The 487,587-nt window shown below is 41.8% G+C and overlaps 3 protein-coding genes and 2 non-coding genes across 10 annotated transcripts; 4 read left to right on the forward strand and 1 right to left on the reverse strand.

Annotated features, from left to right (window-relative positions):
- Positions 1–25,903: 25,903 nt before the first annotated feature.
- Positions 25,904–106,278, forward strand: c18h11orf24 (chromosome 18 C11orf24 homolog). Of its 4 annotated transcripts, none has more exons than XM_078415371.1 (6): positions 25,904–26,327; positions 36,403–36,492; positions 66,515–66,727; positions 99,247–99,488; positions 103,795–103,917; positions 104,738–106,278. In XM_078415371.1, the coding sequence occupies exons 4-6, from the start codon at positions 99,329–99,331 to the stop codon at positions 105,733–105,735; spliced, it is 1,281 nt and encodes a 426-aa protein (XP_078271497.1). In that variant the 5' UTR covers positions 25,904–26,327; positions 36,403–36,492; positions 66,515–66,727; positions 99,247–99,328; the 3' UTR covers positions 105,736–106,278. The 4 variants fall into 4 exon arrangements, with proteins under 4 accessions (XP_078271497.1, XP_078271496.1, XP_078271499.1 ...); XM_078415370.1 differs by having other exon boundaries at positions 66,515–66,657; XM_078415373.1 differs by having other exon boundaries at positions 66,515–66,657; positions 103,882–103,917.
- Positions 106,279–192,802: 86,524 nt separating this feature from the next.
- lrp5 (low density lipoprotein receptor-related protein 5) lies at positions 192,803–354,576 on the forward strand. 2 transcript variants are annotated; one of them, XM_078415374.1, is made up of 23 exons: positions 192,803–192,990; positions 227,337–227,730; positions 246,160–246,357; positions 261,199–261,395; positions 273,388–273,519; positions 280,146–280,542; positions 280,747–280,918; positions 324,442–324,658; positions 325,586–325,875; positions 326,709–326,935; positions 333,770–333,954; positions 334,671–334,994; positions 336,786–336,988; positions 339,421–339,632; positions 340,475–340,665; positions 342,017–342,226; positions 343,492–343,617; positions 346,379–346,615; positions 347,145–347,255; positions 348,699–348,938; positions 349,323–349,462; positions 351,697–351,794; positions 353,023–354,576. In XM_078415374.1, exons 1-23 carry the CDS (start codon positions 192,936–192,938, stop codon positions 353,294–353,296), a joined length of 4,830 nt encoding a protein of 1,609 aa, XP_078271500.1. In that variant the 5' UTR covers positions 192,803–192,935; the 3' UTR covers positions 353,297–354,576. The 2 variants fall into 2 exon arrangements, with proteins under 2 accessions (XP_078271500.1, XP_078271501.1); XM_078415375.1 differs by having other exon boundaries at positions 348,702–348,938.
- Positions 354,577–364,193: 9,617 nt separating this feature from the next.
- On the forward strand, positions 364,194–364,266 carry trnav-aac (transfer RNA valine (anticodon AAC)). Its single transcript has one exon. It is a non-coding gene; the product is annotated as a tRNA-Val (tRNA).
- Positions 364,267–376,232: 11,966 nt separating this feature from the next.
- Positions 376,233–376,305, reverse strand: trnaa-agc (transfer RNA alanine (anticodon AGC)). The gene has a single exon. It is a non-coding gene; the product is annotated as a tRNA-Ala (tRNA).
- A 597-nt stretch (positions 376,306–376,902) lies between these two features.
- On the forward strand, positions 376,903–487,053 carry LOC144602344 (uncharacterized). 2 transcript variants are annotated; one of them, XM_078415376.1, is made up of 14 exons: positions 376,903–377,053; positions 406,753–406,826; positions 421,740–421,816; positions 421,958–421,997; positions 423,841–423,921; positions 425,496–425,603; positions 426,646–426,755; positions 438,079–438,127; positions 439,304–439,424; positions 449,849–449,943; positions 453,917–453,982; positions 457,279–457,378; positions 464,173–464,325; positions 482,776–487,053. In XM_078415376.1, the coding sequence occupies exons 2-14, from the start codon at positions 406,761–406,763 to the stop codon at positions 484,608–484,610; spliced, it is 2,901 nt and encodes a 966-aa protein (XP_078271502.1). In that variant the 5' UTR covers positions 376,903–377,053; positions 406,753–406,760; the 3' UTR covers positions 484,611–487,053. The 2 variants fall into 2 exon arrangements, with proteins under 2 accessions (XP_078271502.1, XP_078271503.1); XM_078415377.1 differs by lacking the exon at positions 376,903–377,053 and adding an exon at positions 414,652–414,740 and having other exon boundaries at positions 406,762–406,826.
- Positions 487,054–487,587: the final 534 nt, after the last annotated feature.

Here is a 487,587-nt window from a genome sequence, read left to right on the forward strand (position 1 = left end):
ATTTTGTCCAAATGGCAATGATTAAGATGCAACAAATGTCTTGTCTCATGATGTGAGATCTGGTGGGAAATCTGAATCTGATTTTTTCCATGTAACAAACACTCTGTTGCTTCTCTGTGCAGATCTCAGGGTTTAGGAGTGCTGACAAAGTCTTGCTGATTTGCTGTATTGCAAACTTTAGATTGTAGACACAGATTAGGTATGATATTAATAAGCACCATGAGAAGCAAGTTAAATGGGAAAAAAAATCTAGTTAAATTTTTTTTAAATTGCATTGCATAAACTGTTTACTTGGTTACTGTTAACGTACTAATCTTGGTTCAAAGTTGTGAATTTGTTGCTCTCAAAATGAGGTTTTCCACTTTTGAACATTGCAAAATGTGCTCTTTCCTCAGAAACCCGTGGTATTCCCATGCAACTGTAGATTCCTGCAGATCTTCTCTTGCCCACCCTCCCCCAGACAAAAGAGGGATAGAGTTCACTTGGACTCCACCAGCCTCTGCATCCACCACATCATTCTCTGACATTTCCGCCACCTCCAATGTGAACCAACCACCAGCGACATCTTTTCATCTACATCTTTACACAGAGACTTCTCTTGACATTGGATGAGATCTTGGACAGATATATGGATAGGAGACTTTAAAAAGATATGGGACAGAGGAACAGGCAAATGGGACTACCCAGAATGCCAACTTGGTCAGCATGTAGAAGGCGGGTCGAAGGACAGATGCCATGCTATATAGTTCTGTGACCCTACGACTCTCTCTCCTCAACTCTTTGGATCACTCATCCCTCCCCACCCATCCCTTCCTTTCCCAAGGCACATTTCCCAGCAATCACAGAAAAATGTAACATCTGTCCCTGCACCTCCGCTCTCAAGACCTCAACAGCCTTGATGCCTTGATTAGTATAGATGTCAGAGATTATGGGGAGAAGGCAGGAGAATGGGGTTAGGAGGGAGAGATAGACCAGCCATGATTGAATGGCTGTAGATTTGATGGTCCGAATGGTCTAATTCTACTCCTATCTCCTATGACCTTATGAACAGTCCTTCCAGGTGAGCGAGAGGTTTACTTGCACATCTTCCAACCTTGTCTATTGAAATCGGTTCCCAATGTGGTATCTTCTACATCGGCGAGGCCAAATGTAGACGAGGTGGCCATTTCACCAAACACGCTCTCTGTCCACCAAGGTCTGCTGGATCTCCCCTTCCTGCTAGCTAGTTTAACTCCCCTTCCATTCCTATACCATCCTTTCTGTCCTCAGTCTCCTCCATTGCCAGAGTGAGGCCACATGCAAAATATTCCGCTTGGGTAGCCTACAACACAATGGTGCATAAATACTAAATTCTCCAATTTCAGTTAAACTCCTGACTACTCTCTCACCCACCATGTTTTGGCTCCATACCCACAGTGCACACACCTTTCTCCCACTACCCATTATCCATTTCCTTTCCCTTCCTCCTTCTGCTTATCTTCCACCACTCCTTACTCGTAGTCCACCATTTTCCTTTTATCTCTCCTCTCCCTCCCGCCGCCATTTGCCTACCATCCTTCTCTCTGGCTTTACATTTGACTTCCCTCGATTTGCCTCCAGCCTTTGTTACTATCTCCACTCATCTCCCTCAGCTGAATCCACCTATCACTTAACAATTTTGGCCCCATCACCACCTCTGCACCTCTGTTCGCCAGCTTTCTCCCCTTGACTCCATCAGTCTGAAGAAGGACCCCAATTTGAAACATTGTCTGCCCATTTCCCTTTACAGATGCTGCCAGGCCTGCTGATTTACTCCATTACTTCGTTTTTTGCTCAAGGTTCCAGCAACTGCAGTCTCTTGTATCTCCGTATTATAACTTAGTATTGTATAGTATACCAGTAACAATGCAGTTCATTATATTTGGATCACTTTTTTTGTTAATTGATATTGACATTGGTCTTCAAATAACAAATTTACATAAGAATCACACTACCAAAACCTTTACACAGATTCCATCCCCTTGCGGGGGCTGTGCGTGTCGTTTGCCTCGGTAGGGGTCGAGCTGCCTGTCCGTGGGTGCGGGGGGAAGAGAGGGGAAGTTTTGTTGCCTCCATCACAGTGAGGGGGTGTTTGGAGTCACTGTGATGGATGTTTGTGTTGGGGTCGGGTGTCCTGTGTTCTTTTCTTTTTGCTGTATTTTGTGTGACTGCTGAAATTTCGCTCGGTGTTGTGCCGAGTGACAATAAAGTGTTGTTATGTTAGATATGTAAGTTTTTTGTTACAATGCTGTAAATTTTAGTCGCTATATTTTTTATCCCATTAGTGCCAGACAATATTTAGTTTAGTTTAGAGATACAATGTGGAAACAAGCCCTTTTAGCACATCGAGTCCATGCCAACTATTGACCACCCGTACACTAATTCTATGTTATCCCACTTTTCATCCTATACACTAGGGGCAATTTACAGAAGCTAAGTAACCTACAAACAAGCACGTCTTTCGGACGTTGGAAGAAACCAGAGCACCCGGGTCCCAACGTTTCAGGTCGGGAGGTCTGAAGAAGGCAAAGTTGTGTGGAAGGAATCAATTGCATTTTTGGGGGATAAACCCCGATATGCTCTGACGGTGAAGGTCCTGCAGAATTTAATAACAGGGCTTCGCTCTGTTTATCTTCTTTCTTTCTGGCCTGCTTGCTGGTTAGATGGACAGTGTTGTGAAGAAGCCTCCGGCAGAAGCCCACAGTTGAGTGCAGCAACTGGGTATCGGGAAAACTGCAGCATTTCCAGGGAGCTTGATACACAGGCACCTGAAGGGGGAGGGGGAGAGAAAAAATTCTGGGGGTTTGGAAAAAGGGAATCAATTGTGATAGGAAACTGATGATCAGTGGATTGATAGATAGAATCATACAGCATAGAAACAGACCCTTCAGCCCAATTTGCACATGCTGACCAAGATGTCCCATCTATACTAATCCCACCTGCCTGATTGTTTCATTTTGGAGGCGGTTGGGAGGTTGAGGCATGCAAGATTATTACTGCCCTAATTAGCTACATTCATACAGCTGAAACCATTCCAACAAGCTTCATCCCACTGCCATGTGGCTGCTCACTCTCAAGCCCTGGCGATACCTGGCCAGCTAATATTCTGAATCTGATGATGACAATGAATAAATTAACTGTCTCTTCCACCTAGACGCTGCTCCCACAACCAACTGGGTGATTCAGGCCTCGGCCTGCTGAAGATTCACAAAGGAACAAACACTTCCATTGGAGAACACTGCAGAGCAATTGAGAGATTGAGGAAGACAAATTGCTGTTGGAGACCTGGTGCTGGCCATGTCATCAATAATGGGCTGCACTATTTCCCCATCAGAATCAAAACATGCAGCCATTCCTGTTGCCCTCTAGTTGACCTGTTCCCCCAGATTGGGTCAGAGGAAGGGTCTCGACCCGAAACGTCACCCATTCCTTCTCTCCAGAGATGCTGATGTCCCGCTGTTACTCCAGCTTTTTGTGTCTACCCCCAGATTGCATGTCAGTTTAATTTACAAAGGTAGGTAGTTGTTAGAGAATCTTGTGCTATTTGCCTCTCGTTGTGATTGTCATGCTCAAGAAGATTGTGTGTTTGAGACATGAGGATTGCAGAAGGTGTCAGGTAGTGATTGCTAGTAAAAGTCCTGGTGAGACTGGTTGTTAGGAGGTGAGTGATGGGAGTGTGATGAACTGAGCAGTGCCTGAAATCTGTAATGCAGTTCGTAGGATAAGAAATATGCAGTCACTTGTGTGAAGGTACTATATTTCTTGAAACACCACATGCAGAGCTTGAGCACTTGCTGCTTGGCATTAACTGTAGCTCATCATTTTCATTATTACCCACAGACTGTTATGTCTCGCTAATGAACAAGCTTGCAACTCAATGACTGGACATTTGTAATTCAAGGATTCCAGTCAACAGGCACTTATTAATTGTTCAGCACAATCCCATCATGCATACAATGGATTTGAATTTAGTCCATTACAAGACCAGTAACATTAGAGGGAATGAGATATTGGGCTAAAGATTCTCTACATTGAACATCCTCATGCCTTTAGACCCCCAGTGGACCCCTGAATAAATTACATGCAATGCTTTACATTATAAAGCACATCCAATCAGAGTTATTAAACTTTTGATTATTTATGGTACTCTTTGAAGTGGTTTTTACCTCAGAATACCAATCTCTGGTTTTTGGAGGAGGGATAGATCTTAGCTTGAAAAAGATGCTACCAGATAGGCTTTTTAGTTTTGTTTAGAGATGCAACGTGGAAACAACCCTTCGGCCCACCGAGTCCGCCTCAACCAACAATCCCCGTAGACTAGCACTATGCTGCACACCAGGGAACAATTTTTACCAAAGCCAATTAACCTACAAACCTGTCTGTCTTTGGAGTATGAGAGGATACCGGAGCATCCAGAGAAAACCCAGTGGTCACGGGGAGAATGTACAAACTCATAGAAACATAGAAACTTGGAAAATAGGTGCAGGAGGAGGCCATTCAGCCCTTCGAGCCAGCACCACCATTCATTGTGATCATAGCTGATCATCCACAATCAATAACCCGTGCCTGCCTTCTCCCCATATCCTTTGATTCCACTAGCCCCTAGAGCTCTATCTAAGTGCATCACACAACTCTGTGCAGACAGTACCTGCAGTCAGGATCGAACCTGGATCTCTAGCGCTATAAGGCAGCAATACCGCTGTGCCACTGTGGCACCCTTACAATACAATACAATACAATATATCTTTATTGTCATTGTACAGGGGTACAACGAGATTGGGAATGCGCCTTCCATACGATGCAATTAATTAATTAGCTACTCAGTATAAATTTAGGCAACCCAGTGAAACAAAATTAGAAACAGTTTTAAAACAGAATAAAGTTCAAGGAGGTCTATGCCGGTTCGCTGTGCAATGTGACCATCCGGCTCAGCAGGACCGGTTCATAGCAGCTATGGCCCTGGGGATGAAGCTGTTCCTGAGTCTGGAGGTGCGGGCGTAGAAGGCCTTGTAGCATCTGCCCGATGGTAGAATTTCGAACAGACTATTGCAGGGGTGTGAGGTGTCTTTGTGAATGCTGGTGGCTTTTCTGAGGCATCGTGTGTTGTAGATGCCCTCTAAGGCTGATAGCTGTGTTCCGATAGTCTTCTGAGCTCTATGGACTACCCGCTGAAGAGCTCTCCTCTCTGCCTCCGTGCAGCTGAGATACCACACAGGGATGCCATGCGTTAGGATACTCTCTATGGTGCAGCGGTAGAAGGTCGTCAGCAGCTGTTGGGGCAGATCAAACTTTTTCAGTGTTCTCAGGTAGAACAGTCGTTGCTGCGCCTTCTTGACCAGCGCAGCGGTGTTAGTAGACCATATGAGGTCCTCCGAAATGTGAGTGCCCAGAAACTTGAAGCTGGACACTCTCTCCACACTGTTCCCATTGATAAAGATCGGAGCGTATTCCCCGTTGTGTGATCTACGGAAGTTGATGATCAGCTCCTTGGTCTTGGAAGTGTTTAGGGACAGGTTCAGGTTGAGGCTTGAAGATAAAAAATAATCCTCAGTTACTTGCACTACACATACAATACAGTACCGATTGTGTGATGCACTTTACTATCAAAGCTTAGTTCCATCAATTTCAGAATACAGATTGGGTCTTGGTTTAATATCTCTTCCAAAAGACAACACCTCAGTCAAAGCAGATTCCCTAGGTACGCCAGTTAGATATTGGCTTAATATTTGAAGATAATAAAGAGTTTATTTTTGTAACCACATACAATCGGGAGATATTGAACGTTTGATTATTTATGATACTATTTGAAGTGTTAACATAAGAAGGCAGGTGGTTTTAAACTAAATAGTGGTGGGGGGGGTGGGGGTGGGGGGGGGGGGTGGGGGGGCTGTTTCAAATGGGATAGACAAGCATGGAGTTAAAGGGAAAGAATAGTAAAAATTAAGAAAGACCCCAGAATTAACAGGACAGAAAGTTCACGAAGGAATAGGAGAGAATGGTCAAGTGTAATAGGAATCGATGTGAAAGGTGAGATGAGCAAAGGATTAAAAGTACTATATATGAATGTACGATGTATAAGAAGTAATGTGAATGAGCTTGAGGCTCAGTTAGAGATTGGTAGATATGACATTGTGGGGATTACAGAGACGTGGCTACAGAAGGATCAGGACTGGGAACTGAATATTCAGGGTTATATGTCCTATAGAAAGGACAGGCAGGTGGGCAGAGGAGGTGGGGTAGGTCTGTTGGTGAGGGATGAAATTCAGTCCCTTGTGAGGGGTGACATAGGGACTGACGATGTAGAGTCACTGTGGATAGAATTGAGGAATTGTAAAGGTAAGAAGACACTAATGGGAGTTATCTACAGATCCCCAAACAGTAGCCTGGATACAGGGTGTAAGTTGCAGCAGGAGTTAAAATTGGCATGTAACAAAGGTAATGCCACTGTGGTTATGGGGGATTTCAATATGCAAGTAGACTGGGAAAATCAGGTTGGTTCTGGACCCCAAGAAGGAGTTTGTAGAGTGCCTCCAAGATGGATTCTTAGAGCAGCTTGTACTCGAGCCTACCAGAGAGAAGGCAATTCTGGATTTAGTGTTGTCCAATGAACCAGATTTAATAAGGGAACTCAAGGCAAAGGAACCGCTTGCAGGTAGTGACCGTAATATGATTAGTTTTAATCTGCAATTTGAGAGGGAGAAGGTTAAACCAGGAATGTCAATGTTGCAGTTGAACAAAGGACTATGAAGGCATGAGAGAGGAGCTGGCCAAGGTTGAATGGAAAAGGATCCAAGTAGGAATGACGGTGGAACAGCAATGGCAGGAATTTCTGGGCATAATCCAGAAGATACAGCATCATTTAATTCCAAAGAAGAAGAAAGATTCTTAGGGGAGTAAGAGGCAACCGTGGCTGACAAGAGAAGTTGGAGATGGAATAAAACTAAAAGAAAAGATGTATAACATAGCAAAGAGTAGCGGGAAGCCAGAGGAGTGGGCAACTTTCAAAGGACAACAGAAGGTAGCAAAAAGGGCAATACGGGGCTAAAAAGACGAGGCAAGAAGCGAAGCTGGCCAAGAATATAAAGAAGGACAGTAAAAGCTTCTTTAGGTATGTTAAGAGAAAAAGATTAGTAAAGACAAATGTGGGTCCTTGAAGGCAGAAACAGGGTGAAATTATTATGGGTAACAAGGAAATGGCAGAAGAGTTGAACAAGTATTTTGGATCTGTCTTCACTAAGGAAGACACAAACAATCTCCCAGACATACTAGAGAACAGGGGATCTTGGGAGACAGAGGAACTGAAAGAAATTTGCATTAGACGAGAAATAGTATTGGGTAGACTGATGGAACCGAAGGCTGATAAATCCCCAGGGCCTGATGGTCTGCATCCCAAGGTACTCAAGGAGTTGGCTCTAGAAATCGTGGACGCATTGGTGATCATTTTCCAATGTTCAATAGATTCAGGATCAGTTCCTGTGGATTGGAGGATAGCTAATGTTATCCCACTTTTCAAGAAAGGAGCGAGAGAGAGAAAACGGGGAATTATAGACCAGTTAGCCTGACATCGGTGGTGGGGAAGATGCTGGATTCAATTATTAAAGAGGTAATAACGGTGCATTTGGATAGCAGTAAAAGGATTGGTCTAAGTCAGCATGGATTTATGAAGGGAAAATCCAGCTTGACTAATCTTCTGGAATTTTTTGAGGATGGGACAAGTAAAATGGATGAAGGAGAGCCAGTGGATGTAGTGTCTCTAGACTTTCAGAAAGTATTTGGTAAGGTCCCACACGGGAGGTTGGTGAGAAAAATTAGAGCACATGGTATTGGGGTAGGGCATTGACATGGATAGAGAATTGGTTGGCAGACAGGAAGCAAAGAGTAGGAATAAACGAACCCTTTTCAGAATGGCAGGCAGTGGCGAGTGGAGTGCCGCAAGGCTCGATGCTGGGGCCGCAACTATTTACAATATATATTTGTGATTTGGATGATGGAATTAGAAATAACACTAGCACATTTGCAGATGACACAAAGCTGGGTGGCAGTGTGAACTGTTCGAAGAGGATGCTAAGGAGGTCGCAGGGTGACTTGGACAGGTTGAGTGAGTCGGCAGATGCATGGCAGATGCAGTATAATGTATATAAGAGTGAGGTTATCCACTTTGGCGGCAAATTATTATCTCAATGGTGTCAGGTTAGGTAAAAGGGAAGTGCAACGAGACCTTGGTGTCCTTGTACACCAGTCACTGAAAGTAAGCATGCAGGTACAACAGGCAGTGAAGACAGCTAATGGCATGTTGGCCTTCATAACGAGAGGATTTGAGAATAGGAGCAAGGAGGTCCTTCTGCAGTTGTATAGGGCCCTGGTGAGACCACATCTGGAGTATTGTATGCAGTTTTGATCTCCTAATTTGAGGAAGGACGTCCTTGCTATTGAGGCAGTGCAGCGTAGGTTCACAAAGTTAATCCCTGGGATGGAGGGACTGTCATATGGGAAAAGATTGGAAAGACTGGGCGTATTCACTGGAGCTTAGAAGATGAGAGGGGATCTTATAGAGACATATAAAATTATAAAAGGACAGGACAAACTAGATGAAGAAAAAATGTTCCCAATGTTGGGGGAGTCCAAAACCAGGCCACAGTCTAAGAATAAAGGGGAGGCCATTTAAAACTGAGGTGAGAAGAAACCTTTTTACCCAGAAAGTTGTGAATTTGTGGAATTCTCTGCCACAGAAGGCAGTGGAGGCCAAATCACTGGATGAATTTAAAAGAAAGTTAGATAGAGCACTAGGGGCTAATGGAATCAAGGGATATAGGGAGAAGGCAGGCACAGGTTACTGCTTGTGGATTATCAGCCATGATCACAATGAATGGCGGTGCTGGCTCGAAGGGCCGAATGGCCTCCTCCTATTTTCTATGTTTCTATGTTTCTTAGGTTTTTCCCTCAGAATATGATTTTTTGTTTTTAGCAATTAATTTTCAGTCAGTGCATCACAGTGTTGAGTACTGTGGTAACATCAATTAAAAAATAATTATGTAAAGAAAATATCAATTAAATATATGTTATCATTGAGAGACCTTCATGCCTGAGGCACAGCTATCAATTATTAATCAGCAGATAACTGTTAGTTACATTATCACTTTTGCTAATAGTTGAACTGAATTTCCAGCTCAGTGGTGTGCAGGGAGTCCCCAGGTTACAACAGGGAAATGAAACAAAAATCCTGAGAAAATTTTATAATCCAAACTGTTCGTAAGTGGGAAATTAACAAAAATAGTGTATTGAAGAGGATCACAGAAACAGTTGTGACATGGCGGCATGGTGGCGCAGTGGTAGAATTGCTGCCTTACAGCACCAGAGACCCGGGTTCGATCCTGACTACGGATTCTGTCTGTACGGAGTATGTACGTTCTCCCCGTGACTTGCGTGGGTTTTCTCCAGGGTCTGGTGTTTCCTCCAACACTCCAAAGACGTACAGGTTTGTAGGCTAATTGGCTTGGTATAGTTGTAAATTTCCCCCCCCTAGAGTGTGTAGGATAGTGTTAGTATGTGGGGGATTGCTGGTCGGCGCAGACTCGATGGGCCGAAAGGCCTTTGTCCGTGCTGCATCTGTAAACTAAACTAAACTAAACTAAACTGAAGGAAACTAAACTAAACTAAAAGAAGAGCAAGCAAGCTTGGGAAGAGCAGCCACCAACCAGTCCACCTCTCCCAATTGTTAATGCTTGAAGAGAAGACACATGGAAATGCTCTGTTCCCATCCAGCGGAAGATCAGAAGTTGCCTACAGCCCTGCAACAGCTGGGAAATCCATCCCATCCATGCTGCAGATCTCACAACTGTTTGTTTCCACGTATGGGGTGTCCATAGGTTGGATGTTTGTAACCCAGTGAGGATCTGTAGAACAAATGAGTGAATGGCCAGTCACTGGAACAAATTGGATTGTCACTACAATTTTCACAGATAAAGGCTGGATTTTTTTGTCCCATTTTTTGTTTTATGATTGTCCTGGTGTTCAGGGCTTCGGAATCCAACTCAGCGAAATACTTTGCAATTGGGATTCAAGGGCCATGATTCTATCAATCAATAAAAACAAAGAGGGAGTGCAGAAGTAAATGCCATTAGTGATCACATGATAAAACTTAATAAATCATCGGGAAATGAACCAGTAACAATAATTGAAATGTGCCTCACCAAAAAGCTGCAAGGCCCATTCATTGTCAATGAAATATGAGCAAAATATCACATCATAGTTTTCTGCATTATATATGTGTCTATTAGTCCATTACCTTTCAGGGAATGGAGGTAAACTGCTTCACAAAACATTGATGCGGTACTTTTGACATCAGCTGCAAATTAATGCATGCAACACCAAAGGTTAATGGTTAAGTTTGTTGCATTTCTTTATTCATGCATAGGCCAACATACATTCTATGTAATAACACACTCTGGCAGCAGTTTCTGTTCAACAAAATGATTTAAAGAGACGAATCTGCAATTGTTAAAGAATAAATTAGTGTGCAGTGACAAGGGGCACCATATGATTCAATGTGAAATAATTCAGAACACCACATGTATACCATAGAAAATGCATTACAAGCCAACTTTCAGGGTATTTTTGGAAGATGCTGTCAAGGTAAAAAAGAGGAGGAAGAAGGGACGTTACCATTTATACACCAGGACCTTTGTCTAATAAAATTAGACTTGGTATGATTTGACACTAACTAAATGTTATTTTTGAAGCAATGAATTTGTAAAACATAACACAATACATACTAATGGTATATGATTTTCCTTTCATTATCGAAAGCTTTTATGGGAAAAATTATTTTAACCTAAGAAGCAGTTCTCCTAAAATTGACATCCTCAAAATGTAGGGTGACTGAAATACTTATGTAACTTCTACATAGGTTTCTATAATAGTAATAAACAGGAGTATTTTTTAAAGTTTAAATGGACTGCTGCAGTTTGCTGAGCCAAAATCGGCCATGCTAATCAGCTCTATGACACAATGGCTGAAATGGTATGCCTAAATCTGCTCTGTTCTATATGCTGTTGAATATCATGCATAGGTGCCACATGGGAAGAAAATTATTCAGTCAGTTATTGTCTATGATAATGTCCATGTGATTAAAAATAATTATCCAAACATTTAGTTGTTGTGGAAACTGCCAAGAAATTTTGCTGAGTTAAATAGAAAGGTTTAAAAGCACCTTATGAAATGTGCTGTGGTTCATTTAAATACAAAAATCACGGCAATACTTACATTCTGAATGGATGTATCTCATATTCTTGGGACTACTGCTTCTTTACCCTCTGGCACGTGGGTGGGGCAGATAAAAATTAACAAGGTCTATAAATTTCCTGGAATTATTTCCATACTGCTGCATAACTTTGCCCCAAGAACATTCCTTTTGCCATCATTCTACAAACCTTATAGTGACAAAAAAAAATTCAATTCCATGGAGATTCATGGACTAATTCGTTTTGAACACTTGAGGCTGTGGGTTGGGGTAGGGGAGAGTGCTGAGGAAGGGTGCTTTCTGAACAGTTTGATTGATCTAAAAAGTAAGTACATCCTTCAACCCTAAAAGATTAGATTGGTATTCAAATGCACAGATGCACAGAGTCTCTTGCCCAGAGTAGGTGAATCGAGGACTAGAGGACATAGGTTTAAGGTGATGGGGAAAAGATTTAATAGGAATCTGAGTAGTAACTTTTTCACACAAAGGGTGGTGGATGTATGGAACAAGCTGCCAGGTGAGGTAGTTGAGGCAGGGACTATCCCAACATTTAAGAAACAGTTAGACAGGTACATCGATAGGACAGATTTGGAGGCACATGGACTAAATGCGGGCAGGTGGGGCTAGTGTAGTTGGGACATATTGGCTGGTGTGGGCAAGTTGGGCCAAAGGGCCTGTTTCCACACTGTATCACTCCATGACTCTAAAAGACCTTCAGTGATTTGAACCTTGACTTTTCTGCTTTTGTTCCTTCTATTTTACTCCAAAGGAATCAATCTTTTTTTAATTTTAAATCAATTCACAGCCGTTTAGGATTGAGTTTTATATTTTCAATACTGTTGGTGTGTAAAGGTATTTCTGTGTTTCCCTTCCAGAGGAAAGCCTACCTTATCGCTTCATAGATGGGAAAATGGTGAGTGGGGGTAAATTGCAATTTTAAGAGATTTTAATCCAGTTCTCTGGGAGGTATGATGATCTACGAAAGAACCGACATTGAGCCTACAGCCACGCATATCAATAGGAACAAAATGACATTTCAGTGGGCTGGGGAAATAATAGTTTGAAGCTACAGCTTGGCTGATATGAGTGTATGAAACCAATAAAAGGTTTACATTAGGCCCCACTGATGTCAATGAGCTGTGAAATCACAAGGCTTTTGGCTCATGCCCATAGGGTGTGTCTTAAAGAACAATGGACACTTGCTACTGAAATTGAATCATGTTACTTCCTGAATGCAGACAATAAAAGCTCACAAATTGATAAAAAAAAGTGGTTAACAGTAAATCTTAACATTTGAACCATGAGGTAAACCTATTTCCAGAACCATTTTCTGGCGCTTAATGATTTATCTTTCCTAGAAATAACTATAAGGTCTATCCTCTGAAATCTTATTCCTTTTACTAATGTCAGTAAAGGTGACTGGTATATTCATCACAGTCATCTCCAAGGAGTAAAAACAAAATTGCATTCAAAACTTTAAATTCAGTGCTTTAATTTAGGCCAATGTTAACTAATTTTCCCTTTCCACAGATGCTGCCTGACCTGGGGAGTACTTCTGGCATTTTCTGTTTTTATTTCTGACCAGTCGGGCGTGGATCCGTTGGGCCCAAACCTCTCCTGGGGGCCCGGCAACCCTCGTTGGGTCCAAACCTCCTGCGTGCCCGACAACCCTCCGTACAAACCTCTTCTGCGGGCCCAGCAACCCTCCCCCAACTGACGACCTGTGGACCCATTGCCGGCGGGGCAGTCTCCCCCGGGGCCGGGAGCTGTCGAGGGGGAAGAGGAAAGGGGAGAGGGAGACACTCACCCCTGCCCCGGGTGGCCAGCAGCAGGAGAACTCTCCTCACCCCTCCCCCTCTTCATTGCCCGCCACTCCCGTAACTCGGGCGGGTTCCGCCCCCCTCCTTGCGGCAACCCTCCACCAACTGCACACGCGCGGATCCGGCAGCTATCTTACGTAAGTATTAGATCAACGGGCCCCAACTGCGCAGGTGGGGAGCCGTTGGGTTCCCCTTGTGATGTCAAACACACGGACCCGTTGGGTTCCCATTGTGATGTCGTACACGGCTGCTGGGCAGGGCAAGCGGAAAAGGATTTTATTAAACTTTAGAAAGTGATTTATTAAAGTTTAAAAAGTGGAAAACTTTTAAAATATAACAACCATTTGAACTGCAGGACAATAGTGAGTAAGATGGTCCTAAAATTGTTGTGCTATTGTGTACCGTTTTGGCTTTATTTCGGGTACGTACAAAAATGCAATATCATATCATATATATACAGCCGGAAACAGGCCTTTTCGGCCCTCCAAGTCCGTGCCGCACAGTGACCCCGTACATTAACACTATCCTACACCCACTAGGGACAATTTTTACATTTACCCAGCCAATTAACCTACATACCTGTACGTCTTTGGAGTGTGGGAGGAAACCGAAGATCTCGGAGAAAATCCACGCAGGTCACGGGGAGAACGTACAAACTCCTTACAGTGCAGCACCAATAGTAAGGATCGAACCTGAGTCTCCGGCGCTGCATTCGCTGTAAAGCAGCAACTCTACCGCTGCGCTACCGTGCCGCCCATATATACGTATATATATATATATATGCAAGATGAGAGTTTTAGTAATACACTAGCACAAGTGTGCCCGTTGGGCCCGTCCTCGTAGGATTTCCATTGTAACCTGGAGGGGAGTGGGGGGAGGGAAGGGGGAGGGGGGGAGGGAGGGAGGAGGGAGGTGTGGAGGGGGGAGGGGAGGGGGAGGGAGGGGGGGAGGGGAGGGGGGAGGGGAGGGGGGAAGGGTGGGGTGAGGGGGGTAGGGGGAGGGAGGGGGTAGGGGGAAGGGGAAAGGGAAGGGGGGGAGGGAGATGGGAGGGAGGGGGGAGGGAAGGGGGGGCCTCCCCTTTTCCCAGTACCCCTCTTTCCCCTTTGGCCCGTCCTCGTAGGGTTTCCATTGTAACCGGGAGGAGGGGAGGGAGGGGAGGAGGGGAGGGAGGGAAGGGGGAGGGAGGGAGGAGGGTGTGGAAGGAGGAGGGGAGGGGGAGGGAGGGGGGAGGGGAGGGGAGGGGGAAGGGGGATTGAGGGGGACCTCCACTTTTCCCAGTACCCCTCTTTCCCCGTTGGGCCCGTCCTCGTAGGGTTTCCATTGTAACCGGGAGGGGAGTGGGTGGGAGGGAAGGGGGATGGAGGGAGGAGGGTGTGGAGGGGGGAGGGGAGGGAGGGGGGAGGGGAGGGGGAGGGGGGAGGGGGGAGGGAGGGGGTTAGGGTGGGAGGGGGATGGAGGGGGGAGGGGAGGGGGGAAGGGGGGAGGGAGGGGGACCTCCCCTTTTCCCAGTACCCCTCTTTCCCCGTTGGGCCCATCCTCGTAGGGTTTCCATTGTAACCGGGAGGCGGGGAGGGAGGGAGGAGGGAGGTGTGGAGGGAGGAGGGGATGGGGAGGGAGGGGGGAGGGGAGGGGGAAGGGGTGGGGGGGGAGAGGGGAAGGGGGAAGTGGGGGGAGGTGGAGGGAGGGGGGGAAAGGGGGGAGGGAGGGGGACCTCCCCTTTTCCCAGTACCCCTCTTTCCCCATTGGGCCCGTCCCCGTAGGGTTTCCATTGTAACCGGAAGGGGGGGAGGGAGGGTGGAAGGAGGGGGAGGGGGAGAGGGTTTGAAGGGTGGAGGGAGGGGGGGAGGGATGGATGGAAGGAGGCAGCGGGGGGGGAGGAGTTTGGGGGAGGGGTGAGGGAGGTGGGGAGGGAGGGGGAGGGAGTTGGGGAGGAGGGAGTGGGGATGGAGGTGGGAAGGAGTGGGGAGGAAGGGGTTGAGGGGGGAAGGGGGACCTCCCCTTTTCCCAGTACCCCTCTTTCCCCCACCACCAAGCCCCCTCCACAACGACCCCTGTTGTCCCCCTCCCCAGTCCCCATTCTCAGACCCCCCCCCCATTCTCTCTCTCCCCCAGACTCACTCTAAGTGCTTTTTTCGAAACACTTGCCCCGGTGGCCCACGAGCATAGGGGCCCCATGCATCTGTGTATGTTAAGTGACTTGCAATAAAAAACACTACTTCAAAAACAAAAAGTTGCTTTTCGCAACAATGTAGCACCCATCTCACACAAGCATTGTGACGTCACAAGCTGAAGACCTTGAAAAAAAAGGTTAAAAATTTAAAAATGTAAATTTGTAAAGAGTAGACACCCAATAGCAGCTGCGGTAGAGTTGCTGCTTTACAGCGAATGCAGCGCCGGAGACTCAGGTTCGATCCTGACTACGGGTGCTGCACTGTAAGGAGTTTGTACGTTCTCCCCGTGACCTGCGTGGGTTTTCTCCGAGATCTTCGGTTTCCTCCCACACTCCAAAGACGTACAGGTATGTAGGTTAATTGGCTGGGTAAATGTAAAAATTGTCCCTAGTGGGTGTAGGATAGTGTTAATGTACGGGGATCACTGGGCGGCAAGGACTTGGAGGGCCGAAAAGGCCTGTTTCCGGCTGTATATATATGATGATATGATATGATTGTGACGTCACACGCTGAAGACTAAATCCGCACCGCAGCGCCCCCTATAGGACCATCAATAATTCATGGGGGGGGGGGGGCAGAGCTTTAAAACCTCTGTAGCTTAAAAAATATACGACCGAATTAAATAAAAATATAATTTTCCAGCAGCTGTCAGCGTGGTGATTAAGGCGGTGCAAAAATCGTGGTGCTACGGTTCACCGTTTTGCCGAAATCAGCGAAATCGCAGATACATACATAACACACCAACCCTGTGTAAATGCAGAGTGCAGAAGTAGAAACATCGACTGCATCTGGTGCTCCCAATGTGGCATCCTGTACATCGTGAGACCAAATGTAGACTCGGCGACTGCTTTGCTGAACACTTGCACTTGGTCCACCAAGGCCTGCTGCATCTTCTAGTTGCTAACCATTTTAACTTCCTTCCCATTTCCATGCTGACCTTTCCGTCCTGGACTTCCTCCAGTACTGGAGTGAGGCCACGTGAAAACTGGAGGAACTGCGCTTCATATTCTACTTGGGGAGTTTACAACCGAACAGTATGAACTTCGAATTCTCCAATGTTAGGTAACTTCGACAAAGACCCTCCTTCCCCTCCCCTTACTCCACCAAACCCCACCCTCTTTCGTCCCCCTGCCCACTCCCTTCCCCTGAATTCTGGCTGACTTTGCACTGGTTTTTCCCCTCCCCCTCCTCCAGCTTCCTTCTTCCAGCTTCACAATTCACAACTTTTCTGTCCTCGAGCTTCACAATTCTCAACTCTTTATCCTTTTGGCTCACACCTGTATTTTCATCTTTCGTTCTTTTAGTTTTTGTTGTTTCGTTTAGTTCATTATTGTCATGCATACCAAGGTACAGTGAAAAGCTTTTTTGTTGCATGCTATCCAGTCAATGAAAGAACTGTACATGACTACAATCAAGCCGTCCACAGTGTACAGATACAGAATAAAGGGTGTATCATTTAGTGCAAGATAAAGTCGATTAAAAAGTAGTTCAAACCTCTATAATGAAGTAGATGGGTCAGTATAGTAAGGGGCTGAGAACGCATCATTGTTGAGTGTTGAGTTTGGAGATGAGCCTGGTTGGGATAATGGTATTGAAAGCAGAGCTGTAGTCTATGAATAGGAGTCCGACATAGGTGTCCTTCTTTTCGAGGTGTTACAGGTATGGGCATAGGGCCAAGGAGATCACATGAGCATAGGGCCAAGGAGATCACATGAGCATAGGGCCAAGGCGATCACATCAGCCGTGGACCTGTTGTGGCGATAGGAAAACCTCAGTGGATCGAGATTGCCTGGTGGGCTAGATTTAATGTGTGTCATAGCCAGTCTCTCAAAGGACCTTATGAAACCACTGGATGGTAGTTATTAAGGCATGAGATCTTGCTTTTCTTTGGCACCGAGATGATAGCAGTCTTCCTGAAACAGATGGGTACATCAGAATGGAGTGGAGAGTGATTAAAGATATCCATGTACACTCCCGCTAGTTGGTCCATGCAGTTCCTAAGAACATGGCCAGGGACTCCATCTGGGCCAGTTGCTTTCCAGTAGGTTCACCCTCGGGAAAGCTGATCTAACCTGGGAAAAAGCACACTCGAATCTGACAGGACGGATGTCATCACCCTGTTGGCCTTCTGCTCAAAGTGAGCATAGAATGCAATAGGTTCATTGGGGAGGGTCGCATTACTGCCAGCGATATTGCTTAACTTCACTTTGCAACCAGTTGTAGTATTCTAAACATTTCAACCACTTTTTCATTAACCATATCTGTTTTTTAATCATTTACTTGAACTTCAATAATTTTAAATGTCAGACATTAAAAAAAAAGTCTTTTTTTGTTCACTATATTCTGCTTGGGTAGTTTGCAACCTAACAGAATGGACATTGAATTCTCCAGTTTTAGGTCACTAACCTCCAAATCCCACCCCCCTTTCTCCCCCTCCTTTTCCCCATCCCCCTCTCTTCCCTGTGCCCCACCTAGACGTGCCCATTTCTCTCCTTTCGCCACCCCTTCCACCTGTATTCCTTCCTGTGGTTTCACTATTTGTATCTCTTCTATCCGTATCTCACACCTTTTTTGTCTTTTCACCTCTGGGCTATGCCCAATCATCTGCCTATCAAACCCCCACTTACATGTATTCACCTATCATTCGCCAGGTTTTTCCTGCCTTTCCTCTCGTCCAGTTTTCTCTTCCCCCTCCTCCACTGATGCTGCCTGACCCACTTACTTCAGCACTTTGTGTCTTTTTTTGAGAACTAATTGTCATTTGCCAAAGGGAATTCCACATTTCTGCCAACCTCAGCACCCTGAAGGATCTTGCTCAGGGTTTTAGATTACGTCCCTTAATTTACAACTCTACAAAGGCAAGAAATTATTTTATTCCGTCTGCCTGAACATTGCTCCATCATCATGAGGAAAAATTAAGCAGAATGGGCCACTAGATTCTAGAATTAGGAAGAATCCTAAATGATCTTATTAAAATCTTTAAGATTCTGAGGAATTTGACAGTATAGATGCAGGCCTAGGATCGGTAGAGTTTTAGATTGTTGGGCAGGGAAATGGAGGCCATAGATTAGATCAGCCATCATTCCTTGATTGACAATGTTGCATCAGGAAGTTAGATCAATGGCTCCAGAAAGGTTCATGTGACCAAAGGACCAAAAGTCAGATTTTGAAAATATAATCCGATTTAAAATGAAAGATTATTTATCTAGGGAAAGCAAGATTAGGAATAGAAAGGGAAATCTAGTTGGAGAGAGCAATTAAGGTTGCAATAATTTCAAGTTCTGCTTCCTGTGCGCCGTGCAGATGGCTGTACTGTCGAGAGCTCCGAGTCAACTCAGCAAACTTGTGTGGATTTACTTTTTACTACTTGCTCTTTTTGCACATACTGTACTATCACATGTTCAGTATGGTCGTCAAACACCTTTGGAGATAGGAACGTCAGCCAACGCGGACTTTAAGCCAGCTATTGATAACACAGACGACGGCCTCCCCTGGGTGTTTTGTCTACCTGCACGGTGGAGGAGGAAAGCAAAGAGGAAAGCAAAGAGAGGGAAGCGTGCTGGCACTCTGTGCAAAAGCCGGCGAAGAAGTAACAAACCCCCTCTGCCCAGCATTCTGTTAGCTAATGTGCAATCGCTGGACAATAAATTAGACGAGTTGCACGCACGGATCGAACACCATCGGGACATTAAGAACTGCTGTGTTCTGGCGTTTACGGAGACGTGACTGGAGACCAGCGTACCCGACTGTGCCGTCACTCCGGAGAGTTTTTCCGTCTACCGACAAGACAGAACGAAGGACTCAGGCAAGATTCAAGATTCAAGAGATTCAAGATAGCTTTATTTGTCATCCAATATTGGACGAAATTCAGTCACCCACAGTCCAACAATAAAAGCATTAAATAGGCATTAAAATTACACAACCCCCAAAACACACAAAAAAAGAAACATCCATCAAAGAAACATCCATCACAGTGAGTCTCCTCCAGTCCTCTCCTCACTGTGATGGAAGGCCACAATGTCTTTCCCTTCTCCTGCCATCTTCTCCCGCGGTCAGGTTGTTGTGGTTGCAGGCCGCGTCGGACGGTCCGCAGCGGGCCGAGCCTAAGGCGAGTCCCAGCCGCTCCCGCAGCCTCCGAAGACGGCCGGCTCCACCGATGATAAGTCCGATCTGGGGCGGGCGAACACGCTGCTGCTGCTGTTGCTGCACGTCGGGGCGGTCGTGGCTCCCGACATTGAAGCCCCCGCCCAGCAGAGAAATATCACGCGGCATATCTTAGGCCGCGCCGGACATTGAAATGTCCGCGACCCAAGCCCCGCGATCCCGGGGCGGGCGAACACGCTGCCGCTGCCAGAGCTCCCGATGTCGGCATCCACGCGGCCCGAGCCTAAGGCGAGTCGCAGCCGCTCCCGCAGCCTCCGAGGACGGCCGGCTCCGCTGATGGGAAGTCCGGTCCGCGGGCTCAGCGAACCAGAGCCCTGGAGACCGCCAGCTCCAGGAGTTGGGCCGATGGTAGGCCGCAGCAGGAACGGAGACAACACCCAGAAAACAAAGGTCGGGTCTCCGTTCGGAAGGGACACCTATTTACAATTTTACAGTTCCCCCCCTCCCCCCCACATACACACATAGTACACAAACACAAAAACACGACATCACAACTACAATTAAGACAAAAAAACAACAAAAACACAAAGACAAGCCGCAGCTGCTATGGCAGCGCCACCATTTTGGAGGGGGAGTGTGCTTTATGGTTAACTCTTCGTGGACCATGCGTTTTAACTATACACTGCTCCCAGGTTCTGGAGCTGTTGACCATTAAAGCTAGACCTTTCTACCTCCCCAGAGAGTTCAGTTCAGTCCTCCTTACTGCTGCTCACATTCCCCCACAGGCTGATAAACCTCTAGCCCTGGACGAACTGTATGGGATTGTAAATGAGCTGGAGAACTCCCATCCTGAGTCTGCATTCATTGTTCTGGGAGACTTCAACAGAGCCAATATGAAGAAGGTTCTCCCAAAATACTTCCAACACATCACTTTTCCCACTAGGGAGAGCAGACCCTGGACCATTGTTACATCCCATTCAGAGACTGTTATAAGCCCCTCCCTCGCCCTGCTTTTGGTAAGGCAGATCACTGTTCCATTCTACTGCTGCCTGCATACAGGCAGAAACTAAAACAGGAAAAACCGGTTTCCAGGGTCATATATAAATGGAACAATGAGGTTGATGAGGCCTTACAGCACTGCTTTGACACAACTGACTGGCAGATGTTTGAAGATGCAGCAGAAGGCAATATCAACGAATACACAGACTCTGTCTTAGGCTACATACGTAAGTGCATCGATGATGTGGTTCCAAAAGCCACCATCTGCACTTACCCAAATCAGAAACCCTGGGTCAGACGGGAAATCCATGCTAAACTTAAAGCACGGACTACTGCCTTCAACTCAGGCAACCTCAACACCTACAAGGTAGCCAGATATGACCTCTGGAAGTCCACCAGGAAAGCCAAGAGAGACTACAGAAACAAAGTGGAATCTAACTACTACAGCTCGGACCCCAGACGCATGTGGAGTGGATTACGCTGTGTCACAGACTAAAAAGGGGAAAACGGGAGCACTGTTCAGCCTACCACATCGCTCTCGGACGAGCTTAACACCTTTTACGCCTGGTCCGATGCAGACAACACACCGCCCACCATGAGTCCACAGGTGTGCAGGGGAACTACCACACTGTCCTTACAAACGGCAGACGTGAGGCGGTCCTTCAAAAAGGTCAACGACCGCAAAGCTCCAGGGCCGGATAGTATTCCAGGGCGGGCCCTCAGAGCGTGTGCTGATCAACTGGCAGAGGTGTTCAGCAACATCTTCAACCTCTCTCTGAGTCAGTCTGTGGTTCCCATCTCCTACAAAGCAGCCATCATCGTTCCTGTTCTAAATGGCCTACCCCTTATTCTTAAACTGTGGCCCCTTGTTCTGGACTCCCCCAACATTGGGAACATGTTTCCTGCCTCTAACGTGTCCAACCCCTTAATAATCTTACACGTTTCGATAAGATCTCCTCTCATCCTTCTAAATTCCAGTGTATACAAGCCTAGTCGCTCCAGTCTTTCAACATATGACAGTCCCGCCATTCCGGGAATTAACCTAGTAAACCTACGCTGCATGCCCTCAATAGCAAGAATATCCTTCCTCAAATTTGGAGACCAAAACTGCACACAGTACTCCAGGTGCGGTCTCACTAGGGCCCTGTACAACTGCAGAAGGGCAGGCCCCAGGTGGTGAGAATTGGCAGCCACACCTCTTCCTCACTGATCCTCAACAGAGGCACAGGGCTGTGTGCTCAGTCCTCTCCTGTACTCCCTGTTCACGCACGACTGTACTGCTCAGCACAGCTCAAACAGCATCCTAAAGTTTGCTGACGACACGACCATCTTGGGCCTCATCACAGACAACAATGACACGGCCTACAGAGAGGAGGTAAAGGCACTAAACAGCTGGTGCCAGGAAAATAACCTCTCTCTCAATGTCAGTAAAACTAAAGAGATGATCGTAGACTACAGGAGACAGCGGGGGAATGGACACCTCCCCATCCACATCGATGATGCTGAGGTTGAAAGGGTCAGCAGCTTTAAGTTCCTCGGTGTGCACATCACTGAGGACCTTTCCTGGACACTGCACACGGACACAATAACAAAGTAGGCCCACCAGCGGCTCTTTTTCCTGAGAAGACTGAGGAAGTTTGGCATGAACGCCAGCATCCTCACAAACTTCTACAGATGTACCATCGAGAGCCTGCTGACGGGCTGCATTACAGTCTGGTACGGGAACTGTTCTGCCCACAGCCACAAATCACTACAGAGAGTGGTGAAGACGGCACAGCACATCACTGGCAACTGTCTCCCGGCCATTCAGGACATTTTCTACCGGCGGTGCCTGCGGAAGGCACGCAGCATCATCAAGGACCACAGCCACCCAGCACAGGCTGTTCTCCTTGTTGCCGTCAGGCAGACGATGCAGGAGTATGGCTGCGCATACCACCAGACTTAAGAACAGTTTCTACCATCAGACTTCTGAACTCATAAACACATTTCAAATCATATATGTTGATTATTTTTAATATTGTCTTTTTACCTATTTTTAATATTGTCTTTTTACCTTACTAATGTCATTTTGTAAATCTTATTTATCCTTGAAATATTACTACTGAGGTGACCCGTTGTCTTAGACAATAGACAATAGACAATAGGTGCAGGAGTAGGCCATTCAGCCCTTCGAGCCAGCACCGCCATTCAATGCGATCATGGCTGATCACTATCAATCAGTACCCCGTTCCTGCCTTCTCCCCATACCCCCTCACTCCGCTATCCTCAAGAGCTCTATCCAGCTCTCTCTTGAAAGCATCCAACGAACTGGCCCCCACTGCCTTCTGAGGCAGAGAATTCCACACCTTCACCACCCTCTGACTGAAAAAGTTCTTCCTCATCTCCGTTCTAAATGGCCTACCCCTTATTCTCAAACTGTGGCCCCTTGTTCTGGACTCCCCCAACATTGGGAACATGTTATCTGCCTCTAATGTGTCCAATCCCCTAATTATCTTATATGTTTCAATAAGATCCCCCCTCATCCTTCTAAATTCCAGTGTATACAAGCCCAATCGCTCCAGCCTTTCAACATACGACAGTCCCGCCATTCCGGGAATTAATCTAGTGAACCTACGCTGCACGCCCTCCATAGCAAGAATATCCTTCCTCAAATTTGGAGACCAAAACTGCACACAGTACTCCAGGTGTGGTCTCACCAGGGCCCGGTACAACTGTAGAAGGACCTCTTTGCTCCTATACTCAACTCCTCTTGTTACGAAGGCCAACATTCCATTGGCTTTCTTCACTGCCTGCTGAACCTGCATGCTTCCTTTCATTGACTGATGCACTAGGACACCCAGATCTCGTTGAACTCCCCCTCCTCCTAACTTGACACCATTCAGATAATAATCTGCCTTTCTATTCTTACTTCCAAAGTGAATAACCTCACACTTATCTACATTAAACTGCATCTGCCATGTATCCGCCCACTCACACAACCTGTCCAGGTCACCCTGCAGCCTTATTGCATCTTCCTCACAATTCACACTACCCCCCAACTTAGTATCATCTGCAAATTTGCTAATGGTACTTTTAATCCCTTCGTCTAAGTCATTAATGTATATCGTAAATAGCTGGGGTCCCAGCACCGAACCTTGCGGTACCCCACTGGTCACTGCCTGCCATTCCGAAAGGGACCCATTTATCCCCACTCTTTGCTTTCTGTCTGTTAACCAATTTTCTATCCATGTCAGTACCCTACCCCCAATACCATGTGCCCTAATTTTGCCCACTAATCTCCTATGTGGGACCTTGTCGAAGGCTTTCTGAAAGTCGAGGTACACCACATCCACTGACTCTCCCTTGTCAATTTTCCTAGTTACATCCTCAAAAAATTCCAGTAGATTTGTCAAGCATGATTTCCCCTTCGTAAATCCATGCTGACTCGGAACGATCCCGTTACTGCTATCCAAATGCTCAGCAATTTCGTCTTTTATAATTGACTCCAGCATTTTCCCCACCACTGATGTCAGACTAACTGGTCTATAATTACCCGTTTTCTCTCTCCCTCCTTTCTTAAAAAGTGGGATAACATTTGCTATTCTCCAATCCACAGGAACTGATCCTGAATCTATAGAACATTGAAAAATGATCTCCAATGCTTCCACTATTTCTAGAGCCACCTCCTTAAGTACTCTGTCTTGTCAAATACATTTCATTGTACCGTTGACCCTGTGCCAACCTACATAAGACAAATAATTTTTTAAATTATTATTGTTATAAGAACAAATCCAGGGCACGTATCGTGGGAAGAGAGCAAAGCAGTAAAGGTGGAAAACAAATATCACACTGTAAAACCACTGTCAGCAGATTCTGTTTAACAGCTTCACAGCAAAAATAATGACATGGCAGTGCATCAAGCATAATAAATAATCCAACAGCACCATTCAGACTTCCTAGCACAACTTTCAGAGTGCATTTACTAGGTGAATGCTGGGTGTATGGTTTAAGGAACTGGCCAGCATGTTGGTTAAAGGATCGTATCTTCTGCATCCAATATCACCACATAATCCTGTGTTGTCTCCCTCCTTCTATTCCCTATCCTTAATAAGCCATTCTGATATCTTTTCTACGACCACTTTAATATCTTCTTCTGTTTTGAAAATATGGCTTCTCCTCTCCCCAATCGCCTCTCCTCTATCTCAGATGGTCCTTTGGTGTCACCCTCCTCCAATCCCCTGTCCCCTTTGTCATCTCTTCATCACATGGTTTCTTTGCACTTGCAGCAACTATGTCCCCAATTTACTATGTGTAGGAAGGAACTGCAGATGCTGGTTTAAACTGAAGATAGACACAACATGCTGGAGTAACTCAGCAGGACAGGCAGCATCTCTGGAGCGAAAGAATGGGTGATGTTTTGGGTCGAGACCCTTCTTCAGATTCAGACAGGATATGGGCCAAATGCAGGCAAGTTCGACAAAGTGTAGATGGGAGATGTTGGCTGGTGTGGGCAAGTTGGTCGGAAGGGCCTGTTTCCGTGGTGTAAGACTCTATGACTCTATGATTAATAGTGAAAATGTTTCATGCTAGCATACATAGCAACTCACTAGAAGATCAGCTCAACTGTTAAGGATATATCTGGGATAATAGTCAATCCTTTTGAGGATAATCCATGCGAAAATAGGAACTGTTCCTCCTACCATATCTATGATAAGCTAGACTGGAATAATAAGGCCACACTGAATGGCGAGTTGGAATGTGTAGCTGTGAATAGGGAGAGGGAAGTTTATATGGAGGGGCATGATGGGGAAGTCTATTAGGGCTGTAAATTCAGAGAGAATTCATTCGTGAAAGTTCAGGTTCAAGTCATGAGGATGTGAAGTTGTTTGGTGCTGAAGCTGAAAGTATATTGGGAACATTGGCAGTTGATGTTTGGGTCAGCACTTTTCTTCAGAGCTAACCCGAAACATCATCTACCTATGTTCTCCAGAGATGCTGCTTGACCCACTGAGTTACTCCAGCACTTTGTGTCTTTTTTTTGTAAACCAGCTTCTGCAGTTCCTCGTATCTCCATGGCAATAAGCGAATTGGATCTAGAGGGAATGAGACTGATGAAAATGTTCTGAGCCTGCATCGGGCTGAATGGACACCCTCTGCGTTGTGAGAAAACATGAAAAAAATATTAAAAAGAACAATTTTTAAAAAGCGTAATCTTCAAAGCACCCATCAGAAGATGGGCTTTCTGTTTATTAACATGTATTGTGATTTTCATAGTTTAAGATGAACCAGTTAAAATTGAGTGTATGTTAGTGGATTTGCTGGTTGATTTTGCTCAATCTATTTTTGTGTTGCAGTTGCTTTGAGCAGATGCATCATTTAAAAATAAAAAAATTTAAACACGCCATTCTTCCTCACTGCAAATCTAAAGCTGTTGCCTTGAATATCGCTGGCAGCGCTCCCGCAGCCCTGCTTAAGCTACGCCAAGAGAAGTACAGAACCCAAGCAAACAGCTACGCGCAAGCGTCCGCCGAAGACGTGCACTGCAATGATTATTCATGTGCGTGATTATCACGCGTTACAAATAAAATCGCTGTCAAAAGAGGTTGAGGTCTGGAAGGCTCTTTGTATTTATTGATTTGCATTTATTCCAATGCAGTAAACATCTTCCTCGAGGCTGCTTTGTGCAGTTCCGCCGACGCTTGCCTTCTGCACGGGGGGGTTTCACAGATACTTGGTGTGTTGGCATGTGGTGACGTTGCAAGCTTTCCCCGACGACGCCGCAAGCTTTCCCCGACGACGCCGCAGCCAGCGAGCCAGGCTGCCTGCCTGACTCACCACAGCCTGCCAGGGACTGCTTGACTGAGCACAGCCTGCTGCCAGGGACTGCTCCGGGGCTTGGTCTTTGCTTGAATGGTGCTGAGAGGAGAAACAAGTCGGGCCGCTGCTCAATGAAGTAAGGCGTAACCTAAACTGAAGACTTCGCTTCCCGTCAATATGGTAAGTTGGAGAGTAAAAGTTAAAACTTCAAAGTTGTGCTCTGGCCTAGTGTACAATTAAATGTAAAGATTCAAGGGTGAATTTAAAAAGTGTGGAGTTACACCCTCACTCACCAATGCGAAAGAAGGGGCTCCTTGTTCAAATGCGAATAAACATTCTGTCTGTACTTGTCCATGTGCCTTAGTCATTCAGACTTATCTCATTCAGCAACTCCAGTGGTTTATGTGTACGACCTGGTTGCAGAAAACTAGTCCTTTAATTTTCTGCCGCTTACATTACGTCTTGTCGTGTGTGTGTGTGTGTGTGTGTGCGTCCGTCGCCTCGAGAAGTGAACTACAAATACACAAGATAAACAGAGAATGTTTCAGGTTAATGATCCGATCTCAGAACCCTGATCAGGGGTCCTGGAGCTGAATGTAAACTGCTTCTCTTTTCACAAATGTTGTCTGATCTGCTGAAGATTTCCAGCATTTTCTGTTCATTGCAATTTTTTATATGATTATATGTGCATAGATAAATGCAAGGGTTTGTGGTATGAATAAGTTGTAAAGTAGGTGTTCTTTGAGGCTTGACCAATTAAGCTATGAATGCCTAATTGGTTTATAAATTCACTATCTGAGATAAAGTATAACAGATCATTATACTGAAATACTGCTTATTATAGATAAGTTATCTGACATAATCAAATCACAAGATTGTATTTCTATTTCTCCTATTTCTTTTTGTATGTGTTTATACGAGTGAATCCTTTGCATAGGCCGTAACAAATTGCTGTGAAATGCAACAGCTTTTCATTGGATTTTGGAAGTGATTGTGCCTTGTATAAATGATTGTAGTCAAGCTGATTTTCTTGATTTAGATTTTTGTTATGATTATCTCAAATAAGACATGATAGCTGGGCATGTATTATCTGTTATCATGATAGTTTTCAAAATAATGCTGGTAATTTATTTTCTCCATGTGTGTAGAATTATGAAAACTTGAAACAATGCGGTCTGCCCTGCTGAGTTACCTCACCACTTTGTTTTGCTCAAGATTCCAGAATTAGCAGTTCCTTGTTTCGCTCTGTTAAAAGATTGAACTAATTACAGCTTAATACAATGTTAACGTAATACTTTATTTGTGGCATCTTTTAGGATATTAGAGTTAACATTTAAGGATGAACAGAACAATGATTTTTAGAATTTATCTAATTCCATATCTGAACATCCCCTAAGGTAGTGCCATATTGGTAAATGCTGAACCATGTTTACTATTTCTCAATACAGGTCTTCCCCAGCTTATGACTGCCCAGCTTGTGTACAGCTTGTACATGTGATGAGGGTTTTTGGAGACCAGCGAGATGGATTTGCTGAATGCTAAAAGCATCTTCTAGTTGGGAAATCTGTTTGCAGCCACGTTTCCGAATTGCAAACTATTCAGTTATGAACAGTTCGCAGGAATGGACCCTGCAGGACCTTGGGGGAGAATCTGTAACGATTACAATCCTTCAAGTAAATTCTTGCTTGTATTGGGGTCAAGAAATTAAGTAGTGGTTCCCTCCCTACCATCCTGCTCAGAACAAGGATAAATCACTGAATATTCGAGGCCTACTATGTGTAAATTTGTGGATCCTTCATCTGTTTCTTATTCAATCTATTATGTTGCAGAAATTAAGACAGAAGGCTCAAGTTTCTCTTGATGTCCGACATCTGAAAACCTATTCCCATAGTGGAATGAGATTGTGAACATTTTCTGGGTCGAATAATGCCATTCAGGACATTTAATTGAGCTTATCAATTCACAAATCACCCTAGTACAATGCCAGTTGTATAGCCACAGTCATACCTGGGAAATTGGGTCCCATTATGCATGGTTTTAAAGAGGTACCTTGAGCCCAATACAGGTGACCAGACCCAGGTGTGTTCCTTTTAACTTATTTGATCTCCACAGTGTCCAGTAACCTCACATGGGCTTCAGTCTCAGTCATTTCCCTCCCCAGTTCCAATTCCGAGATCCAGAAAATTCCCTGCTCTTTGATTTCTAGGTATCTTCTTCGGGACTGGGCACACTTGTCCCTCCAACTCTCCCCCCACCTTTTGGTTACAGATGCATCATACAGGAGCTCCCTGGGTTGCAATGACCTGACTTGCAAAAAGCTGACTTTATGCAAATTCGCTTAAGGCATTTTTCAAGCTAGTAATACTAACAGAAAGGAAGTTCCATTTTATTTATTAATGACTGGATCTAGTATCATTACTTTAATTGTGGGGCATTAGATTGATTGATTCTGATTGAGATTGACTCAATTTCCTACCATTCAGGTAGGAGAACTGTAACCTAAGAATAATTTACAGTAACCAATTAACCTGCAGTCCAGTAGTGTAGGAAAAAGAAATGCAGATGCTGGTTTAAATCGGTAGACATAAAATGCTGGAGTAACTCAGCAGGTCAGGCAGCATCTCGGGAGATAAAGAATGGGTGTCGTTTTGGGTCGAGACCCTTCTTCAGTTCCACTTGCATTTGACCTCTCTAAGGGCAACGCCTCACACTTGCTTGGATTAAACTTCATCTGCCATTTCTGCACCCCCATCTCTGCAGCTCATCCAAGGCTGTGACAGCCTTGAAAACTGTCTGAAACTCCACTAATTGTAGTGCTCTCTGCAAGCTTACTAACCAACCCATCTACATTTATTTCCAAGTTGCTTATTTTCACAGGCAAGAGAGGGACCAACACAGATCCCTGCAGAACTCTACTGGTTCTAGGCTTCAAGGCAGAATAACATGCAACATAACTCTCTGCCTTCTGCAAGCAAGCCAGTTCTGAATGCAAACAGCCATCACTGTTAATCCCATGCATCTTAATCTTCTAGATCAGCCTAACTGGACGGACTTTTAAAAAACGTTTTATTAAAATCCATGTAGACAAGATCCACTGCCCCATCTTCATCGATCACCTTGGTCATGTTCTTAAAAAACTCAATCAGGTTCGTAAGTCATGACCAAGCTTATGTGAAGATAAGCAATGCTATGAACAAAGAACTCTTCAGTCTGAAGAAGGATCGACCTGAAACGTCACCCATTCCTTTCCCATGGAACAGCTCCATCCAAGGACGCAAGAAATTGCAGAAAATTGTTGACGCAGTCCAGACCATCACACAAACCAAATTCTCTTCCATCTATATTTCACGCGGCCTCGCAAGGCCACCAGCATTATCAAGGACGACTCTCACCTCGGACACTCCCTATTCTCCCCTCTCTCATCAGGCAAGAGGTACAAATTGTGAAAACACCTACCTCCAAATTCGGGGACTGTTTCTCCCCAGCTGTTATCAGGCAACCGAACCATCCTATCTCCAACTAGAGTGCGGTCCTGAGCTACCATCTATCTCATTGGGGACCCTCGGACTGTCGTTAATTTGACTTTTCTGGACTTTATCTTGCACTGTGTTATTCTCTTATCCTGTATCTGCATGCTGTGGGTGGCTTGATCGCAATCATGTATAGTCTTTCCACTGACTGGATGGCATGCAACAAAAACGCTTTTCAATGTACCATAGTACACGTGACAATAAACTAAACTAACTTGAGTAATTTTTATTTTAAAAAGATAATCTGGTTATAAAGATATACATAAAATTCAATGCAATCAGCACATTCGGTACCAGCAGCATGCTCTTACATTTATTGTATCATCAAATCAATATATTGACTATTAATAGAAAACTTTTCGTTTTTGACATAATGCCTCCGATTTCCTGTTAAAGGTGTTTTGAGATGGTGTTATACAGGACTCAGCCACTCTTTGTCCACAAAGCCTTTGTGGTGACTGCACCAGATTTCAGTGCATCCCTCAGCAAGTAGAACTGCACTCTGGAAGGTGCCAGTCAGCAGCATTCACTTGCAAACATCTCATTTCACTCGAGGTCCAACTAGTTTCAAGCGGACAAAAGGGCATCTTTCACCGGGAGATGTTTGTCTCAGTAGGCAGCCCTGGGATCTGGTCTGTAGTACTCTGTTAGGCATAAGTTCAGGATAAATCTCAACAAGGACCATCCCACAGAGTCCATCATGTCTTCCATGCTGGTCACTACCTGATTGGTACTGTTGTGTGTATCGTGACACAGTGAACACCTTTTTGTTTTGTGTGCAATCCAGTCAAGTCATACCATGCATGGCTACAACTGGTAGTTGAAAACAATGCAGAATATAGTGTTACAGCTGCAGAGAATAAAGTCAGGTCCATCGTTTGCAATACTGGAGACAGCTAGAACATTGGCATGTGGTGATGCTCGGTGTTTATGTACCTAATTTCTACAACCAAACACAAAAGTAACCAAAGCAACATTGGATACATTATTCTCCGAGTTTTCTGGAGACTGTTACAACAGCATCCATTGGATGCACTACATCAAGGCTCTCCAGATGATATGGATGATGCCTTGTGCGACTACTACAGGTTGTGGGCAACACACTTGATTACACGGTACTTGCCTGTTATCGGAGTCCCAATATTTGTTTTGCCTTATGTATTTGTTCCATCCAAGTCTGCCACATGCCCCAGTACTTTCAAACCAGACTCCCAGCAACTTTGGGTAGTCAGAATTGATGGTGAAATGACAGAGAATTGGTCTGGCCATTTGTCAAAGAGTGTGATTTCAACTTCGGCAGCTCAAACTGGTTGCAGATACTAATTAATCTGCGGGTCGACCTCGGGTCCAGGGAGATTGTTTTGTGTGCAGAGAGGCTGTGATATGAATACTCCTGCTGCCTGCCACTGTATGCCTGTTTCCTCCTTGAAAGGTTGAACAAAAGTTTGATACAACATATACAAGACAGCAGGATAGCCTTAGTTCCAGATTTAATGGGAAGCATTGTTTTCCACCCATTAATTTGGACTATGGTACTGATGCTTGTGAAGAGCAGCTGTATCCAATTCCTGATTTCCCCTCCACCAAGCCTGTTTTGGAGAGCACGTTCGTCACAAGCATGTACGATATTCTGTCGAAGGCCTTCTGATCCAAACTGATCTTGCACCTGTCTCCTCCTGTTCTGCATGTTGAAGATGGTATTCTTGAGCAATGTAAGACTGTCAAAGGTTTTTCTACTTGTTCTGGATGGATGATCTTGCTCCAGAAGAGATTCAACCGGTCAAATTTAATCAGCCTCATGCACTGCCTTGAGGACATAAAATGTTGGATGGCACAGAACTTCCTTCAACTAAACGAGAGCAAGTCTGAGGTCATCCTATTAGGCCCCCCCGACTCCATCAAAACGATAACAGGCAGCCTTGGAAGCCTATCCTCCCTAGTCAAACCGCATGTCAAAAACCTTGGCGAGATATTTGACTCGGCATTAAAGTTTGGCAAGCAAGTCAACGCTGTGGTAAAAGCCAGCTTCTTCCAGCTTCGTACCATAGCTAAAATCAAACCATTCCTCCAATTTGACGACATTGAAAAAATCATCCACGCATTCATTTCCTCCTGCCTAGACTACTGCAACTCCCTATACACTGGGATCAGCCAATCATCCCTGTCCTGCCTGCAATTGGTCCAAAACGTCGCAGCGAGACTCCTGACGGGTACCCGTAAAAGGGACCACATCACCCCGATTCTGGCCTCTTTCCACTGGCTCCCAGTACGGTACAGAATCAACTTCAAGTTCCTCCTATTCACATACAAAGCCCTAAACAGGCTTGCCCCCCTCCCATATCAAAAATCTTCTAACCCACCACTCTATCTCCAGGTCCCTCAGGTCGGCCGACTTGGGGCTACTGACTATTCCGCAGTCTAGGCTTCTTAGGGGTGACTGTGCTTTTGCGGTTGCAGCTCCTAGACTGTGGAATAGCATCCCTCTCCCCATCAGAACTGCCCCTTTAAGTCCATGCTCAAAACCTATTTCTACTCCCTAGCGTTTGAGGCCCTCTGAGGGGGCGCTGTGAACTGTGTATGTATGTGCTGTTATGTTTGTGTGCCATTGTATGTTCGTTCTTAGTACCTGAACTGATGTACAGCACTTTGGTCAACGTGGGTTGTTTTTAAATGTGCTATACAAATAAAATTGACTTGACTTGATTGATTGGTTGTAACCTTTGCACAGAATCTTGTAACCACATTCAACAATGATGTGGGTTGCCAATTGCTAATATATTTTCTATCGCTAATTTATGCTTGCAAGTGAGGGTGATTTTCTTCAAAAATGAAATAAACTTTCTTCAGAAAAAAAAATACAAGAAATAGAAAAAGAGTGCATGGCCTTATAAACATAGTACTGTCCAGTCTGTCTGTTTTTAATGACGTCATGTAAATAAATGCATTGCAGGTACAAAGCAACAATGCCACTCAGTTGGCCTTATTGGACAATATGCAATTAAAATGTTTGAAGGCTTGTCATTCATGTTTCCCCTGCTCAGTTTCTATTGGCGGTAGGACCTTGGGTAAAATGGATGTGTTTGAGAACTCTCCTAGATTCCTTTTTTGTTGCTGCTGAGTATTTATCATTTACAGAACTCAATTAAATCATAAAAGTCAAGATATATTAAAATGAGGTTGGGGTACCTGTAAATTCCCATGATGACCCAATAAAATCACCTCGCAGGAGACGTCTACTTCACTTTCCTGCCAATGAGGTAACAATGAAAGAAACACAAGACGAGATTGAGGAGTATTGTCAATAAATGCTTCTCAAAACAAAAGTGCCGTGAACATTGATCTTGGGTTTTATTGGCATGAAATGTTTAAGAGTTGTCAAAGATTCAAGAGGAAGGCTTGCATTTATTTAGCAATTCTCAACATCAATAAAAAATGCCCACCGCTCTACCCCTCGGCCACATTTTGGGAAGTCTGATCACCTAGCTGTGCTTCTCCCTGCCTTCAAACAAAAATTGAAACAGGAGGGTCTTGTACAGAGAGCTGTTAAATGCTGGTCAACGGACACGGATGACATCTTATGCGACTGCTTTGAGTCAGTGGACTGGTTCCTATTCAGGGATTCTGCAACTAACGTGACTGACCTCATCAGCAAGTGCGTAAAAAAAACTCTGCCGACAAAGTCAATCCGAGTGTCCCTCAACCGGAAACCATGGATTAACAGCGAGGTACATTCACGGATTAAGGCCAGGTCTGCTGCACACAAGTCAAACGATCCTAAGGGGTACAAGAAGGCCCGCTATGATCTCCGCAAAGCCATCAAGGATGCCAAGAGACAATACCGGGGCAAACTGGAGTCCCAGTTTAATCACTCAGACACACGGGGAATGTGGCAAGTTCTGAACAAGATAACTGGCTGCAATGCGACATCAGGCAACATCGTTGGTGATTGTGCGACACTGCCAGATGAACTGAATGCTTTCTATGCATGCTTTGAGCAAAAGGCCAACAGGGCGGTGACACCTGGCCCTTCAGACTCGTGTGTGCCTCTTCCCAGGGTCACTGTTGCAGAGTGAGGGTGAACCCACAGAAAGCAAATAGCCCCAACGGCATTGCAAGCTGTGTGCTTAGTAGCTGCGCAGACAAGCTAGTGGGGGGATTTGCGGACATCTTTAATCTCTCCCTACTCTGTTCTGAGGTACCAACCTGCTTCAAGACCATCATCATCCCGGTGCCAAAGAAAAGCAAGATCTCAAAATTGCAGATTAATGAAGGAGAGTATACAGGGATATTTTAAGGGAACATGATTTCTAAGTAACGAGGCAGATCGTTGAGGTTTGATATAGACAATAGGTGCAGGAAGAGGCCATTCGGCCCCTCAAGCCAGCACAGCCATTCAATGTGATCATGGCTGATCATTCTCAATCAGTACCCCGTTCCCGCCTTCTCCCCATACCCCCTGACTCTGCTATCCTTAAGAGCTCCATCTAGCTCTCTCTTGAATACATTCAGAGAATTGGCCCCCACTGCCTTCTGAGGCAGAGAATTCCTCAGATTCACAACTCTCTGACTGAAAAAGTTTTTCCTCATCTCAGTTCTAAATGGCCTACCCCTTATTCGTATACAGTGGCCCCTTGTTCTGGACTTCCCCCAACATTGGGAGCATGTTTCCTGTCTCTAACGTGTCCAACCCCTTAATAATCTTATACGTTTCGATAAGATCTCCTCTCATCCTTCTAAATTCCAGTGTAAATAAGCCTAGTCGCTCCAGTCTTTCAACATATGACAGTCCCGCCATTCCGGGAATTAACCTAGTAAACCTACGCTGCACGCCCTCAATAGCAAGAATATCCTTCCTCAAATTTGGAGAACAAAACTGCACACAGTACTCCAGGTGAGGTCTCACTAGGGCCCTGTACAACTGCAGAAGGACCTCTTTGCTCCTATACTCAACTCCTCTTGTTATGAAGGCCAACATTCCATTGGCTTTCTTCACTGCCTGCTGTACCTGCATGCTTCCTTTCAGTGACTGATGCACAAGGACACCCCGATCTCGTTGTACGTCCCCTTTTCCTAACTTGACACCATTCAGATAATACTCTGCCTTCCTATTCTTACCACCAAAGTGGATAACCTCACACTTATCCACATTAAACTGCATCTGCCATGCATCCGCCCACTCACACAACCTGTTCAAGTCACCCTGCAACCTCATAGCATCTTCCTCACAGTTGACACTACCACCCAGCTTGAAGTACCACAATGCTCCTTTACTGTCCATTGCTTATTGAAGCATATTATAATGATTTTGTACTTAAATATATGAATGGTATAGAAGTTTGAATATGAAAAAAAAAATGGAGGATGCGGAGGCAGATAGCTTTAGAACACAGGTAGATTCAGATAGTCTAATTAGTTGGAAAGAAACAATGAAGAATTGCATCAAGCAGGGAAGATACATGAATGAATGGATTTGGAGAAACGAGGAAAGCTTGTGACAAATGGCTACTGATTCATAGTGATAGCTGAAGTAGTTTTCTATATTTGCCAAGGCATTGATTATAAGAGCAGGGAGACAATGCTAAAATTCTACATACAGCTTGTTAGGCAGAGCTGGAAGATTGTGTACACTTCTGGCTGACTTCATTGCAGGGAAGATGTGATTATGCAGGAGAGGATGCAGAGGAAATCTTAATGTTTCCAGGGTTTGAATGATTTTTAGTTATGAGGAAAGATTAGGTATGCTGGGATTGATTTCATTGAAACCGCAACATTCCCCTTCATCAAACCTATGGCATCCTCAAAGAATCTAAACATATTTGTCATGCATTGTATCCCTTTTCATTAAAATCATGTTGATTACATTCATCTAATTTTATAAATGATTTGAAGGGTCGGAATAATGGCGCAGCTGGAGGAGCTACCTCAAAGCGCCAGAGACCCTGGTTAGATCCTTACCTCGGGTGCTGTCTGCGTGGAATTTGCACGTTCCCCCTGTGCCTGCATGGTTTTCCTCTGGGTGCTCTGATTTCTTCCCACATCCCAAAGACATGCAGGTTTTCAGGTTAATCGGCCTCTGTAAATTACCCCTAATGTGTGGGAAGTGGATGAAGAAGGTGGAATAACAGAACTCGTGTGAACGGGTGATCGCATGAACTCGGTGGGTCGAAGGGTCAGTTGCAGGCTGCATCCCATTAAAAACCTTAGCGCTCTCAATAGTTTGCCTATTTCATTTTTTTCTTCCGAGATGGAGATTTTTAAAATTTCTCTCCCCATTACCTGCCATCAGTCTGAAGAAGGGTCTCGTCCCGGAACGTCACCCATTCCTTCTCTCCAGCGATTCTGCCTGTCCCGCTGAGTTACTCCTGCATTTTGTGTCTACCTTCGATTTAAACCAGCATCTGCAGTTCTTTCCTACACATTTTGTCCGTTCCACTGTGAAATCTCCTCAAGGTATGTCTACTTTGAAGACGTTCTCCTCCTCTCTCCGACGAGATTTCAGCCATCAGTCTGAAGAACGGTCTCGACCCGAAACATCACCCATTCCTTCTCTCCAGAGATGCTGCCTGTCCCGCTGAGTTACTCCAGTATTTTGTGTCTACCTGCAATTGAAAACCTGTTTGATTTCCAAATTCCACTAGTTCTGATGACAAGGTTAGTGCACTGAACTAAAATCTGTTCTTTCTCCATGGATGTGTATTTCCAGTATTCTCTTTTCTTTATTTCAGATATCCATCAGCTGAAGCATTTTGCTTTTAAATAACATTGTCACTTTTGGGGACAAAGAAGATTTGGTGGAGATGAACCCAACTGACAGGGTAAGTTGGTTAGACACAAAATACTGCAGTATCTCAGCGGGACAGGCAACATTTCTGGAGAGAAGGAATGGGTGACGTTTCGGGTCAAGACCCTTCTTCAGGGAGAAGCTTAGTCAATGAAGCAATGTTTAAGGGACACTAATTTTAAAATTGGGACAAAGTTTAGAACTGGGATGCGGGTAAAAGCTTCTGCAGATTTCTCCTACATATGTCCTCCGTTGTCTCTTTATTAGAACTAGTAGATGAGTGAGAGTAGCTTGGACGCGCAGCCCATTTTTCCTTTATTGAAACTGGGAGTTTAGCATCTGGAGATCTCGCTGTTTTCTCCCAGCTTGGCCAGTCTATCCTTGCACAAGGATAGACTGGCCAAGCTGGGTGTGCATCATATGTCCCTCTTAATTGAGAGAATACTTTAAGACTACACCATGTCATTAGCAGTGCTATGCAAGTCTGAGCAAAATTCAGTGTGACTAGCTATCTGCTCTCGCCACCTTCACTGCTTATTCTGCATTTAGTGACCTTATGGCCACATTGTTAGTGTCTTCATCTCTCAACACTGTATTTACTGCCTCAAACATTCTGACTCTACCTTCATGATTAGTGAAAATGTACTTGTTTGACATGTACTTTCTAAGGATTTCCAGAAGGGACCTGGCTACCAGTGGGTTAATTAGATTTGGTGTTAATTTACATCCGAGAGAACACTAGAAAGTAGTGTCTTTGTTCATTTACTGAATCCCTCTTTTAATCAATACTTGGTTAGTACTATGCTGTGAAAGTCGGCGTGAAGCAGTCGGCTGCTATTTATCATGCTGAGTTTTATCAGGCTGACACTTTGTATGGTATAATTTCATGGAATATCTTCTGGTGCGGGAAAGCCTGGGACCAAGAAATCTGATGGCAATTTTTTTTTTCAGCATTAAGCAGATCAAAATCTATTACACCCCCTCCCCACAATAGAAAGCAATTACAATAATTTCTAGGTCAAATTGCACCACTCAGAAAATTTAACTGGGCACTTCCTGTTGTGAATCAACTTACATTGATCAGACATATTCCGCATCAGATAATGCATGTGTGTAGGGTATGATACAATTGCAAATTCACTTTACTTAAGAGAGGGAAAACTGGTAGGATTTAGGTGGGGTACAGAGGTGAGATGAAGACTGTAAAAATGTTTAATTTTAGAATCTTATGCAATTACACATTGAAGGAATAAAACACCACACTTGCAATTCTTTTGAGGTTATTTGACAGAATTGAAAATGTACCCAGTTTTTTCACTTACACACGAACAGACAAGCCCCATTCACTCTTTGAACTGACTTAATTATTGGGTGAGCATATATCATGTCATATCACTTTGTCCTTTTATGAATTAGTCTCAGAGAGAGATACTTGTAAAACTTCTGAAGGAGCGCAACTACTTTCTAATTTCTGTTAACCCCAAGTGGACGCTAACATTTGAGGATTGCCGTCTCAACCTATAACATTAACCTATGGAAATAACTTATCTGCACTGTGACAGCAAGCTATGTAGCCATCCTGGTTAAATGCATCAAAAGATGTTGATCTTTAACCATAAGTGTTGATTCTATTCCAACAATCATTAAAGGTGAAGAGGGAAGAGATAGAAAGTAAGAGAATGAACAATTAAATAATGTAAAGGCAGACAGTATGAGCTTCAGCAGATATATAAAAATAGATAGAGTAGCTAAATTAAAAGGCACATCTTGCAAAATGAGACTGGGGAATTAATAATAGAAAATGGGGAAGTGGCAAGAATTCTAAGTAATTGTTTCATGGTTGAAGCCACAAAAACATTTAAATATTAATGGATACCCAATGGACGAGAGGGAGTGAAGCCTTTAAAAAAAAATTAAATGGTCGAGAAAATCTAAAGGAGCCGATGACCAAAACTCCACCGATCCTAATGACCTGCAACCCAGAGAAATAAAGAAAGTGGCTGCACAGATAGTGAATCCACCAGTTATCACCTGGATTTTGAAGAAATCCAATTAGATTGGGGGAAAAGGAGACAAAGCAGGAAACCATGGGGCAGCACAGAAATGGGCCCATTTTCCTGTGTTTGACCCAAATCCCTCAACTATTTCTATGCATGTCCGTGGCCAAATGTCTTGTAAATGTTTTATTGTACCTGCCACAACCACCTCCTCTGGCAGCTGGTTCATATTTGTACCACCCTCTGTGTGAAAAAGCTGCACCTCGGATTTCTGTTAAATCTCCCATCTTGGCTTGACCTAGTTCCTGGAGTTTAGTTTGGAGATGCAGCGCGGAAACAGACCCTTCGACTCACCGAGTCTGCACCAACCAGCGATCCACACATATTAACACTATCTTACACACACGAGGGACAATTTGCATTTAAACCAAGCCAATTAACCAACAAACCTGTACGTCTTTGAAGTGTGGGAGGAGACCGAAGATCCAAAAAATCACACGCGATGACGGGGGAACGTACAAACTCAATGGTCCTTTATTGTCACGTGTACTGAGGTACAGTGAACTTTGATTTATCATACAATCATGCCAAAAAAGCAACAAGATACAAAACTACATAAAGATTAAACATAAACAGCCACCACAGCGGAGTGTGAGAATCGCTAGGGCACACAGCATAAGCAGAGACCCACAGCCATCAGTTTAATGTCTGGGCCACACATACGCCCCTTCACCATGATGTGACCAGAGTGGTACCAACCACTGTCACTCTCTCTGCAGTCCCTGTCCCCTGTCGGAACAGTCAGAAAGCCGCCCACACTCCAGAATGTTCTCATGGCGCGATGTCCCCGCAAACACCGAGATCACTGCACTCACGGCAATCCCTCCGAGTCCCCACCAGCGCAGGCAGCACGTCCATCTTGTTTTTCCGGCGACCTCACATTCTCTACTGTGATGGAAGGCGAATAACTTTTACCTTCTTCCTCCTTTTCTCCTGCGGTCGGGGCGATCAAAACTTCCGCAGTCGGGGCGATTGAAGGTCCCGCAGTCAGCGATTGAAGCCGCTGCATCGGGGAGATCGAGGCCCTGTGGTTGGAGCTCCCAAAGTCGATCCCTAACAAAGGGCCCGCCAGCTCCACGATGTTAGGCCACAGTGCGGATAGACATACGATACGGCAAAAGTCACATCTCCTTCGAGGAAAGAGATTAACAAAAGTCCCCCCCCCCCCCCCCCCCCCCCCCACATAATACAAAACTGAAGATACACTCAAACATACGTAAAATCAGGCTAAAAACAACAAAAGAAGAAAGGGACGAGACAGGCTGTTGGCGAGGCTGCCATTTACGGTGACACCCGGTGGATTGTAACAGACAGCACCTGTAGTCAGGTTCAAACCCAGGTCTCTGGCGCAGTAAGGCAGCAACTCTACTGCTACGCCACCGTGTTCTTGATTCCCCAACCTTGGAAAAAGGGCTGTGTATTTGCCCGATCTATGTCCTTCATGATATTGTATAACTCCAGATTATCATCCCTTGATCTCCAGCACTTGAAGGACTGTCCAACCTCACCCTTTAACAGTCTCTTGAGTCCTGGCAACATTCTAAATTTTGTTTGCACTCTTTCCAACTAAATGGCATCTTTCCAGCTAAATGGCATCTTTCCTACAGAAGGATGACCAAAATGGAACGTAATACTCCATGTATGGTCTCGCCAATATCTTATACAACAGCAACATAACATCACAACCTCTATACTCAATTCTTCGATTGATGAAGCCCAGGGTGGCAAAAACCGCCTTCTCCACCCTGTTCACCTGTGATGCCATTTTCTAGGTTCCTCAGTTCTAGCCCATCAGTCATTGGGAAAATGTTAGAATGCATTATTAAAGTTTTTTTTTAAACATGTAAGTTTTGATGCAATAATACATAGCATACTTGGAGAACTGCATGTGGTTTGGGACCATATTTAATGAAGGGTGTGCTGGAGGCAGTTGTAGGTCTCATTCAGTTGATTCCTGTGATGAAAGGGTTATGTATTAAGAAAAGTCAAGTAGGTTGGGCCTATATTCATTGAAGAATAGAAAAAGTGAAAAATAGAAGATTCTGAGGGAACTTGGCAGGTCAAGTCAAGTCAAGTCAATTTTATTTGTATAGCACATTTAAAAACAACCCACGTTGACCAAAGTGCTGTACATTTGAATTAGGTTCCAATAGAAAAAAAAATGAAAACATACAGTAGCACGCAAACAGTTCACAGCGCCTCCTCAATGAGCCTCAAACGCTAGGGAGTAGAAATATGTTTTGAGCCTGGACTTAAAGGAGTCGATGGAGGGGGCAGTTCTGATCGGGAGAGGGATGCTGTTCCACAGTCTAGGAGCTGCAACCGCAAAAGCGCGGTCACCCCTGAGTTTAAGCCTAGACCGTGGGATAGTGAATAGCCCCAAGTCGGCCGATCTGAGGGACCTGGAGTTAGAGAGGGGGGTTAGAAGATTTTTGATGTAGGGGGGGGAGTGTCCATTTAGGGCTTTATACGTGAATAGGAGGAGCTTGAAGTTGATTCTGTACCGTACAGGGAGCCAGTGGAGAGAGGCCAGAATCGGGGTGATGTGGTCCCTTTTACGGGTACCCGTCAGGAGTCTCGCTGCGGCGTTTTGGACCAGTTGCAGGCGGGACAGGGAAGATTGGCTGATCCCAGTGTATAGGGAGTTGCAGTAGTCTAGGCGGGAGGAAATGAAAGCGTGAATGATTTTTTCTGTGTCGTCGAATTTGAGGAAAGGTTTGATTTTAGCTATGGTTCGAAGTTGGAAGAAGCTGGCTTTTACCACAGCGTTGACTTGCTTATCAAATTTTAATGCAGAGTCAAATATCATGCCGAGGTTTTTGACATGCGGTTTGACTAGGCAGGATAGGCTTCCAAGACTGCCTGTTATCAATTTGATGGAGTCGGGGGGGCCGAATAGGATGACCTCAGACTTGCTCTCATTTAATTGGAGGAAGTTCTGTGCCATCCAACATTTTATGTCCTCAAGGCAGTGTGAGAGGCTGTTTAAATTTGACTGGTTGTTGGGTTTCAGGGGGAGGTAAAGCTGAGTGTCATCGGCATAGCAGTGGAAAGAAATGCCGTGCCTTTGAATGATTTGGCCAAGGGGGAGCATGTATAGAGAAAAGAGAATGGGGCCTAGGATTGAGCCTTGTGGAACTCCGCAGGAGAGGCTAGCTGGAGCAGAGGAATAACTGCCTATGTTGATGGCGAAACTCCTATCTTTGAGGTACGAAGCGAACCAGCTCAGGGCAGTGCCATCAATGCCAACCGCATACCGGAGACGGTCAATAAGGATGGTGTGGTCCACTGTATCGAATGCTGCGCTGAGGTCGAGAAGGAGCAGGATTGCACAGTCGCCGGTGTCGATGGCGAGAAGCAGGTCGTTGTGTACCTTCAACAAGGCAGACTCTGTGCTGTGGTGGGCTCTGAAACCTGACTGGAAACTTTCCAGGATGGTGTTTTGGTGCAGGTAGGGCACTAATTGGTTAAGGATTGCCTTTTCAAGGACTTTTGACAGGAATGGCAGTTTGGAAATGGGTCTGTAGTTGCTAGGCAAGGTGGGGTCTAGGTTAGGTTTTTTCAGTAGGGGCTGGACCACCGCGTGCTTGAAACTGGTTGGAACAGTGCCAGTGGCCAGAGAACTGTTGATAATAGAGAGGATGCTGGGACCAGCTATTGCAATGACATCCTTCAGAAGGGCAGTGGGGGCAGGATCAAGGGGGCAGGTTGCAGGTTTCATAGCGGAGATAAGCTTTGCAAGGGAGGATAGAGTGACGGGTTGGAAGCAGTCCAATTTAGATGAACAGACTAGTGAGACAGCTAGGTCACGGGTGGGAGGGGAAATGTTCATTCTAATATTCTCAACTTTGTTGGTGAAAAATTTAGCGAATTCTTCGCACTTAGCAGGGGACCCAACTAAGCTGGTACTGGGGGCGGGACATATGACAGAGGTAATTGTTCTAAATAGGACCTTGGAGTTATGAGAGTTTTTGGAAATAAGGTCGGAGAAGTATTGTGCTCTAGCAGACTTTACTGCTTCCTGGTATTTGAGAAGATTGTTTCTCAGAATTTCGAAGGAAATTTGAAGCTTGTCACATTTCCATCTCCTTTCTGATTTTCTGCACTCCCTTCTTAGGGCTTTGGTGGTGTCATTGAGCCACGGCCGACCTTTGGGCTTAGGCTTTTTCATTTTAAGGGGAGCGATAGAATCCAGGATGGAAGAGCAAGTGATATTAAATAAAGAGGCGAGATCCTCAGTGCTGAGATGGGGGGGAGAGGCCTCAATAGTGCAGATGTTGGGGGCAGCTGTGAGAGCCTCGGAGAATTTACTGGCAGTCAATGAATTTATGTCGCGGGAGTAGCGAACAGGGAGATGAGATTTTGCGGGAGATAAAGGCAGAGATGCGTCAAAAATGATAGCGCTGTGGTCCGATAGACAGGCTTCAGTAGTTTGGTGGATATGAAGATAGTTTCCTAAGAGGGTATCTAGAGCTAGGGAACATACCTTCAGAAAAGGTGTCAATACTGAGGTTAGGAGATACCTCTTCTCTGGGTTATGACTCTGGCATTCCCCACTCGAGAGAGAGCTGTGGAGGCAGAGTCATTGAAAGTAACCAAGCCAGAGATTGGCAGACCATTTAAATGACCAGAGAAAAAGAAAGGGTACGGGGAAAGAACTGGTAACTGGTAGGATTGAATCTTATTGAATGATATTATGAGCAGTTTTAAGCCCCATATTTCAAGAAGGATGTGCTGGAGTTGGAGAGGGTCAAGAGGTGGTCGACGAGAATGATCCCAGGAATGATTGGAGTGAAGAAGGGTCTCGACCCGAAACGTCACCCATTCCTTCTCTCCTGAGATGCTGCCTGACCTGCTGAGTTACTCCTGCATTTTGTGAATAAATACCAGGAATGATTGGGTTAACATATGATGAGCATTTGACGACACTGGGTCTGTGCTCACTGGAGTTTAGAAGGACGAGGGGTGACCTAATTGAAACTTACCGAATAGTGAAAAGCATGGATAGAGTGGAGGTGGAGAGGATGTTTCTATTGGTGGGAGAGTTTAGGACCAGAGGCCATAGCCTCAGAATAAAAGGTCGTACCTGTGGAAAGGAGATAAGGAGGAATTTCTTTAGACAGAGGGTGGTGAACCTATGGAATTCATTGCCACAGAAGGCTGTGGAGGACACAATGGATATTTTTAAGGCGGAGATTGACAGATTCTTGATTAATAGGAGAATGGAGTTGAGAGGGAAAGATAGATCAGCCATGATTGAATGGCGACAGAGACGTGATGGGCCTAATTGTGCTCTTTTGTCTTATGAATTTATGAACAAAGAAGGCTTGAGGCTGGTTGACTTACTCCTCCTCCTGTTGATTGTATTCTTGTTAAGTTTCCAAATGTTTTCCTTAAAGTCGGTTGGACCTAAAATATAAACATGTTCTTTAATAACGATGGATATCCTAGTTTTCATCAAGATTTGGAGGTTTCCAGATGTATGTGTGCGTGAAATTAGTGAGTAATGTTAATGTTGCACAATGTAAGGAGTGACAGACTCCTTCACCCCAAGTGTGTGAAGGAGTGATATCGGAGGTCCTTCCTGCTGCTGTGAGACTGCACAACCAGCGCTACTCCCAGCAGACCAGTCAACAGACCAGTTAACAGTAACAGTAAAAAAAACACAGTAAATGATGACAATTATCCTTATCTTTATTTTTATTTATAATTAATGTCTCCACTTTGCTGCTGTAACACTGCAAATTTCCTCGGTGTGGGACAAATAAAGGAATATATTATTATTATTGTATAAGATTAGTGATACAGGTTGAATATGGATTTTCTGGCATCCTCTGTTCCAGAACCTTTCTGGATTATCCATTTTTCCAGACCAACAAAGATAATATGATAATGAAACAACAAAACACCCCTGATCCACTAATAAAACCTTCCTGTGTCTCTAAAGCACCATGGAGTACCAGAAACTTAAATAAAACAACTCTAAAATATAAACTGAATGTGAATGGAAAGACCTGCTGACCCATCCCCCGCTCCCATCCTCTCCCTGGCCGTTTAGAGTCGTGGCTTCCAACTCCACTCCCGACTTGCAAGGTTCACCAGCGAGCCCTGCTTTCACCACATGGTCCAGGGACACGGCCGTTGTTGCGGCTCACGTTTTAGCCCCTTGTGACAGCTCTTCGGACCACCACCGCCACCGCCAGAACACGCTCTGTCACAACGGGGTTCCCTCCCCTCTCCTGCTGCTGCTTCTTGCTTTGTCCAATCCCAGCTGAACCACTGCCACCTACCTCCCATCATTCTGTCCAGTCTGCCTCTCTCCCTTCCCCTCCCCCCCCCGCCCCTCCGCCTCCCCCACTGTGATGTTTGATGGACTGTGTGGGGTGGGAGGACCCGTTGCTCCTCCCGTGCAGCAGGCGGCGCTGCACAGAACAAAGGGAGATGTTTTGTACATAGTTATCTTAACTGTACACAGTGTGGAGTGTGAAGTCAGATTGTGGGGTGGCAGCCATTTTAGCTGTCTTGCTGCCAGCATTGAGTTACTGTAATAAAGACTTCTGTTGTACCTTGAAGACTCGCAAAGTTTCATACAGGCATAGAACAAGAACACGAAAGTGGTGTCAGGAATGGGAGACTTTGGATTGTGTCCAAAGACCCAGATAAGAGCCTATTTTTCAATTAAAAAAAAAAACATGTCTCGGCAATTCGATCGTTTCGATCCCGAGCAAGAAAGGTGGTCGTCATATTTAATGCACGCTGAGTTTTATTTTGAAAGTATGGGAATTACGACTGACCTGAGGAAGAAGGCTCTCTTGTGTTCATCAATGTCTCCAGAAACTTTTGCACTACTTCAAAATTTACTTACAGAAGAAGTAACTGAAGTTTCATATGCTGAAATCACAACGGCTTTGCAGCTACATTATGAAAAAGTCAAAATTTCCTCACAGCTCGCATCGATTTCTGCTGGACGGTGCAACAGGAAGGGCAATCTATCACCGAATTTCTTGCCGAACTTCACACCAAAAGCTCAATGCTGCGAAAAGTGCCAAGACAATGCGTTGCTGGATAGATTGGTCATGGGCTGTAGGCACGCATTCATCCAGCAGGCGATTCTCAAGGAATCGGCCGCCTCATTGAAGAATGTGCTGCAGTGTGCTAAGATGGCCGAGCTGCTAAGTAAAGAACTGCACAAAATGCCCGTCGATACAGCGTCGAAGCTCCCTCAAGAGGTGCATACCTTTCATCAGACTTGTCCGCAACGCGTGCATACAGTTTGTCGGACTTGTCCGCAACGCCAGAAACCATTTGATCGACCCAGAGCAAATCCGGAAAAGAAGGGACAGTTTCAGAAGAGCCGCTCCCCTGTGGAGGAAGGATCAAAACCCTGCTACCGGTGCGGCTTGACTGCTCATCATCACCGTGAGTGCCCATATATCGAGTCCGTTTGTTACGCCTGTAACCGAAAAGGTCATCTCCAGGCAGTGTGTCAATCCGTAGGAAAGTGGAGAAAGGGCAAGAAAGTGCAAAACACAGTCGACCAAATTGCGGAGACCATTTCTATTGAAGTGCTCGTTGTGTCCACGATCACTGACAAGCCGAGGATTTCGTTGCGGGTCTCGAACGTTGATCTACAGTTCTAGGTGGACACTGATGTGGCTATGTCGCTAGTGGGTCAGGACATATGGGAGAGGATCGGATCGCCGAAACTGAAACCGGCCAACATCCGCCTTTTTGGATACGGACAACAGGCCATTCCCACGAAAGGCAAACGCACTGTCGCCGTTTCCCGTAATGGTATGACACAGATGTTGCCGCTGATCGTCATTGGCAAAGAAGGTACATCCCTGTGCGCCATCGACTGGATCCGTGCTTTCAAGCTTGACATGAACGCCTTGATCTACGATGGATCAACTATGTCATTGTCATCTACCACGGACTGCAACATGGTCAGCAAGTGCGAGAACAACCTGCAGAAGGTTCTTGACCAGTTTCCGGCCGTTTTCGCACCTGGACTCAGGCACTGCACAAAGATGAAGGCACGGCTCATACTCAAAGACGATGCCGTCCCTAACTTCTTCAAACCAAGACCAGTTCCGTTCATTCGGATGGACGCTGTCGACAAGTAACTCTGTCGTCTTGAAGAAATGGGAATTATCACCCATGTGGACCATTCAGAATGGGCCACACCCATAGTCATTCAGAAACCTTGCAGCAAGATGCGCATCTGTGGTGACTACAAAGTGACTGTAAACCCTTAATTGCACATTGATCAGCACCCCATACCAAGAGTGGACGAGCTGTTCGTCAAGCTGCAAGGAGGACAGTACTTCTCGAAATTGGACATTTCCAACACGTATCTCCAAGTGGAACTGGACGACGAGACAAAAAACCTGCTCGTGATCAACACGCACAAGAGACTGTTCAGATACAACCGGTTGTCATTTGGACTGGCACCGGCGCCGGCCATCTTCCAGAAACTGGTCGACAATCTGGTTGCCGGAATTACGTATGTAGCCGCCTACCTGGATGACATAATTGTGACCGGCCGGACAGAGGAAGGACACCTGCAGAACCTAAAACAGGTCCTCACGGCGCTGAACAACTACGGCATGAATTTGTGCATGAACAAGTGCGCATTCTTCCAAAAACAGGTCACATATTTCGGACATGTGATCTCGGCAAGTTCATTGGTAAGGTGAACTACTATGGCGTTCATACCGGCACTTTCGACTTTGTGCGCACCATTGAACAACCTGCGAAAACAGGATGTCGAATGGCACTGGTCCAAAGAGTGTGACCATTCATTCACCAGGTTGAAGGAGATGCTCGCCCAGAAGACGCGTTTGGTCCACTATGACCCATCGAAGCCGATCACGTTGGCCGCCGATGCATCGCCGTATGGTCTTGGAGCAGTAATCTCACAAACGGCGCAGAACGGCAAGGAAGAACCAATCGCGTTTGCATCCAAAACGCTGACGACCACCGAGAAAAACTACAGCCAAGTGGAGAAAGAAGCACTGGCGATCGTGTTTGGTGTCCGGAAGTTCCACCAATATTTGAGTTGGCGACATCTCCTGCTCATCACAGCCCACAAGCCACTGCTGACTATTTTCAGTCCGGAGAAAAGTTTGCCTGTCATGATGTTGCAGCATCTACAACGTTGGGCCCTGATCATGATGGGATCTGATTACCGCATCATTTACCGACAGTCTGCCGAGCATGCCGATGCACTGTCTCATCTACCGATTGGACCCGACCTGACGTTCGATAAAGAGGCAATTATGGAAATTGAGACAGACGTGAACTTGCTCAACACGCGGGTCATCGCCAATTTCCCCGTCTCCGCAAGGATGGTCGCCAACTATACGAGCACAGACCCCATTTTGTCGAAGGTACGACATTTTGTCACTCAGGGGTGATCGGACAGTCCCAAGCTGGACAAAGAATTCCGCTCATTCCAGAATGCGCAAACGGAAATCTCAAAGGATGGCATTCTGCTCCGCGACTGTCGAGTGATCATTCCGACGGAACTGCGATCGCCAATTCTGAAAATGTTGCACAAGACACACATTGGAATTGTGCGAATGAAGGCGCTCGCCTGCATGCATGTGTGGTGGCCGAATATCGAGGCCGATATAGCCGACCACTGCAAGGATTGCACACCATGTGCCGAAACAGCGCCGAATCTGCTGGAAAAGACCTCCCCATGGCCCGTCCCCGACCAACCATGGCAGCGAATCCACATAGATTTTGCCGGACCATTCCTGGGGGACATGTGGCTGGTCGTCATGGACGCCCATTCGAAATGGCCACATGTTATCCAAATGAATAAATATCCAACCACCGAAACAACCACTTCTGCGCTCGACGATTTGTTTGCCATTTGGGGATTGCCCTTAACAATCGTAAGCGACAATGGACCCCAATTTGCATCGCAAATGTTCAGTGACTGGTACAAACATCACTCAATCGTGCATCTGACATCAGCACCTTTTCATCCACCCTCAAATGGTGAGGTGGAGCGGCTCGTCGGCGTTTTCAAGCAAGCCATGAAACGCTCTGTAGAAATTGAAAAGAAATCGAAACAATTGGCATTGCACGATTTCTTACAGCAGTATCAAACTGTTCCAAACTGCACTACCGGTCGAACGCCAGCGAAGATGATGCTCGGACGTCACGTGCGCTCTCCCCTATCAGTTTTGAACCCAACCCGTAACTTTAACACGGCGCGCACTCAGCCAACGAAGTCGAACAAGTCCAAATTCGACATTGGTGACTATGTACATTATCGCAATTATACAACCAAGCGAAACAAATGGTGCACTGGCAAGATCATGGCTCACATTGGAACCAAAATGTACACCGTCCAAGGACAAGAAGGACATTGCCGACAGCATGATGACCAATTAAGAAGCCGCGTTCCTCTAGCGAAGACTGCGCAGAGCCTGACCAGAACCAAGCAGTCGGACACCCCGGTGCCGAATCGTGTGGACACTGGAGTGCTTGATTTGTCCCTCCCCTGGCTTGACGACGTTCCACCAGACGAATTCCCCGCCGATCTGCCTGTGGTCCTTCGTCGATCGACACGTTGCAATCATGGTACTCCCCCAAGGCGACTCATTCCCAGGAATAGAGACGTTCAAACTGGAAAGGGGGAGTGTGATGTTTGATGGACTGTGTGGGATGGGAGGACCCATTGCTCCTCCCGTGCAGCAGGTGGTGCTGCACAGGACAAAGGGAGATGTTTTGTACATAGTTATCTTGGCTGTACACAGTGTGGAGTGTGCCTTGAAGACTCACAAAGTTTCATACAGGCATAAAACAAGAACACGAAACCCACCTCTGCCACCGCCTTCTCCATCTCCCCTGGAGTCGCCGACATACGTGACTGGAAGCGTCAGCAGCTGAGAGGGGAGAGAGCCTCACGGTGACTGAGTCTATTAGACAATAGACAATAGACAATAGACAATAGGTGCAGGAGTATTCACAAAATGCTGGAGTAATAATAATAATAATAATATAATAATATTCATTTATTGTCATTGCAACGAGTACAACGAAATTAAAAAACAGCCAATCCTGACGGTGCGTACAAACATATATGCAATAAATGCAAAAACAAATAAATACATAAATACAATTAAATTAAGTACAAGATTTTTTAACGGTGTTGCCTAGTGCACAGGTAGTGTTCAGTTCTCGTATGGCCCTGGGGTAAAAACTGTTCTTAAGTCTGTTTGTTCGGGATTTGATTGACCTGAAACGTCGACCAGAGGGCAGATGAACAAACAGACGGTGGCCGGGGTGGGATGGATCTTTTATTATTTTGCCTGCTCTACTGAGGCAGCGCAGGCTGAACAGGTGCTCCAGGGAGGGCAGTGAGCAGCCGATGATTTTCTGGGCCGTCGTGATGACCCTCTGATGGGCCTTCCTGTCCTTTTCTGAGCAGCTGGCATACCATGTGGTTATACAGTATGCCAGCACACTCTCGATGGAGCAGCGATAGAAGGACAACATGAGCTTCTCCTGCAGGTTGGTTTTCCTGAGGATCCTCAGGAAGTGGAGTCTCTGCTGTGCCTTCTTTACTGTGGTGATGGTGTTGGTAGACCAGGTGAGATCCTCTGCGATGTGCGTACCCAGGAACCTGAAAGCTGGTACCCTTTCCACGCAGACCCCATTGATGTAGAGTGGGTCGTAATCTCCACTGGTTTTTCTAAAGTCAATTATAAGTTCCTTTGTTTTGGAGGAGTTCAGGACCAGATTGTTCACTGAACACCATGCTGCCAGCCTTTGGATTTCATCCCTATAGGCTGTCTCATCTCCTTCTGAGATAAGTCCAACCACAGTCGTGTCATCCGCGAACTTGATGATGGTGTTGGTGGGATGGGTGGGGGCGCAGTCGTGAGTGTAGAGGGAGTAAAGGATGGGGCTCAACACACAGCCCTGTGGTGAGCCGGTGCTCAGTGTAATGGTGGAGGAGAGGTGAGGGCCTATTTTGACTGTCTGGGGGCGGTTGGTCAGGAAGTCCTTGATCCATTTGCAGATGGTTAGGGAAAATCCAAGGTCGGAAAGTTTGGTGACCAGTCTGCTCGGGATGACCGTGTTAAAGGCAGGTCAGGCAGGTCAGGCAGCATCTCGGGAGAGAAGGAATGGGTGACGTTTCGGGTCGAGACCCTTCTTCAGACTGATGTCGGGGGTGGGACAAAGGAAGGATATAGGTGGAGACAGGAAGATAGAGGGAGATCTGGGAAGGAGGAGGGGAAGGGAGGGACAGAGGAGCTATCTGAAGTTGGAGAAGTCGACGTTCATACCACCGGGCCGCAAACTGCCCAGGCGAAATATGAGGTGCTGCTCCTCCAATTTCCGGCGGGCCTCACTATGGCACTGGAGGAGGCCCATGACAGAGAGGTCAGACTGGGAATGGGAGGGGGAGTTGAAGTGCTGGGCCACCGGGAGATCAGTGGCGTTAATGCGGACCGAGCGCAGGTGTTCAGCGAAGCGATCGCCGAGCCTGCGCTTGGTTTCGCCGATATAGATGAGTTGACATCTAGAGCAGCGGATGCAATAGATGAGGTTGGAGGAGGTGCAGGTGAACCTCTGTCTCACCTGGAAAGAATGTTTGGGTCCTTTGATGGAGTTGAGGGGGGAGGTAAAGGGACAGGTGTTGCATCTCGTGCGGTTGCAAGGGAAAGTGCCCGGGGTTAGGGTGGTTTGGGTAGGAAGGGACGAGTGGACCAGGGAGTTGCGGAGGGAACGGTCTCTGCGGAATGCAGAGAGGGGAGGGGATGGGAAGATATGGCCAGTGGTGGGGTCCTGTTGTAGGTGACGGAAATGTTGGTGGATGATATGTTGGATCCGCTGGCTGGTGGGGTGGAAGGTGAGAACGAGGGGGATCCTGTCCTTGTTGCGAGTGGGGGGATGGGGAGCAAGAGCGGAGCTGCGGGATGTAGAAGAGACCCTAGTGAGAGCCTCATCTATAATGGAGGAGGGGAAGCCCCGTTTTCTGAAAAACGAGGACATCTCGGAAGCCCTAGTCTGAAACACCTCATCCCGGGCACAGATGCGGCGTAGACGGAGGAATTGGGAGTAGGGGATAGACTTTTTGCAGGGGACCGGGTGGGAAGAAGTGTAGTCCAGATAGCTGTGCGAGTCGGTGGGCTTGTAATAAATGTCTGTCACTAATTTTTCTCCTGTGATGGAGATGGTGAGGTCCAGAAACGGGAGGGAGATGTCAGAGATAGTCCAGGTATATTTAAGGGCAGGATGGAAATTGGAGGTGAAGTGTATAAAGTCAGTGAGTTCTGCATGGGTGCAAGAGGTAGCACCAATGCAGTCGTCGATGTAGCGGAGGTAGAGTTCGGGGATGGGGCCAGTGTACGTCTGGAACAGGGATTGTTCGACGTACCCGACAAAGAGGCAGGCGTAGCTAGGGCCCATGCGAGTGCCCATAGCTACGCCTCTGGTTTGGAGGAAGTGGGAGGAGTCAAAGGAGAAGTTATTGAGGGTAAGAACCAGCTCTGCTAGGCGGAGGAGAGTGTTGGTCGATGGGGATTGGCTGGTTCTACGGTCGAGGAAGAAACGGAGGGCTTCGAGACCATCCTTGTGGGGGATGGAAGTGTAGAGTGACTGGACATCCATGGTGAAAATGAGGGAGTGGGGGCCTGGGAACCGGAAGTTATCCAGGAGATGGAGAGCGTGTGAGGTGTCTTGGACGTAGGTGGGGAGGGATTTGACCAGGGGGGATAGGATGGAGTCGAGGTAGGTAGAGATAAGTTCGGTGGGGCATGAGCAGGCAGAGACAATGGGTCTGCCGGGACAATTGTGTTTGTGGATTTTGGGTAGGAGGTAGAATCGGGCCGTGCGGGGCTGGGGAACTATGAGATTGGAGGAGTAGGCCATTCGGCCCTTCGAGCCAGCACCGCCATTCAATGTGATCATGGCTGATCATTCTCAATCAGTACCCCGTTCCTGCTTTCTCCCCATACCCTCTGACTCCGCTATCCTTAAGAGCTCTATCTAGCTCTCTCTTGAATGTATTCAGAGAATTGGCCTCCACTGCCCTCTGAGGCAGAGAATTCCACAGATTCACAACTCTCTGACTAAAAAAGTTTTTCCTCATCTCTGTTCTAAATGGCCTACCCCTTAAACTGTGGCCCCTGGTTCTGGACTCCCCCAACATTGGGAACATGTTTCCTGCCTCTAACATGTCCAACCCCTTAATAATCTTATACGTTTCGATAAGATACCCTCTCCTTCTAAATTCCAGTGTATACAAACCTAGTCGCTCTAGTCTTTCAACATATGACAGTCCCGCCATTCCGGGAATTAACCTAGTAAACCTACGCTGCACGCCCTCAATAGCAAGAATATCCTTCCTCAAATTTGGAGACCAAAACTGCACACAGTACTCCAGGTGCGGTCTCACTAGGGCCCTGTACAACTGCAGAAGGACCTCTTTGCTCCTATACTCAACTCCTCTCGTTATGAATGCCAACATTCCATTGGCTTTCTTCACTGCCTGCTGTACCTGCATGCTTCCTTTCAGGTACTGATGCACTAAGACACCCAGATCACGTTGTACGTCCCCTTTTCCTAACTTGACACCATTCAAATAATAATCTGCTTTCCTATTCTTACCACCAAAGTGGATAACCTCACACTTATCCACATTAAACTGCATCTGCCATGCATCTGCCCACTCACACAACCTGTCCAAGTCACCCTGCAACCTCATAGCATCTTCCTCACAGTTCACACTGCCACCTAGCTTTGTATCATTGGCAAATTTGCTAATGGTACTTTTAATCCCTTCATCCAAGTCATTGATGTCGGTATTCTGTCGGTGGTAGCGACCCGAAGAAAGTGCTGTCCCCAATGGCAACAATGTGAACTGCTCATTGCGAGTTAGGGATGGGCTCGGAAATTGCGGCTCTAGACAGCCGGGGAGACGGTGGGAGCTGGGGATGGGTCGGCAGGTCTGCCTGCTATATCCAACTTCTGTTACAAATGATGGTCTACTGTACTGCCTTTGCAAAACAGTTAGGAGAGATGATTAAGACCACATTTGAAAGGGGATTTTGGGAAGCAACCTTTTAAAGGTGCCCAGTAAATTAGAGAAGGCTTGATAGGAATTTCAGAGTTCCAAGGGGTGAGCGGAAAGTTGAACAGAATGGTGGGAGGCGGGGTTGTGGGGTGGTGCGTGGGGGCCAGGCAGAGTTCAAACACGATAAACTTAAACATTGGGCCAGCAGAGATAGACTTAGACTGGGCCAAGGAGGGATTTCAACGTTCAGATGTAAACAAATAATACCTTCACGACGGAGGTGACACAACCGGAAAGAGCGCTCGTCATTCATAATGCCGTCGGTGGCTACTCGGGGAATTTCAATTGAGCTCTCGTAATTTTGTCCAGATTATAAGGGTGGCGGACCATCAGTTGCCGGAAAATCTGTGTTTAACCTGTAATTGATTCAGCTGTTCTTTGTCCCATTGTTACCAATGAAATTAAAATCAGGAGGGACGTAAATTGGGCATGAAATTTCATCTGCCTTCTTCGGTCCAGGGCCGTTTTTACAGCATTATGGGCTCCCGGGCAAAACAGTGTACTGGGGCCCCTACCGTTACTCTCCCCCACCCCCCTTTCCCTACCAGCCCCCCCCTGTCGTGCCGGCGAAAAGCACTTACCGAAAAGCACTTAGCGATGGTCTTAAGGTGCTACATTGTTGCGAAAAGCACTTACAGATCGCTGTGAGAAGCACTTAGGGATGGAAAAGCAAAGCACTTAGGGAGCTAATTGTTGCGAAACAGATCGCTGTGAGAAGCACTTAGGGACCGAAAATGTTGCGAAAAAAGCACTTATTGAACCTACATTTTTAAAGTAGTATTTATTTATTGCAAGTCACTTAACATACACAGATCAGCATGGGGCCCCTATGCTCGTGGGGCCCCGGGCAAGTGCCCATCAGGCCCATGCGTTAAGACGGCCCTGCTTCGGTCACCCAAATTCAAAATTGGTCTCTTCACTGAGAGACCCTGTTCTGTACACTCCAACATTTATTAAAGCAGTGAAACTAGTGTGATGTTTTGAAACCATTTTCCGACAAACAAAAAGACATTTGATACATTAAGTTAAATAGGAGGTGTGCCTGGTGACTAGCTAATCACCATATGTATTCCACAGATTCTGAATAACCTATATACTAAAACTCTCGTTTGTTTGTTTGTTTGTTCCTGAACTACAGCCAAAACGGTATATGATAGTGCGACAATTTTACGCCCACCTTACCGTCGTCCCTTTGGAAGAAGTTTAATTGAAATTGGTGTTATATTTTTAAAGTTATTCATATTTTAAAGTTTAAATCTATCTCCTAGGGAGGGGTGGGTGGGAGGGAGGAGGTTGGATAAGGCGGTTGAGGGGGGAAGGGGGAGAGGGAGGGGACGGGGAGGGGGGGAGGAGAGTGGGAGGGGAGGGGGGGGTGGAGAGGGTGCTGCACCAATGCAGGAGAGGTTTGGGCCCAAACGGGTCCACTTGGTCGAGCGTAATCTAAACCCAATCTCTGAGCAAGCTTCTGGTTGAACCAGAAATACTTCCAGAGCTTGACCGTGAAAGGTAATTGAGATGGCGTGCCATACCATTTTGAATTAATAATTTCGAATGAGTAAACTTGAATATAGAAAAATAAAGTCTGCCAGGTCACCACACTCCTTGTGTAAATAGACACAAAGTGCTGGAGTAACTCAACAGGTGATAAACCAGTTTGCACAGATTATCAGTCATCAGAAAGCAGTTGGTTAGCATGGAACAAAAGCTTTTCACTGTGCCTCGGTACACGTGGCAATAAACTAACCTAAGTCTGGTCCATCCAGTTTAGCAGTGTTACACAGTTGTTTGCACCAGACTGTGCCTCAATTCATTGAAATGTAAATATTTTCACAAAGTACCGGAGGAACGGGTTAGACAGCATTTGTGGAGAGAATGGAGAGGTGCTATGTTGGATCGATCTGAAAGGTAATCTGTCTGTTCCTTCCACAGATGCTGCCTGTCCCGTTGAGTTAAGACCATAAGACATAGGAACAGAATTAAGACATTCAGCCCATCAAGTCTACTCTGCCATTCAATTAAGGCTGATCTACCTTTCCCTCTCAACCACCTTCTCCTGCCTTCTCCCCATAACCTTTGATGCCCTTCCGAATCAGGAACCTATCAATCTTCGCTTTAAAAATACCCAATGTCTTGGTCTCAACAGCCATCTGTGGCAATGAATTCCACAGATTCACCACCTTCTGGCGAAATAAATTCCTCCTTATCTCCATTCTAAAAGTATGTCCTTTTATTCTGAGGCTGTGCCCTCTGGTTCTAGACTCTCCCATTACTGGACACACCTTTTCCACATCCACACTATCTAAGCCTTTCATTACCTGGTATGTTTCACTGAGATTTCCCCCCTCATTCTTCTAAACTCCAGCAAGTACAGGCCCTGAGCCTTCAAACACTCCTCATACGTTAACCTCCAGCACTTTGGTGTTATGCTCAAGATCTGTAGCATCTGTAGTTTTTCTGTCTCCATATAAATGTTTTCAGTTGCACTGAGGTCTATTTCAAAGGAAATGCTGGCTTCAAATTTGACACCTACAACAATCTTAACGTCTTGAATTATTGTAATCTATTGATCCATGGACAAAACTGAAACTCCAAAAGAACTGCCAGAGGGGTTTATTTTGAAGATTTTGCTATGTTTCCACATTGAGATTTAGCTGATTTCATAATATTGGTTATCTCTGCACTGTTTCATTAATAAAATCAGTTCAAATCTTAAATGTTACGGATTCCAAGGATTAGCTATTTTTCATTTCAAACATGTAGGCAGTAAGCAAATGATCACATAGCTGATTTTAAAAAAAATGATCTTCCTATTTCTGTAATTAAACTACTTGGTAAATAACATTGACATTTATTTTTACACCCTAAGCAAGTAGATGTACATTATGCCGTCATTGTGGGTGTTCGAGTGCAGGAGGTAGTTTGTTGATATAATGGATAACCAGTTTCCTCGGGCAATAATTGTGGGGGTCTGCACAAAATATTTGTGTATTCACAGATGATAAATGTTCCTCTGTGGGAATTTTTAAATTGTTTTATAGTCCTACGACATAGAAGGATACCAGTCAGCCCATCATGTTTTCTGGCAATCCCGTCGGTCCCATTTTCTTGCATATTTATTGATAACCTCTTTTTTTCCCTGCATCTACATCAACTACCCCGATTCTCCTTCCACGAGGGGGAATTTTTAATAGCTATTCACATCCCTGTTGGGACATGGGAAAAAACTGGAGAACCTGGCAGAAAACCCACAAGAGAATGTGTTACCTCCATGGACAGCACCCCAGGTCAGCTACATCTAGAGACACGAGACTGCAGATGCTGGAATCTGGAGCAAAGACGCTGCATCAGGATTGAGATTGGAAAAACAGAGATAGGCAGTACTGAGAGGGAGGGGTTTGGTTGGGTCTGGCAGGAGATAAGTGTTCCTGTTGTAGGAAGGAACAGCAGATGCTGGTTTTAATCGAAGATAGACACAAAATGTTGGAGTAACTCAGCGGAACAGGTAGCATCTCTGGAGAGAAGAAATGGGTGACATTTTGGGTCGAGACCCTTCAGATTGATGTCAGAGGAGAGTGAGGTACAAAGGTAAGGAAGTGTAAGGTCGAGATAAGTGGAACCTGTTGAGGATGGGCAGATGAAATCTGGTGGGGTGGGTGTGGTGTTGGGAGATAGCAGCTGTAACAGCTATATCTGCTCTGATGCTCTTTGCCACCAGTGAGACAGGCGGAGTGGTTTGTGGGTGGCTGGATGGATATTTTTCATGACTACTCCTGTTGCTGCTTGCAATTGCTCAAGATAGAGAGTCACAAAATGCTTGGCGCCTGCCTGAATGCTTCAATGTCAGCTTGAGTAGTCTTGGATCAAAGATTCCCGTGGTATAGTGAGGAAACTGCATTTTGCACATTAGTTAGAAATTCTGTCTTCCGCTTGACAGTGGCTTGTCCAAACGGTTGACAGAAGTTGTTGCTTTGGGAATCTGGCTATGTTAGTCTGGGAGAGATGATTATTTACTTACTGCCTACATGTTTGAAATTTTAAAAAAAAGAATAGCTAATCCTTGGATCCATCCTGTTTTTCCTGTGGATTTGTAGGATTTTGCAGACACCATTACTGGTGCTTATCCTATACTTTGAGGTGCCTGCTGTAATTTGCCCATCTCTCTACAATCAGGCTGGGGATTTCTGGACCATGTTAAAGCATAAAGCATAAGGTTTCAGTTTAAAAACACTTTCCTGGAGAAAGCCAAAAGATATGCTGATGCGTTTGAGGTGGATCTTGTCATCATCATTTGCTTAATCTGAAAGTTGGCTGCCAGGTTAAAGGAAGTGATCCATATTAATCCGGGTCTTGTGATAGATCTTTATTATGAGGGGTGGTGTTTTGTAGTGGTGGCAGGATTGTGAATGCCCTTAATCTTCCAGATATAAAATCAAAAAAAGGCATTCCAAAAATCTGACATTAAAACAGAAAATGCCAGGAAAACAACAGGTCAGGCAGTATCCACAGATGAAAAAGAAGGCAGTTACTGTTTCGGTTTTGGGACTTAAAACATTAATTGTACCACTTTCACACAGTTGCTGCCTGACCTACGGTGTTTTCAGCATTTTCTGTTCTTATTAATCTTTTGGTATTTTGTTTTACTCTGGGTCTTTTCCTAATTGTAGTGGATTATGAGGCTGACCAGGCATTACAGAAAATGTACACGCAAGGAACTGCCGATGCTGCAATCTTGAGCAAAACGCAGTGATGGAGTAGTGCAGTAGGTCAGGCAGTATCTGTGGAAGGGAAAGTTTCCGGTTGAGACCCTTTTGACTGATTGTAGGTGGAGGGGCGAATGCTAGAAATTAGATGGGGAAAGTGATACTTACCTGCTCCGTCCTGCCCGCACCTCTTTTCCAGTGTTCTTACCCCCCTCCCCCCCCCCCCACCACCCAATGACAATCAACCTGAATAAGTGTCCCGACCCAAAATTTCACCTATCCATGTCTTGCAGCAATGCTGCCAGACCCACTGACTTATTACAGCACTTTGCTTTAATTGTGCAAAACGTTTAGTTCCTGTTGTTGGGGAGCACCAGATTTTGGTTTGAACAGTTTGCTACTTGTTCCATAAGCTAGCTCTACTGTAGTGGGAAGGGTTTTGGAGTGCTCAGAGCTTTATTTACCTGGTGTTGGAGTCCTGGTATATTTATTATTCCACAGAGGCATTGCAGTTACTGTTTTGGAGGCAAGTTGAGGAAGGTGTCACAGCAGGCTGGCAGTTGTTGGTTCCTGAGTGTTGCCCAGGTCATATGACATCTTTGTACTCGCTGCTCGGATGATGATGTAATCTGGGAGGTGCCAGTATCTGGACTGGTATTGACACTATGGTGAAATAAGGAACTGGTTTACAAAAAAAGTTACAACGTGCTGAAGTAACTCAGCTGATCAGGCAGCACCTCCGGAGAACAAGGATAGGTAACGTTTCAGATCAGGACTCTTCTTCCGATTGATTGTGATGGGGCAGAAAGCTGGCAAGGAGGAGGGACAGTACAAAGCCTAGCAATTTATAGGTAGATACAGATAAGTGGGATTTTTGATAGGCAGGTGGTTGGAGAAAGGTCAGAGGTGAAAAGACAAAAGAAGTGCGATTTGGGGCACAGGGAAGAGAGTGGGGCGGGGGGGGGAGGAGGAGGAGGGGTGTTAGTGGTAGTTTAGGTTAGTTATCTAAAGTTAACAATATGGTCAAAGAAAACATAGAAACATAGAAAATGGGTGCAGGAGGAGGCCATTTGGCCCTTCGAGCCAGCACCGCCATTCATTGTGATCATGGCTGATCATCCACAATCAGTAACCCGTGCCTGCCTTCTCCCCATATCCCTTGATTATGCTAGCCCCTAGAGCTCTATCTAACTCTTTTAAATTAATCCAGTGAATTTGCCTCTACTGTCTTCTATGGCAGAGAATTCCACTGGGTGAAATGGGTCATGTTCTGAGTATTTAGTCAGAAAGAGAATCTATAGCTTTCCCTAACCTTTCATGCAAATTACACCTTTTCAGAACTCTCCTTTCCAAATCTGGTGTTGAATTTGCTGAGGAGGATTATTTTGAGATTTGCCAGGTGAATTGTTTGAGGTTCGACAAGAATTCCTGTTTGGCCTGTCTGTTGCTTCCTGGGTAAATGACTGTTGAATGCAAGTTCCGTGAGAGTGAAGTGTTTGTTTAACCCATGCAAAGTTGTTAAAGTGCCCGACTAATGCTTTCTGTATGATTAAACTAATTTTGTTTAGATGGCATTCTTCCAATTTTCTGTTTCAAAGGTGTAGCTGCCAGCTTGCTCCTTAAGCTGATTGTCTCTTGCCTGACATATTTCACACAGAGCAGCAGCATCACTATTGAAATATTATATGTCCCAAGTTATGATAGCAATTATTTTATGCCTTTCAATGTTGCACTTGTCCAGGAAGAACTTGACGTTGTAGATTCTGAACTTCATTCTGAAGAATGGAAGATGTCTGCAGGATTTATTTTAGTGGTTTTGACTCAGCAATGTCTTGGTTGAATGGCAAGGAGGTAGGAGAGACTACACAACATGAACTTGCACACATCCACCTGCACTCTCATCACATATAGATACTTCCTTGTGTATACACCATGCATCCTTTTCCTCTTCCCTGCTCCTTCAGTCCCTATCTCTTTTCCCCTTCCCTTTTCCTATCAACCTGTTGCTGTCCTTGCCTTTTGGGTAGCCCACAAATATGCTGGTGCACTATAAAACCTTAAATGGAATACATTATTATTATATCACCAGTAACATCATAAATTCATGCATCTATCACAGGGCCTAGGTTTTGACATGATTGGTGTGAGAAAGCTGAAGTAGGGAAACTGGGGGTCATGGGAAGGGGGGGGGGGGGGGGTTAGGGTGGAATTATTCAGAATTGAAGAATCCAATGTTTATAGCGTTGGGTTGTAAGCTACCCAAGCGGAATACAAGGTGTTGTTACTCCAGTTTGCGTGTGCACTCACTCTAGCAATAGGGGAGGCTGAGGACAAAGAGGTTGGCATGAAAAGGGGAGTTAAAATTGTTAGCATCCAGGAGATGCAGCTGGTTTTGGCTGACAGAGCACAAATATTCAATGAAACTGATGCCTAGTCTAGACATAGTTTTGCTGATGTAAACAATGACATATTGGGAGCATTGAATGCAGTAGATAAGGTTTGAAGAGATGCATATGAACCTCCATCTCACCTTGAGAGGCGACTGAGATCCCTGGGTGAAAGTGAGAGAGAAGATGTAGGGACAGGTGGCAATTTCCTGTGGTTGCAGTGGAAAGTACGTGAGGAGGGTTGGGTGGGAATGGATGAATGAACCATGAAGTTGCAGATGGAGTGGTTTCAATGAAAAGCAGAAATGAGGGGGGATGGGTGATAGCGGGATCACATTGAAGGTGATGGTAATATGATGGGGTGAAAGCTGAGGGTCAGGTGAACTCCATCCTTAGTCCATTCGAGGATGGGGGGGGGGAGGGGGAAGAGCAGAACTACAGGACACAGGGGTGCATAACAGCATGGGGAAACCATGTGTACTACACAAAGAGGACGTATCTGATGTCGCAAAGTCGAAAGTCTCCTCTTAGGAACAGATGCAGCAGAAATGGAGAAATTGAGAATAAAGAATGGTCCTTACAAGAGGTAGGGTCTGAGGAGGTAGTCAATGTAGTTGTGGGAGTCGATAGGTTTGTAGTAGAGGTCAGTCGATGGTCTGTGTCCTGTGTTGAAGACGAAGAGATCGAGAAAGGAGAGAGAGTCAGAAATAGTGAATTTGAGGGTAGGGTGGAAGTTGGGAGTAAAGTTGATGAAATCAATTGGTTCTACATGGGTGCAAGAGGCAACCCTGATATCATATCATATCATATCATATATCTACAGCCGGAAACAGGCCTTTTCGGCCCTCCAAGTCCGTGCCGCCCAGTGATCCCCGTACATTAACACTATCCTACACCCACTAGGGACAATTTTTACATTTACCCAGCCAATTAACCTACATACCTGTACGTCTTTGGAGTGTGGGAGGAAACCGAAGATCTCGGAGAAAACCCACGCAGGTCACGGGGAGAACGTACAAACTCCTTACAGTGCAGCACCCGTAGTCAGGATCGAACCTGAGTCTCCGGCGCTGCATTCGCTGTAAAGCAGTGATCATATCAGTCATCAATGTAGCAGAGAAAGAGTTGGGGAAAGGGACCAGGGTTCTTTTGTTTCAATGTAACCAACATAAGATAGGCATAGCCGAAGTCCATGTGAGTACCCATTGCTGCCCCTTTAACTTGAAGAAAGTGAGAGGAGCCTAAAGATAGGTTGCATCAGAGTGGGGGCAATATCTCGCTCGGTGGAGGAAGATGTTAGTTGAGGGGAACTGATTGCGTCTCTGCTCAAGGACAATCCAGAGGGCCCTGAGGCACTTCCTGGTCAGATTGGAGGTATATAGGGCCAGGATGCTCATGGTAAAAATGAGCGGATGAGGCCATAGGAATTATTGAAGTGGTGAAGAGGTTGTGAGGTGTGTCGGATGCAGGTCGGAAAGGACTGAACTAGGGAGGGTGAGATCGAATCGAGGAATTTGGAAAGTTCTTTGGGGCAGGAGCAGGCAGAAAGAATGGGTCTTCCAGGGTGGTCCTGCTTGTGGATTTTGGGCAGAAGATAGAAATGGACAGTGCACAGATGGGGAACTATGCTCAGCTGCTGGGTTTCTTGTATAAATTATTAAATCGGCACTATTTAGGTATGAAACTACAAAACTTTGTTTTATGTAGCTTAATCTGCATGTTTGGAGAAAATTATTTAAATTCTTTAAATTTTGCAAATGTAAATCACTGAAGCGTAAAATATGGGCTTTGACCTGGATTTTTGCAATGAGCTGTTGGTTCATTTGAAATTTTCTATAATTATTCTTCCTAATAAGTCATAACAAGATTGATAACGTGTTTCCTGTGGAATTCTGTCTCAATTGTGTCTCAATTGTGCAATAACTGTGCAAGAACAAAAATGACTGGAGTACACTGAAAAATTGTTTTTAAGGTCAGGTTTGCCTGTAGCTGCACAGACTGCTGCAGATGGCATGCCATGATTCAATGAATAGCTGCTTTTTGTGATTCTAACATATGCTGTGGAGTTTCGCGCAGAGCATAGCACTGCATTCTTTGTCTGGAAGCAGACAGTGACCAGTCATTTATCCATGCAGCTGATTTTTGACAGCATTTTACCTAAATTTTTAAATATCTTTTTTGGTTCCAGTGTTTTATCCAATATCCCCAAATTTACTCATCGATGGGGCATAAAGTGTTTAATGTCAATTTATCATGGAGCACATGGGTTAAGGACTTAATTCTCAAGTGTGGAAAACCTTTGCAGTTTTACATTTCCTGTAAATATTTCTTGACTGATTGAACACAAGCATATGCATGCATCATCAGCAAATGTTTTACCATACTGTACATATTTCAGATGATGAAACTAACTCTTTATTTTATTCTAAAATTTGAGGAAAGTGATAATGTACTCAGCAAAAATCTTGTGTTTTATATTATAAGCCTGTTTCTAAAAGCAGAGTGATTTGCTCGATTGAATCTACATCCCTGCTTTTTCTTGGTCAGGGTAATTTAAAGTTGAGAGGTTGCTGAGAAGATGTGCTGCCAGACTTTAACCAATTCCAACTTGAACTAAATTTTGCGTGAACCCGTTTTAATGTTTTAGGAAGGAGATGAGGAGGAGTTTCTTTAGACAGAGGGTGGTGAATCTGTGGAATTCTTTGCCACAGAAGGCTGTGGAGGCCAAGTCAGTGGATATATTTAAGGCCAAGATAGATAGATTCATGATTAGTACGGGTATCAGAGGTTCTGGGGAGAAGGCAGGAGAATGGGGTTAGGAGGGAGAGACAGATCAGCCATGATTGAATGGCGGAGTAGACTGGATGGGACGAATGGCCTAATTCTGCTCCTATCACTTAGGATCTCATGAACTGTTGCTTATATTTATCTTGTTTTGGAGAAGGGACGTGCCAATCTCCTGCATCAGGATTCATACATCTCCTGCATCAGGATTCATACAATAATATTGGTGAGAAATGTCCGATGCATCAGGATGCAAATGAGCTTGAGCAAGAAGATAAATAACTAAAATTGCTGGGTTTTGCTTGTCATATGTGCCTTCAATGAGTCAGAATATCCTGCCACTTAATTACAACTTTCCCAGTAAGATTAACCTTGAAGTACAACTCTGGTAAGTGACAATAGCAGCAAGAAAACAAAACGTTGCCTCTGCATCGTGGCACTAATGTGCAAAACATTCCACAGTGATTAATATAAATCTTCTAAGACATAAATTACCAATAGATCACATATATATATATATATATTTATTCACATAGTATATAATTTTGAGGAAATTTTATAGCTTGGAGCATAGATCCCCAAAGCTACAGAGTGGAAACCCCAGGAGAAATTTGAGCACATTGATGAGAATTTTAAATTTGAAATGCCTGTGGACAGAGAGTTAATGCAGTCTGTAAAGAATGGATAATGTGAGAGTTAGTGTGAGACGGAGGATTAATTTTGGGTGAGCTTGAGTTTCTGGTGGTGCAGGAAGATGGTTCCAGGAGATATTTGGAAAGGTCACTGATGGGAACTTTTGTAGCCATAGATGGGGCAGAAGGAGAGATGAATAATGTTGTTGAGGTGGAAGTGTAATAAAACTTCAATGCTGCACTTTTCGCACATCCCAGAGGTTCAGCAAATGGCTCACCACGGGATATTTGCTGCACTTCCTTTCTACACATGTGTACCCCAGTTCCAGTGCCCCCTTTCCATTCACCAGATTCCAGTTTATCAGAGTTTCACTGTAGCTGGTCTTGGCATTGTGGATAATTGCGCGGAAACAAAATGTGGGGTTTGTGGATCATCTGCTTCCATTTCGGTAATAAAAGACGAAGAGTTTATGGCATGGACTAAAGATTTTGGCTTTAGTCATATTATTAAAGTGGCAGGGATTCTATTTATCAAATCCTGGATCTTGGATGGATTGAGCAAGGTATCATTGGCAATCGAGTGAGAAGGGTGCTATTAGTATACATGTGGAATATGATGTGAAATTTGTCCTCTATTTTGCCTACCCAATCCCTCCAATTTACTGATCCATTGGATATAGTTTCTTGGGTACAAGTATTTCTGGCTAAATTGCTATAGTGTTCAAAAATAATGCATGACGTTGACAGGAAAAGCAGGCCAAATAAAGTGTGGGAGAGTTATAGTCAAATTAGATCTTGTTGTGGTTCGGCATTTCCAATGCAGCCTTCCTGGCATTGACTGAATATGCTTTTCAAATTTTTATTTTGCTTAGATTGGTGATAGATTTAAAACAAAATATGGAAGACTAAAATTGAACTTGGAGCCACTCTGGTGCATCACTAAGAAAATGCACCAACTGACTTGCATACAGGACGGCGTGGATCCATGGACTGTACTGCATAATGTGATCTCAGTTGCTAAAGAGCAGTGTTCCAAGTGTAGGAAGAGCTTCTGTTGCTGGTGCTGATTGGATGATCTTGGTTGGACATGAACTTGGGCGAGGATAGGCAGAAGCTCTGGTGCTCACAGTTTCCACTCTGATTTATAGGGATGTGGTACAGGAGAAATGGAGCAAAGCAGATTAATGGGAATAATTAACATGTATTATTTCTAATGTAAGTTCTAATCCAGGCCTGGAAAGAAAGTAACCTGGAGGGATAATTAATGTAACCTGTGACGGAAGTGGTGGCGCCTAAAGGCTGCGGCTCGCTAGCAGTCTGTTCGTCTTTTTTCCTTTTTTTGTTGTTGTGTGTCGGTGTTGGGATGGTTTTTGTATTTTTTTTTTTGGTTGTGTATGTGTGGGGGGGGGGGGGGGGGGGTGGGTGGTGGTGTGGGGGGGGTGGTGGTGTGGGGGAGGGGTGGTGGTGTGGGGGGGAAACTTTTCTCTTCCTCACGGCGCGGGGTGCGGCTCGGCTGCGGGGCCTAACATCGCCCGGTGCGGCTCGGCCGCGGGACTTTACATCGCCCGGTGCGGATCGGCCGCGGGACTTTACATCGCTGGTGTGGCTTGGCCGCTGGACTTAACAGTGCCCGGTGCAGCTCGGCCGCGGGACTTAACATCGCCCGGTGCGGCTCGGCTGCGGGACTTTACATCGCTGGTGCGGCTCGACCACGGGACATTACATCGCCCGGTGCGGCTCGGCTGCGGGACTTTACATCGCTGGTGCGGCTCGGCCACGGGACTTAGCTGTGCAAGGCTTGGTCGCGGGGCCTTTCATCGCCCGGCTCGGCCGCTAGACGTTTCAGCGCCCGGTGCGATTCGGCCGGGGGGACTTCCATCCCCTTGCGGGGACTGTGCGGGTCAGTCGGGGACGAGTTGTCTGTCCGTGGGCGTGGGGAAGAGAGTGGAAGTTTTGTTGCCTCCATCACAGTGAGGGGGTGTTTGGAGTCACTGTGATGGACGTTTGTGTTGGGGCTATGTGTCTTGTGTTCTTTTTTTCTATGACTGCTATGTAGTTTCGTTCGGTACTTCGGTACGGAATGACAAATAAAGCTCTGTTATACCTGTTATACCTGTTATTTGAATTAAGTGTACCTTGATCCAGTTCCTGGTGGACTGTGTTTCAACAACCAAAAGTGTCTTTTAAATTAATACCAAATTGACATTTTCACTTGAGGCATTGCAATATCTGGTGTGAAAGCAATTGCTCACAAAATTATTTGCTGTAAAGATCTTATTAGTTAAATAAAAAAGATACAGTTACAGGAGTTGGAAATCTTAAAAATATACATGGGCTTTTAAAGTGTAATTATATTTGGCTGAACAGAATGTTCAACTTTTATCCTCGTCTAGGAACCTATCTTCTTGAGTAGTGTGCAGTCTTTGGAAGGTATGCAGTTTCTTCAGTGGCTGCATCACTAACCTGCAGTGCTGTGACCCCCGCCAATGTCACCAGGATTGATGTGCAACTCAGTACAGTATATACGAACAGTTGTGTAAGTGAAATCAACTTTTTATTCGTCTCATTGCTGAAGAAGCTGGATGAAATTCAGACTGTCTCAATCTGTGAGTATAATTTGGGATACATAAAAGAAATCTAAAGATGCACTGAATTAGTTATATTTGTAAGGGTGCAACTGTGATCAATAATGATACTCCATATGTTATTTTGGTAGGCTAAATTCAAAACCTTTCTGGTATTTCTTACTGGATTCTGTGCAAAACTGTATAGATTAATGGAATGTGAGGCCTGTTTAGTTATCAAGGCCCTGGAGATAAGATATTGGTCACTGATGAGCTAAAATCTGGAGGACACCAATAGAGTTATTTACTGCTTTCAGTGTCTGCGTTTGTAACCTGCAGATCTATATTACTGTTCTGTTCTGATCCAAAATGTCTGCACAGACAATACTGCAGTTTTAAACATTGATTTTATTGCCTGTGATCTTCCCTCCAGTAGAACCACTGTCTGGAATTCCGTTTTTTCTGCATGTAAATTCATACACAGTTTTGTCCATCACTCAAAACAAATTGATGAATTAGGTTTTTTTTAATGAATATACCCTTGAAATTTTCATTGTTGAAAATTTAGCTCCTTGGAAGAAAGTTAGACAGAAATAGCCCATTTTGAAATGACCAAACATTGCCTAATCTTTAAGGCACTTGAACTTTGCTATGGTAATTTGTATGCAGTTGTTTGCTTTTTATTTCCAAATCTGTGACTTTCTTGGTAGCGAGCGCTTCGGCTAACTCAGCAGAGGATGGGACAGAGTCGGAAAGGACAGAGCCAAGGTGGGAATAGAAGATGGAGGTTCAGGTGGAAGGATATTTAGAAATCCAACTAGGAAGAAGGCCATAATGCAGGGCAAAGACAAGGTATTATTATAATACACCAGTATTATTTCGGGAAAGGGCAGTGTGTTTCGGGAAGGGGCAGTGCATACAAGCTAGCAAATAGGTAGGATATTGAAAAATGATAAAGAGATCTTAATTTTCTTATCTTAATGTGCACAGTAATCATGGCAAGATTGATGAGTTGACAGTACAAATAGAAATAAATGGGTATGTTCTGATTAGCTATTGTAGAGTCATGGTTGAAAAGTGATCAAGGGCGGAAACCTAAAATTCAAGGTTATTTGTCATTCCAGAAAGTTAGGCAGCAAGCAAAAGATGGTGGGGAGCTTTGATAACAAAGGATAAAATGCCTGTTGCAGTGACCTTTGATATTGGCTCAGAAGCTCAAAATGTAAAATGAGTTTGGGTGAAAATAGCAACTAGTCAGGGCAAAAGTCAGCACTTCCACAAAGACAATTGCAATGGTATGAAGATGAAATTGGCTAAAGTGAAGTTCTACTCTGGATTAAAGGGTAAGGAGAGGTATTTTAAAAATCTCAGTAAAGGTATATTCTGGTGAGAAAGAATGCTCCACGAGAAGAAAGCACCATCTGTGTCCAGCTAAGGAAGTTAAAGAGGGAATCAAATTGAAAGAAAAGACTAAAAAATATAACTCCCATAATCTGGCACCATTTGGTGTCAGACCATTAGATTTTCATGACTATTGGATTTTGCTCAATTACTTCCCTGCATACTTTTAATTCACTTTTTTAGATGCTATACGGTGTTAATAGATATTGTGTAAAATAAAATCCACAGTGCAAAATCCAAAATCTGCCACAGGAAATGTATTTATTCATGTCATCACACAACTGTTTGCCAATAGCGAGCAAATTTTAGTGCCACATCGTTGGCCTCTGCAAGATCCTTTACAGTGCATGTGTCATGCAGCATGTCACAGCTCAAGAGATGTTCCATAGTCTGGAGACCCCGTCCGCACTCGCAGTCTGCCGCATCTTCAGTATATCCCCACTTCAGCATGTTCGATTTGCTCCTCCCCATGCCTGTTCGCAGTCTGTTGAGACTGCGCCAGGTTATCCACGGTTGGTCGGAACCTGGTGGGAGTTTCTCAGAGGGATCGATTGCCATGTGAATGTCTTCCTGTGATTTCTCTGGTCTCTCTTCCCAGAGTTTGAGCCTTCTGGACGATGCACTGCAGTCCAGGGGATGGACAGAAGAGAGGAAACTTCTGCGTGATTTCAAACGCTGAGGTAGCAAAGGGTGGTCATGTTGGTGGTGTCTTTCATCCTCTGATTGTCTGAGGCGTTCTTTTTGACTGCCTACAGCTCTTCTGATTCCAAGAGGTGCAATGCCAGAGAGTAAGTAGATGTTGTCAGTCTTGGTAGGTTTCATGCATCCACTGATGCAACGACAGCTTGTGTTTAGCACAGGATCAATCTTCCGTGCATGAGCTGAGCGCTCCCATACTGCGCAGGCATACTCAGCAGTGGAGAAGCAGAGAGCCAAAGCTGTTAATCGAATGGTTTTAGAATTTGCTCCCCATTTTGAGGTATTCAGTTTGCGAAGAAGAACATTTCTGGAACTGACTTTTCCTTTAAGCTTGGTGATATGTGGTTTGTAGGTCAGAGATCGATCAAAAGTCACACAGAGATAGACTGGACTGTCACAGTGCACCAATCTGACTCCATTCCATGTGATCTTCAACCTTCGATTTGCATACTTGTTCTTCAAGTGGAAGGCGCAGACTTGGGCTTTAGATGGATCGGCTCTCAGGTGATTCTCTTTGTAGTATGAGGACAGGTTGACTAAAGCCTCACACAGAGTAGCTTCTGCCTCAAGGAAGTCAGCACTTTGGGTTGTAATGCACAGGTCATCTGCATAAATGAAACTCCTGGTGTTGGGATGGATAGGCTAGTCATTAACATAAATATTGAACAAGGTGGGTGCCAGGACACTTCCATGAGGGACGCTGTTTTTCTACCTGGGCCAGCGACTTTTCTTTCCTGACAGCTCGGCAAAGAAGCGTCTGTTTATGACCAGAGTCTTCACCAGGTTGGTTAGATGCAAGTTGTGTGTCAAATTAAGTACTTTGTGTAACAGTCGGCGATGGTTTACTGTATCATAAGTGGCTGAAAGGTCTATAAAAACAGTGCCTGTGATAACACCTTCCTGAAAGTTGGGTGAGATTGAGAAGCTGACCTGTGCAGGACTTCCCAGGCCAGAACCCTGCCTGCTCCTTTATTAGGGATGGCTCCATCACCTGACTGAGGCGAGTCAAGATGAGTCGCTCAAACAGCTTGTAGGTGTGGCAAAGAAGTGATATTTGCCTGTAGCTCTTTGTTGCTGAATGATCTTTGCCTGGCTTCAGCAATGCTATGACACGTGCGCGACACCAGGTCTTTGGGATGTGACATCTCTCCATGCAGTACCACAATACCACACACTGTGTCCATCGCCACAGGCAATGATGGCCCAGTTTTATACTGCCATCATAGAGTCTGTCCTCACCTTCTCCATCATGGTCTGGTTTGGCTCAGCCACCAAGCATGACATCCAGAGGCTGCAGCGCATCGTTCGATCAGCCGAGAATGTTGTTGGCTGCAACCTCCCCCCCCCCATTGACGAACTGTACACTGCAAGGGCCAGGAAGCGAGCGGGTAAGATCATCTCTGACTCCTCTCACCCTGGGCACAAACTCTTTGAAGCCTCTGGAAAGCGACTCCGAACTGTCAAAGCCGCCACAGCCAGACATAAAAACAGCTTTTTTTCCACGAGCACTAGCTCTACTCAACAACCAAAAGTCTGTAGCCTCCTTTCTTCACATGTGTAAATGATAATGTTTTATTCTTAATTGATTACTGTATGTCATGTTGTTACTGGCGAGCAAAACACCAAGGCAAATTCCTTGTATGTATACATACTTGGCTAATAAAATGTATTCAATTCAATTCAATTCAATACTGTGTTCAATGGGAACCAGGGCTCAGGTGAGCCAAATGGGGAACAGTGGGAATGTATTGCAATAGTGCATGGATTTATCAGAGTTTTTATTGTACACTGTTGAGAAGATTAATGGTACGCCAAATGATTAGGATTATTTTTTCTAGAAGCCTGGAAAGGATGAGTGAAAAAAGTATAGAGGGAGAGAGAGTGAACTTGCAAATAATATAAAGCAGACAGGCACGGTAGCGCAGCGGTAGAGTTGCTGCTTTACAGCGAATGCAGCGCCGGAGACTCAGGTTCGATCCTGACTACGGGTGCTGCACTGTAAGGAGTTTGTACGTTCTCCCCGTGACCTGCGTGGGTTTTCTCCGAGATCTTCGGTTTCCTCCCACACTCCAAAGACGTACAGGTATGTAGGTTAATTGGCTGGGTAAATGTAAAAATTGTCCCTAGTGGGTGTAGGATAGTGTTAATGTACGGGGATCGCTGGGCGGCGCGGACTTGGAGGGCCGAAAAGGCCTGTTTCCGGCTGTATATATATGATATGATATGATATGATGATAAGAAATTGAAAATGGCACAGAATAGCTCCTGATATTCCTTGGAGGATGACACTGGGGATTTAATAATGGAAAATAGAGTAGTGACAGAGATACTAAATCATTATTTTGGATCAATCTTCATTTCGGAAGACTCAAAAGACTTTAGGGATGGAGGAACGTTAAAACAAATAGAAATAAATGGAAAAAGCAATCGAATGGATTAAAATGCTGACAAATCTTTTGGATCTGTGGATTTACATCTAAGGGTCGTAAAGGAAGTGGCTACAGACATGGTAGATTAGTTGGCTGTAATCAACTAAAATTCCAGATGTCCCGCAGAATTGGTAAATGGCAATTGTAATACTAAAACAACGAGAAAGAAAGTGGAACCCAATAGCCTAACAGCAGTCTTTGGGAACATCCCCTAATCCACAGATAAAGGAGGTAATAACAGGACAAAATGAAAAATCATAAGATGATCAAGCAAATTCATCACAAATTTATAAAAATGAAAATTGTGTTTTGCAACTTTAGTAAACATTTTCTGTAGTAAACGTGGTTTCTCTCCTGCTGTCATAGACCTATTTCTCCCCTCCCCTCTCCTTTCATTTGCATTTACTCCTCGAGCTTCACAATTCGCAACTCTTCAATCTATAAACTTGCCCCTAGTGTGTAGGGAGTTAATGAGGAAGTGGGATAACATAGAACTAATGTGATTCGTGTGGATTCAGTGAACCAAAGGGCCGGTTTCCATGCTGTATCTCGAAACTAAACTGTATCTCGAAACTCGAGCTCTCCAGACTTGGTGACATCCACGTAAATCTTTTTTTTGCACATTTTTCAGATTAATAACATCCTCCGATGGCAGACCTAGCAGAACCCTACACAGTACTCAAAATGTGGCCTTACCATCGTCTTGTGCAGTTGTAACATGACATCACCACTCATGTACTCACCCTGACCAATGAAGACAAGCAGTCCCAACCCTGCCTTCACCATCTGTCTACCTGTCAACTTTGTGGAACTTTCCAGGGCCCTAGCACATACCGTGCAAGTTCTGCCCCGGTTTGACCTACCAAAATACAACACCTTGTATTTATCTTAATTAAACTCAATCTGTAGTGGGCCAAGTAGGCCAAAATAACGACAAGTAGGCAAGGTTAACGAAAGCGTGTTTACTGTATCTCTGGAACTCCAAAAGGGAATGAGAGTCATGCGGTCCTTGACCTTTATACTCCCGGCCGAAGTCCGCCTCCTTGGCTCGACCCATTCCCGTGCCGAGGGGTCGTGAGTGGTATGGCCCGACCCTCGGGAGCCGCCACAGGACCCCCCCCCAGAACCAGAGGCACGAAGCGCACCGGTGGTCGCACTAGTCGACCGAACCGTGTACGGTACCCGTCCGACGGGGGGTCTGGCGGGGGCTTAGCTGAAGGGACAACCGGGGGGGCTGGCGGGGGCACTGCTCGAGGGACAAACGGGGGCGGAGAAGGGGGTACAAATACCGGTCGAGATGAGGGGATCGGCGGGTGCGGTGTTGGAGGCACTTGTAAAGGGGGGCGCCCGCGCGGCCGAGGCTGTGCAACCCGCACCGGCTGGTCAATGTCCAAGTGCGCTGGCTTGAGGCGATTAATTGACACGGCCTCCGGTCGGCCCCCCATGTCCAACACAAAAGTTGTCTCACCGTGCTTCAGCACCTTGAAAGGGCCCTCATAAGGTCTCTGAAGCTGTGCTCGATGGGCGTCGCGGCGGAGAAAAACGTAGGCACAATCTCGAAGCCGCCACAAATCTGCCATTCCTCAGCCCATTGACCCAGTTGATTTTGTGTAATCATAGATGACCCTCTTCACTGACCACTATACCACAAATTTTAGTGTCATCCACAAGCATATTTACCATGTTCCCTTAACATCCAAATTGTTAATGAACAACAGTGGGCCCAGCACCGATACAGGCCTCCAGTATGAAAAATAAACCTCTACCATTATCCTTTGTCTCCTATGTTCAAGCCAATTTTGTATCCAATTAACTATCTTGTGCTGGATATCATGTTCCAGACCAGCCTACCATGTTATACCTTCTCAAAGGCCTAGCTAAAGTCCACATTGACAATGTCTCCCACACTGCCCTCATCAATCATCTTGGTCACCTCTTCAAAAATCATAGTCAAATTGGCGGGATGTGATTTCCCACACAGAAAGCCTTGCTGACTAACCCTAATCAGTCCTTGCCTTTCCAAATGCATGAACATCTTGTCTCTCAGAATCGCATCTAATAACTGACCCACCACTGATGTAATGTCTGTAGTTCCCAGGCTTTTCCTTTAAGCCTTTCTTAAATAGAAGATCAACATAGAGTCACTCTATGACTCCATGAGAAGATCAACATTGACCACTGTCCGATCTTCTTGCACCTCGTCCGTGGTTATCAATGATACAATTGTTAAATTGTATGGAGTAAATATCACCAGAAACTTGTCCTGGGCCACCCATATTGAAGCAATGGCTAGGAAAGCACACCAATGCCTCTACTTCCTTAGAAAGCTTAGGAAGTTTGGCACATCCCCAACAACTCTCACCAACTTCTACAGATGCGCCGTAGAAAGCATTTTATCGGGATGCATCGCAGCATGGTTTGGGAACAGCTCCATCTAAGACTGCAAGACATTGCAGAGAATTGAGAAGCCCAGACCTTCACACAAACCAATCTCCCTTCCATTGACTCCATTTACACCACATGCTGCCTTGGCAAGGCCACCAACATAATCAAGGGTCGCACCCTGGCCATTCCATCTTCTCCACCCTCATATGGCAAGAGGTAAAGAAGTGTGAAAACGCTTCAACAGATTCAAGAATGGTTTCTTCCCAGCTGTTATCAGGCAACTGAACCATCCTACCACATCTAGGGAGCAGTTCTGAGCTACTATCTACCTTATTGGAGACCATCGGACTATCTTTGGTCAGACTAGACTTTATCTTGCACGTTATTCACGTTGTTCCCTTTATCATCTATCTGTACACTGTGGATGTCTCGATTGTAATCATGTATTGTCTTTCTGCCAGCTGGTTAGCACACAAAAAAACTTTTCACTGTACCTTCACATGACAAAAAACTAAACTCAACTCAATTATTATATTTGAGAAAATAGTTCCGAATAAGGAGTCGCTCATTTCAGATGGAAACATTTTGCTTTGTGACTCTTTGGAATTCTCCTCCACAGGATGTTGTGGGAACAGTCATTTGAACATCCTAAACGCAGAGATTGGCAGATATTTAAAGGACCAAAAGGGCCTTGGGAGTGACTAGGGCCAAGATTTAGTTGACGATGATTGTATTGAATGGCCGATCAGGTTTGAGAGGCCATTTTGTCGATTTCTGCTGCTGTCATATGTGTTCTTTTGACTGGGAATTCCCCACCTAAAATTTGTAGAAATAAGTTAAGGTGAAAGATGCAAGGTATCATTTAACAGCCACTGCTCATTTCCATGTCTTGGTTTAGAGGCCTTGTTTAATCAAAAATTAAAAACCTGATTAATTGTTATGGTTGTAATATTTTGTTTTTGGTTAATTTCTCGAAGCTATTCCTTAATTTGTGAAAGGGATTTGTACCCAGGAAACATTATTCTTCAGCGAAATTTCAGAACATGTTTTGTCCAGGTTTATTTTGTCCAGGTTTATTTTTCATCCTCAGCATTTGATACAATGTATTTCTCTACAACATTGTACACTATTTGTTATAGAAAAAACATCTTTGTTAATCAAAGACATATCCCTAAAGAGTCGATGGCATTATAATGATAATTCATAAATGGAATACTCATCAATCAAAAAAATAATGTATTTAATAATTTACAAAATTTGAATGTAAATAATATCAGATATGAGGTTTTTCAATCAGAAATTCAAATTATTTCTGAGGGTTGTTGATATCTGCAATCAGCAAGAGAATGGAAGACTGAGTTACAATTTTGTTGTGATAAATCTTCCAGCTTGTTACTATTCTGCCTTCACCTTGCAGTCTAATGCCATGCAGAACTCTACCCCACCCACCATACCAGGCTGCTACCTTATCTCAAATTAGGAAGCGAGAGAAAATAAGACATAAGGCTGCGTCTACATTTAAAAATATTTAACAAGAATGTTTTAACATTCTAACAGGAGTATCACAATATATTAGAATCTACATATTTTTAACATGACCTGGGTCAGGACACCCTCTTGAAATTTTTGTTGTTTCATGCCGAGTCGAAAAGCTTTGTTCCCTGCAGCAAACCATTTAAAATGGGGACAATGATAAGACTTGAATCCTTTTACTGCAGTGGTAATGCAAATAGCAATCTTATTTCCACTTCTGACATAAATATTCTGCTTATTAAGTATGCTGGTAAATTACTTGCCATCTCAGAAGCTATTGTAAAGTAAAATGCTTCTAATTGCTGACTAAAATAGCAGCCATTTTATACAGCCTTGATTTTTAACAGCAGTTTTAGAATGCTGCTTCAGTTGGAATCAAACAAAGAAAATCCTATCAGAAATTGGTCTTTTTTTTTACAATGCCTTTGGCTGTGGCTGGGTAGATTATTATCCTCTGGGTCTCAATGGAAAAACTGTTGCGTGCTATAAAAGACACGCTGTTTGGCCATTGTACAGCAGGCCAGGGAAATGCCACCTGCAGAAAAATCCAATTGCCTCAGGCATCACTGAATAACTGTTCCATGTTTTCTGTCCTGCCTTCTGCTGCATTTCTGGGGATAATCCAGAAGGTGCAGGATCACTTCATTCCAAAGAGGAAGAAAGATTCTAAGAGGAGTCAGAGGCAACTGTGGCTGACAAGGGAAGTTAGAGATGGAATAAAAATAAAAGAAAAGATGTATAACATAGCAAAGAGTAGCGGGAAGCCAGAGGATTGGGCAACTTTCAAAGGATAACAGAAGGTAGCAAAAAGGGCAACATGGGCTGAAAAGATGAGGTACGAAGCAAGCTGGCCAAGAATATAAAGAAGGACTGTATAAGCTTCTTTAGGTATGTTAAGAGAAAAAGATTAGTAAAGACAAATGTGGGTCCCCTGAAGGCAGAAACGGGTGAAATTATTGCGGGTAACAAGGAAATGGCGGAAGAGTTGAACAGGTACTTCGGATCTGTCTTCACTAAGGAAGACACAAACAATCTCCCAGATGTACTAGAGGACAGAGGATTGAAGGAGACAGAGGAACTGATAGAAATTTGCATTAGGCGAGAAATAGTATTGGGTAGACTGATGGGACAAGGCTGATAAACTCCAGGGCCTGATGGTCTGCATCCCAGGGTACTCAAGGAGGTGGCTCTAGAAATCGTGGACGCATTGGTGATCATTTTCCAATGTTCAATAGATTCAGGATCAGTTCCTGTGGATTGGAGGGTAGCTAATGTTATCCCACTTTTTAAGAAAGGAGCGAGAGAGAAAACGGGGAATTATAGACCAGTTAGCCTGCCATCGGTGATGGGGAAGATGCTGGATTCAGTTATTAAAGAGGTAATAACGGCACATTTGGATAGCAGTAAAAGGATTGGTCCAAGTCAGCATGGATTTATGAAGGGAAAATCCTGCTTGACTAACCTTCTGGAATTTTTTGAGAATGAGACAAGTAAAATGGATGAAGGAGAGCCAGTGGATGTAGTGTATCTAGACTTTCAGAAAGCCTTTGATAAGGTCCCACACGGGAGGTTGGTGAGCAAAATTGGAGCACATGGTATTGGGGGTAGGGTATTGACATGGATAGAGAATTGGTTGGCAGACAGGAAGCAAAGAGTAGGAATAAACGGATCCTTTTCAGAATGGCAGGCAGTGGTGAGTGGAGTGCCGCAAGGCTCGGTTCTGGGGCTGCAACTATTTACTATATTAATTACTATATATTAATGATTTGGATGATGGAATTAGAAGTAACACTAGCAAGTTTGCAGATGACACAAAGCTGGATGGCAGTGTGAACTGTTCGAAGAGGATGTTAGGAGGTTGCAGAGTGATTTGGACAGGTTGAGTGAGTGGGCAAATGCATGGCAGCATGAGGTAGATAAATGTGAGATTATCCACTTTGGTGGCAAATACAAGGAGGCAGATTATTATCTCACTGGTGTCAGATTAGGTAATGGGGAAGTGCAACGAGACCTTGGTGTCCTTGTACACCAGTCACTGAAAGTAAGCGTGCAGGTGCAGCATGCAGTGAAGAAAGCTAATGACATGTTGGCCTTCATAACGAGAGGATTTGAGAATAGGAGCAAGGAGGTCCTTCTGCAGTTGTATAGGGCCCTGGTGAGACCACATCTGGAGTATTGTGTGCAGTTTTGGTCTCCTAATTTTAGGAAGGACGTCCTTGCTATTGAGGCAGTGCAGTGTAGGTTCACGAGGTTAATCCCTGGGATGAAGGGACTGTCATATGAGGAAAGATTGTAAAGACTGGGCTTGTATTCACTGGAGTTTAGAAGCTTGAGAGGGGATCTTATCGAGACGTATAAAATTATAAAAGGACTTGTAAGGGGTTTCTGCGCCGAGCTTTCGCCCGACCTAAGGTCCCCGTCCCTTGACCAGGCCGCGCACACTGGTTCCCCGTGAGTGGTTCGACCCACTCATCCCCTACGGTTCTAGACACTGGACATAGATGCAGGAGCGTTTATAGTGCAGAAAAATTCAACCAGACCAGATTTGAAAACCAGGGTTTAAATGAAAAAGGCTTTTATTTAGCGCTTGGGACTATTGTCCATGAATACTTATACAGTTCTATAATACATATCTATAAAACACATACCGAATCACATGAATACTTTTGACTATGAATCATAAAAACACACACAGTTCTACAAGACATATACACGACTGTAAGATGGGGAACGTACGACACATCGCAAAATTGACCAACACATATTCCTTTACACAACCACGTTTATTCAAACCACCCTCCCCTCTACACTAAACTATGTCCAGGATATGCAGAATTGGGGTACATGCTCACCATGGGGCTATTACTGGGGTTACTGGCAGTTCGTCTTGCAGTACTTCTTCTTGAGTTGCGTGCCGGTTCCTCTTTCTTGCACTTCGCTTCTTCTTGCCTGTCTTTTCTTCCTCCTGCATCCGTTTGACTTGCTTCCTTGCATCCGTTTTCTTGCCTGCTTGCGTTCCTTGCAGGTTTTCTTCTTGAGTTTAAAACCCAAAAGTCGTGGCCAGTTATACTATTCTGACCCGTCCTATCTCCCGCCAGATCTTGGAATCTCTTTGTTTAAAAAGATATGTATGAGTTTTCTCTCTGATCTGCGCTTATGTCCGGGGATACCGGGGATGGCCAGACGGTGTTAATTGGTATTTCGTTGCGAGGTGATGGGTTTAACTGGTTTCCCATCACCTACCAGGTAGTTTTCTATGGTCTATTGTGCCCCCTTAACGAGATTAACTGTGTAGGTCGGCTTGGGGCATTGTGAGTATGCTGATGTCAGTGCCCCAGTGTCTGGACTTCGACCTGGTTTTGCAAGCTTCTGCATGGCCAATACCCATCCATTGTTCTGGCCATGGCTTTGCAGAAACCTAGAGACTGGGCTGTAAGGTTTTTGTTTTTGTGGCTGGTCACGAGGTCCTGCGGCCATCTTAGGACCCACGGATTGTGACATCCCTTGGAAAAAACCGACCGCAGTCTTTCTCCGCTATCAGCCCCAGTCTCCCATTTAAAATGTCCAAACTGCAGCTCTTTGGTATTGTGTTGCTTTCAGAATGAGGGAAAACTTCTCAAATCTTACAGTCCCTCCTGTTGATTTGCATAACCCCAGCTTATCGAATTAATTAAATAATGTGGTTGAGCAATGTTTTCCGGATTCTCCACATCCAGACCCCTGAGGTTTTAACTAACTAGTGTTCCATTGCGAACGTACAGTCCCCATCTTTTAGGCTGACCTTTACTGCCCGTGTCCCAGGCAAAACTATATTACAAGTATGTACATTTTCATGTCAGACATATACACTTACACCTTGTCCCAGGCCGATGCCTCCGCCATCCTCCTACTGGTGTCAGCTTTAATGTAGGACATGAAAACAACACAACAGCAAAACGATACATTTTGTACATTCCTCCACAATCATTCTTGATACAAATTCGAAGAGGACAATACAAAAACACAGTTCACTCGGTGCGGAGGGGGCCCGTCCTCCTAGCAGCTTGCGGCTGGGTCCTGCTCGCCCACCCGCACGTAACGGTCTCTCCATTCTCCCTGATATACCCGGTTAGTCTTTCAGTTTCCCTGGGGCACCACTCCGGCAACTGCACCTCGGTGAGGTTTAAAATCACCGAGGCTACCGCGTAGTGCACCCCCTGGCACAATACCTGGTCAGTCGGTATCAGTACCAGGCCATTCCCGGGCCCCTTAGTGGTTTTTGGGCACTCACCCTCCTGTGCTACTGCCAGCGGAACTGTGGGAGGTGTCATGCGTGGCTGTGTGATGAGTTCAGTGGCGTTTACCGGGATCGGGGAAAGGGGGACCCCACAAGCCCGCGAGCTAACATCCCACCTCATCCCCTTACCGTCATCCTGCCACTGTCTCTGGAAAAATATGCTGTTGCCCGTGGGGCAACGATACCTCGAACCCCACATACACATATAAATCCCCTCATCCGGTTCCCACCATTTGTCCCAACACACACTCAACTGTTCTTTAGTCCCAGAAATAGTTCTGTGAGTGTTGTTGTTAAGTCTCTCCCACTCAACAGTGGAGTTGGCCATTGTCCGGCTCGTTTTCCTCAGCCACCACCGCCTGCTCGCGGGGACCTTCCCCGTGCATACCAGGCAAATCCCTTTGCCAACGGTGGCGCTGATCTTTTGGGCGATGATCTTGATTCTCGGGCACAATAATGAAGTGTCCCGATAAGCAAAACCTGGGGCGCTGGAATACTCTGAAGAGTTCGATCCCAGCCACCCCGGCCACCGGCCTTCATGGAAGTGAACTGCGGTCTCCTCCGCTTCTCTCCTTCCAGTCCCATCGGTCGCGATGGGAGCCGTGTCCCCGGAGCAGCCGTAAATGATGATGTCCTTGGTGCGGCCCCGATAGGCCCACCCACATCCGATCGCCGTGGCAACGATCCACCATACGAGTGCCTCCTTCCACTCCAGAAAACAGATAAAGAAAAATGGTATAGCCAGCCTCTTGGGGAGCGCTTGGCTTTGTTAACGCCTCTGCGGGCGGGTCTCTTGACCCCCAGCCTGCACCCCACACCCACACATCCTGGACGCGTCAACTTTATTTACAATTAACTATCCCCATAAAACTTATCTAAATTACTTATCCTTATCATATTACCTAATCCTTATCTATATTACCTAAAATATAATACAGCGCCGCCTTCCCCGGGCGGCTCAGCTAATCCCTGTCAGGGCTGCAGCGGGTCGTCCCCTGCGGCTGCACCACGCTGTCTCCCACCTTTGATCCTCCGCAGCCTGTTGCTGCCTGTCGGGGGCTAGGCCTCCTCTGAAACGTTAGCTCCCTCCTCCTTACTTACCTCCCGTACCTCGGGGCGTGATTGACCTCTGGCCAAAACTTTCTACGTTGGGGTTTCCTGCTGGACCTACGGAGGATCACCTTAGGCACTGCCCCCTGGACTGCCTGGCTCAGGACCGGTTCCTGCCGTGCCGCAGCTCGGGTACCCCCCGCAGCTGCCGACCCTGGCCCCTCCTCATCCAGCTCTGCCCCCTTGGTGCTGGGTATACCCGCGGCATCCGGCCTCACCCTGCCTGTACCTACAGGTGGTGAGCCTTCGCCTGCTACCCCCGCCTTCCTGGTGCTTGAGTCGGGGACGTTACTGTCGTCCCCCTCCGACTCCTCTTCCTCCGTAATGGGATCCAGCCCCTGGTCGAGCTGATCAGGCTCTTCCTCGTCCGAATCCCACCCAAAACGCGAGACTCTCCATTCCTGGAGAATGTCCTCCCCCCTCACGCAGGCAACCTTGCCTGTCTGCGTGACCTGCCTCATCCTTGGCTGTGAGTCCCCACTCACAGGGCTGGCCCCTGTGGTTGACCCCTGTGCTCCAGGCCACTTCATCCGGATACACTCCCATGTGGTGCGGAGTGCTCCCAAATGAATGGACAGCGGGATGGAACGCGCGCCAGCCTGTTCCTTCCCTGTGAACCCCGCCAGTGCGAAAGGGACCCCTGTGGACAGGGGAGAGTCAAAGGGTTCCTCTGTGTGGACCACGGTGCATGAAGCCCCCATGTCCGACAGATAATTGCCCCTTTGCCTCTCCACTACCATCTCCACAAGCGGCCTCTTCCACGCATCGTAGCGGAGAGGACACAGATAGGCAGGCTGCGTGGGCTGATGTCATTGGGGAATGTCCAGTGCCCCCCCCGCACCCGGGGAGCCGGTAGCGACTGCCACCTTCCCCTGTGCGGCCATGAGGAACCGCATCACCTCGATCATCGTTTCGATAATCTCGGGCTTAACTGGGACCTCGGCGCGCTGGGTGGTGCCAACCCTATCTTCCTTGGTGTGGGCCCTGCAATCCTTCCGCCAGTGTCCCACCTTACCACACCTGAAACACTTGGACTGTGCGGTAGGGTTACCCTCCTGTCGCCACACCTTTTCGACCGGTGCAGTAGCCTCCGCCACGTGCACCTTCCCTGTTACGAGTCGGGTAGACGTGCTCGGGGTGTTTCTATACCCTACCGTGAGATGGTCCAAAACCGCCTCCTCCGTGCTATTTGTGGGATCAAACCAGGCTTTCGCCTGCTCCCTGACGGCCGCCAGGCTGTTTGACACCAAGCATCGGAGCCACTGGGCTCTCCCATTCCCGACCAGGACATCCCGCGCGGGGACGTGCGGGCAGCTGCTTTGATACACTGTCCACAGTCGCGCCGCAAAAACCCTTGGGGGTTCTCCCTCCATCTGGAGGGTCCTCTCCAATCGGGCAAATGGACCCTCATCGCCCATCCCCAAGACGTCCAGGACCTCGTCCCGTAGGAGATCGTAGGTCCTGGTCCCTCTTTTGCTTTCATCTGAGAGGCATTGGAGGATCGAGCTGTCCAGGGAGAACAGCAACAATTTTGCCCGTTCTCCCTCGTCGCAACCGTTGATTGCGGCGGTTTACTCTATCTCCCTGAAATGCAGCGAAGGGTCCCCTGATTCGGACAATTTTGCAACATGCCCGATCATAGCTCTTAACTGCTGGGAGCTGTGGGGCACCACGATCTCGCTCTGAATGGGTCCGGCGTCCCCATTCAGCGCGGTGGGTCCCCGTCTGGTTTCCAGGACCGGGCACATGGGCGCCGGTGCCGAGTCCTCGACCGGGAGCTCCTCTCTCTCTCTCACCCCTACACTACCCCTTTCCCAGGATGCCTCGTAGCTAGGGGAATTGTGGAGTCTGGCGGCCGAAGCCACCACGGTCTTTCTAGGGACCGGAACCGGGACCTTCGCACCCGCTAGTGACTGGCCCGCGGGGGGGTTCATCAAACAGACCAGCCCGCTTGCTTTATTTAAAGCACTCCGCAGACCCTCTATCTCCTGCAGGCAGGCCCCGTGGTCGGCCCCTTCCGACCTGTCCTCTAAAACCATTTTGTAGGCTGCCCTAACCCCCTTGAGGTTCTCTTCCTGGGTCTCCAGCTGGTGGCTCAGGGAAGCGCACTGCTCCCTGAGCTTGTCCTTACTGCGCATAGCCTCAGTGATCTGACACTCCATCAGCTCTACCCTGGCTTCGTGGCGGTTGGTCACGACCCGGCGCTCCTTGTTTAAAGAGTCCAGAGCCTCGATCAATTGGTTCCCATCCGCAGCCTTCTCCTCTACCTCCTCCTGAAGGTCCCTGATCTGGGCTGCCTGTGCCACAACCACGCGGTCCAAAAGCTGGACCTGCTTCTTATAGCAGGTCAGCCAGACCGCCTTCTCTACCGATTTCTTGTGGGCTTTACTGGCCATCCACCGGATCGCTGCATCCAGTGGGCGCTTGTTCTCTAACAAAACACACATCCATTGTTTGGTGATATTCACCTTGCTAAACACATAGTCCGCAATGCGCTCGTCCATTACATCCCTAGTTTTAAAATCTTTTTTTGGCACACTATCATCCTGCTGCCAGTGTCCCTTCGTGGTCGCCATTATCTGTAAGGGGTTTCTGCGCCGAGCTTTCGCCCGACCTAAGGTCCCCGTGCCTTGCTCTGATCCCTTGACCAGGCCGTGCACACTGGTTCCCCATGAATGGTTCGACCCACTCACCCCCTACGGTTCTAGACACTGGACTTAGATGCAGGAGCGTTTATAGTGCAGAAAAATTCAACCAGACCAGATTTGAAAACCAGGGTTTAAATGGAAAAGGTTTTTATTTAGCGCTTGGGACTATTGTCCATGAATACTTATACATTTCTATACGACATATCTATAATACACATACCGAATACATGAATACCTTTGACTTATGAATCATAAAACGCACAGTTCTACAAGACATATACACGAATACCTTTTTCTCTGAATTCTTAAACACACAGTTCTACAAGACATATACACGACTGTAAGATGGGGAACGTACGACACATCGCAAAATTGACCAACACATATTTCTTTACACACCCAACGTTTATTCAAACCACCCTCCCCTCTACACTAAACTATGTCCAGGATATGCAAGATCGGGGTGCATGCTCACCATGGGGCTATTACTGGGGTTACTGGCTGTTCGTTTTGCAGTATTTCTCCTCGAGTTGCGTGCCTGTTCCTCTCTCTTGCATCCGTTCTTATTGCCTGTCTTTTCTTCCTCCTGCATTCGTTTGACTTCCTTCTTGCGTCCGTTTCTTGCAACCAGGTTTTCTCTGCGTTTAGAACCCAAAAGTCGTGGCCAGTTATACTATTCTGACCCGTCCTATCTCCCGCCAGATCTTGGAATCTCTTTGTTCAAAAAGATATGTATGAGTTCTTTCTCTGATCTGCGCTTATGTCCGGGGATACCGGGGATGGCCAGACGGTGTTAATTGGTATTTCGTTGCGAGGTGATGGGTTTAACTGGTTTCCCATCACCTACCAGGTAGTTTTCTATGGGCTATTGTGCCCCCTTAACGAGATGAACTGTTTAGGTCGGCTTGGGGCATTGTGAGTATGCTGATGTCAGCGCCCCAGTGTCTGGACTTCGACCTGGTTTCGCAGGTTTCTGCATGGCCAATACCCATCCATTGTTCTGGCCGTGGCTTTGCAGAAACCTAGAGACTGGGTTGTAAGGTTTTTACTTTTTGTGGCTGGTCACAAGGTCCTGCGGCCATTTTAGGACCCACAGATTGTGACATCCCTTGGTAATCTGACCGCAGCCTTTCTCCGCTATCAGCCCCAGTCTCCCGTTTAAAATGTCCAAACTGCAGCTCTTTGGTTTTGGTGTTGCTTTCCGAATGAGGGAAAACTTCTCAAACCTTACAGACTAGACAAGCTAGATGCAGTAAAAAATGTTCCCAATGTTGGGGGAGTCCAGAAGCATGGTGCCACAGTCTAAGAATAAAGGGGAGGCCATTTAAAACTGAGGTGAGAGGAAACTTTTTCACCCAGAGAGTTGTGAATGTGTGGAATTCTCTGCCACAGAAGGCAGTGGAGGCCAATTCAATGGATGAATTTAAAACAAAGTTAGATAGAGCTCTCGGGGCTAGTGGAATCAAGGGATATGGGGAGAAGGCAGGCACAGGTTACTGATTGTGGATGATCAGCCATGATCACAATGAAGGGCCAAATGGCCTCCTCCAGCACCTATTTTCTATGTTTCTATGATGGAACTAGGGTTGCCAACTGTCCATTCGGGACATCCCGAATATTGGCCCGGACAGTGTAGGCTAACGGAGTGTGTTCGGGGAGCGGGGCCAAGTGTGTTTGCCGAATGGAGGTTGCGTAGCAACCTGCCTCCCGGCCCAGGCAGCTGCCATTAGTGGAGCGGGAACACGTGGCCTCTGGCTGGGTGAGGTCACGTGGGGCGCGGGCGGTGACGTCACATTTTGTCCCTTATTTGAGAGTTAGAAAGTTGGTAACACTAGATGGAACGTGCAGGCTGGGTTTGGGAGATCAGTAGCAAAAGGGCGGCAATGATTGGAGAGCTGTTTGGGGCTGATTGGTGGTGGTGGGATGGAGCCTGGACTAGATATTGAGGCCCAGTTTAGCTGGGTGTGTTCAGTGGAATAGAGATCCTCTTCTTTTGGGAACAATTGAAAATCTAGGAGCTTGAGGTCTGAGCTGATTTGAGAGGAGAGGTGTGAGGTTGGTGAGATAGTGGGTAAATATTAGGAGTTTTCTTAATGGGGTATCGGTTCAGAGCAGCATCAGTAAAACGGTCATCTGCAAACTTACTAACCAACCCATCTTTATTTACATCCAAGTCATTTATAGATATCACAGCAGCAGTCCCAGCACAGATCCCTGCGGAACTCCACTGGTCACACACCTCCAGCCTGAATATTGTCCTTCCACCACAACCCTTTGTCTTCTATTAGTAAACCTGTTCTGACTCCAGATGACCAAGTCACTATTAATCCCGTGCATCTTAATCTTCTGGATCAGTTTACCATGGGGGACTTTATCAAATGCCTTGTTAAAATCTACATAGACATCATCCACCACCCTACCCTCACTGATCACCTTCATCACCTCCCCAAAGAGCTCGACCTAGTAAGACATGACCTGCCATGTACAAAGCTATGCTGACTGTCCCTAATTAACCCATTTTCTTCCAAATGGGAGTAAATCCTATCCCAAAGAATCCTCTCCAATAGCTTCCCTGCCACTGATGTGAGGCTCACTAGCCTATAATTCACTGGATTCTCTCTACTCTTAAATAAAAGGACAACATTATCTACTCTCCAGTCCTCCTGTACCTGGCCTGTAGCTAGAGAAGATGCAAAGATCTTTGCAAAGGCTCCTGCAATCTCCTCCCTTGCCTCTCTCAATAACCTGTGATAAATCCCATCAGGTTCTGGGGATTTATCCACCTTAATGCTCTTCAAGAGCCCTAGCACCATCACCTCCTTGCTCTCAAATACCCGTGTGATTGGCCCATATCCCAGTAAACCTTTCCTATCCATGTACCTAGTCAAATCTCTTTTTAAAATGTTATTTTAGTACCTGCCTCAACTACCTCCTTTGGCAGCTCTGGTAGGATCTTGGGCAGTTGGGCAAGTGGGCTGGGGAATGGTTAATGGAGTTTAATGCAAATAATTGTGAGATGTTGCATTTTGGGAAGTCAAACCAGGGCAGGACCTTCTGAGTGAACAGCAGGGCCCTGGGGAGTGTGCAGAGCAGAGGAATCTGGGCATGCAGATACACAGTTATTTGAAAATGGCGTCACGGGTAGATAGAGTGATCAGGAAGGCTTTCGGTACATTGGCCATCAGTAAGGGTATTTAGCGTAGAAGTTGGGATTTAAAATAAACACAATGTGCTGGAGTAACTCAGTGGGTCAGGCGGCATCCCTGGTGAACATGGAGAGATAACATTTTGGGTTGAGACTCTTCTACAGCCTGATATAGGATGTTCTCCAGGAATGCCGCCTGACCAATTGAGTTACTCCAGCACTTTGTGACTTCTTTTGTAAACCAGCATCTGCAGGTCCTTGTTTCTACATCGAAGTTGGAATGTTATGCTACAACTGTACAAGATATTGATGAGGCCGCATTTGGAGTATTGTGTTCAGTTTTGGTACCCTGCTACAGGAAAGATGCCATTTAGCTGGAAAGATTGCAAAGACGATTTATGAGGATGTTGCCAGGACTTGAGGGCCTGAGCTTTAGGGAGAGGTAGGGCAGGTTAGGACTTCATTTCTTAGAGTACAGGAGGATGAGGGATGATCTTATAGTGGTGCATAAGATCATGAGTGGGATAGGGTGAATGTGCAGAGTTTTTACCGAAAGTAGGGGATTCAAGAACCAAAGGACATAGATTTCAGGTGAGAGGGAGAGATTTAATATGAACCTGAGGAACAACTTTTTCACTTAGAAGGTGATGGGAAGCAGAAGAAACATCATGAGAAGCAGGTAGAGAAAATGTAATTTGAAGGACAAGATCATTGTTCGTCCGAAAGGAATATTTGAGATTTTGAATGGTGGGAAAAATGATAGTAGACAGGTGTTGTATCTGTTCTACTTGGATTAAAAGCTAATTTTAGAAGGAGAGAGATAACTGGACAGTATTAAAGGAGCAACTACGCTTTCAGAATAGTGAAGGCAGAAGGGGGGGGTGTTTGATATTGGCATTAGAGTGGTTATGGCATCTGTTGAATGTGGAAACTGGTGAGACAAGGCAGACGTTTACAAGGCAGACCTGGGGGATGTCCTTGGACGGAAGAGAAAGGACGCAAGTAGAAATGCAGGAAATGGAACAAAAAATAATCTGAAGGCTTTGACAATAACAGTAGAAAATGAAATATGTTTTGGAAGGACTTGATTAGAAATTTCAACTTCGAAATGAAAGTAAGGAAGACAAAAAAAAACTGCAGCAATGGAGTCCATCAGGGAATCACAGCTGCCTGTAGTGAAAAGATAGGGTCCTTTTTTTAATAACTTAAAATAGGTTAAAGACCCTTCTCAACAGTTTTATTCATCATTTTTTCACCTTGCTTGTATTTGCTGGGATTCAGACCACCAACACATCCTTTTTGTATCAAATTACCGTTCCCCTGTCTCCATCTTGATGGCTGAAAATATCAATATTTGTTTAAAAACCAAAGGTAAGATGTTCCGTTCTTATTCACCTGGAGTTTTGCAACAGAGTGAACAAGTGCACAGCTTGCATCAATAAGCTTATCTAGCTTTCAGCTGTGGAACATTAGATGGCCCAGAGCCAGAATGCTGCTTTTCTTCCATCTGCTAAAGTAAAATGCTGCAACCCGTTCTCGGATCAGACATTTTGTGGGTTTGGAGCATAAGCACATGGCCTCCTATTTATTTATGTGTAATTTCTCAATTAAGTCCTCTAGCAATGCCATCCACAAAATATTTTTTTAAATAATATTGGCAATTATATCTATAGAATGATTCTGTCAAATATGGGAATTAGGAACAGGAGCAAGCCTTTTGATCCTTTCAGCCTGCTGTTATTCACCCAGATTGATCATTTACCTCAGTACCATTTTTCTGCACTATTCCTAAATTCCTAGATTCCCTTAATATCCAGAAATTTATCAAATTCCATTTTGAATGAACTTAATGTCTGAACCTCGATACCCTCCCAGTGTAGAAAATTCCAAAGATTCACCATTCTCGGTAATAAAATGCCTCCTCCTCTCTGTCTTAAACAGAGGTTGTGTAATTTTGTGTAAAGTGTAATTTTGTGTAAAGTGTAATATTATAATTCATTGCTTTAATTTGAACTAATATTTGAAATGTAGCTTTTGCTTTCTTCATAATAGAGAAGTATCCTTCTCCACTCTGCCATCTTCGTTAGTGAGGTGGTGTTAATATTTTTCATTAGAAGTATGTGTGAGGTGACATGCATTGGAGAATGTGTACTTGTCGAATTATAGACCAGTAAAAAGGAATAGTTTGAAATTTCTTCTTTTTTAAATTTGAGTCTGGTAAAGAACAGAAAACAAAAATAAGAGAAAACAAAAATAAAATACATCCAATTTTAATAATTCATTGTGCAGGTGGAATAAAAATGATAAAAATAGGTTTGGTTTGATTGTGATTATTTTTAAATTCTAAACCCAGACACTGGAAACCATTTAATAAATGTGTATACAAACACAAGCTATTCTAATTACGATCCTCTTTACAGTATTATATCTCTGGGCTTAATGATTTATGCAGACACAAGGAACTGCAGATGCATATTTACAAAAACAGACACAAACATATGGTGATAGTGGTGGAGTAACTCAGCGGGTCAGCCAGCATGGATCAAGAGTCAAGAGTGTTTTGTTATAATATGTCCCGAAACAGTGGTGCTGGCTCGAAGGGCCAAATAGCCTCCACCTGCACCTATTTTCTATGTTTCTAACAGAACAATGAAATTCATACTTGCAGCAGCAGACCAAATATGTAAATGCAGTACCCTGTTAACACTGTATTAAACAACATAAAAAGTTTTGTTGGAAAGCTAGAAAAGAGAGGGAAGGGGTGGGGAAGGGAGGAAGGAAGAGTGGGACAAAACTTTGCAACAGCAGCCAGCTGTCGGGAGGCTTCGATTGCTGATGATTGGATAAAGGCCAAAGATGAAAAAACAAAATTCTATAAGAGTAGAGGGATGCAATGTGAAGTCAGAAGAAGGGATATTGGTGGAAGGGGGGGGGGGGGGGGGGGGAGATAGTGAGAGAAATGAGGAACAACTGAAGTCACTGCCAAGCATTAGGGAGCCTGAGAGTTTCCTGAAAATGTATGTACCAGAGAGATTTCATGATAACATGTGCATGGAGAATAAATTTTCAATATGTATGCCATATGCAAACCAGCACTTCACATTAGGGACTGATGGTGGTAAAATTCTTCGAAGGAGAGCAGTTTTCAAGATAAGACCATGGAGCAAGGAATGTGTATAGAAGTGAGGACCTGCAGTGTTGGACTGTTTACTTTAATTTGGCAGGGATTGGGAACCAGCATGTAGCAATGAAAAGGAGAAAAGAGTGCAGAAATGATGGGCACAGATGGTACTGGAGCAAGAAATAGTGTGGGTATGGATGAGATCTGTCTGAGAAAAAGTACCAAAAGGCATAAATGGAAAAAATAGATAAAGTTGGAAATGCTGAGATCAGGCAGCAAATGTGGAAAGAGATACAGAGTCAACATTTTCAGATCACTGAACTTTCATCAGTAAATCCAAAATAGATTTACAGTGCCTGAACTTCAAAGCACAAAGTTGGAGAGCTTTGGGTCCAATTAGCCGTACGTTCTGCCAATAAAGACTCAGCTTAAATCGAAAAGACTGGGGACTAAATATGCCTGGATACCACATGTTCAAGTAAACTAGGGAATGATGAAAGGAGAGGTGCAGTTTGGATGAAGTAGATTGTTGCAGTGATGGAGGCAGAGAAGGCCTTGGAGTAGTAAAGGACAGAATCAATTTGTTTATAATTAACAGACAGGTTCCATTTATAAATTGTATCCATCCACTCATGCAAAGTACATAAAGGACTAAATTTGTCAAGACATTTTGGACACCTGGCTTGGATGAATTGGAATGGAAGATTGGCAGGAGAACCTACAAATTGAACAATGGAAAGCCTTTCAGAAGAAATTGATTTGGGTAAAATCTCATAATATACTCATGAGAGAGATGGGTACAGCAATTAAAACCAGAACTTTCCAGATAAACTAAGATTGAGAGTAGAATAAAACAAATTGGCAGATGTCGAGCTGATACACAAAGGCAATGCATGCTGATTACAGAAAGGGGAAAGGGAAACTCAAAATAAGATATAGGATGGAAATTATTGTCAATTATAAAAGGAAAACCAGAATTATTTTTCAGAGTATAGCCATGAAGCAGATAGTTAAAGGAGAACTGAGCCAGACCATTAACTAAAAAGGAGATTAAGGGCTTTAAGATCAATGGTGTAGCCACTTTAGTTTAGTTTAGAGATACAGCATGGAAACAATCCCTTCGGCCCACCGAGTCCACGGCGACCAGCGATCCCCGCATGCCAATTAGCCTACAAACATGTGCGCCTTTGGAGTGTGGGAGGAAACCAAAGCACTCGTAGAAAACCCACGCAAGACACTATTGACTATTGACCAGTAGTCAGTGTTGTGTTCTTTAAAAAGATACAGTGAGTCCGACTGTGTTTTTACGCGAGTGTTTATTCAACCGCATATCTGCTCCCCCCGGGCTCCTCCCTCTCTGCTGTCGCCCTCTGATGACCCCCTACCAATAGACCTGTGTAGTCTTAAAGGCACATTGCAATAACACCACATCTCCCCTTTCTAGAATCAATCGGTAGACTGCGGTTGATTCACCAGACCTTAGAGGATTATTCTGCCTCTTTAGCTGGAAGGTCTGTTCCTATCTGAACTAAATTAATTCAACATAAGTACATGTAAACACATTGTCTTAGTGAAAAGGATTTTACCCTTTTCACTAAATTAGAAAAACATTTTTCTTTAGAAACTCTTTTTTTTTCACTTATAGTTCAACCTATCTGGTCTCACCACTCTTCTCCCAAACCTGGTTCTGGGAGTGGATGGCAGTTCTGGAATGTTCTCTTTTGGTGGTTCTGCTGAGCTCTGCTCTGGAATGTTCTCTTTTGGTGGTTCTGCTGAGCTCTGCTCTGGAATGCAACCCGGGAGTTGCTCTTTCATACCACCCCCACTCTGGTCCGGCAAGGGTTTCATGGGAATTAGATGGCGACGGTTTCGCCTGACCGTCCCGTGAGGTCCCTCCACGATGTAAGAGCGGGGGGCGGTGTGGCTGCCGATCACAGCTCCAGCTTCGCCTTGATCCGTGACCCACACTTCTTGTCCGGGAAAGAGCCTGTCGAGACTCCGTGTACGATGCCGCAGGTTGTACCGTTGTGCATCTCTGATTCTCTTCTCCTTTTCCTTCCACGCAACCACTTCATTGTCGGGAAGAGCAGCATTCAGCAGGGCTGGAAGTGTTGGTACCGTAGTGCGAAGCCTTCTCCCCATAAGGAGTTGGGCTGGGCTGTACCCGTTTTGCAGTGGGGTCGCTCTATATGTAAGTAAAGCGAGGTAGGGATCCGTCGCTTTCTTCAGGAGACCCTTCACTGTCTTGACTGCACGTTCGGCCTCCCCGTTACTCTGAGGATATCTTGGGCTGCTTGTGACATGGCGGAAACCATACGACTTTGCAAACGCAGCAAAGGCGGTTCCGGCAAACTGAGACCCATTGTCTGTGACCAATGTCTCCGGAATGCTGTGACGTGCAAACATTGATTTGAGGTGGTGGATTACATCTGTCGACTTGGTGGGGCTGAGTGGAGCGATTTCCACGTATCTCGATGCATAATCCACTACCAGCAGGTAGTTCTTGCTTCCCAGCATGAACAAGTCAGCTCCCAGCTTTTGCCATGGTCGGCCTGGGTATTGTGATGGCATCAGTGGCTCTGTGTGGTTCTGTCTCTCTTTGCTGCATGTCCGGCAGTTGAGGACCAATTCGTTCAGCTGCTGACAGTCCAGGCCACCACACTGACCGTCGTGCACGCTCTCTACACTTCACCACTCCCTGGTGACCGTGTAGTCTGGTCAGCACGTCGTTCCTCATAGTTGAGGGTATGACTAATCTGTCCCCTTTGAGTAACAGTCCGTCATTTACCGTGAGCAATGCTTGTTCTGCCCAGTACAGCCTGAGTGCCAGTTCACTGTTGCTATTCGTTGGCCATCCTTCCTGACACAGCTGCATTACCCGTGCGCACACACTGTCCCTTTTTAGCTCCGCTCTCAACTCATCCAGGTAGGCAGTGCTTGCCGGCAGGTTCTCTATTATCATGTCCACATAGATGTTTGTATTCTCAAACAACTCCTTTTCGGCAGGCGTTTCCCCCATTTTCACAGGAGCACGCGACAGCGTATCAGCTGTCCACAGACACTTTCCTGGCACATGAGAAATGGAGTAAGAATAGCGCATGAGGCGCATCTGGAAACGCTGAATCCGTGGAGGGAGAGCATCCAGTGCCTTTGACCCCAGCAGACTCAGGAGAGGCTTATGACCCTTCTCCATCTGGAAGTGTTTACCGATGAGAAAGTTGCGGAACCTTTCACAAGCCCAGGTCAGGCCCAAGGCCTCTTTCTCCACCTGCGCGTATCTCTGCTCCGTCTGTGTGAGAGATCGCGACACGTAGGCTACCGGTCTCCACTCCTCATCCCATTTTTGGAGAAGTACACTTCCCAGGCCGTAAGATGACGCGTCTGCTGAGACTTTGCATTCACGGTTCGTGTCGTACATGGCTAGTACAGGTGGGGATACCAGTGCATTTTTCAAATCTTGAAACGCTCTTGCCTGGTCGACGCCCCACAGCCAGCAGGTCCTCTTTGACAGGAGGTCTCGCAGAGCCTTGTCTCTCTCTGCTAGTTGCGGGATGAACTTCCCCAGCTGGTTAACCATTCCGAGAAAGCTCCTCAGCTCACTCACATTGGTCGGCTCCTCCATCTTCCTTACAGCCTCAGTCTTGCTCGGGTCAGGACTAATGCCACTGGAGGAGAGGACATGACCAAGAAAGGTCACCTCTTCCTTCGACAGGTCACATTTGTCAATGTTAAGCGTAATGCCCGCCTTTTGGATCCTCGCCAGCACAGTATGCAGACGAGCGTCGTGCTCCTCTCGTGTTTGGCCCCAGACCAGTACATCATCCATGTGGCAGACGATTCCCTCGAGTCCCTCCGTGACCTCTGACACCATCCTATTTTGAAAGTGTTCGGGGACAGAGGCAATGCCGAAGGGCAGCCGCTTGAAGTAGCAACGACCGAAGGGTGTGATGAATGTTGTGTATTTTGCTGAGTCTTCGGTCAGGGGTATTTGCCAAAACCCCGTGTTGGCATCCAACTTGCTGAATATTCTGGCTCCAGCCAGCATCCCCAGTGTTTCCTCCACCGATGGCAGGATGTATTTTTCTCGACACACCGACTCGTTGAGGTTAGTGAGATCGACGCATATGCGTACGGCTCCTGTCTTTTTCGGCACCACCACCATGCCTGAACACCAGTCAGTAGGCTCTTCAACCCTGGTGATCACCCCCAGGCCTTCCATGCGGGACAGTTCTCGCTCGACTTTACCCATCAGCGGCAACAGAATCCTTCTGGGTGTCTTCAATGAGAATGGTTGGGCCCCTGGTTTCAGCTTGATGGCATACTGCTGTCGTACCTCCCCGAGACCGCTGCATAGCTTCGGGTAGCTAGTCTTAAGTGTCTCTATGGTGATGCTGTCTAGCCGAACCACAAGCTCCAGCTTGCCGATAGCAGGCCTCCCCAGCAATGCAGTGTGCAGGTGTCGTGTGACGTACACATCCTCCATCACCCTTTTCTCTCCTTTCACCAGGAACAGCCCAGCGACGCCCACAACTTCTAGTGGACTCCTCCCGGGTCCCAGCAGTGGCTTGGTTGCTTTACGGAGGGTAGGTGGATCGCTGTCTCTATAGATCTCTTTAAACACGGTGTGGGGTAGGACTGTAACATCGACGCCGGTGTCAATTTTGAATGACACGTTTTTATCATTTATGTCGATGTTTACCATCCATGGCTCTCCATCGGCTGTGACGCTGCCTAGGAACATAACATCCTCGTCCTCTTCAACTTCCTGCACGGTTTTGGGTGATCTACACACACGCTTGTAGTGTCCCTTTCTCCCACATAAATGGCATTTCGCATCCTTTGCCGGGCAATCCTGCCTTGGATGGGACGGAGAGCTGCCACATTTATGGCACTGTACACTTTTCCCCCTGCTGTGTTGGGCGCTGTGTGTTTTGAGTTGGTGGCCATAAGCCTGGTGAGGTTTGTTTTTGGCACCTTTACTACTGCTCTTTTACACTCTGTCCACAGATTTAGCATCACTTGTCTCTGTCCTGGTGTCACCTCGCAGAGAAGATTGTTGCCGTTTCACCTCCTCACTCTGCCTCGCCATATTGACGGCCTTTTCGAGCGTCAATTCTGCGTCAAGCTGCATACGTTCGGACAGCCGCTTATCCATCAGTCCGACAACAAGCTTGTCGCGTATCAGCTCGTCGTGTAGCACCCCGTAGTTACAGTGCTCTGCCAGCGCATATAACGCAGTGACAAAGGCATCCACTGTTTCATGTTCTCCCTGCCTGCGCATGTTGAACTTGGCACGCTCATAGATTATATTTTTCTTTACTATGAAAAATCGTTGGAAGCCATCGCGCACCCCTATGTACGTTCCGCTTTGTGCTACTGTCAGGTTTAACCCACGCAGAACATCGTCCGCCTCATCTCCCATGCAATAAATCAGCGTGTTAACTTGATTATCTTCGGAGCTGGCATTCAAGTTACTTGCCAGACGGAACCTTTCGAACCTCCGTATCCATTTGGCCCACTCTTGCGGCTTTGAAAAGTCGAAGGACTCCGGAGGCTGGATGCTAAATGTAGCATTTGGTCCTACCGGGGCTCTCTGTGCGTTGTCGTCTTGCATGTCGCACTCTTCTTTCTCTTTTGCCGTCAACGAGCTCCAAACGATAGTTGTTTGACTCAAAGTACACTTCACGCACCCTACAGCACTTCTGACACCATGTTGTGTTCTTTAAAAAGATACAGTGAGTCCGACTGTGTTTTTACGCGAGTGTTTATTCAACCGCACATCTGCTCCCCCCGGGCTCCTCCCTCGTCGCCCTCTGATGACCCCCTACCAATAGACCTGTGTAGTCTTAAAGGCACATTGCAATAACACCACAGTCAGGATCGAACCTGGGTCTCTGTCGCTGTAAGGCAGCTACCTACTGCTGCATCACCCTGCCGTCCTTAATATAAATATTACTTTAAAGTGCAAACAAACAAGAAATCCATGGCCCAACCTATTCCTCACATTACCATTACTATCAAGCCAGGAAACCAATCCTCTATTAACGACGAGCGTGGAATGCATGTGAGGAGCAGCACTAGGCCTACCAGAGGTGGCAGCAGAGCAAAGCTGCAGAACAGTACAACTTGTGTGAAATGGTAACTAGAGCATGCTGTAGGTAAGGGCTAAGTAATCTTGCAATCAGATCGGAACTCTACAGTTCGACCAGATCTGGTTGTGAATGGTGACTGGAGAAAGTGGCTACAGTTCTCCTGAAATTCCTGCTCATTCAGTACCAGATATGAACTCAAAACCTGACAAATTACTTGTTTTCTTGTAAGATCTCTGCATCACCTTGTTTGGGAAAAAGTATGTTTTCATCATAAGAAGGAGTAAACAAAAAGAACCCAAACAGTAATGGTGGGAGTTGTTTCCTATGAAACAGGATGTTTAATAGAGAGAAATGTTGACTTTATTTAACAAGGCACAGAAGCAAAGGTTGTAATGGGAACTGGTGCTTTCCTGCCAAGGGCACTCTTGAGTCATGCACAGTTGGAAAATTTAACATAAACTCTGCCAAACTCAATTAAAGTACTCTGATGTATATATCCAACGGTGTATTTATCTTTAGGTTAAAAATAGCAAAGTCAAATACCATCTTGTGCACAAAGCTTCAGAAACAGTTAAGCATTGTTCTCATTTTCTCCAGTCACCATCATCCATCCTCCAACACCACCTCCCCCTTCTCTACACACAGTTTTCCTGTAGGACTTGGCACTTACTTCATATTACGTCCTTTGGCAAATGATGGACGATGAAGTGATTCACTCGTTGATGTAATTTTGTTTACTTCTTTCTCTGTACGGAAGCATAAAGCTTTCTTACTTCTCTTCATCAATGTTGCCAAAACTGGAAACTGAGGTGAGATTATTGGTGTGAAATGCAGCAAAATTCTATTGTATTAATGCACATTCTTAGTGTAGCTGCCGTGTCAGCCTTGACATCAGGCCTTCACCTTCAGTGTTTTAAAGGGGGATAATATTTACTCTTTAAAAAATCGAAAAGCACTCAATTATGCAGGGCAGAATAAAAGCATAATTTGAATTTGGCTAATACCTTTTCACCAATGCAAGGAAAATAAAAGCACATGAATCTGTATGGAGTTTATACGTTCTCCCCCTGATCTGTGTAGGGTTTCTCCAGGATCTCTGGTTTTCTCCCACACTCCAAAGACCTACAGGTTTGTAGGTGGATTGGCTTGGTATAATTGTAAATTGTCCCGAGTGCACATAGGATAGCGCTAGTGTGCGGGGATCACTGGTCAGCGCGGACTCATGGGCCGAAGGGCCTGTTTCCGTACTGTATCTCTAAACTGAACTAAAATTTCTCCCCAACACCTTTCTGACCAAATGCCATATTCCTTGAATGAATTGTGTTTCACATAGACACAAAAAGCTGGAGTAACTCAGCGGGAGCTCTATCTAGCTCTCTCTTGAATGCATTCAGAGAATTGGCCTCCACTGCCTTCTGAGGCAGAGAATTCCACAGATTCACAACTCTCTGACTGAAAAACATTTTCTTCGTCTCAGTTCTAAATGGCCTACCCCTTATTCTTAAACTGTGGCCCCTTGTTCTGGACTCCCCCAACATTGGGAACATGTTTCCTGCCTCATACCTATCCAACCCCTTAATAATCTTATACGTTTCGATAAGATCCCCTCTCATCCTTCTAAATTCCAGTGTATACAAGCCTAGTCGCTCCAGTCTTTCAACATATGACAGTCCCGCCATTCCGGGAATTAACCTAGTAAACCTACGCTGCATGCCCTCAATAGCAAGAATATCCTTCCTCAAATTTGGAGACCAAAACTGCACACAGTACTCCAGGTGCGGTCTCACTAGGGCCCTGTACAACTGCAGAAGGACCTCTTTGCTCCTATACTCAACTCCTCTTGTTATGAAGGCCAACATTCCATTGGCTTTCTTCACTGCCTGATGTACCTGCATGCTTCCTTTCAGTGACTGATGCACTAGGACACCCAGATCACGTTGTACGTCCCCTTTTCCTAACTTGACACCATTCAGATAATACTCTGCCTTCCTATTCTTACCACCAAAATGGATAACCTCACACTTATCCACATTAAACTGCATCTGCCATGCATCCGCCCACTCACACGATCCTGTCCAAGTCACCCTGCAACCTCATAGCATCTTCCTCACAGTTCACACTACCACCCAGCTTTGTATCATCTGCAAATTTGCTAATGGTACTTTTAATCCCTTCATCCAAGTCAGTACTCTTAATCCCTTCATCCAAGTCAGATGTCAAACTTGGTGTAAATGGGACTTTCAGGGCATCTTAGTCGGCATGGACGGGTTGGGCCTGAGGTCCTGTTTCCATGCTTTATGATTCTTTCTATCCCCAGTCTCACATTTCCCTTTTATTCCCTGCTCTTTCCCCTCCCCCTTACCCCTTCCACATTATCCCTTCGTCTGGCTTTATAGTTTACTCTTCCTTTCCTTATCTGATACATTTTTATCTTCTTTGCACCTCGAACATTTGTCATATCTCCACCAATTATCCCTCCCTATCTACAAATCACCACACATCTGCCAATCTCCCTTCCTCACCTTAATCCACCACTACTTGCCAGGGTTTGCTCTATCCCCACCTCCCTTTCCCACCCCCTGCTCCATTAGTGTGAAAAAATGTCCCGACCTGAAATAGCATCCGCTCATTCCCTCTGTAGATGCTACCTGAATCACTGAGCTCCCCCAGCATTTTATTCTTAACTCGGGAATGCATTAGGTTTTCTTTCATTGCTGGTGGGTCTAAATTTTGGAACTCTCTCCCCAACTACATTGATAATACCTTAACCAGAAGGACATGTAGGTTAATTGGCTGGGTAAATGTAAAAATTGTCCCTAGTGGGTGTAGGATAGTGTTAATGTACGGGGATCGCTGGGCGGCACGGACTTGGTGGGCCGAAAAGGCCTGTTTCCGGCTGTAATGATATGATATGATATGATATGATATGACAGGCAGCATCTTTGAGAGAAGGAATGGGTGATGTATCGGGTCGAGACCCTTCTTCAGACTGGTTAGGGATAAGGGAAACGAGAGATATAGACGATGATGTAGAGAGATAAAGAACAATGAATAAAAGATATGCAAAAAAGTAACGATGATAAAAGAAACAAGCCATTGTTAGCTGTTGGGTGAAAACAAGAAGCTAGTGTGACTTGGGTGGAGGAGGGATAGAGAGAGAGGGGATGTCGGGGCGACCTGAAGTGAGAGAAATTAATATTCATACCACAGGGCTGTAAGCTGCCCAAGTGAATTATGAGATTGACATAAGTCAGCTCTTGATGCTGTACAATTTTTGTGTATCCACTGGTTATTTTTTTAGAAGGTAGACACAAAATGCTGGAGTAACTCAGCGGGACAGGCAGCATCTCTGGAGAGAAGGAATGGGTGACGTTTCGGGTCGAGACCCTTCTTCAGACTGATGAAGAATTTTGTTTTTTTGTTAATTTGTCTTTTGAAAATGATAGAGGGGCTAGAACCTCTATAGAATTATTTTTTTGGGTGATAGGTTTATTTTACCTTTGGAGATGTAATTATACTCAAAGAATATTTTCATTGCCTTCAAGCTTTGTTGCCAAGCACTTTCCAATGCCGAGTAACAGCTCTGGAATTCTATTTCTCAACCAGATTCAAGGCCAAAATGGAGATAAGCTTGTGAAACTGACTGACCGTAGGTTCATTGGTATGCAATACTGTATCAAAAATAATTTTGTAACCATATTTTTTTATCTTTACTGTTTCAGGCTCGACAAGAAACAAACATTGTATCAATCTGCTTGTGATCACGTAATACAGCAGTTCTGGCCAGGAGGAATTTTCTGAAAAATGTGGACCCCTCTTGGACTGTTTCTTTATGTATCAATTTCCTTTTTAACTGAGACCTCAATGCATAATTTACAAGATCGTGGCATCCAAGTGCTAAAGTTCCTACATGTCAGTCGTGCAGAAGAATGTAACCTAACTTGTGACTCTGTAACAGATCAAGGTAAAATATATCAATGTGTACGTATACAATCGACACCGATGTTTATCAGACTTATAATGGGTACACTTCTCTTTAGCAAAAATTTCAAAATCTGTGCATAAACTGAATGGAAATGGCAGGGTGGGGGGGGGGGGGGGGGATCATAAAGCATAGAAACAGGCACAGAAACTAGTCCCACTTCCCCACATTTGGCCTGTATCCCTTGAAACCTCTCCTATCCATGTACGAATTCAAATGTCTTTTAAATGTTTTATTGTACCTGCCTCATTTACTTCCTTTGAAAGCTCGTTCCATATACCCACCACCCTCGGTATGAAAAAGTTGCACCTCAAGTTACGATCTTTCCCCTCTCACCTTAAACCTATGCCCTATTGTTCTTGATACACCGACCCTGGGAAAAAGACACTATGCTTTCACCCTGTCTATTCCCCTGATTATATTGTACACCCCTATAAGATCACCCCGCAGTCTCCTGACCTCTAAGGAATTGAGTCCCAACCTGTCTAACCTCTTCCTATAGCTCAGGACTTCGAGTCTTGGCAACATCCTTGTAAATCTTCTCTGCGCTCTTTCCAGTTTTACGACATCCTTCCTGTCGTAGGGTGACCAAAACTGAACACACTACTCCAACTGTGGCCTCACCAATGTCTTGCACAGCTGTTACATAATGTCCTGACTTCTATACTTAATTCCTTGACTAATGAAAGCCAATATGCCTAAAGCCACTTTTACCACGCTATTTACCTGTGATGCCACTTTCAGGGAACTGTGTAATAGACATTAGACAATAGACAATAGGTGCAGGAGGAGGCCATTCGGCCCTTCGAGCCAGCACCGCCATTCAACGTGATCATGGCTGATCATTCTCAATCAGTACCCCGTTCCTGCCTTCTGTCCATACCCCCTGACTCCACTATCCTTAAGAGCTCTATCCAGCTCTCTCTTGAATGCATTCAGAGAATTGGCCTCCACTGCCTTCTGAGGCAGAGAATTCCACAAATTCACAACTCTCTGACTGAAAAAGGTTTTCCTCATCTCAGTTCTAAATGGCCTACCCCTTATTCTTAAACTGTGGCCCCTTGTTCTGGACTCCCCCAACATTGGGAACATGTTTCCTGCCTCTAACGTGTCCAACCCCTTAATAATCTTATACGTTTCGATAAGATCTCCTCTCATCCTTCTAAATTCCAGTGTATACAAGCCTAGTCGCTCCAGTCTTTCAACATATGAAAGTCCCGCCATTCCGGGAATTAACCTAGTAATCCTACGCTGCACGCCCTCAATAGCTAGGTGTACTTTTACACCTAGATCCCACTGCTCCACAACACTGCCCAGTACACTATCGTTCACTGTGAAGGTCCTGCCTTGGTTTGACTTCCCAAAATGCAACACCTCACGCTTATCTGCATTACCCTCCAATAGGCATTGCTCGGCTCCCTTGCATAGTTGATCAAGATTTTGCTGTCAATTTTGTTAACCATTTTCATTGTCTGCAATGTCACCTACTTTAGTGTCATTTGCAAACTTACCATTCACGCCTTGTACGTTCTCATCGCAATCATTGCTATACATTTTGATAACAGCAATGGGCCCAGCACCAATCCCTGAGGCATACTACTTGTCACCACCACCACTCCGAAAAACCACCCTCCACCTCCACCACTCTGTATCTAGTCTCCTTGGATCCCATGCAATCTCACCTTTCAGAGCAGCCTGCCAGGTGGAACCTTATCAAAGGCCTTGCTGAAGTCCACATGTACATATGGCCCTGCCCTCATCAGTCACCTGGATTATTTCTTTCAAAAATTCAATCAAATTCGTGAGACCTAATCTCCCATGTACTGACATCTACCTGATCAATCCAAATGTTAATCTATCTCATTCTTCAGAATTCTTTCCAGCAACTTTCCTAGCACAGATGTCAGGCTTTCCAGTCTATAGTTTAGTTTTAGTTTAGTTTAGAGATACAGCACGGAAACAGGCCCTTCAGTTCACTGAGTCTGCACCAACCAGCGATCCCTGCACATTAACACTATCTTACACACACCAAGGACAATTTACACTTACACCAAGACAATTAACCTACAAGCCTGTACGTCTTCGGAGTGTGGGAGGAAACCAAAGATCTCGGAGAAAACCCACACGGTCACAGGGCGAACATACAAACTCTGTACAGACAGCACCCGTAGTCGGGATTAAACCCAGGTCCATGGCGCTGCAAGCGCTGCATGGCTGCAACTCTACCGCTGCGCCATCATGCTGCCCAGCCTGCTAGGTACAATCCCCTCGGTTTTCTTTGCAGCCGTTCTCAAATAGAGGCAGAACATTAGCCAACCCCCAGTTTTCCGTCACCTCACCAGTGTCTGACTCTTGTCCTCTTATGAGTTTCAAATTAACTAAGTATTAATATAAGATCATTTAACAAGAAGAAATATTTTTTAATAGAGTGTAACTAGCCAAAAGTAACTACCAGAATTCTACAAGCAACACTTACTTGTAATCTACTCTGATGTCTAGACTGCTTTTGCCAGGGTTACTCAGCTCCAGTATTCATCGTAACCTTTCGGAGACAAAGTGAGAGAGATTGCCTTTGAAATCTTTTGAAATCTTGGCACCTTTTTGACTTGGTGTTAAAAAGTTAAAACTGAAATCATAAGAAAAACACTGGAGTATATTGTGCACAAAGGAAGATGGATCTTGAGAATGCCTCAGTTTTGTCCTTAAAACACGCACACCAGGCCCTACCATCGTGAAACCTCTTTCTCCCTTTTGATATTTAGTTGTCCACTGTCATTCTCAACTCGAAAGGGGAGGGCTGTGAAATTGTGATCTGAACTGTTGCTTGTGGAATTACACTCTCCATTATCATGCTTTGCCAGATAGCCACCTGGTGCTGCTGCCAGCATGCTATTCTACACCCATTGTACCTGGTTTGATCCCCAGGCTTGGTTGCAATTGTAATGAGGGATATTCTGGGCTTGAGGTTACCAACTCACAATGGTGTGCATTGTCTCTGCTGCTGATAGTCCACAGTGCCTGTGAATAGCCAGTTTTGAGTAGCCAGGTCTGTTATGAATTTACCACATTTATCAGGTTGTATGGGTTGGGAGTAATTTTGCTCAGAGTTTGGTGTCCAGCTCAATGATGGGTTTTTTGTTGTAACGATGAGGTTATGAATGGCATGTTGGGCAATTTCAGAGGAATGTTAAGAGTCAGTCACATTGTTACAGGCCTTCAGTCACATGTTTCCAGCCAGTATAAGAATGCCGAGCGTATTTTTTGAAAGATCTGTGTGGACCAAATGGATGTTTGCAATGACAACTAACAGTTCACATTTGCCATTGCTCAAGATACCCTTCACATCCAAATTATTTTAATTTCTGAGTAATAAGTGCATTGTGAACATGGACCAATGTGTCCAAGAGAATTTGAAGCAAAGTATAAATATTTGTCTGTGGACTTTGTGGGTGTGAACATTTTCAGGTGAATCACCGAAAGCATTTTCTCTGAAAAAAGTTAACGTAGGAATGTTTATGCAGAGCTAAAAGCAACTACTGGCACTTTAGTGGAGAACTAGGCCTGGTAATATTCTTCAGACATAAGTTAAGTTAAAGGTGAATGGTGGAGAGTATAAGTACAGTAGGAATATCACAGTGGGCTCAACCAGGAGGTCTGAGTCATGGGATGGGCATAGCTATAAAAACGGACAGTAGGACAAGTTGATTAGCAGTCAGATGCCTGATTGCAACTGAAACAAAAAAAAATTGCAGTTCTGGAAATTTAAAATAAAAACAGGAAATCCTAGAAATACTCAGCAGGTCAGGCCACATCTGTGGAAAGAGAAGGAGAGGTAATGTTTCAGATCAAAGATGTTTCATCGGAACTGGGAAGGAGACAGAGCTACAGCCTAATCTGTTGAGTATTTCCAACGGTAGACACAAAATGCTGGAGTAATTCAGCAGGACAGGCAGCATTTCTGGAGAGAAGGAATTGGGGCCTTTTGGGTCGAGACCCTTCTTTAAGCTGGAGTATTTCTAGCTTGATTATTAGTCATGCAAGAGGTCTCTCTGTGGAACCACAGTAACATATAATCTTAAAGGATTAGTTAGAAGACAAGTGAAGAATAACACTACCTCTCTTGTAAAGCAAGATTGGAATTCGACGGGTTAATTAAATTTTAATCCTGACTGGTGACATGAACAAAGTGTGCCACCTAAAAAAAATATTTGTATACTTTAAAGATATGTGCTAGTGACCATGGTAAAAACAATGCATAAGATACTTATATATTTTTTAACTGTTATAGATGGCTTGAAGTGTAATTGGGTGGTGATTGAGGAAAATCAAAATATCTGTTTTTATTTACACTGTCTGGATATCTCTATCTGTAAAGGAGCAACTGTGGAAGATGTTAAAGCTTTGCAAATAGGTATGTGCAAATTCCATTCACTTTCTAATGACTTACTACTTCTCCAAATTTATGCAGGATTATTTTCATAGCTAGAAAATCTGCTGGCATTTCTTTTCAGTTAGTCAGCACTAAATGTAAATGATTACCATGATTCCATGTAAATGATTACCATGGAAAGGGAATGATTGAGGTCACTTTTAATGTTCTTTTATGAAGTTACTTGTATTTGTATATGTTTATGTTCTGACTGTCTTCGACATAATTCCTTTTACCAGAGCTGAGAATTCCATTGTTAGGGCCAGTCAGAAGATTATTAGACTACTTCATATCTGAATGTTATAATGATGCATTTAGTACGAATCATCTTTTATTTATTTGGGTTGCGTACAATCATGCGGACTCAGTGTATGACATATTTCAAACATAATTAGTTTAGTTTAGTATAGGGATACAGCACGGAAACAGGCCCTTCTGCCCACCGGGTCTGCACGGACCGGCAATGCTCGTATATTAACACTATCCTACACAAACTAGGAACATTTTTTTTTTACATTTACCAAGCCAATTTGCCCACATACCTGTACGACTTTGGAGTGTGGGAAGAACCAAAGATCTCAGAGTAAACCCATGCAGGTCACGGGGAGAATGTACAAACTCCATACAGACGGCACCCGTAGTTGGAATGGAACCCGGGTCTCCGGCGCAAGCGCTGTAAGGCAGCAACTCTACCGCTGCGATACTGTGCCACCCTTACTGTTGGAAATTACTTAACATGTGCCACTTCTAAGATGGTTGAGTTCACCATGTTTCGTTCAAGTTTTTTTTGTTTGTTTGCCAGGAAATAAATCACCGATCAAGATTTTCTTGCATCGCATACGAAGGAAAGTAAAATCTAACACCACTGCAACTGTATCAGTAATTACCACACCAACCATGGCCAATGAGTTATTATCAGTCAATGAGTCTGCAAAATTCTCAGCAAATGCCACCAATTCAAGTACAGAGTCAAATACAGTTACCAACGTGAACAATAATGCTACAGTTACAGCATCAACTCCAGGCAAACCATTCAGTTATACATCTAGTACTATCTCCAATGCTTCAACTACCACTATTTCAACCACCTTATCATCTATAACCACAGTGACGACAACAGCCCCAGCTACAGGTAACTCAAAAATGAATATTGTTGAAATTACTTCAACACCTGCAACATCAAGAACAAACAGTATACAACTGACCACTATTAATTCATCAGAAATATCTACCAACCGTGAAAGTTCTGCATCAATTATTCATAGTGAACAAACTACACTGGTCCCAGCAGACAGTAACAAAAGTGAATCACCAGTAACACCAAAAAATATTTCAAAGGATACTACAACTTCCTTTCAGTCTTATACTACAAATACTACAAAACTGTCAAGTTCCACGCCAAAAACAACCAAATCTTCAACAGGACAATTAACCACCATAACCCCAACAAAAGTGCCTACAACACAGCCATTCCTCGAGGCAACAACAAAGCAGAAACTAATTTGGACCGATGCACACACAATCACGGGAGGAGTGTCGCCGTCACCAAATATAAAAAGCAGAACTACAGTTACTTTCAATGATCGGAAGAATTATGTCTTTCCTTCAGTGCCTGCTGGAGCTCTAATCAAATATTTAGCTGACAAAAGCTCACTAATGGCCATTCTAATATTTGGACTGTTGTTTTTCTTCGTGAGTATTACCTTGTTTGCACATAAAGCATTTGAAAGCTACAAAAGGAAAGATTATGTGCAAGTGGATTATCTAATAAATGGAATGTACGCGGATTCAGATATGTAAGAAAAAAGAAAAGTGTAAAATATAGGAAAAATATAATTATTGGATTGATTCTTTCATTGAACCAAGCACATTCTATAAACTGTGATGTGGATGAACAACGGTGTGCCATAAGTTGAGGACTACTGCCTTGTCTGGAACTTCTCGAGATGAGAAATCATTTGTGTATTTCTGATATTACGGTTGATGTCAATGTAATTATTTTGTGAGATGCACTATTTGGCTCTGACTCACTTGCAACAAAAATGTTCTCCATAAGCCATTGTTTAAAACAAAGTTACTTTGTATTTTCGATTCAGAAGTAAGTTTGCAATAAAGTTTATTTTAAACAATTCAGTAATAATAATTGCCAAGCAATACAGTTGATAAAACTGTGCCATTGTTCTACAGTTGCAATGTACTACTATGCAGTTTCTTACCTTAAAATATTTTTTTTTAATCCTAAATTTCTGAAATTTAAAGCTTTTTGGGAGATGCTTCTGTATAATTTTGAGATACCATGCATTATTTCATCAAACTATTAAAATGGGTCCAGTGTAATAACTACTGAAATACTTCTGTATCTTCTTGTGAATGCTCTGCTTTTTCTAACGCTGCATTGTTCCTTCATTGGAAAAATGAATAGGAGGCATAAATTTCACAGTATTTTACATAGAATACTTCAATGTGGGTCTTTAGCACACTGTTTGGAAGTAAAGGCAACTCAGCCTCTCTTTGCTCATCATGAGCAATCACAATTATGTCCCAATTGCAAACAAAGCTACAATGGAAGAATTTGGGAGGTTATTTGTGGTGTGAAGCTCGGACTGATTTTCCCAATTTATATCTCAAAGTGAATACCAGAAATTGGTTCTTAAAAAATAAACAATCGGCTTTGCAAGATTCAACAAATTTTGCTACAATTTTGCAGTAGTAGGGAGTCTGCCCAGGGCTTGGGTGTCTTAAACTAAGAAAAAGAAATCTTAAACCCAGCCGTCTCTACCTAACCACTTTCTTGTCGCTTCTGTGGAAAGGAAAGTTATTGACTTGAATTTACCCAAATGGCATCTTTATGTATCCTCAGTTAAGTCCAAAAGGACACAAAGAGCTGAAGAAACACATCAGGTCAGGCAGCATCTCAGAAGAACATGGATCAGTGACGTTTTGGTTCGAGACCCTTCTTTAGACTGATTGTAGAGGGGGGAGGGCGTGAAAAAAGCTGGAAAAGGGGAGAGGCAGGACAAAACGTGGCAGGTCAACATTGGCAAGGGGGTGTCTTGATAAGCAGATGGTTGGAACAAAGACCAGAGATAAGAACAAAAGGTGTGAGACAGGTTCAAATCCCTCTCGCCTATGTCAAAATTTTGCCTGCCTCTCCCTTTTTCCAACTTTCTTCTGCCCCCCAACCCCACAATCAGTCTGAAGATCTCGACCCGAAACGTCATCGATCCATTTTCTCCAAGATGTTGCTAGACCTGTGTCCTTTTGTGTATTAACTAGCATCTGCAGTTCTTTATTGCTACAGTTGAAGCCTAATAATAACATCTTGTGAAACAGTAGGAGGTTAAATGATAAAGTTAACATGCACATGTATTTTAGCCCACACCATGTTCAGGTCTCTATTTATCCACAAACTAACACAAATTTTGTGTAATCATCAACTAATTAAAATTTTACAATGTAGCAAGTCATTGACTGCAAGGGACAGTTGAAAATTAAGATCTCAACTACATGTGAAGCCATGGCGATGACATTGTATACAAGAGAAGATTTGGGGGAATTGCCTAATCTAGCAGTCATTTTATAGTTATGGTGATATTTTATTACTTCAAAATAACAGTTGGAGGCAAAAAATAATTACTTTTTCAATTTTATTTTTTAATGTATCTGTAATTGGTGTGACTCCATAATTGAAGCAAGAAATAAACATAATTTTTTTTAAACTTCAAAAGGCAGCCTGAAAGGACTTTATAGCCAATTGCCCATTTAGCCCATTCAATAATAATTTCTTAAACAAGCCATGAGAAGTTACTAGGCATGATTAGTAAGTTTGCAGGTGACACACAAGTGGGTGTTATTGTAGTTAGTGAAGATAGTTACCAAACATTACAGCAAGACCGAGCAAGTGAGCTGTGAGGAATGACTAATGAAGTTTAATGCAAATAAATGTGAGAAACTGCATTTTGGAAAGTCAAACCAGGGCAGGATCTTCACAGTGAAGGGCAGAGTTTTGTAAAGCAGAGGGTTTTTTAAAAAGAGTTACAGCATGGAAACAGGCCCTTCGGCACACCGAGTCCGCACGGATCAGCCTGTACGCTATTTCTATCCTACACAGTGAAGAAAGCCAATGGAATGTTGGCCTTCGTAACAAGAGGAGTTGAGTATAGGAGCAAAGAGGTCCTTCTACAGTTGTACCGGGCCCTGGTGAGACCGCACCTGGAGTACTGTGTGCAGTTTTGGTCTCCAAATTTGAGGAAGGATATTCTTGCTATGGAGGGCGTGCAGCGTAGGTTCACTAGGTTAATTCCCGGAATGGCCGGACTGTCGTATGTTGAAAGGCTGGAGCGATTGGGCTTGTATACACTGGAATTTAGAAGGATGAGGGGGGATCTTATTGAAACATATAAGATAATTAGGGGATTGGACACATTAGAGGCAGATAACATGTTCCCAATGTTGGGGGAGTCCAGAACAAGGGGCCACAGTTTGAGAATAAGGGGTAGGCCATTTAGAACGGAGATGAGGAAGAACTTTTTCAGTCAGAGGGTGGTGAAGGTGTGGAATTCTCTGCCTCAGAAGGCAGTGGAGGCCAGTTCGTTGGATGCTTTCAAGAGAGAGCTGGCTAGAGCTCTTAAGGATAGCGGAGTGAGGGGGTATGGGGAGAAGGCAGGAACGGGGTACTGATTGAGAGTGATCAGCCATGATCGCATTGAATGGCGGTGCTGGCTCGAAGGGCTGAATGGCCTACTCCTGCACCTATTGTCTATTGTCACACCCGGAAGCATTTACAGAGACCAAATACCCTGCACTGCTCTGGAATGTGGGAGGAAATCGTAGCACCCAGAGAAAACCCCATGGTGAACGTGGAGAACAGGGAGAACATACAAACTGTTTCCATGCTTTATCTCTTAAAAAAGTATAGGAATGTAGGCTGTTTAGTTCCTTTGTCAATTTTTAAATTAAAATTTACAAGTGCACCTCACAACAATCTGCAGAAAAGAATTTCAGGTTTCTACAATTCATTGCATTTAGAAATGTTTTAGAACTTAACTCGTGAAAACATTCCATGTTCCCAAATCCAGGACTTATCAACCAGCAGCATTTTTCCTCTATCCTATCTATTCCCCTTAACTCTTGAAAACATCAACTAATTCACCCCTTGTATTCCAGGCAATAGAATAATAGTTTCTCTAAGCTTCTATTTTAATTCCAGGGGTATGGTTATCAGAAGATCATAACACATAGGAGCAGAAATGGGCCATTTGGCCCATCATGTCTGCTGTGCCATTTGATCATGGCTGATCTATTTTTCACTCTCACCCATTCTTCTGCCTTCTCCTTATAATCGTTGGCACCCTTACTAATCAAGAACCTCATCTAAACTCCAGCGAGTTCAGGCCCAGAACCATCAAACACTCCTCATACATTAACCTAATCATCTCCGGAATCATTCCTCAGGACCCTCTCCAATGTCGGCACATCCTTCCTCAGATATGGGGCTCACAACTGCTCATAATATTCCAATTGTGGTCTGACCAGCACCTTATAAAGAAAGCCTCAGCATTACATCCTTGCTTTTATATTCAAATCGTCTCGAAATGACTTCTAACATTGCTTTTGCCTTCCTTACGACCGTCTCAACCAGCAATTATAATTTAAAGTTATTTCTTAACCTTTGTTTTATTCACACCACTAATGTTGCCCACACATCTTTCGTCTCAGAACCCATCATCCCAATGACCCCTGAAAAGCACTCTCACCACTGTGGAAGGTCTGTACTCTTTCAATTGTCGTTTTCAATTATCATTCCAGTTATTCTACTGTGCACTCCGTATAGATATGCTTTCCAAACTGTTCATAGTACTTCTGATGCAGTGGAACATGAAGTATCATAAAGATAAACATAATTGTATTCCCCTTCCATACTGGTCGTGCAGTTATAAAGATCAGTATTCTCCTGTTATTTTCTGAACCGATCCATGCTATTTTAATGATCTGCATTCATGAGCTGCCATGCTTCCAGTTTTTCTCCTTCTTTTGTGCAGTTGACTCGATTGTTAAGGGGAGAATAATGCAAAATCTTGAAAATTTAAAGGATAGTGTAAAATGCACCAAAAGTACATAAAAAGACACCAAACGCATTTATTAATACTTTGCAATTTATTACTTATGAAATACAAATCAAGAAGAATTTTAACTGAGAGCAGTTCTGCAGCCAAGCAAGTACTGTAATTCATGTCTGAAGAAGGGTCTCGACCCGAAACGTCACCCATTCCTTCTCTCCAGAGATGGTGCCTGTCCCGCTGAGTTACTCCAGCATTTTGTGTCTACCTGTAATTCATGTGCCCCAGCCAGGAAAGAGTGTAGCTGCCCAAAAGCTCCAACTGAGATAGTGGTTCCACCAGAACTCCAGCCAAGTTGGGAGCACCTGCTCCAAAACTCCAGGCAGAATAGAGAGGGCCAACACCAAAATTCCAGGCGAGTAAGAATGCCTGATCAGAGTTCCAACCAGGTTTGAAAAACCTGCCCCAATACTGCGGTTGGAAGAGTGCGGACGTTCCATGGATTCTAGTCTTGAGAGTAGTTTGCAGGGGTCATTGGGGTTGTAGGTTCAGAGACAAAAGGTGTGGGGGAGGCATTAGTGGTGTGAATGAGACAGAGGTTAAAAAAATAATTTAAAGCATTAAAATAAACTAAGTTAAAATAATCAAAAAAAATTAAAATACTGCAGGTATAGCCAAGAAAGAACACACAGCAAATAAAATTCAAATGTGTCTTACTTTTCAAACTAAAATAGTATGATTATTACATTGGCCAGTTGCACTTTCATTTAAGTCCTGTTGAACTCCAACTTGGCTTGATCAGATATTTTTCTGATATTTCATCAATTATAATCACTTAATAAGAGGATTAATTCTAATTTATTAAAATCATCATGTAATTTTTTTTGAAGGGTTAATTCTCTAATCAGTTTTAATATTGCATATGTAACAAAGAGCTGCCTTGTACATATTTCTATAGCACCACATAGTGGTCAAAAATATTTTTAGAATCTGAAATATTTTAGGTTAGTGAGCAAAAATGTAGTGCAACCTTTTTCCAAGTAACAAAAATAACCTGCGTAAAACAACGCCTCTAAATCTTTTGCAATTTTTACACTTCGCAATGTTACTTGCAAAAAAAGTACAATGAGGAACATGTATTGGTATTAATGTAAGAGGACTCTCGTTGACACAGCTACACAATTCTTCAGGGACTCAAGTACCCCATCCAAGTAATTGCTCAAGAGTAGGCCTACTTTTTGGGCATCAGAAGCTTCTCCCACTATTGAGATGGGGATAAAGTTGTTTTCTGATTCCACATCTCTCTAAATAAACACAAGAGCTCATGCCTTCCACTGCCCCCATCACTCACACCCCACCCTCCCACTTTGGTGTCAGCTCCTGAGGAGAACCAAGATTCACTTGTGCGAGGCATAGTAATTATCCTCAAGCACTCTATGTTTGACATGAAATGTCACAGGTTAGGTGATGAAAGATCAACACAGGATGTAGACATAATCATAACTGCTATGAGAGAATACAGTGCATGACACACTGCTACTCATCACACAGCTGACAGACATTGAAGGAGTCTCAGGCACCAGCGTTTGCTGTTGGAATGCACAAGACAGTGTTCACAGAAATCCCCTCAGTTTCTGAAACACCTACAATGTTAGCAAACTCCAGAACCTTATTCTTTACTGGTTGCATTCTTGTACACAGTAACAAATCTTATTGCATTCTGTAAAATATTTAAGGATTTTGCTCTGCATTGGAAACTTTGCAACCTTTCTCCTGTCCCAACTTTTGCTCCAAGTTAAGGATTCAAAATCATCTGGGCATTTTTCAGCCCTCATTTGGCTTGCTTCATTCAATTAGATGTAACGTCATTCCTACATCATTCTTCTTTCATAAGATGGATAATCTATTATATAAAACACAAAACCCTTCACTTTTTAATTTACCACATAATTGGAAGCAGCACTCAGATCTCCTGGGCTCCATCATTGCACACATTCAAGGAATTTGGCAAGTGTAAGCATGTGTATTCTTTCAGAAAATAATCACAGTGAAATGTGAGGGATCCCAAAGTCTAGTGTTCACATATAAGTTCCTGTGCCCCTGGTATTTATTGCAAATAACTGAAGACTCCTGGTAAAATGTCTCCATACAAAATTGCACAGGGAAAGAATGAATGATTCTTTTAAAAATGCCACCTTTTCCATGCCAAAAATGTGATGAAAGTCCATAAAGGTCACCTCTAGTAGCTTTCATAAAACTCATTTCTGAAAACACTTTGCAAAGCTAAGGAGCAGCTTCTGGTGAAAACAGTGAATTTATGTCCTAACATATATTTTGTCTCAAATACTTCTGATTAACCAAAGTAACATACTGAAACCAGCCTATGTCGACGCTGTATTAAGAAAAGCAGCGAACAAGAAGCAGTGCAAAATTAGACTCAAAGTAGAATAATACATTCTGAGAAAGACTGACAGTGCTGGAGTAACTCAGTGAGTCAGGCAACATCTCTGGAGAACATGGATAGGTAATGTTTCAGGCAGGACAAAACCTGGCAGGTAATAGGTTGATGCAGGGAAGGTGGAATGGCAGATGGTTGGACAGATGGTTGGACAAAGCCAGAGATGAAAAGACAAAAGAAGTCAGATGAGGATAGAAGAGTGCAAATTGTGAAGCCAGGAATGTATGTGGAAGGGAAAGGGGAGGGGGAAATGGGTGCGTCCAGGTGGGGCACAAGGAAGACTGGGGGGGGGGGGGGGGGGGAGGAGGGCGAGGAAACAAGGGGGGGGGGTGTTGTTAGTTATCCAAAATTGGAGAATTCAATGTTCATATCATTGGGTTGTAAATTACCCAAGCAGTATATGAAATGCTGATCTTCCAGTTTGCGTGTGGCTTCAGTCTGGCAATGGAGGAGGCCTGGAACAGAAAGGTCAGAGGAGGAATGGGAGGGGATTAAAACAGTTAGCAACCAGGAGATCCAGTAGGCCTTAGCAGGATGAGTGCAGGTGTTCGGCGAAGTGGTTACCAAGTTTACACTTGGTCTCAATGATGCAAAGGAGACTATATCAGAAACACCAGGTGCAGTAAATGAGGCTAGAGGAGAAGCATGTGAACCTCTGTCTCACCTGGAAGGACTGCTAGGGTTCCTGGATGAATGTGAGGTAGGAGATATCGGGACATATGTTACATCTCGTGCTGCTTGGTCAAAATTCACGGACTATCTCTGAAACCACTCTTTCCTTTCTTGATTTCTCTGTCTAGTCAGAGAGTCATACAGCAGAGAAATAGACCCTTCAGCCCAATTTGCCCGTGCCAACCAAGTTACCCATCTACACTAGTCCCACATTTGGTAAATGTTCCTCACAGGGGACAGACTACGAGCCCACTGATGGCACAGTTATCTGGACTACACTTCCCCCCACCCTGCCTCTTGCAAAGATGCAATCACCTACTCCCAATTTCTCTGACTCCTCCACATCTGCTCCCAAGATCTCGGGCAAACAAGATGTATTTTTCTTTACCCCCTGCTTTCACCTGTGTCCCCTCTGTACCATAGTTCTGCTCTCACTTCTCCCCCCAGATGGAACAAGGAGAGAGTTGCTATCACCTTTTACGCCACCAGCCTCCACATCCAACACATCATTCTCTGACATATCTCCCACCTTCAACATGATCCACTACCTTCAAATCTCCACCCTTTTCCACCTTCCGGAGGCCGCTCCTCCTCAACTCCTTGGTTCACTCGTCCCTTCCCACCCAAAATGTCGTCTGTTTATTTCCGTCCACAGTTGCTGCCGGACCAGCTGGGTTCCTCCAGCAGTTTTTGTACAGAAGAACTAAAATGGAGCTAGCCTATCGTGACTATTATCTTCTGTTTTAATTGAAAGGAGTTGCACAGAGATTGTTTTACACAACAACAAAATCAAACTGGAACTCATCTTAAGGTATTAGATACACATGCAGGATTCTGAGGGTTAAGATATACATGCATTTAGAAAGATAGGGGTAGTCAGCACAGCATTGTATCTCAAGAATCCGATTGAGTTTTTTGAAGAAGTAAGCAAGAGAGTTAATGAGGGCAGGGTGGCGACCCATGGTCTATATGGACTTTGGCAAAGACTTTGATAAACTTCTGCATGATAGTCTGTGCTGGAAGGTCAGATTGTGTGAGATCCAGGGAGGGCTAGCTAATAGAATACATAATTGGCTTGATGGTAGGAGACTGAGGGTGATAGTAGAAGGTTGGAAGCCCATGACTAGTCTTGTGCCTCAGGAGTTGGTGCTTGGCCCGTTGCTGTTTATTAACCATACCAATGATTTGGATGAGAATGTACAAAGCATAGTTAGAAAGTTTGAAAATGACAGTGAAGAAGGTTATCAAGAATTACAGTGAGGTCTTGGGCAGCTGGATAAGTGGGGGTTGAAAATGACAAATGTAGATAAGTTTAATTCAAATATGTGTGAGGTGCTGCATTTTGGGAAGTGACCAGTAGAGGTCTGGGAGTGTTGTAAATCAAGGAGACTAAGGAGTATGTACAGTACATCGTTCCCTGTAAGTGGTGTCACAGATAAACAGGGTGATAAAAAAAGCTTTTGGCACGCTGCCCTTCATCAGTCAGGACACTGATCATTGAAATTGGCATGTTCTGCTCCAGTTGTACAAGAGATTGGTGAAACTGCACTTGGAGTATTGTGTTCACTTTTGGTCACCCTGCCTTAGGAAAGATGCCATTAAGCCGCAAAGAGTGCATAAAAGATTTGAGGATGGTGCCAGGCCTCTTCCCGAGTTACAGAGAGAGGTTGGGCTGGCCAGGACATTATTCCTTGGAATGTAGAGGAATGAGTGCCAGGAACAGGAACAGGCCTTTAGGCCCGCAATGTCTGAGAGAGGGGAAAGATTTAATAGGAACCTGAGGGGGAACTGTTTTTCACAAAGAGGTGGTCCATATATGGAATGAGCTGCCAGAGGAAATGGTTGAGGTGGTATAATATCGATATTTACAAGATCTTTGGACATGTACCTGTCCAAAGGTATATGGATGGAAAGGTTTAGTGGGATATGTGTTGCACATGGGCAACTGAGATTAACCGAGATGAGCATCTTGGGCCACATGGGCGACTCGGGCTGAAAAGTCTGTTTCCATGCCGTATAACTCTGATTCAACATTTTATTACCCTGATAAAATGCCTGTTTTTTTCTTATTTTGTCTACCAATTATATTTTAAATAACAGTAATTAAGCATAATATTCAAAGTAATATAAATTCATTAATATTACATGAATAAATGCATTCATTGTAGTACTTTAAAAATCTACAATATCATTTTACATTAAAGGTAAAATTAATAATTGTTCAAGAAACCTAAAATTTTACATTCAGTGTTAATTTACATAAAATAGGTGATTGTAATGGCTGATTTATTTCTTACAGTAAACGTAACAAGAAAGTGTTAGAAAAGCTCTTACGAATGGAATTTCAGGAGTCAACACTCATGAACCCTCTAGTCTTTTCCCTGGTGTGTTTATTTTTCTATATAAGGTCTAGAATGTAAAGTATTGCAATGTTTACCTTTGCAATAAATTTGATTCTGAAAGGTGAGGCAAAGATTTATTAATAACTAGAACAGGGGAGACCCGTTGGGCCCAAAGCTCTCTTGCATTGGTGTAGCACCTTCCCCTCCACCACTCCCCCGTCTCTCCCCTCACCCACTCCATCCCCACTCAACCCCCCCCCCCCCCTTATCCTCCATCTCCCCTCACCCCTCCCATCCATTCTTAGGGGCTCTCCGCCACACCTCCCCTCCCCCTTCCCCTCCCCCCAACACCCACCATCCCCTTTCAACCCCCCCTTATCCCCCCCTCCTCCCCTCCCCCCCTCACCCACTCCATCCCCCGGGCACCCAGGATCTTGGAGATCCTCGAGACTGTCCTCTCATTCAGCAGCAGTGGCAGCTCGACGGCTCAGCGGCAGCTCGATGGCCATGGCTGTTGCTTTGAGCGGGAAGATGGGCACCCCCCCCCCACAACTGGCCGCCACTCCCATCACTCGGGCGGGTTCTGGCCCCTGCGGCCATCTTGGGCACCCCCCACCTCATTGTTTGCCACTCCCATCACTCGAGCGGGTCCCATTGTGACGTTGAACGCAGCTGAAGGCCAGGAAAAGTGGAAAAGGGATTTATTTCAAGTTTAAAAAAGTGATTTTTAAAGTTTAAAAAGTGAAAAATGTTTAAAATATAATAACCATTTGAACCGCAGGCCAATGGTGTGTAAGGTGGGCCTAAAATTGTTGGGCTATCGTGTACCGTTTTGGCTGTATTTCGGGAACAAATATATATATATACAAACTAACAAGAGAGAGTTTAGTAATATATAGATAGATTGGTTCAATTTTTACTCCCGATTGGACACATTTGCACAGTTCTTTCTTTATCCAAAATGTTTAGTTTATTTGCGAGGCCATGTGGTTACAGTGCACTGGGGAGATCCACATCACCTATACCCCACAAGCAGGCTGGATATTTTGTTTATCTATGTTTTGAGACTTCACTATCTTATCAGTAGAGCGTCACATAAATCTAAAGAAATTGTAGCAATGCAAAAATAGTGCCACAGCTCAAGCATAATTCCCTGAGACATCTACTTGGGATTGCCCAATGCATGTGCCATTAAGATGGTGGAAGGCGTTTTATAAATTTTACTAGATTATATTAATTAAAAACTACCTCCATGAAGCAGTAAAGAATTGAAAATAGGAACGACATGACATGTTTCGCCATAAGGCTCACAGACTGTATTTTAAAACTGGCCATCATCCCTGGAGCACAGATAATATTTAACTTGTTCTGTCAATAGAAGCTCTTTATTTTACAACCAATGGTGTTCAGTGAATTGCTTCAAATGCCCATTCTTCACATTAAAGGTATAGCCAAGGGCATTTGCAAGGACCCTAACCACACCTTTGTTGAGGGTTATGTGGAACAGCCTATCGGGCCCACCTCCTCAACTCCTTTCCAGCACAATTGGTGTTGCTTCCTGCATTTATACAAAATTTGAAAATTTCATCACTTGATTTTATTTCAATGAAGTATAGAGGAATATAGAACAAAACAGGTTCTTCAGCCCATCTCATCCTGGTTTACGTTTAGATTTAAGCTTATTATTGTCAATGAGGTACGGCAAAAAGCTTTGTGTTGCATGCTATCCATTCAAAACAGATAATACTATATGTAACTGTAATCAAGTCAAACTCACACGCAATAGGTAGAGCAAAGGGGAAGGTACATAGTGTGGAATTGTATTCTGCACTCTGCACCTTTTGCACTGCCTACTTTAGTTGAATTTGGCTTGATTATATTTAAGTAGAGTATTAATTAATTTGATTGGATAGCATGTACAACAAAGCATGCAAAATAAACTTAAACCTCAACTTGCCCCTCATGATTTCTTATACCCCTCTACCATCTAATGTAAATTTCCACGGTGTGGGGCGAATAAAGGAATATATATATCTACGCGTCAGGGAAAAAAGTCTCTGGCTATCTAGCCTCTCCTTATAATTCAAGCCCTTCAGTTCTGGTAACATTCTCATGAATCTTTGCTGCATCTTTTCCAGCTGAATAACCATCCTTCCTATAGATGAGCAACCAGAACTGCGCACAATATTCCCTTGCAGCACCAGAGGGCCGGTTACGATCCTGACTACGGGTGCTGTCTGTATGGAGTTTATATGTTCTCTCTGTGACCGCGTGGGCTTTCTCCTGGTGCTCTGGTTTCCTCCCACACTCCAAAGCCATACAGATTTGTAGGTTAATTGGCTTCTGTAAATTGTACCTCATGTGTCGGATAGTGCTGGGCTGAAGGGCCACATGGTGGGCTGAAGGGCCTCTGTCCACACTGCTTCTCTAAAGTCTAAAGCTCAGCCTGGATCCTAGGTGATCTAATCTTCCAAACTAGCCTACCATGCGGTACCTTGGCAAAGGTCCTTCCAAAGTCCATTTCTACCCACCCTGCCTCCTATAAGGGCTCCATTTCATTCTCCCAGTTATCTGCCTCGATCAATTTGTTTTAATGCTGAGACATTCTGCACAAATGGGTCTGAAATATCTTCCTTCTTCCTGAACTTCCTCCCCATCTGTTTACACATTCAACCAGCTCCAGTCAGATTCCACCAGCGCATACATATCGCCCTTCCCTCCCTTTTCAGTGTTCTGAAGGGGGCTTTTTACAGCTCCCTGGTTTGTTATTCGGCACTCACTTACCTCATGCTATGGCATTTTCCCATGCAAATGCGGGAGATCCAACAACAGCCTTGTTACCTCCTTCTTTCCTCCCATTCAGAGACCCTAAGAGTCTCTCAAGACGACACAGTGCTTTTTCTAATCTATTGTATTTAGTGTTCCCAATGTGGCATCCACTACACTGGGGAATCTAAACATACATAGAGTGAATGCAGTCTGTAGAAGGGACCCTGATGGTTCACCAGGATGTTGGTTTTGGTGGAATGTTTCAGTTATGAGGAGAGACTGGATAGGCTAAGTTTCTTTTTCTTGGAGCAGAGGATGGTTACAAGTGTGCTTACTGAGCTTGCTATCGCTGCCAACATTAATAGTTCATCCCACACCCACTGTGATATATCTCTCTTTGGATTCTTGTACTGTTACAATGAGGTGCAATACAACCTCGAGAAAAAACATCTAATCTTAGTTTTAGTTTTGAGTTACAACATGGAAACAAGCTCTTCAGCCCACTGAGTCCGTGCTGACCAACGATCACCCTTACAATAGCTCTATCCAACACACTAGGGACAATTTACAGAAGACAATTAGCCGACAAACCTGCACATCTTTGGAACGTGGGAGGAAACTGGAGCACCCAGAGGAAACCCACGCAGTCACAGGGAGAATGTAGAAACTCTGTCGTGACAGCGCCCATGGTCAGGATCAAACCCAGGTCTCTGGCACTGTAAGACAGCAATTCAACCGCTGTGCCACTGTGCACCTTCTGGACTCAGTAACAAAATCTTTCACTCTCTGTCTACATGACAACTGGCCATTTCTGCTATCCTCATTTTGGCAGATAATAACAAAAAAGACCAATTAACCTCTCAGGAAGAAAGTCTCCGAGAATATATTTAATGTTTAAAATTTCCATGTTGCAAACACACAGTCTTAGGTTGCAGAAAAATATTGATCAGCGGTTATGTTGGGTGGAAAAAAAATCAGATAAAAATGAATACTGATAATTATGAGGTGTGCATTTTGAATTTTCTAATAAGGGTAGGGCATGCAGTCACTGAGTAGGGCCCGAGGGAGTATTGAGGAACACAGGGACCTTTGTTTAAGCGCAACTGTCCCAAAAGATGGCAGCATAAAACTGGTGAAGAAGGCTTTTGAGGTGCTGGCATTTATTAGCCAGGGTGTAGAATATATGAGGATATAGGGCAAGGTACAACTTTATAGACCTTTGGTCAGGCTGCTGCTGGAGAACTGTGTGCAGTTCTGGTCATCATTATGTAGGAGCATGGATTGTATTGGAAAGGGTACAGAGGAGGTTCACCAGGATGTTGGTTTGGATGGAATGTTTCAGTTATGAGGAGAGACTGGATAGGCTAAGTTTATTTTTCTTGGAGCAGAGGATGGTTACATGTGTGCTTACGATTACTCAGAAGATTATTAACCGAGCTGGATGCAAATTGGCAAAGGAGTGAATAGGATTAGAGGAAAACGTGTGGCTCAAAGTGTGGTGTGGCAAAAATGGGGTTGAATTCATAGGACACCAGCACCAGGACGAGGGAAGGAGACAGGTGTTCCTTTGGGATGGGCTTCACTAGAATTGTGCTGGGACTAGTGACCTGACAAATCACATCAACGGGATTGTAGATGGGGTTTTAGACTAAATAGGAAGAGGGAAGGATCCAAGAACAAAATGTTTAATGAATCAAGTGCAAGTGGTCGCACAGGGGAGAAATTGACAAATGTGACAGGATGGGGCTTCCTCTCCCCCCCCCCCCCCCCCACGCCCCCCCCATCAACTCTATCAAAATGGCACTTGAGAACTGTGATGCTGCTGCGAGTCACAATATTCCATTGTGATTACATATGATATGACAATTAAACACTTCTCAATCTTGCGCGTGTTGATTCTTTGCATGCTGGTCTCACAAGAGGGCCTCTTACATTACATATCCATTACAATCATTCCTCTTTTTTAAATCTTTCATCTAATTCTAAATGTCTCTGCAGCGGTAAACTCTGTAGCTATATATTCTGTGCTTTGTTTCCTTTCTCTGTTTGCAATACCGGTATTTCACTGTATCAAGGTACACATGACACTAATATCTACCCCTTCTCCAGCAATGCCATCTAATCCACCGAGTTATTCCAGCACATTGTGTCTTTTTTTTAGTACACCAGCATCTGTATTTCCTTGTGTCTACAACTTCTTTTTCTGTTTGTCTCTGAATCAGCCAGTTCTGCTGTTGGTCATCCACCTCACATATAAAGGTTTTCTGTGTCTATAGCTGCTGGCTTCACCTGGACAATCTTGGTCTGCACCCTTTCATCCTCCCCCCTTGCTGCAATTTGAAACACATTTGTTTTCTCATTTCTATAGTGGTGTTGATGGATAGACAATTCTATTTCCACAGAATACTGCCTCACCTACTGTTTTAATTAATAAATGTATTCAAGTTCACTCCCTCAGAATGTATTATTATCAAATGCTGTGCAGCCCCATTGGAGGACTTCACAGCTGCTGGACACTTGGGCTCCCTTCAGACACTGTAGTAAGGAAAGGAAATGTTCTGGCCACAAATATTGCTAGATTTTTTTGCTGACATCTTTTAATCCGGGTTACTGGAAACACTTATGTTAATTGTAGAAATGTGTGAATTGAAAACCAATTCTGTTAAAATATTTTTCTCTTTTTTTTTAAACCTTTGTAATAATCCATTCCTTATTCTTTTTTCTGCACGTGCTTTTATCTTTCTATACAGTAGGTAGTTTCACAATCATTCAATCCAATTGATTGAGGAGATGCACATTTGCTTGTACTGTTCACTCCGATTTCAGATATCTGTGTCCTCATCATATTAATAGAAATTCATTCTTCCTGCAATTAGTAACCTCAAATTAAAACAAGGGGCAATATTTTATGTTTCCAAATTCTACTCTAGCTATAATGTCTGCAGAAGTTTACACTGAAGCTGACACATGTTTTGTGTAGGTTTCAGCTAACTTCCCTATTTTGTTCCCTCTGCTCCCTCTCTTTTTTTAAGCATTTGCTCTTGCTTGGTTGTGGGTCTCAATGCAGTGGTTGCTCCATTATACGTTACCCATGTGGCCATTTTTCCTATATGACCCAGGACAGTAAGAGTCTGCAGACTATCTGGTAAGAAGCATGAGACATTTTAAATGTTAAATTTTCCATGTTAATGCTTCTTCTAATCATTGGTTTGTGAATGGAAGTCAACAGAAACACAAAACATTGGGAAAATATTTTTTCTTGCATGCTGAAATTAGAATTAAAATGAATTGGGTCTAGTTGGAAAAAAATATATGTATATTGGAAATATTGGGGCCAGTTACATTGTAATGTGAAAATATTCTCTATGGCTATTAATAAAAGTATAACATTTTATTTTTAATATACTTTGGACTCTGTATTGTATCTGGAAATAATAATAAAGTAAATAAATTAAGAAAGTGCCTGAAATATTCTGCAGTCAGGCAGTGTCTATGGAGAGAAAAATAACTAACAATTCAGAACCATTACACTTCATTAAAATTGAGAAAGATTAGAAAATTAAAAGTTATAGAGGACAAATGAATATTCTTTATGTTGTCATAATATCAAAATCGATTGGCTATTTCAGACAGCGAATCTTATTCAAGCTATTATTGGTTCCTTCTAGCTTTGTCATTGTTATATAGGAACTCGAGGTTCACTCATCCCTGCCCACCCAAACCACTCTTTTCCCCGATACTTTCCCCTGCAACCATAGATGTAACACCTGTTCCTTTACCTCTTCCCTCACATAATCATAATCATACTTTATTAGCCAAGTATGTTTTGCAACATACGAGGAATTTCATTCGCCATACGGTCATACCAATAAAAAGCACCAGAACACACAAAATACATTTTAACATGAACGTCCACCACAGGTGACTCCTCCACATTCCTCACTGTGATGGAAGGCGAAAAAAAAGTTCAATCTCTTCCCTTCTTTGTTCTCCCACGATCGGGGCCCTCGAGCCTTCCGTTGACGGGACGATCTTGACTCCCGTAGCCAGCAGTTACTGCTATTCTCAGCTCCCCCGCGCCGGGCGATCTGACCCGGGTCGGGGCTGGTCGAACCTTCTACTTCATTGGAGCATCCCGACATCAGTCTCTACCCAAGACTGCGAGCTCCTTGATGTTGAAGTCTGCAGGCTGTGGTTGGAGCGTCGATCCCAGGCAAGGGATCGCAGGCTCCGATGGTAAGTCCACGTTCCCGAGGTGGGGATCAAAGTCAGTCCCGAGCAATTCCGCCAGCTCCATGATGTTAGGCCGCAGAGCGACCGGAGATATGATCCGGAAAAAAAATTCGCATCTCTTGCAAGGTAAGAGATTGAAAAAAAGTTTCCCCCGACCCCCCCGCCCACCCCCCACATAAAACATGCTAGAGAACATCCATCTAGGGATCCCAGCAGTCCTTCCAGATGAGATGGAGGTTCACGTACACCTGTCCAACCTCATCTACTGCATCTGGTGATCCTGATGTGGCCCCCTTTACATCGGTGAGACCAAGCATAGACTCGGCGAGTGTTTCTCAGTCCGCCAAGACCGACTGGATCTTTTGGATGCAAACCATTTTAACTCTCCTCCCCATTCTCATCCTGACCTTTCTGTCCTGGGCCTCCTCCACTGCTAGCATGAGGCAGGTATTCTACTTTGCAGCTCGGAACCCAATAGGGGGGAGAGAGGGAGAGGGAGAGAGGGAGGGAGAGAGGGAGAGAGGGAGAGAGGGAGAGAGGGAGAGAGGGAGAGAGGGAGAGAGGGAGAGAGGGAGAGGGGAGAGGGGAGAGGGGAGAGGGGAGAGGGGAGAGGGGAGAGGGAGAGGCTTAACATGCATGTACATGCCAAGGTTGAAGACCCTAGGTAAATTGACATGCTGTCTACAACCTTAGCTCTATGATGCTTCCTCCCACTAAGACTATCGTTACTGTAATTAATTTAAACTATTGTTTTCATGATTTTCCACCTTACAGTAGTGACTAAGCATCTAAAGTGTGTTACAGTTTAAATGCTTTGAGGCATCCTGAGATGGCTGTGAAAAGTGCTGTACAAATGCAAGGCTCTCTTTTCCTCTGGCTTGTTGCATATTAATTTGCAGTTGTTCCCTGGTGATGTTATCAGTTTCCGTTTTATGCTTTAAAGTATGGTAAAGTAAAACTAGTAAAAGAACTGGAAATTACCGTTCATTACAATGTAAATTTAAGTAAGATTTATAGTGTTTTCTTTTGGTACTTCTCGCAGATGTTGATCTTTAATGCACGGTATTGGCACATTGATGCAATGTCTAATATTTCAGATTGCCAAAAACTGCACTGGTTTTGTGTGCAGTAAGTTTTTAGAGCACAGTCTCTATTAATCTGAATCCAGAAGGTATTTGATGCTCTGAAATGTAACTATCATTGTCATAATTCTCTATGTTATTTCTTTGGTTTTGCTTAATGTTACAGAGGTCAATTCACACATAAATAGAGGAACATCAACCACTACTGTTTATCAACCCCTACATCCCATTGTTTATTTGATTGGTGAATTGCTTTCATTACCAAAATTGGAAAAGGAATTTCACCCAAACTGCACTGGTTTTGTGTGCAGTAATTTTTGGCACAGTCTTTGGCTACGTATACTTATGCAAATGTTCCAGGGTGTAATTGCACGCCTCTGCCTTTAAGCCACCTTGTTAAACTTACACTATGAACAATTTCGAAAAGGAAGATAATTGAAAGAATCAATAGCTCAAACATAACAAATGTCAGAATGCATCCAAATTGGAATGCTTTCCAAAAAGTCGAAGATACCAGGTTAATTCCAATGCATAAACACAAGGCAAGACAATGGTAAGACACATAATAATAAATTACATATGGTTGCTTTTGGTTTGGTTATGTTTGTGGCTTATTAACACTTTATTTTTTCAAATTGGCATCACAACCACCCACTTGTGGTCCAGACTCAACAGTACGGCTGAGAGATAGTTTGCTTAAAATGTATTCCATATGTGCTGAGACCATTTTCTATAGATTTTTGTACGGTTCAAGATGATTAAACAATGGATTTGGAAAGTTACTCATCTTTTTCTTTAAGCATCTATTAATATAGAACCAGATATAATAGGATGAGCCAAACATTTGTGTGTAAATGCAAAAGCTTCGTGCAAATGCAGATTTACTTGGCAGTATCAGGGGATACAAGCAATAGGAATTTACTCTGAAAGAGGTGCAGTATGAGGTGTTCATTTCTCCACAGTGCAAGAAAAACGGCTGCAGACATTACAAAAAAATCACAGTTGAATATTTTAACTCATTATCTCCCAACAAATATACTCTAAACTTAAAATCATTTTGTTTATCTTCCTCTCGTCATTTTCATAACTTTAAAAAAAAATACTTACAAGCACTTCTTGATGATCTTGAACATATGATTGGGTTCCTTCATCATTTTCTATGAAGAAACATGGAAACCTGAGGTAAGCAAAGAGCCTGCTTAGATGATCTAATTTTGTTTTTGCAAAGATGTCAAAAAAGAAAGTAAAGCTTAAGGCTGCCATCTATTTTGAGTTTAGTAAAATATTACAATGCCCTTTTGCCATTCTGATTGAAGATTAAATGACTGATCACATAGAATTTTAGGCTTGGCATAATTTGTACTGTAGTTTGCATCTAGTGGCAGCAACTTAAGATAAATTTCTACCATGTAATAACATTTTAAGAAAATTTAAGCATGGCATATTTTATAATAACATGACTGACTCTGAAACAACAAGATCATGTATTTAAATAATGTCTTTAATATAGAAACTTGACCCAGAAATTTAAGTAAAAGAATTGAACAACAAACCAAAGTGAATCTTCGACAAGTTGTGAACAAAAACCTTGTTAGGGGGATTTTAAAAGAGTCAAGACTATTTATTTGTCATATGCACTGGATAAGAACCAGAATAATGACATTCTTACTTAGAAGCTGGGATAAAGGCCAGTGAATGGGGTCTCAGCAGCTGCAGGTATAATTACCAATGATGGGACAAAAGGACAAAGCCTGCACGTGAGGTCAGAAGCAAAGGAGTGAATGGTTCTGGAGATGGCTTCATTAAATAGGAGAGGCCATGGACAAACTAAATGCAAGTCTAGGTGGGGCACTGGGGAGAGGGGGTGAAAGGAATATTATTCAAATGCCACCTATTTCTTCTGGCTGTTTGTGGTTTATATCAACGATTTGGGTGAAAATGTACAAGGCAATGATTAGTAATTTTGCAATGATGCTAAAGTGGGTGGTATCATAGATAGAGAAGGTGGTTTTCACAAGTTACAACAGGCTTTTGATCAGCTGGGCAAATGGGCTAAGGAATAGTTAATGGTGTTCAACGCGAATAAGTGTGAGGGTTTGCATTTTGGGCAGTCGCAGGACCTTCGAGGTGTTGTAGGGCAGAGGGATATAGAAGTACCAATACATAGTTCCCTGAAAGGTTTGTCACGGGTAGATTGGGTGGTCAAGAAGGCTATTGGTACCTTGGCCTTCATCAGTCAAATGATTTGAGTATAGAGGTTGTGATATTATATTAAGTTGTACAAGACGTGGGTGAGGCCACATTCGGAGTACTGTGCAGCTTTGGTCACCCTGCTATAGGAAGGAATCTATTAAGCTGGAAAGAATGCAGAAAAGATTCATATATATACTAGAACAGGGTGGACCCATTGGGCCCAAAGCTCTCCTCCCCCCCCTCCCCTCCCCCTCCCTCCCTCCCCCTCCCCTCCCTCCCTTCCCCCTCCCCTCCCTCCCTCCCACCTCTCCCCCCTCCCCCCTCTCCCCCTCCCTCCCCTCCCCCTCACTGTGATGGATGTTTTTTTTTGTTTTGTGTTGTGTTGGTTGAGATTGTGTGTGAAACTGTTTATTTTTATTGCTCTATTGCTGGACTGTGGGTGACCTTTCATTTCACTGCACATCTTGTATGTGTATGTGACAAATAAACTTGACTTGATATATATGTGTGTGTGTTATATTTATATATATTTTATATATATATATATATTTTTTTAAAAATATATTTATATTTTATATATATATATAAATATAGCAGTCATAGTGGTCAGTATCCTGATGAGAAAGTCAACTTGCAATTAATTGATTTTCCTCATATAATCTATCAAACCACTTCATGACTTTGAAACTCTTTATTACGTCTCTCCTTAATATCTGCACTCAGAAGGACTATTGAATCTCTCCATCCAACTCATCTCTGGTACTCTTTCAGCAAACCTCCTCTGTACCTCTGGTAAGGGAACATATATCAAGCAAAGGAACTGGCAGAGGCCACAAAAGATGTAACAGTTGGCAATGCATCCAAGGAAGCTGATTCTGAGAGAATGGAAAGTATTTGTTTGAAAATGTGGCATTCAAAAAGGCAGGTAAATCAATGCAGTGAACTTATTTTTTAAATACTACAATAAGAAAGGAACACTAGGGAAAATATTTGAGTTTTAAAATTTGTCTGGTGAATGCAGCCAAAATTCCAGTGCATCTTGAAGTTACAAACTTGATTGCAAAGTGACCTCACTGATTATTTTACGAGGCTATTATCATTCCAGGCTATTACCACAGCCTGACCTATTGCTCTGTATTAATTTTTCCTAATTTCTAATTATACTCATATGATAGATTTTATGATGAACAAACCTTGTTTTCACTTCCTAACAACCCCCATTAACTTATCGATCAGATAGCCTAATTTACAGCTTAACTATAGAACAATATCTCAATCTTTCAGAATGATTTCCTTTGTCCTATCTATCCCTTTCCCACCCTCCGAGTATTGTCAATGAATACTGACTTACTTTATCTCTTTCCCACTTCTGACGAAGATTCTTTGACCTGAAACATTAACTTTTTTTTACCTGCCTGTTGTGTTTCCAGCTATTTTTTTCAAATTTATGTTTTCTTGCATCTCCATTTTTTCCATTTTCGTTTATACATTTTTTGGTAACTCTGGGTGGATAATTTTCATGGCTAGCATTGCCCTATAGGTATTCTGTGGTGGCAATAAAAGATCTAATCTTGTTGGAGTATGATATCTCATGGCATCACCTATTAAATTTTATCCGCACCTTTCAGTTTAAAAATGTTGCTCACCATAATTTGGGGAAGTTAACCAATAAAATATAAACATTGGGAAAGAAACAGAGAAGAGCAACAAGGAAGAAAATACATTGGAGTAGAATAAAATAAGATATACAAGGAAGAATGAAAAGAGAAAGAAAAAATGGACTGTGAAATTGGAAGAGGGGGACAGAAGGGAAAAATAAGAAAACAAGTTTTAGATCTCACATTTTAAGTAGTAATTTAGTACCGTTCTGGTCCTGTGATGTTGAATGATACTGCAAGAACTTATAGATAGGTTGAGTGAATGACCAAAAACTTGTTAAATGGAGTATAATATGGTAAAGTGTGAAGTTGTGCGCTTAGTTAAGAAGAAAGGAACACATTTCAGAGGAATGGCGTACAGATAAACCTAGGTATTCTTGTGAATGAATAGTCAGCAGGCAGGTGCAGCAAGTAGTTAGGAAAACAAGCACATGGGCTTTATTGCAAGTGGGCTGGAGTTTGACAATGCATAAGTATTGCTACTACTGTACTGGGTGTGGATGAGGTTGTATTTGGAGTACTGTGTACTGTTTTGTTCTGCTAAAATGAATGAAAGGTGATCCTATTTGAAATAACTAAGATTCTAAAGGGGAAAGACAACATAAACATAGCACAAAAAGTAAGGAAATTTGTGTTTGGTAGATTATTTCTTTGTTGTAACAATGCTTCTTGGCAATAAATCCTATACCGTTGGAAAGCCTGTTTATTTCCCTTTTAAATGGTGCCACATTTGTAAGGAACATGCATTTGTGGGATGAGCAGCAGAGCTGAGTATATGGGTTGCGCCCATGAAAAATTTGCCAAATCTTCTCTGCCAATGCCAAACAGCTTATTCTGCCATTGACTCTTGTTCGGTGTTGTTTGGTGGATTGGATGATTGAAGTCGGAAGAAACAAGACATATTGGCAATTTAACAATTTATTCATTTAATAAACAGGAGCCTCAGTAGCATGTGGAAGAACCATACACAGCCACAACAGCCTGGCACCTCCTCCTCATGCTGGTCACCAGCCTGGTCACACACTGTTGTGGGATGGCATCCCATTCTTCAACCAGCATTTGTCGCAAGTCAGCCAACGTGGTTGTGTTGGTCACTCTGGCACGAACAGCACGCCCAAGCTGATCCCACAAGTGTTCAATGGGGTTGAGGTCAGGACTGCTGGCAGGCCATTCCATCCTCTCCACTCCCAAATTCTGGAGGTAGCCTCTCAGAAACCCTGCTCTGTGGGGGCGAGCATTGTCATCTTGGAGGATAGAGTTCGGTCCCAGACTGTGGAGATATGGGATTGCCACTGGTTGCAGAATCTCATCTCGATATCTCTCTGCATTGAGATTGCCTCCAATGATGACAAGCCTCGTTTTTCCAGAGAGGGAGATGCCGCCCCACACCATCACACTGCCTCCACCAAAAGATGTTACTCTATCGGTGCAGCAATCAGCATGGTGTTCTCCGCGTCTTCTCCACACTTTGACCCTATGATCCATCTGCCGTAGGCAGAATCTGGACTCATCGCTGAACATAACGTTCCTCCACATGTTCAGGTTCCAGTGCACGTGTTGCCGACACCAGCGCAAATGGGCCAGACGGTGAAGGGCAGTCATGGCAGGCCTCCTGGCAGCCCTATGAGACCGGAGATCGGCTGCGTGCAGTCTGTTCCGAATTGTCTGGGCAGAGAGCCGTCGGCCATATCGTCCTGCAAACCTTGACTGCAAATCTGTAGAAGACAGCCTACGGTTCCTAAGTGCTGACAGGGTGAGGAAACGGTCTTCTTCGGGTGTCGTCTTCTTGGGATGCCCACTTCGCGGCCTGTCTCTGAATCCCCCGTTATATGGAACTTGGCCTTCACTTTGGAGATGGTACTAGGGCTCACTCCAAATAATGCCGCAACTTGGTTTTGCGGAACACCAGCTTGAAGTTGCCCTATCGCACGGGCCTTATCCAGATCAGTCAAACGTGGCATGCCGATTCTTGGAGCAGACACCTACTGACCACTGTAGCAGGGCCCATGCTCAACCTCTCTCTGTAGCTTAAGTGCTGAAACCCAGGCAACATTCTAGTAAATCTCCTCTGTACCCTCTCCATTTTGTCGACATCCTTCCTATAATTTGGCGACCAGAACTGCACACCATACTCCAGATTCGGCCTCACCAATGCCCTGTACAATTTAACATTACATCCCAACTTCTATACTCGATGCTCTGATTTATAAAGGCAAGCATACCAAACGCCTTCTTCACCACCCTATCCACATGAGATTCCACCTTCAGGGAACAATGCACAGTTATTCCCAGATCCCTCTGTTCCACTGCATTCCTCAATTCCCTACCATTTACCCTGTACGTCCTATTTTGATTTGTCCTACCAAAATGCAGCACCTCACACTTATCAGCATTAAACTCCATCTGCCATCTTTCAGCCCACCCTTCCAAAAGGCCCAAGTCTCTCTGTAGACTTTGAAACTCTACTTCATTATTAACTACACCACCTATCTTAGTATCATCTGCATATTTACTAATCCAATTTGCCACACCATCATCCAGATCATTAATGTAAATGACAAACAACAGTGGACCCAACACAGATCCTTGGGGTACTCCACTAGACACTGGCCTCCAACCTGACATACAATTGTCAACCATTACCCTCTGGTATCTCCCATTCAGCCATTGTTGAATCCATCTTGCAACCTCACTATTAATACCCAATGATTTAACCTTCTTAATCAACCTTCCATGTGGAACCTTGTCAAATGTCTTACTGAAGTCCATATAGACAACATCCACAGCCTTGCCCTTATCAATTTCCCTGGTAACCTCTTCAAAAAATTCAAGAAGATTAGTCAAACATGACCTTCCAGGCACAAATCCATGTTGACTGTTTCTAATCAGGCCTTGTTTATCCAAATAATTATATATATTGTCCCTAAGTATCTTTTCCATTAATTTTCCCACCACAGACGTCAAACTAACAGGTCTATAATTGCTAGGTTTACTTTTAGAACCTTTTTTAAACAAAGGCACAACATGCGCAATGCGCCAACCTTCCGGCACCATCCCCGTTTCTAATGACGTTTGAAATATTTCCGTCATAGCCCCTGCTATTTCTGCACTAACTTCCCTCACTCCTAGGGAATATCCTATCAGGACCTGGAGACTTATCCACTTTTATATTTTTCAAAAGTGTTCGTACCTCCTCTTCTTTAATCCTCATAATTTCCATCACTACTCTACTTGTTTCGCTTACCTCACATAATTCAATATCCTTCTCCTCGGTGAATACCGAAGAAAATAAATTGTTTAATATCTCCCCCATTTCTTCCGGCTCAGCACATAGCTGTCCACTCTGACTCTCTAATGGACCAATTTTATCCCTCGCTATCCTTTTGCTATTGACATATCTGTAGAACCCCTTGGGGTTTACTTTTACATTACTTGCCAAAGCAGCCTCATATATTTTTTTCGCTTTTCTAATTTCCTTCTTAAGATTCCTTTTACATTCTTTATATTCCTCAAGAACCTCATTTACTCCCTGCCGCTTATATTTATTGTATATCTCCCTCTTTTTCCGAACCAAGTGTCCAATTTCCCTGGAAAACCACGGCTCTTTCAAATTATTATTCTTTCCTTTCCACCGAACAGGGACATAAAGACTCTGTACTCTCAAAATTTCACCTTTAAATATCCTCCATTTCTCTATTATATCCTTTTCATAAAACAAAAAGTTCCATTTCACTCCTTTTAAATCCTTTCTCATCTCCTCAAAATTAGCCTTTCTCCAATCCAAAATCTCAACCCTTGGTCCAGATTTGACCTTCTACAGTAAGGGTTTGAGAAAACATCCTTGTTGAGAATTATTGTGGAGGATGTATTGTAGTTTATCCTCACTGATTGTGGTCTATGGTTCAGAAAATTGAGGATCCAGTGGCAGAGGGGGTGCTGATCCCTAGTTCCAGGATTTTGGAGATGAGTTTGGTTGGGATTATGGTGTTGAAAGCAGAGCTATAATTAATAAATAGGAGTCTGATGTCGATGTCCTTGTTATTTTGATATTTCAGAGATGAGTGTAGACCAGGGAAGTGGTGTCACCATGGACCTATTGTGACAGTAGGTAAACTGTTTTCTCAGACCAGCAATGCACAACTTTACCAGATGGGGTCAGGTGATGTACCCATCCTCCTATTTTCTTATGTATTTCTTGTAAATGTCCTCATTCAAATGGAAGTGACACCGTTGAAATTGCAGGTGTGACATTCCAATGAAATTTTTGAAGAGTTTGAAGGCAAGCTCCTCAACTTGCCCAGAAGTTTCATAATTCAAGTAATATTTCTTCTCCACCACAAGTTGATGCTTGATTTAAATAATAACGAGGGGAGCCTTTAAACAATATTATACTGGCAGCAATATCTGGATCTATGTCAATCAATTCAATCGAGCGTTTTTCATCCAGAAAGTTAAAAGGGATTATATGTAACTTTCATCTTCTCAGTTTACCAGTTCAAGGTCTTTCTTTTAGCAAGTATTCGCACTTAGTATTGTGATGGGTGTGGCCTTTGCTTGAACAAGTAAAATAACCGAGGTGATCATACTCTTCAAAGAAATGTTGTCTGATCAACTGGAGCTTTTTGGCTGTTAATGAAAGATAAATCTAACACAGAGAGGGAATGATAGAAAAAAAAGACTTGATCTTTGTACTAACTTGAATAAAGATTCATAACCATAAAGATTCATACAGCCCTGCATGAAACTCTGAAGTTCACAGCAACTCACACTTCATATGTTGTTGGCTCATTTCCATTTCGAGGTAGACAGAGCTTTATCTCCCATAAGCTACATTTTTCAAGTTACTGACAATCAGTACTGGGCTGATTTTCTCTTCTTGCTGCTGAAGTGACAAAATTAAAGTGCATGTCTTACAATTACCAAACCAAATTTGTCTGTTTTTTTAGAATATTGGCTTCATCATTAAAACTTGGCAAGCACCAGGGTGAGGTCTGGTCTGGCACTATGTGGAAATCAACTGCTAGAAGCCAGAAATAGCAGGTCAACATGAAGAGCACTTTCATTTTCTGAATACCTTTCCAAAAGCTTTTCAACTGAACACAGAGCAACTTTGTAATTGTAATTGATTATTAGCTAAGTATGTAAACATACATGGAATTTGATTTGATTTGCCAACAGTCATATAAAAAAGCAACAAGACACATAACCACATAAAAATTAAACATAGACTTAAAGAGCCACCACAACTGCGTGTGAGAATCCCCAGGGCACACAGCATAAACGGCGAGCCACAGCCATCAGTTCAATGACCGGGCCACACATATGCGCCTTCCACGTGATGTGACCAGAGTTTGTGCCGACCGGTGTCTGCAGTTTCTGTCCGCCCAAACAGTCAGAAAGCCGCCCACACTCACACTAGGCTCTGGGATGTCCTCATGGAGCCATGTCCCCACAGAACGCCAAGATCACAGCGCTCACGGCACCCCCTCCGAGTTCTCACCAGTGCAGGCAGGACGTCCATCTTGTTTTTTTGACGACCTCACATTCCCCACTGTGATGGAAGGCAAATAACTTATACCTTCGTTCCACCTTTTCTCCCGCGGTCGGGGCAATCAAAACATCCGCAGTCGGGGTGATCGAAGCTCCAGCAATCGGCAATCGAAGCTCCCACGATCGGGGCGTTCAAAGCTCCTGCGGTTGGAGCTCCTGCAGTTGACCCCGAACAAAGGGATCGCCAGCTCCACGATGTTAAAGCCGCAGTGCAGACGGAGATACGATGAAAAAGTCGCATCTCTGTCGAGGAATGAAATAAAACGGGGTTTCACCCAACTACACCACCCCCCCCCCCCCCATCCCCACATAATACAAAAACTAAAGGTTCACAAATAAACCATACAAGTAAACACAGTAAACATAGACCAAAACAGCAAAAGAAGAAAAAGACGAGACAGGCTGTTGGCGCGGCTGCCATTATAGATGAGGCTCTCACTAGGGTCTCCTCTATATCCCGCAGCTCCGCTCTTGCTACCCCTCCCCCTATTCGTAACAAGGACAGAGTCCCCCTTGTCCTCACCTTCCACCCCATCAGCCGTCGCATACAACATATTATACTCCAACATTTCCGCCACCTCCAACGGGATCCCACTAGTGGCCACAGCTTTCCATCTCCTCCCCTTTCTGCTTTCCGCAGAGACCATTTCCTCCAAAACTCCCAGGTCCACTCGTCCCTTCCCATCCAAACCACCCCCTCCTCAGGTATTTTCCCCAACAACCATAGGAGATGCAACACCTGCCCCTTTATCTCCCCCCTCGACTCCATCCAAGGACCCAAACAGTCTTTACAGATGAGGCAGAGGTTCACCTGCACCTCCTCCAACCTCATCTACTGTATCCGCTGTTCCAGGTGTCAACATCTCTACATCGGCGAGACCAAGCGTAGACTCGGCGATCGTTTCGCTGAACACCTCCGCTCAGTCCATCTTAACCAACCTGATTTCCCGGTGGCTCAGCACTTCAATTCCCCCTCCCATTCCCAATTTGACCTTTCTGTCCTGGGCCTCCTCCATTGCCAGAGTGAGGCCCAGTGCAAATTGGAGGAACAGCACCTCATATTTCGCTTGGGTTGTTTACACCCCAGTGGTATGAACATTGACTTCTCTAACTTCAGATAGTCCCTGCTTTCCCTCTCTATCCCCTCCCCTTCCCAGTTCTCCCACCAGCCTTCCTGTCTCTGACTACATCCTATCTTTTTCCCGCCCCCTCCCCTGACATCAGTCTGAAGAAGGGTCTCGACCCGAAACGTCACCCATTCCTTCTCTCCAGAGATGCTGCCTGACCCGCTGAATTACTCCAGCATTTTGTGGCCACCATGATGTTTTTGAGTAGTTCTTGTACAGCAGATAATTGCTTGAGCACAGCGAATTGTGGGAGTGCCACAAGTATTTGTGAAAATACAAGAATTATACATTGATAGCCATAGGCCAGTCAGATGTTCGGGCTGCGTGGATGCCGACATCGGGAGCTCCGGCAGCGGCAGCGTGTTCGCCCGCCCCGGGGTCGCGGGGCTTGGGTCGCGGACATTTCACCGTCCGGCGCGGCCTAAGATATGCCGCGGGATATTTCTCTGCTGGGTGGGGGCTTCAATATCGGGAGCCACGACCGCCCCGACGTGCAGCAACAGCAGCAGCGTGTTCGCCCGCCCCGGATCGGACTTATCATCAGCGGAGCCGGCCGTCTTCGGAGGCTGCGGGAGCGGCTGGGACTCGCCTTAGGCTCGGGCCGCTGCGACCGTCCGGCGCGGCCTGCAACCACAACAACCTGACTGCGGTAGAAGACGGCAGGAGAAGGGAAAGACATTGTGGCCTTCCATCACAGTGAGGAGAGGACTGGAGGAGACTCACTGTGATGGATGTTTCTTTGATGGATGTTTCTTTTTTTGTGTGTTTTTGGGGTTGTGTAATTTTAATGCCTATTTAATGCTTTTATTGTTGGACTGTGGGTGACTGAATTTCGTCCAATATTGGATGACAAATAAAGCTATCTTGAATCTTGATCTTGAACTTCAGATGATAGTCCAACATGATCTATTGTCACTCTAGTATTAAGTTAAAGAATATAATTGAGAGTGTGCAGAACATTTTGAAGGGTATGAGAGGGGGAACATCGAGAAGGTATCGTCCATGTGGAACCAATGGCATATGAAGCAAGATTATTAAACTCTGTGCAGCAGCTAAAGAGGAATTTAAAAAAACACAAATTCAATGTATCTCTGGATTACTCCCAATGTCAAATGGTGTGCAGTAAAGGAACGTAGTCTGGAGGAATGGTTTTACACAAAGAGAGTGCTTTCGGTTTGTGCAGTATTAGGATCAGGTACACAGAGGAATAGGCAAGAAAAGCAATGATAGTACAAAGGATAGTTCAGAAAGAAAGAGAAGGGATAAGACATGAGGCAATCTAAGATAAGTTTGCCCTGCAAGTAAGCCAATGCACAAATCTTTGTAAACAGTGTTGCTATGCTACAGCCAGAAGTCACCACACATGAGTGGTGTTCCAATAAGAGTAGAGATTTAGCTCAAAGAAGGCGAATATTAATCAAATACAATTCCTGGCCATGAACCATTTAGGGAAGGTAGAGAAGAAGGATTTTATCGTTCTCTTCCCTTACGACCAACAAGATACATTAACATTTTACTTTTACCCTACCATAATCAACCCAATACACACTGTCAACTCTTCCTCCCACTATCTCCATTCTTTAGGCAAGTTACTTGCTTGGAAATCCAGCAACTCAGGCATTCTTAATTGTTCCATTGTGTGATTTCTCAACCGAAACATGCAGCTTGCTTTCCTTTGGCTCATGTCCATGCTATGTCAATTGGGAGGCAGTGCCAGATTAACATAGTAGCAAAAGTAGCATTTGCTATGGGCCCTGCACTTTCGAAGGCCCCCCGCTAAATGTTTGAAATCGGCATCCCACTGAGGGGTGCTCTGTTGCGCGCGCTGCTCCCCAACCGCCGCGGTTTGAATGTGTTGGCGGGGCTGCGCGGACCAATGGGCAGCCGGCGTGTCACCGCCCAACCGCCAACCCCGAGACACAGACCCTCACCCCCCACCCACACACACCCAGAGGAACAGAGACCGGCAGCAAGACAGAGATCGGCAGCGGCCCAGAGGTGAGAAACTGGGGAAGACTGTGGGGTGGGGGGAGCACCTAGGGTTGCCAACTGTCCTGTATTAGCCGGGACATCCCGTATTTTGAGCAAAATTTGTTTGTCCCATACGGGACCGCCCTTGTCCCGTATTAGGCCCGTGGGCCACTTTAGGCCCCGACATTGAAGGCCCGGACAGTGTAGGCTAACACAGCTCGTTAACGTTAACGGAGTTCGTGGAGCGGGGCCGAGTGTGTTCTGGGAGCGGGGCCAAGTGTGTTCGGGGAGTGGAGTCGAGTGTGTTCTGGGAGCGGGGCCGAGTGAGTCCAAGTGTGTTAAATGAGAGCATGGCCAGGGTGATGCGACTCTTTGATGGCGTTGGCTGCCTTCATGACGCAGCGCCTATTGTAGATCTCTTTAATGGTGGGGTCAGTACCCGTGAGAGACTAAGCAGTGTCTTCAACTCTCTGTAAGCTCCTTTGTTCTTGAATTGGCGAACCACACCATGTTGCAACAAGTCAATATACTCTCTACAATACACCTGCAGACGTTCAAGAGAGTATTTGTTGCCATACTGAATCTCCATAATGGGTACCAACTTGGCCTCCAATGTTGTCTGTATGAATTTTCATGTTCTTCCTGTGACCTCCCACTGCTCTCTCCCATATCGCTAAAGATGTGTGGGTTGGTAGGTTAATTGACCATTGTAAATTCTCCCTAGAGTGTAGGTGAATGCAGGATGTGGGATAAATACAGGAATGTGGGGAGATTAAAATGGGATTCATATAGGATTAGTGTAAATGAGTCTTTGGTGATCAGCAGAGACGATGGGTTGAAGAGCCTGTTTCCTTGCGTGTAATTCAAATGCTTGAATGATTGCAGATAGGATAGTCTGTTTGACTGCCACAATGCAACAAAAATAAATGCCAAATGTGGAATTTATTTCAAAATAAACACTCATGCAGTCATGGTTAACTTTAGAACTTAAAATATCTAGTCATTAAAATGCCTCTGCAACAACTGTTAATTCAGCCTTGGCGGTCTTTTGACATATGTTCCATCAACTATCCAGATGATTGTAATAATAGTTGTACATAGAAGCTGTTACAGACGAGTTACTGTTTAATTTAATGATTCATTCACCAATTATCAGACTGTAAATTTCTGATTCCTGGCACATTATAAAAAGTGTTTGAACAGTTTTTGATGTTGTACAATAAAAATGTAATGTTTAATTTCCTGAAATAAAGCAGACAAATAGTTTTTTTTAGTTTAGAGATACAGCGCGGAAATAGGCCCTTCGGCCCACCGAGTCCGCACCGACCAGCGATCCCTGCACACTAACACTACCCTAAGCACACTAGGGACAATTTTACATTTCTACCAAGCCACTTTACCTACACACCTGTACGTCTTTGGAGTGTGGGCGGTCACCGATGATCTTGGAGAAAACCCACGCAGGTCACGGGGAGAACGTATGAACTCCGTACAGACAAGCAGCTGTAGTCAGGATCGAACCCTGGACTCTGGCACTGTAAGGCAGTAGCTCTACCACTATGCCACTGTACCGCCCAGAATTGGATCAAAGGTTTTTTAACCAGGGGTGACCGTTCTTCGATCTTAACCCTTTAAGGAATGCTCAGGGTTGCCCCAGAGAGATGGGAGGCAAATCTTCCCAAAGTATAGCCTGGGGTTTAACACAGAGGGAGAAATTAATAATATCTGAGGAGATTGATTATTATCTCACCATAAAATCATAGTCCGAGAAATTGTCGTTGCATAAAGTACAGCACAGAAACAGACCCTTTCATCCATCACACCGCCCATTGTCCTATCTACACGAATTCCATCCATCAGCATTATGTGGTCTTCTATGCCTCTGTGATTTAAGCATCAGTTTAAATGCTTCCCAAATGTTATTGGAGCACCTGCCTAATAAACCTCTTCAGGTAATGCATTTCAGACTCCAACCATCCTCAAGGGGGAATCAATTTCCCCTCGACATCTCTCTATGTCTCCTACCTCTCAACTTAAACTCTGCGCTCTTGTCTCAGACACACTCACCACTGGAGAAAGACTTTTACTGTCCACCTTATTGATCTCCTTATAAACTTTTATCAGGACACCTGTCAACCACCTCCACTCCAGTGAAAACAAATCCAGGCAATCCAATCTCTTCCAATAAATGAAATGTTTAGGAGATAAACCTGATAAAGAGGATAAATTGCTTATTGTAGAAGATTCACAGTTCAGGAGAACACACAAGATGATTGAGATATGGAGGAACGTTGAGTCATACTTGTCACAAAATATCACATACTTGTCACTAAATATCATCCCAAAAATATAATGACTCATAACCTGTTTAACCTTTTAATAAATATGCTTGCCTTTTCAAAAGTCAGAAAATTGAAATAGCTGTGTATACCCTGGCCTGATTTTGTTTTTATTGCCTACAATGGACGTGAGAAACATGTTTTCTATAAATTGCAGATGGTACCGTTGACCAAGAAGTCGGAAAGTGATCCGATTCTTTGGAGTTGATTATTTGGGTCGATTAAATAGCATCAGTTTAATTTTCATTTAATTCAGCACCAAATAGATTGAGCTTCATATGCTTGGTCAATCAGTAATCAGATTGGCCAGTAATGGTCAAACACAAGCACATCATGACCCGCCTCTCCTTTAATATTGCTCTTACCCTCTGATCCATATAATGTACTAAGAGAAAGAAAAAAAACAACCCTATCTACAAACAGAAACAGTCCTTGAAGAATTGTTCATTGGTCTCGACCCAAAATGTCACCCATTCCTTCTCTCCAGAGATGCTGCCTGTCCCGCTGAGTTGCTCCAGCTTTTTGTGTCTATCTTCGGTTTAAACCAGCATCTGCAGTTCCTTCCTACACTTGAAGAATACTCTACAGGTTAGGCACATCTACTCCAGTCAATGTTCTCATGTTGATAATATCATATCATATCATATATATACAGCCGGAAACAGGCCTTTTCGGCCCTCCAAGTCCGTGCCGCCCAGTGATCCCCGTACATTAACACTATCCTACACCCACTAGGGACAATTTTTACATTTTACCCAGCCAATTAACCTACATACCTGTACGTCTTTGGAGTGTGGGAGGAAACCGAAGATCTCGGAGAAAACCCACGCAATAACCTGCAGTATTGACTTGAAATATTCTCTTCATGATTCACTGCCTGATTTTTATAATACTTCCATGAGTTTCTGTTTTATCTCAAATGTCTTCCTCAATAGTGCTTAGATTTGGTGATTCTGAACCAAATCTGCGAAATTTCTCCTGACTCAGGGTTTCGAAATATCGAAAATTCCTTTGCCCCGCAGATGCTGCTTGACCTGCTGGGTTTCTCCAGCAGATTATTAGCGGCTTCATATTCCAGCATCAGCAGTCTTTTGTGCCCCCTCTGTCAGATTTCTCTTCAGTTTCAGAAACATTGAACGTTTCATGAGTTCCTCTGTTCCAACTTCTTTTGAACATTAGCTTTGTTCTATTTTCAATCAGTACTATTGTATCAACTCATTCAAGTGCTTGATGATTCTTTCAAAAAGAAAAGTATTCTGATAACCAATCTGATTCTATGTATAATTTATACACAAATCCTCTGTTCTCGTCTAGCTCAGTTAACCTAACCAAATAAATAAAATTTAATCTCTTATTACCTCAATGCTCTTTACAAGGTCAAGATCTTCTCAAAATCTATGTTTTCCTCGATTTAAAAAAAAAACACCCAGCTTTCTGATGCAAAACACAAATGCTGTTTAGCCCATACCCATCTAAACCTTTCCCATCCATGTACCTATCCAAATGGTTTTTTAAAAATATTGTTACACTACCTGCCTTAACTATCTCCTCAGGCAGCTAGTTTCATATACCCACCACCCTCTGTGTGAAAATGTTGCCCCACAGTTTCCTATTGAATCTGTCCTGTCTCACCTTAAACTTATGTCATCTTTCTTGATTCCCCTACTTTAGGTGAAAGACTGTCCGTTCATTATATCTATCCCCCACAGGATTTTATGCACCTCCATAAGTTCACCACTCAGCCTCCTGCGCTCCAACGAATAAAGTTACATAATTTTTGCTGCCTCAAACGCAAGAAGAAGACGAATAAAGTTCTAGCCTCCCCAGTTTCTCCCGAAAGATGGGTAATGATGAGTCAGAGTACAGGAGGGAGATTGATAATCTGATTGACTGGTGCCAGAATATTTTATTGCAGAACTTTTGATCTAGATTTCTTAGCTGCAGAAGAAACATCCTGCCTGTATCTACCACGTCAAACTCTCCATGACTTTAATCCAATGAGGTTACTTTTCTACGCTCCAGAGTAGAGGCCTATCCTTTGTCCTCACCTCCCATCCCAGGATCCACTCTGCTGCATCATGGCAGCGCTCCCTGTAAGTAAAGTCTATCCTATTTTAGACAAGGAGACCAATATCCTAAATTGTGCACAATACTCTGGTCCCAAATAATAATAGTTGGTAATCTCTATCCTTGTACTCAAATATTCTAGAAATTCATAATATCCATTGCTTTCTTAATTGCCTCAAGCATGTATATTTTAGTGTTTTGTACTTTGGTTCAAGGACACCCACAACTATTTGATCATCACCACTTTCCCATATTTTATCATTTAAAAATACTCACCATTCCATTACTGAAATGAACATCATTGCCGATAGTGATATCTTGAGCTCAGACACAGAATAACAGTTAACTCACTACTGCAAAGCTGTACTGTGGTTTATTCAATCATTTACAATCCTCCAACCAAAGGTGGCACTATTACAACTCCTTCCACCCTAATAATAAAAAAAATATTTCCATGTGGACATTTTGTTTTGAATATAACCAACGATATGAAATTATTACACTCTGGTCTGATAGTTTACTTTTATATAACCTGAATAAAATGAGGGCATCATGCATATATGTTGCATATACAATGATATGTGCATTTCAGGAAATAACTTCACAAATTTAACCTAACCACTGGGTTTCTCCTTTCTGGATATCTTCCCTGACCAAAAGGCTTCTGACTGTTTAGAACCACTTGGACTCATTTTTAATCGAATCAAGCCTTCCTGTTGACCTACATTCATAGATTCCAGTCCATCAGTCAATTTTGTTTGACTGTCAACCCCACTTGAACCTCCATTTTCAGGCTGATTCAAACTCTCACTAACTTGTGTACCTTCTTGTACCATTTCTGGTTCATCTGGTACCTGTACTTGAGTGGTAACCCAATTATCTGACCCGTCTAATTGGTCTGATTTCAACCCTGTCTGTGCTTGCATAGGCATGACATGGTCAATGTGTACTTTTCTCACCTTTCCACTTCCAAACATCTTGACCAAGTATGTCTGTGGTCCGCACTTTCTCACTACTCTTCCAGGTAACCACTTCACCCACTTGTGATGATGGTTTTTCACCTTTACCTTCTGATTCAACCCAACACCCCTTTCCTTTACTCTACTTCCGTCATGATATGCTTTTTGTTTCTCCTGTTTCTCTTCTACTGTTTGAGCCAAGTTTGGTTTCAACAGTGAAAACCTTGTTCTGGGTTTTCTTTTCAAGAACAGTTCAGCTGGTGTTTGACCAGTAGTGGTGTGAGGTGTGTTTCAAGTCAAGTCAAGTCAAGTCAAGTCAAGTCAAGTCAAGTCAAGTCAAGTCAAGTCAAGTCAAATTTATTTGTCACATACACATACACGATGTGCAGTATGTAATCGATATGTAATCAGAATGTTAGCCAGTTTGTGAAACAAAGACAACTGTCTTTTCTTTGGATTTGGATCCAGCAGTTGTTTGACTAATGTACGCTTCACAATTTGCACAATTTGCACAATTTCCTCTGGAAATCCATAGGACGCAAACAACCCTCGCAAAATGTCTATCGTTTTGCTGGATGTCGTTTTTTTCATCGAAAACACCTCAACCTATTTGGAGTGGCTATCAATCACAATGAACAATTGTTGTCCATCTAACTCTGCAAAGTCAATGTGTAATCTTTGCCACACTCTAATCGGCCATTTCCATGGATGTAGCGGTACTGTGGGTGGATTCTTTCCAACTGCTTGACATGTGCTACACTCTTTCACCGTTTGTTCTATGTCCTTATCTAGACCCGGCCACCATAGATAGCTTCTAGCTAGACTCTTTGTTAGACACATTCCCAAATGCTGATCATGAAGATCTTCTAGCAATTTGACTCCATATTTTTCAGGTATTACAACTCTCGCTCCCCACATGACACAACCTTGGTCTACTGAGAGTTTGTTCCTACGTACAAAGAATGGTTTCAGTTCTGCCTCTGAATTCGGCAATTTGTTTGGCCATCCATTTGTAATATAGTCCTGCACTCGTGACAAGAATCTGTCAGTGCGAGTAGCCTTCCGAATGTCTCCTGATGTGATAGGTAACTCATCTACATGAGGGAAGTAAAACAAGTCCTCTCTGTTTGGGGTAACCTCCGATTCCAGAGGTAATCTAGACATGGCATCAGCATTGCTGTGCTCTGCTGCCTTACGATACTGAATATCATACTGGTATGCAGACAATATCAATGCCCATCTTTGCATTCTGGCTGCTGCCAGAGTTGGTATGTGTGTTTTGGATTTAGGATCACTGTCAATGGCTGGTGATCTGTCTCGATTACAAACCTTCTACCATACAAGTATTTGTGAAACCTCCTAACGGCAAAAATCAATGCAAGAGCCTCTTGCTCTATTTGCGCATAATTTCTCTCACTGGCATTGAGTGTTCTAGATGCAAATACTATTGGCCTTTCCTCTCCATTTTCTAACGCATGAGAGATCACAGCACCAACACCGTATGGTGAAGCATCACATGCTAACTTCATCGGCTTATTGACATCGTAATGAACAAGCATTGAACTCTCTGCCAACTGAGCTTTACATGACTTGAAAGCTTGATCACATTTACGTGTCCACTTCCATGGTACATCCTTTCTCATAAGCTCATTCAAGGGATGTAAACAGGTGGACAGATTTGGCACGAACTTCCCATAATAATGCACTAATCCTAAAAAGGATCGGATCTCAGTTATGTTTCTGGGAGTGGGCGCATTTTTGATCGCATCAACCTTACCCTTGGTGGGGTGTAGACCATCCTTGTCTATGTTATGACCCAAGTACTCTACCGAGTTCTGAAAGAACTCACATTTCTGTGCTTTCACTCTTACACTGTGTGTTTCAAGTCGTTTGAGTACCACTTCCAATCTTTCATCATGTGTCTGCCTGTCAGGGGCTGAGATGAGGATATCATCCAAGTAACACACCACACCTTCAATTCCCTCTAGAATTTGTGTCATAACCCCTTGAAAAATCCCTGGGGCTGATGATATACCAAATGGAAGCCTATTGAACTGAAACAATCCCAAATGCGTGTTAATAGTTAGCTTGGATTTAGATTCGTCCTCTACACCTAACTGCAAGTAGGCATTTGTCAAGTCCATTTTTATGAAGACTTGGCCACCTGTGAGGGTGCTAAACAAATCCTCTGCCGTTGGTAGGGTATCTGGTATGCTATCTTCAAGTACCTGGTTTACAGTCACGTTATAATCCCCACAAAGTCTAACAGTACCATCAGGTAATGTTAGAATTAACAACTACAATGGGTGTTGCCCATTCACTACTTTCTACCTTACTGATAATGTTCTCAGCTTCAAGTCTTTTCAGTTCTTTCTCAACCTTGTCCTTAAGAGCATATGCACAACCCATGGTTTGCAATGCACTGGTGTCGCATCCTGCTTCACGCGTACTTTCGCCTTGTACCCCTTGATTGGTTTTCCCTGTTCGCTAAACACCTTCGGATGTTGCCTGATTACATCCTCCGGACACTTGAATTCTTCACAAACGAGGAATATCTTGTTCCAGTTGAGCTTCAAGATCTGCAGCCAATTCCGACCTAGCAACGCAGGTTTATCTCCCTTTACCACTACGAGGGGCAACTCCGCTTGTTGCTCCTTATACTTTAACTGGTACATGTACGCATCCTAACACTGGAATCTTCTCTCCAGATGCTTCTGTGTCGACTTCCATGCTAACATGAGCTCCATTCAACTGGACTTGCACATTCTTTGTCTTCCGGTTTACTAGCTCATTGCTGCAGATGGTGTATACATTGAGAAGCTCTTCCTCTGCCTGCAGTTGATCCACAGAATGCAGCTTACTTGTTGTTGAACCTTTTTTCTGCTTAGCCTTTCGACAAGCCTTCGCCAGGTGTCCCATCTTGTGACACGAGTAACACTCTGCCTTGAAGAATGGACAAGACTGTGCTAGATGTGAGCCCAAACAGCGACAGCATGACTTTGCAGTCGTCTTGCTACCATTCCATGGATAACGATTCTCTGACGTCTTTGTCGACTTATCCGTCTTTAGTTTGCTGGACTGCAGCTTGTTCAACTCTTCTGCTGGTTGTCTAGAAGTTGTCCTGACTTCTCTAGAACCTTTTTCTGCCATATCCATTGACAAAGCAGTTTTACAAGCTGTTTCAAAGGTCAGGTCATACACCGTCTTCAGCTTACTTCGGATCCGCTCACTTCTCAGTCCACACACGAAACGGTCTCTTAACGCCCGGTCTTGGAAATTTCCAAAATTACATTGAATTAATAACCTCTTGAGTGTCGTGATAAAATGACTAATATCCTCCTCTGGAAGTTGGCATCTCATTCCAAAACGATAGTTTTCAGCTATTTCTAAGGGCTTAGGGTCATAATGTTCTGTTAACTTCTTCAGAATATCCTTCAAAGGCGTGTCCTTTGGTTTGGCTGGAGCTAATAAATTCTTTACTGTATCATAAACATCGGGACCCATTTCAGTGAGAAAAATTGCTCTTTTCCTAGTTTGAGTTGCTTCATTCAACCATCTTGATTCTGCATCAGAAGCTTCTACTTCAGTGATGTTATTTGCAGCAAAAAACATCTCTAAACGTTCGATGTAAGCACTGAATGTTTCCCGGCTTTGCTGGAACTCACCCAATCTGCCGATATATCCACTGTGCACCGCCATTTTAGATTATTTTTTTTAACAGTCTCACAGAATTCAACAGTCTCACAGAATTTATGACCCGATTTCCAGCTTTCCTTGACACCAAAAGTTATACAACCTTCTCCATGCCACTGTAGAATTCCTTATCTACACGAACAAATAAAGCTGGGGAATCGACGATCCCATCCTCGTCGCCAATTTGTGATATCTTGAGCTCAGACATAAAATAACAGTTAACTCACTACTGCACAGCTGTACTGTGGTTTATTCAATCATTTACAATCCTCCAACCAAAGGTGGCGCTATTACACCTATTAACTCAGCTTGTCTAATCTTCCAGAAGCTTATTTGCATCCTCATGTTACCAGCAAACTTGGAAGTGTAACCTTAAAGCTATGCCCTTCTGTTTTTCTTGGAAAAGTTACACCTGGACTCCTTAGCCAAATCATTACTTATAGACTGTGAATATTTGGGCCCCAAGTGCATCACTACTTGCAGTCTGCTAGTTCAAGGAAAACCAAATTCATTCCACTCCTTTGCTTTCTATCTGTTATTCCATCTGTTATTCTATCAATAATAAATTGGACTGGACCGAAAACACCAATGCGCTATACAAAAAGGGCCAGAGCAGACTTTATCTGCTGAGGAGACTCAGGTCCTTTGCAGTGCAGGGGGCACTCCTAAGGACCTTCTACAACACGGTGGTTGCATCAGCCATTTTCTATGGTGTGGTCTGCTGGAGCAGCAGCATCTCAGTGGCGGAGGGGAAGAGACGACAAGCTGGTCAGGAAGGCCAGCTCTGTCCTGGGTTACCCCCTCGACTCAGTGCAGGCGGTGGGAGAGAGGAGGATGATGGCAAAGTTAACATCGCTGCTGGATAACGACTCCCACCCCATGCAGGACACTGTCACTGCACTGAGTAGCTCCTTCAGTGACAGACTCCTTCACCCCAAGTGCGTGAAGGAGAGATATAGGAGGTCCTTCCTTCCCGCTGCTGTGAGACTGCACAACCAGCACTGCTCCCAGCACATGAGTCAACAGTAACAGTTAAGGAATACACTGTAAACTGATGACAATTTATCCTTGTCATTACTTTTATTTATAATAAATGATCTCTTGCTATCCACTTTGCTGCTGTAACACTGTAAATTTCCCCGGTGTGGGACGAATAAAGGAATATATTATTATATTATTATTATTGTTAACAATTCTCAATCCACCTTAGTACATTACCCTCGATTCCATGTAGTCTAACCTTGTTCAGCAACCTCATCTGGGAACTTAGAAAAACCTACCAAAAATTCAAATGCATCATATCCACTGCTTCTCCTCATCTACTCCTTCAATCTTATTTTTCTTAGGCAATCTTTTAGGATCAAGGATAACTTGCTATCACTTTAGTTTTTGTTGATTCTGAGATGGCTGATGGGGAACCACAGACCTCTTTTGCAGATGTGGCAGGGGGTGATGGAAAGGATGGGAATGTGAGTAGTTTGTGACACAGTACTCTCTTTTTTTGCCACTTGTGCAGGACTTTAACATTCATTCACAAACCACAGTAATTAGTCATATAGCATAGAACATACAACAACACAGCATAAGTGTGTAGGAAGGAACAGCAGATACTGGTTAACACCGAAGATAGACACAAAATGCTGGAGTAACTCAGCGTAACAGGGAGCATCTCTGGATAGCAAGAATCGGTATCCCTCCAATGATGCTGCCTGTTCCACTGAGTACAGCACAAGTACAAGCCTTTTGGCACAACATGTCCACACCGATCATTTTACCAACCTATCTTATCCCATCCGCCTACACATAATAAGCATCCCTCTATTTCCTGCCTGTTTATTTGTCTGTTTTGATGCCTTTTAAATATATCTGCTTCTATCACCTCTCTGGCAGTGTCTTCCAGCCACTTGCCACTCTGTGTAAAAAAGTCTGTCTTGCAAATTTCCTTTAATTAGTTTAGTTTAGAGATGTAGGTCCTTCGGTCCACTGAGTCCATGCCGACCAGCGATCCCCACACACTAACGCTATCCTAAACGCACAAGGGAACAATTTACAATGATACCGACCCAATTATCCTACAAACCTGTATGTCTTTGGAGTGTGGGAGGAAACCAGAGATCCTGGAAAAAAACCCACACAGGTCACAGGGAGAACGTACAAACTCCGTACAGACAGTACCCATAGTCACGATTGAACCCGGGTCCCTGGCGCTGGAAGGCAGCAACTCTACTGCCGTGCCACTGTGCCACCCTTTCCCCTGTAATCTTTCCCCCTGTCACCTTAAAGCTCTGTCCTCCAGTATTTGACATGCTCACCCTGGGAAAAAGCTGCCAACCGTCTAACCTGTCTATGTCTCTCATTATTTTGTATGCTTCTATTAAATTGTCTCTCAGCATTTGAAACTCCAGAGAAACTAAACCTGGTTTGTCCAAGCTCTTGTTATGGCAAATTCTTTCCAATCTAGGAAACATCCTGGTGAATTTCAACAGTTCAACAACAGTTCAACAGAGCTTTATTTGTCATTCGGTACCGAGGTACCGAACGAAACTACATAGCAGTCATACACAAAAAAGAACACAAGACATGCCACTGTATGTTTCTTTTTTTTTCCCTAATGAGATGTACAGCACTTTGGTCAACGTGGGTTGTTTTTAAATGTGCTATACAAATAAAATTGACTTGACTTGACTTGACATAACCCCAACACAAACGTCCATCACAGTGACTCCAAACACCCCCTCACTGTGATGGAGGCAACAAAACTTCCACTCTCTTCCCCACGCCCACGGACAGACAGCTCGTCCCCGACCGACCCGCACAGTCCCCGCAAGGGGATGGAAGTCCCCGCGGCCGAGCCGCACCGGGCGCTGAAACGTCTCGCGGCCGACCGGGCGATGGAAGGCCCCGCGACCGAGCCTTGCGCAGCTAATTCCCGCGGCCGAGCCGGATCGGGCGATGGAAGGCCCCGCGGCCAAGCCGCACCGGGCGATGTTAAGTCCAGCGGCCAAGCCGCACCAGCGATGAAAAGTCCCGCGGCCGAGCCGCACCAGCTCTCCAAAGCCTCCACATCCTTCCTGTAGTGTGATGACCAGAACTGCACACAATGCTCCATATGTGTCCTCACTAAAGTTTTATGCAGTTACAACATGACCTCCCGATTTTTATATACAATACCCCGATCTATGAAGCATGTTGAATACCTTTTTTACTCCTTACCCACTTGTGAATATCCTGCATGCTTCTTTTCCCACACTCTCCACCTTTTCTCTCATTAATCTATTTCAACCGTGCATGATCACATTATTATTTACTCAATGTCTCAATATCACATCCTTTACTATAGATTCCATCATTTTCTGATCACTATTATCAGGGCTGGGAAGTCAGAAGCTGAAAATCAAAAAAAAACATAAATACTGAAAATCTGGAATAAGTATAGAAAATGCTGAGAAAACTCAGCAGGTCAGGCAGCATCTGTGGAAAGAGAATCAGAAGAGTTATTGTTTCAAGTTAGAAGCTGAAATATTAAACTGTTTATTTTTTCACAATGGTGCCTGACCTGCTATGTTTTCTCCAGCATTTCTAAATCTAAAATCTAAAATCTAAAAATCTAACAGATCAATGGATTTCTTATTTCCTCAGTCCTTGCTTTCTAGAATATTGATGTCATATTTGCCACACCCAAATCTTCAGGAACCATTGCACAATCATGGAATATTGGAAGATGGAAACTGAGCACCCATTATGGCCTCTTTTAAAACTAATCATCGTCCTTTTCTTTAGATTTAACTCAATCTTTAATTTCTCATGCAATCCTTGATTGGACTACTTTTCTTGTTGCATCTTTATGTCTTAAAGAAATACATATTTGCTGGAGATCATGTACTATTTCTTGAAACACTAGCCATGTCTGTCCACTGTCATAATGTAGTCCACAACATACAAACAACCTGCCCTTTATACCTACGTGGTTTTCTTTATTTCAATCTGAAAACCTTCGTTTTGGATTGGATCATTCCACATTTGAATATAATGTAAAAGATTCTTTAATATATTATAAAATATAAAATCATATTATGGTCATGCTTTCATTAGGGCCCTTTAATAACAAGGCTTTGAATTTCTCAATACAAAATACAATGTGACTGTTGTGTTGTTGATGGTGAGTGGGGGGAGGGGAGGGGGAGCTCTTCGAAAATCTACAATTAGTTTCACTGTCTTAAGAGCATTGAGCTCCAGGTTGTTGCGATGGCACCAGGACGCCAGCAGTGTCACTTCTCGTCTGTAGGCAGATCCCTCTCATCCTTCTAAATTCCAGCGAATACACGCCCAGTCGACCCATTCTTTCATCATACGTCAGTCCCGCCATCCCGGAAATTAACTTGGTGAACCTACGCTGCACTCCCTCAATAGCAATATTGTCCTTCCTCAAATTAGGAGACCATAATTGCACACAATACTCCAGGTGCGGTCTCACCAGGGCCCTGTACAACTGCAGTTGGACCTCCTTGCTCCTAAACTCAAATACTCTTGCAATGAAGGCCAACATGCCATTGGCTTTCTTCACTGCCTGCTGTACCTGCATGCTTACTTTCAGTGACTGATGTACAAGCACACCCAGGTCTTGTTGCACCTCCCCTTCTCCTAATCTGATACCTTTCAGATAATAATCTGCCTTCCTGTTCTTGCCACCAAAGTAGATAACCTCACATTTATCCGCATTATATTGCATCTGCTATGCTTCTGCCCACTCACCCAACCTGTCCAAGTCACCCTGTAGCCTCATAGCATCCACCTCGCAGCTCACACTGCCACCCAGCTTTGTGTCATCTGCAAACTCAGAGATGTTACATTTAATTCTCTCGTCTAAATCGTTAATATATATTGTAAACAACTGGGTCCCAGCACTGAGCCTTGTGGCACCCCACTAGTCATTGCCTGCCATTCTGAAAAGGACCCGCTAATTCCTACTCTTTGCTTCCTGTCTGCCCACCAGTTCTCTATCCATGTCAATACCCTACCCCCAATACCATGTGCTCTAATTTTGCACATTAATCTCTAGTGTGGGACCTTGTCAAAGACTTTTTGAAAGTCCAAATACCCCACATCCACTGGCTCTTCCTTATCCATTCTACTTGTTACATCCTCAAAAAATTCCAAAAGATTAGTCAAGCATGATTTCCCTTTCATAAATCCATACTGACTTTGACCAATCCCATTACTGCTTTCCAAATGTGCTGCTATAATAATCTACTCCAGCATCTTCCCCACTACCGATGTCAAGCTAACTGTTCTATAATTCCCAGTTTTCTCTCTCCCTCCTTTCTTAAAAAGTGGAGTTACATTGGCAACCCTCCAGTCCACAGGAACTGATCCAGAGTTGAGAGAACATTGGTGTGGCAAATTGGATGAGTAAATATGCAGATGATACTAAGATAGGTGGTGTAGTTGATAGTGAGGTAGATTTTCAAAGTCTACAGAGAGACTTGGGCCTTTTGGAAGGGTGGGCTGAAAGATGGCAGATGGAGTTTAATGCTGATAAGTGTGAGGTGCTGCATTTTGGTAGGACAAATCAAAATAGGACGTACAGGGTAAATGGTAGGGAATTGAGGAATGCAGTGGAACAGAGGGATCTGGGAATAACTGTGCATTGTTCCCTGAAGCTGGAATCTCATGTGGATAGGGTGGTGAAGAAGGCGTTTGGTATGCTTGCCTTTATAAATCAGAGCATCGAGTATAGAAGTTGGGATGTAATGTTAAATTGTACAGGGCATTGGTGAGGCCGAATCTGGAGTATGGTGTGCAGTTCTAATGCTACGGTGGTTATGGGAGATTTCAACATGCAGGTAGACTGGGAAAATCAGGTTGGAAATGGACCCCAGGAAAGAGAGTTTGTAGAGTGCCTTCGAGATGGATTCTTAGAACAGCTTGTACCAGAGCCTACCAGGGAGAAGGCAATTCTGGATTTAGTGTTGTGTAATGATCCTGATCTGATAAGGGGACTAGAGGTAAAAGAGCCATTAGGAGGCAGTGATCACAACATGATAAGTTTTACTCTGCAAATGGAAAGGCAGAAGGGAAAATCGGAAGTGTCGGTATTACAGTATAGCAAAGGGGATTACAGAGGCATGAGGCGGGAGCTGGCCAAAATTGATTGGAAGGAGGCCCTAGCAGGGAAGACGGTAGAACAGCAATGGCAGGTATTCCTGGGAATAATGCAGAGGTTGCAGGATCAATTTATTCCAAAGAGGTGGAAAGACTCTAAGGGGAGTAAGAGACACCTGTGGCTGACGAGGGAAGTCAGGGACAGCATAAAAATTAAGGAGAGGAAGTATAACATAGCAAAGAAGAGTGGGAAGACAGAGGATTGGGACTCTTTTAAAGAGCAACAAAAGTTAACTAAAAAGGCAATATGGGGAGAAAAGATGAGGTACGAGGGTAAACTAGCCAATAATATAAAGGAGGATAGCAAGAGTTTTTTTAGGTACGTGAAGAGGCAAAAAATAGTCAAGGCAAATGTGGGTCCCTTGAAGACAGAAGCAGGGGAATTTATTATGGGGAACAAAGAAATGGCAGACAAGTTAAACCGTTACTTTGGATCTGTCTTCACTGAGGAAGATACACACAATCTCCCAAATGTTCTAGGGGCCGGAGAACCTAGGGTGATGGAGGAACTGAAGGAAATCCACATTAGGCAGGAAATGGTTTTGGGTAGACTGATGGGACTGAAGGTTGATAAATCCCCAGGGCCTGATGGTCTGCATCCCAGAGTACTTAAGGAGGTGGCTCTAGAAATAGTGGAAGCATTGGAGATCATTTTTCAATGTTCTATAGATTCAGGATCAGTTCCTGTGGATTGGAGAATAGCAAATGTTATCCCACTTTTTAAGAAAGGAGGGAGAGAGAAAACGGGTAATTATAGACCAGTTAGTCTGACATCAGTGGTGGGGAAAATGCTGGAGTCAATTATAAAAGACGAAATTGCTGAGCATTTGGATAGCAGTAACGGGATCGTTCCGAGTCAGCATGGATTTACGAAGGGGAAATCATGCTTGACAAATCTACTGGAATTTTTTGAGGATGTAACTAGGAAAATTGACAAGGGAGAGTCAGTGGATGTGGTGTACCTCGACTTTCAGAAAGCCTTCGACAAGGTCCCACATAGGAGATTAGTGGGCAAAATTAGGGCACATGGTATTGGGGGTAGGGTACTGACATGGATAGAAAATTGGTTAACAGACAGAAAGCAAAGAGTGGGGATAAATGGGTCCCTTTCGGAATGGCAGGCAGTGACCAGTGGGGTACCGCAAGGTTCGGTGCTGGGACCCCAGCTATTTACGATATACATTAATGACTTAGACGAAGGGATTAAAAGTACCATTAGCAAATTTGCAGATGATACTAAGTTGGGGGGTAGTGTGAATTGTGAGGAAGATGCAATAAGGCTGCAGGGTGACCTGGACAGGTTGTGTGAGTGGGCGGATACATGGCAGATGCAGTTTAATGTAGATAAGTGTGAGGTTATTCACTTTGGAAGTAAGAATAGAAAGGCAGATTATTATCTGAATGGTGTCAAGTTAGGAGGAGGGGGAGTTCAACGAGATCTGGGTGTCCTAGTGCATCAGTCAATGAAAGGAAGCATGCAGGTTCAGCAGGCAGTGAAGAAAGCCAATGGAATGTTGGCCTTCGTAACAAGAGGAGTTGAGTATAGGAGCAAAGAGGTCCTTCTACAGTTGTACCGGGCCCTGGTGAGACCGCACCTGGAGTACTGTGTGCAGTTTTGGTCTCCAAATTTGAGGAAGGATATTCTTGCTATGGAGGGCGTGCAGCGTAGGTTCACTAGATTAATTCCCGGAATGGCGGGACTGTCGTATGTTGAAAGGCTGGAGCGATTGGGCTTGTATACACTGGAATTTAGAAGGATGAGGGGGGATCTTATTGAAACATATAAGATAATTAGGGGATTGGACACATTAGAGGCAGATAACATGTTCCCAATGTTGGGGGAGTCCAGAACAAGGGGCCACAGTTTGAGAATAAGGGGTAGGCCATTTAGAACGGAGATGAGGAAGAACTTTTTCAGTCAGAGGGTGGTGAAGGTGTGGAATTCTCTGCCTCAGAAGGCAGTGGAGGCCAGTTCGTTGGATGCTTTCAAGAGAGAGCTGGATAGAGCTCTTAAGGATAGCGGAGTGAGGGGGTATGGGGAGAAGGCAGGAACGGGGTACTGATTGATAGTGATCAGCCATGATCGCATTGAATGGCGGTGCTGGCTCGAAGGGCTGAATGGCCTACTCCTGCACCTATTGTCTATTGTCTATTCTATGTACGTGTGTTTTTATTATGCCGCTTCAATGGATATAAAATTAAAGTTCCTGTACCCATCTCAGCACATTCTTTATCCAGCAAAAGAGGAATGGCAAGAAAAGAACCCTCAGAGACAACATGCAACATTGACCTGCAAAACTTACAATAAACATATTCTGCCCTGCTTTATTCCATAACTACAAAGTAGTTTAATTCTGTGCTTGCCATTTTGGTTTTAAGGCTATAGAGCTGACATCACTTTTACTATATTGTGTGAGCACATACTCCTTTCAGCTGTATTTTATTAGTGTTTTCATGATCCCTTACCCTTCACCCACAAATGTTGCTTTATTATTTCCAATTATCCAGGATAACGCATCATGCATTATGTGCATACACCCTTGCTTAGCCTGTCCAACTTGTTAGAAGGCATGGACAACATGCCACAAAACAAGATATCAAATAGCAGAAAGAACACAAGAATGAAAGCATTCTGATTCTAGGATTCCCGGATATATTCACAATTAATTATGAAGAAAATATACTGCAGCAAATTTACACATTAACAAATTTTGTTCCAAATTCTTCTTCAGAGTGTGTCACAGGGAGCTACCAATAGAGCTGCTTGTAAAAATTATTTGAAACAAGACCAAGTTTGGGCCCAAACCTCTCCTGCATTGATGCAGCACCCTCTCTTCCCCCCTCCCCTCTCCCCCCTCACCCCCTCACCCTCTCTCCCCCCTCCCCCTCCCCCTCCCCCATTCCCCTCCCCCCTTCCTCTGTGAAATTGTTCTAACTAGAGTTACTTCGGGGCAAATGGCAGAATATTCCACAAAAAATTAACATGAATTGCCAACTAAAACAATTTTAAATTGTTATTTCAGGTTCAGCAGATAGAATAATATTACATAGAAGCCCACATAAAAATCCAAGATTATGTTTTAAGAATTCCAAACTGTACTATTAATTTGAGTAAACTTATGGTAACCACACTTTAAATGTAATTACATTTAAAGAGTTGTTTTGTTTGTCTAATTTGTACCAGGATATATTTTCCTGCCTGCTATAATTCTTGCCATTTGGATCAAAGAATTGTAAGAGGCTTTTAGATATACACATGAATATGCAGGGAATGGAGGGATATGGATCGCATGCAGACAGAGGCATTTAGACCTGATTAGGCTGATGGATGATTCAATGTAAAAGAAGGTTAATTCACAACCAGGGGAGATCAAAGGAAAATGGCCATTCAGCCCTTCCAGCCTGTAACATCTTAGTTGCAATTCTCATATCAATTTCAATTAACTCTCACTGCTTATTGTAGACAAAATCTTCAAATTTTTTCCTGAACTTTTATTTATTTTGGTTTAGATTTTAAGGTTATGTTTCCTTGCCCTGGATTTTTCCACTTACAGTAAATGTTCCGACCCACTCAATACATCAAAATATGAAAAATCTTAATCAAATCACACATTAACTTCCTAGTTCGTGGGGAATGCAGTGTGCCTCAAGTAATCCCTTTCATAATTCTTTCAGCGCTGGTAACATTTAAATGAATCCAAACAGCATTCATTTCAAAGCCCATGAGAGATCTTTCAGGAACCAGCACTTACCCAAACTCTCTCGTTGCAATTGGGACTCTGCCATTTCCAATCCCAGTTGTATTATTGCAATGCACTGGCAGCACCAAGCAACTTTCCAAGTGCTGCACTGCCAACAGTGCATGGCTAACCCTTGCCCTGAATTTCACTGTGGTATTCTGGTTCCAGAGGAGGAAGCTGGGGGGAGCTGGATATCGGGAGGACTGGGAGTGATTTAAGACTGAGAGAAGACTTCAAAATATTTTCAATAGGTTGAGATGTATATTAATGATCTGAACACTAGCCACATTTTTTTTAGCCCTGTTTAAAAGTTTACACTTCAGCTGGAGACTCCATGCTGTTAATAGAGACTATTGGGCTCAACGGTCCCAGAACGCAAACATTTCCCTTGATAGGACTGTGTCTGTGATGTGCATGAGGCAATGCAAGATTGTGTTTATCCTTTAATCCATTTAATAGACAGGAAAAGTTGCTCTTTCCAGGGTGGTACAAACACAAAACGTTTTGGCTCCTGTGCTTCAGTTAAGCAGACGCATAAAAGGTGAGGCAGGGCTTTAATGGTGGTGGAGGTTAGTACAGAAAATAACTGTTATATGTTCAGAGCCAAATTTAAGATATGTTGAGACTCAACTCAATGCTAGAGCAGATGGGTCAGAAAAAGTATTGTGATATTTGACATGGATGTGTTCCTTTCCATTGCCCCACTTGAGGAGTGCCGGCTGAGGCTGGTGCCAGTGGGATCAATGGTATCCCAGCAGTGCCAACATCAGTCAGCACTCCCAGACATCTGATTACGCAAACAGAAGAAGATTGCTCTGGGATGCTGAACTTAAAGGAGAACTCACTGTCACAGCTGCGGCTTGCCTGCAGTCCGTCTGTCTTTTGTGTTTTTTGTTGTTTTTGTCTGAATTGTAGTTTAATATGATGTAGTGTTGTATGTTATGTTTTGGGGGGGGGGGTGGGAGGGAACGGGAACTGTAACATTCTCTCTCCAGAACGGAGACGTGACCTTTGTTCTGTGTCGTGTCTCCGTTCCCGTTGCGGCCTACCACCGGCCATGCACCTGGGACCACCTGGGTCTCTGGTTCGCAGAGCCCGCGGCGCGGACTCACCACCTGCGGCGCTGGCTGCCTGCGGATGCTGCGGGAACGGCTGCGACTCGTCTCCGGAGACTCCGGCGCGGGCCGCGTGGACGTCGGAAGCCCGCAGACCCCTGGGTGGGGGCCGACATCGGGAGCTCCGGCAACGGCAGAGGCAGCGTGTTCGCCCGCCCCGAATCGCGGGACTTGGGTCGGCCCGTCGCGGACCTTTCACCGTCCGGCGCGGCCTGAAATAGGCCGTTGACCTTTCACCGCCCAGCGGGGGCTTCAATATCGGGAGCCGCGACCGCCCCGACGTGGCAACTCCAACAGCCTGACCGCGGGACAAGACGGCAGGGAAGAGAAAAAGACATTGTGGCCTTCCATCACAGTGAGGAGGGACTGGAGGAGACTCACTGTGATGGATGTTTCTTTTTGTTTGGTGTTAGTTGTGATTGTATGTGTTATTGCATTTTTATTGATTAATCTTATTGGTCTTATTGTTCAACTGCGGGTAATGTTTCATTTTACTACACATTTATGTGTATGTAACAAATAAACGACTATTGACTATTGACTATTGACTATTGAGTCTTGCATTATGTGAATCATCGGTGATGCCAGTACGAAAATTCTTCTCATGATTGACCATAATCTGAACATTGAGGGAGTGAAAGTCATTGCAACCCTTCACAGTAAGGTACTGAAAGGGAGCCTGAAGAATCATGAGTACACTCTATTATTGCCCAATGTTTGGGGATACCTGTAAATCGATGCACTCAATTAACCTCGTTGTCTGAACCAAAGAAAATGCTCATATTGACCACAGACACATCTACTGAATCCCATTGTAATTTTAGCACTTAACCAAAACTAGAGAGTATAACAGGCCTCTCCGATACTGCAGGGAGCAACAGATGCGGCATAGCACGTTTGTCCTAAATGATCTAGAGGTTTGAAAGTAGGGTGTTAAAGGACCTTGACCTGAATGGATATAGTCCTGGCATTAGCCAAGGTGCTTCATTAATTCATTAAAGGCTCTTAAAATTTCCCACAATCAAAATAAGAACAATCAACCTGGTTTCAGTAGAGATACAACATTGGCTCACATCGTCCACCTATGCCTTGAGCCATTTCAAGTGAACATAAAAGATTTTGCATTAATATTCAAAATTGAATACTTCCCAATGACTAAGTAGATATGTAGTTTTTGAGTTCCAGAATATTTTTGTTTCCTGTGATTTACTCTTTGAACCTTACTTCAGGCACTAATGCAACGCACTTTTAGTTTCCTCTTTTAAATCTCTCATTAATAACCTTTACATCTACGTATAGATGCTTCTCGTTTTCTTCATTACCGTTTTTTTTTCTTAGATGCTGATTAAAGACATATTATCTTTTAATTTTAAGCCTTTTTATGCATATTCTTAAGCTTTAATATCTCTCATTCTTCTTCTGTTTTCTATACTTTTCTTTTTCTTAACTCATTGTATTTATCAGAGAATAAAAAACAAACCTTTTCATTTGATATGTAATATACTAATTGAGGAAATGATGTATTTACTTTGTTTTGCATTTTAGCTACCATTACTTGTCTTATTCCAGTCTAGAATAAATTACTTCCCTCACTATCTGTCACAAGCTTCCAAGCAAAAGTTTCATCTCAATTGTCCTGTAATATACTCAGTTTCTTTTCCTGGATTAATTTATTGATCATTTCATTTTTATTTCAACCGCAATGAATTCCACTGAGAACCAAAGTTATTGAAAACCTTTTTTATATCTGTAACGATATCCTGTTGATTTGTCTGTGATGTTTCTGATTCAATAACATTGACTTTACAACTTTGCCATTATAAATTAATAATTTTAACAAATTTGGGATTCAATTTCAAATGCCGGTGGAAATCCTTTTTCTTCTTCTCAAGTGGATTAATGTACTCACCTATTAGAAACTGGATGCTATTTTTGTTACTGTAAAAAAGGCATGGGAATTAATGGGCATTCTGTGTTAAAAGATTATGAACCTAATTCTCACTTGATAATCTAGTCCAAATTTACTGTAGTACTGAAAGAATGAATCACTTTGAAGATCTTGTCTACCTATACTTTTGTATACAAAAGGTTTTGATCTGGTCAAGGTCTATCCTATCCACAACAATGAGGAAGTTAATGGGTGACTATCACATTACAATACTTGAGATCTCGCACAAATTAAATGCTGCAAATAAAGGCTTAGGAAGATCAGCATGTCCCCAACAACACTCACCAACTTCTACAGATGCACCCTGGAAAGTATTTTATTGAATGCATAGTTTTGGAGCAGCTCCATCCAAGACTGCAAGAAATTGCAGAGTTAGGGTTGCAGCCAAAAACCAGCACACAAACCAATCTTCCTTCCGTTGACTCCATTTACAGACTCTGACTCAGCAAGGCCATCAGCATAATCAAGGAAGATTGTACCTCGGCCACTTCCTCTTCTCCCCTCTCCCATCAAGCAAAAGGTATAGAAGTATGAAAACACACTCCTCCAGATTCAGGGGAAGTTTCTTCCCAGCTGGTTTCAGGCAACTGAACTATCCTATCAACAACTTGAGAGCAGTCTTGAACCACTATCTACCTCATTGGAGACTTTCAGACTATTTTTGATCAGACTTTACTGGCTTTATCTTGCACTAAATATTATTCACGTTATTCCATTTATCATGTGTCTGTACATTGTGGATGGCCTGATTGTAATCATGTATTGTCTTTCCGCTGACTGATTAGCACGCAACAAAAGCTTTTCACTGTACCTCGGTACATGTGACAATAAACTAAACTAAACTCAAACTCAAAGCCTTTACCTATCACACTGCAAAAAGGTGATCAATTAGCTGTAAAATACTTAAGGGAAATTTAGTGGATGAGAAAATCAAAATATAAATATCTGTATCTTCTAAGTAAACATTTATGTTTATTATTACCAATATTTAAGATTTTATGAAGTAAAACCTAAGGTTAATGCATCAACCAACATTAAAATACTTTCACCTCTCCATTGTGCCTCCAGTTTATTCAGGAAGAGAAGGACATAGAGTACTTTATCAAGTGTTCTGGCACGTCTTGAACAGTCTGTTCCTTTTGGATGTTTTCTTCATAAGATTGAATTTGGGATCAAGCCTACCCATGGTTTCCAAAATTTGTAGACTGCCTTATATTAAAGGAGACACTACTTAAGTCATTCTGGAATTGTTAAACTCTTAAAGCTATTGGATCTTTTTTTTGCTTGGACCTCCGATTGGAAATTTTGGTAGAGCTTCCTGGATACATATTTATGATCTGCGTCAAGGCTGCAGAGGCCAGGTTACAAGGGAGAGATTTCGCTGCAGCTGACACGGATTTTGAAGCCAGGACCCATTAACATCCTTTTTCATCACTTCATGTCTGTAATCTTTAACCCTTGTGCAGTACTGAACAATTTTGCGTTGTGGTTGCTATCATCTTCTTGAATTCCGATATTGTTCATGTTAAACAAGAAGGTATATGCTGTTCAATCATATATTAACCTAAGCTATGACTTAAAAAAAAAAAACTTTCTTTCATACAAAGGTTAATCTGCCTTTTTCACATTTACTTCATAAGTTCACAAATTCACAAGTTATAGGAGTAGAATTAGGCCATTCGGCCCATTGACTCTACTCCGCCATTCAATCATAGCTTATCTCTGCCTCCTAATCCCATTTTTCTGCCTTCTCCCCATAACCCTTGACACCCATTCTAATCAAGAATTTGTCTCTCTCTGCCTTAAAAATATCCACTGACTTGGCCTCCACAGCCCTCTCTGGCAATGAGTTCCACAGATGAACTACCCTCTGACTCTGACTCCTACTAAGTGAAGTTGGTGGTCAGAAAGGAGATTCTTGGGAATCTAAAGCAAATGGATAATTTTGATTGTCCACGCTTTCTTTCCATTTTGTGCCGTATCATCAAATGTTTTTGCCTGTGTAACTTGATCGTTGATTTTTATTCTAGAGATATGAAATTATAATCACTCCTGAAATGTGATCAGGATACTGCCAGTCTATTCTGATAATTACTTTCAATATAAGTAAGGCTGTTTTGATTAAATTGTTTGTTATCTCCTGCTTTCTTTGCACAGGCAGTCAAAGAAAAATCAATGGATGAGAAACAGTGTAGAATGAATTCTATCCTAATATGAAAGCAAGTTGTTTAGCAGATATCGTTTCTCCGACCTCCTACATTTTTTCTGTTACCTCTAATAATAGACCATTTTATATTTCCATCTATTGCAAACCCATTGACTCCCACAGTTACCTTGATTATACCTCCTCCCATCCTGCCATTTGCAAGGAAGTCATCCCATTATCCTTAATTTCTTTGTCTCGCTCACTTGCGTTGTATATTTACTATACATTGTTCTTACATTTACAGCATATTCATCATTCATTTCAGTGCTTTAAATTGTGAATAAGTAAATGTATACCAATTATTTCTCTGTATATTGATGCATAAATTAAACAAGATTTTTTGAATATGATATAAATGCTGAATTCAACATTAATTTCTTGATACTTACTGTAAGTAATAATACCTACAATGAAAGTTGAAATGTAATAGTTAAGAAAACACTTAAGAAAAAGTGTATGTGGCAGCACCTCCAGGAAAGGGTTGTGAAAGAGGAGGTTCAGGATTCTAAAAGCATTGGGAAAATTGTTCTTAAGGCTGGACATCTGGGTTTTCAAGCTCCTGTGAGGTATAAGGTAGAAGAAAGAAAAGGGAATGACTAGGGTAGCAGGCAACCACGATGATTCGTCTAGCCTTCGTGAAGCAACATATCATGATGGAAGGAAGTGACAAGCCTGTAGTGGACTGGACTGTTCACCATTTGGCAGGCCCAGGCAGTCAAAAGCAGAGCAGTTGCCCGACCTGGCTGAGATACATCCCATCAGAATACTTTCTATACTGCATCTGTTGAGGTTCGAGACAGACAAGATGGACATGCTGACTCTTTTCAGACGCCTAAAGTAAATATGTTGATGTGATTTCTTGATCAACACAAGAAAGCAATTCAACATATTTATGTTGAGGATATGGATATTTATGTTGAGGATATGGATACCATGTAACCATTTCTGTAGTAGCTCCATTGATGACAGGGATACGTTCACCTCCATCCCTCCCACCCCATCCCCACTTCCTCAGGTCAGCAACCAACTCTTCTGTCTTCTGTCACCCTGACATAAGGTTCCCAATCTCTTACCTGAACCCCTTTCATTGTTGTTGATCTGGCTGATAGTTATATACTAAAACTCTCGTTTGTTTGTTTGTTCGTGAACTACAGCCAAAATGGTACACGATAGCGCGACAATATGTTGAAAGACTGCAACGACTAGGCCTATGTTGAAAGACTGGAGCGACTTGGCTTGTATACACTGGAATTTAGAAGGATGAGAGGAGATCTTATCGAAACGTATAAGATTATTAAGGGGTTGGACACGTTAGAGGCAGGAAACATGTTCCCAATGTTGGGGGAGTCCAGAACAAGGGGCCACAGTTTAAGAATAAGGGGTAGGCCATTTAGAACTGCGATGAGGAAAAACTTTTTCAGTCAGAGAGTTGTGAATCTGTGGAATTCTCTACCTCAGAAGGCAGTGGGGGCCAATTATCTGAATGCATTCAAGAGAGAGCTAGATAGAGCTCTTAAGGATACTGGAGTCAGGGGGTATGGGGAGAAGGCAGGAACGGGGTACTGATTGAGAATGATCAGCCATGATCACATTGAACGACGGTGCTGGCACGAAGGGCCGAATGGCCTCCTCCTGCACCTATTGTCTATTGTCTATAATTTTAACCCCACCTTACTCACCGTTGTTATTTGTCTAGTTTGCATCTCATCAGTGTTTTTAATTGCTCTAAATTTGGGTCATAACAGGTATTTGGAATCAGGCAGAAGCTTGGAGCCTCCTCCTATCATTTCTGTACGGAGTTTGTACATTCTCCCCGAGACCGCGTGGGTTTTCTCCAAGATCTTCGGTTTCCTCCCACACTCCAAAGACGTACAGGTTTGTAGGTTAATTGGCTTGGTATTCATGTAAATTGTCCCCAGTGTGTGTAGGGTAGTGTTAATGTGCGGGGATCGCTGGTCCGTGTGGACTCCGTAGGCTGAAGGGCCTGTTTTCGCACTGTATCTCTAAACTAAACTAACCTAAAAATGATTACTTACTTAACTGCTGGTGCGTTCCAATTAGATCGGCAGATGCCCGCGCAAGCTCTTCCCAATGTTCTCATCAAACCAGATGCCAAAGTCCAGTCCATTCAAATCACTGCAGCATGAAGAAGAAAAAGTTGTCAAATCACTGCAGCATGAAGAAGAAATAAAAACTTATTTAATGGAATAATTAGATGCTGTGATGGGAAATAATGGCATTCTAAATAATGAGATCGATTAGTTTTAACCAAATTTAGTATCTTTTCCTCGATTTTGCATATTTCTAGATAATTCAATGAAGACATATATTCTAAAGCAAGGAAACAATATTGCGCACCAGTGAATATCACAAAAGTTTCAACTCCTCGAAATCGGGAATGAAATAAAGAAAAGCTTTTTTCCACAGATGGTGATAAGTATATTCAAGACATCGTTTCAATAGATATTTAGATATTAAAGGAATCAAAGGAGCCGCTGAGTAAAAGATCAACCATCGCCTTACTGAATAGTGGAGCAAGGACTAGAGCTGCATTGGGGTCTTCCTGTTTCTACATCTTATAGAAACATAGAAAATAGGTGCAAGAGTAGGCCATTCGGCCCCTCGAGCCAGCACCGCCATTCAATATGATCATGACTAATCATCCAAAATCAATACCCCGTTCCGGCTTTTTCCCCATATCCCTTGATTCCCTTAACCCCAAGAGCTAAATCTAACTCTCTTGAAAAACATTGTTTATATTGTAATAATGTTGCAATATGTGTTCAGAGATAATTTTGGAGGTAAAATAAACAAACCAAGAATCTCCTTAGGAATGGGTTAAATGAGGTTTAGAGTCCAACAAACATTGTGGTTGGTACGCAGCTTTCAAGAGCCTGATGCTAGAATGGAAAAAGCTGTTCTTGAACCTGGAGGTCACAGTTTTAAGGCTCCTATACCTTCTTCATGATTGTAGTAGTGAGATGAGGGGATGACAGAGGTGGTGTGGTCTTTTTTGAGGAAACCCTAGTGTAGATCCCTTAGCTGGTGGAGAAGTCAGTACCCGTGATGGACCATGAATTGTCTACCACTCTCTGCAGCCTCCTTCATTAATGGGCATTGAGTTATCGAACCACATTGATATGTCACAAGTCAGTGAGGGTGGGAACAGTAGGATGCGATGGATGAATGTATGGCTGAAGAGTTGGTGCAGGGATGTGAGTACCACTGGTCAGTAATCGTTGAGGCACACCTCCTTGCTCAGCTTGGACACTGGTATTATGCATGTCCTTTCAAAGCAGGTGGGGACCTTGGAACTGTGTTGTGAGAGGATGAAGATTCCGCTTAAACTCCAGACAGTTGGTCTCCACAGGGGATGTAAATGAAAGAAAAGCTACCAATTTACTTCATTTACTTTGAAATTGACAAGTAGAACCATTTGTGATTTTATTCGTTTTTAAAAAAATCCATAGCAGAATGTGTTGATATATCGAATACAGTTCACAAATATTATTGCCAATTTATATTTGGCATTTAAACAATTAAATGAAGCGATTTAACAGTACAATTCATGTGGAGATCTAGCAAATAAATAATAATTGGCGGAAGCCTCGCTAAATTAGTCACAATGTAATTTTACTGAGCATAAAACAAGCATGCATTAGTGACAAAAGAAGTGGTGCTTAATTCATCTCCCGAACAGAATATTTAGGCATTCATTTTTGTGTCTGCTGCTTGTGAAACTGATATAATGTGAAGAATATAGCTCTTTAATGTGCGTTCTTTGGAGTTTCAGAATAGTTTTATTCAAGTAATGATTTTTAAGACTGGGCACAGTGATTGTGATGTGGAAAGTAATAACAATGAACATTATGCATGATTAAGGAACATCACATGACTTCTAATTTACATTCACAGGGTTAGAGAACATTTTATAGGTCAAATCAGATTTCACTTCTCTTTATTGAAAACTTTGTCAGCTGACATGTTGCTTATACTTCAAATTGCCTGGGGAAAGCAGCCAACATAATCAAGGACCACTCACACCCTAGTCATTCTCTCTTTACCCCTTTCCCAGCAGGCAGTAGATATAAAAGCTTGGAAGCACATACCATCAAATTCAAGAACAGCTCCTTCCCCACAGTTACCTGACTCTTGAACGGACTTCTCATATGATGAAATGCCCGATCTTCCAAACTATTTCATTTCACCATTGCTCTTTTTTAATCTACAGTTTTTCTGTAGCTGCAACACTACATTTTGCACTCTGTTTATTTTCTCAGTGGCACTGCCTCATATATTCATGTATGGTTCAATTTGCCAGCATGCAAAATAAAGATTTTCACTCTATGCATGACAGTAATTAACCAATATCTTCCTGTCGTACTCTTATAAATGGCAAGGATGATCCTGTTAGTTTTTTTGGGGGGTATTTTGAGACCTCCGTTACAAAGCTAAGATAATTGTAGAGACACAAGAAACTGCAGATGCAGGAAAACGATCCTGACCTGAAACTTTGTCCGTCGCTCTGAAGAAGGGTCCCGACCAAAAATGTTGTCTTTCTGTTCACTCCACAGAAGCTGCCTAACCTACAAATTTATTTGATTGGGGACCTGTAACAACCTACATGTGATTTGGTACGACTTTGTGCTCTGTACCCATATTTAGGATTTTTTGCTCTATCTTCCAGCATCTTTTGCCTCTCAGAATCTATTGTATTCTGAAATTGTGGCTTCTGTGAAGTTCAGTAATACTGTTCTGTTTATTACCCAAAAGACATTACCTAAAAATTAATATTTGTCTTTTGATTTGCAGTTTAAACAATTTATTCATTTGTTCCAGATTGGAAGCAACAGGAATTCCTTTAAGATCACTCCCTATCGCATTTTCTTGGAGGAACAATGGTGATCTAACCTCATCAAGTAAAACAAGATGTGGCTAACTCCCACTAAAAGGAATACTTACACTTACAAGTACTCATCAGCTCTTGTTACCATGTGGGCTGTGAGTGTGGTAATTACACTTCAATTACGAGTCAAGTCGAGTTTATTGTCATATGCACAAGTATGATGAGGTACAGGTACAATGAAAAATCTGCTTGCAGCAAGCTTCACAGGTATGTGGACTCAGACAACATACAGAACATAAAATTATACATAAATTATACAAGACATTGAAAGGAAACAGAATGCAAACATAAGTAGAACAAATCCATGGTACAGCAAAGAGGTGCTGCTGAAGTAGAATTAAGGTTATGCGAGGTGGTTCCACAACTTCATGGTTGCAGGAAAGTAGGTGCCTTTGAACCTGGTGGTGTGGGACTTCAGGCTTCTGTACCTCCTGCCCAATGGTAGCAGTGGGAAGAAATAGGGGATCCTTGATCATAGATGCCGCCTTCTTGAGGGAGCACCTCATGTAGATGTTTTCACTGGTGGAGATGGTGGTGCCTGTGACCAGGCTATGTTCTCTATTCTCTGCAGCCATTTGTGTTCCTGTCATTGGAATTGCCATACCAGGCCATAATCCAACTAGTAAGGATACTTTCTACAATGCATCGGCACAAATTCGTTAGAGTATTTGGTGACATGCAAAATCTCCCTAAAACTCTAAGAAAGGAGAGGCATGCCTTCTTCATGATCATGGACCCAGGATAGTTCAGTCAAGATGTTAATGACCAAGACTTGAAAATTCCCAAGTCTCCACCACTGATCCACCAATGAAAACCAGGTATGGTCTCCCGACATCCCTTTCCTGAAGTCTACGATTAGTTCCTTGGTTTTGTAGATATTGAACAAGTGGTTGTTACTGCGGCACCACTCAGCCAAGTGTTCTAACTCGCTCCTGTATGTTGACTCATCACAACCTGCAACTCGGCCAATAATGGTGGTGTCATCAGCAAATTTACGGATGGCATTGGAGCTATGCTTAGCCACACAATCATTGTTGTAAAAACAAAGGGTAGGGGACTAAGGGCCACCTGTGTTGATGGTCAATGAGGAAGAGATTTTGTTACTAATCCACATTGATTGAAGTCTGATGATTAGGAAGTCAAGAATCCAAATGCAAAGGGAGGTGCAGAGACTCGGGTCAGGATATTAGTGATGCGCAACAGCAGTCATTGAAGCAAGTCACTATGCTCCACTTGGCAATGGTACAAAACATTTCCTTTTCAGAGAGAAGGGAAGCTCAGAATGCAGGAATAAGGTGTTGACGATGTTCTTGAATACTCCAGTCAGTTGGTCTGCCCAGGTCTTCAGTGCTCAGCCAGAAATGCCATCTTAGCTGGATGCTTTGCATGGATTTTATCCTCTTGAAAGATACTCTGACGGTGGCCGTAGATGCTGAGATCCCAAGGTCATCAGGAGCCATGCCGGTATGTCATTGTTCTCCTTTTCAAAGCGTGCATAAATGTCATTGAATTCATCCAGCTGCGACTCGCCTTAGGCTCGGGCCGCGTGGATGCCGACATCGGGAGCTCCGGCAGCGGCAGCGGCAGCGTGTTCGCCCGCCCCGGATCGCGGGGCTTGGGTCGCGGACATTTCACCGTCCGGCGCAGCCTAAGATAGGCCGCGGGATATTTCTCTGCTGGGCGGGGGCTTCAATGTCGGGAGCCACGACCGCCCCGACGTGCAGCAACAGCGGCAGCAGCAGCGTGTTCGCCCGCCCCGGATCGGACTTATCATCGGCGGAGCCGGCCGTCTTTGGAGGCTGCGGGAGCGGCTGCGACTCGCCTTAGGCTCGGCCCGCTGCGGACCGTCCGGCGCGGCCTGCAACCACAACAACCTGACCGCGGGAGAGGATAGCAGGAGAAGGGAAAATACATTGTGGCCTTCCATCACAGTGAGGAGAGGACTGGAGGAGACTCACTGTGATGGATGTTTTCTTGATGGATGTTTCTTTTGTGTGTTTTGGGGGTTGTGTAATTTTAATGCCTATTTTGATGCTTTTGTTGTTGGACTGTGGGTGACTGAATTTCGTCCAATTTGGACGACAATAAAGCTATCTTGAATCTTGAATGTGTTGTTGCCACTTATGGTCCCTAGTTTCACCCTGTAAGAAGTAATAGGTACTTCTTACGGTAGCGCAGCGGTAGAGTTGCTGCTTTACAGCGAATGCAGCGCCGGAGACTCAGGTTCGATCCTGACTACGGGTGCTGCACTGTAAGGAGTTTGTACGTTCTCCCCGTGACCTGCGTGGGTTTTCTTCGAGATCTTCGGTTTCCTCCCACACTCCAAAGACGTACAGGTATGTAGGTTCATTGACTGGGTAAATGTAAAAATTGTCCCTAGTGGGTGTAGGATAGTGTTAATGTACGGGGATCGCTGGGCGGCACGGACTTGGTGGGCCGAAAAGGCCTGTTTCCGGCTGTATATATATGATATGATATGATAATAGCGTGCAAGCCCTGCCACAACTGACCGGCTGTGAACCCAATTTTATCTAGAATTGTCTCTTCGTGCTTGCTGTGGACTTCTGGAGATCATATCCAGACTTCTTGTATGACTATAGATTGCCTATCCTGAATGCCACAGAGATAGCCTTTGGCAGATTATGAACCTGGTTCAATGTATGGTAAACTTTGAATATAGAAGAATGCTGTTAAGCATCAACTTTTAATGACCAAAAGGGCCAACATGATTTAAGGAGCTTGCTTTCCTATCTGAAGGATGGCAGCAAAAATGGATAAAGATTCTGAGAGAATTACAAGAACATTTTTTGCTAGCGCCATAAAAATACCTATAATTCAGTAATAGATAATTGCAGTGCAGAAACACTCAAAATGCATTCCTATTTGCAATAGCCTGCAGAAAATGAAAGAGAATTTGGCACAACAATACTGTATTACTCTTTGATCCACTGCTGTTACTACTTTGTTAGACATGTGCTGGATAATGATTCAGTCACAATATGTTTCATATTTGCTGTTAAATGCCCACAGGCCAAATCTGGGTGTTTATCAGCATGTTCTTTGCTTGCATATTGTCCCATGGAAAGAGTAGCTGGAATCACAACATATCATATCATATCATATATATACAGCCGGAAACAGGCCTTTTCGGCCCTCCAAGTCCGTGCCGCCCAGTGATCCCCGCACATTAACACTATCCTACACCCACTAGGGACAATTTTTACATTTACCCAGCCAATTAACCTACATACCTGTACGTCTTTGGAGTGTGGGAGGAAACCGAAGATCTCGGAGAAAACCCACGCAGGTCACGGGGAGAACGTACAAACTCCTTACAGTGCAGCACCCGTAGTCAGGATCGAACCTGAGTCTCCGGTGCTGCATTCGCTGTAAAGCAGCAACTCTATCGCTGCGCTACCGGTCACAATATGTAAACTGTACATAAGCTGGTTGAAAGAATGGTTCCAATTGTCTTTCCTTTTATTAAAATGTTTGCTTTCATCTGCCACCATATCTCCCACCCTGATCTGCTTGCCACTGAGCTGTTTCTTAAGGGAGGCAAAAATGCTGCGACCTTGCAGTCCAGAAATGGGACTGTATAGAGCCGCAGTGACAGAACACTTGCATGGCAACAGGAGTCCAATAAGGCTGTGCCAATGACCCCAGTTCTCATATGGACACGGGGAGAACATACAAACCCCGTACAGAGTGCACCCGTAGTCAGGATCGAACCTGGATCTCTGGCGCTGTACAGGTTAGGGTGTTTTGATTTATATTCCTTGGGGTTTAAAAGAATGAGGAGTGATCTTATTGAAACATAATATCCTAAGGGCTTTTGACAGAGTAGATGTTGAGATGTTTTCACCAGTGGGAGAGTCCCAACAAGGGGACATAAGACGAAATAAGGGGCCAATCTATTAAAACTGGTGTGGAGGAATTATTTTCTCTTCTACGCAATGAATCTCTGCAAATCTCTCCCCAGTGATTCATTGAGATTCAGATGTAGGAGGCTAGCTCATCAGAAGGATTTAAGGTGGAGATAGATAATATTTGAAAGAACTGAAGCCAGCAGACATCAACCATGAATACATTGAATGGTGGGGCAAGCTTGAGAGGCCTGGGGAGTGTTCTTCTGCTCCTATTTCCATGCACTAGTTCTGTCAGTGCAGTCAGACGGCTACACTAAGAGAAACCCTGTACTGCATTGCTAAACTGGGCCATGCGATGTAATGAAAGACAAATTCGCAATGGAGAAAACGAGTCAGCAGGTGATTTTATGATGACCAACTCTGAACCACTCTGTAGAGCATCGAAAACAGAAGCAGGAGCAGACCAAATGGCCCATTGAACATGTTCTGATGTTCAATACAATCATGCTGATCCAATCTTGGCCTCAATGTCCTTTTGCATTCTAACCCCATGTTCTGACTCCCATTATATCTTAAATCTCAGATTTGACCATTTCTGCTGACAACCTGCCCAGCTCTCTAGAACGGAGAATTCTAAATAATACATGGCTACAGTATAATCCATCCCTTCATTCAAAAATAATATTCTTATTGTCTTTATTCTCAGGTCCACAGCCACTTTGGTAGGTGCCAAATGAACATCTGCAGCCGATTCAGGTGAAAAGCTCTTGCGCATGACAACTTTTCACCGCAGGAATCGGTCAAGTGGCACACTTACCTTTCTCTCCTATTCTTCTCTAACTTGTCTTTTAAAATCATTATTTCCTTCTTGAGGGCGAGGTGCTGTCCTTCCGCATCTCGAAGCTCCTTCTTCAAGTTCCTAATCTCAGTAGCATGCAGAGCTTCCCGTTTAGTCAGCTCCTCCTCATAGAACACTGTCTTTTTCTCCAAGTCAGCCTTAAGCTTTGCCACTTCTTGTTGATGCTCTGTACTGCTCACACCAGGGGATCGTCCAACATGCTTCTGCTTGAGCCCCTCAATGCTGTGGTAGGATTATTATAAAGTGCACCAGCATGTTCTTAATTCACAAACCATTGTATTTTGCAGTCAAACCCAAAAACAAGAGTAGGAAATAATGATTTTAATGCACTGTTCCTTCTGTAAATGAAAAAGTTTGTCTGGTCTGTCCCAACCCTTTTGAAAATTTCCTCTGTGCATCTAATTTTTTTCCGATTTATTTATGTTAATTTTTCTTAAATCGCTTTTGTTTGCATGTATCGGTACAAAATCATTTTGCGTGAGTTTTAAATTTGTAAACAAATTATATAACTTTGAAGCCATATCTTATCTGAATTACTTTTGCACAAAGTTAATAATTCCTGATAGTAGAGCCATCTCTACTGTAATAGAATAGAATGCTTGCTGACCAAGATATGTAACACAATTATATTGCTTGCTGTACCTTTCAAGAATATATAATAAAATGGCTGTACAATTAAAGTGTGCAAATTGATTATCATTGATGAATATCAATGGAACAATGCGTTTTAAACGTTACTGCATTCTTATGGCAACTATTCCTTCCCTTACTCCTCACATACTTTCTCATTAAAGCGATTAATGTTCCCATTGTGTAAATCATAGATGGGCAATCTCATTTTTATTATCTTCTACCCACATCTTCTTTACCTTTCCCATTCCCATGTAGTTATATGTTAGTGCACAGGAAAACTCTTACTCAATTTATTTCTAATATTTCATCAAAATATCAACAGTCAACCTTTTGGCAAGCTGTGCCCCAGGACAATACTGGGATAAACAAACTGTACAATAATACCCTCATCTCTATCATTGATACCTTTGTCTCATTACATTAATTCCTGGGCAGGTTTACCAATCTCATCAATATTAGCTGGATGTACAAAGCATTACCAAACTCTGTTATCTTATTAGCTCAGACTATTATAATTTTTCTGTAAAATTTCCATTGCTCCCTCTAAACTCTCCTTGGTTAAATGTCTGTAGATCACTTAGCTCCAGTGTTTCCAAAGATCTATCTATGTCTCTTTTATTTCTTGTTACAATATTTTACAGCAGCCTCATCTGGTTGCTAAATGTGGACATCCAATCCTACCTCAGCATCAATTCTCTTGATCTCGCTGTGTGATCTACGTCATTTCTTTCAGCACCACACTGAATAAGCAGTAATATTATCTAACTAAATATTTAACACTGAGGTTGAACCATACTGTTTGGATCCCTGGTCTTGTTCAAATTCCTGAAATCAGTTTAGGATCACATTAATAAGACCACCTTTTCTATATTGTCCTTGACTCTTCAGCTGCTGAACCTCTAATCCATGATTCTGTTATCTTGAGATCTGATTATTACATCACATTCCAAGCCTCACAACTTTGATCCTCCATAATCGTGAGCCAACTGTGCATCTGTTATGTTTATCCTAATTCTTCCCATGTCCTATTCATTACAGGCTGTAGCTGGTCTACGGTGACTTTCTGTTCAATAGCTTCTCTATTTTCAAACTGCAATCCTATTTTAAAAAGAAACCTTGATCGCAGTATTGTAAACTCTGGCGATATCTTCACTCCCCAAATGGCCTCTCTTGCATTCCGTGATATTAATAACATCACCATTTCAGTCGAAGACCCACAATTTAATCCATAAACATTTTTTTAAACCCAGCTCCAAAGACAAATATCCTTATATCTACTTTTGCGACTTATTGCTACTAGCAACATGCCAGATGTACAATGAGGGCAGTCCTTTTTTAACATTGATATAGATAGTGGGATTGAGCTAGGGTCAATGTATGACCTAATGAATCTTCATGAATCTTGTAACTTTACAAAAATAATTGCTGATGCAAATAATGCATCCATGTCAAGCTTGATAGTATTGGGTATTCAGGAAATAAGTTATATTAAGCAGCACGTTAAATCAATTTACTGTATGTGTAGGCAGTAGATATTACATAATACAGCTTGCATGACAAGTACCAGTTGTGTGATATTGAGACAGAACTAAATCAGTTCATGTGCTTAGATGGGGATGGTGACTGTTGGGGGAGCAGTGATGAGGGAGGGGCTGGGATTGTGAGTGTAGCTACCGCATCTTCGATGAAGAAATTGAAAACACTTCCAATCTTCCAAGAGGAAAATAAAGTTTTACTTATTTGATGAGTTCAAGCTATAAATCCCAAATGTAAGCCAAGGCATGACCTATAACAATATAAGACCATGTTATGCTTGAAATCCACCTACGATCTGATGATTCGGTGAGGCAGTTACAAAGGAACTTCTAGCTTTGAAAGTCTTGGCCACTTTCACACTTGTATTGATGCTGTTAGTTGGTGATGACAGAAGCTTTGAGCCAAAAGGTTCTTCAGCAGTCGGTCAGGTCCAATGGATCCAGTCCCACCACAAAATACTGCCATCCACCTGCATCGTGCCAGAATTACGGCAAATTAATAATGGGGTACAATGCATATTTCACCTTTTTGCTGATGGATAAGAAAAGAAGACCTAATTTCTTCACTGTTCATATCTTCTTTTGTCATTTAATTTCTTCTATTTCTATACGTCATAAATCTCAACCTTTGATCCAGATTGTTCATTTTGGTACAATGCAGCTTTCTATGTAAGTTATCGCTGGAAGGGTAGGTGCACTATGCAGCTTTTTTAGGTTATAGAATGGAGGTTAAAAGATTGCGTAAGTGATGCTGCTAAAGAATTAGTGAAGTGAGGGGTTGTTTGGAAAAATGCAACCATAGTTTCTGTCCAGTATTAATACAATACAATACAATACAATACAATATATCGTTATTGTCATTGTACAGGGGTACAACGAGATTGGCAATGCGCCTCCCATACGATGCAATAAATGAATTAGCTAATCAGTATTAATTTAAACAACCCAATGAAACAAATTAGAACAGTTTTAAAACAGAATAAAGTGCAAGTAGATCTGTGCCGGTTCACTGTGCGATGTGACCATCCGGCTCAGCAGGACCGGTTCATAGCAGCTATGGCCCTGGGGATGAAGCTGTTCCTGCGTCTGGAGTTGCGGGTGTAGAAAGCCTTGTATCGTCTGCCCGATGGTAGAAGTTCGAACAGACTGTTGCAGGGGTGTGAAGAGTCTTTGTGGATGCTGGTGGCTTTTCTGAGGCATCGTGTGTTGTCGATGCCCTCCAAGGCTGGTAGCTGTGTTCCGATGGTCCTCTGAGCTCTATGGACTACCCGCTGAAGAGCTTTCCTCTCTGCCTCCGTGCAGCTGAGATACCACAAACATCCTACACCACAAACCTGCCAAACAAGAATCAAGAGTTCACTGAATCCCTCCCTATAACCTGCAAATCATTTTTCACAATTTTGGCAGTCAAGCAAAATGGCATATTTTTCAGAAATTTATTACCACAGTTTGTCTCCAAGTTAACATTGCACGCAATATCCAAACGAGGACAGTAAATGTTGGGTCAAAATTAGGTTCATGAAAAGAGCACTCTCAATAGAAGTGATTTTTACAGAACAAATTTCAAACTGAATCCCTGATTAATATTTTAAAAATGTGCTATAAAATTTGCTTCAGGAAAAAATATTTTCTTTCCAGTACTTTCCCATTTTATGAAACAATTAAAAAACTATCAATTGAAGTGCCCATTAAACTTAATGAAATCTTCATGAATGCATACTAATCATGGTCTATGATGTAATTAGCATCCCAAACTGATTATTATGTAAAATTGCACAGATATCATCCATTATCTAAAACATAAAAGCATTTATATTTCAAAGCTACTGGAAATAGTATTTAAAGAAGCACTGGGCTACAACAAAAAAACTGAAAGGATTCCTCTTCCACTAGTGTGTTTGGCAGTCAGTAATTTCCAGCTTCCAAATTACTTTTTGATGAAAGGCCATCAAATTGAAATGTTAACTTTGTGTCTTTTTCTGACATTGCTGCTTAATTGGCTAAGTACTTCCAGTATTTTCTGTTTTTGTTTAATTTTGATATTTTTACTTCTCAATTTGCTTTCCTTTTATATCATGGGTGCCATTAATACCAGATTGATTTGGGTGTAGCAAGAAGCGGAGCAAAACACATAAGGTTTATTAGCCAAGTACATTTCTTTGATCAGCCCGAGCAGCAGTACACCAAAGATCTCCATGCATTTTGGCACTTATCAAAGTCACCAACGTCCTTTCTTAAAAATAATAACCCTTTGGAAATAACTTTCAAGTGTGCAATGAAATTAGGAAGAACTGGTATGTCATAAATAACATTGATAAAGCATTGGGCATTTTCTAACATTAAAGATGCTCCCATATATCTTGAAATAATGCAAAATATATACTTTTAAAGAACATTTTATTTTCCCTTTGTTGTATTCCTTCACATGAGATATTCACCATTTGGAAGATTGTATTGTAGATAATATAATACACTTGGGTCTCTCTTGGTACAAAACTCCTCTTTGTCATAGGAGAATTCAGGTGGAATTGTTTATTTTGCCAGTCAGTCACATGGAACTTAAAGTTCAGATGTACTCGGTCTATGTTAAGAAATGTTTCAAAATCTAAAACTTCTCAGCTTAATTATACTGCAACTGAAAGCATTCAGAACTGAATGACTGCTTCAGTACAATTGGGGGAAAAAACTATGTAACACCCAAAAGTAAAAATGAGTCCATGATAACCACAGCTAAGCTGATGCTCAGTCTTTTGTAGTCCCTTCTCAATATTCAGCTTCATTAATGTCAATGGAGCTAAATATCAGGAGCAGGAGATAACTAGCAGTAAAACTACAACACCATTAATGCAAATGAGAATAGATGGATTTCCACCAAATTTTTAGAATTTTGCAGCCAGTTTTAATGGCTTTAAAAACTCTAAAATTATATTTCAGACATATTTAAAATGAATGTTTTAGGATTTGATGCTAATCTATATTTTTATTGTGCGTAATGTAGAAATTCTGAAAGTGAAACCAATGTCCAATAAATTTTTCAGTTGTCGGAAGTAATCATCAAGAACCATACAGCAGATAACAGGCCCTTGGGCCTATCATGGACAGACCAACCATCTACCTATCTATACTAATCCCAATTACCACCACCTGGTCCACAAGATGTTATGTCTTAGCAACTCAAGTGCTCATCCTGATACTTTTTTAACATTATGAGAGTACTTGTCACCACCAATTTCTTACGCTGTCTGTTCCTTTTTGCAATCACCCGCTAGGTGAAAAATGTTTTCCTGAAATATCTCTTTTACCATTATACTCCTCACATTAAACCCAAACCCCCTGGTTTTATAGGAAAATGTTTCCTATCTGTGCTGCTCATAATTTTGCAAACCTCTATCATGTTCCCCCTTCTGTCACTACCATTCTAAGGAAAACAAACCAAGCCTATTCAGTCTCTCCTCATAATTGAAACTCTTCATCCAACATTGCATCCTGATAAAGCACCTCTACACCCTTTCCAGAGTAATCATGTTCTTCTTATAGGTAGACACAAAATGCTGGAGAAACTCAGCGGGTCAGGCAGCATCTCGGGAGAGAAGGAATGGGTGATGTTTCAGGTCGAGACACTGCATCAGACTGATGAAATGATCAGTTGTGCAGAAGATACAAAAGCTTGAAACCGGATTCAGGAACAACTTCTTCCCCATTGTTATCAGACTGCTAAATTGTCCTCCCTCAAGCTGGGCTAAAATCCTGACCTTCTAACTGATCCCATTGTGGACCTTGCACATTTTCGCTATAACTGTAACACTATAATGCTGTAACACTATATTCTGCACTCTGTTATTTGTCTCTTTGCACTACCTACAAGATCCAACCTACAAGACCTCAACGGCGGACTAGGCGGACAAAGTTATCTTGAACTCAACGGCTGTGAAGGCGGATGAAGGCTGCAACAGATCTATCAGCTCCAATCGTCTTGGTTCCTTTGCCATTGGAATTAGTTGATTGATTTGTAAAGGACCGTGTGCTTCCTGGAGTGCAACATCAAGTACACGTTAAACAAACACACGCACAGGCGTCTTCGTTCTGTGAGCAGCACAAAACTTCACTCAAGACCTTCGGCAATCGGGGAACGGCGACAGGCGCAGGCTACGTGATGGCTGGAAGCTCCTAGTCACGAACCGGCACGGAAGCGGTGAATACTTGATTCAATCGCTCAACTTTGGACTCATAAGCCACCTGAGAGTTCATAAAATCAACAGAACGTAGACCATCATCCTCGGCCTCGAGGGATAGCCACGACTACCTGTTGTGTTTGTGTGTAGCTTGATTGTACTCATGTTTCATATGATTTGATTTGACTGGATAGTATGCAAATGTTTTTCACTGTATCTCAGTAAATGTGACAATAATAAACCAATACCAATAATGGGGGAGATCCTGAACATGAAGTTGTGGAAAACACAGATGTGAGAAATTAAAGTAATATAAGTCTTCAATCTGAAACGTTAATTCAATTCCCTAGTCTGCCCTGCTCAGCATTGGTGGCATGTTCTGCTTTATTTCAGATTTCCAGCATTTTCAGCTTTTTATTTTGATCTGCAGTTAAAAGGTGTGAATAGTGAGAATATTTGCTGAGATTCCTTTAAAAGATTGCATAGATCCACATGATGCCATGGAGGACTAAACAATTAAGACAGTCCAAAGTGTGGGATAACTGCTTATAATCATACAGCACAGAAACAGGCCCTTCAGCCCAATTTCAATGGTTCAATGGTTTCTTTGTCATGTGAAAGTTTTTTTGCTTTCAGCTCAGCAAAACTATCCCTGTACATAAGCACAATCTCAGGTTAGTACAGAATGTACAGAACAGCCCATTGAGTCCATATGCAAGAGGTGTCATTTTACAGTTCCAACTGCAGCTGGCCAAAATGGCCCGTTGTAGCCATCGCCTGCCTCCACACGGTCATCCCGCAAACTGATGTCCCTCCCCATCCTGGCCCTCTACAGCTCTTGTTCCACCGGGGGGGGGGTTCATGCAGCCAATCACAACGGTGCGGAAGGTATGACCTCCCCTCCCTCCCCTTGTCCAGCATCAGCCCCAGTCGCTGTCTCCTTCCACCTCCTCTCCAATTCCCAGTCCACGGGGCTTGCTGAGACCGGGCTCGCTGGCCTTCCCTCTCCGGGCAAATTCTTGGTTCCACGGTGGGTGAGCTGGGCTTGCAGCTGGAATACATCCGCGGCTCGCCAGCCCCCTGGTTCAAGTCCCAGGCTGCTGCAGGGCTTCCTGCATTGCCAGTGCGCTAACCGGCCCTCGCTCCAACTCCCTCCTCTCCGGACCACGGGATGAGCAGAGGCTGCCTATGCTGACTAAGATGCTCCCATTTACACTAGTTCCATCTGCTCACGTTTGACCCTCTGGACCTTTACTATCCATATACCCACCCTCTCTGAACTTGTAGCATTCCGCTCATTAAGAACCAATCCTGATATTGCCATCGAGCCTGACCAATTTAGTATTGTTAATGTCTCACAGAGACCCACCATCAGCTCTCAGAGACACCCTCATTGTTCCCTCTACATCATGACTCTGCCACTAAATATAAGGCCATTTTATCCCACACTATGCTGGACCTCATTCTTCAGGAGACCTTCCATTCACAGCTTCCAGCCTTGTGCTCCATACTCACAGAGCCCACTTCTACCTTTTGCAAGCAGGACCATTTGGGCAGATCCATTGGTTCAGTCTGTTCTTGCTCTACCAAAGTCATTTCTTCCTGGTCTAATCCAATCCTTTCTCTCTTCCTACTAATATCTATGACATATTGAATGTCCTCTGACACTTCTGGACACTGGCCCTTTCAGTTGTAAATCTTCCATCTGTGCTGTTGGCTCAGTTTTTCTCTCTTCATCAGTACAGCCTGACCTGCTGGGTTTACCGTACATCCCTATTGACAATACATAACACAAGCAAAGAAGAAGAATTATAATAATAATAATAATAATGCATTACATTTATATAGCGCTTTTCAAACACAAAGACGCTTTACAGGGATTACTAGAACATAGAGAAGAAAATAAATAGATAAATAAGTAAACGAACAGAAAAAGGAGACAGAATTATCCCTCTAACTATCCCATTAATCTTCTTGCAGATATTCCCTTTGTCCTTTCCATTCCTCCCATAATTTTCACTGCAGCTTCAAATCACCTTTTTAAATCTTCCTTTCCCAGATCCAACAAATAGCTTCTGATCATTTCCCTTTTGCAGGTACTGGCCTGTCTTAATATTTCCAGCATTTTCATTATTTTAATTTCAGCATTGGGCACCACTCCAATCTACAAGTATAGTACCCTCACTTCCCTCAGCATTCTAGAATACATCCTTTCTGGGCTGCATGCCAACCAATTTAGCATTGACTTTCTATCCATTATTTTCCAACTCAACACAACTATTGCCAGATCTCCCTCTATCTTCCTGTCTCCACCTATATCCTTCCTTTGTCCCACCCCGACATCAGTCTGAAGAAGGGTCTCGACCCGAAACGTCACCCATTCCTTCTCTCCCGAGATGCTGCCTGACCTGCTGAGTTACTCCAGCATTTTGTGAATAAATCAACACAACTATTACTGTACTTCCCCACACCTCTTCACATCGCAAAATTAATTCCACCTTTGTGAAGACAGACACTAAAATATCAATCACTTTACACATGGCCTCGAGCTTCAAATGAAAATGTCCTTTTTGATGCATAATTGCCTCTACTGCTACTTCCAGCATCCTTTAAATATTACAGAAAAGTTTTGGGTTCTCTTTTGTTATCTACCAATATTTTCTCATACTCTCTCATTGTCCTTCTTTAAAAACTTCTCCAATACACTCCACGCTTCAGGTCAGGACCCTTCTTCAGACTGATGCTGGGGAGCGGGGGGGGGGGGGGGGGGGGGGGAGGGTGGTGGGGGTGAAGAAAGCCGGGTGTGAGGAGAGGCAGGATAAAACGTGCCAGGTAATGGTTGGAACAAAGGCCAGAGATTAAAGCAAGTGTGAGACACAAGCATTAAAGAATTGCAAATTATGAAGTGAGGAAGGAATGTAGGAGAATGGGGAGGGGAGAAATCGGTGCAAGTCCAGGTGGAGCACAGGGGAGGGGGTGGTTAGAAATGGGGGCGGTGCTAGAGCTTACCTAAAATTGGCGAATTCAATGTTCATACCGTTGGTTTGTAAGCTACCCAAGCGGAATATAAAGTGTTTTTCCTCCAGTCTGCGTGTGTCCTCACTGTGGAATGGGAGTTAAGTGGTTAGCAACAAGGAGATCGAGCAGGCCTTGGCATACTGAGCATAAGTGGTCGGCGAGTCTACACATGGTCTCGCAAATGTACAGGAGGCCACATCAGAAAGACCAGATGCAGTATTTGAGGTTCGAGCAGGTGCATGTGAACCTCTGTCTCACCTGGAAGGATTGCTGGGGTCCCTGGATGGAGGTGAGGAAGAAGGTATAGGACTACAATCTGTCTGAAGGGCCCCGAGCCAAAACATCACCTTTACATGTTTTGTGGTAATGCTGGGGTGTATGGGAGTGCTCAGGGAGGGGTAGCACTTCCTTTGAGGGTAGTTCACCTTTGGTCCCTACCTGGCTCCCAGCTCTCACCTGTGGCTCCAAGAACCTGTTTGCATTAGGCAGCGGCCACACCCTGGTAAACCACTTTGGCTGGCGTGCTAATCCAGGCGAGGGTAGCCAGCGGGTGCTCAGCCCAACATGCAAAGTCTGTTCTGGAGGATTGGGTGGAGGAAACCTACTGGAGGGTTCAACGGTCAGGAAGGCGGCTCAGCAGCACACTGTGGAGTGCAAAGGGCATGTCGAAGCACGAAAGAGGACATGGCCATCCAACGCAGCCAAGGGAGTTTCCAGCCGTAACTTCTAAATCCAGTGAAATCCAGCTCCTGTGGCCAAGGGTGGGTTACTCGTGTGCAACAGTCTCTCCACCTTAATCTCTCTCACGCACAGGTTTTTGTGCAAGTCTATCAGTCCTTGGACTCTTGAGCCACACTCGATCCCACAAGACATGAGACTGCCCAGCAATGCTATCGCCGTCTACGACGGGCCACCGCCAGTAATGCTGCATAAACCCCTGAGTTACTCCAGCATTTTGAGTCTTTACATTATACAAACTATCTCTCTAAACTAAACTAATCTCTAAACTATACAAACTATCTAAGCTCTCAAATCACCAAAATTAGCGATCTTTCAGCTGGGTATTTTCATGGTGTTATTTTATTGTCTCTGATTGCTATTATCTCTATCATTCTTTGATTGAAATCCATTCCACTTACTCCATTCTGCAGAACTAGAAAGAATGTTTCTTATCTCCTTATCGGTCTTCTTATCTCTAGAAACACAGGAATAAATAATTTTCCCTGTACATGTTGAAGGATTCTGCTTACCTTCATAATGCATTAGATTAACCGTGGATCTGCTGGCATATTATTTTTTAAGTCATTAAAACCTTCCTATTGATGTGCTCCACTGCCATCTTTTCACTATCTGCATGTCTGTAGTAAACAACTGAATTGATTGAAATCCATTCCACTTACTTCATTCTGCAGAACTAGAGAGAATGTTTTGTATCTCCTTATCTGTCTTCTTATCTCTAGAAACACAAGGAATAAATAATTTTCCCTGTACATGTTGAAGGATTCTGTTTACCTTCAGTACGCATTAGATTAATCGCAGATCTGCTGGCATATTATTTTTCAAGTCATTGAAACCTTCCTATTGATGTGCTTCACTGCCTTCTTTTCACTATCTGCATGTCTGTAGTAAACAACCAGCAATATAACTGTCTCAATAGATTTAGTTTTGAACTTTCAGCTAGATCTGTGAATTTAACCTTTGATCAATACTACAACCTAAACATTTTCTCCCCAACTTGCTCCAAAACCTTCCCTTTTATCCCCCATCTCTTCCTCGTGAACACTTTGTGCCCAGGAATGGTTAACTGTCATCCCCTGCCGATGTTTAAGCCAGATTCCCATTAAAGCCAAGACAGTATAATTGTTTGTGGCATTTTACAACTGTGACTTGTCAACTTTAATTTGTAACACTCCTTATTTAACACACATGCATTCCAACATCATGCTGGCCTACTTTGCTCATTTTCTCAATTTATTTCCATCTCTCTGCTGGGTTTTTTTTCTGCATGCTTCCAGTATCTACTTGCTGCTGCTGTGGTCTTATCCTGTTCTCTTTCCCAAAGTTTGAATAGTTCTCCACAACATTAATTTATCTCCCCAAAATAATTCTGGTGCAACCCTATTGAAGTGCAACTCTAAGAGCTTGTATAGGTCTCCCATTTCCCAGAACTGATACCAAAGTCCCCAGAATCTAAAATCCCCATTCATGTATCACTACAGATCTGCAAGAGTGCATAGAAAAGAGATAATAAGCAACCTTCAGCAACAAACATAACGAGGGCAGCATATAAACAAAACAAGCAATATAAGTGTAGCACAGTGGCTTCGGTGGTAGAGTTGCTGCCCCTCAGTGCCAGAGATCCAGGTTCAATCCAAACCTCAGATGCAGTCTGTATGGAGTTTGCACACTCTCTCCGTGACCGCATGGGTCTTCTTGGGAGCTCTGGTTTCCTCCCACATCCCAAAGATGTGCAGGTTTATAGGTTAATAGGCCTCTGCACATTGCCCCATGTAACATAAACTAGTGTGAATGGGTGATCAATGGTCAGTGTGCACTTGGTTGGCCAATGGGCCTGTTTTCTTGCTCAGGTCCTAAACTAAACAAAACTGCTCCAAAAATAATCAATTTCTTTAGTTTTTTTAGCAATTGTGGTAGATTCAATTTATGATTTTGGTTTGGAATATTATTTTCTTTTGGCTCTATTTTTGTGTTATAGTTAACAGGGTGATTTGGTGATTAATAAAAAAACATAAAATTGATTGTGGGAGAGCAGGTGAAGGGGGAATTGAGATTTTGATTACTAGAATCATTTTCAAAAGGTTTTTCATGTACAGCCCAGGCAGAAGAATCTGTCTGAGGTGCAATCTCCCTTCTTCTTGTTCCTCCTCCCACTTCTTGCAGTTATCATAGTATGCATTGCCATTGCTCATTCTCAGTCATGGTCTAGTCAAGGGAAGGCTCCATTATCTACCAGAAACTTATGGAGTAATTTATCCAAGAATATATTTGTAAGTAGTTGATGATTCCTTTAAATGACCCTGATGAACACTGCTAAAACTGTGTTCACCAAATCTATTTATTTATTTTATTTGTTATTCCACTACTTACAGATCATGCAACGAATGGGACGAAACAGAGTGCCTCCGGGGGCCATAGTGCAATACAAATGCAAAACATGTAGACAGGGGATGACAGTGCAGTACAATATGATACAGTACAATACAATTAGACAGTGCAATACGATACAATACATATAGACAGGGGATTAAAGCATGTAAACGGTAAAAGGTAAAGCATTTCACCTAGTGTTTAAAGCATGTAAACGGTGAATTTAAAACCATCAATGAAAGCTGGTAAATTATTGATTGCACATTAAATGAGATTTGTAGATGATATGAAGATAGGTAGTGGGGCAGGTAGTGTAGGGAAAGCAGGGACTTTGCAGAAGGTCTTGAACAGGTTGGGAGAGTGGGCAAAGACGTGGCAGATGGAATACAGCGTAGCAAAGTGCGCAGTCGTGCATAATGGTTGTAGGAATAAAGGTGTAGACTTTGTTTTCTAAATGGGAAGAGAATTCAAAATCAGAGGTGCAAAGGGACTTGGGAGTGCTGGTGCAGGATTCACAAAAGGTTCATTTGCAGGTTGAATAGGTAGTAAAGAAGGCAAATGCAATATTAACATTTATTTCAAGAGGACTAGAATATCAAAACAGGGATGTAATGCATTGGTCAGACCGCTTTGGAGTATTATGAGCAGTTTTGGGTCCCATATCTGAGGAAGGATGATCTGGCAGTGAAGAGAGTCCAGAGAAGGTTTACGAGAATTATCCAGGGTTAACGTACGATGAGTGTTTGATGGCAATGGTCCCGTTCTCGCTGGAGTTTAGAAGGATGAAGGGGGACCTCATTGAAATTTACCAAATAGTGAAAGGTCTGGATAGAATAGGTGTGGAAAGGATGTTTCTACTAGTGGAGAGTCTAAGATCAGAGAGCACTGTCTCACAATAAAAGGCTGTACCTTTAGAAAAGAGATGAGGAGGAACTTCTTTAGTCAGATGGTGGTGAATCTGTGGAATTCATTGCCACAGACAGGTGTGGAGGCCAAGCAATTTGGTATTTTTAAGGCAGAGATTGACAGATTCTTACAGATTAGTAAGGGTGTCAGGCATTACCGGAAGGCAGGAGAATGGGGTTGTCTCCACCGTCCACTCGTGCAGTGCGTTCCAGGCACCCACTATCCTGTGTAAATCTTTTGCCCCACACATCACCTAAAAAGTGAGGGGTGGAAAGATTTCAGAGGAACCTGAGGGGTCTTTTTCACACAAAGGGTGGAGGGTGTCTGGAAAAAACTGCCAGAGAAGGTAATTGAGGTAAATACCATTGCAATGTTTAAGAGACATTTATACATGTACATGGATAGGATAGGTTTAGAAGGATATGGTCCAAGTGCAGGCAGGTGGGACAAGTGTAGACGGGACACATTGGTTGGTATGGGCAAATTGGGCCAAAGGGCCTGTTCCCACGCTCTATATATGACTATAAACTTTTCCACTCTCACCTTAAAGCTATGGCCTCTAGTCTTTGACATTTCCACTCAGAGAAAAGGGTTCTGAGTGACCACCCTATCTATATCTCTCAATTGTATATACTTCTATCAGGTCACCCTTCAATGTTCAGCACTCCAGAGAAAAGAAAAATCCAAGGCTGCCAATCTAATACCCCCTAATCCAGGCAGCATTCTGCTCTCTCTCCAATGCCTCTACATCCTTCCTGCGATGGGGGTGATCAGAACAGTATGCAATACTCCAAATGTGGCCTAACCAGTCTTACACAGCTTAATTAATTGAAAGATATGATTCGTCCATGGAGTCCATGCCAACCATAGATCACGCGTTCACACTAGTTCTGTTATCCCACTTTCATGATTTCCTCACTCTTATACACATTGCCCTGACCGATGAAGGCATACTATACGCCTTTACCACTCTATCTACTTATGTAGCTACTCTCAGGAAACGATGGACTTAGACCCGAAGACCCATCTGTACATTAATGCCATTAAATCTATTATTTTGCCTTACATTCGATCTCCCAAAATACAACATCTCACACTTGCTCGGATTAACCTTAATTTCTCTTTTAATCTGCCCATTTTGGTAGCTAATCGAAAACCCGATGTACACTTTGATGGCCTTCCTCACAGTCCACAACTCCAGCAATCTTGGTGTCATAAGCAAACTTACTAACCAACCTATCTACATTTATGTCCAAGTCATTTAAATTTAGATATATTACAGAGGCCCCAGCACAAATCACAGCAGAATTTCACTGGTCACAGACTTCCAGCCAGTATAACAGCCTTCCATCACAACCCTCTGCCTTCTATCAATAAGCCAGTTCTGAATCCATGCAACCAAATTACCATGAATAATGTTCATCTTAACCTTCTCAATCAGCCTACCATGGGGGGCTTTAGACAAATGACTTCCTAATATCCTAATATCCCTGAAGGCACCATCCACTGCCCTACCCTCATCGATCATCTTCGTCACCTCCTCAAAAAAACAAAATCCTTCATCAGGACTAGGAAAAGCTAGAAAACAAGCAAATTTTAAATAGTAGAGAATGGAAGGGGTACAAAGAACAAAGCAAATGTGTTTCTAATAGGTCAACATTGCAGAAGCAAAGAACTGCAGATGCTGGTTAATACACAAAAGGTCACAAAGTGCTGGAGAAACTCAGCAGGTCAGGCAGCATCTCTGTACATGGATAGGTGATGTTTCAGATCGAGACCCTTAATGTTACAGTCTAACTACCTTTCAACAGATCTAACAGTTATATAGCCTGGCAAAGTTGAAATTGCAGAATTTTGTATTGAGCCCTAAGGGCTACAGTGTCCTCCATAATGTTTGGGACAAAGACCCATCATTTATTTATTTGCCTCTGTACTCCACAATTTGAGATTTATAATTTAAAAAATCACATGTGGTTAAAGTGCACATTGTCAGATTTTATTAACGGGTATTTTTATACATTTTGGTTTCACCATGTAGAAATTACAGCTGTGTTTATACATAGTCCCCCCATTTCAGGGCACCATAATGTTTTGGACACATGGCTTCACAGGCATTTGTAATTGCTCAGATATGTTTAATTGCCTCCTTAAAATGCAGGTATAAGAGAGCTCTCAGCACATAGTCTTTCCATCACCTTTGGAAACTTTTATTGCTGTTTATCAACTTGAGGACCAAAGTTGTGCCAGTGGAAGTCAAAGAAGCCATTATGAGACTGAGAAACAAGAATAAAATTGTTAGAGACATCAGCCAAACCTTTAGGCTTACCAAAATCAATTGTTTGGAACGTCATTAAAAAGAAAGAGAGCACTGGTAAGTTTGCTAATCGCAAAGGGACTGGTAGGCCAAGGAAGACCTCCAAAGCTGATGGCAGAATTATCTCTATAATAATAAAGAAAAATCTCCAAAAACCTTTCAAAGCTAAAAAATGGTAAATTCTTGAGTTGCCAAGTCAATCACCCGATCTGAACCCAATTGAGCATGCCTTTTATATGCTGAAGTGAAAAATGAAGGGTACTAGCCCCCAAAACAAGCATAAGCTAAAGATGGCTGCAGTACAGGCCTGGCAGAGCATCACCAGAGAAGACCCCAAGCAATTGGTGATGTCCATGAATCGCAGACTTCAAGCCATCATTGCATATAAAGGATATGCAACAAAATACTAAACATGACTACTTTCATTTCCATGACATTGCTGTGTCCCAAACATTATGGTGCCCTGAAATGGGGGACTATGTATAAACACTGCTGTAATTTCTAAATGGTGAAACCAAAACGCAACATTCAATCTCTTGTTCTCCAACAGTCATAGATATTTCCAGTGTTTTCTGCACTCTCTACAACCTAAAATATATCTTCTTTCTGCTTTTCTAGTCTTGATGAAGTCATAAAATTGAAATATGTTTTTTTCTGTTTGTCCCTCAAATAGATACTGTCGGATATTTGCATTTTTTTCTGTTTTTATTTCATATTTCAATAATGTGTACATTTTTTCCTTGTGATTTCTAATTCCATTATATAACTTCATGAAATTGTCTCATTCTATTTTGAAAGTCATGACTCAATCTGCAATTGCACACAGTCAATTCCTGCTTATAACTGTACTGTCTGTGAATAAACTTATTATTTTGCTAATCATCTTAAATTTATGGCTTTGGGAAATTTTTCCATTTGTCGAAATGGTTTCAATCACCTTTGAATTTTATCTGTTACAAGGAGGACAACACTATTTATTCAGTTATTCACATAACTGAGGTCCAATCTTGGGGCCATTTTGATTAAATATTTTTTCAGGCAATCACATCCCACTGAAAGAAACGCAAAGTGCTGGAGTACCTGCTGAGTTACTAAGCACCTTGTATCTTATTGAGGGTCCAGTTTATATCCATATGAAAATCCCGTGTCCACAATTAGTCACAACTAGACCAAGTGGACCCGTTGGGCCCAAACCACTCCTGCATTGGTTCAGCACCCTCTCCTCCCTCCCTCCCCTCCCCTCCCCCTCGTCCCCCTCCCCTCTTCCCCCCTCCCCCCTCAACTCCCCTTATCATTTCTCCCTCCACCCGCCTCCCTCCCTAGGAGATAGATTTAAACTTTAAAATGTGAATAACTTTAAAAGTATAACACCGATTTCAATGAAACTTCTTCCATTCGCACCAAAAGGACTACGGTGAGTAAGGTGGGCCTAAAATTGTCGCACTATCCTGTACCATTTTGGCTGTAGTTCAGGAACAAACGAGAGTTTTAGTATATAGATGCTTTGGTATATAAACTAGTCCTGAGTTTTCTCTTTCGTCTTTGAATCAAATGATTTATGTTATGAAACTGAAGTCTTTTTTTAAATCATTTTTGCATTAGAGAAGATATACCAACTGGGAAAACAACAGAAGTCTGACTCTCTGGCAGGTTTCCCAAGGAACTTTGTAGATGGAACCCATGTGTCCAACAGGATTTCACACATCGCACACTTGCATTCATAAACAGGAAAGACAAACCACTCAATAAATGTGAACATGGTTTATGATTATGCAACTGTGGTCTTTCATACTAATACTCATTATTCAGAAACACGTAATCCTTTTATAATGTAAACATTGAATGTGCCTGCATTATTTGAAGGTTACAAGAGAGGTAACAGATGGTTCTTGGGATATCAGAGCCAGCCTATGTGGCCATGACTTTATTGGAAATCAACAACAGCACAGTCAAAATGTAACAAAGCCCCTGCCTTCATTGCTGTTAATCGTTTCATAAGAATCTGGTGTGGATGGTAAGGTTCCAAAACGTCACCATCTGCTGCGTGCAGTGCAGATTTATTATTACAAACGAGGGAAGTCAATTGAACGGTTGGCTAGCAGGGATAAACGATCAGAGCAATAAGAATTTTTATCAATAGTACTTCTTCCTTTTCTTAGGGTGACCCTACTTCCACCCCAGTTTTGTTGGTTCTGAGGTGGTTAATGAGGCCAATGTGGGAACCACAGGCTCTTCCAAGGGGTCTGAGTCCTTCAGCCATCATTGATCTGTTCCCCCCTATTGCTTAATTTGGAACAGCGATTAGAGTATGACACATTTAATCCTTCTCAGATCTTCTCGCCTCTTCATTCATAATTTCTTCTGTTTTATAACCTGTACATGCTCCTTCCCGTCAATATGGAAATACCCACTGCGATTTTATCTGTTCAGAAAACGAAGACCATTCCATGGCATAAATTATATACCAGATGGAAGAAGAGGAAGATATAATATCAATTATAATAATAATAATAATAATACATTACATTTATATAGCGCTTTTCAAACACTCAAAGACGCTTTACAGGGATTACTAGAACATAGAGAAGAAAATAAATAGATAAATAAGTAAACGAACAGAAAAAGGAGACAGAAGGTGAGGTGACGGTCAGTGGTTGAAGGCAGTGCTGAACAGGTGAGTCTTCAGTGATGTTTTGAATGTGGTGAGTGAGGAGGAGTCTCTGACGGTTTGGGGTAGTGAGTTCCAGAGGGTGGGAGCAGCGATGGAGAAAGCCCTGTCCCCCCAGGATCTGAGTTTGGTCCGGATGAGGGGGGACAGGAGGTTGGCAGCAGCAGAGCGGAGGGTGCAGGTGGGAGTGTGCCTGTGGAGGAGGTCAGTCAGTTAGGATGGGGCCAGGTTATGGAGGGCTTTGTAGGTCATGAGGAGGATTTTGTACTGGATTCTCTGGGGGATGGGGAGCCAGTGGAGCTTGTAAAGGACGGGGGTGATATGGTCACGGATCGGGGAGTGGGTGAGTAGACGGGCAGCGGAGTTTTGAATGTATTGAAGTTTACTGATGATTATCTGACGTGCATTCACCAGGTTTAGACACAAGGAACTGTAGATGCTAAAAACCTGCGTGGAACACAAAGTGCTGGAGTAACTCAGTGGATAAGGCAGCTCTCCTCGACCGCCGGCACTCTCTTTGACTGCGGGCGCCCGACCTTGACTGCCGCCGGATCGTCTCCCGACGGCTCCATGACGTCGACCTTAAGTCCGGCCACGAAGACCCGCAACCCATTTTCTCCGCGCCCGCTAGGAACGCAAACTTGCGGAGCACCAGTGTTGAGGACTATCCTAGAGGATGATTTGTCCTATATCCTCACTGATTGGGGTCTGTTGGTCAGGAAGTCGGGGATCTAGTTGCAGAGATGAGTGCTGACTCCAAGTCTCACGAGTTTGGTGTTGAGCTTGGATGGTACAATGGTGTTAAAGGCAGAGCTGCAGTCTGATGTATATGTCTCTCTTATCCGAGTGTTCCAGGGATGAGTGGAGGGCTGTGGCGGTACACTAACTGCAGTGGGACAAGGCTGCTTAGTAGACTGGATTCAATGCGTTCCATCACTAGCCTCTCAAAGCATTTCATGATAGTGGATGTCAAGGCCACTGGATGGTCGTCGTTTAGGCATGAGATCTTGCTTTTCCTCGGCACCGGGGTGATGATGGTCTCCTTGAAGCAGGTGGGTACCTCAGTACAGAGCAGGAAGAGATTAAAGATGTTCGTGAATACTCCAGCTCTGTTTGTGCTGTTGAAGAAAGCTTGTTAAGTGGCTGACGTGCACCTTGTAAATGGCACACACTGGAGCTGCACCTCAACAGTGATAGAGGAAGTGAATCTTCTCGGTCAATCATTAATTGGCACTTCAATCTTCACCATGTTAACAAACCTGCAATCACTTCTATATGCACCCTGGACTTGCTCGTCTAGGGTTAGGATTGTGTAAACACCATCATTTTGAAATACTCTTCTAACTTAATCACAATCCCGAGTTGAACTTGATTTTAAAAATTGACGTTTACAAGACATAAATTCACATTTTGGTGTGAGCAGCTTTCTTGACTCAGAGTTTTCTCCCCATTTGAAAATGAAAGAAATAATAAGATACAGCTAACTAACAGGTTTAGAGCAATGCAGATGGATGATAATTTGTAATGCTTTTTATATTTTTTTCAGTAGGAATATGAAATGGAAAATATAGTGAATATACAGCGAATGCAGCGCCGGAGACTCAGGTTCGATCCTGACTACGGGTGCTGCACTGTAAGGAGTTTGTACGTTCTCCCGTGACCTGCGTGGGTTTTCTCCGAGATCTTCGGTTTCCTCCCACACTCCAAAGACGTACAGGTATGTAGGTTAATTGGCTGGGTAAATGTAAAAATTGTCCCTAGTGGGTGTAGGATAGTGTTAATGTGCGGGGTTCGCTGGGCGGCACGGACTTGGAGGGCTGAAAAGGCCTGTTTCCGGCTGTATATATATGATATGATATGATAGTGGTGTGAATGGTATTTTTATTCTACATGCAGGCAGATAGGGTGATAGATTCTCCCAAAGTTTTCACATCACATAATTCTTTCAAGGAGCATGAACAATGAAAATAATGCATTATAAATAATCAGCAAAGGGCACCTGAAATGTTGCTGAGATAGGGAAAAAAATCAACCCTTCAATTCACAAAATCATCATGGATAAATGTCCTTGTAAGTCCTTGGCCTTGTGTTATTTAACTTCTCGCAGATAGTCATCACCAAAATTCTGGTGTGGCAGACACCATTGGGCATATGTTTAGAAGTTAACCTGTAGTCTTAACTTTTAGACAGATTCACTATGTGCTTGTTTTTATAACTATTCTACCACTGGCAAGATTTATTGCAACTCTGAACACATTCCAATACACCTATTAAACATTTTCACAGGATCTGTGAAAGAAAATGTATCAATTTCAAGTTCAAAGGTGGAACAATAGATCATCTCATAAGTAGAAGGTGCCTGTGTTCCTTTCCAAAGGTTATTAATGAATTCTGCTGGTGAAATGTATTTTGGAATTGTTTTGGGTGCATGTTAAATTCAAGATAAATGATGTCAATTGTTTGTCTTGGATTGGATTGGATCCAGTATTGGATGATCAGAAATATTGTCCTTGGCCTTCATTATAAACTCCATTCCCTTACCACTTGCTGCTGAACCAGACTGTCTGAAGTCTTGGTGTCAAAGATGATGCCAAGTTAAATGTCTATTGGATAGCTGACATTATTGAAGACTACTCATTCCCACCGCTATAACATTTCTCAAACTTGCCTTTACCTCAGCTGTCATCTACTGATAACATCTTAATCTATCCCGTTATTACCCCTAGATTTAATTTTCCTAGCTGCAATAAATTTATGCCCTCCAAGGTTTTGCTGTACAGCTCCTTAGACCCACGTGTTTACCCATTATTCGTGCTTGCAATTAACCAAATCCTCCACTGTTTTCAAATGCCTCCATGGATTCACCCTTTCAGGTCTTCAGTTACATCACTTCCCTCTAATTTCCACCCCTCTCTTCCCTGCTTTACAATGTTCCTTAGAGTCAATCTCTTTGACCAAGCTTTTGGTTTATGAAGAATAACAATTGTACATTTATGTTGGTCCTTTTATGTTCATCCCAGGAAGTCTCAAAGCATGAAGGAAATATTTCCCAATGTAGTTTAATATCAAGTTTTTTGACAAACGCATCTGAAGTTCCTTATGGTTTCTGCCATGCTAAATGGTTCTAGATTAGACAAGTTCTTGTTGCATTTCCTCACAAAGCAGTTTCCTAATTTTAGTCAGGGAAACCTAGCTGAAGTTGAGTTACTTTCTTTAGTAAGGAAAATTATTGAATGAAACACATTAATGTTCCCATCATGTAATAAGAAACCAGAGGAAAACAGATAATTCCCTATTGTTTCAAATAATGTCCCCAAGGGGCATATCTAACCTCACACAGCTTAGTCTGAGTCACACTGTCACTCACCATGTTGACTGGCTAGCAGACATCATATTCTTCAGAAAGCAAAAAAATATCCCAGTTTTAATGAAAGAAAATACATCGGATGAATTAAAATAAAGTAAAAAACCACTCGACTTTTTAGTGTTGAAAATCATCTAGCAGAAAAGTGTCTGGATTTTAATCTAGTTACTCAACCTAAATTAAAATAAAGCTGTGAACAAAGCTCTGATTTTTCAAAAGTCACATACACAAATGTCTCTTTCCAAATACTCAAGTTGCAAAAACTGAAAAAAAGTAGCAAATTAAACAAAGAAATCAGTGCAAGCACTATTGCAATGACACATCTGTGGAAGTTTGGATAGAGAGGGGGCTAAAATTTTACATTCACACTTTGGCAAATCCAGTTGGATACGACATTTTGGGTTTAACTTTTATCTGGAGTATTTAAACACGGAAAATAGCCATAACCGCGGTAAATATCTAAGTGGATATACTCTCTAAGTGGGCCAAGATTCTTATACAGGGGTGAGCTGCCTCGCATTTAAACAAAGATAGTTTGCTATTTGCCTTGACACCAATTGGTGGCAGTGTTTTTTTCTGCATTTCGAAGCGAATGTTGGAGTGTCTGGCTACTTTTTTTTTTAAAGTAACCACAGAGATAATCGATTCCTCTGTCTGGCGTATTTTCCCTCTCATTAATGTCTGGAGGAACAGGCAGCAATATTCACGTCAGAGAAGTTTTTCATGTTCTTTTTCGGTAGTTGAAAAATCTGCTTGTACAAAAAGAAAACACTTGTGGAAATAACTCTAGCTCCCCGGGGCATAATTTGATTATGAACGCTCGCCTGCAAACTGAACCTCTAAACAAAAATATTAAAACTACAAGAAACTTTACATGAACGCAATCGTTACTCTGCTTAAGCGACACTCTTCCAGACGGTCTTGTGGCACGGAGCCAAATCGACGAAATTCTTCAAGTCAGCCGAACTTCTATTTGGAGGGAAAGGTGGGCGTGAAGGTCCTGCCTCCTGCCCGCTTGTTACTGGACGGCTGCAACTCAGTGATTTCGCAGCTTGAAAGGGCAAGCGTGCGGGGCTCTCCTGGCGATTGGGCTCAGACCGCAGTCAATCAAACGAGTGGCTGGGCTTCCGCTGGCGAGTTCGGCAGTGGCTGGGGGGGAGGGAGGGAGGGAAGGAAGGAAAAGTTGTCCAGCGGGGACAGAGCTGGCGACAGGGGAGCGAGCGAAGGAGCTCTTGTGCGTGTGGGGCGATACATTGTAACTATGGGGCCCGAGTGAAACATTTTCACTTGTTCCTCCGACTGCAAATGGAGACTTTATTACTAACGCTGATCGCCTTCAGTCACTGTCTGATTGCAACAGGTAGGCGTGGGTTGCTTTGCGTTGCGTGTCTGTTGTCCAACTGGGTGTTGCTTGCTATCTGTGTGATCTTACCGGGGGGCTCTACATTGTTGCTTCACTCCGTTTCTATTTGTAGTAAATGAAAGTTTTGGAGAAACCGGCTGCTTCCAGCGTTGAGTGGCAGCGGAAAAAACCCCATCTTCGGACCATTGCGATGTATATATTTTTTCCCCGACATAAAGCATGAACGATCGTAGTCCTTTTGATTACACGTTTCATTTGGTCTTTAGAAGATTTTAGTAGCTTGAACCGTAAATGTTAAACTGCGTGTAGGCTAAATTGAAATAGGTTAGATATGCAAAACGCTTACATGAAAACATCAATTATACCAAGGCCGCGGATACAAGCGTTTAAGACGTCGTGTCGGGTGTCACTTCGTGTTCTGAAAAGTTCGTCAAAATGTATCCCTCGACCTGTGTGGAATTGGCATGTCTAGAGCAAGTAGCAAGTATATATATGTCTGCGATTGTTGGCACTTTATTTGGTTTTAGTACGATCACCTCATTTTTTTCGGTGTGTATGTATTTATAGTGCGATATTTCTGTTCTGGAAAATGACATCTGTACAATTTCAACAAGTTGTGTGTTTCAAAAACTGTTAGCTAATCGTATTAGTTAATGATTAATTTTCAGCCAACAGAAGCTTAAAATATGCGCAAAGTTTTCCCACGAAATCCATACCTTTTAATATAAGCGCGTGTTAGCCAATACGGTGAAGTTAAAACTTAAATATTGGAATGTGAACATCCAGGAGAAGTAAATTTGTATGGAGTGGGAGTTCGTGTACATGATACTGTACAGAAAGTTAAATGGGTTATTCATTCATGAGCTGTCCCCGATCCAGGCTGTTTAGTTTGAACCCAATGTTTCATCTGTTGTTTTAATATTAACGTACGGTGTAATCCACACTTTCTATATTCTTTGTACCTCAATGATATTTTGTTCAATTTTAAACGATGGGACTGATTAACCTGAAACATAAGGCATTCTCTAAATGTGCTATTCAATGGATTGTAGCCACAATATATTAGATTGGAAAAGAGTCTATGGATCAATTCATGTCTATTTTTAAAATTAATTGTCCTGGTTAAAATCTAAACACACATTAGTTTAACGGTTAAATTAGAAAATATGAATATATTTATAAATGATGCTCCAACCTTTCTTGAATATTTGTGCTGTAAGTTGCCAAATATTATAAACCATTCTACAAGGAAGCAATAAACTTATTCAATTGTGAAGGACATGTGCAGATTACATGTATGTGATCCAGAGATTCAAATGCTATATTTATAAAATAGTTTGGCTTTTAAGAAAGTTTACCTTTGGTGTATTAAATTTTAAAACTTGTTCTCAATACATTGGAATATTTGTGATGACATTATTACCAGAAGAAACATTTATAGGGTGTTTTTTACTGTTGTAGCTTTGTGACATTGGGATTAGATTGTATTGCAGAATTACCTCCCTTACACCTAAAACATTTAAAAAAGTTGAACATGTTACCTGTTTAATATATTTTACTATTAAACACTATTCTCACTTCAAAGATGAGAACATGGTTTTGGTTTAACTGTACCAAGTGCTCATGGAATAAGGAAGAGTTGAGCTATCAAACCATGTATTAATCTGCCGTTTGGGCCATGAAACAATGCGGACACATAAAAGTAAATTTCCCTCAATGTTTAATGACATATTAGAGATTTAAAGAGGCCAATGACTGAGAGAGTGGGGCTGCTCAAAATCAAAGTGGTCAACTCGGCATGGACGAACAAGAGATGGGCAAGGACCTCGATGAGTATTTCTCTTCTGGTTTTTACCATGGAGAAAGACATACGATACAATAAAAGTTTATTCATCCCCAGAGAGAAATTGGGGAATGGGGAACTGGGGCAGTCAATGGAAGTGTCTTGAGGGCAGTCAGTATTATGGTCGAAGAGGTGCTGAAGGTCCCGTGGCGTATGAAGGTAGGCAAATCTCCCGGGCCTGATCAGATATATCTGAGGACACTAGGAAGCTAGGGAGAAAATTGTAGGTGCCCTAACAGATTTATGGTGAGCTGCCGGAAGACTGGAGGGTGGCAAATGTTGTGGCTCTACTCAAGAAGGGCTGCAGGGAAAAGCCTGGGACCTTAACATCTGTGGTGGGAAGGTTACTAGAGATATTCTGAGGAATAAGATATACAAGTATTTGGATGGACAAGGGCTGATTAGAGATAGTCAGCATGATTTTGGACATGGGAGGGTGTGTCTCGCATCTGGGTTTTTTGAAGATGTGACCAAAAAGGTTGATGAGGGCAGATCAGGAGACATTGTAAGTACGGATTTCAGCAAGGCATTTAACAAGTGTGTAAGAAGGAACTGCAGATGCTGATTTAAATCAAAAATAGACACAAAAGGCTGGAGTAACTCAGTGGGACAGGCAGCATCTCTGGAGATAATGAATGGGTGACGCTTTGGGTCAAGGCCCTTCTTCAGAACAAGGTTCCGCATGGTAGGCTGCTCTGGAAGGTTAGATCGCATGGAATCCAAGGGGAGATAGTTGAATGGATAGAAAATTGGCTTCATGGATGGAAGCAGAGGGTGAAGGTGGAAGTTTGCTTTTCGGATTGGGGACCTGTGACTTGTGTTGTGTCTTGGGGTTCAGTGCTGGGCCCATTGCTGTTTATCATCTATATCAATTATTTGGATGAGAACGTACATGGTATGATTAGCAAGGTTGCAGATAACACGAATGTGGGTGGTATTGCAGATAGTGAAGATGATGGTCAAAAAATGCAGCAGGATCTTGATTGGTTGAGCAGGTGGGCTGAGGAATGGTTGATGGAATTTAATACACAGAAATGTGAGGTGTTTGCATTTTGGGAAATCTAACATGGGCAGGACCTAAACGGTGAGTGGTTGGGCTCTGGGGAGTGTGGTAGAGCAGAGGGATCTGGGAGTGCATGTACATAGTTCCTTGAAAGTGGCATCACTGGTAGATAGAGTGGTCAAAAAGGCTTCCGGCATATTGGCTACTTCAGTCAGAATATTGAGTATAGAAGTTGGGAGGTCATGTTGCAGTTGTAGAATACATTAATGAGGCCACATTTAGAGTATTGTGTTCAATTTTGGGCACCGTATTATAAGAAAGATGTTGTCAAGCTGGAAAGGGTGCAGAGAAGATTTATGAGGATGTTGTCAGGACTTGAGGGCCTGAGGTATAGGGAGAGCTTGAACAGGATAGGACTCTATTTATTGGAGCACAGGAGGACGAGGGGTGATCTTATAGAGGTGTACAAAACTATGAAAAGAATCAATCAAGTAAATGCACAGAGTCTTTTGCCCAGAGTATGGAAATTGGGAACTTAAAAAACATTTAGACAGGTACATGGATAGGATAGGTTTAGAGCGATGTGGCCCAATCTCAGGCCGGTAGGACTAGTTTAGATGGGACATGGTTGGTCGGCGTGGGCATGTTGGGCTGAAGGGCCTGTTTCCATGCTGTATGACTAAATTATTCACTTCGGTAAGATATCTGGTTCAGTTCTCCATTTTGTGCTGAGCAAGATAATCTGAGTTGGCTAGGTTTGGGAAGGAAAAAGAAAGCTGGAATCCGCATGAAGCTACTAAATCATTGATAAAAGCCATATGGTTCACCAGAGTGAATAATTTAGTCATACAGCATGGAAACAGGCCCTTCAGTCCAACATGCCCACGCTGACCAACCATGTCCCATCTAAACTAGTCCTACCGGCCTGAGATTGGGCCATATCACTCTAAACCTACCCTATCCATGTACCTGTCTAAATGTTTCTTAAGTTCCCAATTTCCAAAACTCTGGACAAAAGACTCCGTGCATTTACTTGATTGATTCCTTTCGTAGTTTTGACTTCATACACTTCACTTCCAATTTCCATCCTGCCCTTAAATATACCTGGACTATCTCCGACATCTCCCTCCCGTTTCTGGACCTCAACATCTCCATCACAGGAGACAGACTAGTGAAGGACATTTACTATAAACCCACTGACTCGCACAGCTATCTGGACTACACTTCTTCCCACCCGGTCCCCTGCAAAAAGTCTATCCCCTACTCCCAATTCCTCTGTCTACGCTGCATCTGCGCCCGGGATGAGGTGTTTCACACTAGGGCTTCAGAGATGTCCTCGTTCTTCAGGAAACGGGGCTTCTCCTCCTCCATTATAGATGAGGCTCTCACTAGGGTCTCTACATCCCGCAGCTCCGCTCTTGCTCCCCATCCCCCCACTCACAACAAGGACAGAATCCCCCTCGTTCTCACCTTCCACCCCACCAGCCAGCGGATCCAACAAATCATCCGCCAACATTTCAGTCACCTACAACGGGACCCCCACCACTGGCCATATCTTCCCATCCCCTCCCATCTCTGCGTTCCGCAGAGACCGTTCCCTCCGTAACTCCCTGGTCCACTCGTCCCTTCCTACCCAAACCACCCCAACCCCGGGCACTTTCCCCTGCAACCGCACGAGATGCAACACCTGTCCCTTTACCTCCCCCCTCAACTCCATCCAAGGACCCAGACAGTCTTTCCAGGTGAGACAAAGGTTCACCTGCACCTCCTCCAACCTCATCTATTGCATCCGCTGCCCTAGATGTCAACTTATTTACATCGGTGAAACCAAGCGCAGGCTCGGCGATCGCTTCGCTCAACACCTGCGCTCGGTCCGCATTGACCAAACTGATCTCCCGGTGGCCGAGCACTTCAACTCCCCTCCCATTCCCAGACTGACCTTTCTGTCATGGGCCTCCTCCAGTGCCATAGTGAGGCCCACCGGAAATTGGAGGAACAGCACCTCATATTCCGCCTGGGCAGCTTGCGGCCCAGTGGTACGAACATCGACTTCTCCAACTTTAGATAGTTCCTCTGTCCCTCTCTTCCCCCCCTCCTTCCCAGATCTCCCTCTATCTTCCTGTCTCCACCTATATCCTTCCTTTGTTCCGCCCCCCTGACATCAGTCTGAAGAAGGGTCTCGACCCGAAACGTCACCCATTCCTTCTCTCCCGAGATGCTGCCTGACCTGCTGAGTTACTCCAGCATTTTGTGAATAAATACCTTCGATTTGTACCAGCATCTGCAGTTATTTTCTTATACATATGGTTCATCAATATCCTTTGAGGACAGAAATCTACTGCCTTTAATTGGTCTAGCAAATATGTGACTCAAAACCCACCAACGTGGTTGATTGTTAAGTTGCCATTTGACATAGTTTAGTTGTATTAAAAAATACAAGATTGGATCACAAGAATTGAACTGATAGACCACCTGGCAATGACTTGGGTACTCAATTGAGACACATCAGTGTGGTTCCTCGCCCACTCAACCCATGTACAATCCCTCTGTCTGAATGTCTGGGATTCAAGCTGGGAGATCCATCTCACAGAAGAGTCAAGCAACAGGTTGACACCATCATACTCACAATATTATACTTTTCAAATGTGAAGCATTCCTCCCTTTCTGGGTCTATCATGAATCATTGGCAGGACAGACTCACCAGCGATGGAATATGAAGTTTGGACAAATAAGACACTAGGAGTAGTCAGTTTTGATTCCAGATTCCATGGTCTCCGTATCGGGCAATGCATGGGAAGGAAAATCTTCTGATTACAACCTATTGCCCTCCCTCAGCTGTTGAATCGTTACTTGCCAAAGTTGAACAGAAATTGGAAGAGGTATTGGAAGCAGCAAGGACACGTATATTGTTGATGGGGATTTCCTTGTTCACCACCAAGACTGAGCACTACTGAGCTGCTGTATTCTGAAGAACAGAGGCAGAGCTGCTAAAGTGGTCAGCAGCAGGTGATGAGTAAATTGGCAAGAGAAGTAAACCAGGTTGTTCTCATCCTCTCTAAGGTTCCTTCTGCAAATGGTCTGTCTACCGTAAGATATGTAGGAGTGGAGGTAATATTCCTTGTTCACACCAAAAGTCACCCTCCTCCATGTTGAGTGCAATTGGGACAGCCAGCATCGATAGAAAGAAATGGACAGTTGATATTTAGGGACAAGGTCATTTCTCTCGACCTGAGACGTCGACAGTCCATTTCCTTACGCAGATACTGCCTGACCTGTTGAGTTCCTCCAGAAGTTAAAAAAAATAAATTGCTGTAGATTCCAGCATGTTCCATCTCTTGTGTCTGCATAGAATTGGAACAGATTTGTCAGCTCAAATTTGGGCATCCATGAAGCAGTAGATGATTTGCAGGAGGAGCAAACTTTGCATTTGATCACAATCTGTAACCTCATGGTGTATTTAATGAGTGCTATCGCTATCAAGCCAGGGAACTGTTCATTGGAGAATGTAGAATGACGTGCCAGGAGCAGCAACAGGTGTATCTAAAAATGAAGTGCCAAATAGGCAAAGCAACAACATAAGGGCATATGTGTGCTAACAGCATAATTGGCAGAACTTAGTAATTCTACAACCAGCAGGTCAGATCAAGGTTCTCAAGTTATGCAATATCTAAATTTGAATAATGGTGGGAAATTATGGAATAAATGTTTAGCAAAGAAAAAGGACAGATCTCCACAACTGGAGGAGGTGGCTCCAAGAACATTCCCATTCACAAAATGTGTGGAGCTCAGCATGTGACTGCAAGGGTAAGGCTGAAGTATTTGTGGTTATCCTCAGATTATTGAATGGATGACTGATCTTAACCACAGCAAGGAAGCTCATCCTCCAATGGTTTAATTCACTCTAGATAACATGAAGAAAAAGCTGGGTCAATGGTAACAAAGACATTGGGACAAAGTATCAACCCAGCTACAGCAATGAAGACGAGTGCTCCAGTACCAGCTGTACCTTCAGTCAAGCTGCTTTGGTCCAATTGCAACACTGGTATCAATTCAGCAAGACTAAAATTTAAAGACAAAAAAACCCAAATCCACTCTGACAAATTACCACCCCATTAGTTTACTCTTGGACATGTGTCTGCTGATGTTCAATTTAGGGTTTGTGAACAACACTCTGCTTTTGGCTACCTATATCTGGGCCAAAGGTGAACAAATGAGTTGTATTCCAGGGACAGATTAGGGAAATGAACTCTTCTTTTGACAGGGCTCTGGTAGAAATGAAGTCAATGGAAATTGGGGAAAAGCTTTCAATTTCCTGGAGAATAATACAATGGAAGGTGGTTGTGGTTGTTAGAAGTCACCTCCACTCTTGCTCACAGTTCTAAGTGTTTCTCAGGATAGATTCTACAATAAGTTTGGAATAAATGTTTGCAAATGATTCTGCAATATTCAATTATGTTTGCAATTCTGCAGAAAATGATACCGCCTATGTCTGTAAGCAGTAAGAACTGGATAGGATTCAAGCAAGGACTAATAACTGGGATTCACACCAAATAAGGGCTATTTTTGTTGAGGCAGAATCAAATCACCTACCATTGGCAAAACAAAGCCATTGGAAATCAGGTCCTTCACTATAAATATCCTAATACTCACAAATTACTAGAATCGTAATTAGATAAATATTATGGCTTCAAGAGAAGTCACTCTGAATTCCAGGTCTTCTAACATCACAAAGGGCAAGGGCAAGAAGCATACGAAAGTCACTAACTGCAATCTCTACTGAGTCTTCCACCATCCTAACTTGGAGATATATCAATTTTCTTTCATTGTTCTGAGAATTCCAGCTTGAACAGCATTGTGAGGGTATATTTACTAGCAGAACTGTTACAATTGAAGGTGCAGCTTACTACGATCACATTGGCAGTCATAGATGGAATTAAATGTTGACTTTGGTAATAATGGCCACTGCATTAAAAAATGAATATATTAAAACTAATTTAATGGGTGGGGGGGGGGGGGCTTCAGCAATGGTTATAGCATTCAATATAAATTTGGGTAGTTAGCCATTATTGGAGGTAGTCGTTGTATAGTACTTCTACTGTACATTGTATTCTTCAAATTTCCTTGAGAATGTTAGGAATAATGGTGCAAAGATGGGTAGAAATGCTAAAGGAGAAAATTCTCAGGAAATTGGAGAGAACTATACTGCAAAAGTACTATGCACCAACTCCAATAATGAGGCCTAACTACCCACCTTTATATTGAGTGGCATGATAAATGTTGAGACCCCCCCCCCCCCTTCATCATCTTCACTCTCCTAGATATCATCATTGAATAGAAATTGAACTAAACCGGCCACACAAAATACCACAGCTGCAAGAGTTAATCAAAGGCAAGGATGTGCTGCAGCGATCTTCTCACCTCCTGACATTCCCGTATCTTTTCCTCAGCTGCAAAGCATATCAGGTACTTGAGGAGATATTCTTCAGTTGCCTTGATGGGATATTTTTCAGGTGCACATCCTTCATTTCTCAAAGTTCAACACTATCCAGGACAATGGAGCATGCTTGAACAGCACTGCATTCATTACCGGATCCATTGGCTTCCTCCACCATTAGCGGGGGCAGTTATCACCCTAGACTACATCAACTACATCTCTCAACCCACAATCTTCACCACTAAGAAGAATGTGAGATGCATGGAGGCATCACCACCTGCAGGTTCTCCCCCCTCTTCCCAGTCTGCATTTGGAAATACTTGTCCTTCATGGTATGTGGATCTAACTACAGTGCCCTCCATAATGTTTGGGCCAAAGACCCATCATTTATTTATTTGCCTCTGTACTCCACAATTTGTGATTTGTAACAGTAAAAAATCACATGTGGTTAAAGTACACTTTGTCAGATTTTAATAAAGGTCATTTTTATACATTTTTGTTTCGCCATGTAGAAATTACAGCTGTGCTTATACATAGACCCCCATTTCAGGGCACCATAATGTTTGGGACACATGGCATCACAGATGTTTGTAATTGCTTGGGTGTGTTTAATTGCCTCCTACAACACAGCTGGACTGTGAAGTGTCTTCAAGAAGAGAACTGCAGCAGATTAAGGACAATTAAGAATTGACTAAAATGCTGACAATTCCCAGATTTTAAGCTTTGGAGACAGGGTGTCAAATTATGACACAAATATTATGGGGCTACATTTTTGAGAAGGATGTGATGAGAGATATTTTGACAGATAAGGAACAGCATCCCCAAAACAGGAAGAATAGAGGCCAGGAGAGAAAGTTGTCTCGTTTTAGTGAGGACAGAGTTATATGAGCATATTGAAATGTTGGGTTCAAGGGTAAAGAAAATGCATAGAGAGCTGGGAAAGAAAGTAGAAAAATGGAAAGAGCTAGAACGGGCAACATTAGGGAAAGTTTTGACTTCTTGGGGAAAAGGAAAGCAAGAAAGTGTGGAAACAGATAAATAGATGGTCCCAGTCTTAATGACAAAGACCATGAGTTCTGCCAGTATAGATCAAAATATTCTATTGAGATGTGTATGGTTCTCTGACATCTTTTTCTTGTTATGTATGTTGGGTGAATTGTTACATGGAAGCTTTCCTTCCAGTATAAATCTTTCTGCTTCCCTTTTCACAAATGAGCTAACTGACGCAAAAAAGATTATGAAGTTATGTAGAAACATGGAAAATAGGTGCAGGAGTAGGCCAATCGGCCCTTCGAGCCAGCTGATCATCCAAAATCAGTACCGCATTCCTGCTTTTTCTCCATATCCCTTGATTTCAAAGTTTCATTTTTGTAAATGATAAGTTGAACCAACTGCAAAATTTTTATATTGTGCATCTTTAACGAAAATGTATTGAGCATTTAAATTCAGGTTTATGAAGCTGTATTATGATAATAACTAATTTTAATTACGTAGCTCCTTTAACATACTATGATTCTCACAGAAGTTGCAGCAACTGACATTTACCACAAGAGCAAATATGTTATTGGTCCAGATGACCAATAAACTAGACACAAGGAACTACAGATGTTGGTTTTCACAAAAGCTTAGTCCAGATTAATTTTTGGGAGAAAGGGTTACTTGGCAGAATCGTTCCAGAGTTTAGTGTCTACGTTTTTGAAAAATTGGACAATTTTTGGAGCATTGATTGAAATAAGGTAAGCACAAGATTACACATTGGGAGAAGTTCAGGATATAGAATGGATTGTTAAATAAATTTGTTAAGAACATGATGAGAAGATCTTCCTGTGCAGTTGTTCAATCAGGAACATATGATTCTGATTTTGCACATGTTCTACCAATAGGAAAATATTTTTCCTTATTCTGAAATTTGTCCATGTATTTGCATTTTAATGCCATGAAAAATATTATGTTGAGCCGTTTAGAAAATAGGATTTCCTGAGTATCACTTGAGGGAAAAGTAACCTGTCATCTCAGCTGATGGAGGGAATTTATTCAATACAGACATCATGGGCTGAAGGGCCGATCCCTGTGATGTTACACGATCTTGTTGCTTGTGACAATGGAAATGAGAAAATGACTGGATGATTTTCATCGCAGTTTTCGGATCCTGATACCTTCTATGATTTGGCAACATCAAAAATGCATGTAAATTAAAACTCTTTTCTGTTTATGATATCTGGAAAATTATAGCCCCCTTTCCACTTCAAATTATTTGCACAGCAGCTGCTTTGAACATTGTGCATCTGTTGGAGTCTGTTCAAAAGGTGCATGATTGATTTATGTTGCTTCTGAAATTTAAATTAACGACCTGAAAAGAAGAAAAGGAATGCTGTTCTTTCATTTTTTTGGCACACTCCGATTGTAACTTTTGTCAGAAGCTTAACTGACTGGTTCCTGTAATCACATTGGACAGATCGGCTGTTCTTATTTCCCTTGTAAGCAGAATCACTTTTGAAAGTTAGAGATAATAGTTTAGCCAGCTGCACTTGACATCGTACAGTGCCCTCCATAATGTTTGGGACAAAGACCCATCATTTATTTGCCTCTGTACTCCACAATTTGATATTTGTAATAGTAAAAATCACGTGTGGTTAAAGTGGCACATTGTCAGATTTTAATAAAGGCCATTTTTATACATTTTGGTTTCACCATGTAGAAATTACAGCTGTGTTTATACATAGTCCCCTCATTTCAGGGCACCATAATGTTTGGGACACATGGCTTCATGGGTGTTTGTAATTGCTCAGGTGTGTTTGGTTACCTCCTTAATACAGGTAAAAGAGAGCTCTTCGCACCAGGTCTTTCTCAAGTCTTTCCATCACCTTTGGAAACTTTTATTGCTGTTTATCAACATGAGGACCAAAGTTGTGCCAATGAAGGTCAAAGAAGCCATTATGAGACTGAGAAACAAGAATAAGACTGTTAAAGACATCAACCAAACCTTAGGCTTATCAAAATCAACCGTTTGGAACATCATTAAGAAGAAAGAGAGCACTGGTGAGCTTACTAATCGCAAAGGGACTGGCAGGCCAAGGAAGACCTCCACAGCTGATGACAGAAAAATTATCTCTATAATAAAGAAAAATTGCAAAACACCTGTCCAACAGATCAGAAACACTCTTCAAAAGTCAGGTGTGGATTTGTCAATGACAACTATCCGCAGAAGACTTCATGAACAGAAATTAAGAGGCTACGCTGCAAGATGCAAACCACTGGTTAGCTGCAAAAATAGAATGGCCAGGTTATAGTTTGCCAAGAAGTATTTAAAAGAGTAACCACAGTTCTGGGAAAAAGGTCTTGTGGACAGATGAGATGAAGATTAACTTGTATCAGAGTGATGGTAAGAGCAAAGCATGGAGGAGAGAAGGAACTGCCCAAGATCCAAAGCATACCACCTCATCTGTGAAACATGGTGGTGTGGGTGTTATGGCCTGGGCATGTATGGCTGCTGAAGGAATTGGCTCACTTATCTTCATTGATGATACAACTGCTGATGGTAGTAGCGTAATGAATTTTGAAGTGTACAGACACATCCTATGCCTCAAAACCCATTGGCCAGCGGTTCATTCTACAGCAAGACAATGATCCCAAACATACTGCTAAAGCAACAAAGGAGTTTTCAAAGCTACAAAATGGTTAATTCTTGAGGGGCCAAGTCAATCACTCGATCTGAACCCAATTCAGCATGCCTTTTATATGCTGAAGAGAAAACTATAGACAATAGACAATAGGTGCAGGAATAGGCCGTTCGGCCCTTCGAGCCAGCACCGCCATTCAATGTGATCATGGCTGATCATTCTCAATCAGTACCCTGTTTCTGCCTTCTCCCCATACCCCCTGACTCCGCTATCATTAAGAGCTCTATCTAGCACTCTCTTGAATGCATTCAGAGAATTAGCCTCCACTGCCTTCTGAGGCACAGAATTCCACAGATTCACAACTCTCTGACTGAAAAGGTTTTACCTCATCTCCGTTCTAAATGGCCTACCCCTTATTCTTAAACTGTGGCTCCTGGTTCTGGACTCCCCCAACATTGGGAACATGTTTCCTGTCTCTAACATGTCCAACCCCTTAATAATCTTATATGTTTCAATAAGATCCCCTCTCATCCTTCTAAATTCCAGTGTATACAAGCCTAGTCGCTCCAGTCTTTCAACATACGACAGTCCAGCCATTCCGGGAATTATCCTAGTAAACCTACGCTGCACGCCCTCAATAGCAAGAATATCCTTCCTCAAATTTGGAGACCAAAACTGCACACAGTACTCCAGGTGCGGTCTCACTGGGGCCCTGTACAACTGCAGAAGGACCTCTTTGCTCCTATACTCAACTCCTCTTGTTATGAAGGCCAACATTCAATTGGCTTTCTTCACTGCCTGCTGTACCTGCATGCTTCCTTTCAGTGACTGATGCACTAGGACACCCAGATCTCATTGTACGTCCCCTTTTCCAAACTGACACCATTCAGATAATAATCTGCCTTCCTATTCTTACCACCAAAGTGGATAACCTCACACTAATCCACGTTAAACTGCATCTGCCATGCATCCGCCCACTCACACAACCTGTCCAAGTCACCCTGCAAACTCATAGCATCTTCCTCACAGTTCACACTACCACTCAGCTTTGTATCATCTGCAAATTTGCTAATGGTACTTTTAATCCCTTTATCCAAGTCATTAATGTATATTGTAAATAGCTGTGGTCCCAGCACCGAGCCTTGCGGTACCCCACTAGTCACTGCCTGCCATTCTGAAAGGGACCCATTTATCCCCACTCTTTGCTTTCTGTCTGTCAACCAATTTTCTATCCATGTCAGTACCCTACCCCCAATACCATGTGCTCTAATTTTGCCACTAATCTCCTATGTGGGACCTTGTCGAAGGCTTTCTGAAAGTCGAGGTACACCACATCCACCAGCTCTCCCCTGTCAATTTTCCTAGTTACATCCTCAAAAAATTCCAGAAGATTAGTCAAGCATGATTTCCCCTTTGTAAATCCATGCTGACTCGGAACGATCCTGTTACTGCTATCCAAATGTTCTGCAATTTCGTCTTTTATAATTGACTTCAGCATCTTCCCCACCACAGATGTCAGACTAACTGGTCTATAATTTCCCGAAACTGAAGCGGACTAGCCCCTAAAACAAGCATAAGCTAAAGATGGCTGCAATACAGGCCTGGCAGAGCATCACCAGAGAAGACACCCAGCAACTGGTGATGTTCATGAATCGCAGACTTCAAGCAGTCATTGCATGCAAAGGATATGCAACAAAATACTAAACATGATTACTTTCATTTACACAGATCTCCCAACCCTTCCGCACTTGGTGGAAGGTTTCCGCTTTCTTATTTCATTTCCGCCATTCCGATTTCACTTCACATTTTTTTGCAAAACACATGCCTCACCCTGCCTCTCGCCCCGCCGCTCGCCTCACGCCGCTGGCCTTGTCCGGCCTCGCCTCGCCGCTGGCCCGGTCTCACCTCACCGCTGGCCTTGCCTCGCCGCTGGCCCGGCCTCGCCTTTCCTTGCCGCGAGGCTCGCTGCGTAGCTCGAGGCCCGTTGATGTTGAGAGGGGATTGGGTGTGGGGGAGGGGGGGCAGGGGAGGGGGAGTGGGGTCGGGGGGGTGGAATGTGCGTGGGAGGGGGGTGGGGAGTGGATGGGAGTGGGGGACGAGGGGAGGGGGGAGGGGGAGTGGAAGTGGGGGGAAAAGGTGGGGAGGGGAGGGCGGGACTGGGGGGAGGGCAGGAGTCGGGGGGAAAGGGGGGGAGGGGAGTAGGGGGGAGTCGGGAGTGGGGGGGAGGGTAGGGGGGGTGGTGGAGAGGGTGGGGGGACACGGACTGTTATGATTTGCTGTTGAAGACCACTGGAGCAAGTATGTCTTCAATGAAATTAGGTATGTGCAGTATTAAATGAAACTCTTCATAACTTAGTCATACATTTTGTGTAAGGAAAAAGCAAAATAGAGAAAACAAAACCAAACAATTTTTTCTTTGTGTTGTAAAAAGTATTTCCGTTCAATAACCTTTCCATAAAGAGCAGAATATACTCATGATAGGCCTGACATTGTACATGTAGTCCAAGAACTACAGACTGTTGGAAATAATAGTTGTTTTCACACATGAATGTAGCGCAACGTGTACGCGCATTTGGCGTGCATACTTTTTTGCTGAAAAGTTGCATTACGCGCCATATTATGAATTTTGATGTAAAATTCTGAATTTTGGACATCAATATTCTGAATTTGTAAAATCAAATGTTGGGAGGTCTGTTTACATGAATTGTGTCTGAAACATTATGGTGCCCTGAAATGGGGGGGGGGGGGGGGAGACTATGTATAAACACAGCTGTAATTTTTACATGGTGTAATCAAAATGTATAAAAATATTTTATTATTAAAATCTGACAATGTGCACTTCAACCACATGTGATTTCTTTTTTCTTTTTCTCTATTATAAATCTCAAATTGTGGAGTATAGAGGCAAATAAATAAATGTCCCAAACATTATGGAGGGCACTGCAACTACTCTATTCACAGAGGTATAGGTTTAAAACCAGGTATGCTGAATACTTATCTACTGCAATGGAGAAATCCTGTGTTAGTTATAACCTGTAATTAACATCACAATGATTTTTTTTGTAAATGCTTGCGGTGTCCAAGAACATTTGATGTTTCCAACTGGATTTGATAATGGCTTAATCATTTTGTATCTGTTCTGCGAAAAGTCTCATATCAGAGGCACAACTGGATGGTTTGGATTCATACGGAAGTGTTGTCACTGAGAATCTTAGTAGATCATTTCTAACATCTCAGAAAAAAACCCATCTGGGAGAATTTCATGTACCTTGCATGAAATCACTTTTAAAAAGTTGTTTGCAGTCTTGTAACTCAATACTTCATTTTATGGAGCTCAGAATGCTCTGCAGGCACAAACCATGTTTGAAAGTTTATGTCTGTGTTTTGCTACAACAAAAAACAGTTGCATGTAAGTATAAATGCAATAAGTTTCATGCATTGTCTCACAAAGGGGCAGATTTTACAGAGGTGGGACATCAAGTAGCATCAGATGTTAGATCAGTCAAATCAATAGACAATAGACAATAGGTGCAGGAGTAGGCCATTCAGCCCTTCGAGCCAGCACCGCCATTCAATGCGATCATGGCTGATCACTCTCAATCAGTACCCCGTTCCTGCCTTCTCCCCATACCCCCTCACTCCGCTATCCTTAAGAGCTCTATCCAGCTCTCTCTTGAAAGCATCCAACGAACTGGCCTCCACTGCCTTCTGAGGCAGAGAATTCCACACCTTCACCACTCTCTGACTGAAAAAGTTCTTCCTCATCTCCGTTCTAAATGGCCTACCCCTTATTCTTAAACTGTGGCCCCTTGTTCTGGACTCCCCCAACATTGGGAACATGTTTCCTGCCTCTAATGTGTCCAATCCCCTAATTATCTTATATGTTTCAATAAGATCCCCCTCATCCTTCTAAATTCCAGTGTATACAAGCCTAATTGCTCCAGCCTTTCAACATACGACCGTCCCGCCATTCCGGGAATCAACCTAGTGAACCTACGCTGCACGCCCTCAATAGCAAGAATATCCTTCCTCAAATTTGGAGACCAAAACTGCACACAGTACTCCAGGTGCGGTCTCACCAGGGCCTGGTACAACTGTAGAAGGACCTCTTTGCCAAGAGATTAACCTGTAGGACCAAATCATAACATACTTGTTCATAAAGATGCTGACCATTCAAGCTGATATTAGTGGGGAGTTGGGGGAAGGGGAGAGGGATGGGGAGTATAGGTGAATGAAGCATGCTCACAGAACTACAAAGGTCTCGACCCGAAATGTCTTCTCTCCAGAAATACTGCCTGTCCCTCTGAGTTACTCCAGTATTTTGTGTCTATCATCGGTTTAAACCAGCGTCTGCAGTTCCTTCCTACAAAATGCATCTCCAACAACTGAAATAACCAGAATAAGGTTTAAGGAGCTATGCCAGGTACAGAAGGGGAAACACAATGGGAAAGAGACTGATTTCAGAAAGGGAAAACTAAAATTATGAAATAAACCTAAATTGAAAAGAAATGGCATTTTAAAATTTCACCGCAACATTTATAACTTGGTAAGACTGAGATTCACATTTTTATTTTGTTCTGAAGAGATTAACCTGGAAGAAGTTAAGATCTATTATGTTTTTACAGTAAATTCTACCTTGCTCTATTGGGCTGTCAGATAAACCACACGTCAGCTGTTAATGGTTAGCTGCTTAACTATTAGTTTAATGATTAGTGCAAGAATGCATGTTTTCTTTTTTATTTATGACGGTTCAAATGGACTATAACACTTTGTTATTATGCATAAGCTTAGTTACTACAAATAAACAAATGAGCAAACAACAAAGAATGTGAACAAATCCTAAAATTGATATAACCATTCTTTGCTTTGCTATATATCAAAGTGTTACTTTGATAAATGAGAAACACTAAATTTAGAAAGTAAAAATGTAACAGAACCAAATAAAACTGGTTTTTTTTTAGTCCTGTAAACCCCACTCTTATCTTGTAAGCTTTCACAGTGACAATGGTCTGTACAGTTGAGGCACTTTTAAGGAGCATCATGCAACAGATTGTAAGGTTTTAATTAGGTATCATTACAATGAATTTACAGCAAAACCACCGGCTCTTTGGTGTTGCTGCCTTATTCCTATTCATGCAACCCCAGGTATCCTTTTCCTTCAGATCTTAAATTTGTTATCCCCACCTATTATCTAAGGTGGTTGGTTTAAAATGTTAACTGTACACTGGGTAATGAAGTTATATTTATATTCCCTGTTTAAGAGGCATTTAGGCAGCAGGCACTTGCATAGACATTACAAAGAAGGATATGGATTTGGGGATTAGCGTAGATGATCAAAAAGGCAGGCATGGATGTGGTGAGCTGACAGGTCTGTTCCTGTGCTGTACAACTCTAATTCCAAGATACACACAAGACATGCTCTGATTAGGAACAAAGAGAGTGTTATGTGGTTATTACAGGTGTTTAAAAATGGGGGAAAAAAGTTAGAATCATTTGGATACGATACCCTAGTGAGCGATAATCTTGTAAATCATCCTCAGGGCAATGATGTAAAAGACGTGCTGTTTCTGATTAATTTAGCAATGTACAAGCTCTGATTTGGTTGTGGGGCTGAGGTTGTTGCTGATAGATGGCAATTCCAACTCCATTCCAATTTCTGTTTATCTTTGTTGGTGGAACATCTACATCTGCTTGGTTAGATTCATGTGTAGGAAGGAACTGCAGTTGCTGGTTTATACTGAAGATAAATGCAAAGTGCCAACCTATATCCTTCCTTTGTCCCACCCCCGACATCAGTCTGAAGAAGGGTCTCGACCCGAAACGTCACCCATTCCTTCTCTCCCGAGATGCTGCCTGACCTGCTGAGTTACTCCAGCATTTTGTGAATAAATGGCTAAGGAACTCGGCAGGCCAGGCACCATCTTTGGAGAAAAAAGATGGGTGACTCTTTTGGTCAGAACCCTTCTTCAGACTGAAAGTAGAACCTATCTCCAGTTCCCCCCCCCCCCCCCCCCCCCCAGCCCCCCTCATGCCTCTACTTTCAGTCTGAAGAAGTGTTCCCTCCCGAAACGTCACCCATCCTTATTTTCCACAGACGCTGCCTGATCTGCTGAGTTACTCCATGGTTAGATTCTTCATTTGTAAGTAAGCTAAAGGGAAAATTTGAGTTTTGTATGTATTCCTTCATTTATATTGGTTCTAAATCGTGGAATTCCCTCCTCAACAAATTTGTCGCAGCCCTCACCAGAGTATTTGTATGGATTGAAAGTTAATGGCTCCCATCTTCTCAATGACAATAAACAAAGGCACTGACCCCCCCAAAAATGTTTTTTATTGTGCTATTATTACCAGAATAATGGGCCAGAATCTCACTAAACTGTAATTTCCTGCCACTTAATAATTTTACAAGGGACCACAAGGACCCCATATTTGCGGAATTTGGTTGTGTGATATGTTCGTTTATAACAAGAAGATCAAGAAGTTTGGATCCTCGGCCTGGAGGTACCAATCAGTTTTTAAAAATCAGATTTCCTGTTTATGTGCTGCTTGGAGAATGTTTATTTAACATTTGTTTTAATCCTCCAACCTTGTATATTAAAAGAATAATTGATGAGAGGACCCAACTTGAGTCTCTTCCAAGCATAGAACATATGAGACCAAATATTTTGTACCACTTGAATATTTGGGAGGTTTTTTGCATACCAAGAGCACCACACCAACACTCTGTGCCTTTGTCTGCACACTGTTTTGGTGTGCTTTGAATTAAATTGTTCTTGCAGTTCTAGGTGAAAATTATTTAATGGACGTGTAATTATGGTTAAGTGTGCATCCTTTGATCCACCCTATTTTCATGTTTTAATTTTTTTTAAATAGGTTTTAAAATGTTAATGATTGAAAGCGTTTCCACAACTGGAAGGAATAAATAATTAATAAGTGGTTAATGCCATTTTTGAGCAGAATCTCATTCCTTTGACTGTGGTTTCCTTTAGCCTGACAGAGGAAGAGGAGGATGCAGTTCAAAGAAACATGGGGATTAATGGAAGGTGCAAAATTACAGGATGTTAGTTAGGTGAGGAGATGTTGCTTGGTTCAATCTCGTATAACGGAAAATATGGAACATAGCACAGTAAAGCACAGGAGCAGACGCTTCGATCCACAATGTTTATGCCAACAAATGAATCTCCTCTGCTTACACGTGACCATTCCTTACATATCCATGTGGCTATCTAAAAGCTTCTGAGATATCATTAGGTATCATAAAATGCTGGAGTAACTCAGCGGGTCAGACAGCATCTCTGGAGAGAAGGAAAGGGTGACGTTTCGGGTCGAGACCCTTCTTCAGAAATTATATTTCAACCTGCTGAGTGCACGACAGCCCCTGACAGTGCATTCTAGGCACCCACCATTTTCTGTGTTTTAAAAGAAAATCCTGCATATCTCCTTTAAATGTTCTCCCTCCAGCTATTACCTCTAGTTTTTGGCATTTTCACCCTGGGGAAAAAGGTTCTGGCTGTATACCCTATCTGTGCCTGTTATACTTCTATATAATTTTATATACCTCTGTCAGGTCACCCCTCAACCTCTGAGGCCCCACAGAAAACAATCCAAGATCGTTCATCTTCTCCTTGTAATCCAGGCAGCATTCTGTCCCCTCTCTAAAGCCACCACATTCTTCCAGTAAAGGGGTGACCAAACCTGTACACAATACTCCTAATGCAGCCCAAGTAGAGAGTTATAAAGTTGCAACATGACCCCCTGACTCCTATACTCTATGCCTCGACCGATTAAGGCAAGCATACCATATGCCTTCTTCACCACTCCATCTACTTGTGTTGCCATTTTCAGGATGCTATGGATTTGGGCCCCTAGATCCCTCGGTACATCAATGCTGCTAAGGGTCTAGTTACTATCTATATTTTTCTGTACATTAGTTTATATCTTTCAGTAGTGCAGAAATTGCTAGAAAAATAATAACTGGTTCGGGCCACCTCCTGTCATTGCTTTAAAGTGACAACAAACTGGTGTGAAATGTATAACTCTCAAATTCTAATAACTTCAAGACATTAATGGAAGGGAACTGAGTGCTGGAAAAGCGGTTGAAGGTCAAGGTGAGTTGGCTTGACAGTCTTTAGTAGGAAATTGTCCTTTTCGAGCACTGGTCTGGTACAAATGTCTGCAGTTATGAGCCTATATTGGCTGGGTTTTGCTGTAACACAGTGCAGTGAAAACATAAAAATTATATTTCAAAGATAGACACAAAAAACTGGAGTAACTCAGTATCTCTGGAGAGAAGGAATGGGTGACGTTTCGGGTCGAGACCCTTCTTTAGAAATTATATTTCAACCTGCTGAGTGCAGAGTTTTCCCCATTAAATACAGGGACAAGAACAGAGAGAGAAATTGCATCAGAGATGGCTTCCCCTTTCACAAACTTAAAATTACAATGAAATTTGAAGCAACCTTTAATAAGCATTCTAGCTTTTGATGGAGGGAATATTATTGCTTGTAATATTCTTCTCCCAAACACAAGGTCTTTGTCAATTATAGTAGCCACCTTGGTTGATGTAGATATGGTTTGTAATTGAAACTAAGACCATCTTAGTGTACATGACACAAATGCTTGCTGATTAAATTTAATGGCAAGGATTAAATAGTTTGATTCCATTCCAAATAATTTTAACAAGTTTTGTTGACTTGACATTTAACCGTTTTTTAAATAAATTGTCCAAATAGTAATAATTCCCTGTTCCCTTACGTGGTGCAAAGTAATAGTGATTATCGATACATTAAAATTATATTGATATCTTAGCCACTATGTTTTTAAAATTTTGTGTATTCATACCAAATTTAGACATAGAAGAATCAATGGGAATATTTGCCTAGAAAATGGAATTTGATCTCTTTAGCTATGCAAAACACCGCACTAACATGCAGTTAAACCTCTTTGTGTCATCAAATCACCACATTAGGGGTGTCATTAAAACAATATATTCTATTTACAAAGCAACAATGCCATTTATGTGGCCTCTTTGATCAAAATGTCCAAGTGTATGAAAATTTTTACATAGTACACACAGGTGATAGGACCTTAGATTGCAGCCCTTCAGCACCAAGGCTTTGCGTTGGCTGCACTCATCTTGAGTGTGTTCCTGATCACAAACACCTGTAGCCTGGAATGTGCCAATTGCCAGTATTCATTTATGAGCATCTTATAGCTCATAATGTGAGGCCATCATGTATATCTTAGAATCATAGCATCATACAGTGTGGGAACAGGCCCTTCGGCTCAACTTGCCCACGCCACCAACATGCTCCATCAACACATGTCTCACCTGCCTGTACTTGGTCCATATCCTTTGAACCCTATCCCATCCATGTACCTGTGGGGGTAGGGTACTGACATGGATAGAAAATTGGTTAACAGACAGAAAGCAAAGAGTGGGGATAAATGGGTCCCTTTCGGAATGGCAGGCAGTGACCAGTGGGGTACCGCAAGGTTCGGTGCTGGGACCCCAGCTATTTACGATATACATTAATGACTTAGACGAAGGGATTAAAAGTACCATTAGCAAATTTGCAGATGATACTAAGTTGGGGGGTAGTGTGAATTGTGAGGAAGATGCAATAAGGCTGCAGGGTGACCTGGACAGGTTGTGTGAGTGGGCGGATACATGGCAGATGCAGTTTAATGTAGATAAGTGTGAGGTTATTCACTTTGGAAGTAAGAATAGAAAGGCAGATTATTATCTGAATGGTGTCAAGTTAGGAGGAGGGGGAGTTCAACGAGATCTGGGTGTCCTAGTGCATCAGTCAATGAAAGGAAGCATGCAGGTTCAGCAGGCAGTGAAGAAAGCCAATGGAATGTTGGCCTTCGTAACAAGAGGAGTTGAGTATAGGAGCAAAGAGGTCCTTCTACAGTTGTACCGGGCCCTGGTGAGACCGCACCTGGAGTACTGTGTGCAGTTTTGGTCTCCAAATTTGAGGAAGGATATTCTTGCTATGGAGGGCGTGCAGCATAGGTTCACTAGATTAATTCCCGGAATGGCGGGACTGTCGTATGTTGAAAGGCTGGAGCGATTGGGCTTGTATACACTGGAATTTAGAAGGATGAGGGGGGATCTTATTGAAACATATAAGATAATTAGGGGATTGGACACATTAGAGGCAGATAACATGTTCCCAATGTTGGGGGAGTCCAGAACAAGGGGCCACAGTTTGAGAATAAGGGGTAGGCCATTTAGAACGGAGATGAGGAAGAACTTTTTCAGTCAGAGGGTGGTGAAGGTGTGGAATTCTCTGCCTCAGAAGGCAGTGGAGGCCAGTTCGTTGGATGCTTTCAAGAGAGAGCTGGATAGAGCTCTTAAGGATAGCGGAGTGAGGGGGTATGGGGAGAAGGCAGGAACGGGGTACTGATTGATAGTGATCAGCCATGATCGCATTGAATGGCGGTGCTGGCTCGAAGGGCTGAATGGCCTACTCCTGCACCTATTGTCTATTGTCTATTGTCTGTCCAAATGCCTTTTAAACATTGTGATAGTACCTGCCTTCATTACTTCCTGGCAGCACGCTCCATATAGCTACCACCCTTTGTGTGTAAAAAAAGAAATTGGCCCTTGGATTTCTATTAAATCTTTTCCCCCTCACCTTAAATCCATGTCCTCTGGTTCTTGATTCCCTTACTCTGGGTAAAAGACTGTGCACCAACCCTATCTATTCCTCTCATGATCTTATACACCTCTATAAGATCACTCCTCATTCTCCTGTGCTCTGAGCCTGCTCAATTTCTCTTGAGAGCTCAGGCCCTCGAGTCCTAGCAATATCCTCGTAAATCTTCTCTGCAACCTTTCCAGCTTTACAATATCTTTCCTATAATAGGGTAAGGAAAACTGAACACAATACCCTTAAATGTGGCCTCTCCAATGTCTTGTACAACTGTAGCCTAACCTCCCAACTTCAACACTCTCTATTCTGGCTATTGAAGGCCAATATGACATCACTTTTAAGGAACTATGTCCCTGCATTCGTCGATCCCTCTGCTCTAAAACACTCCCCAGAATCCTGCCATTCACTGTGTAGGTCCAAAATGATCAATGTCCTTTCATCGCTGCATATCCATGTGCCTATCAAAAAGCCGCTTAAATGCCATTAATATATGTACCTCCACCACCACCCCTGGCAGCTCATTCAAGATACCCACCACTGTCTAAAAAGACTTTCCCCATACATCTCCTTCAAACCTTGCTTCTCTTACCTTAAAGCAATGCCCTCTAGTCCTTGACATTTCTATCCTGGGAAAAATGTGCTCACTGTCTCTTCTATCAATGCCTCTTGTAATTTTATATACTTCTATAAGGTCACCCCTCAACCTCTGACATTCCAGAGAAAACAATCCATGATTGTCTAACCTCTCCTTATAGCTAATACCCTCAAATCCAGGCAGTATTCTGGCATTTTTGTACCTTTTCCGAAGCTTCTGCATCTTTTCTGTAACGGAGCAAAAGAGCTGCGCACAATGCTCCAAATGTGGCCATACCAAAGTTCAGTAAAGCTGAACATGACTTTGTGACTTTTATACTCTATACCAAGACCAATGAAGGCAAGCATGCCATATGCTTTCTTCGCTGTTCCATCTCCCATGTTGCCGCTTTCAGGGAGCTATGGGTTTGGACATTAAGATCCTGTAATCTATGCTGTCAAGGATCTTGCCTTTAACTGCATAATTTCCCCTTGCATTCAACCTCCCAAAGTGCAACAGCTCACCCTTGCACAGATTAAACTTTATCTGCCATGCCTCCCTCCACTGCTGCAGCTGATCTATATCCCTCTATCAGCACTCCTTACCATCTACAATTCCACCCATTTTATTGTCATCTACAAACTTGTCAAGGGTTATGAGGAAAAGGCAGGAGAATGGGGTTAGGAGGGAGAGATAGATCAACCATGTTTGAATGGCGGAGTAGACATGGCTTAATTCTGCTCCTATCACTTATGAACTTACCAACCAACCCATCTATATTTCTGTCCAAGCCATTTATAAATATCACAAACAGCAGTGGTCACAGCACTGATCTCTGCAGAACTCCAGTGGTCACCAACTTCCAGCTGGAATAAGAGACTTTCGCCAGAACCCTTTGTGGAGTTCCACTGGGATTCATGTAGATAACATCCACTTTATCGATCATTTTCTTCTCAAAAAAACTCAATCATTTGCAAGGTATAATCTCCAGCGGACAAAGCCATGTTGACTGTCCCTAATTAATGGTTCAATGGTACTTTATTGTCATGTGTGCCTAAGTACAGTGAAATTCTTTTTTTTGCATGCATTTCAGTGACATTCCTACTATACATTTGGCGCAATCATACAGTGCAGGTTCGTAGGCCACACTGAGTCAGTAAGCCATGTTTTAGGCGCCATCCTGTACCCTTCAAGTCTGACATTTAAAAAAAATGTTGGCCTTAACTTGACCATAAAGGCCCTTTGACTTGGCTGTGACTCGGAGTAGCACTGTCAACCAGGCCAGGCAACGTTGTCGGTGTCCTCTACCGCTGCTTTGCCAATACTCTAACAAATGTGAATAAATCCTATCCTGATAGGATAAACAAATAACAATATTATCACCTAGACTTCGGCAGACCACAGTACCTCTTGCACCAAGTTAATGATCTTCTGGCAGCAGGAATTACATGCAGAACTTGTCGCTGCTGTACACGTGCTATATGGGAAACTTTGAACCATTGGGCTGCAGGGAACAGTCAGAGCTAAAAGAGCTTTGAAAATCAAAAAAACCTGCAGATGCTGAAAATAAAGAAAGAAAATGCTGGAAATACTCAGCAGGTCAGGCTGCATCTGTAGTATTAGAAGCAAAATTTATTGTTTCCAGTTAATAACCCTTGTTAAGAACATAAAAGGGCTTTCTCTAGGTACAGTGGCACTATGGCCGCCATGGAGATGAGGATATACACTTGGATGAGTGAAGTTCTGCATATCTGGGATACAAAACCCTCCTGACACTCAATGGTCTGACCCAAAGAATGATTATGTCAAATGTGGGCAAAGCCACTTTGAGGTGCAGATCAATCAAACTGCAAAAGCACAGAATACTCGCAGGGAGGGGCTATAATCAAGGAAAGAAACACCGGAAACATGTTCCACAATGCTGACATTTGAAAACTGCTGCTCGCAGATGCTGTGTGCAAGATATCGGTCGGTGTTGCAGTGCAGAGACTTTGAGTGTTCTTTCATGGTGATCCCTGAGCCATCAACCAAAGATTCTGTTTCTGCCTGTTAAAGAGGAAACATGCACTGCATGACCAGTGATGCCTTAAGGGATACATTTAAGGTGAGGCAAACATCAGCTGCACCAAGGCAAACCACACGGGAAGTGCCTGAGCCATTTCCCCAAAAGGTGCAATTTCATATGGGAGTGGCAACACATAAAAGCATGCACAAATGGGTCCAATTTCTATGCTACTTCAAAAAAACTGGGGAATTCACCTGAGTGCCCTGATCAAAGTTTATGTCTCACTCAAACTATAGGTTATCTAATCATAAACGTGTTATAATTTGTGGGGCCTTGTGTTGTAACTGCTATTTTTTTGCATTACAACATTACGTCCTAAGAAATACTTTGGAAGTAATGCACTTTGGAAGTGTTAAACTGGATTCTTTTCCCCTCGATCTTTCCTCAATAAATATACTGAGATAACACACCGTTCTTGCTTCAACAAGTTTATTCGTCACCCCGGGGGACTTACTTTGGTCCACAACCTGTCACTCTCTTGGAGTTCCAAGTGTTCCTCAGAGCAAGTGGTTTACAATAGGCACAATACAAGTAGTAGCAAGCAAAAACAAATTCAGCGCACTTTCTTACCAAACCCATTCCACACTAGTTCTGTCCAATATATCTCGGTGCAGAAGCCCGCTCTGCTTTTCTGACGGTAAACACTTGGAAAGTAAGTAGACGGCTTCTCTCACATATTCAAGCTCTCGCTTTAACAGTCTTTTATCTCCCATCTGCTTTGCGAAATCTTCCATCATTCCAGTGCCCAAGAAAATGAACGTGACCCTTCTCAATGATTATCTTCCAATAATTCCCTTATTGTACTTTAATATTATTTTGCACTATTCAGATTTTGCAGAACAATCTTTCATCAGTCTGCTATTTTGAACTCTTATTTTTTTTAAATTATCATTGCTGTATGTATATACTGTTTACACTGCCACAGTTTTCTCCTGGCATCTTCAAACGCTCACTTCTCTGTTGAGACCCTTCCTCTGATCCCATTTTCCCTCTGATTTACCCCCACCTCTCCCTTTGCTCACAGAACAACAGAGATTGCACTTTAGAAATGATCCAAAGTTCTTTAGGCAGTCCAATAATTGTGAGAAGAGGCTATTTAAATTCATGTTCTTCCATTTATACTGTGCGTAATATGGAAGGTCTTCTTGCTCCTGGCAGTTTACTAAAACAATGTTAAATGGGTATATTGCAAGGTGGTTTTAGCATAATGAAACAACGTGGTGTGCAGCTGCATGAAATGGGAGCAACAGAGATTATGAACTTTAAAACAGCTAATGACATACTTGCAAAATAACCATATTTTAATTCAATCATTGAGAATATAAAGTTGGGAGGTCATGTTGCAGTTATACAAGACATTGATGGGGCTGCATTTAGTGTATTGTGCTCAGTTTTGGGCACCATGTTGAAGGAAAGATGTTGTCCAACTGGAATGGGTGCAGAGAAGATTTGCAGAATGTTGCCAGGACTTGAGGGCCTGAGCTATAAGGGGAAGTTGAGCAGGCTGGGACTCATCGGAGCGCAGGAGGATGAGGGGTGATGTGAAGAATAGATCGGGTAGATGCACAGTCTCTTGCCCAGAGGAGGGGAATTGAAGACACTAAGATGAGGAAGGAAAGATTTAATTAGAACCTGAGGGGTAACTGTTTTATACAAAGGGTTGTGGGTGTATCAAAGGAGCTACTGGAGGAGGTTGTTGAGGCAGGTACTATTGCAACGTTTATGAAACATTTAGACAGGTAGATGGTCAGGATGGGTTTAGAGGGATAAGGACCAAACGCAGGCAGGTGGGACATGTTGGTTGGTGTGGGCAAGTTGGGCCGAAGGGCTTGTTTCCACGCTGTATGACTCTATGACCCCGTGGCTCTCTTTAACACACCTCAAATTGCTATTAAGTGAATACCCATATATAAAGCTGGCGTGCTTTGTAACTTTGTCAGCGCCGCAGATGGCTGCTATTTGTATTCATTGGGTATGCAAGCAAAGAATTTCACTGTGTCTAGTCACATGTGACAATAATGTATTCCATTCCATTCCATAAATTGTGCTTTTCATGGAAGGAAAAGTAAATATTAACTTTCCCTGACATTGAGACACTGTCTTCAGCAAATTGTTCAACCATCTAATTCTTATCAAGAGTATCTAATTATCATATGGACGCACAGTGTAAAAATGAACTTCTTGCAGCATAACAATCCTGTAAACACAAAACGCTTAGGTTATATATAATGAACATCAATAAAATAATAACCACAATACAAGTGCAAAAAACCTAAAGTCTTTCGTATCAACAACAGTCAATAGAAATTCAGAGTTGAGACTAGTGTTGTGCAGTGTTCAAGAGCCAGATAGTGTAGTGTTCTTGTATTTGGTGGTCATGGCTTACAAACTCCTATACCTTTTTCCTGAAAGTATTCTTATTGGCATATTTCTTGAAAAAATAGTAATAATAATCATGTTAAGTGAGTGTGCAGATTATGCATGTAAGAATATAACTTTGGATCTTACTGTTTGATTCTATTGCCAGGGAGTTGTTGAGGATTCACAATATATTCTTCTGTCATTTACAAATTCAGGATCCCCAGCACTTTGCTTTTTTCTGTTAATGTTGCATGTTTGAGTTTTATATTTCTGTCCTCTTTATTACTGACATTTGTGTCTGGTTTGCCTTTTGTCATAGATGTATTATAAAGGTCATAAGTGATATGAACAGAATTAGGCCATTCGGCCCATCAAGTCTACGCCATTCAATCATGGCTGTTCTATCGCTACCTCCTCACCCCATTCTCCTGCCTTCTTCCCATAACCCCTAACACCCAGGTAAAGAGACAGTGGGAAGACTTTAGAATGATTAAAATATTGTTTTTCCATCCCTTTTATATTCATAAAAATAGTTTGGGCATTAACTAATTTTGAGATCTGAGTTGACATAGTATTCAGCTGCTGTAATTTGCTCTGACCAATTTCTGATTTAATGCTAATTAAATCTAGTTGTCTGCTGCAAAATGCAGGAAAAGATGCATAAGAATCTAGAACTATTAGGTGCAGAAGACTCTTCACACCCCTGCAACAGTCTGTTCGAACTCCTTCCATCGGGCAGACGATACAAGGCCTTCTACGCCCGCACCTCCAGACTCAGGAACAGCTTCATCCCCAGGGCCATAGCTGCTATGAACCGGTCCTGCTGAGCCGGATGGCCACAACGCATAGACCAACTTGCACTTTACCCTGTCTAAAAACTGTTACAATTGTTTCGTTTCGTTGGGTTGCTGTTAATTACTTAAATTATTGCATCGTATGGGAGGCGCATTCCCAATCTCGTTGTACCCCTGGGTACAATGACAATAAAGATATATTGTATTGTATTGTATAAAACATGCAGTCCCTGAGTCTGTTCCATCAGATCAGAAAGATCATCACTGTTTTGTTCTTTGGCTTCCTCATTCCCCCTAGTCTTTGGGTCCCTTATGGACCAAAATCTTAACTTGGCTTGATAGACTGTTCTTAGGGGTCCCACAGTGTTGAGGATGAGTTGCTTCCACTGTGGTTTTATGGTTTTGAGGTGTTGTAGCATGTAATATAGAAGCACCAGACTCCCCCACAGATGGAGAAGAATATGCCTGATGAGACGGGCATGTAAGTGGTGCATGAGGTGTGGTTCTCCTTCTGCTAAGATCATAGCTGATCTGATTGTACGCTGCTGTCTACCTAAGGTAACTTTTCATCTATAATGGCAAAAAGAAAACCTTGGCTGTTCCATGTACAGATTTGGTATAAATTTAAAATAATTCCTGAGAATTGCAAGTACCTAAGATTTCTAAGTGGGAGCTCAGGTGGGAATTTGGGGCTGGTCGGGAGGATATTGGACTGCATGGAGTGCAGGAATAGCTGGTAGCCATGGAACCTTGGGCTACGCTTGAGAAAAGTGCTAGAATTACTTTTTAGACCTATATGTATTCACTTCTAGGAATGAATGTAGAATATTATATATTTTGACTGCCTAACTGAAGTTCCTCTTTTAAAATGTATAATCTCTGTAGTTTGATTGAACCTCTATTCCATCATCAGAATAGTTTAAAAAGTCAACAAAGCCAACCTAATGCCGATGGTTATGGTTTTGATTAGTCATTATCTGACTAACTTCAGCAATCTGACTATTGGATTCTAATAAAATGGCTGCAAGTATACATGTATCTGTCTGCCCCGCAAATAAACCTGTTTCCATGGGAATATTGGCGACTGCAGCCATACCCAATATACGATGATATTATATTTCTCCTATTATTTTTTTAACCATTAGTTTTGTTTAGAGATTTAGAGATATGGCGCGGAAACAGGTCCTTCGGCCCACCGAGTTCGCAGTGACTAATGATCCCTGCACATTAACACTATCCTACACACACTAGGGACAATTTACATTTATACCAAGCCAATTAACCTACAAACCTATATGTCTTTGGAGTGTGGGAGGAAACTGGAGATCTTGGCGAAAACCCACGCTGGTCACGGGGAGAATGTACAAACTCCGTACAGACAGCACCGTAGTCAGGATCGAACCCCAGTCTCTGGCACTGTAAGGCAGCAACTCTACTGCTGCGCCACTGTGCTGCCCTAATATTGATCTCAATAAATTATCTTTGTAATTTTTTTGGAATATTTTTGTAAGATTGTTGAAATAGATTATGAATATTTAAAAAATAACATCCATTTGTCAGGGTAGCAAAACACCCAAATCAGAATTGTGTGTATTTTTGTAGTTTGTTACTTGAATCAATATAGTTGAGTCTGTAATTGTCGCTGCAAAATAATAGTGTTTTATTGAAGTGGATGGGATAGAAATGATGTGTGATAAAACCAAAAATACATATGGAATGAAAACTGAGCGAGTTGTAAAAAAAATATATGGCCTTTTCTTGGAGGATGGCAATCATGAGACTCTAAACTAAAGGGGATAGTATATGGTGTGTGGAGGATCACTTGTGAGGGATGCCTGCTGACTAAGTTACAGCAAAGACAGTTACTACTTAAAAGATTGCAAATTAAAGGCCTATAGTCAAAAATAGTTAATGGAAAAAAATGTATTGGGAGCTGTCTGGACAAAATGGATCCCTCACCCATGTCTTCTCTCTGTCCCATAATTCTGCTCTCGCTCCCCCGCCCCCCCCCCCCAAAAGATTAAGGATAGTTCCCCTGGTCCACACCTTTCACCCCACCAGCCTCCTCATCCAACACACATTTCCGCCAACTTCAGCGTGATCCCAACTCAAGTCGCATCTTTTCAACTCCACCCCTTTTCATCTAATGCAGACACCGCTCCCTCTGCAATTCCCTGGTTCATTCATCCCTTCCCACCCAAACCACCCCTTCCCCAGATACTTTTCCCTGCAACCACAAGAGATGTACTGTTTGTTCCAATACCACCAATTTCCGGTGGGCCTCACTATGGCACTGGAGGAGGCCCATGACAGAAAGGTCAGACTGGGATGGGGAGTTGAAGTGCTCAGCCACCGGGAGATCAGGTTGGTTAAGGCGGACTGAGCGAAGGTGTTGAGCGAAACGATCGCTGAGCCTGCGTTTGGTCTCGCCGATGTAGAGAAGTTGACATCTAGAGCAGTGGATACAATAGATGAGGTTGGAGGAGGTGCAGTATGGCCAGTAGTGGGGTTCCATTGTAGGTGACGGAAATGTTGGAGGATGATTTGTTGGATACGCTGGCTGATGGGGTGGAAGGTGAGGACAAGGGGGATTCTGTCCTTGTTACGAATGGGGGAGGGGGAGCAAGAGCAGAGCTGCGAGATATAGAGGAGGCCCCAGTGATAGCCTCATCTATAATGGAAGAGGGGAACCTCCGTTTCCTGAAGAATGAGGACATCTCTGATGCCTTAGTGTGAAACCTCATCCCGGGGCGCAGATGCGGCGTAGACGGAGGAATTGGGAGTAGGGGATAGACTTTTTGCAGGAGTCAGGGTGGGAAGAAGTATAGTCCAGATAGCTGTGGGAGTCAGTGGGTTTGTAGTAGATGTCAGTCATTAGTCTGTCTCCTGTGATGGAGATGGTGAGATCCAGAAACAGTAGAGAGATGTCGGAGATAGTCCAAGTATATTTAAGAGCAGGATGGAAATTGGTGGTGAAATGTATGAAGTCAGTGAGTTCTGCATGGGTACAAGAGGTAGAACCAATGCAGTCGTCAATGTAGCGGAGGTAGAGTTCGGGGATGGGTCCGGGGATGGGCCTGAATTTCACCCTGAATTCATCAGTAAATATTGATCTTAAAAATGAGCATGTGTTTTAAAGTTAGGTGCTAAAAACACAGGGTGGATATGATAAACATTATTTTCAGCAATGATTTGCATTAATTAAGAGACTAAAAGGCAGAACTAATTATAGGGCATGCACAATGCAGAATATAAATATAGGTAATACTGTAGTTGATGATTGCTCACTATGTTTTGTCCACTAGTTTAACTGACGGAATGCTCTTTACTAGTATGAAAAATTGCCTAAATAGCAATAGCATATAATATGTCTTTGTTTTTATTTGCCACTACCTGTCACTTTTATTTCAAGGCTTTGCTCTGCATAGGCTATGTGGCCAGAGTTGAAACTTCTCATTTTCAATGTAATATATTTAGGTTTTTATACCACCTGTGTTGTTATGCATGCAAGAATTATCTTGTTTCCAGGATTGTAAAACCATGATCAAGTTGCATTAAAAAATATATTGTTAGATCTGTCATGATTTATTTTTAAGTGAATCATTATAAGTGATGAGTACCTGATATTTCCATCCCATTTACACCACTGCAATTTTCTTCTGAACTTCATTATCTGCAAGTGATTTTATATTAAAGGCCATGCGAGACATTGATCAGATTAAAATACTGTCGATGCTGGAAACCATTGTGTCTGTTCTTAATTGACACAATTTCAACCATTTTGAGAGCGTTAGTCAGGTAGTGGTTGTCGGTAACATTGATGGCTAAGTTTTCATGTTAACATGCTTTGTATCTTTGAGATATAACATAAAATATACCCAAGGACTGTGCTATCATGCATGCAATATATCAAAAAAGTATATTTTTGCTGAAGCCAGACGTCAATGGACCGCTGGGTTTTCTTGTTTAAAATTCAAGTTTTATTGGTCATGATGGATGTGAAAATTATGGAAATTGTGTGAACTAATGTTCTTGGAATGACTCCCCATTTACCACTCCTTGTTTTGTGGAGAGGGTTCAATAAAATAAATAAACTAGTTGTGGAAACCTTAAATGTTTGCTCTTGTAGGAATTGACATAACACATTGTGGAATACTCTAATGTAAGCTTTTTTTACATCTAATGTGAAAACTCTATTAGATTAAGATTTATTCTGTCTGAAAACCATGTTTAGAATTCTGAGATCTGACACTTTGTTTAATTCAAAATGAGCAACTGTGTGCATTGCAAACATTCTGACATCGAGTTCTCAAATTTGAGACACTTTGCTAAATACGGAAAGAAAATAAATTAGCATGTTTACGTTCTATTCTCTGTGATTCCCATTACGACGTAACTTTCAAACCTTAATCTTTTTAATGTATTTTTCACATTGTTGTGCGTTCAATGTTCCGTTTGAAAATTGACTATGTTGACTATTATCAATATATCTGAAACATTATTATTCCTGGCAAAAAGGTTTTTCTTTCATTGTTGAACAACTAATGTACAGCAATTGTGATGGAATGCACATGAACCCCGATCTGAATCTTCAGTTGCAGGGCCCACTGACTCATAATAATGTATACCTCTACTGTGTTCCAAAGGATAACATATCCGGCATGTTCAGTCTCTCCCCATAAGTGCAGTGTTCCAGCCCAGGCAACATCCTGGTGAATCTTCTCTGCATCCTCTCCACTGTATTCATATCATTCCGGTAGTGTGGTGATTAGAAATCCACAGATTATTCCATGTAACCAATCTTTTGTGGAATTGTGTATCATAACCTCGCTCCTATATTCTCTATCCCAGCTAATGAAAGCAATTATCCCACATGTATCTTAACCTCCTGCACTGCACAGTGCACAGATCCATAAACAAGTACACAGAGATCTCCTGCTCCACAGTGATCCTTGAGAGTGTACCATTCATGTGTATATGTCCTGCCCACTGGGGCATTACCAAAGTAATCCCCCAGTGCTAACATAGAAACATAAAAACATAGAAAATAGATGCAGGAGGAGGCCATTTGTCTCTTCGAGCCAGCACCGTCATTGATTGTGGTCATGGCTGATCATCCATAAGCAATAACCAGTGCCTGCCTTCTCCCCATATCCCTTGATTCCGCTTTTCCCTCGAGCTCTATCCAACTCTCTTTTAAATTCATCCAGTGAATTTTCCTCTACTGCCTTCTGTGGCAGAGAATTCCACAAATTCACAACCCTCGGGGTGAAAAACTTTTTTCTCATCTCAGTTTTAAATGGCCTCCCCCTTATTCTTAGACTGTGGTCCCTGGTTCTGGACACCCCCAATATTGGGAACATTTTTCCCGCATCTAGCTTGTCCAGTCCTTTTATAATTTTATATGTTTCTATAGGATCCCCTCTCATCCTAAATTCCAGTGAATACAAGCCCAGTCTGTCCAATCTTTCCTCATATGACAGTCCTGCCATCCCGGGGATTAACCTTGTGAACCTGCGCTCTGCACTGCCTCAATAGAAAGGATGTCCTTCCTCAAATTAGGAGACCAAAACTGCACACAATACTCCAGATGTGATCTCACCAGGGCCATGTGCAACTGCAGAAGGACCTCTTTGCCCCTATACTCAAATCCTCTCGTTATACAGGGCAACATGCCATTAGCTTTCTTCACTGCCTGCTGTACCTGCATGCTAACTTTCAGTGACTGGTGTATAGGGACACCCAGGTCTCGTTGCACTTCCCTTTTTTAAACTGAAGGATATAAGCATATTTCAGTGTCACATCAAGATTATGATAAAGGTAATTAATGTAAATTCTATCGCCAGCAAGGAAGCCGAGGTAGTTACGTTCTTCTCGGTCAGGAAAGGCTTAGGGGCTGATGCATGGCCATTAAAGGATTGGAGTGGAGCAGAATTTTAAAATGTGCATGTTTTTGGAAATTAATTCTGTTTTCCTATTTCTCCATAGGATCGCCTCTGCTACTTTTTGCTAACCGGCGCGATGTCAGGTTGGTCGATGCAGAATCGGTGAAACCTGAATCTACTGTAGTGGTCAGTGGTCTGGAGGATGCAGCCGCTGTTGATTTTTTGTACACTGAAGGGGTGATTTATTGGACTGACGTGAGTGAAGAAGCCATTAAACAGACGCATGTGAATGTAACTGGGAATTTCCAAAAAGTGATCATCTCTGGTCTCGTTTCACCAGATGGATTAGCTTGTGATTGGTTAGGCAAGAAGCTATATTGGACTGACTCTGAAACTAATCGGATAGAGGTTGCCAATCTCGATGGAATGTATCGGAAAGTCCTTTTCTGGCAGGATCTTGATCAACCAAGGGCCATTGCTCTCGATCCACAGCATGGGTGAGTATTTTAGCCTGCCTTGTGTTTTCATTTCACGAGTTGAGATTTTGAGTTGGCATGAAACTAGAAATTTGAGATGTATCACTGCTGCTGCAGCAACCTTTCAAAGGTATTATTTCCCTTTTGTGCAAATGAGCAGATGTTCAGAGTAAACCAGGCTTGCATTTGCAAATAAAACCAACTTCCAAATAAAGCTAAATTGAAGTTAATGTGAAAGAAAAAAACAATGTTGTTACTTCCTCTTCCTTTTGGAAGTTTGTTTTACTTTTCAGCAATCGCTACTAAACACTGGAATAGCCCTTTGGGAGTATTGTTGTTCTGTATTATTTCCACTGCAGCTATTTGGAATTTAATTTAATTTTGTTTTACAAGGCAAACTTTGTGAATGATGTTAATTAAAACGTTTAATAAGTAATCTGCATAGGACGTCTCAAATTAATAGCTGTTTTACTTTGGCAATTTATCTTAAATGATTTTTGCTGTACGCAAACTTTTGATGTTTCCAATCAACATTTGTTCTGATGTTACTTGAGGTAATCTCTGTCCTGCAAATATGATAAGCTAACCTGTAGTGACTTTTCCCCCCACAACTTATGAATGCACAGGACATAGGATGTGTTTGATAGTCAGACAGTAGGTGTAGAGAAGTGGAAGGCAGTCATTACCTCTGCAACTCTCGCCATCGTGAAGAAATATTTTGTCAATATTAGGGGAAAGCATTGGAGAGAAAGAAAAACCTTGTTTGATTTTTATGATTTGACTTTTAATTGTATGAAGAAATGTGGTGTTTTGATGACTTCACTGATGATGTATAGAAGGGCTGCAATGATGTCACAATTTCCACCTCATTCATAATGTCCTACATACACCTCTAAACTAAACTATGTCTAGCTGAGTTCCTGAGTTTTATCTCCATCTTTGAAGGAGCGATCAGAAGGGAGAGTTAAGCATGTTTTTTCTTTGGCTAGAATGGCCAGCCCATTGAATGTGCTCTAACAGTCTGAACCTATTTCTCAGAGTGGAACTAGAGGACATAGCTTTCAGCTGAAAAGGGCAATGTTTAAAGGAGATGTGCGGGAAAAGTTTTTTACACGGGATGGTGGTGGGGGCCTGGAACTCATTGGCAGGGGTGGTGGTGGAGGCAGATTTGATAGTGGCATTAAAGAGGCGTTTGAATAGGAACATGGATATGCAGTGACTAGATGAGTATGGATAACCTGCTGGCAGAGGAGATTCGTTTAACTTGGCTTTGGTATTGACTTTGTGGGCCAAAGAACCTGATCCTGTGTTGTACTGCTTTATGTTCTACATACACACAATATAAATGTTATGTGAAAGCTCTACTTTTTTTGAGTTATTTTAGTCCAGAGAAACAGGTTACACAGCTAAACTGTTGCAAAATATAAACAACTATTTTTCTCCACTCTTCATCCTGATCCTGGAACAAAATGTTGGCAATTCCTTTTCCCCCCACAGATGTTGTTTGGCCCTCTGATTTTCTCCAATTTTTTGCTCCAAATTCCAGCATAGGCAGGCTTCTGTGTTGCCAAATTTAATCTGTCCTAATCCTTTACAAATATCTGAATAAATACAAAATGTAGCTCGGGAATGCATGATTGGAGCATTATTTAGTCCCCTAAATATTGTACCTGGATATTGTTTCATAGAAGAATTGAATTTATTCCTTTCCTAAATTCTGAATTGTTCTGATAATATCAGTTATCACAATTGTATTAACTCGCTTTACACAAGCTTTTAGAGCTCTAAAGTGAAACTTGAAACTTCTTATTTGAAAAGAGAATTTTTACAATGAATGTAGGTTCAACTGAGTGTTTTGTGTTGCTTCTTGAGTTCGATTTTAACTAGTAGGCCCAGTTGAGAAAAGCTATTTTTAAAAAACTGTAGAATAGGTAACCAGGTGCAAAGCTTGATTTGGCACAGACATTTGACAGACTGTGTTGTATCCTAGTAGACTAATTGAATGTCTAAGACTCAAATTTCAGTTAGGTAGTCACAGAACATAAGAGATGTTATTATTCCACGATGAAAGATTTGGGGATATGAACTATATTAAAATAATAATAAAAATAGTAAGATATTTTGTACACCTGTCCAGAATAGTCACGTGTTTTATTGTCATGTGTATCGAAACAGAACAATGAAATTCTTATTTGCAGCACCACACCAAGTTTTGTAATTACAGTAATCATAGGTAATATAATCTATATCTATATCTTTATATATATACTACTAAAACATATATATATATATATATAGATATCCGTATGTATCTATGTATCCGTATGTATCTATGTATTTCTGTGATTTTGCCAAAACGGTAAACCATAGCACCACAATTTTTGCGCCACCTTAATCACCACTCTCACAGCCACTGTTTATACCAAGTTTTATTTAAATCGGTCTTATATTTTTTAAGTTAGAGACATTTTAAAGTTCAAAAATGTAATTTCTAAAGACCTTTTCCCAAGGGCTGCTGTGCGTATGACGTCACCATAGGGCACGCACGGACTATCTCTTCACTCGCACAAACAAGATGGACGCCGTTAGCGGAGCCGCCCGCCCGCCCGCAATCAGGGGCTCCCCTCTCCTCTCTCCCCTCGCTTCTCTCCTCTCTCCCATCGCTTCTCTCCTCTCTCCCCTCGCCAAAAGGGTCTCGACCCAAAACGTCACCCATTTCTTCTCTCCTGAGATACTGCCTGACCCGCTGACTTACTCCAGCATTTTGTGAATAAATACCTTCGATTTGTACCAGCATCTGCAGTTATTTTCCTACAGAACCTGAACCGAGATAACTTAACGGTTGTAATAACAGTTTGCAGTTAGCCCAACCAATGTTAAATCAGTAATTTAATCAGTGCCAAAGTAATAATAGATTGTTCTTTACTGCTTTGTGTATCGATTATCTCCTGATTGGAATTGTTTGAATTTTTAACAGCAGCTGTTGTAAATCAGTCAACTGATTTTAATTGACAATAGTATCTGGTAACTCGAATAAATGTTCTGTGGATATATTATTTTGCTTGAGATTTTTTTTGGTTTACTGTATTGATTTTTTTTTGCAATGCTGCAAAATATCTATTTACTTTTTGCAACCATTTTCTTGAGTTTATCAAGTGGTTTTAAGTGAGGTGTTAATTTTGTGACATTGTGACAATGTCTACATTGCATCGAAAATCTATGCACAAGGCACACTTTCTGTGTAAATAATGCTGTTTAGTTATACCATTTAAGACTCTAAAAATTGGATTTCACACATTTTTGGTGCGCTAAATAGGCACTATGTTTTGCCTCAACATCAAACTGGGTTTCACCAAAAGCAAAAATAAAGCTTAATTGCTTTACTTTGTTTCTAAGAAAGGGTTATTGTGTGTTTTTTTCCATTTAAACGTGTTGGAGACATGCATGCATTTACAGAAAGCAGCTGCTGGCTGTGCTTTCAGCTGGCATCTAATTCAAGTGCTGCGCAGTGGGAAACATGTCAGCATGGTGAATTTAAACTTTCCATGGCAGCCACACAGTGCTGAAAGGGAGGGAGATTATAGGGGTAAGGGAAAATCAAGGGAGGCAAGGAGAATCAGAGTAGCGGGAGGGTTAAGGGCAGAGTGTCATTTAATGTGGCCCTCCACAATATGGAACAGAACAATAAGACTGCAGGAATCACTCGGGTCACAGATCACAGCAATTCATGCACCAATGCTACTGTCTTTGTCAGGACTGCTTGTCTGCAAGAGGGGAACATATGGAAATGAATATGGTGTGGTCATGAAAGTCAGTTCTCAGTTTAGTTTTAGTTTTAGTTTAGTTTAGAGATACAGCACAGAACCTTTTATGGCGGCCATGGTGGTAGAGTTGCTGCCTGACAGCGCTTGCAGCACCAGAGACCCGGGTTTGATCCCGACTATGGGTGCTATCTATATGGAGTTTGTACGTTCTCCCCGTGACCACATGGGTTTTCTCCGAGATCTTCAGTTTCCTCCCACACTCCAGACATACAGGTGTGTAGGTTAATGGGCGTGGTGTATGTGTAAATTGTCCTTAGTGTGTGTTGGATAGTGTTAATGTGTGGACCTCGCTGGTCGGCGTGGACTCGGTGGGCTGAAGGACCTTTTTCTGCACTGTATCTCTAAACTAAACTAAAAAAATCAATCAATCAATATAATTTAGCCGTGGACACACTAAAGAATTGATTTTGGAAGAATTACTTTGGAATCCTTTCTCGAAGAATGAGAAAATGAAATCTGTTGCCACGATGACTGATGGTTTTAAATCAGGTAGCAGTAACACATTTAAGGGAAGGCTTGATGGTTATAATGGTCGGGTTGGAAACAATGTTTGGGGTGGTTAGATGCAGGGTGATGTGTTGTCTGCAAAATCCCTCAATCCTTTGAGACTGGAATAGGATTGCAAATTTAGGTGTCTGGAACCGCATGATATGTGGAACAGAAGACATTCATATAATCTATTCTAGCTCCAAGCATGAGCAATCTAACTGCTACCACTACCTGTCTTGCCTCAGAGCATTTCTAATTGTCTTTAATTTATGTAGTTTCTCTGCTTAACCACTCATAAAATAGAATTACTGTAATTCCTTGCGAGACTTCTATTTATTTTCCCAATTGGCTTCACTTTCTTTCAACCCGTTCTTTCAACCTGTATGCTAATTGGAGCAATTTCAGTCTATGTTTCTTTGTGATCCTCTCACAATCTCTTCTGTTCCAAGAAGGAAAACCCAGCTTTTCCAGTCAGTCCGCATTACTTAAGTCCTTCATCCCAGGAATCATAATTTTAGTAAATCTCTTCACCCCCTCCAAAGCCTTCAACTCTTTCCTAAAGTGTGGCACTTAAAAATGGATACTATACTCCATTTGTGGCCAGACCATCATTTTCTAAGGGTTCACCATAACATTTCTGCTCGTACATCGTGCTTCCTTTCCCTGAATTTATTTTAGCAACTACCTCAACTTTGTTTTCAGTGAACAATGTACCTATACCTCCAGATCTCTTTTTGCCTATTTTATGTGCACTCTACTTTCTTTCCACCAAAATCTAACACATTTGGTGCCATTGAGTCACACACATGGAAACAGACACTTTTCCCAGCTTGTTCATGCTGACCAAGATGCCCCTTCCAAGCTAGTCCGATTAGCCCACGCCTCTAAACTTTTTTTATCCAGGTACCTGTCCAAGTGTCTTAAATGCTCTTATAGAACCTACCTCTAGCTGTTCCCTCTATATACCCCCACCCTTTTTGTGACAACGTTATCCCCTCAGGTTCCTATTAAATCTTTCCCCTTTCACCTTAAACCTATGCCCTCGAGTTCTTGATTTCCCCACTCTGGAGAAAAAGACTGTGCATTCACCCTGCTAATTCCCCTTGTGATTTACACACCTTTATAAGATTACCTTCCTGCATTCCAAGGACTACAGGCCTAGGCTGCACCACCTCTCCCTCTTGCTCAGGGACTCTATTACCAGTGGCCAGCCTCAGGCATTAGTGATGGGCCCATTGCTGTTTGTCTTTGATATGAACGACTTGGTACAAGGCATGCTTAGTAAATTTGCAGATGACGCCAAAATAGATGGTATCGTTGACAGTGAAGATGGTTATCATCAAATACAGTGGGATCTTGATCAGCTGGGCAAGGGACAATCCCTCAAGTCCTGACGGCATCCTCGTAAATCAGTTCTGCACTCTTTCCAGCTTAATGGCATCTGCCCGAAAGCAGTGTGACCAAAATTGAACATAATATTCCAAGTGAGACCTCACCAATGTCTTGTACAAACGTAACGTAACATCCCAACTTCTCTATTCAATTCCCAGCATGCCAAAAGCCTTCTTCACCACCTGCAATCACTGTCAGGGGAACATGTACCTGTGCGCCTAAATCCCTCTGCTTGACAACTCTCTCCAGAGCCGTACCATTCACTCTGAAGGTCCTGCTTGGTTTTGACTTTTCTAAATGCAATTATCTGAATTAAACTTCATTAGTTGTTCCTTGGCCCACTTGCCCAGCTGATCAAGATTGCTTGGTTCCAAATTTTATTACGGCCTATGTTTTTCTATATTGCAACACTAGCTAAACCTCAAAATATCTTTTATAAGTTGAAACTTTTTTTTTGGAATGCAATTAAGCAATGCACGATATAATTGTCAAGTTTTCCTTGACATCTATAATGTACATTTTTTGACATACACTAATTATAATTATATGACATTGTTATTTTGCCTTAAGCACTATTCTTCTGACTTTATATTGGAAATTCCCTAATGCAAAGCAACAGCGCAAAATCTAAGACGGTAAGCCTAGGAACTTTACAAAGTAGCAAACAACTCTATCATACCCACCTGTGGAAAATAAATTTTACGCCTTAAATTGTAAAATTACTTACAGGCCTTCTAATGGGCACCGCAGAATTACCGTAATATTGAATGTTGGATTTTTTTCATTATCGCCTTTCATTAAATTTGATGTGCAATGTATGCGGCCTGACAAAGAATCTCTTTTTCTAAATTATTCATAAAGTCATAGAGTCATAGAGTCATAGAGTGAAGCAGTGTGGAAGCAGTGTGGAAACAAGTTTCATACACCCGGCACACTTTGTGTGAAAAAGTTACCCCTCAGATTCCCATTGAATCTTTTCCCCTTCATCTTAAACCTATGTCCTCTGGTCCTCATAGATTAACTTGTTTATAAATTGTGTCTGTAAAACGTATACCAATTTGGGTATTAAATAAATATGTTTTAAAAGAATGAGTTTCTGATTTAGGTTCCAGTGGAAGTGTTGTAGGAATCCAGCAGAAAAGCCGAGAGTACTTTTAAACAGAGAGGTTTTGCATGGAACCACAAGTAAGCAAGTACTATAACTGGATATTGGACAGAAAGTGTGCAGTGTTGCTTTTGGTTTGGTTTCTTACTATTATCACAAAGTATACCGAGAAACAGCGTATTGTTTTTACTATGTGCTATTTATGCACGTCATGCTATATGTAACTGCAAGTACAATAGGTAGTGTAAAAGTCATTTTTATTTATTCAATGTATCCTGAAGAAATTTGCAGGAAAAGCCAGATTGAGGAATTCTGGAATTCTTCCTTCAAGGTATCAAAAATTGACGTATCTACTGTGACACAGAAAGGGGCTATTTGGCCTTTCAGATCCATGGCAACTTCAAGAAAACAATGTTAGTAGTCCCATTTCCCTCTTATTTTCCTGCAACACATTCTCTCTTGGGTCCCTTTGTTGATACCTCTGCTGTTTATCTATACTCTGGTTAATTCACAGTATCCAATTAATACATCTTTTGGAATGTGGGAGGAAACTAGGGCATCTAGGCAATTACAGAGAAAGTGTAAATGTCACATAGATAGCACCCGAAGTCAGAATTGAACCCAGGTGACTAAGAGGCAGCGTCATTAACCACTGCAATTCCTGATAAAAATATAATTTCAGCTTGGATGCAATATTCATTTGAGAAAGGTAGTTTGGTGCCAAATTTATAATATGATGAGTAAACAATTTTGTCAAATGCTTGTTGACTATCAATCAAGAGCAAAATAATGTGCATGCCTGGAAATGTAAAATAAAAAAGGAAGTATATCATTAGCTTTGTTTTTTGTAACTTGGAAACAGCAACATTCAGCGAAAACATTAAAATGTTCTCATACTGTATGCTCTAGTTTGGGACAGCACAGTGGTCCAGCGGTAGAGTTGCTGCCTTACAGTGCCAGAGACCCAGGTACGATCCTGACTAGGGGTGTTGTCTCTACAGAGTTTATACATTCACCTTGTGAGCGCATGGGTTTTCTCCGGGTGCTTCAGTTTCCTCCCACCCTCCTAACGATGTACAGGTTTGTTGGTTAATTGGCTTGATAAAATTGTAAATTGTCCTTCGTGTGTAGGATAGTGGATCGCTGGTGGGTGTGGACTTGGTGGGCTGAAGGGCCTATTTCCTTGCTGTATCCCTAAAGTCTAAAGTAAAGTTTCTGAAAGTAGCAGATTTGGAAAGGTCATTCACCTGAATTCATAAGAGGTACAGAATCATCAGAGACAGTTTTTTTCCCAGCTGTTATCAGGCAACTGAACCATCCTATCACCACGATAGAGTAGTCCTGGCCTACCAATTACCTCATTGGAGCCCATTGGTTTAACATTTATCAGACTTTAATGGACTTTATCTTGCACTAAACATTATTCCCTTTATCCTGTATCCTTGTGCTGTCAACAGGGTGACTGTAATTATGTCTGGTCTTTTCGCTGTCTGAATAGTATGCAACAAAAAAAGCTTTTAACAATACATTGGTACATGTGACATAAACTAATAATCTAAACTATCAAAAGATAAGACCTAACCTGCTAAGTGTTTGTGAGATTATGTGGATTATTTTGCAAATTTATTTGAATTCTCGTCTCATCCATCCTCTCTGCTCATTCCCATGTTTGCCCTTGCAAGCCGCAGCCAATTTTATTTGTATAAAAACAGAGAAGGAGGGAGATACTCAGCGGGCCAAGCAAAGAGAAATATTATTTTCTGTTTCTACTTCAGAGTTACAAAATATGATCTCTGCTTTTTAATTGGTTGTTTTAGTAAATCTAAAATAAATGAGTGTTTAAATCGAGAATTGTATTCCGTTTCAATTAATTGCACATAACAAAAAAATATTTAGGTACACACCAGAAAAGGGTGAACCCGATGGGCCCAAACCTCTCCTGCATTGGTCTAGCACCTTCCCCTCTTCCCCTCCCCCCCCTCAACCCCTCTTATTCCCCCCCTCACCCACTCCATCTCCCCTCAACCCCCCTTGAGGTGGCGGCGGCTTGACGTCGACTGTCCCCTCATTCAGCAGTGGCGGCGGCTCGACGGCGACGGCCGTTGCTTTGAGCGGGAAGAAGCCCCGGCGGACAACCAGCGTGCTTTGAGCTGGAAGAGCCGGCGACCAATCAGCAGCGGCCGTGCTCCCTCCACGTGGAACTCGGAACAGCGACCAATCGGGCTTTAAGTGGGAGGTCAGAGGCAATCAATTGACCCCACGTGGGGGGAGCGGCAGGAGCCAATCAGGACGCGCCAGACCCCATGTGGGGGGGAGATGGTAGAGCCAATCAAATTGCGATCTCAAAATGGCAATCCTCCCCCAAATACGCACGCGCGGATCCGGCGGCCATCTTACGTAATTATTAGATCAACGGGCCCCAGCTGCGCAGGTATGGACTTGTTAGGTTCCTATTGTGACGTCGAACATGAAGGTATTACTGCGCAGGAGCGGCTGACGGGCAGGGCAAGTGGAAAAGAGATTTATTAAAGTTTAAAAAGTGATTAATTAAAGTTTAAAAAGTGAATAACTATTAAAATATAACAACCATTTGAACTGCAGGCCAATGGTGAGTAAGGTGGGCCTAAAATTGTTGTTGCATCATGTACCGTTTTGACTGTATTTCGGGTACGCACAATCAAACAAACAAACAGACAAGATGAGAGTTTTAGTAATATACTAGCAAAGTGGGCCCGTTGGGCCCATTCCCACACCCCCCATTCTCTCCTCCCCAGCCCCACTCTTACTCTCCCCACACCCCCCTTTCCCCACGACCTCCCCTTTTCCCAGTACCCCTCTTTCCCCCACCACCAAGCCCCCTCCGCACGACCCCTGTTGTCCCCATTCTCAGACCCCCCATTCTCTCTCCCTAGACAGTAAATTACAACAATATTTAAATATTACATCGTACAATATAACAATATTTTTATGTTTTCTCTGAATGTTGCTGTTTTCAGGTTACAAAAAGCAAAACTAATGATAGTTTTGCCAAGTTGGCAGTGTGGCTGTGAAAAATTCACTATAATTAAGTTTTCGATCTGTTCCTGTTACAGAAGATAATTTATGTTAATATTGTAGCGACCATAGAGAATGGTCCAGGTCGTCGAACCCTCGGATTGGCCAGCGAGGTCACGTGTGAACGCGACCATGGGGATTGGTCCAGGGAGCGACATCGCTGATTGGCCAGCGATGTCATGTGCGCTTTTGGCGCCCGAAATAGCCAGTTCGGCGAAGTCTTCGAAGAAGACAGTAAGTTTTTGATGGTTGTCCTTTACCTTGTTGTTTAACTCTGTATTCGAATATTGCGGCTGCAATAAACTTCTTCTACAACCAACAAGTTTTCGGACTCGCCATATTGGTGACCCCGACGTGATCTGGACGATCACCGACTAAGCAGGAACCCGACGCCTCGTTGACGATGACCGCGCCGGGCACACCGGAGTTAAGCGCGGCAAGCGTTCACCTTCCGTTGTTTTGGACGCACGCACCGCAAGCTTGATTTATCCACACCGAAGCTCAATTTCATATAAAGAAGATATCGGACGAATCCACGATGTACTACTACCTCGTCAGCGCTCTATCGCCGGACACAACCAAGCGCGTGATGCGGTTCATCGTGAATCCACCTGCGGAAAGCAAGTACGAGGCCATGAAGAAAGTATTACTGCGAATCTTCGGGTTTAATAAGCATGGTGGTGCGGCAAGACTTCTGCACCTACCGGATCTTGGAGACCAACTGCCTTCCGTCCTCATGTCCGAAATGATGATGCTAGCCGGTGAGCATACGGATTGCCCTATGTTCGAACAGGCATTCCGCGAGAGACTTCCTGAGGATGTCCGACTGCTGCTCACGGATTGTTCTTTTAAGGACCCCGAAGCATATGCAGCGAGAGCAAAAAACAAGGCAAGCGGTTCGATCAACAAGGTCTCGACATCAGTGACCACGCCACAGCGACGGCAAGATGGCGCCACGTCTCCCGCCAATTCTCCGAAAGCCCGCCAAAAAGATCCGCACAAGCGCGGCTGGTGCTATTATCACCTACGATGGGGTAGCGAATCCCGCAACTGCCGCTTGCCTTGAACCTTCGCGGGAAATGCCTCGGCCGATCGTACATAGGGGCAGTTACGATTGGCCAGAACCGGCGCCTCTATGTCCATGATCGATTCACGGACACAGAATTTTTGGTGGACACGGGAGCCATCGTCAGCATAGTGCCGCCGACCGACCTCAAAACCAGATCGGGTAAGACAGGTCCCACCCTCATCGCGGTTAATGGCAGCCCAATTCGCACTTTCGGTATACGGAAGATGTCCCTTGTGTTAGGCCTCCGCACGTACGAATGGCCATTCATCATAGCCGACGTCAAACAAGCGATCCTGGGCGCAGATTTTCTCTGGGCTTTTTCACTGGTTCCTGATGTCCGCGGTAACGACCTCCGACCCTCCGCCGAAGATGAGCACGTCGCTCCGACAATCGCCTCCTCGCCCAGCCCTACTGTCCAGGCCGTCGTCGCGGCCCCCGACTCGTATGCTGAGATTCTGGCAGAGTTTCCAGAGCTGCTCATTCAACGTTTTGACACGCCTTCGGCCAAGCACGGCGTGGTCCATCACATCCGCACCGAAGGCCCTCCCGTTTTCGCTCGGGCCAGGAGACTACCGCCAGACAAACTGGTGGTGGCACGGGCGGAGTTCAGGAAGATGGAGGAAATGGGAATTGTCCGTCAGTCTGACAGCCCGTGGGCCTCGCCCTTACATATGGTCTCCAAGGCATCTGGGGGGTGGAGACCATGTGGCGATTATCGGCGTCTCAATGCTGTCACCACGGCTGATCGCTACCCCATACCGCACCTACAGGACTTTTCATCTGGGCTGGAAGGAGCGGTGGTGTTTTCCAAAATCGATTTGGTGCGAGGATACCACCAAATCCCGGTGCGACCGGAGGACATACAGAAAACTGCAACGATTACTCCGTTCGGGTTGTTTGAATGGTTGCGTATGCCTTTCGGTTTAAAGAACGCGGCACAGGCTTTCCAATGACTGATGGACCGCGTGGGCCGGGGTTTACCCTTTTTGTTTATTTATTTAGACGACATCCTGGTCGCCAGCCCCTCAGTGCAGGAACACCAGGCCCACTTGCGGACCGTGTTCCAGCGGCTCCAAGACCACGGGCTCATTATCCAACCCTCCAAATGTCAATTCGGCCTTCCTGCTCTTGATTTTCTAGGGCACAGAATTACCCCTGCCGGCGCCTCCCCTTTGCCCGAGAAGGTGGAGGCTATCCGGGCATTTCCCAGGCCCACCACAGTAAAAGGGCTACAGGAGTTCGTAGGCATGGTTAATTTCTACCATAGGTTCGTTCCGGCAGCTGCGCGAGTCATGTGCCCGCTTTTCCAATGCCTTGCAGGGAATCCGGTAGAGTTGATATGGTCCCCGACCGCAGAGTCAGCTTTTACAGCAGCTAAGGCAGCCTTGGCAGACGCCACCATGTTGGTCCATCCGAGCCCCTCCGCCCCCACGGCCCTGACGGTTGACGCCTCTGACGTGGCGGTGGGCGGGGTTCTGGAGCAGCAGGTCGGTGGCCGTTGGCAGCCTTTAGCGTTTTTCAGCCGGCAACTAAATTCGGCCGAGCTGAAGTATAGCGCATTTGACCGAGAGCTTCTGGCTCTCTATTTAGCTGTTCGTCATTTCAGGTACATCCTCGAGGGCCGCCCATTTGTGGCCTTTACGGACCACAAACCATTAACATTTGCTTTTTTGAAATTGTCTGACCCATGGTCGGCCCGCCAGCAGCGGCACCTGACTGCTATCTCCGAATTTACCACCGATGTCCGTCATGTCGCGGGTAAGCTTAATGCCGTTGCTGACGCCCTGTCTAGACCCGCTTTTCCCCCTATTTCGGCGGTGGACTGCGAAGTGGATCCCCAGGAGCTTGCGGAGGCACAGCTTCTAGCGGATACCGTTTCGGCATACCGGTCCACCACTTCGGGATTGAAGTTGGCCCAGGTAGCTTGTGGGTCGGAAGGCACAAAAGTCTGGTGCGATGTTTCTCTTCCCCGTCCCAGGCCGGTAGTACCGCCCTCCCTTCAGCGCCGGGTTTTCGATGCCATTCATGGGCTGGCGCACCCGTCCATCCGCTCCACCTCTGCCTTGGTAGCAGCGAGGTTTGTCTGGCATGGCCTACGGAAACAGGTAGCGGGTTGGGCACGTTCCTGCGTTCCCTGTCAGACCGCTAAAGTCCAGCGCCACGTCCAGCCCCCCGTACAGGATTTCGAGGTCCCAGCAGTTCGTTTTTTCCACATCCACGTGGATTTGGTCGGGCCTTTGCCTTCCTCCCGGGGCTACACCCACCTCCTCACGGTGGTGGATCGGTTCACCCGGTGGCCAGAGGCTTTCCCATTGTCTGATATTTCGTCAGCGTCTTGTGCTAGGACTTTGGCCCTTCATTGGGTAGCTCGTTTCGGGGTCCCGGCAGTTATTACCACTGACAGAGGGCCACAGTTCACTTCGTCCCTCTGGACCGCGCTCGCAGAACTGTACGGTTCCAAGTTACAACCCACTACTGCATATCACCCCCAGGCAAATGGACTCGTAGAAAGGTTCCACCGTCAACTTAAGGCATCCCTCAGTGCAAGGCTTGAAGGCCCGGACTGGGTAGACCAGCTCCCTTGGGTTCTTTTGGGCATCCGGACTGCTCCTAAGCTAGATCTCGGTGCGTCGTCCGCGGAGCTAGTATTTGGCTCGACACTTCGAGTACCCGGAGATTTGTTTCCGGACCTTTCAGACCAGCTGCCTACAGTCCCATCGGTGTTAGCATCTCTCCGGGAACGGGTGGGCTCCCTGGCCCCAGTTCCAACTTCACATCATGGGTGTCCCATGGTACATGAACCGCCTTCCCTGAAGGACTGTGAGTTTGTTTTTCTGCGAAAAGATGCCCATCGCGCCCCGTTGCAGAGGGTCTATCAAGGGCCGTTCCGGGTTTTGCGTAAGGGAACGGCTACCTTCACCTTAGACATGTGCGGCAAGAGTGAGCTCGTCTCGGTGTCCCGGCTCAAACCTGCACATTTGGATCCGGATCAACCAGTCCTGGTCGGTCAAACCCCTAGGAGAGGCCGACCTCCGTTAGTTCCGCTCAGTCCAGGACCCCCCGTTCCGACAGTTCCTCCAGGACCCCCCGTTCCGACAGTTCCTCCAGGACCCCCCGTTCCGGTAGTTCCTCCAGGACCTCCCGTTCCGGCTGTTCCGCCAAGTCCGGAACCCCCGGCTCCTGTGGTTCAGGCTGTCCCTCTCCGTACTCGTTATGGTCGCGAAATCCGGCTCCCTGCTAGGTTCCGCACCTCGGGTTCTGGGGGGGGTCATGTAGCGACCATAGAGAATGGTCCAGGTCGTCGAACCCTCGGATTGGCCAGCGAGGTCACGTGTGAACGCGACCATGGGGATTGGTCCAGGGAGCGACATCGCTGATTGGCCAGCGATGTCATGTGCGCTTTTGGCGCCCGAAATAGCCAGTTCGGCGAAGTCTTCGAAGAAGACAGTAAGTTTTTGATGGTTGTCCTTTACCTTGTTGTTTAACTCTGTATTCGAATATTGCGGCTGCAATAAACTTCTTCTACAACCAACAAGTTTTCGGACTCGCCATAATATTATAGAAAAGATTGGTTTAAACTTCAAAATAGAAAAACACTTGAAACTTGTTCGTACAAGAAACTTAGTTCAAAAGGATTCAGAGAATCGCAAATGCTGCTGGATTTGCCTTTGTAGAGAAATTGAATTTGTTTTCAGTTAGAAGTTAGTTATTGGTTAAGATCCCCTTTTAGAGTTGCTCATGGCGATGTGTTTAAAACTCACCAAAATAAGTCAAATTACAATAATTGTCAAAGGGAAAACACGAACAGCATCGATAGATAGACACTAAATGCTGGATGGAGTAACTCAGTGGGACAGGCAGCATCTCTGGAGAGAAGGAATGGGCGACGTTTTGGGTCGAGATCCTTCAGACTGAGACTAGATTATCAGTTTTGGTTGTGTAGTTTAAGGGAGCAAGCTGAGTATCAGACAGTTTATATTTTTTGATTTAATTGAATTTAGTTAAATGCTTTTAATGTCAGAGGCATTCAGAAACACTGAAAAAATGACAAAAATGTAGCACCAAAACAACTAGCAGTTTCTGCTGATTGCAACAATCTGCACAATGTAAACAATTCAACCATGTAAACATCAAAGTCAAGCCTTCACTATTCTTTCTTTTCTCTCTTTTTCACAGTTGGTGGACCTTTTGTCACTCTATATCTATAGAACTGAATGTGTCTGTCTTTGCCTATCTGCCTGTTTTTATTACATCTTTCTCTACCTTTGTTGTTTTTACACCTCTATCCCTGTCCTCTGCCTCATTCTGCATTGCCACAGTCTGTCTATTCAGTCCTATTGACACGTTGTGACCTCGGCATTACTGAGGGGAAAAAAAGATCTTTATTTCACGTCTGTGTATTTCCTAGCATTGACTACATTTTTCGTTTCAGATGAGAGCTCTGCCTCTGCACCACGATTCTCACCTTTTTTATTTGTGAGAGTACCGTCAAATTGATTTATGATTATCATGTTGTGGGTGCACGTTTCCTATTTAATTACAACAGGAAGGAAATCAATTTGAAGGGCTTCAAGTAAAGGGAACTAAAAGAGTAAGAACATTTGTCGGGTTGGAGGGAGATGATCAAAAAATGTTTCAATTTGGTTGATTGCTTGAATTTAAAGCTTTGAGGAATTGGAAGCTGGTGGAAGTTTACATAGGCAGAGGTGATAAACCAAAACCATCCATTCATATTGCATTGCACACTAATTCAGGGCATTCTAAGCCATTCTGATAGGCAGTGAAATAATTTGGAAATGTAGGCACATCGATAATGCAGCAACACATCAGGGATATGGCAGTGACTAAATTTTCAGTGTAGGAAGGAACTGCAGATGCTGGTTTACACCGAAGATAGACATAAAATGCTGGAGTAACTCAGAGGGACAGGCAGCATCTCTGGATAGAAGGAATGGGTGACTTTTCAGGTCGAGACCCTTCTTCAGACTGAGACTAGATTATCAGTTTTGGTTGTGTTGTTCAAGTGAGCAAGCTGAGTATCAGACAGTTATATTTTTTGATTTAATTGAATTTAGTTAAATGTTTTTTAATTTCAGAGGCATTCAAAAACACTGGAAAAAATGACAGATTTGATATCCAGCTGGGGAAGTTCTTTCTGTTGTTTTTTTGGAACTGTAGAGTTCTAGCGAGTCAAGTGTTTAATTATCAACGGAACAATGAAGTTCTTACTTGCAGTAGCATAACAGTTTGGTAAATGCTTCGAGAGGCTGGTTATAGCACACATTAAATCAAGCCTAACAAGCAGTCGTGATCCACTGCAGTTCACTACCATCGCAACAGGTCCATGGTCAATGCCATCTCCCTGGTCCTGCACTCATCCTTGGAATACCTGGATTGGAAGGATACGTAAAACAGACTCCTATTCAGACATCAGCTCTGCTTTCAACCCCATTATCCCAACCAAGCTCATCTCCAAACTCGTGGAACTTTGATTCAGTTCTCCCTTCTGCACTTGGATCCTTGACTTCCTGACCCACAGTCCACAATCAGTGGGGATAGGTGAGAAATCATCCTTTAGGGTAACACTCAACACTGATGCCCCAAGAGAATGTGTTCTCAATCCCCTACTACACTCCTTGCCCCCGTGACTGTGCAGCCAAATACCAATCCACTACAACTTTGCACTGTAGTGCAAATAATGAGTACAGGAAAGAGATTGAGAACCCCGTAATCTGGTGCCAAGACAAACAACCTCTCCCTCAATGTTGCACAAAACAAGGGAGATTGTGATTGACTTCAGGAAGCGAAATAGTACACACACAGAGATGGTTGAAAGCTTCAAGTTCTTAGGAATAAATATCACCAGCAATTTGTCCCGGGCCAGCCACATTGAAGCGATGGCTAAGAAAGCTCACCAATGCCTCTACTTTTAAAGGCGAAGGAAGTTCAGCAATTCTTTAACAACCCTCACCAACTTCTACTGATGTGCCATAGGAAGCATTTTCATATCATATCATATATCATATATATACAGCGCGGAAACAGGCCTTTTCGGCCCACCAAGTCCGCGCCGCCCAGCGATCCCCGCACACTAACACTATTAACACTATCCTACACACACTAGGGACAATTTTTACATTTACCCAGCCAATTAACCTACATACCTGTACGTCTTTGGAGTGTGGGAGGAAACCGAAGATCTCGGAGAAAACCCACGCAGGTCACGGGGAGAACGTACAAACTCCTTACAGTACAGCACCCGTAGTCAGGATCGAACCTGAGTCTCCGGCGCTGCATTCACTGTAAAGCAGCAACTCTACCGCTGCGCTACCGTGCCGCCCTTATATAATTTAAAAATTGTAATAAATTAATAATGCAATTACTAGTGCAAAAAAAAACCGTAGTCAGTGCAATTAAAGACATTCCATTGAAGTTTATAGTTGAGGTTAATGTTGTATAGTTCAACAAGCTGTTCTTGAACCCCTGAAGATCATGGTATTCAGACTGCTATACCTTGTTCCCAGTGGTAGGAGTGAAACGAGAGCATGACCAGTAGGTCTTTGATACTGGTTGACTTTTTAATGCAGTGCCTCCTTTGAACCCTTTCAATGGTGGGGAGGTCAGTACCTGGGATGGACAGGCCATTGTCTACCACTTTCTGTAATCTCCTTCATTCTTGGCTGCTCAAGTTGCCAAACTAGGCCTTGATGCAGTATGTTTGTTCTCTACCATTCATCCGTAGAAGTTCAAGAGTATTTGTAGATGTTCCAAATCTCCTCATTCTTCTTAGGATGTTGATGGGCTTTCTTTGTGCTGGGCCCAGGACAGTTCTTGAGATGTTGTTCTGGCCCTTACTTTGATGGGTTTATATGTGCAAATGCCCTACAAATCCGTGGTAGGCCACTTCAGGAAATTCTGGCAGAACATTGGTAATAGTACATTGCATAATAGTAAAGTTGTGATACTGTCCAGGTGTCAGAACATCATGCAGTTAACTGGGCTTGCCACTTTCCGAGCTTTAATGTCTTCATATCATACCATGGTCCTAACTAAGTGGCACCAAAGTTGTGCAGTTTGGTTAAGAGAATTCTGACTCTAGTTTAATTCTTGAAAAAATTAAGTGTTACATTATGTTTGCAAATGTGAAGGAAATCTGGCTTCCCTAAGAAGTAATTACCTTTTTCATGTGGAAGGTGTAAATGCATTCTGAAATGAACGAAAAGTAATAATAACCTGCATTTTAAGCACTTATTATTGTTTTGGAAAGCTAAGCATGCAGATGGTGGAGTGTGGATTTTTTATTCTGAAACAGGTGAGCCTTCAACACAGGGCAGAGAAGACAAGTTGCTGCAAAATAATTATTTATGTTAACTGATTTTAGAGCAAAAATATATCTTTACCTCAGTGGTTTTTTATAATTAATACCTCACATATATTTTGAGGTCTTCTTAAACCAGAACAAAGTTCATGTCTATTTTTAAGTTTTATCAGCATTTCTTTTCTGTCCATTTTTATAGATACATGTACTGGACGGACTGGGGTGAAATTCCAAGAATTGAACGAGCTGGCATGGATGGGAGCAGTCGTTCCATCATTGTGAACTCTGATATTTACTGGCCAAATGGACTGACAATTGATATAGAGGAACAGAAACTTTACTGGGCAGATGCAAAGCTGAGTTTTATTCATAGATCCAACTTGGATGGTTCTTCCAGGTACTTTTTATTCAAACATTCATCAATTAACATTCTAACACACTTGCTCCTACACTTGATTCATATCACATTAATATGATGTATCTTATTGATGGTTTGTTATTCTTTTCAAAATAACAGTATTGTAGCTATTTAATGTAGCCAATCTCACAATAATATTTTTACATGTGCATTATATCTGAATTATTCGTTTTTTTATTCCCATAGAAATATAATTTAGTCTGGCCATATTTTGCACTGATAATTTTGACTGCTGCTAATTTCTAAACTTGTAATGGCTATTTCTCTGGTTTTCTGTATGACAAGTAAACCTCTGTGTTGCTATATTAATCTGCAAGGCCCAAACAAAGCTCAGAGTAAGAGATTCAACTTGACTGATCTTTTAAGATGAAAAATGGTTCACAATGACCCAAATTTTAAGTCTTCTAATAAGTAAATTAATCACTGAAAGGCAACAAGCAGGTACAGCAAGCAATTGGAAAGACAAACGATACAATAGTTTTTATTGCAGGAGGATTTGAGTATAGGAATAGATAGATCTTGCTCCAAATATATATCCCTTGTGAAATGGCACTTGACGCATTAATGTACCTCGTAGAAACAAGGAACTGCAGATGCTGATTTACAAAAGAAGGCAAAAGTGCTGGAGTAACTCAGCGGATCAGAGGGCATCTCTGGAGAACATGGATAGGTGACGTTTCGGGATGGGGCTTTGTGTCTTCATTTATGTGCATGTTTGTTCTCAACCAGGAATCGCAATCTCAAAATTATAGGTTGACTAGCATAAAGATGAGGAGAAACCTCTGCACCCAGTGGACTTTGGAGGCTCTATTGATGAGTGTTTTCAAGAAGGAATATCCAGCCCCAATGTGGTGGCAATTTGGGTTTGATGAGCCCCGGGATGCCAAAATAATAGATTTTTTAGTTTCAAATTAATGAAAGGCAATCTTTGCCAGAGAAATTTAACCTCAATGTGTTCAGACAATATATTTAATTTCAATGTTGAGGGAGATTCAGGGATTAGAGATCTAGCAATGAGACAGGATGTGGGTTTGCACCTGTGCTTCCACCTTCTGCCAGATTTGGTCTTACCTCATTTGAAGTAAGGCTGGATATTGTTAAAATTGGCACAACAAGGAGTGCCACTTTCTTAAAGAATGGAATTTACAATACTGTCTTTGAAAAATATTGATTATGGCATGGACAGGGTCTTGTTTTCTTGTCACAGACCCTCATTTATCTGATGATGAAGACAAGAACAGAAGTGAAAGAAGCTGTTGTAGATGACACAATCCTTTGTGCTAACTTCGCCACTTAACAGGATGTTGGCGGATTAATTATTTTGTCCATTATCTTGTTTGATTTGGCCTTGTGGTTTGATCTCTTAATATCCAAACATATGTTGAACTCAGCCCTGAATATACCCAAGGACTGAACATCCACTGCCCTTCTGGATGCAGAATCTAAAAGAATGACACCCACCAGTAAAATAATTTTGTTTTCAGCTCATTCCTTAGTGACAAATCCTGACCCCAAAACTATCTTGCCTTGTTCTCTACAGCCTGAGAAAACAACTGTCCAGTATTGACCCTGTCAATGCCTCCCAGAATCTTCTGTCCTTCACTTGGAATACCTCTCATTCTTGGAAACTCATGAAAATATTAGCAAATCCCATTTGACTTTCATTGCCCTCCTTCCAAGGGAATCTGTCCATTTATTACATAATTTCTGTGGGGCTAAGTATATCCTGTGATCTCAGAAAACTTTCTGCACACGTAGAAGAACGTCCTCAACCTTTTTATTGTGCCATTTGCTTTTTAAATACTCCCAGCATCTGCATATTACTTTCTGTTTCATGAATCAGCACACCTCTGTAATAAAAGCAGAAAATGTTGGAGGATGCAACTGTGGCGAGAGAATGGAGTTAATATTTCAGTTCAATAGCCGTTCATTGGAAAATGTCAATTACCAAACATTTAAACTGATCACTTCCCTTTGTCAATTTTCTACAGCTTCTCTTGGTTCACTTCGTCGCCTAGTTTTGATATGCTGTATTATATCTTTTTGTTGGTATAAATGGTAAAATTGAAAGACCCAGTGCTGATCATTGCGGCATTGTATTAGAAAACATCTGCCAATATGGAAATCCCTCACTTATTCCTGATTTCTGTTTATTGATCTTTAGCCAATGGTTTAACTGTGCCAAAATGTTACACCCATCCTCACTAACCCTGTGCTCTCACTTCATGTAAAATCCTTTTGCATGGCTTCTTAAGTTAATCTCCATGAGCTTCAGTAAAGTCTTTGACAAAGCTGTATGTGGGGAAACCTGTCCTAAACCTAAGAACCCATGGGATCCAGAGCAACTTGGCAAATTGGATTTCAAATTGGCTTGCTGACAGGAGATGGTGATGGTTGAGGCATGTTTTGCGATAGAAAGCTTGTGACTAGTGGTGTACTGCGGGGATTGGTGCTGGCCCCCTTGCTGTTTGTTTTACATATCAATCTGCATATGAATATTGAAGGTATGGTTTGTAAATTCACAGTTGGCACAAAAATTGGCGGTGACGTTTCTAGTGAGGAGAGGTGATATTGATGAGTTGGTAAAATGGACAGAAAAATAGCAGATGTAATTTAATCCTGAAAAATATGAATTGTTGCATTTTGGGATAACAAAGATAAGGTACATAATGAGTGCTAGGACCTTCAGAAGTACTGAGAAACAGAAGGACCTTGGTGTATATGTCCAGGGATCTTTACATTCTGTGAGATAAGGTGATCAGGAAGGCAAAGTAGAGGGAAAGAACATGAAAATGTTCTCTCCCTGAGAACATTTAAATAATTGTTTTTCATAATTTTGTTATGAAAACTATTTTAAAAGTTTCAACTTTTTCTTAAACTTTTAATTTCAAAAATTCAATGGCGAGAATTATGTTGCTCGTCTATTTGTTAATTCTTATTAAGTATACACTTTGGGAAAGAGATACATAGACCCTTGAATATCGAACACTAATTCCAAAATCATTGGAAAATGTGTATCTAATATAGTCAGAAAAATATAGTGTTGGATGTTTGAAACAGATATTTTGTTTAATTTGGATTAGTTACCCCCTTCTTCACTTTCTCTCCGCACTATCCATCACATAGCTGAAGATAAAAAATCTTAACTATAATTGCACTATTTATTAAATAGTTATAATGCCCCCAATGAATAGAATTTTTCTTTAGGTATCTTGTGAGATTAATTCGTTTATATGTTACCAATGTGCAGCAAATGTTTGTTCATTGCAATGTTGACATTTTACCAAATATCTGAAAAGAGCAATGCAAACTTTAACGGAGTTGTTTTTGAGATGTTTTATGCACTGTTTACCTGGCATGCTGTTCTGGAGCTGGAGTCAGAAGTGAGCAGGGGGATGGGGTTTCATACATCTGCTTAATCCTAAGAAAGCATAGGTTTGCTCTGACTCAGGTTAAATAAACTTGTCAATGGCAAGGCTTTTATTAATTCTGTCATACAACCAGCCTTTGAACGCCATGTCACAGTCATCAATTTGTTGCAGTGACTTTAATAAAATAGGTTGTTGGAAGAATTTTAATTGCTGTGTAAATATTGGTTCATTATTTAAATTAGGGTAAAACATGAGTCAATGGGGAGAAAACAGATGTTGACTCAGATACAATATATTGCTCTGTTGGAAGGGTTAAAGATCTCTAAATCAGCTCTGATTTATATTATTAAAATTAAGGGGTGAAATCCAAAGTGAGGTAATAGCTGTTTTCTTTTGACCCGTCAATGTGACTGTTTTATGTATTTTTCAGGCAAATATATAAGGCAGCAAACTGCAAACAGCATGGAAACCTTGCAATTAAAATTATTAGTTGTAACAACATACCAATGTATTTATACAAATTGCTCCCATATGTTGAAAGGACTGCAGGGATTTTATCTCAACAGTATAAAGCATGAGCAAAAATTGTTTTGAATTTGAACTTCACGGATCATAGCAGAAACACAAAACTATTTCTTCTTTGGTCAACCAATTGTTTGGCACGCACAAAAAGCCGTCGCCTCATTTGTGTTTGCGAATCAAACTGCTGAGGAGTCTACTACTGCACATTCCACATAAGGACACTCTCCTTCCATGGGTTTCAGGTTTAAAAATTGGTAGTCAGTCCTTAAGTGTATGCAGGATTTTTTAAGCTAAACCTGTTAAACTTGCACTATTTCAGTACAAACTGTTAAGCATGCTACATCTTACCTGGCTAGAATCAACCCATTCTTCAAATTGTCATGTTGGCATGTCTGCAACTCGACACAAAGAACCTTTCCCCCTAGTGATATGTTTCCGTCTCAAAATGAGTAGCCAATTACTACAATGGCCTGCAGTATAGCAGATGCCTTATTACAAATCTCCCACAGAGAAATGGCTGATGGATATCAGTGCCAGGGGTGCTTACCAGTTAGCAGTTGCTTGTGTTTAAAATCGGCCACGTTCATGGCCATTTCCAGGCATATTACTGCAGGGACATTATATGCCTGGAAATGGATCTATGTAATACTTATAGAAAATTTTGGAGCAGCATTTTCATATGTGATGGATCAATTTTTTCAGGTTTCATTTAGCTAGATTTGCACCATTTTCTTATGCCACCATTTGTTTTAATATGAGCAGAGCATTTAGGACAATGGTTTGAATAATAGAAATCACTTGTATTTTTTTTAAAGAATTGAATTAAGGATGGCATGCTGTACCACCTAATCCATATTTAACCATGCCACACTCTTTACAACTTTTAAGATCAACAGCTAATTCATCTCTACTGTGAATAGTGTGGTTGTCTGGGAAAGCCTGTAGTCATCGCATGCCTTTGTACATGTTTCTTTGCCCGTTTTCTGCCATTTAAATTGTCATTATTTGGATTTGTTGCTCAAATGTCAAATTGTTCATTCTGCAAAACTACCAGTTCAACAACCCTCAAACAACTTTGAATGCCATTTTGTTTTTCAATTGGCTTTCTTATTAGCCTGGGCAGTTAGTGCAGATAGACGTGGCCCAATCATATTTAGGATGATAGTGTCTTCTGACAAGTGGACATTTTGATGGTAAGAACATCAGCCAAAGACGATTCATGTTTCTTTCATTTATGTGGAGATGCATCTTGACAATTAAGTTGATGTCTGTGTTGCTTGACTAATTATCTTGGTTGATTGGGCTTGAAAAGGCTTTTTTGGTTGGCACAGTCAATGTTTTGCAGGCATATCCACAGCTCAGATTGAGAGGCCATTTTGGGGTATTCAGTGATTTTCTTTGTTCTCTATGAACTAGCAGGTGAAGGACGATTACTTGAAAGTAATTTTTATTGGCTTATCTTGAACAGTTTTAATGTTGGGGAAATACTGGCTAGCCTTGTGCTTTTCCAAAATCATGGCCTGCCAAAAGTCAAGGAACCCATGTAAAGATAGCAATTTCTATGATCCAGTACCTTTGTCTACGAGCTGTAAGATGGTGGATCAGCATATTGAGGAAGGATTCCCAAATGTTGAAGATTGTATTTGCCTTTACATGTAGATACGTAGACTTGTCATTGAAGCTTTTAGTGGTCCTTCATTTCCTCATTATGAAAAAACATCTATGACCTCAGTGATAAATTTATCTAAACTTATCTAAATTTATCTGCCATGGGGAGTACAATATCCTTACAAAAATAAACAAATTTGGAGTCTGACAAATCATGAATATTTATAGAAATGGAATTTGTCTAGTAAAATGTGTGTTATATAATCTGAACATGACTGGTCACAGACCTCCAGTCAGACGAACTCCTTTCCACCTATATCCTCTATCTTCTACGATTAAGCTAGTTCTGAATCCAATCTACTAAATCCCATTCTTTTTAATCTTCTGGATCAGCCTACCATGAGATCATGTCAAATGCCCCACTATAGTTGATGCAGACAACATCCAATGCTTCAATGTCACACAATAACACATGTTTGTGGGAAGCACTTAAAGCATACTTAAGAGGTCAGATTATTTCTTACAACGCAAAGTTACGAAAAACCAGAAATACCCGTACAAATGAATTGATGAATAAGATTAGTAACCTTGATTCATGATTAGCAACATCCCCATCAGCTGATGATGGGGACAACATCCCCATCAGCCTACTCCTCCAAAAAGAATTTGACCTACTAACCACACTAAAAGTGGAGAACCTCTTGGTTAGGTCCTGCCATACTTACTATGAGCATGGCGATAAAACAAGGAGGATCCTTGCACACCAACTTCGCCAAAAAGAATCTGGTATGATCTGTATGGATCATTCTGTCATCAACTCACGCTTTATGAGGTTTTACCGTAACTTGTATTCATCTGAATTGCAGAAGGACGATCAATTAATTCAATCATTTCTTGAAAGAGTTGAGATCCCTCACATAGACCCTGTGTCAGCAGCCGAGCTAGAGTCTCCATTTTCAACAGGAGAAATTGAGATGGCAATTAGGAGTATGCATTGTGGAAAATCCCCTGGTCCAGACGGATATCCAACAGAATTCTTTAAGAAATTTTCTAATCAATTGGCTCCCATTTTAAAATCTGTGTTTTAACAATCCTTCCAACAATAATCTCACCAAACCAGACGGGCTTCATAAAAAGTCGGCAATCCTCCTTCAATGTTAGGCGCCTGTATAACATAATTTATAGCCCTTCACCCGACAGTGGTTATATCTCTAGATGCTGAAAAGGCTTTTGATCTAGTGGAGCGGGACTATTTATTTCATACTCTTGAGAGATTTGGATTTGGACCAATTTTTTTATCATGAATCAAAGTTCTATATAGCTCGCCAATGGCGGCAGTACATACTAATAATAATATATCACCTTATTTTTCACTGACACGAGGGACAAGACAGGGTTGTCCACTGTCCCCCCTCCTTTTTGTCATTACAATTGAGCCGTTGGCTATAGCCTTACGTAGCAATAAAGATATTAACGGTATTACAAGGGCAGGGTTGGAACATAAAGTCTCGCTATATGCAGACGATGTGTTACTTTATTTGTCTGATCCTTCCTCATCTCGTCCTGCAGTTCTTAATCTCTTAAGTAAATTTGGCAAAATCTCTGGCTACAAAGTTAACACACAAAAAAGTGAATTGATGCCCTTAAATCTGGCGACAAGAGAATCCCTGTTTATACGTACGGTCCCGTTTAAAGTGTGCATGGGCAAAATAAAATATCTTGGTATCTGGGTCACACATAAATTCAATTACCTTTTCTCAGCAAATTTTCCCCCTCTCCTGTCCTCTATTAAAGAGGATATTGACAGTTGGGATCTGTTACTTCTATCTCTGGCAGGTAGGATTAACACTATAAAAATGAACATATTGCCCAAGCTTCTTTATATGTTTCAGTGTATACCAGTTTTCTTAACTAAAACGTTCTTCATTTCTCTGGATAGAAAGCTTTCTTCCTTTATTTGGAATAAAAAGAATCCACGTATATGCAAAGCTATACTACAGAGACCTCATCAGCAGGGAGGGCTTGGACTGCCAAACTTTCAGTTCTACTATTGGGCAGCAAATATTAAAAGTATTTCTTATTTCTTATTGGATGGAAAGTACCTGACTGGCTAATTCTAGAGAGAGACTCTTGTAAGAACACCTCGTATTTGCCTTTTTATGTTCTGGTCTGCCATATCCAGAGCCTATTACAAAATACACTTCTAACCCAGTTGTTAGTAATTCTTTAAAAATATGGAAGCAATAAACAACGATACCTGGCGACAAGCCAGCTGAGACGAGAAATTTCAAACCGGATGATTTCTCAGCGACGCGCCGAGATCCACTACGATTTTTGGAAGACTCCTCACGATCTTGCCCGCGAGACCCCGGTGAACTGTCGGCGACAGCCTAGTCACCGGCAGTCGCCTTAAAATCGCCTAAATGGGACAGGCCCTTAACCTTCCAACATTTGCACCGTGGACTAGGGATATGTTGTATTTTATTAAATTGGAGAAGATTAGGTATACTGTTAGGGAATCAACTGACAAGTTTACATTGATATAGCAACCTTTTCTTAGTTGTATTGATGCTTTAGGCTCTGATAATTTTATGGTTAAGTAGAGTCTTTGATACAGTTATACAGATTAAGAATAAGGGGTAGGCCATTTAGAACGGAGATTTAGAACGGAGAAAACATTTTCAGTCAGAGTTGTGAATCTGTGGAATTCTCTGCCTCAGAAGGCAGTGGAGGCCAATTCTCTGAATGCATTCAAGAGAGAGCTAGATAGAGCTCTTAAGGATAGCGGAGTCAGGGGGTACGGGGAGAAGGCAGGAACGGGGTACTGATTGAGAATGATCAGCCATGATCACATTGAATGGCGGTGCTGGCTCGAGGGGGCCGAATGGCCTACTCCTGCACTTATTGTCTATATGTGTGTATGTAATTAAGAGTGGAATATCATATCATATCATATTATATATATACAGCCGGAAACAGGCCTTTTCGGCCCTCCAAGTCCGTGCCGCCCAGTGATCCCCGTACATTAACACTATCCTACACCCACTAAGGACAATTTTTACATTTACCCAGCCAATTAACCTACATACCTGTACGTCTTTGGAGTGTGGGAGGAAACCGAAGATCTCGGAGAAAACCCACGCAGGTCACGGGGAGAACGTACAAACTCCTTACAGTGCAGCACCCGTAGTCAGGATCGAACCTGAGTCTCCGGCGCTGCATTCGCTGTAAAGCAGCAACTCTACCGCTGCGCCACCGTTGAAGTATTAGAATGGTCCCTGATATGTCTTAACATTCCGATTTTTTTGCTTCCCTCTTCTCTGTTTTTATGCGTGTTAGTGCCCTAGATAATATGGTGTACTGCTTTAAACCTTTAACAATTTATCTTTTTTTAAAGCAATTATTATTATTTAAAAAATATATATTTTTTTGTTATTTTTTTTTCTTTGTCTTTTTTTTATGCTTATGTTTATGTTTACTTATTTACTTGTTTTCCTTGCATATCTTAAGTTGTATACCCTCTGAATGGTATTGTGGGTGGTGGGTGGGGGGATATCTATTAGCACTAATGTGTTCATGCATTGAATTGTCAAAGCTGTATTAATAAAAAATCAGAAATAAACTTTGTTAAAAAAATAAGAAGGCCATTCCCTTATCGAACCCCTCGGCATAGGAATGGACTACTCTAGGGGCGGCCCCTAGCTACAGGGATAAATAGCAGGGGTTTAGGCACGATCGTTCTCTTGTAGACCCGTCTGGACAAGAGAACGACAGCAAATAAAATTCTTCCCGAAACATCTGGCTCCTCGCCTTTATTTTAGGCCTATCGCTGCGCCACATGTTGATAAATTCAAGGACAGCACTATTGGCCTAACAGTCTACTGCCCAAATTTGTGTCGGACCAGATGCAGAGTCAGTCTATTGCAAGGCCAGAGCATATGCAAAGCCAGTCTGTTGCAAAGACAAGACCAGACTAGTCCCATGTGCTTTAAGAGTCAAGCTGAGAGAGATTTGTGTTGGCTAGAACGAAATAGTGTGCGTACAAAAACTGCCTGAAGTGAATAAACCACACCATTATTTGTTGCATCTAAATCAGGAAAAAATAATATGGATACGTGGAAACTATAGAGTCATTCTAAAGCTAACTGTAAACAATGAAAAATATCCACTGCCCACTTCATTAGATGTACGGAGAATTAGAAGAATTAAAGTTATCACAAAATGGGACCTGTACCATGCTAGTGCACACTGGAATGTTAACAAAGGTAGTCAATTGTATGTGACCACCAACACATTCAAAAATCTATATTGATTTGTGAGGTTACACTTTTCTCTCTATTTTCCTGCCTGCAATGGATAAAATTCTATCAGAATGAATTATTCTTTGTGTGAGCAAGTTGATCTGCTGATTGCCCCAAGCACAGAAGAAGAAAATCTTCTGATTTTGGAGGAAATGTTCAAATACATGGGCTCCATGTTCAGTAGAGTAGAAGAAAAGCAAATGGATGTATTTTCAGCAAGGTGTGTACCTTGGTTAAAGGTTGATGCCAAAGGCCTGCAGTGAAGGAAGAAAAATAAGTAGGGGGGGCATCATTAATGTGTTAAAACCAGAAAATACAACAAAGCTAAGGCCAATGTCATGGATGCTGTACTGTTACGAACAATTGCTTTTTGATCAAGTGATGTTGCGTATATTTCCAACACATGTTGAAAGAGGATGCAAAATCCATGTGGATCGAGTTGCAACAAAGTGCTTTTAATGAATGTTGAAAAAAAATACAGGGGGGACTGCAGGAGGAACTCAGCTGGTCAAGCAGGATCTGCAGAGGCAAAGAGATAGATGACATTTCGGATCGGGACCCTGCATCTGTTCTCATGCTGAGTTTCTCCTGCAGTTTATTTTATATTTAGTATACAACTGTGACTACCTTAGGAGACAAATAGGTTGAGATATTATTTTATGGTTATGTATTATAACGGTACAGACTGCAGACATCTTGCAAAAAAATCTCCCTGTTTTCTCTACTTTTGCCCACAAAGTTGGAGACTCCAAATGATTCATTGAAGTTCCAGTTTATCTAATCTCAGCAGCAGTTATTTAATTTGTGCAGCTGCAATAAATTTGTTGGCATGTATAAGCCATTTACAAAGTTCCTAAAACACATTCTATAGAATGTGAATAAACTTAAGTTTTCAATACTTGAGAAAGTGCCAACAAGTCTATTGCTGCAGATGGAGGCTAGCAATGAGTGGTGCACCACAGAGATTTGGTGCTGGGTCCATCGTTTTTTGTTATTCACATTACCGATTTAGATGGCAAGGCTGGTAAGTTTGGTGATGACAGTAGAATTGGTGGTAGTGTTGTCAATTAAATATCTGGGACTTCAATGGGATCTTGATCAACTGAGCCATTGGGCCGAGTAATGGCAGACGGCGTTTAAATCAGACAAATGTAGTATCGCATTTCAGTAGGACAAACCAGGGCAGGGCTTGCAGAATAAAAAGTTGTTTCTTGGGGATTGTTGTCTAACAGAGACCTAGGGGGTGCAGGTATATAGTTCCATGAAAGTGGTGGCACAGGATGTTGAAGAAGGCATGTGGCACACTTGCCTTCATCAGGCAGAATAGTGAGTATGGGAGTTAAGACGTCAAGTACATTAGGTCAAAACGTTAGTAAGGCCACAGTTGGCGTACAGTTCACAGTTCTGGTCAGCCTGCTATAGGTCAGATATCATTAAAGTGGAAATGATGCAAAATTTAAAAAGAGACTGAATTGGCTGGGTCCTTTTTTCCCTGCAGTGTAGAAAGCTGAGAGATACCATTGTAGAGGTATATAAAATCATGAAGGGCAAAAAAGGTAAATAGCCATTGTCTTTTCTGCAGGATAGGGGAGTCTAAAACTAGAGGGCATAGATTTGTGAGATAGATTTAAAAGGGACCTGAGGGGGATTTATTTCACACATAGGGTGGAGCAAACATTGGACCGAGCTGCCAGAAGAAGTGGTCGATGTGGGTAAAAGTATGACAATTAGAAGACTCTTAGGCAGGTACATGAACAGGCAAGATTTGGGTATTGGCCATTGCACATAAGAGTGATTTCATTAAATAATTTGTCTTTAGAATCTCTGTCAAAATGCAATATAAGAAATGTTGCTCCATACCATTTTTTTTTGCTCTTTGGGTGATTGCCAAGTATTTTCACTGTCAGGGCAATGTTGTGGATTGTAAAGCTAGGAATATACATCAGATATGGAAATGGAAATGCCAGCTTAACCAAGGTGCAAAGTACAGTGGTTTATAATGACCATCAGTAGTCTTAATAGCTACTGAGCAGCATGGGAGGGAATGGGTTAAAGCAGTTTGAATGCTTCTAACAATATTATAAGAAAATAACTGCAGATGCTGGTACAAATCGAAGGTATTTATTCATAATATAACAATATTATATGTCATTAAAATCCTTTTATAGAAGTATCTACAATCCAATGAGTGTTTCAAACTCTTCTCCTTACAAAACAGCACAGTGATAGAGTTGCTGCCTTACAACAACAGAGACCCAGGTTCGATCCTGACTAGGGGTGCTGTCTGTACACGTGAGATAGATTTGCTGCCTTACAACACTAGAGTGTGACCACGTGAGTTTTCACCTGGTGTTCAGGTTTCCTCCCACATTCCAAAGATGTGCAGATTTTTTAGGTTAATTGGCTTCTATAAATTGTCCCTAGTGTGTAGGATAGAACAAATGTACAGGTGCTCGCTGGTACACGATAGTGCGACAATTTTCGGCCCGCCTTACCATTTCCCGCGGTCTCAATAAATCGACTTTCGTTACTTTTTACAAACAATTTACCTAATAAACTTTAATAAATCCGCTTCCCGGCCGGGAGGACCAGCGGGAGGACCGGCGCCTGTCTCGGCGTGCCCGAGCCTGACCTTCCTACCGTGGTGCAGCGCGGTGGCAGAGGGTCCAACAAGATGGCCTTCGCCGGCCTTCCCTGCAGCTTGCCACCGAGCTGCAGGAGAGGCTTTGGGTCGACGCTTGCTCTGGCTGCCGCACTGGATGCTCAGGGCTGAGGTCAGTGGCTCCCTCTCCCCTTCCCTCTCCCCTCGCCCACCCACGGACCTGGGGGACACTCCCCACCCGGCAATGGGTCCACGGGTTGCCGGGCCCGCAGGATTGTCAGTTGCGGGAGGGTTGCCCGGTCCGCAGGAGAGGCCCGCAGGAGAGATTTGGACCCAACAGGTCCACGTCAGTTTATATAAGAAATTAAAATTTCAGTCTCCAGAAATATTTGTTTTCCCAATGGCCAGCAGAGTATTTACATTTAAACCTGTAATGGATACCAAACTGCAAAATTCACAAATTAATACTTGCATTGAGTTTGCGTGGCAGGAGTACGCATGAGGAAATAGTGGGCAAGTATACGTAAACCAAATAAGATCTGTTCAGTCCCCTGACCTAAATACCGGACACCCACTGACATTATCAAGATCTTGATATTGATGGCATTAATTTGTAAATCAGGCCTCTAGTAGCTTGATGTGGAACATTTCATTCCTGAGTGCGAACAAAAATATTTCTAGGTTTTAAACTACCTTTTTTAAAGTTTCATTTTAATGCATGAATGAGAAACTCTTTAAATATTAAGACATTGATTGTATCTGGCTTTGTTGATTGAACTTAAAAGATAGTTAAATTATTGGTAGATTAACGGAATCAAGAGATATGGGGAGAAAGCAGGAACAGGGTACTGATTCTGGATGATCAGCCATGATCATATTAATGGCAGTGCTGGCTCGAAGGGCCGAATGGCCTACTCCTGCACCTATTTTCTATGTTTCTATGTCTAATGTGCCTAATTTGGAAATAATCATATCTAGTCTATTTTTAAAAAAAAATTCTTGCACTGATTTCTAGGTTAAAGATCACTCTTGGTAATTAACTGAATAACAATTCACTACTGATCCACATAGGAAACAACGAGATGCATGTAAAATCTAATGTCAAAAACATTTTAATTCAGAAAAATATGGATTATTTGACCAGGTTTATATTGGACAAAGAGCTGATTGGAACAAGATAACATGCCATCTCAATAAAAATACAGTTTTGTCCTTATTTTTTATGTTAAAATGACTAATATTTAAAGTGTAAGCTGTGACCATCACTAGTTGCTCAGATAACAAGGCTTTAGTAGCTTTGGACCAGGTTTGACACTAGTCACTCTCAACTCATTGAAGGAGTTATTGATTTCCAACTACAGTTGGGCCATTGACAGATGCCCCCTTCCCCTGTGCTCCCCCTTTCACACGGTTTGATTCCTTTGTTGGGTGTGCTTCCTACACTTCTCTAACTCTGGGGTCTTGTTCTTCCTGCCCTCTCCAACTCCGGTTTTGATCCTCCAGTAGATTAAACCAACTATCACCAGACTTTTCATAGCCACTGATTAGGTAACCAGTCAACAGCCTTCTCTCCCCACCAGAGCACATCATTGGTGTGATGTATTTTCCTCCACAATGTACAAAACAACCTCAACATCAAGGCCTTGAATTTCAGGCACAACTGAAGTTCGCAGCAGCAAATGTTACTGGCATGCCCTACAATGACCATGTGGTGCACAGTTTCTGGGCTCTTTTAAACAATGGTGCAATGATCTACTTGAATATGACCATTTGATGGGAATGTAATTTTTCACTAACACAAAATTTCTCTTTGCGTCTTTGGCTTTATATCTGCATCAGAATCCAAATCCTTATATGTCACCTCAACGATTAATTTCCACATTCTTGCCCTTGCTGGTTTCCTGTCCTGTTTCCTCTGAATACTCCAGTTAATATGGAACTCTGTAGCCTGTGTTTTATCTGGCTTAAAGTCAAATAATTTCTGTTCTTTGAGTGCTCCATTTGCCCACCTCATCTGGCATTTCAGTTTGAAAGACATATCCTCGTGATTTTATTTTCCCAGCCATTTGTTCCATTTCTTATCCCTGCTACTTTAACCACAGATTATAATTTGTTTCACAAACCTTCAAGTCCACATTATACTTTCTCGAGCACACTCCTAAAATCACTAAACTCACAGTATCTCCACTGGAAAACCTATCTCTTTGCTGCTACCTCCCGAAATTATTTTTCATCTTTTTCGCAGTCCTTCTTTATTTGTGCTTTGAGGTTCTCTTCATTGCATAAAGTAGTTTTAAACAGGTTTTTTTCAGTTATAAATCAATAATTTATTTTTGTGGTTGAGTAGTGTTGACAGTATATTAGTTTCTATCAGTTTATTTTTTAATGGTTCCATTTTCTTTTTGTTGTTTAATAGGCAAAAGGTTGTGCAAGGTACTCTGACTCATCCATTTGCCCTGACGTTGTTTGGAGAAACTTTGTACTGGACAGATTGGCAAACTCGCTCAATTCACGCATGCAACAAGAGAACTGGTGAAAACAAACGAGAGATACTCATCAGTATTTACTCTCCTATGGATATCCAGGTCTTCAGTCAAGAGCGGCAGCCAAGCAGTAAGTTTGGGCTTAATGGGAAAAGGATGTGGAGAATGATCTAAGCATTAAAACTAACAATATTTACGATTTTGCGAATATCAATACTTAAGATAGTGAGCAAATATTGTTAGTTTTAATGCTTAGATCATTCTCCACATCCTTTTGCAAACTTTTAAAGTAAAACAAAATGCAGTTTCGGTATCTGATGTAGTCAGGCACCTATCGTAACTCTGACCTAAACAAATATTTGAAGATAAATGTTCAAAAAATTTGTCAAATTTATAATTCTGATTTGCAAAAAATAATAAAAGTTATTACCATCTCATCTCTTGGCAGCTTCCCCGCAGAAGCGAGTGAATGATTTCATTACCTGGCAATCTAATCTCATGTTATTTGTGATGACACATTTTGAATGAATAATTAATGTTCATATTCATGTAACATGATTCATTACAGCCTCGCTGTCTTGCACGAAAAAAAAATCATCCAAACTCTGTTGGCTGCAATTGTATTGCTCTCTCAGCTTCAAGCGTTTTACATTTGTACCATTATTCACAATAACAGCGTTGGATCTCAAAGGGTTACACTGTGCCATCAAGTTAATGAGAGATAAATAATGTACTTCTGTCACCAAATACTCGATGCGTTTCAAATCCTGAGCCCGTCAGACCTCGCACACAATCTGAAAGGAAAAGACAAGTTTTCTTTTTTGAAATAATTAGTTTCAGTTTAATATTTTTTACTAGTTTATAGATTTTTAAAACTCAATAAAAGTCAATAAAATTATATTTATTCAAGTTATTTTTTAAGAATTTGTTTTATTTTTAATAGAAATTGCCAGAATGTCATCATCACAATATCTCTGAATATCAGCCCGTCCCCCAGTTTTACTGGCTTTGGAAGCCTCTGAGGTATTTAGGGAGCAGAGCTTCAGCATTAGGTAACCTAAGGCCTAACTATCCTTCAGTTAACCATTGAGATAGACCCTCCTCTTCCAGACCAGATAACAGTGGACACACAGGACTCCAGTTGTTGATTCGAGTTGGGATGCTTGGTACAATAAATCAAGCGATTTATTTGAGCATTTGACATCCATTACAGAATCAACCATATTTAATTGCCAGAGCTTGTCACCAAAACAATGTCATTTTTAGCTATTTTTATTTTTAACACTCCTAGTCTCATTAACTGATAGACTTAAGGGCCTGTCCAAGTTCGGCGATTTTTAAGGCGGCTGTCAAAGTCGTAGCAGATCGCCGAACTCCCCCTATGACAATGTCTACGACAATGTCTACAACAAGCTATGACAACCTACCACCTAGTCGACGGCAAGCAACCGGCGACCCAGTCGTCGCGACCTAGGACGTCCACTTACGACAACGACTACCACAGGCTATGACAACCGAAGTCAACCTACCTCCACCCTCGACAAGCTACGACCCTGTCAGGTCACAACTGATGACAACAGTAGTCATTTCACGTAATTTTGGCACCAAAGGGGTGTGGGTAGGGTCTCCAAATATTCTGCATCATGACTGCCATGAAGCAACATATGATGGCATTGCTCTTGTTTCAACTGCAAGCCCTGCTGCTTGCAGTGGCCCTCACGCTTCAAATTCTGATGGACAGAAGAAAAAGAAGAATGGGGAAGAAGAAGCCCAAGAAGAGGTCTGTGTGGTTGCAGCCCTTGTCCGTGAAGAGACCCAGGTTGGGCCAGTATGACAACCTGATGACTGAGCTCCAGCAAGAAGATGAGGCTGCCTTCAGAAACTTCACTAGGCAACCTTCTGAGCTGCTTCAGGAACTGTCACGGGTGGGTCCTCTCCTGGAGAAAAGTGAGACCTTCATGAGGAAACCACTGGAACCAGGCCTGCGCCTAGCCATCACCCTCCGCTACCTTGCATCAGGAGACACCTACAAGAGCCTCTCCTACAGCTTTCTTGTGGCCCACAACACCATCAGCAAGGTTGTCCGAGAGACCTGTGAGGCCATCATCAATGTTTATGAAGATGAAGTCATGCACTGTCCTACTACACCAGATGAGTGGAAGAGAGTGGCGCAAGGCTTTGATACCAGATGGAACTTTCAGAACACATGTGGGGCAGTGGACGGCAAGCATGTGGCCATCAGGTGTCCACCCAATGGAGGTTCCACGTACTTCAACTACAAGGTTCCATTCCATCGTACTCATGGCTGTGGTGGATGCAAACTACAACTTCCTGTAGTTGCATGTGGGCACACCTGGCAGTGTCACGGATGGTGGTATCTGGAGAGAGACCTCCCTTGGGGAAGCACTAGAAGAAGGAAGAGCAGGCTTTCCTGATCCAGAACCTCTGCCAGGCGAAGACAACCCTGACATTCCATACACACTGTTTGGTGGTGACGCCTTCCCACTCAGGTCATGGATGATGAAGCCATACTCTCACAGGGGGAAGTCAAGGGAGCAGAGGATCTTCAACTATAGGCTGTCTAGGGCTAGGAGGGTGGTGGAAAATGCCTTCGGCATCCTCGCCAGCAGATTCAGATGCTTGCTGACTATGAATGCAGCAGGAGCCCAAGAATGTGCAGACCATTGCCTACGCAGCATGTGTCCTCCACAACCTTATCCATTGCAGAAGTGCAGCAGCAGCAGCCATGGAGGAGGGTGACCGAGTGGACAACCAGACAGGCAACATCACACCAGGCTCAAGGAGAACTGGAGGACACGCAGCACCGCTGCTGGGACTGGGGATATTGCCAGGAAACACCTCCGCCAAGAAAGCCAAGGAGCAGAGAGACCATCTCTGCACTTACTACAACTCCGAACTAGGCAGTGTACCATGGCAGAATGACATGATCTGAAGACCAGCAGCAAACAGCCCTCACCACAAGCAGAGGTCCACCACTCCAGGAAGAGAGCCCACAACAGACCACAAGACAAGCCCCTTTTCAGGGCCACCCACACCCTCCCAAAGGAGTTTCTTTTTCGATGCATTGCAATGGTTGTGTTTGTGTTTGTTTCATTGATCGAACTAAATGATAAGAGTTTGCCTTTCAGTGCAGTGAAATGGTTGTGTTTGTGTTTGTTTCATTGATCGAAATAAATGAAAAGAGTTCGCTTTTCAATGCAGTGCCATGCCCGTGTCTGTGTTTATTTTATTGGTCAAAATTTATGAAATTTAAATATTTGAAAGAGATGCCATGAGAAAGCACTCTGAAATACAATAACTTCAGACATCAATCTTTTGTCAAAATGTCCAAAATTTACTTTATTCAAACAAACTAAATTCCTATAAAAGGTAAATAAGTGCAGGTGTCTCCAGCCAATGGTAATCTGGGATTGAGTATGCCTGCTGCGATGGGAAAGGTGTTGCGTGCTGATAAAATGGCATCAGTGGGGGTCTCATCAGTGACTGTGGCTGCAACACAGAAACACATCGAGAATAAGTGAAAGGCAAAGAAATAAAAACAAAGAATGTCAAGTCCAATTCACAAAAAAAAATAAAAAAATTAGATACCTGGTGAGCGTGCTGCAGTAGTGGTCCCATCATAGCATGTCCGATCTGTTGCTGTCCCACGTTTCCCATCTGCAGCAGATTGTGCAACACACATGAAATAATTGTGAATATTTCAAACATCAATATAAAAATTAAGGGCTAATATTGGGGTCAATTTTCCTCAAAATCACACAAGATTCCCTGAAGATATTAACCTGGTGGGAGAAGTCATGGGCCATCTTCAAGGCAGACATGGTTTACGAAAACTACACCTCGTGTGGAATTCTGAGAGTCTGGGTTTTCAAAAATCCAAGAAAGGTGTCCACAGCCATCTCATGTGTTGTCTGCGGCTGTGCCATGGTATGCACGACATTGCGGGATTCTTCCACCAGTTGCATGAGCTGAAACGTAAATGAGTAAGATACAGGCAAAAAAAAAAATTTCCAAAAGAAAGATGGATGGGTGAGAAGTGAACTCTTTGTTCGTGCTTCCATCACTGATCTGCTCCTGCAGACCTGCCTCTCTTTCCTCCGCTGTGGAGGAGCATGCACTGGAGCTGCCAGTGGTCTTGCTCCATTCGCTGTGCGGATGAATGGTGGATCCAGAAGGTCCCTCAATAGGATCACATTCGTTCTCACTCAAGGTCCTGGAATGTGGTACACCCCTGTCAAACTGGAAGGAGATAAATGTGAAGTTACAGACTTTCAAGATCATCAGGACATGGCAAGCAAGATGAAAATCAAATAATCAGTTTCGCAATGTCTATGTTATGATTATTACTGAATTCTGGCTTTGTCGGGCCTCCACTCGCACTATGTGTGACCTCAGAAAGGACCACTTCTGCAGGATCCACTCCTGCCTCTGCGTCAGGCACTTGGCACCAGACCTGGACATTCGCCCTCTGGGACAGCTTTCTAAATCTTGTCCTCTGACTTTTAAAAAAAAACCCACCTAGCTGTTCATCTGTATAAATAAAAAGATAAATATCAGTGCGGATCGCCTGCTTGCAAAAGAATGGAGACCACAGCTACCACACAACATGAAGTTTGTACTTGCAGGTGCAATCAGCGAACTCCTTGGCCTTGGCTCCAAGGAGAGCTGTCTTCCCGGCCTTGTTGCGATACTGCCGGTGGTTTCTATCGTACAGTTGAGGGTGCGATTCATAGCACTCAACCAACTCAATCTCTTGTTGGTCACTGAATATATATAGTCTCTTGGAGTCTTCACCAGTGCTCATCAGGGCTGGGATGGTGGTGAGGACAATGGCAGCCTCCCAGTTCTCCTCCTGGGCCTCCTCCTCCTGTGCCTCCTCCACCTGGGCCTCCTCCTCCTGGCCCTCTCCTCCTGTACCTCCTCCTCCTGGGCCTCCTTCTGGGCCTCCTCGCCCTGGGCCTCCTCTTCCTGGGCCTCCTCCTCCTGGGCCTCCTCCACCTAGGGCCTTCTCCATCTGGGCCTTCTCCACCTGGGCCTTCTCCACCTAGGTCACCTCAGTCTCCAGCTACCCGGTGGGTGAGTGTGGGGTTCGGACTGTGCCCTTGGTCTGCCCCTTTGTGGATAAATAAATTCACTGTCCACATTTAGTTGTTAGTTACTCGACGGTTGCCTGATTTTATTCTCTTATGAGGGAGCGTCTCACAGAGGACCAGCATCTGTATGAGTCTCGCCTGACTTGGTTACATTCGGTCAGTCGTTATAGGCAGAGACAAACAACATTCCTGCGTGACACATACTCCGCCTATCTTGTGATGAACAACTTTTAATGTGTTTCCCTAAGCTGAGTTTGGTTTCTTCAGAAACCGTTAGCCACTCCCTCTAGAAGGCAGTTGTAGTCTTTACTGTGGCTTGCAGCTTTAGCTAAATCAACCGTACTATCTCCGTATGTCTGGCATACAAGAAGAAGTGTCTCATCGGTGTTTTTTCTGTAAGCCATGCAACATATTTTTACTCACACCCTTCCTTCTCCTCGGTGCCATGTTTTAAAGCTGAAGTTGAAGTTTTTAAAGTTGAAGTAAAAGGTGAGATCTAATCAGATCAGTCGCCAAACGCAGGATGACCAGTCCTCGGAAACGCCCAAAGTCCCGTGACCACGGGTGTTGGCCACTGAGGCGCCACTGAGGCGCCAGTGACGTAGTAGTAGGTATGGCCGGACCTTGCAGTCGGTATGGTCAGGTTGCCGCCTTCATTCAACAGCATCGCGGCTGGCTGTTGTAGCTGAACTTCTGTGGACGGGTTTTCCCAGTGCCTGTCGCAACTTGACTTCTCCTGAGGCCGGTACCTGTCGCCGGTTGACGTAGGTAGTCGCCAATGAAATTCATCCGTCGTCAGTACCGGCGACAACCAACGTCACCTGGCAACAACCTACGACAGCGCCCACATCAGGATACCACAAGCTACGATCATTGGCGTCAAGCCAGCAGTCGCCGAAAATTTTAGAGCAGGGAGAAATTTCCGCGGCGACCAGAAAAAAGCTACGACCTTTTGGAGACTACTCACGACCATGCCCACTACACCCTGCGACCGTGCGGCGACAGTCTAGTCGCCTGTAGACGCCTTAAAAATCACCAAAGTGGGACAGGCCCTTTAGGGCAACTGAGTTGATGACCTTTATCGCTACTTCCTTCTATGTTAGAAATAAGCACCCATACATGCCTGTTGATTTTAACAACAACAGAAGAACTGTCATATCAAATTATCAGTGTTGCTACATCTAGTGACAAGGAGGTCTTGCATTGATAGGCAGTTTCTACTTTCAAAACTGCATGTAAAATGCCACTGGCAGCGTCTAAACAGTTGTTTTTATTGCTTCATGACTTGTTTATTTCTGCCTCAGGACATGAATAGCAGTTGCACGATGTAGATGTAATATAGGAGAATCTTGCTATTAAGGCTGAGAATATCCCAAAGGGAATCAAAGTTAAGACAGGCTTGTTCCTCAGACATCGATACAAAAATGGTGTAGATTTTTAGAATACTAATCATATTTTAACATTGTCCTCTTTTTCAATGTCTTCATGGTGCTTTGTGAGGCACTGACTATGAAATGTCAGGTTCCATTAAATATCACTTTGGGGGCGTGGCTGCGTTCTGCAGCTGCGTCTCACCGGCAGTCTCTCTGTCTTTTTTTTTGTTTTTGTCTTTGTTATCGTTTAAATGTTTCTTTTGATTTATTTTTAACTCTGTATATGTGGGGGGTGGTGGGGGGTGGGGGAACCTTTTTTTCCAATCTCCTCCTCAACGGAGATGCGACCTTTACCGTGTTGTGTCTCCGTTCGCGCTATGGCCTAACAGGAGTCGCCGGCCTCCAGCTGGGATCGACCTTGAAGACTCCGGTCGCAGGGCCTGGACTCACCATCTCGGAGGCTTCGGCCGTGGGCCCTGCAGACTGCAACATCGGGAGTTCGCAGGTCCCTGGCTGGCGACCGGCTTTCGGGAGCTCCAGCCGTAGCAGCTTCGACCGCCCCGGAGCCCGAGGTTTGATTGACCCGCTCGCAGGACCTTCATCGCCCTGCGTGGCCTGGCCGCGGCACTTTCCATCGCCCGGTGGGGGCTCAGGACCTTCATCGGCCTGCTCGGCTCGGCCCTGGGACTTTCCATCGCCCGGTGGGGGCTTCTAAAGTCGGGAGCCTCGATCGCCTCGTGGCACCACGGGAGAAGAATGAGGAGGAGATAAGACTTTTCTTTGCCTTCCATCACAGTGAGGGTGTGCCTGGAGCAATCACTGTGATGGCTGTTTGTGTTAAAATTGTAATTGTGTGTCTTGTGTTCTTTATTGTCTACTGCCGGACCCTGTCGTGAGAGGACGCTGGCGCTATTTGTTCGCCGCTTCTCCGTCAGGACAGTTCGTTTGTTTGTTTTTATGTCTTGACTGTTCTTGTAAAGCGTCTTTGAGCATTTGGAAAAGCGCTATATAAAATAAATGTTTATTATTATTATTATCATAGAGACTAATACTAATGGACCTAAATGTCAATATGTCATGACTCAGAATATAGTGGTTCAGTGAGGCTGTATATACCAGCACTCAGCAGAACATCTTGTATATTTGTCCTGTCACTACTCGTTTTCTGTGTTCAATGCATCGTGAACAGTGATTTGGGATTTGGAATTCATGGATGTAGAATCGTGGTAGCATTGATTATCTTGTCATCTAACTGTCTGCACTTCAATGTGCAAGTTTTTCTTCATATATCAAGAAGAAAATCATATTTATAGGCTTATCAACAGAAGTGTAAGTGAAGATGATTAAAAAGAATGGGATTTGAGAATTATAAAGCTTACTGAGTTTAATAAGTTAAGAGTATAACAGACTTTGAAATATGTTTAATTCATCACAACATGTAAAAGATAAAGCGAATTTGAAGTTTTTAAAGTTACATTATCCTCTCTCCCATCAGATGCAAAGCACGCATTAAATTATTGAACCTGGTAAAAAAACAAACTTCATCTGTCAAGTAATATTCTGAACATCTGCATTCATTTTGAAAAACTTTGTTTATTCGCTTTTTGGATTTCCAATATTTATGGAAGTTGTGTATAACAATTTTTTAGAAATCAATGCATAATTAAAAATGTACCTGAAATGACAGAGCACAATCTTCCGTGAAGTTGAAGTGGGCATTAGATGAATCTTGGCAGCACCTTTTCTGAGTAGAATTTGTGAGTTCACAAACTTTTAGAAATCTCTTAATTTCTAAACAGCTCCTTTAGAAAAAATGTCTTAAAACTTTGAAGCTGTTAGAAACTTTAGCCTTGTGACCAAATCACAGGATAGTCGGACTTTAATAGTACGCTGTTTTGTAAATCATTACGCTAGAACTGTGTCCATCCTGATTACACTGCTGTGTTTCTTTTACTCAGTCAGTAATATGCATTTATAACAATTACTCTGGAAAAGTAACTCGAGGTAAATGAATAATGATACAGGCTATACTTTATTTGCATTATCTTCAAAGATAAATGCCAGGGCATGTAATTATTTTTTTATGGCTTTCATTGTCATGGATCCAGTACAAAGGATTTTTTTGAAATCGGATTCAAATAATGTGTATTAAAGACCATCTTTTACCTTTTAACATGGTTAATAAGTAATTGACTTTCTTTATAGTCTGTTGAACAATGGGAGTCTGCTTCTAGCAGAAGGTAAATGTCAACATGACTGGTGTATCTTTTAGCATGGTAGAAATGCTGTTGACCTCATTCATCAATATACTGAAAGCTAGTTTGTTGATTTAAGAATGGCTCAGATAAAAGGTGTGGGTCAAATTAACTTTAATCGGTTGCCTAGAGTGTACTGGTATGGCTCTCAGAGAGGAGCTCTGATAACTTGAGAACCAGTAGAGAAGGAGGAAGAAGCATAATGTAATTAACATACAGAAGCACCAATGTTAGGGATCATAATAATGGTATGTCAGGAACATAAGTTACCAGAAGTGCTGTATTTCAAGTACATGCCATGCATTGCTTACTTTTCAAGCATTCCTTTCAGCTTGCAAATATCTTCATTGGTAGTAGTTTACATGTCAATAACAATGAAGGTGCATAAATTACACAGTTTACTGGTTTCAGCTTATGTTTCAAAGAGCTGCATTGATAAATTGCTTCTGCCATTTATTTCTCACTTCCCAAAGTAAATTTTGATGCATATCTAATTTTATGCATTAAACATAAATTTATGTATTTAACATTAAATGATTGTGAATGTTCAGACTATTAAGTATAAGTACTTAATTGATAAGATCTGAAATAACTTTCGGTGTAAATTTTAGAATGTTTCTCTAATAATGATGATGCCATTTTCTCCATCTCCAACAGGATCCCACCACTAGTCACATCTTCTCATCTCCACCCCTTTCCACAGAGACCGTTCCATCCACAACTCCCTGGTCAACTCCTCCTTTCCTACACAAATCACCCTCTTCCCAGATAACTTCCCCTGCAACAGCAGGAGATACAACACCTGTCCCTAAACCTCCACCCTGACAGTCCTTTCAGGTTATGCCGAGGTTCACTTGCAGCTCCTCCAACCTCATCTATTGTATCTGTTGTTCCAAGTGTGGACTCTTATACATCGGCAAGACCAAGCGGAGACAGGGCGATCGTTTCGTGAACACCTTTGCTCAGTCTTCCTTGGCCTAGTGTTGCCAAACACTTTAACTCCCCTTCCCATTCTCACAGTGATCTTTCTGTTCTGGGCCTCCTCCATTGTCAGAGTGGGGCCAAATGCAAATTGGAGGAACAGCACCCCATATTTTGCTTGGACAGCTTCCACCCCAGGGGTATGAAAATTGATTTATCTAATGTCAAGTAACCCTTGCATCCCCTCTCTCTCCGTCCCTCCCCCAACCTAGTCATCGTACTAGTTTCACTGTCATCCTGTCAAGTTTCATTGTCTGTATAACATGTTATCGCCTGACCCACAGCCAACAGTGGGCCATTGTGGGCTCCACCTTTCCTTGATCTTTTTTTTGCATATCTTTCATTCATTTGTTCTCTATCTCTCTATATCACCGAATATATCTCTCCTTTCCCTTTCCCCTGACTCTCAGTCTGGGTGTCTCAACCTGAAACGACACCTATTCCTTTTCTCCAGAGATGCTGCCTGACCTGCCGAGTTACTTCAGCTTTTTGTGTCTTATCTTCGGTTTAAAGCAGCATCTGGTTCCTTCCTACACTTGAACAAAGCTCACTTCCTGTTTGAGACAAAACCAGTGTGACATCTATTTGCACCTCCATTGTACTTTGAACTCTGGGTAACAAGGCACAAGTTCAAAATTTAACATGATTTTAACACTGTGCAAGGAGTGGTATGAGCTGAAATTCTACACAATTTAAATCTGTAAAAACATTGTTTTGCAAGTCTGACTGCTACAAGCTAGGATGTTATTGAACAATTGTTCTCTAAAACCTATCTTTAGGCTTGAAAATATCATCCAAATACACAGGAGAAATTTCCTCCTTTTCCCATTCACTCCTTCTAGCAGGCCTATAAAGTAGAACGTCTTAAACAAGAAATGTAAATTATGTTGGCACAGTGTAATACCTAATTTATCCCGTCAGTTCAGTAGTTTTTAGCCATCTGATTTATGTAGTTCTTACAATCAAGTTGAAAACAAAGTTGGAATTTTTTAAATCCCAATTTAAATTTACCATTTGTTCATTAAGAACAACTGTTGAGCCGTGTGCAGTAATTAGTGACGTGTTAAAGCTTCTTTGCTCCTTGCCTTCCCCCCCAACTAATTCCACTCCAAGCACAAAATATCTGCAAGATAGCCTGTGCAAAAAGTTAATTAAATACTAAAAACTTTGCCAAGAGTCTTAACTTTTCTTGTAAGCTTCGGTGGTCAACCCAAAAAAAATCCCCCTTTGTAGTGTAGCAAAGCACTTTAGTGGTGCAATTCAAATTCCTTCTTTTATTGAAATAACTGAAGGATACTTTATATTTAATGACCTGTCATGAAAACTAATCCATGAGAATCATGCATATTCATGTTTTATTAGTGAACTGTTAGTTTAACGAGAAAGACAAATATCCCCTCTTTTGTCTGTCACTGCTTTTAAGGATTAATTTTGGTTCCTTCAGAGTAGGATTTGGTGATGATCTGGTGAAAATATTTATCTCAAGATCATCATGTAGATTTAATTTTAAAACCATTCACACTGAAGTGAGCAAGTCAATATTAGTACAATCCAAATCTGAACTTGAACAAGTCTGTCCAAAAGAAAACTCTTGTAAAAATATTTCACTTCAAGACATAGTAATTAAACTACATTGTTCTTTGTCATGACACGTAAAACTAATTTCTTTGTCATGCCAGCCTTCCCAATTTTTGTTTTTATGAGTCACTTCTAGCCTTGCTGTTTCAAAGATAATTGGTTCTTGATTAAGAAGCTAAGAATAATGCAGTAGAAAATCAAAGTTTGCTGTTTGCATGCATTGGTATCCTTAAAGCAAAGGAAATAGTTGCATCTGAACTTATTTTGTTTACATTCTTCAAAATCAAAAAGGAAAATTTCTAATACCAAAAATTGTGGTGAGCCACGAGTAGTTAAAAAATTCAACACTTTTGTGGTGAATCTGTCCAAAATGTGACAGTGCTAAGATGGCTCCCTTTGGCCTCTGAACCTCAGATAAGGGAGACTGAGTACTTGGTTGAGATTTTTGTCGTTAATCCCTATCCAACAAACTCGGGAATGTATGTGGATCGGATGGGATTTGTGATAATGCAATATCCCAATGGTTAATCTATATGTGCTTAAAACTTGAACGTAAAGTATGCTCCTCACCATTTGTGTATCGCACTATCTATCGCATGTCGCTGGATAGTGATCAAAACTTTTTAAATTTATCTTTCTTTCTCTAACTAATTGCCCTGTTATATATTCGTACATGTCTTCAAAAGAAAATAAAAGGGCGAAAAGAGTCATATTCCATGTAGAAGATATGTAATTGATTTGTTTAACATGAGTATTAAGGCATTTGTTAAATGCTTTATCTGTGGAAAAGATCTTCATTTCTTTTTACTTATCTATTGCAGTTCCTACCACATGTGATGAAATTAATGGAGGATGTTCTCATTTATGCCTCCTGTCACCAAAAGAACCATTCTTCAAATGTGCTTGCCCAACTGGTGTCCAACTGAAAAAAGATGGAAAAATTTGTAAAGAAGGTAAAGATTCCTATTAATATGCTCAAACATTGGCTTAACGATTGTCGAGAGAAGAAAGGGAAAACCCATATTCACTCATTCAAACTGTGCTTGCATAAAAGTAAAAGTGCTTGGATCAGGATGAGAATGTATAAGGTACGATTAATAAGTTTGCAGATGGCACTAAAGTGTGTGGTGTTAGATAGGTAAATAGTGAAGATGTTTATCAAGAATTGCAGCAGGATCTTGATCGGCTGAACAAGTTGGCAAAGGAATAACTAATGGAGTTTAATGCACATAAGTGCTAAGTTCGCATTTTGGGAAGTCAAGCCAGAGCAAGACCTTCATAGTGAATGGTAGGTCCCTGAAGAGCAGAGGGATCTTGTTGTATAAGAACATAATTCCTTCAAATTGCCTTCACAGGTAGATAAGGTGATCAAGAAGGCTTTCAGTACATTGGCCTTCATCAGTCAAGGTATTGAGTATAGAAATTGGGATGTTATGTAACAGTTGTATAACACGTTGGTGAGGCCACGTTTGGATTACTATGTTGAGTTTTGGTTACTCCGCAAAAGGACGGATGTCATTAAGATGGAAAGAGTGCAGAGAAAATTTTCAAGGTTGTTGCTAGGACTCAACAGCCTGAACTATAGGGAGTAGTTGGGCAGGCTACAACTTTATCTTTTGGAGCTGGGGGAATCAAGAACCAGAGGGTAAAGTGATAGGGGAAATATTTTAAAAGGAAGCCGAGGGGCAACTTTTTCGCACAGATGGTGGTTGGGTATACGGAACAAACTACCAGGGGAGGTAGTTGAAGCAGGACTATAAGAGTTAAAAAACACTTGGACAGATACATGGATAGGATAGGTTTAGATGGATATGGGCCAAATGCAGCAGGTGGGGCTGGCGTAGATGGGACATTTTGATCGGCATGGACAATTTGGGCTGCAGGGCCTGTTTCTCTGCCATATGACTGACTCTAAAAGGATGGGTTTTTTCCTAAAGGGGAAAAAGGGAGATTTTGATTAATGGTAAGTTAGCGAAACAATTCAACATTACGAGTAAATGCAAACAAATTTCTACGCTGATATTCTAAATACAAAGACAACAACTGAGAAATTGAAATATGGATTTCCACATTACTTTCCTCCTGTAATTAAATTTCAATGAAAGATGAACCTTTGAAAACCTTATGTGATTTGCAATTATCACCATGCACAGATGCATGGAAGACCCTAGCCACTAACATTAGCAATCCTGCCCACATTTCCACTGCCAACGCTGCATAATAACTCCTTATTAATGAGCCAATGTACAATTTTCGATATCTTTCGCAGTGCACGAGGTTCAGGGTAAAGTTTGCTCGAACAAGCCACAAATGTGCGTGTTCGAGCAAACTTTACCCTGAACCTCGTGCACTGCGAAATTTACAAACTGATCAAGTAACATTCCTTTCAAGATACCATGCAACGTCCAAACAAAGTTTATGAAATATTTTCTCAGATCTTTCGTAGAGACATGAATAACTAATGGTGTGGGTTACATAATTAAATTTATAGTGTTTGTTGAAAAGCTTTGGGGGTTGGGGTTTCTAAACATGCTGTTTTATTTCCAAAATGTGTCATTTAGTGTGCATCATTTAGTCTGAGTTCAAGATAGTTGTGCGTGGGTGTTGTGTTTGTATACGTTAGGGAGTTTAGTCGTTGCACTGCTGCACAGAAGAGCACTTGTCTTTTCCCTGAACCTGCCCTCACTTCAGGGAGCTGCTGGGTTTCCCAAAGCCTGAGAAACCCAGCCACCCACAGTGAAACCTACAAAGGTTAAATCAGAGGTTTATACTCTCAGTGACATATTTAAAATGACAACCAATCTGGAAACAGTTTGGCTGCCTGCCCTTTTTCCCATCTCAGTAAAATTTGGAAGTTAGTAGCGTTTAGTTTCATAAGATATAATCCCTTTCACACCCAAACCTTTGTGGTCTTGTAGACATGAAAAGTCTGCAAGCTTCAATTTGCAGTGAGAATTTTCATCTCTGTATTTTAAACCTCAAGCTTTCACCCTCCTGGGTTAAAAATATTTATTGGTATTCTCTCCAATATTATGTAATTTATTTTTGCATAGATTTTTTGCTCGTTTTTTTCTGATATGCTTCACAAGTTTAAGTTTAACATAGTTTAACAATAATCATCAAACATGTTTTCCACAGTTTTATTTCTAGATGTGTATTACAGTTTAGTTCAACTGTAGTTTTGTTCTTTCAACCAACTAAAATGTCATTATGTGAACATAGAAAATGTGGGAAATGCTCAGCAGTGTATTGATAAAAACTGATTAACCTGAAGTGTTAACCCTGTTTTTCTTTCCACATAGCAAGATAACCTGCTGAGTATGTCCAGCATTCTGTACTCTTATATTAGGTTCCTTGTATCTGCTTTACCCTGTCCTCTGAACCAAATTTTGCTGAATGTCAATTTGAATACACTTTCTCTGAGCATGTTGGAATTGATGCATATTACCACACTTACAATTTGCATTTAGTTTATACTGTACGAAGCACGGTGCAGGTCTGGTTTGTACACGGTGCCTGCACTGGTATCTATCTATATACTAAAACTCTCGTTTGTTTGTTTGTTTGTTTGTTTGTTTGTTTGTTCCTGAACTACAGCCAAAATGGTACACGATAGCGCGCCAATTTTAGGCCCACCTTACCCACCGTCGTCCCTTTTGTGCTAATGGAACAAGTTTCATTGAAATCAGTGTTATATTTTTTAAGTTATTCACATTTTAAAGTTCAAATCTATCTCCTAGCAAGGGAGGGAGGATAGGGAGAGTGGAGGGGAGAGGGGAGGGGGGAGTGGGGGAGGAGAGAGTGGGGGAGGAGAGGGTGCTGCACCAATGAGGGAGAGGTATGGGTCCACTTGGTCTAGTTTTTAAATAAAATCGCTTCTCTTGCAGCCCAAGATTTAATTGGGCAGATCACCCATTTTTCCAATAAGAATATTGAAATATCACCCTAAGCCACTCTCATTCCATTCCATCCTCCTTAAATCAACTTTGGTGGAAATAGTTTGAATGTTCCAGGGCAGTACATGACCAAAATGGAGAGAAAGAAAAAAACATACTTAATTGAAAATAGTTTAGAAGGACTAACCTCGGTTTTATTCTCTTATAAATATCTTATTATCATTATTCTTGCATGATTGCACTGCTTTTAGTTAAAAAAAATGTTGCATACTCGTTATATACAAGTTGAATTTTTGAACAAAGGATCAGCATTGTTTGAAAATATGATGCATTGTAATGAATGGTGATTGTTGAGAGTCAAGCTTATTGATGTTTCCAGTCTTGAAACACTTAACATGTTTGATGAAAAGTGCCAACGTTGTGCTTTCCCTCAGTAACCTTAACAGCTTCCTGGCACGTTAGTTGTAAGTTAAAACTAAAGTGTAGATTGTAAAATAAATAATCTTTCCCAAGGCAGGCATCACATCAGATCCAAGCATAGCATATGTGAATGCTGGAAATTAGTTCCGTTCAAGCTTCAAGAATTACAGTCTTGGTGTTTTTAACTTGGAGAGGAAGGAGAATAGTTTTGGAACTAAGTTGTTCGCCACCAATTTCATTACAGAGTTAGAAGGTGGAAAGAGCAAGAGTTGCCAGTGGTGTTGACTGAGATTTTGGATGAAACAATGATGCATTGTGTTAATGTGATTAGCAGAAAGACAAATGGTAAGGCGTTCTGCCTGTGCTTGGGGAATTCTGTCTGTTCTCTTTACATTTGTTTGCATTAGGTTGATAAATTGACACATTTGTTACTACATTATAAACTGTCTTGTCATCTGTCAAGTTTGAGGTGGTGCAGAGAAGGATGAAAAAGCATTTTGTCAACTTGTGGGATGTTCTCCTATTTTTCATGTCACTCTTGACTCAGGATTAACAAAGGAGATTTAACTTCAATTTTTAGTCCTGAAACATAACTTAATAATACTGCCTTAATCAATAATCAGTTAATGGCTTGCACAAACATTGTTTGAAAACTAATTTATAAACTTTCATTGATATACATTGTGCACTGCTGTCATTTAAAATTCCCTTCTAAAATCAGTGCAAATTTTTTTTTTTAAGTTTCTTTCAAAAAATTAGGAATTCTAAAGGGCCTTCTTAATTTCATGAATGCATTCATCACTTACCGTGTTTGAAACACGATGCCTTGATCCACTAAGGAGTGTTTCTTTTCCTCTTGGTTAATTCTAAATATTGAGTAATTTTTTGATTTGAAAATAAATTTTATCTTAGGAATCCTATATGTTGAAAATGTTAAAAGAATATTCAAATATAATAAATATATGGACTAGAATTATTTTATCACATGAGAGCGTCAATCAATTATGAGATTTTCCAAAAACTATTTTGGTCATGGTCTTAAAAAGTGAGCAAGATCCAAAGCCCAAGAAACCAAATGCTATTGAATGATCCGTGCATTATTTATTTCATGCCCAGCGCATAGCAGGCAAATTCAGGCTATGGGAAGAAAGACCTGATGTAGGGTAGAGTCATGGTTTTGGGCTTGTCAAGACTAGAAGAGGTTACTGATCAAATCTGGAGAGTGGAGAGACATCTGTGGATGGACTTGCTCAGAAGATCAGGGAACCAACAGTGGGTGGCACAGTGGTACAACGGTTGAGTTGCTGCCTTACAGCGCCAGAGACCTGGGTTTGATCCTGACTACGGGTGCTGTCTGTACGGTTTGTACGTTTTCCCCATGACCGCATGGGTTTTCTCCGAGATCTCTGGTTTCATCCCACACTCTAAAAACGTAGGTTAATTGCCCTTGTATGATTATAAATTGACCCTCCTGTGTGTAGGATAGTGTTAGTGTGCGGAGATCGCTGGTCAGTGTGGACTCGGAAGGCCGAAGGGCATATTTCCGTGCTGTATCTCTAAACTAAACAGCTTGTATGCAGAGGGGGGGAAAGGGCAAAATTTCAGGCGAACTACTATTCTTCATGCCTGATTCCTGAGTGCAATATTTTCTGTTTTCATATTCTAAAGATTTGACTTGTTGAATCTACAAAACTCCAGTTGTAATTTTATTGTTCCTTTAAATCAAACTGTTGTAGAGTGATCTACACTATTTAGACATTATTTTGCCAAGGGTGCCCATGAGCACACACTCACCCAAGAAGCACTCTAAAATGCAAGGAGGGATTTCAATGGGCCGTCTATTGGTTAGGGAAAATGCATCATCTGCACATACGCCAAATTTTTACAAGCTAGTCTTCTGCATTTTCATATACCTGCATCAGGAGAATCTTTGTCTTGCAAGTGCTTGCAAGCAATTTGCCAACCCATCTTCCTACATAGGATCATTGAATGCCATTGGAATTATGTGAGTTGAACTCCTGCTGTGTGCCATTAGTAAAGAACATATTCACATGAAAGTGCACTATTAAGTGCTTTAACTGAATGTGAAATGATTCACAAAATATTTCTACACTAATTGTCACGCAGTGGAAAAGAAAAGCAAAGAAATACCTCAGAATCAGACCTATTATGGCATGTTTTTAAATGCAGATTCAAACATGAAAGCTTAGATTCAGCACTGATCATTTCTGAGACAACCATCAACCATTGGAACATTGGCCCAGACTCTTTCATAAATTACATTGTGCTTGTGATCAATTCTGGGATTAGCCACCAGCAGAAAATTGACCTGGGTGCATACAGGCACAGTGGACTTTGTGCAACTGTAATTTGCGTGGTGTCAGTCACACGTGTAATGATAACATCCAGCTCTAAGTTGTGAAAGCTGCAATCCTCAAATTGTGTTTTTCACTCGCAGCAAAACAAGATGCAAATCCCACGGCTGCAAATTGACGGAGATGGAAATTAATGGATCACCACTGGCATGACAATATTTTGTCCCCAGCATCTGTCAGGCTCGCTTTTCTATCCTTCACTCACCCACAAGTATCACAGCTTCTCCATATCAGTTAACCCAATGCAAGATGTCGTCATCACTGGTCCCTAGAGGAGACCGTACCTCCATGGCTTGGGGACTCTCGCACCTCATGGCCCCAACAGTGAGGATCTGGTCATGTGTGCTTTTACACTGAACACTTTCTGATGTTCCATGGCATCCATTTATACTGTAGCATAAATGGTTGGCAGAGAGAGTGATCTTCATATCTCAATTCCCAGCTAATAATGCAGGAATAACATGGCCAGTACAAGTTCTGCAGGCAGCTGCCATTGAGAAATGTGCAGGTATAGTATTTGCTTGCCTTATTCCCTGTTCAAAATCACTTCCTTTGCTTCCCCCCACCAGCTCTAGTCTGGCTATGGATGGACAACCCTGCTGTTCATTGGTATGCTCTAAATGGTAGGCAGACTTCAGAGGCACCGTCAGAAGGCCTTGCTCCCATAATACCTCGGACATCTTTTGACAGCCAGCAATGTGGGAGGTGGAGCTTTTTGAGCTGTAAAAACTGTAATTGTGTATTAATAGTTCTAAAATGTCTGGCACTTGTGGAAACTTTTCTTTAGTTTTGGCTAAATAAAAGGTCGGAAAATCGGTGTGTAACATATTTGTACACGTTGAAGTTCTGAGGTAGCACTGCAATTAATATATTTTTGCTGTTCTATAGGTGCTGAAGAGGTGTTGCTTCTTGCAAGAAGAACAGACCTACGACGTATCTCCTTAGACATGCCAGATTTCACAGACGTCATTCTTCAGCTCGATGATATTCGGCACGCAATAGCAATAGACTATGATCCAGTGGAGGGATATATTTACTGGACTGACGATGAAGTTAGAGCCATTCGTCGCGCATTTCTAGATGGTTCAGGGGCCCAGACATTGGTGACCACAGAAGTTAACCATCCCGATGGAATAGCTGTTGATTGGATAGCACAGAATCTTTATTGGACTGATACAGGAACTGATCGCATTGAAGTGACTCGTTTTAATGGCACATCAAGAAAAATATTGATAGCAGAAGGTCTTGATGAGCCTCGAGCAATTGTACTTAATCCAGTAACTGGGTATGTATACAATTGTTCATTTATTTAAACATAATTAAAAAACTATTGTTAATTATATATCATAAAGCCTAACATTTTAAATGTAAATATGAAGGGATTGGTCTGTCAGCTAAAAGTTTTCAACAGGTTTTAGTCATATTATGATGGATAATATAAGCTTACTCCAAAAATATCAAAACATTAATGATGTAAATATTTTTGCAGCTATATGTACTGGACAGATTGGGGTGAAAACCCGAAGATAGAGCGTGCAAACCTGGATGGCACTGATCGAATAATTTTGGTAAACACTTCTCTGGGTTGGCCCAATGGCTTGGCATTGGACTATGCTGAAGACAAACTTTATTGGGGTGATGCTAAAACGGACAAAATTGAGGTAAGTTCTGAAAGAGAAATCTCCGCCTTTAACAGCAAGATTGGAATACATTTTGGCCCGGAATAAGATAGTGGCACAAGAAGAGAATAATGGGCAAATTACATGTAATGCCATTACCATTTTCTATCCAGCAAGTAGGGAAGATGCCCTGGATTAAAATTTTATTTTAAGACTTCATATGTGCTGTGGAGATGCGGTGTAAACCTTGGAGATAAGAATATAGTGTCAGGGATTGTCGGAAGTGATAATTCCAACAATCAGCAATTGTTGGAAGAGATATGATAATATCATGTTAATGGAATAAAAAACAAGATTATGTAAACAGTATTACATAAACACATGTAAATCAAAGAAATACTTGAATTTAATTAAAGCATCTTTCACTGCGAGAGTTAAATACTTTTGAATGTAGTCACTGATGCAATGTAAGAAGCATGGCAAATAATTTGGCCACGGCAAACTCTTATAATCAACAATAGAGAATCACTTGATAATCTGTTGTAAAACAAGTAGCAAAATCTGGCCCTTTATTTTGTTCTAATGAGGCTTTCAGTTTATCATATCATATCATGTATATACAGCCGGAAACAGGCCTTTTCGGCCCACCAAGTCCGTGCCGCTATATACGGTTGAACTTGAAGTTGCTATAATATTCCAATTACATTTCATTATGGCAAAATGACTGCTCCATGCTTCATTAGTGTTTTCAATGTTGCTAAATTCAAATTATTGAATGCCTCAGTCTTTCAATGAACAAAGACTTTGAATTATTTATAGAATATAAAATCTAGAAATGTAATGCTACAGGAATGGCCAATAGTCATTAATTTAAACCAGACTGTTTCAGAATTTAATCTAATCATTTGATTGTTTTCTTCCCAATGTTCTTATCGTTGTATATTTCAATGAATAAAGTGTAGATCTAATTTATTTCGGCAGGACCATTTCAAACATAAGGCAGCAACATACATTACAATAAAAATATATAGAAACACAATGAAATCCGATCAATCAGATTAAATTGACCACAGTGATTCTTTAAATCAAACCATTCTCTCCTCAGAATTGTCTATTAAACCCATTTATAGTGCTAACATTCGTAACTTTCCCTGTTAACTTATTGCAGTTGGTAATTGCCCTACAAATGAAAATGGTTTTGCTTTACTCATCATTTTATTCTTAAGTTTTTCTCTGCAGCCAATTTCAAGCGGTTTCATAGATTTATCTACCTTAACCTGAATATCTTTCTCCCAGTAAAGATATTATACCACTCTTCTACTTAATGCATGCTCCTACTTCTAGGTCCATATTCCCATATTTAAAAGTTCTACATATATTTGCATGAAACTGCCTGCCATGATTGGCCAAGTTACTTAAGATGGAGCTGCTGTTTGGTAAATATTTCATAACTGAACAATGCCAATCATGGAGAAGTTAAGTTAAGCTTGAGGCTCTTGGAACTTAAAATTGTCTCCTTTTATTTTCCTCTCCTAATTTAATGAAAACTGCCTTTCTGTAATTTGAATTTCCTCTTGTTATTTTTTAAAACCTCAGGTGAATTGTAAATGGAATGCAATTTTGAAAGTTGTATGGTAGTGCTGCAGTCATAATATTAATAATATGCACACAGCTCTCTGCAGTCTAACTAAGCATGTTTCATTCTGCTTCTTCAGCCTTTAACTTATAAGGGGCTCTTGAAATTAAAAAATGTGATGCATAACCTCAACATAAAATATAAAGCATACAACTTTTAAAATATTTATGTAAAGTAGAAATGTTAAGAAAACATGGCTGAAAAAATCATACATAAATTGCAGGCATATTTCACTGTTTCCCCTGTATCATGTTTCATCACCTTAATGGGAGTAGAATTATGTGCTCACATGGCAAATTGTAGAAATATTTGCAATCACCCTCACTTTCCCAAGATGCTATTGATTTAGCATCTTGTGTCGAATGAAACTCAACAAAAAAAACCATGATATATCGTGGCATTGCTGCCCTCTATAAATGGTAGGCTTAACCTCTTTATCATTCTCCTGCCATTTTATTGGTGTAATTAAATTTGCGAGGTGAAAGTATTGGTGACAGCTGTAGTGGCTTGTACAAGTTTCAGTCTTTGATTGCAGTAGTGCCACTTTTTTCAAATGTTACATACACATTTCAATGTATCAAACCTAATGGTTGGAAGAATTTTGATATGAACTACAGATTTGCTGCATCCTCACTTGGCAGGTTTCGTTAAGTGTGAAATTTCATGCAGTGAAAACAGCAGTTATTTTTCTTGGCAGAAGCATTTGCATCTGTGCTGTTCAGAGTTGCAGCACAAAGAATCCAGTCACTTCATTAAAATCTTGTATTCTGAAGAAACCATTTGGCACAGCTTGTCAAACCTTCCGTTACAATAGACTATAGGGCTCTCCCTAAAGCTTTGGCACCCTGTGGGTAACATTGTTTGAAACTGCCAGCTCGAAAGGTTTTCTTTCCAAAGACTGAGAAAATTGTTATAAATGGGATGGCTTTTTTTAATTGTTTGTGTATACTGAACGATGTACAAGTTAAAATAGAAGTATAAATAGGAATACGTGTGTAAAATGGAAACTTTTAAAATAGATTCAGATTTGTTATTATTGGATTAATGTTCAGCAACAGGATTAAGTTTCTTGTATTATTGGTTCGACATTGCTCTTTACTAACAAACTTCTCCCCTCCCCACTTCTAATGTTAATTTTAATGCAGGACCAAACATATGCAAGAAAAGGCATATAAAGTGACATATTTGTTACAGGCTTGTTCCTATTTTCAAATCCAAAAAAACTAAAGCTATAATTCTGAAGATGTCCTGAAGCAGCTGGTACAGCGGCTGCCTCATAGCGCCAGAAACCCGGTTCTAACCTAACGATCCTAACCTCGGTGCTATCTATGCGGAGTTTATACGTTCCCGCTATGTCCACCTGGATTTTCTCCAGGTGCTCTGCTTTTCTCCCACAACCCAAAGATATGTGGTTTGTAGGTTAATTGGCCTCTGTAAATTGCCCCTACTGTGCAGTGAGAGGATGCAAAAGTGGAATAACATAGAACTAACATGAATGAGTGAGCAATGGTCGGCATGGACTCAATGGGTCGAAGGGCCTGTCTCCATGCTGCATCTTTCAATTCGATTATCTTGAATTGTAAAAAGAATGGCAATTAACTAGTACTGAAATGTGGAACTTACTAAGGAATTACCAAGCAAAAATAAGTATTGCCTTTCTCCATAATTCTGAAGCTGTGGCAAGTGAATCCTAGAGCTCGGCCTGCCAAGCATACACGGATGCAAGCATCATCTGTTTACTTAGGTTTAGGTAACCAATTCTGGAGTGTCGTCTCTCTGGGAGTTTTCTCTTGGTTCTGCAGAACAACCCCACTTCCACAGAGGGTTAATGACTGATAATGTAAAACATTGCAGAAAAAGATTGAGTGAAGTCTTGAGGAAATGATGCAACTTTGTTGAACACCACTGGATTTATTTCGGCCCTGCCGAATTCACCATAACTCAAAATCTGGAAGACCAAGATCCTCTACCAACCTGCCCCTTCTGCACTGTAATATTGCTTTAACAATAAAAGTTTGCAGTGAAACCCTGGAAAATGTCAACTATTCCCCACTACTCAGGAACCACTTCTTTGCGATGACAAGCATCGATAATGACATTCACACTGCCTTCAGTGCAACAGCAGGAGAATCGGGCTGATTGAGGGGAATCGGGCTGCTGAGGGGAAAATATTTGACGGTCAAGTCCTCAGACCTGGCACTAAATGCATGGTCTACCAAGCAATACTGATCCTATCTTCATGAAATTCACTGTAAGGATCAGCATCCTCTTCGAGGCCACCAATATTGAAGCCTTGAGCTATTCTCATTCAGCTACACCAGGCATGCCCAACAAAATAGTTCCAAATCAAAGGCTTTATTTAATGTTCTTTTGTGGAAGATTATTATAAGGTAAACAGTGAAAAGGTTCAAGGATACATTAAAAGCCTCCTTGCAGAAGTGCAACATGACCACTGATTTCTGGGAATCTCTGACACACAAACATTCATAGTGGATAAGGACCGTTTGGAGGGTGCTTGAGAACCTCGAGCCCCTGTATTAAGAGCACACCAAACCCATATCTAAGTGGTGAAAGAAGTACACCATCTCACCGACCAGCCATCTCCTTATCTGTGGAAAGGTCACATATTGGCTTCATTAGCCAATAAGAACCCAGAAAACTGGAGTGGTAACAAGTTATCCCCGATCTCGAATAACTGCCTAAGAAGAAGAATTCTAGTCTCAAACCAACAACTATGTCCATTCTCCCAATTATCTAGGTAGTAATGGAAATGATGCATCAAGTTTTTGTGGTCTGCAGATCTCTGGTCAGGTTGATGGTTTGCATTAAGTTAGTTCATGTTTGTCAAGAAAGCAGGTGTGATCTTCCCACAGGCATCCAAGTTAACTTAAAGCCACTTTTGCTGATAACCAACTGTGACTATTCCTATCTTTCCAAACGCCTGTTCAAACTCCTAATGCCCTTTCTGATATTTTATGGAAATGATCGGGAGCTTCAATTTTCTAGGCCTAAATATTACCAACAATTAGCTCTGGACCAACCATATTGAAGTTATGGCCAAGAAACCACATCAATGACTCTACTTCCTCCGAAGACTATAGAAGGTCGGTATGTCTCCAATGATTCTTACCAACCTCTACAGATACACTGTAGAAAGCATATTATCACGATGCACCATAACTTGGTTGGGCAATAGCTGTGCCCAAGACTGAAAGAATTTGCAGAGAGTTATGGATGTAGCCAGTTCCATCACACAAACTAGCCTCCCTCCCCCCACCCCACACACACCCGCCTCCATCTACGCTTCATGATGTGTTAGGAAAGCAGCCATCATAATCGAGCTCCTTTTCACCCCAGTCATTCTCTCTTCTTCTTTCTCTCATCGAGCAGAAGATGAAAAGCTGGAAAGCAAGTGCGATCAGGTTCAGAAACCATTTTCCCCCGTTGCTCTCAGCCTACTGAAAGATCTTATCAAATCTAGGGTGTAGTCCCAATCGCCGAATCATTGCGGATTTTGCATTTTTAAAATTTTCACTTTCCTTGTAACTGTAATGCTTTAACGCTGTAACACTACATTGTACACTCTGGTACATTTCTCCTTGCCTACCTGTTGTACTTGTGTAAGGCTTGATTGTACTCATGTATAGTATGATTTGATCGGCGGGTACACATGAAGCTTTTCACTCTATCTTAGTACACGTGGCGATAATATACTTATACTGTTGGCATTTGTACTGTGCCACATGGTGATGGCTTTGGGTTTCCACATAGCAAATTATTTTTCTCAACCTCATAATATAAGTCCTTTGGTAGTAAGTTACTAGCTTTCAAGAATGCTGATATTTGAAGAATGGAAAAAATATATAGAAAAACTGCATGTGGAAATTGTAAATAATATTTTTCAGCTTTGAAGAGAAATGTCCCTAAGCTTTCAGTTTTCATTTAAAAATTGATCTTAGTTTGTTACATACTTAGGCTATCTCTGGTTTGCACAATGTTTCACCATCTACTGACAATTTGCAGAGTTCCATTGTTCATCCTATCGCAACCTATTGCATTGGTCTTTTCTCACATATAGCTGTTGTGAGACAGGGAAATTTGCTTCAGATTTTCAGTGGTTGCCAGGGTGGCATCAGTCAGGGGTTTGGCTATCAGTATATCATTTATCGAAAGAGGCTTTGTCTTTTGTTAAAATATTAGTAGCAGCAGTATGTTGCTGTTTTACCAAATGTTCATTCATCAAGTGTTTTTATTTAGATTTACTAAATATCCTGCACAATAAACTCTGCAGGTTCAAAAATTGATCCTGTTCTTTGTTACGACTGTGCTGTTGAGAGTATCTTGTTTTTCACAGATTGTCTGTTAATTGTTAGTAACAACAAATTGCTGATTTGTATTTGTGTAATTCCTTTACTGTGGCAAAATGGTTCAAAGCAGTTCACAGTGAGTCTGATAGATAGACAAAGAAAATTAAAGAGGAATAGATGAAGGCATTGGAGAGTGTTTCATGGACACTGAGATGGCTAAAAATGGAAGAATATGGACATCACTGAAAATGATAGAGCTTAAAGAGAATACACAAATAGGATGGAGTGGGATGATGCAAACAACAAAAAGCTAAGGCACCATATGTAATAAAAAAGGAATTGCAGATCTGATTTGTACCAAAGATAAAAACACAATGCTGGAAAACTCAGCTGGTCAGGCAGCATATCTGGAGAAAGTGGGTAGGTAACTGAAGAAGGGTCCCAGCCCAAAACGTCACCAATTCATTTTCTCCAGAGATGGTGCCTGACCCTCTGAGTTACTCCAACATTTTGTGTCTTAATATACCTAAAGAAGCTTTTACTATCATTCTTTATATTCTTGACCAACGTACCCTCGTACTTCATCTTTTCACCCCATATTGCCCTTTTTGTTACCTTCTGTTGGCCTTTGAAAGTTTCCCAATCCCTTGGCTTTCCGCTACTCTTTGCTATGTTATACATCTTTGCTTTTAGTTTTATTCCATCCCTAACTTCCCTTGTCAGCCACGGTTGCCTCTTACTCCCCTTAGAATCTTCCTCTTTGGAATGAAATGATCCTGCATCTTCTGGATTATGCCCAGAAATTCCTGCCATTGCTGTTCCACTGTCATTCCTGCGAGGATCCTTTTCCAGTTGACCCTGGCCAGCTCCTCTCTTATGCCTTCATAGTCCCCTTTGTTCAACTGCAACACTGACACTTCTGATTTAACCTTCTCTCTCTTAAATTGCAGATGAAAACTTATCATATTATGGTCACTATCTTCTAGCGGTTCCTTTACCTAAAAAGAAGATTGAAGGTGTATATTTTCTGGTCAGATTGATAATTTTAATATTGGCTGGAAATCTTTGGGAATCTTATACATAGCTTTGTTATGTTGGCTTGTTTTTCACTTAAGTTAAAATTTTGCATAATATTTAGAGTGCAGGGAATGCACTTGCATTAGAGAAGATTAAATGATCTACTGTTTTAAACTTGCTTCAGCTTTTTCCCATTTGCGTGCTTCTGGTTTCTGCATCTTTCTCTTTAAAGCCTGAGACAAAAAGGACTGCTTGACTTTGTGTCGTGTCAGGCAGCAGTGAACATTTTAATTTTTTTTTGAATTGCTAAGGAAATGTAGCACTCTAGGAATAAAGCTGCTGAATGGCTTAATCAAAAGGAAACTGCTTTCAGTTTAGTGATACTGTGCGTAGAGATTTGTATAGACATCTGAATATTAATGCTGTGTGTTAAAGAGCATAAAAATGGTGGTGGTACTGAACAAAATCGTTAATTCAGCCAGGCCTTACTTTTAGGAGCGCTCACGATTAAAATACAGGAAGTGCCGTGATAAATTTACAATGTTTGAAGTTTAAAGAAACTTTTATTTCAATAACAGAATTTCTCCTCCTCCCACCCTCATCCATTCTTTACAAAGTAGCACTTTTTGTTTACCAATCTTTCTTAGAATGATGTTCCTACTGCACATTCTTTTTTTCCCCTCTTTTTGGGGGCTTTGTTGAATCTAAATGACATTAGTACTCAATCATGGTTGTAGAAAGAGGCTTGTCGTTCGGAGCTTTTGATTGTCCAGAGTGGTTCTGTGGGAAAGGAAGCTGACCCTCACCTTTTTCTCTAACAGTGAAGGCATAATGGGGGCCTGATTGGGACCTATGAGAACCCCCTACAGACTGCCACGCACTCCCTCTAACAGAAGGCTCTCAAACTCAAACTTCCATTTGGCAATCTTTCTTTCAGCATTCCTTTTCTTGAATTCGCTGCAGAGTCATTTTTTAGAAAAGTGCTGTTCTTATCCAAAATCCACAAATAAATAAATAAATAACTTTAAAAAAAAAAGTTTTTAAGCATAAATCTTTAACAATTAAAGACAATAACTTTTTCGGATTGTTTTTTCAGTAACTGGAGAACATTATCATGAATAATATTGCAGACAATAATAAACAAAAATATGTGCTGTTCAATTGGCATAAAATGCTGTATATTTCTTTGTTTCATATTTTGTATGAGTTCATTGTCAGAGATAAAATAAACATCAGGTCACTTGATTGAAGGGACCTGAATATGCCTTGTGGCATTTGGAATGTGCCTATTCAGTGCCTGAATGACTATAAATGGAAGACTTTTGGTTGTACAGCTTCCCCCCCAGGTTCCCTGTGCAGATATCCCTGTGCCTATGAAAGCTCATTTTCTGAACAGAACCTTGTTCCTACTGGCAAACTGAATTATTTGTGCAAGTTTTTTAAGAAGGATCTCGACCAGAAACGTCACCCATTCCTTCTCTCCAGAGATGCTGCCTGTCCCGCTGAGTTACTCCAGCTTTCTGTGTCTATTTTGAGAAAATTATTGCTGTCTTGAATTTTTTCCCCAGCTGTCGTACCTCCTTATTTCTAACATCGTAGATTCTTATGCCAAAAGCCCAATTTGAGGAGAAAACAAACAGATGCATATTTCTTTGAATTTAATATCGAAAAAATATGCATAGACGAGTGTCAGCAGAACTCACTGGTTTCCACTGGTTTCCACTGAAAGCTTGTTTCTGGCATGCATCCAAAGAAATTCAATGGTATAACACTGGATTATTTCAACATTATACAATTGAAAATTGACTTTTAGATGCTTTTCAAATTCTTCCATGCTCTCTCCCTACCTATCACTGTAATCTCTTCAAACCTCCCTAAATACTGCACTCCTCCAATTTTGGCTGCTTGTGCATTCCCAAATATAATTGCTGCAGCCTTCTCAGCTGTGCCTTTGATTTCTGAGCCTCTGTTTTTGAAACTTACTCTCTAAACTCTCTGCATGTCCATTTATCTTTATGACACTCCTTAATATTCATCTTTTTGTCTTAGCGTATTTATATCTAACTTGCTATCCTAAATGTGGTTTGCACTAAATTCTTGTTTATGCAGTTTTTTTCTTTTCACTGTCTTACACAATTTATGTATAATTAATGATTTATATGGTGTCTGATTGTCTGTGCTTACAATGCTGCTGCACGATTTTCATTGCATTGAACATAACAGCACAGTAATGGGCCCTTCGGCCCACAATGTTTGTACCAAGCATGATGCCGAGTTAAACTGATCTCATCTGCCTATACACGATCCATATCCCTCAATTCCCTGCATTCCTTGTGTCTAAAGGCCTCTTAAACACCACTATGGCTTCTGCTTCCACCACCACTCCGAGCAATGTGTTCCAGGCCCTCACTACTATGTGTAAAATAAAAACACCCCACACATCGCCGTTAAATTTCCCCCTCTTACCTTATACCTATGCCCTCTAGTGTTGGACATTTCCCGCTGGGTAAAAAGGTTATGACTGTCAAATTGACTGCCATTGTACCTATACATTACCATACTTGTGCATATGGAAACTAAACTTGACTGAAATAAACTGAAATAAACTTTAAAATAAACTGTAAGACTCTCTGACTCTATATAGGTTTAGGGGATGTGGGCCAAATGCAGACAGGTGGGATCAATGTAGATGGGACATGTTGGATGATGTGGGCAAGTTGGGCTGAAGGGCCTGTTTCCACTCTGTAAGACTGACTCTATGACTTGCCTATCTGTAGCTTGATCTTAAATTTTGTTTAATTGTGGGGAAACACCGAGCGATATTTTACTATGCTTAAACTATCACATAAATTTAAATCGTTGTTGTGGTAGTTATTGAAATATCGTTGTTCAGTGCAGGCCCTCACCAAGTAATGATGGCTGTCCGTAGGTGAATTTATATCCAAAAAATGGAAAATACACAAATATCACTCGTGATGGTAACTCCACAATACTGTAATGAATGGCACTATAAGCAATAAGATTGATAAGAATGAATAATTACTAAAAGTGGAGAGAGGGGAAACTAGTTCTGCCACTCGTAGGAACAAATGTTCATATATATATATATATATCAGACTTTTGAATTAAAGAATAGTGTAGGAGCTCATTCGTATATAATGGTGTCCACAATTTAAGCATTCAGAATCTGAGGACAACTTGTTATAGCAGAATGCTATTCTGGATCAATATCTGGTCATATTTTTTCTCCATCAATAACAGATTTTCAAATGGAATATAACTTTCTATGGAATTCCGAAGGTTGAGGGAAGACCTGATAGAAGTACAGTAAATCCTCGCTGTAATGGACCGCACGGGGAGGGGGGGGGGGGAGGAGATGCTGTCCATTATTACCGATTGTCCGCTATAGCTGAATAAGGGGGTAGATAAGTACGGTATTAATGGAAAAGCAGCCAATAAACTTGTACTACACAATAAACAGTAAAGGACACAAAATATACAATAGCTTTGGACGGTACAATCGCACCACAGTAGAGTTGCTATCTTATACCACCAGAGACCTGAATTCGATCCTGACCTCGGGTGCTCCCTGTGGCAGCGTGGGTTTCGTCCAGGTGCTTGGGATTCCTCCCGCATTGCGGAGACATGCAGGTTTGTGGTTTGGTAGGCTTCGAATCTCTGGTGGTGTAAGATAGCATCTATACTGTGGGTAGCTGGTGGAGCCGCTGCCTCACAGTGCCGGGTGCCTGGGTTCGATCATGACCTCGGGTACTTTCTGTGGCCGCGTTGGTTTACTCTGACGCTGTGGGGCAGCGGCTCTGCCGACGGTTCGCGGGGTTTGTGAAGGCCAGTTGGGCTTCAGGCCTGCATATCTTTACAGTGTTCTTGCAATCACTCCATCCACCTAGTGGTCACTCTGTGAAACAACAAACTTGGTCTACAGCAGATTCCGTCCACCATAACCAAAACCCATTATAAAAAGATCCGTTATTGCAAGGGTTTAATGAATACAAAATTCTGAGTGGCATTGATAGGGTAGATAGTCAGAACCATTCTCCCAGAATGGAAATATCAGATACTAGAGGCCATGACTTTAAGTGTGAGAGAGGTAGTTTAATGGAGATGTGCGGGGCAAATATTTTACACAGCATGGTGAGTGTCTGGAACACACTTACCAGAGTGATGGTGGAGGCAGATACAATAAGAGATTTTTGGACAGAACTTGAATATGCAGGAAATGGTGCAGGATATGGATTATCTGCAGCCAAATGTGAATTTGTTTTGGCATCATGATCAGTACAGTCATTGTGGGCTGGAGGGCTTGTTCCTGTGCTGGACTGTTTTTCTATGTATAACTGCAGGGCAGGTTTTCTTTTACATGTTGTCTTCATGATATCTCACAAATGCTTCATTTGTCACAAAGTCCTAGCTGTTAAACTAAACCTTCACATGTCCAAGCAGGAAAATATTTTATGCTAAATATTTTAGCCTAGAGCTACTGCAGGTGTTGCTGAGCATTATCCAAAACCAAACTGGATAAATTTATTGTTGGGATACTTTGCACTATATAAAGTGGGAGGAGGGGGGGAGGGGGTCACCTAATATGAATGCACCTGCAATGAGCTCTTAGATAATTATTTCCTTCTCTGAACAATATGAAGAAAGTTTCTTGCTGCCAGGAGCAGGCTGCTTGCACTTGCACTTGTCCTATGTGGTAAGTACCTAATTACACGTGTGAATCCACCAGGGATAACTTTCTGATGAATGCCGTCCCAAACCTTAATGATGAGAACCAATGCAGAGCTTTGTGCAATGATTAGCGACAATGTGCTCTACCATGAAACAGCTGAATAGAAAATTGACAACTAACTGAGCCATGCAGCAGAATCAGGTGACACTTTCTGCTTAATAAATAAGGTGGGGCACATTCTATTGTTTTGAATTGATTCTGGATTGTGTCTTCCAGTGAGTACTTTTAAATTAAAGTTCAAAGATATAATCACCCCTCATCGTCCTGCGCTCCAAGGAATAGAGAGTCCCAGCCAACTCAACATCTCCCTACAGCTCAGACCCTCGAATTTCTGGCAGCATCTTTGTAAATCTTCTCTGCGCCTTTTCCAGCTTGATAACATCTTTCCTATAACATGGTGCCCAGAACTGAACACGATACTCTAAATGCGGCCTCAACAACGTCTTATATAACTGCAACATGACCTCCCAACTTCTATACTCAATACTCTGACTGATGAAGGCCAATGTGCCAAAAGCAAGGTGAATACTTTGGGAAAGGATTTACTTGCATTTCGAAGAGTATAGGCTAATAAGAGACAGTCTGAGTGGCTATGCGAGGTCATTTCTAATGAACTTGATTGAGTTTCTTGAGAAGAAAACAAATGTGATGGGTGTGGTCCACATGGATTTTAGTAAGGTATTTGATAAAGTTTCTTATGGTAGGCTGATCTCGAAGATTAAGAAACATGGGACCCATGGTAACATGGACATTTGGATTGAGAACTGGCTTATTCACAGGAGACGGGGTTGTGGTGGGAGGGTGTTATTCCAACTGGAGGACTGTGACCAGTGGAGTTCGTAAGGGAGCTGCGGAAAAATGGCAGGAAGAGTGTAATCCGATCAAGTGTAAGGTCTTGCACTTTGGAAGTCTAAAGTAAGGGGAAAGTATTCAGTTAATGGAAAGCTCCTCAACAGTGTTGATGTACAGAGCGATCTTGAGTTGCCAATTGATAGTTCCCTGAAAGTGGCAACAGAAGTAGATACAGTGGTAAAGAAGGCATATGGTTTCCTTGTCTTCATCGATCAGAGCATTGATGAAAACAATCAGAAAGTTAAGGTGCAGCTGTGAAGGACTTTGATTGGGCTGCATTTGGAGTAATGTGTGCAGTTCTAGTTGCTCCATTACAGGAAGGATGTGGAAGCTTTGGAAAGGGTGCAGAAGAGGTTTACCAGAATGCTGCCTGATTTAGAGGGTATTAGCTATCAGAAGAGGCTGGCCAACCTTGGATTGTTTTCTCACTTCACGGCATATGGGGGAGGCTTGATAGGAATATATCAAATTATGAGAAGCATAGATAAGATATATGGCCAGAATCTTTTTCCTCATAGTGGAAATGTTAAGGACTAGAATCCCTACCTATAAGGTGAGAGCAGCAAAGTTTCTAGATGTTTGGGACTAGTCGTTACACAGATGCCTGGAACGTGCTGCCAAGGCTGGTGGTGGGGGCAGATACAATAGTGGCATTTAAAAGATGTTTAGATAGGCACATGGATATGCAGGACACGAAGGCATATGGATCATGTGCTGGCAGAGATTAATTTAACTTGGCATGTTTGACACAGCCATTGTAAGCCGAAGGGCCTGTTCCTGCACAGTTTTATGTTCCATGTTCCAATTTCTATCATAAATTGGATTATTTTTTTTAAAGTATTACAATATTTGCTGATTATACTTTCCCAAGGGGTGTGAAAGAGCATGATTTGTAACCATTAAGCAATGCCTATATGTTGAACTTTGCCCAGGTGCTATTTGTGGTGCCAAACAAAATGTTATTTTATTTAGCCTTGTCTCTGTGATTGGACTTTCATCACTAATTCAAAAGGTTCAGTCCCTACTCTTAGACTTGAATAGTTTATCTGACCTGCTATTTTATGTTCTCTGTCCATTCGTACCATCCATCCCTCTTTATTGCTGCCATCATTACTGTGAGTTTTCAGAGTTTGTTTTGACTATTGACTGAAAACATTTATAGCCAGGCTTGCACCCTTAGTAACCACTAGAATCATCTACTCAGTGTGATACTGTTTCTAACGAACATTGAGAGGAATAGTTGGGCAACGATGGATTAAATAAAGGGGGCACTTCAGCTCAGACATAATGCAAAGCTTATAGGAGTTCAAAAGGAGCCAATAACTAGATTCAGTATGATTTGTAGGAACTGAGGGACCTCAGTGGGAAGATACTTGTTGGAATTTTGTTGGTCAGCGGGGGGGGGGGGTCTCTAAAGCATTTGCTGTCCTGCAGTTTTCCTGCATAATACTGGAACTGGATTCTGGACTACCCTAACCAAATAGTGATAAGTTCTCACCCTAAATCCCACCTGTTTATCAGGGATTTTGAATGCTCCTCAATAAATATCTGATATTCAGAAACACTCAAAAAGATTTTAAAACCATTACAAAAAGCAATTCATTAAAAAAAATATTTAAATACCATTAAATAATTTAACATAGTAAAACATAATAATTCAAAAAAACTATGCGTTCACCTATTTCAGGTGGTCAGTGTATGGAATGAGCTGCCAGAGGAGGTAGTTGAGGCAGTTACTATGATAATGTTTAAAAGACATTTGGACGTATGTGGATAGGAAAGGTTTAGGGCCAAGCACAGGCAGGTGGGTCTAGTGTACATGAGGTATCTTTGTTGGCATGGCCAAATAGGGCCGAAGGGCCTGTTTCTGCGCTATATGACTCTGAAGACTTTGGGACCATTCCTCTCGATTGAAATAAATGGACCTGCTTTTCATAGCTCCAGTAGCTTGGATTCAACCCTGACCTCTGGTACGATCTGTGTGGAGTTTGTATGTTGTCCGTTTTACTGCTTGGGTTTTAACCCAAGTGCTCTGGTTTCCTCCCATATCAATAGACAATAGACAATAGACAATAGACAATAGGTGCAGGAGTAGGCCATTCAGCCCTTCGAGCCAGCACTGCCATTCAATGCGATCATGGCTGATCACTCTCAATCAGTACCCCGTTCCTGCCTTCTCCCCATACCCCCTCACTCCGCTATCTTTAAGAGCTCTATCCAGCTCTCTCTTGAAAGCATCCAACGAACTGGCCTCCACCGCCTTCTGAGGCAGAGAATTCCACACCTTCACCACTCTCTGACTGAAAAAGTTCTTCCTCATCTCCGTTCTAAATGGCCTACCCCTTATTCTTAAACTGTGGCCCCTTGTTCTGGACTCCCCCAACATTGGGAACGTGTTTCCTGCCTCTAATGTGTCCAATCCCCTAATTATCTTATATGTTTCAATAAGATCCCCCCTCATCCTTCTAAATTCCAGTGTATACAAGTCCAATCGCTCCAGCCTTTCAACATACGACAGTCCCGCCATTCCGGGAATTAACCTAGTGAACCTACGCTGCACGCCCTCCATAGCAAGAATATCCTTCCTCACATATATCCTAAAGACATGGTGGATGGTAGACTAATAGCTGTGTTTACTGTAAATTGCCTCTGTTGCAGGTGGGTGATAGAATCTGGGTGAGTTGATGAGAATCATGGGGAAAATGGGTCACATGGAAAATTAGTGAGGAAGTGGGATTGCTCTGCGAGCTGGCGCAGACACGATGGGCGGAAATGGCCTTTTTCTATTTCATAACGAAATGTGAACTAAAAACAGATAGCAATTTCAAGGCTCATACATTCACATATAGCAATCGAAAACCTTGTGGCATTTATGTAGATAAATCCTGTCAATTTGATATAAAAATGCATGTTGTAGAAACAAGACCATGGCATTGCAGAGATTGGTGTGATTAGTATGTACATTTTAAATGCCGACCTAGATAAGAATGGGGAATGCTCTCCATATCAGTGCGCTGATTCTGTTCACATCTTCATTGCTTTTAAGATGCATTTGCTATCTACATTGAATCTGGTGTCTGTCATGAATTCTGCCTTGCACCTTCAGTGATCTATCTATCATTCCCATGTGCGATTTCACACATCAGATTTTCATCAGTTTGTAGGCCTGCCAACTATCTTTTATTCTTTATAAAGTATATCACATTGCTGTGTCAAGACATGTGCCAAAAGAACATTTCTTGTACAGCAAAGTCAAGCATTAAGTAATATATAAAATCAATGTTGTCAGCCAAGAGGCATGGAGAGGATTGCTCAAGTGACCTAGTTTTTATCCATGCAATGAAAGAGCTCAAGTGTCAGTTTGACTTATTGAGGAATAATCCCTTGTGGCATAAACAGGCGTACATGAATAGCTGAAAGCAGTAAAATTCCCCAAAATAATTTGCAGAATTTTGAAAAAAAATATGATTACCTCAAAGCCTACTGTGCAAATAAGGTTTGCATTATGTATAATGTTCACATTGTATTTTAGTGATCAGCATATGGTATGGGTCGATTTTATGATGAGGAAAAACAAGAACATTCCCCAAAAGAGAAGCTATGCAGCAAACTGCAGGATTACTTTATTGTGACAGTTTTATTTTCATAATTCCTTGCACAATAGAGTCAATTTTACCCTTAATTTTAAATAGTAATAACATTTAATTTTAATTATTTTATCCTTGCTTCAGTGTCTGCAATGGGTGCAGGAAGGTCAATAGACCTCTTAATTAAATTGGTAAAAATGGTGCAAATGGGCTTCTTTCTGGTTTAACTCGAATGGGATTTTGGTTGGGTGGGAGAGAAGGTCACATTTTCCTGAGAGGCCAGGTCACGTTTTCAATGTGTACAGCTTTTGAATATTTGTATATTCTTTGACCGCCAATTATGTTAAACAGGCTTTAGTTATTGATTTGTGTCATTGCATCATGCGATGAACATTGTGGTTTAAATGAAAGGCCTGTCATGATGACACCATGATACAAAAGTTTATTCTAAAAAACTAGTTTTCACTTTACAATTTATTTTTTTACTGAACCCCAGGACGAGAGTGCTAAAGACAAGGCTGAACTGTTTGCAGCCAGAAGTGTTGGGCCTGAGGTGTTGGGTGGATGATCCACCTGGGTCTGCTCCTAAAACTGTCATCACACTTGGTCCTTGGCCAATTCAATTCACTCCACATGATATCAAGCAACAGCTGAGTGCATGGCATATTGCAAAGACTATGAGCCCTGACAACATCCCGGGCAAAGTGCTGAATACTTCTACATGTAACTGGATGCATCTCCAGACAAACTGTACCGTTGCAGTGACAGCAATGTGGAAAATTGTTCAGACTTTGTCTTTATAAAAACAAAATAAAACTTATCCATTCACTCAGGCGAGTTGCTGTCTGGATGATTTGTTTTTAAAGTGAAGGGACATGTTCATGACATTGCTATCAAGTGACATCCACACTGATAAACAGATTAGTGATGATCTTTTTTGGTCATCACATCCACTCGGCTCCAGACCTTTTCACAGTCCACACACAAACATGAACAAAGAGCTTAAATGCAGGAGAAGTGAGGATGTCATTGGCATTAAGGCAATTTTGAACAATGGCATCGTCACCCTGATAAAATGAACCAAATGTAGCTGCTTCAGGAGGTTTCCCGCTCTCAAAATATCAAGACTGTGGATGTTTGCTGATAAATTGCACACGGTTCATTTCCATTTGCAACTCCTCAAATAATGAAACATTGGCAACAGTAAGACATGGGCAACTCATTTTTATGCTACATAAGAACCAGGTAATGTTCTTCTCCAACAAGAGAGAATCCAACCACCTATCTGAGTTCACTGATAAGACTTTCCCATTGACAAGGCTTCCACCCTGCATATCACAGGGATCAACATTGACCAGAACCTTTGCAGGATCAACCACATCATCAACGTCATTATCATCAGTTCTAAATACTCCAGAAATACTGTAGAGTATATTCATCAGATGGGCTTCAGCTGTTCAAAAAGACCTCAGAGGCAATTTGGAAATAACAATAGTTATAGGTTAGTGAGAGATGACCACATTGCAGCTTTTGGAATGTAGAGCCTTTCAGGAAACGGGTAGGATGTCATAATCTTGGGCAGTTTTGTGGATTCTGATGTGGCAAATGAGACCAATGTGGGCACTGCATTATAGATGGGCCCATAGATGAGGCAGGAAATGCCTAACAAGGGTGTATGATGGGTAGTGTATTAGATGGAGCGCTCCATTAAAACAGGCTGCTGTGTCTCTCAATGCAAGTACCTGGGGTTTTCAACACTGTCTTAATTGTTCTTTCCTCATTTTCAGTCATCATGGGCCATTGATTCCGAGAAGTCCGCGTTGCATTTTTCAAGGATCAATTATATCCTTGAATCTTCTCCTTAACTTGCGTGGTAATCTCTTTCTGTGGCAGAGCTTTGAATAGAATGTCTATTTTGGGAGTCTAATTTCAGTTATGAGAACAACTTGTTCAATGTAGACAATTTATACCAATGCATGGATGTTGGCCCAGGAGAAGATGCTGATGTTCGTTTGCTTACCTTTCCAATGAATTTGGAGAATTTTGGCACAAACCAAGTCACCTATGCCATTTCTTAATAGGGGCATCACACCTCTTAACTCCCTCATCCTCAGTGATATGGAAGATCACAATATTATCCTCCATTGACTTTTCTCCATTGTCCTATTCAGTGAGACTATGGTTGCATAATTAAAATTTTAATTTATTAGTTGTGAAACAAAAGCGTTCTTCGGTGCATTCTCCCACAACCATGGTTAACAAGCAAAAGATACACCTGGGCACCCTTCGAAAATAAACCAGAGAATGGGGAAGTTCCCAGAAGTAACAACTCTTAATTTTTAAATATTCTTTGTTCTATAGACAATAGACAATAGGTGCAGGAGTAGGCCATTCGGCCTTCGAGCCAGCACCGCCATTCAATGTGATCATGGCTGATCATTCTCAATCAGTACCCCGTTCCTGCCTTCTCCCCATACCCCCTGACTCCGCTATCCTTAAGAGCTCTATCTAACTCTCTTGAATGTATTCAGAGAATTGGCCTCCACTGTCCTCTGAGGCAGAGAATTCCACAGATTCACAACTCTCTGACTGAAAAAGTTTTTCTCATCTCTGTTCTAAATGGCCTACCCCTTATTCTTAAACTGTGGCCCCTGGTTCTGGACTCCCCCAACATTGGGAACATGTTTCCTGCCTCTAATGTGTCCAATCCCTTAATAATCTTATACATTTCGATAAGATCCCCTCTCATCCTTCTAAATTCCAGTGTATACAAGCCTGAGATTCAAAGATGAAAATAAAAAATATTTATTTAAAAGTTGTATTGGGTGTATTTGTATTTGAAAGGAGATCGCACATACAAGTTCTGAATGTTGATGTAATTAAATTGAACAGAACTTTTCAGCCCAATGGACTATTTTTTAATGGAGAAATAAATCACATTGGTGTTGCCGTACAATTTGTATACTTTATGACCACGTCCATTTCTCAAAATGTACATCCTACACCAATAGATTGTAAGGAACTGCTTCACATGTGTCATGAAGATATTTATTTTGCAAGGTATAATAATACAGAAGACATAAAAATTCCTGAGCACTCTCCATACAAATCCTTTTTCAAATCCTTTCAATGGAGATATTTCAAATCCTCTCTCCTGACCTCTTCACCACTCCAATGTCATGCAATTTATGAAAGCACCAATTCATTAGGAGCAAGCCCATTAAAGAGCTGCTGGTACTGCTAACAAACCTTGTATACGCCAATCAGATTGTTATATCTGCTGGAACTGAAAAGTACACTTTGCCATTTAACACACGGCAAAGTTTATGCAACATTGGCAGAATCAACACAGAGATACGTTAGATGCACCATTTTCCCTCGGGTTGATTTTCATGCAATTATCTCATAGTGGTATTTAATAAGCAAGAAATCTAACGTATAATTTTAATAATCACTGTTTTTGCCGCAGCCACCTTATAAACAATGTGGAACATAAATATCATAGAAATGTGATCACTGGATGTGTGGTCCTGCCGAACAGTAGCATCAAATATGAAATGTTTGTGAAGCAGCCTCAATCCACCTTTTAAGTCCGATACAATGCTTATTCAGGAAATATTCAAATGACTCGTTTTAATAATGAAAAGAAACACACGTTTAAATATGTGTTAAAGCTAGAACATGCAGAAACTAACATTTAAAATGAATGACTGTTCATCATAACTGAGATAAAGGATTGAACGAGGTGAAACTTCTTTATTTGGTGAAGGAATCCAGAATATGGGTTTAGATGACTGGAGGTGCCCTTTGGAATTGTAGGACTATTTGTTTTAGCTATTATATACCAGTAGTATTTGATTGCAGGTGGAATGCAAACTTAGAGTGTTGTTGCCATAAGAGCTGTAGTTTGAAATTAATGATGTATTAAAAGAAATCCTGTGTATGACATGATGACATATCATGTTCCTCTGACTTGTGGTCACCTTCAATCACCTCATTGGGATTGCTTGAGTCAGCTCTGATCATCTGTAAGACAAAGCCTAAACATTCTGTTATGTATCCTCTCGGCTACAGATGATAAGAAACAGAAGAATCCAGGCACCTTTGGAAAGGAAAATAGAAAGTGGGGTAGTATTGGGGAGTTCTTGGTCTGATTGTTTTCTCAACAATTAGACCATTTCAGAACTGAAATATAGTTCCTCAAAACAAGATCTCTTACCCTCCACATGATTTAACATAAAATAGCGTGCCATCTGTTTTGCCAAGAGTAAAATCAGAGGAGAACTGCTGGAATACTTTTTTTTTTGCAGATTGATTTTTCCCTCTGATATCCAGGAAATGCTGACTCCCACATAGCTGTGATTCCAAAGGCATCAGCTGCTGTTGCCAGCCTTGCATAAATGCCAGACTTCATCTCTGAGCCAGTCCAATTAACGCAGCTCAACAATGTTCAACAGTTCACAAATTCCTGCAAAACAGATAGAAACCACCAGATTTACCCTATCCTACAGCCTTCAAAGGAACAGACCCTGCCAACATTTGGAATGGCGTGAAGACAAAGAGACTGCAGATGCTTGAACTTGGAACAGAAAACAGACTGCTGGAAGAATTCAGCAGTTAATGCAGCATTTGTGCAACCATAGGGTGTAAGTCAATGTTTTGGGCTGAGACCTTGCATCAGTTCTGATTCAGGGTCTCAACCCAAAATCTGGAATGGTATGAACTCTGCCCCAGCTAAAATGACAGCGGTGACAACCTGCTAAAGGCATTGCGCCACGAACGGACTACAAATGTTCCAAACTAGTTTACAAGAGAACTATCAAACAAAAAGCAAAGGATGTTGGAGGAAAAACAGCTAAGTGTTAAGGAACATAACGATCCTGGGAAGAGACGTTTCGAGAGCTTCTGCTTGCATTTAGAACCATACAACTGAAGACAAAGTGCCCAGTGCCAGATTGATTACTTTGAGATATAAAACACGTCAGAATTATAGTTAGTTGAATCAAATCCATTGATCACTTTTAGATTATCTTTCATTTGCATATCTCACTTGTTGATGGGGTTTTATTCGAGCCTTGAGGGAGGTTACGCTTAAATATACACCAATACAAAAATCACATGGGCACACAGGCTTCCATTCAACTCAAATAATGTTGCATTTGTTTTGTATCGTTCCTAAGAGACACATGTCCTTTGTGGTTGAGACAGAAGACCTCCACATGGTGATATTTATTTTGTATTTGGTTTTGTTTGTGGCTTATTAACACCATTTTTCTGAAACTGGCATCAACTCCACTTGTTTGTGGTCCACAGTCACCACAGCAGCTGGTGGACAGTCCGCTTTACAATAGATTCCATGTGTGCATAGACTATTGTGTTGGAATTTACAGAGTTCAAGCCATTTAAATATTGAGTACTGAAACACAACACTTTTTTTCCCCCTCTTAAAATCCATTTATAGCAGACAAGATCTAACAGGGATAAGGATTTGCGTGTGAACTCCATGTCTACATTCAAATGCAATTTAGTGTTGGCAAGTGAACTTTAGTTTTGGCAAGATATTTTGCCTGTGTAAAAAGAAAAGCTTTATAGTTGTAAATATATCATAAAAGCTCTGTTGTGCTACTGAAAAGCAAAATCATTTCAAACACATTAAATTTTGTAAGCAGTTGTATAATTATCTACAGTTAATTGATGGATGGATGCATTTTGCTTGCAAACTTTGCACTTCCTGACAAGACATTAGGTTAGTTGGGAAAGCATGATTGTTCTTGGCAGAAGTACCGGAAATCTAAAATAAAAACAGAATATGCTGGATGTCTCAGCAGGAGAAGCAGCAGTTTTGCCGAGAGAATCATAGCTTGTGTTTACAGACTAAGATTGGGCTGGCTGGTGCTCAATCCACCTTGCTGCTTGCACTTGCCTTCAGTACCCCCCCCCCCCTCTCTACACTAGACCTGCAGCTGAATCAAAGTCAATTTGTGGAAAATTATTTAAATAATCTCTTTTAATTATAAAATAATTTTATGAATCAAGTTACTTTTAACAAATAATTAAATAAACAGCGAAATAAAGAAAGCTAAAATTAAAACTAGCAAATGTATACAAAGTGCTGCAGTAACTCAGCAAGTCAGGCAGTGGAACCTGCTGAGTTACTCTGGTACTTTGTGTTCTGCTCATGATTCCAACATCTGCAGCTCTTTATGTCTATAAATGTATTTGTTTGATCAAGGATGCAATCCTATTCAACGGAATAGGGCAATTCCAGCTATGCTGCATCTGACATTCAACGGAGTGGTCAGACATGAGGTGTTTCTGGTGTGAAGTGTGGCTCCTGGACACAGTAAGTTACAGGATACCTTTGAATTCAGTGGTGAGCCAAGTGGAACAAGAGAAGGTGAGGTGCGCTTGCACCTGTCCTTCAGTTTACTCTGTATTTCTATACTGCAGACCTTCTCCATTGTACTGCCAGTAACATGACCTGCTTAATAATTTGTTTTGTCTCTGCCTAGGCTGCCTGACCTGCTAAACATTTCCAGTATTTTCTATTGTTTTTGTCATTTCAAATGAATTTAAAACTTTTTTATTCCTAATCTTAAAAGATTCTGAATCTGTTATTAAGTTCCTTTTTAAAAAAATGCAGAATCTCTCTTGGGCAAGCATTTTGAGGATAGGTTTGCGTGTTTTGGCTGCACTGTGATGTACACCGCCCGTGTTCTTAATATGTCTTTGTGCAGGAATTATGATTCATCTATTTTATCCCTGGAAGTAGCAGTTTGTTCTATTGATATTGATCATTGTAGAAAAGTTTGATCTTAGGAATATTTATTTATGAAATTTGCCTACAGATACATTTCTCTAAGGTTCTTTTTTTATTAGCTTCACTCAGACAGGGAGAGTGTTTATTTCTATCATGTATGTCAGTAATGTTCTCTGTCTTTTGGCCTTTTTAAAGCAGAGGAGCCACATGAATTAATGACTTCAAGGCAGATCATCTTTCACTGCTTTAAAATTGCTCTTGCAAATTTATTCCTTGCCCCCTTTCTAGTTATAATCTAGTTATTGGGGCTCACGTTAATATATTCTCCTAAATGTAAATAGCTTTTACTGAGGCATATTGATCAACCCAATTACAAACCACTTATGGTTATTTTGTAGAGAGATAGGATAAAAGACTGCGCCCAATTCTGGGAAAAGGATATAGTATTTTGCGGCCTTGAGCCGATTGATAAAAAAGCTTGCTGTGTTCAGACTTAATTTCCCACCTTCACAGTGTTCCAAATCGCCATATCATGCAGTAGTGAGAGTTAATAAACTTGGTTTAATAATAATCCAATAATTCAGCATGTGACAAGTCCTTTCAAAATTAAAATACCAACATCAAGTTAATCTTGCATTGAAAATTCTTGCTGTAACTATTACACAATAATTTTTCCATAAAGATGATCAAACCGCTCATTTCAATAGTATGTTTTGGGCTTTAATCATATCAGACCTTTGCACAAAGCTCAGAAATGTTATTCCTCATGTTTTGGCACTGATTGTTTTTAGCACTAAGCTACAACATGGCTGTTCATGATTGATGCAAGTTGTGCCTGTGTGTTCTTCCTATGAGTTTTGTTTTTGCACAGACTTGGTGCCCTGACTGAGTAATGTTCAAATATTATAAAGATGTATATTGCAAGAAATTGAGAGTGTGTGACAGGTGCTGATGTGTTGCTGCGTGGCTGTACGATCACAGCTGGTGACATGATCGACAGTCACAAATGTTCAAATGCATATATCAGTGGACATGCACATTCATATCTTTATGTATACAACAAAGTTCTAAAGAATCAAATTTGCTTCTTTGATTATATGAGTTTGAATTTTAGTCAGGAAAATTACAGTGGGGCTGTAATCAGGTCATAACTTGAGATTTCATTGAACCCTATTTTTCAGTAATTGACTGCGCCCTTTATTGTTCCCATTTTCACTCCTTAACTAATGTTTTGAGACACTCTAGTTCCAAGTATTATTCTTCATGTCTAAAACTGATAGAAGACGGTTATTAAGAAATTGGCTTTCAATATTTCTTCATCTAATTCATCTACCTCACCTCAATCATCCCAAAGTACTTTTTTTTTAAACTTCCACTAGCAATCTATTGGCAAACTAATCACATTCTCAAACACTGTACCCGACAAGTTGTTCTTTAATGTTCTGTGAACCACACCCATTCTTCCTCAGTCAGTATTCCACTATTTTTGTGTCAGAACTAACAAAGGCACAGGTGGCACAGCGGTAGAATTGCTGTCTTGCAGCGCCAGAGACCCGGGTTCGATCCTGACTACGGGTGCTTGTCTGTACGGAGTTTGTACATTCTCCCCGTGATCTGTGTGAGTTTTGTCCGGGAGCTTCAGTTTTCCTATAATATTCCAAAGCCATAGAGGTTTGTAGGTTAATTGGCTTTGGTATAATTGTAAATTGTCCATAGTGTGGGTAGGATAGTGTGTGCGGGGATCGCTGGTCAGTGTGGACTCAGTGGGCTGAAGGGCCTGTTTCCGCACTATCTCTAAACTAAACTAAAATTGGCTTAATTTTAAATCCAAGAAACAGTGCAAATGCTGCAGGAAGATTGTACTTTAAAGGTACACCTTAGACCATCTTACTTTTTAATTGTTTAACTCATTTTCTTCATTCAGAAGTAACACAATAGATTTTTAAACACATTTCCTACGATTCAGGAAGTGCTGAAGTTGATATTAGTATTTTTCCTCCAGCTGGTATGAATCATGCCCTCGTCTGGACAGGAAAGAATACAAGGTCAAATAAAACATCTCTGGGAGAGATTTTGGTTTTGTTGATTTTTCTTTTAAAGTTGGTTAGAAGTCAGAGGCTAATTTGATTGGGATGTACAACCACTGTTCATTCACTAATTTCTAGTGGTATGTTCTGTCCTTGCTTTCGGGGTCATTATGTCTATAATTATAACAAAAGCCACCTATGTAAACCTGCGCCCTTGTAATTTCATACTCTAGCATGTGGCATTGATAATGGAAGAACTAAATGGAAATTAAAGGCAAGAAATGTGAAATAGAATGGAAAGAAGATAAAGAATTGACAAAAGAACTGCAGAATTTGAAAAATCAGATTGAGGGATGAATCCTACCTTCTCAGGGAGGAAATGTACTGATTTTCTGCTCAGTTGCTGTAAAACAGGTATAAAGGTCAAAATGTGCTTCAATCTTTTAGTAAATAAAGCTAGAATAACACTTCCTTTAGCTTGGCCTGAAATCCTTGCACCTCAACCAAATTTCGACACATAGGAGAAGCTAGTTCCTCTGATTGAATGAATGAATAACTTTATTGGCCAAGTATGCATGTACAAGGAATGTGCCTTGGTGCTCCGCTCACAAATGACAACACAAACATACAGTTAACAATTAAGAGTAAAGCATAAACACATCAAAACAATAAGGATACACCATTACAGTCTAAACATGTGGGTGAAAATAAACCAGAGCAAAAAAGAGACTACAAACGTTGGTTATTGATTAGAACTATCACTCGTGGAAAAAAGCTGTTTGTATGTCTGGCTGTGGCTGTTTTGATTCTACTCCCCGTATAAAATCTCCAGTTCACTGTGACTTTGGCTATGGAAGATCACCACAGGAATACACATCAGTGGCAAGGAAAAGTGAAGTGTTACTTTAGAAATCAAATTTCCATCATTTTCTCATTAAGTATAGACATATTTTAAAGAAATAAATGTAAAGTGGTTGAACCATTCTGTTCTTATCTGACATTAAAGATTATCTTAACTGAAACCCTCAACTATATTCACAATCAACTTTTCTCAAGACATGTTCTAAAAAGTTATATTGTAATCCTGAAATACAGGATGAAGGGAAATGTGAAATGTACAAAATTAAGTTGTGACATACGCCACAATAATGACACTTTGCAAGTGGAAAGTGTTGATGGGAGAAATAAAAGTATCAAAAAGTGAATGCACTAATTATTTACAGAAAGTAACTGATGCTGAAGTTAATCATACCGCCAAAACATGGCGACACTTGTGTACTACCTAGGTTGTATGCAAAACAAAGCTTTTCACTGTACATAGGTACATGTGACGATAAAGTTTCATTCAAAAGAACTGCAGATACTGGTAAAAGGACACGGTGCTGGAGTAACTCAGCAGGTCAGGCAGCATCTATGGAGAACATGGATAGGTGATGATTCAGGTCAAGACCCTTTTTCAGACTGGAGAAGTCTGCAGAAGTCAGCAGCTTGAAGAAGGGTCGTCCCAAAATGTCACTTATTGTTCTCCTGAGATGCTACCCTGACCTGAGTTACTCCAGCACTTTGTGTTCTTGTTTAATCATACCTTGAAAGTTTTAGAGGTAAATTTATGCATTGATTCTTCTGTTTTGTTTTACAGTCTCGGTACAACAAAAACTTTTATGAATGTATAACAAATCTCACGAGGGTACTCTCTTGGTTGGTTTACCACCTGCCTGTTAGTTCATTTCAGTTTATCAATATACTGTAGCCCTGAGCGGATTTGACAAGTAGATGTGCAGAGGATTTTTCTTCTTGTGGGAGATGCTAGAACTATGGCTTACTGTTTAAAAATTAAGGGTTGCTGATTTAAAATGGAAACAAGCTAATTTTTTTTCTCTGTGGATAATTAGTCTTTGGAATTCCACAAAGGACAGTGGAAGTCTTTGAATAGTTTTTACGGCAGAGGTGTATAGATTCTTGAGAAGCAAAGGATTGGAAGGTTACTGAGGGCTGGTAGGAATGCAGAGTTAAGTTACAGTCAGATTAACTGTGGTCTTGTTGAATCATAGAGCAGACCCAGGAGACCAAGAAGCCTACCTCTGCTCCTCATTCATATGTTCATATAAATATTTTGGACAGATATATCTATCACCATTTTCACCATCCTGTATGATTTAATTAAGATAAATTTTTCACCAAATCACCAACATTCTTTCTAAGTATCTATTACTGATGCTGTGTTTCTGCCTGAGAATGTAACAATTGCTGCAGAGCCACCCAGTGGTGATGCATAGGAATTTCAGGTTGCGATTTGGGCCTTGGAAGTAGCTGCATTAATCAAATCTCAGTAGTTAAGTTTAGAGATATGGCATGAAAACGGGCCCTTCGGCCCACCGAGTCCGCACTGACCAGCAATCGCTGCACACCAACACTATCCTACACACACCAGGGACAATTTATACACTTACACCTACTTACACAAACCAGTACGTCTTTGGGGTATGGGAGGAAACCGAAGATCTCGGAGAAAACCCATGCAGATCACAGAGAGAACCTATGACCTCCGTACAGACAGCATCCATAGTCAGGATTGAACCTGGGTCTCTGGCGCTGTAAGGCTGTAACTCAATCGCTACACCACCGTGGTGCCCTATCCAGTAATTACTAGAACTCTATGACTCATCTGTCATTCTGAAAAATTATGATATGTAGAATTTTGGATGATAGGTAAATAAATGTTGACTTTTTTCCACGTTAGGATCTGGTTTCTTTTTGTAAATAGCACCTTTTCTATATTCTGTTTTATTGGATGTGCAGCACAATTATATACTCGTATTTCAATATTTAAAATGAGATGAGTTGAGGTGTTTTTTTTTCCCTTTGTGCCTATTGACTCAAGCTTTACCAGAGAACCTGGATGCCACACATCGTCAAATGTCAAATCAAGGGATGTCGCTCTTGCCTCATCTCTAGAGTTCAGATCTTTCATCATGCTTGGACCTTGATTGTAGTGAAATGAGATGCGGTGTTTTGTAGTCCTGTCAAAACCTATTCTAGGCATTGATGAGCAAGGGAGTGGCAAGTAAATGTTGCCTGATAGTCCTGATGATGTCATCGATCACTGCTGTTATTTGAGGATAGACTGATTGGAGGGAGTGAACTGAATTTGATTAATACTGTATCGCTTTTCATAGACGGAAGGCACTTGTGCCATTTCTGACATTGTTGGGTAGATGACGGTGTCGTCACAGCAATGAAACAGTTTGTTGACTGGTGTAGCTGGTTCTGGTGCACAAGTTTTCAGTACTGCAGTTGTCAATGTCATGTGAAGTGAATCGAATTAGTTAAAGACTGGTTTTGGTGTTGGCAAAAATCTCAGGTGGAAGCTGAGAGATCATTCGCTCAAAGCTTGAACATCATTGTAAATTTCTTGTCCTTGTCTTTAGCATCACACCTAGGGGTGCCTACTCATCACATAAGATTTTTTAAAGAGTGCACCGCCGTTTGCAACCAGATATGGTAGGACTACAGACCCATTCGTTTTGAGATTGCATAGCTGTGTGGCATACTGTTTTGCTATACAACATGCCTTTAGTCCTGTGTTTCAGCTTCACTTGGCTGGCACTTCATTTTTGGGATGACTGGTGCTTTTCTACATTGGTGCAATGTTAATCTCTGGGCCTGGTATTAATGGTAGACAGAGAGTAGAAGGACTCTGCGGTGGTCACTCAAACCACTGCTGTCATGTACTGATGCATTTGCAACAGATGGATTTGTGAAGGTGAAATCAAGTAAATTCATTGATCAGGCTGGTCTGTTTATCACCTGCTGCTCCTGGTATGGCTGCAATGTCCTCTGTCAATGGTGTTGCTGCCAAGTCAGCGTTGATGGTTGATTTTAAATTATGTTCTGTGCCATCTCTATTTTCTATGTTTTTAATTATTGCTCTAGCAGGAGAACTAATTTGGCGTCCATAGAGTATGAAGAATCAAGTGGTTTCTTACTCATGCTTGAACTCTGTAAATTGTCAGACAGCTGTGGATATGGATTAGACTGGACCTTATTGGGGAAAGTGGTAAGTTGGGGTTAGGCTTCATACAACAGTATTAGGTTGGAACATGGGAGAGTAGATTGGGAGCAGCTGCTATTAAGTAAGTCCACATCTGACATGGGAGCCATTTAAAAGCCAGCTGGCCAGAGATCATGAACAATATGTCCTTGAGGAAGAAAGACAAGGATGGCAAGGTTCAGGAACATCGGATGATGAGAGATCTCGTAAATGGTTGGCTAAATGGCAAAAGACAAAGAGTGGGAATAATGGGGGCTTTTTCTGGTTGCCTGCCCATGACTAATGGTGTTTGTTGGGGCCACAACTCTTCACATTGTATGTCAATGATTTGGATGATGGAATTGAAAGCTTTATGGCTAAATTTGCAGATGATAGGTGGAGGGGCAGTGATACAAAGATAGGTGGAGGGGCAGGTAGTGTAAAGAAAGCAGGGACTCTGCAGAAGTATTTGAACAGGTTGTGAGAGAGGGCAAAGAAGTGGCAGATGGTATACAGCAAAGGAAAGTGTCAGTTATGCATGTTGGTAGTAAGAATAGCGACATAGTGTGGCGGCTCCCAAGGGTCGGGCCATACTTCTACCGACCCCTCGGCACGGGAATGGACCAGTCCAGGGAGGCGGTCCGGTACCATGTATATAAGGACAAGGTTTTGGGCGCGAAGCCATTCCGGCAGACTCGACCCGTCTGATAACCGAGGTGCAATAAAATATAACGTCCCCGAAATACCTGGCTCCTTGCCTTTATTTCGGGCCTTTATCGATGCGCTACATTGGTGACCTCGACGGTCCATTCATATTAGGATGGACACAAGATCAAAAGCCGACCGCCCGTCCGGCTCGCAGGCCGACCAGGCCCCAGCTGTCGACGCGGTAGGAATCAAGCTCCCGACCTTCGAAGGTGGATCTGGTGCGAGGTTACAACCAGATCCCGGACCACCCGGAGGATGTACCCAAGACGGCAATCATCACGCCGTTCGGACTCTACGAGTTCGTACGGATGCCGTTCGGCCTCAAGAACGCCGTGCAGTCATTTCAGCGGTTAATGAACGGCGTGTGTCGCGGGCTGGATTTCCTATTTGTCTACCTTGACGACATGTTGGTAGCCAGCCGCTCGCGGCAGGAGCACTGTGCCCACCTCCGGCAGCTTTTCCAGCGGCTCAGCGAGCACGGGTTGGCTATAAACCTCGCCAAGTGCCGCTTTGGCGTGGCCACAATCGACTTTCTCGGCCACCGTGTGTCCTCGCAAGGAGCGGTTCCCCTGCCGGACAAAGTAGACGCCATCCGCCGGTTTCCCCGTCCGTCCTCGGTGCGTGGCCTGCAGGAGTTCGTCGGCATGGTGGCCTTTTATCACCGGTTCCTGCCATCCGCGGCCCACATCATGCGGCCGCTATACGAGCTGCTGGCGGGCAAGCGTAAGAACGTCGTGTGGACCGACGAGGCGGTAACAGCCTTTGACGGCGCGAAGGAGGCCCTGGCTCGGGCTGTGCTGCTGGTTCACCCACGGGAGGATGCCCCGACAGCTCTTACGGTGGACGCCTCAGAGTTGGCGGTTGGTTCCGTACTGGAGCAACTCACGGACGGTGGTTGGCGCCCCCTGGCCTTCTTCAGCCGGCACCTCGACAACGCCCAGAGGAAGTACAGCGCCTTTGACCGCGAGCTCCTCACCCTGTACCTGGCCGTTCGTCACTTCCGCTATTTTCTGGAGGGGAAGGAAAACCGAGTGGCCGACGCATTGTCTCGCCCCGCCATCAATGCCGTTTTGGAAGTGGCACCCGGCATTGATTATTCTGCCCTGGCGGAGGCCCAGCTAACGGACGGGGAGATGCCCGCCTACCGGACTGCCATCTCTGGCCTCCGCCTTGAGGATGTTCCCCTCGGCCCCGGAGCAGCGACGATACTATGCGATGTGTCGGCAGGTCAGCCGCGCCCCATCGTCCCGGCCGCGTGGAGCAGGAGGGTGTTCGACGTGGTCCACGGGCTGGCTCACCCATCCATCCGGGCAACGACCGCACTGGTAGCTGCGCGGTTCATGTGGCACGGTCTGCGCAAGCAGGTTGGCCACTGGGCCCGCACCTGCATTCCGTGCCAGACGGCAAAGATTCAACGACACGTCCGGGCGCCACTCCAAGGGATCGGTCTACCCTGCCGCCGTTTCGACCACCTGCACGTGGACATTGTGGGCCCGCTCCCGCCGTCCCGGGGCATCACCCACCTCCTCACGGTGGTGGACCGCTTCACGCGGTGGCCGGAGGCCATACCACTGGCCGATACATCTACAGCCACATGCGCTCGTGCGTTGGCCGCGCACTGGATTGCTCGCTTTGGGGTGCCGGTGGTCATCTCATCGGACCGGGGGCCACAGTTCACCTCCGACCTGTGGTCGGCCATGGCCCACCTGTTGGGCGTGTGGCTGCACCACACCACGGCCTATCACCCGCAGGCAAACGGCCTGGTGGAGAGGTTCCACCGGCAGCTGAAGGCAGCGCTGAAGGCGCGACTCTCCGGCCCCGACTGGATGGACGAGCTACCATGGGTCTTGCTGGGCATCCGGACTGCACCCAAGGAAGACCTGGCTTCATCCTCAGCGGAGCTCGTCTATGGGTCCCCGCTCACGGTGCCCGGGGAGTTCGTGCCCTCGTTGCCGGGGCGAGAGGAACCGCCCTCATCCACCCTACAGCGCTTCCGAGAGCGAGTTGGCAAGCTCGCACCCGTGCCGACGTCCCGCCATGGGACATTCCGCCCTTACGTGCCATCGGCCCTCCGGGACTGCGCCTTTGTGTTCCTGCGCCGTGACGCCCACCGGACGCCACTCCAGAGGCCGTATGAGGGCCCGTACCGGGTGCTGGAGCACGGACAGACAACCTTTGTCTTGGACATGGGGGGCCGGCCGGAGGCCGTGTCAATTGACCGCCTGAAGCCGACCCACTTAGACATCGACCAACCGGTGCGGGTTGCCCAGCCTCGGCCACGAGGTCGCCTCCCTTTGCGGGTCCCACCACCTGTCCCTCCAACTGTGCCTCCGCCGGCCCCTCTGTCGACCGATTACCGTACGCGGTCCGGTCGGGTTGTGCGACCACCAGTGCATTTCGTGCCTCCGGTTCTCGGGGTGGGTACTGTGGCGGCTCCCAAGGGTCGGGCCATACTTCTACCGACCCCTTGGCACGGGAATGGACCAGTCCAGGGAGGCGGTCCGGTACCAGGTATATAAGGAGAAGGTTTTGGGCGCGAAGCCATTCCGGCAGACTCGACTCGTCTGATAACCGAGGTACAATAAAATATAACGTCCCCGAAATACCTGGCTCCTTGCCTTTATTTCGGGCCTTTATCGACGCGCTACAATAGACTATTTTCTAAATGGGGAGAGGATTCAGAAATTGGAGGTGCAAAGGGACTTGGGTGTGCTGGTGCAGGATTCCCAAAAGATTAATTTGCAAGTTGAATCAGTATCAATGAAGGCAAATGCAATGTTAGCATTTATTTTGGGAGGACTAGAATATTAAAATAGGGATATAATGCTGAAGCTTTATAAGGCAGTTGTTGTGAGCATTTGGGGCCCCACATCTGTGGAAGGATGTGTTGGCATTGGAGAGGGTCCAGTGGAGGTTTACGAGAATGATCCCAGTGATAATTGGATTAAAGAGCACTTGATGGTTCTGGGCCTGGACTGACTGGAGTTTGCAAGGATGAAGGGGGCCTCATTGAAATTTAATGAATAGTGACTGGATAGAGTGGATGTGGAGAAGATGTGTCCATCAGTGGAGAGTCTAGTTCCAGATATCACTGCTTCAGAATAAAATGGCATACCTTTTAGAAAGGAGATGAGGAGGAATTTCTTTAGTCAGAGGGTGGTGAATCTGTGGAATTCATTTCACAGGCGGCTGTGGAGGAAAAATCATTGGGTGGAGATTAACAGATTGTTGATTAGTAAGGGTGTCAAGGGTTATGTGGAGAAGGCAGCAGAATGGAGTTGAGAGGGAATGCGATCAGCCATGATTGAATGGCAGATTAGACTCGATGGGCCGAATGGTCTAATTCTCACGTGGCAGCTATATAAAACTTTGGTTAGATTACATTTGTAGTATTTTGTGCCGTTCTGAATGCCATGTTACAGGAAGGATGCGACGGCTTTGGAAAAGATACAGCAGCGGTTCGCAGGTTGTTGTCTCAATTAGAGTGTATTTGCTTCAAGGAGAAATTGAACAAACTTGATTGTTTTCTGTGGAGTGATGGAGGCGGAGGGATGACCTGATAGATGTATATAAAATTGTGAGGCATAGAGAGAGTTGATAGTCTTTTTCCCAGGGTATAGGCCTGGGAAGAAGATTCCGGGTATCTACTCTCTCTATGCCTCTCATAATTTAATATGTGGTGAGAGGGGAAAGTTAAAAGGAGATTTGCCAGGCAGATTTTAGGTACCTGGATGGCAGGTACCAAGATGTAGCTGCTATGGGAGATGGTGAAAACATAAAATAGCAACATTTAAGATGTGTTCTGACAATAATATGCCTCTGCACAGCATGTGGAAGTGACAGAAAGCTCACCAGAGCACAGTGCTTAAATTTTTTGATTTTAGTGATTGAAGCTGACAATTTGGTTTATTTTATGGACAGTCACCTGCAGCAGTTTTTTTAACATTAGCTCAATTATAATTGCGCCAAAGAAAGTCAATTATAATTGCGCCAAAGAAAGTCAAGCCAAATTCTGTCCATCCACACAATTTCACAGGTCGAAGCCTCTGAAAATAAATGATGAGATAGAGGGAGATGGTCAGTTAAATGGCCAGAGGTCTGCTAATGCTAAGAAGACGCACTACATCTTGAGTAAAAACACTTCTTTTAGTCTTAATTGGCTTTATTTGTGATTAACGTTAATCTTCTCCATGTCTACCCCTACATAATATTAAATATAAACATAACAATAACTCATTTAAAATGCTTCACAAGAACATCACCACACAAATTGTGCCAAAACCCAAGAGTATTGTTATGTCTGTCATTACAAAATGTTGGGAACCTGTTTATCACACGCACAAGTGCACAAATGGAATTAGCATTAAAAGAGGACATTTGAGCATTTTATGGAGAGGTGCGTTATTGTCAGTGGAACCTGAGTACCAGAAAACTGGTGAGAATCCAGCAAGACTCTCCCCATGTGTTCAATGTGGAATACCTTTGGGCTAAGAAGAGATGCGCAGGCAAAAAAAAACACATGGCAAAACAGCAGCTTCCATCACATCCAGCGAGAGAGAATGATCAAAACGACATCATCTGAGCGATGTGTTAACACATGGGCAGGTGCTATCAGAACCCTGCAATGGCATGCAGATGCCAATGCATCTTAGAGCGAAGTAGCCGAATCACTTGCCACTCCAGCATCAGCCCTTTTAGTCAGCCCTCCAAATGAGAGTGATTTATTGTTAGGGGGGTACCAGGGTGAGCCAGGTTTCCACAATAGTAGTATGCAATCTATTTGAATATCTTTAATTCTCTTTCCTAGAGGTATTAAAATCCCAAACCTTCAGTGGTTGCACTCTTTCAGCTATGAGTCAAGTCGAGTATCCATGTGGAGAAAATCTAACCAACAAAATGGCTCTAGTTGACTGACTTTGGACTGATTCTGTGTAAAGATTTGGGGCCTCATCTTCAAGGTGTTGGAATGACATAAATAAACCTGTCTGAACAGGTACATGTGGTTTCAATGGTGGATATTTAAACTGCATTCTTTCAAAATTCGCTAGGCTTCAAGCAAAATAGAACTGGCAAATGTTTCAATCAGAGGTTTTTGTGCCTTCAGGCAAGAACATAACGTGCACTAAAATTCCTCAGCTATTCATTTACTAACTGACTAGTCAAAAAAAAATTCCCCCTCATTATACATGGCACATTGAAACAAAGCTCCATCAATATTCAGAGCTGTCATTGTGTCAAGACCCAGTGAGCATGTTTGTCTGTTCCTCTTAAAAAAAAAAGATAAAATCTGAGTTGAGTTTTGAACTTGAGTAAAGTTGCATGTTAGAAGTAGATATAACATTGGAAATAATACAAATCTCTTTGGAACAGCGAACTCTGAGGAGGACAGTATCTTCAAAGGGATACTTGGAGGCTATGAGTGGCCAAGAAAGTGATTTTATTATGTGAAAATATAAATATCCATATGGAAAAATAGAAGAGCACGATTTTTAAAAACGTAGTGAGAAACTCTGGCTGACCGAGGAATAGCGATATCTGGCAAGCAAAGCACAGAATATTAACATGCATGTACAGCAAGCAATTAGGAAGGCAGACGTTGCTTTTTTCTGCAATAAGTTTGGAACACAAAAATATGGAAATCTTGCTGCGTATGCAGACTTTTGATGATACCATACTTGGCCCACCTTGTACACTTTTGGTCTCCATATCCAAGGAAAGGCAGTGTTAGGCACAGGTGCGGTGCCGGAACACTGGAGGGTGGCACATGTTGTGCTTTTATTCAAGAAGGGCTGCAAGGGAAAGCTTCATGAAAGAAAGCTTGCGGGGAATATAAAGCATGAAAGAAAGCTTGCGGGGAATATAAAAACTGACTGTAAAAGTTTCTTTAGGTATGTAAAAAGGAAAATATTAGTGAAGACGAGTGTAGGTCCCTTATAGTCAGAGACAGGTGAATTTATAATGGGAAACAAGGAAATGACAGAACAGTTCAATGAGTACTTTGGTTCTGTCTTCACTGAGGAAGACACAAACAATCTCCTGGAAATACTACGGGACAGAGGATCTAGTGGGAGGGAGGAACTGAAGGGAATCCACATTAGTCAGAAAATGGTGTTAAGTAAACTGTTGTGACTGAAGGCAGATAAATCCACAGGGCCTGATAGTCTGCATCCCAGAGTAGTCAAGAAGGTGGCCCTAGAAATTGTGGATGCATTGGTGTAGGAAAATAACTGCAGATGCTGGTACAAATCGCAGGTATCACAAAATACTGGAGTAACTCAGCGGGTGAGGCAGCATCTCAGGAGAGAAGGAATAGGTGATGATTCGGGTCGAGACCCTTCTTCAGACGGGTCTCGACCCGAAACGTCACCCATTCCTTCTCTCCTGAGATGCTGCCTGACCCACTGAGTTACTCCAGCATTTTGTGATGCCGTGGATGTATTGGTGATCATTTTCCAATGTTCTCTCGACTCTGGATCAGTTCCTGTGGACTGGAGGGTAGACAATGTAACTCCATTTTTTAAGAAAGGAGGGAGAGAGAAAACAGGCAATTATAGACCAGTTAGCCTTACATCGGGGAAAATGCTAGAGTCGAGTGTTAAAAATGTTATAGCAACACATTTGGAAAGTAGTGATGGGATTGGTCAAAATCAGCATGGATTTATGAAGGGGAAATCATGCTTGACTAATCTTTTGGAATTTTTTGAGAATGTAATAAGGGAGAGCCAGTGGATGTGGTGTATCTGGACTTTCAAAAAGCCTTTGACAAGGTCCCACACAAGAGATTGGTGTGCACAATTAGAGCACATGGTATTGGGTGTGGGGTATTGACATGGATAGAGAGCTGGTTGGCAGACAGGAAGCAAAGAATAGGAATTAACATGCCCTTTTCAGAATGGCAGGCAGAGACTAGTGGGGTGCCGCAAGGCTCGATGCTGGGACTCCAATTGTTTACAATATAAATAATTTGGACGAGGGAATTAAATGCAATATCTCCAAGTTTGCGGATGACACAAAGCTGGGTGGCAGTGTGAGCTGTGAGGAGGATGCTATGAGGCTGCAGGGTGACTTGATATGTTGAGTGAGTGGGCAGAAGCATGGCAGATGCAGTATAATGTGGATAAATGTGAGGTTATCCACTTTGGTGGCCAGAACAGGAAGGCAGATTATTATCTGAATGGTGTCAGATTAGGAAAAGGGGAGGTGCAACGTTACCTGGGTGTGCTTGTACATCAGTAACTGAAAGTAAGCATGCAAGTACAGCAGGCAATGAAGAAAGCCAATGGTATGTTGGCCTTCATTGTGAGAGGATTTGAGTACAGGAGCAAGGAGGTCCGACTACAGTTGTACAGGGCCCTGGTGAGACCGCACCTGGTGTATTGTGTGCAATTTTGGTCTCCCAATTTGAGGAAGGACATTATTGCTATTGAGGGAGTGCAGCTTAGGTTCACCAGGTTAATCCCCGTGATGGCAGGACTGACGTATGATGAAAGAATGGACATATATATTCGCTGGAATTTAGAAGGATGAGAAAGGATCTTATAGAAACATATAAAATTCTTAGAGGATTGGGCAGGGTAGATGCAGGTATTTTTTTCACGATGTTGGGAGAGTTTAGAGCCACGAGTCACAGTTTAAGAATAAGGGGGAGGCCAAAAGGACCGAGATGAGGCAAAACTTTTTCACCCAGAGAGTTGTGAGTCTGGAATTCTCTGCCACAGAAGGCAGTGAAGGCGAATTCACTGGATGTTTTCAAGAGAGATTTAGATTTAGCTCTTAGGGCTAAGCGAATCAAGGGATATGGGGAAAAAGCCGGAACGTGTACTAATTTTGGATGATCAGCCATGATCACATTGAATGGCGGTGCTGGCTCAACAGGCCGAATGACCTACTCCTGCACCTATTTTTTGTTTCTATAGACCATAAGCCTAACATCTGTGGTGTGTATGTGACTGGAGGGGATTTGTAGGGATAAGATATACACGCATTTGGAAGGATGGGTTAATTGGGGGTATATTCACAAAATGCTGGAGGAACTCAGCAGGTCAGGCAGCATCTCAGGAGAGGAATGGGTGACGTTTCGGGTCGAGACCCTTCTTCAGACCCATTCCTTCTCTCCCGAGATGCTGCCTGACCTGTTGAGTTACTCCAGCATTTTGTGAATAAATATCTTCGATTTGTACCAGCATCTGCAGGTATTTTCTTACGGTTAATTGGGGGTAGTCGGCACAGGTTTATTCTTTGGAGATCGTGTCTCAAGAATTTGATTAAGCTTTTTAACAAAATAACCAAGAAGGTCAATGAGGACCGGGCACTAGATGTAGTCTGTATGGACTTCAGCAAGGCCTTTGATAGGGCTCTTCATGGTAGGCTGCTCTGGAAGGTTAGATTGCATTGGACTCAGTGAGTGCTAGCTAATTGAATACATAATTGGCGTAATAATAGAGGGTGGTGGTGTAAATGTGCTTTTTAGACTTGAGGTCTACATCTGTGGTGTGTCACAGGATCCCTGTGCTGGGCCCATTGTTGTTTGTCATCTATTTCAGTAACTTGGTTGATAACGTTCAGTAAGTTTGCAGATGTCATGGTCATACTGTATGGAAACAAGCCCTTCAGCCTAACTTGTCCATGCTGACCAAGACACCCCATCTAAGCTTGTTCCATTTGCCTGTGGCCCATATCCCTCTAAATCTTTCATATCTGTCCAAATTATGTACCTGTCCAAATGTCTTTTAAATGCTATTATAGTGCCTGCCAAACTACCTTCTCTTGCAACTCATTCCATATACCCACCACCCTCTGAGTGAAAATGTTATCCCTCAATTTTGTATTAGATCTTTCCTCTCGCACCTTAAGCATATGTCCTCCCGTTTTTGACTGCTCTACCCTTGGTAAGATACTCTGTATATTCCCCTCATTACTTTATATGCCTCTATAAGACCACCCCCCAGCTTCCTGCGCTTCAAGGAACAAAGTCATAGTACGCCAAACCTCTCACTGTGGCTCAGTCTCTCAAGTCCTGGCAACATCCTCTTAAACCACCTCTGCTCTCTTTCCAGGTTAATGGCATCCTTCCACTTGCAGGGTGGCAAACTGAACACGGTACTCCAAGAGTGACGTCACCAACATCTAGTGTCACATGGAATAATCAGATTGGTTCCAGGCTAAGAAGGCTGTTCAGTGAGCAGGATATGCCTATACAGGATATACCATTAGAGAGTAGAAGGATGGGAGGTGATCAGATTTAGACTGGAAGGATACTGTTAAAAAAAGACAGGTTAAATGTTGATAGGTTGTTTCCCCTGTCTGGAGTGACCGGAGCAAGAAAACATTAACTCATGATAAGGAATAACCATGTAAGATTAACATGAGGAGAAATATCTTTATCCAGAGGGTTGGGATTCTTTGAAATTCTCCTTCTCAGAGGAATATTGATATTCTGACATTGAGCTTGAAATTTTTGGAATATGTATAAAGCGAGTTATGAGGATCAGCAAAGAGCCAATAAATTAGATGAACAATAAATTGAATGGAAGAGCAATTTTGCAGAACTTTTTTTTTAAATTCTTTACTTCATTCATTTACGCATGTCTTATTTGTGGTTCAAGTTTTGAGTTTGTTCATTACAGTAACACAGGAAATTTATGAAACCAAATGTACTTAGGCGATCATGTGTTTGCTCTTCAATAGGTTATGATTCTGTGCTTCAAGCCACTTTCCTGCACAGTTCCCAAATGCACTTCGAATCCAAATTTATTTTATCCTTAACTTTGAAAATGTTTAATGAATGAACATCCACACTACTCAGAGTTACAAGAGCAATACAGTGATTCCATTTCTCATATATAGCACCAGTATAGGTTCAATGGCTCCTTCAAAGCAGCACCAGTCCTGACAACAATCATAATGTCCTCTAACCACATCTCTGGACCCAGGAGATAGTAAAATGCTACAAGGCCTTCTGTTATTCTCTAAAAGTCTCTGTATAATATATATATATTAAAGAATAGGTTGTTTTCAAATAGAGTTACCATTTATAAAATATCTTCTGCCATTACATTCTAGGAGAGATTGCCTTTTCCTCTCTGGAGTAATCCACATCACTGCCCATATAGATTGCCTGTGGGTCTTGTGTAATTATTTTCAATTGTTTTCTCTCTCACTCAGTCATCTTCCTATTTGCATTTTCAAAAAGCCAGTCAAACAGTTTTGATTAGTCACTGATGCTTTTAGGGAAACATAAAACAACCAATTTGCAAACTGGTAGGCCCCAGGTAGCAGTGGGATAACCAAGTAATTTATTTTTGTGGTAAATATTGGCAGCAACTCTCTTTGATTAGTACCATGGGATCTCTTATATTCACCTGAAATGGCAGGAAGGGGAATTTGGATGGTAAGTAAAATTGACTAGACAGATCACTGCTCCAAAATCTTTTGACCGAATGAAAGATAAATGCATGATTATATAGCGCAGTATCAACTTAATAGTGAGTGAAAAGCTACATATAGAAACATAAACATAGTTGTTATTCCTTAAATTTATAGATTATGTTCTTGGTACTCTTGGAAATTCTTCAGAGAACTTTCTTCAGATATTCTTGTTGCGTTCTCACAAAGTTATTTGTGTCTGCATTTTCTAATGTTTTGGCTTATCCAAGAGTGCAGCATAGAATTCATTTTTTTCAGAAAAGAAAATAGCATTCAATAGATTGTGTTTTGCATTGGATATATTTAGGCATATGTTGTTGGCATAACAATAACTTGTAATTAGTTAATGTGATTTTACTATGTTCTTTAATCAGGGAACCAATTTAGTGGCTAAAAAGATCTCAAAAAGTACTTTGACTGACTTGATGTAGCCTTTTTTTATTGCAACACAATGATTTATTTTTTCAAAAGTCCAAAGTTTGGTAGAAATTTTGCGAATGAGCGATGAAATAATTTAAGCTTGTCGCCCTACATGTATTGTTGCAATTGAAATGGGATGATTAAAGTATACTGGAAGGCAAGACGCTCACAACCCATCTGAAGAAGGTCCATGTTCTGCATAATTAAGAGCACCACTGTAAAGTGCCTCTGAATTACTTACTCCATAAAAGCACTGTATAAATACAAATAATCACCTTCACGATAATTGGAGTTTTGCTTGGACGCATTGTCTGTGGTCGAGTTTCCTCTGTGTGTGTTTTGAACCTAAATGGATGTGGCTGAAAAAAACATGTGGGAAGGATTCTTTTAAAGAAAGCAGCTGGTATGCTAAATTTAAAGCCACAGGAAAAAGGAGTCAAATGTTGAAAATAACAAAATGCCGATATGTTTTTTTAACACTGTATGCAAATTTCTGCATCTGTTCTCCTCTTGCGTCTGTCACAACACAGATGCCGGCAGTGTGGTGTCGTTACAAGTTAAAACAAAATTATACTTCTGCTCGCATTGTGCTGACCCACTTAGAGGGGATGGCAGCTGGCAGCAATGTGAACACTGCCACAAGAGATAAAGATATTTAGCTTTACTGGCTGCTGTCTTCCCTACATGCCTTGTCCAGATTTTAGTGAATTTTCATCACTTAGGAAAAGGACTGCAATTTGTTTGAAGAATATGGATGTACATAACTGTTAGTTTATTTTGAGGTCTACAACATACAAATTCAAATAAAGTAAATGCTCTGTTGTATAATTTAGCAGAGTGTGCAGATCTCAGAACTACAAACTTGGCTTTTGTTAATAAGGAATAAGATAAGGGCAATAATATAGCACTTAAAAAAAAAAAAAAACAAGTTAAATTATACATATGCTAATTGCCAGACAAATGTTCATTTGTATAGCATTTGCCATCTGGCGATTTTCATATAAACATCATCAAATTTGACATGGCCTTGGAAGAGTTAAGAGTGTTTAAAAAGGCAGACATTCAGGAAGGAATTTCCAGGATTTGGGTCTCAAGTCACCGAAGGCAAGGCCAGCAATAATGCAATTGATATCAGAGATGTGAAAGAGGCCGGAAACTGAGCTCTTTTGAAGAGTTATAAAATTGGATGAGATTGGAAGGACTTGAAATACAGGATGAGCTTTAAAACTGAGGTTTTGTTTATTGAGGCACCAAAATAGGTCAACAGCGTGAGGTCTGGGGTCAACAGGCCTTGGTGTGAGTTGTTGACTGGACAACTTGCACCAAGAGTTTTGGATGATAGAAAGTAAATGAAAAGAGAATCTTAGATCCCAGCCAAGCACAGTTTGGAGTTTCAAAGTCTGAAGGAAATTAAGGTGTAACTGAGTTTCAGCAGCACGTGGGCTGAGTCAGGAGCAGAATCTGTTGATGTTAGTTATAGACCTGCTCAGAAGAAATTACAGACAAAGACACTGAAGGGAACAGATATCACAATTGCAAAATAGTGATTCAGTTTCAGAGAATTGTTAGGAGAATTGGCTGTGAGTGAGAGAGAAAAATGTTTTTTGGCCTTCTCTTTACTTAATTCAGCCAAGATTCAGCTCATCCCGAAGTTCGACAAGTAGGCTGACAATTTAGGAATGTTGGAGAGTCAGGTGAAGTGACAGTAAGTTAGAGCTACGTGTGGAAACTAGTGTAGTTTTCTTGGATGATACAGAATGACTGATTTGTGTTGCTGTTTTTGCCCCACCATCCAAGTCACTGTAAAGTGGCTGCATTCACCAACAAATTTAGAAATCTTTCTATTTTACCCCCATTGTTTCTAATAACTGTTTTACTCTTTTAAATTCTTTTTTTTTAATTCACAATTTAAATACAAAATAGTGAATATCGTTTATTTCACTTGAACTGAATGGTGTCAGGTTAAAAAAAGGGGAAGTGCAACGAGACCTGGGTGTCCTAGTACATCAGTCACTGAAAGTAAGCATACAGGTACAGCAGTCAGTGAAAAAAGCGAATGGCATGTTGGCCTGCATAACGAGAGGAGTTGAGTATAGGAGTAAATAGGTCCTTCTGCAGTTGTACAGGGCCCTGGTGAGATCACACCTGGAGTATTGTTTGCAGTTTTGGTCTCCTAATTTGAGGAAGGACATTCTTGCTATTGAGGGAGTGCAGCATAGGTTCACGAGGTTAATTCCCGGGATGGCGGGACTGTCATATGATGAAAGAATGGAGCTTGTATTCACTGGAATTTTGGATGAGAGGGGATCGTATGGAAACATATAAAATTATTAAGGGATTGGACACGCCAGATGCAGGAAACATGTTCCCAATGTTGGGGGAGTCCAGAACCAGGGGCCACAGTTTAAGAATAAGGGGTGGGCCATTTAGAACTGAGATGAGGAAAAACTTTTTCACACAGACAGTTGTGAATTTGTGGAATTCTCTGCCTCAGAAGGCAGTGGAGGCCGATTCACTGGATGCATTCAAAAGAGAGTTAGATAGAGCTCTTAGGGCTAGCGGAATCAAGGGGTATGGGGAGAAGGCAGTATCCGGGTACTGATTGTGAATGATCAGCCGTGATCACATTGAATGGCGGTGTTGGCTCGAAGGTACTCCTGCACCTATTATTTATGTATCTATGTGTAACTAGGTTTACATGTTCTCAGAAGTATGTGGAAACATGTGCCATAACTGAATTATCCCTTGAGTGTTTTTGGTTTTAACAGTGAAAATTGAATTTGCTTCCTGTTTTCATCATCGGTCCACAAACATTTTAAGCCAATTGTTGCCCCAGCACAGTTGGGACTTGACATTGAGTTGGCGCCTTTTAGGCAAAATCATATGAAGCATACCAAGTTCTGTGTGGGTAGTAATAGGTCTTACCACTTGAGATGATCATGAAAAATAAGATATTTTGAAGATTAAAAAATGTTTGAAACTGCATGTACCTTCATATTTGGTATTTGGGTCCTGACCTGGATATTTTTGTGTCTGCTTTAAACAGGTAATCAATGTAGATGGAACAGGCCGTAGAACACTTGTGGAAGATAAACTTCCTCACATATTTGGTTTCACTTTGTTGGGTGATTACATCTATTGGACTGACTGGCAGAGACGCAGCATTGAACGTGTTCATAAGCACCGTGCTGAGCGGGAAATAATCATAGATCAGCTACCTGACCTAATGGGATTGAAGGCAACAAGAGTTACAAAAGCTTTTGGTATGTAATCTTGGTGGATAATGCTTTATTTCTGTTTATGCAAATTGACTATTGTTGACTGTTTACTACTTTAAACTGCAATGGATAGTGCAGATTGAATATTGCATGAGAAACATTTACAGAACAAACAAGCTCCTTCATTCTCCTCCGCTGAAGCAATGACTCAGAATTCTACAGGTGCCAAGTTTTGTGTGATTATTCATAACATGTAAGGACAAGATCAGATTGCTCCAAATGCCTTTGAATTGAATATCTTACCCATCTTGTATGTCTGCACCATATGTGGAAAATATTGGGCTGGACTATCCGTTAAATGAGCCTCCGCTATGATACCAACAGCCATGCTTTACCTTCCATTGCTCCATCATTGCAGTGGAATCTGGAATCTTCCTAAATCTCTCTGCCTCTCTCCTTCAAAAATCTACTTAAGTCCCATCTCCTTGACGGAGCCACTGCTCAGCCGTTCCAGAATCAAACACCATATGATTGTGCTCCTGTGAAGCATCTTGACAAATTAAAGATCAAAATGAATTGACATACCCAGTACCTGTCAGCATTTCTCTAAGGAACTGCCAGCTAACTCTCATCATGATCCAGCCCAATCACTTGAGAGAGGTTTACAAAAGTACCTTTGTTGGACAGTGCTGTAGTACAATTTACAGGTTCAAGCCAAGAGAAGCAAATGGCTATTGTCGAAAGTGATCTCCCTTTTATAGTCCAATCTTCAGAGTAATATACTACTGATGGGTTTTGCATATGGAGTGGTCTGTGTGTTTCTCACCTCATCATCCAACTATTGTTTACGTGAGAGTACTGTGCATCATCTCCAATGCAGCAGAACTGCAAAATTAAGTCTTGAGTTACTTTGCTTTATTTTGATGTAATAAATTATTTGAATAATGGTATCATTGTATATTGCTGTTACAGGAACAAACCCATGTTCAGAGAATAATGGTGGCTGTAGCCACCTATGCCTATATGTGCCTCAGGGTCCGCGCTGTGCCTGTCCAATGGGCCTGGAGCTAATAATGGACATGAAAACTTGCATTGTGCCCGAAGCCTTCCTCTTGTTCTCCAGTAGGGCAGACATCCGTAGAATTTCCTTGGAGACCAATAACAATGATGTGGCAATTCCATTAACAGGAGTGAAGGAAGCATCAGCTCTTGATTTTGATGTTTCTGATAACAGAATTTATTGGACAGACATTAGCTTGAAGGTAACAAATAGTTATCTGTTCTGAAAATAGTTTTTTTTTGTAAGTTAAGGAAATTATTTGGCTTTGAAATCTATTAGTTGAATCAAGAGTAAGATTAGACAAAGCATCTACTATGTGGATTACAAAGGCTTCATGGACTGGATGGCCTGTTTCTGTGTTGTAATAATCAATGTTTATATTCAAAACAAAGCATAAATGTCAATATTAAAACTTTTGCATATGAAGTCACTCCTAATTAAATAAATGACATGCATTCATAATAATAATATATATATTTTTTTATTTTTTTATTTCATACACAAAAATACATATATGTTAAAATTGCCAGTAATAGTGAATTAAATTAATACATTGTGCAAAAATATGGTTTGGCAGAGGAACTTGCTGAAAATATAAACAATATTTTTATAATGCAGAAATTATGTCGGTTTCTCGTTAGCACAAATAATGGTTTTGAAGGCAAAGTGTATACAATCAACAAGACAAATAAATACAGTTTCTATGATTTATAACATGTTTCTACTTGAGAATCTTGGATATATCATAGCATTTACATTGCATGAAGATAAATTGTTTAATTTTCTGGCAGTTTCATAATTTATACAATGAAAATTAGTGAAATCAGAGAGGTTAAAATTTGCACTTTAAAATTGTGATTTTTGGAGAGAAACTAATTCAACTTTCAGATATTATTCAGTGAACAAGATGTTTCCCTTCTCAAGAAATATTCAGATGATATTTTGTTTGCCATGGAAAAAAATAAGACGATATTTGAAGCATCTGAGACATAATCTTAGATATTTAATCATTTATGTTGTATTTTTCTCTATTAGACCATTAGTCGAGCTTTCATGAATGGAAGCTCTGTTGAACATGTGATTGAATTTGGTCTCGATTACCCAGAAGGAATGGCAGTGGACTGGCTGTCAAAAAACCTTTACTGGGCAGACACAGGCACCAATCGAATTGAGGTGGCACGGCTGGATGGACAATATCGACAGGTTTTAGTGTGGAAAGAGTTGGACAATCCACGGGCTTTGGCTCTTGATCCTTCTGAAGGGTAAGAGAATGAAACGTACCTCATTGAAACGTACAGAATAGTGAAAGGCTTGGATAGAGTAGATGTAGAGAGGATGTTTCCACGAGTGGGAGAGTCTAGGACTAGAGGTCATGGCCTCAGAATTAAAGGAGGTTCTTTTAGGAAGGAGATGAGGAGGAATTTCTTTAGTCAGAGGGTGGTAAATCTGTGGAATTCTTTGCCACAGAAGACTGTGGAGGCCAAGTCAGTGGATATATTTAAGGCAGAGATAGATAGATTCTTCATTAGTACAGGTGTCAGAGGTTATGGGGAGAAACATAGAAACATAGAAAATAGGTGCAGGAGTAGGCCATTCGGCCCTTCGAGCCTGCACCGCCATTCAATATGATCATGGCTGATCATCCAGCTCAGTAGCCTGTACCTGCCTTCTCTCCATACCCCCTGATCCCTTTAGCAAAAAGGGCCACATCTAACTCCCTCTTAAATATAGCCAATGAACTGGCCTCAACTACCTTCTGTGGCAGAGAATTCCACAGACTCACCACTCTCTGTGTGAAGAAATGTTTTCTCATCTCGGTCCTAAAAGACTTCCCCCTTATCCTTAAGCTGTGACCCCTGGTTCTGGACTCCCCCAACATCGGGAACAATCTTCCCGCATCTAGCCTCTCTAACCCCTTAAGAATTTTATATGTTTCTATAAGATCCCCCCTCAGTCTTCTAAATTCCAGCGAGTACAAGCCCAGTCTATCCAGTCTTTCCTCATTTAAAGTCCCGCCATCCCAGGGATCAATCTGGTGAACCTTCTCTGTACTCCTTCTAAGGCAAGAACGTCTTTCCTCAGGTTAGGAGACCAAAACTGCACACAATACTCCAGGTGCGGTCTCACCAAGGCCCTGTACAACTGCAGCAGAACCTCCCTGCTCCTAAACTCAAATCCTCTTGCTATAAATGCCAACATACCATTCGCTTTCTTCACTGCCTGCTGCACCTGCATGCTTGCTTTCAATGACTGGTGCACCATGACACCCAGGTCACGTTGCATCTCCCCTTCTCCCAATCGGTCACCATTCAGGTAATACTCTGCTTTCCTGTTCTTGCCGCCAAAGTGGATAACCTCACATTTATCCACATTATATTGCATCTGCCATGCATTTGCCCACTCGCCTAATCTATCCAAGTCACTCTGCAACCTCCTAGCATCTTCCTCGCAGCTAACACTGCCACCCAGCTTCGTGTCATCCGCAAACTTAGAGATGTTGCATTCAATTCCCTCGTCCAAATCATTAATATACACTGTAAATAACTGGGGTCCCAGCACTGAGCCTTGCGGTACCCCACTAGTCACTGCCTGCCATTCCTAAAAGGACCCGTTTATTCCTACTCTTTGCTTCCTGTCCGCCAACCAATTTTCTATCCACCTCAACACTGAACCCTCAATACCGTGTGCTTTAAGTTTGTACACCAATCTCCTATGTGGGACCTTGTCGAAGGCCTTCTGAAAGTCCAGATATAACACATCGACTGGTTCTCCCTTATCCACTCTACTAGTTACATCCTCGAAAAATTCTATAAGATTCGTCAGACATGATTTGCCTTTGGTAAATCCATGCTGACTTTGTCCGATAATTTCACCACTTTCCAAATGTGATGCTATCACATCTTTAATAACTGACTCTAGCATTTTCCCCACTACCGATGTTAGGTTAACTGGTCTATAATTCCCCGTTTTCTCTCTCCCTCCCTTTTTAAAAAGTGGGGTTACATTAGCTACCCTCCAGTCCTCAGGAACTACTCCAAAATCTAAAGAGTTTTGAAAAATTATCACTAATGCATCCACTATTTCTGAGGCTACTTCCTTAAGCACTCTGGGATGCAGCCTATCTGGCCCTGAGGATTTATCTGCCTTTAATCCATTTAATTTACCTAACACCACTTCCCGACTAACCTGGATTTCCCTCAGTTCCTCCATCTCATTAGACCCCCGGTCCCCCGCTATTTCCGGCAGACGGTTTATGTCTTCCTTAGTGAAGACAGAACCAAAGTATTTGTTCAATTGGTCTGCCATCTCCTTAATCCCTATGATCAATTCACCTGTTTCCGACTGCAAGGGACCTACATTTATCTTAACTAATCTTTTTCTCTTGACATATCTATAAAAGCTTTTGCAGTCAGTTTTTATGTTCCTTGCCAGTTTTCCCTCATAATCTATTTTCCCTTTCCTAATTAAGCCCTTTGTCCTCCTCTGCTGGACTCTGAATTTCTCCCAGTCCTCTGGTATGCTACTTTTTCTGGCTAATCTGTATGCTTCATCTTTTGTTTTAATACTATCCTTGATTTCCCTTGTTAGCCACGGATGCACTACCTTTCCTGGTTTGTTCTTTTGCCAAACTGGGATGAACACTTGTTGTAGTTCATCCATGCGACCTTTAAATGCCTTCCATTGCATGTCCACCGTCAACCCTTTCAGCATCAATCGCCAGTCTATCTTGGACAATTCACGCCTCATACCCTCAAAGTTACCTTTCTTTAAGTTCAGAACACTTGTTTCTGTATCGACTTTGTCACTCTCCATCCTAATGAAGAACTCTACCATATTATGATCACTCTTGCCCAAGGGGCCTCGCACAACAAGACTGCTAACTAACCCTTCCTCATTACTCAATACCCAGTCTAGAATGGCCTGTTCTCTCGTTGGTTCCTCGACATGTTGGTTTAGAAAACCATCTCTCAAACATTCCAAGAAATCCTCTTCCTCAGCAACCCTGCCAGTTTGGTTCACCCAATCTATATGTAGATTGAAGTCACCCATTATAACTGCTGCACCTTTAGTGCACGCATTTCTAATTTCCTGCTTGATGCCATCCCCAACCTCACTACTGCTGTTAGGTGGCCTGTACACAACTCCCACTAGCGTTTTCTGCCCCTTAGTGTTTCGTAGCTCTACCCATATCGATTCCACTTCCTCCAAGCTAATGTCCTTCCTTTCCACTGCTTTAATCTCCTCTCTAACCAGTAACGCTACCCCACCTCCTTTTCCTTTCTGTCTATCCCGCCTGAATATAGAATATCCTTGGATGTTGAGCTCCCAGCCTTGGTCACCCTGGAGCCATGTCTCCGTAATCCCAACTATATCATAATCATTAATAACTATCTCCACATTGAATTCATCCACCTTATTACGTATACTCCTTGCATTGAGACACAAAGCCTTCAGGCTTGTTTTTACAACTCTCTTACCCCTTATACAATTATGTTGAAAAGTGGCCCTTTTTGATTTTTGCCCTGGATTTGTCTGCCTGCCACTTTTACTTTTCACCTTGCTACCTGTTGTTTCTACCCTCATTTTACACCCCTCTGTCTCTCTGCTCCTGCTCCCATCCCCCTGCCACATTAGTTTAAATCCTCCCCGACAGCACTAGCAAACACTCCCCCTAGGACATTGGTTCCATTCCAGCTCAGGTGCAACCGTCCTGTTTGTACTGGTCCCACCTCTCCCAGAACTGGTTCCAATGTCCTAAAAATTTGAATCCCTCCCCCTTGCACCATTTTTCAAGCCACGTATTCATCTGAAATATCCTCCTATTCCTACTCTGACTAGCACGTGGCACTGGTAGTAATCCAGAGATTATTACCTTTGAGGTCCTACTTTTAAGTTTTTCTCCTAGCTCTCTAAATTCACCTTGTAGGACCTCATCCCATTTTTTACCTAAATCGTTGGTGCCAATGTGCACCACGACAACTGGCTGCTCACCCTCCCCCTCCAGAATGTCCTGCAGCCGCTCAGAGATATTCCTGACCCTTGCACCAGGGAGGCAACATACCATCCTGGAGTCTCGTTTGCGGCCGCAGAAACGCCTATCTATTCCCCTTACAATTGAATCCTCTATCACTATAGCCCTTCCACTCTTTTTCCTCCCCTCTTTTGCCGCAGAGCCACCCACGGTGCCATGAACTTGGCTGCTGCTGCCTTCCCCTGATGAGCCATCTCCCCCAACAGTATCCAAAATGGCATATCTGTTTAGGAGGGAGATGACCGCAGGGGACTCCTGCACTACCTGCCTACTGCTACGCTGGCTAGTGGCCACCCGTTTCCTTTCTGTCCGCTTATCTTTTACCTGTGGTGTGGCCAACTCACTATACGTGCTATCCACGACCTTCTCAGCATCGTGGATGCTCCAGAATGAGTCCAACCGCAGCTCCAACCGTTCAATGCGGTTTGCCAGGAGCTGCAGCTGGACACACTTCCTGCACATGTAGTCATCAGGGACACTGACAATATCCCTGGCAGGAGAATGGGGCGAGGAGGGAGAGATAGATCAGCCATGATTGAATGGCGGAGTAGACTTGATGGGCCGAATTGCCTAATTCTGCTGCTATCACTTATGAATGTCCAGTCTGTTAAGGTATCTGTTCTAAAGGTTGACAATGTTTTGTTCGAAACTTGCTCGTTGGATTGAAAGTCAACCAAACGTGTGGATAACGGAAATAACATCTGCCTTTAAGAGTTACAACATTTCACATTTCAGATTTCTTACATTAGAGTTTTCAGTTTCAGTTTATCTATCATATTAGTGCCATTAATGTATTTGAAGATTACTTCTATTATTTATCCTAACATTAAGGAATTATCAAGAGCTCAGGAAGACTGAGAGCTCATAAATAAAAAATAAAACATTAGCAAACATCAGTTTGCATATGGGTGTTTTGTCCATTATAAATCAGTCTGTTTTGTGTTTGAGTGCAGTTACCATGGAATCTTGGGTTTAGATACTGTAAGTAGATCATTATGTCAGCATCAGCTCTAAAATGTAGAACAACAGGAGCGACGTTAAAACTGCAATAATCCACAAGTCAACTTTTTTGAAAATCCTGATGGAGCAGCATCTGGCTCAACTCATTCTGTTCCTGCGCTCCTTTTAAACTCATCAGACTCCATTTCTTGCATTCCCTTTAAACTCAACAGGGTTGCCTTCCATACCACAGTCCCTTTAAACTCATCTGTTTTCTGCACTCCCTTTAAACTCAAAGGCCTAATCCCGGCACACCTTTTAGTACTCATTGGGATCCTAATCCCACATCCCTTTTAAACTCACTGAGCTGACATTCCCATGATCCCTTTAAACTCAGCAGGAGCCTGTTCCATTGCTCCCTTTAAACTCAGCGGGACCCTGCGTCCAGCACCCCATTTACACTCATTTGTTTCATTGGAATTTTTTATTATGCTGCTGCATAGAGTTTGGAAAAAAAGTGAATTAAATGTGCATGTAGGTATATTAATAAGAATAATTTCCAGTAGAATTCCAGTACCACAGCCCCCCAAGGATGCTGGATTATCAGAGGTTTAGTGTTTACTTTGAGTCCATTTGGAATTAATTGTAGAATACTGCAAAGATCAGCTGAATTGGAGCTTTGCGGTGATACAAACTCAATTGGTAGTCCACTGGGGTAGTCAACCTTTAAACTTATTGCTTAGCTGAACCTCCACCATCTTAAAATTGATCTTGAGACTTCAATCCTTTGTACGTAAAATGAGTTATTATTATCTAAAGCTGTATTAGCAAAATTGGCAAACAATAAATTACTATTGAACTTGATACTTGATTTGACATTCAAAATTTGATCTGCTGTAAAATATTGTTCCAAAGACGTACAGGTATATAGGTTAATTGGCTGGGTAAATGTAAAAATTGTCCCTAGTGGGTGTAGGATAGTGTTAATGTACGGGGATCACTGGGCGGCACGGACTTGGAGGGCCGAAAAGGCCTGTTTCCGGCTGTATATATATGATGATATGATGATGAAAATGTATTTTATAAAAGCACCTCCTGCCTTCATGACAATGGGAACGAGCATCTATTTGGAAGAGGAAGAATAGACCAAAGCATTTCATGGATCTTGATTATTAACTCCTTTTGAGAATCTTTATGGAGTGAGTTTGGTCAATCCGCTTCTTTATGGATGCAAGTCACATAAAACTGCCGTCAATCTGTCAATAATCTACCTTTCTCTTGGGTGTTAGACTGAACTCAGTAATACCTCCATTTGCCAAATCGGAAAGAGGATTATGAGTGAAAGCCTCTTCTCAGAGACATCTGTATATAATTTTGTTCGATAGAAAGGATAGGATAGGTTTAGAAGGATATGAGCCAATCACAGGCATGTGGGACTAGTGTAGATGGGGCGTGTTAGTCGGCGTGGGCAAGTTGAGCCGAAGGGCCTGGTTCCATGCTGTATGACTCTATATCAATAAAGGAAGTAGTAATGTTGCCACCATTCAAATATGTTGGGCGTTGTCTCACTTTAGTTGGAAGTAAAAGGTTCTACGTTTTCAGAGAATATAGGACTGTTTTTAAAATTTAATGTAATCCTTCAAACAGAGTGTTGGTAATCAAGTCGTACTTTTCCGGTTTTTACAGGACATTGCTGTGCACAAATGGCAGCCATGTCCCTCATGTTACAACGATTAAATAAATTGAATGGTATTTAAGGATGTGTGAGGTGCTCTACTGATCCAGATTACTATAATTTTTAAGATGATAAGTAGAACGCTTCTTGGAGGTTCAACAGGAAATGTTCTTCTTGCAGCAGCTTGTTAGTAACTTGATGCTCATGCTGAAAGTCCAATATTGTGACCTATAATTGCAAATAGAAAACTTATTTGAAATGAGAGAATAGAAACATTGTGCATTCCAAAGTTTTAACCCAATAACTGTCGGGTTTTACACGATTTGCCGCGGAAAGATTATGATTTTTGAACGATACCAGTGTTCACTTCCCCAATATCAGTGATGCAGGATCACATGTGAAATTTATTTGCCTCCAAAGTGCTTTGACATCTTTGTTTCCCTGCAACAGGTTCATGTATTGGACTGAATGGGGTGGTAAGCCCAGAATTGTTCGCTCCCATATGGATGGCACCAATAGTGCCGCTCTGGTAGACAGAGTAGGCCGTGCCAATGGACTTACCATTGACTATGCAGAGAAAAGACTCTATTGGACTGACTTGGATACATCAATGATTGAATCTTCAAATATGCTGGGTAAGAGAAAATCCAGACATGGCCCAAAAATGTTGTGAGATAATGAGAATTACAGCTTTGCTCTGTTGTAATTACTTTTCTTTTAAATATGAAACATGTGTCGTTTTAAAAGGTTCTGTGGATTTTGGCTGATAGGGGATAATGACATGTTACTTTGAGTTGTTTCCAGAATCTTGAACTGAGAAGAAACTGCTGCACATTTTTAATTCCAAGTATTTTGCATGCCGTATTGTCTGTTGAATTTGTCTGTTCAGAGAAATATAACTTTAAGTTTGATATTCTTCATTGTATGTTTGGCCAGTAAACCATCTCTCAACCTCCCAAATTTGGGGCATCTAGGTTTCTACTCAAAATGAGTCTTCAATCGTTTTCCTGTGTACATCAGTGTTTGACAGGAAATAGCAGAATTCAAATACTAGCAAGATGTTTTGCTTTTCAGTCTCCATCTGTGGTCAGTTTCTTAGGATTAAGACTTCATGGAACAGTCGGCTGCTTTCTGTGATTTTTTTTTTTACTGCTAGAAATTGGGTTTTTTTACATTAAAAAAATACTTAAACTGTGGCTGTTCAGTCAAAATAAATTGGGTTTAACCAAAGTCTACATCCTGATCCTATCCAAGCCAGGCTGACAATTTTCTGTTTGTCTTTTTGCATCATTTATGTATGCATATGATTTGCAAAAGGTAATCGTTGATTTTTTGTCATTCGCAAATCAAGGACAACAGCGTGAAATCATAGCTGATGATCTTCCTCATCCCTTTGGACTAACACAGTACCGGAATTACATCTATTGGACTGATTGGAATTTGCGCAGTATTGAGCGTGCTGACAAAATGAATGGACAAAACAGAACACTTATTCAAGGACATTTGGACTATGTGATGGACATCTTAGTTTTTCATTCTTCACGGCAAGATGGCTGGAATGAATGTGTGCAAACCAATGGACACTGTTCTCACCTATGCCTTGCTGTGCCAACAGGCTACAAGTGTGGATGTGCGTCACATTATGTACTCGATGGCAATAACAGAACTTGTAGTTGTAAGTCTTTATTTTTGTTCCTTAAAATTATATTTAGTGAATACTAGACCAAGTGGACCCGTTGGGCCCAAACCTCTCCTGCATTGGTGCAGCACCCTGTCCTCCCCCCCCCCTCCCCTCTCTTCTCAACCCCCCCTCCTCTCTCCCTTCTCCCCCACTCCCTCCTCCCCTCCCCTCCTTTTAAATTTTAAAATGTGAATAACTTTAAAAACATAACACCGATTTCAATAAAACTATTTGCATTATCACTAAAGTGACAATGGTGAGTAAGGTGGGCCTAAAATTGTCGTGCTATCGTGTACCGTTTTGGCTGAAGTTCAGTCACAAACAAGATAACAAACGAGAGATTTAGTATATAGATGAATGCTAAGGTTATTAAAATCATTCTTTAGACTTTTATGATCATTTATCTCCAACAAAAGATATAGGGTCTATAAATGTCGAACAAGAATAATCGGGAACAGTTTCTAAGCTCCAATGTAGGTACAATTAAGGTATATTGAAAGCATGGTTAGCAAAGGTTAGTGAATATTAACCTTTCTTGAATATTAACCTTATGCTAAATAGTCATACAGCTGTAGATTTACAAAACTGCTACAGTGAAATGTAACTATATTTTTAATTGGAATATTATAAAGCAAGTATCATTTGTTTGGGACATTGTCCCGCTATGACTCCACTGCAACTGAAATACAACATTATTCATTCCAGGCAATCTGTATCACTCAACTATACACCGATCAGTCAAAACATTATGACCACTAACAGAGGAAGTGAATAACATTGATTATCTTGTTACAATGGCACCTGTCAAGGGGTGGGATATATTAGGCAGCAAGTGAACAGTTAGTTCTTGAAGTTGATGTATTGGATGCAGGAGAAATGGGCAGGAGTAAAGACCTGAGCGACTTTGACAAGGGCCAAATTGTTATGGCTAGACCACTGGGTCAGAGCATCTCTGAAACGGTAAGGCTTGTGGGGTGCTCCCGGTCAGCAGTGGTGAGTATCTACCGACAGTGTTCCAAGGAGGGACAAACTACAAACCGGCGACAGGGAAGTGGGCGCCCAAGACTCATCGATGCGCGAGGGCAACGAAGGCTATCCCGTCTGGTCCGAACTGACAGAAGGCACGTCTCAGAAAATTTTAATGGTGGACAAGGGAGGAAGGTGTCACAATACACAGTGCATCGCACCCTGCTGCGTATGGGGTTGCACACGGAGGACCAACAGCATATTAGGCAGGTGGTCATAATGTTTTGGCTCATCAGGTCATAATGTTTTGGCTGATCGGTGTATCACTCAAATGTCAAATAATTTATGTTTAATATATTGTTTCAAACGTACATGCCATTATTAAACAAACCATGTATTTGAGGTATCACATTTCACGGCACCAGCTAGCTATTCATTACACCTACATTTGTCCACAAACTGTGCTTATTTTTTTGTCCTTGAACTTGTGTTCTTTAGAAAAGGAAAGTGTAGAAAATATTTTAATGCAGACTCGAAGCAAGATATAGGTCCAGAAAAACCGAAGAGACAGAAACTGCTTGAATTTGATGTTTAACTGAGCACATACTGTACAATCACAAGAAGTTCTTTCTGATTTATTCTTTAATAACAGTGAACACTGATAATGCTCTTATACTTACACCAAAGTCAAGGTTAACATTATCATACTGCGTCACAAAGTGATTTCCTCTTGCAGTTAATTGCCATGAATCAATTTTGAAACATTTGACTATAACTTTGTTTAATTATAATGCTTGTTTAACATTTCTATTGTTTTAGCACCCATTAGTTTCTTGCTATTCAGTCAGAAGACTGCAATTAGTCGTATGATCGTGGATGAGCAACAGAGCCCAGACATAATTTTGCCTATACATGGCTTGCGAAATGTAAAAGCAGTGGATTATGATGCTGTTGACAAGTTGATTTACTGGATAGATGGACGCCAAAATATCATCAAAAGAGCTAGAGATGATGGCTCTCAGGCAAGTAGCTCAAGCTATCCTCATGAAGGGTATCTCATGACAGTAGAATTCTATTTTACTTTTGATTAAATGGGTGTCTCAACCCTCCTTGCATTTCCTCACTTTTCTTTCCTCTGTTCCTGAATCAGATGCACCTTCAACTTGATTGTGCTGAAACTGGCCTGACACCAAAATCACTGTTCATGATCTCTGCCTGCCCACATTAATCTGGATCATTGCAGAGAGCTGATGTTGCTGACCTTCTTGCCCAGGAGTTAGCAGCAAGTTGCAATGAGATCTCTGCTTTGATGTAGTAATAGTCCTGTAGCAATACCATCTGATATCAATGCCAATGTCAAAACAACCTCTCAGTCTTTGACAGGAGACAAAGCTGGAGAAGGAGTTTTGCCTTGCATGAAAGCTAGTGCAGCGTTTTATTTTAGTTTGTAAATGATCTCTCATATTCAGACATCTTCAGATCTATTAAAAATTATGTAACTAATTAAAAGATTTTAAATGATAAGTTAATTAAAAATAAATTGAAACATATCTCAAATCCATAAACATATTGCGTTAAACTGAAATAATAATCAAAAACAGGGACACACTTTAGAGTCGCATTAAAATGAATGGGATCTCTGATCTCATGCCAGGTCTCACCAGCATAGGATTAAAGAAGAACAAGATTGTCCAATGTAATTCCAGCATGGAGTTCAGCAATCGATCAGAATGACAGGTATACGTCAAAGATGTTTTTACAGGGGAATTGTACAACACTGAACTGCTGGTCACAGGCAAGGCAATTTTGCTATTTATAGTTGATAATATAATATTATAGGTGTAAAATGGGATTTAGTGATTCATTCCAAGTGTCCATCTGAGCAGCCCTAACAAACTTTATCCTCTCTTTCACTTTAATTTTGTGGCATTCTGTTAGATGCCACCAAATTACAGCCAGAATCAAGAAACCTATCCAATTTTGATCCCAGACTGTTAACCCTTTAGTTATTGGTAATCTCAGTGCAGACCGGATTCAATACTGGAAAATGTGCTTTTGTTGTCCTTCGTCAAATCACTCTTTGCATTTATGCATTGGACATCAGTGAAGATTCTAAATGCCTAAGTTTGCATTATATTCACAATCAACGTGTGCAAATTATTTAGCAGTACAATAGAATCCTGACTACAAATCATTTGTTGACTGTTTACTTTTAAAGTTATTTTTACAGTTGATGCTATACTCGTACTTAATAACTTACACCCGAGTACAAAATCAGGCATAGATCATCTTTGCATTCTCGTGGATAAATACAATTCTTATTGAGCTGTCTGTAAGATATCTACTTTGATCATTCCTCAATTGGACAGTTTTGAAATTCTTTGAGCTCTAAAAACTTGCTGTTTTCTGAGAGAATTATCACTTTCACTTTAAATGTGCTTTGTTCACATTCTGCCTGCCAACTAGTGAACTCTGAATTGAACTAATATGAGGGCATCTCCAATTTTTCCCTTAGTCATTGTTTTTGGTTGTGCCATTTGCCAAAAGCCAGCATAAGACCAAGAGTTCCCTCATCAAGAAAACAATGAACAAGGAATTCCAGGCACTTTCTGTGTACTTTGATTCTGCAAATGAGAAAGCACTGCTCAGAATTCAAATCAGCTGTAAAAGCACTCTGTACTTTGCTTCCATAACTGATTCCTATTCATTTTTAATTTAGCCTCGAATGGAGATTTCATTGAAGCAGCCATTCTGAAATTTTGTTGCATGAGTGCTGTATCAGGACATTAAACTGTAGGCACCAACAGCTTGATTCTGTTGCAGAAGAAAGTGTGCATAAAATTATTGCTGTCAAACTCATTCACCACCAAACAATAATACATTATATAAAGAATAATTCTGTGATTATTTTAATAAGAGAAGTAGTTTTGTTACATTGTGCATGTATTTTAATTTGTACAGAAAAACATTCCACTTTAATTTAGAAGCATGAGAGGGGATCTTATTGAAACATATAAGATTATTAAGGGGTTGGACACGTTAGAGGCAGGAAACATGTTCCCAATGTTGGGGGAGTCCAGAATAAGGGGCCACAGTTTAAGAATAAGGGGTAGGCCATTTAGAACAGAGATGAGGAAAATCCTTTTCAGTCAGAGAGTTGTAAATCTGTGGAATTCTCTGCCTCAGAAGGCAGTGGAGGCCAGTTCTCTGAATGCTTTCAAGAGAGAGCTCGATAGAGCTCTTAAGGATAGCGGAGTCAGGGGGTATGGGGAGAAGGCAGGAACTGGGTACTGATTGAGAATGATCAGCCATGATCACATTGAATGGTGGTGCTGGCTCGAAGGGCCGAATGGTCTACTCCTGTACCTATTGTCTATTGTCACGATATTGTCTCATAATTGTGTACAGTAACAGGTAAATCAGTAACCTGTTTTTTGATCCTTTATTTATGTAGGCATTTGTAGTCGTTTCTGGACCAAATCAAAGTCAAAATCCAGATATTCAACCCCGTGACTTAAGCCTTGACATCTACAGTCGGACTGTCTACTGGACATGTGAAACATCCAACACTGTAAATGTTAACAGGCTAGATGGAAAGCCCATTGGAATAGTCCTTCGAGGAGAACATGATAGACCAAGAGCTATTGTTGTCAATGCAGAACGGGGGTAACTAATTTTCTGTTATGTATTAATTGCTGAAGGCAACCTTATTGATCAACATTAATTGTCATGTGTGATAGCTTGCTTATGGTTCAATTTAACACTTGGAGAAATTATTATTTTACAAAGTATAATTTTTAATATTTTGTTTTATTGGGTCCATAGGGAATGGCGGAAGCCTGTAAACATGAAATGCCAGTGGAGAGATTCAATTGCATTTTCTTTTGTGAAGTGTTTTCTTAACACCTCTCAACTAATTCTTCTCCTTTTCTATCAATCCCATCAGTCACTCCATTGCTTCAGGGTTACTACACTGACTATCCAACATTCAATCTTGAATGAGGCAAATATTTCCCCGTCCGAACACTAACATTAACTCTATGCATTCACATTGACTCCCACCCCTTGCCTACCATTGAACTGATACTGAACATGTTCTTTGCATCTTTGGCCCTGAGATTAATTTAAAAATCCTAAATCCTCTGGTTCACAAATATTGTCTAATTCCACGTTCATTACTTTCTTCATTACTACACCTAACCTCCCCAACGCACATCCCCCTCCACAACTTGCACTGAAATCTTCATTTGTTTATTACTTCCAGGTTTAATAACCAAAATGCTTTCTTGAGCTATGTTCGTGAAACTGTTAAGAATTGTTGCAAAATTATTTTATTTTTCCATTTATTTTACATAAAGATATTTAGTTTCAGCTTGCATAGTAGTTTACTGGAGTTACTGAGTCACCAGCATCTGCTGTTTCTTACTTCTCCATAGTAGTTTGCTGTGTATATAAATCCTGATTGCCATAATCCTTGGTTTAATGTTCCTTTAAAAAAAATTGTGCAGGTACATGTACATCACAAACATGCAGGAAAGGTCCCCAAAAATTGAGCGAGCAGCACTTGACGGTACTGAAAGGGAAGTACTATTTTCAACTGGATTGATTCGGCCTGTTGACTTGGCAATTGACAATAAACTGGGGAAACTTTTTTGGGTGGATGCAGATCTAAAACGCATTGAAAGTAGTGATTTATCTGGTAAGTATCAGATCTGTTTTCTCTCTTTTTAGAAAATGGCTTAGAATATTCTATTAAAATGTTCAATTTAAACTGGTTTGCAGTTCTGTCTTACTTTGGGTTGCATTCAGTGAAAGTTTCAAATCCACTTGTGTTATGCTTCTGCCACTATTTGATCAACTCGAAGGTATTTATTCACGAAATGCTGGAGTAACTCAGCAGGTCAGGCAGCATCTCAGGAGAGAAGGAATGGGTAACGTTTCGGGTCGAGACCCTTCAGACTGAAGAAGGGTCTCGACCCGAAACGTCACCCATTCCTTCTCTCCTGAGATGCTCCCTGACCTGCTGAGTTACTCCAACATTTTGTGAATAAATACCTTCGATTTGTACCAGCATCTGCAGTTATTTTCTTACACTATTTGATCAAATGTCGTTAGACAAAATCTGCCACACTTTGATCTAATGTCGCTTGGCAAAACTGCCTTTAGCAAAAATTATAAATTTATTATAATTTTATTGTAATATTCTCCATCCTGTTATCTTACTGTCAACAGTTCAGGACTCTTTGATTTTGAATGACTAAATTTACTCAAACAGAAGAAAATAATAGAGTTCTTAAATAGATTATGTAACCAAATTTAAATAGGATCAGTTCAAGCTACAAAACACTGTCTAAAAATGGATAAACAAATACGTTTATTGACATGAAAGTAAGCACTTTTAAAGATAGCTTTAAATATTTTACTGAATGAATACCTCTGTTGCAGTATGGAGAGAGTGCATGGAATTGACAATGTGCCTAGAAATTAGACCTCTTTGCAACAAAAGTGTGATGTCTGCTCTGCATATTGAAACCATTTTTCACCCTTTGGATCACGTTAATGGTCATTTCCTGGTCAATTAATGACCATTTACAATTTGGTTTGGACACTAATGGACACAATTACTTGAGAGCATCTGATGTGTTTCCAGCATCAGATAGACATCTGATGATGTCACTGACGGCACAGCGACCAGTTATGCATTTATAATCGGAAATTGGCTGTTAAATATGCAACCCCCAGCTGCATTTTTCAGTGACGTTAAACATGGAGTAAAATGTAGCAAGTTGACAATGAAATTGATGTTTGATGTTTATGTTTTGCTCACGAACTCCGTCCTCCAATTCTGTCCACAAACATCATTTGCACAGATCACAGCATCTCTTTGTAGAAACTGCTTTGTGAAAAACATGACGTGCAAACCTGCATTCTAGTTCCGGACTGTCCTACTAGTTTGTTTTATTGCCGTCATGTATCGTGTTTAATGTTGACATAGTTTCCTAAAAGAACCATTATATTTAAATAGTAAACATTCTCATGTTAAATTACAGGTGCTAACAGGCTGACACTGCAAGATTCTAGCATTCTTCAGCCAATGGGGCTTGCTATACTTGGAAACCACATTTATTGGATTGACCGTCAGCAACAGATGATTGAGCGCATCGAGAAGACAAATGGAGATCAACGTACAAGGATTCAGGGCAGAATCGTTCATCTCACTGGTATTCACGCAGTGGAAGAGTTGGATGTGAAAGAATTCAGTATGTTTGTTTTATTTCACAATCTTGGTATTTTATCATGCATGCAAAGAAAATATTTTACTATATCACAAACAATAATATGGTAACGTAAACACTCCCCAGCATACATAAGGGTTATGGTCTGTAAACCCTTGCGTAAGTCAGATTTTATGCAAGTCAGAATCATCTTAAATCTAAGTAGGAACTAAGAATTGCAGATGCTGGTTAATGCACAAAAGGTCATAAAGTGTTGGAGTGACTCAGCAATCAGTCTGAAGAAGGATCCTGAACCAAAATGTCACCTAGCCACGTTCATCAGAAATGCTGCCTGACTCGCTGAGTTACTCTAGCACCTTGTATCGTTTCACCTTAAAATAAGGCACTGATGCCACTGGTCTGCACCAGCGAGCTCTTCCTCACCAACTGTTGAACGGTCCAGTTGACATGGCTGTTGTTGCGACTCATGTTGTAGCCCCTGGCCCATAGCTCTTTCTTGAAGCCTGTAGAAAGCGCTGTCCCCAGGAGCTACAACGTGAGCTGCAACAACGGTTGTGTCAACTCGATGTTGCGGCAGCTAGTGAAGGACTCACTGGTGCACCTTGTGGAAGATGTTGGTGACTCGGCTGGAGGTTGCCCCCCAACCACCTCCCTCCCTCCCTCCTTGCTCGCCTTCCCAGTGACCACACTGACAGTGGTCAAAACTGGAAGAGCAGCGAGTCCTACTTTATATCCATGAAGTGAACAGGAATCCCTCGCCATCTTCCCGTTCCAAATCCACAGGTCATTTAGGAAACGGGACCACCGACTGTGAATTGTGTACAAACATTCAAGTTTATATAAGTTGTCTGTTATGTAAGACAGGAGTGCCTGCATATTGAAAATGAACCAGCCCCTGCGCAGATGGATTATTTTTACAATCCCATATTTAACTTAATGCTTTTGGTGTTTAATATTTTTCCCCAAGTCACAAAAATACAGAATGTTAATCTGCTTATAATTGCTGATATACATAATGTAACAAATTTTGTATTGTAAGAGTTAAAATATTAAATTATAGTGAATGTGATCTTTAAATTTATTTGATTCCTCAGTACTTGATACTTTCATGTTAAATCTACGCACTGATCTTTTGAAACAAATCATATGTCCTGAATGTTGTTACTTAATGTGCTGGCACTAGCTATGTAGCTGAATGGCTGTTTGTAGGCCTAACTAACGATTAGGAACAAGATAAAGATGTAAAGCATTTATTGTTGCCACTAAATTCCTGATTTAATTCCCCACAGGTTCACATCCTTGTTCGCGTGATAATGGTGGCTGCTCACACATCTGCATTGCAAAAGGTGATGGCACTCCACGATGCTCGTGCCCTGTACACTTGGTGCTGTTACAGAACCTACTGACGTGTGGAGGTACTGCAGCTTTACACCGTAGTATTGGTTCCTTTCTTTGATTTTCTTATCTTACTACAGGAAATTCAGAAATTGACATTAAAAATATTTTTTAATTTAGGTCACTGCGGCCTACACATTCAGGGCTCCAAGCTTGTGCAGTCATGTCATTAATTTGAGGCAACTTGTGCAAAGTTCACACGTCTTAAACAGTGCTGCCTTGCACAATGAAGCAGGTCTTTAATCGAGGGTTGAGGCATACTTGGGTATTAATTCAGGAAGACTGATGAAACGTGGTCTGCTGCTGGGAGAGTGCTGCATTGATTTTCTGTTTCACCAGTTTGACAACCTTCTCATTTCCTCTTCTTGCAAACCCACCTCTGGTCTCTTATTCCTTCACAAATCCTTGCCTGATCCCTTCTCTGACCAGCTCCACTCCCCTCCCCTGACTTTGGGCCAATGCTTTGAGGCCCCTTTTTCCTCCTGCCCCCTGATATTAGTTTAGTTTTGAGAGGCAGCGTGGTGACAATCCCTTCGGTCCACCAAGTTCACACCAACCAGCGATCACCCGTACACTAGTTCTATCCTACACACTAGGGACAATTTACAGAGGCCAATTAACCTACAAACCTGCACGTCTTTGGAATGTGGGTGGAAACCACCCGGAGAAAACCCGCATGGTCACAGGGAGAATGTACAAATTCTGCACAGACAGCACTTATAGTCAGGATTGAACCCGGGTTTCTAGTGCTGTAAAGCAGCAATTCTACCGCTGCTCTATTGTGCCAACCAATCCATGTTCTCAATCTCATCTACATTCTCAATCTTCTCAACACTCCAATGATCAGTGCTCCTCCAATCATCTCTACAACCCTCTGAGCCTCTCTCTACTACACAATCTTCTTTACCCCCAATCCTCTCTCTGTAACCTCCCCTTTGTTTTCTCTAAATTCCTCCTGATTCACTCAGTATCCTTTATCATTTCACTGTGTTCCTTCTCCGTCCTTTCTACACTTCTGATCCATCCTTCAATCCACTCTCAAATGGTTTCTTTATCCTCCCCATCCTGACTTTACTCCCTGTTTTCTTACAGTAACACCATCCCATATGATTTACAAAGTACTAATTTCTCTGCAACAGCACAGCTCCCAGGGAAAGGGCTATGCAAGGTTTCTTTTTTAGTACCCGCACTGATGTACAGCACTTTGGTCAACGTGGGTTGTGTTTAAATGTGCGATACAAATAAAATTGACTTGAATTGTCAATCGCATATATTGTCTTGGGCCATCGTATGAAGATGATGTTACTATTGGTGTACATTGCACGATACTCTTGTGGACTTCTTCCTGCCCATGCATTATATGAAATCCTGTCTTGTTAGAAAATGTGCAGAGAGATTGAGAAGTATTTGCACTGCTGCGTGGGATGAACTCAACACATCCCACATACTAGTAATTGAGAAGCAAGAAACTGGATGCTGGTTTACTTATGGCTAATTTCACTTTTGTCATCGGTAAGAAGGTATTGGAGCCTGAAAATCATAATGCCCCTGTTCAGGAACAGCTTCTTCCCAACCATCAGGCTGTTAAATACTACAGCCTCCAAATAAGCTCCAAACGACATTGACTTGGGGGGCATTGGTTTTGTCACTATGTTTACATACCTGTTGTGCTGTGGCAAATCAGAATTTTATTATTCCGTTTTGGGACAAATGATAATAAAACACTTGACCAAAGAAGGACACAAAATGCTGGAGTAACTCAACGTGTTTGGCAGCATCCCTGGAGAACATGGATCGATGATGTTTTGGGTCGAGACTCTTCTTCAGACTGATTGCAGGAGTGGGAGGAATGAAAGATAGAAGTGTGGTGGGGGGCAGGACAAAGCACGGCAGCTCATAGATGCTCACTTGCTCTCGGTCTGCCAGGGCCGCATGAACTCCCGGTTGCTAATCATTATAACTCCACTTCCCATTCCCATTGCGCTCGGTCTGTCAGGACCTGCAGAATCTTCCGGTCGCTAACCATTTAAACTTCCCTTCTCATTCCCATACTGACCTATCTGCCATGGGCCTCCTCCATTGGCAGAGTGAAGCCACACACAAACTGGAGGAACAGCACCACTTATTCCATTTGGGTAGCATTCACCTCAATGGTTTGAACATTGAATTGTCCAGCTTTCGGTCACCACTACAAACAACTCTCATTCCCATTTCTCCCCATAAACACCCCCCATCTTTTTTCCACCGCCCTCCCCTCCCCTGAGACCTGGCACCCATCTCTCACCTCCCTCTCCACCTACATTCGTTAACAATCTGCACCTCGCCAATCCTCTAGCTACACAATTCACAACTCTCGAATCCCTTACTCTCACACCTTGGGTGTGTTCATCTCTGGCCTTTGTCCAACCATCAGCCTATTAAAAAAAAAAACCCTCACTCGTTTTCACCGATGAGCTGCCATGCTTTGTCCTACCCTCCACACTTCTAGCTTTCTTTCCTCCCACCCCGGCAATCAGTCTGAAGAAGGGTCTCAACCCAAGATATCACCTGTCCTTGTTCGCCTGGAAAGCTGCTTGGCCCACTGAGTTACTACAGCATTTTGTGTCTCACTAGTAATTGATGTCAGCACATTGTGTTCTCATAACAAACCACTTATCTGATAATTTCTTGGTGTAATGATTGATGAATGGGTTCTCTTTAGGAAAAGAGGGTAAAAAGTAGACAACATCATCAAGAATTAAATGTTTAATGATTAGATAAATGGTACAAATCTTCTTTCAGAACCACCAACCTGTTCACCGGAGCAATTTACGTGTGCAACGGGGGAGATTGATTGTATCCCAATGGCATGGCGTTGTGATGGTTTTGCAGAATGTGATGATAACAGCGATGAGGAAAACTGCCCAGTCTGTTCTGGCAACCATTTTCAGTGTGAAAAGGGCCAATGCATAGATGGACGTTTACGGTGCAATGGTGAAGTAGATTGTCAAGATAAATCTGATGAGGAAAACTGCGATGGTAATTATTTTTTTCTCATTTAATTACAAGCTTGTGCAAACTTTATGGATCGTGAGCATCAAAGTGAACAGTGTGTTACATTGCCTTAAAATCTCGTTAAAATCTGAACCGTTCATACTCTTTGGTAAGGTTATCTACCAACCTGAGCAAAGGAAAATCTGAAGAATTGCCTCGCAAAATGAAAACTAAAGATTTTGGGTTCTGAACAAGGTTCTCTGATTGTCTTGCGAAAATATATCCAAATCTAAATGACAGATTTCAGATCAGTGCAAATTAAATGTACAACGTTGTTTGTTTTTTTCATTCCTACCAGGATTTTACCTGCGTAACACCTCGTTCCATGTACATCCACTTTTCCTTTGACTGATAGAATTTAGTTCTGTTCTATGGCATGATTAGCTGAATTCTTGCACGTGCTCTGAATTATGTAGAATGTCAATGTAGAAGCACCAAATGTTTTCAAACTTTAAAATTGATTGATTTCTTCTGCAAAACGTACTGATAAATAAGCATTTTCCCTTCATTCCAGTCATTTGCCATCCAAACCAGTTCCGCTGCAACAGTGGTCAGTGCATTCTGAAGAAGCAGCGTTGCAATTCATTACCTGATTGTCTTGATGGATCAGATGAACTGCTTTGTGGTAAGTATCTGTTTACCTCAGTGTTTTTTGATTTCTATGGCCTTTGGAATGTACCTTACATTTTGCAGATGAATGAAGAATTTCTTTGAAACGTGATCTCACATGAAAAATTGTTTTACATTCTTGCATTCATTGTGATAATGAATGGAAAGTTCCTCTCTTTTCACACCCTATTTCTCAAAACTGTACAACTAATGGGCACTACTGCATCATTATTACACAGTATTTGAAATGTTGGGATTTAGATGGGATGTTACCAAGTGGATATCATTTGGGGTAATTTATATGCCTGTCAAATTAAATATTGCTATGTAAAACAAAATGGTGCCTGTTTATTTGGCACCCCATCCACTGGTTAAATTATTCATTCCCTTTATTACTGTGGCATTATGACTGTTATTTGTCACCTAAAAATGCATTGGAGTTATTTTAGATCGAACTGACACCATCTACCAAACTACCATCAACAACAGTAAAAGGAAGCACTAGGAAATTTGTGCATTGCCTTTCAAGTCTCACACCATACTGACTTGGAAATATATTGCACTTCCTTCTTTGTCACTGGGTCTAGATTTTGCAACTCCCTGCCCAACACCATGGGAGTGCCTTCACCAGAAGAACTGGGGTGGTTTGAGAAGGTGGTTCTCAAGATCAACTCGAGATGAATAGACAATTCTGAGTTGGACAATGCTTTCACAGATTAGCAACATTGGACCTGCACATAATGACCTCCTTTGCTGTATATCTCACATTTAAAACCAAACATAACTCATTCATGTTGGTCCGAAGTTCACCAGTTTTGGGGAGAAATCAGTCCAATCAGTCTTTGTGAAGGGAGGCTCCCCAGGTGGATAGAAGTTCATAGAAGGAAGCAGAATTCGGGTCAATTGCTTTAATATATGTGACAATGAAGGAAGAACGATATATTTCTAAGTCAGAAAAGCGTAGGACTTGGAGGGGAACCCCCAAGTTTCCCCTGTCCTTTCGTCGTTGTTAATGCTGGCTTGGGAGAGGCTGTCAGTGTGGCCTAAAGGAATTGCGAGTTATTGACAGTAAACTCTCAGCTCTCAGGTGAATCACTGGTTGCAGGAGAATTGTTCAGACGAAGGATTACTCCACATTGTACACATGTAGTCTATGCATAACATAGACTGTATCTGTGGCAACTTAAAAAGAGTTCACATTTTGCATTGAAGCCTTTTCAGACAACTGAATATTTCAACATTTTCAACTTCAGATTTGTAGTATCTGTAATATTTCTCCGTTGGATTTGTTTCATCTGTTGATTGTTGCTCCTGCCTAATTGGATCACTTGATGACTTTAAAACAGCTTACCTGTTATGATATTTTAATTACATTTGCTATATAATACTAAAATATTTTATTTAATGATTGGCTTTATTTTGAAATATCTCCTAAGACAACCATCTGCATTCTCTCCAGCAGAATTAACTAAAGCCTCAATGAATGAGTTCCAGTCTCAGAGCAGTGCAATTGGCCCTGTGATTGGTATAATCCTTTCACTCTTTGTAATGGGTGCCATGTACTTCGTCTGCCAGCGAATTGTCTGTCGTCGATACAAGGGACCCAATGGACCTTTTCCACATGAATATATCAGTGGAACCCCGCATGTTCCCCTTAATTTTATTTCTCCCACCAATTCTCAGCACGGCACATTTACTGGTAAGGAATCCTGCAGATTATCCATGAAGTTAGTGAATGATTTTAGTGTTTGCTGTTCATTGTGCTTAATAAAATGCATGTTGCATGACTGTATGGCAAATGAGGTTTCTCGTATGTTGCAAAACATACTTTGCTAATAGAGTATTATTGTGATTGTGATTGATTGTGATGTTTGAACAATATTTCAAATATGTATTTAAATTTAACATGATATCTTCTGTTTCCTTGATGTTGAAATATAATACACACAGGATTGGCATTTTAAATTGTTAAAATAATCTATAATGGCAGCAGTTATAAATATCTTTTTTAACTATTAAATTTGCGAGTGAGCAATTGTTTCGACTAATTCATTATTTTGTACTTTTGAATTGCTCTGTGTAGGCATGTCATGTGGCAAATCTATGATCAGCTCCATGAGTCTGATGGGAGGGAGCAGTGGTGCCCCATTGTATGACAGAAATCATGTGACAGGAGCGTCATCCAGCAGTTCATCGAGTACAAAAGGAACCTTCTACCCACAGGTGTGCACTTACTGTCCATTCATTATGACAAAAAACATCTTATTATACTTCTGCTTTAATTCCACAAGAGGTGTATGATTCAGACGAGGGATGTTTTACTATTTCTTCTCTTCCTCCACATTACACATTTTTCCTTTTTGCTTTACTTTGATGATAGGGCAATATGTGCAGTCAATATTTCAGGACAGAAAGTTCAGTATGGGAATGGGAGGAACAGTAAAATGGTTAGCAACCCAGAGAACCAGGAGGATTGTTGGTGGTCCGAGCATGTGTTCAGTGAAATAGTTTTATACGTGGTCTCACTGATGAATAGAAGGCCATGTCATGAGCATCGGATGCATTAGAGAAGGTAGAGGGGCACATTTCCCTGTACCACCTCTAACCTCATCTACTGTATCTCCTCACATCCATCCAAAGACAACTGTAGTCCTTCATACAGTGAGATGTGCACCTCCTGACCCACTGAGTTACTCCAGCACTTTATGTCTTGTCATTTTTAATTGGGATATGGCCTTTTCGATTTCCTTAGCAGTCAAGTACAGTAGCAAGGCCGGACTATATAGGTTGCTGGGGAATGTGGTGAAGGGCGCTCCTGAACGAACAGTCATGTTTGAAATATCAGCATTTACTGACAGAAATATGTTTTTCTTTCCAGCAAGTATTTACTGTCCTTGACAAGCTTACCTCCATTCTTGATTCTTAGGGGCTGTACGAGTGATGGTAAAAAAATGTGGTGCTGAAATATTCGGTGTTTGTTACAGATTTTATTTTTGTATACTTCCCTCGTTGAAGGCTGGATTTTTTTTTCAAATTAAGAAATGGAGCTGCAAAGACATTGGGAAAATTCAAACCAAATCTTACACGTTAGAGATTGTGGTGATATTACAACAAAAAAATTGACCAAATGTAGCCTGCTCAAAAAAAATTGTAAAGGAGGAACTTAGGTATTTAGCAGGTGCTTAGTGGACAGTTAGGTGACCACAGAAATGATTTCAGTTGCAGTCTCATACAGAACCTTAAATTTATTAAGAATAATTTGGCATCTGCAATATGAAAAACTTTCCCATGGTTCCATGGAGAAAAGGCAAAGAGGGGATATTGCAAAGGGTATAAAATTGCAAAGGGTATAAAATAAAAGGGTATAAAAGGGTCAAAACATTTGCTTTAAAATGTAGAGTTAAAATGTTAAAAAAACACATAGATTTATGATGAGAATGCTGGAAATTGAGACCACTGTAATTTAAGGCAGAGCAATTAATTATGGATTAGAATTGTGTGAGAGTTTAATGAAGGCCTGATTCTGAGTGTAATTTCAGAGGAGATTAATGACAGAGTGTAGGGTAAATGGGCTGGTGGATAGTGGATGTTTATTTTCCTGCTCTGATTATGATGGATTGCCAACAGTAACAATCTACTGAGATTTAAGATTTCAGTTAGAAATTGAGAATTCAGTTAGCCAACCGATATTTAAGGGAAGTTATGAAACTGAGACAATAGACAATAGACAATAGGTGCAGGAGTAGGCCATTCAGCCCTTCGAGCCAGCACCGCCATTCAATGCGATCATGGCTGATCACTCTCAATCAGTACCCCGTTCCTGCCTTCTCCCCCTACCCCCTCACTCCGCTATCCTTAAGAGCTCTATCCAGCTCTCTCTTGAAAGCATCCAACGAACTGGCCTCCACTGCCTTCTGAGGCAGAGAATTCCACACCTTCACCACTCTCTGACTGAAAAAGTTCTTCCTCATCTCCGTTCTAAATGGCCTACCCCTTATTCTTAAACTGTGGCCCCTTGTTCTGGACTCCCCCAACATTGGGAACATGTTTCCTGCCTCTAATGTGTCCAATCCCCTAATTATCTTATATGTTTCAATAAGATCCCCCCTCATCCTTCTAAATTCCAGTGTATACAAGCCCAATCGCTCCAGCCTTTCAACATACGACAGTCCCGCCATTCCGGGAATTAACCTAGTGAACCTACGCTGCACGCCCTCCATAGCAAGAATATCCTTCCTCAAATTTGGAGACCAAAACTGCACACAGTACTCCAGGTGCTGTCTCACCAGGGCCCGGTACAACTGTAGAAGGACCTCTTTGCTCGTATTAACCATTCAGTTATGTTCCTTATTTTAATCAATGAGTAAAGCACTTAGTAGTGATTGCTTTGCAGAAAGATACAAGCATATTAAATGTTTAGAAATAATTTTAATCACTCGTGCATTTTTTCTCAATAGATTTTAAACCCACCTCCATCCCCAGCCACTGATCGTTCTCTCTATAATACGGAAATGTGTTACTCCTCCAACAGTCCTTCCACTACCCGGTCTTACAGGTGTGTATATCTGTGTGTTTGTACTGGTTACGCCTCAAGTGTTTTAAAAAATATTTACAAGCACTAAAATAGAGAATAGAGATACATTTACATTCTGCAAAAGATTGCATCCAGAAGCGTGTTGGAGTACTACTTTGGAAAGTGCAGAACTATGCTCGGTATATCCGCAGTATATTCTTGGATGGTATTTGATATAAACATGCACTTAGGCAATATTTCTCTAGTACTTCCAAGAGTCTAGCTGGAACTGCTATTTCCGCTCCGCTAAAATGAGGTCACTTGACCTTTAAAACCGTTGTGACACAGAAACAGCCCAAGTCACATTTGGAACTATTGAATGTTTTTTAGTAAATAAAATGTGTGATCTAACAGGAAGCCACCGTACAAAATGATCTATGACAGTACGTACCTGAGAGGATACAAATCCACTATTGCAACAGTCCAGCTGTCTGCATGATTTGCAGGTTTAAAAAATTCATAGGAATATAATTTAATGTGATACAACATTAATGTAGCTTCTGGCATGTCATAATTAATTAATGCTGACTGTAGAAATTATGGAGCAGTTCAAAGAAATAGTGTTTCAATGCTAGATTTCAAATGCACCTGGAATGATTTTTAAAATACTAAATTTACATGGTCTGATAATACAGTACTGATTTTTGATTAAAATTTGATTTGAGTCACATTCAAATATCTCGACAAGGAGGCAACTTGCAAAGGCCAGCTGCTTCCTTGAGAGGAAATTAAAACCAAGGGGAACAATCACTCAGGCTTCCTAGCAACAGTAGGTCAGTATCATTGGACGTCTGACTGCAGCCTATCATTTTGACCAAGCGGGGCAGATGCTGTGATAAAATAATCGAGGTAGGGAATAAATGCCTTTAATTTAACCCTGTTGCTAGAAAGTTGAAATTTTAACCTGGCCAAGCAGAAACAAAGTGTGCACTTAGCTGCTGAGAAAACTAATCAAACAGTCCGCTCCACTTGTAGATATGTATAATACACATGTTCCAGAGGCATGTAGGCATGGATCAACTATAACTTGCTGGCTTAGTAGCTGGACACGGAGGAACAATCCCTTAAATTATTTTGCTTATAAGCAGTTCATATTCATTCAATAAACATGTTAAGGCAAATATATGCACCTTTAAATCTTTCAATTATAGTGTTTGGCCTTTGAAATGAAAGCAGGTGAAACTAACCAATTATTTTTCAATGTTTGCAGACATTACATAATGCAAAGTATTGCACCACCTACAACTCCATGCAGTACTGATGTGTGTGATAGTGATTATACCACAAGCCGATGGAAGAGTCCCAAATATTACATGGATCTGAACTCTGATTCAGACCCTTATCCACCTCCTCCTACTCCTCGAAGCCCATACATGTCAGCTGAAGAGAACTGTGAAAGTTGCCCGCCATCACCACCTTCCACAGAACGAAGTTATTTTCATCTCTGCCCGCCGCCACCATCTCCTTGTACAGATTCCTCGTGATCAAAACAAAAGAAACATTTTTATAATTCTGTACATAGCTTTAAATACATACAGAGATAAAGTATATTTTATGAATTAGAAATAGCAGGTGGGTAGGATTATCCAAAGGAAAGTATACAGTGATTGTGAGAAGAAGCAATGAAATTTTGTACAGATGGGAAGAAAAATATTTATGAATTTCTTTTTCAAGTAAATACACCACTTGCATCCTTGTGTCATACATTTATTGTACAGCGCCAGATAGAGGAGCAAAAGTATGAAAGGTTCACAAATGCTAGCTCAGGCAAATAGTATGCTTCTGTGCTATACATTTCCAGTGAGATTAAATCATATTGGAAATGAAATTATAAAATGCAATATTCATTGATACTAAAATGAACAATTGTTTCTTTTATACCTTTTGTACCTATTTATCAAAATTATATTTTCTGTTCTTTAGAGTTTAAATTTCACATTGATGATATTATCAATCAGATTCTCAACATGTTCTATTATTGAATGATGTTCAAAATACACAACCCTCAAAATATATACCACTAGCCAGAATTTCTGTTTGTTCAGTATCATAGCAGGTTAAAGTGTGTATCATTGCTGTTTGTAAGGATTGTTTATGACATGACTTAAAATAGCACCTATCAAGCTCCTAGAGGGTGCAAGTTTATAACAGAATAACGTGCCACATCTGTGTTGTAACTTAACACAGTTACTGAGAAGAATTTCAGTGTGAAATTGTACTATACCATTGGTGTATTTAAAGAGTACATTTCAGTGGTTGGGATGAAAATGTATTGAATAGAATACATAACCCTAAACCTGACCTAAGGTACTTTACAATATCTATAGCAGCTGATGGTATAAACAGATCAGCATTCCACCCTCTTAACATGAATATTCCTTACTTTGATAAGCACAAATTTACCCACAAAATATTACAGGGCAAAGTTCTATCTGACTGGTGTGTGATTTGTAATTTGATGTTAAATTATTTATCATGGATGGCAAAACCAAACTTTTTCCATTAGGACTTATTTTAATGTTTGGCTATTTTTCTTTTGCTTGTATGTACAGAATGTTTTCGCTATCACTACTGAAAGTATTTGTAGAATGCCCTTTGTAAATCAGTTGCAGAACCTTGCACACCAGTAATAAATAACTAAGATTTTGTTTTGTGTGCAAGCTGCCTTATTTATTCATAGCATGAATTTCCATGCTTATACCACTAATTTGCTGTGGCAGTGTTGAATTTAAGATGGGGACAATTTTCAATTGTTTTTGACAATATTGGGGAACGTTTTATTTTTAACAGTTACAGTGTAAAGGAGAAAAGGGGATTTAAGGGCAACAGGACTTTCCATTTTTCAAATTTATCTTTATGCTGCATAGATGTTAAATATACTTTATCATTAAATTTCATTATTTATGAAAAAAACTTATTTACAGATTATATATGATTTTCAGCAGCACAACTGCATAACAAAAATACTGTTTTTCGTGCAAAAGCGCCAACTATAGCTTCACAAGACAAAGCATTTTTGCAGAACTTTAGGGCATCTTTTTGTTGGCTTCATTGCAGTCACTATGGTTGAGTTGTAGGTTAAGCTGTAAATGTACAGAATACAGTTTTCTTTATCTGTATTTTGAGATCAAGTTCTGTCTGATTGAATTGTCTAATTATTACAGTAAGGGACATTATACCATCATTTCTGAAAAATCTTGCAGTTTTCAAATGATTTGCGAGAACAGCTGACTATGAAACATTGTGTGTTAAAGTGGAGGCATATTTCAGAACGTTCCCTTTTTTGGCTTTAACTTTGTACTTTCTATAATTATATTTAAAATCTGAGAGAAATGTACACATTGTTGTACTTGTATGCAATCACTTTGATTATTCTAGAAGTATTGTTTCAATCCTTTCATCAATACAATTTTTTCTTCATTTTGCTGCACAAAACATTTGAATCTATCATAAAGCAAATCAGACTTCCAAAGACTTCTTCCATTAGTGCCTGGCTTTCGACTGAAATCAGACTAGACCAGACTATAGGTGTCAGGTTCAGGGCCAGCTCGGTCCTTTACTGTACTGAAATGCACTAAACACATTAGAGACGGCGTATTTTCTTCAATGTGATTCTGCTTAGAGTTGGAAAAAGGCTGTGCACCCTGAATGGGATTCTCTGAATGATGGTAGAAAAGTTATGGGGAACAAGTCAGATTCACATTGGTTGTTGTTAGGTTTCGATCACGTTTTAATTTTATAAACAAAAAGATCACTAATATTTTTTAATGTGGGACTTGGATTTTATTTGCCATTTATCAAATTTAAGAAAAATAAATTCCCTAGAGGAATACTTGGTGGATTTTTTCTACCATTAAAACTCTACGCTGGTTATTAATGTCGACAGTACAGAATTCACATTACCATTCACTTTTCTTCAAGAATGCCTTCAAAATACCAATCACACCCATTTGTACTTTGAGCTGGTTAATGATTTGACAATGGTGACCTGGGAGAAGGTGGAACATTCTTGTAAGTTAATCGGACTTGAATGTGCATGTTGCTGTTATTACTGATTTTAATTGTGCTTCATAGAACTGAGATTTGATTTATTTTTAGTAACCAAAAATACCCACAAACAGAAATAAAATGAACACAATAAACAATGCCCTATTGGAAAAAAATGGTAAAACTTAATTCCTAACCAATAAATGGTGATTGGCGAGAAATTCATGGGATTGGTAGCATTAAATGCTTGGGTCTTCTCAGTGCATTTTTGGCTGCTTCTGAAATTCATCCCATAATAGTTCATTTATTTTTGTTTAGCCATTTATGCATCACTAACTGGGAATGAATTTCTAGTAAACACGCTTAGCTCCTCCATTTTTATTTTAACCTTATGCCCCATTTGAATTAGAAATGGACAAGTTTTCCTGTCAGTTTATTGCAAACGCATGTGTTTACGTGAGATTTTAAATGTACAATTTGTTGTCACTGACCTCAGTAAAATTATGTGAAAACATCGGTGTAAAAACTTTGGGAGAGGAGAAGGATTTACTGAGAGGAGAGGTGAGGGGAATGGTTCCTGTATTTTCCCATATTGCATGATGCATGCTGTTTCTGCTATAAGTACCAGCCCTGCTAATCTGGGAAAGTTTAATATGATCAGCTACTCAATTTTTCAAGGTTCTGCCAAATTACTGCCGTTAATGTGATTAATTACTGTATTTTGTGTGTATTTGTGCAAAAATCTTTTTTAGTTTTATACAATATGTCAAATATTTGAACAGAAAAGGGCCATTAAGTTTAGGATGAAGGTGTCTTTTTCAAAGATGCATCTAATTAAATTTGCTTATTGTGTAATCTCCCTATTATGTGTAATATTTCCCATTTCTGTTCAACTGTTTAATTCTCTTGAAGCAATTTAATCCCGCTTTTGTGGTAGATATATACCAATCACTCTGCTAAAAAAACTATTTCTATTGTTCCTATGGATTTTTTTCTGAATAAAATCATTTTGTTCCCACCTTTGCAACTGTTAATAACAAAATTCTCAGTCAGGTTGTTAAAACAAGTAGTGATTTACAAAGTCACAGAATACATCATATAATCCTCCAACATTTTCACCTCCTCCAACGGGATCCCACTACTGGCCACATCTTCCCATCTCCCACCTCTTTCTGCTTTCTGCAGAGACCGTTCCCTCCGAAATTCCCTAGTCAATTTGTCCCTTTCCACCCAAACCAACCCCCTCCGCAGGTACTTTCCCCTGCAACCGCAGGAGATGCAACACCTGTCCCTTTATCTTCCCCTTCGACTCCATCCAAGAACCCAAACAGTCTTTCCAGGTGAGGCAGAGGTCCACTTGCACCTCCTCCAACCTCATCTACTGTATCCGCTAATTCAGGTGTTCCAGGTGTCAACTCTACATCGGTGAGACCAAGCGCAGGCTCGGCGATCGTTTCGCTGAACATCTCTGCTCAGTCCATCTTAACCTACCTGATCTCCCGGTGGCTCAGCACTTCAATTACCCCTCCCCCTCCCATTCCCAATCTGACCTTTCTGTCCTGGGCCTCCTCCATTGTCAGAGAGAGACCCAGTGCAAATTGGAGGAATAGCACCTCATATTTCGCTTGGGTAGTTTACACCCCAGCGGTATGAACATTGCCTTCTCTAACTTAAGACAGCCCTTGCTTTCTCTCTCCATTCCCTCCCCCTTCCCAGTTCTCCCATTAGTCTTACTGTCTCCAACTACATTCTATCTTTGTCCCACCCCCTCCCTGACATCAGTCCGAAGAAGGGTCTCGACCCGAAACATCACCCATTCCTTCTCTCCAGAGATGCTGCCTGACCAGCTGAGTTACTCCAGCATTTTGTGTCTACCTTCGATTTAAACCAGCATCTGCAGTTCTTTCCTTCACAGAATACTAGTTGGCTTCTGTTCTAATATTAAACTAACACAATTCTAATCAGGGATGAAAAGTAGACAAATATTGAGATGATCTGTACATCAAAGAATATGAAGGAAATTAAGCCATAAAAAATATATGAATAATGCACAATAATAAATCTGAAATTGAACCAGAACCTAATAAAACTGGTGGGATCCACTGGCTCAAATCGAAGAAAAATTGCTTGTAGCAAAGACTGTTCTGATCATAAAGGTTTTAATTTTGAATTTTTATCTTCAGCCTCACCACAATCTCCACAAAAAACGCATTGCTCATTAGCTGCATTGTTTGTCATTAACCTCCTTAATTCCAATGAGAAGCCTTCAACATCTCATCAACATCCTTAAAATGATGTTCCTCAGATCCAAGTTCAGTCCTTTTAGATAAATATTTATCATAATTTAATTGTAGATCTCTTAAATGGTGTATTTGTTTTTAGTTATTATTAACCTGAACATGGATGCTGATTAAAAATACTTCTTCACAATCAATTCTACTCTCTGTTTTCCCTGTTGCATTTGTACTACCTGGAATAAACCCATTCAGATGCTTCATGTGCTACCACTGAGTTCTAATCATTAACCTTTTTTTTTGGACCCATTTCATTTCCAAACTTGAATCAGAGAAATAAATCTGTAGATTTTTCACCTGTACCCATATTGAAGCACCTTTAATCTACTTTATTTATGCTATTTATTACTATGCATTTTGTTAAGATCGTAATGTCTGTGTGTCCTGTACCATAACTTTGTGTACCCACTAAATATCTATTAGAGTGTTGCATAGTTGTAAATAGTATGGAATCTTACCATCAGCATTCCTATTTGATCATTTAAAATTCTATCTTTATTCAACATAAATTGTACAAAATTTAAATACCATTCCACCTCCATAAAATCAAGTTCAAACATTCTTGCCAACACTTGGAGATTTGTGAGCATTGTTAACTTACTTTTTATTTCATTATATTTAACCACATCAATCTCGGTCTTGTACTTGACATATAGAAAGAACCAGCTTCTTGTCTTGGCAGTGCTCCCTTCATTCAGTTACTAGTTGTTGGACACAAAGTGGGTTGCAATCCACCATTCTTCATTCTTTGCCCCAAAAGATCCTTGGATCCCCAAGCATCTGTTCAAGTCTGTTCCCCAAACCCCATAGAAAGTTGAGCAGTAACTCAAGGTGTTATTGCAGTACAGTAGATAAATGAGAGGGGCCGAAGGTCAGCTATGTGAAACCATTGCTATGTGCCCTGTCTAGAAAATCTGCTTTTTAAAAAATTAATGTCTGTTAAATTCAGTTGTATTTTCATTTTAAATAAATTGAAAATAATTCAAATAAATATCTATGTCTAGTTTAATCAACCATTTTGTATTCATGTCATTCCCTCAACGTGTGAGTACAATAAGGTAAAGCAATGAAAAAAACAAACAACAACTTTTTTCTGCTACAAATCTCACATTGTGGAGTACAGAGGCAAATAAATAAATGATGGGTCTTTGTCCCAAACATTATGGTAGGCACTTTAGAATTTTGGCTCTACGTCACAGTAAGGACTTAAAATATTGTGTCCATCTTTTGGGAGGTATTGGTACAATTTAACATCAACAAATACATTTTGATATAAATGTCATTTATTTTTCCTTAGTATGTTTAAACATTTCCCAAGGACATCCAATATTTTTAATTTTTTTGATAAGATTTAAATTCACTGTTCCATGAAAGGTGCCCAAACCTAGGATTCTACAACATATAATAAAATCATATTTGCTGGGATCTGATTGTTGTACTAAACTGCAGACCCTCTCCCTTCACCCACACACTCTCCCATCTCAAGTGATACTGTTGTGCTTAATTTCACAAAATATTGATACATAGTTGGCATGAATGTTGACATTAGGAGTGCATGTTTCACAGTGGGAGTCGGAAAAAAAATGAAGTTTTCAGAAAAATTGCTTTAATCTACTGCCATAAATAAATACTATAAAATACTCAAACAGGAAATAAGTAGGATCACTAACAGATTTGATCTTTTAAAAGTGCTCGACGGCATGGAAATTCTGCAGTTACAAGTTTTGAAAAGTTCAATGCAAATAGACTGACTATTACAGCCTTTTAACTTTTTACTGGCAGCTGCAATGGGGTTGACTTTACTTTCTTAGTCACCATTCTTTGTGTTAAATAATATTTTTCTCTGATGTTCAAATTTGTGGCCAACATTTGGTCTATTTTCACTTTCAACTCTGGTTCACTGGTTCTTGCATGTTGAAACTATGCTTCTATTTCCTTGTATAAATGTTTGTAAAGGCAACATCACTACATTTGTAATAAAGATGCTGTTGATTTTTATAATAAAATGGTTTTTTTAAACTTGCATTTTTTTTGTCTGTTGAAATTCATCCTTTAAATGTACCGTTGAATAGAGAAGTGTTAGAGGTAGCCTCTGGTGAAGTATAGCATGCAGTGGAATGTCACTAAAAAAGCATAAATTTGACTGAAAATAGAAAATAATGAAGCTCTTTATTTTCACTTAAACAACTCTTCCAGCAGATCAGTTATTTGGTGTCACAGAACAAATGTTCATAAACATCATCCATCTATTGATTTTTATATTGCCCAAGGTTTCTAGCCATTACCAAGGCAACCAATGGTGTTGTCATCCGCTATTATCCTGTCAACCTGAATGGACACTCCATTGCTTTCAGAATTATTTCCTCCTATTCCAACCAAAAAAACAATAACGAATATTTATTCAATTCCTGTTTAATATTTGGTGGAAAATCTTTTCAATGATTCTACCAGTTTGTCCCTGATAGAGCTTATTGTAGTTACAGTCTTCAATTATAGTTCAATGACACACCAGACACTTTTTGCAGCAGGCTGATTAATAGGCATAATCAGAGGATTTTGCGACTTCCTGATTACTACCTCCTGTTAATAATTATTTCTTCACCTGACGTGTTTTTAAAAAATGAGCAGCATAAGGCCCTCACTTGGCAAATGAGAAACTTGTAGGTGATAAACTAATATAGTTTGTGGTTAACAGCTCTAATTGACAAATAAGAGTTTTGATAAAAATGTTGAATGTGGAAATGTGTTGTCAGCATGCAGAAGTTATGTAAAACATACAGAAAAACTGAGTCTCCATCTGGTGCTGCAAGTAGCAGCTGGGGGACTCAGCAGTACCTGACAGTCTGCTCCATTTTAAGCGTGATATACATCAAAGTTTGTCTCCATTTTAAATCGTCTCTGGTGCATCAGGCAAATTCTTCCTTCCCAGTCAGGCTGACACTGCAGTAATGAGTGAGTCTTCAATATTACATCAATTGAGATGTTAAATCAATATGTTCCCAGCCTTGAGACAGAGCAGCGCAGTGAAGTTTTTAAAGAGTAGCCATGAGAACAGCTGAGCTAGTAAGTTTCCAGCCAGGAGGTGGAGGTGCAACAGCAGGAAGGTTTAAAAGAGTGCAGAAGAAGCGAAAATATAACAGATCGGTCTGTTGAGAACAGCCATTTGGGGCTGGCTGTACTGGGGGGTGGGGATGTTGAGGCTTTGAAGAGGCTGTGGCGAAGATGCGGAGGGTGATGTCAAGATAATATAATGTCTTTACTTCTGTAACCTTTTTCTTTAGTCTTTGTACAATTGGGATGGCAGTTAGGACAATGCGTTGCTCCTGCAAGATGTGGGAAGTCAGGAAAACCTCAGTGTCTGAGAACTACACCTGTGGGAAGCGTGTCCAGCTGAGAGATCCTGACTGACCACGTGAAGGAACTGAAGCTGCAGCTGGACATCCTCTGGATAGTCCTGGAGCCTGAGAGCATCATAATAGGTGATCACATCTAGAGTGCAGGCAGAAAGTAGATGGTTGACTACCAGGAAGGGTAAAAGGTATAGGCAGAGAATGCAGGAATCTCCTGTTGCTATTCCTTTTGGATACTGTTGGAGGGGGGGGGGGGGGGGGAGATTGGTGCACGTGAAGGAGCAGCAGACAGGTCTATGGCACCAGTGGGGTTGGGTGAAGTCAGACAGTGCTATGGTGATAGGAGACTCTATAGTTAGGGGACAGGCAGGAGATTTTGTGACCACAAACGGGACTCCAGTATGGTGTGTTGTCTCCCTAGTACCAGGGTCCAGGATGTTTCAGAATGGCTGTAGAACTTTCTCACAGGTTAGGATAAGTGACCAGAGGTCGTGTGCACATTGGTACCAATTACATGGTTAGGAAAAAGGATGAGGTCCTGCATGGTGAATATAGGGAGTTAGGAAAGAGCTAAAAAAGCTCTCCGGATTATTCCCAGTTTCTAGTGAGGGCAGGAGTACATGGATAGGCCAGATGAAGGCTGAGAATTTGGTGCAGGGGGCAAATGTTCAACTTTTTGGATCATTGGGATCTATTCAGGGGCCGAGGTGATCTGCACAAGAGAGACGAATTGCACCTGAACTGCAGAGGGACCAAGTTCTTGGTGGGGCAAGAAAGCTTCCTTAATCAACATATAGTCTGACTAGAGCAAATCGACCTCCTCTTGTGGAATGAGGTTGGGCAACTGACTTAAGTCTTGGCGTGGAACACTTTAAGTCCTGCAGTTAACGTTCTAAACTGGGACAAGGCTGATTTTGGAGGCATCAAGTCAACTTGCAATGGCTAGCTGGGGTAGTCTCTTTGCAGGTGAGGAGATGGTTGGCAAATGGGAGGCTTTCAAATGTGAGATATCAAGAGTACAGGAGCAGCCTGTTCCTTAGTTTACATATACAGCGTGGAAACAGGGCCTTCAGCCCACCGACTCTTCGCCAACTGATGATCACCCATTCAGGAGTTCTATCCTACACACCAGAGTCAATTAACCTGTAAACCTGCACGTCTTTGGAATGTGGGAGGAACCCGGAGCACCCGATACAGGGAGAACGTACAAATTCCTTGCAGCAAAACCCATAGTCAGAATCAAACCCAGTCCCCTCGTGCTGTAAGTCAACTCTGCCACTGCACCACCTGTTAGAGTGCAGAAGAAATCCACCAGAAGAGATACTTAAGATTGAGTTCAGGAGCGACTTTTTCAATCTGGCATGTGCCAGAGCTGCCAGAGGATGTTATAGAAGCAGATACAGTTATGATTTTTAAAATACATATGGACAGATATATTGATAGGAAGAACTTGGAGGAATATGGGCCAAATTCAAACAAATAGGTGGGCCAAAGGGCCTGTTTGGTGCTGTCTAGCTCTATGGCAGAAAATATGGTCTACTATCTTGAATAGAATTAAAGGATGCCAAGGCACTGTTTTAAACAAGAACAATTAAGTTAATCTCATTTTCCTGACCAACATTTACCTAATATACAACACTTGAAGAGCATATTATCTGGTAGGGCAAATTGGTTGCCATGTTTCCTACCGTAGTGCGCTTCAAGTGTAATCAATTAAGAAGAAAGTGGTTTCGGACATCCTGAAAAGAACATGAAATTCACATTCAGCTGACCTGTTCTATCAATGTCACTAAGGTGAAAAACGTGCATAGATTTATGATGTTGCCAGGAAACAGGGGTCCGAGTTATAGGGAGAGGTTGCGCAAAGTGGGAATTTAATCCTAAGAGCGCATACGGCTAAGGAATAATCTTATAGAAGTGTAGAAAATCAATAGGGTAAATGCAGAGTCTTTCCTCCAGGATAGGGGAATCAAGAACCAGGTGACGGCATTAAAATGAGAGGGAATCAATTTAATAGCAACCATAGGGGCAACTTTTTCACTCAAAGAGTGGTAGGTATATGGGAACAAGCTACAGTTGGAGGTAGCTGAGGCAGGTACTATGACAGCATTTAAAAGACACTTGGCCAAGTAAATGAACAGGAAAGGTTTAAACAGATATGAGCCAAATGCGGGCCAATGGGACTAGCTTCGATGAGACATCTTGGTCGGCATGGACGAGTTGGGCTTGTATTATATCATTGACATTGTAAATTCTATCAAAGGTATTTATTCACAAAATGCTGGAGTAACTCAGCAGGTCAGACAGCATCTCAGGGGAGAAGGGATGGGCGACGTTTCGGGTCGAGATCCTTCTTCAGGGTCTCATATCATTCAGGGTCTTGTATCATATCATTTGAACCTCCCTCCTAAATGCCGACCCCGCCGACAGTGCCGCAGTCCCTCAACACTCACTACAAAGGTCGTGCCTGCCCCACCAGAGTCTGCGGCACTAACAATGTCAACACAAAATGATATGTGCCCCAGTCCCTCGCTGCGAGCTGTCTATCTTTAATAACAATGCATATGGGGAACGGGGATGAGAGGGGAAGACTTTACGTGGAGGCGCGGGAGCAATCATATTCGCGGATGTGTCTGGAGGCTCAGTGCGGGAGCGGGCGACGCCCACAATCCAGTTATCACCCACCTGGAAGATCGATGAGTCGCCTCTTTGTAATTGGGGGCGTGTGGCTCCATGTACATGCATCAGTAGTTTCCGTAGTGTAGTGGTTATCACGTTCGCCTAACACGCGAAAGGTCCCCGGTTCGAAACCGGGCGGAAACAGTTTTTTGATGTCCAATATAAATATTATCATAAATTTAATCATTTAAAACTAAATATATTATTGCATGGGTATTCTAATCTGCCCAATATTTCAAAGAATTCAGTAGTCAATTTTAATAGTATGTTAGATAGGAAAATTATAATAAGAATTTAATATTTCTACCCCTTTGGATGGATACAGTGATTGGTAAATTTGGGATTATTTGATCATCGAATACACACTAATGATTATTAAATAAAGTAACGTTGGTCTCACTGAAACAAAATAAAATGTTCAAAACACCTGCAGAGGCTGCACTCTCGAACAAGAGGTACGAGACAATCATTAGCAGTCATATGAAATGGGAAAGCAACCATTTAGAAATATTAAATTGCTGAAAAAGTTGCATGATGTGATCAATGATTTTCATAGGTCAGAAATTATGTTTTTCAGAAACTTGAATGTGAGCTCTTTCAGTTAGAAAACATCTGCGTCAGCTAGTAAATGAGATAAAACACATTTTAGGTTGCAGCTCAAACTGACTGTTCAGTAGAGGCTGGGAAATCCTACAGCTGGTTGAAAGAGATGGCACACGTTAATTGATGCGGAATCAGGCTTTTAAATGGCAGAAATAGAATGTGAACATTAGACTGCCTGCTGTCAGACGAGCTAATGAAGCGTGCAGATATTTTTACTCTAAGATTGACTTTTTAAAATCAAAACCAAAGCTTTTAATGGTCATAATATTATTGAAGAGCCAAAGCACGCAGAGCAATGGACGTATTTTACAAATACATTCGTTATTTAATCTCATTTTATGTTATATAAGGCTCATCAGATCTTTTCTGGCAAGCATAGACATGATGGGTCAAATGGACTCCTTCTGCATAATGATTTTTAAAGTTTGAGACGTCTAATTTAAGGGTTCAGAAGAAATATTTCCCTGCCCATTGTCTGATTTCCCGTAGTTGAACCTGATCAGGCAGGCCCAGAAAAAATGCAAACTGACCATAAGACTTCAGAAACCAATAAGAACATTAAGTATTTAATGTCTTTGAAAAGTAATTCCTATTGTTGTATGTCTGAATTACTTCTTTTATTTTTACAATTGGATTCAATGATACAATATTTTTATTAGAAATCACTATTAATGCTATTTGTGGATTATGGATTGTTTCTGTAAATGTTTGGTCTAGTAATTTGAAAAAATAAATACCTAAAATCTGGTATCTATTCTTTCACCAGCAGGTGGCAACATTGTCTGTTTAAATATGTGACATAAACGTGTTAATATTGATATCTCTCCCTCCCATTCCATATATAACTTCTCTTCCCATTCCCATACTGACCTCTCTGTCCTGGTTTCCTGGGCCTCATCCATTGCCAGTGAGGCCACATGCAAATTGAAGGAACAGCACCTCAGAGTCAGCTTGGGTAGCTTACAATCTAAAGTTATGGCAATTGAATTCTCCAATTGTAGGTAACTAACTTACAAATAACCCATCCCACCTACCTTCCCTGTGATCCACCTGGACTTGCTACCATTTCTTCCCTCCCCCTACCCTCCGCCTTCCACCTAAATACTTACATTCCTTCCTCAGGCTTCACAATTTGCATCTATTCTAAACTTATTTGACATGTTTTGCCTTTCTGTCTCTGGCTTTTGTCAAAACTTCTGCCTATCTAAACCCGCACTTATCGCTATCCACCTGTCACTTACCAAGTTTTGTCCTGTCCTCCAGCTTTCTCTCTATAACCCCCCCCCCCCACAAGTAATCTGAAGAAGGGTCCCAACCCGAATTGTCACCTATCCATGTTACCCAGAGATGCTGCCTGACCTGCTGAGTTACTCCAGCACTTTGTGTCTTTTATTTTGTAAACCACCATCTGCAGTTCCTTATGTCTAACATTCTTGATTATTCTCCTCATTCTGAAATGTGGCCTTGCATGTGAAAAACTACTTATGAAATTTACTAAATTACATTAAGATTAAAGAAATTGAATAGTTTAATTTGGTTTATTATTGTCACATGTACTGAGGTACAGTGAAAAGCTTTTATGTGCGATCCAGTCAGCGAAAAGACTATACATGATTACAATCAAGCCGTCCATGCTGTACAGATACAGGATAAAGGTTATAATGTTTAGTGCAAGCTGCTATTGCACTAAATTGCGATTTGAAAGAGTAGAGCAATTGTAATGAATGATGGCAGATTCACTCCTGGGACTAAAGATTCGCCTGGCTTCGGCACCGTCATCTTCCTCCCAAGTCACCCAACTGTAGCCAAATAATCCTGATGTCGGAGACATGCCCAAATCTCCCTTAACCATGTCTTCTCTGAAGAGGCAATTGGAATTTAGTATAGCATCAGCATTGGTCATTTGTTTTCCTCATTATAATATGAATTAGCATTTGCAAAACCTGCATATAAAGACCTTTGTGGATATTAGCCAGAAATCTTATTTACACATTTACAAACGTCCACAAATTACAGACATTCTTAAAAAGGTGAAGGAGGATGAATGGAAGAGATGCAAGTAATTGCTACAGACTTTTGCAGACCTTTCTGATTAAATCTGGGTTAGGCACATATGAAAATGAAGTGCTCCCTTATTCTGCTTCAGGTCACTCCAGGCAGAATCTGGGGAAAGAAAAACAGAATTTACATTTCAGGTTGCAGACTCTTTGTTCAGTTCTGAATAAAAGTCTTTGATCTTAAACTCTCTCTATTTCATTCCAACATTTGACTTGTTGGGCATTTCCAGTATTTGCTCTTTTTGTTTCAACTTTGTGACTTTGTGGAAGTATCCTTGGTGCTTGCTCTGGAGATCAAAATAAAACAGCAAGCAGGTTGCCTCCAGGGCAAATAAGTGACCAGGATGATTTTAAATGACTTGCCGACATTCACGGGGAAAAGATGCACCTGGGAAAGGTTAAGATCACCCCATAATTTCCTCTGCAAGCTTGACTAAACTTGATTTACAATGTTGTTAGAACTTAAACTGCAAATGAAAATCACCTTAAACAAAGCACATCATCAACCTCGAAATAAGGTGTATTTTGAAGAGGATTTGCGGGAATTGGTATGTTACTTTTTTCATTCCTAATGCCAAAATGTAAAAGTGGAATTCTTGCATAACTCAGTTCTGAAGAAAAAGCTGCTAGTCATCTATATAATGACAATCAGAGAAAGGAAAACAGCCAAAGGAGGCAATGGACTTAAAACTGGAGGCAGTCCCACTTCTTCTCTCCATCACCATTCGTAGCCTTCCTTAAAAGGAATTTGTATCAGACAGGATAAGCAAGTTTAATATCTGCCATGTGTTGTTAAAATCCCCATGCAAGAAGTGAAAAGTTACAATTGCTAAAATGACAAGCAATTAAATTCATTGTTAGTGTGCATCCATTGGTTGAAAATATAACAAATGCAACAGTCAGGGGAATTAAATAGGACATTCTTCATGATTTACTGCTTGAACAAAAGAACTTATTACATTACAGGTCATAGTTTCCCTGCTGTTGAGAATCATTTACCAACACATGTTGATATGGCAGTGCTTTAATGTTAAGAACTTCATGTAATATTTCCTTGAATTGTGCACCATATATGACTTTTGTACTTCAAAACTTTCTCTCCTCCTTTCTTTGTTTCAATGTGGGATAACCAGTAATAATTGCTGCAGCAAAAAAGGTTCTCAATACATTTTTGTCATTGTTCACATAATGTTTTCAAATCTTTTTTCAAATCTCAGATACAGTTTTTGATCATTAAGTAGGCAGAGCTTACATAAACCTGAAGTAAGGTCGGATTACATCTATATTAACACCAGAAGTCTGACAGGTAAGACTGATGAACTGAGGGCACTGATTAACACATGGGAAAATTATATTATTGCCGTAACAGAGATATGGATGAAGACCCATCCACCCCAATCCACAGTACCAGTCCTTCTACCCCAATTGATGAGAGTGTGCAGGTCAGTTCAAAAACCTGATAGTTGTGGGAAAGTAGTTGTTCCTACACGTGGTAGAGTGGGACTTCAGGCTTCTGTACCTTCTGCTCGACAGTGGCAGCAAGAAGAGGGCATGGCCATGATGGTGGGAATCCTTGATGATAGATGCTGCCTTCTTGAGGCAGTGCTCAAGTAGATACATTTGATGGTTGGTAGAGCTGTGCCCTTGATGGAGTGAGCTGTGTTCACCATTCTCTGTAGCCTCTGCAATTGCCTTACTAGCCAAGATGCAACTAGTCAGTGTACTTTCCACAGTGCATCTATAACAATGTATGGGAAAATTCAATGATATGCTGCATCTCTTTTGAAAACTGAAGCGGATCCAGTCGTTTCTGAGGCAGGAGTTGATTTACACTATACGCATCCTCTTGGAGCACTTCATTATGGTGGATATAAGTGTATTATTAGTGATGAAAAGAGTGTACTATGTTGAAAGAATGCAAGTAAATTGCCTTTTCACCTGGAAGGGACATTTGGGACATTGACAGTGCGAAGAAAATAGCTGAAAGAGAAAGTTTTGTATCTCCTGCGCGAGCCTATGTGATAGAAAATGATACAAAGATAGGGCAGTTGGAACAGTCCCTTCAGATTCCTGTACAAAAAGAATATATGCTTGATGGTGCCATTGCACAGGAGGTGGTGGAAATATTAGATAACTGCCTAAAGATAAAGTATGATTCAATGGAAAGAGAGATTCTGAGAGGTAGAAGAAGCTGTTAGGAAATGGGATGTACAGGTATGTAGGTTAATTGGCTGGGTAAATGTAAAAATTGTCCCTAGTGGGTGTAGGATAGTGTTAATGTACGGGGATTGCTGGGCGGCACGGACTTGGAGGGCCGAAAAGGCCTGTTTCCGGCTGTATATGTATGATATCATATGATATGATCAAAGGCTTGTCAGCTCATTTATCCCACGCATTTCAACATTTCTCCACAACATTCCTGTTTTTTCATTCACAAGAATGTTTGCCATCTTGCAATAATATAGATTAATTTACATTGTTTACACAACAATACCTTCTGAAAACACTGCTATAGTTGCAGTTAGAATGCATGAAAGTGTAACAAGAGTGAATGTTGTCAAAATGTTTCGCATTGATTTTTATTTTCATTGATGCCCATTTTACACTATATCACAATGTCAATGTCTACCCAAAAGTTTCAGTCCTACTCACAGCAGAACCATTTCCTGCTTAGACTAAACTTGGAACTAATAAAAAATAGGTTACCATGTATCATAATTTATAAAATATTTTTTGTACTGGAAAGCCGATTTTCACCAGTGTAGAAAAATATGGGCATCAATGCACTTCCACATTATAAATAAAACAAGGCTTCTTTGTCTTAAATGGAGATAGCTTTCTTCCCTTTGAAACATTGTTGAAAAATAACTTAAAAGCTCAATTTTCTGCCAAAATTAAAACTGGAAGCATTCAGTTTAGAAATCCAAAATAGTCTTCTTTAATACTAACATAATTTTGGTGGTGTGTTACAATTATGCATTAAAACACTGTATATGCTTTTGTAAAAAATGCAAATGGTTTTGTTCTTATTTTTATTTCAGGATATAAATGTCCAAAGGTTTTAAAATGATCAAAATTAGTCCTGTAAAAATTGATAGCATTCTTGGAAGAACAACAAATCAACGAATCCAGCTTTAAGATAATAGACGAACCGCTCCTAAAACTATTTATTAGGAAATACCATGAAGTAGAACTTTTAAGCCATTGTTATCGGAATCTGGAAATCAATTTTGAAAATCATCGGAAAGCTAAATCACAAGTTGCAACGCAATGCCAGGCTGATAAATAAGTTCAGCAGAGAATAAAGTTGGATTATTTTAGGATGTTCCTCCTTATTCTGATTATTGTTTAATGAAATGTATTAAAAATGTTGTATGGGTCTGATATTGAAAATGGGAAACATAAATGTTAGAATCTTGTACTTTTTATATATCCAAAAAAATCAAGCACGCAGATCATGCTTGGAATTAGTCTGTTCTCGTATTGATTCAACCAGGCAGTAAATCTCCCATTTTCTTCTGTACAAAGCCATCTGTGAGCTGTAGTTCTTGCATCCCTTCCCCCAGCTCACAACTGGCCGTGTGTCAATGTGTCATCAGCGAAAGATCCAGCATGACGAATATAAATTGAATAATGGAAATTAAAACGCCAAGCTATCCAATTTTCTGCCACATCAGTTCGCAGCAAAGTTAAATCTCATCTTTGTTCACTAATAAGTTCTATCACAAAATGCTAAACTGTGAGCTGTAAGAGTAAAAATTAAAAATCAACATTATAAAGGTGAATGGGCAGCTGATAATCATTACACATCATTACACTGCTGTTGTGGGATTAGCAATGCCAAGACTAGATTAAAAATTGCTAATTTCTGAAAATCGTGAATATGTTCTTCTATGGGGCTACTCAAATTAAACAAACATATTGACAGCCTTCGGACTAAGTTGTGTGGTTCCAAAGGATGCCGCGTTTGGGAAAAGGGGAGAAGAAGGGCAGCCAAGAGCCATGAAATATGAACCTAAGACTCTATTCCTTTTTATTGCCTTTTTTGAATTTATTTCACAGCCTTATCCCACCAAATCATCTGGAACATATCTTGCAACAAATTATTTCTTATGGTACAACTTCCCAATCTCAATTTCTGAAAAAATAATCCTTATTTTCCTTTGCAGATTCAGGCATAGTGTGCATTTCTGTGACTTTTCCACATTTATTTACCTGCAGATATTTTTCTTTCAACTTTAATGTTCTGCACCTCTGAAAATAAATACACATGTTTGGTGAAAAGGAAGATAGACGCAAAATGCTGGAGCAACTTAGCGGGCGGGACAGGCAGCATCTCTGGAGAGAAGGAATGGGTAACATTTCTCATTCACCCATTCCTTCCCTCCAGAGATGCTGCCTGTTCCACTGAGTTACTCCAGCATTATGTGTCCATCTTCGGTGTAAACCTGCATCTGTAGTTCCTTCCTATCTGTTTGGTTAAATGTACCTGCAACTTGCTTAAATCTCTTTAGTCATAAATCTTATGTCTCTTCTTGACCATTGTAAAACTTAAGAAATAGGGGCAAGAGGTACTCCAATGTGGCCCTTGAACTGATTCCATCATTCAATAACCCAAATTTCCCTTTGCACTCCTGTTCACACTTCCTTGTGAAAGTCTACCAAAACTAAAAACCCATTAACCCGATAAATTCACGTGAAATGGCCGAGCATCCACGGGCATTTGTGGAGAGAATTTCAAAGATTCATGGAGTTATGGGTGTTGAGATTTCTTGACATCTCAGTTCTCAATAGGCCAATAGTTGGTTAAAAATAAAAGCTCATCCTTATCTTAAGACAAAGTTCAGAGCCTGCATCCAAAAATTAAGGTTTACCAAAAGTAAATTAATGACTATATGCATAAAGTTAATATTCCAAATCATTATAGTCTTATAGTGGCTTTTTGGATACTGTCCCTATTTCCCTACTGCCCATCTGAAAGCTCACCCATGTGGAGCATTCCGTATTCCAGAAACATGGGAATGAATAGGATTACTCTTGAGGTCTGTGAGCATAACGTTTAGAAGAACAGCATCCATTCAAAATGGAATTAAAGATCACAAAGCGGACAAGAAAATGCATGTAGCTAATATTCAGGAAAATATAATGAATTAGACCAAGTGGAGCCATTGGGCCCAAACCACTCCTGCATTGGAGCAGCACCGTCTCCTCCCCACTCCCCCCCTCTACTCCCTCCCCCCCCCTCCCCCCTCCATAGGGTTGCCTCCTGCATTGGTGCAGCACCCTCTCCTCCCCCATTCCCCCCTCCCTCCCCCCCTCCCTCCACCCCCTCCCTCCCCTCCCCTTCATCCCCTCCCTCCCCTCCATCCCCTCCTCCACCCCCCCTCCCTCCCCCTTCCCTCCCTCCCATCCCCCCTCCCTCCCCCCGGGAGCAACCCACGGTTGCAATAGCAACCCGCCTCCTGGCCCAGACGGCCGCTGTCTGTGGACCGGGGGTGGGGGGGAGAGAGAGTCCTGCCCCTTCCCAGTGCGGTGGGTAGATGACGGCGGCTCTCCCACTGTTGCTGAGCCGCTGGACTCTGGACGGCGTGGGGAAGGTGCTGAGCTGGCCGGGGAGAGGAGGGGGGACGGGGGAGCCGAGGGCAGGCCCAGCGCCAGGCCCAGGCCTTCGGCCTCCACCTACACCAGCCTCACTGCCGCTGCTGCTGCTGCTGCCGCCTTTCCCCTTGGCCCACATCAGGCTCGCAGTTAACCGGTCATGTCCAGGCCCAGGCCCAAGCTTCGGCTGCTTCCCCCGGCACCAGGCCTGGCTCTCCCACCCCCAAGAGACAGGCGGCTGAGCCCTGCTCGTACCCAAGATCAACGGGCTCCAACTGCGCAAGTGCGTTTGCGGCGGCCATCGTACGTAAGTACCAGAGCAACGGGGCCCTAACTGCGCATGCGTGGTTTAAAAACTTTTAAAATGTGAATAACTTAAAAAATATAACACTGATTTCAATGAAACTTCCTCCATATGACCCCGTGGCGACGGTGAGTAAGGTGGGCCTAAAATTGTCATGCTATCGTGTACCGTTTTGGCTGTAGTTCAGGAACAAAGAAACAAACGAGGGTTTTAGTATATAGATGATGACAAGTACAATGAAGGAGACAATTTTGTGGCTGTGTATGGAGCTGTTCACCCTCAGAAGTGTTGACAAAGTGAGTTCTGGAACTGATATGATCTTCCTGGAGACACAACTAATGGAGCCACAGTTAGTGTGGAAGAATAACACAAGTGTATGCATCAGTTACTCCGCATTTATATGCCATATCTAATGCCACATTAAACAGTCGCAAAGGAATGTGTTCGCTTTCATGATTACTTAAAATTGAAATGTTTGTTACTGCTTCTTCACAAGTGTATAGCATTTTAAAATTCCACTAAAAGAGTCAATGACACCTCTTTCAAAATAATATTGACACAATATGCCAAACTATAACCATTTATTTTCATCTCTGAATCCCAATGCATGAAAAAAATATTTTTGTAGTCTGTTCAAATTCAGATAAAATGAAATTGTACCATATCAGTCCCTTGTTTTACTGACAGGGGGCACACAGACTGTGGATGCAAACAACTCTCAGTTGTCAGTATAATGCATTCGCGCAGGAATGTTTTAAAAGAGATATATCAGAATTATTTTTGTATGACAGGAGATCCAGCTGTTATGTTTGTCACATGCAATTGAAAGAAGTGTATCATTTTCATGGCGTCATGTTTGTTTATGCAAATGAACAAGTGATGGCCAGCAATTCTTCATAAAAACAATGTTACACTCAAAAGGGATTTTGAAGACTTGACACCAATCTTCCTTACACAGCAAAGTAGCATAAATCCTCTTGCAAAAGATCCTCTCTAATGGTTTACCACTGACATGAGATTCACTGTCATATAATTCCCTGGATTATCTCTACTTCCCTTCTTAAACAAGGGAACAACATTGGCTCTTCTCCAGTCCTCTGGGACCTTACCCCTGGCCAGAGAATTTGCAGATCTTCATCAAGGCCCCTGCATCTCCTCACATGCCTCTCTTCACAACTTGGAATAGATCCCATTGGGGCCTGGAGAATTATCCCCTTTAATGCTCAAGATTGCCAACATCACCTCCTTTTTGATCTCAATCTGCCCTTGCATATTAGTATTTTCTACACTGATAACGCTGTTCTCCACATCCTTCTCCTTTGTGAAAATAGATGCAAACAAACTTGCTTAATACCTTGCCTGTGTCCTCTGGCTCCAAGAACAGATTCCCTCCTTTATCCTTCAGTGATCCTACCTTGTCCCTGGTTACTCTCATATCTTTATTATATGTATAAAAAGTCTTGGGATTTTCTTTAATCCGACTTGGCATGAGCAAGTTGCTGCTGAAGGGCCTGTTTCCGTGCAGTATGACTCTATGATGCACCAAAGATATATTATAGCTAATTTTCGCCCTTCTAACATGGGCTTTTATTGCAAGAAAGTTTGAGATCAAAAGTAAAGACATATTATTACAATTATGTAGGTTTTGTTGTGACCACATTTGAAGAATTGTATACAATTTTAGTTTCCTTCCCTTAAAAGTAGGCATACTTGCTATTCAGGAAGCACAACAGAGATACACTAGGTTGGTCTCTTGGTCTGTCAGACAAGGGGGGATTAAGTAGGCTCGGGATGTAATCTTATAATTTAGAAGGTATTCTCGTTAAAATGTTTAAAAAAAGTTATAAAGCTTAACAGAATAGATATGGAGAGAATGTTTCGCCTAGCCAAGGTCTCTCTATCTCTAGGCTACTGTATCAAAATAAGGAAGAAGCCATTTAGAACTGAAATAAAGATTTAAAAAAAAATTAAATTGAAAGGCACAGCATGGAAACAGCCCCTTAGGCCCACCGTCCACACCAACCATCTATCACCTGTTCACACGGTCAGAGGAAGAACATGCAATCTCCACACAGACAGCACGCGAGGTCAGGATCAAACCCAAATCTGTGAGGCAGCAGCTCTACTAATATGCTATTCAAGAGTATGGTGTATTCTTGTCCTTGCAGGGTTGTGGAGTCAATTATTGATTGTTCAAAACAGAAAACAATAGTTCCAAAGATCAACCATGGTTGATCTTTGGAACTATTGTTTTCTGTTTTGAACAATCAATAATTGACTCCACAACCCTGCAAGGACAAGAATACACCATACTCTTGAATAGCATATTAGTAGAGCTGCTGCCTCACAGATTTGGGTTTGATCCTGACCTCGCGTGCTGTCTGTGTGGAGATTGCATGTTCTTCCTCTGACCGTGTGAACAGGTGATAGATGGTTGGTGTGGACGGTGGGCCTAAGGGGCTGTTTCCATGGTGGAGGAGGATCAAGGGACCGAATAGCCCCTACTCCTAAAGGGGCTTGCTTATATCTCTGATATTGCTAACTGGCTGCAAGTAATTTCTGAAGAATGTTGCACCATTTTGTCCATGGGCAATACCTGGATTCCACGTGGAGACCAGTGCACCACTTAATCTTCCTGACATTCTTATTCTAGGGAATTGTCTCTCCGGTATAATGCCAGAGCAAAGCTGGTGTAGTATTGGAGGCACAAGCAGATGCTGTAAAGTTGAGCAAAAAAACAAAATGCTGCAGGGACTCAACAGGCCAGGCAGTGTCTGTGGAGAGACAATGTTTCCATCAGGATCCTTCTTCAGACCTTTATAATATTGGAAAACCTATTTGAGTTTTGAGTCTGGAGAATGACTTAGTTAAGTGATTAAAATCTGTCCAAATCTGTCCAAATGCTGCCTAGAGCCTAAGATTACATTCTCTAGTGCAATATTGAAGTGCAAAGAGTTGCTGAGGTTGATGTGTAAGTGGAACATAAGCAACCATGGACACATATCTTCCTGCAAGTATCTTAATTGAATTCTATCTTTTTAATCCTTTGGAGAACTAATATGGTTTTTTTAAATTTTAATTCTATTCATTGTTAAATCAATCATGAAATAAAATTGCTGGAAAGTATATCAACCACGACATTGCTTATTTGCAACAAGTATACAAGGGTAAATTTACAATGATTATAAATTTCATCTTACATGTAAAGTTACAAAAACAAAATTGATAATGTTTGGAGACACGAGGCAGCAGATGCTGCAATTTCGAGGAAAACACAAAGCACTGCAGAAACAGCGGGTCACGTCGCACCTGGGGAGGGAATGGACAGGCGACCTTTCCTCGGTCCCTTTCCATTCCCTCTCCAAATGTCCAAATGCTGTCTGGCTCACTGAGTTCCTCCAACACCTTGTGTTTCCTAATGTTGTTTGTTTGGAAAATAAAGTATTATATGTACGGTATTTACATTAAAAGTGTTCAACAAATGATTAACAGATTGTGAAATGTAAACGAATTGAAACATTTTCTGCAGCAATCAACAAAATGCTTGCTGGAGAATGCGGGCATCGATCCCGCTACCTCTCGCATGCTAAGCGAGCGCTCTACCATTTGAGCTAATTCCCCATGTTGAACTACTTCTCTATTTACATTTCTCAAATTCAATTTCTCCTTTGTGTATGTTAACTTTATTTTTGTATATTTTAATCCATTGTTAAATTGTTCATTTTCCAGCGTTGGGTCGATGCTTCTGAAGATTGAATTTATAAATTAAGTCTCAGCTCCCAACTTTCTTTAACATATTCAACCCCCAGATGTATTTAATAGAATGCCTTCGATCCCAGCAGTGACTGGGCGACCAAACCACAGTGTTAGGTTGAGATGACTTTTTCGATACATGAAAAAGATTTTCGTGGAATATAAAGTGTATTTTCTACTGGCATGAATTCCAGCCGTTTGGCGGATGCAGGAAGACAATGGGACGCAAAACAAATCCTGGGAGGGACTGAAATGTTAAATCAAGATGAACGGTGCATAACTGCAGTTTGCCGCACATCATACAAACACGTACCGTCCAAATGCAGTCAAGCAGCAGAGCAGATACAGATGCAGCTGCTGCTCCGCACAAGCCGTCTGCGATTGGCGAGCGGTTGGCGGATGGTAGAGCGCGCCCGCGCCACGCGCACTGTGTGAACGGGGAACGCGCGCGCCCGCCCGCCCGTGAGCGAGCGAACTGCGATGTCGCGCGAACGCAAGCGAGCGCGCAGGGAAACGGGCAGAGGCAGCGCAGCATCTCCGTGTCAGGAAGAATGAAGAGAGAGCCGCAGCAGCAGCAGCGAACTGTCAGCAACGAACGATTCAGCCCCGACACAAGGTAAGGGCGCTGGCCCGGCTCCCCTCTCTGCCTCTGTTGATTGAACTGCGAGTATTCTCTCTGACTGTCCCGCTGTGTGCACAGTCAGAAGACAAGCGGTGGGAACGTTGAGGAGATCGGTAGCTGAGTATGTCAGCGTGGCCCGCTCGCAGTCACTTGGTCTGCTGGCTGTTTTTGTTCTGACAGGCGTCAAGCTGCTGCCGCAATCAGAAAACGAGCCTTGACCATGTGGATTGACCTTGCAGTGCCCGTTAAAATTTGGGATCGTTGAACGTTGGAGTTGATTGGGGGAGGGGTTGTCGCTAATAATTTTTACCGGTTTTGCTTCTCGGGCAAAGAGGTTGGACCACCCAACTGTGATAACTGGAAACTGTTGGTGGTACGTATTTCAAAGCCTTTTGCTCAAAAGAGGTACTCGCAGTACGGATGATTTGAAGCTGCCTACAGTACAGTACAGCATAGCAATGCACCCGGCGCGGTTTAAAACTAAGGTAACATAATTTGAGGATGCAGATCCCGGGAGAATTGCTGTTTTCTTCCTGAATTGGAACTCGGATATTGTGTCGCCTAGAAACCCCATTTTATTTCACGTCAATGTATTAATAATGTATGGTCGCTCTCTAAAGCTCCCAGCTTGTCTCTTGAGTATACGATCAAACATGTATAAATTGCTGAGAAAATAATTAAATATATTTTGTTCTAGAGGAGAATATTTTAATTTGATTGTACCTCGCGTGTGTATTGTGGCATTTGCTTACGAGAGTGAGCCTTTGAGGAATATAGTAGCAACATTACAACAAAGGAGTGTGTGTATATATATATACCAAAATTATTGCAGCGGATTGTTGAGTCAGGGGAATTTTCATTTAATGGTCAGAATTATAATATACTATGTTTTTTTATTAAAGTAGTGCATGATTAAACTTGGGTATATAATTGGGTATATGGAATTATGAACATGTGCATGGAAAAATAATTAAAAAGGAACATTGATTTGAAAAAATATACCAGAAATGGAAGTAGGAAACACAACCCTGTATGTTACATATTGATCTGGTCCCTGTCTTTATTTGCAATATTCTCCAGGCAAGCCTCCGAATGCTTTTTCCTAATTTCCTCTTACAGTTTTTCCTCCTTCCCCAAGCATCAATGTACTTCAATCTTTCTGTGCAGAAACTACATATGTAATTGCCACAACGTGATGTTAATGATATTGCGATAATATCCATTATTCTAAGAATTGAAAACATTTCCCCCTGAAAAATCATGTTGATCACATTCATAATTTTAAATATCTTAGTCCACCCTGAGATTTGTATTATTTTAATTATGAGGCTTAAAGAAAATAGGAAGGACCTATTTCCTTCACCTTTAGACAGGTACATGGACAGGAGAGATTTGGAGGGATATGGGCCTAGTTGGGACGAGTGTAGCTGGGACGCGTTGGCCGCTATGGGTAAGTTGGGCCGAAGGGCCTGTTTCCATACTGTATCACTCTATGATTCTATCTCTGACTCTATGACCTCAGTTAAAAATTGCATATATGTGTACTTAAGAGCCCTAGTCTGTTTTTGAAGGGTGCAGACTTTGAGCACATGGGCTCAGGTTAGGCAGCTCATTATCAATTGGTGCAGACACAATGGCCCTCCTTTGCAACATATTATCTTTGATTTTATTTTGGTAGCATTGAAATAAAACATGCTGTCTAATTGAGTGTTATTTCAGAACATTATAGTGTCAATCGAAACAATCAGTGCATATTGACAGGGGATAAAACTTAAGGTGAAACGCTGTCCACTTTGAACTTTTACTTTTATTCAGGTCCATATTTTAACTGATTTTACATTGGCAATAAGTTTGTTTGCATGTGATTTTTTGATATCTAATTGACCTTCAGGGTAAGATTGCACCCGTGAACAATCAAAAGGGTCAGCTGTGTTTGGAGCCAGTAGATGTGCATCCACTACCGATCCCCGGCAGTGCATCCAGGCACTCACCACTCTGTGTAAAATTTAAAAAAACTTCTCCTGCACAACCCCTTTAAAGTTTGCACTTCTCATCTTAAACCTATGCAATCTTGTATTTGATATTTCCATCCTGGGGAAATATTCTAACTGTCTGTCTATGTCTCTCATAATTTTATATACTTCCATCAGGTCTCGCCTCAGCCTACTGCGTATGAGGCACATTTAATAATTTAACGGATGACCCAAAAAAATTGGAGGTGTTATGAAGAGTGAGGAAGGTTATCTAAACTTCAGTAAGATATAGAACCGTTGGAAACTATGGTGGAGCATTTTGCAGATGGAATTTAATCCCAACAAGTGAAGTCAAATAGAGATCGGACATGTACAGCGAATGATAATAAGGAATGGTGAAGAAGAAAAGGAACTGAGGGTTTAAGTCCATTGTTTCCAGAAAGTGGCAACATGAGGGTCATACGCTGGTGAACAAAGCATATGGCATACTTCCTTGAGAAAGTAACTCCAGTGTGTCAGACAGCACCTGTGGAGGGAATAGATAGGTGCCATTTCAGGTCCTGATCCTTCTTCAGACTGATTGTAGTTGGGAGGAGAAAACCAGAAAAAAAAGTTGGAGGTGAGACAAAGCCTGGAAAATGATAGGTGGATGCCGGTGAGGGGGGATGGCAGAAGAGTGGAGTAAGTGATAAAAGCTAAAGATGAAGAGATAAAAGGATGTCAGATAAAGGAGAGAAGAAGAATGAAACGCAAAGCCAAAGGGAGGGATAAAAGTAGAAGGGGAGAGGGTGGAGAGAGGAAGAGGGGCAAGATAGTGGGGAAAAATGGGTGCACAGGAAAGAGAATGGATTGGGGATGTTACTTGGGAATTCAATGTTCATACCATTGGGTTGTCAGCTACCCAGGTGGAATACAAGGTGCTATTGCAGTTTGCGTGTAGCCTCAGTCTGGCATTGGAGGAGGCCCAGGATGGAAAGATCAGTATGGGAATGGGAAGGGGCGTTAAAATGGTTTGCAACCAGGAGACCCAGCAGACCATGGCAGACAGAGCGTGTTTGGCGATACAGTTGCCTAGTCTACGTATCCAAGACATCTTTCTCCAATATTTCCATCACCTTCAATGTAATCTCATCACCAATAACGTCTTCCCATCCCCACTTGGTCCTACTTTCCACAGAGACCACTCCCTCCACCAATGTATTCAATGGCTTTTTTTCCTGCAATAATTTAGTGCAGCCTAACGTGAAATGATTTTGATAAATTGTGATGATAATGCAAACAGTGTTTCCAGGAATTGAAGCCATCTTTATCTAAACTTAACAGTATCAGTAGTAAATGTTGTGTTCTTAGAATCTCCCTCAAACTAGAATAGATCTTGATGTGCAATTGTTGCAGTGATGAGACGGTCGAGATAAACCAACAATGCCACAGAACCTTCTTTTATACAGTACATAGTGAAAACATTGGTTTCCTTCTTAACATTGGAAGACTTGTTTTCTGTTTTACTGACTCGGGGATTGTTTTACAAATGCATAAACAAAAGTAAAGACACCAAGTAAGAATGAGTTTATTCATTTAACTGGACACAAAATATCTTGTTCAAATTCACACATTGTACTGTAGGCCAAAAGAATGTAGACAATCAAATTACTTTGTTTTATCTTTTTTTCCATTGCCAGTGTCATAATACACTCTCATCTGACATGAAGAATTAGTTTCATGTCTAGAATGAACTTGCTGATCAGCGAGTATCAAAACAAGGATCAAGTTTCTTCATGGTTTGATATCAGGATACAGTTATGTGAAATTTAAATTATTTGGTTTAAAGCAGTTAAGTCATTTTAAAGAAACATTATAGGGAGTAACTTTATGTCAGCTCTGTATCTAAAATTTCTTCCCAGCTTCCACTGAACACTCATATGTTTGTTCTTTTGTTTTGAAATGGCCTCGTGTTCCATCACTTGCCTTGTACCAATGCTTCACCTTTAACCTTTTTGCCTAGTTTCACCCTTCTATGCTCTCATTAACTCACATTCTCTACGGTCCACCTACACGCCAGGTTTCTCATCAAAATGAGAAACATCTGAAGGATCCCAGCCAGAATATTCCGTTTCCCTCCACTGAATTCCTCCAGCAGTTTGTTTTTGCTCAAGAATACGGCATCAGCAGTCTCTTGTGATTCCTCTCTCAATCTAAGTGATTTCATCCTCTGCCTTGACTTATCAAACCCTTTTTTTGTGTTTACTCTCTTATGCCAAAGCCATTTCCTCTGCATTTGCCCATGTAAATTTTTCCTCTTTATTATTTAAAATGGTACCTTCAAATACTGTAACCCCTTGTTTTAATGGACCTCTACACCAGCCCCGGCTCATACCACCTCCACAGGCCATTTACAGCCAAGTTTGCCCACGCCACCCCGGCTTGCATCCGGACCCCAGTCATTACGGCCCTGGCTGCCCATGCCACACCTGGCTTGCAAGGCCTCCTCAGCTATTTACAGCTCCTGCTGCCCACGGCATACACTGTCTTCCTGGCCCCTTACAATCCCGGCTGCCAATGCCGGCCCACATTGCCTCCCCGGCCACTTCCAGGCTAGACCTACCCGCCGCCGGCCCACACAGCTTCCTTGGCTGCTTTATGAATGAGAATTTATGAAAGAGAAATTATGCTTGACAAAGATATTAGCAATTTGGAGGATGAATAAAGTAAAACCTATAAGACTGTTAGCATAGAAACAGGCTATTCAGCCCATCGAGTATACTCCACTATTTGATCATGGCTCATCTATTTAAACCTTTAGATGTAGTGTATATAGTTTCCAAAAGGCATTTAATAGGGTAGTATTAAATAGGATTATTACACAAGGTAAAGGCTCATAGATTTCAGAATAATATATTGATTAGGATTTAAGAGCAAGGAGGTTCTACTGCAGCCGTACAGGGCCCTGGTGAGACCGCACCTGGAGCACTGTGTGCAATTTTGGACTCCTAATTTGAGGAAGGACATTATTGCTATTGAGGGAGTGCAGCTTAGGTTCACCAGGTTAATTCCCGGGATGGTGGGACTGACGTATGATAAAAGAATGGTTCGACCGGGCTTGTATTCGCTGGAATTTAGAAGGATGAGAGGGGATCTTATAGAAACATATAAAATTCTGAGAGGATTGGGTGGGGTAGATGCAGGAAAAATTATCCCGAAGTTGGGGGAGTCCAGAACCAGGGGTGGCCTGTATTCTTAAATACAGTTTAAGAATAAGGGGTAGGCCATTTAGGACTGCGATGAGGAAAAACATTTTCACCCAGAGAGTTGTGAATCTGTGGAATTCTCTGCCACAGAATGCAGTGGAGGCCAATTCACTGGTTGTTTTCAAGAGAGAGTTAGATTTAGTTCTTAGGGCTAAGGGAATCAAGAGATATGGGGGGAAAAGCAGGAATGGGGTACTGATTTGGGATGTTCAGCCATGATCATATTGAATGGCGGTGCTGGGTCGAAGGGCTGAATGGCCTACTCCTGCACCGATTTTCTATGTTTCTATGATGAGCATAGGATTGGTTACCTGTTTGAAAAGGAGAATGGGATAAATGGATCATTTTCAGATTTGCATGCTGTGACTACTATGGTGCCTCATTTATCGGCTGTATATTCATTTGATTTTGAAGAGGTTGATGGCATCCATGTTTGCAGAAGGTATAAAGAAAGTAGGAATTTAAATTGTGAAAAATATAGACTGGTTTAATAAAAATAAGGAAAATGTGAAAAAAAATATGGAAAATGTGATGTTATTCACTTTGTTGGGAAAACACAAAAGCAGGATGTTGTTTAAATTTGTGAGACGAATAAGGACAAGAGGGAGTCTGGGTGCCTTTGAACAAGAAGTAGGGCATTGGTGCAGTAAGTAATTGGTAAATGCAATGAAATGTTCGTCTTTATTGCAAGACAGATGAAATACAAAGCTAGGAAGATCTCGTTACAGCTGTAGATGACTTTGTAACTATGATTGCATATGGTCTCGGTCTCCTTATTCAAGGAAGTATTTAGTTGCTTCAGAGGTGATTCGCTAACCTGATTTCTGGGTTGACTAGGTTTTATTTTGAGGTTGAATAGATTGGGCCATGTTGTTTTGAGTTTAGAAGAAAGAGAAGTTATTTCACTAAAACATATAAAATTCTGATGTGTCTTAACGGGATAGAAGATGTTAAAATATTTACCCAGCAACAGAAATCCGAAACAGGGATCAGGGTAAAGGGAATCTTACTTAAAACTGATTTGAAGAGGAATTTGTTTTCTGATGGTTTGAATATTTGGATATCTTTCCAGCAAATTGTTGAGCAACTTGTTTCATTAAATATAGCTAAGGTTTAGGTAGATTTTCTTCTAGTAGTAAAATCAAGATGTACAGGCATCAAGTAGACACCAACAATCAACCATAATCTTGCTGAATGAAATAGTAGGTTTGAGCAGCAGTGAAGTCTATTCCTCCTCTATTTCTCTTCTTTATCAGACTTCCCTCTGTGTTCAATCATTTTGGATTTGGTGTGAATTTTCTTTGGCCTAATGAATGTTTTGAAATTCTGCACTACTTCAGTGAATGTTCATGATAATTCCTATTTGGAAAAAGGAATAGCTAAGAGTTGCTTTGTAACTTACTTTGAAAATAAAGGACTAAGTCTCAGAACTAATGTCAACACACCACTGATTCAATGGAAAACCTAAGTTACAGTCACAGTTTTATTCACCTGAAATTAACTGCTGTAATTCACATCATCATGTTTTATTTATTGCTTATCAGTTACAAAGTTTAAGACTTCATCTCGCTGATGTTAATTGTAAAATTCTCCTTTGACGAGCGTCCTTAAAGCTGGCAATTGTGCCTCAGTATGTCCTGTGCATGTTTTGACTGCTTTTCTACTATTTTTTTCTCTGAAGTATTTCAGTGATCATATCTTAAAGAAAAAAATCACATGGCATCATTCACAACCCCAAATTGTCCTAAAATACTTTACAGTATATTCATTCATTTTTTGAGGGTACATGCACAACAGTCCATAAAATGAAGTTTATAATGACCCCAAATATTTTTTTAGACATTGGTTTAAAAATAAACATTGGCAAAGATGCCAAGGATAACTCTCCTCATTTTTAAAATAGTACCATCGGACCTTCTTGATAGACTTGGTATAATATCTCAATGCAAAGTACTTTAATTGGTGCAATTTTTCTATTGGAATATCATCCTCAAATTAGTACGTCAATTGATACTGCTTTTATGAAAATGGCTCAGTTTTCCACACTTAAGTTTTATTCTGATGTTAAAATCATTAAATTGAAATCTTTCAGTATCAATCTCTTTTGGTATTTAAAAAATATTAATTCATTTTTCCCAATGAACTTTCCCCGTTATTTCATGTGACCCTCTGCTTAAGTTGATGAACAAAGGATCTACTTTGAGACTTCTTTTGGATTTTATCACTTCCCCATTGATGATTGTGTGTTGAGCTGCAAAGACTCTAAACTCTGGAGTTCCCTTAATTAAGCTCTTTGTCTTTTTAATCCACCAACATAATACTTATTTCCTACTCCTTTCATATTATTTAAGATCTCCTTATTTTGTTTGGTGTCCAATTTTGGTTGATAATGCTCCTGTTGATTGCCTTGGCATACTTGACAAGATTAAATTTGGCACAATACATACAGTGGTTATTTCTGAAATTATTTAATCAATTTATTTATCAAGTGAATAGGTTTGGGGGCGGGACCCCTCCGACAAGTGAAAAAGAAACAAATCATACAATATAAATGTATGCTAAAGTAAAAGTACTACCTAATTTGGAATGGAAATATTAAACAAAATCACAGCCCTTAATAATTAAATGATTTTTTGGATCATTTAGGAGAAGGATGTGGAAGACCTTGTGGGAAAGACTAATATGCCTGGGCAATTTGAAATCAAGTAGAAGATGGCATTGGTGTTCTTGAAGAGCATTTAGGTGGATAATCCCAGGTTATTGAACAAAATATAGATCAGGACATAGATCATAGAGTCATACAGCACAGCAACAGGCTATTCGGCTCAACATGTCGATTCTGACGAAGATGTCCCGTTTTCCTGCATTTGGCCCATATCCCTTTAATCCTTTCCTATCCATGTACCTGTTCAAATAGTACCTGCTTCAACTACCTCTTCTGGCAGCTCATTCCATATGTTCCACTCTGAGTGGAAAAAGTCCCTCAAGTTCCTGTTAAACTTGTCCCTCTCATCTTAAACATATTTCCTCTGTTCTTAATTTCCCTAACCTGGGCAAAAACCTGCATTTACCCAAATGTTTCCCCTTTAGATTTTATATACTTCTAAGAGATCACCCTCACCTTCTGCACTCCAAGGAATAAAATCCTCGTTGCCCAACCATTCCTAGCTCAGGCTCTCGAGTCCTGGCAACATCTTCATCAATTTCTTTACACTCTTTCCAGATTAATGTCATCCTTCCTATGGCAGGGTAACTAAACCGAACACAGTACTCCAATTGTGGCCTCACCAGCGTCTTGAACTACGAAAGCATAATATCCATTTTCTATACTCAATACCCAGATCAGCTACAGAAATGGGCTAGAGAAATGGATGAAGAAATGGCAGTTAGAGTCGAAACCAAGCAAGTGTGAGGGGTTGCACTTTGGAGATCGAATGTAAGGAGAAAATTAATAGCATGACTCCTAACATCATTGATGTACAGAGGGATCTAAGTTCATAGCTTCCTGAAAGTGGCAACACGTAGTTAGCATGGTACAGAAGGCATATGGTATACTTGCCTCCATCGGTCAGGAGATTGAGTATGTCAGGAAGTCAGGTTGCAGCAGTATAGAACTTTGGTGAGACTGTATTTCGAGTGTTATGTGCAGTTCAGGTCGCCCCATTACAGGAAGTATGTGAAGACTCTGCAGCGGGTGCAAAAGAGGTTTACCAGAATGCTGACAAGAGAGCACTACCTATAAGGAGTGGTTGAAAAAACTTGGATTGTTTTCTGTGGAATGCTGAAGGTTGAGGGGAGACCTGTGAGAAGTGTACAAAATTATGAGAGGCAGAGATAGATAGGGGTAGATAGTCAGAACCATTTCCCAGGGTGAAAAAGATTGTTGATATAAGATGAGAGGCACAAGTTTAAAAGGGATGTGCGAGTCAAGTTATTTTACACAGAGGGTGGTGGGTGCCTGGAATGCGCTGCCAGGGGTGGTGATGTAGGCAGATATGGTTTTGGCATGCAAGAGGTTTTTAGATGGCAAAAATATGTAGGGAATGGGGGGATATAGATCACATCCAGGCAGAGGAGATTAGTGTAACTTGGCATCCTGTTTGACATGAACGATATGGGCTGAAGGGACTGTTCCTGTGTAATTATAAGAGTATGGAACTGTAACTAGGAGACAATTAGTTAATGGTTATAATCCCAAATATTGCAAATATTTTCTGTACAGTTAAATTTATCCCTCCCCTACTGAGGTTAAGAGTCACGAGTGTTTTATTGTCATTTGTCCCAGATAGAACAAAGAAATTCTTACTTGCTGCAGCACAACAGAATATGTAAACAGTAAACACTGTAAACAATATGATAAACGAGAGAAAACAATGTTCAGTGTGTATATATACACATACTCACAAGTACACACACACATATATTTCTACATACATACACACATACTCAATAAACAAACAATAGTAGTGCAATAATAATAGTAGACTATTTTAGTTCAGAGCTTATTTGAGATTGTAGTGTTTAATAGCCTGATGGCTGTAGGGAAGAAGCTGTTCCTGAACCTGGACATAACAGTTTTCAAGCTCTTGTACCTTCTTCGCAATGGCAGTGGCGAAATTAGTGTGTGGCCAGGATAATGTGGGTCTCTGATGATGCTGGCTGCCTTTTTGAGGCAGCGACTACAATAAATCCCTTCGATGGTGGGGAGGTCAGAGCCGTTGATGGACTGGGCAATGTTCACAACTTGTTGCAGTCCCTTCCGCTCCTGGACGTTCATGTTGCAGAACCAGGCCTTGATGCAACCAGTCAATATGCTCTCTACTGTACACCTGTCGAAGTTCAAGGGAATCCCCTTTGAAATACCGAATCTCCTTAATCTTCTCAGGAAGTAGAGGCGATGATGTGCTTTATTTATAATTGCATCAGTGTGCTGGGTCCAGGAAAGATCTTTGGAAATAGGCATGCCCAGGAATTTGAAGTTTTTGACTCTCACTATCATCATCCTATTGATATAAACAGGATTGTGGGTTCTCATCCTTCCTCTTCCAAAGTCCACAATCAGTTTGTTGGTTTTACTGATATTGAGAGCCAGGTTGTTGTGCTGGCACCATTTGATCAATCGGTCAATCTCACATCTATACTCTGGCTCATCACCATCTGTAATTCGTCCAACAACGGTGGTATTGTTGGTGAACATGAAGATGGAGTTCGCACTATGTCCGGCTACACAGTCATGAGTAGAGCAAGGGGGCTGAGCATGCAGCCTTGAGGTGCTCCCGTACTAATTGGTAATGAGGAAGAATAAGAAAATAACTGCAGATGCTTGAGGAGGAGAACTTCTTCAAAATGGACATACCTTGAGGAGTCTGAGGAAGGGTCTCGACCCGAAACATCACCCATTCCTTCTCTCCTGAGATGCTGCCTGACCTGCTGAGGTACTCCAGCATTTTGTGAATAAATACCTTTGGTAATGAGGAAGAGGTACTTCTGCCAATTCGAACAGATTATGGTCTGTGGATAATGAAGTCGAGGATCTAATTGCAGAAGGATGCGCAGAGACCCAGTTCCATGAGCTTGGTAACCAGTTTGGAGGGGATAATGGTATTGAATGTCAAGCTGTAGTCTATAAACAACAGCCTGACGTAAGTATTTTTATTGTCCAAGTGGTCCAGTGCGGAGTGGAGAGCCAGTGAGATTGCATCCTCCGTTGACCTGTTGTGATGGTAGGCAAACTGTAGTGGGTCGAGATTCTTGTTGAGGTAGGAGTTGATATCCTCCATAATCAATCTCTCAAAGCACTTCATCACCACAGACGTTAGTGCCACTGGTCGATAGTCGTTGAGGCACGTCAACCTTACTTTTCTTGGGCACCGGTATTATTGATGCCCTCTTAAAGCAGATGGGAACCTCAGACCTCAGTAGTGAGGTTGAAAATGTCCACAAAACCCCAGTCAGTTGGTCTGCACGGGTTTTGAGAACTCGACCGGGTATACCATCAGGTCCAGGAGCTTTCTGAGGGTTCACCCCCCTGAAGGATCTTCTGACGTCAGCCTCTGTGACTGCGACTGTATTACCATAGAATAGGTATACCTTACTTCATGGGTTGGCAACCGAAAGCCTGCGGGGGGAATAATTCGGCCCGCCACCTGTTTTTGTGCGGCCAGTGAGTTAATAATGATTTTTGCAGTTTTTAAAGGGTTGAAAAAAAAATCAAGAATATTATTGGAACACAGCCATGCGTGAAGTGGGGGTGAGATGCCAGTGATTCGGCCACTCAAGGGAAAGCGGTAGCCCACTGTGCTGCCATACACCGCCGCCATTCATTGTAACCCTCCTACCCCCGGCTGCCTCCAACACGCGGACCGGAGTCCGGGCAAACGCGGAAGGGATGGGCATTGCCTCTGATCACTCAACCTCAGAGTTGGGAGGGAACGATGTTGACAGCTCACAATAGCAACGAATAAAATGTGCCCTCGATTTAATTTTACTTTCACGAGATCAGAGCTGTGCCTTCACTTGTCTAGCTGTTCAATATCGTTTTGCAGAACACAGAATGTAAAAACGAGGGACTACCAATGCTGGTTTCCAAAAAAAGACACAAACTGCTGGAGTAACTCAACGGGTCAGGCTGCATCTGTGGAGAACATGAATAGGTGACGTTTTGGGTCAGGAACAACACATTTGCAGTGACACTATAGCTGTTCTAAAAGAATATAATATACGTCGACATTACCAGACTATTTGAGAACCAGATTAACTAATGCTCATTTAAATAGTGTATTGCTTTTGGCATCAATAAATGTAAACCCCCAATACTGATAAGCATTTAACAGCAAAAAACATTAGGTTTCTCAATGATTTATTAAATATTTAAATTGAAACAAACTATTCCCTTTTTATGTGGACTTTCCACTTTTCAATAATGAATGTTTAAAATGTTTACATTTGTAATTTTTACAAATTAAAATGATTTTTAATAGAAATAAATTATGAATTAAATGTTTTTAATCACAAATGGTGAAACTTGGTTAAGGACAAATAAATCATTTTATAAGTTTGAGCCTTTAATTTTTTAATGCAAAATATAATAAGTTGTGTTTTTATAAAATAAGCATATTTTTTCTTTTTTATGTAAATTTCTTTTTTTATGTAACCGGCCTGCTGCTTGTTCATTAATTCATGATGCGGCCCGCAGTATCGAAAAGGTTGTCCACCCCTGCCTTAGTTGATGAAGCTTTGAAAGGATCTGTGGCAAAATTACAACCAATGAAGCACCTCCATAGGATTCCTTTATGTAATTCATGCACTAGCTCTGTTTGCAGGCTTTCCTTTCTGACAAGGCCATTGCCACTGACTTGTGCAGGCCATGTGCCATTATCCAAACAAGAGATCTGATCAATGATATGCTCCATGATCATTGCAAATGCTCCTTTGAGGTTCTTCCCTTTGTAGCTAGCTGCAGCAAAGTACTTGCTTCAAGGCTTGTTTGTACTTTTGCACCTGACCACTGTGAGAGTATGCTATGGTTTCATTCTTTGCTGTCCCACTTCCTCTCACACTTTTTCAGTTTTATCTTTATAACCTGAAATTAGTAAAATACTCCTTGTACAAAACTTTTAGATGCGAAACTTCTTCTCTGTACCATAGGATGTTACTCTGTTTTCCCATTGAATGAAGGTTTCTTACTTTAATAGCATTTAAGCTGCAGTTAGATTAAACTCAAAACTTAAAGCGATTTAAGAAAAATCCCACATCACCAGCTGCTTCCTTTCCCACAGACTAATCTACTTAGAATAAGTGTACCCGATACATTCAAAATGGTGAAATAAATTGTGAATTTTGCCGGTACTATTTTGTAAATTGGATCATTGGTTAACAAACATAAAATGTGCTTGTTTCATTCATTACTGACCCACAAATTTGAATTTGAGTTATTCTGTATAAATAACAGTAACAGAAAATCAAGTCAGACATTATCTGTAGAAAAAGAAACTACATTAACAATTTAGAATACTTACCTTTTCTCTGAAGTGGGTAAGTTAAATAATAATAGTAATGTCTGTGATAGGGTGGAAAGATTGGAGAGTGACAGTGGTCTAGGAAGGAACTGCAGATGTAGGTTTGCACCAAAGATAGACCCAAGATGCTGGTGGAACTCAGCGGGACAGACAACATCTCTGGTGAAAAGGAATATGTGACATTTTGGATCGAGACCCTTCTTCAGGTTGAAAGTCAGGATAGAGGGAAACTGGAGGTATGGATAGGTACAAAGAACAGTTGTATTGGTAAGTGGGCAGTAAAGGTAATAGAATATTAACAAGGAAATTTGGGGCATGTGAATCGGAGGCATGTATACTGGAAGAAACAAATTAAATGTGGCTACTCAAAGATGAGGAAGAAGAAAATGAAATGCTCGATATGTGAAATGCAAAACTGCGATGGTTGTTATCTGAAATTTTTGAATTCAATGTTAAATCCACAAGTCTATGCTGTGCCAAGTTGGAAGATGAGATGCTTTTCCTCAAGTTTCTGTTGAGGTTTATTTGAACAACGTAGGAGACCAGAGGTCGGGTGGTCGGAATGGAAATAGGCCATTTACTGAAGGCCAGACCAAATAGGAGTGTTCTATAAGAGACCATTCAATCTGTGATTGGCTTCTTCAAGCTGGTGGATGTACCATTCCATGAGTACCAAATGCACAATATTTAACTGGAGAGAGTACAATTGCTGCTTCACTGGAAAAAAAGTTTGGAGGATGTAAAATGATAGGCATTGCAACGTTTGCTGGGAATAGTCCCACATGAAGAGAAGCAGCTATTGGTGAAGATGGAAGGGTGAACTAGGGAGTGCTGGAGGGAACAGCTATATTTGAATGCTGGAAGGACAGGAAAGGGAGGAGGGTCCTGTCATTTTTTCTCAGATTGACTGATTTCTCTTTCCGAATGATGCTGCCTTACTTTCTATTATTTGTGGAAATGTTACATTTAAAATCATAGTGGTACCTTGTTTGGTAAGCAGGATGTGTTTGGCAGGAAGAAGAGCCCAAGTGAAATCACCATTAAGGAAGATCTTGATTTTGTGATATGAAGGGAGATGTGTGTGCTTTGTCAGTGACCACTGATCAAAAGATCATAAGTGGTCGTAGAATTCGGCCATTCGGCCAGTCAAATCTACTCTGCCAATCAATCCTGGCTGATCTATCTCTTCCTCCTAACCCCATTCTCCTGCCTTCTCCCCATAACCTCTGACACCCATACTAATCAAGAATCTATCTATATCTGCCATAAATATATCCACTGACTTTGCCTCCACAGCCTTCTGTGGCAAAGAATTCCACAGATTCACCACCTTCTGACAAGAAATTCCTCTTCATCTCCTTCCTAAAAGAACGTCCTTTAATTCTGAGGCTATGTCTGCTAGTCCTAGACTCTCCCACTAATGGAAACATCCTCTCCACATCCAACCTATCCAAGCCTTTCACTATTCTGTATGTTTTAATGAGGTCTCCCCTCATTCTTCTAAACTCCAGCGAATACAAGTCCAGTGCCGTCAAACGCTCATCATGTTACTCTACTCATTCCTGGGATCATTCTTGTAAACCTCCTCTAGACCCTCTCCAGAGCCAGCACATCCTTCCTCAGATACGGTGCCCAAAATTGCTCACAATATTCCAAATGCGGCCTGACCAGCGCCTTGTGGAGCCTCAGCATTACATCCCTATTTTTGTATACAAGCCCTCTTGAAATAAATGCCAGCATTGCGTTTGCTTTCTTTACTGCTGATTCGACTTGCCGATTAACTTTTGGGGAATCCTGCATGGGCTTATTCCTTGGGGAAATCTCCAGACTGAGGCAACCTGGCCAGACAAACAAAGATGGGACTGGTTGGGGTGGGGACAACAGCTTCCATCATGCCATTTTCACTTGAAGTTGTTGATTTGTTGATGCATTGGCTTGGAAATGTAACATTGCATCAAATCACTTGAGAAAGGCACATTATGTAACAATTTCACTTAGTAATGCAGAGTGGTGACTTCCATGCATTCAATGTGCTTAAGGCGTATAATTCGTATAGACGGTGCAACAACTAGTGAAGAAGGGCTCGCTGGTGCACATTGTGGAAGATGTCAGCAACAGCCAGCAGTTGCTCTTCACCTCCTCCCTCCTTCTTGTTCACCTTCCCAGTGTTGCATGGATAGTGGCCACAACTGAAAGAGCAGTGAGCCCGGGTGATGTTTTTGTATCTATGAAACACATGGGATGCCCTCGCTATCTTTCCATTGCAATAACACAGGTTATCCAGGAAACGGGACCACTTATTGCGAATTGTTTATGCCAGTGTAAGTATAAGTAAGTCACCTACTACATTGGTAGGGGAGTGCCTGGTCATAGAACAAAAGATGGGTAGATATGGTTGAGAAAAGATCAGCTGATATCTCATTAAATGGTGGAACAAGTTCTGGGAATTTAATGGCCTGACCCTGCATTGCTGTGTTTTTATTTTTACTAACAATTTCTAGGAGAAACTTCTAAAATATTATTCCATGTAAGTTTAAAACTTACAATCTACTTAGCACAGTTGATGCTTACAAGGTTAAATGATAAACAGTAGACACAAAGTCAGTTACAATTATTTTGTTTAGGAAATCATACCTATCATACAGTACAACAGTAAATGTTAAATACAACTCCATGGCAAAGATTCATTTTGCAAATAGTGGAATTATTGCATGTCAGCCACATTCTGCACTCTGTTTTTAAGCTGTTAATTGATGTAATATTGTAATGTACGTAGGGTCGGGTAGCTTTCTGCCTGCAAAATTCTAAATAACACATTTTTCATTTACATTTTGAGAAATACCAGTGTATCTGGTCAGGAATGTTAATTTTGTATCTTAAATTAGTTAGTGTACACAGTGAGCCAGAAGTGTTGGGTTCAGGTCTCAATTGAACAATGCAAATTCAATGCATTTGAAGTAACTTTCTCTGTATTAGATCACTGATTATAATTTCAATTTGATGTCCCCTTCGATTTGCATTTATAAAGCTGAATAAATATAGATTATAGATTAATAATCATTAGATTATCAAATTATTGACTTTCTAACTATGAAAGCTAAAAGGATTGAAACATGTAACTGTGAGATTTTTAAAATAACCAAATGATTTCAAAAGTCAAGAGTGTTTAATTGTCATGTGTCCAGACAACAGAACAATGAAATTCTTACGCAGCAGTTTAACAGGCCCGTAAATACCATATACACATAATATATAATATATTTTTTTAATTCAATAAATTAATAATCATAATAGTAGTACAAAAAAAAGTCATTAGTGCAATATCGTTGATATATTCAGATTAGACAATTAGTAAAATCTCTTGAGTTAGCCTACTTCTGTTTTTGATCAGAAATGAGATGTAAATATTTCCCAACTGTCTTTTCATTTAGTATTGTTTTAAAAATCTAGTTTGAAAGGGACTTTGTATTGGTATCAAATTTTATCTTAAGCCAGCAGCTTTTACTTTCTTGAACAATGATCTTACTGTGTGAAGATCAACTAATCTATCACCTGAGAGACCATGTTTGTGATTAATTTAATGATTTAAAACAATGAAAAAGACAGAAGACAGCGGTGGTATTTATAATTTGAAAATAATTCGTATGAATTGCTTCCAATGCAGACAATGGTAGTTTGGTTTGTGGTTTTATTAGGATTATCAGAACTAGCCAGAACCAGGATCCAATGTCACGATTGAGGACATGCTCTGGTGAAGATACTAAGTCAAATGCAACGCACTGTGTGTTGTAATGGCCAGTTATCACAATTGTCACTTGTATTCGATGATTACACAGAATACAAGGCTTGGCTAGGCAAGCCAGAGATCAGTTTGCCCAATGTGCTTGATGTTCACAATATGCTTTATCCAGTCTGCCACATGAAGATTATGATGTAGATAACAAGAATATATTTACTGTTAAAACTGAGGGTTAATAATTTTGCAATCCCTTTTGTAAAAATCACTAAGCCAACACAGGTAGACACACAGTCGTTTCAATTGAGACTATGGACAAATCTTAAGTGATTTGACCAATTCATATAATTATGGGCAAACAATCATTCTGCAACAAAAGATTTGAATTCTCTATTAATAAAGAATGCCTGAAGAGGAGGCAAAGAATAGTCATGCACAACAAACTAAAAATATTTGTATAGGAAGGAACTGCTGATGCTGGTTTACACCGAAGATGGACACAAAAAGCTAGAGTAACTCAGCGGGTCGGGCAACATCTCTGGAGAGAAGGAATAAGTGATGTTTCGGGTTGAGAACCTTCTTCAGACCCGGCCTTGACTTGAAACGTCACCTATTCCTTATCTCCAGAGATGTTCATTGACCCGCTGAGTTACTCCAGCATTTTGTGTCTGTCTTCAAACTAAAAATATAATTTTCATGTTTTTTTCTGTGGGAACGGAAGTTCCATCATTAAACTTTGTTACTGCCCTACACTATGCGTAGCATCGGATTAGGTGCATGTCAGATCATTATCAGTGGTTAAAATATCTGGTAGCACTTTGGCTCTTTGACCACACCTCTGAAATCATGAATTTCTGTTGTTGCTCTCAGGATGTCAAAAACAAATACTGTCTCTTGATTCTCTTGTGATGGTTTTAATTTAGACCCAATTTGTTGGCTGTAGAATATTAATCCTTAAGATTAAAATCAAAATTTGCTGGTTTCTCAATTTACTGAGATGATAATTTTGATTATTGAAATCAATCTCTTTACATCCGGGTAATTACTGTCTTCTACCTGCAAGTCTCTTGTTCTATCTAATGGGAGTCGTTGGACTCGTTGACGGCCTCACATGTTTTGTGTCACCCCACAGCCATTGAAAGTTCAAAAGTGACAGAATGTAGGATATCATGGTTTACAGCCCTAAATTGTGAATAATGAAAATGAAATAAACATGAAGAAGAGTAACAATAAATTTATGCTGATGAACCTAATGAATGGAAAGTCAACTTTTTGATCCATTCTTCCGGATCACGAGTTCAACAGTGAACAATAACTACTAAACTGTCACTAATTTATATTACCTGAAAATCCAAAACACTGCAGAGTCTATATTTGGCAATGAATTCCAAAGATTCACCACCATCTGACTAAAGAAATTCCTGCTCATCTCCTCCTAAAGACACGTCCTTTAATTCTGAGGCTATGACCTCTGGTCCTAGACGCTCCCAATAGTGGAAACGTCCTCTCCGCATCCACCCTATCCAGTCCTTTCACTATTTGGTAAGTTTCAATGAGGTCCCCCCTCATCCTTCTAAACTCCAACGAGCAGAGGCCCAGTGCCATTAAACGCTCATCATATGTGAACCCACTCATTCCTGGGATTGTAAACCTCTTCTGGATCCCCTCCAGCACCACCACATCCTTCCTCAGATATGGGGCCCAACATTGCTCCCAATACTCCAAATGCGGCCTGACCAGCGACACTTTTACATTGGCAAGACCAAGCATACACAATAGACAATAGACAATAGACAATAGGTGCAGGAGTAGGCCATTCAGCCCTTCGAGCCAGCACCGCCATTCAATGCGATCATGGCTGATCACTCTCAATCAGTACCCCGTTCCTGCCTTCTCCTCATACCCCCTCACTCCGCTATCCTTAAGAGCTCTATCCAGCTCTCTCTTGAAAGCATCCAACGAACTGGCCTCCACTGCCTTCTGAGGCAGAGAATTCCACACAAGAACACGTGTGCTCTGTCTACCGGCCACTAACCATTTTAACTCTCCTTCCCATCCACATACCGACTATTCTATCCTTTGCCTCCTCCATTGGCAGAGTGAGGCCACACACACACTCTCGAAGAACAGTTCATATTCCACTCGGGTAGCCTACAACCCAACAGTATAAACAACAAATTCTCCAATTTTAAGTAATACCCCCACTAGTGTGCACATATTTCTCCACCATCCCAGTCAGTCTGCTCCTTTACCCTCCTTCATTCACTCATCCCCCACCCTTCCCATCCCCAAGTCCCATATTTTATTTTTATTTTCCCTCTTTCCCCCCTCACCCCCCCTTTCCACCCAAATACCTCCCTCTGGCTTTACTTTCAACTCTTCTCTCCTTATCTGATGACCTTTTCACTTCTAGTTTCTGACGCTTGTTCCACCAATCCACCAATCGCCTTCCCCACAGTCACCTGTATCCACCTATCGCTTGCCAGGCTTTGCTCAGCCCACCTCTCTTTTACAGCTTTCTCCCTCGTACTCTCAGTCTGAGGATGGGTCCCCACCCAAAACTTTCTCCATTCCCTCCACAGACTCTAAGTTTGCTAGCACTTTGTTCTTTGCTCAACAAAATTTATAGTTTCGATAATGAGTCACAATAAAAACCTTTTAGAAGGCTGATTCATTTGCAAACTTCAAACAGTTTAATTGTTCTCAGAAAATTGGAAATATTAATGGAATTTATAATTTAACCTAAGTATGTAAAGTCTTCACTTAAATAAAATGGGCAACAGCTGTTAACTTAAACTAATCTGGCATTGTTTTAAAGTTTTGTTACCTTACATATGAGGAGTGACTAGTTAGAGCAATTCCTCTCTAAATCCTCAGCAAAACTTTGCTGATCTACCATTTGAATATTCAGACATCCTTACCTTCCAGGTGAATAAATTCTTCTGAAGAAGTGCCTCAACCTAAAACATCACCCATTCCTTCTCTCCAGAGATGCTGCCTGTCCCGCTGAGTTACTCCAGCTTTTTGTGTCTATCTTCAGTCATGAAGCAGGCTTTCAAAAGCTTATTAAACCTGCTTTATCATGATGCAAGGTAGACACAAAATGCTGGAGTAATTCAGCGGGACAGCCAGCATCTCTGAAGAGAAGGAATGGGTGACGTTTCAGATTGAGACCTTTCTTCAGACTGATGTCAGGGAAGTGGGCGGGTTAGAGATAGAATGTAGTCGGAGACAGTAAGACTGGTGGGAGAACTGGGAAGGGGGCGGGGAAGGGGAGAGAGGGAAAGCAAGGGCTATTTGAAGTTAGAGAAGTCAATGTTCATACTGCTGGGGTGTAAGCTACCCAAGCGAAATATGAGGGGCTGTTCTTCCAATTTGCACTGGGCCTCACTCTGACAATGGAGGAGGCCCAGGACAGAAAGGTCAGATTGGGAATGGGAGGGGAGTTAAAATGCTGAGCAACCGGGAGATCAGGTAGGTTAAAGTGGACTGAGCGGAGGTGTTCAGCGAAACGATCGCCGAGCCTGCACTTGGTGTCAGCAATGTACACCTGGAACAGCGGATACAATAGATGAGGTTGGAGGAGGTGCAAGGGAACCTCTGCCTCACCTGGAAAGACTGTCGAGGTCCTTGGATGGAGTCGAGGGGGGAGATAAATGGACAGGTGTTGCATCTCCCGCGCTTGCAGGGGAATGTACCTGGGGAGGGGGTGGTTTGGGACGAGTTGACCAGGGAGTTTAGGAGGGAACGGTCTCTGCGGAAAGCAGAAAGGGGTGGAGATGGGAAAATGTGGCCAGTAGTGGGATCCCGTTGGAGGTGGCGAAAATGTTGGAGGATTATATGCTGTATGCGATGGGGTGGAAGGTGAGGATAAGGGGGACACTTTCCTTGTTGCGAATGGGAGGAGGGGCAGCAAAAGAATGAGAACATATCCGATGATCTAGTATGGAAAACCTCATTGTGGGCACAGATGCGGCGTGGACGGAAGAATTGGGAGTAGGGGATAGAGTCTTTACAGGAAGCAGGGTGGGAAGAAGTGTAGTCTAGATAGCTATGGGAGTCAGTAGGTTGATGCTGCCTGTCCCGCTGAGTTACTCCAGCATTTTGTGTTTTCCTTTGATTTAAACCAGCATCTACAGTTTTTTCCTACACATTTCACCATGATATAAAATGGAATCTTGTGAGCAAGTCCTGGAGTTTGATACTGGAAATCTCCTCTGGTGTAAAATAGTTGGCCAACATGGGAGCTAATTTTATGCTTCTTAATCCCACTTCCATTCCACCTTGACCATGACCTTGTCCAATCACAATCTCCATCCTCCTCTTTCACTGATCTCCCAGCTAATCTGTTGCCTGACTCCACTTTTATTCCTCAGTAGCTGATCAAGACCCCTGCCTCAACAGAGGGAAAGATAGATCAGCCATGATTGAATGGCAGAGTAGACTTGATGGACCAAATGCCCTAATTCTGCACCTATCATTTATGAACAATGATCTGCCTGATTCTTGAAGTCCTGATCCATTTCTCAGCATCATCTAATGAAAGCTTTGGGCTGCATGGACGACTAAATTTGGCAGCTGCAAGCCCTCAAACAAATCATCCAGTGGTCAGCCATACCCACCCTTCCTCCTCCTCCCCCCCAACCCCCTTTATCCTCCACCTCCCTCCCTCCACCCCCTCCCTCCCTCCCTCCCTAGGAGATAGATTTAAACTTTTAAATGTGAATAACTTTTAAAATATAACACCGATTTCAATGAAACTTCTGGCATTAGCACCAAAGGGATGATGGTGAGTAAGGTGGGCCTAAAATGGTCACGCTATCATGTACCGATTTGGCTGTAGTTCAGGAACAAACAAACAAGAGTTTTAGTACATAGATGCCTTTAAGAACTGGCTGTACAGACCACACCTGTATGGCTAAGGAGCAGCCATTTGTGCTAAAGCTGACGCATCCTAGTATTATAGAGGGAAACACAACAATGCTGTTCTGTGAACCTTGCAATTTAAGTGACTTTCAAAAACAGCATCAGGGTGACCCAGATTGCAGTTTTATGGCATTGAAAGCCTGTAAAGCAGTTTCCAACCCAAAATATTTGGTATTTCTGTGGTGAATATCTGCACTGGGTTTGGAGACTAAAGGGCCTGTCCCACTTTAAGCGATTTTAAGGCGACTAGGCTGTCGCCGACAGTTTGCCGGGTGTCGCTGGCATGATCGTGAGGAGTCTTCCAAGAAACGTAGTGGATCTCAGCACGTCGCTGAGAAATCATCCGGAGTGAAATTTCTCTGCGACAGCTGGCTTGTCGCCAGATATCGTTGCTTATTGTGGGCGCTGTCGCATGCTGTCCCCAGGTTTGCTAGGTTCTCTTAGATGCATTTAGAAGCACATTATATTAAAATAAGTAAAGTCATTTAAAAGTTCCATAAAATGCTTGTGTTTAACCAATTTATTTACCGTCAGGACATTTGACAGGTAAATTGGAGGCAACAATTTAACGGTCAGGTAAGTATGGGAATTTCGCGATGTTTATGGCCATCAGCCATTACATTTAATGTAGGCTCCCAACCCAGATATGCAACCCAGAAACCAGATATGCATCTCCCATACATTTTCAAAGAATGCCCACACACTTTTCACAAAAATCCACTTAACCACTTTAAAATTAAAAAAAATATATAGCTATTAGTAAATTGGAAGTCAATCCAGTTTATGCCTTGTTACAGTGATGCTTGGTTTTTAAGTAACCCATACAAGATGTTATAGTTCAAAACTCTCAAGTACTTACCGACTTGTCAGTGATTTCAGCGAAAATTAGGATGCCAGAGAAGCATTGACAGCGTGGGAATTTTGCGATGTTTCCGAAGACGCTGTAATCTCGACCTGACTCCGCATTGTCGTGGTCATTATCGTCGGGTAAAAGAAAAGTTCGGCGATCTGCTACGACTTTGACAGTCGCCTTAAAATCACCTAAAGTGGGACAGGCCCTTTAGGCTATCTAATAATAATTGTGGTAAACAATGGAAAATTCAATTCTGTCCAATAGCATTGAATAATATTTTCACTTTTATTACAGTCAAATTTTGTTGCAGAACTGCAACCTCTTTTTAGAATTTTTAAAACTCTTACAATAGACAATAAACAATAGGTGCAGGAGTAGGCCATTCGGCCCTTCGAGCCAGCACCACCATTCAATGTGATCTTGGCTGATCATTCTCAATCAGTACCCCGTTCCTGCCTTCTCCCCATACCAACATTACATTTTATGACATGTTGAATCTTGAAAGCACATATCTTTCTCTCTTTCCTTTCTTGTCAATGATTCTATTGTATTTCCCTTAGTTTATTGGGGGGGGGGGGGAAGGGGAGGAGAGTGGTCAGCAATATATGCTTAGCTTGTGGAAGGTTTGATAATGGTGTCTGTTAATAATGGGGAAGAGTCTGGTTGTATGTCCTCTCAAAAGTTTGTATCATCTTCCCACTGGAAGATGGGAGCAGAGGAACTGGCCAGGGTGTGAGTGGTCTATGATTCTATTGGCTGCTTTCCCGGAGCAATGTGGTGCGGATAGAATCAATAGGGTTGGGAGGCGGGGGGTGTCTTTGTTTTGGGGTATTGGGCAGAACAGTTGCCAAGCCAAGCAGTGATGCATCCTGATGGGGCGCTTTCCACGGTGCATCTATAAAAATTGATGAGTCATTTGAGACATGCCAAATCTCCTTAGTCGTCTGAGGAAGTAAAAGCGTAAGGGTGGCTTCTTGGCCATCGTGTACATATGATTGGACAAGGTCAAATTTTTAATGATATTTTGCCTAAGAACATTCTCTCGACCTTCTCCACTTCAGCAGGAACATTCTCTCGACCTCCACTTCAGCAGCATTGATGTAGATCGGAGCATGTACTCCACCCCACTTCCTGAAGTTGATGACTAGCTCCTTAATTTTGCTAATATTGAGGGAGAGGTTGTTGTCATGAAACTGTTATTAAGCTCTCTATCTCCTTCGTGCACTCCATCTCGCCATTGTTCAAGACATTACAACAACAGTGTCATCTGCAAACTTGCAAATAGAGTAGGAGCAGAATTTGGCCGCATGGTCGTGTGTATAGGGATATGGTAAAGGGCTGAGGATGCAACCATGTGGGGTGCTGATGTTGAGAATTATCGCAGAGGATATAGGTGTGCCTCAGGGTTCGGTGCTGGGCCCGTTACTGTTTGTCATCTACATTAATGATTTGGATGGGAACATACTGGGCAAGATTAGTAAGTTTGCTGATGATACAAAAGTGGGTGGTTTTGCAGATAGTGAAGATGGTTGTGAAAGATTATAGCAGGATCGGGATCAATTGGCCAGATGGGCTGAGGAATGGTTGATGGAATTTAATACAGTGAAGTGTGAGGTGTTGCATTTGGGATGTCTAACAAGGGCAGGACCTACACATTGAATGGTAGGCCTCTGGGGCGTGTTGTAGAGCAGAGGGATCTAGGAGTGCAGGTGCATGGTTCCTTGAAGGTTAAGTCGCAGGTAGATAAGGTGGGCAAAAAGGCTTTTGGCCACATTGGCCTTCATCAGTCAGAGTATTGAATATAGAAGTTGGGAGGTAATGTGGCAGTTGTATAAAATGTTGATGAGACTGCATTTTGAGTATTATGTTCAGTTCTGGCACCGTGTTATAGGAAAGATATTGTCAAGCTTGAAAGGGTTCAGAGAAGATTTACGATGTTGCCAGGACTCGGGGATCTGAGCTATTGGGAGAGGTTGAGGAGGTTGGGTCTCTATACCTTGGAGTGCAGGAGGATGAGGGGTGATCTTATAGAGGTGTATAAGATCATGAGAGGAATAGATCAGGTAGATGCACAGAATCTCTTGCCCTGAGTAGGGTAATCGAGGACCAGATGACACAGGTTCAAGGAGAAGGGGAAAAGATTGAATAGGATTCTGAGGGGTAACTTTTTCACACAAAGGGTGGTGGGTGTATGGAACAAGCTGCCAGAGGAGGTTGTTGAGGCTAGGCTATCCCAACGTTTAAGAAACAGTTAGACAGGTACATGGATAGGACAAGTTTGGAGGGATATGGACCAAGCACAGGCAGGTGGGACTAGCTGGGACATGTTGGCCATTGTGGCCAAGTTGGGCTAAAGGGCCTGTTTCCACACTGTATGACTCTATGAGATCAAGGATTCAGTTGCAATGTGGGATATTGAGTCATTGGTCCATGAGTTTGGAGCTTTTATGATGAGGGTGAGAAATACATATCTTTATCCCTTAATTTTTCTTAGGTGAAACATATTTAGCACTAAAATTGTTGTCATATCAAAAGCGTTAATTATGTTACATGTGGAGTATTATTGAACCAGATTTGCCTTATTGATCAGAACCTGCATTGTTCTTTGATAATGGATCAGTTACAAAGCAGTGTTATTAATCTTGGTTTGAAGGCAAATCTTCACCTGTTGCAATGTTTTCCTTTCATCTGAGTGTGGTAGTTTTGGGTGCTTTATTTGTGTGTTCTAACTTAATGGCATTCTTCTTGTAGCTGGGTGCCCAGACTGCACACAGTACTCTAAGTATGGTCTCATCAATAACTTGTACAGCTGCATCATGATATGCCAATACTCTCCGGGGCTCTGTCCTGGTTTAACAGACCAAAGTGCAACACCTCACACTTATCAGAGTTAAATTCTATTTGCCATTCCTTGGTCCACTTTCCCAACTGATATTGATCCTGTTGGTTAACTTAGATATCCTTCCTTAATGTCCATTGTACCACTGATTTTGGTGTCATCTGCAAATTTACTAACAATATCCAACAATAACTAAAGGGCATATATCAAATTATTTACTCTGAGGCATTGTGTTTTTTCCATTACATCATACATGTGTGTAAAGAGCCGAAGTTACTTTGGGTAAAGGAAGATGTTGCATGAACATCTAGTTAACAACAAATTGGAAAGTCATGTAAAAGTTCAAAAAGAGCTGTTTAAAAGTATTTCAGAATATAATATTTTATGAGCTGATTACATCTTAAATAGTTGAATAAATACTTAGATTTACTCTACAAGAAATTAGTAATGCAGAATATAAGGTTAGATAAGTTTAATGGAGACTTGACTTTGTTCATGAATTAGGGTCAAGGGAGAACTTTTGGATTAAAGTAGTGGTAAACTATCATTCAATAAACACTTAACATTTTACATTATTCTTTTATTTCAGTTGAGGGGAAGGAATGAAGGTAGATGTGATGTAAAAGCATGACTATTTGAGAATGTTGAGCTGCATTACACTAGTTCATAGCTTGTTCAGAACTGCTGGCATTTAGATATTCAATCTGAGCTGCGCACTGGACTTGCACATATTTTCTGTGAGTCCAAGATTTGCCAACAGATTTGGAGACAGAATCTGTCAACTGCAATACAATGTTTGATCCATGTCGATTCAGATTTACCAAAGAATCTGAAACCCATTTATTTCTATGGAGATTCTGGATCTACTAACCACTGGTTGGTAATCCAGGGGACCTTGAAATTGGTTGTTGATGGCTATTTTGATGATCCAGGCAACCAGCGTCTGCCCCAAGTTAGAAGAAGCAAGTTGGGGCTGCGGGCTATAATTCTGGGCAACTGAGCTAATCCCACACAATACGCGAGTTAAGTATCTCGACTGCGCATCCCCAGGTCATATGTCACTCGCGCTAAGCATTCTCGCCGGCTGAGCTGTTGCATGTATACAGACCTGTGTTTCATCCGTATTTTCCAGTTTTGCTTCTTCGAGGTAAGAAAATACTGCTTTCAAAACTATTAGCTAGATGTATTTATGGTTAATTTGTACGAAACTACGATGATTTTGTTGGTTTTATTGCTTTATGCTTCGGTGAGTGAGTGAGCGAGATCGTGACGATTTTCTTTTGCATTGTAACTTGTACCGACCGGTATGTAATGGACATGCTTACAGGACCCTATTTGAATTTACATATTATTGACTTTGTTATTTATTTTGTTTTATATGTTGGAGTAGCACGTATCACCGGAATAAGTGGATGTAGAATGTGTGTGACAGCCACAACTGTAAATTTGCAATGGGAAACTGTTTCTGCCCACCTCCCTTCAAACTCTCCAAAAAAAAACTGCAGATGCTGGTTTAAATCGAAGGTAGACACAAAATGCTGGAGTAACTCAGTGGGTTAGGCAGCATCTCGGGAGAAAAGGAATGGGTGTCGTTTTGGGTCGAGACCCTTCTTCAGAAGTCTGAAGAAGCAAGATACCAAACTCATTTTGTGTCTATCTTCTGTGAGAACCAGCATCTGCAGTTCCTTCTTACACATTATGAAGTTCTTTGCCTGGACATTAACCCCTGGAGGGTGGTAGCACTAAACGTACTATATAATGGCATCATCAGTTAGTTCACAACTCATAAAACTAGAGTGAAAGCAAATCATCCTTGATTGGTGACTTTTAAGACATAAATTTTGATACACATTGTCAGACTGCCATTCTGTTTAGTTGCTGATTATTTAAAGAGGTCAAACTGGTCTATAAATGATTCACGACGCAAGTGTTTGGTATGAATGTGCCCAAAGTAAAGTTTTTAAAATGAATTGTGTCTGAAAAACAGTTAGCTTATAGAAGCGTGGTCAGATGAAATAAACTGAGCTTCATAAATGATCTCACTAACATGATCTGTAAACACAGTGGAATTAAATCATATGTGAGGGAGAGAGGGAAGTACTTGTAAAATATTTAAAAAGAAACCTCAATTTGATGCAATTGTTATGGTGTTGAATTTTATGTAACTGATAATGTTTCTGTCTCATCAGTAACATTTAAAAAATATGAAAATTGATGGCGCATATATATTTAAATTATGCGTGAAAGTAGAAACCACACAACCACACCAATGGTTACCATGTATTTAATGTTAATACATTATAAGAACTAACAGAATTTATGTTAATCTTTGCCTGGAAATTTATCCCTGGGGGTTGATAACACTAAACACACTATATAGTGGCATCATTAGTTAGCTCAGAACCCACAAAACCAACGTGGAAGCAACTCATTCCTGATCCCAAGGGACTGTTTACGAACAAAGAAGCATATATTGATATTATACTTTACATTTCTTTCAAAATTCCACAATGGAACTAATTTTGCATAGAAAGTACCAGGAAGGAAATTTCTCGACAGTAATCATTTACATCCTCAGGACATCGCAAATAATTATTTTGTCAGTGGACTGCTTATGTATTGGTTCTTCTTTTGTTTTATAGCCATTAATAAATATAAAGATTTCCAGACAAAAAGAATGAATAACAAAATCATCATTTTATTGAATTTGGCTGAGGAAATGATATTGGCGGAGATTTTGTCCACTTAAATTGGCAGAAGATGAGATCAGCAACAGTGCATTATTCCCCAGTAGTGCACTGATTAACCAAGAGTATATATTAAACTCTGATATGGAGTTTGAATCCACATTCTTGAAAGGACAATTAATCTTTGAACTAATTTACTGAAAGTGGATCAATAATTCAAACAGCGTTCTCAATAAAAATTGAAAGAAAGCTGAAAACATCTAGAGCAGAAGCTGGTCAATTCTCAATCTTTGATATTTATTAATAAACTTAGCAGTATGGATTTTGGCCTGATAGTTTCCTGTTTTAGCAATGAACAGGATCCTGATCTTGGTCAAAAAACGGTGATGAACTATTTCCCGAGGAGATAGATACATTTTGATGCTGATTCATTAGACTGCTTTTCTGTTCAGTTACTGACTATGAAAGAGGTCAGACTGGACTATAAATGATTGACGACATATGTGTGTGATATGAATGGGGCCCAAGGTAAAGCTGTAATTGTGTCTGAAAACCAGCTGGCTTATCAGTAGTATGGCCAAAATAATACACATGAAATAAACTGGGCCAACATAAATAATCTCACTTCCATGTCCATAGATACAGTGGAATTGAATAAAATGTGAGGGAGAAAAAAATGGTACTTGTAAAATATTTTAAAAGAAGTCTCAAGTAATTTGACATTATTGTTGTGAGGCTGGATTTTATCTAAGTGGTAATGTTTCTGTCTCATCAGTAACATTTTAAAAATATGAAAAGATTGATGGCATATGCTTGTTAGCATTATGCATGAAAATAGAAAACATACCACATGAATGGTTACCATGAGTGTAATATTTTACATCATAAGAAAGTTGGTGACTCTTGTATAATGTCTCAGTGGACTATACACTTGTATTGAATCTAAGATGTGCTTATGTATAGTAATACTTTTACCGAACAGTGGGCAAAAAATAATTTCACTGTATCTCAGTACTTGTGACAATAAAGTACCATTGAACTTTTCATAGGCATCTACTTAATTGTTTATTGATGTCTGTGTATTGCCAAATAGAGAGCACCAAATAATCTAGAGCTCTGTAATAATTTTAAAAATTAATACAAAATCCTTATCAATTATTCCATGATGACACTAATAATTAAAAGGGTATCTTATAAGCCCTACGATGCAGTCAATGTTTTATATTTTAATGATTTGTTTAAAGTACATTATATTGGGAAATAAACCCAGAATTGGAATACTCCAGAACTTTCATGTTAGTGTGGCATCTGAGTAGTCCATTTAAACAGTTTCCCTATGATAGATGAAAGAATTAGAATAAATATTTTCACATTGATATGATTATGAATTACTAACATTTTTAATTTCTTTTCCAGCTTTTGACATGAAGAAAGATTTAGAGACATTAATTGCAGAAGAACGGGCTGAAATAATTTCTAATTATAATAAGGTACTGTACAATTCAGAAAATAGGACAATAGAAATAGCTACTCAATGAGTTAAATTTGTCTTTGCAAAAGTGTAAAACCGATATTTGTAAATTGGCATCTCTAATTTTTGACAAAAATCACGATTATTTCAAACTAAAGGATTTTCTGTTCTTTAACATTGGAAACAATGTAATAGAGACTGTTTACTCACTATCATCTGTCTCACTATAATACCATGTCAAAATGATCTATAATGAGTTTTCAAGTGTAGGAGAGGGAACTGATTGGAGCTTGGCCTTGATGTGAATTTGTAGGAACAAATAAGTCTTCGTGTAGAACGTTATAAAGGTTATAGGGAGAAAAACCCTACAGATGCTGGTTTAAATCTAAGGTAGACACAAAATGCTGGAGTAACTCAGCAGGTCAGGCAGCATCTCGGAGAGAAGGAATGGGTGATGTCAAGACCCTTCTTCAGAAGGTCAAGACCCTTCTTCAGACCGATGTCGGGGAGGGGGCGGGACAAAGATAGGATGTAGTCGGAGCAGGAAGACTAGTGAGAGAACTGGGAAGGGGAGGGGATAGAGAGGGGAAGCAGGGACTACCTGAAGTTAGAGAAGTCAATGTTCATACCGCTGGGGTGTAAACTGCACAAGCGAAATATGAGGTGCTGTTCCTCCAATTTGCGCTGGGCCTCACTCTGACAATGGAGGAGGCCCAGGACAGAAAGGTCAGAATGGGAATGGGAGGTGGAGTTGAAGTGCTGAGCCACTGGGAGATCAGGTTGGTTGAGTTGGACTGAGCGGAGGTGTTGAGCGAAACGATCGTCGAGCCTGCACTTGGTCTCGCCGATGTAGAAAGGTTGACATCTAGAACAGCGGATACAATAGATGAGGTTGGAGGAGGTGCAGGTGAACCTCTGCCTCACCTGGAAAGACTGTTTGGGTCCTTGGATGGAGTCGAGGGGGGGGGGGTAAAGGGATAGGTGTTGCATCTCCTGCGGTTGCAGGGGAAAGTACCTAGGAAGAGGGTGGTTTGGGTGGGAAGGGACGAGTTTCGGAGGGAACGGTCTCTGCGGAAAGCAGAAAGGGGTGGAGATGGGAAGATGTGGCCAGTAGTGGGATCCCGTTGGAGGTGGCGGAAATGTTGGAGGATTTGTCGTATGCGACGGCTGATGGGGTGAAAGGTGAGGACAAGGGGGACTCTTATCCTGTTACGAATGGGGGGAGGGGGAGCAAAAGTGGAGCTGCGGGATATTGAGGAGACCCTAATGAGAGCCTCATCTCTAATGGAAGAGGGAAACCCCCGTTTCCTAAAGAATGAGAACATCTCTAATGCCCTAGTATGGAACACCTCATCCTGGGCGCAGATGCGTAGACGGAGGAATTGGGAGTAGGGAATAGAGTTTTTACAGGAAACAGGGTGGGAAGAAGTGTCAAGATAGCAATGGGAGTCAGTGGGTTTGTAGTAGATGTTGGTCACTAGTCTGTCTTCTATGATGGCGATGGTGAGATCCAGAAACGGTAGGGAGATGTCGGAGATGGTCCAAGTATATTTAAGAGCAAGATGGAAATTAGTGGTGAAATTCATGTCCCACCGAATTAATTTCCACCTACCTCGACTCCATCCTATTCCCCCTGGTCCGATCCCTCCCTACCTATGTCATTGATGAAGTCATTGAGTTCTCCATGGGTACAAGAAGTAGTACCAATGCAGTCGTCAATGTAGCGGAGGTAGAGTTCAGGGATAGGGCCAGTGTACGCCCTTGAACAGGGATTGTTCGATGTACCCTACAAAGAGGCAGGCATAGCCAGGGCCCATGCATGTGCCCATAGCTACGCCTTGGAGGAAGTGGGAGGAGTCAAAGGAGAAATTGTTGAGGGTAAGGACCAGCTTTGCTAGACGGAGGAGAGTATTGGTAGATGGAAATTGACTGTTTCTGCGGTCGAGAAAGAAACAGAGGGCTTTAAAACCCCTCCTGGTGGGGGATGGTGGTGTAGAGTGCCTGGATATTCATAGTAAAGATGAGGGAGTGGGGGCCTGGAAAACGGAAGTTATTGAGGAGACGGAGAGCATGTGAAGTGTCTTGGACATAGGTAGGGAGGGATCGGACATGGGGGAATAGGATGGAGTCGAGGTAGGTGGAAATTAATTTGGTGGGACATGAACAGGCAGAAACAATGAGTCTACCAGGACAGTTCTGTTTGTGGATTTTGGGGAGAAGGTAAAAACGATAAGGTTGGAGGCTTTAGGGGGCAGAGAGCTGGAAGAGATGAGATCAGTAATGGTGTTGGAGATTAAGGCCTGGTGCTCGTCGGTGGGATCATGGTCCAAGTATAAGTAGGAGCAGGTGTCTGAGAGTTGTCATCTGCCCTTGGTCCAGTCTCACAATCTGCAATCGATTTAAAGTGCAATCAATGATTTTAGTAGATAAATATGCAGCCAACTTGTATACTGCCTGTTAAAGCAATGAGTTGACCGAATAATAATAATTTACCATTTGCAATACAGGCAACCCCAATATTACTGAGTAAGACTCTACGATAGGGTGAGCATTAAACTTATAAAATTTTGTTTTGGGGGAGATGGTCCTTTCGGGGTTGAGGGCATTCCCTTTGAAGAAGAACAAGTGCATCTTACTTGGAACCATTCAAAAGACTGGAAAAATGCTAACTCATACACTAACTAAATAGGGAACATTGCTTGTTTTCAAAAAGTTGCCATTACACTGTGTTCAGAGTTGGCTTAAATTTACAATGTTCTCTTATTAACCAATTAAACTTAAAAGTGATGCCAGGTCCACTTAAAATAAGCAGAAATTTGCTAGCTGTTTGTCAAGGCGCTTCTTTTTTTTTTAAGAGCTGCATTCAGCAGTTGCTTATTGGGGATTTTTCTTTAACAGCTTCAATAGACAATAGACAATAGACAATAGGTGCAGGAGTAGGCCATTCAGCCCTTCGAGCCAGCACCGCCATTCAATGCGATCATGGCTGATCACTATCAATCAGTACCCCGTTCCTGCCTTCTCCCCATACCCCCTCACTCCGCTATCCTTAAGAGCTCTATCCAGCTCTCTCTTGAAAGCATCCAACGAACTGGCCTCCACTGCCTTCTGAGGCAGAGAATTCCACACCTTCACCACCCTCTGACTGAAAAAGTTCTTCCTCATCTCCGTTCTAAATGGCCTACCCCTTATTCTCAAACTGTGGCCCCTTGTTCTGGACTCCCCCAACATTGGGAACATGTTATCTGCCTCTAATGTGTCCAATTCATTGATCACTGAGTCGAATGTAATGCGTATGCGTAATTTACCCTTAAATAATATATACATTAACACATTAGTATAATTGCACTCAAGTTTATGTAGTTGACTTGAAGCAGGTTTCAGGGCCTCCACTGCTGTCAGGAAAGGATCATTAGTGTAATTGTGAATTTTGCCCCTTTTCATGAGTAGGTTTTCATTCACGTGATCATACTTGGGATGGCTCCATGTTTTGGGCTCAAATTAATGCACAGATTATGTGAATCAGCGTTTCTTCCAGATGGTATTTTAAAACTAGATGTCAGTTCAGTTCAAATTAAAACTGACTTTATTGCGATTTAGCCCAGTAAATACTGAAAATACAGATTACATTACATCTGTGGTGAGAGAAACAACATTAACATATCATATCAATGATCTCTTATCTGAGAGAATCTACAAAGACAACTATGATTGTTTGGATGGGAGGAATGATTAACTAACAGAAGGGGGTGATGAAGCAGGATAATAATATATGCCTTTATTCGTCCCACACCTGGGAAATTTACAATGATAATAGGATGAATAATAGACATAAAGGCAGTGGGAAATACGGAAAGATAGGTGTGGAAGATTAATAGTTGATTGAAATTACCAGCAGAGGGAAAAAAAATCTGAATGCCTAAAATGAGATATGCAAAGGATGAGAAGACTGGCTCTGAAATTGGTGAAGTCTAGAAGGCTGTATTGTGCCTTGTTCTTCTTGGTAGCAAAGTCTGTGGTAATATAATTAAAATGATGTTTTAGTTTGAGTTTAGTTTATTGTCGAGTGTAATGAGGTACCGTGAAAAGTTTTTGTGTGCTAACCAGTCAGCAGAAACACAATACATGATTACAATTGAGCCATCCACAGTATACAGATATTTGATGAAGGAATATGAATAACATTTAATGCAAGATAGAGCCGAGCTAGAGTAAAGTCCGATCAAAGATAGTCAGAGGGTCTCCAATGAGATAATTAGTAGTTTGGGTCTTTTCTCTGGTTGTTGGTAGGATGGTTCAGTTGTCTGATAACAGCTGGAAGAAACTGTCCCTGGATCTCTGGTGCGTTTTCACACTGTTATACCTTTTGGCCGAGGGGGAGAAGAGGGAGTGGCCAGGGTTCTTCAGGGTCGTGAAGCAGGGTTTCAACCCAAAATGTAATTGTTCTTTTCACTCACAGATACTGCTTAATCTGCTGAATTCTTCCAGCAGATTGTTAGGAGCATGATGGAATATTATTCATGTGTCTGGATGAATGCAGCAACAACACTAAAGAAGCATAATATAAATGATAGTAAAGCAACCTATTTGATGGAACACTACCCATCTTACAATTCACTCACTTCGTGACCAGAAGCTGGTGGAAATTTGGAATGCACCTCTTGAGGGATGCTGGAGACAGGTCGTCTCGGAACATTTAAGAAGTGTTTAGATGCGCCCTTGAAATTCCATGGCATAGGTTGAGTGCTAGAAAACAGGATTTCTACAGATATGTATAAATACTAGTATGGAAATGGTAAGCCAAAGGGTTAGTTTTTTGTGTACCATGTCTTTAAATATGTGATAATGAATATATTTCAAAATATAGATCTAATCAATGAAGAAGATAAAAAGTCAACGGCAGGTTGAGTTATGATGTCAAAGATTAATCAGATCAAGAATAACTAGAATGCCAGAGACTCAAACGCAATTAAAGAGTGCAAATCATCAGAGAAGGCCAGTCAATTAACTAAGCCTATAATTGCTTCATATATATAAATCACTTCAAAGATGGAAAGTAGTGTGGCGCATCTCTATGTAAATACAGGTCCCTCTCAGGTAAAGAGGTCATTATTTTCTTAAGTACATGTAAAAGTTATTGTTTGTCTTCAGTAAAGTGGTAGCTCGGGCCCTGAAACATGTGGTATTTTCTAAAGATAGACACAAAATGCTGGAGTAACTCAGCGGCACAGGCAGCAACTCTGGATAGAAGGAATGAGTGATGTTTTGGGTTAAGACCATTCTTTACCCTTTTGGTTACAGTTGGGGAGGGGGGTGTGACCCATCAGGGGAGAGCAGCAGCAGTTGGGTCTGTTGCACCGGGCCTGACTTTGAGGCACAGCAGGGAAGAGTCAGGCAAAGCCATAGTGATAGGAGGAGACTCGTTAGTGAGGGGGACAGATAGGAGATTCTCTGGCAGCAAACAAGACTCCAGGATGGTCTGTTGCCTCCCTCGCTCCAGCGTCCAGGATGTCTTGGAGTGGCTGCAGAACATTCTCAAGGAGGAGGGGGGAGCAACCTGAAGTCACTGTGCATGCTGGCACAAATGATATGGGTAGGAAAGGGTAAGAATTCCTGTGGAATGAATATAAAGAGATGGGTAACAGGTTAAAAAGCAGGACCTTTGGTAATAACCTCAGGCTTATGTATAGTGCTTTGTGCTGATGAAAGTAGGAATAGGAAGGTAGTATTAATGAATGTGTGGCTCAGGAGTTGGTGCACGGGCCAGGGTTTCAGTTTTTTGAACAATTGAGATCTCTTCTGCGGCAGAGATGACCTGTACAAGAGGGATGGGTTGCACCTCAACTGGAGGGGTCCAGTATCCTTGTAGAGATGTTCACCGGTGCTACCTGGGAAGGCTTAAACTAGTGGCAAGAGGCTGGGAACCAGAGCAGTAGGTCAGCAAATGGAAGGAGTGATGGGAAGGTGGAGGTTGGGATGAGTAATTCTCAAAAAAAGGACAGGCAGGGAGATGTAAAAGAATATGGTGACGCTGATGGGCTGGAGAGTTTATTTCAATGCAAGGTGTATCATAGGGAAAACAGATGAACTTAGACCCTGAATTACTGCCTGGGACTGATGTGACCATTAAAGGGAATTAGTTATGAGAAGCAGACCAGCATTCCAGGGTTTTAATATTTCAGATGTGACAGAGAGGGGTGAAAGAGATGGAGGAGCTGCTTTCCTAATCGGGGAGAACATCACTGCGACACTCAGAAGACATACTAAAGGGTTTGTTCGCTGAGGCGATTTTGGTAGAGCTCAAAAATAAGTGGTGCAATCAGTCTAATGGGAGTATACTAAAGGCCCTGCAATAGCCAGTGGGAGAAACAGGAACTGATATGCAGATAGTTTATCAAAAGATGCAAAAGCAACAGGGTTGTTGTCATGGTGGCTGACTTCAACTTCCCCAATATTGACTGGTGGCTACTTAGTGTAAATGGGGCAGAATTTATTAGGTGTATCCAGGACGGTTTCCTAAAAAAAATGTAGATGGTCCAACCAGGGGGTCACAGTTTAAGAATATGGGATAGGCCATTAAGGACTGAGATGAGGAAAAGCTTTTTCACCCAAAGAGTTGTGGATCTGTGGAATTCTCTGCTACAGAAGGCAGTGGAGGCCAATTCACTGGATGTTTTCAAGAAAGAGTTAGATTTAGCTCTTAAGGCTAACGGAATCAAGGGATATGGGGAAAAAGTGGGAATGGGATACTGATTTTGGATGATCAGCCATGATCATATTGAATGACGGCGCTGGCTCGAAAGGCCGAATGGCCTACTCTTGCACGTATTTTCTATGTTTCAGACTGAGAGTCAGGGATGAGGGAGACACGGAGATATGGAAGGGTAAGGTGTGAAAATGAGATATCAAAGGGGACGAAGTTCAAGGAAAATTGTTAGCGAGGGGCAGGTGACAACAAATCATATAAAGATACAATTTAATCAGGAAGAGAGTCAGACTGGTCAGAAAACTAGGATGGGGAGGGATGGACCGACAGGGAAAGCAAGGGTTACTTGAAGTTAGAGAAATCATTATTCATGCTGCTAGGTTGTAAGCTGCCCAAGTGAAATATGAGGTGCTGTTCCTCCAATTTGCATTGGGCCTCATTCTGAAAGTGGAGGGGGCCCAGAACAGAAAGGTCAGTATGGGAATGGGAGGGGGAGTTAAAGTGTTGAGCAACTGGGAGATCACGTAGGTCTAGCGGACTGAGCAGAGGTGATTTTTATTTAAACTCGCTTCCTACCATCTTGACAATAATTGAACCTCCCAACATAGAGATGAGTTCCAGCAATTGAACAATGTTTATCATTGAGAAACTGTAGGCAAAATATGAATGATTTTGTTGTAGGAATTTTGTAATAAAATGCAGAGCGGCTTTTTATGGCAATATAGGTAATATTTAAAAGATTAAGTCAAACTTGCTGCAAACAGTTGGACCGATTCAAATATTTTTAGTTCAGTGTTGAGTGCACTTCCAAAAAAGGTATGATGAAACTATAAAAACTATTTGTATAAACTGTACTGCCCTTTCAGAAACTTGCTTCTTCCAGCTGATTTACATCTTGTTATCTAAATGTTTCACTTGAAATTTTAAAAGTTGTTCCAAAAATGTGAAGTGCTTTGCATTATACATTTCTATATTATTTAATTACATTTTTACAATCTTTAATTATTACCCATCAGAGCCTGCATCTGCTTTGGTCTTTTTTATAAGAATATCAATTCTATTCATATGGATGCAATAAAAGCATGTTGTTTTATATGAATATTGCGTTTGAATCTGTTTTTGTAAATTACATTCTCAGAATCCAGCTGATGGTAAAGTAAATGCATTTAATCCACATGACAAAAGCAATGGGCTTTATGAAAAAGTGGCTCAGTTACTGGTCTTAAAGTAAGTCCTAGAGTTTTGACTTTGAGATATGAGATCAAATTACGTTACGCAGCTGGTGAACTTAAATTCAACAAATTAAATACAACTGGGAAAAGATAATTTTTCCCTTTTAGAAATGATAGCCACATAACTACCAGATTGTTTTAAACTTACATCCGATTGACAAATGTTCTTTTGGGAATGAAATCTGGCCTTGGGAAGGAAATCCTTAACTGATATCGTTTAGATATGATTTCAGGGGCAGCAATGTGTTTGATTCTTAATTGCCATTTGAAATGCCTTTTCGAGTTAAATTCAAGGACAGTAAATGACCTTTTTACAAATGCCCTTGCACCTAATAAGTATTCCAAGAATTTAACATTATAGATCTTGGATAATAGAATTAGATTTAACTGATCAGGAACTGAACAATGTAGGGGAGAGGAAAGAGAGGGACAGAGGAACTATCTGAAGTTAGAGAAATCAATGTTCATACCGCTGGGGTGTAAACTGCCCAAGCAAAATATGAGATGATGTTCCTTCAATTTGTGCTGGGCCTCACTATGACAATGGAGGAGGCCCAGGACAGAAAGGTCAGATTGGGAATGGGAGGGTGAGTTGAAGTGCTGAGCCACCGGGAGATTAGGTTGGTTGAGGCGGACTGAGCGAGGGTGTTAAGCGAAATGATAGCCGAGGCTTCGCTTGGTCTTGCCAATGTAGAGAAGTTGACATTTGGAACAGCGGATACAATAGATGAGGTTGGAGGAGGGGTGTAGGTGAACCTCTGCCACACCTGGAAAGACTGTTTGGGTCCTTGGATGGAGTCCCTGGGGAGGGGGTGGTTTGGGTGGGCAGGGACGAGTGGACCAGGGAGTTTCGGAGGGAACGGTCTCTGCGGAAAGCAGAAAGGGGTGGAGATGGGAAGATGTGGCCAGTAGTGGGATCCCATTAGAGGTGGCGGAAATGTTGGGAGAATACTTTGTTGTATACGACGGCTGATGGGGTGGAAGGTGAGGACAATGGGGGCTCTATCCTGTTACGAATGGGGAGAGGGGAAGCAAGAGAGGAGCTGTGGGATATAGAGGAGACCCTAGTGAGAGCCTCTTCTATAACGGAAGAGGGAAGAGGGGAACCGCCGTTTCCGAAAGAATTATGACGTCTCTGATGTCCTAGTATGAAACACCTCATCCTGGCCGCAGATGTGGCGTAGACGGAGGATGTGGGAGTAGGGGATAGAGTTTTTACAGGAAACAGGATGGGAAGAAGTGTAGTCAAGATAGCTGTGGGAGTCAGTAGCTTTGTAGTAGATGTCGGTCACTAGTCTGTCTCCTTTGATGGCAATGGTGAGATCCAGAAATGGTAGGGAGATGTCGGAGATGGTCCAAGTATATTTAAGAGCAGGATGGAAATTAGTGGTGAAATTTATGAAGACAGTGAGTTCTGCATGGGTACAAGAGGTAGCACCAACGCAGTCGTCAATGTAGCGCAGGTAGAGTTCGGGGATAGGGCCAGTGTACGCGTGGAACAAAGAATGTTCTATGCACTCTACAAAGAGGCTGACATAGCTGGGGCCCATGCGAGTGCCCATAGCTACGCCTCGGATTTGGAGGAAGTGGGAGGAGTCAAAGGAGAAGTTATTGAGGGTAAGAACCAGCTCTGCTAGGCGGAGGAGAATATTGGTAGATGGAGATTGGCTGGTTCTGCGTTCGAGGAAGAAACGGAGGGCTTCAAGACCATCATGGTGGGGGATGGAGGTGTAGAGAGACTGGACATCCATAGTAAAGATGAGGGAGTGGGGGCCTGGAAACTGGAAGTTATTGAGACGGAGAGCAATTTCGACGTACCCTACAAACAGTTAATTAATCTGCATTACTGGTCAAAGATTAACATACAATTATTTTGACTTGTATAAGTACTGCTGAAAATTGGACGCTGATAATTTTATCATGTTTTTCATGGCAAAGAATTAACTTTTGTATACGTTTATAGAGCTGTATCTTAGTGATCTTTATTTGTTTTTGTTAAAAACAAACTGCAAATAGAATTACTACTTTTTCTAGATGGTGATTTAATATTTTATGAAGCTTGAGCCTATCATTAATCTGTCCTTAGTAGTGTCAAGTAACCAGTTGGTTATGGTGGAAATTCTTTCCTTCATAGGTTATACTAAAGACATATGGATCAGTTGATCTGAAAGCAATTGTATGATTGCCTACATTGCTAAAAAATGTAGACTATCTCTCATCAACCAAATCATGATCTTGCAACTTTCAAGAATTTCCATTGTTCTAAATCAGCTATTGAATGGCAGAAGAGACACACATGGCAGATTGGAAAATTCCTGTTTCTATTTCATACCTTATGTTCTGAAATCTACCACTGTTTCAAAATTTTGAACTCATTTTGGCATCAAAGAGGCCACCCTGGAAGAATGAAGTAATTTCATGTACAAGTGAAACAATTACAAATGCTAGAAATTGGCAATACAAAGAGAAAATCCTGAATATAATTCAGCAGGGCAGGTAGCAACTATGGAGCGAGAAATCAATAGACAATATAATAGACAATAGACAATAGGTGCAGGAGGAGGCCATTCGGCCCTTCGAGCCAGCACCGCCATTCAATGTGATCATGGCTGATCATTCCCAATCAGTACCCCGTTCCTGCCTTCTCCCCATACCCACTGACTCCGCTATCCTTAAGAGCTCTATCTAACTCTCTCTTGAATGCATTCAGAGAGTTGGCCTCCACTGCCTTCTGAGGCAGAGAATTTCACAGATTCACAACTCTCTGACTGAAAAAACATTTCCTCATCTCAGTTCTAAATGGCCTACCCCTTATTCTTAAACTGTGGCCACTTGTTCTGGACTCCCCCAACATTGGAAACATGTTTCCTGCCTCTAACGTGTCCAACCCCTTAATAATCTTATACGTTTCGATAAGATCTCCTCTCATCCTTCTAAATTCCAGTGTATACAAGCCTAGTCGCTCCAGTCTTTCAACATATGACATTCCCGCCATTCCGGGAATTAACCTAGTAAACCTATGCTGTACGCCCTCAATAGCAAGAATATCCTTCCTCAAATTTGGAGACCAAAACTGCACACAGTACTCCAGGTGCGGTCTCACTAGGGCCCTGTACAACTGTAGAAGGACCTCTTTGCTCCTATACTCAACTCCTCTTGTTATGAAGGCCAACATTCCATTGGCTTTCTTCACTGCCTGCTGTACTTGCATGCTTCCTTTCAGTGACTGATGCACTAGGACACCCAGATCTCGTTGCATTTCAGATTGATAGCCTTTCATCTGATAAATATTTGACCTGAAATATTAATTAGTTAAGGACACAAATTACTGGAATAGCTCAGCAGGTCAGACAGCATCTCTGGAGAACATGGATAGGTGACATTTTGGGTCGAGACCCTTGTTTAGATTGATTGTGGGGGAAAGAAGAATGCTGGAAAAGGGGAGAGGCAGGACAAAGCATAGCAGATCCTGCAAATGAAGTCAGACATTGATTGTGCTAAAACACCATAAGTCATCCTATTAATACTCCAGACCTTTTTTACGAACTGGAAAGGTTTACGTTCCTTGAATGGATAGGTTGACATGGTTTCCTTTGGGAGAAGGAGAAGAACTCCACAATCCGAGAGAATAAATCATAATCACACTTCCTAAATGCAGGAGTGTGTTTTTTTGTAATTTCTGAAGTGTTGCAGATGATCCAAACAGCATTCTGTAAAACTCTAGAAGTGTAGGATTTGATGGTTACCATGACTTTTGACAACATGGCTCATGGGCTACATTTATTATTGTAGAATAAGGCATATGTTCCTCAGTGAGTAAAATATCACATAAGTATTCCTAAACATCCTTACTGTATATGGTTTATGTTTTTCCACTCGCCTTTCATTCCCTCATCAAGTAGGTTGTTTTATAGTATGCTGTCCTCATATTCTGCATTATGCTGTGCTGTTGTGGAATTCTTGGAGCATTTCTTATGAGAGCCACAGACTTTCTTTGAAGCTTAAATCAACGCATACTTTTTTTACATAATCGGTTTGTCGTCTACCAAAATATGCAGTCTCGAAAAGGACCAAAATCCAAACTTTCTCCAGCCAGCGTTACCTAATCTTATCAGCAATAAACCCACAAAACAATTGATAGTTTCTGTGAATAGCTCAGACTGGTGGGTCGTTCCTGTTGCTGAATGCAGGGTTCATTGTATGAGTTGAGCACATAGCTTTGGTTGCATCATTGAGTTCAAATTTGGTAACACAATGACGTTAAATCGGGTTATTTATTCACAAAATGCTGGAGTAACTCAGCAGGTCAGGCAGCATCTCAGGAGAGAAGGAATGGGTGACGTTTCGGGTCGAGACCCTTCTTCAGACTGATGTCGGGTTCGTACATTGAGGTTATCACCTGCTTATTCAACACATTTGGATATGTTTAGTTGTTGCACTTCACACCTTTTTCAAACCGTTGATTGCAGAAATTGCATTGCAGACATTCATGAGAACATCATATAAAAATCTGCCAGAGATTTGACGGTCAATTCACAAGCAAGTGCACTACCCTGCTGAGCAATTAGTAAATATATGCATTGTGAACCTTTTTTGCAACTTTGCATCCACATCTAGAAACCTGACTGTTTACATTGATCCTACTGTTACCTTGGCACCAACTTGGATGGTGCAGATGAACATTGGGAGTTAGGGAGAAGATTAAAATGCAAGACCTTGAGGGTGGTAATCTCTGGATTACTACCGGCGCCATGTTGCTAGTGAGGCTAGCAATAGGAGGATAGAACAGGTGAATGTGTGGCTGAGGAGTTGGTGTAAGGGATACGGATCAGATTTTTTGACCATTTAATCTCTTCTGGGGCAGAGGTGCCTGGGTTTTGTTGTTTTAGACAAGACAGTAAGGGGGGTAAAAGAAGTGGAGCCGTTGCTTTGTTAATCAGGGAGAATGGCCCTGTGGTATTCAGAGAGTATATACTGGAGGGTACCTTCCCAGGCCAAGAGGATTAGATGGGGTAGAATTTGTTGGGTGTATCCAATTCGAGGTGAGGCCACATTGGACCTTGCATTGGGAAACAAGCCTGGCCAGTTGCTTGGAAGCAGAATTTGGAGATAGTGATCACAACTCCATAAGTTTTAAGATCCAGACCTGAACCTATGAGGTTGTGATCACTATCTCCAAATTCTTCTATACAACATCCACCACCCTATTTTCATAATTCTCCTTTGTTACCTCCTCAAAAAAACTTAATCAAGTCAGTGTGACACCATCGAATTGGATGTACCCAACAAATTCTGCCCCATCTAATCCTCTTGGCCTGGGTAGGTCCCAGTCAATATTGAGGAAGTTCAAGTCACCCCCGATAACCTTGCATCCTTCTCTAAGAGGTTGGGAGAGGTTGGATCGACTTGGATTGTTTTCTCTGGAACCACAGAGGGGAGATTTTATAAAAAAGTACATAATATTGTGAGAGGCATAGATAGGGTAGACAGTCAGAACTTTTTTTCCCAGGGTGGAAATGTCCAACACGAGAGGGAAAAGGTATAGTGAGAAAATTTGATGGAGATGTGCAATGCAAGTATTTTTACACAGAGAGTGGTGGGGGGTTGGAACATATTGTCAAGGATGATGGTGGAGGTAGATACAATAGTGGCATTTAAGAGGCTTTTGGAGAGGCACATGGAAGTGCAGGAAATAGAGGAATATGAATCATGTACAGACAGAAGAAATCCGTTTAACTAGGCATCATGTTCGGTACAAACATTGTGGGCCAATGGGCCCATCCCTGTGCTGTACTGTTCTATGTTCTAAACAATTTTCTCCAACCCCCCCCCAAGCCTCCAATGCCACGTCATTGCATGGATGCTGTTTTCTGCCATGCTTCCAATAAACTGGTAAGGCCTCTGAAATAATATCCCAACCAATTTCAGTTACACAACACTTCAATTTTTATGAGAGATGTAGAGTAGCTATGATAATAACCAGCAAGCTAGTCCCTGTACTAGAAGAATTTCTACATTGTGCTGATGTTCCAAGGTAATGAAAAGGACGAGTTTATGCTGGTTGTGTATTGAAATCATGATAAGATGCAATTGAAAAACAATTAAGAAGTGGTCATGGTTAGGTATTATTTAGATGAACTAATATTCAGCAAAGTGCCATTATTTCCATCTACAATACAATATCTTTTATTGTCAATGTACAAGTACAACAAGATTGAGAATGTCACTTCTATATCAATGCTATAAAATATATAAATAAATCACGGCGAAAAGGAAAACAACAAAAAGGGGGGGGGGGGGGAAGAAAAAAGGGGAAACAAGGTAAAGTGCAAAATAAAAAGGTTCATGCAGGGGTCAGTTGCGCCAAATGACCCTGGGGCAGAGACAGATCATGATCATGGCGGGCTCTCAGCAGGACAGATTCGGAGCAGCTATAGCTCTAGGGATAAAGCTGTTTCGTAGTCTGGAGGTGCGGGCGTAGAAGGCTTTGTAACGTCTGCCAGATGGAAGTAGTTCAAACAGACGGTGGCATGGATGTGTGGAGTCTGTGGTATGAGAATCAATATAAAAGAGTAAATTCACCACTAGATTTAGGTTAATAAACAAAATTGATATGGCATAATGCGTTTTGGCATTTAAGAGTGGTTTTTGGCCGAGACGCAGCTCAAGGTGGAAGAATTCTAAATTCCCAGGAGATAATGAGCAGAAACATCTGTCGAGTATAATCTGAAGGCTCATATTGAAGTTCTTGTCAATCTGAACTGTTTTATTGCATAAAGCACCCAAGAATGTTTGGACTTCCAGAAAATTAAAATTGAGAAGGCCTTCAAGTTAGTAGGAGACTGTCTAATTACATGACACTATCCGCTAACTAAGAATTTTTCGCATCAGTTACCAGGTCTAAATTGGAATCAGTTCTTGCTCCTTTCATTATCAACTTTATTTTAATGGAATTATTATGACATTCGTAGACTAAAGATATTTATTTTTACAGGGCAGGCAAGATGGAGCATCTATTGATTCAGAAGACTTCAATTTATATAAAGCTATAGACAGGTTTGGCTTTCTGCAGTAAGTTGCTGGGTTTTATCTAAAACATATTGAATATTTTAAGAAAAAATTGTTTAAAAAATATCAGGTTAATTTGATATTTTCAATATGTCTCCTATTTCTGTATTAAAAATGAATGACAATGTTATTACATATTTTCAGTGAATATGAACTACCCATGCCAACTGCACTGGAGGAAAAGGTAAGATGGAATACAGTTGCAATAAATAATTAGTTCAATATTGTTTCACAAATCTGCATTGATCTACAAATGGTAGTAAATTAATGTGACTGCTCTCATTGCCAAATAGAAAAAAATCTCCATCCAGAGTTTCATTTTCATTTAGTAGAATTAAATGCCCCATATAGTAACGATAGTGTGTCGTACGCTGCCTCAAATTAATTTTTGAAATACTGTAAATAAAAGCAAGTTGAAATTTGCTGATTTAATAATCAGCACTTAGGAACAAATTTTCCTACGACTTGGATTTTTGCTTTCTGCTGTTATTGTAACATTTTCTTAACGAGAACAAAGCTTGCTGCAGGCAAGAAAGGGAAAATTGGAGGTTGTCTGAACTTGAAACACTCCTTGGCACGTACCTGACAACTGGACACAGGGCAACATGGAGAGAAGCAGGTATAGATAGGTATGCGACCCATACAATCATAAGCTACAAGAAACAAATCTATACCAATTTGTAAAATTTCTCCAGAACAGGCAAGGCTCTATATCTACTAATGTATTTTCTGGAAGATAATCAAGAATATTTAGTGGAACAATAGAACATGGAAAAGGAAGATTTTACTTAAACATAACATTTGGTAATATTTGCTGCATTTTAAAAACCATGCTGGTATCTCTAATTTTGTAAATGCATTTCCTTTCACATGATGTTGATTTTAAATAAGGTTGAAAGCACTATTTATCTTTTTTTTCAATTTCAAAGTGTTTGTCCAGATCAAGTCAGAAAAGGGTTGATAATTCTGCTACATTTTTAAGAACATTAGAACAAATTTTGAAACACTACTTCAATACAATCCATATTTTGGTCACTTCAGACTCTGCTTCTATCGGGTTATTCTTGCACATAATTAGAAAAATAAATGCATTTGCTGCAGATTTCTGCATAGTGCCCTTCCAGGCACAGTCAACATTGTAGTTGTATTCTATTTCTTTGCAATATCATTGATAGTATTTTTGGTCTAGTCAGAACAATTTTAATAATTTGAGGAATCTACAGCAACAGCAATAATGTTCATTAACATGATTTATTTAATATAGTAATTGAAGATATTGGCTGTATTTATTCACAAAATGCTGGAGTAACAGCAGGTCAGGCAGCATCTCAGGAGAGAAGGAATGGGCGACGTTTCGGGTCGAGACCCTTCTTCAGACTGATGTCAGGGGGGCGGGACAAAGGAAGGATATAGGTGGAGACAGGAAGACAGTGGGAGATCTGGGAAGGGGGAGGGGAAGAGATGGACAGAGGAACTATCTAAAGTTGGAGAAGTCAATGTTCATACCACTGGGCTGCAAGCTGCCCAGGCGAAATATGAGGTGCTGTTCCTCCAATTTCCGGTGGGACTCACTATGGCACTGGAGGAGGCCAATGATAGAAAGGTCAGACTGGAATGGGAGGGGGAGTTGAAGTGCTCAGCCACCGGGAGATCAGATTGGTTAACGCGGACCGAGCGCAGGTATTGAGCGAAGCGATTGCCGAGCCTGCGTTTGGTTTCGCCGATGTAAATAAGTTGACATCTGGAGTAGCGGATGCAATAGATGAGGTTGGAGGAGGTGCAGGTGAACCTCTGTCTCACCTGGAAAGACTGTTTGGGTCCTTGGATGGAGTTGAGGGGGGAGGTAAAGGGACAGGTGTTGCATCTCGTGCGGTTACAGGGGAAAGTGCCCGGGGATGATCAGCCATGATCACATTGAATGGCGGTGCTGGCTCGAAGGGCCGAATGGTCTACTCCTGCACCTATTGTCTATTGATGCATTTAATGCACACATTTATATGTGTAACACTTTTACTTTTGTTTTACAGCAAAAACATTTGGAAATTGAGAGAGTACGCAAATGGGTAAAAATGATTAAGAAGTGGGAGAAATACAGAAACAGTGACAAGGTAATGTTGATTACTTAAAGGTCAGGCACAATAAATAAGAAGCTGTAATTTTCTGAGAATTATTTTTGAAAGTAAAATTGCTAAATCCATCCAAAATTCCCTTTTAAAAATAACTTATGTTTTATGTTTCTGGCACTGACCTATATTGTAAAAACCAGCACCAGGGTGCAAATATATCTGTCAAAGCAGTATCACTTTTTGGATTCATGATTTTGTGTTTCTAAATGCACATAGTGGTTTCATTAATTGTTGTGTGCTGGTTATAAGGAGATAGGAAACAACAGCCAAGTCTACAATTTGCCGAGATAGCTTTTAACATACTTACTGTTGTCAGCATTTCACTGGGTTCATGCATTTCTTTCTTCCATGCCTACACATTGCATTGAACTCAGGAACATGCTAGATTTTAGTTTTGACTAGTTTAAAGATACAGTGTGGAAATAGGTCATTCGGCCCACCGAGTTCACATTGACCGCCGATCACCTGTGCACTAGTTTTATCCTGCACACTAAAAACAACTAGTAGAAGCCAATTAACCTACAGTCCTGCATGTTTTTGGAATGTGGGAGGAAACTAGAGCACCTGGAGAAAAGAGCTTAAAGCTTCTTTTGTCTATTAGCACCTGTCCTTAACCTGTTTTCCTGAAGACCATGGGTCAAATAATCTGTATTGTCCTGCTTGAAATTATGAATTTAGTAAGTTTCAATGAGATTTCCTCTCATTCTTCTAAACTCTAGAGAATGCAGTTTACTCAATCTCTTCTCGTATGGTAAACCTATCATTACTTAAACCGGATTAGTGAAACTTTGCTGTACTTACTCCATGGCAAATAAATTCATTTTTTTAAGGAAGAAGACTAAAATTGTACAAAATAGGCTGATATTGTTGCTGTGAACTCAGGATTATGTTTGATCAAATGTCTTCCTACACTACCTTACTTACTGCCTTGGCTCGTATTGGAAATAGTTACCTGTACAAGGGGATGTAGATTTTGAAACTAATTTCACAAGAGGGAAGAAAATTTGTTGTATAAACAAATACCATAAAGTATATATTACAAAAATAACAAAATGAACTGTGATTTCTCAGGATTAGTTTGGTAATTGATAATAAAGGAATATATTGTGTTTTGAAAGTATGCTTTTTGTAATGGTCTGAATTACAATGATAGTTAAACTGAAATAATGGAATTAAATATTTTTTCCACTTTATATTTAGATTCATATTTTCAATCTAAGATGTGTGGTTAAAACAGAACCTCCAAGAAATATTTAATACATTAAGGAGTATTCATGGAGAGAAGATAGACATAAAAAAAACTGGTGTAGTGTAAACATCAGAATACCAAGCAGAAAGTTATGAATTTGAAACATTAATTCTGTTTTTCTCACTTCAGATTCTGCTTGTCTGCTGAGTATTTCCAGCCTTTTTAATTTTAGATTTTCAACATATGCAGCACTTTTCTTTGATTAACTGCATACGTAATTAAGTTTTTCTACAAAGATTTGTATTAATTCAAGTACAGGCTTCATGATTTTCATGGATAAAATCAACTCCCCCATGTTGTATTTCAGATGGTCCGGAGAGTTTACAAAGGAATCCCACTGCAGCTTCGCGGTCAGATTTGGTCATTGCTGTTAGATTTGGAAAAGTTGAAATCTGAGAATGAAGGGAAATATGAGGTAAATTATTTAGGATGGTGATTTAAATTTTTTTTTTTTTACCTCATTTCTTTTCGGTCACTAACATTTAGAAGTTTTGCATTTACCAACCCAATAGTTACAGCTGGCCACTGAGCTTGATACCAAGGGTAAATCTCCAGGCTGGGGAAAGAGGGAGCAACTTCCATCATATCCAATAAATGGTGTTGACTCTAGGGTCTGTCAACTAATGGAATGTCAATCCAGAACAATGGCATGCTGGCATCAGAGGCCGAGAGTAATACAGCATGCAAACAGGCCATTCAAACCAATGCATTCATGTCGACCAAGATACCTATCTAAGATAGTTGTATTTGCATTGATTGGCCTGCATCCCTTTAACCCCTTCCTATCCATGTACCTGTCCAAATGACTTTTAAACATTGCAATTATACCTGCCTCTGGTACCTACGCGGGCAGTTCATTTAACATACCTGCCATATATATATATATATATATATATATATATATATATAAAGTAATTCACCCTTCATGCACCCCTCTAGGTTCATTCACCCTTGGGTGAACCATTCACCAGTTTAAGAAGCAGTGCGTAGAGTACCAGAGTATATCTTTATTGTTATATATTTTGTTCAAGGATCCACAATGGCTAATAAAAATTCCGATTATAAACAACTAAAGTTAGTTAATTTGAAAATGTTTTTAAAACCTATATGTACTTCCCAACTATTTCTAATAGAGCTCTTCCAGAATTTGATAGAGTTAACATAAAAAAGTGTTTCTATCTGTGGGCAAGATCAGAACCAAAGACCACACAAATATGATAATCACAAAAGTCCAATAGGGAATTTATAAGGGAGAGCTCTCAAGAGTTACTAAAATGAACAACTTGCTACCAGGAATAATTGAGAAAAATTTACCAAAGGATTAGATGATAAGGAGAAGGAGACTCGAGTAGAGCATTAACACAGCACAGTAGACTGCATTTATTCTTTAATAGTTTGTACTAATTTATGAAATTCCAATATGATGAAGTTTTTAAATTAGTCCATTTCTATTACAGAGAATGAAATTACAAGCACAAAGGTTTTCATCAGAAATCAAACAAATAGACCTTGATGTGAATCGCACTTTTAGAAACCATATCATGTTTCGGGATCGATATGGAGTGAAGTAAGTGATTTAATATTTAGTGGAGTGCAACTATGCCTTATTTTTCCAATAACATTTTGAGTCTTACCTTCCTTGCCGCTGCTGGCACGATTACTATAATTCAGCTGCCTGGAACAGCAGAAACACAATTGCCAATGCCAGTCAAGGCACAGTTTTTGGGGATGAACCCACATGTATGTGTTTGAAACCAGGTTTACAGCTCCCCAAATTATAGCTCGGAATTATATTCTAGAATGTTATTGTAAAAGCATTTGAATGAGTTGCTATTTTACCACTAATACATTTTCAATTCATCACTATATGTGATACTCCAGATGTAATTTTTAGGACATAGTTTATCTCTGGCTCTTTAAACCAGCAGTTATTATCATTTCCATACCCTTTTTATCTGCATTATCCTATAACTTTCTGATCCTTAAATCGCTGTCCAACTCATTTCTAATCTTGTTCTTGAATTGCATTCCACCACCTTTTAAGATAATACTCCAGAATTTCCCCTCATTATTTTGCCAGAGATTTTAAATATATAATATTTAGTTATCGTCCTATTTTAATAAGAATGGTTCTTCCGTATCCTACCATAGCCTTTCATTAGATTGAAAATCTTTACTGTCATTCTCAATTAATCTCTTTGTCTGAAAATGGAATGGTATTGGTAAAAGCCCAATTTGAGATTTGTAATAGAAAAAAATCACATTTGGTTAAAGTGCACATTGTCAGATTTTAATAAAGGCCATTTTTACACATTTTGGTTTCACCATGTAGAAATTACAGCAGTGTTTGTACATAGTCCCCCCCCATTTCAGGGGACCATAATGTTTGGGACACAGCAATATCATGGAAATGAAAGTAGTCATGTTTAGTATTTTGTTGCATATCCTTTGCATGCAATGGCTGCTTGAAGTCTGCGATTCATGGACATCACCAGTTGCTGGGTGTCTTCTCTGGTGATGCTCTGCCAGGTCTGTATTGCAGCCATGTTTAACTTATGCTTGTTTTGGGAGCAAGTACCCTTCAGTTTTCAGTTCAGCATATAAAAGGCATGCTCAATTAGGTTCTGATTGGGTGATTGACTTGGCCACTCAAGAATTGACCCTTTTTTAGCTTTGAAAAACTCCTTTGTTGCTTTAGCAGTATGTTTGGGATCATTGTCTTGCTGGAGAATGAATCGCCGGCCAATAAGTTTTGAGGCATTTGTTTGAACTTGAGCAAATAGGATGTGTCTATACACTTCATAATTCATTATGTCACTACCATCAGCAGTTGTATCATCAATGAAAATAAGTGAGCCAGTACCTTCAGCAGCCATACATGCCCAGGCTATAACACCCCCACCACCGTGTTTCACAGATGAAGTGGTATGCTTTGGATCTTGGGCAGTTCCTTCTCTCCTCCATACTTTGCTCTTGCCATCACTCTGATATAAGTTAATCTTTGTCTCATCTGTCCACAAGACCTTTTTCCAGAACTGTGGTTGCTCTTTTAAGTACTTCTTGGCAAACTATAACCTGGCCATCTATTTTTGTGGCTAACCAGAGGTTGCATCTTGCAGTGTAGTTTCTGTATTTCTGTTCATGGTCTTCTGCGGACAGTGGTGATTGATAAATCCACACCTGACTCCTGAAGAGTGTTTCCGATCTGTCGGACAGGTGTTTGGGGATTTTTCTTTATTATAGAGATAATTCTTCTGTCATCAGCTGTGGAGGTCTTCCTTGGCCTGCCAGTCCCTTGCAATTAGTAAGCTCAGCCGTGCTCTCTTTCTTCTTAATGATTTTTCAAACAGTTGATTTTGGTAAGCTTATGGTTTGGCTGATGTCCCTAACAGTTTTATTCTTGTTGCTCAGTCTCCTAATCGCTTCTTTGACTTTCATTGGCACAACTTTGGTCCTCATGTTGACAAACAGCAATAACATTTTCCAAAGGTGATGGAAAGACTGGAGGAAAGACTAGGTGCTGAGAGCTCTCTTACACCTCCATGAAGGAGGCAATTAAACACACCTGAGCAATTACAAACACCTGTGAAGTCATGTGTCCCAAACATTATGGTGCCCTGAAATGGGGGTATGGGGAGAGGGTAGGAACGGGGTACTGATTGTGAATGATCAGCCATGATCATATTGAATGGCGGTGCTGGCTTGAAGGGCCGAATGGCCTACTCCTGCACCTATTGTCTATTGTCTATGTATAAACAGCTGTAATTTCTACATGGTGAAACCAAAATGTATAAAAATACCCTTTAATAAAATCTGACAATGTGCACTTTAACCACATGTGATTTTTCTCTATTACAAATCTCAAATTGTTGAGTACAGAGGCAAATAAATAAATGATGGGTCTTTGTCCCAAACATTATGGAGATCACTGTATACACACTGAACTTTTTTTTCTCTCTCGTTTATCATATTGTTTACAGTGTACTATGTTTACATATTCTGTTGTGCTGCAGCAAGTAAGAATTTTATTGTTCTATCTGGGACATATGACAATAAAACACTCTTGACTCTCTTGACAAGCCATCAGAGGAAGCTAAATAGGCAGGCACAGTTACAACTTTATTTATTTTTCAATAGTTTTCAAAAATGAAAGCAGTACAGGATATGTATTGAAGTAACAACTGTCGAGTAGAGAGTAAAGAGTGTCTGTCTCTATCCTCCCCCCCTGGTAGCCTGTTCTAACCACTAACCACTCTGGGAGAAAAAAAAATCTATTCTCGCTAATCCAGACAACATTCAACATTCTTGTAAACATCTTCAGTCCCCTCTTAAAGCCACCCCATCCTTCCTGTAATGTCGCAACCAGAACTACACACAATAGTCTAAATGCGGCATAACTAAAGTTTTATACAGTTGCAATATGACTTCCCAACTTGTATATGCAAATTCAACTTCAAAATGACTTCCCAACTTTTTAACTCATTTTCTATCAACAGAATGAGAAATAATGCATTTAAATATCTTAAATATTTTGCTGTCTTAGAGCATCTTCTGTACTGAAGAAACAGCCAGGCTGCATAGCAGGAAGTAACAAAATGAGTCAACTTAGTCTGAAACCTCAAAAGACAAGGGTAATAACCTCAGGAAATCCGCCAAGGTGAAACAAGCCAGAATTTTACAGCATTAATTAAATGGTCTTAAGTATGCAGGCCTATAAAACGGCTTCCTTTCTTCTTGTTATGTTAAATGAAAAAGTAGCCGCCTCTTAGACGCCACTATAATATCTGCCTAAACTACCACTCCTGACAGTGTTTCCCAGACCCTCATCACGCTCTGTGTAAAAAAAAAAAACGCCCTGCACATCTCTATTAAACTTCTCCCTCATACATTTTTTCTATGTCCTCCAGCATTGGACATTTCCACCCTAGGAAAAAGGTTCTGACTTCTACTCTGTTTATGCCACACATAATTTTAGATACTTCTATCAAGTCTCCCCTCAACCTCCAATGATCCAGAGAAAACACTCCAAGTTTATCCTACATTTCCATGTAGTGTGGAGGGAAATGGACAGATGACTTTATAGGTCGGCACAGTGGCGCAGCTGTAGAATTGCTGCCCCACAACACCTGAGACCCAGGTTCAATCCTCACTACGGGTGTTGTCTGTGGGGATTTTGCACGTTCTCGCTGCGATCGTGTGGGTTTTCCCTGGGTGCCCTGGTTTCCTCCCATATTCCAAAGATGTGCAGGTTTATAGTTTAACTGGCTTGTGTGAATTGTCCCTAGTGTGTTGGATTGAATTAGTGTATGGGTGATCTCTGGATGGCGTAGACTCGATGGGGTGAAAGGCCTGTTTCCACGCTGTGTCTTTAAAGTCTACAGTAAAGTAAAGCTGAAACCCACTAATCAAGGCAGAATTGTGGTAAATTGTATAAAAAAGGAACTGCAGATACTATTTTATACCAAAGATAAACATAAAATGCCGGACTATTTCAGCAGGTCTGGCAGCATCTCGGGAGCAAATGTATAGGTGACGTTTTGGATCGGGAGCTTCTTCAGACTAATTGTGGTGCGGGGGAGGGGGAGAGAACTGGAAGTGCAGAAAGAAACATAACAAATCGGGGCTGGCAACAGATGACCTTAGGCAAGGTTCCCTGGTTGGCCAAGACGGTGTGAGCCCAAGAGGGATCCTTTGTTGCGAACTGTGAAATTGGTTAACGGACCTTTAGTGAAGGAAGTGGTGGGAAGGGGTAGGGAGATGAGGGAGGGAGATATTTGTGGAAGTTAACTAAAATTAGAGAATTCAATGTTTATACCACTGGGCTGTAAGCTACCCGAACAGAAGATGAGGTGTTGTTCCTCCAATTTGTGTGTGGCCTCACTCTGGCAATGGAGGAGGCCCAGGACGGAAAGGTCAGTATGGGAATGGGAAGAGGAATTATAATGGTTAGTAGCTGGGAGATCCAGTAGGCCTTGGAGAACCGAGAGTAACTGTTCGGTGAAACGGTCACCGAGTCTACCTTTTGTCTCACAATGCACAGGAGCCCACATTGGGAACATCAGATGCAGTAGATGAGGTTAGAGAATGTGTATATGAACCTTTGTCTCACCTGGAGGACAGTCGGGATCGCTGGATGGAATCTAGGGAGCAAGTATAAGATAGGTGTTGCATTCCTACAGTTGTAGGGGAAAGTAAGTGAGAATGGGGTCGTTTGGGCGGGAATGGATGAGGGAACCAAGAAGTTGCGGAGTAAGTGGACTCGGCAGAAGGCAGAAATGGATGGGGATGTGATTAGTAGTGGGACCCCGTTGGAGGTGATGGAAATGTTGGAGAATGATGATGTGTTGGATGCGGAGGCTGGTGGGGTGAAAGGTGAGGACCAAGGGAAGTCTGTCCTTGTTGCATCTGGGGAGAGAGGGAGCGATAGCAGAACACTGGGACACAGAAGAGACATGGGTAAGGGATCCATCAATGACAGCTGGGGGAGACCACATTCACTATGGAAAGTCTCATCTTGGGAGCAGATGCAGTGGAGACGGAGGAATTGATAGTGGGGGATATATTCGACGTAACCGACAAAAAGGCAGGCATTGCTGGGGCCCAATGCGAGTGCCCATGCTACACCTTTAACTTGGAGAAGGCAAGGGGAGTCAAAAGAGTTGAGGGTGAGGACAAGTTCCGCAGGGTTGAGGAGGGTTGTAGTAGAGGGGAATTGGTTGGGTCTCTGTTCAAGGAAGAAATGGAGGGCTTTGAGACCTTTCTGGTGGGATATGGAAGTGTAAAGGAACTGGACGTCCATGGTGAAGATGAGTGACTGGGGGCCTAAAGAATGATAGTTATTAAAGGGCGTGTGAAGTCTCTTGGCCATTGGTGGGAAGGGATTGGATAAGGTTAGGGTAGATTAAAGGTATGTGGAGATGAATTCAGTGAGACAGGTGCAGGCAATAGACAATAGGTGCAGGAGTAGGCCATTCGGCCCTTCGAGCCAGCACCACCATTCAATGTGATCATGGCTGATCATTCTCAATCAGTACCCCGTTCCTACCTTCTCCCCATTCTCCACTATCCTTAAGTGTTCTATCTAGCTCTCTCTTGAAAGCAGTCAGAGAACTGGCCTCCACTGCCTTCTGAGGCAGAGAATTCCACAGATTTACAACTCTCTGACTGAAAAAGTTTTTCCTCATCTCTGTTCTAAATGGCCTACCCTTTATTCTTAAACTGTGGCCCCTTGTTCTGGACTCCCCCAACATTGGCAACATGTTTCCTGCCTCTCACGTGTCCAACCCCTTAATAATCTTATATGTTTCAATAAGATCCCCTCTCATCCTTCTAAATTCCAGTGTATATAAGCCTAGTCGCTCCAGTCTTTCAACATACGACAGTCCCGCCATTCCGGGAATTAACCGAGTAAACCTACGCTGCACGCCCTCAATAGCAAGAATACCCTTCCTCAAATTTGGAGACCAAAACTGCACACAGTACTCCAGGTGTGGTCTCACTAGGGCCCTGTACAACTGTAGAAGGACCTCTTTGCTCCTATACTCAACTCCTCTTGTTATGAAGGCCCACATTCCATTGGCTTTCTTCACTGCCTGCTGTACCTGCATGCTTCCTTTCAGTGACTGATGCACTAGGATGCCCAGATCTCGTTGTACGTCCCCTTTTCCTAACTTGACACCATTCAGATAATAGTCATGTCAAGTCAAGTCAAATTTATTTGTCACATACACATACTCGATGTGCAGTGAAATGAAAGTGGCAATGCCTGCGGGTTGTGCACAAAAATAATTACAGTTACAGCATATAAATAAAATGAATAAGTTACTAAACATAGCACAAAAAGTGTCGACAAAAATTTAGTCTCTGGGGTTATCAAAGTTGACAGTCCTGATGGCCTGTGGGAAGAAGCTCCGTCTCATCCTCTCCGTTTTCACAGCGTGACAGCGGAGGCGTTTGCCTGACCGTAGCATCTGGAACAGTCCGTTACTGGGGTGGCAGGGGTCCCTCATGATCTTGCTTGCTCTGGATCTGCACCTCCTGATGTATAGGTCCTGCAGGGGGACGAGTGTAGTTCCCATGGTGCGTTCTGCCGAACGCACTACTCTCTGCAGGGCCATCCTGTCCTGGGCAGAGCTGTTCCCAAACCAGACTGTAATGTTGCCGGACAGGATGCTCTCTACAGCCCCAGAGTAGAAGCAATGAAGGATCCTCAGCGACACTCTGAATTTCCTCAGTTGTCTAAGGTGGTAAAGGCGCTGCTTAGCCTTACCCACCAGTGCGGCAATGTGCGTTGCCCACGTCAGATCCTCTGCGATGCGGACTCCCAAGTATTTGAAACTGCTCACCCTATCCACAATAGACCCATTTATCTCCAGTGGCGTGTACGTCCTTGGATGTTTAGCCCTTCTGAAGTCCACAATCAGCTCCTTTGTTTTAGTGACATTCAAGAGGAGGCTATTGTCCTGACACCAGAGTGCCAGATCAGCCACCTCCTCCCGGTAGGCCTTCTCATCGTTGTTGGAGATCCGGCCCACCACCACAGTGTCATCAGCAAACTTGATGATGGAGTTTGAGCTGAACCTGGCCCTACAGTCATGTGTGTACAGGGAGTACAGTAGGGGGCTAAGGACGCAGCCCTGGGGGGATCCTATGTTCAGGATGAGGGAGCTAGATGTGTGTTCCCCCATCCTGACCACTTGGGGCCTGGCAGTGAGAAAGTCCAGGACCCAGGCACACAGAGGGGTGCTAAGCCCCAGTTCCAGCAGCTTCTCAACCAGTCTGCTGGGGACTATTGTGTTGAATGCTGAACTAAAGTCAATGAACAGCATCCTCACATAGCCCCCCTGGCTTCCTATTCTTACCACCAAAGTGGATAACCTCACACTTATCCACATTAAACTGCAACTGCCATGCATCCGCCCATTCACACAGCCTGTGCAAGTCACCCTGCAACTTCATAGCATCTTCCTCACAGTTCAAACTGCCCCCCAGCCTTGTGTCATCTGCAAATTTGCTAATGTTACTTTTAATCCCTTCAGCCAAGTCATTAATGTATATTGTAAATAGCTGCGGTCCCAGCACCGAGCCTTGTGGTATCCCACTAGTCACTGCCTGCCATTCTGAAAGGGACCCATTTATCCCCACTCTTTGCTTTCTGTCTGCCAAACATTTTCTATCCATGTCAGTACCCTACCCCTAATACCATGTGCTCTAATTTTGCACACTAATCTCCTATGTGGGACCATGTCGAAGGCTTTCTGAAAGTCAAGGTACACTACATCCACCGGCTCTCCCCTGTCCATTTTCGTAGTTACATCCTCAAAAAATTCCAGAAGAGTAGTCAAGCCTGATTTCCCCTTCGTAAATCCATGCTGACTCGGAAAGATCCTGTTACTGCTCTCCAAAATGCTCCGTAATTTTGTCTTTTATAATTGACTCCAGCATCTTTCCCACCACTGCTGTCAGACTAACTGGTCTATAATTTCCTGTTTTCTCTCTCCCTCCTTTCTTAAAAAGTGGCATAACATTAGCTACCCTCCAATCCACAGGAACTGATCCTGAATCTTTATAGAACATTGGAAAATGATCACCAATGCGTCCATGATTCCTAGAGCCACTTCCTTAAGTACCCTGGGATGCAGACCATCAGGCCCTGGGGATTTATCAGCTTTCGGTCCCATCAGTCTACCCAACACCATTTCTTGCGTAATGTGAATTTCCTTCAGTTCCTCCATCACCCTACGATCTCTGGCCACTAGAACATCTGGGAGATTGTTTGTATCTTCCTTAGTGAAGACAGATCCAAAGTACCGCTTCAACTCGTCTGCCATTTCCTTGTTCCCCGTAATAAATTCCCCTGCTTCTGTCTTCAAGGGACCCACATTTGCCTTAACTATTTTTTTCCTCTTCACATACCTAAAGAAGCTTTTACTATCCTCCTTTATATTATTGGCCAGCTTACCTTCGTACCTCATCTTTTCTCCCCGTATTTCCTTTTTAGTTATCTTCTGTTGCTCTTTAAAAGAGTCCCAATCCTCTGGCTTCCCACTCTTCTTTGCTATGTTATACTTCTCTTTTATTTTTATGCTGTCCTTGACTTCCCTTGTCAGCCACGGGTGCCTCTTACTCCCCTTAGAATCTTTCCTCCTCTTTGGGATGAATTGATCCTGCAACTTCTGCATTATTCCCAGGAATAACTGCCATTGCTGTTCCACCGTCTTCCCTGCTACGGTCTCCTTCCAGTCAAATCTGGCCAGCTCCTGCCTCATGCCTCTGTAATCCCCTTTGCTATAGTGTAATACTGACACTTCCGATTTTCCCTTCTCCCTCTCATTTTGTAGATTAAAAGAACCAAGGGATCTGCCAGGGCAGTTCTTTTTATGGATTTTGGGGAGGAGGGAGAAGCGGGCAGTTCGGGGCTGGGGAATGATAAGGTGGGATGCTGTGGAGAGAGCAGATCAGCAGTGTTGTTGAAATCAGAGACAGTCTGGGAGATAAATGCCAGGTGTTTGTCTGTGGGGTCATACTCAAGGGGTATGTATGAGGTTGTGTCCGAGATCTGGCGCCTGGCCTCAGCACGGTAGAGGTCAGCACGCCAGACTCCCGTGTCATCAGGTTTTTTTGTGGGATTGTTGTGAAGTGCGTGGAGGGTTGTGCGTTCAGAGGGGGTGAGATTGGAGTGGGTAAGGGGAGCAGAGTAGTCAAGATGGTTGATGTCTCGGTGGCAGTTAGAAATAAAAACATCTAGAGAGGGTAGAAGGCTGGCAGGGGGAGTCCAAGAGGTGGAGGAATGTTGGAGATGGGAGAAGGGGGTCGTCACTCGTTTTCACACCTTGCCCTTCCATATCTCTGTCTCCCTCTCCCCTGACTCTCATTCTGAAGAAGGATCTCGACCCAAGACATCACCCATTTCTTCAATCCAGAGATGCTGTCTGTCCTCCAGCATTTTGTGTCTATTTCCAATGAGCATGCTGCATACAGGATTGTAGTGACCTTGAGGTTGGCTGGTGATCTGATTCTAACAGACTATATCCAATTGTCACATGTATTAAAATGGACTTCAGTGAGGTCCTAAGCCAATAATGGACCAACACCATGTAGGATGATCAATGAAGCAGAGATTGCAGCATGCACTTCAGATGTGAATTGGGTAAGCAGGTTGCAGCTGCTGAAGTGGCCCACCAGTGGTGCAGTTTTCATTATCATGAGCCGTAAAGACTGAGGCTACATGCTAAGTGCATAATATCAATGTCAAGATGCATGTTCTTTAATTACCATCTCATTGCAGATCCCCTGCAGGATGTACTCCTAATTTGTTTTGTGAATATTCAACAAAAGTCTTCAGTGGTATCAAAAAAATGCAGCTTATTCTGAAACAGAATAAACAGATGAATAATCTAGAATATAATTAGGTGCTTGATAGATACTGGAGAAATGTCGTATGAAAAACAATGAAAAATGCATATGTCAGAGCTAATTTCCTGTTATAAACACAAAATAGTGGGACAGGCAGCATCTCTGGAGAGAGGAATGTGTGATGTTTCAGGTTGAGACCCTTCCGACTAATTTCCTGTTGGGCAGTTTCACTAGTAAGATCGACCTTTGGTAAATTCATGCTCAAATTATTCTAATTTCGAGCCTATTATTCGTGTCGTCTAGTATGTCTCTCTTTGATTTCCATTGCTATACCTTTTGCATTTGTCTGTCTTTACCACGTTGCATAGTTTGCAGTGCATTTTGGCATTGGTCCTAACATCTAAGTACTAACTCAGTTCCATTCCAGAGAACCCATCATTGCTCTCAGGTTTCTCAGTGTTTCTCAAGTTCCATTTTGAACTCCAACCAAATGAACATCCGTGCAAGCACCATACATTCTCAGTGTCTTAAATATTCCTGCTGCTTGTTGATTCTTGCCACAAATTCTTGGCAATCTGGATCATGTTCATATACCAAACAGTGTCCATTTTCAGCAGTGATTGAGAATTTTCTTTCAATACAATTTTCAAAATCATTGGCAAAAGATAGGAGCAGTGGAAGCTAATGTTCAGTCTGTCAATTTTCTCAGGGGTATAAAGGTCAACGGTTTCAAATTTTCTGGTAGGATAGCACATACTCTGCATTTCAAAAATTTGTTCAGATCGCTACTTCCTTTCTTTTGAAATCTTATAGGTATCTAAATTAAGCCTAGCTTTAACTTTTAGTTCCCAGTCCCTAAATGGCTAAGAGCAATGCAATTAATTCTTTGATGTACACTGTTTAACAAACAAAATGAAAATTTAACAATATTTTTTAAATTCTATGTATCTACAAATTAATTTTCACTATGCTCGGAAATTACTTTGTTCACGTTTGTCTTTGGCTGTTTATGTGCAATTCTTGCATTATTGCTTCTTACTGTCCCCTGCAATGAGTTGTGTCACGTTAAAAGTAAGAATCTATCAAAAATTTTGAGTTATACTGGTTAATGCTGGGTAAATTTCTGTTGCGTAGGCAATAGAATACATTTGAACAAAATCTGTAAAAAAAACGGTTAGGCATTGCTTTGTACTGACTTCTTCCTATGATCTCAGGAAGTTTCAGGAATTCAAGGCATGTAAGAAGTGTACTATTTACATCCAAATACCTTATTTAATATGCTCAAACAACGTGCCAGTTCCATTACTTAAGAACAATATGCATACTGTACTATTGTTAATTTTTGTTTAATTTCCAGTCACACTTTCTGAGTAATAGTGACTGCTTTTGCCAAATTAAAAGGGAGAGTCTGCTTTGCAATGGTATTTACTCATACAGCGATCTTATAATGTAATAGTCAAATTTTAACCTAATGTTGTTCAAGCGTGGTATTTAAATTGCATCATTCCTAATTATAGTTAATTCTCTTTAAACAGACAGCAAGCTTTATTTCATGTACTCACTGCCTATTCTGTGTACAACACGGTAAGAAAATTACAAATTACAAATAGAGTGCAATAATCTGTGATAACTATGACACAAATAATACAATGTTAGAAAGCTTATTTTGAGTATAAAGGTGTTCCTATTTTGCAAATTTGAATCTTGTATTTGTGGGATATGTGGGATTAATGTTGCAACCAAATATATGATAGGTTTTTTAACAATTACTAATTCCACTAATAATCAATTTTTAAAAATTATTTGAAACTGCGTATCTAGCTCTCCCTGTTTTAGGATATGAACAAAGTAAATTTTCCTTCCTTGGGTTAAAAGCAAGGAAGGATTACATTTTAATCACAGCAAAAATTAAACTGCTGGAGGAAGTCAGCAGGTCAGGCAGCATCTGTGGAGGAAATGGATAGACAATATTTTTCGGGTTGGGACCTTTCTTCAGTCTGATGGAGTAGAGTACAGTGGATGTAGCAGAAAAAGAGAACAACCTCTTCCTCTCTACCTGCTCTCTCTGAAACAGTTAGTTATCAATTTTCCAAGTCTGTGTAATGGCTTTCATCAATGGTTGGGCTCCACAAGTACTTTTCTTACAATGGCATCCATGGATTCAATGATGGTTAAGCAAGTGCTAATAATTCAGAAAACTATACCCGCTCAATAGCACTAATATTCAAAATGACATGGCTAGCATCCTTTGCACACTTTAGTGATGATGGAAGGTGCATGCACAAATTCCAGGTACAGGCAGTTCTTCCATAATGCATGTCTTCCTAACGCGAGTTGGATATACATGACTTATGAATTAGGAATCACCATTGTAGTACGTGAGCTGAATTGATTATACAGATGCTCCTCGACTTACGATGCTTCGACTTACGATATTTTGACTTTACGATGGCGCAAAAGCGACACACATTCAGTAGAAACCGTACTTCGAATTTTGAATTTTGATCTTTTCCCGGGCTAGCGATATGCATTTTCGACTTACGATATTTTCGATTTACGATGTATTTATCGGAATGTAACCCCATTGTAAGTCGAGGAGCGTCTGTAATACAATTTCAATCAGGAACTGGATAACCAAAGTTACTTTGGAAATTGACAAGCAGAACAAAAAGCTGTCTTGGGGGGAAAAAACTGTTTCTGTGTAAACTTCCAACAGTAATTTAACACTGTTGTCCTAAATTGAACATGCTTCTCTTCAAGGAGGTGAGCTATTGTCAAGGAATGAGCCAGATTGCAGCCATTCTGCTGATGTATTTGAATGAAGAAGATGCATTCTGGGCTCTTTCTCAACTACTGACTGATCAGAAACATGCAATGCATGGTAAGTACCTCAACATTCTGAAAGAATGGTAAATGTTTATCAACATCCTAACTTTCTGTCCAAGTATTACATTCTGCAAACATGCATGATTTTTATTTGTTTATCACAGTATTGCTGCAAACGTTAAAGGTTCTAGAGCCAGAATAAGAGACATTATTCAGATGGGTGGATTTGAACTCTATGAATTTAACTACATAATCTAGACTATTGAATCAGTCGAGTACAGTGACTTTGCTCCATTGTTGAAGTGGAGCTTTTTTAAATGGAATAGAACATAGAGCAGTACAGCAGAAGAACAGGCCCTTCAGCCCACAATGTCTGTGCCGAACATGATGACAAGACCAAGTGTTATCTACCTGTACATAATCCATATCCCTCCATTCCCTGCATATCCATATGCCTATCCAAAAGTCTCTTAAATGCCACAATCATATCTGCCTCAACCACCACCGTGGCTGTGGGTTCCAGGCACTCATCACCTTCTGTGTAAAAAAATAACTTGCCCCACACTTCCCCTTTAAACTTTGCCCTTCTCACCTTAAAGCTATGCCCTTTGATTTTTCCACCCTTGGAAAAAAAGGTTCTGATTATCTGCTGTATCTATGCCTTTCATACTTTTACATACTTCTATCAGGACTCCCCCGCAACCTCTGGCATTCCAGGGACAGCAATCTAAGTCTGTCCAACCTCTCTGTAGCTAGTACACCCAAATCCAGGCATGATTCCGGTAAATCTCTTTGCACCCTTTCCGAACCCTTCACATCCTTCAAGTTACCTGGTGATTGGAACTGCACGTAATATACCAAATGCAGCCTATCCAATGTCCTATAAAGCTGCGTCCTGACGCTTATACTGAATCCCCTGATCCATGAAAGCAAGCACATCATATGCCCTCTTTACCACTTTCTTTCTAGTTGTGTTGCCACTTAGAGGGTTATGGACTTCCCTCTACATCAGTGCTATTCTGATTCTGTAGATAACCATATTAGATCATCTCACTTATTATGCATACTGCACATTCCACATGTGATCCAGTCCAGATCTTCATCCCTACCTAGACTATGTAAGCTGCCTTACACTGTCTCACTGCAGACTGGATGCTGACTATGGAGACGATAGCATGTAATGTTTCCTCCGCTTGTGCTACAATAATACTATGAGTTGTTACTCCTGTGTATGGGTTTGATTCCAACAACATGGTGTCAGAAGTGGGATCGTTTCATCAGCTGTTTGGCACTCCTGACAGCACGTTCAGCCAGCCCTTTGACTGTGGGTACTCGGGGCTGCTGGTGATATGCCGAAAGTCCCAGCATGTAGCAAGGTTTTTGAAGTGTTGGCTGGTAAACTGACTGCCGTTGTCGGAAAGCAGCTGATAGGGAATTATGGCTCAGATAGGAAAAGACACAAAGAATATCTTGCAGAACAGCGAGTTTCTCAAACAAAAATGTTTATTCAAGTCCTTGACAGAACGCACTGGAAAACACTCTGAGAGAAGCCAAAGTATTTCAAAGATTCACAGCACCCACAACCTTGTATATTTCGTGTTTCAATAGCTACATGCAGATATTACATTTTTGAAATAATTAATTAGTTATCAATGTTTCTTTGAAATAATTTATCCTTGTTTTCTTTCTCTTAGAGTAACCTTTAACATTTCCCTTAATTAATTAAAATACATCCTATTTGTCTGATAAATGGGTGCATAATCATTATTTCAAGGTTAACTTTATTGCCCTTAGCCTGGTTTACAACTCCCAAATGTTTATTTTAACTTTAGCTAGCTGTGCCATGGAATCTGAACTCATGATAAATCTATTTATTCTCCTTACATCCTTAAGTTCCCTTCACTATGCTAGCCTCTTTTCCCTTCATGCTTCCTCAGTATGTAATCTTGTGGGTTAAACATATTAAAAAACTGCTCATCTTTCTTAGAATTTTCAGAATTTCCTACATCAAATTACCCCTCTTGGCAAGTGGCCACACCCAAGTTAGCCATATTAAATAACACCATCTAATTAGAAGATTAGTTCTGAAGAGGGGGCTTCACCCGAAATGTCATCCATTCCTTCTCTCCAGAGATGATGCCTGTCCCGCTGAGTTACTCCAGCATTTTGTGTCTACCTTCAATTTAAACCAGCATCTACAGTTCTTTCCTGCACACCATCTAGTATACTTGCTGGAACATCTTTCATTCCTACCCTGTGAAGCATCCTCTCCAATATTGGGCTTATATTCACTGGAATTTAGAAGGATGAGAGGGGATCTTATAGAAACATTTAAAATTCTTAAGGGATTGGACAGGCTAGGCATGAGAAAAATGCTCCCCATTATGGGGGAATCCAGAACCAGGGGTCACAGTTTAAGAATAAGGGGTAGGCCATTTAGGATTGAGATGAGAAAAAAAAATTTCAGCCAGAGAATTGTGATTCTGTCGAATTCTCCACCACAGAAGGCAGTGGAGGTCAATTCACTGGATGCATTCAAGAGAGAGTTAGATATAGCTCTTAGGGCTAATGTAATCAAGGGATATGGAGAGAAAGCAGGAACAGGGTACTGATTCTGGATTTTCAGCCATGATCATATTGAATGGCAGTGCTGGCTCGAAGAGCCGAATGGCCTACTCCTGCACCTATTTTCTATGCTTCAGTGGTTCTAATAGCTTTCCTACTACTGATGTGAGGGTCACCCGCCTATAATTCCCTGGATTCTCTCTATTTCCCTTCTTAAATAAAGGAACAGCACTACCTAAGCTCCAGTCCTCAGGAACCTCGCCTGTGGCTAGAGAAGATGCAAAGATCTTTGTCAAAACTTCCACAATCTCCTCTCTTGCCTTTCAATAACCCGGGATAGATCCTATCAGGACCTGGGGATTTATTCACCTTAATACTCTTCAAAACCATCAATACCTCCTCCTTCTTAATCTCAAAATGCCCTTGCATATAGTATTCTCCACACTAATCTCACTACCCTCCATGTCGACTGTGGTGAAGAGGGATGCAAATAACTTATTTCGTACCTCGCCTACATCTCCTGACTCCAAGCACAAATTACCTCCTTTATCCTTGAACAGTCCCCAAACTGTGCTTCCACTGAAACATCAGTCACCTGCCCAGGCTCATTTCCCAACACATGGTCCCATATGGAATATAAAATCATAATACGAGGTAACCAGACCTTAATAATTCAAAACCAAAGTCTGTAATGCAACAAAAAGAAAGTCCAGAGTAGATCATAGTGGTTGAATTTGTGGTTAGTGTGCAGTATTCAAGAGCTTGATGATTGCCTGGAAGAAGCTATTCTTAAACTGGGAGATTATGTTTTTCAGGCTCCTGTATCTTTCTCCCGATGACTCCCAATAGTTAGTAGAGAGCGTGGCCTAGGGTGGTATGGGTCGATGATGATATTGCCTGACCTTTTGAGGCAGTGACTCCCATAGATCCCTTCAATGTTGGGGAGTTAAGTACCCATGATGGACTGGGCAATGTATACCACTTTCTTCGGCCTCCTTCATTCCTAGGTGTTTTCTCTCACATTCCAAAGACATGCAGGTTTGTAGGTTAATTGGCTACAAACACTTGTTCCTATTGTGTAGGATAGAACTAGTGTACGGTTGATCATTGGTCGACACAGAATTGGTGGGCTGAAGGGCCTGTTTCTGCACTGTAATTCTAAACAGTGTAGAAGTTGTCGAATGAGCCTGTGATGCAACCAGTTAATATGCCCTCTACCATTCACCAATAGAGGTTTGATAGAGTATTCTGCGACACACCGAACCACCTCAATCTTCTACAGAATTCGTAGCATCGATGAGCTTTCTATGTGATTGCATCAATGTGTTGCGTCCAGGACAGATCTTAGAAGATACGCATACCCAGAAACTTGAAGCTGCTGATTCTTACGGAGTTTAGTTTAGTTTAGAAATACAGTGTAGAAACATGCCCTTCAGTCCACCAATTCCATGCCAACCAATGATTACCCATACACTAGTCTCCCGGTGGCTCAGCACTTTAACTCCCCCTCCCACTCCCAGTCTGACCTTTCTGTCATGGGCCTCCTACATTGTCATATTGAGGCCCACCGCAAATTGGAGGAACAGCATCTGATATTTCGCTTGGGCAGCTTACACCCCAGTGGTATGAACATTGATTTCTCTAACTTTAGATAGCTCCTCTGTCCCTCTCTTTTCCCTCCCCCTTCCCAGTTCTCAAGTGGGAGAACTTCATGGCTCCAACTACATCCTTTTTTTGTCCCGCCCCCTCCCCTGACATCAGTCTGAAGAAGGGTCTCGACCCAAAACGTCACTCATTCCTTCTCTCTTGAGATGCTGCCTGACCCGCTGAGTTACTCCAGCATTTTGTGATACCTTCGATTTGTACCAGCATCTGCAGTTATTTTCCTACCCGTACACTAGTTCTATCCGACACGTGTTGGGGACAAGTGTTTGTAGCCAATTAACCTATAAACCTGCATGTCTTTGGAATGTGAGAGGAAACACGGAGCACCCCGAGAAAACCCACGGGGTCACAGGGAGACAGTACAAGCTCCTTACAGACACCACCCATTGTCGGGATTGAACCCGGGTCTGTGACGCTATAAAGCAGCAACTGTACTGTTGCGCCACAGTGCCGCAATTATTCCTAGTTTAGTCAATTGTTGCATGCAGCCTGATGGTCATGTTTCTACACAATGGGAACTGGGTTATCAGAAACTAAGGACGATGGTAAGTTATGGGGGGTATGACGCAATGGCATTTAAGTGCTTCACTTTTTTCTTGCTTGCAGACTAAAATCATTCATGGGCATATAAGGTTTGGGCATTGTAGGTTGGGGCATATAAGATTCAGGAATCATGTTGCTTTATAGGACTTTGGTTATGCCACCTTTGGAATATTGTGTGCAGTTCTGGCCGCCCATTGCAGGAAGGACCTGGAGTTTTTGGAGAGGGTGCAGAAGAGAATTATCAGAATTCTGCTTGGATTAGGAGCAATTAGCTGTTAGGGGTAGGACAATCTTGGATTGTTTTCGCTGGAGCGTGGAGGCTGAGGGGAGTTCAGATAGAAGTAAATAATATTATGAGAGGCTCAAATAGGGTAGACAGTAAGAATTTTTTTTCTGCTGCTCCAGTATTAGGTGGAGGCTTCATGAATATACCCAACCTAAAAGATGTGAATCGCAAAGGATACGGAAGAAGCATTTGTGACCATCAGCCAGTGTAGGTTGATTGGATTAACAATCTTGACCTCCTCTCAAGATTCAACTGAATGCATAAATGAGATGGGGTCCTAAGAACACTACTTCTGTGAAGCTGAGCCGTTCTCCAGAATACCCATGCTTCTCAGCAAGTTATTTCAATACAATTACAATGCTGGCATTTGCAACTACAATGCTAGCATTTGCTGATTTACTGATATTCAGTCTGTGTTCCACCATGACAACTTGGCTTAAGACTTTATTAGTCTTCCAAATTTAGAAGAGAGCAATTAAATTTGAGACTGAGTACCTACACTATCAATGCCTTTCATAATTTTATAACTTCCATCAGGTTTCCCCTCTGCCTGTGACACACCAGAGAAAACAGTCCACGTTTGTCCAACCTGATTTAAAATTGAGAACTTTCTACCTGAGGAAGTATTTTTACAAAGTTGACTGCAACGGTTATTACTGTCTTCCAAAGACGGCTTAGGAGTGGAGATAAATGTTGACCGTGGCAGTGTGATTACATTCCATACATGAATAAAGAAATACATGCCTTAAACTGTACTGTTTTCCCTTAAATTGCTCCTGGTCCTGGACTTCTGCTCTCCATGATATTGGTAACTCAGCCTTCATCTCATTCTAATGTTCCAAACTGCATATGATATACTAATTTTTTATCCTAATTCTATTATATTCACACCCTATTTTTTTACCATTTGACCACACTTCCACTTTACCTCTTCGGTCTAGGTTTTGGTCCTGGCCGAGACCACCCCTTTAACATTCTCCTTTGTCAGGCTAAAGCTTTTAAATGATGACTTTGGCTCCAGTTCACATACAATTTCCATTTAAAGACAAAAAAAGCAGGCAAAGTAGTGAGTGAAATTCTCATTGGACTGGTACAAAAGAAATAGGATTGGAATAGTAAGTGGAAAAGAATGAATTGAATAGGACAGTAGAATAAATGAGAAAGATAGATGGCAGATGATGAGGATATATAACCATAAGTCCAAAAGGCATGAACAGCAACATGACATTAAAAGGAAAAATGAAATGTAATGGTATTCCCCAGGAATTGTTTTTTGACTACTAGTTGTCTTAATAATACGCCAATGGTTTAGGCATGAGAGTGTAAAATAAAATTTGTGGATGTCATATTGCTTGAAATTATGGTAAATATTGAGTAGGATTAACACACATAGAGTACAGCACAGCAACAGGCCCATCGGCCCTCATTGTCAGTGCTGAAAATTATACCAAGAATAACTCTTATCTGCCTGCACATAATCCATATCTCCCCATTCTCTGCATATTGTTGTGTCTATCTAAAAGTCTCTTAAATGCTACTATTATTTCTCATTTCATCACCACCCCCAGCAGCACCTTCTAGGCACTTGCCATCCTCTGTGTGTGGGGAAAAAAAGTGCCTGTTCATCTCCTTTTAATTTTGGCCCATTTACCTTAAAACGATGCCCACTGGTATTTGATATTTCCATCCTGGGAGAAAGATTCTGACTGTCTATCCTATCAATGTTTCTCATAATTTTATGTACTTCTATTGGGTCTCCCTCATCTTCTGGAGTTGCAGGGAAAACAATCTAAGTCTGCCTAATCTCTCCTTGTACCTAACACATCCTAATCCAAGCATCTTTCTAGTAAACAAATAATTTACTGCAAAAAAAGTATAGGCACATTAGCAAAATGTGTATATAAATGGGATGATGAATATTTAATATTGAGAAGTAATACATTTATCTTTCTAGTAAACAAATAATTATAGATTTTCTGCAAAAAAGCATAGGTACATTAGCAAAATGTGTATATAAATGGGGTGATGAATATTTAATACCGAGAAGTAATACATTTTGGTGAAAAGAATCTGGAGAGAAAATATCAATATAGACTAAATGGCACAGTTCAAATGGATGTGCAGGTACAGAGGGATCTGAGTGTATATGTCTTTAAATCCTTGAAAACACAAGGCATATTGAGAAAGTGTTTAATACAATGCATTGGATCTTGATATTCATTAATAGAGATATGATTCAAAAACAGGAGTGTTGAACCTGAATAAGAAGTTGGTTTAGTCTTACTTGTGGCACTGAATCTAATTCTGATCACCTAATTTTAAGATTTACCAGAAAAGGTCCAGGAAAGAGGGATTTCAGCTGTAAGCTATTAATGGAAATGTGGCACTTGCTCTATTTGAAGCAATGAAAATTAAGAGGAGATTTGATAGCAACATATTGGACCATGACTGATTTAGATTAATCAAATAGAGAGAAACTTCCTATTATCAGGTGCTTCAAGGTTCAGGGAGCAGAGATTTAAAATCTGAAGCAAAAGGTGCTGGGGATGAACAAAGTAATTATGACTTTGAACTCTCTGCCTGCAGGAATGTTGGAAACTAGTTCAATCGTGGTTTTCAAAAGGCTCTTGAGAGAGAATAATTATAGGGTTGTTCTGCTTAGAGCTGTCATAAGCTTAAGAGACCTGAAAAATGGCCTCCCTTTGTTCCATGATTTTAAGCACAGAAATTTAAAACAAAGAGAGCTAAATTTAAGACATGACAGAAAACCAAACATGTATGGTAGCCAAAGCATGGGTTATCCAAAAGGGGAGATGTTGGAGAATATACATGGTATAAACAGAATCAAAATTAAATATAAAGATTTGGTAGAAGTAAGACATTAAAATTTTAAATGGCCATGTTTAAAAGAGTGAACAACCAAATAGCAATGAATGCTCTTTCTTTAACTAGTCATCCACTTGTTTTACAAAACTACCATTGTGTGCAGAGTCATAGTCATACAGTGTGGAAATGGATACATTGGTCCAGGTGTTCCATGTTTCCTTAAATTTTTGCAGTTATTTGTTAACTGCTATCCTGGAAGATTTTGTTGATAATTTCTTTCATAACTAGAATATATTTTGATTTAATGTAAGCTCAACCAAGAAAGATTGGGGGGGGGGGGGAAATAGGATGATTAATTGTTTAAAGATGTTTATCAGGCAGGCGGCTCAATTTTAGTTACACTGTAGAGTTGATATAACCAAGTAACGTAGGTCAAAAGACCTGCTTTGAAGTGACCTATTTTCCAACACTGGTGCCAACATTCACTGTTCCCATTCTTCACTAGGTATTTGCTATTTTTGCAAAGGGATAACGTAGAACAAAGAAATTATTTAAAAGCAGACCAATAAACTGTAAAATAAGCATTTCATCAATTGACATGTGTAGGAAATATCAAAAAGGTAAAAGTTTGGTCTGAGAAAGTCTCGACTGTTGTATGCAACGTGCCAATAAAATCTAGATAATAAAGAGCTACAATCTTGGCCATTAAAGTTAAGGACACATCTAAAGGAAATTACTATTAAACAGCAGCATGATATTATCTTGAGTTGCTGTAAAACAAGCCATTAAATTTATCCATACTGATGAAAGAGGTAAATGTTAAATGACTCGGCTTTTTATACCAGGGGCTCGGCAAAGTTTTAATTTTTTTTTTTAGGTTTTTCAGCTTTTGTTATCCTGAATTGCTGACAATGTACTTGAATAAACTGTGGGGGGAAATCATATAAATATTATTCATATAAATATAAATGCATGTATAGTGATATTTGTACCGAACTGTATACAAAAATGAATTTCACTGTACTCAGTACACGTACAATACAATACAATACAATATATCTTTATTGTCATTGTACCCAGGGGTACAACGAGATTGGGAATGCGCCTCCCATACGATGCAATAATTTAAGTAATTTAGACAACAGCAACCCAACGAAACAAATGTAACAGTTTTAGACAGGGTAAAGTGCAAGTTGATCTATGCGTTGTGACCATCCGGCTCAGCAGGACCGGTTCATAGCAGCTATGGCCCTGGGGATGAAGCTGTTCCTGAGTCTGGAGGTGCGGGCGTAGAAGGCCTTGTATCGTCTGCCCGATGGAAGGAGTTCGAACAGACTGTTGCAGGGGTGTGAAGAGTCTTTGTGGATGCTGGTGGCTTTTCTGAGGCATCGTGTGTTGTAGATGCCCTCCAAGTCTGGTAGCTGTGTTCCGATGGCCCTCTGAGCTCTGACAATAAAGTACCATTGAACCATTTTGTATTGATATTTTAAATAATATTAACCTCAGCAATAATTCCCTGAATGGTTTACAATCAATGACAGTATTTTTTCCCTTTCCAACCAGGCTGAAAAATAGACGAGAAATGTTCTTTGCGTGTTGGGTAAAATGTATTTTCTAACCATAATAAAATGCAATCAAGATACTTTATTTTAGAGTAACATTCCAATACATCTATGTAACAGTGTAAGGGCCTTACAATACATCTGTGTTAAGGGTCTGTACAATGACTATATTGAAACTAACACTCAAAAGAAGACTTGCATTATCCAGACAACTTTTACATTTTCTCTTACATGCTGAAATGCAGGCTCATGTGAAGCAAGGCCGAATGTTTGCTCAAACTTCCACATTTACTTCATAATATACATTTCATTTGAACATAATCCAATTTTTATTTTCTGTTAGTTGAGATGGAGGGGGGTGATTATCCAGAATAATATTTACCGAATGTTTCTTTTTAGGAGTAATCAAAAATGTAAATTTAATTATCTTGATGCTTTTCATGATACTCAAGTTTATCTTGAAGCAACCTATGAGCAACAAATAGAGGTTAAACTGGATGCATTAAATTATTCCCTTGACTGTCGAAATAAACCAAACAACCCAAGGAATAATAATTTCTGGTCCTTAATTATACAGCAGTTCTTAGAGATTTTCCAGTTTATATACTTATGTTGTAAACGTTTACTGGGCTGAACTTTGATTAGAGTGTGAATTTGTAATATGTGGAAATTGAGTTTGGGCTCTGTATGTGCCTGAACTAGGAGTGCCAGGGTATGACTGAAATAAAGTCAAAGTGGCTCATACAAAATATGTGGAGCAGCTGTTGATGCATGCCTCTGCCAGGAACTTGCCCATTTCATAAAACAGATAATGGGCCTTGCCATCAGGAGCTCTTGGTAAATAGCGAAGGACAGTAGAGTATACTGTTTGGAAGGGGGTTGGGTGAGATGTAGGATCAGGATTGTTCTTGCTCAGGTGAGCAGAATCGGGAAGGAGTACAGTTGAATTTATAAATGGAATGCAACGTAGTACCTTCTTGACTTCTTAACTTTAAAGAAAGCCTAATTTGTTTAACTATTATATTTTTACAGGATTTTTTATTCCTGGATTTCCAAAGCTCCAAAGATTTCAGGGACACCATGATCAGATCTTAAGCAAACTTATGCCAAAGCTCAAAAAACATTTGGTAAGAGGATCTATTTATATTTATGGAATTTGTACAAAAATGCATTGTCTCTTGGTTCATTCCTATACTTTATATATGTTTATCATTTTTCCTTTTCAATCTGCATCTGGATATATTGGTGCCAAACGAAGTTCAGCATTAAGTAACCAGCCTCCTGCACTTCAAGGAATAAAGTCCCATCCATGTCCCATCTCTGTACTCTTTCCAGTTTAACAACATCCCTTCCTATAGCAGTGTGACAAATATCGAACACAGTACTCCAAATGCGGCCTCACCAAAGTGTTGGACAACAGTAACATAACGTCTCAACTTCTTATCTCAATATCCTGACAATGAAGACCAATGTACCGAAAGCCTTCTTGACTACCCTATCTACTTGTGCCACTACTTTCAATGAACAATGTACCTGCCCTCCTAGACACTTCTACTCTACAACACTCCCCAGTGCCCTGCCAATTTGCTGTGAAGGTCCTGCTGTTTTGATTTCCCAAAAAGCAACACCTTGCATTTATCTGCATTAAACTCCATTATCCATTCCTCAGCCCACTTGCCCCGCTAATCAAGATCCTGCTGTAATTTTTAATACCCATCTTTGCTATCTACGATACCACACTTTAGTGTTGTTTTGTCGTTGTTATCCATATATCTGCAAGAGATGATAGTGCGGCTTTGATTTTGTCCTGTTTGGAGAGGGGAGTTTTTCTTTGGTTGCATTTCCTGCTGTGGCTGACTTGGCCGAGCCTTGACAGACAAACCCCTTCACAGCTTCCACAGGTGAAGTTGTCTCCAGCTGTTGGATTGACTGTTGCATTTGATCATTTTGTGGCTTTGGCACCTGGCCTCCAGGGTCTTGAATCATTTGCTATTGTGCTGCATCATACCCGCCTGGAGATCCTTTCTTGGTGTCATCTGCAAACTTACTCATCCTGCCATGTACATTCTCATTCAATTCGTTGATATAAACCTCAAACAGTAACGGGCCCAACTCTAATCCCTGAGACTCGCCAGGAGTCACAGGTCTCGAGTCCAAAAAACAAATTTCCTCTGCTTCCTTCCATGAAGCCAATTCTTTATCCAGTCAGCAACCTCTCTCTTGATCCCGTGCAATCTAACCTGCCAGAGCAGCCTTTTGACAATGTCTACGGCTTTGCCTTCATCAACCTTTTTGGGTTTCTTCTTCAAAAACCACAGTCAGATTCATAAGATACAATCGCCCGTGTACAAAATCATGCTGACTATTCCTAATAAGCCCCTGTTTATCCAAATGTATATATACCTTATACATCAGTAACTTGCCCACCACAGATGTTAAACTCACTTGTCTATAGTTCCCAGACTTTTTCTTGCAGCCTTTCTTAAATAGAGGCATAATATTAGCCACCCTCCAGTCTTCTGGCATCTCACTGTGTCTAATAATGATTCATATATCTAATCCACAGCTCGTGCAGTTTCTTCTCTCGTGTCCCATGATATTTTTGGATACATCTGATCAGGTCCGGGAGATTTATCTGCCTTCCGAAGCCTGAGGATGTCCAACATCTCCTTGACCCTAATGTGGACTGTCCTCAAGACATCTCCATGAACTGTCCCAAGGCCCCCAGTCTTCATGTCTTTCTCCATGCTAAAAATAGAGAAGAAATACTCATTGAGAACTTTGCCCATCTCCTGCACCTCCACACAGTGATGACCGCTTTGATTTCTCAGGGGCCCTATTTCCCCTCTAGTTTCTTCGTTCCCTTAATGTAATAATAAAATCACTTTGAATTCTCCTTACTATGATCACCTGCCCCTTATTTACCCTCCAGATTTGCTTCTTAAGTATGCTCTTCAGTTCCCCAAACCCCTCCAGGGATACATTTGATCCCAGTTGCCTATACCTGTTCCGTGACTCCTTCATTTTCCTGAGCAGAGCAATTTCTCTTGTCATCCAAGCTTCCTTACTCCCACCTGCCTTATCCTTCACCCTAACCAGAACATGCATGTCCTGAACTCTGATCACCACACTTTTAAAAGCATCCCACTTTCCAGATATTCCTTTGCCCCCTACTCCATTCAAATTTAGGAAGTTTCTGTTTAATACTATCAAAGTTGGCCTTTCCTCACTTCAGAATTTTAACTTCTTCTATTTGGAATATTAGAAAAGTAAAAGTCTTACTACTGTACTTCAATATATTATTGAGTGGCACGATGTAAGGGGTAGTCTGTAAACACATACATTGCTGTATTTGGTTGCCAATTTGAAACTTAATAACACACAGGGTCATAGGTCAACGGGAAGGATTAGTGTAAAAATAGACTGTTGGCTTGATTATGACATGGTTGCAACTTGATAAGATCCAGGCATTTATACTTGTCCTGGAGGATCAAAAGAGCTGTGCAACTCCTTTACTCTAGATACGAATAGTTGCTTTCTCAAAGTTAAATCTGCATTTAAAGAAAATAAGTTGTTTTTCTGTGAGCAATATGGGCAAGACAATCCTGAAAAATCTAGATGGTGTTGGAATAGAATAAGAGTGACAGTTTATTTTCCCAATGGAGTCATGGTGAACAAGTAGGGGTATTTTAGTTATCAGTCCACGAGTATTCATAATTGTTTTCAACCCACAGATTATTCAGTGTATTGGAAATCAATTAAAAAATTGCCAAGGTGATACTGAACATTGAACTGCCTTGGCCTCTAATCATTGTGTAGTTTATCATAATTTTAAAAAAATAAGTTTTGTACGCCGTTTGAGACACCAAAGACAGCAGATACTGGCATCTTGAGCAAAGAAAAAACTGCTGGAGAGGCTCAGTGGGTCAGGAAGCATCTGTGGAGGGAAACAGACCGACAACTTCTTTGGGTAGAACCCTGCTTCAAGACTATAAGGAAGATAGCTGGTAGAAAGAGGTGCAGGGGAACAGTGGGGCAAGAGCTAGCAAGTGATAAGTGGATGTAGGTAAGAAGGTGCTGATAGGAAGATGAGTCAAGTGGGGGAGAAGGCAGGAGATAACTCAAAGGCTGGAGGTGATAAGTGGTGAAGACAAATGGCTCTCGATGTGGAATCTGATTGGAAAGGTGAAAAGTAGAACCAGAGGGAGGGATGGTTGATAGATTGCAACGAGGTCCTTCTCTCTCCTTCTGATCTACCCAAGTCCTCTCAGGCACACCTATCTTTCCTCTCTCCCTGCCCCCTGACACCCTATTCCTTTCCCGTCATCGTCCTCCACCTCCTCCTTCTGCTCACTTCCCATCCCTACCCCTTCCTGGTTCTTTATTTCCCTCTCCTCCCCTTTCCCCAATTCTTGTTCCCACCATCACTCCCTCTGGCTCATCACTTCACTCCACGCCTTCCTTTCTTATCAGATTTCAAAGAAGGTCAAGTGAAGGTCTTCTCCACTTCTTACTTCCAGCATTTGTGACTATTTCTGCCATTTGCTCCCTCACCTGACTCTTCTGTCAATCAAGTGGTCCTCACCTGGATTCAAGCATCACCTGCTCGCTCTTGCCCCACCCCTTCTCCTTACTTCTTTCTTCCACCTTTCTGCCATCTGCTCCGGTCTTGAAGAAGGGCTCTGACCCCAATTGCTGTTAGTGTACTTCCCTCCACAGATGCTACCTGACCCACTGAGTCGTTCTTGCAGTTTGTTTTTGTATGATCTATTGCAGCTTCACTTAATTCCAATTCATTATATACTTTTTGAAAAAGAAATACATTTAATTCTACATTGTTCAAATGAATGTATTTAGAAACAAATTTATACGTGTTAAATTTATCATTGGGATGCATTTTACCATCATGGATCTATAGATGTACAAATCATAGTGGTGTTTTCATTATAAAGACATTGATTTCCTCATGTTATTTGTAATTTTTCAATTCTTCTAAAATAAAAGAAAGATTTGTCTATAGAGCGCTTTTGTCTGCTTTCTGATTGGTATATCATAGAATAGCAGATATTTCAGTTTATGTTTGTGAATTTTACATTACAGGACAAAGAGCAGATGTCTACAGGAATATACACCACCAAGTGGTTCCTGCAGTGCTTTATAGAAAGAGTAAGTGAATATTTTACATCATGATTATGGAATAATGTTTCAGAGGAAGTTAATATAAGGACCAGAGCAGATTGAAACCACTTAGAGATTAATCCTTAATTAAACTTTAAACTGGAAATGTAGGAGATTTACCTTCCTTTGTGCATGAATGTGTTTGAATGAAAGCACTTGTAAATACTTGACTTGGCGCATAGGGCGCCACAGTGGCATACTGGTAGAGCTCCTGCCTTACAGCACCAGAGACCCGGGTTCGATCCTGACTACATGGGGTGTATGTACGGAGTTTGTACATTCTCCCTGTGACTGCCTGGGTTTTCTCCGGGTGCTCTGGTTATCTCCCATATTCCAAAAGAAGTCCAGGTTGTAGGTTAATTGGCTTCTGTAAATTGTCCCTAGTGTGTAGGATAGAACTAGTGTACAGGTGATCATTGGTCGACATGGACTCAGTGGGCTGAAGGGCCTGTTTCCACGATGTATCTCTAAACTAAACTAATCCTGTAACCTTCCTAAAGTTTGACAAATTCATTAATTTAATATTTGGATTATATGGGACATCGGTGAAACCACACCTGGAATACTGTGTTCAGCATTGGTCTCCTTATTTAAGGAACAATACAAATGTATTAAAAGCAGTTTCGAAAAGCTGCCTGGACTGATGCCTGGAATGGATAAGTTGCGTTATGAGGAAAAATTGGACCGGCTATACCTGTAGCTAGAGTTTGGAAAAATGAGAAGATTACGCAGACCAAGGGTTTTTGGACTAATATTTTGGTTGTTAAGTTATTGATTTTTTTAAACGTATATATTATCTGTGTGTAATGCACTTATAGGTCTGTTATGCTGCTGCAAGTAAAAATGGCATAGTTCCATTGTTGGTACACATGACAATTAAACCCTCTTGACTCTGAACTGAAACAAGTAACGCCCTGAGGGGTGTTGACAGGATGGATGAAAAGAGGGTGTTTCTTCTTTTGGCAGAAACTAGAACTAGGGGTCACTTAAAAATAAATAGTTGCCATTTAAGACTGAGGCAAACATCTTTCTCACTGATGGTTGTGAATCTTTGGAATTCTCCCTCAAAAGGTGGTGGAAACAGGTCTCTGAATACTGTTAAGGCACAAAATAGCCAATTATGCTAGATAACAAAATGTAACATTTCATCTCTTCAAAATTACTATATTATGACTATATTAGTTTTCTATGTCCCTATGTTGAATGGGCCTAAATATACATATAATTTGCTAGTTATTCTGTAAAGCATCACCAATGATATTCACCCGATAGAACAGCTTGTTTTTGACATCCTGGCCTGCACAATGCCAGGCAGAAATGAGCAAATGTCTTATGCTTCACTTGTGAAAATGTACACAATGGCCTTTCATTAAATTAGTTTTTTCTACTAGTCTCACCCTCTCACAAGTGAAGTCACATCAGCCACAAATATAGGGGGTCTTTGAGAGAGTCTAAGCTGGGAAAAAGCATGGAGGAAGGTACATCAGCAATAAGATACATGTTTCAATGATGGAGAACAGGTGTTCAAAAGAAACTACAATACAATACAATACAATACAATACAATATATCTTTATTGTCATTGTACCCAGGGGTACAACGAGATTGGGAATGCGCCTCCCATACGATGCACTAATTTAGGTAATTTAGACAGCAGCAACCCAACGAAACGAACAGTTGTAACAGTTTTGGACAGGGTAAAGTGCAAGTTGATCTATGCGTTGTGGCCATCCGGCTCAGCAGGACCGGTTCATAGCAGCTATGGCCCTGGGGATGAAGCTGTTCCTGAGTCTGGAGGTGCGGGCATAGAAGGCCTTGTATCGTCTGCCCGATGGAAGGAGTTCGAACAGACTGTTGCAGGGGTGTGAAGAGTCTTTGTGGATGCTGGTGGCTTTTCTGAGGCATCGTGTGTTGTAGATGCCCTCCAAGTCTGGTAGCTGTGTTCCGATGGCCCTCTGAGCTCTATGGACTTGAAGAGCTCAACAGTCGAGTCAAGCAGCATCAGTGGAGGAAACTGGATGGGCAATGTTTCTGGTCAGGACCCTTCTTCAGACTGATTGAATACAGAGGAGATAACCTGCAGAAAGAGGCGAGAGGAAGGGGATGTGCAAGAGCTATCAAATGATGGTGGGTAGATGGTGGAAGGGTTGATGGCAGATTAGTGAATATAAAATAATAAAAAAGGTGGTGATTAGGTGTTAGGCAGTTTCATTAATCACTGGTAGAAAATAAATGTTGCTGAGATGTCATCAAAGCACGCATTGCACACTTTGGTATCACTTAACATGAAACATGGGGATAAAGATCCAGAATAATTTTGCAAAACCAGGTGACCTGTTCGCAAAGGACCCATTACATTTAGTTACACAAAAAACCTTCTAGCTCATTATTTCCAAATCATGTTATGTCCGTTTGCTGTCTTAGACATTTTGTACTGACACACTTTGTCCAATCCTGGAAAGCATTTAATACAATGGACCACCTCTTTTCAGGATGAAAGGAAATAATATTGGGAGCTAAGAACTTCTGTTAAGATTATGTTATCATAAATCTAGTTTACTGCTGTTATATAAATTATTTGTGGATAATTATTAGTCCACATGTACGGCAATTTAACTTGTTTACTAATTTTAAGATCTATGGATCTTTATATTGTGTTACATTTCAAATTTTTATTAAAACAAGAGCCACAAGGTATCATTTCAATAAATCAAATTTTGTGAACAGAATTGTACAAAAAAGCTGGCAAAGGGACATATTTTGAAAAAATTATTGAGCACATTTGCTAAACTGAATAGGGTGTCAAGGGGTCATAAAAGATCACAACAAACTTGTTTGTGTGATAGGATTAAATTTAATGTGTAAGAAAGAACTGCAGATGCTGGTTTAAACAGAAGATGGACACAAAAAACTGGAGTAACTCAGCGGGACAGGCAGCAACTCTGGAGAGAAGGAATGGGTGACGTTTTGGGTTGAGAAGAAGGGTCTCCAGAGATGCTGCCTGTCCCGCTGAGTTACTCGAGGTTTTTGTGTCAAATTTAGGATTAAGTTTAATGTTCAGTTGTGATGGTGATTCAAATGCATTACATTAAAATAACATGCCAGTCTGAAGTCTTCATACAGATGAATACATGTTCTGCATATGATGACCTATCATTTTCTCTCTCATTAATAAAAGTTTTGAACTGAATAGCTTGCCTAACCCTCCAGTCTGAGTGATTGTGTCTCGCTATTATATGGTCATATTTGAGGTTATTTTGATAAATTTGTTTAATTATCAAACAGACACCATTTATACTCACGCTGCGGTTATGGGATATTTACATTCTGGATGGGGAGAAAGTCATTACTGCTATGGCATACACCATCATGAAACTGCACAAAAGTAAGATGATTGCTGTTTTTTTTTATTGATGTTTTCTCATAAAGAACTTTAAATTGAATTAAAGGACCTGCATGCCAGAAATAAATTGAATCAATTATTAGATTCATAGATTCTGGCTGCACAGATTTTTTCTAACAAAAGTACTTTCTATGATTCTTCCAGTCTTGCAAGACTTAGCTCATTGGAGTGCAAGAAAATGAATGCACGAAAATATTTAAGAGTTAACCTGTTTCCTGGAACAATCAATACCACTGTGCATTTATTTTCATTAATGCTAGAGGGAGTAATGTAGAACAATATAATGTCCCCTCTTCCTGTGTTTGCTTCAAAGAGGAGAAAAAACTGTTGTGATCATTGTGGTGCAGCAGGTAGAGTTACTGTCTCATAGCACCAGAGATCCAGGTTTAATCCTGACCTTGGGTCTTGTCTATGTGGAATTTGCATTCTCCCTGTGACTGCATGGGCTTCCTCTGGGTGCTCCAATTTCCTCCCACATCCAAGTTTGTAAGTTAATTGCCCCTACCGTGTAGGAAGTGGATATGAAAATAGGAAAACATAGAACTACTGTGAATGGATGATCGATGGTCGGCGTGGAGTCTGTGGGCCAAAGGATCCGTTTCCATGCTGTATCTCTAAACTAAAATTAAGTAAAGAATGACAAATTGAGCAATGAAAAAGAAACATTGAGCAGTAGTGTAGGTAACTTTGCAGCTAAATTCAACCTTTTCTTAAAAGGACAAGAAGATACTTATTGCAAGAGCTTGCATTGGAAGAAATAAATTTAAAGTAATGAATAATACATTTTTAACTAATCAGAAGGTGAAAGTTCGATCAAGTTACTTTGTCAATTTAATTTTCTCAGTCTGCATGAATTTTCCAGTCCCCCATGATTGTTATATATGTTCGCTACAAGATTTCTTATTACTTAATTAAATCTCTTTCCACTTTGTTCCTGCTTTTCAAAGGCTTTGTGAAGCACTCAAAACTTCTTGTTCCTTGCTATTTGCTAACTTTATCCATAGTAATTCTATTTCTTGTTTTTATTGGTCACAATAATTTCTCCCTTACATATATCATATTTTTATTATTTACGCTATATTCCTTTATTTCCTTTTTGTTTATCCTTTCTAAATAACAAACCCCCTGCAATATTTAATTCCATACCTTAGTGATCAAGCAACCATGTCTCTAAGATGGACATTGAGTCAAGCCTATTCAACCTTATTTGTCTATTCATCTACAGTACATTGTTACAAATGCATTTTACTTTTAAAAACAGAATTGCTTGGGTAATTCAGCGGGTCGGGCAGTATCTCTGGGGAACATGGACAGGAGACATTTTGGGTCTGGACCCTTCTCCAGATGGATTGTAGTTGCGGGAGAATGCTAGAAGAGAGGTGGAGGCGAGCAAAGCCAGGCAAGGGGAGTTTTGATTGGCAGATGGATGGACAAAGGTTAGAGATGGGAAGAAGAAAAAAGGTGGTGAGATAAGGAGGGAAGAGGCATGAAATGAGAAGTCGGAGGAAGAGATAGAGGTGGAAAGGGACAGGGGAAAGGGAGGGTGGATTAGTGGAAGAAATGGGTGTGCCTCCAAGTAGGCAACAGGGAAGAGGTGGAGGAGGGGTGCATAGTTGGTAAGTTACCTACAATAGGAGAGTTCAGTGTTCATACCTTTGGCGTGTAAGCTACCCAAGCAGAATATAAGCATCTATTCCTCCAGTTTGAGTGTGGCTTCCCTCTGGCAATGGAGGGGAATTCAAAAAGATGCTCTCTTGCTAAAGTTGATGCTTGAAATCAAATGTAACAACATTGTAAGACCAGCAGGAAGCAGAGGTTGAATTTTAAAGTAGAGGAGCCCAGGAATTGATAGTCGGTCTACAAATGTGCTGCAGTTAGTCAGTTTATTGCATTTCATTTTATATTAAGCTACATCTGACCAACCCCCGTCAGGCAGGAAGATTGGCCACTTGATGTATAACTCATTATATAGCTCAATAACTAATTCAAAACAATATCAATCTATGTATTCAAATTTAAATTTGGCCCCGTGAGTTTCCTGGTCCACCTGCAACATGTCAGTAAAACTAATTCGCCAGTGAACAAAAATGTCTGAATTGTAGCAAGCAACGCCTTTTCAGCAGAAAAATAGACAAATTATAAATACTCACATATCCTTCCAGACCTTGTATGCTGAATGCTCTATTTAACACCTCAGAGGTGCCATCTGCACTCTGGAGCCGGTAAGGTCTGACTTGCATTTTGAGGCTCTGATCTATCAACTCAACATGGACATGAATTATGACATTTTATAGAGAATTCCAACTGAGGATTAAATTACCAGCACAAGCATCTGCAAAACAACATTCTACAGCTGACTGTTCCATAGTTTTACAAGAGCATAATGCAGTAAATAGGTGCAGCATGCAGAAGACACATTGTCAACAGGCAGAAGATGATTTTCTTCAATATATCTGAATATTAATGCATGCAAATTCATTATTTAAATTTTGGTGTCTCCGCTACAAAGATAGTTACCAGACCTTTACTCCACAGGACTGTGTATACTAAGTTATTGAGTATATTTGTGGATGAGAAGAATAAATCTTTGGACCATAAGGGAATCAAGAATGGTGGAGATGTGTGAAATGTTTACCGAATGGCAAAAGAGACCCGAAGTGAATAGACGTATGCCTGCTCCAATTTCTTGTATTCTTTTGTAGAATTGAAATTATACCTCCAAATCTTAAATTCAGGCCTCAAATTTTCTAAAGTTTGGAACATATTTCCTTAATTTATTTTCCTAGATACAGAAGTTATTATTATCTCCACCAATCTAAATTGCATTAACATTTTGTTTGACCAATGATGGCACATACCTGTAGTTTGAATCCTAAGGTTATTGGAAAATACAATTGTCCAAATTAAGGTCTAGTCGTTGAAAACCCTCTGAGCCCTTCCCGTGTTTCTCATGTAATTTACTCATTCGAATTTCCATTCTGCTGCTTAACATTGTGATCTTTCAAGCAATTCAATTTCAAGATGTTCCTGCTCTTCCCGATAAAGTGTTTCTTCTATTGCCTACTTAATCTCGGCACAAAAAAAATGTTGGCCCAAGTACCAGAAGCCGTTTACAATGATAAGGGGAATTTAGAGCTGAGGTTAGAACCAGGACCTTTGCAAGACATGTGACAATCATTTTTTGTTTGTGCCCTTCCCACCACATCCTCTTCTGTTCAGGCAATTCTGCCGCAATGCACAAAGGCAATGTTTCATAAATAGGAGTCAATTTTCTCGTGCTTGATCATACATTCTACTTTCAGATGAAAGCATAAAGTACAACATGACAACTAGCCAGGGCTTTGCTTTCACCAGCAATCATTATTGTTTTTGAGTCAGTGAATTTTCACACTTTTCAACTTGTTGGTGAAGAATAGCCTTACAATCTACAAGAACTTTGTGAGAAGTTGGGAATAATACCAAATCTGTCAAAATTACATTTATCTTCATACTAAAAAAACCTCTAATTCCCTACTACGAACAACCCCATTGTTTTAAATGTGCAGCAAATATACTTGACCTGAACATCCTACCAATGGCGAACCACAATGTTTGTTGCTGGCCCAAATTTACTTCCTGAAGCTGTCCAGGTCTAAAATGATGACAGGATCCCGCACAAAGCAATTAACCTTCTGGAACTAGATCAGCTCAGGAAATAGCAGAAAAGAACTTTGAAAGATAGAAAAGCCACAACACCTAATGGCCAGACTAGTTGGAATAGGATGATGTGGGATGTAGTCGAGGCCACAGGTCAAGAACCGACATGGTTGAAGAGGTCCTTTGAGTGCCTCTTCCAACAGGCATTGAGTGCCTCTATACCCTTGATCAACACCCTCATGCTTGACTCTTGGCCAGTTGGAACCTTAAATGTTTGGACTGCAGAACCTGGATATATCTTGGCTGTCAATGAACTGCTGAACCTGTTGCACACTCTTCACCCATCATCTGTTTGTTTGCTCAGAGGTTTCCTGCCTGACCTCTGCCTTCGGGTACCTGTGGAGCTTTTTGTCGCTAAGATGAATATCAAAGCTTCTAGTGCAGGAACACCTTGTGTAACTAGCTCCTCAATGTCTGGATTATTCTTGTCAACCGAGTGCTTGTTCTTCTTGATGGAAAAAATAAGAATCTCATCACAAATGCCAATTTTGGCGGACTTCAAAGTAGCTGAAAAGCTCTGAATACCTTGTCTGAGAATATCTTTGGGGACCTTGACGACATCAATTATGATCATCTTTCTGTTGATGTTCATGTTTTGACGCCAGGTTGATGATGATAATAGAGTGGATTAGGTAGATGCCAGTTTAACATTCATCAGTACCTGCCATGGCTCAAATGACATAATCGCAGTTCTTCACACAGACAATAGTGTAATTTAACTGGTGCCAGTGCTTGGACTGGACATGTTGCCATGATGTCTTGTGCTTATCCTTCTGATGAAGTATGGTGTTCATCATTATGAGGCCATGCTCCAAGCATTTTGTCTATTGAAGGACTAGTTGGCCTCGCCTAAAGCTTCCAGACTTAGTTTTAACGTGAGTCAAAAATTCAGAAGGTATTCATTAATTCTGCATACACTGACCAGCTCATTCTTAATAACAAAGATTAGCTCATTCTTAATGACATACCCTTCCCAGTTCACCCCTCCAAAAGGTATACCGACTGCCTTGTTCTTTAAACTGACCATCATCTCTGACTCAGTGCAGAGATGTTGATGTCAAACCATCTGATTTCTGAGTTGCTTTTCGGATAGACATTGCCACAATTTCCATACGCTTTTCAAATAGCAGTCTTGATGCAATCAAACCAACTGGAGACCAGTAGGTATGATTGTTCATACACTGGTGAGCATGGGACAATTGCACATCTGTGACAGAACATGAATATAGTTGGCATTTTATTAATTCCATGACTGCAGACAAATTAACCAGATAAAAAATAATGGATTATGAATTGATGGGAACATGCAAAGTCCTTGAATCATCCAGCATTTAACTTGTTTGTAATGTGCATTGCTACTAGAGAAGGGCGTGCATATAGTGTCTGCTTCTATTCGTGGCTTTAATATTTCAACTGCCTTGTTGAAGTAAGGAAATGGACCGCCGTGCTCGGTATCTTTTCTCTTTAATAGGAACATCTGTAGGAATAGGAGAGCAGTTCTTCCCTGATTCAGGTTTTCGTTATCACCGCATCATTATCCCACTCGGCTATTTGCACCTGGAGCTTACCGCACTTACTCAACACATACATTGTAAAATACCTAAGAATTGTTTTGAGTTCCCACTTGCCTTGACTTTACCACAGAGATTACACACCTTTTAGACAGTATCACATAAATATTTGCATCAGTTTACATTACACATTATTCCCTACTTTATATAAACTTTGCGACATTCCAAAATTATTAAGCAAAATTGAATTATATTAATTTGTCATCTGGAGAAGAGAATTGAAATGGTTCCAGTGTAATTTTTAAAAAACAAACATTTTCTGTGCTCTGAAAAAGACACACCCAGCTTACATTACAGCAATGCAAGTTTTATATCCCTTGCCAATCTACAGTGCTTTCCTGAGTAATTGGTTATTTGGTAGAGAATCAAAGTTCATTTTCATCTCTCATCATAATGTATGTAACTGCAAGTGTATCTTTAAAATGTACAAATGACATTGCAACATTGTTGTGGCACATATTATACAATGTGTGCCTTCAGAAAAGGTTTAGTTTAGAGATACAGCTTGGAAACAGGCCCTTCGGCCTACTGAGTCTACGCCAGCCATCACCCGCACACTAGTTCCATGTTATCCCATTCTTGCATCCTACACACTTGGGACAATTTTACAGAAGCCAATTAACCTACAAATTTTCACATCTTTGGAATATGGGAGGAGAAACACCCGGAGAAAACCCATGCGGTCACAGGGAGAAGGTACAAACTCCGCATAGACACCACCTGTAGTCAGGATCGAACCTGGGTCTCTGGCGCTGTGAGGCAGCAGCTCCACCACTGCACACTAAGTTCTGTTAGCTATTTCCAGATTGCGTAAAAGTATTTGAAGCAACATTAAAGAAACCTGCAGTTACTACACTGAGGACAAGTTTGGGATAGTGTTGTTTGTGAAAATAATAAGAGACAGAGATCCAGGTGAAACAAGAGAACCTGGTTCTCTGAGCAGGATGCATATGCAAAACAACAGGACCAGAGAAACCCACAATACACCCGTGTCCTGGGTTGTAACAGCGCAAATTAACGCATAAAACGTTTGGAGCCGACAACATGAGTTAAGAAGATATACTCCAGTCTCATGCTTGTGGTTGAAATATTTACTCATAACTTGGCTTTAGTTAGCTTCTTAAAAAATAACCAAAATGTTGGGTAGAAGATGTATCAATAGGTAACTATTGTATGCTTTCTGCGTACTATCTACAATTTATCTACATTTGCATTCTCTTATGTCTCCATAACACTATAATTTCCTGTTGCATTGCATGATTACAGATGAATACATAAATCTAGCTTTTAATAGAGATGTCTACAAATTCATGATTGAATGCTGGTCAATTGAAATGTACTGAGTTTTTTAGGATGTTGATAAAGTGCCTGATATTGATTACTCATGTTTATTCAACACAAATTTGAGTTAGGCATTTCACAAGCAATTTTCATATGTAAAAATCATAGCTGTTGCATTACAAATAAAATAGCAATATTTGTTAATGAGTGCATGTGTCTTCGAATTAGAGCACCTTGTGAAGATGTCATTAGAAGATCTCCGAGAATTTCTTCAAGAAATTATGTCTAAAAATTTTCATTATGAAGATGACGTTGTTATTGATCAACTGGAAAAGTCAATATCTGAGCTTAGAAAACTGAAACTTGAACTTCCTCCACCAGGTATGTAGCAAATCTAAGTTTTAAGAAAATCTGTTAAAAGCAGAAAAATGCATTTTAATAAATTGTTTCTTTAATTTCCATAATTTTAAATAAATCCACATTTCTGCTCCTTCTGACCTTTGATTAGCTTTTTGTTACCACTCATCTTCCCATTGCGTGCACTGTGCCATATCAACTAAACTACAGAGCAAAATTCAGGTTGTAGGTGTATGGCTTTTGCTCCAAATTAATAAATTCAGGCAGTGTTCCTTTTTCAAAAAGAGAAAATAGTCTTTAATTGTCATCTTGTCAGAGAGTTTCCTAAGTACGAATCTTAATATAAATAACTGGATGTATTGACATAAAATAACAATTGCTTTAATTTTTTTAAGATAAATCAGCAATAACAGGAGAATTCGATAAAAGTGTCCTGGTTGTACAGAGGTACTAACTCTGGTTGGATATTATTCATTAACACCTAATTGCATGATCTTGGTTTTCAATGGTCACCTCGCCTATTTATTTTTACGCGGTAAAATTAGTGCTGAAGAAAACTGCAAAATAGCCACAATTTTTCAGATCTTTGATTATTTATCTTCTAGGTTGCATATAAATGTGATTGAATGTCAGATGATCAAGAGTATTAAATTTATGTCCATCATATACCGTGGGTTCACTTGAAACTTTTCATCCATTTCCTGTTGGTACACCATCTGATGTTTAGTTTTAAAAAACAAAGAGCTGGAGGAACTCAACAAGTCAGGCAGCTTCTGTGGTGGAGTGTGACAAAGCCTGGCAAATCTCCCCTTCACCCAACCCCCCCCCCCCCCCCCCAAACACACACACACACACACAAACACCTAGATCCATCTACCACTTAGAAGGTACATAGAACAGTACAGCACAAGAACTGGCCCTTCGGCCAACAATGTGTGTGCCAAAGATTAGGCGAAGACCACCTCTTATTTACATGCTTATAATCCCTATACCTCCATTCCCTGCATATCCATATGCCTATCCAAAAGTGTCTTAAATGCCACTATCACATTGTCCTAAATCACCACCTCCAGCAGCACATTCCAGGCTGTGAAACCCTCTGTGTAAAAAATACTTGCCCTTCAGACATCCTTCAAACCTCGTCCCTCTCAACTTAAAGCTATACCCTCTAATATTTGCTTTTTCCATCCTGGGGAAAAAGCTTTCAACTGTCTATCCTAACTATGTCTCCCAAAATCTTATAGATTGTAAACCCTTGTTATAATGGACCGCTTTACAATGGATTTTGGTTACAGCGGACGGACCCCCCCACATGCTCAGCCTCCACAGCTGCTTAGAGTGCAGGCTTCCGAGAGCTCCCACCCGGCTCACAAGGTGTACCTTCCTCACAGCACTTCTTCCTTCGCTTTGTCCCCTCAACTGCCATCACCTCCTCCTCCTCCTGTCGCTCAGTCCACTCGGCCTTTACACCCACCTCCCCTCCATTCCTGTCTCCTCCTCCTCCTCCCCCAGAATCACTGACATAATCTGCCTTGAAAACGGCAACTGGTGAGAGGGGAGGGGGCCCCACAGTGACCGAGCATGTCATGTCGCTGGCAGTGGCCTGAAGAAAGCACTGTCTTCGGGGCTACAGTATGAGCTGCAACAAAAGCCTTGTGAACCGGTGAAGCAGAGCTCGCTGGTGCAGGCCAGCAGCATCAGTGCTTCACATTCACATTTCAATGTGAATCAACACAAAGTGATGGAGTAAGTTGGCAGAATGAATCTTTTTGTGTATTCACCATCATCTGCAGATATTTGCTTCTACTACATATAATGATAAGTCCTTACTCGGTTATAATGGACACCATACCTGGACACAGGTCTGTTAAAACATAGGTTTACTGTACTTCCCTGTAACCAGGCCATTCCAGAGAAAACAATCAAAGTCTGTCCAACTGCTCCCTGTAGCGAAAACCTTCTAATCCAGGCATCATTTGGTAAACCTTCACATCATTCCAGTAATGTGATGGATAGGAAAATAACTGCAGATGCTGGTTCAAATTGAAGGTAGACACAAAATGCTGGAGTAACTCAGCGGGTCAGGCAGCATCTCAGGAGAGAAGGAATGGGTGACGAAAGGTCTCGGCCCAAAACGTCACCCATTCCTTCTCTCCTGAGATGCTGCCTGACCCGCTGAGTTACTCCAGCAGTTTGTGTCTACCAGTAATATTATGAGCAGAACTGCACGCAAACACAAAATGCGGCCTAACGAAAGTCGTATAAACCTGCATCATAACTTCCTGACTCTTATACTCAGCTCGCCACGCTTTGTCCCACCCTGCAAGTTTTCTCATCCCAGACTCCGATCAGTCTGAAGCTGAGTCCCGCCATCTATATTCCCTCCACAGACGTTACTTGACTCACTATGTTTCTCCAGCATGTTGTTCTTTGCTCAAGATTCCAGCATATGCAGTTTCATGTCTCCGATGTTTAGGTCTATGATACCACCTTGTGTTCGTTTGAGGGAATGCACATGCAATATAACTAAAAACGTCGAAAAACTCAGTGAGACCTTGGAATTGTGATGCACTGTGTGGTTGCTCCCCACCAGTGACTCTTTTGATAACAGACGTTAAGACTGAGGCTGTGCCATTTGTAGAGAGTGACCCTAACCATTGTTGGTTAACAATGGTTAATCGGTCTGCTGTAGGATAGATGATATTCAGCGGGAAAGGGTGCAGAGGTTTTCAAACATATTGCCAGGACTCTAGGACCTGAGCTATTGGGATAGACTGGCCAGGCTAGGACTTTATTCCTTGGAATGCATGAGGGTGATAGGTGATCTTATAGTGTATAATATGGGGGGAATAGATAGGGTGAATGCACAGAATATTTTTCCCAGGGTAGGGAAATCAAAACCTGGAGAGCATAGGTTTAAGGTGAGAGGGGAAAGATTTAATCAAAACCTGATGGGCTACTTCTTGACACAGAGGGTGATAGGTATAGTGCCAGTAAAATCTAGTTGTCCCAGGAGTGATTAACAATTGCTGCTTTTCAGAATAACATGTTCTTAATTTCCCCGGCTATGCTCAAGAAGGAAATACCTCATCAAATTTCTAGCATGCAGTGAAGTGACCTGGAAAATTCTATTCTCAGTTGCATAGCAATGAAATAAGTAGTGGTTTGTGATCAAATAGCTATGGCATAACATTTACATCACAGTAGCAAGTTATTCTGGCCCACTGATGTGTGCATGTTGACCTTATTTTATTTGCCCCCCTTCTGTTCCTTTCTCCCTAATTTATTTTCAGTGTTAATGGTCTCAATTATTCAAGTAATAGCCAAGCTCTGCATTTAAGTCACACACGGATCATTTCAGAATGCACTCAGACATTACAAAAATAAAAGTGTATTTAAGCATTTTGAAAATTAACAGAACAAGTCAGAGCTAACTGAATGATGGTCTCAATTCTGAAAATATTGGCCAGAGGAGAATGCTGAAATTGGTTTTCCTATCCCGCCAGTAGATATGAATTGTGTGGAGATAGCATAGTAGTTCTTGAGATACCTCGTTCATGACTTGGATGATTACAGTGATCACTACTACCTTGCATACCAAGAGCTATGTGCCAGGTTTTGAGTTGCTGATCTTAAATCTTTTTCTTGAATAGCTAAAGTATCACCCCTGTTTAATATATCATGAGCTTTGTGCCAGGATTTGACCCGTGAATCCTCATACTATATTTCAGATCCTTATTGCAGTAATTAGTTTCCCCATACCTTCTGCGCAAAGAGGTGTTGAAGGTCTACAGACACAAAAAGTTCTTTATGATAGGCTTTGAAATCTCTATATTGACTTAACTCTGGCTTCAAAGATTAAGAAATTGGAATAATCACTTTGATAATTAATTAGAAGACTGTTATGTGCAATATAATCGATAACTTTCAGTAGATGGTATTACACTGATGTAAAAATTACATTGGTCAATAAATCAGATCCTGTGCAATTTCCTAAAAATGAAATTCAAGCAAGTTTTAAACTTAATACAGTTAAGAAATTAGCAGGAATATTGGCATCAGATTGCCTTGACAGCACAACGAGGTTAACTGCTCCATATCCCTTGACACCAAAGACCAGACTAACATAACAAAATAACATGCATTCCATTGACATCAGGAGCAACCACACTATTTTTTAATGGGACAATGTAAGCAGGTGGCTTAAACACATGAGAATAGGATTTATAAAATGTCTACATATAATTGAAAACAGATTGCTATAATTTAGTTTTAGTATGTGCCTATTACTAGAAATCAAATGATTTCTATAGTTTCATGCAGTGTTCTCATTCTCTTTTGTCATTGACTTTCACATGTTCCTCAAAATTATGTTCTCTGAATTCAGATGAAAATCTACTTATGGGAAGGTAATTTATAGTGGGACACAAGAGACTGCAGATGCTGAAGTCTTGAACAAAACACAAATTGCTGGAGAAACTCAGTGAGGAACCCAAATGACCTGATTCAGTGCTGTACGTTCCCTGTAATTCACTATTCCAACTGTGGTTAGGATTCCTCTCTTTTCTTCAGTAGTTTAATTTATAGTTGGGCTGGCATCTCACCTTAAAGGGACAGAATTTATTTCCTTTGCGTCACTAATGATAATAGTTTGTAAGTTGAAGGGACTTTCCTTAATGAATAAAAAATGGCAGAAATCTGAGGTATCATCTTTGGCTCAAAGGCTGGAAGGAGGCTCATGTAAACCAGAAATCTTCATGTAGACCTTTTGAGATAAATTACCTGTTTCTATACTGTACTTTCTATGTAATTCACTATTCTAAATGTGGTAAGGATTTCTCTCCTTCCACTTTCCCAGGTGACTCTACAACTGTCATTTGACATTTGGGCATTCCTAATTTCACTCTGCTGATGTTGAACCAGGCAAGAATGAGGAAATTGGCATAGCAGCTCAGACCATTGCAAGCAACCTGTCATAATTCCACTTCTTTCTCTATCCTTGGCCTTAAAAGGACTTGGGAAACCTGGATCCCAACTAATTTCCACTGTTCTCAAACATTTAGAAGCAGATTGATTATCAATATTAATGAATTTCTTTAAAATTTAGAAAACTTTGCAGTACAGTGATGTATCTATCACACGCAGTCTTGCGGGAGATTAGATTTTTAAGCCTTCACAACCTGTTTGCCATTTGCTGCTAATTTCATCTTTGATAATTACTTGCCAGTTAACCATCTGTTCAAACCTAAGGGCGAGCAAGACTATTCTTGAGGAGCTTCATTGGACAATATATTGATTAAGATTGTTAAGAAGACGTAAAAGAATCATTCAATGAAAATATGGATGGAATTTTAAATCACCCACAACATGTGTAAAATACACAGGAGTGAGGATGATGGATTAAACTACCAAATTTGTAATATCTGCTTGTTCAAAAGCTGCCATGAAGGTTGTGCTCAATTCCATTTCGAACATATCATGTCTAAAACCTACTCTGAATAGTCTGGTTCCATGATTCTAATACTTTGGCAGCACTTAAAACTAACCTTTACAGGTTTCAAAGGGACATGGAGGCAACTGAAATGTACTTAATGTGACACTCATCTTTTCTCTTGTCTTCTACCTCTCCTTATCCCAATTTTACTCTGCTGCTCATTAAACTCCAAGATATTTAGTGCACCTACTCTAACCCTGTTGTCTGTGTAATATGTCCCACCATCAACCCTAAACCTCCCATGTGGTCGAGTCAACATTCCATGGCCATAATGTTTCTCCCATTCAGAAGGTGGCCAGTTATTGGGCAAAGAACAGAATTTAAAAATATAATCTGATAATGCCATTAAATCTGATATGAAACTGGAATTTCCAGGATTTTCCCTCTTAAAACATACATCCGGTCTCCTTTCCCATAAATATAGCTCTCTGTTTTTTGACTACATCAAGTGCAAATAATTCAAAATGGCAATTTACCATGCCATGAATAAAAATTAAAAATGCTGGAAACACTCAGCAGGTCAGCAAGAGTTGAAATTTCAGATTGAAGGTGCCTTGTCGGAACTGGAAAAGAAAAAAAAAGAAAGAATGTTTAAATTATAGAGAAGGTGGGGGAGTGATGGATAGGACATACAAAATATCTCTGATTGGGGAAGGCCAGAGTTACAGTATGGATAACCAGAAGCAGTCATCAGGTTGAGAGGAACAGCTACAAGGAGAATAAAAAGGTACAAACGTTTTGAAATTAGATATGCCTGGGTACTCAAGCTGTACTACTGGCAATTGAAGAACTGAGCCAATATTACTGATGGATGATTTACAACAGAAATGGTCAGTTCTGATACAGACAGAGAAGGTGAGTTACCTGAAGTTATAGAATTTGATTTTGAGTTACAATGTGCCCAAACAGAAGATGAGGTAATGTTCTGCAGATGAGTTACCCTAGTAGACTAAACAAGGTTTTCCACAAAATACTCACCTAGTCTGCATTAGTTTCTCCAATGAACACTGAATGTAGTACATTGTGTTAGAAGAAGTGCAAGCAAATTATTGCATCACTTGGAAGGATTATTTATGTCTCTACATGGATGGAAGGGAATTGCTGAAAGGACAGATGTAGCATCTCTTGCTATTGAATATGAAAATACTGTAAAAAGGAGAGCATTTGGTGGGGATGAAATAGCTGAACAGAGAATCAAAAGTGATGGTCACTTTGGAGTGTTGGGAGAGATGGCGGCGGAAAGTTGTGCCTGATTGAGGAAAGTTGTTGAAGGTGATGAAAATTGCAAAGCATGTATGTGAACACAGTAGATTGAAAGGTGAAGACCAATTGAATTCTATCCTTGCTCTGACCAGGAGAGAAGAGGTGGGAACAGATATATGGGAAATAGGTGGGATGTGGTGAAGGCTCTGCCAACAAGAGGAGAAGGGCAACCACAGTTCAGGAAGATGGAAGACATCTTAGATGCACCTCAATGGAAAGTCTCCTCATTTGAGAAAATACAGTAGAGAGAGAGACGGAGGAACTGAGAAAATTGAATGGAGTCTGTATAGGAGGCAGGATGGGAGGAGTCAAAAAGCCTTCGTCTCAATATGGGTTTTTTCAAGAATTTTCTGTTCCTATTTCTGATACCTGCTTTTTTAATGTCATTTGAGTCTCAAGGAAATGAGCCGTACAAGAATTCGGCAGTCCTTCAAGGCAATCAAGCAATATTTAAATCGATTCGAATATTATAACTAAAACTGTAATAATGATTACCTTTCAAGCTGACAGAACCCAAACCAAAGATCTCATCTTTATTCACCCCATCCTGAAGAAGAATGTCTTAATTTTTTTAAATAATTTAATAAAAGAGGCAAAAGAAAAATAAATAACACTTTTTGTTAACTAAATAATTTATTGAACAGATTACTTGTTCTTTCAAAGTATATTAGAAGGAAAGAGATAAAAAAAAGTTTAGCAGAACTCCAAAATACTTGATTCTTGCTTTGTGTATTTTTTGCCAAGTTTAGAGGAACAGTACTGCTGAAATTTGATCTGGCTTTATGCCATGCGAAAGATTGTCTTATGTGATCCCTTACTTCATCGTTAGTTAATTTTCTCTCTTTTGGAATGGGAGGAAACATGTGATTTCTGTCTAGTAGTGTTTTTTAATGCTGCTGCCTTAAGTGTAAATCCATTGGACTACCAAAATAAAAGGCCCATTAAGCAAACCGAAACACTGTAGTGGATTACACCTTTAAATTTGCCAAGTATATTTTATTGCAGAATGGCAAGTTGTCTTGGAAATTGGTTTCTTCTTGTTATGTTTGGCTTTTTCTGTTATTTTTGCCATTTTGTAGTGTGCAATAATATTACAAGGGATTGTGCTGGTTTTAATGACGTAAGATATGATGTAAGCTAAATCACTGTCTTAAATTGCCACCATAATTAGCATTAAATTATATAAGATATTGGAATCCGTGGAAAGTTTAAAAAAATTACTCCAATTGTAAAACCAATTTTACCTCAATTACAGTAAGAAAATTAAGTACTTAGGAATTGAAAATTACATTATGCAGAAGAAAAAGTTATTCAATGCTATTGAGTTATCTATTGAACATAAAAAAATGTTATTCTGCATCCAGTAAAGACAGCCGTGATTTACTCTTCCCAGCAAATTTGCTTTCTCTCTGTTGCAATGACTATGCCTAAGATATTGAAAGGGAATAGTTGATACAGTAACCTATTTTGCAAGCAAATTGCAAAATATCATACTTGTGGGAAACCAATACAGTAATGATTTAACTTTGTTCTTCCCACTTTATTCTCGTTCAAGTTAATCACTTTCATTCCAACAATACCTTATTAAGGCCAGATGTTTTGACAAAAACAAATAATGATGTTAAACACTTGTTTTATTAGAAAAATAAATCGGAGTAAAACTGAAGTCAATAGTATCAAGAGGCGAACACTCAGATGTTTTAATTCAAACCAGGATGCTTACTGGGTTAGAGTTTGGAGAGGTTGGACAAACTTGGTTTTCTCTAGAGCATCACAGGCTGAGGGGAGACCTGACGCAAGTATAAGAAATTATGAAAGATATAGATAGGCTAGACATTCAGAATCTTTTCACAAAGTAGGAATGTCAAATACCAGAGGGCACAGCCTAAAGTTAGAGGGGGAAAATTTAAAGGAGATGCATGGGCCAAGTGTTTTTATGCATAGAGTGGTTGGTGTCTGGTACAAGTTACAAGGTGGAGTCAGATACAATAGTAGCACAAGATGCTTTCTTGCTTTTTGAGGTCAATTATCCCAATCCCATGTCTTCATTGTAGAAACGCTTCAGACATTGAAGAACCATCTTCATGTTTCATGACCTTCCTTACATTGTAATAGAAATTACCCTAACCTTAATGCACTAGTTGCACAGTTCAATTCATTTGCAACTTCTCCAAAAACAGAGAAGTCTATGCTTATCTGCGTCAAGACCCAGGGAACATCCAGGCATGGGCTGATAAGTGGCAAGTGACATTTGCTCCATGCAGAACTCAAACAATAACCACTGAAAAGGAGTAAAACAGCTTGTCTTTAACATTCAACAGGGTGATCAGGGTTATCATAAACACATATGATTAATGTCATTAATCATAACATCCTGGAGGGGGAGGTGGTTAGATGGTCTTCATTGATCTGAATCTCAACTGGATCAGTTCCATAAAGGGTAGGGCAGAAATCCTGCAGTGATTGACTTATCTTCTGAACCTTTCTACCGACTAAAAGGCGCAGGTCCGGAGCACAATTCATAGATGAGTCCATCTTCAAAAACGCTCACGAAGATCAACACTATCCAGGACAAAACAGCCTCCTGATTGGTCCACATTATACTTCCTGATAGGTCCACATTGTACCATGCTAAACATTCATTCCCTCCACCACTGACACACCATGACTACAGTGTGTGCAACTACAAAATGCACTGCTGTTTCTTGCCCTTAGCACCTCCCAAAATCCATCACCTCTAACACCAGAATGGCAGATGCAGGAGAATGTTACCACCTACAAGTTCCCTTAAAGTCACACACCATATTGACTTTGAAATATATTTTGGAACTTCCTGCCCAACTGCATTTCAAGAGCACCTTTGTCACATAGTTCAAAAAGGTGAATCATTACTACCTTGTCAAAGGCAATAAATGATGTCCACATCCCACCAAAGAAAAAATGTGCAAATGGTCTTTTTCCAGTTAGCAGCTACATGAGCAAAACACTGCAACAGGGGGCCAAAAACATCCAACAATAGCAAATGGGCATAAAGATGCCCATAAATAGAATTTTAGATTGCGCAGCAACTAACAGTTAGTTAACTGTCGACTTAAGAGAGAAGAAATCTTAAATAATACGATGGATTGAAATTTTAAAAACCTTAAGAGGAATTTAGTCTTCTGCAGGTCATCTTAACAGTAATAAATGACATAATAATGAATTGCACCTGAAGTAAAGTGACCGTAAAAGGAAAGGAAAATCTAAGGAAATCAAAGGAAAATATTTTCAGTTCACATTTACTGCTCACTCACAAATCTTTGAATTGCCTCACAGGCAAATCTAGATTTATGATGAACCACCACCAATATCAACAACCCACAGTCCCATTAAAATAATTCTAGCCATTCCAAACTGCTGTTAAAATAAACTACATAGCCAGAAGGTCTGAACATGGAAGATCCATAATCACCCTTTGACAAATTTAAATGACCTCTTTTCTATGTTCTTATAATGTCAGAAATACACATGGAGATAAATGAAATTATGTCCAATTTTAGACTGCTCCTGTGAAAGGAATGTTTTGGTAAGTCCTGATCTTTGGCATTATTATGTCGAGGTTGATAGTAGTATGGAATAAGAGGTTGCAATTTGTTTGGTCAATTTCCTAGTGAAGGTGTCTAGAGAGTCTTACATTGTCCCATTTCTAATTGCTATGGGAAGATGGTGATAAACCAACTTCTTCGACTATTAATATCTGCCCAACGTGCATCGCCCTGTTTTGCTTTTCGATAATGTGTTCCAGGATTTAGACTAATTAGCAATAAAACATTAGTCTGTGACTTGAAGGGGAATTTGCTGTTAGTGGCTCTTCTATGTGCCTGCTGACCAAGTTCTTAAAGCAGTACAGATCATGGGTTTGGAGATGCTGTTGGAGTAGATCGTGCACCATGCTGCATTGCAATTTGGAGCGAGTGCGCACAACAGCCAGCTGCTGTTTCACATTTTGTGAAATTGCCCAGGATTGAGATGCACTTTGAATATTTCTCCACCTGAACCCATTGGCATAATGAAAATATTTAATGCATGGGGATTCTTAAATTTAGTCACGTGTTCTATCACTCTTTAATGCTTACTGCCATTCCTTTAAATCATCAAATGAAAAACAAAATACCAATATCCTGCAGCAAAAAAATTTGCGCTTCAAACCAAAGTACCAAACCATCTCTGATTTCTCGTATTTTCATATTCAAAGACCATTTTAATTTTCTTACCTGAATTTGGTGTAAATTTGTCTAAATAGCATCCAGAGCAAATTGATAATTTTATTGAAAATAAATCTTGGCTAGGGGTGTTGTACGTGTGGAGTTTGTACATTCTCTCTGTGATTGCGTGGGTTTTCTCCGAGTACTCTGGTTTCCTCCTGCATTCTAAAGACGTGCAGGTTTATTAGTTAATTAGCTTCGGTAAATCGCCCCTAATGTGTGGAATGCGAAAGTGGGTTAACATTGAACTAGTATTCAGATGATCAATAGTCGGCATGGACTTAGTGGGCTGAAAGCCCTGTTTCCAAACTGTATCACTAAATTAAACTATAAACTGAGGAAAACAGAAAAATTTCTGAGAAGAGAAAGCTACTTTTCTAAAAAAAAAACTATCTGTAATCTATGAATAGTTACATAACTAATATCTTAACAGGAGTTAGTTTACTCTGTAACTTACATTGTTCATCATGGGTTCATTAAATTGCAACCAGCTGAAAGGTTCCAAAATTAGTAGAAGATAATCCCACGGCCAATGAAGCGAAAATGCATGATCTGATAATGTATTTTCATGTAAAAAGTAAAGTTTTTGTAAAAGAGAGGTCAGTAAAATATTTCAAGGCCTTGTCTCTCAGCAATGTCTGATCTTGTGAATTTTACTTTATTTATTCAATTGTACTTTGATTTATTATTTTATTTAGTAGTTAATCATACAACATTTACGGAACTAATAAATCAATCAGCCTATTCTTGACTTGTGTAATTGAATGTCTAATCCTTTTGCTTCTAATCTGGGTAATCATTTGAGATAGAAGTATTCAAAAGGTGTTTTGAATAAATCTGCTGTGCTTTCAGAATTTAAGCAGGTAGAATGCCATACTGAGCTGTTTAGAATTTATAAATGAAATGTTGTTGAAGAACCCAAGGTAAATATTTATTCGCCTTATAATGCATCCCAACTTGGATGGTCTTTATTTTTCAGTTTTTCTAATTAATTAGAAGTAATGGTGGTTTATATTCAATGAAATTGCATTTTTTGTTCTAACTTCTGTTGTTATATTCTTTCATGCTGACTTTGTATTTAGTTTTATAACATTCATGTTAAGTTTTGTTACTTTTCATTATCCACCCAGCTCTTTTTCTTTAGTTTCAAAATGTCTGGCAATGTTCAATTTACATTCTATATTGAAATATGATGGGCATTATTGCATTGAATTTGTATGTTTTTATGTGTTGTAATTACCATTGCATTCTTTTTTTTAAATTGCGGTATCTTTTCACACTGCAAAACTAGATAAAACAAAAGGATGATTTAATAGAACTAAATCTAACCACCTACCTTAGATATTCAGTGGCTTGACCAATACTATTTCCCCCACACCAACAAGTGAGAGACTGGTTATCTTGCAGCAGGTGACTCACTTTCTTACACTGCAAAACCATGCCAAGGCACAAATCAGAAGTATGATTGAATATTCAGCAGACTGGATAAGTGCAGCTCTAACAGTACACTGGATGCTTGACACCAATCAGATGTCATTCACTATTCAGACCTAGAAAGCTATTGCATTTCTTCAGAATTGTTTGGATTCTTTCCAATAAACGTATATACCTTTAGAAAACGCAAACTGCAACAGTTCAAGGGGAAGGAATAAACATTGACCTGCTATCAGTGTCTACATCTTGTAAAAATGAAAATAGGTTTTTTTAAGAAGGCTATTGGTGTATTGTCTTACAGCACCTCATATTTCGCCTGGGCAGCTTGCAGCCCAGCGGTATGAACATTGACTTCTCCAACTTTAGATAGTTCCTCTGTCCCTCTCTTCCCCTCCCCCTTCCCAGATCTAACACTGTCTTCCTGTCTCCACCTATATCCTTCCTTTGTCCCGCCCCCCTGACATCAATCTGAAGAAGGGTCTCAACCTGAAAAGTCACCCATTCCTTCTCTCCTGAGATGCTGCCTGACCTGCTGAGTTACTCCAGCATTTTGTGAATAAACAGCAAGTAACTACATCAACGGAAAACTTATTGGCATAAGCCTGTCTCTTACCATTCTGTAGTGCTTGAACACTTTAATTTGCTGACTTTTCTCAAATACGTCCAAACGTAATGTTTCCAGCATTATTATTACCACCACGTGCTTCAGCCACTAGGAGGGGCACTCGTTACATATTTGCCCAAATCATTTCTAATCTGATGCTGCATTAATGTTTTCTTCAGATTCAAGATTTAGAAATTTGTCAGTGAAATGCTCAAAAAATAGAAGTTTCACCCAAAAATCATGTTAACGTTGTAATTTAACCAATTCTGCTGATTTTTCTTTGCGATATAATGTCAATATTTAAAAAGAGGGGACATTCAGTGCAGAAGATCATGAACCCTCGCAGGAGGGTCATCCACATAACCTCTATAGCAATATATCACACAAAATTCACTCTGTCAATATTTTTAATCACACAAAATGGAACCCAGAGTAAGCCATTTGGCATTCAGTGAGATCATGGCTGATATTTTACCATAGTCTCACGTTCCTGCACTGCCCCAATATCCCTTGATTCCTATAATATCTAAAGTACTCTCAATCTCTGATGTGTATATACTAAGCAACTGAGTGTATTTCTCTTGGATAGAGAAATCCAAAGATTCACTCCGCTCGGTGAATAAATTTCTTCACCACTTTCTACCAATGGCCCAACCCCTTGAGACTGAAAGGCCTGTTTCCGAACAATCTAGCCACGGAAAGCATCAAATTGCATGGTGCCTATCAATCCCTATAATAATTGTAACTTCATGTTAACTTCAATAAGTTTGTCTCTCCGTTTTCAAAACTCAAGAGTATAGATATGCTGCCATGACAACATAATTTAGAAATCAACCTGGTAACTTTGCTTTGCTCCCTCAGTCTTTAATTTTCTTATGTTCCATCAATGGAACAATGAATTTTTTACTTGCTGCAGCTTAACAGGCCTATTAACCCCCGAACACACAAAAAACAGGTAACCAGACCATCATAGTATAAAACTGGTTCATAGTGCAACCAAAAACGTAGTACATAGAAGTTCATAGTAGCTGAGGTAGTGGTTGCTGTTATATAGTGTTCAAAAGCCTGATGGTTATGGGAAAGAAACTGTTCTTGATCCTGGAGGTAATGAGATGAGAACATGACTAACGTGATGTGGGTCTTTGATGAGATTAGCTGCCTTTTTGAGGCAGAGCCGTCTGTAAATTCCCTTCATTGTTGGGAGGTCAGTACTTGCGATGGACCAAGCAATGTCTACCATTCTCTGTTGCCTATATTTCTGGTCTAGTTACCGATCTTTTAGTGATTCATGCAGCAGGAAACCCAAGTTCTTCTGAACCATTGAATCGCTAACCATTTTTTCTCTTGTGGCTTGAACCAATATCGTGGATGGATGCTGTCTTGCAATGAAGCAGGTTGCAAGTGGAACTGAGGATGGACAGCAAGCAGTATCTGGCTAAAGTGTCCTGAGTTTAGACTTTGATGGCTGACTGAGGAGTAACTACAGGGAATTCTAATCCCACAATGCTATTAGAAGTGACAATGGTGAGACCAAAACGCCTATCATCCCAAGACAGTACACAGATGTATACTTCCTCAACCCCAGGGATGAGGTATAAATCATCTTAAAAAAAACAGTAGGAGACATTTTGCTAGAATCCTCAAATCCACTGGTGATGGTAGAATGCAGACCATCCAGGTAGTAATCTTAGCTTTCATGGCAAAAGTCACAGCTTTTAACACAGAGCTTGTACATTAACTGGTTTCGCCCTGTTCTGCAACAGAGGTTTTCACTTCTGCTATTGGAAAATCCTCCTGCACCACATTTGGTCTGTGACTGTTAACATGCAGCTGGATAACACTTCCCCCTCCGAGGTCCATGTAAACACAAATGCAAGATTAGAACTAAATAGGGTGTCTCAAATCTCCAATAGGTTATCCTAGTTAGTCTTTATCTCCACAATTCATCATTGGCCTCCTACAAATCCTCCAGAGAATTGGCACATCAGTCTATCTTTCCAGCCATGATTCATAACTCTGAAATGGTGGGCTAACCGCGACACATCCTCCCACATGAAAAATATCCTCTCCACTTCCACCTTGTCAAGATTCCTCAGGATTTTTCACGTAAAATTCCATATGATATGAGTCAACCATGACCAACCTTTTCTCATTGGTCAGCCCACCATTTCAGAGTTATGATTCATGGCTGGAAAGATTGGCTCTATCAGTACATGCCTCAACTACCTCGTCTGGCAGCTTGTTCCATATACCCACCGCCTTCTGAGTGAAAATGTTGCCCCTCAGATTCCTAATAATTCTTTCCCTATCCTGGGTACTAAGAACCAGAGGACAATTCCCCTTGTTTTTTTTCACACCTTTACAAGATCACCCCTTATCCTTCTGCACTCTAAGAAATAAAGTCCTAGCCTGTCCAATCACTCCTTGTAGCTTAGGCCCTTGAACCCTGACAACATCCTTAGCAATTATCTCTGCACTCGGTCCGCATTAACGCAACTGATCTCCCGGTGGTCCAGCACTTTAACTCCCCCTCCCATTCCCAGTCTGACCTCTCTGTCATAGGCCTCCTCCAGTGCCATAGTGAGGCCCGCCGGAAATTGGAGGAGCAGCACCTCATATTTCGCCTGGGCAGTTTGCGGCCCGGTGGTATGAACGTCGACTTCTCCAACTTCAGATAGCTCCTCTGTCCCTCCCTTCCCCTCCTCCTTCCCAGATCTCCCTCTATCTTCCTGTCTCCACCTATATCCTTCCTTTGTCCCACCCCCGACATCAGTCTGAAGAAGGGTCTCGACCCGAAACGTCACCCATTCCTTCTCTCCCGAGATGCTGCCTGACCTGCTGAGTTACTCCAGCATTTTGTGAATAAATCTCTGCACTCTTTTTAGCTTAATGATATCCTTCCTATATCAGGGTGACCATTGGCTTGTGCAACTGTAACATAACATCCTTACTTCTACTTTCAATACCCGGACTGATGTACCATGCCAATGTACCGAAAACCTTCAGTACCACCCTTTCTGCTTGTGACACCAATTTCAGGGAACTATGTACCTGTACTTCTAGATCCTTCTGCTCTACAAGACTCCCCTGGGTCTTTCCGTTTATTGTGAAGGTCTTCACTTATTTGACTTCCCAAAATGCAAAACCTCACATTTATCTGCATTAAACACCATTACTATTCCTCCGGCCACTTGCCTGGCTGAACAAGATCTTCTGATAACCATTTTCACTGTCTACGATACCACTTACTTTTGTGTCAATTGCAGACTTATGAATCATGCCTTGTACATGCTCATCTAAATCGCCAATATAAACTAAAAACAGTAATGGACCCAGCACTGATCCCTGAGGCACACCACTAGTCACAAGCCTCTCGTCGAAAAAAACAACCTTTGACCACCACTCTACTTCCTAACATTAAGCCAATTCTGTATTCAGGCAGCTGGCTCTCCCTGGATCACATGCAATCTCACCTGCCAGACCAATCAATCTGAACCTTATCAAAGGCCTTGCTGAAGACCATGTAGACAACATGTACGCCTTTCCCCTCATCAACCTTTTTTACTTAAAAAAAAGATCAAATGTGTGATATACGATCTCCCACATACCAAACCATGCTGACTATCCCTCATCAGCCTCTGTCTATCCAAATACATGTTTATCTTATTCCCCCAGAATCCTCTCCAGTAACACAGATGTTGGGGTCAAAGGTCTATAATTCCCAGGCTTTTCCTAGTAGACCTTAAATAGAGGTACAACAATAGCCACCCTCCAGTCATCTGTCACCTCACCTCAACAATGATACATATATCTCAGTCAGGTCTCCTGTAATTTCTTCTCTAGCATCCCGCAGTGTCCTTGGATATATCTGATCAGGACCGGATAATTTATCGACCTTCGTACACCTTAGGACTTCAAGCATCTCCTCAACCGTAATGTGGACTGTACTCAAGACATCTCCATTATCTGTTCCAAGTTCCCTAGTCTTCATATCTTTCTCCACAGTAAGAACAAATGAAAAATACTCATGGAGGATTTTGCTCATCACCTGCGGCTCCACACATAGATGACCACTTTGGTTTCTGAGGGGCCCTATACTCGCTCTAATTATCTTCTTTTCCTTAATGCATTTATAAAGTCATTAAACAAAACAGGATATGCCGGAAAAGCTTTGCAGGTCAGGCAGCTTCTGAGATTTGAGAAACAGCTAACATAGTAGTTTGATGACTGAAAAGGTTAATCTGCAACCAGCTTTAAGATGCGGAGAAAACAGAAACAGATGGAAAGAACACAAAGTTTAGTGCAAGAATAAAAAGAGACATCAATACAATCATCCATATAATCCCCCCTCAAAAAAAAATGAGGGAGAAGACCCAAGTAGGATTGAAACTAAGAGCATTCCACATATCCTCAAAGGTTCAGGTACAGTTTGGATCTACATATATACCTGTTAGTTGGAAGAGATAAGAGAAGACTTGTGCAAGGTGAGAATACATTCACCCAGGTAAAGAGGATTAGTTGTAGAGGGAAATTGTTAGCCCCCTGTTCAACGTGGAAAGAAAGAATGACTGCAGGACCCACTTTGGGAAGAATGGACCAGAAAAGGGATTGGTAGTCCATGGTAAAGACATGTCCCAACCTGAAACGTCACCTATCCCTGTTCTCCAGATACTCTGTCTGACCCGTTGAGTTACTCCAGCATTTTCAGTCTTTGAAAACCAGTTGTTAAAGTCATTGAGGGTATCAAAAATGTCACAAATAAAGATGGAAAAAGAAAAGTCTAATGAAGAATGATCATAATAAGAAGATACAAGAGCATCAAGTCATTAAACTTACTGTGCCCTTTGGATCAAGTTCTCCAGATATCACTCCAGGCATTTATTTCTGGGGCCATCTCCCTCCACTGGCAATAATTTCTGCCATTGGAAGTTTTTTGAGTTCCCTGGTGTACAGGTCCAACCACCCACCTTCTTCCCCTGGGTATCCATTTATTTTTCTAAGATTTCTCCGTCTTCATCAATAAAAAAATGTGTGGTTTCTGTTCCCAGGTTTCCATGCCTTGTCATGCTTACTATAAGTACCTCACAGGCTGTAAAATAATTTATCACAATAGTTGAATGTGATAGCAATCTTTACTTCAAGAGCTATAGACATGACAACGGTAATGAATGGTCAGTTTAGCAGGTGGGCAAAATTTAAGAAATTACCCATGCTAAATACAGATTAATGGAAAAACAACACAAATTGTATAAGATTGTATAAGAACCAGATTGTATAAGAACCTGAAAATCATACTGCCAGCATTACAGTAATGTGCAATTGTATACTGTGCATTGAAGATTTCAGAAGGGTATGGATTATTTAAAAGCTACATATTTTCTTGTTATATTACAATCTTCAGATTAAATCGCATCTTTATGTTTTATCCATTTTAGCAAAACCTGATGAGTTTCCCAGCAAACCATTAGGACAGGAAATATCTTTCACTTTAGCACCAGAGAAGACCAACATTGTGGCCAATGGCAAGAATGAAAAAGTTAATTCTCCACAAAATGTCTTTGAATGTGATGATGAAGAAAACAGAAACTCACAAGATAAAAATGACATCCAGCCTTCTCTCCCTGAGCCTGAGGTTCCTTCTCCAGAAATATATCAAACTACCATGGAGAAAAACCCTACTCATTTGGAACTTTGCGAAGCTCAAGCTCCAGATCACGACAGTTCCGAAACTCCCTTCGAAGACCAAATCGATTTACCAGAAGAAGGTGAACCACAGTGTTCAGAAAAGTGTCCATCATGCAGCCCAGATAAAGTTACAGAACGTTCTCTAACGAAGGAAGACATCTTACCTGTTCAAAGTAGTGAGACATGTATTGTAGGAAATCAAGCAATCCCAGATTTAGAAGTGAACCTTGTACTTCCAGAAAAAGAAACCACCAATTCTCCAGAAGATAACTTGATAAATTGCCAAGACGTGAACAAAGCAGAATCTACAGAGACTATTGAAATACCTGTAACCCAACTTTTGAAAGAACAATCTCCATGCTTTTCAGAACTCAAAAACATAGCTACAGAGTCCCCACAAAGATTGGAGGCACTGGTTGCAGAGCCAGTGAATGAGCAGTCACTAGATAAATTGTGCAGTAGCATTGAGACCTCTACACAAAGCAATAATGAACTCACAGAAATGGAAAACAATGAGAATATTCCACCACTTTTAACAGAGCCTCCACCAACAGACCCATTTTCTGGAGAAAAGCATTTGTTGGCTCCAAATTCACAACAAACTTATTGTGGTCTGAATGTTCCTCATCAATTGGAAGTGCGTCCCCTTATTGATCAACCACAATCTTCGGTGACAATGAAACTTTCATCTCCAGAAGAAGAGGAACTGTGCTTTGTTGATTTAACACATGAAACTTCAATTGATTTGAGCAGCACAAAAATAAAAGATATGGGTGAGTTACAAAGTGGGAGAAAGGTTTCAAATATTTCATCACATGACAATTCGAGTGTTTCTCAATATGAATATCAGTATGATCCGATTATTTCGGAATCAATCATTCAATGCGATGAAATGTTTGTACTTTCTGAGAAGGAACTAGGAGTACCGGAATTAGTGGACAATACTGTCTGTGCAGCTAATCCATCATTGGCGTTAGATTTGTCAAATAAGCCACAACCTTTTGAACAAACCTCAACATTTTATCAACACCCTTGGGACACTTATAGTCCTGAAAATTATGTTGTCTCTTCCGCTCACCAGAGTCCTTCCAAATATTCATCAACTATGCACAAAGAGGACCCTATAAGAAATCAAAGTTTACGGAGTCCTGAGCATCTGGCAGCTACCACACAGATCTCACCTATCAGAGAGTGTTTAGATAGCTCTTGTAAAGTAGTTAGATCGATGACTCCAGTTCATGTGGCACATGCAGCTGAGCAGAACCTCCTGAACTTCAGGCACATGGCATTGCCTCCACAGGATGACTTGCAGTTGGTTGCAATCTGTGACGAAGAAGGGGCTTATTCAGTAAAGGAGTTTGACATACCTGAAGTGATTATTCCAGGTAGCAATGTGAACTTAGATAAACCTGTAAATTTGATAAAGATACCATCTTATCCTTCCCCTACTTATACAAGGATACAACCAGAAAACGTCATGGCTAAAGATACAAATTTAGATTCAGATAAATATTTGGCAGCATCTCCGGAATACCACGATTACGAACTGTTACATTATGACAGCAGTCATTCCATTTTACCATAATGCACTTCACACAATTTCATCAACTACACTCATCAAATGTTAATGTACCGCAAGAATTTTATAAGGCAAAAGAATCATACATTTTCGAACAATTTAAGTACAGTGGTTTAATAATGCATAATGGAGACCTGTGTAGCTATTGTTACAAAAGTTGTTTCAAAAAAATCTATGCAAATTGTCTCATTTCATAAATTTAAAATATCTTACGGTTCTTCTTTCTGCACATTACACATAAAAGATTAATGCAGCCAAATACAGTTGAATGTTTAATGAAATGTTTATGATTGTTTTGGTCTGTAGCACTGCAGGTCACATTGCTTTTTTTTTTTACCCAGAGCATAATCATCATCAAATACAATGTAATTTATAAAGCGAGTGAGCAGGCTCACAAAATGACAAATACTGTAGCACACTTTTACACAAGTTGACTTTAACAGTGGTTTCCCAGGTGGACTGTTATTTTACCACAAGATTAGTGGCAGCCAATGCTAATTGGATTTTTCACACAACTTTTCTGCCTTGTTTGGTTTTGATATATATATATATAAATATAGGAATTGCAATGAAACAATAATTTTTCTGTTAGAAATAATAACATTGCACACATGATTGGTTTTTAGTCTTTGGAATATTCCTTGTACAAAATGTACTTAAGAGGAAGAATAACATAATTTTCAGGTTGTAAATAAATACTAGGAGTTTCTGACATGATAATTTTTAGTCTCCTATAACTACAGTTTTTAAGGATATGAAAAATAATTTAAACATTTGTGTTGTGATGTTCAAGGACTGAAAATGTAGTTGTTGATGTTTACTATAAATTTTTAAAAGAAGCTTTGGCAAAATAGTGCTGAAACTAAGCCTGCTATCACTTTTTTTTGTGAGGGAAAAATATTTGAAGCCATCCCCTGGCATTTGCCTACAACAGAGTTCAATTTCAGTTTTTGGTTAGAATTGAGAAACTATTATATGATGTCATCTACTCAGGAATACAGTATTCTTGCTTTGTGACCACCTGCAAGTAGGAATTATTTGCAGCAAGCAAATGAGAATATGTAATGTTACTCAGCACATAAAATGTTAATTGCGTAATATGTGTTCTTGTGGAAGAAATGATAACCCTGAGAAACGAAGGGAAATATTTAACTGATGTGTGATGTACATAGTATTTTTTGTAAAGTCTGTTCTTAATTTTGCACTTTCTGTTGTGGATGGCAAGTCACCAATTTTTTTTAAAGTTCTACAGTTTCACCTGTTCATGTTCTCCGAAGATGCTGCCTGACCCGCTGAGTTACTCCAGCACGTTGTGTCTTTTTTTTGGTAAACTGGCATCTGCAGTTCCTTGTATCTACAGTTTCAATGATGGATTGATAATACAAAAATAATATTGTTTGACTTGTTGAACTATTGTAAATGTACTTTTGCAAGATTTTACATTGGCCATGTTTTCTGTTCTTTCATGAGAAAACAGATGGATTACTTGGAATAGTGTGGAAACATCACTTTGTGTCATGCTTTACATTGTTTCTAAGCACCAACAATATTGTAAACAAAGCTTTAAGAACATTTTTGATGTGTTGTATTGTATTTTGTAGCCTCAATTTAACACAATGAAAACGTCATTACATAAAACTATATTCTTGACATGTTTAAATTTTAGTTAAAAGTCCAACTGTGAACCGAGACAAAAGAGTATGATCTTAACTATGCACTTGCTATATACCAGGATAATGAATGGCCTGTTAAAAATGTACCCACTTAAGTCCCTACTATTTCAAATTTGAAGTATTGCAGGCAAGTGAGTATCCAGTCAAATTTAGAGCAAATCAGACACCAAGTAATTTTAACATGTGTTTGAACAGGATAACTAAGTAACCTACATTCCCACAAAGCAGGAGCAGATCTGAAGACAGAAAGATCTAGTAGGTTTAAACTTTTCTTTGTAGATCTAATTGAAGCACATTTATTGGCACCATGTAAAGAAATAATATTCGTGGTCCGTAGGCTGTGCGATGGAATTTATGTAAGAGACCAATAACAGACACAATCATGTATGCTCTGCACTAGTAATGCACTTCCCAATAAGGGTCCATAAGCATAGATGTTGCAGGTTACAGGTTAGATGTTGCAATGGCCGTATACAGTGTGTAACACTGAGATTGATATCACTTGCCTGCATTTTTCCTCTGTCGATCAGGCCTGCTTGTAACACAGGCATCAAACATTGCAGAATTAAGACATGAACTGGCATTATTTAGATGTTCTGACCGTACCTGGGTCATTGCTGGGAGCCTGCGGTATCCATCTTATTCCTAACAGATGCCTCCTTTAAGTTCCTGCAAGTGCTAAATGCTCAAAAACACTTTGCCTTGGATGCTGCCCCAACCCTCAGTAATTGTCACTTGACCCCCTTGATCATCTCCCTGACTTCTCCTGGTCATCATTGCAACCTATATCTCCAGTGTCACAATCATCAATTTATCACAACCAATTAAATTATTGATACTGCACTTTATAAATACATACTTCTCTTATTATTTTGAACAATGTGATCCCGAGATGCAAACATCTTCAGTCGGAGATGCTGAAGGAAATTATAAAATGAGTAACAGCATTTGAATAGGAAAGAGAAACTTATAGGTCCTTACCCTTTTCCTGCTTCCAAAGCATGATTGAAACCAATACACAATTCTCAACCTGCTTCAAAGTTCTTAGTGGATAACCAGAAACAGGAAGTCAAAACACCAAAGGAAATCCCCTTCATATACAGTTCAAGGTATGCAGGGGGAACTGGATAACTGGTGTGGGAAATTGGGAAAAAAAGTTACACTATGTTGTTTTTGGTTCTATTTTATGTTAGGCACATTGTTACATCTTTTATCTTTACATATTTTACTTGAATTCAATGTTTTTAAATGCACTGCTGACATCTGGATTATAAATCCAGTAGTACACACTTAAATATGTACTTTCGACA

This window comes from Rhinoraja longicauda, chromosome 18, assembly GCF_053455715.1.
Source record: "Rhinoraja longicauda isolate Sanriku21f chromosome 18, sRhiLon1.1, whole genome shotgun sequence".
Lineage (NCBI taxonomy): Eukaryota > Metazoa > Chordata > Chondrichthyes > Rajiformes > Arhynchobatidae > Rhinoraja > Rhinoraja longicauda.

Coding starts and splice junctions, on each gene's coding strand:
- LOC144602344 (XM_078415376.1), top strand. CDS start 406,761: ATGAAGAAAGATTTAGAGACATTAATTGCAGAAGAACGGGCTGAAATA. Junction 426,756..438,078: donor CGGGATCGATATGGAGTGAA/GTAAGTGATTTA, acceptor CTCTTTAAACAG/ACAGCAAGCTTTATTTCATG. Junction 439,425..449,848: donor TCAGAAACATGCAATGCATG/GTAAGTACCTCA, acceptor ATATTTTTACAG/GATTTTTTATTCCTGGATTT.
- c18h11orf24 (XM_078415371.1), top strand. CDS start 99,329: ATGTGGACCCCTCTTGGACTGTTTCTTTATGTATCAATTTCCTTTTTA. Junction 99,489..103,794: donor TGACTCTGTAACAGATCAAG/GTAAAATATATC, acceptor TAACTGTTATAG/ATGGCTTGAAGTGTAATTGG. Junction 103,918..104,737: donor TGTTAAAGCTTTGCAAATAG/GTATGTGCAAAT, acceptor TTTGTTTGCCAG/GAAATAAATCACCGATCAAG.
- lrp5 (XM_078415374.1), top strand. CDS start 192,936: ATGGAGACTTTATTACTAACGCTGATCGCCTTCAGTCACTGTCTGATT. Junction 246,358..261,198: donor AACTTGGATGGTTCTTCCAG/GTACTTTTTATT, acceptor GTTGTTTAATAG/GCAAAAGGTTGTGCAAGGTA. Junction 280,543..280,746: donor GTACTTAATCCAGTAACTGG/GTATGTATACAA, acceptor ATATTTTTGCAG/CTATATGTACTGGACAGATT.